This window comes from Meleagris gallopavo, chromosome 11 (assembly GCF_905368555.1).
Source record: "Meleagris gallopavo chromosome 11, MGAL_WU_HG_1.1, whole genome shotgun sequence".
Classification (NCBI taxonomy): domain Eukaryota; kingdom Metazoa; phylum Chordata; class Aves; order Galliformes; family Phasianidae; genus Meleagris; species Meleagris gallopavo.
Window position 1 is genome coordinate 3919245 of NC_139414.1, and position 550191 is coordinate 4469435.

The 550191-nt window shown below is 48.6% G+C and overlaps 36 protein-coding genes and 2 long non-coding RNA genes across 94 annotated transcripts in view; 18 read left to right on the top strand and 20 right to left on the bottom strand.

The window, feature by feature from the left end:
* Positions 1-20946: 20946 nt before the first annotated feature.
* Positions 20947-44216, top strand: SLCO2A1 (solute carrier organic anion transporter family member 2A1). The gene is made up of 14 exons (XM_010716533.3): positions 20947-21462; positions 28457-28594; positions 30160-30322; positions 32927-33142; positions 34793-34891; positions 36619-36752; positions 37451-37532; positions 38538-38702; positions 39019-39208; positions 41167-41326; positions 42390-42559; positions 43083-43147; positions 43297-43417; positions 43522-44216. Exons 1-14 carry the CDS (start codon positions 21373-21375, stop codon positions 43640-43642), a joined length of 1914 nt encoding a protein of 637 aa, XP_010714835.2. The 5' UTR covers positions 20947-21372; the 3' UTR covers positions 43643-44216.
* A 299-nt stretch (positions 44217-44515) lies between these two features.
* Positions 44516-51621, bottom strand: SRPRB (SRP receptor subunit beta). Its single transcript, XM_085232779.1, has 7 exons — positions 51448-51621; positions 51252-51346; positions 51084-51161; positions 49614-49696; positions 49120-49256; positions 48020-48074; positions 44516-46790 (listed from the first exon to the last, which is right to left on the bottom strand). The coding sequence occupies exons 1-7, from the start codon at positions 51557-51559 to the stop codon at positions 46574-46576; spliced, it is 777 nt and encodes a 258-aa protein (XP_085088905.1). The 5' UTR covers positions 51560-51621; the 3' UTR covers positions 44516-46573.
* Positions 51622-52562: 941 nt separating this feature from the next.
* TF (transferrin) lies at positions 52563-63162 on the bottom strand. Its single transcript, NM_001303207.1, is given in 17 exon segments — positions 52563-52786; positions 53243-53429; positions 53743-53927; positions 54397-54461; positions 54709-54853; positions 55598-55753; positions 56424-56459; positions 56672-56765; positions 57503-57657; positions 58231-58417; positions 58541-58710; positions 59197-59252; positions 59645-59780; positions 59969-60160; positions 61173-61281; positions 61633-61796; positions 63044-63162. Coding segments are annotated over 17 exon segments (2118 nt in total). The 5' UTR covers positions 63087-63162; the 3' UTR covers positions 52563-52748.
* A 16106-nt stretch (positions 63163-79268) lies between these two features.
* Positions 79269-85399, top strand: LOC100541257 (galactose-3-O-sulfotransferase 2-like). Its single transcript, XM_010716535.4, has 4 exons — positions 79269-79377; positions 81664-81774; positions 82446-83355; positions 83993-85399. Exons 1-4 carry the CDS (start codon positions 79349-79351, stop codon positions 84887-84889), a joined length of 1947 nt encoding a protein of 648 aa, XP_010714837.2. The 5' UTR covers positions 79269-79348; the 3' UTR covers positions 84890-85399.
* A 766-nt stretch (positions 85400-86165) lies between these two features.
* On the bottom strand, positions 86166-91005 carry LOC104912602 (aquaporin-12-like). The gene is made up of 3 exons (XM_010716534.4): positions 87416-91005; positions 87088-87204; positions 86166-86958 (listed from the first exon to the last, which is right to left on the bottom strand). Exons 1-3 carry the CDS (start codon positions 88017-88019, stop codon positions 86780-86782), a joined length of 900 nt encoding a protein of 299 aa, XP_010714836.1. The 5' UTR covers positions 88020-91005; the 3' UTR covers positions 86166-86779.
* Positions 91006-91151: 146 nt separating this feature from the next.
* Positions 91152-130233, bottom strand: PAK2 (p21 (RAC1) activated kinase 2). Of its 5 annotated transcripts, XR_014885438.1 has the most exons (16): positions 130042-130233; positions 128736-128963; positions 128099-128215; positions 112638-112836; positions 107934-108034; positions 107269-107419; positions 106360-106391; positions 105989-106096; positions 105001-105133; positions 104191-104254; positions 103412-103460; positions 101001-101113; positions 100388-100505; positions 98814-98913; positions 95269-96162; positions 91152-94739 (listed from the first exon to the last, which is right to left on the bottom strand). XR_014885438.1 is itself a non-coding variant. In XM_085232772.1 (15 exons), exons 2-15 carry the CDS (start codon positions 112810-112812, stop codon positions 94653-94655), a joined length of 1566 nt encoding a protein of 521 aa, XP_085088898.1. In that variant the 5' UTR covers positions 112813-112836; positions 130042-130233; the 3' UTR covers positions 91152-94652. The 5 variants fall into 5 exon arrangements, 1 of the variants encoding a protein (XP_085088898.1); XR_014885440.1 differs by lacking the exon at positions 128736-128963; XM_085232772.1 differs by lacking the exons at positions 128099-128215; positions 128736-128963 and having other exon boundaries at positions 95269-95413; positions 95973-96162.
* Positions 130234-132085: 1852 nt separating this feature from the next.
* PIGX (phosphatidylinositol glycan anchor biosynthesis class X) lies at positions 132086-136969 on the bottom strand. Of its 2 annotated transcripts, none has more exons than XM_010716542.4 (6): positions 136811-136969; positions 136671-136734; positions 136097-136271; positions 134652-134865; positions 133812-133912; positions 132086-132756 (listed from the first exon to the last, which is right to left on the bottom strand). In XM_010716542.4, the coding sequence occupies exons 1-6, from the start codon at positions 136860-136862 to the stop codon at positions 132598-132600; spliced, it is 765 nt and encodes a 254-aa protein (XP_010714844.1). In that variant the 5' UTR covers positions 136863-136969; the 3' UTR covers positions 132086-132597. The 2 variants fall into 2 exon arrangements, with proteins under 2 accessions (XP_010714844.1, XP_003209051.1); XM_003209003.5 differs by having other exon boundaries at positions 136097-136238; positions 136811-136968.
* Positions 136970-136980: 11 nt separating this feature from the next.
* Positions 136981-139393, top strand: CEP19 (centrosomal protein 19). 4 transcript variants are annotated; one of them, XM_010716541.4, is made up of 4 exons: positions 136981-137117; positions 137580-137646; positions 138114-138314; positions 138579-139393. In XM_010716541.4, the coding sequence occupies exons 3-4, from the start codon at positions 138191-138193 to the stop codon at positions 138938-138940; spliced, it is 486 nt and encodes a 161-aa protein (XP_010714843.2). In that variant the 5' UTR covers positions 136981-137117; positions 137580-137646; positions 138114-138190; the 3' UTR covers positions 138941-139393. The 4 variants fall into 4 exon arrangements, with proteins under 4 accessions (XP_010714843.2, XP_010714841.2, XP_003209052.2 ...); XM_010716539.4 differs by having other exon boundaries at positions 137045-137284; XM_003209004.5 differs by having other exon boundaries at positions 137045-137273.
* A 1663-nt stretch (positions 139394-141056) lies between these two features.
* NRROS (negative regulator of reactive oxygen species) lies at positions 141057-152434 on the bottom strand. Of its 11 annotated transcripts, none has more exons than XM_085232748.1 (9): positions 151533-152174; positions 149687-149754; positions 148768-148839; positions 148538-148676; positions 148344-148390; positions 145767-148244; positions 144742-145607; positions 143796-143919; positions 141057-143549 (listed from the first exon to the last, which is right to left on the bottom strand). In XM_085232748.1, the coding sequence occupies exons 8-9, from the start codon at positions 143901-143903 to the stop codon at positions 141588-141590; spliced, it is 2070 nt and encodes a 689-aa protein (XP_085088874.1). In that variant the 5' UTR covers positions 143904-143919; positions 144742-145607; positions 145767-148244; positions 148344-148390; positions 148538-148676; positions 148768-148839; positions 149687-149754; positions 151533-152174; the 3' UTR covers positions 141057-141587. The 11 variants fall into 11 exon arrangements, with proteins under 11 accessions (XP_085088874.1, XP_085088873.1, XP_085088868.1 ...); XM_085232747.1 differs by having other exon boundaries at positions 149868-152174; XM_085232742.1 differs by lacking the exon at positions 148768-148839 and adding an exon at positions 152223-152434 and having other exon boundaries at positions 149687-151669.
* Positions 152435-152562: 128 nt separating this feature from the next.
* FBXO45 (F-box protein 45) lies at positions 152563-157346 on the bottom strand. Its single transcript, XM_010716695.4, has 3 exons — positions 157068-157346; positions 156640-156996; positions 152563-154718 (listed from the first exon to the last, which is right to left on the bottom strand). The coding sequence occupies exons 1-3, from the start codon at positions 157344-157346 to the stop codon at positions 154533-154535; spliced, it is 822 nt and encodes a 273-aa protein (XP_010714997.2). The 3' UTR covers positions 152563-154532.
* A 188-nt stretch (positions 157347-157534) lies between these two features.
* Positions 157535-161712, top strand: WDR53 (WD repeat domain 53). The gene is made up of 2 exons (XM_085232774.1): positions 157535-158065; positions 160482-161712. The coding sequence occupies exons 1-2, from the start codon at positions 157535-157537 to the stop codon at positions 161067-161069; spliced, it is 1119 nt and encodes a 372-aa protein (XP_085088900.1). The 3' UTR covers positions 161070-161712.
* A 4298-nt stretch (positions 161713-166010) lies between these two features.
* Positions 166011-176993, bottom strand: LOC146543608 (uncharacterized). The gene is made up of 2 exons (XR_014885442.1): positions 176093-176993; positions 166011-173156 (listed from the first exon to the last, which is right to left on the bottom strand). It is a non-coding gene; the product is annotated as an uncharacterized LOC146543608 (long non-coding RNA).
* Positions 166436-174995, top strand: RNF168 (ring finger protein 168). The gene is made up of 7 exons (XM_010716543.4): positions 166436-166576; positions 167542-167884; positions 169086-169162; positions 170008-170184; positions 170717-170841; positions 171139-171226; positions 172169-174995. Exons 1-7 carry the CDS (start codon positions 166550-166552, stop codon positions 173210-173212), a joined length of 1881 nt encoding a protein of 626 aa, XP_010714845.1. The 5' UTR covers positions 166436-166549; the 3' UTR covers positions 173213-174995.
* Positions 176887-202593, top strand: UBXN7 (UBX domain protein 7). 2 transcript variants are annotated; one of them, XM_085232770.1, is made up of 11 exons: positions 176887-177040; positions 180378-180525; positions 182483-182550; positions 184371-184436; positions 186395-186507; positions 191710-191856; positions 192229-192319; positions 193354-193481; positions 193937-194330; positions 195027-195106; positions 196392-202593. In XM_085232770.1, the coding sequence occupies exons 1-11, from the start codon at positions 176968-176970 to the stop codon at positions 196551-196553; spliced, it is 1470 nt and encodes a 489-aa protein (XP_085088896.1). In that variant the 5' UTR covers positions 176887-176967; the 3' UTR covers positions 196554-202593. The 2 variants fall into 2 exon arrangements, with proteins under 2 accessions (XP_085088896.1, XP_085088897.1); XM_085232771.1 differs by lacking the exon at positions 176887-177040 and adding an exon at positions 177142-177683.
* A 130-nt stretch (positions 202594-202723) lies between these two features.
* Positions 202724-207057, top strand: TM4SF19 (transmembrane 4 L six family member 19). 3 transcript variants are annotated; one of them, XM_085232776.1, is made up of 4 exons: positions 202724-205783; positions 205903-205980; positions 206462-206628; positions 206716-207057. In XM_085232776.1, the coding sequence occupies exons 1-4, from the start codon at positions 205508-205510 to the stop codon at positions 206939-206941; spliced, it is 747 nt and encodes a 248-aa protein (XP_085088902.1). In that variant the 5' UTR covers positions 202724-205507; the 3' UTR covers positions 206942-207057. The 3 variants fall into 3 exon arrangements, with proteins under 3 accessions (XP_085088902.1, XP_085088903.1, XP_085088901.1); XM_085232777.1 differs by having other exon boundaries at positions 202724-205046; positions 205600-205783; positions 206462-207057; XM_085232775.1 differs by having other exon boundaries at positions 206462-207057.
* Positions 207058-207238: 181 nt separating this feature from the next.
* On the bottom strand, positions 207239-210922 carry NEU4 (neuraminidase 4). The gene is given in 3 exon segments (XM_085232782.1): positions 207239-208794; positions 208961-209260; positions 209263-210922. Coding segments are annotated over 3 exon segments (1419 nt in total). The 5' UTR covers positions 209489-210922; the 3' UTR covers positions 207239-207901.
* A 132-nt stretch (positions 210923-211054) lies between these two features.
* Positions 211055-216303, bottom strand: GAL3ST2 (galactose-3-O-sulfotransferase 2). The gene is made up of 4 exons (XM_010716544.4): positions 216112-216303; positions 212901-212987; positions 212449-212728; positions 211055-212065 (listed from the first exon to the last, which is right to left on the bottom strand). The coding sequence occupies exons 1-4, from the start codon at positions 216135-216137 to the stop codon at positions 211226-211228; spliced, it is 1233 nt and encodes a 410-aa protein (XP_010714846.1). The 5' UTR covers positions 216138-216303; the 3' UTR covers positions 211055-211225.
* A 4729-nt stretch (positions 216304-221032) lies between these two features.
* Positions 221033-230307, bottom strand: D2HGDH (D-2-hydroxyglutarate dehydrogenase). Its single transcript, XM_010716692.3, has 9 exons — positions 229897-230307; positions 229148-229205; positions 227719-227858; positions 226664-226857; positions 226288-226456; positions 225561-225704; positions 225014-225156; positions 224215-224380; positions 221033-222868 (listed from the first exon to the last, which is right to left on the bottom strand). The coding sequence occupies exons 1-9, from the start codon at positions 230246-230248 to the stop codon at positions 222591-222593; spliced, it is 1644 nt and encodes a 547-aa protein (XP_010714994.2). The 5' UTR covers positions 230249-230307; the 3' UTR covers positions 221033-222590.
* Positions 230308-230433: 126 nt separating this feature from the next.
* ING5 (inhibitor of growth family member 5) lies at positions 230434-239075 on the bottom strand. Its single transcript, XM_085232780.1, has 8 exons — positions 238910-239075; positions 238704-238775; positions 238434-238600; positions 237034-237145; positions 236068-236161; positions 235005-235140; positions 234762-234823; positions 230434-233607 (listed from the first exon to the last, which is right to left on the bottom strand). The coding sequence occupies exons 1-8, from the start codon at positions 238944-238946 to the stop codon at positions 233562-233564; spliced, it is 726 nt and encodes a 241-aa protein (XP_085088906.1). The 5' UTR covers positions 238947-239075; the 3' UTR covers positions 230434-233561.
* A 65-nt stretch (positions 239076-239140) lies between these two features.
* DTYMK (deoxythymidylate kinase) lies at positions 239141-244485 on the top strand. Its single transcript, XM_003209035.5, has 5 exons — positions 239141-239326; positions 239403-239511; positions 240514-240604; positions 241376-241573; positions 243917-244485. Exons 1-5 carry the CDS (start codon positions 239197-239199, stop codon positions 244025-244027), a joined length of 639 nt encoding a protein of 212 aa, XP_003209083.2. The 5' UTR covers positions 239141-239196; the 3' UTR covers positions 244028-244485.
* Positions 244486-245853: 1368 nt separating this feature from the next.
* On the bottom strand, positions 245854-265035 carry ATG4B (autophagy related 4B cysteine peptidase). 2 transcript variants are annotated; one of them, XM_085232768.1, is made up of 13 exons: positions 264834-265035; positions 259981-260079; positions 259381-259452; positions 257485-257583; positions 256547-256648; positions 255714-255786; positions 254843-254922; positions 252154-252350; positions 251152-251230; positions 250292-250437; positions 249666-249722; positions 249282-249375; positions 245854-247673 (listed from the first exon to the last, which is right to left on the bottom strand). In XM_085232768.1, the coding sequence occupies exons 1-13, from the start codon at positions 265033-265035 to the stop codon at positions 247600-247602; spliced, it is 1374 nt and encodes a 457-aa protein (XP_085088894.1). In that variant the 3' UTR covers positions 245854-247599. The 2 variants fall into 2 exon arrangements, with proteins under 2 accessions (XP_085088894.1, XP_085088895.1); XM_085232769.1 differs by lacking the exon at positions 257485-257583.
* On the top strand, positions 264996-279238 carry THAP4 (THAP domain containing 4). 2 transcript variants are annotated; one of them, XM_085232758.1, is made up of 6 exons: positions 264996-265341; positions 265795-266951; positions 274239-274398; positions 276133-276242; positions 277081-277184; positions 278914-279238. In XM_085232758.1, exons 1-6 carry the CDS (start codon positions 265034-265036, stop codon positions 279031-279033), a joined length of 1959 nt encoding a protein of 652 aa, XP_085088884.1. In that variant the 5' UTR covers positions 264996-265033; the 3' UTR covers positions 279034-279238. The 2 variants fall into 2 exon arrangements, with proteins under 2 accessions (XP_085088884.1, XP_085088885.1); XM_085232759.1 differs by lacking the exon at positions 264996-265341 and adding an exon at positions 265387-265661.
* A 131-nt stretch (positions 279239-279369) lies between these two features.
* ESPNL (espin like) lies at positions 279370-283831 on the top strand. Of its 4 annotated transcripts, XM_085232766.1 has the most exons (4): positions 279370-281762; positions 281906-282010; positions 282104-282292; positions 282365-283830. In XM_085232766.1, the coding sequence occupies exons 2-4, from the start codon at positions 281924-281926 to the stop codon at positions 283640-283642; spliced, it is 1554 nt and encodes a 517-aa protein (XP_085088892.1). In that variant the 5' UTR covers positions 279370-281762; positions 281906-281923; the 3' UTR covers positions 283643-283830. The 4 variants fall into 4 exon arrangements, with proteins under 4 accessions (XP_085088892.1, XP_085088890.1, XP_085088891.1 ...); XM_085232764.1 differs by having other exon boundaries at positions 281906-282292; XM_085232765.1 differs by lacking the exon at positions 279370-281762 and having other exon boundaries at positions 281777-282010; positions 282365-283831.
* A 221-nt stretch (positions 283832-284052) lies between these two features.
* KLHL30 (kelch like family member 30) lies at positions 284053-287848 on the top strand. Of its 6 annotated transcripts, none has more exons than XM_085232754.1 (8): positions 284053-284187; positions 284631-284997; positions 285073-285658; positions 285890-285976; positions 286069-286224; positions 286299-286487; positions 286657-286802; positions 287011-287848. In XM_085232754.1, the coding sequence occupies exons 2-8, from the start codon at positions 284713-284715 to the stop codon at positions 287257-287259; spliced, it is 1698 nt and encodes a 565-aa protein (XP_085088880.1). In that variant the 5' UTR covers positions 284053-284187; positions 284631-284712; the 3' UTR covers positions 287260-287848. The 6 variants fall into 6 exon arrangements, with proteins under 6 accessions (XP_085088880.1, XP_010714823.1, XP_085088881.1 ...); XM_085232756.1 differs by having other exon boundaries at positions 284080-284187; positions 284674-284997; XM_010716521.4 differs by having other exon boundaries at positions 284631-285658.
* Positions 287849-288287: 439 nt separating this feature from the next.
* On the bottom strand, positions 288288-296905 carry ILKAP (ILK associated serine/threonine phosphatase). The gene is made up of 12 exons (XM_085232792.1): positions 296754-296905; positions 296472-296537; positions 296228-296284; positions 295509-295628; positions 294539-294665; positions 293437-293543; positions 292875-292968; positions 291526-291613; positions 291119-291240; positions 290104-290223; positions 288820-288901; positions 288288-288554 (listed from the first exon to the last, which is right to left on the bottom strand). Exons 1-12 carry the CDS (start codon positions 296797-296799, stop codon positions 288414-288416), a joined length of 1170 nt encoding a protein of 389 aa, XP_085088918.1. The 5' UTR covers positions 296800-296905; the 3' UTR covers positions 288288-288413.
* Positions 296906-297210: 305 nt separating this feature from the next.
* Positions 297211-329787, bottom strand: KIF1A (kinesin family member 1A). Its single transcript, XM_085232791.1, is given in 50 exon segments — positions 297211-299423; positions 299959-299977; positions 299980-300076; positions 300150-300342; positions 300494-300640; positions 300755-300879; positions 301112-301189; positions 301310-301522; positions 301788-301933; positions 302054-302115; positions 302251-302384; positions 302675-302789; positions 305139-305165; positions 306500-306605; positions 306841-306925; positions 307020-307086; positions 307201-307309; positions 308428-308483; positions 308647-308765; positions 308916-309006; positions 309379-309547; positions 309653-309791; positions 309998-310083; positions 310163-310281; positions 313104-313364; positions 314088-314225; positions 314323-314501; positions 314794-314942; positions 315409-315502; positions 315713-315785; positions 315862-316042; positions 316131-316214; positions 316380-316486; positions 316678-316757; positions 318321-318396; positions 318546-318625; positions 319241-319449; positions 321017-321159; positions 321346-321424; positions 321527-321602; positions 321878-321895; positions 322235-322300; positions 322574-322651; positions 322812-322923; positions 323185-323363; positions 323474-323539; positions 323895-324074; positions 324166-324242; positions 326871-327013; positions 329627-329787. Coding segments are annotated over 49 exon segments (5436 nt in total). The 5' UTR covers positions 326977-327013; positions 329627-329787; the 3' UTR covers positions 297211-299380.
* Positions 329788-331720: 1933 nt separating this feature from the next.
* AGXT (alanine--glyoxylate aminotransferase) lies at positions 331721-334825 on the top strand. Of its 2 annotated transcripts, none has more exons than XM_085233026.1 (11): positions 331721-331973; positions 332047-332239; positions 332428-332492; positions 332560-332660; positions 332733-332803; positions 332920-333004; positions 333187-333282; positions 333592-333661; positions 333793-333888; positions 334011-334139; positions 334384-334825. In XM_085233026.1, exons 1-11 carry the CDS (start codon positions 331737-331739, stop codon positions 334411-334413), a joined length of 1173 nt encoding a protein of 390 aa, XP_085089152.1. In that variant the 5' UTR covers positions 331721-331736; the 3' UTR covers positions 334414-334825. The 2 variants fall into 2 exon arrangements, with proteins under 2 accessions (XP_085089152.1, XP_010714817.2); XM_010716515.4 differs by having other exon boundaries at positions 334453-334825.
* Positions 334291-338206, bottom strand: MAB21L4 (mab-21 like 4). 2 transcript variants are annotated; one of them, XM_031555077.2, is made up of 5 exons: positions 337687-338206; positions 337201-337423; positions 336669-336822; positions 335378-335734; positions 334291-335142 (listed from the first exon to the last, which is right to left on the bottom strand). In XM_031555077.2, the coding sequence occupies exons 1-5, from the start codon at positions 338162-338164 to the stop codon at positions 335056-335058; spliced, it is 1299 nt and encodes a 432-aa protein (XP_031410937.2). In that variant the 5' UTR covers positions 338165-338206; the 3' UTR covers positions 334291-335055. The 2 variants fall into 2 exon arrangements, with proteins under 2 accessions (XP_031410937.2, XP_085089151.1); XM_085233025.1 differs by having other exon boundaries at positions 334291-335148; positions 337687-338202.
* On the top strand, positions 335636-336311 carry LOC146543609 (uncharacterized). Its single transcript, XR_014885497.1, has 2 exons — positions 335636-336032; positions 336134-336311. It is a non-coding gene; the product is annotated as an uncharacterized LOC146543609 (long non-coding RNA).
* A 6802-nt stretch (positions 338207-345008) lies between the features above and the next one.
* SNED1 (sushi, nidogen and EGF like domains 1) lies at positions 345009-364667 on the top strand. 9 transcript variants are annotated; one of them, XM_085232685.1, is made up of 33 exons: positions 345010-345410; positions 347869-348156; positions 348934-349074; positions 349898-350060; positions 351054-351179; positions 351261-351374; positions 352742-352855; positions 353021-353134; positions 353217-353333; positions 353450-353575; positions 353813-353917; positions 354358-354471; positions 354562-354687; positions 354776-354892; positions 354966-355082; positions 355213-355326; positions 355401-355574; positions 355699-355812; positions 356737-356850; positions 357294-357407; positions 357499-357612; positions 358344-358640; positions 359786-359969; positions 360047-360159; positions 360275-360553; positions 360798-360942; positions 361147-361229; positions 361675-361761; positions 361861-361977; positions 362287-362377; positions 362809-362889; positions 363111-363148; positions 363278-364667. In XM_085232685.1, exons 1-32 carry the CDS (start codon positions 345204-345206, stop codon positions 363145-363147), a joined length of 4347 nt encoding a protein of 1448 aa, XP_085088811.1. In that variant the 5' UTR covers positions 345010-345203; the 3' UTR covers position 363148; positions 363278-364667. The 9 variants fall into 9 exon arrangements, with proteins under 9 accessions (XP_085088817.1, XP_085088818.1, XP_085088811.1 ...); XM_085232686.1 differs by having other exon boundaries at positions 362290-362377; XM_085232689.1 differs by having other exon boundaries at positions 358578-358640.
* Positions 364615-365841, bottom strand: MTERF4 (mitochondrial transcription termination factor 4). Its single transcript, XM_085232695.1, has 3 exons — positions 365449-365841; positions 365178-365362; positions 364615-365107 (listed from the first exon to the last, which is right to left on the bottom strand). Exons 1-3 carry the CDS (start codon positions 365795-365797, stop codon positions 364739-364741), a joined length of 903 nt encoding a protein of 300 aa, XP_085088821.1. The 5' UTR covers positions 365798-365841; the 3' UTR covers positions 364615-364738.
* A 1067-nt stretch (positions 365842-366908) lies between these two features.
* PASK (PAS domain containing serine/threonine kinase) lies at positions 366909-384832 on the bottom strand. Of its 2 annotated transcripts, XM_010716513.4 has the most exons (17): positions 384464-384832; positions 382165-382397; positions 381046-381216; positions 379657-379797; positions 379022-379156; positions 378100-378393; positions 377581-377743; positions 376473-376647; positions 374003-375297; positions 373213-373394; positions 372351-372518; positions 371472-371597; positions 370802-370936; positions 369696-369895; positions 369023-369156; positions 367932-368078; positions 366909-367742 (listed from the first exon to the last, which is right to left on the bottom strand). In XM_010716513.4, exons 1-17 carry the CDS (start codon positions 384615-384617, stop codon positions 367531-367533), a joined length of 4065 nt encoding a protein of 1354 aa, XP_010714815.2. In that variant the 5' UTR covers positions 384618-384832; the 3' UTR covers positions 366909-367530. The 2 variants fall into 2 exon arrangements, with proteins under 2 accessions (XP_010714815.2, XP_010714816.2); XM_010716514.4 differs by lacking the exon at positions 378100-378393 and having other exon boundaries at positions 384464-384827.
* A 496-nt stretch (positions 384833-385328) lies between these two features.
* PPP1R7 (protein phosphatase 1 regulatory subunit 7) lies at positions 385329-399577 on the top strand. Of its 6 annotated transcripts, none has more exons than XM_003209041.5 (11): positions 385329-385450; positions 385954-386031; positions 386199-386318; positions 389782-389837; positions 390448-390513; positions 391137-391267; positions 392096-392258; positions 395718-395834; positions 396632-396736; positions 397628-397714; positions 399191-399577. In XM_003209041.5, the coding sequence occupies exons 2-11, from the start codon at positions 385989-385991 to the stop codon at positions 399365-399367; spliced, it is 1065 nt and encodes a 354-aa protein (XP_003209089.1). In that variant the 5' UTR covers positions 385329-385450; positions 385954-385988; the 3' UTR covers positions 399368-399577. The 6 variants fall into 6 exon arrangements, with proteins under 6 accessions (XP_003209089.1, XP_010714813.1, XP_003209088.1 ...); XM_010716511.4 differs by having other exon boundaries at positions 386199-386303; XM_003209040.5 differs by lacking the exon at positions 385954-386031 and having other exon boundaries at positions 385332-385450.
* A 1579-nt stretch (positions 399578-401156) lies between these two features.
* Positions 401157-436373, bottom strand: HDLBP (high density lipoprotein binding protein). The gene is made up of 28 exons (XM_010716510.3): positions 436231-436373; positions 423301-423368; positions 422680-422792; positions 421632-421786; positions 420864-421079; positions 419059-419265; positions 418419-418634; positions 417412-417618; positions 417080-417187; positions 416439-416543; positions 415629-415707; positions 414848-414987; positions 414448-414552; positions 414079-414192; positions 413732-413818; positions 413449-413580; positions 412446-412664; positions 411387-411608; positions 410984-411202; positions 410157-410295; positions 409218-409372; positions 408475-408579; positions 407769-407903; positions 407043-407186; positions 406690-406875; positions 404863-404979; positions 404287-404415; positions 401157-403629 (listed from the first exon to the last, which is right to left on the bottom strand). Exons 3-28 carry the CDS (start codon positions 422753-422755, stop codon positions 403543-403545), a joined length of 3804 nt encoding a protein of 1267 aa, XP_010714812.1. The 5' UTR covers positions 422756-422792; positions 423301-423368; positions 436231-436373; the 3' UTR covers positions 401157-403542.
* Positions 436374-436461: 88 nt separating this feature from the next.
* Positions 436462-455580, top strand: SEPTIN2 (septin 2). Its single transcript, XM_085232565.1, has 13 exons — positions 436462-436586; positions 438841-438873; positions 440453-440573; positions 442923-443009; positions 443801-443924; positions 445189-445323; positions 447004-447121; positions 448046-448147; positions 448432-448577; positions 449382-449465; positions 451165-451222; positions 452005-452117; positions 452507-455580. The coding sequence occupies exons 2-12, from the start codon at positions 438865-438867 to the stop codon at positions 452107-452109; spliced, it is 1089 nt and encodes a 362-aa protein (XP_085088691.1). The 5' UTR covers positions 436462-436586; positions 438841-438864; the 3' UTR covers positions 452110-452117; positions 452507-455580.
* Positions 455581-460694: 5114 nt separating this feature from the next.
* FARP2 (FERM, ARH/RhoGEF and pleckstrin domain protein 2) lies at positions 460695-528126 on the top strand. Of its 8 annotated transcripts, XM_085232555.1 has the most exons (29): positions 460695-460833; positions 461126-461295; positions 464087-464226; positions 472199-472433; positions 486068-486172; positions 486901-486943; positions 489378-489456; positions 490571-490668; positions 492502-492616; positions 497954-498101; positions 498755-498850; positions 500214-500377; positions 500524-500592; positions 502103-502160; positions 502529-502775; positions 511914-512092; positions 513969-514058; positions 514869-515002; positions 515995-516076; positions 516833-517070; positions 517732-517862; positions 518661-518729; positions 519153-519242; positions 519948-520030; positions 521389-521507; positions 522199-522362; positions 524414-524521; positions 525282-525433; positions 526273-527931. In XM_085232555.1, the coding sequence occupies exons 4-29, from the start codon at positions 472230-472232 to the stop codon at positions 526361-526363; spliced, it is 3156 nt and encodes a 1051-aa protein (XP_085088681.1). In that variant the 5' UTR covers positions 460695-460833; positions 461126-461295; positions 464087-464226; positions 472199-472229; the 3' UTR covers positions 526364-527931. The 8 variants fall into 8 exon arrangements, with proteins under 8 accessions (XP_085088681.1, XP_085088682.1, XP_085088683.1 ...); XM_085232556.1 differs by lacking the exon at positions 464087-464226; XM_085232557.1 differs by lacking the exons at positions 460695-460833; positions 461126-461295; positions 464087-464226 and adding exons at positions 469174-469306; positions 527958-528126 and having other exon boundaries at positions 526273-526404.
* Positions 528127-545529, bottom strand: STK25 (serine/threonine kinase 25). Of its 3 annotated transcripts, none has more exons than XM_085232562.1 (12): positions 545375-545529; positions 545194-545275; positions 539694-539924; positions 538071-538127; positions 536880-536988; positions 535601-535758; positions 535170-535355; positions 534837-534982; positions 534233-534347; positions 533872-533943; positions 531191-531327; positions 528127-530300 (listed from the first exon to the last, which is right to left on the bottom strand). In XM_085232562.1, the coding sequence occupies exons 2-12, from the start codon at positions 545221-545223 to the stop codon at positions 530261-530263; spliced, it is 1281 nt and encodes a 426-aa protein (XP_085088688.1). In that variant the 5' UTR covers positions 545224-545275; positions 545375-545529; the 3' UTR covers positions 528127-530260. The 3 variants fall into 3 exon arrangements, with proteins under 3 accessions (XP_085088688.1, XP_085088687.1, XP_085088689.1); XM_085232561.1 differs by having other exon boundaries at positions 545371-545529; XM_085232563.1 differs by having other exon boundaries at positions 545194-545298; positions 545371-545529.
* Positions 545530-548526: 2997 nt separating this feature from the next.
* BOK (BCL2 family apoptosis regulator BOK) overlaps positions 548527-550191 on the top strand; it is a 17717-nt gene continuing 16052 nt past the window's right edge. Inside the window, exon 1 of the mRNA XM_010716505.4 lies at positions 548527-548711. The gene's annotated coding sequence lies outside the window, so the exon portion shown is untranslated. The remainder of the gene's footprint in view (positions 548712-550191) is intronic.

Here is a 550191-nt window from a genome sequence, read left to right on the forward strand (position 1 = left end):
ATTTACCCAGTAGTATAACAGCATTTCTTTTTTTTCCTTCTATTTTCTCTGTTCCTAACCTGACACTGGGTTTCCTGCTGATCTGATCTGGTGTTCCTGTGTGTTGGAAGTGCACTGAATCTGTTCCGCATCAGTGGCAAATGAAAATGCTGTGTTTTAATGCCTGTCTGCGTGGCTGTGTTAGAACTGCCCTTCTTGTGCAACGCTCATCTAATGAGCAGTGCATCTCATCATCAACAATTATCCACAGCGGGAGCTTAAGCATGACTCCCAAACAAGTTAAAAACACTTTAATAATAATAAAAAGAAAACGTAATGACCATAGCTGTGCATGCAAAGCTCCAAGTTTTGTTACAAGAAGGGACTTGTGGATATTGTCTGAGTCTTCATAAAAATACATCACTTCCAAACCTCCTTTGTTCCTTTGGATAGTTAAAAACCATTCTGGGTGTGTTTCTCTAATCTTGAAATCTATGAGCTTTAAGGAAAAAAAAAAAAAGTTAATTAAAACATTTTTTTGCACATATTCTTTCCTACTGTGGTACCAGACTGTGCAGCTGGCTCAAAGACAGGGAAACTTCCATCAGATTCTCCTGGCTCCTGTCCTAGGGCAGTGACCACTGCAGAAATCTTGTGCTATTATCCTTAAATCTCTGCTTGAATGTTGGCATTTAGCTTTTAGTGGATAATATCTTACTTCTGAGCGTCTCTGCTCAATAGAGGCTGAGTCCCAGGGGACAGATTTTGGAGCCATAGGAAGGAGAGGTGGGTGGGAGGGTGTATTAAGCTGCCTTCCCTCCCACAGCTACGTTTCCTTTCTGCAGCCCTTGATGAGATGCTCTGCAGTCCCAGGGAGTTCAAGTGCTGCCACTTCTTTTTATCTTGTTCCTGTGTTCTGGCAAAGTTCATCTGAGATTAATTGGCACAAGGCTTGTGCCTTCCTCTAGCTCCACAGAGCACAAATGTTCCCCCTTTGCTTTGCCACTGTCAAACTGACTAATCATTACTGTAGGAAAAGACCCCTAAAGTCGTGAAGTCCAACCCCAGTCCATCCCACCATGCCCGCTGATCACGTCCCTCAGTGCCACATCTCTGGAACACCTCCAGGAATGATGCGTTTTAGCATTTTTCTTATTTGCCTACTTAAAACACCTCATCTGTGTCTGTAACTACATCAGGATGTGAATCTTACCCAAGAACCCACAAGGTTCTGGCCCTGGACCAGTTCACCTCAGCAGGGAGTGAGTTGGGAGGAGGGCAGGAACCCAGCTGTGAGCATCCCTCGGGGCAGCGCACGGCCATGCTGGGCACTGCAGATATCTCACGTCTACATCCACTTCGTTTTCTGCATATAGGGAAGCCAACAACAAAAAGGATCATTCCTCTTATTTTGGAGGACTGTTTTTCAGTTGTGCAAGGAGCAAATACCAGTAAGACATAAATCCTCCAGCAGTGCCCAGGTCGCTTGGACAGCTCAAGCACAGGAAATCAGGAAATAGTTGCTGCTCAGCGTTCGGCTGCAAAAATACCATATCTTTTGAAACCATTTGGGGGAGGAAGTTGGCTTTAAGTGTTGATTAATATATATATATATATATATATATATATATATATATATTTTTTTTTAATTTATCTTGAGCATTTTGATTTCCCAACCTCAAGTTTTCATTCTGTCTCTGTCCCGTCACTTCACTCCGTTTGGTGGCCGCAGAACCCCCCTATGCTGCCCAGAGAGCATTGCTGGGCTCCGTGCTGGCAGCAGGGTGCTTGTCCTGGGGCTGTGTCCTTGGGGGTCTCAGGGACCTTGGCAGCACAGCGAGGAGCTGCACGTGGCCTCAGGCACACACCCTGCTGGCTGGTGGAGGGCTGCAGTCTGCAATCTTCTCAGGGACTGTGTGGACCTCCTGCAGGATTTGGCTCCGGGCAGCTCCCCACCATCACCCTGAGGTTACCAGAGCATATCTTCACGGTAAGCTGCTTTACAAATAAGCTCCTTTACAACTCATGGGTTCATCTCAGCTGGAAAAGACCTTCGAGATCAAGTCTCGTTGAATCACACAAAGCTGACAAATGAGAAGCAAGCACTTTTTTGCTTGCGTGGGCACGTTTTTGATTGCCAGAATGTTCCAAGTCACCACCCAGCCCTTTGTCTGCCATCTGGGGGAGGGTCACACGTGCAGGCTGGACTTGCTTATGTCCTTGTGCTCCTTGGGACTGCGTTCTGGTCCATCCACCAAGATCTTGATGGCCCCACAGGGAGTTGCACTTGCTTAATGCCCTTTGTGTAAACAGAGAGATAGGAACTGTCACGCTTACGGTAAGGGATGGTGCCATGTGCCCTGAACACACAAAGCACGAGGCAGCCGGTATGTGGGTGAGGAGGGCTTGCAGGATGAAGGCACCCAAATGGTGAGCTCCTACTGCTGTCATCAGCTTGGCTCAGTGCTGGCAGAGGGATGCTCCAGCCCTGCAACCCAAAAGATGGTCAGGCAGAGCTGGTAATTATCAACCACGTGGCAAACCTGGGCTGAGGAGGCCTCCCCTGTGCGTCACAACAGCGTGGTCCCAGGCAGGTCTGTACCACGCATCGGACGCTGCGTCCCAGCTCCCTCGCAGAAGACAGGGTTCACGTCAGCAGGATGGTTTCACTCTGCGTGCAGAGATAAGGCAGAGCCGCAGAAAGTCCTCCCAGTTAAATTGTCGGGTGACTATTTTGTTTTATTTGCTGACAGAGATAAGGCTAGCGTGAGCTCAGCAGTGTGGGGCGCGTGGGGTTTTTACAATTGCCCAGAGGACGTTGGACTGTTGCACAACACCAGGGCACGTGAAAACAAACTCCATTCCTTCCTCTTTTCTTCATCCTCATCCACGCCGTTCAGGGGAAATGCTGATTTGTTTTGCTGGCTGAGATTGGTGCTACTTTTGTCTGAGCTTTTTCCAGGAAAGCTGCGCACTTGAAGGACAGAGAACATAGCAAAGGTTTGGGTTATTTGGGGGAGGAGGAGGTGATAGGAGCAAGGACAGGAGCTGCTCCATCTCCTGGGGCAAACTGCAGCCTTAGGGGAGGGATGGAGGAAAAGTCAATCAGCAAACATTTTGTCAGTCTGTCTTCACAGGATGGAAACCTTGTGGGGAGCAAGCGTGGGAAGTGCAGAGCTGGGGAATGGGTGAAACCACAGCACAGAGGGCACGTAGAGGTCTGGGGAGCATCGGGCTTTCGGTGGCCATCTGCCACCTGCCCACGTCACACCCCAAGCTGGCAGCAATGGGATGGAGGCGTTGTGTTTGCCAAAGCACAGGATGAGACTGTCGGGATGGCTCGCCCCTGCAGTCACCGCACACAGATGGCTGCAGCCAGGGACAGGTGTGGGGAGCAGGAGGTCTCCTGGGCTGCTGAGGATGTCACGATGCCCAGAGCCCAGCTGGGAGGGCAGAGCTGGGCTTGGCATGGGGTTCCTACTTGCAGTGCACATGCTGACCATAGCAAAGCAGCATCTTTTTCCTTAAAAAATATCTCATCCAGGGTTCCTGTGGCAGCTGCTGTTACCTGAGCTAGAGGTGTCCTGGTCTGCTGGTACCACCACATGTTTTGTCCAGTACCACTCTGTTCTTGGACCCTCACTGATGGCCCCATTGAATTTCCTCACTTCTTGTGGCCCACTCTGGAAGCTGTACATATCACCATACCTCTATTCATGGTGTCCCTCTTCCCTGCTCCTGTAGTTGGCAAACAAGCACCTTAGGAGATGTATGGTGCTGCTTTACACCATCTCTGTTACTGTGGGAGGAGCTAGCAACTATGGCTGTGCTTCCTCCTCCTGATGTTGGGACACCTCTCGGATGTGGTGGTGGTGGCCCTGGATGTTCCCATTCTCCATTCTAGGAGGGCCAGGAAGCATCTCAATGAAAGAAGAGCAAAAAACTGGGAGTCAGTGTCACTACTTTGACTTAGTTGCCTTAGCAAACACCATCAGGAACTTCTCAGTCCAGTTTGGGAGCATCTTGAGTGCAAAATCTTAGGCAAAATTGAAACTGCCATCACTGTGCTTCAGCAGGTGAGCTGTCACTATTGGGACATTTAGCTGACTTGTTCCATCCATGCACCACCGGTCAGATCTTTCTCCTTGAGTGGTTGCCTCCAGCACAGCCCCTCTGAATGCATGTCGCGCTGGATACCCTTGCTTGTTGCAAATAGAACAATGACCTCAAGAGTTTTCCTTTGAATGTATCTTGAGGGAGAACAAATGGGAAGGACTCGATCGGGCCATCTGCTCCCCTCCCATCCGGCTGTGTTGGGCCTGGCCCTGCGATAAGGTTGGGTGAGGGCAATGTGTGTCAGGAAGTTTGGCTGCTGAGAGCCGGGTTGGGGCTTTGCGAATCCCATTGGATCATGGACTGGTCTCAGGGTGTAGGAGTCAATGGAACCTGTGGGCAGCTGCTGCCCTTCCAGCCTGCTGTCCCTGGGCAGCTTGGACTTCTGAAGCCCACCTTGGCTGGGCTTTAGTGCGGGGCTCAGCAGGCACGACCGGGACCTGGTATCTCCACAGCCATTCTGATCTCTGGGGTTGGGCAGAGTGACCCTGGGAAGGGCCCTTGCTCCTGGCTGAATGTTTGTTTCTGAGGAGCCAGGTGCTTTCCTGTGGACATCCCTGCTGTTCAGCAGATACCTGATACTGAAAGATCTTCCCATCTCATCACCCCAGCAGGGCATGAGCCCAGCAGGACCTGTAGTTTGTGTTGGAGCTGTCAAATCCTCCTGTTTTATATCTGGGCGTAGTGGATCATGTTTCTTTCATGACCTCAGGTGCCTTTGTGTGTTTGCTTGTTGTGTAGGTGTTAAGGTCAAGAGAAACAGTGGTGCTCTGCTCTTATTTTGCGTTCAGCTTTGGTTCTGGGGCTATTGCTGCTTGCCCCTGTGACAGAGGATGGCCAGCTCTGGGTAGGAGCATGTCAAACCCAGTCTGGGAGCTGGATGCACCTGGCTATGGTGAGGGGAAGAGTTAGCAGAGGCTGTGCTGGGTTACCTCTGCCTCTGTGACTTTGCTGCCTCTTTTTTGGGAAAAGTGAAGTCCTGCAACAGGACACCATTAGCAGGAATGGGAAGCTTCATGTGCTTGCCCAACCTGTGGTCCCGCTCTGCTTGATGACCAGGAGCAGCTGCCACCTCATTTTCATGAACTCGCAGAATGACTGAGGTTGGAGGCACCTCTGGCCCCACCTGTTCTCCAGCAGTGCCACCCAGAGCAGGCTGTCCTATGCTGTGTCCAGAAGCTTTGAAGATCCCCAAGGAGGAGGTGCACAACCTCTCTGAGCAGCCTGCTTCAGTGCTGGGTCACCTGCATGTTAAAAACGGTTTCAAGGCCCCAGCTGCCCCACAGAGCTGGCACCAGCCCATCTGCTCTGCACACTTCTCCCCAAATACTAAAGGACACAGGACACCATGTTCTCCGGTCTTCTCTGCCCAGGGAGAAGCCCTGCTGCAGACCCCAAGAGCTGAACAGCTGTGCCGTGCTTCTGCTAAAGGTAACATGTCACTGCCTCTGTCCCTGCCCTGGGCAGAACAGAGAGAGATGGATGGTGCCCTGGACTTGTTCTCAGCACCATACACCTCATGGCACACAGGTTGGCCTTGCATGGGCTGGAGCTGCACTCAGCCAGCACCAGAGCTCTGCCACCACCAGCCATTGCAGGAGGCAGAGATGTCCTCACCACGCAGAGCCCCAATCCCTGGGATGTGCGTGCAGGGGACCGCAGGGCCCCACTGTCTGCCCCTGGGCATGACTTGGCCGGTGCTGAGGATCAGGTTAGGTCTTGTGTCCAGGTGCAGGCGGCCCGGTTGCTGCAATGTGCCTGTTCCTGCTCAGAGGGGAATGTTGCTCACCTGCCTGGGGAGGCACAGGCACTTGCATGGTTTTGCACAGCCTGCCAACCCTTAATCTCCATTGTTTGACAGCTGGCGTGCTGCTGACGTCAATCCCATGGCTCAGGGGGCTTTTTGGGGAGGAATGGGCAAGTCTCCGCATACGCGTGCTTGCAGATGTACCAGAAAAACATAGCAGGGAAACCACAGAGGGAGAGGGAGGTGAAGAAGAAGACGACGATGACACAAAGAGGGGAGTGCAGAATGAGGGCTGCTTCTGTACAGCATGGCCCTGCCCTGCGAGCTGCTGGCTGACTCACAGCCAAGCCTACCCTGCTGGGTGGCATCCCTAATGGGGTGGAGAATGCCACTGTACACCTTCAGCTTGCTGGGAAGTGCTGCTTGGTGCCGTCTGCCTATGCCAAGGGTCACTGTGAGTGTGTCCTGTAAGCATCTCACCTGCCTTTCTGGTCCTTCTCCATCTCTTCCATCTAGCTGAGACTGCTGATACTGGGAGCTGGATGCTGGGTCACTGCTGCCCTCTTGTTCTCATCTGGAGGCCCAGGGCAGAGGTGCAGCTTTGTCCCTTCCTTTATTAGATATCATTAAAGAAACTGTTCTTCTCACATGGGTTGAACCAGCCCTGTACGTCACTGTCCTGCCTCATGAGACCGTTTCAGGATGTTCCCTAGAAGCCATGCCCAGATCACTGTTGGTGTTGGCCAGTGTGTGTGCCCAGCTCTGCTGCTTTGCTTCTCCAGAATAAGCTCTGCAAGCCATGGGAGCACCACCCTGGCCATCCTGCAGGCTGACCCCTCTTCCATGCGTGAAAGGATGCGAACGGCATTCTGCATTGCCAGCGCTGCTCCCAAAGAAAGCAGAGCGTCCTTCGTGCAGGAGTGGTCCAGCTCCTCTGTCCATCTCTCAAAGCTGCACTGTTTGACTTTGGAGCCTGCAAAGGGCTCTCTGGGGACCCTCTGGCACGGAGATCACTGCTTCCAGGCTGAGCCACTGGTGCTTCTTACAAACTTGTGACCTTAAAAACCACATCCTGATGGTAATTGTTCTCCTGAGCTGGAAATCCTGTCTGCTCTGTAGTGGGACTTCAGCTCCCAAGTGGCTCACGGTCTTTGGTGAACGCAGTTGAGCTTTCCCGCAAGGGAAATGACACTCGCCCTCTGCTTGGCAGCAGCCAGCCAGGGGCGCCTGGTGTCACCAGCCAGAAGGACTCCTCTGACACCACCTGCTCCGTTCCCCGGGTTTGTATTCTCGGCACAACCATCTCTAGTGGCCTTCAGTATTTCTCATTCAAAAAAAAACCAATCCTACAGGAGACAAAGGAGGAGGAATCTAGGAGCCATCATAAGTAGCTTTGAAGGGAACTTTTTCCTTTCCTGGCTTAGCAAGCCACTTGGCTGAAGCTGTCCCAAACCTCAGCCTTTGTCAAACCTAGGAAATGGAAACCCTTAAAGCCATTTTGGCTCCATGTGTAGAGCTGGTGCCCCACAGCCAAGAGGGTCAAAGGGCTCAGAGAAGCAGAATCACAAAATGACTAATTTTCTTTTCTTTTGCCTCCACCCCTCAATTGTGTGAAGGAATACAAGCAGCCATTCAAGCAAATTCCTTAATGTCTTGACTCGGGTTGCCTTTGCGTTATGTTAGCACCACTGGCATTGATCCGTGTTCCTTCCTGACCACATATTTTTGAGGTCTTGGAAATTGAAAGTTGGATGGTGTCCACCGGGGAAGAGTTTTAGCAAAGTATTTGAGTTTTCAGCTATTTCTTGGTTTGGAGGAAGGGAAATAGGAGAGGTTGTGCCTCAGTGAGTTTTTCTAGAGGCAGCTGGATTCCTCTGTGCAATTAGTCAAAGGCCGTGCGTCAGCCCTCCTCCGACAAATGAGGCATCCAGAAGTATGCGGGGAGTTCCTCTCTCCTGAAATTCTGAGCTGGAGGGTTTGAGCTGTGTAATGCCAGTTTTTGTTCATGGATGTAGAAAATGCCATTGATCACTAGTGAAATGCCTTGGTCCTTTGAACACGTTTCTTATTATTACAGAAAAAATAGAGCGCTAAGTCTCCAGCCATAGGAAAGACAACGTGAACCCACAGCCTCCTCTTGTTGTTGCGATATCTTCTTGCCCACACGCTGACTCTCACTCCTGGGGATCAGTGGCAAAAAACAGCATTTCCTAGCTAATATTCACCAGAATTTCACCTCTCTCATTCCCTGCCCACGACCAACCAGTTCCAACCCATGGTATGGCTGTCGTGCCCGTGCCAGGCTTCCACACGTGCTGAGGAGGATGAGCACTTGTGTGTAGGATGCGCTCCAGCTGCCCAACCCCACCACCCGTTCTGACTGTTCAGAAAACATTTCGTGGAATTTCTCAGCGCAATTAGCAGATTAGAGGAAATTACTGTGAGTGTGTCAGAAGCTCTCCCAAAAAGTGCAACGGAAGGATTGTTTTGGCAGTTATTCATCTTCAGCACTACGTTGGCCCGCTAACATTGGTTAAGAGATTTAGAGCAGGGGAGATGTTTTCTTCATAAAGACTGATGAAAAATGTTCCTTTCTTCTGCAGACCTGACCTCAGCGCTGCAATGATAGCAGTGTTGGTAATTGGTGTGTGATGGCAGGAAGATGATAAATCTTGCTCTCATCTGAAGAGTCAGCAAAAATTGGTGTGGGAAGATGAGCAACTGTGTCCAAAAGATACAGCCAGCCTCATGGCACAGAAGTAAGTAAAGTGCCAGGAAAGGGTGAGGTAGATGGGTTCAAAACCGTACAAGTGACGAATTGGTTGGTCAGGTTCTTTGTTTAAATCTCTTTCCCTGGATTTTCAGGCCGTGCTTATGGTATCTATAAATGTTGTCTTGGCACAGTGATGAAGGAAAAATTCCTCTTTTCCTGACTCTATTCTCATGGGACCACAAAGTTGCCTGCAGAGGAACCACAAAAGATCAGCCCAGGTCCTCCTGCTTGTCCTACACTCTTTCCAAATGTGCTCCTCCCAAGAATCCAGGGCTATTCCCTGTTCTCTCCCCAGCTCTAGTGCTACTCGGCTGCTCTGGTTTGGTTTATTTAGAGATTGTCTTTGTTTCCTGTTCTGTTAACGTGTCTCCTCTTGAAGGTCTGTCAATTCAGTTGTCCTTTAAGAAGTGGAATCTTTTGGATTGTTTTCTAGGCTTGTCTTTTGATACTGCCTGGAGCCTTGTAGGGTCTGAATGGCTGGAAGTTCTCCAGGGCTGGGAGATCCTGAACCATCCCCTCTGCAAAATACCCCCTAGCCTGGGTTTGAGCTGAGCAGTCTTGTCTTGAAGATGGCTGCACTAGGTATCATTTCCACTACTGAGCAGCGTGATCTTCACAGAACTTGGCTTTCTCTCAGAGTTTTGCTGGCAGGCACCATCTCTCTGGTGGCCAGGGGATGGTGGCACTGAGCCCCTCTTTGAGGAGCTCAGCGTCAGCTTAAGAACTCCTTTGCCTTTTGAGGCTATGGCCTCCCAACAGGGCTCCGTTTGGATTAGAGCCCCGGCGGTTGGCACTCTATTGTGTGGTTTCTGCATCCAGCAGTGACGTGATGGAGATTGGAGGGCACACGGTGCCTTCAAGGGGGTCCTGGCCTAGTGCCTTGCAAGGAGGAGACCATCTCATCCTTCAGCAATGCGAATTGCTTCTGCCCTGAGGGGACCCTCAGTATTACCTCCAGCCCCAGTGCATGGCCACAAGCCAACGCCAAGGCTTTGCAGAAGCTTATCCAGCAGCCAATAGGCACGGATGCTAATAAGCTGAAAGACCTGGGAGCAGTAATTAGCGAGAGGAAGAAGAGGAGGAAAGGAGGGGGCATGTTTTTCTCTTGTTCCAAGCAGCAGTTGAGAAAGATGAGGTTTTGCATGCGTACAGCTGCCATCGTGGGGGAAGCCATGGGGAAACAGCCTGAAGCCATTAACATCCTCATCTTCTGTGAGGAAGGTTTGTGCCACTGTGTTAACCCTGACAAAGAGCTGAGTGTATTTCACTGGTACTTTGTGTCATGCAAAATGGAAACTCTTCATTCCTCCTTCAAAAGTCCATTGCCCCCCAGTGATCCCCTTGACAGCCTTGCAAGTGGCTCAGGAATAGTTCAGCTCAAATCCAAGGTTAAGAAGCAAATGGAGAAGAGAGGGGTGAGCAGGATCTGCTCCCTGTTTGCTGCCCAGCCCACCGACTTGGCCTCACTACTGGGCATAATGGGGAGACTTGGACAGTGCTGGGGACAGCAGAGGAGGAAAGTAAAATACACAAACGTGGATCCATTGGAAATTGGGCTGCTTAACCCCCCTAACACCAGAACAGCTTCTTTGTTTCACAATCAGGCAGTTTGCTTCTAAGAAATGGCATTCCCTGTAAACTGAGATCATCTGATAAATCTTATTAATTCAGTCAAATGACTCCATCACAGCTTGTTTGCATGTCTGCGTGCTTTTGGATTGCTTTTTTAAGTACAGGTCATCTTTTGGGTAGGAACTACCCTGTTCTTAAGATACTTCCCCAAATCCAGTAGCTTTGAGGAACAAAACAAAAGGTGAGGACTAAGCAAGAGCGGGAAAAAACATTACATTTCTAACTGAGTTTTGTCTGTTTAAAGAGGATTCATCCCCACGGAAGCATTTCCTACCAGGATCTGATAACCTTTCTGGCTTTCCACTCGGCTGCCCATCCCCTGATGCTCACGTGTCGGGAAACACAGCACCACCAAAGCCCTGGGGGATGGATGGAGGCTGCACTCCTTGTTTGCCAATGTCCTCACACCCCTTTCCAAAGCCCATGAAACTTGGGGGGGGGGGGGAATTCAAGAATCAAATTGGTTAAGTAGGCTGTTTGCCATGACGAGCCTTGATGGGAAGCTCTAGAGTAACCAATGTGAAATAAAGCCTGTTACTGTAAGAAGTACTTTCTTCCTGCCTCTTAGTAGCCAGCTACAGGGTGTTCCCTGTGGAGCACAAATATTTTCGTCAGGCTAAATTACATTTAATTAGTTTTCATTAAGGTGATGCCAACCTGCCCCTTTATTAGCTGCATGGAAACTCACTTAACTTCTGAAAAAGCTTGAAAACAATGAGGCAGGGAAAATATCCTGCTGGCATCATGCTTGCTTCCATCCGCTACAGAAAAGAAAGAGACCACCAGACTGCATGGGCTGTGCGGTGACTTTCCTGTCTTGGCATGGCAGGCTGCAGTGTTTAAAACGATCTGTCTCCGTGATGTGTTTTCATTTTCCCTTAATTAATAAGTAAAAGTAAAAAAAATAGAAGGCTGGGATTGCTTCCAGTCTTTCACTTGCTGTGGTGGCTCTTTGGGATGCGACTGTTGCCCATGGCCACTGTGATCACCGGTGATGGTAGAGGTGAGTCCAGAGCCTACTAAGACCACACAGTCATTTCTTGCTCCTATGAGTCCTCCTGGCCCCAACGTGCTTGGTGGATGGGGGAAGGATGGGGAGCTGATCCACCCACAGTGCAGAGAGCAGCCTGGTGTTAGTGGATTTTTCTTCCAGAAGCTGAAATTGGGCAAACCTCAAGCCGGGAGTGAAACGAGCAGTGAGGTGTGATTGCCTGGTGTGCAAGGCAGCCAAAATACACAGCGCCGTCCCTATCGCTCCATCTCCCATCAGGAGTGAACGCCTCTGCTCTCCTGTGTGTTCTCCAGCCTGCGTAGCACTGACGTCGTGCTGGACCAGCTGAGTAAGGCATGGGCAGGATCAGGCCAGACTAGGTCCAGAGTCACGTTCCTGGCCGGAGCCAGTGCTGGGATGCAGGAGCAGGAAGTACCGGTGTGGGAGGTGCCTCCACCTGCCTGGGATCTAGGTGTCGCTTTGGGCTGTGAAAGCCATCAGGGGTCCCGTTGGGGGACAAAGTGGTGTCTGTGTTGGGCTGGCTGCACAGTCAGTGTGAACACAACCATGGTGGCAAATTCTGATCCCTCACTTGTTCTAATTCTGGGCCGTTGGTTTATGTTTCATTCTTACCCTCGCTGAAACTAGGGCACTTCTTTCCAGACTTCAGGCTTACATTGGTTTCTTTAAGTTCTGCCTTCATGTTTGGATTTCTGCGGTTCTCTGTTGTATTGCAGCCCAGCACATTCCTATTTAACTGAGGAATGAAAGTGTGGGCAGGGGGTACTTCTTCAGACCTGTTTTCCTCTGTGTCCTGAGAAGGTGCTCCCTCCATCAGTGCTGCATCTAATGGAAGTGCTGCAGAAAATGGCAGCGTGGAAGACCCAATGGGGGATACCTTATGCTCCAGGCCACTGGGGTAAGGAGCTGGAAAAGGACTGGGTTTGCTAGAGTGTTTTTCAATGAATGGGAAATTGCATTTTAAAAGGACGTTACCTCATACAAGCTTTGAGCAAATCAGACCACAGGGAAGTCTCCACACCTTACACCTGCAGCGTGGCCGTGCCATCTCCAGCAGCACTTGCAAGCTCGAACTGAGAAACGATGCATGGGATCCTGCAGCAACCCCAGTGATCCTGTGGCTGTGCTAAACTCTTCTCTTCTGAAGATGGGGTTCTCATGGCTGATTCCTCTGGGGAAGATGCTGGATGCAGCGTGGTGAGTGGCATAGTCTCTTATCTTGGGTGATGGAGGGCTGCGCTTTGGAATGAGGTGTCCTGGGCCAACTTCCAGCTGAGTATGAAAACAGCAGGCTGTTTATGTAATCATTTCTTGTGTTTTCGGTACTGCTGGACTCTCTTGTGAAATATGCTGGCTGAACCAAGCCTGTGCTGATACGACGAGGGCTGGTTTTAGGGCTGCAGGTTGAAGGAGACAGAGAAAGGCTGTGGGGTTGGTGCGTGGGGAGCAATGTCTTCTTCAAGAGGGAGAAGAAGGGAGCAGGCAGCAGAACCAGGCAGTGCTGCTCGGGGCTAACGATGGGTCTAGTGCTGCAGGGGGTAGAAGCCTTTGCATCTTCTCTGAGAGTTTACCTGTCTGAAAAGGAAAGCCATCAATAGGCTAACTGACGTGGCCACCCTTGGGTCTTCCCAGAATACTTTTTGGGGATAGCAGCAGTGCCAGGCCAGTGTGCTGAATCCTAACCAATAATGGTTCCTAGCGCAGGTCAGGCTTTGTCCATCCATGTCCTGCAGCTCTTTGAAAGTGGATCTGTATCCTGGGTCCCACCAGCCCCAAAGCTCAGCTGGGCAGCACTGGGGGGTGTGCTGGGCTCAGCCATGCTTGTGGAGTGTTGCAGGGCCAGACTGTGTTTGTGTGAGAGGCGTGGGGCGTGCAGCAAGCCAGCAGTGAGTTAGGGTCAGCACTGACCTTTTGGCTCAAGCATCTGACAGGCCACGGACCTGCAGGAGCTGATGTTTCTGCTGAAACAGAGAGGAGGGCATCGAGGTGACCTCATCTGTCCCTCAGCAGCCCACCTCAGCAACCTCTGCAGGAATTGATTTTTCCCTTAACTCTGAGGTGAGTTAGGAGCCCCTTCCTTCATGCTACTTGGAGGGGCCGGGTGAGATGTGTGCTGCTGTTGTGAAAGCAGATAGGCACTGCTCAGTCTAACTTCTCATGGCATCTTCACCTTCCCCTCCTACTGCTTCTGCTCCCTTTGACTCCAGACTGTGCTGCCCATGGGACACCAAACCTCCTAATGGGCCCAGGAAAGGAAAGGGGTTTCCCAGAGCCTTATGCCTCTGCTGGCATCTGTAAATACCAAAGAGAGCATCTTGGGTCCTTGGAAGACCCCAAACGCAAGGGCTCTGGGGATGGGAGGAGATATCCTTCTAGTCTGAGTCATGATGGAAAGGAACTGTTACTGGGCTCCACCTAGCCCAACTATGTTAGCACTGCTCAGTGCTCTCTCTAGCAGGGGAGATGCTCGAAGCCCAGAGATACTGCCTATAAGCTGTGAGTCAGTCATTGTCCAGAGAGTCTCCAAGGGACGGACATCATAACAGCTTCTTTCCTTGGCTGCCGTCTCAGAAACTGCATCCCGCAGCTGGCCTGGCTGCTGCTTCCCTGCTTTGTTTGCTTCCTCCCAGCTGCGGCACGCTGCCGCTGGACACCGAAGTGTCCATGGTGCCTTTCAGTCTATCCCACCTAAATTTAACTCGCTATTTTTGTCTTTGCGGGCTCATTGTGTCCTGTTTTAAAGTAGGAGCGAGCAGCCACGAAGGCGGGTGAGGAAAGGTGTTGTCTGTTATGTGGTGCCGTGGTGGGACGATGGCTTTGTCTCCTGCAGTGGTTTCCCAAAGGAGAGGGATGGCACAGGAGCTGTGACCCGTACCTCTTCCCATGGAGCTGCAGGGAGTTTTTCCAGTCAGGACACCCTCTCAGAAGAGTGCTGACTTGCAGACAACACAGATGGATGCAATTCAGGCAGCAGTTCCCAGAAGCGGCCTAATGTTTCTTATTGGTGTGACCTGAACCAAAAGCAAAGCCAGGGGTCAAACAACAGGAAGAGGCACTGAGGAAATGATCCCTGGCTGAAGTTAATGCCCTTGCAAAGATAAGGATAATGTGCCATTCAGTGTGAGTCAGAGCTTTTCCTGTCGTGGTGCTTAGGGTGGCACAAGGGTGTGGGGCTGCTCATCCCTTGGATGTCCTGGAGGAGTGGATCTGCATGGAGGTGGACCCTCATCGAAAGGACAGATCTCCAGAAAGGCTGGCTCGGCATCCCCCGCTGACACAATGCCTCCAGCAGTTTGTGGAGAGCTCCACACCGGATCTCAAAAAGTTCATAATTCTCCATACAGGTTTCCATCATCCTTACCGGGGATTCCCTGGGCACTGACCAAGCCGGTCTGTTCTTCCTTAAAATCAGGTCCTTGAGGAGAACTGAAGAAAGAAGGGAACTGCAGGAATTCACAATCCAGAATGCTGACCAAGCCTTCCTTGCAAGAGCCTTAACTTCTGCCGTCCCACCCCTGTGGCAGTGGTTCTCCATGGAAGACCAACAGCATCTCCCAAATCCTTTCTTTTGCTCTGGAGGACAACAGGCAGTTTGCTCCTTGAGCAGTCAGCTTGCTCTTGACATGATTGCTCTTGGACAATCCTCTGAGGGCCACTAATGTCCTGCAAATCACGTCTTTCACATTTTGCAGCATATCCCCTTATGGTTCCTCATGCCCTTGGCTCAGTGTTGGGATGTTGGAGCTGGAGTGGGCCTGCTGTGCAGCCAGCCTGGCTCCTTTAGCTAACACAAATCACGGTTGTCAGGTGCAGTCTGGGAAAACAACATTCCCAATTCAAAACAGTGGATTTCTAAGGTAGGAAATTCCTGCCCCATCAAGGACACGGTGTCTGTCTTCACGGGAGGATTTCTTTCTGGTTAGAGTAATCCATCGTGGCCATTAAAGCATCTTTCTTTGTTAATCTCCTAGTTTTGGGGTGAAGCTAATTAGCTGTGGGGCAGAAACATACTTGGAAAGAAATCAGCCCGTTGTCTGATGGGATGGCTCTGAAGCACCACTAGTGAAGTGTAAAGGCAATCTGTGGATGTTATCAGAGCTGACAGCTCTTTTCAAAGGATATACTTATTTCTTGATGCCCTGCTTTCATGTTTACATGAATCAATCACAATTCTTCTTGGAGAAGCTATAAATAATACTGAGAGCAAAAATATGTTTTCCAGTGGGCTCTTCTTGAGGCAATTTAATCCATGGTGTTAAGCATGGTTTTCAGGAAAGACTCAGAGTAGCCTCTTCTCAAGAGCAACCAGAGTCGTAGAATGGTTGGGTTGGAAGAGACCTGACAGCCCATCCAATCCCAACCCCTGCCATGGGCTGGGATCCTGCTGGGTTTTGCCCATCTAAAAAGATGTTTTTGTGTTCTGTGCCCATGGTTCAATCTCACCCCTGGTGTGACTGCAGGATAGCTCTCTGTCCCTCGTGCCCCATGCCATGCTGATGTCTGTGGGCTCCTCAGGTCCCCCCTGCCCAAGTGGGAGCAGCCAGGGAAGGATGGAAACAGTGACAGAGCGATTCCAGTGTGCTTCGGCAAAAACAAAACGTCGTTTCCATCGGAAAGTATTTCAAGGTGCTTCAGACTTCAAGATGAAACAAAATCTTCCCTTGCAAAATGTCAGTTCCAGCCATTGTTCCAGTTTGACTTGTGTGTTCCAAGGAAAACAAATAGACTTTGACTTGCGATGTCTCACGTTGAGATGGCCAACTCAAACCAAGCCCTGTCTGCTACACCTCCAGCATTAGGCAAAAATCTTGTTGTGATGGAAAACACTCTTGTTTTTATTCCAGCCCATCTGAACAGCACTTTTTGTACCACAGGCACTGCAGATCTCATCCTGCCTCTACAACGTCTATATCCTATTTCCAGCTCGAGAGCTGCCAGCCCTCCCAGTGTCCGGCACTACATGTGGCTGAGCATTCCTCTTCATCTGGGGCTTTTAGCTGCAAAAGTAAGCCACACGTGATGCTTCACGTGGAATGAGAAGGGCATGTGGCAGTGGTTGGTCCTAGGAAAGCCACTCTGGTGGATGGATTGAGCAACATTATTTGGGGCAGGAGAACAAACACCAAAGAACCTCTGTGCCAGGGAGCAGGGCTGCAGGTCAACAGCAAAGCCCTGTGAGAAGGATGAGAGAGAGGGAGAAAGGGACATCTCGAGAGGAGGATGGATGGGAGCGTAAAGTTCTGAACTCTTTCGGACACATGAAAATGAGTTTGTCAAAACCAATTCCAGCAGAGCTGTGAAAAACATGTGTCAGCAGGACCAGTGACTGCCAAATCCCAAACACTTACTCATGGCTGCTGCTTGCATCCAGCATGATGAGAACGGCCTTTCTGGCCTTCTTTTGCTTTGCTGCTTATTGGAACTCAAGCTGTTTTATTCAGTGAACCATCCTCAGCACCACGACAGACAAACAACGCGTGCACACTCACTCAGTATTGCTCTGGCAGAGGAAAATTCAGAAAGTTTCGAACCAAACAAGGAGGTTTTATGAAAACTCCATGTAGCTGAAAATATACATTGGAAGATTATGCAACTCCGTTGACTTGGCTGCCATTGCTATTGAAAAAGTTGGTATGTAGTATAATGAAAATTTTTTGCTGTAAATTAGTGGGGATCGAACCGTTTTCAATTTCTTTGATACATGACTCCATATTTAACAGTGCCCAGAGCTTCAGGCCTCGCAGTGGTATGAGCATTGGTATGATGTTAGGAATGGGATGTGTGGAATTCACCCTCTTTTATCCGCTTTTTATTAAATACAGCCCCTTCCAGAGGGAAGCAGACAAACCTCGCAGAGCTGTGGTTTAACTGTTCTTCCCACGGCTTCAGGAGGGATCAAAGCAGAGCCCTGGCCATTGCACAGTGCTTGGATGGCTCCTTTCAGGTATCGGGGTAATTTTCACTACAGCTTTCTCTTGCTGAATTTTTATTAATTTTCATTGAGATGCTGTTGGCTGTGTGAGCGCACTGAGGTCTTTTAGAGGGGGCAGAGCAGCTAATTAGAATCATTTCTAAGGTAAAAAAACCAATGTATCCAACAGCCTTTCAAGAAGGTGAAGATTTGCAGTGGGATGTGGCGGGGTGGGCATGTGGCTCTCATCAGGATGAAGGAAAATCCTCCTCTCCAAGGCCTTTGGGATGCTGTTTCTCAGTGCTTTTCCTCTACAGTCTGAAATATTCCCAGGACACAGCTGAGGGTTCCTGAGCCCGTTCCTACCCGGGTGTCCTGTTGCCCCTGGGTTTGTGGATAAAGCATGGTTTAGCAAAGCTACAAAAATATGAGGCTCTCTACCTTTATTAGCCTTGCTTAGGGGCACTGTTCCCAACTTTTCAGTGACTGTGGAGTTCATTGGCAGCAGGCAGAGCTAAATTACCGACTCATCATGCTCTCTTGAAGCAGTCTCAAGGAAGTACAGCCCTTCTTTGAATGGCACCATCAGATCCTTGTCTGCCTCCTCTAATTGCTCTTACTACAGGATACTGATGCTTCAGATTGTGAATCCTTTGTGGCAGGGACTCTTTGTTCTGGGCTTGCAGAACACATCCTGCAGCAAAGGCTCTGGCCCAGCTACAAATACCTGAGTATTTTGAGAACCACACTCCAAGAGCACCAGCAGGGCACGAAGGGCATGGGGATCTTGCTGCTGCATGCTGGCCCCTGCTATTGGCAACAGCCACATTGCTCAGAGCAATGCACATCACCTTCCAACCTTGCTTTTATTCCTGTTTATTCAAGGTGAGTTTATTCAGCCATGTCAGAATCTAGAGGAGATTTTAATTTCAGTCCCTCGCCTCTTTCCTTCACCAACCATAGAACCATAGAATTTTTTGAGTTGGAAGGGACGCTGGTCCAACCTCTTGCAATGAACAAGAGCACCTACAGCTCCATCAGATGCTCAGAGCCCTGTCAAGCCTGACCTTGAGTGTTTCCAGTAATGGGACATCCAACATCTCTCTGGGCAACCTCACATTCTTACTGTAAAAAAACAAAAAACAAACCTTCTTCCTTATATCCAGTTTAAATCTCCCCTGTTTTAGTTTGAAACCATTTCCACTTACCCAATCACAATACAGTCTGTCCCTCATCCGTACTACTTCTCTGAAACATGCTGAGCAAAAAGACTTTGAACATGACACCTAAAGGATGCCATCTCCAAAGGGGGAGGTGGAAGGGGTGGCTGGCCCAGCTGGCTGAAATAATCCAGTCACAGCCTTCTGCTTCCTCACTGTGCCTCCAGATCATGCCTTGCTTCTGCCATTGCCCTGCAGGCGTGTGGCCCCACTGGGGGGGTTTTGTGCAGGATGGAGAACAGGGGTAAGAGAGTTGCTAAACCTGCGTTATTCATTCAGATGTCCTCTGCTTTGAGTCAGCCACGGGAGGGCTGGTTTGGTGCTGACACACAGCTGTGCTGCAGGCTCCCTCGCTGCTTTCACCCAGCCCTGACCTCACTCCTAATCCCCGGGCGCTGGCTGTGGGCTGAGCAGCATCATCTCCTGCACTGGGACCCAGCCATCCCTTGTCCCCAGAGCTGTCGGCATGCTGTCAGCCCCAGGGCAGGTTGGCCTGTGAATCAGCCAAGCCTGTTCACCTGGTGGGGCTGAGCATCCCTCTGACCGGTCTTTCTGCTTCAGATCAAACACAACCTGCTGGGAAATTAAACCCAACCTCTCACAGTCTGTAATTTCCAGTGAAACCTCAGGCATGGCTGGGAGGACACGGGCTTTTCTCCCTCCTCTCTCTTGCAGAGCCTCGCAAGGGCATCCCATCACGGCATGTCTCTCTCGGCGTCCCTGTCCTCACATCCCCTTGCTCCACTGACCAGAACAAAGAGCAGCACCTCTGCTTTCAGTACAAGTTTCCCTTTGGGTCAGGATGATCTGTGAAGTTGAGTGTTGGTGGTGGGTACGTGTTGGTGTGTGAGGGCACCACTGTCTCCTAAAGGCCAGTGGGCAAATTGAGAAGAATGGGCTGTAGATACATGGAGGAGCACTGAGATGTGGCCTTCAGTCCATCCCAGGTGGAACACAGGTAGAAAAGCAGAGATGTTCTGGGCTTTGCATTAAAGCATCACCCCACGCTTGATAGAGGGAAATCAGGTGGCTGATTCAGGGAAAGAGAAAAGCTGTGGTCAGCCTGAAAGAGTTTGACCCATTTTTTCCTGCAGAGAGGACACAGCTCTTGAGGCTCTGATGCAGGCAAGGTGACCATCCCCACACTGGACAATGTATGTGGGGAAGAGGGGGGGTTGAAAAGCCCCACAGTGGCATTGATGTCTCCTCCCACTTTATGCTTTGGCCTTGCACTCCTCTGGCCCTGGGAACCTATCCCAAAGGCCAAGGAAGAAAATTGACCCCGGTAGCTGCATAAAATGGACTGAATCTGCCAGCACAGGGCTTCTCCTGCCAGACCCAGGACATCAGAAGTATCGCCTAATGAAGCATCAAGATGAGGATCTGCAGCCAAGCTCCCTCCCCGACTCAGCGCCGTAAATCACGGTCCTTCTGTGCACTCATCAGCAGCCAAAGCTGTAACACTGGAAGAGATAAAACACAGCGCAGAATCCCCAAACAGAGGCACAAGCCTTGTTTTCTCTTAAGAGAAAGCCAAAAGGGGATCACAGCTGGAGTTTTCCTTCCAGTGAGATAGAGGCTGGGAGCCGTGATGGTGCCCTGTGGTGTGGGTGGGCTGGGCAGGGGGTGAGCATGCATCCTGTGCTCTTTGGGGGCATTGTAGGGGAATGGCCATGACAGTATCTCTCTGCTTGGAGGGGAATGTGCATGAGATGGCTGTGGCAGCTGTAAAGTAGATGAGGTTCTTATAGCAAAGCAAGCGTCACGCATCTGTGCAGGACAAACTGAAGTGCTGGAACTGCTTGCCAGTAGATCAGGTGTCCCTTGGAAAATGGCCTTGGCAGCACATAGGGTGATAAGGAGGTGAGTGGAGGGCTCTGAGTGCCACAGAGCCGGGCTTTCTTTGCTGTGATGCTGAAATTTCACAGCCATCGCATCTCTTGGCGGGGAGGGAGGAGGAGAGGTGGATGAGGGGGCTGAGTTCAGAGCCAGTAAATCTGGGAATGGTGGCAATGGGGGAGAAAGGGAGGTGGGGAAGTAAGATGCTTGCTATGCTGCAGACTATGTTCCTGCATATAGTGCTTGCAGGGCATGGGGAAGGCATCACCCCAAAGAGTTATCCCATATCAATGCTGATTTTCCCATAGCTCTGCAGCTGAGGGCAGCCCGCAGGTCCCTCTCCCATGGTGTCAGGCCCCCTCTTGTGGCCAGCGGGCACCTGTGGGTGGCACTGGGTGCCTCTGGGTCTCCACCAACCTCCTCTGCCCTCCTTTGCCAGGAACCCCCCCTATTTGGGGAACCTGTACCCATGGAGAGATGTCACACCCACCCTGACACTGCTCTACCATTGCCGCATGCTTGGGCAGGAGCTCCTCCTCCTTAGGACTCACCAGCTTTGTCCCCCCAACACTGTTCTAGGAGCTGGGATTTGGGGTCACCAGGCTCAGGACAACCTACCCGGCTCACTCTCTCCTCACTTTACATAGGGAAAATAATTTTGATGAAGCACCTGAAGCTAGCTTCTCCCCCCTTCCCCAGCCCTTCTCCCTCTGACACTTTTTCTCCTTTGCGACAATAAATCAGTGCTCCACATAAACAAAGCCCCGGAGATCTATTCCTTAAAACAGCTCCCAGGAATCACACAAACACGATTTTTCCACGCAAGAAGGACGGGAGGAAGTTGGGTTAATTTTCACTCTGTGACTCCTTGCCTGAGGGAGGGATCTCTCCTGCAGTCCCCATCCCCAAAACACCCGGACCTGATGTGCTCCCACCGGCTCGCCGCACACCCGCGCTGGCTTCCTGCAGCTTTAAAGTTCCCTCTACACCCAAAGGAAAAGAGGGAGGAGAAAGGGTTTCATCATCGCTCCCGAGTGTGGACTTATAAAAACTTTGTGCTCACGCTGCCTGGCTCACTCATCGGCTCACCGTTTTCGGAGCAGGACGGGCCGGAGCCCTCACACAGCCTATCTGTTGGGGTGCACCATGGGGGTCCATCCCGAAGCTGCCAAGTCCCCAGTGGATGTCCCCAAAAGCTCCAGCACCTGCTCCCGTGGTATCTTCTGCAACATCAAGGTAAGGAGCGGCGATGCGGGAGGAGGAGGCTGGCACAGATGTGGTACCAGTGCTGAAACCAAGGCTGATAAAAAAAGGGGCAGAGAGCAAATCCTGCGCCCCGGCCCCAAGTGAGGTTGCGGAGCACCAGGGCTCGGTGCAAGCAACACGATGTGCTGCGTCCTGTACACGGCGTGCTGCTGCTGGGGAATGATTAACCACATCCTGGTGCGAAAGCAAAACGCTGCCCCAAGACTGTGTCCGTTCTTGGCGGGGAGAGGGGCAGCTTTGGGAGTGGTGGAGATGGCTGTGGGGTTCTCTCATTTTGCTTCGCAGCGCCTGAGGCAGCGGGGTGCAGTGTTGGGGTCCTGGTGGGGGACACATCCCTGGGCGTGCTTCCCCAGCAGCATCACTGAGCACACGTCTGCAGTGCTTTTTGGCTCAGAGCAGCTTTGGTAAGCCAAGGCATGAGGTCTGTAGTGGGGAGGAGTTTGGTTTGCTGTCAAGTGCTGATGTTTTGGGGTCACAGGCAAGCGTGCCAGCAGCACACAGGGAGCTGGTCCTTCCAGTCCTGTGTCCCTAAGTCCCTGCTGCTGTCTGAGCAGGTGACACAATTGCCCTTGCTGGCCAGGAAGACCCGTATAACAGAACATAGTGTGAACTGCTGATGTGTGAGGGGAGGGGGGACAGGAGGTGTCCCAATGTCCTTCAGGCTGTTCCAGTGGGTAAAGCTGCAAAGCGTTCCCATACCATTAACGTGCAGGGGTTTGTCATTGCACATCAGAGGGGTGATGTGCACTGTCTGGATGGAGCCATGCGCTGGGGAAAAGCTTCTGGTTTTAAGATCAAATGTGTATAAAGTGACAGGTGATGCCTTTCCTGAGCTGCTCGCTCTTCCTGCACTGCAAGGTTTGTTTTAAAAATATGCATGCCTTAAAAAAACAAACCCTGCTTCAAGGCAGTAAAGCAAGTGGAGGCTGCCAGTGCTCTCAGTTCCCCAAAAAGGGGTAGAAAATGAAAGCATCAGGATGGAGCTTCCAGATTTGGGAAGCTGTTTTGAGATGAAGGACAAGGTGTGCAGTAAACATCCTATCTGCACAATAAGCCCTTGGTGTGCTGTGGGCAGTATGTTGGGGAAAGTTTGTGTCTGGGTTATGTAGGAAGGCAGAATGTCCCAGCGAGGTCCCTCCTGCTACTTCCCAGCACTGTGGTCAGTGCAGAGGGAATGCTTCTGGTGGAAAGCAGTGGGTTTGAGCAGACTGCGGGGATTTGAAAGGCAGGATGGTGTGGCAGCTCTGTGGCAGCCCTGCTGGGATGCAGGAGGAGATGCTCTGTGAATGAGATGCCGGCACACGATCCCAGCTGAGTGCTGAGGACACGGCTGGGGGCAATTCCTGGTTGGCTCTGTGAAAGTTACTGTGTGTCGTGCATGGGAATCAATGATCGGATTGCAATAGCTCTGGGGCTCTCTGCTCTGATACTGAGCAGCACCACTTGGTGCAGCCCATGGGGTGTCTGCCTTGTATCCCCTCACTGGAGCAGCCTGATCTCTGCCCCTGTTTCTCTGTGTGGAACATGGGGGTGCTTGAAGTCCTTCAGAAGTTGGCTTCTCATTGCCTCAAAGAAAGATAACAGGGTGCAAAATGCTTTGTAACAGCATGCCAACCACCTTGCCCCGAATTAGGGTTCTTTCTGAGGCATTATCTATTTGCAGTGCCTCTTTCCGACTACAAATGGTTCAGCCGCTTTGCCTTAATTGTCTTAATTGTCTTTTGTGCACTAATCTAATTGGTAGCTAATTGTTTGTCCTGGGACCCCAGGAGCACAACAAGGCTCTCTAAATATCCGGTTCTTTAGCTGAGCTGTGCTGGTTTCAGCTGGGAGGCACTGGGGAGCAAACGGCGGGAGGTATTGACTTTGTGCTGAGTGGGAGAGGAGCCAGGAGGACAACAGAGGGTTACTGTCACCAGTGTCAGTTGAAAGAAGCTGAGGGTAGGTAGATCTCCCTTCTCTAGACTGCCAGGGGGTCTTTTGCAGGAGAGGAATGAAACCTTGCCTTGGGATCTGAGGTCCCAACAGTGCAAGGGCAAGTGTTGTTCTGTTCTTCAAAGGAACTGAAGGAATTTGTTGAGGAGAGTGCATTTCAGAAGACAGGAGATGTAAGAGTTGTTGTGCTCCTGCATCCTGTTGGAAGAGAATAGAAGTCTCTGTTGAAATGTTAGCCAGAATAGAAGGTGCATTGAGCCATTGGCATTTATCCTGAAGACAGTACGGCTTGATGCTGGAGAGCAAAGCACTGAGCATTCATGGTGTGTCAGGGCCACCAGACCAATCAAGAAAATCAGGGGGTGTTTCCAGTACTGGGTGCTGTGCAAGGAGGAATGGTGCCTTGGAGAGATACATGGTAAAGAAGCAGCAGGATGAAGGGCAAGTGGTGAGAAGCACCTGGAGCAAGTGGGGTCCTCAGCACTTGTGGTGGTGCTGCTGGTGGTTCTGGGCTTTGTGCATCCAAGGCTGTGTTTTACCTGGGTTTGGTGGGATTGCATTCTAACCTGGAAGAAGTGTCTGGAAGAACATCAGCAGCAAGATGGGGAAGAGCCAGAGGGTAAAACAGGTTGGAAAGCTTAGCGGGATCAAGGTCTAGGAGACACGAAACGAGTCGATTTTATGACGGGTGAGGTGGTTCTGTGCCCAAACACAGCCAAGGAGTGGTCAGCGGAGATAAGATTATCACAAGAAAAATAGGAGAGGAGTGTCGCTGATAGGGAGCTGTGGGTGTGTGGGAGGAGTGTTTGCACATGTCTGTGGGGCTGGGAAGACAGAATGAATCTGAAGCTGCCTCCGGGAGATCGTGGTCAGAGCCTCAGGCGGCGCGCAGAGAAAGTGAAAGCGAAGACCCAACCATGCAGCTGGTCTGCCTGCAGGAGTGGGATGGCTGCTTGCAGCATGCACCAGATATTGCAAGCAGAAGTGCTTCCCAGGAGTGAAGACCTTACCTCACATGCTGAGATCTGACCCCCACCAAAACTCCTTCTTCATTCTGCAGTGCACCTGCATCGCATGGCAGCCACGTGCCTTCCCCCGGAGCCTCTCTCTGTGCAGCTGAGCAAGGCAGGGCTTGCACAGTGCTCAGGATCCGGCAAATCCCACATGTGCCTGAGCTGAGAGAAGAGCAAATATTGTCTTTGCACTTGACAATTGCTGGTTGTAAAGCTTGGATTACTTGGCAGTAGATGTTATTGCAACTAATCACTTGGGAAGCCGCATGCTCTAGACAGTACCCGGCTGTTTTATTTGTTTATTTGTTTATTTTTTGCAAGACAAATAGGATCTGGGAGCCAGCTTTACCATTGGACCACATTCCTGGCTCTGGGGTGTTGTGCTGAGGAACACGGTGTGTGGCAAGCTACTTGGTTCCCTCGATAGAAACTGTGGGGTTTTTCTGCTCTTTTTTATTTCTACAGAGATGGAGGCACTGCATATCTCCCCCCGTGTGCCCGTGTATATCCAGGTGAAATGGGCAGGTGAGGGTCTCCTGCTTTGGGTGATAAATTTAGAGTTCCTCCAACCCTCCAAATGGGAGAAGGGGGTGAATCTCAGTACAGCGAGGGCAAACTCATGACCCAAAATTCCCAAGACTCAGCCAGAGCCTGTTGGTCTCCAGTAATGGATGACCCTTTCCAATGAAGTCAGAAGGCTTGGGTTTGGCCCTCAGAAACACAAATTACACCTCCAAATAGCACTGTGTGGACAGAAAGAGCTCACAGAGCGTCCTTACTCCTCGTCCTTTCCAAATATTTACTCCAGCCAGATTCATTGTGCGTCTCCCCGCTCTTGGCCGCGTCACGCCTCGGTGTCATTAATCAGCAGAGAGCAGTTTGATGGGCTCTGCAAGGATCTCCGCTTCTTTTTACGGCTCCCCAAGCAGCTGTTGTGTCCATCTAATAAATTAGGCTCTGGCTCTTTCCATCCGAGTCGTTAGCAACCGGGCTGCTCCCACATCAGCACTGATATGAGCGCAGTAGAGCCGGGGCAAGGAGGTGGCACAGACTGGAACATGGAGCTGCTGCTTCTGGGGGCCTCTGAGGGAGACCATTGATGTCCATATGTGTGGGGCTTCAGTCAGTTCTAGGCATCTTAAGAGCAGTAAAAAGTAGCTCAGTCGGCGTAGTGGGATTTCAAAACAATGCTGTTTGTTGTGTTTTTTTCTCCCCAAATTATTCCATCATCTGGAAGGAAAAGCCCTTCCTTTGGCACTCGTTTGCTTCTCCAGAACACTCCCTCCAGGCAGGGGTGAAGACACTGAGGAAGGACGTGAGCAGTGACTTTGGAAAGGAGTGCTGTTATCAAGGCATGAAATTGTGGAAGCAAAGAATGGATCCTTAGCTCACTGCTCCAGGCAGTAGAGAGGAAGGGGCAGTGGTCGTGCTGCACTTGGCAGCACCTTAGAATGAAAGGATCATGTCAGGCTGGATATTAAGAAAAAATTCTTCTTGGAAAGAGTGGTGATGCACTAGAATGGGCTGCCCAGGGAGATGGTGAAGGCACCGTCCCTGGAGGTGTTCAGAGCTGTGGAGATGTGGCACTGAGGGATGTGGGCAGTGGGCATGATGGGGTGGGCTGCGGTTGGGTCTGTGGGTCCTAAGGGTCTTTTCCTATGTAAATGATTCTATGATTCTATGAAAAAAAAAAAAAAACTGTTAAGATCGTCATATCCAACCATAAGTTCAAAAGACTCTGCCGTTCATTGAGCCACCATCTTCCTGAGCCCTGGTCCCCGCAGAAATGTGCTGGGCTCCCATCCATAGAAACGCTTCATTCTTTGAAATAACAAGAGATCTGAATCTCGTTACCTTGCTTTGACTCTGACCCATGTCAGCACATGCATGCCAGGTTCATGTTCTTTTTTCATTTCACCCAACTTCCCAAGCATTTTATTGGCTGCATTTATGATGCCAACCCAAAAAGCCTCTTACAAAACAGCTCGTTTTTCATTACAGCCTGTTTTAAAGTCCAGTCTCAGCATACTTTTAGTTAGCTGTCAGCTAAGACCAATGATAGTGGTGACAGTGTGTTATCTTATGTAAGCAATAATGGAGAGAGAGCGCCAGGAGATACGTGAGTACCAAGCTTGGCAGATGTAGGAGGTGGTGTGGGGCAGTGCTGCCCCAAGGCTGGCAGCTCTCAGGGCCCACATCCAGCCCCAGGAGCCCATTCCCCAAATGCCCACCCAAAGGATGGGCTCACTCCCTCCCTCTGACCTCTCTTTTGCCAACCCCTGCACTTCTCGTTCTCAGAGCAGGCTGACGCCGCTGAGCTGAACCCAGCCACCGTGACCCACCCTCCTCCCTCCTGAGCACCCCACTCATGCCTGTGCTGGGAGAGCTCTCCTACAGCTGCTCCACATCTCGGGCGGTCCCGGCTCTCCTCCGTTTCCCTAATGCTTCCTTATTTGAATGACTTCAGTAAGGTCTGGCCAGAGCTGCGGGAACAGAAATTAATGTTCCCTGGCAGCAAGATCCCCTCTTCATTTCTCATCCTCAGAGTCAACTCTCTGCATCAGGCCAGCTTGCTTGGGTTCATTAATTACGCACAAGCCCAGGCCAAGACTTGGGAAAGTGAAGGTGGCAGGTCCAGCCGTCAGCAGAAGGACATGTGCTTGGAGGTATTTTGGGGTGCAGGAGTGGATGGATGTCTGGTTTAGCTGTTTCTTTTCCATCTTGTCATCTGCCCCGCTTCCCAAGTCACATCCCACATGATCACGGAGGCATTTTGTCTTGGTAATGTCCCAGCCTGGGACCTTGCCCTCTCCTGCTCAGCTGACACAATGCCAACTGTGCACACGGTGTGTCTGTGTGTCTGCTCACACTCTGCCAATGGGGAGCTCGTGGTCGTTGCTGTGACCCCTCATTTCTCTTCCTGTATCCATCTTCTATTTCCCTGTGGTCTCTAGGTTATTATGTCTGCTCTCATCTCCTTTTCTGTTTGTTATTCTTTTGGATGCCAAGCTCTGCCATCTGCCCGGTGCCATCTTCCCTTGTGGAAGAAGCATCCCAAGAAGCCACTTCTTTGTCCTTAAGGACAAGACATGGTCGATTTCATTCTTTCTTCATGCCAGGCTTCATGCAAGGAGCCCAGGCTGCTGGGTGCCAATGCCATTTCAAATAAATAGCCTTGAGGAGCGTTGCTGTTCCTCTGTCCAGGACATAAGGAATTTGTCAGCACTTCAGTACCTTTGATCCCCCCATCCATCATCCTGGCCTTCCTGCTGTTATCTCCATGGGACACGCTTCCGGTGTTCAGCAAATATTTGATTTCCTGTGAATTTAAATAAAAAGACCTTTTCCCTTTTAAAAAAAAAATGATTTTAAAATACTTCTGGCACCAGACAGGACACATTCCATTCCAAAGAAAATAAAGGAAAACTGTTCTGTCTAAATATAGATCAAAAGACACTGGTGAGCTGCCTCCACATCCCCAGTCAGGAATGCTTCCCTCTTGCCGGCCACCCTGTCTCTTCCCACCATGCTCCTGCCCTGACCTATCAACTCCTGTATTCCCTCCTCTACTCCAGGGATGCTGTGTGTCCATTTGGTTGGGTTGCTGGCTCGGCCCCAAGACTGGCGTGGGGAAAGATGCTGTTTTTAGAATACCACGGAGGTCTTCCAGCAGCAAGAAGGCATTGGGCATGTTTTGTTCTTTCCCTCTGGGGTGTTTAAGGCCTTTAAAAATGCTTTCCTCCAGCACCCCCAGCCAATTTGCCTTACAGCCACGAGAACTCAAGGGACCACTGGGAAGGAGTGGGACTCAGGGAATGGAAAGCAGAGCAGCTCCTTTTTGGCTGCAGTATGGCACCGTGACACCATCGTTGCATGCCAACAGTGCAGCCATGTTGACCACCTCTGTCCCTGTGCATACGTATCCCAAGCCCCTCACACAGGGCATGGTGCCCAACAGCTACCTGTTGGCAGGGCAGCTGGTGGTACTGATTGGGGTGACACTTTCTTGCCCACAGGTGTTTGTGCTATGCCATGGCCTCCTCCAGCTGTCCCAGCTCCTCTACAGTGCCAACTTCAAGAGCAGCCTCACCACCATCGAGAAGCGCTTCGGGCTCTCCAGTCTCTCATCGGGTTTCATCTCCAGCTTACATGAGGTAATTGGGTGAGGTGCTTGTGTGTGGCCCCAAGGGGTGTCCGGAACAGGAGGAGCTTCCCAGAATAGGGTCTCAGGGTTGTTCTCCTGGTCTCACCAGGATCCAGCCCTTCCCCCCATCTCTCCTAGCTCTTGATGGCTCTATGGCAAAGCACTGTCACTGACGTCAAGTTACTGAGCTGACCTCAATCTAAACCGTGTCCAAAGTGCAGCTCAGCTTATTAAGTGTGGAAACAGCCTTGATTTAAACCTGACACTTCATGAGTGGCCACTCAATGACAAGATCATTAGGCAGTTCTGGAAGTATGGTTGATATGCAACCCTTTGAGGTATATGCCATTACTCACTTACTCCTCTGGAATAAATTCTCTGGATCATGTTGTCACAAATTACATCCTTTCTGCTAGCTCTTCGAGGCTAGCTAGGAAAAGCCCTGCTGGGAGAGACTTTCTTTTGATGGCACAGCCAAAAAAGTGCTTGTTGGATGCCCACCTTGCCTATGGCTGCTCTTCTTGCATGGGATCTTTGACCAATGGGCTCTGGGCACTGGGAATCCTCCTGGAGATGTAGGCGCCCAGATCTTATCCCAACCAATGCATGCACCCAAGGTTAAAAAGAAAAATTCAGTGGAGGACTTCTCACTGATTGGAACTAGGCCAAAACAACAAAAAAGAAGAGATTCACTGTAGAGAGCTGTAGCGTGTCATCTGAAACTGACATAACAATGTCTTACAAAGTATTCTACTGCTCACAGCAGCAATACATCAGTAACCCTTGCGCTCCTTATCCAAATTATTAAAACTCATGTGACTTTATGCTTGGAGATGTAATACCAAAGCAAAATCCAGCATCCCTTGGATTGGAATCTTTGCTTATCTAGTCTGCAGCAATTCCAAGAACAAAAACCACAAAGAGACAAAGAAGGGAGCCCATGTTAACATGTATAAAAAGGATATATACATGCTATACATAATGTATAACTTGTCCCAAGCTGAAAAAAAGCCACGTAGTGGTGATTTTTGTGTGCTCGTCCTGTTGCCTGAAAGCTACAGTTAGTATACCAAATAGGCTGCATATTTACACATCTCTCAGCTGATCAAGGAAAATGAGATTGTTGATTATGTCTGTAGCTGCAAACATCTAGTGTCACAAACATTTGCAATGAGCTGTACTTTGTACCTTATCTTGTGTTTGCTTAGAATTATGGGAATGAAGGTGATGAACTAAGTTTCTTGCTGGATTTGAGGGAATCATCAGGTTTTTGCCACGTCTTATGAAGCGGGGAACATATGGGTGGTGAGCAGAGCCCCAGATCCCAGGCAGGTTGTGAAGCAGGCTGTGATGACAAGGGATGCACACAGGGAGCCGAGGCCTGCTGGCTTTTGATAAGAAGGAAGCAGTGATTGCTACGAATCTGTGGGGTGAAGCTGAGGGTTGTTTTGCTCCAGCTCTTAGGAACCATGAGTGACTGAACAAGCACTCTACTCATTAGGACATGATCATGGGGGACTTGACTTCTCTGTTACATCTCCTAATGTCCTCTCTGTTTCACTTTGCTGTTTCCAGATTGGCAATGTGGTCCTCATCATCTTTGTCAGCTACTTTGGTAGTCGAGTGCACCGCCCACGGGTGATTGGAGCTGGGGGGCTGCTGCTGGCACTGGGAGCCTTCCTGGTGACCCTGCCCCACTTTCTCTCAGACCCCTACGAATACACCACACTAAGTGCTGGTAAGTGCCCTCACCCTTCCTGAGGAGGGGATATTAGGAGAAAACAGAGCTGGAGATCGTCCCTTGGTTCTGGAGACCGTGTGGGCAGTGGCCATGCACAGGAGAAGAGTAAACCAAGGGCTAAGGGCTAACATCACTCTTGGCACTACAGATATATGCATCTTGAATTCATCCTCCATCAGTGCTGTGCTCCACCAGATCTTGTCTTGATGTGAGGACGAACAACCTCAATTCATCCTCCGTGGGCATGCCAGTGCTGTGCTCCACCTTGTCTTGGTGTGGGGATGAACAACCTCTATTCATCCTATGCACACTCAGATGTCCTGATCTCCTCCTCCTTGTGTCTTCCCAAAATACCTTATGGTGTTGTGGGACATCTGGAGGAGCACACATAATTGGTTGAGACCCAGCCATCTCACAGGAGCAAAACTATGAGCACAAAGCACAAATACAGGATGTAGCAATGCATTGTACAGTTCTGGGTGGTGACACCACTTTCAACCTTGCCTGCAAAAGTCAAAGAAAGGCCACCAGCAAAGAGGTGGCCGTGCTTCCCCAAAAAGGGGAGGGTGGTTGTATCCACCCCACACAGAATTTGGAGTGCTTGGAGGGACTTAAGGCACAGATTTAGTATTTGAAGCCCAACTTTGGCATAATTTTGCAACCCTTTCTGAATGTGATAATAGCACAGGGTATCCCTTCTGTCTCTTCTGGATATCTTGCTTGGGCCACAGTTTTGTTTTTGGAGATGATGCTTATATCCTTATAACTTTGGATGAACCTCTTCAGTTCTGTGATTTTCTAGGGGGGGAGGGCAATGGCGCATTTAGAAATTTTGGATATTAGAAAAAACTCAGAAAGAGAGGAAATGCATTGTCACACACTGCCCAGGGAGGTGAGGGAGCCACCTGGAGGTGTTCCAGAGCTGCGGAGATGTGGCACTGAGGGACGTGGTCAGTGGGCACGGTGGGGTTAGATTTGGAGATCTCAAGGGTCTTTTCCAACCTTAATGATTATGCGATTCTATGATTCTAATTCCCAGGGGTACTCTCACCACAACAGTCCTGCCCACATCAGTTCTGTAGGGATGGCTGGTGTATACTCAAGATGTTTGTAGCCATGGTGTGTGTTGGCTGTCACATGCTCTGAGGACAAAGCAGTCCATCTGGCTGATGGGAAGGCTTTAGAGAGGAGGGCTGATGTGCATGCCCTATCCCTGCTCTAGCCAGTAAGAGACTTAATGGCTTCTGATTTAACTGGGCAGGCTTTGGGAACCAGCTGGTGTGCATGATGCCAGCTCCCGTTTCAGAATGCAGCACTCAGCCAAGCTGCAGTCCCCATGCTGTATCACCAAGGGGATGGCAAAGGCAGGAGCCATGGCTTTGTCAGGGAGCCGTTGGGTCGCTTTGGCTGTGAGTTTGCCACCAGAAAAGGTGTTCACGGTCCGTCTGCTCAGCACAATGGGACTCCAAGCATGGGCAGGGAGCATAGCACGGGGAAGAGATCTGCTCACAAATTCCTCCCATCCCTACTCCCCCTGAACAGGAAAGCTCTGCTCTGCCAGGTGTGGGAAGGCTGGTGCCACCCAACACCGGGGTTCATGGTCCCACCAGTGAGCACAGAACATTGGCACGGAAAAAACCAGTCCTGGGTTAGATTGCCCTTGTTTAACTTCTGTGGCTCTCACTGTTGCTGCCATAAAATCTTTATTAGCCAAAGAGGCTCCTTCTGTCTGGCGGCACAGACCCTCCTGGCCGTGCAGCTGCAATTGAGCTCGCATCAGGAATTTTGTGGTGACTATTAGGAATGTACTGCCACAATATGCCAGTTAGAGGCCCTACTCACCGGGCAAGCATTTGGATCTCTCATTTCTGCTTGCTCAGAGGCATAGAAAATCCACCGGTATTATACGAGTCAGGAAGATGCAATCAAAATGTTGAAAAAAATTACAAATATCAGTAATAACAAAAAAAGCCAGAAGAGGAAGAGCTAACAGGAGAAGACCAGAGCTTACTTTGTTTGCTCAGTAACACGCTCATTTTGCAGGCAAAACAGGTTTTTCCATCCGTTGCTGAATATTTACACTTTCCCACCGGCTCCGATACCGTCTGTCCAAGGGCTGCTGCCACTTGGCTGAGCCCAGCACTGCTGCAGACACAATGAAGAGCTTTTTATTCTCCGCCGACAGCCTGAATGTGACTAATGGAATGGGGCTGCAGGGCTGACCTTTCTCCTCAGCAGTTGCAAAAATTACTTTGCTTCTTTCTTCTTTAATGTGATAAAACCCACAGCTGGGCTCTTCGCTACCCTGAGCTGAGTGCAGCACCCCAGGGGGGTAAAGGTGATGAGGAGTGCTAAACAAAACAAGAAATCCATCCCAACTCCAACAGCATGCGCCTAGAAAGAGACTTGGAAGACACCTAATGTTTGCAGATTTAATGCAGCTGTGCAGAGGGGAGGTGGGAATTAGGGTCAGCCTGAGCTGGGAGGTGAGAATTAGGGTCAGCCTGAGCCAATTTATCACTACACTCCCCAGCAGGATTGATGCAGGAGTTGGAGGAGGCAGGAGTGTGTTTAGCTCTGTAATGCTCTTTGCTATTGCAGGTAACAAGAGCCAGATCCAGGCTGAGCTCTGCTACGCAGAGAACAAGTTTGTGTGCCCAAATGCCACCCAGGACCCTCAGAAGGAGGCCAGCAGCATATGGGCAATGATGGTCATCGCTCAGCTCTTGGCTGGAATTGGGACAGTTCCCATCCAGCCCTTTGGGATCTCCTACGTGGATGACTTTGCAGAAGCAAACAATTCTCCACTGTATGTTGGTGAGTGGGAAGAGCGTTGCTTTGTGTCAGTTTTTTTCCTTCAGGCATTCAAGCTGAGCTGGAGAGGGACTCCTGGCCTTCAGGGCATAGGGTGAGCATACAGAGGGACTCAGGTGAGGTCATCCCCTTGACGGTGCCCCATTCCTTGTCAGCCAGCTGTTCTCTGTAGGGTTTTGTTTATGGTGTGGGTGTTGGGAAGCTAAAGAACAAGAGCAAGGGGATGAGATGGCTGAGATGGAGCTTCTCACTTGTGTTAACGCCTGGGAGAACGTTCCACCGTCCATGGGCAGAAGTAGTAAGGGAGCCTTCCCTGAGGCCTTCTCCTGTTCTTACAAAGCATCAGTTCATCGGGCTTTAACCAGAGGTATGATGGCATATAGGAGCTGGTTAATGCAGGTTTTGCAGCAAAGCTGACAACTTTGCCATGGAATTGGCCATCTGACCCTGCCTGATGCTTGCTCCCGGGCTCAGGAGGACTTCTGAGCCCAAAGGGATGGGAAATGGCATCGATCTACACTGCCCTTTTTCCATGGGAATGGAAAACGTAGGCAGCTGGGGCTGGTGTGCCTACATGAGCTTCAAGTTTGGTTATTTGAAAACCTGATATTGTAAGTTATTTAAAAAATCTGATTCCCCCTGAGTGCAAACAATGTCTTCAAAGCAGCCAAAGGCGTCAGCGTGATTTAGGAAATAAAAGCGGATGTTCCAAAATAAGATAGGCACTTAAGGAGAAGAGAGAGCCTTTGGGCTTGGGCTCCCAAGGACAGGCACTGGCCAAGCCCTGAGGAGCTGCTTTAAAGGGCTGGTTTGTTCCTGACTGCATAGGTAGTCATTTTAGGGCCATGGGAATGTCTCTGTGCATCTAGGTTGCCTCAATACAGTGTAAATGCCATTGGTGCTTGAGTTTTGTTATGTTTTAGGAGAACAAGGAGTTTTTTCCAGGAAGGAAAGTCAGATCCTCTCATTCCAAAGAAGTCAAAAGGAAACATTTTGACCTCATGGGTTTGGTCTGAGCTATCTGCTTTTGGGGCAGGAGTAGGTCAGAAGAACCAAGGGTGATTTACTGCCCTTTCTGCTCTCCCTGAGTCATCGTGTTTCACTTCCACTGATGTTTTGAACAAACAGTTTTTGCTTATCTCTAAAAGAGTGAAGCGACAGCTTTGCTTTTTGGGGTTTTTTTTTTGCCTTCTATGTGAGGGTTAGAGTCTCAATCACCACAGGAGCCCCAGAGCCACATCATTACCTTCCTGCAGCTCCCTGCTTGGTCACAGAGAACCACCAGTACTGTCAGTATAGCAAATCCACAAGACAACGGGAAAGACAAGGGGGAATGGTTTTAAACTAAAAGAGGGGAAATTTAGGTTGGATGCGAGGAAGACATTTTTTACTCAGAGGGTGGTGAGGCCCTGGCACTGCTGCCCAGAGAGTGCGGGTGCCCCAAACATGGAGGTGCCCAAGGCCAGGATGGATGGGGCCCTAGGCAGCCTGAGCTGGTGGGGAGTAAGGATGGAGCTCAGTGATATTTAATGTCTCTTCCAACCCAGGTCATTCTATGATCCTATGATTTTTCTCTTTTGCATGTTGTAGCATCATTCTTTCTCCATGTCTGAATGAGGCTGTGATCTACTCACACTCTGCTCTTTTTCCCAGCCATCCTCTTTGCCATCGCAGTGTTTGGCCCCGCGTTTGGGTACCTGCTGGGCTCTGTGGTGCTGCGGCTCTTCGTGGACATTGGCAGAGTTGACATGGGTGAGTATTTCCCAAGTCGGGCTGGTCTTCTTAAAAGCCTCTGTGAAACAGAGGATTGCTCTGAGAGGACTGGAGGTAGAATGCACTCCTTACTCTTGTGACCCAAATAAATGAACCTGGGATAGCGTTCCAGGGTCACTTCTCCATCATCTCCCCACAAGGAAGGTTACAGGTGGACCTGAGGTCACCATGGAAGCAGTGCCTTGCAGCAGGGACATCTCAGTGTCCTGCTCAGCATGGTGGTCATTGCTGCTTGCTGCTTCCATGCTGAGGAGGTGCCGTACTGCACAGTGCCAGAGAGGATCAGGAACACCTGAAGCATCCAGCAGGGAGAAGACAGAAAGCCATGGGGCAGCCACTGTCCTGCATGTCCATGGGAAGTCTTGATTCAGATTGGATGTGAGAAAGATCTCCTAGAGAGTGGCTCCTAGAGACACTAGAACAGGCTGCCCAGGTGGGGTCACTGTCCTTGGAGGTGTTCAAGAACCACTGAGGAATGTGGTTTAGTGAGCAATACTGGTGGTAGGTGAACATTGGACTAGATGACCTTAGAGGTCTTTTCCAACCTCAGTGATCCTATGATTCCACTCAATCTCCTGCCCACCACCCTTCACCAGCATCTGCAGGGATGGAACCAAGCTGGCACTACCATGGGACTTATTTCCTCTGTCCACTGTGTCTGCTTATTATTCCTGGTAATTTAATCACTAAAGAATTCTCCCTGGCTTCATCAATAATGTGGCTTTTCCTGTGTTTCCTTTGGGAGATCAGAGCCTGCCTGACATATTTGTCCCGTGCCTGATAAGAATAATAAATGAACCCAAGACAGGAAACAGCAAAAAGCCTTGGCTCGCACCCTGTGGCAGCAGAGAGATGCAGCATCTCCTGCCCGGTCGCTCCATGATGACGTCCACATCCGCAGTGGATCGGTGCCTTCAGGGCAGTGAGGCAATTGTTCAGTGGGGTGGGGGTCACTACTTCTGTGTCCTGGGCAGGAAGCCGACCCTGAGCCCTCCCAAAAAGTCCCTGCAATGGGGAGATGCACTACGTGTGCCAAACCAAGCAAGCCTTCGACCTCTGGTGAACAGCCGGAGGATGTCCACGCTGGGATGGAGCGGTGCTTGTCTCTCCTCCTTTTTCCGGACAAAGGGTGTGAGCACCCACAGTTTTGTCCACTCGGAAGCCATTCTCATTAGAAGTGTTCTTCTGCCAGCACGAGACTATGTGAGTTACCGAGCCTGAAGCGGTGGGAGAAGAGACATTTCCAGGAAAATGGCTGTGCCTTTTCCCAGTTCCCATCTCACCTGGGCAGCCAGGGAAGATAGCATGGTCCCAACCCAACTGTGTGCCTGGGTAGAGGAGGTTGGAGCCAGGGCCCTGCTGTCACCGTCTGGCTGCAGTGCTTGGGCCCATGCTATCAGTGTGCTGTGATGTTGATTATATGTGTCCCTTGGGTACTGGTGAGGCCATTTGTTTGGGTGGGGACTGATGAGGAAAGCTCATCCACACCCACATATATGGACAGAGGGACTCACTGATTCCCAGAAGCCAGAGCTCATCTTGATATGAGCTTGTAGGAGCTCTCACCCCCCTTCATTTGCCACATCAGCAGAGAGACCCATAGGCTGTGCTCACACCATTTTGTCCATATTCACATGGACGTTTTCCCCTTTTACCACTGGACTTGCACAGGCAGAGCTCTGATGGCGGGTCTTTGTGTCTTGCAGCAACAGTGACCCTGACCTCGCAGGACCAGCGGTGGATCGGAGCCTGGTGGCTGGGGCTGCTGATCTCCTCCGGCTGCTTGGTGCTCACGTCCATCCCTTACTTCTTTTTCCCTCGGTACATGCTGAAGGGAAAGGTGAGACTCCACCTCAGGAGGACCTTACCAGGGTAGCATGGTGGCTGCAGGTCTTCTTAGAGTTCCTCTTTGGTAGGGGGTCTGTCCTTGGTGACTTCACCTTCCCAGAGTGTCCCACTCCCTGTCAATGGCAACGACCGTATCTCAACACCCTACCACAATGCCTTCTGTGAGGTTATAGTCACTGTTTGAAAAATGGGCTTTTTGTTTGGAAAAAATAGGAAAGAAACAAGGCAGGTTTCCCATTAAAACAAATAAGAAAAGACACAGAGCTATCAAAACATTCCACTTCAGTATTTTCAAAGCCAAGCCTCATTGGTTTTGTTTCAAAAAAAATAGTGTTTGGGGGATTTTTGGTCTTGTTTAACCATTGATTCTTTAAAGGTCAAAATCAAAACCCAAATATTTCAGGATTATAGTTTAAGGACCCACCAGACCGGAGCTGGCCTGTCTCCAACTTCCATTTCCCCTTTTTTTTTTTTTTTTCAGAACTTAAGAAGCAATATCTTCCTTTTGGTCAGAGTTCAAAGCTTTCCAAGCTCTTATAATCTCTCTGAGTTGAGTCTTGCTGCTCTACTCAAAAGTCAAAGATGCCCATGATGGGCTCTGCTGCTCCCTGGCCTTGCTGAGTCCCAGGGCTGCACCAGCCAGGCACCCGCGCTCCTCTCATGGCTGGATGCTCTTCTCTTCCTCTCCAGGACCCAAGCTCAGAGGATGGCATGCTGAGGAAGATGGAGAAGAGGGAATTTGAAGAAATCTCCCTGCTGGAATTTATCAAAAGTAAAGAGCTGACATTTACAGGCGAGGGTGAATGGGGATGCAGGGAGGTGGCATGGCCTGTATCCCATGTTAGCCTGGGCTGGGCAGACACTACAATATTGGCATTTACAGGTTGACCTCACCTGTGTTGGGTGGAGACTCCAGTCAGGACTCTCCAAGGCCGTAGCACATGGGCACCATCTTTCCCTAAGAACTAATAGGATGAGAGAGAATGGCCTCAAGTTGTGCCGGGGGAAGTTCTGGTTCAGTACTAGGAAAAACTTCTCCAAAATAGTGGTGATGCACTGGAATGGGCTGCCCAGGGAAACGATGGAGTTACTCTCTCTGGAGGTGCTCAAGAACCATGGAGATCTGGTACTGAGGAACTTAGTGGGCAGTATTGGTGGTAGGTGGATGGTTGGACTGGATTATTTTAGTGGTCCTTTTCAGCCTTAATGATTCTATGACTGCTGAAGGAGGGACGCTGCTTCCCTCCTGCTCTTAGTCATCAGCATTGAGGTTTGAATCATTTCTGATGGTAGTTCTGAGGTTTTTACATGACATGAGGCTCCATAAGGAGCCATGGGGCTGCTAGTGCCACCAGCTGCTGCCTTGAGGTTGCTGCGCCTCGGCTCACCATCTTGTTTATGAGTAGCTGTTGGGATTTCACTGGTGAGAGGGACTGTGTCATGACCTTAGGCTCATAATGATTTGTTTCCAGTTGAAGTCACTCCCTCTCCATCCACTGCAGTCACATCCTGTGGCCATCAGCCCCCTCTTCTCTATCTCATTGAGCTTTGATGGATGCTGGCACTCAGCTAGAAGAGGAAAGCTAATTAGAGGCCAAATAAACAGACCTGCTTCTGAGAGGCCTGGAGTCAGTCTGCCTGGGCTGCAAGACCAGGATGTCCTGGCCAGGCAGGGGAACACAATGTCCCATCAGGAAACCACACTCTCTTCCTCAGCCACAGGAGCCATGTCTGGACCTTGTAGCTAAAACTTGCTTTTCCTGATGTTTCCTCACAGGATTCCCGAAGATCTTCCTCAAGCTGCTCCTCAACCCCCTGTTTATCCTCCTGGTGCTTGCTCAGTGCAGCTTCTCCTCTGTCATTGCGGGTCTCTCCACCTTCCTCAACAAGTTCCTGGAGAAGCAGTACGGTGCTACCTCCTCTTATGCCAACTTTCTCATCGGTGAGCAGGGAATGACCACATCTGTTCACTTGCTCTTGGGGGCCAGAGCAGCTCTTGTTGGAAATGCACATGGGTGAAGCAGGTCTGCGTAGCTCTGATGCTGAAAGAAGTGATAATGCACCAAAGCTTGCTTCTACATCTCCAAGTGAAGCTCCTGAGGCTGAGATTTCCTCATAGGTGCCAACTGTTTGGGTCTTGGTCTATCCTGAGTAACAGTCCGTGGATTCTCCCAGCCACCATGAGGTCCCTGACCTCCAGCCAGCAGCAAGGTGTCTGGCAGGCAGGACCCCTGCCTGATGCCTTCGTTCCTCTGCAGGAGCTGTCAACCTGCCAGCAGCAGCACTTGGGATGCTCTTAGGAGGAATCATCATGAAACGCTTCGCCTTCTCCCTCCGGGCCATCCCCCGGTTCTCCGTGGTGGTACTGGTTTTCTCCATCCTCATCTGCCTGCCCATTTTCTTCATGGGCTGCTCCACAGGGCTCGTCGATGGGATCTACCCCTCCAGGTAACACAAGCACTTGGGTTGTTCCGAGTTTTGTGTTCCTCTCCTCTCCAGCTCTTGACTTGATTAACCACGGGGTCACTCCTGGAGGAGAGATAAGCACTGTACCGCACAGAGAACTTGGAAGGGCATTTATTCCTGATTTCTCAGGGTATATTTTTCTCTCTAGCCCTGGATTTCTAGGGAGAAAGTAGTGTTAGTGCCCGTGTCCACATGTAACACGCTGCTCTTGTTCCGGCTGGACGTCACCTTTCTGCTTGTCTGGGTGGAAACCTTTGACTGTTACTCTATTTTATTTTATTATTATTATTTTTTTTTTTAGTTATTGAAGTGATATTTAGACTCCACTCCAGGCTTGCTGTCAAGTGCATCGTGCACAGGTCATTTGCACCATCAGCATATCTGCAAGGAACTTTTGTGCACATTTCCCTTTGCCAGCGATAAAGCTCCCATCCCATGGTACAGTGAGGGACAGGGCTCTTCATGCCCAGTTAAAAAAAAAAAAAAAAAAAAAAGACAAAACAACAAACTCATGCTTGGACAGCATTTTCATATTTTGTTCTATGGTCTGTATGGCACGTAATATTAATTCAGGATCATACAATAGTCTGCCGAGGCATTGTTATCCCTGTTGGCATCCCTGTTGGCTTTTTGCGTGAGAGCAAGACTTTGTGCCTTCAGCTCAAGCTCAGATGCCACTTGCTATACTTTGGAAAGCATCTTAGCTTCACAGTGCTCATCTCCTGCTGGTAATATTAGCCCTGCTAGCACTCACTGGACTTGATGGGGTTTGCTAATGGAATGGAAGGCTGGTAGGTGGACTTGCATGACAAGAAGGATGCTGGAGGAAGGCAGAGATTGATTTCATGTTTGCAGCCACTGTCCTTAGCTCACCTTCAGCTTTTCCTGCAGTTCAGTGTAGCACATGAGATGGGCCACATGGAGCTGTAGGGTCTGGGGAACTTGGTAGATCTTTCAACCTCTAGCAGCTCTGGAGCTCGCAGAGCTACTGCTGTCTGCATGCTGAGACATGAGTCCATGAGAGTCATGGGACTGTTTGGGAAAGGCCCATACTGGAGTTGTCAGTGCTCCCATTTGCAGCAGCTGCCTCGTGCTGGCTGGAGAGGAGCAGAAACATGACAGCATTGCCTAACCCACCCAAGGGACTGTCCCTTTGGATGTCACATCCAAGCAGACCCTTCCTTCTCATCAAAGACTTCAGCAGGGACATGCCTTCCAACAACAGTTGCGTTCTCCATTTCCCACAGCCCCAGCTTTGTCATCTTCTCCCCTCTGCCTCTCCTTCTGCAACACCTGCAAGAGTCCAATACCCAAGCTGCTCTGACCACTCCTAGCTGTAGCCCTGAAATGTGAAAACACCATTCCCCTTGAGCTTCAGGTGCTGTGAACCAGGTGGATGGTGCCCACCAGCCCAAGGATGGACCCCAGGGCAGCAGGCAGAGGGTGCTGCTCCCACAGCTGAGTTCCCTTGGGTAGTGAGGCAAGACAGAACAGATCATTCAGCTTATCCTCTTGCCTTACACACTGTCATCAGGTTTGTCTGGAAGTGAGCCCATTTCCAGTTGTTGTCTGGATGGCGTTTCCAGCTGGGGCTCCTCGCACATCTGTTTGTGCGGTTTTGGATGGAGCCCAGATAACATTTCTCCAGGCATTTGCTGATTAGTTTTCAGCTAGGGAAAAAAAAGAAGTGTGTGAGCATTTGTTTGCAGACATAACATAATTACAGGCTGCTAAGTTCCCTGTATGCTGCAGAGGTACCTGCAGGGGATAGGGGTCTGGCACAAGGCCAGCCTGCTTCTGGCAGCATCCCAGCACACATAGGAACAGGGAAACTGGTTAGATAGGAAGAGGACTGGGGAGGGACTTTTTTTTTTTCTGCCCTATTTCTAATTTTTTTTTATTATTTTATTTTAATTTTTTGTTTATTTTCTCTTTGGCAGAACACAGAGTTCCCAGCCACAGGTTAAGGCACCCAGTGGGTGCCGCTGCTCCGAGCACATCTTTCACCCGGTGTGTGGAGAAAACAACGTGGAGTACATCTCACCCTGCTTTGCTGGCTGCACCAACAGCAGCACTGATTCCTCAGCTCCCAGAGAGGTGGTGAGTAGCAGGAGCAGGATGTGGCCACCAAGCTGAGCTGTTGTGGCCATGCCAAGATCCAAAGCATTTCCAGAAGGTTTGAGGTTTTGCAATGAGTGCACCTTGCTTGATGGTCAAAGTGGAGACTATTGCAGTGCTGTAGGAATTTGGATGTGGTAGAACCATTTAGATATTTGAATTATTCTTTAAGGAACTAAGAGAGACCTCTAGATCAACTGCCCTTGTTGACTTCAACTTAATAGGACAAGGGATAATGGCTTTAAACTAAAGGAGGAGAAGTTCTTTACACAGAGAGGGGTGAGGCCCTGGCACTGCTGTCCAGAGAAGTGTGGGTGCCCCATCTCTAGAGGTGCTCAGGGCTGGACTGGATGGGGTCCTGGGCAGCCTGAGCTGGTGGGGAGCAGCCAGCCCATGGCAGGAGTGGGACAGGGTGTTAACCCTTCTAGCTCTGTCACTTCTGAACAGAGAAGGTCTTGGGCATGAGGTGGTGATTGGTGGTCATTTTGGCCATAGTGACCACGAAGTAGTCAAATTAAAAATGAAGAAAGCTGCTACAAAACCTCAACCCTGGTCATGGGAGAGCAGATATTAGGCTGCTCAGGAAACTACAGTTAGGAAGATCTCCTAGGAAAATTGTTTTTGAGCAGGGAGGCTTGGGTCTACCTGGAGGGTAGGCAGGCCCTACCTTGGCTGGAAAGGCCTGGGACAAGTAGGGGAATGTTGGCACATCCCCTTGCAGGGGGTCAAGATACCCAACAGGATGTCATGGCCATATCATTGGAGCTGATGCTTCCATTGCTCCTTTGTCAAGTGGTCTGGTGACATAAAACCACAGAATCAATTCCACAGTGGAAAGACCACTAAGATCATCAGGTCAAATCCCAATCCACGCCTGTGATCCAGACCGTGTCCCTCACTGTGACATCTACCCTTTTCTTGAACACTTCCAGGGACAAGGACTCCACCATCCCCATGGGAGCCTGTGCCAATGTTCCACCCCTCTCATAGCATGACTAGGGGAGTTTTACATGTTTGTCTGTTTGTTTTCGAATGTTTCCAACAGATCTACAGAAACTGCTCCCAGATCTCTGCCGGTAACGGGTTGTCCTCTGCCAAGACGGGCTCCTGTCCCCTCAGCTGCTCCCACATGCTCCTCCCTGCCATCTTCCTCATCTCCTTCGCTGCCCTGGTGGCCTGCTTGTGTCACAACCCCCTCTACATGATGGTGTTACGGTGAGCAGTGGGCAGGGGAGTTTGTGGGGCAACAAGTTTCAGCTGCGTAAAGATCTGAGGACACTTGTTCACCATTTGACCAAGTTTTTCAGGTTTCTCTTTCATCAGTAACAGGAGGGTCTCAGTAAGCAGGAATCCCCTTGTTTTAATGCTTTGACTGTCTTGCTAAAGAGCAACTCCTTCCTTCACACCCCTGGCTATGAAGTATGGCAATTCCCTAAACAGTAGAATGCTTCCTCTTTCAGCAATGCTCTTCCTTGCATTTTATATCAGGGAGAATGGAGTAGAGCTTCGCATGAACACAAAACCCCATGCTGTAGCATCCCACAAATTTTCATCCCAGCAGCTCTCTCTGGTGCAGACCTGAGCTCCTCCTAATCCCCACGGAGTCATTCAACCACTGTTCTCCATTCCAAACTGGAAGAACAAGGGAGAAACTGGGTCCATGGCTATGAACCTGACAGTGAAACTAGGAGAGCACTGCTGCCACCAGCTCTGACCTCACCTGGCTTCTCCCTTGCAGGGTGGTGAACCAGGATGAGAAGTCATTTGCCATTGGCGTCCAGTTCTTGCTGATGAGGTTGCTGGGTGAGTGACCGCCTCCTGATGAGGCTGGGGGGGTGACAGGGCACGCTAAAGCTTGCTAGAGACACAGGAGGCATGTGACCTCCTTGGAGGCAGCAGGTGAAGCTGGCAGGAAGGGCAGAGAGCCTGACCCAGCCCTTTCTTCTCCAAAGCCTGGCTCCCAGCTCCAGCCATGTTTGGTGCCCTCATCGACTCCTCCTGCATCTACTGGCAGAAACAGTGCTCACAGCGTCGCTTCTGTGCCTACTACAACAACGACTTCCTTCGCAACAGGTACCTGTCCCCAGCTGTGGCACCTGGAGCTGCCACGGTGACAGTCCCCAAAGCCACCTGGAGCCACCTCTGGATAGGGCATCTCCCTCCTCTTCTCTTCACAGATACCTGGGGCTGCAGATGGGATACAAAGTGGTGGGCACCATCCTCCTTGCCCTCATTGGCTGGAAGGTGAAGAGGAGCAAAGAGTACAATGTGCAGGAGAAGGCGGCCGGCCTGGTGTAACTGAGCAAAGACTGACTGCACTTCATTCCCCACCACCAGCACTTTGCCCTTTGGGGAATTTGGTTGATTTCTCATTCTTTTGTATTGGAGCAACATCAGCATAGTAGCTCCTCACTCCTCTCCTGACAACTCAGCCTGGGGAGAGGGCATCTTTGTGCTCCCAGCAAAGGACAATCCCCACTGGTCCCATCTTTGGATGCAGCTCTGGGCACATTGGGGACCAGCTCCTCCAAGACTCACCAATTGCTTTGCACTCCCAGGAAGCAGGAGGCAGATAGGGGCTGTGTTCCAGCCTGGACCCACATACACAGATGCAAGCAATGGTCCTGCTCCGCTGTGCCTTTTCCAGCCAGGTGTTGCCCTCCAGACAGGATAGGAGCAAGCAAGATTGCTGCCAAGTCCTAGGGGCTTCCCTGTCTGCCCCTGCCCATCTCTCTTGTACAGGTCAACATGGACATGAAAAGTCATCACTTGTGGTTTAGTACAAAAGATTTTGGAATGGGTTTGACTGTTGTGGGGTTTTTTTTGTTGTTGTTGTTGTTTTTTGTTTTTTTTAATAAAGGTCAATTTTCCATGTGGTGTTGTGTTGGTCACCCCCACCCTGTTCAGAGCTATCCCTATGGGCAGGCAAGGGGGAATATCCCTGCCCCAATGATAGGATGGAACTGGCCTGGGGGAATAGAGCTAGGTCTGGAGGGCTGAACTGGGTCTGGGTGTTGAAGCTGAGGTGGAGAGATGGAGGGAAGCTGCAGCAAGACAGGGTGGGGAGGATGGAGCCATGCAGGGAAGCTCAGCACCCTAACGCTGCTAAGAGGAGTCGAGGCAAAGGGCAATAGAGAACTACCAAACCAGGAATTGACTTGAGAAGAAACATTTAGTCAAATGCTTTATTACAGAAATATTTTTCAAAAAGAATAACTTAAAACCAAACAGGGCCTCATGCTACTTTATCCCACCAGATGGCGATGCTCGGTCTCTGCTTTCAAAGAAGGTAGGTCTTAGCAAGCAGAACTACCACTCAAACAGCAATACTCTCCAGCAAAAGGAGTTGAAGCACAACAAACACACCTCAGCAATGCTTTGGCTGCAACAAATACCAAAATGTAACACACTCCCTAAGTATAATCCTCCCCACCTCCTATGTAGAACAGCACATCTCCCAGTTTATCTTTAGAGTTCCACTATGAGCACAGGTCTTTGCTCAAGCCTGTTTTCGTTCCTCCCATCAATACTAACATTTGGCAATACTACAAGAACTCAGAGGATGCCCAGAAAGAAAGGAAAAGAACATAACAGATCAGACGAGCCGTTAAACAAGCACTAAACCAGAGAGAAACCCACAAAAGACAGAAAAGGCCCATTGGGAGCCATAAGTTTGCTCCTTGTCTAGAACTAAACAAGAAACAATAAAATGAGAGGAAAAACTGCAATGCAGTAGGACCTTGCAATTCCCAGCACTGAATCCTGGAGAGCAATCCTCCTCACAGAGATGTGTGGAGTCAGCATCCCACCAGAGCATCACGCTGCTGGGCAGGGCAACTGACAAGTGTCTTAAGGCTGCTGTTCAGAAAGGAAAAACTGAAGCATAGGGTCTCATCTCCCACCTGACCAATACAGATGCTTCTGCAAGTTCTCCCTTTACACAACCAATGTTCTGGGCTACAGCAAAGAAAAAGGAAAGCAAAGGTCCTTTGGAAAGTTCAGGTCTAAGACATACTGACTCAGATCCCACTCCAAGCCTCAGAGCAGCCAGCTTAGCCTCTCCAAGAGCTACAGCAACAGGCATTCCCTGAAGATTAACTGATGAGATCACACACAGCAGCAGCTTTGGCTTCAATCACCTCAAACAGGGAAAAGATCACATGTTCTTCTCCACTGAGCATCTTCCTCATAAGGAAGAATTGTGCTCACAGTAATGTGCTATCAGCTCACCTTTCTCTATTCATTTTGCTGCAACTGCTATGATGATAATAGCAAAATGGTTTCTTTATTGTGGACACCGGAGAGGAGACAGGCAGGAGACAGAACAGCAAGTGTCTGGCATGACAAATCTGACTCCTAACATACATGTGAATCCAAAAATATGCCACTTTCATTGGTTCAAGCTAGGACCATTCTGTAACTGTCATTCACAGGGAGTGTGTTTACAAGGTCCATTGGAGAAGGGCCTGAAGTACAGGAAGAAGAACAGAGTGAAACAAGCTTTCAAGACATAGCCCTGGCAGAAAGAAAAACTCCCAAGAACTGTCCAGCAGAAGTAATCAACCAAAGACACAGGCACCACAGCCAGACACAGGCACTGCACAGTGACAAGGGCAGATCAACCAGCTTGCCTTTGAAATTTAACAAGTCACTCCAGGTCCACAGAAGCTTTACTACACCAGTCTGGAAAAATAAGGAGATAGAAGACAAGAGGACAACAGCTTTTTATATTCATCCCAGTGACTACCCAACGGAGAGAATCTGTGCACTCTGTCAGGGCAGCACTCCCAGGCAGCAAGAAGCTGCAGAAAGAAGTCAAAATCAGGAGGTGATCAGTCACTCCACAAAGCAACAGCAAAGCAATGTTAAAACAAAGCAGAAAAGGACAAACTACAGGTTCACCTCGCAGTGTGTTCCTTCCTAAGTTGCCTGGCAGCTGGATGATGAAAAATGCAGAAGATTTCAAGGAAACACAGAAGCCACAGCAGAGTCAGCAACACAGGATAAAAAGTAGAGGAGAGAGGAAAAAAAACGTGGCAGTGTGACAGAGACAGCAGAAAACACACCAGTAGTTGTTATATGCTCCCAAGCAGAGAAAGACGACGCAATGCTTTTCCAGCTTTCAGTTTCTCCTTTGGTAAGATCCGAGTACTTCAAACCATCTATTTTCTTTCACTCCCAAAACTCCCACCTCCTCAGGTCTCTCCCTCTCACCCTGCCCTCCTCTGTTCAGGCAATCTTGGCCAGCCATTTCTCAAGGCCCTCAAAGTCAGCATCTCCCTCCTCTCCCTTGCTGCCACGAGCACTGCACTCCACAAACTCCACCTTCATGGGCAGCTGAGAGAAGTCAAAGTCCTTGCCCTTCTTCCCCAGCTGAGCAGGGCCCCCAGTGGCTGAGGCATCCAGACTGGTGGGGGCTGCAGAGCGGGTCACTCGTAAGGTGTTACTGCAGAAAGAGAAAGGAGAAGATCAGGAACTGTGAAATAGCAAAATGACACCTACAGCATAACCAGAGATGCTTTGGTTTCAGCTGTCAGCAGGACATCAGCAACACCAGGGACAGAAGGCCCCAGAGGCATACCCATGGCTCTGCCCCACGAGGCACAGGCAGGGACAGGCACTTTGTCCACTTGTAAACAGCTGCTGCAAGGCACAACTGAGAGAGGCTCAAGAGAGAAAGACAGATCATAGGTTTGGTGAAAGAAGCAGAACTTCTAAATAGGCAAAGGCACTTTGAATTGGTAGGGAATGAACCCAGACTGTGAGAGCTGCTTGTCTGACTGAAGGCGCCTAAAGCTAGAAGGATGTTTGGCCCACAGTGCTCAAAACTGCAGTTTTGACAGGTTAACTGGGAAAACAGGCACCCATGACATAGCGGATCATGCAGATCTTCACCCCATAGCCACCTAAACGTGCCAAATATTTTTGGAGACTGAGAGGTGGGTCCAGCCTCCCCAGTGCTTCAGCAAGCAGTGCCTGACCAAGGACTCCAGGTTGCAACATTGCTGCTGTTCCTGCCCCTCATCTTGTGGCAGCATCTCAGCAACCTGCCACCCATATGGAGGAAAAACCTCACTGCTCACACTCAGACATTCTGCTCCCACAAAGTGCAAACTAGAGGCAGCATGGGGACAAACAACAGCCTGAAAAGGGTACTGAGGCACTGCAGTCTGATGGCTTTTGGCACACTAGAAGCAAAGCCAGGGAAGTCAAGCTGTATCAGGCACAGATGCAAACAGCAATCTCTACCCAGGACTTTGTCTTGCAGAAGGGAAGGTCGGGTACTCAGCAGTGAAAACACAACAGTACAAATCACCCTGCTGCCACCCACTGGCCAAAGAGGCTAGCAACAAGACAGCTGCATCCCAGGAACACTCGTTGGACACCAAAGAGCTACAAATGAGCCACTGGGCATTCATTCTCCACACTATAGCTTCAAGGAAACAATACACTACCTATCTTCTTTTTTGTAAAGCTAGGAACATTACTAGATCTTAGTGCTTTAGCAAGGACACTCTTCCCTCATCCTGATTACACCTCCACAAGCAAAATAGACTTTTCTTTTTATTCAGTGAACACAGATATGCTCAAAAGACTCACTAAACACAGGCAGAAGAGATAGAAAGGAGAAGGCAGAAGCTCAGAGGATGATTTAAGATCCAATTTCACACTTACAGCTCTTTCTCCAGCTGTTGTTGAATAAGTTTTGCAGATTTTGCCATTGTGACATCTAGACAGAAAACAGAAAAGGAAATAATTAGCTCTTTGGTATTATGTCAGAATCTGCTTTCTGCTCCTAAAGGTACAGCAAGGCTTGATCATATCATGCTGTCATAAGATTTAATGGGACAACAGCAGTAGTGCTTGTGCTAAGATAAGGGACAGAAGAGCTTTAGATCTGTTGGTAGGAACGAGAGTAATCCCAGGACCTGATTTAAGGCAGGGAATTAATTTCTTTTCATGGTCTGGAAACAGGGCAGTAAATCACTTCAAACAAAGCCCAGCATGCTCACCTGTCCTGGCATTACAGAGCTCAGCACAGTGCTTCCTAGAACTTGAAAGTCCCAAGACATTCCTACGATATTGCAAGAAAAAACTAGAAAAGCAAACACGGCACTAGCAGAAAGTTTCAAATTGTCCTACAGGGATCCACATCTCTGCAGGAAAAGCTGTAGAGATTGGGCTCTTAAGCCTGTCTAAAGAGCTCTAGCTCTTCAAGTGCTGCTTTTCTGCAAAGCTATTTGACATTTCTGACCTAAGAATTCTTCCAATCGCTGCTAGAAACATCCTTGCTGAGCAGTCTCAGTCTACAACTAATTTTCTGCCTTCATTTTGCTGAAATCCTGACCCCTAAGAAATTCACCATGCATACTGTAACAATATAACGTGACAGAAAACACAGCAATGACAGCAGGGTGGCAGAGTCCCATGCTTCTGCAAGTAAAGATAAGCTGAAGTGCAGCAGCCATAGATACAGAAACAAAGAAAAAAATCTGCTTATCTTCAGAAGGCCCCAGATAGGCAGGGCTCTCCAATGAAATACCCCCAACTCCTACTATACCAACACTTAAATGAGGTCTGGAGGGGGTGGATCCTGGTTTCAGCAGGCTTACATTGTGTGCACCTGAGCTCCCCTCAGGAAGACCCTGCTTTCCACCAGGTGCTCAATCACTGCTTCAGGCTGTGACTTAGCATTTCTGCCACACAGGGCATTAACCCTAATAATCACTCGAGGACCAAATCACCGTTTCCACCTTCAGGACAGCACCCAATACCTTGTTTATTGCAAGCAATCAGCAGTGCGGGTGCATTTTTGAGAACAGTGCTGTCAACCAGAACCTGGTACAGGAACTCAGCCACATCCTTCACCTCCCGCTGGAAGGCTACGCTGTCAACCACGAACACAATGGCCCTGAGAAAAAGAACACATGTAAGACATGAACCTCTGTAACACAAAAAGCAGGTTAGCACGTGGGGACTGAAATACATCTTGTACTGATAGCCAGCAGGAAACCCTCTCTGTCCCAAAGACATACTACATGTCCTAAGCCTCCCCACTGCATTTCTCCATACCTTACCTCCCCTACCTTACCATGAAGTAGGCAATCGGGACACTATGGCCCAGCAACACAAGGCAGTGCTCTGACTGCTCTGACTCCCTGGACACACACTGCAAAACTCCTACCTGGCTCACTGCACCCTCACGTGTCTCATCCCTGGTACTAACACCACCTGGCCCAACCACCACCTCTGTCCATCTCCATGTTACCTGGCTGCAGCCTTGAACCTCTCCAAGAATTGAAGCCGCAAGCTTTCGTGGCCTGGGAGATCGATTAAAGTCACATTAGTGCTCTAGGAACAGAAAAGAGGGGTGTTAGCAACACTTACACCAGGAGTAATGGCAATCACACCCTGCAGAAAACCAATCTGGGAGCAGATTCCAGTTAGCTTGTGCCAGGGCAGAAGCACATGAGTGAAGCCCACACTGGACAGAAGTGTGTAATCCACCCCAGGATGCAGTCTCTCCACCACCCCCAAAAATTCTGACATGCAAAAGAAATTGCAGAGGAACAACACTCATGGCCAGGACTCTGTAAGGACAGCCAACACCAGCAAACCATGCAGCAGAGCTGACAGAATAGAGCACAATCACAGAGAAAAGAGCATGCTCAGTCCGCTTCTCTCTTCCCTATGACTACCAAACAAATCACAGTGTGAGTGGCAAATCTTTGTGAGCTCCTTGGTCATTACACCAGCAGATTTACTCTCTCTGTTAGCAAGTGTATCTCTGCACAGCAAAATCACAAACTCCTGTTCTGCAAATCCCTGATGCGGAATAATAACCCCACAATCTCTGAATGTGAATTTATGTGAAATTAAGCTGCAGATCAACCTAAATACTCAAAACTTTGCTGGAAATAACACAAGAACAGCCTCGCAAGATGCTCTTTGAATCAAAAGCAGTAAATATTTCTCTTTCCATAGGCAACTAGACAGACGAAACAGTGACATTAAAGAGAACAAGTGCCTCTCACAGGTCTCCTAATCAAGATGTAGCCACTGAGGGCCACATCAGCATTCTCAGGATAACACCTGTTGTTACTGAGAGGGGAGAGAATGTTTTGTAAGACCCTGTCTTCTGGGCTGCTTTTGTGTTTCAACAGAAATTTTCAACCAGAAAAGCAGCAGCCTGTCACAGCATCCCAGCACCTCTCCCTCAAAATATGTCCTGTCTGCTAAGTCCCAGGGACACTAAAAAAGAACTGCAGTCCTTCTGACCATTTTGAATCTCTTGCTATTACTACTGTTAATAAAGATCACCAGAGAAAAGGCAGAAAAGCATCCTCTATTTTCACAATTCACCAGCAGACACCATGCTGCCACCTTGTGCTTCACTGCCACGTGTGCACCCGGCAAGAAACAGAAATGCTTCTGAAACTAAAAAGATTGTCACAAACCAAAAATAAACCAGGGTCTGAAAGTAATCAAACCCCCCTGGGGACCAAATGAAGCTCTTCCGGAGGCTCTTTCTTTCACAAACCTACTTTCTACTCCACGTCGACCCTCTCCTTGTGCACTAACAGAAAGCTGTACCACAGAGGCCAAGCAAGGGCTGCTTCCCAGCTGGAAGCCTGCAAAGCACGAGAGACATAAGCGCATCTCGGCACTGGGAGCCTCAGCACAAAACGCCAGTGGCATCCAACTGAAGCACTGCGCACCGCTGCTGCTGCCTGCTCACCTTGCCGTTGCTCACTCTGTAAAGGGCAGAGCTGTCGGTTATGGAGGTCTGCGTATCTCGGTATTTGCCTGTCAACAGCTGCAGAGGAGAAAACAACACCAGCAATAAAGCCAACCGTTTGCACACTGAGGGTCGTGAACCGAGCACGCGGCCGAATCGAGCGCTCACCCTGGCGAACAGCAGCGTCTTCCCCGCGTCGCAGAGGCCCAGCAGCAGCACGGCCCTGCGGCTGCTCCTTGCGCCCTGCGCGAGCCTCCAGAGCACTGCGGGAAAGAGGAGAAAGCGCCTGAGCCCCCGCCGCCTCCCGCTGCCGCCTCCCGCTGCCGCCTTCCCCCGGCCGGGCCCGCCCCGGGCCGCTACTCACAGAGCGTGAGGGCGACGACGAGCAGCGCCAAAAGGACGGAGAGAGCGGCAGGGCCGGGCGACTGCAGTTCCCGCCGCAGCGAGTCCAGATACGGCTCCATGGCGCCCGCCATGACCGCCCGCACGCACACGTCCCCACTGCGCTGCTTCCGGCCGCGCCGCACCACTTCCGGTTCCGTCGCACCATTTCCGGTTGTTTCGCACCACTTCTGGTCTCTCCACGTGTCGCTGCGCCGCGGGGTCTGCTGGGAGTTGTAGTCCGTCAGGAAAAGGAGCAAGGATGGGAAAGAAGGGTCCAAAAGCAGCCAGCGTTGGTTGGAGGCCCCTTGGTTTGTTCGGCCCGGAGCGCGGGAGCCGAGCGGAGCCTCGTGGCGGCTGCAGCTCCTCACAGGGAGCGGACGGGCAGCGCTGAGCTGCGTGCTGAGGGAACGGCGTGGAGCTGTGTTGGGGAGGGGCGGCTGGGGGCAGGGAGAGGTTCTGCAGCACAGGGCGGTGGGCACGGCACAGCTCCGTGGCAGCGGGCACGGCCCTGATGCCAGAGCTCAGGGAGTGCTGGGACGCCGCTGTGAGACATCGGGTTTGGGTGGTGCTGTGTGGGGCCGGGGGTTGGCCTCAGTCGTCTTTGTGGGTCCAATCTGTGACTCTCCTCAACTGTACATCCTGCTTTTTCAGAGTACTGCTTGGTGGAAATAACTGCTTCTGCACCACTCGTATCCCGCCAGTGGAGAGATGAGGTGGAGTGACTGCCGTTCACATTTTCTACTATATTTTTGTGGGCTTTTTGTTGTTGTTTATCTTTTCCACCCTTCAGCTTCCCTCATATAAGCACCCTCTCTCTTCCCCATATCCCAACCACAATGGGCAGCTGTTGACTGCTGGGGAGACAATGGGATAATCTAGGTGAAACCAAAGCACAGATAATACAAAACATCTGTTAATTAGGATCTAGGACATATTTAATCCATTTTGCTTTGGAAAATATTGAACGGGATTTCTCTCATGGGCAGCAGGAACCTCGAATGGCAGTAGCCAAGTTGGTGCCTGGCACTGGCCTGCAGCAAGGGGTGCTGGGGAAGGAATGTGCTTAATGACTCTTGAAAAATCTCAGGAAACCCATTTAGATGTTGAGATTTTATTTCTTGCTGTGGCAGTAGCAAAGAAGCCACATTCAGAGTGATGAGGATGGGCAGAGGAAGCAGCAATGGCAGAGGGCCCTCTGCACATCAGTGTTCCGTGCAGAGGACACGAGAGGAGTCATGGCACGAAGTTTCCTCCCCCTTCAAAAAGGGCTCTTCCCTCCCGTTACTTGTTCTGAAGGAAGGTGCACACCTGGAGGAGATCTGAAAAGGAAAAGGACAGGGAGAAGTTCAGACCTTGCACTGAATCAGAAAACGCAACGCACTGCTGTCCCACCAGCACGCACCCAACCATGCCAACATTGTCACAGCACGGGAAACATGTCCAGCATCCCACCAGAAGTGAGTCTTAACCACAGATGACACTGAGTGCACGCTAACAGGGCACAGTGGGCTGTTTGGGCTGTTTTACTACTTCTCAGATTGCTTGTTTTCTAAAGGCAAGTAAAAATCTTTCATTCTCGTTGATGCCAGAGTAACACAGTTCCAATCTGGCTTCAGTTAGCTGAAGAAATTCTGGGAAAAGTATAAAGACAGCTTCATGAGTTATCCTCTTTTATCTTTTAAGAAATTAAATGGGCAGCAACAGGAATAACTGTTCATATCTCTGAAACTAAGCACTGCAATTGACTGACATTTTTTTGAGGCTGTTACATTTACCTGATGGGTTGCAGGTATTGAGGCTGGAAATCGTACTGTAATATTTATCTCCGAGGAACTCCTTGTATGTCACTCCTTGGCGGAGTTTAATCAGGCACTTGGTTAAGTCTTTAAACAGAAGATCTTTGGTTTGAGACTCAAACATCATGAACTTGCTTTTCTCACTTCCATTTACTCCAAAGCGTTTCTGAAATAAAGTCAGGAAGAGGTAAGTGTAAAAAGTAGAAACAAAGCAAGATTCGGCTTGTACAAGCCTCTCAGTAGCAGTTCTTCACCATGATGACTACTGTCACGGGGAGCCGTTCTACCTGCCTGTAGGAACAGTTCAGGAGGGATGGAGGAAGGGGAAGCTTAAGGGATGAGGCTCTGACCCTGTGTCAGTAAGTCAAAATCTTCCACATTTTGCTGACGTGAAATGCAGAGTGTCACTGCTCTAAAAATACCAACACATGATGTAAAAACCACCCCAGAACATTCCTTCCGCTGTCAGGACCACCAACCTCCTGTTTCTCCAGCAGCTCACTGATTTTGTTTGCTTTCTCTGGGCGCACAACCACAGCATGGGTAGGAACTTCAGCCAGGTTACACTCCCTGTAATCCATAACATTTGCCCGTCTCCCATCAGTGCACAGCAACTCAAAGTCGTCCATTTGCAGATCCTTGGCCCACTCAGCTTTGTTTTTGCCTGTGAAGGGAATTGATTTGGAGGTTCAGAGATCTTGTGTAGCAGAAGCACAGTCACACTGACAGCAACCAGCGAAGTGTTTGTCCCTGCACTGATGTACACTGACCCTTGGATACTCTGTGTGTACTGAAGGGGAGTAAAGTAAGAAGAAGATGCAAGTAAAACTCAGGAACAGTCAGTGGTCTGAATCAGACTCTCAGAGCAGGCTGGCAGGTTGTTACATCTTTTTCCATTCATTTTTTCCCTACAGGCTTCAAAAACCTCAGCCACTACTTTCAGAAATGGGACCTGAAGTTTTCCATTTCAGGCAAGCAGGGAGCTAGAATACTCTGCAATGGTGCTGAGGCAGGTGGCTGTGGTTAATAGGCCACTGGAATAAACGTATATCCAAAATGAATGCTTTGGGAACAGAAAGAATACAGATTGGGGGGGGCAGCCCACCAAGCCCCATGCAATAGGATAACCATACCGCCAGTGTTTTCCTCCACAATGGAATGCTTGATAAAGGCCACATCACCCCTCTCAACCAGACACCTGCGGAGTATAAAGAGAGGAGGTGCACATTTCAGTAGCCATGTAAACCTGCATCAAAGTGACTCCACCTCTGCAGCATCTCTCCGCTATTAGATGCAACTGAAACAAGATAAATTCATGCCCAATCTGAATTACCTAGACTTGAGCTGTTACAGACAGACAGAACCAGGAGACAGAACCAGGGCTGACTTCTGGCCGCTTTTCTTTTTAGGGGGCTGAGCACTACCTGAGCATCACTCCCACCTACCGTAAAGCTCCAGTATATCCAAAGTATTTCTCGTGGCTGCTAGCGATGCACTTCTCCGGTGGGATTTCCCCAGAGCCCTGGCACAGCTGGCAGAGGCGAGAGTCAGGAGGAGACCCAGGAGCACAGCCCTCGCTGAAGTATTCATCTGAAGGCAGGAATATGAGAAATTCACTTTCTCTACTCTGAAAAATTGGGATTTCTTTTCGCAGCACGTTATGGGTTGCGTTATGTTTGGCAGGAATCTGAGAGCTCAGGGAGAAAAGGGGAGCATAGAAAAAGCAGAAAGGAGGTTGGAGAGGCTGTGTAAAACTTAGTAACACCAGTAGGTCCCTGAGGTTACGTTTCCCATTAATAATTATATGTTTATTTTTCCTTGGTTCATAATTTCACATTATTTTTGTTGGACTGTAATTCTCACTGATCGGAAGTTGGATGTAGAAGTTGAGCTGCAGACTTTTAACCCACTGTTCTTAAGAGAGTCACATCAGACCCTTGAAGATTCTTGAACTGAAATCAGCCTCTGTCCCCTGCTCACAGCCCTTCAGGGACTCATAAATCCATCTTTCACCCCCACCCTGCGCTTTGCACAAGGAGCAGCCTGTCCTCCTACTTGGGGAATGCTTTTTGGGCTGCCAAAAAGGGAAGGGGAGAGAGTGAAAAGAAAGCAAAGCCCCCAAAGCAGCTGATGTGCTGCATCCTGCTTGCAAGCAGTCACCAACAGCCTGAAACTTTGCTCAGTGATGTCTTAAGTAACAGACTCATTTCATTTTCCCATCTCCAAGTGGGAGTCTTCGAGGCATGAGAAGCTTTGAAAATCAGAGGATGCGTGGCAAAACACTTTTCCTTGTGGATTTCCATCTCAAACAAGCAGATGCATGACCCAACTCACCGAAATTGCAGCTCCCTGTTCTGTTGTGAATCAAGCCCATGGGGATGTTCCAGCCAGCAGTCCTCCCCACAGCAGTGTGGCACGACTTCTTGCCCTTCAGATTGTTCCAGTTGACATCAGTGCCTTTCTTCACGACAGCCACGGCGAAGTATGATGCTTTTGGGAGAAAGATGGAGGAGAATTAAGGCCTGACCCCAGAGTCCCACTGCTCTGTCTTAGCAGAGCGTCGGCAGAGGGCATCTATGTGCAGCATAGCAGAAATATTTTGTGCTTATTAAGGACTAGCCATGCAGTAACAAGAGAATGGTTTGCAGATGTGATACATCTACTCCCACAGCACTCCTGGGAAATCATTATCCCTGCCACTTTTCCCCCACTAAAACTCTGGCACTTGGGTCTGCAAGAAGGCTGTAGCAAGATACATATAATGCATGTCTCTCAAATTCATATCCGCCCTTTAGCAAAGGATGAAATCTTCCCTCTTCTTGGCTTTTATTTCTATGAAAAGCAATTCCCTAAGGCTTCAGCCCAGACCTCCTTCCCCTTTTGCAGCCCTGGCTAAGTCATGGTGTGGCCATGCTCCAGAGAGCCACTACTCCACACAAATCTCTGCAGCTACTGGATGCTTTGCTTTTATCAGCAAACCCAGAATTTCTGCGTGTGTTAAATTTGCCACCCGGATTTTTAACATCAACACTGCACACACTGGTTCTTACAAGACCCTGTGTGGAGACTTGGCCATGTATTCTCAACCCATGACTGCAGATGTATTTTTCTACTTCTATGCAAAAGGACTATTTCCTGCTCCTCTGTTGGGAGTAATTACCTGGTTGTTCTTCTGGTCTAACACATAGGCTTCCATCTGTGGGAAGGAAAAAGATGATATTAGACAAAAGAAACATAAAATCCCAAACTGAATCAAGCTCACTAATTGATCAGCTGGCTTTTAAGGTAGTATCAAGTGCATCAACCGAACGAAGAACAGCTGGGATACAACACCAAAGCTGCTTTCTGGATTTCAGAATAAAAGCAGTGCTTTTGCATCAGCCCTGTCCCCCTCAGGGCTGCACTCACCATCATATCGTTCTGACATCACTGGCACCAGACCGCAGACACCAGCAGTGTAGACCAGACCTCCATCAAGGGTAACAGCATCTGCTTCACCTTTCTGCAACAAAAATTGCACAGTGATGAAATGACACTGTATTTCCCCAAACTGGATCATAAAAGAAGCACTTGGTGGGAGGACGACAAGCTGGGGGCAAGGGACTCGAGAAGCCATTCTTTGCATAAAGACAAATGAGTTCTGTTTGATGTGACGACAGGGAAAACTTTGGAGACTTGTCAGGCCCAACCTGTCAGACCATATCTTCACTTGGCAGAGACAAGACATTAGAGCCCTGCTGGGCAGCATCAACTGGGAAGGGGACGTGCTAACTGCAGGAGATTTCCCTCTTGGGATCCTGCAGCCCTGTTTGTTCTTCAGTCAAGGCACAACTGATCCAAGCAAGTCAGTCTAAATAACCTTTCTCAACTAATTATTCTTTTAAAAACCTTGGTCAATACAACCATTTCGTTTTTATGTGAACTTAATATCTCTTTCTCGCTTTCTTCTTTTTATATTTTACTATAGTTATCTTCCTTTCCCAAGTAAAATGTTGCTTCTCACCAGAAAATTACTTTTAATGGGAAGAAACCAAAAAAGAACACCTTCAGAAATGTAAATCCCTGAAAAACTCATCGAGACCTTTCCCCATGATGAGGTTGGTTTCTGCCTGCTGGTATTTCTCACAAAGTCCCCTACATTTGCAGACTCCAGCCCCACATCTATTCCCAGGCTGAAAAAGGCAATGCCACTCTCCATCTGAAAGGAACCCAGGCTGAAGGAAACGAAAAAAGCCATACCATGATCTTAATAATGCAGTCCTTTGTCTCATCTACCACGGTGCACTCCACATCCCCGTTGCTAACCACACTCCAGCGGTCACACTTGCTCTTCTCATCCTTGCCTACTGCACACCACTGGATCCTGTTTTCTCTGGGGCTGGGAGTCAGCTGATCTATAAGGTCAATAAGGAAGAAATAATTAGTCCAGAGCTCTGTGGAACCACAGATCAGGTGGGCTTGGGGCTGAGAAGGCTCTGCCATGAAACCCTTTGTGCACATGAATGAGAAGATCTGACCTAAGAGTTCTCAAGACGGGGACCAGAGATGGAGAAGCACAACCTACATTTCTGTGAAGCAGCACTTGAATAACCTCTTCTGATGCTACGTGAGGTCCATGCATCTCCTTCCACAAACACCAAAGTGACTGAGCTTACAACAGCGATCTCTGCCGAACTATGAATTTTAAGTGGCTTTTGGAGGTCCTTTGCAGGACCTTTGACTCAGAAATCCAGCTTGGAAATGTGTGATGAGTCCAGATGGAAACAAAACGCCCTGCTGCTCTCATATGGTCAATTCTTGATGTCTTGGGATGTTCCTTCTGATCCTGTACTCTTACATACCAGAGACAGCTATTCTGAGCAGCAGTTCTGAGCATACCAATTCCCTTCCACCCACACAAGCCAATACCTTTCACAGGAAATACTTCATGCAGAATACTCTCTAGACTTGAAAAAGGCCATTCCCACCTTTCCGCAAGCTCTGGATGGCACTGTAGTACTCAAAGCCCAGGTAGAGCTGAGAATCCATCAGCGAGGGGACGCGCTTCAGCATTATGGCAGAGTCTTTGAAAAGCAAGTCTTTGAAGACTGGGTCCTTCTTTCCAGGTGGGCCAAAGAGGTGGAAGTTACTCTTGGTGTCCACGCCAAAGTCGGTCTGCCAGGGGAGAAAAAGAATCAGCTAATAGCATTCCAGAGCACTTGGAAAGTGGGAAAGAGCAAGCAAAACCACGGGGCAGGGGAGGGGGTGGCAGGGGAAGGATAGCTAGCTGGAGGATACCTGTGCTTTTGAGAGGAAGCTCCAGATATCTTCAGCCTTGCTGTCATCCCGAGCTACAACGGCGTGAGCAGCCACTCTGGCCCAGTTACAGGTCTTGTAGCTGTCCACAGGCTGCCGGCTGCCATCCAGGCACAGCAGCTCATACTCATCCTTCTGATCCGGGGCGTTTTCTGGAGGGAAGGAAGAACCACGACTTGCATCTCCACCAAAATACACAAATACGCACACAAAAATCCAGCCTGGGGCAGCATTGTATTGAACTTATTCTTGCTGAAGGCAAACTGCTCTTTGCAATGGCAATAAGCCTCCAAGTATGGAGGCTCCACAAACTTCTCCAGACTGACGGAGCCCAGAGCATTTGCTGTGGCAATGCTATAGCTATCTCTATAATGTGGCATCAATAGTAACTTTTGAATTTAAATCCAGCAGGTTTTCCTTCTGCAAAGAAGAATCCCAAAGAAGAAATGGACCCCTTCTAAATCGTGTTTTTTAGTAACTAGGATGAGTTCGTCCAGTAACACCTCCAGTGGGTCAAATATGAACAGACTGGAGGTTCTGGACAAACTAAGGTTTGCACAATGCAGACTAATGCCAGGATGGAGGGGCAGCAAGAGGTCAGACAGGAAACAAGAGAAGCCAGTGATTCGCAGGCCTACCTTCAACAGTTGTGTGCTTCACAAAAGCCACGTCTCCTTTTCCATCTTTCAGACAACTGTGGGTGGAGGAAACAGAAGAGATGTTAAAAAAAACCAACAACGAACAGACATTGTGGCGTCCTAGCTCCTGTTTCAGCAAATTGTTTTGGCTAGAGCTGCAATCATAGAGCAGTAAGCAGTCTTCCCAAAAAAGTTATGCTGGCAGAGAAGTAAATATAATGGCAGAGAAGTGTTCCTCAAGAAACCCAGTTAGGCTTAGCACACTGCTAGTGCTGCATACTCCTAAGTCTGTGCAAAATAGAACTGCTGAGCTCCCACTCTCGTCTTAATGCCTCCCAGTCATTACTAATTGGACTGCTAATTACCAGCAGTCCCAGCTGTTTTCAGCCCCTGGTTACAACACAGCATTGCCTGTCATAATGGAAAAAAAACAAAAACGTTCACTCACTGGAAAGCTCCAGAATATCCAGAATAAGGTGCATTGCGGGCACACTTGGTTTTGGGGTCCCCTTTGCACTGTCGGCACAGTTTTTGCTCGGTGGTGGCACCGGGCACGCAGCTGGCAGAGAAAAACTTGGCCACCGCTGTGGATGAGAAACACACAATAATTATCTTAAAACTCACATCCACAATGATCTGGGAGGGGAAGACATCCAGGAAATGGCTTGGCTGCTGTGCGAGCTGCCTCTGAACTTCTGCAAAAGATCCAGCAACACTGCTTCCAGCTTACCACCCCCTCTTAAGTAACATCAGCCCATTTCTCCTGCTTTACCTTGCTCCACTGAGCCTGAGTCTATGCCTTCCCACTCAATGGCCCCCCGGCGGATGAGTGTCCCGATGGGGATGTTCCAGCCTGCAGACCTGCCCAGCCCCGTGTGGCAGGAGGTCTTGCCCTGCAAGTCATTCACGGTGAATTCGGTTCCCTTTTTCACAACAGCCACAGCATAGTAGCTGGTTGTGGAGCCTGCAGTGGAGGAAGAAATGTGAAAACGATGAAAAAGCAAGAATTTAGAATATTTCAAGTCCTGGCAAAGCTTTGGGTTTAGAGAATGAAGAGCTGCACTTCCAAGCAGTGCTCGTGGTCTGCCCATATTCCCAGCTGCAATGTCAGTATGGAACCAGCGCTGCATGTTGCAACATGTAATAAATAGTGGCCTGAAAATGCTGTTCCATGCAAAATGCCATGTCACTGCACATACATTAGACTGTGAGACCTCAACAGTTCTTTTGGCAACTCTTTGGTAGGTCTTGCCTCAAACAGTGCTGCCTGCTAAAGCAAGCAGGCAAGCCTTATAGTGATAGGACAAGGGGGAATGGTGTTAAACTGAGACAGGGGAGGTTTAGGTTAGATATTAGGAGGAAGTTTTTCACACAGAGGGTGGTGAGGCACTGGAACAGGTTGCCTAAGGAGGCTGTGGATGCCCCATCCCTGCAGGCATTCAAGGCCAGGCTGGATGTGGCTCTGGGCAGCCTGGTCTGCTGGTTGGTGACCCTGCACATAGCAGGGGGTTGGAACTGGATGAGCATTGTGGTCCTTTTCAACCCAGGCCATTGTATGATTCTCTGATTATGATTCTATGATTCTAAAGTTTCATATTTAGCCTTTAACACGACACCGACTCTGTCACGTTACACATTAAAGAAGTGGCTGAGCTTTAGGAATGGCCAGGAATGACTCAGTCGTGTTGCTTTGATCCCAAACATTGTGTACAAACAGGCTGACCTCCAGAACACGGGTCAAAATTGGGGGCTCTAGATCTGTGGCATTGCTCAAGGTAATAAGGGCAGAAATGGAGAAATAGTGTCCATCTGGCTCCCAGGAGAAATAACAGAGGGAGGAAGGACAGTGTAGGGAGTGGGGAGGAATGGAGAAACCGGGCTAACTTATCAGTGGCAGAACTCTATTATGCCTCTCTCATTCTTCCTGTGCATTTCTGCTACCACCATTTAACTTAAAAACTCCATGGAAAACCTACCTTCAGTGTGTTCGTAAACCTCAGCAGCAATGGGCTTCAGCTTGTATGGGGCAAGGCCTGCCTCAAACACTTGACCGCCGTCCAAGCTAATGGCATCTGCCTCATTATTCTAAACAACAAGAGAGTTCAATCAGTTGGATATTAGAAAAATTTATTCTCAGACAAAGCAGTGAGGTATTGGAGCTTCAGGCTACCCAGGTTGGAGTGACCATCCCTGGAGGTGCTGAAGAACCATGGAGATGTGGCACTGAGGGACGTGGTCAGTGGGCATTATGGGGTGGGCTGAGGTTGGACACAATGACCTCTGAGGTCTTTTCCAATCTTAGTGACACTGTGATTCTATGACCCCCATGGATGCGCCCTTCCTTACAGCAGCAGGTGGTGATCGGAGGGAAGCCCCTTCTCCAAGGGATGCTGAAAGCCCCCCAAGGCCCAGCTCAGGCTTTGGCAGCCCACTCACCGCAATGGCTTTTATGCAGTCAAGGTAGGTTGCTTTCTGCAGACAGGTCAATGTAATCCTCTCTTGTTGCGTGAGGTCCTTGAGGTTGTTGCATTTCTTCTCTTCTAGAGGGGATATGGTGCACCATCTGATGGTTGTCTTGGGGGGAGCAGCGAAACACACAGCTGTGGGGAAAATCAAAACAATCAAACAAAAAAAAAAGGAAACAGAAAAAAAATAGTCTTAGAGAGGGAGAAAGGCACCGGGGGAAGAGAAACAGCATCTCTGTCTCCTCGCAGTCATGGCCCTGGGTGAACAGCAGGACCTCCCCACAGCACTGCAGTCCTAGCAGCCTGAGCTCTCAGCAGCACCCACAGGAGCAGGAGAACAAATCCACGTGCTCCAGCAGACATCAAACTCAAAGCACATTGCAAAAGCAGAAAGAAAATGCAGTCCCACTGAAGCAGTCTCTTTGCAGATAGCCCCAGAGGGACAGCAGCTCTGGCCTGGGCAGACTGCATTCACCACACTGCCATGCATATTACCCTGGCAGGTGATGGGATGCATACACTTCTGCACTTCCCATCTCCACCAGCACACCTAATGACAGCAGTACTGTATCCGCTTCACTCCACCCAAACTCCTCTTGTAAGAGTCCCCCCAAGCAGTAATCACTGCTCTGAGAGACTGTATCAAAGCACAGACTTTCACCCTCTTCAGCAGTCTAAGCACTAGAAACATGGGAATCTTGCAGATAAAGTGCAGGTAAAGTACAGATAAAATACACAGCAGGTCTCATACCAGTGTGGGCAGCCTGTGCTTCACGCTTCCCCTTAGCTGTGCACCTTCCTGACTGAGCCCCTGGATGCACACTTTGCCTTCTCCAGACCCTTGGGGCACATTTTGTTCATCCTCTGGTTAACCCATGCTGTCTGCATTTCCCTTTTCACCTCTGAAACATACTCTATTACTGGCTGTTGGAGGCAGAATTCTTCCCACAGACACCTCCCTCCCTCCCACACTGACTGTGGTCACAAGAGGAATTCTAAGCCCTAATTCCCACTGCTGTAAGCTACGGTTTTCATGTTTTGGCTGCACAAAGCTGCCTTAACGTGCTTTGTGAGGCTGCCCTGGGTCCTCCCAGAGCCTGGTTTCACAAGCAGGTGTGGCAGAGGGGAGTCTTGTGCTGGTTTCTCCCCCCATGCGTGGATGCTTCTTTCACTCCCTGCCGAGCTGCTTCCTTAGAGCTCAAGCCAGCATCCTCATGTGCAGATACCCAGCGCTGCCAACGCAAGCACCCGGCAACTTCTCAGTGCTTCTGCCTGGTCTGGCACACGTTGCAGCTCTGCAGAACAGCTGCTCTGAGGGGGGAGCCTCCTGCAAGGCTGAGACCCTCCAATCCCCCCAGACACTGCCTTACACGGGCACTTACCCACTATCCCCAGGGACAGCACGGTGCAGAGGATGAGCTTCATGCTGGGGCAGGGAGCTGGGTGTTGAGGAGGGGGAGCAGCGGTGTTGGTCACAGACCGTCCCCTCTGGGTCTGCGATGGCTCCGGAGCCTCTTTCTTCCTCTTTTATAGAGGAGCAGCCCTGGCCGTGTTTGCAGAAGCAATGACCTAACACTGTTTGTCCTTCCTTGTTTCTCAATAGCTCCCAAGTTGCCCCCCTCCCTGGCTCAGCCCATTTTTAGGAAGCCTTTCACTCTTTGGCACCGAAACCCTTCGCAGCCAGGAGCTGGAGCAGACAAGGTGCTCTTTGTTTTTACAAGGGGCTTCAAATGGAAAATTCCCAAGTTGTGACATGTGAGTTCCCCAGCAGGCTGCAGTGCTGCGGGAGGGGCTGTTTTCTTTGTCTTGGCCACCCCCTGCCTCGCACAGCCTAATTGCAGAAAGTCCCTGCTGAATGCAGCGCTGAGCTTCACGTGTTTGCCAGTAACTCTCACTGCTGTGCCCAGCACCCTTTGGCTTGCTCTTTCCCTTTCACTCTCTTGGCAATGGCAGCAAGATCCAAAGGCAGCAGCGTCCCTCGCAGATGGGCTGGAGAGCAACTTCTGCAGGCAGAGGAAGCCAGCAGAGCAGCCAGGCAGCACAAGGGCAGCCTGCAGCCAGCAGGAAGCATTGCACCTCATCTTCCTCAAGTTGTCGTGATGAACCTGGGAAGAAATGCTGAAATCAGAGCCCTCTTCTTCTGCAGACCCTCTCCATCTGATTCTACCAGCACACAGAGCTGGGTGCCACTCCACATTGGAGCAGGACAGGTGGCTTTGGGGCAGCTGGTCCCAGTGTTGGTCATGGCTATGGTTCTGTGTCCACATCCCTGGGAAGAGGGCTTATGGTAGACCTTTGTCAATGACCATGCATCACACACTGTGATCATGCCAGACATGCCACTGTGGCTGCTGGAGGTGCGTTGGGGCAGCAGCATCTTTAGCAGTTCCCTCAGCTTGGCTGGTTTCTGTTTTGCATCCTTTCATCTCTTGCTTTCCTAGAAGAGCAGTGTTTCTCATGTCCAGAGCTCCTCCGAACACAGCACAAGCAGGAGGGGAAATGACTTGTCCCCACAGAAAGGCACTGCCACTCTTAAACAGCCTTCCTCCCTTTTAGAAACTGGAATCTCCCATCCTTATTTATTCCATTGAGCTGAAGATCTCGATTCCACAAACCAAGTGGTTACAACACAGGGGAAAGCTCAGAAAACATAAAGGAGCGCTTCAAACAACAGAGGAGAAGTTGCTGGAAAAGCCTGTATTATTTTGCTTTAAGTTCATGGTTAGAGAACCCACGGGGCACCTCCCAGTCTTTTGGGATCTTCCCTAAGGAACCCAGATGTCTCCAAGGCATCCTTTTCAGAGGAGCACTTCCCACCAAAGGGTGCAAAGAGCCAAATGCCTTCCCTTCTGCTGCCCTTCCACATTTTGTGTCTGAAGTCCACTCTCTCACATAAATACAGGCACATGGTTCAACATGTTCTACTTACATGCATTACTCACTGCCAGCTTGCACAGCTTTGTGCCAAAGGAGAGCTCTTCCCATGTCTCATATGAGGCCTATGAAGCTGAGATTAAACAGCAAGAACTCATCCTTACTATTGATGAAAATTCTTGTCTTCCAAGGTAGGGGGTCAGTGCTGAGCCGCATGCAAGCAGGAGCTGCTTGATCAGAAGGAGAGCTAAGGCAGTGCTTCTTGGACTCCAGCCTTGTTATTCAGGAAGTATCAGGTCTTCTCCAGGATGTCTTCATGAGACATGCTGGGATATTATTGCCCATCTCAAATCCGTTTTGTTGCAACACTGCACCTCCTGATGGTTCTGTTTTCAGAAAGAAGATGCTGCTAAAAATTACACAAAGGATGAAGAAATACCAATGAACACACCCTCTGGCCAACTGCAGGCCACTGGCAATACACAAACACGCGTCACCTCCAGGAGAACTGGGCTTGGACCCAAGCTAGGTAACAACGATGGCAAAATAAAATCACTTATTTCTACATCTCCACATGGAAAGAATTATTCCCCTAACTCCATATGGATATGCTGCAGTTCGCGGTTGAAATCGGGTTGGAGTTTTGGCCGTGTCCTAAGGAAGAATGCTTGCTGTGATTGGGCTGGGATGAAGCTGGAGCTGGCACGGTGAGATTGGCTGAGGGCAGAGAGCAGCATACGCCAGTGCTTCAGGTTTATCTGTAGGGCTTGGCTTGTTTCCCTCTGGAGATGGGAATATGTAGTTTGTGGCTCAGTCGTGGCTGGAACCTGCCCAAGACAAAGGTACCAACGTGGTCAGATCCAACAGCTGGGCTCCAGTTCCCGTCCTGTGCTGTCCACAGGTCATGTCACAGCAGGTAAAGGCAAGGAGGGCAGCCTGATGGGAATGCATTTTTAGAACAGAATAGAATGATTAAGATTGGAAAAGACCTCTAAGATCCCCAAGCCCAATCATCAACCCATCCCCAACATGCCCACTGACCACATCCCTCAGTGCCACATCTCCACAGTCCTTCCCTTCCCTTCCCTTCCCTTTCCCTTCCCTTCCCTTCCCTTCCCTTCCCTTCCCTTCCCTTCCCTTCCCTTCCCTTCCCTTCCCTTCCCTTCCCTTCCCTTCCCTTCCCTTCCCTTCCCTTCCCTTCCCTTCCTTTCCATTTTCCAGTTCTCCCTCCCTGCTCCTTGCTGGTAGCCCAGTGGCACTCAGCAGGCTTGACTCCCAAGTCAGCACAGAGTTCCAGCAGCAGTGCCAGCCCTGCCAGTGTGCCTGTGCCCAGCAGTGACTGAGATCAGCCTGGCATTCCCAGTGCCTGACGAATGCCCCAAGAACATCCTGCAGTCTTTCCAGAAACATGCTCCCAACACTTCTTTGGACCCAGAGGCCACTTCTGAGGCTGTGTTCCAGCTCCAGAGTGAGTGTGGTTAGTTTATTTTCAGGACGTGCCATGAACCTATTTCCCCACTGATTAGGAGAAATGCTTGGTGTCAGGTTTGGGCTGTGTTGCAATATGCTGTTTTCTACCTGGGATGAGCCAAACTGACCAGTGGAGAGTGGGAGCAGATGTTGCTTGAATCAATATTTACTCTAAATATTGCTTAATTTCTAAACCACACACAGCAAACAAAGAGCCCTCTGTCCACTTTAGGCAGCTCTTCATGGCTCAGAGTACTAAGCCCAGCCGCAGGCTGTAGCCCCTTGCCCAGAGCTGCTTGCCATGTCATATCAGTACAGGTTTGCATTTTTGGTTAGGTGCTATTGCTGGCCTGACCAGAAGGTACCAGCAGCTCAACACTTTCTACCTTGCACAGTATCTCTGCATGTCAGTGCCACAGCACCATGACCCTAACCCTAACCTCATGCATGCTCTCCTTCCAGCAAATGCCCAACATTGATGAGAAAAAGGTTTTCCTAGTGGAGAAGCTGCCTCCTCTCAACCAAGCCTCCAGAAATCTTCCAGCCCCACTGCTGAGCTCAGCAGTGATTTGTGCTCTTAGCCCCTCAGCTATGTAATTAGTGACATTCCTTCTAATGAAAGATTCCGGTTTGCTTGATTAACCCAAGGGTTAACAGGGTTACCAGCAGCTCTGTGCAGCCCTGGGAACTGTGATGTTCATGGTGGACTTTGGGAAAGGAACGCAGGAAGGCACAGAGGGCTGATGATTCCTGCTGGAATCATGGGGCTGCTGGAGCTCTATTCATGCCTGCTTCCTGGGCATTTCCTAAAGATTGGTGGGAACAAACCAGCAAATATTGATAATCAGGAAAGAAAGACTATCAATATCAGTAAATACTACAACATATGCCTGTGGGGAGATACTGAGCCATCCTGGAGGAGCAGAACATAAGAGAAGGAGGCACAGAATGGCTGCGGTTGGGTCCTTCTGGCCCAATCCCTGCTCCAGCAGGGCCACCTGGCTGGGGGTGCCCACCACCACGTTGTTTCCAGTGGAGACAGGAGCTGGGGCTCACAAGGACATGTAAGTGCTGGGCAGAAGGAGCAGGAGCACAGACGTTCCCCAATGGTGACAGAGCCCAGGGCACTGGCAGTATCTGTGCAGGAAGGGGATAGGAGTGAGGTGGTGGCAGAGTGGATCATAGGACATCACAACCATACTCAGGTGCACCCAGATCTGAGCCACATCCACTGCACCTATACAAGGAGACACTCAGCTATGTCCTCCGTTCTGGGAGCTCCTTCAGCTGCTGTTTGGACATCCAGGGGCTGGCAGTGCTCAGCGCTGCTGGAATGGGCCCAAGGAGCAGGGGCTGAGCCTCTTACCGCCCTGCATAGCCCATGGACAGCCCAGCTGGGCTGGCACAGCCCCCACCAGGCATTGTGTTCAGCTGCAAGATGGCTCTGCAGCCAGAAACGAGGTTTGGGCATCAAGTGAGCGGGAAAGGGGTCAGGTCACCAATAGGTCAACGTGAACTCTACCATTTGCTGTTCAGCCCCTTTCCAGTTAGCTTATTCACGGTAATCATTAATACCAAACACCTATCCTCATGCAGAGCCTCACAATGGCTCATTTTTAACCTGTCACCACCACCACATGTTATTACACGTGTCCTGGCCAAAGCCACCTTCCTTGGCAGCAGTAAATGCTCTTATGGCAGTCCCATCTCCCGGCTGATCAGCAGTGGTTTTGAAACCAACAGAACATAAGTTGCCTGGCATTCCCTTCCATTTTGTCATTCTGAATCAGCATTGAAGGGAGTTAATGGAAACTGGGCTTCAGAGTAACAGCAAGGCTTAGTCTTTATTGGAGACCTTTCGACCTCTGGTTAAATTAATTTTTTCTCTCTGCGTGAGGTTCTTGAACATGGCAAGGGCAATCCAACAGCCATGAGCCATGCAAACACCACATCCTTTGGAGCAAAATGCCAAGATATGGCACCAATGGCTAAATGTTGGCAGCACAGTGTTCTTCTGGAAAAACTGATGCAAAGAAGTTGAGGAATGACCTTTGTTAATTCATTAACTACCGAGAGTCATTTTCTAGGTGTGCTAGATATGAAGTAGAATGAGATTTCCTGGAAATCCTTAACTGGATTCTACCAATCTCTGCATCATGTAACCTGCAAGTCCACCTACAGTGTTCTGCAGTAACCCCAGGGCTGCTGGACACCCTCCATCTGTTTCCCTGCTTTCCCAAATCCCGGTGTTGCACTTACTGCTTGCAGTCCACAATGAGAGCAGAGTTTCCCCCAGCTCTTTGCAGGAGAGGGGGAAGAAAATGGCTTCATCCTGTGCCAGAACAGGGAAAGAAGGGTAGTGGTGACCTGCCAGCTCCCCTTGAGGCAGCACTCCTTATTTCTCAGCTAACACAAAGACAAGGATCCTGATCCATGTATAAAGACTGGCATGCTGCTCACTATGGATTAGGGTCCAGCACTCCTTGCACAGCCAGCAGAGAGGACTGGAGAAGGTATCTCTTCCCTACCAGTGCTAATGCCCACCATAGCACTAGCAAGACCTCCCCTGCCCTCATTAAGTCTCAGGAGCTCTCAGGCAGGCTTGACCTTTCAACCAACCCCCCCCTTCCCTCCCAAGTGGCGCAGGACTTAGTTTCCTGGTCATCAGTCAAGATGTTCTCATCAAGATAAAACCCTGGCACATGTGAGGAACGGCTCCTCCCGTCCTCAGCATGCCATTCCTTGGTCACATAATCACAGGATGGTTTTGGTTGGAAGGGATCTTTAAAGATCATCTAGTTCCAATGCCTGGCTCTCAAACCGCTCTGTCCCTTCCAGAAATTGCTGTTTTGCAATATGGTAAATAATAAAACTCTGAGAAATACCAAGAGTCCTGGGAGGAGCAAAGAGTGGGGGAGCAAAAGGCCATGCTAAGCAGATTTCAAATCCCCTCCTGAAGACTTTTAGACCCCCCCCCCCCGGCAATTTAATCCTCTTGGGCATTTCCAGCTGTGGGGATAAAGGAGCAGAAATCCTAGAGAGGTGCAGGGGCTTCAGGGCACGTATCTGGCTGGGGCTGGCTCCAGGGATGGAGTTTGGTGACAGAGTGGTGAAGGAGAAAAGAGGAGACTTGTGGCTGGACGTGGCTTTGCTGAAAGTTGCATAAGGTGGGGGTAATGAGGTTTCATTCTATAGTTTAATGATAGGTTATACTACAGACAAAGGACACTGTATGGGGAGAAATACCATCATGCCACCAATCTTCTTATCCCAGAAGGAAATGAAAATTAACTCCTTTGGGGAAGTGGCAGTGAATAAGGGTTGTGCCCATAGCCTTAGAATCATTAAGGTTAGAAAAGGCTCCTTAGATCATCAGACCTACCAACAACCCACCCCACCATGCCCACTGCCCACATCCCTCATTGCCACGTCTCCGTGGCTCTGAACACCACCAGGAACGGTGACCCACCACCTCCCTGGGCAGCTGTGCAGTGGCACACTGCTCCTTAGGACAGAAAGATGCAAAATGCCTTCAAGAATCACCAGTGCGTGGTCATCTATGCAACACTGTGTGAAATATTACTCACCAAAAGGGAGAACACAGTCCTGACCTTTGAGTGGGAAAGTGAGACCATACCTCAGTCCATTTATGGCCCGCTTTATTTTGGGCAGTTATGTTTTGTGCACATCAGCGATGATTTTGTCACCAACCCAAATGCTTCTACTGAGTGTTGGCTCTTGAAGGAGCCCCACAGCTCTGAGCAGACAACACCCTGCCTGCTATAAACATGCCTTGGAGAAATAACATCAACGAACAGCACGAAAGTCTTTGTGAAGATCCAATTGCAAATAACACGTTTGTTCCTCTTGCACATTCCCCTTGCAGTGGGAAATCCCCATGAAAAGACCAGGCTGGCGTTGCAACAACGATATCACACTTGTGTAATGGCAGTGCATGCCAAGGGAGCTGCAGCCATCAGCCCATCTTCTCTCCTGCCTCACACAAAGGATGCTAGCACAAATGGGAGCACTGCAGACACTGCAGTGGGGCATTTCAATAGAAGTATAGAATGGCTTGGCTTAAAAGGGACCTCAAAGTAGGTAACAGCAGGACAAGGGGAAATGGTTTTTAAGTTGAGGGAGGGGAGATTTAGGTTGGATATCAGGGGGAAATTCTTTACAGAAAGAGTGGTGAGGTGCTGGAACAGCTGCCCAGAGAGGCTGTGGATGCCCCATCCATCCCTGGAGGTGTTCAAGGCCAGATTGGATGAGGCCCTGGGCAGCCTGGTTGAGTATTAAACGGGGAGGTTGGTGGCCCTGCGTGTGGCAGGGGGGTTGGAGATTCGTGATCCTTGAGGTCCCTTCCAACCCTGGTCATTCTGTGATCCTGTGAACACATTGCTGCATGAACCAGGGTTAAATCCACCGTACTCACAAGCACCAAAGTACAGGTTGCTCATTGATCCAACAGCCACAGTGTAATTCCTCCTGGTCACAGGTGACTGCTTAAAAATAAAAGTGGGGAGGCAGAAAGGCAGGAGTGGAGAATGCAGGAAATGTGCCCAGGGGGACAATGCTGGGGCAGGCTGATGGAGAGGTCAGGGCTGCCACTGGGTCCTGCCTGGCTCATGCACTGAGCAGCACCATGGGAACATGGCACCCACAGCATACTCCAGGAATGCAGAAATTTTGGTTGCCATCAGTATTTCCACCACTGAAATCCAAACAGTTTCTTCCAGCTTTGTTTCTCTCCATCTTTTCAAGTTCCTCTTCACTGCTGTGAGTTGCAGGAAGAAGGAATTCTACCTCATATTGTCACTTCAGGAGACATGCAGCTATCAAACCAAACCCCAAATCACCCCCACTGCCTCATCTTCTCTGCCTCGGTTTATATCCACATCTTTAGACCTGAGTAGAGTTATGTATGAGGACCACACGGGGTCTTGCCCAAGGTGGGTACATGCAGCTTGAGCCAGGGAATCGCAGGTGAATGGGAGGAGAGGGGCCCTTTGCTGCACCTCAGCAAGGCAGCAGCTGATGGGCTGAGTTCCCTTCTGCCTCTGTCCCATGGCTCATTCCTGTGACCTGCTACAATGTGCAGTGCTTCTGACACAGACACAATGCACAGTACCCACATCCATCCTAAAATTCCTCAGATCTCATGTCACTTTCTGGGCAGCCTGCTGTCTCAGCAGATTGGTCAAAATAAGCTGTCTCAGCAGCTTGTTACACTCCAGAGCCCCATAGAGAGGCACCAAGGAGCACATTGTCCCTACACAGTTTCTTGTCTGAATGCAGAGCCCTTCATCCCGATGTGGCCACAGGAATACAAACAGAGCCTGGTAGGCCAGGAATCCATTGGTGCCTTGCCAACAGACACCAATGAAAAGCAGCAGAGAGGAAAATAAATGACCCAGAAGAAGGTCATTCTTTTGGCCCATGGCAGAGGAAGGGAGCTGAAGCCTGGGCAGCAGAGGAGAAGGGTGCAGGTTGTAATAACTTGGTACAAAGGTCCGCAGCCCAATTTGGGTCCCCTCTGAGCAAACAGCAGTGCTTGCTCAGCAAACACACCTGTCCCAGCCCTGGACAGCTTTTTGGAGCTGCCTCCTTTGGGAAGAGGGGTGTTTGAACATCTGCAAAGAGCAATCATGGCTTCGGGGAAAGCCTTCCCATGTTGAACCAGCAACAGCAGACGTACAACTAGAGGACCCAATGGGAGGGAGAACACCCATGCCCAAAGCACAGCACAATGAAGACCTCCTTGCCCACCTTCTGCAGCTCCTGGGCTTTCTGTAGGACCGCATCTGTGGCACGGGGCCACAGCAGGAAACGCTCAGTGGTTGTGTCCCTGCTGCACCCAGCTCAGCCCCCTGCCCACCAGCCCACCCCTCCACACCACCTCCGCTTCAGCCCGCAGCTCTCAGCCCTCGCCCAACCCATGGGTTCCAGCTCTCCTCACACATAGACTCTGGACCCAGTCCCGTCCTTCTGAACCCCTGACCTGCTGCCAATGAGAAGCAGCGGCCTTGGCCCGGCATGTAGTGTGGTTTGCACAGCCTGTGCTCAAATACAATGGCTCTGCAAGAAATGCCATGACCTCGGGCCCGCCACGGCCTGCTGCCTTAGCCACGACTTGTCACAGAATCATTAAGGTTAGAAAAGACCACTAAGGCCACCTAGTTGGACCAACAGTATGGATGTGAGTGGAGATGGAATTCGGGTTTACCCGCAGCCCCGGCACCAGCTGGGCTGCAGCAGAAGTGAGCAGATCACCTGGGAGTCCAGCAGGAGCCTGACCTAGAAACAGAATCATGAAGGTTGGAAAAACCTTTAAGAACATCCAGTCCAGCTGTCAACCTGCAGCTGCTGCTGTACACAAACGTTCCCCATTCACACCACGGGCCACAGATTCCCCAAAGCAGCGCCATTTCATGTAAAAGCAGCAAAATGGATTCGTTCATTCACTAAAAAATAAAAACACTTCTGCAGACACTTCAGAGGGAGCAGCTCCCCCCATAGGGGAGCCTCAAGTCCAGAGTCTCTCTGGCAAAGGGAGAAGCAGCAGACCCCCACGTTTTGAGCATGCTGTGGGTGCATTTACAAAAGGCATTCTGAATGAAAAAGCTTTTCATTATGAAAAAGAAAGTCTGCTTCCCAGACTTTTCCATTTGAAGGTGTTGCCAAAAGGAAGAACCTCTTCTTTGTGAATGACATCTGTGCTGCTGAGTGCAGCCATTCAAATAGATGCTATGAAATCAACCTAGTGTGGGAAAAGCGTGGTGAAGGACAAGGCAGAAACAGCCCTTCTTTGGGGCATGGAACTTCTGAGCAGTCCTAGACACCCCTGGTTCTCTCTGGGCAGTCAAGCTGCCGTTTCCATGCTGCTTCGATGACCCCTACAGGGACAAACAGTGAAAAGTCCTGAGTTTTAAATCCCTTGCCTGTAAAAGCTATCGGAGCCAGCCAGCTCCTCCTCCCTGCTGGAAGCGGAGCCTAAACTCACACACACGGTAATTAAATATCATAATGATGACAAGGCACAGACTGCAATTATCTGCTCCCGGGAGGTGAAAAATCCCAATTGAATATCATTCTTGCTACACAGCCCTGTGCTCCCAGTCCTCCTTTCTGTCTGCTCCTGAGGGTGTACCTGCTGCACAACACGTGCATTTCCCAAGGCTGCCCAGAAACACACATGGAGATGGAGTCCATCTGCACGACAGATAGCCTGCTTCTCTTTGCCACCAGCAGGCAAGCTGTCTGAGAGCACCAACATAAAAACAGCTGCAAGAAACCTCTCCCACTCAGTGCTTTTAAGACCCACACTCCCAGTCTGTGCCTTTCTGCTTGGCAGGGAACGTGTGGTTGGGAGGAGCAGCTTTAGGAAGCAAGGTGGGCATCAGGTCCCCACTGCTCCTCCACGTGCCAGACCACAGTGCAAACCCCGACCTCTGGGGCAGCTGTTTCGAACTCACGTGCCAGTGCTGCAGCTTTCCTAGAAGTCATACACTCTCTCCTGGATTTCAACAGGGTGTTGTTTTGTTTTGGTTTTCCCAGGTAAGACGTCAGTGTTTACCTGAGCTCCTCGTTGTGCTTTCAATAAATAGGAGGTGACATCAGAGCATGAACTCCCCACCCTGTTTGCACACTGATCTGTTTCCAAAGGCATTCTCTGGTAAATTCCTGTTCTGCCTGGTTTCCCTCAGTCAACACAGCTCTTCTAGTTGGACTTCATCTGATGGCCATTTCCACTATTTTGATATGCGAACCAGGCCAGGCTGGACCAACCTATGTCTTAAGACACACAAGAATTTTGGGGCAGCAGGCAAAAAAAGCCAACATTTCACCCCAGGATGCCATGGAAAGGACATTAAATGAAGAGTCATGCTTTCCCTGCTTCACTTGCATCACCTCTCTCTGTTCTGTTCCCCTTTCCTTGCTGTGCAGCATTTGGTTCTTCCTTCACCTGTTTTTCTGTCTCTGTTCATCTTTGGCCTTTCCCAGGTTAAACATGACTCACCAAGGCTCACTTTGTGCTCCCCAGGACAAGACAAGGTGCAGTAACCAATCAAGCATCACTGCGCAGGGCCAGTAATGCTGAAGGGTCTGAAGCATCTTTCATTCAAGAAGAAGTAAGAGAGCTGAGACTGCCCAGCCTGGAGAACTGCAGGCTCAGAAAGGCCTCAGCAGTGCATGCAAACATCTGGTTGGAAGGAACCATAGAATCATTAAGGTTGGAAAAGATCTCTAAGATCCAGAAGTCCAACCCCAGCCCATCTCACCATGCCCACTGACCACATCCCTCGGTGCCACATCTCCACAGCTCTGGAGCATCTCCAAAGGCAGGAGGTGGAAGTCAGCCCCAGAGGAAGCAACTGTTTGTACTTTGCATCACCACCCTTATCATCCAGGGTGGGAGGCACAGCAGCACACATCATGGATGGCAGGTGAACCCATGCAGCCAGCCAGCCCTGAAAAGAGGCATGCTGCCATATTTTCCATGGTCAGAGAGTGCTGGGAAGGGCAAGTTCATCCCCTGTGCCTCCAGCTGTGCCCAGCTGGTTGGGGAAGGCAGAAACCGACCTCCAGTGACAGCTGGGACCCCGCCAGGGCTGCAGGCCTGGGAGGCTGCCAGACAAAGTCCGGGTTCATGAGGGATCACACTTATCTCCAAGGTCCCTGGCAAGGAAACAAAACCAACCCAAAAGAAATCGCAGAGCCTGTTTCCAAGGTGATCAGAGATGTATTTTGTTGTTCAAAGGCTTCTGATAAGGTGACCAAGATTAAAGAACAAACAAGTGTGGTAGGTAAGTAAGGGCCAAAGTCCTAATGCAAACCAAAGAGTGTAAGCCAGAAGCAAGAACGTGCTTCTCACCACAACCTGAGCACATCCAGCAGCACTGCCTCCTTCACACCAAAGAGAAGCTCTGGCTGGTGGCTGCACAGGCCCTGTTTTATCCTTCTGCGTGGTCCTTCCCACCAGCAAACTGGGAAGATGCTCACAAGAGCATAACCTGTCCCTGGACCATCATATTACCCGGCATTCACACAGCTATTACCATGCTTTGCTCCCAGCTTCCCATCCTGATACACTGGCTTCAGTGCCCTCAGCACCTTTTATGGGGGGCCTGGTATTGATGAGCACTTCCCTGCAGAGGGGCCTGACTTCATTTTCCCAAGAGAGCTGTTAATAGGAACTAATAAAATAATGGTGCCTCACTCACTCTGAAGAGTATAGATGTAATAAATACGAATTTAAGTAGGCACTAATTGTGGCTGCCCACAAGCAGAAGGGGAGGCCCTGGGGGTGATAGATTTCAAAATGACTTGGAAAACAAACTTGCACGTTGCTGATAACGCAGCACGCTGAATTCCCTGGGGAAAATCATGTCAAAATTATCATGGGCCATTTCATGAATGCAGCCATCTGGAAACTGGTCTGAAAAGCAAACAACGCTGCACAAAGAGTTTGTTGTTAAGGGGAAATAAAAAGCTGTTTCCCCCACTGGGATTTTGCAGGATGGACTGCAGACCTAGGAAAGCCCCAGGTCATGGTGTCCCCCCTCTGCGATGCTTCTGGGGCCCATCTGACCCATAGCACTGCTGCCCCCCCTAAGACCAACAAGCTTCAGGTCACCCAGGATACAAATTGGTGACCACAGGTAGGCAGAATGATGCAGGCACGTCCTTGCTTTGGTAAAACACACACAAAAAGGAAAGAAATAAAGACAGGGGAAAAATAATACCAAAATGATGAAAGCAAGGGCAGCCTTAGCAGCACGCGGCACTCAGACACAATTCCTCTCTTCTCAGATTCAGGATAATGAAGACCTCATGACATTCCTCAAGATTACGGTTTCCCGCACCAGCTCAGGCTGTGCTTTTGTGACTGGAAAAGGCAGGTCTTGCACAGCACATCCCTTAGCCACAGCTCGCCTACGTCTTGTTGGTGGGAGGAGGCATGGGACAGCTGGAAACCAAAATCCAAACCAAGAGGTAAAAATGGGTTTAAGGTTGTCCCAAAGGGCTGCTGGGGTAGGCAGCATGGGAAGCACAAGTGTTGTGGTGATAGACTGCAGAAAATACAACTTGGTAGCCATCTCAAGCAAAGATGCTGTCCCAGTTGAATAACAGATGTATTTTCTGCAACTCCTCCTTGTGGGAGCAACCTCCAGGTCTTTGAAGTACCTGAGTGGGGCAAGGGAACAACAGCCTCAAGCCAGGTGCCTCCAACTTCAGGCATTTCAGTAACATTACTCCTGGTCCTTCCTAAGAGAAGTCTAACCCTGGACACGGCTTCTCTGTAGCACTCTGATGATGCTTTTCCCTCTTGAAGGCATTTAAGGAGGGCAGACCACTTCTTTTCAATAAAAACAGGTCTCATTTATTTTGCACGTGTTCTGCTTTGACTTTAAAGTAAGAAGCCATTTCCAGCAGGAGCTCCACCACTCTCCATTCCCTGCTAAGGAAAGCTCTCTGGGCCACTTCCACCCCAGGAAGCCCCCAGCCCCTGTGTGCAATGCTCATCTTAACTTTTTCTGGCCAACCTGGAATGGTAAAAACACCTTCTTGACCAGCTCTGCCACGTTCTGCAGCATCACTTGGCTCTTCTTGGAAACCATCCCACCACTGACACCAGTATTGCCTCTTCAAGCAGCCAGACACTCTCTTCTGGTTAGGGAGGTAAAATCACAATGAACCACGAGCTCCATGTTAGGCAATCAGTGGTGCTTGTTTGAAAGGAACCACCAGAGTTGTCTTTTCCAAAAGCCAGGCAAAGTCCCAAAAGACATTTCTTCATCTGCCCTGGGTACTCCAATACCTATTCCTACAGACAACCTCCCTTTATGCCTGCACTCTCCACGCTACATCCCCATCCCGCCTGCCAACACGTGCAAGCACATCAGTCCTGTCCTTGTTTGGCAAGGAAAATCACTGCGTTGGAGAGCAGTGGTGTCCTTTCTCCCACTTCTTGCTTTCACAGCACCATAACAGCATCCCAGCTGGAGAGCAAAGCTTTGCTACTCCTTCTGTTAAGCCTGGAAAACCATTGCTTACTCTCCAGCTTTGCAACAAGACCCATGCCAGCTGCTCTGCCATATCTCAAAACCGCACCCTTCCGAACACATTGGCCTCATTGTGAAGGGGAAGGAGAGCAAGATTGGTCATCAGCACTTGATAAAACCTGAGTCTGAGGAGAATGAAAAGGTCCTTTCAGACTTTGTCTGTTTGTTTGAAGAGGATATGAGTAGTGCCTTAGGCTTGTCTGGCCTTGTTATGTATTAGTGATGCACCTCACACCTCGAGGGAATAGTGGGAGGCTTGAGGGATGCCCTCACTAAGCACCCTGCAATGCTTGCTCAGTAGTCCAGCCCAAGAAGATGGAAATTTCAGCTTGGGTCTCCCGTGCTCTCCACCAGAGCAGTGGTCACCTTCCCACACATTGCTGCTCACCCTAACACCAGGTGTAAGCTAGCAAATGGACCAGAGATGCCCACCTTGCCAACAATGGTGCAATAACCTCGGAATAAGCCCTCCAGCATCCCCCGTAGCCCAGCCCAGCAGAGCAGATGGCTTTCCCTTTGGTGTTTCTGTTACACAGATGCATAGTCATGATAGTCGTGACAAGGAAAGAGGCTGCACAGCAGCAAAGAGGAATAGAGGAGGTCTTGATCAGGGTGACAACCCCAAACTGGCACTCTCGTGAGGTCCCCATCCATAGACAAATAGCTTTGTCCTTAGGGAAATGGCCAAAATGAGCAGCAGTAAATCCCACAAGTCCAGGAAGAAGAAACACTCCAGCAGGAGCAGGATCAAACCTGGACACCCTCACGTTCATGAGCCTCTCCTCTCATATGTCTGTGTGGATGCTGCCAGGAATGGGTACCCCATGCCCTGCAGCAATAAGATCTCTCCTACAGTCCCGCCCAGGGATGCTTGACGTCCCTACAGCAGCACGGCTCCCTAGATGGGCTCAACCATCTCAGATCACATAAGGAGAGAAGCTTCCTCCCTCCATTCAGAGTTCCCAATAGTAGTAGTGGGTTTGATCCACACACCCAGCGAGCCCACAGCTCTCACCTGGCCCCAAGCTCCAAGATAAGCTGCCGGCCCGTCAGATAGCAGGAGCACAGGATGGGTGGAGAACGCAGCAGCCCTACAGCAAACTTGTGGTTTTGATGAGGTGAACGGGGAGAGGCAGCGCTTGCCTGTGCCAGGGAGAGATGACAGGAGGGGGAAGGGAGCAAGCTGGGCCCTTCTGTCACTAAAGAACAAGGTGTTGGCCAGAAGGGACCTCAGACAGGTCTGTCTGCCTCTCCCAGAAACACATGGCCACAGGAGAGGGGATAACACATACAACTAGGGCCCTTATGGCACACATCACATCCTTCACTCCCACTTCTGCCTCAGGTGTTTGGTGGCCAAACACAAGCAGCATCTGGTCCTGCTGTCTGGGCTCAGATCCCAGGATCGTGGCTGTGTCCCTGCTGGTGATGTGTGGGATGCTGAGGTGAGCCTTGAAGGGAAAGGGTACAGAGAAAAAGCTACTGAAAAGGAAGGAGAACCTGGAGTTTTGTCATGGAAGAGAGCCTCCTGGTTCTCCTTTGCCTTGCATTGTCCACCAGCCAGCAAGAAGCTGACCCAATGATATACTGGGACTGGGAAGCATTGGCTTCCAAGCAGGGGAGTCCAGCTGTTGTTCATTCTGGCACAGCACAGTCCTGGTATGGGGGTGAAGACCTCAGGAGGAACACAGGAGGCCAGGCTGAAGCAGGGATGAGCAGGATGACCTCCAAGCCGTGCAGACACAACCCAGTCTGCACAGGATCTTCCCGCAGTACAGACACAGAGATCATATCGTACAGTGGTTTTCAACGGTGAGAACTTAGGAACAAGCTGTGTCTGCCCTCAGCTTTGCCAAGAAGGCAAGGACACAAGATATGGAAAAAAGGAGCAAAGATCAGTTGCAAAGAGCAGAGCAAGAAGACACATGATGGGAGAAAATAGAGCATCAGAGGTCCTGGATGAGACCAAGGGGGGCAGCAGGGACACAAACACAGGTGGCACCACCACTCCTACCCTACCATCCCCGGTCAGCCTGCCCATCACGGTGCAAAGGATTGCTGAGGGCCACCACAGCCCCAAGGCTGGCTGAGCAAATTACCACCAGCCGGAGCAGAGCTGGGGGCAGGCACTGCAGAGCAGGGCACCAGAGGGACAGCACCCAGGGAGGGGCCACCAGATGCAGGCACACAAGCCAGGCTCTGCGTGTTTGCTCTGCCAGACTCTCCGCGCTAACCCAACGGCAAGCACCCGCTGCTCGGCCACGGCTGCAGCTCACCATGCTGAAATTCAGAAGGTACCTGATCACGTAAGTGGAATTTTATCTATTAATTACGGCGTTATCTCCTTCAGCACTGGTTGTACTATACCCAGAGGTCACGTCCTTGCAGTGCCTCTGTGCTGAGGAATGGCTGGAGATGGAAGTAGTGGTGGGAATGGTTAAATGTAGGGAAGTTTGGGGCGACAGCATGTTCTCTTCCAGCAAAGCCCCCAAGCACAGCATTTCTTCCATGTTCTAGACAGGAACAGCATCTTCTGAAAGGCCCTGTAATGCTGTTTGCAAACAGCAAACCCAGTGAATGCACCCAGAGTAAGGTGGGCTCCTGGGGAGGCTCCGTTTTGGAAAGATGTGAGGAGCAACCTGGACAAGGCTGGACTTGTGTGCAGTGCCTATGGGCAGCCCTCCTGCTGGGAGAGAGCACTTCAGGGCAGGATGGCCCTTCCCTATGCACCCACAGCATATGCATTGTGTCCCATTGCGTCCTGGTTTTGCTGCCTTTAGTGCAGCTCCTCAGCATCTCCACTGCCACAGCTCCTCCTTCCTCACTGTGTGCTCCTTGATCCCAAGCAAGCAGCCTGGAGGAAGCACCCTGCCTTTGTGCGGGCCCAATCAGACTGGAAATAGCCACAACGCATGGCATATTTGGAACCACTTGCTCAGTCACATCCAAAAAGGCAGCCGGCTCAGAGCCCAGATCTTTCATAGGTATGGTGAAAGTTTGCTACCACCTGGGGAGCACAGTGGAAGCAAACCCAGAAGTAAATCTGCATGAAGCACACATGCATGAGCAGCACCACTTGCAAGGAAGCACTACACTGCTGCAGCATCACCAAGCCTGCTGATCCAGATGGCATCAAACCTGTTGAAGCATCTGCTATTTAGTCTGTGATCCACAGCCAGTGACTTCTGCCTCTTCATTCTGGGGCTCAGACCCACCACCTGAGCCAGGTGTTTCTGCCCTTACTGAGCTCCTGCCCCAGACAGTGAGGTGGCCATGGGTACCTGCATATTGTCACCAGGTTTTGTGGAGGCTGTGCTGGTGGCAGGTAGCTTGCTCACCGTGCTCGTAAGCATGTGTCTTCTCTCAAGTTTTACTGTCCTAAATGCTTTAGATATTAAAAACATCCCAAAAGCTTATCATTTCAGCCCATTTCAGCTGAGATCCAAGCAGAACCGTGCCTTTGTCTGAAGCAGTGCACAACCACTGGAAGCAAATTACAATTAGTCACAACACTTGATTGTTTGTTTGTTTGTTTTTTCCTGGAACAAAGCCAGTTTAATGGCAAACCCAAATCAATGGGATACATGTGATCACTTCAAAGCTCTGTGTCTGCCACCACCGGTCACTGGAGCAGGGAGGGCACCCAGCATCCCTCTCCCAGCAGCTCTGGGACCAGCAAGTTTGTGCACAGTTTCAGGCCCCTTGTCCAAAACTGCCCACTGATAAAGGATGTGGACAGTGTCAAAGAATGAGGATTAGAGTGCAGCTTCTGAGTGCCTTCATCTTCCCACCCTGGAACCCTCCACTCCCTGCTCAGCAGAGACCACAAAGCAGCACACAGCCTCTCCAGCAGCGTTCCCATCCACAGCAGAGGATTTAACCAGGTCCTCAGCACAAACCAGCCCTCATTACACAATGACAGGTCACCAGGTAGTCATCAGCAGAAGCGCAGTGCAAAATGATCCCTTCTCCAGGAAGCTCAGCCCTCCGGCTGCTCCACTGATTCCCCGTTGGTAAGGTTAGCATCAAGATCCAGCTCCACCAAGCCCTGTGAGCAGCACAAAAAAGTCTTCCAGGACCTGGAGGTGCCCATGCTCAATGTGGCCCCATAGCAGATCTCAGCAGGAGCCGAGAGAAACAAAAGGTAGAGAAGAAACGGCTTCTCCTCTTTGTTTATAGAAAGGGACCAGACATCTCTCAGCCAGGCAGGGCTGAGTGTGAGCACTGCCTGCTCCCGTTGTTAAAGCCGTGCTGGCAAGGCATCCCTGAGCAGCCAAGCAGCTTTACGGTTATCACTGTTTACCTTTCGGTGTGATATCTGTGTCCTGGCTGGAAATTTCCACTAGGCTCCACTACTCAAGCACAGGTGTTGATGCCCATTGGTTATCGCTGTCTCGATACCTCTTCCACCCATGGAAAATGACCTTATCTTAAAGCTAGATAAAAATAAATAAAAAATAAACAAAAGACGACTAATTTCTGATGGATGTCGCGTGGAAGCCTTGAGGTCTCTTTTCCCTCTGCCTTGTGCCTAATGTATTTCTTCCTCCACGTGATGCAATGAGTAGTCCGAAATGTCTGCTTCCCCACAGAAATCTGAAGGCAATATACAGGTGCCAGCCAGGTCGGCTCTGGGTCTCCTTCAGCCTCCTTATCCTCCTCATGGTCTCGTTTCAAGTCGTGGAAAAGCTGCAGCCTACCAGGTATGTCCCAGATAGAAGGGCAAACCAGCACCTCATCCTCCAGCCCTTCACCAATGAGTGATAGGGGTTAAAACACACCCAACCAAGAGCACAAGAAAATCTGGGTGGGAAACAACCCCAATGGGGCTCTCATCCAACCCCTGCACCCTGCTCAGAGCATCTGAGGTCAAACAAGGCTGCTCCAGGCTTTGTCTTGTCTGGCCTCAGAACTCTGCAGGATGCAGTCTTTGCTCCTTTACTCCAGTGCAGCAGGGCATGGCAATGTTGATGTTGAAAGACTTTCACATCCTGCATCCACCCTGACCTGCCAGGCTGGTCATGCCAAGTGGTTAAGCTCTACATCCAGCATACCCCAAACAGAGAAAGAGGAGCATTGCTTTGGGATGGCTGCAGAGGAGCTGCCCTCCTTGCATGCTCCCTCCCTCCCCTACCCCATTGAGTTGATTACCAGCAGCCCCACTCCCATAGGACTGGTGGCTACTCTTCCTGCAGCGGGCAGGAGAAGCTCCCCATACACTTGTGGAGAACAGTGGAGGGCAGGGCAATTCCCAGGCAGCAGAAAACAGTTAGAGCAACCTGGCCATTGCCTCAGCTCAGCCCAACAGCACACTCAGTGCTCCTAGCAGGGATCCCATACTTCCTGCTGCCGGTTCATCTTCACCCTTTTGCAGGAACTGTCACTGTGAGCTGGAGCACGCCCTGCAGCAGACTACAGACCACAGCCAGGAGAGCCCTGATTATGTCCTCCAGACCCACAGTATGCCAAGGGAGGACGATCACCCATACAGGCAGCCCTCTGAGAACACACGGGATGGTTTCCAGATGCACCTTTACTACAGACGGGTGACACCACAGAAGAGCAGCCCAGACAGACAAGAGGGGCGCTGGGCTTGGCAGCCTGCAGAGAGCAGCAACAAGATGAAAGCCTATCTTTCAGCCCCGCAGCTGAAATCCCAGCTCTCCAGCCCCAGAAAAGCAACCAGAGGGGATATGTTTCCAGGTGTTCCTGAAAGTGCCACCACAGCTCTGGGAGATACTGATGATGGTGTCCTCTTCACAAACAGCATTGCTGCAGAGGAGCACAAGAAAATAACGTCACCCCAGATGATGCGGGTGACATTGCAGAGCCCACCTCAGCATCGAGCCATGGGTTCTCCACCCCGACCTTGGGATGACTCAGTCAGACACCCCGTGCTCAATACAGCTCAGCTCCTGAGAGCAGATGACTTCTACAGGACAGAGCTGGAGAGAGGACTGCTCCCGAGCTGGACAGAAATCTCTACAGATGTGATGGCCCTGGGGGATGATGGTCAGGTAGAAGACGTCTTCTTTCAGAAAGTGTGCAAACCCAAGACCAACATCGTTTTCCTGAAGGTCCACAAGAGCGCCAGCAGCACTGTCATGAACATCCTCTTCCGCTTTGGTGAGATGCACAACCTCACCTTTGCCTTCCCACTCAGGGGCGGTCACCAGCTCTTCTACCCACACCACTTCATGGCGAGGTTCGTGCAGGGCTTCTCCCCTAGGAAGCCTCCTCAGTTCAACATACTGTGCCACCACATGCGCTTCCTGCGGCCCGAGGTAAGGGGCACAGCCTCCAGGCCTTGGGAGTGGGGCAGGAGCAAGGTGAGGCACCAGGAAAGCATGGATGCATTCAAAGATCACACAATCATAGAACAGCTTGAGTTGGAAGGGACATCAAGGATTATCTAGTTCCAACCACCTGTCATAGGCTAGATCAAGCACTAGATCAGGTTCCTTATGGCCTTATCCAACCTCTTGAACACCTTCAAGGATGGGGCATCCACAGCTCCTCTGAGAAGACTGTGCCAGGGCCTCACCACCCTCTCAAGGAAAAACCTTCCCCTGTCATCTAATCTAAATCTCCCCTCCTTTAGTTTAAAATCATTTCCTCCTATTCTTCGCTATCTACCCATGTAAAGAGTTGATTTTCCTCCTGTTCGCAATCTACCTTTAAACAATGGAAGGCTATAACAAGGTCTCCTTGCAGCCTTCTCTTCTCCATTCTGAACAAGCCCATCTCCCTCAGCTTGTCTTTGTAGGAGAAGTGCTCCAGCCCTCTGAGCATTTTCATGGCTGTCCTCACGCATTTCCTGAGAGCTTCTGTAGACAAACTTGATGAAACCATTTTGCTTTTCCAGCAAGCAGGTCCCTTTACTTTGTCCCACCTTTAAAACTCCATTTTTTCTCTCTGCAGGTACAGAAAGTGGTGCCCAGCACAGCCATCTACTTCTCCATCCTGAGGAACCCCGTGCAGCTCATGGAGTCCTCCTTCGTGTACTACAAGGGCACGTCGGCCTTCTCCCGCGCCCGCAGCCTGGAGGAGTTCCTCAGCCAGCCCTACCGCTTCTACAACCCCAAGGCTGGTGACAGCCATTATGCCAAGAACCTCATGACATTTGACTTCGGCTTCAACCCCGATGCGGAGGTCACAGCCAAGAGAGTGAACTTAATGCTGAAAGCCATCGAGGCATCCTTTGACCTGCTGCTCATCTCAGAGTACTTCGACGAGTCCATGGTGCTGCTGAAGGAGACACTGTGCTGGGACCTGGACAGCGTTGTGTCCTTCCCACTCAACAGCAGGGACAGCAGCACCAGGTCCCCGCTCTCTAGCATCACAGCCGAGAAGATAAAGGCCTGGAACAGGCTGGACTGGGAAATCTACATCCACTTCAATAGGACCTTCTGGGAGAGGATCGAGCGGGACATCGGGAGGGAGCGCATGTGGCGCGAGGTCAGGGCGCTGCGACAGAGGCAAACTGAGCTGGCGAGGACCTGCCTGCAAGGGACGGGCAGCGTGGGCCCAAAGGACATCAAGGACTCCTCCCTGAGGCCGCTGCAGTATGGCAATGCCAGGATCTTGGGCTATAACCTCAAGCAGGGCTTGGACGAGGCGACGGAGCGCATGTGCCGGCGCCTGGTGACCCCGGAGCTGCAATACAGCACTGCTCTCTACAAGAAGCAGTTTCCCCCAAGTCCCCCACAGAATACACCCCAGAGACCCCTCCAGAAGCCCCCTCAGCTCGCTCCCTCGCTGCAGGGCATGCAGCAGGGTAAAGCCATGCGGTACAGGCTGGAGGGCACCCGGCACTGAGCCCCCATCCCGGCCTTGTTCTCCAGCTCCCTCAGCTGAGGACGGCCAACCACCCACCCCTGGGCTCTGGGGTCACTGCTGCCATGGTGAAGCCCAGGTGGGATATGAGGTCTGCAGAGGCCCTGGCGCCCCTCACCATCAGAGCCCTTAGAGCAGGTCTCATGGTGGGCCCTAAGGACTTACCTTACTGCGACTCCTCTGAGGTCATTCCTGAGCCAGCAAGGACGAACCCAGCCTCCGTGGGAGGAGGGGATGCAGGGAATGAGGAGATGGCAGCACTGAGGCTGCTTGTCCCATGGCGAGAAGACTCAGCAGAAATGGGACACTAAGCTGTTATGATGCCAGGAGGCAAAACAGGCTGCAGCTGGAGGTGGTGAGGGGCCAGGTTATCCATCAGGGCTTCATTTACACCTCAGGAACGTTTCTGTCTGTCCAGCTGCATCTCTCCTCCACCGTGCCTCAGTGCTGGGGGAGCAGCCTCTTAATTAAAAACAACAGTGTTCACTGTTACTCCTATTAAACTCCCCTTCATTATGGTAGATGATCTCAGCAGCCCAACAAAAAGACACCTCCGTGGGAAAAACAAAAGGGTTGCATGAGCATCTCTGTGCCAGACACCCCAGTCCTCTGCTTAGAGCAGCCCTAGGAATGCTCCATGCTCTGCCCAGGGAAAAAAATATAAGCATCAGTCATGGTGAGGCACTCAAAGAAAAAGCAGGACCAGCAAATCAGTTCAGACAAGAAATGAACCCCATCCCTAAAAACTTTCCCAGAGCCTTGATGTTTTTGCTTTAGGCTCCACAGCTTAGATCTGAAATAACCTCAGTACAAATCAGGATTTTTCATCTTGATCAAAATGGAGAGATCCTGAACATGCCCCATTTTCTGCACGATTTCCAAACCAAAAGTTCAGAAAAAAAACTGGTGGAGGATCTGAGCTCCCTACAACCAATTGGACAAGGAACCTTGAGGGTCTCTGTAACCAGCAGGAGAGTAGGGGAGGGCACACCACACACCTGGGTACCAAACCCACATCTGTCACCATCACTGCAGCTGGGTGTCACTTCATTACTCTGATTGCCTCTCAGCTAATCAGAGCTAGATCCTGCCTGCTACTGAAGGAAGGAGCAGGTCTCCTTCAGCCCATGCTTGGGCTCCCATGAAGGTCACCAGGAATTCCACATCCAGAGAGTCTGTGCTGGGAAAGAAAAAATCTCCCTCCCTCTTCCCTAAGCGGGGAATTTCTTCAATTTCTGGAGGAATGACACCACTTGCCTTCGTGCCAATTGTAACATTTATTTCACAGAGCGCTGTGTTAGCAGAGGCATTTCACATAGCCACAGAGAGCAGGCCAGGGCTGGGACTGGCAAGGGTCTGCATGCAAACACCTTCCTGCACTGCATACCAGAGCCACATATTTTAACCAAAGATGCTTTATGAACCCATTACTGTCACCTTGCAGCTCCCCAGCTGCATGCAAAACAGGTTAAGAATCACATCGGGGGAGCAGGGTGTTCTGTGCCCTGCTGCTGTGAATTTTAGGGTATTTTAAAGACTTGTCTCTGAGCTGTGCGATTTGGGGACCTCCGTTGAACTCAAATAATGCCAAAAATTACAGAGAGCTTCCTCCTCATCCCAACTCTCCAAGACTTATTACACTGTTTTTATGGCTGTAAGAGACACAGACAGATTATTTCAAACATGGCATGACACAACCACCTGGGAGTTGCCCAAGCATGCCCACGCAATGGTCCTGAGTTTCTGCAAGCTTCCTGTGTACCCCAGGCAACCAGTAATTTCTGCAAACACATTAGTTTCCCCCCCACGACTGGCATTGTAGGCCTGGGTGTACAAAATGCTCCATGCCAGAACCGCTCCCAGCAGAGGGGCTCAGGCACGAGATGCTGGGTTGCTCTTCTCCCCTTTTCCCTTCTGCCGCTGCTCTCCATCTTCTGCATGCGTCACCCTGGCCTTGGGTATCTTGTATTTGCTCTTCTGGCCATACAGCAGGTTTTTTTGGAAGAACCTTGGGATGTTGCCTTGGTAGAGCAAGAGGGCGGCGAGCATCCCTGAAACGAGAGCGTGCCTTCTTGTGTGCATGCACCCTCACTACACGAGGCTTACAGTGACCCAGAAGGGCTGTCAGCTCTTTGCTGGGAAGCATTTGGACAGTAGGACCCACCCCTGATACAGCTCACCTGTGAGGGGCCCCAGCCAGTACACCTGGATGTAGTCCCGCAGGCTGCTCCCCGCGCACAGGAAGGTGCTGGCAGCGGCCAGGGCAGGGTTGAAGAAGGCTCCCGTGGCCGGCACGGCTGCATGGAGAGGAAAGCAGGGCTGTCAGCATCCTCCCATGTGCCAACACATCACCTGCTGCCCAGATGCCCTAACCTGCCGTTCACCCCAAAGTAAGTAGAAAACAAACATTGCAGCAGTCATCCCCTCTCAGCTTGAGCCCCGGAGGAGGGAAGAGGGGCTGCTCCTCCCCGTAAACCAGGCTGCAGGGGAAGGAAGGGGTGCACTCACCTACGTAGGTCAGGAAGGTGACGGTGGCTGCCAGGACAGGCACTCGGCACACAGCAGGGCTGCGGCGCACCCTGAGGAGGACGAGGTGGAAGAAGAAGGAGCAGGCGGCCTCCACCAGAGCTCCGAGGTGGGGGGACGTGTGGATGGAGGAGCTGCACTCGGAAGCCATGAGGTTCTGGATGAGGTGGAGCTGTGTCAGCTCCCATGACCAGTAGAGCTTGGTGAGGGCCCAGCCCAACCCGGCACCCACACACTGGGCCAGTAGTTTGGCCACAGTAGCCACGGGGCCGTGTTCGAAGAGAAGGAATTCCTGGAGAGAGATGGTGGGGTTGGCAGCTGCTCCATCTGCGCAGGCGGTGTGAACCGCAAAGAGGAGGAAGAGCAGAGTCAGGACCACGTCGGGGCCAAGGCCGCCCCAGGGGCCGATCTCCAGCAGCATCCTCAGCTCCAGGCAGCCCGAGCACAGCTGTAGTGAGCCAGCCAGCTCTGCAGCCAGACACCCCAACAGCCCCGGGGCCAGCAGCCTCTTGGAGAGCCGCCTGAGTGCCTCACACGTGCCAAGCACCAGGAAGAAAAAGGCAATTGAAACATTCAGGCCGGCCATAGTGAAAGGTGCACGAGGGAGAGACAGAGCCACGCAGCTTTCAGCCCCCGGGGAGGAGCAGAAAAGCCTCCAAGCCTCTGTTTTATAAGGTCATGCAAAAGCAAACGTGGCACCTGCCCAGCGGCCAGAAGCCTTTGGGAAACGCCACACATGTGAGCTGCAGGAGGCATGGGGACAAGTGCTGCCCAGAGCTGCTCTGGTCTTTCAAAATGTTGCTTCCCATCCTTGCCTCCTACTCCAGCACCCGGCTCTGCCTGCTGCTGTGCCATTTACCAAGCACTGGGTGCAGCTCAGCTATTTGAGGATGGCAGCACACACCCCTGCTCCCCTCTAAGTGCCTCTTCCAGGCTACTTCTTCAGGTCTCTTCCAAAAAAGAAAAAAATGCTTTGTTCCCCAAGTCTGTATTTTTAACAAGAACTGGAGCAAAGCTGACTCCATGGTTTCCCTGCATCCCTATTTAGGGTGCCCAGGGACTCAGTGGAGCCCTCCTTCAGCCAACACGAGAGCTTGGCTGACATACTGTTCCCTGTCCTTGTCCCCATTGGAACCTCACAGTGTTTGCTACTGGCACTGGCTGCACTCAGTGCGTGCCCACAGGTGGGTTTTAGTGGCAGGGACATTTTAAGCTCCTTCTGCTGGGTGGGATCTCTCCCAGCTGCACCAGCAGAACTGCTGTCATCGTCAAATAACGACAGTGCTTCTTGGGTTCTGCCCACATTTCCCATCTTGACAGTGGGAACAGCAGCTCACTCCTCACCAACAGCATTCCACAGGGATAAGCATCCCTGTATGATGGGAACCAGTGCTGCTTTCCTTCCTCAGGACGTTTATTTCTTCCCCAGGTGCTCACCCAGTGGCAGTTTTGGGAAGGTTCCTGGTGAGGACAGCACACAGTGCTTGCATTGAGAACTTTGGGAAGCCCAAGCCACTGTCAGCAACTTCTCCTCCAAGCCCTCCTATCCAAAACTGCTGAGCTGCAGTCAGCCTGCCTCAAAACATATCACCATTTCAGTTTTTAACCTGTTTCTCCCAACAGAACACAAGTGTGCACCTTTGGCCTAATATGAGCACACCTTGCCCAAATACAAGAAGATAAAACGTGCTTCAAAAGATTCAAAACTTTTTTTTTTTTTTTTTTTTTTTTGGCTCAGTGAAAATCCTAGAACTGCTCAAGGTATTCAAAACCTATTTCCCATCCACCGTCAGTAACTGTAGCTGTGGCATATCCTGCAACTGGGCAACGCTTAACTCAGACTTGAGAGAGCAGCTGGGCGTAGTGCCATCATGCTGCCATGTCACATCAGCATCTTCTCTTTTGATCTGCTGTTGCACCAAGCTGGATTAATTACTCACGAGCCATTCAAAAAGCACCAGGATCTCGAGCCTGGGCACTGAGTTGTGCTGCTTCTGCTCCTCCATCCCATCCTTCCTCCTACTCACTTGATGCATCTCCACATCACTTGGTTAGACCTGATGCTCTCAGACATCTTTTCCAATCTTAATGATTCTATGATTAATTTTCTCATTAAGTCCAGCCTGTTTCAATAATCAGATCAATATAATCAATTGAAATGCAGTTATGATGTGCTGGAAGATGTTCTCCCTGCAGGCACCAACAGGTGGGTAGGAAAGAGAAAGAAAAAGCAATGCCACCACTACAGTGGGGGAACAACAGCATGAGAAGCTCTACCTCTGCTGCTCTCCTCCCTTGCCATGGACTGTAGAGAGAAAATTCACTGTTGTTACTTGTTTGAAAAGTTTCCATCAGGCTACAGTTCAAAGTAGGGGGGAGATCTTCGAGAAACCGTCTTCCTCTGCAGAGTCAATAATTTAGCTGCGCTTCAATCTCACATCCCGTTCCCAGACGACTGAGGTCTGCAAGACCATTATTTTCACTACAAACAATCTTCACAGCAAAGTGCAAGTTGCAAAACAAGGAAAAGATGCAGCTGTGCAGGTCGCTGGGAGCATGCAGAGCGCCGTGCTTGTACACAAGTCCCATGAACCACAGCAAAACCCAGCGCTGCTCCTCGCAGCACTGCAGGAACTCTCACTGGAAGTGAAGACCTTTTTGTTTTTCAACCATCCTGTGTTTAACACAAGCATGCTGCTGGTGTGGCTCAAATAACTCTGCTCAGCTCTGTGCTTTAATCCATTGCAACTGAACTGCAAGGCATTTTCCCCAACTTTACAGCAAGACTGCATTGCTTTAACCTGACGCACAGCAATTAAAATATCCAATACATAAAGAACTGATGAAAAAACAATGGGTGGTTGCTGCTTTTGTCAAGGCCACGTGTAAGAAAGTGAAAAGCAAGTTCTTAAAATCCTCGCTTGGATTTATCAAGCAAGAACCTGGAAGTTTCAACCTGTGCAAACCAAAACCAAGCCAAAATCCTGCTCACCTCAAAGCAACTTAAGTGCCGATATCCAGCTGAATTAGTTCTACCAAGCACCTTCTCTCCTCCTATCAGCTGTTTCCACCATAAATTAATGCAAACATCAGTTAAGAGCATTTCTTATGTCTGGCTGTTCCAAACTGTTTCTTCACTTTCCTCTGTCAACAGTATGAGCAAGGTTCACATAACGTGCGAGAAAGGGAACAAGGTGATTTCCCAACAACACATGGGAACTGCACAGTATGGGTACTTCCATATCCACAGCCAAGCCAGAAACACCATCCGGATTTCAACTGAACCAATCGTAAGCCCAACAGAAGCTCATTTCAATGTCCTCTTCTTTAACTGGACTGCATTTTCATGATTCCAACCAGAAGCGTGAGCAATAGTGGAAGATGCAACGACGACAAACTAAGCTGCTGCTTTGCTCCACTTGCAAAAAGAGCATGGGATCTCTCTTCAATGATGGATGAAGCCAGTGCTCCGGACCCTCTCTCCCATATGCTACTCCAGAGCATGGAGCAGGAGGTGCAATGATGGCAGCAGTGTGCAGGGATAGGTGGACGCTTCTTAAAAAGAAACAGAACAAGCTAGTATAGCATAAAATTACATCCACTACCATTAAAGCTCAATTACAAACCAATACATTCTGCTAATCTCAGTAAGACCTCCAAACATTTACTCTTTCCAGCTATTCTTGTCTCAAAAGACACGGGGAAGGGGAGGAAAGAGTTTTTTTTTTTTTTTTAGAAGTTTATTTCTAGCCCTGAAAGAACAGTTATTAAACAAAGTCAACAAATACAGTAGTTAATATTGCAGTAACAATTAAATAACATAATGGGATTAAATTACACAAAAGGCAACATTAAAATCTGAAGACAGTTAAAAAAATAAAGAGAAAGCTTGCACCCACTTCCATTTCCACTGATAGCGTGAGGGACAGAGGGAAAACGGACCAGAGACACATATTCAACACCAGCTGGAGAGACTTTATCAGCCTTCTGGCTCCCCCAGCCACCCTCCAGCACAGGAGCTGCCTTATGTCGAAGCGCATGCTCCCAGCACCACGGCTGCTTCCCGTGAGCAACCCGCTTTGTTCGACGGTAACAGAGATCCCAAGAGTTGCACATTTCCTGCACACGTGCATCCCAGCCACGAGCTGCCCAGCGACTCGCACCAATTACGGGGCATCCCACACACATCACACACGCGTTGGCCAACCTGGGATCCTACACTGGCACCCAAGAGAGCGAGACGTGTGGGAACCCCAGCACTTTCTAAAGCAAACTCTTCCTTTTCAGCATCTACTCAAACTCTGGCTGTTCTGTTTGTCTACGCTAGCCAAGTTGAGCAGCAGCAAGTCTTAAAAATGCTCATCTCCATTCAGGGAAAAAAAGCATGGCTTGCATCCTTGTTTTGCAGACATGCAGCTGACATTGGCAGAGAAATCCCCAGACACACAAAAGCAGAGCACAGCAACCCCCTCATGGCTCTCCCCTTCTGCCAGCTCAGCTACTCCCAGCTCATCTCTGACCCCACCTTGCAGCACTCCTCAACTCAGAGCCAACACCATTCCAGCAAGCATCAAGATATGTTTTGTAACTCTGGGGCCGGGCTAAGTCTTCTTTGCTAGGATGACTGTAAGCTTGGAAACCACCTCTTAAGTAGACTAAATTGGACAATTTTCATAATACAAGTTTAAAACCGTTCTCATTCATCAATAAAAGTGAACTAATAAGTTAAAATTACTTATGATCTCATGGTTTTTTTTTTCTATTTAAAAAATTCTAAATTTATCACAAGTTATACTTATCTTACTGTCTAGACTGTGCCATCAAAGAAAAAAAAGATTAAAAAAAAAAAAAAAGAAAAAAGAAAGAAAGAAAAGCTCCCACCTTAACTCTGGCACAAGGAGTTTCACAAAGTCCATTGCCAGCAATGGACAAAGAGGGAATCATCAATAAGACAGGTTTTTTCCTTAGCCAAGCTTCCTTGCTACTTCACTGACCAGGAAGCCAGACGCATTCAAACCAAGAGCAATGCCATTCTAGTGTTTGCAGCATCCATGGCCTGCAATATATTTTGCCTGGGAAATGCATCTAGATTTATTTGCCTGGAATAAGACGCTATCTTGAACTTAAAACCACAGCTATTCTCGCACATACAACCAGAGAGATTTTGTCCTCTGACGGCGCAGTTAACATAATGTACTTGGGTTCCTACCACAAAAGAGCAGAGCATAAACTGAGTGGTGGCACTGCAGATCCCTGCACAGTAAGGCACCTGGGTGGCACAAAGCCATCTCCTAGAAGCTGGTGAGTCACTGCCAACATTCCGGGACCGTAGTCCTGCTCACCTTCCTTCACCAACAGACACAGGCTCAGCAGCTCTGGCTGGCTGCTCTCAGCTCTGAGTTTTGTCATACCTTGGCTACTAGTCCCCTAGACTTAATTTTTTTTTCCTATCAATCACTGTACAAAATTATCTGAAAATGACTTCTACCTTCTGCCAGCAACGCTTGTAAAGGTGTGTATAAGTTTTATTCAGGGTCCTCTGTTAATACCCAGCAATAACCCTATCCATCCCAGGTCCTGCCCACTGCAAAAGTGATAAAATCCCAGCAAAGTAACAGTCATTCATTCACAGAATCGTTTGGCACATTGTAACTACAGTTAGTTCTTCATTAAACTGTTGGGCAAATTGAAATGCATAGACTGTAGCACTAAAAGAAGCTGGGGGCACAGGCTCTTTTACACTTGCCCCATTAACACATCAAGAAATCAGACGCTGAAGGCGCTCACTGTCCCTCAAGGGGAGGCACTTTTTCTTGCATTGAATGTTCAACTTCAGCCGCTCAGGCTGGTGTTGTCTGCAGTGAGAAAGGGTCAGTGTGATGATGCATCAAGTCTCTTCAGCTTCCAAACCAGCCAGTGAAATAAGCCCCATGGATGTCTGAAGGCACTGTTCTCCCGTCTCGGCCTCCGTCTTCTCAGAACAGCATTTTGGCATTTCCAGGTGTTTGTAATCTTCTGTTTGAGAAAACCTGCATCTTCAGTGTCCTCAGATCTGATGACTTGTTTTGATTTCATTAATACAAACGGAGCACATACAAAACTGGAAAAAAATAGCTCTAATGCTTAAATTCTGACAACTCCATACGTTGATGCATTACTTGCTTGGGGGAAAAAATTACAACATATACAAAAATGTATTTGATACAAGAAAGAAAATGTAAAATAAGAAGTCAAAGGCACCAGCATAACTTCCAAAGCCCAAGTCAGAGCACAGATGCAATACATGTTTTTGAACCACCCACCACACCAAGCAAAATACCCCTTAAGCTTCTGGCCAGCAAGTCTAATGGGAAAAAGAACACACAGGAAGACAGCTGGAATTGTTTTCTTGCCCTGACTATAGCTGATCATTTGATCATAAATAAACTATCAGACCCTTACCTACATATCCATAAACTGACATCCAAAGACTTGACCAATCATGAGGTTTCTACAAAGTAGCCACATCTTTGATTAATAGTCCACAGAGCACAGGCATATGAAAAGCATTTGAATCCTTCTCTTCCCCCTCTCTCCATACATGTCTTAAAAAGCAAAATATATCTCGTATTGTGATTTCTTAAGTAGCCACACTATTAATTAAACAGTTGAGTGGCAGCTAATTTGTATAAGGAAGAAGGGGCAAGATGTACCTTCACATTAGTCACATTTGCCGTGAATCTCGTCATTTGGGAGCTTACTAGAGCAATTTACAGGTAGAGAGGAGGAAGAGGAGAATGAAAGAGATCAGCTGGTAAAATTAGTGCTGCTCTCTGAAAGCTTGAATCAGTCATTCAAGTACTAAAAGCACCCACAAGGGTACAATGAATGGGAGTTGTTACAGTAAAGTCATTAAAGCCCTTAAAACCCTGGGCATGCTAAGTGGCATTTCTGGGCTGTCTGGAGAAAAAAAAATATAGGAGAAAAAGGGAAAAAAGCCAGTAATTCAGTCCTCAATTCCTTCCGGACCCCAGAAAGGGATCACTAGATTCACCACAATTTATGTCAGGTGTCTTCTGGATGAGAGTTGCTTCCCTTTTGCAGATGTTCCCCCCGCCCCATCCCACCCGCAAATCTCTTCCCTCCCACCAGAAGTGTAACAATTTCATATATTAAAAAGATTTGTAAAAAAAAAAACAAACAAAACAAAACAAAACAAATGTAGGCCATGGCAATAACGTTAGCGGTTACTCTTCATTGCTTCTTTGGCTGCCAGGATCAGTGGCGTCAAGCTAGACAGAGGTTTGGCCAGTTTCAAGAAGGGATGCTGCCAGGAAGAAAGAAGCACAGTAAATTAGTGAAAGACAGTTTAAAAAGCCAGTGTAAGGCACACATTCATACAGCTCTTTCCATCCTGAGATACAGAAAGCAGTGTAAATATTATCAGTGCTTCTAAAGGAACAGACCGAGTGGCTCATAGCACTCATAGCCTGCTGATCATCTCTCCTCTTCCCAAAACAGTCTCAGCCTTTTGCTTTCCAGTAAGAGGTTTCCTGCTCAAATTTCTTCTCTCACTCCTATTCTGCTCACTTTAAATGCTCTATTACAGGAAATCACCAATCATTTGATAATGTGGCAGAATGATGGCCAGATTACTGCCAGAAAGACTTCAGAACACCCAGTACAACCTCTGATGACTGTGGTTCCTCCCAACCTACTGTCCCCTGAAGTCCTTCCCCCTTTCCTCAGAGGAAAACACAAGACAGAAGGCAGTGTTAGTCTGCAGTGCCTTTCAACACACGCTTACCTTAAAGGTGGCCTCTGTATCTCAGACTCTGAGAGAAGCTGACTCTTACCTGTAGCAATTCTTTGGCTGATCCTCTTTTCTCAACATCCATCTCCAAACATCGGTTTAAGAAATCCCGAAATATTGGGGACAGTTTCTCAGGGTTCTGAAGCTCTGGTGTGCCATTAGTTGCTATCAAATATAAGGCCTGTAAAACAAGGAATGTTGTACAGCCAGCTCAAGCTTTTAAAAGATGACAACCGACTGGTCTAGAGACAGTATCTCAGTCTAGATGAGTAAGAGTCTGCAATCTACCTTGCCTCTCCCCACTGAGATGAAAAATTTTAAGAATGTCACTTACAGGAAGTTGCAATTTATTCTTGCTAGTAGTAAAATAACCTTCTAAATCTTTTGGCAACAGTTATTCAAGAGAAACGTCTATATGTCTTCCAGGAGAAAGTAACAGACTGACAAAGCAGCATGTTTCACATCCTAATGGATTTACCTTTCCTAAACTAAGGCAGAAGACTGAATTGAAAGTCTAAGGTTTCAGTTAGAAGAAGGTATAATCTGCACTTTTATTCTGAATAGAGTGCAAATTCAAGACAGCAGTCATGCTTTGGATGGAATTTCCTTGCACTACTGAAGCTTGTTGTCTGTAGGGTTTACTTCTTAAGGTAGATGCTATCAAGAATCACACTGAATCTGCTGAGAACATTCACCTGATAAACATTCACAAACGGTTCTAGCCATATCTGTCTTTCTTACCCTCAGGGGTTTTCATTGAGGTACGGGGGTTCTCCTTCCACCATCTCAATAGCCATGATGCCTAGGGACCAGATATCCACTTTAGGGCCATAGGCTTTCCGTGTGACGACTTCAGGAGCCATCCAGTAAGGAGTTCCAACCATAGTGCTGCGCTTGCTCTGCTCTGGGGTGATCTGAGCACAGAAACCAAAGTCGGCTGTAGGATAACAGAATTTAAAGAAGTTACCTTGGTGCATCCCATGGAAATGGACTTCTTAGTCTTCTCTATTACTACACACATACGTTACTCCTCCACACTTGAGGGGCTTCTGATGGAGGGGGAACATTCTTTCTCCCCACCATATTCTCCACATTACAAACTACAATGTGCAGAACACACATAAAACCTTAAGATGTTTAAGCAGGGCAGACTTATGTGGGAAAAAGGTAAAGCTTTCTGTCCTCTCAAAAAGGGACATAAGTTATCCCGTACAAGAATGGTATTTTGCCCAGTCCTTCCTTGAATGTTCCTAGACTGGTACCAGTCAAAAGAAACGAAGCAGAACAGCAAAGGCAACTCTTCTGTGCATGGTATACACTGCCTGAGCTAAAAAAAAAAAAAAAAAAAAAAGTCGATCTACAAACCATGGATTCTGCCCTGCTAAACAGATGTCATTTCTGCAGCTACTGAGTTCAGCATTTCACAGCAATTTGGCCATCAAATACAGGTACTACAGCTGACAGAGACATGGAAAGTCAGAGGAAGGAGCCTGGACAAGCAAACCTTTCCACAAGGTAACTACTTGAAGAGAACAACCACACTCAAGAAAACAAGAAAAGTCACCTATTCCTATAGCCTTCAGGTGCAGCAGCAATGCATGTTCCATCATGTTACTTTATCCAGCTGCAGCACTCCCACTTCCCAGGCATGTAAAGCATCAATAAGAACACAGTTAAGGCAGGAAGAAGATTTTACTTTATTATTGACACTAAGTTTAAGAGAGAGAGAGAGAAAGAGAGAGAATTTTAAATTTTGAATCAATTTTGAAGTGTTATGCCAAGCAGTACCAACAAAAGAGCCACAGTTCTGAAAATGCTAAGTTGCACTAGGAGGACAGTTTAATTAAGAACTATCCCACCCCCACTGTCAAAGTGCTGCCTGGAAAAAGAAAAACAAAAAAGAAAAAACAACTATAGAAGCTACTGAGTTCCTCACCAGCATTTCTTTCAGTCAGGCCTGTTGGCATGTATCAAACCCAGTTCAACACACAGCCCACTTCAACAAACACACCAGAGAAGCAGCAGCAGTGTATGCCTCCTGCTATCAGCAGGGCCTTCAGCACCATCCCACCAGCCAGGATAGGAAAGACAAGCAAGGTGTAGATCCCAGTTTAGCCAGTAAGTATGTGCAGGCATTAGTAGTCAGGGCAGCTCCACAGCAGCCCCCTTTCTGGGCAGGACGTGTCTTTAAAGCTCCCACTAGCTGCTGCCTCCTTCCACAAGATGTTCTCTCATCATCATCTAAATGCTTGACATCCCTTCCAAGACTCAGGCGGCAGGCAGGCTGGCAGACTGGTGTCTCTTCCTGCTGCAGATTCCTCCAGAAAGGGAAGAGCTTGAAGTAGATGCAGCTTCCACCCTCCACCTAGACAGCTGGTAGAAGCTCTATAAACACAGCCAGAGGGCTAACCTTAACACAACTACAATACCTCCCCCTTTACCCAAAACGTTTTCAGAGCCAACTCCTGCTTTCTCCAGTCTCTCTCTCCATCATCTCTGCACAGTCTCTTGGAGGCAATGCTCTTCCCCATAGGCTGCTGCCCTGTCCTTTCACCACACTCCTTTGCATTGACAGCTCTTATTTTTGAGCCTTCTCCAGGTGACTCTACTGTAATCATTCACTTTGGTTTCTGAATCCATTCTGTTTGTTCACAAACACACAACTCCTTTAAACAAACAAACTTCTACACAAGAGAGCAGAGCATCCAACAACACTGCTAAGCAAGCCAGGCTGCTCGTAATCTTTCTTCACGCTCCATCTCATGACCAACATGAGACTACAAGCCATCTGAGTAAGGAACACTGCTGAGATGTGTTTTTATGGCATTTCAAATTCTTACTCAAATACATCCCTTAAGTTTTTGGTTGTTTAATGCTGTGTATATTCCTGTATACCAAGAAGTCAGATCACACACCTCTCCCAGCATTCCTGACAGCTACTTTATGTAGTTTCAATGTTCTTTTTTCTGCCACGTTTACACACACCAGAAACTGACTTACTAAAGACAAGTTCATGCATGCATGACAATTACCTCAAAAGTAAGTAGTCTCTTTAGTCATTTCATGATTTTATTAATGAAATTGTCTTATACTTTCAGTCCAAGAAAAGGAGACCCAGTATAGGTGCAGCATAAGACTGAACTGCAATATAAACTGTTAATAATATCCAACTTTCATGTTAGTGACCTTCTAATGAAAAGGGCAAAACATTAAAGGCAAGTCACGACAATCTGAAAAGATCAACACAGTAACTGCAGTTTCTTGCAACTCTTCTCTTGCAATCATTTCCGTCTTTGCATCACCACATGCTGCCAGTTACTTCATTTACCAAAAGACTCACATGACCTTCAGCATCCTTCTGGAATAACACTCTCAGAATCTTAAGTATTAGGGCACTCAGCACTTGCATACCAGCTACCTGCAAGTTATACACTTTTAACAAGGAATTAATTTCTATCATTCATCTGCAATAAAAAAAATCACCTCAGATTTCCCTGTCAGCTCTCTTCTCTACCAATGTAGGCTCACTAATGCAAAGCTTATTGGGAAAGTGAAAGCAGAACACTGAAACAACTGTCTGGTACTCACTTAGTTTAACTGATCCATCCATTCCTAGCAGCACGTTGTCGCTCTTTATATCTCTATGGATGACCTGGTTGGCATGGAGGAACTCAAGCGCTTGCAAGCACTGGATGGGAGGGGGGGAAAAAAAAAAAAGAAAAAAAAAATTAGCATGTGGAAATATAGTTTCTGTATCTCAACATTAATCCCAAAACATTGCTTTAACTCAACCAGCATGGAAGAAAAAATGCTACAGGTTATTACTTAAAACAACCAGCAGAGGAAGCTCTTGTGCTAAACAAATACACAAATTAATTAAATATTCTTCAGATCTCTGAAAGTCAAAGATAGCAGAGAAGCTGTCGTTCAGTTATCTTAACAAACCCAGAAATCCAACTCATCATCATCACAGATGTTCATTTTGGTACACGACATTTCCACAAATGGAGGAACTGAACTGTAAGAGACTAAATGAGAGCTCTTTAGCATGAAGTTTCACTGACAGGAATGCTTTATTCTCAACGTGGAAGTAACCACTATGACAGTGAAGGTTGTAGAACATCTTCATTATGAATGTCATTAATTCTGGTTTTGCTCATTTCTAGATTAAAATCTTTCACACACAGTTTCTTCTTAGAAAGGTAATGAAATTTGCAATTTTAAAAAAGGCCAAAAAAAACAAAGCATAAGATATTCTCTTTTAACATAAGCAAAAGATTTTGCCACTTGTGGCATGGCTGTAATCCCCAGCAGGCAGCTTGGACCTTTGCTTGGTTTAGTAAAGCAGCATTCATTTACAGAATGACAGGTATCTGGCAATCTGGGCAGCAGGGTTCTCATGAAGTACAACAGCTCAATATTCAACTTTTACCTCTGAAAAGATTAAATAGTCTTTCTCTGCTTCCAGCTCTGGTTTCTCAGGAAATCACTACCTGTCCATACAAGTTAATGTAATGTAAAGTTTGTTTTCCATCCCCTCCCTTTGGATGAATCATCAAAAGCAGATGTCATGTTCACGTAGCCAAGTGGGGCTTTGAAAGCCTATGCTTCTTCTGCACAGCAGATAAAACAATTACTTCTTCCTTTGCCATAATAAGTCAAGCCTGAGCTAGATGCTGGCACTCTGACTGAGGTCAGAAGTCACTGATAACTTTTCCAACATCACACATTTTTAACTCTTAAAATCATACTTAAAGTTTCTCCAGTTAGAACTTCCCGGAGAATTATTTTCCTACAAAATCTACAAAGAAAGCAGAACTACAGATTTACCAGGCAATGAAAACAGTTAGTAAAAGAAGACAGGGACAGACTGCATCAAGTTCATCTTTATTTGCCCCAATATTTAACCCGAACACCCAGCTCAAACTGGTGTCATTCTTCTGTGTTCCAGGTTGCAAACAAAATTTTCTGGGTGAGATGCACTTTATTTTCCACACATCTCTCTGATTCTAATATTGAATTGTGCTCTTAGTATCATTCATTCTTCCTAACTGAATGGATCCAACAGCAACTGTTGCAATTACTTGTGATATACGTGCACCATAAAACCTCTGTGAACAGAGCACGCTTGCATTCCTGCAGTCATCAATTTCAATACTCACCTCTCTGCAAACAGCAGCAATCTGTGCTTCATCCATACACGTTTCCGTGACCACATCTGTTAGTGAGCCTCCAGCTAGATATTCCATCACCACAAACAGTTCATCTCCTACGAGGTAACTGCAAACACAGAATAAACAGCATGCCCACGTGCCATCAAGAGAGACTGAGAACTGAAAAATGACTGCTAAGAGCACTGTGACTTCTGGACAAGGAAATGATTCACGAACACTTTGAGAGGATATATAAAGAAAGCTGATCTCTGGCAGGTAGCTTGAAATGTATATGTTGGCAATAAAAGCCCTCTGCTTTCTAAATGGGCAGGATAACACCCTACATCACAGCGTTTTCCAGCTGTACTCTTGTCCACCACTGATCCACAGCTACACACACAGCATTGTGTTCATGACAGAAAGCTTCATACTGAATTGTTAAGACCACTCCTTATAACAGATGACTTAAAAAAAAAAAAATTAAAAAAAAAAAGTCTAAATATAACCTCATTTGTTTTTAAAGACCCTGATAAACAGGAAGTCTGGGTCTATAACTAGAATATGAAATTAAAACTTCTGAAACCCCTAGGAATGAAGGACTCAGCCAGCTGTCTTCATTTACCTGTCCAGGAAGTTGACTATGTTGGGGTTCTTTAGCTCCTTCATTACCAAGATCTCATTAATAATCAACTCCTTCTTGGGCTGTTTCTGCAGGTTTATCTGTTTGATAGCAACCTGACAAGGACAAAATGAAATGGCAATCACTCAAACTTGAGTATCAAAACCTTGCAGTCATTCCTAACACAGCAGAAGCTTAGAAGAGGTGAGAGATTCCATAACAGAATTAGGGAGTTCGGCACAGCTTGTTTGGCAGCTGGCAAGCTGTCTCCTCATTAGCACACAGCTTGAAAGAGTACAACTTTATTAGCATACAACTCATACTGATAGCCAACGCCATATTCCCGAAATATCAGCTGAAATGATCCAAAACCTTCAATCTAGCAAAAGCAAAACAGATAGCAAAGGAAACTTTCAGGAAATAAAAAGACAGTTGCCTAAATTCATAACAGGCCTAAAGCAGAACAGATGCTTGTAGCTACTTAGAGCTGTCACCCAAGGCAAGGCAAGCAATTTTTTTTTTTTTTTTTTTTTTTTTTTTTCCATCTTCTTCTGAATAGCTTAGTGTTTGGGTCTGGAAGACAGAAGGAGCTGCAAAAACCATTATGGACAGAAAAGATCAATAGAACAATTCAACAGAGAAAGCACTGAAGAATAAGATGCAGCAAACTATCAAACAGGGAAGTGAGAACGTTCAAATATACAGCAAGATAAGGAGTAAATAGTTTCTCACTGTACAAGTAAAGGAGTTAACCTAAGTCTGAGAGAGAACTCAGAATCAGAGAACTGAAATGACCTGCCAGGGAGCTGTATGCAGGTACTGGTGTAGTCAAGGAAAGGAGAAACATCAGTTGTCTGTAGGGATTGTCATAGGGAAAATACTGTCATGAGACATAACACTCTACGGAGAAAGAAAGCCCAGAAAAGTCTCCAAGCAATTAAGACAATAACCTATTCCAGAAAGAAAAGGGAAGAACATTCTTGTCCAAGAAATAAGCTCATTAGATTATGTATTCCAGACTCTTAAAAAAGATTTAAAAGAATTGTTAACCCAGCAACTGACACAATCTTGCAGAAACGATCCCTGCATATAGCCAACGGCAGCAAAACAAGAGAACATGTGGCATAGAATCACAGACTAACTGAGAGTGGAAGGGACCTCAGGGCCACCCCTCTGCCCAAAGTGGCAGACTGTGAGCAGCTTGCTGAGGGCCTTGCCCAACTGAGTTTTGAATGGAGATCATAACGAGCAAGGGTTCCATCAGCTCTTTGGGCCCCTGCTCTATGTCTGGTCACTCTGACTGTGAAAAATTTCTAATACCTAACTTCTACATTCTTTATGGGATTGTGTGCATTACCTTTTGTCTGTGCATCTCTAAGAGGAATCTATCTCCCTAATTCCTACACCTTTCCCCACTAGAAAGCTGAAAACAGCAGTGAAATTCTTCTTTGAGCTTCTCACCACTGGACAGAACTCTCAGAGCTTCCTTCTCTTCCACAGACATTAAGCACTGAGGAAGTCAGACTATGGCATCAGTTTAACACATGAAGACAGAGAACACAAGCAATCAAATCTTAAAACCATCTGCCTAACAAGACAGAGAAGCTCTAAAAAAGGAAGTAAGGCCAAACCTTCACTCTGCAGTAAGAGGACATGAAGTGCTGCAGGGTGTAGGAAGCATATTAAGAGACAACATACAAGACAACTGAGAGGCTTGCATTTATTACAATGTAATATTCTACACAGTACTGGTAGATGTGGTTACTGATGAAAGGGCAATTATGTACCAGCAACAAAACGAACTGTTATTTTCAGACTTTCCAAGGAAGATTAAAGAAAAACTAAAGCATTTAATTCCTAGTGTTTTAGTTCTGGGGAATTAAGAGACTACACCTGAATGACAAGGGTGCAGAATTCTGTTGATGTCATCATCTTTACTACATGAGTTTGGAGGCATCAAGTAGTGAAAACAGAGTAGAATGCGGAGAGGGCATTTTAATTAAAAGAAAAAATATGGGGACAAGCTATTTCCATATAGACAAGGTGCATCGAATCACCTCTACCAGAGCAGGACTGGAGAAGAAGTATTGAAAGACCAGATGTTTTATTTCTGAAAATCTAGAGTATTATTGCCACCAATATTTGAAGGATAAACTGTTTTCAAAGTGCATATCTGGAACATCTCACTCCCTGTGCTCTACACTGGAAAGAAAAAAAAAAACCTCTATTTTTAGCTCTCATCATCTGATTACTACAAAACAAGGCACACACTGTTACAAATGACCATGACATTCTTTTGGGAGGTAATAACAAAGATTGGAGCCACTGAAAGAAATCTAGCTAGATTATTTCAGCCACTAAAGGACATATTTATGGGAAAAGTACTTTCAATGCAATAAGCATGGGAATCTTACCTCCTGCCCAGTAGCCACATCAATAGCTGTGAAAACTGTACCTGAAGCCCTGTGAAGAAGAACAAAAATGTTACATGCACCTGAACAGACAATCACAAACACCAAGTTGTGTCAGTCTTCAAAGTTTTAAGAGCTTTATAAAAAAAAGACGGTGTTAAAAATCAGCAGTATCAGAGAAGTGTCCGCTGGTGCAAATTCATCAGAAGTACTCTCATTTATGAGACAGTCTGTGCCTCCTGAACTCAGCTAAGGCCCTGTAATTTGTGCTGCTAACTGCAAGCAGAAAAGCTGAAAAGCCCCTTCTGCAGCATGTATTACTTCTCATCTTCCTCCAGGGGAAACCTTTTCACAAACACAGAGATATTTGGAAAGTACATAGCATGAGTCAGCTACATGAAAGCTGGATAAGCTAGAGTTCAATATATTTTTTGCTCAGAAGAACTCACAGGAACACTAGAGCAGTGAATCAGTCAAGGTAACGTTGTTAGCTTAGCACACAGAAAGCCAACCGACGTTCCCTCGAGATACTCAGCGGTCATATTAGAGTGGTTGAATGCATCTTACTGGAAGAGGACTAAATACACCCAGAGAGGTGTCACAGGGCTACGCTTTTGCAATTCAGAACTTCCACCTCTGTAAAGCATTCATCATCTTTTTATCAATGTCTAATAAAGCCAACATTTCTGCTGGGCTTCAGTAAGTGGTGACTACCTGACAGAACGGTGCACGCTGCCTTTAGAACCAATTCACAGGGAATAAAAGTTGGGATCAACACTTACCCTTGCCCAATTTTTTCATATCTGGTGTATTTTTTCTTGGGATCACCTATGCTCACAATAGTACCTTAAAAAAAAAAAAAAAAAAACACATTACCTCACAGAATCTCACCATGAGTTTTGGAAATGTTCTCTGCTGTTGTAGCACAGTCAATTTCTGCCAGCTCATGGTAAAAAACACATCAATCCCACTGTTCCCCTTTAGCAAGACTGGCTTGGCCAAGAGACCTCCAAGAGTGGATCAGCACTAATAGTACAGAACAGCCAAAGGCTCCTGGTTCAGTTCCAGTCACAAAAGGCCCAGCTTCAGACAATCATTCTGCTAGGTTTTACTCTTAACAAGACAGATCATGCCATTTCCCATTATCTCAAGTTAATAATAGTCTTCTATATGGCAAAACCCCACATGAGATTATGACAAATCCACTAGGTTAGCTTGCTCCAGAAACCAGTCAGTTCCTGACTAAAGCACAAGAACATTACTGTGGTTAAAAATTATCTTCAAGAAGATTATGGAACAAGCTACAACAGAAACAAGAATATTTTGAGGTATTATGGATGTATTATACACACGCTGATAGCAGTGTTACAACCAACCTGTAAATTAAAGTTCCACAATCTTTTTTACCCAACAGACCTCTGAAGCATAGAAACTTCTGCATGCAGCTCCTCTCAGCTACTGTCTGACAGAACACTAATCAAGCACAGTATTCACACAACCCTACACAGAAATAAGGGTCCAGGAAAAAAGCTTAATGACCACTGCCCCAGAAGTCCTAAAGTCTTTGCTTATCTGAAATGAAAAACACCTACGTAGTTTTTCCATGATCTCTTCATCTGACATTTTGGTCTTCTTCTTCTGCTTATCACCTGACTTTGTCCCACCGTCAACAGAAGCGTCACCAGCTGGTGCAGGGATGGGGTCAATTACAGACCGTGTATAAATCTGTTTTTAGGAGATAACATTCACTCACTTAAGTTGTGCATTTACAATCACAGACCTTCAGTTTTAAGCAATCACAAATTTTCCAAGATCTCTAAGCACCACTTTACCTAACAGCTTGGAGGCAGAAATTAGGCACTGTGTTTCAGTAAGACAAGATGCTGACAAGCTAACTGGCCTCTGAAAGAAAGATGCAGACTCTTTCTGCCCAGAACAGATGCTTGGCGATTAACTGCCACAGACAGATATTTTTGGGGTTTTCTACTTGTTTGTTCTTTGCAATCTATGATAGCTAAATAGTTGAAAGGGCCCTTTCTTTTACTTCCTTGCTGCAGTTTTCACCTTTCACAGAATAGGAATCAATACTGGATAGTGAGGACAACTACCCCTAAAAAGACAAAAAAAGATCTGTGCTTTAGCATGACAAGCATCATTATTGCCTGGGAATTTCCCAGTTGTCCCCAGTCCCAGGGATTTTCTTAGAGCTTTATTCTGTTTCCTTTTGAGCTGTTCAATAGCCATGCATTTGAAAAACAATGCAAGTTCACAGCTGCAAACAACTACTGCAGCAATACCAAACTGCAGCCTTATCTCATCGTGAAAGTTTAGAAATATCACTTCAGTCTCTGTGAAGCAGAATCAGTATCAATTGATGAGTACAAATAATTGACACTTTTGTGCTCCTGGGGTGAAAATAACAGAATAGCAGTATGTACATCTACCATGGTCACATGAATCAGGGAATTCTGAGACTTAGCAAGCTGCATAGGCAGTTCAGGATAATCACAAAAAAAAAAAAAAAAAAGTTATGTGAAACACAGTTTAATACAATACAATTTATACTGTATAGCTTCTCACCGATTTCGTGTGATCTGGGCGCGGAGCAATAATAGGAGGTGGTGCTTCTTCATCATCATCATCATCATCCGCCACAGCTGTTGATGGCTCTGAACCTTTGGCGTTGGTCTACATTTTTTTCCCCAAAGTTCAAGAAAACACAAGTATAAACAAAATTGTTTCCCTTGCAATGTTAAATATTTGTATTTTGTTTTGGGTTTTTGTTTGTTCTCCTATGAAATATAAGATTATTCTTACTCACGTCAAAAGAAAAGTACAGGTTGATTGGTATAAGCAACCTATTACAACTGATATAAGATTTGGTACATAGGAAAAACAGGAGACCTGAAATAAACATGTTAAGACGACACATGTAAAGTAAACTCACTCACCGTTGGTGTTCCTGAAGGGAAACCATCTTTTTCTAAATAGGAGAAAATGAAAAAGACAAAATCCTCAGAAAAAAAAAAATAAGAAAAAGTAAAATGCACAAAGAACAGGGAGCACTTCACAGATTTCTTCATTTCTCAGAAAACAAAATCAGACAGTAACAAATGAAAGAAACCAGTACTGCACTCTATCTCCAAGCAGAAGGAAGTTTCTAAAGCAGATAGCACTATTTGTTTCCCCACTTGCTCTTCACCTCACCTGTACACAGTTTTCCAAACTCAGTACTGCCCACCACACACATGCACCCTTGTCTCACTGAAATGTGAATTAGTGATTAAATAGATGTGTTCCACTGGCTGTATTTTGAGTCAAGGATGAGGACATTACAAAGCCTTATTACTAAGCTATTTTCTGACTGCAAGTCATCTGAAAGGGAACTGCATAAAAGGAACTGTGTGCGTTTGTAGGACAGTCGCTCTCCTAGCCCCATCACGTAGCTCCTGACCTAGAGCAATAACTTATTTTGCATCTTTGGTGTCATCATGTGGGTAAAAGAAACATGCAAGTTCACAGATAACAAGCATCTAGATACACAGTTCAATCACAGACCAGAGGAGCAAGTTCTCCACTATAAAACCAGCTGATCAATCACAGATCTCCAGCTTCTTAATGGGCTGTGCTTATTTTTGGCTGCTGTTTTGAATTATCCAGTTCCATTTCTTTCCCTTTCCACTTAAAATGGGAAATTTACTGGACAAAGACAGTTTCCAGCGAGCGTTAAATCCATCTTCAAATTTTTGTTCCTTATTGAAAAGTAGGTTGCTCTTTCAGCATTTGAATCAGATTAACAGTTCACAAAGAGGAACGCCCAATTCCCCTTTCAGTATGCTTTGTGCATACTTGCATCTCACCTGGAGCAGAAAAGCTCAGATATTTCTGTTTTGCTGTGTCTTTGGAGTCGTAGAATTTCAGCACATCTAGTACCGCCTGAGGGTTTTTCTTCTGTTCTAACTTGGTGATATTTGAGGTCTGTAGCAACCGAGCCCATTGCTCTGGCATTCCCTGAAATAAAAAGCCATTTAAAAAGCAGAACAAAAGCATAACACGTACAGCCTTAAGCACACCAAAATATGTGACAGAGACTTATAAAAGTGATGAAACAGATGAAACACAGCTAAAATACCTCTGGATGTTTCAGCATCCCAAGCACACAGGGGCTCCAGCCCACAGTGCCTTCCTAACACCGTGCCTTCCAGGCACATTCAGTCTGTCACAAGGAATGGGAACACAGAAGCACTCAACAGCACCAGCATTACAAACTATGGAAAGTGAACTGAAGAGGGAGGTTTCCTTCCCTGCAGCATTTCTTAAGGAAGGCTCTCCCAGGTGACAGAGCACTGGATGTGATACTGACACTGCAGGAACACTGACAGGTCGCAGTCTCATTACTCTGTGTGCTTTGTAAATAGACAGCATAATTATTTCTTTGATAAGAACAAAGAGATTAAGGCTTCATTCTAAAACACCACAATGTTCTCCGTAGCGCTGACCCACAGCTGATTTCTCAGCAACTTACAGTGAACTCTCCAGTGACAGCATCAAAGCCAACATGGATAGTATGCTCAAAGTCTGACGGCGGGGAGATTTCTGGTCGTTCCTTTTCCTTCTTCTTGCTTCCTGCAAATGCAAGGAGAGACCTACTGAGTAATGATTTAAAGTCCCACTGTCCCCACTTCATGTAAGAAACCCAAGTAAAACGATTGGGATGAATGCAACCATTATTCTTTTTGCTGGATGGCAGCGTTTACACACATGACACAGGAGTTTGATATCTTCAAGTATAGACTTCATGTAACAATCAGCAACTCCTTTCACTCAAATCACTGCACTGTGGCAGGAATCAAATCAGAGATTATGAGCCCCAGAGCACGAGGAGCTCTGGAACACATGAAACATTCACAAGGGAAAAAGCTGACATTTTCACATAGATTAAGAACAGCACTGAAGGAAATTTCAGTTCAAGCTCAAGTTCACCCTAAAGACAGTTAAAACTCAGTTGTCTGACTGCTTCAATTCAAGGTAATTAATGCAAACTACGCCTTCCTCAAAGAAGACAAAAATTGATAGCCTCAGACCGACTATGTAATTTAAAACTAAAAGGGGAAAGAAAAAAATATAACAAGAAAGCAAATCTAAGAAACACCAGAAGCAGAAACAGATAATGGGAAGGACCATATGCACAACCCAGCCCACACAGAATTACATTCAGATATTTTATAATGCACAAGGTTTGGTTTGGGAATTTTTCCCCATTCCCTGCAAACTGTCTTCAGTTTCTGTTGAACTCTAAATACCAAACCTAGCTAGGCACCATTACGTTCCCTTTACTTAGTGAAAAGGTTCAAAGTTGGAAGGTTTCAGGAAATAAAGGCTGAGTCCTGCTTGCTTCCCCCAGGCAGAGGAGCTGCTGTTTGCTCTGCAGGAGACCTGACACCTGAGGCTTCACACTGCAAGGCAGAGCCCTGGCACCGAGCAGTGGAGCGTGGCTCCATTTGATACTGAGAAAACAGCATGTTTACTCCTGAGAATGCCTCCTATGGGCTCATGGAGGAGAGCTGAATCAGCTGCATTTACTGCAGCATTTATGAAACAAACAAACAAAAACTGTTTTGCTTTAAGAAATGAAAAGCCATAAAGATTCATTACAGAAAAAGTGCAGATAGAATAGGACTTGCTTAGTGACTGTGGTTAAACGCTGCTGGGGCAAGTGACGGGGCAAGCTGACGTCACAGCACGCAGAGCCAGGGACTGTCCAAAATCTCCTCTTGCTGGCAGGAAAGGAAGGACGGGAACCCAGGACAATGCTTACAAACGAAAAGCCATGTGGGCTGCTGCGAGCTGAACAATGCAGTGGAAAGACACAGCTATTATAAACAGGATATCTTTAATATGGCTGCACAGGTCGGAGCCAAAAAGCAAACGGACTGTCAAATGTTCTCATTTAACATCTTTAAGGAAAGCTGTGCTCCTTCCCAACCTCTTGCAGTTGTTTATGTGAAAGCAGGAGGAAGAAGAGCTATCTTCCTCAGGAAGATTAGTGTACCAGAGCACTTAACAGCTAGGGAACATGGCGTGGTGCTCAAATCATCCAGAACGTGCTGCACAAATAAACCCCATCCTCCCACAAATACACATCTCCCGAGTGCACCAGGCAGGAGCCGAAACACAGCTCTGCCCAAGGGACCAGAGGCACCTTAAACAAATGCAAGCAGCAAGCTCCAGTCAAGAGGCAAGTCCAGAGAGCCATGCTTTGGCAAGACACACTTGAGACTCTGTTAACAAGGCCACTGTGAGGCCAGGCTATTTTTAAACCTCCAATTATGTTTGCACCACAGCTCTCAGTTTAAATGGCAACAAGGGCAATTCTCATTTCGAAGCACAAGTGAGCTTCAGATTTTCCCCGTATGAAGCCTGAGCCCTTTGAAACGCATTAGCCATGCCCTCCTCCTGCATCACAAACCAATACCAACGCAAGGGACCCCTGTGCAAAGCCTTGCATTGCAGCGTGCTCCACCGGCAGGAGGCTCTCAGCAGCCCAGGAGGCACTGGCAAACCTCAGGTCCCCAAAGCACAGCTGAAACCATGGGGCTCTGCTCCGAGCCTGCCGTCCGAGCGCGTTGCATGCACGGTCCTGGGGCCTGGGCTATTCCCTGCAGCACTCCTTCAGTAAGTTCTGCTCCAGGATAAACATTTCTGGGTTGAGAAGACTGCTTCGAAGCTTTCCAAAACTGCACACAGGTTCATTTGACTTCAGATGCTTGGCCAAGGAAATTCGTGGCAATTAAGTACTCTAGTAAAAAAGATGACTATCTCATCACTTATCCGGAACAATGGAACTGGTGGAAAAAGCTCCCAGCTGAGGTGATTAAATAACCCCTCTGCTGATTATTTCAGCACAGAACTAGCTCAGAGCTGGGGCAGGAGCCCTGCTTGCACTCAACCTGCTGCCTGCAGCAAGTGCCCCAGCCCACTTCCCATGGGAGGAGCTGTGCTGAGGGACTCAATGACACAGCCAGGAGGGACCCTGTGACATCAAGGGGACAGAAGGCTGCAGAGCAAAGCCAGACAGCTTCATCAGCCCCGCACCATGTCTGCCCATCTGCATTAACAGCCTTGTACATCTCCTGGGAAGGCATTCCTTCGTTTTTTGAAAAGGAGAATTTAATATTGTAGCAGTAATTGCACTGGCTCAAATACAAAGTTAGTTTGAAAGACTGTCTTGCATACACCCCAGCATACAGCAGAATAAAAAGCTACCTTTTCCTCACACAGGCCTTTCCAATGGGGGTGCACATCAGTTATGCCAATGAACAAAACAACTATCACCAACCACGTTATCACACCACACAGTAGAGCTTTTTTTCAGAAGGACACTGTTTTAAATACTTTTTAACACCTAGAAGACAAAGTGGCACAACTTTTGCTGTAAGGACTTCTACTTTGTGCCACCAAGTATCAGTTGATCCACAGACACGCTGAACAAGCATGCAGATGAATTTTGGTATTTACAGTATTTACAGAACAAATTGAAATATTCACATTTTAAAGCAATTTCAGGTGACCTCAGACAATGCCCCAACCACCCTCGTGGTCGTTCCAGCAATGAATGAACCCACTGTCAAGATGGAAAGAGGAAATGTCTGAGGAGAAGTAAAGGCACTGTAACACTTCACAAAGCTCTCCAGCCACACTGTGCCCGCTTGCATTAGTAGTTCATTTCACAACACAAGCAAATCTTACTCATTAGTTCAGAGCACCTTCCTTCACAGACCCAAGTCTTGCTCTCAAGGTGTCGGTACCAGCCTGCACTTCCTTCTCACGTTTGCTTTACAGATTTATCTCCTAAAGGCTTTTACCTGTACCAGATAAAAAGACCACCACCTGTACTGCTGTCATGCACCAACAGTCAGTTGCTGCACAATAAGTGACCTTGTGAAATAACTATTCTGCTTCCAAAAGCCAAGGTAGCCAAACCTTTCCATTCTCTGAAAAGGAAAACATGCCCACCACCCCCAGCAGCACTGCTGCCAGATTGTGGCAAGCTATTTGTGAGTGCAGGAAGCCTGCTGCAAGCATTTGTTTCCGGGGTGAGGCAAGGCAGCAGAGAGACCGCTCACACAGCTGAGTGAGAACCAACAGCAGCACTGGGGGAAACTCTTAGTTGAGTGAATGAGCTACCGGAGGAGCAAAGTGTCTTTAAGCAGTCAAACCTGTGTCAGCATGTCTGAACCAGGCCTACCTAACACATCAGTGCCAACCCAGTGCAGGAAGCCAGAGCGGAACTGGAAAGCACTGAGAGCAGCCAGGTCTTCCCCGTGACAAGACAGTAATGTGCAACATCTTTCCTAACACTGACAGAACAATGAAATACATTCCTCTGCCTAAGTGTGTGCTCTTCCATAGGGAGTATGTCGTATTTCTGTAACCCATTCCCCAGTGTTTGTAAACAGATAAGCAGCCCAACTAGTCCCAAAATGCAGGACAGGGTGTGCTCAACTACCAGTGACAGCTTCTGAGTCAATCCAAAAACACAACTGATGTCAACACGCGTTAACATTTAGTATTGATTGCTGTCAAGAATAAATCTTAAAAAACACCATAGGGTACAGAGTAACAAAACACACTGCAGTCTCAGGTCAGGCCAGTAAATCCCTGCACGCTTCTATCCTAGCAGGTGTTAGAAGCCATTTCTACACAGAGGGAGATTTTCCCCTGTTGGCAATTAACCTGAAATGTGCAGTTACACAGATCTGATTTCTGGAGAAGGACTTCATTTTCCCTATTCTCCTTCACACACCCCGTGCTTTCCCATTAACGTCAAGTAACTTCCAAAACAGATGGATGCTCAGTTTAAACAAAAATTCTGTGCTTAACATAGCAAAATGGTAGGGAACATGATATGCAGGAATCAGAAACATTTATTAGGGTTGTTGAAAAACGCATTCTTTTAAAACAGGCAGCAAACATGACAAGTACAAGGTTGAGTTTTTTTCTTAAGGACTCATTCAGTTTCTCTTCCTGAGCACTTCATCTTCAAGCAACCCAGGGCAAAGGGAAAGAACAGCTCACTGAACACACAGATCAAACTTCCTGCATTTTCTCTAACACTCAGGCTGCAGTAAAGAAATTCCACAATCTCACGTGCAGATTACGGACTCAAATGCATAACGCACTACAAAACCTTGGAAGAAGAAATAGATAGAAAATTGAGGCATCTTACCTTTTTCAGTGCTAGAGAATATGGAGATGATTTTATTCCTAGGTTTTCTCTCTTCTGGTACGGAGGGCAGAGGTTTCAAGCTGTGGTTGGCAGACAACGGGTCCTTTCCCCCATAGCTGCTCATCCGCACAGGAGGAGCTGGTGGCTTGTCTTCCAGTTCTCCGTTGTCAGACATGGTTCTGAACAGCTAGTGAGGACTCTGAAACAGAAATATTGGTTAAACCATATGAAGCAAGCACGGAAGATAGAAACAGAGCATTTCTTTGGTTGGCCAGTAGGGAAAGGAGGTACAAATTCATCTTTGAAAAGCACAGCGAGCGCTGCATTGCTCAGCACTGACATTTCCCTCAAGGAAGAGCTCCTTTCCTCCTCCCTTCTGGCTCCCCACTCCCATCCCTTCACAGGGCAAGCAGCAGCACTTGTGGGATGCAGTGACAGGCTTCTCCAGTGATAACACTGATCCAGTCAGAAAGAACAGACAGTTAAGATGTGCATCAGTTCCCCAATCTAGTTCGCTAACTGTTCACATCGAGGCTTCATACATGGAAGTGACGAAGCACGTAAGGACTCTAGTGTAACTTAAGGGCAGTTCCAGCTCAGTGCTTCGTGCTACAGAGTCCTTTCTTGTCACTTATCTTGTGGAAAGCAGAATAGCTTACGTTTAGAGCCATAACACGTCGTCCCCATTAAGCAGAATAAAGAATATCTCTATCCAATTTACACAGCCTAAATAAAGGAGCATGGATACAGATCTAGTAGATGTATTCCACTTCTGAGCAAGGACGTGCACAGCTTCAACCCTCTATCCCACACTTCCTTCACTTGTGAGAAACACCCATGTAAATACAAACTCACACACTACCACCATAATCCTACTGAAGCTCTTAACACAAGAGTGAGCACAAAGAGACAGCTACCAGTGCCAACACACAGCACAACAAAGCATCTGCAGGAGGCTTTCCACGTTCACTCACAATGAAACCTACAGCAGCCTCTCCTCCTTCCCCATGATATACTGGAGATTTTCTTTGCTGATCACCAAGGAAAAGGCAGCCTCTCTGCTGTAAATAGCATACAGAAATCTCTCCATGTCAGCTGAATAAGAAACAAACCCCTCATTCCTCAACGTGCCCAAAAGATGAGCTAGCCCCCTGGAAGAGAAGTCAACATCCCTCCTCTGTTTCTCATGATGTTGTCAGTGCCATTCAGAGTGAGGCTGGGACAGTGAGTACAACCTGCTATCACTACCCACGTCTTACTCACAAAGTATAAACACTGCACTGCATGCTGTGTGTGTGGCTTTCACAGAACTGCAAATAGGAGGGCTGTCCTTCCTTGCTGTTATACGCTGCAAAGAAGAACGCTGCCAAATCCCAACGAGGAAAAGCAAAGCAGGCCAGCAGCCCAAATCCAAGCAGCACGAGAGCAAGCTTTTTTACACTGTGAAGCTCAAAAGAGATTGAAATGCATTACCACCATGAATGCCCACCAAAGCACATCATTTCTGTACAAATACCTTCAGAGGCACAAACAGCATGAACCAAAGTTCTGGCAGCCTTAGTTGAGAAGTGACCATGTGTGGGTTGCCCCACAAACTTACAGATTGATGGGAAACAGCTGTCAAAGCTGTGCAACATCCACCTAGACAAATCTGCCTTCAAGCCCTCTTCCTGATGACAGAGTGATAAATAGGCCGGCAACACTGGACTCAGCTGGTGGAGACGCAGCCGTAGATCAGACCGTGGTTCCTAACCTTCCATTTTTGCTTACTGATTGCTCTTTCAGATGTTGCAAGTTATCTGCAGGATCTTCTCAATTTTCCAGTACCTACCCTGCAATATGGGAAAAAAGAACCCTGGAATTCAGCAGCAGGATTGAGCAGCCTACCCGCAGGGATTTTAACTCCAATCTCTTTCCTAACAATAAGCACTGCTTTCACAAAAGCATGTGCCACCAGTCTGAGACGTATAATCTCCTTGTACAAATCACCACAGTTGAAGAGTCCTGCTCTATAGAATCAGCTTGTAGGAGTGCAGAGGTAGGATAGCACAGTAGGAAGCGTCTGCATCAGCTAGAACACAGCTCTGAAGTCACACTCGGAGTGTGTAAAATCCATCTATCCATGCATTTCTTTGAGCTGCTTGATATAAGCAACAGCAGGATGTAAAGGCAGCCAACCAGTCTGTGTCTGAAACAGACAGACTGGTCCTCCAAGCCCGTGCTAAGTCCCTGCATCCTTTCACTGATAGCCCAGTCACCTAATAATGCCATAACTTGAGATTCAGGTTGCCAATTTTTACACTTTTCCACTTTTATTTGCATGTTTTCAAAATGGAATCCTCACTATAGTGAAAATCCTGGATTTTCAGTGATAAGAGCAGCACAAAGAAGTTCATCAAATATTCACCATCACAGCTTCTTGACCTGAAGATAAGTACTCCTTAGCACTTCGTATGTTCAAGAGAAGAAACTGTTAAGCAACAGGTTGGAAGCAAGTATATGGAAACCCCAAATCCATCTATTCCACCAGAAAATGAGGCACTTCAAAGCACTGATGTAATAGCACCTGCACTGAACCCTCTGAACTGCAACTCCAACCAGCTGGTTTGTGTTCAAAATGTTCAGGAGTTTCCTTGACTCTACCTGAAATAGAGCTGAGGAGCAGGAGAGAAGAAAACAAGTCCATGTGGGGCTGCAGGGACCATCAGGTAGAGAAGCTCTGGGGCTGATGGAGCAAACTGGCTGTGATAGAATGCTCTGGATCAGCTTCACACCTAAGGAAATGTGTTTGTTATTTGCATTTAAAATCCTTCAAGCTCAGTAAAGCTTGAAGAAGCAGAAGAAAGGAGCAGTTCCTCCTCCTTCATCCTTAACCCCGTCTTCATCATGCAGAGGAAACCTCCACTGCCCAGGAAGCACTTCTGAAATGGTTGTAGAGGTTTGGCCTTAGGTGCCATGATTGGAAAAGGTAAAAAACAGAGAAATAAAATAAAGGAGTGTAAATGCATTTAGAAGCTCCTTTCCTGCTCTCTCATAGGAAAAGACACCAGGTAGGGGCAATCACTCTTGTCACAACAACAATCAAGTACAGGTAACAGAGAGAAAAGGACTTTATCAATAGAAATGGATTCACCTTAGCCAGTGAAGATAACACTACAACTAATAATGGATTTGTGCATTCCTCACAGTCACAGTGGCACTATGTTTAATTACAAGAACGAGAAAGTGATGGAAAGAACCACAGACGAGCTGTGAGGCTGCAAACCATACTTAACTACAGACTTCAGACAGATTCATTCCCACCACAGAACAGCACTGCAACCCACTACATTCACAAAAAAAGACACAGAGCTGAACCCTTTCCTCCCAACAGCCCTGCTACTTACTCCACAAAACATAATCACAGGGGCCAGAGCTTGTGACCGCACAGCTCTGATTCTTGGTGTGTATCTCTTGCATATGACAGTACTCTCTGTGGACAAAGGATGTACTCTCCTCATCCTCTGCAGTCCTCAATGCCCTCATAACTTGAGCTGCAGAAGCAAAAGAGCAAATACACCCTCCGTCCTGCTGGGGAAGCAGCAGTAGGGTTCCAGTGCTGGGCAGCAGGGCAGCACGCTCTGCCCCAGGGCTGCTCCTCAGCTCCTTCGAGTTCTAAGAAAGGACAAATGTTTTTCATCTCTGTCTTGTTTGCAGAGTGACTAAAGGAAAATAAAATGAAATCAAAGACGAGCACTTTCCTACCTGCTTTTGTGTGCTGTCACAGTTTTCCTAGCATACTTTACTTGAGCATATCAGTTTTTAAACATACATCATGTGTGTCCATACCTCAGCCTCATTCCACTGTGCAGTACTGCAAGGCCTTGAGCATGGGTAGGAAGAGAGAGAAAAATCTTGAGGATCCATAGCATCACATAACAACAAGGAGTTGGGAGTTTCTTTGTAAAATGTTCAAATTAATATATTTGTGTCCTCCAAGCTTCACCTGTATCTCAATGCCTAGGATATGATGCAAAAAGAAACCAGCCTAACGCTTGGAAAATGCAATACTGAGCTTGGAGCTGTTTGATAGCACAGATGTGAATTCCTACCCCTGCCACAGCACAGCCTCACAGCTGCCCCTCACAGCAGCCACAACTAATCCTCAGCAATGCATACATCCTGACGGGAAGCTCATGGAGCTGCCAACTGAACTCAGCCCTGCTTCGTGCAGGTGAAAATTACTCAGCTTATTTATCTACCATCAATGTAACACCAAAGGAGCAACACAAATGTCAAATGGAAGTCTATTTTGCAGGGCTGACCAAAAAGAGAAGTAACCCATTTCACTCTAGCATGATATTAAGAAACATAACCATTTTGCTTTTGAAATTGCAGCTTGATGTGGCTGCAGGACCCCACTGGGACGGCACCTGGACTGCTGCAAGAAGTGCAGAGCGCTTGGGCACGGCTGCATGCACAACACCTGAAATCAATACAACACAACTATGGGATGTCCGACGGGAAGAGCAGAAGAAAAGAGAGGAGACACAAAGAGTGAGAAATAGCCTGATCCTTAAGGGCATCTCCCCAGCCCCGCTCTGGCTCAGGGCACGAGGTCTGAGAAAGGCCAGTTATCCTTACAGCAGTCGGTGTGGCAGCAGCACTGTCATCTGCTCTCTTCCTGCAAAGCCTTACAGGGTGCTGCTGGCAACACTTGTCATGCACAGAGAGCAGCATCCGGGACAGGCAGGTCCAGCACAGAGGAAAAGAGCAGAATAGATGCCTCACAGACTTAATCTCCAAGGCAAATGTTGAGTGGGGAAAAAAAAAAAAAAAGTAGTTAAAAAAAATACAATAAAAGAACTCATTTGTGCTACTTCCAAGAAAAGACTGGTGTGACGAGGGAGATTGAGAGTCGTGTTTCACTCTTGATTTGTAATACAAAAATCCCTGTGGAAATGTTCAGAGACATTCCCAGCACACTGACTGAATTTGTTATCTCGTCTCCTTCCCAGCACCACCATTTGTGAGCAGAACACCTTCCTGGAGGAGACGAGCCTCGATGCCTCTTTATTCCAAACAAGGGTGCAAAAAGACCTTCCAAGAAAACAGACACAGGCATTGTGCAGCTCTTCAAAGCACTATGGAGGGTTGGTCTTTTCAGCAGATATTCCATTTTCTCGGGCCAAACATTTTTTGAATACAAAAGCAGAATGCAATGTCTGCACGGGTATTTTTCTAACACTCCTCTCTTTTTTCCTTTTTTCCCCTCCCACCCCCCCTCGAGGCTCCTGTTGAGCAATAGATTTCCTGTGATTAGCTCACAGAGTACTGATTATAGTTCACTTCCTCCCAGGCATTAGCTGAAAGCAGCTTTCTGACAAGTGTGCATTCAGATGGTGCTACCTTAGCCACAGCTCACTTCCTGCCCCAGCACTCAGCAGCTCACCCATCCCAGATGATTTCAAAGCTGCAGAAAAATCCACACAACCAGCAAATCTCGGACCGTCTTCTCCACGGTTTTGTTTTCCAGCAGCATCGGATTTATTCAATCTGACCTAAAAAGGACTTTCTAGAACAGCGGAAGAGTACCTTCAGCGACTGAAAATCCTTCTCTCTCCATTCCAACTCAAAAAGTTGCATTCAAAGTTGTGGCAGGCCAAGAATTACTTTCTCAAAGACTCGGCAAACGCAGCCTCAGATCTTCTGTCTGCCAAAAGAGGACCTGTGCAAAAGCAAGACCAAGAGCAGCCCTGATAGCAGCCGGTGAGAGCCAGCAGGGTGATGGGCTCCACCTATGCATGCAGATGTGCTAACGGCACGCAGCTCTCCAGCCCTGCGCCTCTGCCAGCCTCCAAGGGACTTGCTGAAACATCTCCTTCCACCTTCAGAGGCCTCAGATAAAATAAGCACTTGGTCTACGCCAAACCGCACACCCGTGAAAGCTAACAGTTATTTTTATTTAACTTTCCTGTACGGGGAGGGAAGAGGAAACTAGGCTAATGTGAAATATTCCAACCAAGCACAAACCTCTCTAAATTACAAGCATAAGCAAGCAAGATTCCCTTTCAGATGATGCAATTAAGAGAGCTGATTATATATATATATATATATCTGATTATATATATATATAAAATCTGAGCATAAGCAACACGAACTCTTCATTAAGATTTATGCAAGGACATACTGCATTAGTCAGTCACTGCCTGGCAAGGCACTGAAGGTGCTAATACATCACCAGTCTTTTTTTCTGCAATACCAACTGCCACGTGCAGCAGTTTGCTGCTTTCAGCTGCTAAAGAGGCAAGCGTGAATGTTATGAACAGCCCTTTCCTGCTGACTTCCCTTACAGCTGCACGCAACAGAGGCAATGCATCACACTGCCACTCTACCAACAACACAGGAGAACCTCAGCCTCCTGCAGATCAGATGGGATGACCCCCACACTGCAACATAACCAGCCCAATTCTTTCCATTTTATCTTCTTCTGACTCCTTCCCACGTGCAGATGCACAAAGCCCTGCTCTGAACATGCTCTAGAGTATCATTTTAGAAATAAAAGCAGACCCATCCTTCCAGAAGCATCCAGGGGCAGACCTCCTGTCCTGCAGAGAATGCCATTGACACGCAGCCAGCCCTCAGCACAGGCACAGGACAGTACAGCTTCCAGATACCCACTAAGATAAGCAAAACAGTCTATGCTTTTCTGACCCTGGCAGCCTCCCAGGCCAGGTTCACGCCGTGCCCAGCGAGCTGAAGACACGGTGATAAGCAGAAGTCTCAATAAGGATAAATGTTTTCTCCCTAAGTTTCACTTTATGAACTGGGAGGAAGGAGATCGTTTCAGAACTATCGGCTCTGATCTGTGACTGAAACAGGTATCAGTAGGAAAAAATTCAAAGAGGCACAGAACAGAGACAGGATGTGCAGGAGTCCCAGTGAGGGACATCAGCACGCAGAAAACTTCAGCCAATTAGCAGTACTTCACTTTCCTCCATGTTGCAGCCATCTGTAAGCCTTGTGATCCATCTCTGTAAGCCACGACCAGCTGACTCCCACCTGAATTCTCATTTCCTTCTCACAGTAGAAACGCTGCACTACTGAACCATAGCAGCGTATTTTGTCATGAATAAATCAGAAACTGCTTCTCTTACTTCCCCATCTCCAGCACTGCGACAGCACCACCTGACAGGCCCCAAAGGCAGCCAACGAGTCGCTTCTTGCTTCCACTTCCCCAAGCATGGCAGAAAGACTTCAAAGGTGAGGCCACAACATCATCGCTGTGAGCTGATGACAGCAGAGAATGGGAACAGGATGCATCCACAGGTGTCCATCTCCACCTTAGTGCAGAAAGCCAGCCCTGCAGGCGTGTGGAGCAGGAGCCCAAGGGGAGGGGTTCCAGCACCCTGCTGCAGGCCCAGCTGCCACCCACCCGCTGAGCTGGGGCCGTGCTCTGTTTCATGCAGCCCACAGCCAGGGTTTGGCTTCAACGAACCATTGTGCAATGCTGCATAATGACAGAGCAGGCTCAAAGGTGTTTGAAAAGCCTATTCAGTCCTCAACAAGGAAATTCCTCACCCCTGCTCTACCAAGGTGAAAACCTGAGTCAACCGAAGAAAGACAGCCTGCAGCAAGCACAGTGCATGCAAATCTGTGATTCGAGGTGCTTGTGCTTACTCATATTTCTTTACCTTGAAGACTCTGTGGAGCCTTTATTTTCACGAGCTGAGATTTTCTGAAGATCAAAGGAGAATGGGGAAAAAGGCAAGGAGGGAAAGTTGACGAGAAGTGAAAAATGAAGTCTGTATCTCATCCCTGAGATCCTCTCTTAATTAAACTTGGCATTACAGGCAGGGAGCACATTCCAGAGCAAAAGTTATTTGAATAAAGGGTATGATACCTGAGCAAGGCATTTATACAGCTCAGTTTGTGTTCATATTTCTAACAGCACACACGGCTGCTGTAACCTGGATTGACACCTCTCAAAAACGTCAGGCTGTGGCATAGCACAGAGATCAGCAGCAGCTCTGGTAGAAAGCAAAATGGCTTCTAACCCCCAAAATAGCGGACATGCAGGGTATGCCAGAATGGCAAGGAAAAGAAACATCCAGCTGTTAGGGATCCATCACTCTCTCACCATGCTGATAGAGCTGTCAAATGGCAGCCAAGGGGAAAAGAACAAAAGAGGGAAAAGACAAAGGGGAAGAAAAAAAGAGAGAAATAGCATCCTGCACACACAAAGAATCGAGCTTTTGTTTCTGTCCAGCAGTCAGCCAAGCCTCACTTTAACTGCAGCTACAGCCAGCAGATAGTGGGAGCTTCAGCTCCCTCAGCTCTTCTTGCAGAGCTATAAAGCAGTGCTGGCCTGGCACAGAATGCCCCACAGGAAATCCTGCCTCCTCCCAAGTGCCTGCCATTCCCCACCGCAGTGCGCACCAGGGGTCACCCAGACAGTTACAGCTGCCTGCTGAACGGCCCCAGCCCAGGATCTGACTTCTCCGTACCCACACAGATCACACATTCGCCCAGAAACAGGATCACCCACAAAGACATCAAATGCAGTGTCTGTAAATACAAAAAGCACCTGAGCACAGCTTTAAATCATAAAAGACAGATGTCTCGGGTGGACGTGGCCTATCTTCTGAGCATCTCTGCAGCACAGTGGATAAGATGACTTCTCCCAGCAGCCAAACTCGTACTGGAGAAGCACTCCCTGCAGCATCCTTCCTGGGGGAAGGTAACTCCCCATGAGCTGGGAAAGCTGGCACTGGCTGCCACATACATTAGGTAGGTGAGGCAACAAGCAGCCCGTGAAGCTTTTAGACTTCACTGCTGCCAGAATACCCCACAACGAGGGTCTATCAGCACAGCCATGGCTGAGCCTGTGGCCATCAGCAGCTTGCCAAGGTTTCTGTGCATCAGCCCCAGGCAGGGCTGCCCACAGCAGCAAAGCTGCACTGTGCCCATCTCACCGAGCTGCTTTGGTAACAGGAAGGTAGACAGCATGTTTCTGGCTGCGGGCACTCACAGGAAACAACAGCAAATGAACTTCCCTGCTGACAGCTAGCAATACTCTGATGCAGATCTTGAGTTAGGAGCTAAGCTGTGAATTTAGCAAAAAAAATCCCCGAAAGAGCAAAACAGGAAGGGTTGCCTCAGTCTTCTTCTACTACAGCAGCTCTACACTGCATGATGGCATCAGCAAAGTCATCCCCAAACTCTGGCTACGAAGCCTCACTGACACTGCTTCTACCACAGCTGGCACCAGCACTCCAAGATTGTCACATTAAGAGACAACTTCATTACACTCCCAAAGTTCAGAGTTTCCCTAACATGTTAAACTCTGCCAGCAGAGATGCACAGCACCTCGATGGGGCACACAAAGAAATTCTGCAGTCACTGGCACAAGCTCACCCTGCCCCACTACATCAAATAGAAGTGAAGAGTACAACAAGCACAAACTGTAGCTGTTGTACCTCAAGTCAACGTGAGTTTCCAAGCTCTTCATATCTGTAATTCTGTGTTCAACAGAACAGCTAAAACCACACCAGAGAAACTGAGCTGGGCACAGCAGCTCTGTACATCACTTTCCTGTGCCCCTACTCCAGAACCCTGTGACCCTCGTCTGCTTTTGTCCTGATGCTCTCACACATTTTCTGTGTCTTTGCAGTTACTCTTAGAGGGCATGCACACACACACACAAGCAACATATTACTGCATGGTTTACTGCAGCAGTTCCCCTCAATTTGGGCAGATGTGCTCATGTGTCTTGCAGGCAGCAGGGCATTTGTTCTGAACCTGGAAAGAACATCACGTTCATCAATTTGCATTCAAAAAACTGGATGTCAAAAATGAGTTGTTGTCTTTTTTAATGCAATTTCTACCTTGCTCTGGATTTATTACTACTACATACGCATCTCTTGGTTCAGAATCCAACTGATAATAAAATACAAGTATGTATGCATGGAAATAAACACACAAGGACTTCAGCACCAATTGCCCTGTTTTTCTGAGGGAGCACTGGCTGCAATACCTCTAACCATCTACAGCTGTTTGCATGGGACAGGGCAGCACCAGCACCACAAAAACAGATCCAGCTGCTCCAGAATGAAACATTTTTGAAAGCAAAAGTAAAAAACGAAATACACAGTTACCAACCAAACAGATATAAGACCCAAGTCAGAGACAACAAAATAGGATAACAGGCATGCTGTGAAGCAGGAGAGTTTCCAAGGGAAGCAGCCAAGTTAAAATAATATTTAAACAGTTGACAAAATAGAACACTGAACTTAGGAAGCTGCAAAAAACTTGAAAAAATTACTTGTATCGCTGTGCAGATCACAACAGAATTCAGTGTCCAACACAGAAGCAGCATATCAGAAACAGGGCAAAGTTGTTTCAAAAAAAGGAAACAAATCAAAAAGAGAGGGCATAAACAACACGTGTGAGGTGTCCACTGCTGGTGACAGGTCGCCTTGGGCACCTAGGCATCAAGCTGCCTAACAACCTACCTAAGGCATTAAGCAACTGTAAACGTCATCCTATCCAACTCAGCATTACAAGCACTCTTAGGGTACGTAGCACCATGGATGTTCTTGGTGTCAGCTCAGCTCTAAGGCTCAAATCCATCAGGGTTGGGAGATTCTTGTTCTTTTATTCTGAACTGGAAGGAAGGGAGCAAATCTACACCAAAAATGTTTTATAACAACTCCTCACACGGTTCAAGAATGAAAGGATCCTTATTTCTCTTTTGGAAGCAGTGCACTTGAAAAGGGACTTGAAAAGAACACAGCCAAAGGCAGGTGAACAACGGAAACCACTGTTAGGCTAAATGGTATTAAATTAAAAACATATATAACAGGACTTGGATAAGTTTAAAATCAGAGTAGTGTTACCAGCTCTATCATTACATACCTGCTCAATAAAGAAGGAATTAAATTCTTATGAGTAGAATGATAAGGTTTTGCCGAAATGTTTACAGATTAAGGCTTCCCAATGTTCAGAATTTTCTTTTTGAGAAGCTGTGGAGTTTATGTATGAAAAGGAGAAAGTTCTCAACCCTCATCTTGCCTCCTCATCTTGACTCCAGCAACAGTTGAGCAGTTATAAAGCAGCTGGAGATGTCTGTGACGATGGGACTGAGCGCAGCCCTGAGATCAACTTCTGCTGTGACACAAAATTCATTCATGAAAGGGATGCACACTTCTATACACACATCCCATCCCAACTGGAGAGATTAAAGACATTTGCTTCAATAGGAAGTGTTATCCCACCTATGTGAAGGCCACTGCAAGGGAAACAGCATAACAATCTACCAAAAAACAGAAGGACAGCTCTTGTGCTGTGCTGTCAGCGCAAGGATTGCAGGCCTGTGTTACAGCATTACCTCAGTCCTCAGCACGAATGGAGCCCTACATCACAGAGGATGGAGGGAGCATCAGAGAAGCATCTCTACAGCAGATTAAAGTAAATTCATAAAGAAAAAAATCACTTAATTTGGGGATTTTTACTTAGCTCTGTTCTTAGAGTTTAATGCCCTCCTTTTGTTCCCCCCTTACAGATACTAAAGCATTATTACACTGGCTGCTCCAAGCTCCAATAACACTGCTGTGGAAGTGCTATCATACAGCTTTACCAGATGTCTTAACTGCTTCCACATGAGCAGCACTCACCCAAGTTCCACCAAGCACCAGGACGTTTCCTTGTGCTGCAAAAAGAACACAATGCTTTCCAGCATGTGTACAGCTCGCCAAGGAGAACGAGAGCTGCTCTTCACAAATGTATTTTACAGTGGAATGATTATTAAATAAGAAAATTAAAGACATCCCAACTGCATGGCGTGTGAAGAAAGCAAACTGCACCAAACTGGTTGGAATGTCTGCCTTCCATTTCCACCAGCTACCTGCACAAACTGTCCTGGACCTACAAATCTCAGCTCTGATCCTCTTAATAAAACAGAAAACAGAGCACTACTACACTACTTACATAAAATCCTGGACCCCTGAGCACAAGGAATTACTTCTGGTCCTCGGTGCTCAGCCTGGGCATCAGTGTCAAAAAACCTCAGCACGTTAGCACTGCTCTTGTTGTGAAATATCTTTGAAAATCCTTAACTTGCACTCTTGAATGGAAGAAAAAAAAAAGTAAGGGGATGAACAGAAGGATTTTACCCAGTGTATTTCACACTTGGTGGTAATGTTCCAACTCTAGAAACCAAGCATTAACTGAGTTCATTCCTGTAATGGTGGCAGATAACAATGCACATGCTGAAAAAAAAGCCTTTTCCAAGGCAACCAAGCATTTAACAGACGTTAGAAACCTATTTTCTATGGTCATAGAAAAAAAAAAGTGATGTTTCATAAAGAGCTCTATGGTTTGCTCACTTCAAGTTTCATCAGGTGGCTGATGTAAGATCCCCAAAACTCAGAACCACTCAAGAAAGCAGCTGAAAGGAACCAAAAGCTCAACACACACCTTTTCAACCCTTATGAACTGGGCTGTTAGTGTCAGATCAAGAAGCAACTTTTCCAAGCTACGTCTAAGATGAGCAATTCCTTTTTCAGAAATTTAGTCCCCTGATGAAATGAGGGAAATGACAGCAGCAGCCTGCAGGAGCGAGGAGGAACAGCTCTTCTGGGGCAAGCAGAAAGTAGGGCCCTCTCCTTCCTCCTTCCAACCCAAACAGCTGCTTCCCATACTGACCTAGGTAAGAAATCACCATTACATTTGCACGTTCCTCACCTAAATCAGTCACAGCACGTGGAGTGAAAGGTCTAGTAAAAATCCCAGAGACCAGAATAAAGCGTCAGTATTCCATCAGCCGCAATGAGCGTTAGCTCAAAAGCAACACTGTAAAAACCATCCTGAATCATTTAGGAAGTCAGGTTTGGAATAAGGCTGAACTCAGATGCAAAGGTTACGAGGCTGCCCAGTCTGACAGCTAACCCTACTGCTATGTTCTCTATTCCAAAACCACGTGAGCTGCAGAACTAAAAGTAAAAACAAACCTCTTCTGTGCCACTGTGGCTGAGCTAAGCAGCAGCTCTGCACACTCACAGCATAGCAGTACCATAGTGGGACAGCTGCCTTGGGAGCGCACTGCAGTGCTGGTGTGTGAACCAGCTTAAAAGCTTACAGACACATAGCTGGGATTTCTTATTCTGATTGTGCTCACTCCTCCCCTCCAGCATCCTCAGGGAGAAGAGCAGGCTGCAGGCTGGTCTTGTAGACACCAGGCAGCTCAGGGCCATCAGTACAGGTAGATCCTCGCCATCACTGCCAAAATTCCAGAAGCCCTTTTCAGCAGCACCTGGAGTTGGGCCAGAAATTGTTTTTCCACCCTTCTGGTATCCTGACAACGAGGGCTGCAATTTTTAACCTGTTGTCTTTGTAATTCCTGGCCAGTTAAAGATTAAAAACAGAAGGTAAAGTTAAAAACCTCTTTGTTTTTTCCCTATTTTTAAAATATGAACAACAACAAAAAAAAGTTAATTAATTTGTTTTATTGTTTTCTTTTAAATGAGCAGATAACAGGTAGAATGCTTTCAGCTCAGCCCCTTTCAGCAAACCACTGCCAGAAGGAGCTGCCTGGCCAACTTCGATCTGACTTCAGCATAAGTGAGACCCAAACCCTCAGAAGAGAGGGTGGCATTTTGCAGAAGATGGGCTTAGGGGAAAAATACTCTTGCTCCCATTCATCCAGGCTCTTACTTTATCAAAAGCCTTTCCAGGAGGCAGGAGCTTAAAGAGTAAGGTCAGTTATAAAGCATCTGCCAGAAACAGTCTTTTCTCTCTCTTGTTTGGAAGATAAGCCTGTTGATAAAAGCACTTCTGCAAAGACTGTAAATGAACAGTGAGCGTAACTTAAGAGTAGAAAGTATTACATTTATTTCCAAAACAAACCTCACAGGACCAGGCAAAACTCTAACTTTACTCACGAAAAGCTATGGAAAGTCTTTGTATGCTGACAGTTGTAAACTCCTGGGAGCACAGAATGAGTCAAACAAATACCTGGCAGCAGCACCAAAACAAGCAGCAGGGAAAAAAGGTAGAAGCTGAATTGGAAAGACTCGCCGGCATATCCCCAGCCCTTACTCCATCTGCCAGCTGCCCTGATGCTGGTTCACACTGTGCTGAATCCCTTCTTTAGCACAGCACACTGCTTGTAAAGCTCACTCTGACACATTGGCTGCTTCCTCAACTGCTTTTTCTTGAAATTAAACTACAGCACTAGAAGGAATTCAATCCAGCTCTTTTAAAGACAGGTAACACATTCATTTTGCTAATTAGCACAGACCTAGAGAACAGATTCACATATAACACAGGTGTTGGCAACTGGTTGCCACGTATCTCCCAGGACAACATTCAGCATTTCAGTACCAAATCCACGCACACTGCTTTGGGCAAACCTGCCATGGCTACCAGTTTCTATACTGCCAGCTACAGTGCGTTCCAGCAGATGAATTCTAATCATTGTGGACTGAATGATAACTGAACTTTCTGACATCTGAGCTTCTAGAAACCTGCCAAGGGAACACATCATCACTCAATCCCCACAGCTGCAGGAGAGTTGCCTTCTTCAAAGTTTAACGTTGACTGGAGCTCGTGAATAAACTTAAGAACCAAACACAACTGCTCTTCTCAGAGCCTGTTCTCTACTTGCCATCTTCAGCCACCACACCAACACCGATGCTTCCTTTACATCTTTTAGGAAACAATGACCTTACCCATTACATAAAGCTCTCCATGCTTACTAGGAGTAACATACCCCTGGTAAAGTGTGTTCATCAAAAAACACGTTCTAAGCAGCAGTACATCGATAGAAGCTGAAGCAGAAACTTTCTGAAGCACTTCAAAATTCAAGAACACGAGTTTGACTCATTGAGAGTTTCAAGATCCATTTATCTTGCCCAACCAAAAAAACCTTTTCACCAGTTTCTGCAGCGTTTTGATATCCCACAGCATCAGTGCTTCAAACACGTAAGGAATTCCTTTGGTTAGTTCACAGATACCAACTCCAATCTCCACAAATTCATCCAAACAACCAAAGCACTGCTCCTGTCTGCTAGTCAATCAGAATACAAAAAAATAAAGCACCTATTTTCCCATTAGACCATAGCATGAATTGACATGAAACCACACTTCCTCGCAGGAAAAGCTGTCTTCCCCCAGGCTGACCTTGCGGGGATGCAGAATCAATCCAGCCCTGGAGCTGCATGAAGAGGACTTTATCCTTTCTGAGACCCAGCCCTGTAGCCCAGCCTGGTGTGCAGGTGCTCAGCTGATCAGTGCTTGGTAACAGTGCTGCACTTTGCAGGGCAAGGAGCAGTACATAACCTGCACCTGCAATGTAAAACCTAACTGCAAATGTATGTTCAATTACCACAGCAAGTACAGAAATCACTCCAAGATGATACTGTGGAGCTACAAAACTCTTGAAACTTTGGGTCAAACTTGATTTAGACTGCGGAAGAACATACCTCCTTGAAGAACTAGAAGTTGAGCAGGTCCAGCCTTCCTGAATCTTTCTGAATCTCCCTTATACTCCAAGACAGTGGCTCTGCTTTGGTAAAGAGCTGGTCCCCGTAACTCAGTTTCTAGAAAGAGAAGAGAAAGCTTTCCCACCCCCTTCTATTGGCAACTCACTTGCATCTTTTCCCAACTGCCAGCAACAACACAATTCATTAGGGTGCATTAGCTATCTATGAGTCTCTGCAATCAACCCACTGCTGCTCCAGAAAGAAATGTTAATACTTCACACTATTACAGTGATATTAATAGAGAAAGGAGCCTGTCTGACCAGTGAAAATCTGTTCCAGGTCCATCATTCTCATGGAATCACCTCAGCTATAAAGAACTAACTTATCCCAACACTATGATCAAGCTGTAGAATTCATTTTGTTTTATTTATTTACAAAACATCACCTGTAGAAGCTGTCTAACGCTAGTTTAAGCACAGGCACTTGAGGCATTTGAACATACAGCTTCTCAAAGGGCTGGCAGCTGAAGCAAGGCAGCAGGGCTGAACACATATTGCCTGGCAGCAACACACTCCTCCCTCCTCCTGCTCTCCCCATTGCTATCTTCTCCCCCCAAAACCTTGGTAAGTCAACTCACCTTTAGAGCATCCCTCCTGTATGCCACTTGCTGGCCCCAGAGCCTGATTGCTGCTCACATTTACCACCAGGCCCAGCCAGTCAGAGCAGCATCTCCCCGAGTACCATGTTTTCAAAACAAGTAACTTTTGCTTTGTTGTGGCTACGCACAGGCATGTCAGCAAATGGGACTGCTATAGGAAACGCTGGCACAGAAATCTCAGGGAGCTCTCAGTGCCTCAGAAACCTCCTAACACAGAAAACAGATAAAAGGTGAAGCGTACGAGACTGATAGGGGAACACTAAAGCAGAAGTACTCTTATCAGTAAAACACTTTGACAATCTTTCTGATCCCCGCAGCACTCCTATCAGCACAAAGACAGAATCAGAAGCATCGATACCCTTAACACTTTTTCTAGCATCATTTAGAAAACAAAGGAGCTCGAACATTTTTCTCTTTTAAACATAACTGAAAGGCTTAAGCAAAATAAGCACGCCGGAGTTTTTAAAGGGCCACATTTTAAAAGAAGCCCAAGATGAGACCTGCCATACATGGTCAAAGCATTCACCCACCATCCCACAGGACACACCAGCAGGTGTCTGTGCAGCAAGGCCCTGCACTGGCTGAGCACTGGGTTAGCACCCAGCCCGACCCCAGCAGAGCAGCGTGTGTCCCCTGCCCCCCCTCACTGTGCTACGGGGAGTTCAAAGCCCACAGGCCCAAGCTGATGGACATTTGTGTTCCTATCCGCTTTGCAGCCCAGCATTTTTAATCATGCACGCCCCAATTCCACACACACACAGGATGTGAACCCAGCATTCCTTGGGTCCTTCAAGCACTGCAGCACCCAACCAGGAGCTCCACACGAAGGCTCTTCCTTCCTCTCAAACGCTGCTCGCTGAGTTTTCCCCCTCACGCTCTCCTATCATTCTACTTGAAAGCTCACAAAAGCTTCACGTTTTCAGCTCCCGTGCCTCTTTCATCCCACCAGACCGTAACACCTTCACGGCCAGCCCACACCCGGAGCCCTCGCCCCGCAGCGCCGGGCCACCTCCACCTCCACCTCCACCCCCTCCATAACGGCACGCACATCCGAGCGCTTCCCGTTTTTCGGGCCGCACGGCTGGGGCTCGCACCGCGATCCCATCGCAGCGATCCCATCGCAGCGCATCCCGCACAGCCCCCGCTCCCCCCGCAGCTCCGCGCCCGCGGTGCCGCCCCGCGAGGCGCCGCCCGGCCGCCGCCGCCCCGCCGCAGGCCCGGCCGGGAGGGCCCACAAAGGGCGGCGCGGGCGGCAGGTGGGAGCGGGCCGCAGCCGCGCACTCACCGGAGCCGGGGCGGCGCCGGCCGCCCTCCGGGACGGACGAGCGGGCAGCGGGGCGCGGCCGCCACACGGCGCCTCTGCAATGGCGGCAGCGGCACCCACCGAGGCGGCGGCGGCAGGAGCCGGAGGGGGAAGCGGAACCGCCGCGCGTGGCCACAGCCCGCGAGGGGCGGGGCGCCGCCTACGGGACTACGGCACCCGGCAGCCCTCAGCGGCGCGGGGGCCGACGGGAAACGCGGTGCGCCGCGCCGGGCGGGAAAGAGGGCCGCGGAACGGCGCGCTCCCCTCGGCTCCGCTTTCCTTCCCCACGGCGCGGCCTCGCCGCTCGCTGTCGCGAACGCACCCGGCTCCCGCTTCCAGCCCGCCCTCGGAACGCTCAGCCCTCTGCCATCCTCTCCCCAGGCGCGTCCTTTCACAGAATTACCGGGGTTGGAAAAGACCTTCAAGATCGTCCAGTCCAACCATCCACCCGTCACCAATAGCTCTCACTAAAACATGTCCCTCAACACAAAACCCAGGCGTTCCTTGAACGCCTCCGGGGTCGGTGACTCCACCACATCCCCGGGCAGCCCATTGCAGTGCCTGACCACCCTCAGAGAAGTAGTATTTCCTAACGTCCAGCCTAAATCTCCCCTGGCGCAGCTTGAAGCCATTCCCTCTAGTTCTATCACCGGTTACACGACGCTGCTTTGTTTGTGACGTTAATTTGCAACTCAGAAAGTTTTAACCTCCAACACTTCCCTTTCGTCTTTGCCCAAGAGCTCGAGCTATCACCACCATCTCCCCACTTCTCCCTCCACAGAACGCTCCCACACGGCACAGGACTGCCTCACGGCTCCCCTGCACTTAGCAGTGATCCCTGCAGGACCGGCACTGACGTTCAGCTCCATCGGGCGCAACATCAGGGCACACCTGTAGCTCCTGGTGCCACACAAAAGGCCACTGAAACCCCTCTTGCCCCCACATTCCAGCAGCTGCACGTCAACCTGTTCTGAGGTCGCTGTGTTCAGCACTGACCTTGCTGAGCCCCTCCTGCCAGTTTCTCACCTGAGCACTGATGCAGACTTCTGGCACTGTCACACACACGCACACACACACACACCCCCAGACAAACCATCTTATTGCAAGTGGTAAAATATTTTCAGCTGTCCCAATGAAATGAGGTTCCTTTCACTGGGCTCTGCTGTCAGGCAGCTTTAGCTAGCCTCGCTTTTCAACTGCTATTACCTGACACTTAAGAAACCCTGAGCTTTCAGAAGACAAAGCTTCCAGCTGAGCTAAGCAGCAATCTGGAAGCACTGCCCTTCCACCAGTCGGACTGCTACACAGAACTGCACGGGAGAGAACACGCAGGGACAAACTCAACCCGGGGAGTTACAGATGCCGCTGAGAGACAAGTGTTCAGTACCTATTCACAGTGTCTCTTTTCAGCCCTGCGGCACTGATGTGGTTAAAGAGCTCTCTGCAATTGTTCTCTTTAATTCCTCCCTTCCCCCACACAGATGCAGAGCATGACGCCTGTGAGGTAGTGGATGAAGTACTGGCGCAGCCACCGTCATTCAGCACAGCCAGGGAAAAACAAGAGCCCACTGTCAGAGCACTTGCCAACCTGTCGCGAGCAAAGTCACAAGACGAGCTCTCTATTGAATTCCAGCAGAAGCAGAGGAAGGATGCCCAGGGGATCCTGAAACTACAGCTGGACAGCAATGAAAGGCTGATTCTGCTGGGGAGCAGTCTTGGCTGCATATAAAGGAAGATAGAATTTGAAGACCAGAATGTTCATTAATCTTTCTCACACACACCCTGAAAATCACCTGCTCTTAACTGAGCTCATAAGGATTGAAGTTTTCTCCATCGACAGTCCCTGAGTAAGGTCACAATGCCACCTACTGACGATTGAAAACAGCAACCGAGCTCTGCTAATCTAGAGCAACTCAGTTTTTCCATTAAGTAATTTCCTCTCCATTTCCTTGTATTTATCAACTGCTCTGATGGCTGAATTCAAGTCTTCTAAATATTTGCTTCTAGTTTGTATCTTTTCACCAGCTTTCATCTTCCAAGGTTTATTTCAGCTTCAGATACAGGATGAGATTTCCTTCAGATTTTCTAAGCTCTTTGAACTGAAGGATTTGAGCAAGAGCAGGTAATCCCCCCCCCCCAGTTACTACAGAGTTGTACAGACTGTTTTTCTACTGTTCTACTGTGACAAGTAAGCAAAGAATGCCTCTTTCCAAATCCATGTATCACCCATCTGGCCAGTGTAAACAAACTTCAAATTCAGGAACTTGAAGGATGAGATGTTTCTCATACCCTTGACACCCACCTTCTCAAGTCTGTTCATTTAAATTCAAGAAATACAAACACCTCTGCAAGGAGAAGCACTGTAGCAAAGCAGGCTGAGGCCTAAGCTAAGGAATAGGAGATAGATTTTCCTGCAGCTCCTGGCTGCTGCCGCCTTTGTGCAAGAGAATGACTGTCCCTTATGGCATCTTCATGCATTACCAAGATGTAAGTAACAGTAAAGTTTTGCTGGATGGAGCTCAGTCATTTTGCACTTCTTTATTCCAAGCAGGTCACCAGAGAGAAGTCTTCAGATTTGCATACAGCAACAAGAATCAGGCTGGAACTGAGAATGGTGGCAAGAAGAGTCATGACACACACTAAGAAAGCGTATTGTGTGAGCCCCACTGGGATCTGCAGAATCAATTCTTCATACTCCTACAAGGAAAAGTAAATTGGTTATACACATTTAGCCAGCTTCTGTTTTTTTTGTTTTGTTTTGTTTTTAAACTGCAACTCGAGGGATCAGTAACTAGACTTCTATTTAACTTGGCCTTTGCTAAGGCTTGATTTTGAATCCCAGAAGAAAGCTGAGATGGGACACAGCCTTTCAATTTACTGCCCTTACAGAGAGCCAGTTGCTCTTGTTGTACAAAGCTCAATACATGTATCTACTCCATTTTAAATGGTAGGTGTTTGTATGCTCTGTGTCTTTGTTCTTCCTCCAAGTTTGCCAGCAGAGATGCTCTCAGAATAAGCATTCTGCAGATCACTGAGAAGCCACTTTTCTCCAAGATAAACAACTATTTGGTTTCCCCGTGACGCAGAAAGCTGCAAAACATTTTTGGATGACAGCTGTTTGTATTCTGAAGGTATCTTACATATAGGAAGGCACACACATTACACAAACAAAAGATTTGTTATGAAACAAATTAGTCTTATTTCTGAATCTTTAGACTATCACAAACTGTTCAAGTTTCAAAGGCAGCTGTTGGCCGTACTAAAAATCTAACTGACCTTGGTTCACTTTGAGACTTAGCCAATCTGATGGCAAACAGCAGTGGCCTTTTTTAAGGAGTTATTCCTTTAACTTTTGGTCTTGTGTGTGTTTGTTTTTTTTTTCCCTATTAGACTGCAGCAGAGTTCTCCCATTTTGAACTCATCTGAGAAAACACTGCAGAGGCCATTCTTAATTCAACCTAGTGCCAATTACAGCACTGTCAATTCTAGGACTCCAACTCAACTACTTAGGGGAGGAGGAAAACAAAAGAAAAAATGTAAAGGTGAGGAGAGCAGCCACCACCAAGGGCACAGAACAGCACAGGATGACACCCATTAAAACCAGGTCAGAGAGGAAGAAGGGAGCTTCTATAGAAAGTTACACAATGAGGCTTTTATCAGTTAGGTCCCGTGCTTTGGAAGCTGCTCATCTCAGAAAAAGGCAGCAATTGTTAAGCAAGAGGCAAGAATTTCCTTCAGAAATAGGAACTCACAGGTTGGTGCGTTGCATTGTACCACTGACAGAGGTGGTCCTTATTCCCTGAACAGGGAAATTCCACTTCAGCAGGCTGCCAGCACTCTGGCAACAGGTGCTCTATGAAAGACAGATACAGTAGATAACTAAGGATGAATCTCACCCACGGGCTGTCTGTCTTTAACAGAGCAAAGAATCCATCCTTGACCTGCAGATCTCTCAACTCTAGCCATGCAGTTACAACTTCTAGATTCCTCAAAACTACAGAAGTCATCCTTCCATGTCTTCCTGTTGAACTCCTGTTGTCGCGTACAAGAATTTCCCTATAATACCATAAGTGCTTTTATATCAATAATAAATGTTTTTCTATTCATCAGAATTAAATATGGCGGGAAAAAAATAATGGAAAGATTTCACATTCCTTTTCTCTAACCAAGCAGACTTTCTGCCCTTAGAAAATCATTGCTCAAATAACACCCAAATGAAGATTAAGAAGCTGAAATTCACTAGCATATTTGACTTGGGAGCTAGCAAGAATGACTTCATGAAAGAAAATATAATTTGGGGGGAAAATGGAGGATACAGTTGTTCACATAAAATACTCATTATCAGTGGATACCAGGTTCTCGTTTCAGAAGAATCTGGGAACTACAACCATCATGAAACATGCTTTCTCCCTCTTCTGCCCCATTCAAACGCAAGAAGACTTAGAAACCATTAGAATACTTTGATTAAGCATTTGACCAAGTACTTGACAGTGAATAATTTTAAATACACCCTGCATGGCTTCAGCTGTCAAGAGAAACACTGTGAGAACGCATGGTCTGAATAGCTGAACTTAAACAAACCAGAACCTCACCGTCACAGCAGCAGACCAGTATTTCTGCACTCTTCAGAACAACCAACACATCCTCACTGTTTTCTGCTGGCCGGTGGTACCGCCCATGCACAGGCAGTGCTGTTCTGAAACAGTGCCAACAGTGAGGGTCGGGCTGCAGGTACAGCAGGACAGTAAGGTCTGTAGCCGAGTACTCAGGAGCCTCCACATCAACATCATCAGGAATTAGCACTGCCTGCAAGCAAATAAAGATACAGATATGGCTGCTACTGGAATCAACACAGAAAAGGGATACAGAAAAAAAAAAAAGTACGAACATTTTGTGTATGAATTTGAGATTAAGGAGGTCACAGTCCGCTGCTGTAATCTACTGCAGCATCAGAAGGGACAACTGCGACCCCTGCATTGATCCCTGCCCTTCAGAGTACCGGGGAAAGTCTACTGTTGGAGTTTATTCTGCGTGTACAGGGAGGGTGTCACAAGAGCATACTTTAGACCTCCGCAGCAGACATCTGCAAAAGCTCAGTCACACAAATTCCTCCAATTGATGTTAAGTACTGGTGGTCACCCAAGACATCAAATTCAGGAAAGAACAAAGCATGCTCTAGAGCAGGCTGGCTTTCTAGCTGGCTGTAAATAAACTGCACTCAGCATATGCCTAGAAGACAAACATCTAAAATAAAGTGAGCTGAAGCCCAGTCCAAGGTTATGCTGCAAGTAAGTTTGAACCATTGTTTGGTATAAACTGTTTTATATTACAAAAGTGTCCTGCTAAGAATGGAGCCCCAACGAGTATGCCTGTGTATAGTTTTAGCGTTGTTTCTTGCCATATGTGCACAACCTAAAGAGACACTTCATGGAAGAGGGAAAACCTGGACAGTCCCCATTTAAAATGGGAGAAATGAGGACCAGCAGTAATCTGCACTGGAGTCAAGATCTAGGCATAAATCTCTCAAGCCTTAGTTGGGAAGCTGTGATGAAACAGAAGCTGTGAAGCTCCTCACTCCAAATTCACAGCACGTCACTTAAAGTACATTGGGAAAGCCACTGTTCTGCTCCTTTGAAGACCTTGATACAGAACCTTGGCAGGAAGACTGCAATCACTCCTGTTCTGTAGAGGGTTAACCTTCCTTCTTTTCAGCCTGATTAACTTTTACCACAGTTGCTTATCCAGTGCTCAGCAGAGCTGTAGTAGCTTGCTGGTAAGCACACCTACGTGTAGGAACATCAGCAACCTATGACAAAACACACCCTGCACCAGGTGCTGCTGAGAGCTGCAACGAGAAGCCACAAACGTGATACTGTGCAGCATTTTTCAGGAAAGGGGAACGAGCCACCTCGGTTCTTGCAGCCCTCTGAAGAACACAGATTACAGCTTCCTGAGCAACGTGCTCTTCAGCTGCTGGCAAAACGCAGGCTCAGCCTTTATGTAAGAAGCCCTGAGATGGCTGAGCTCCTGTTCTTACCTTCGTCACGTTGTTCTGCTGCAGCGATGCCAGCTCATAGGGATCCACGTAGACTCCCCGTGGCAGGTGAGTTCTAGCAGCTACCGTGCATCCTTCTGTCCACTGCCCCGTCCCATTCAGCTCCATCTTTACCAGCAGCTCCCTTAAAGCAAACCATGGGGGACAGTGCTGAAACCTGTATATTGAGAGACAACAGAAAAACCTCCGCGCATCACGCTGCCAAACACTCTAAGATGGGCACAGTTGGAAGAAGGAATACATCACAAATACGTGAGAAATGAAACATCCCAGGCTGGACGTGGCTCTGGGCAGCCTGGTCTGCTGGCTGGCGACGCCGCACATAGCAGGGGGTTGAAACTAGACGATCATTGTGGTCCTCTTTAACCCAGGCCATTCTACGATTCTATCTGGGTGCCTCATCCCTGGAGGTGCCCGAGAGGGGTCGGACGGAGCCCTGGGCAGCCTGCTATGGTGGGGCAGACGGTCCGGGCCAGGGGTCGGGGCTGCAGGGTCCCCCCGCCCCACACCGCTCCGTCATTCAGCCGCAGCCCCGAGCCCCGCCCGACGGCTCCACCTGTGGAAGCCCTCCTTCAGCAGCTCCTGCGAGACGGCGCTCCCGCGGCAGGCAGCCTGTACATCTGAAACGGCACAGAAGAGGTGAGTAGCGGCACCGAGAGCACGGCGCGGTAGGCCGGGCCTACGCCGGGCACTTACGGAGGACACAGAGCAGCACAACCAGCACCCGCCGCCACCGCCCGGCCGCCATCTTGGAGCCGCCCCGCGTGGCCCCGCCTCACCTCAGGGCCGGAGCTGCCCGCAGCACCACCTGATTCTTGTGGAGGCCGCGGGCGGCCATTTTATGTCGCGTTCCGCAGGCACTTGGGGCGGACAGCCCGGAGGGGGGGCTTCTGCGGGAGGACCCCTCGGTTACCGCGGCAACGGCTGAGGCCGCCCCGCCCTGGGGGTTGCGGGCCTAGGGGGGCCGGGTCACCGCGCTCGGCGCCGGCCTGAGGAACCTCGGGTGCGTTCGTTCCTCCGGCAGGAACTGGCGGCAGCTCGGTTTCCGGAGATGGGAATTTCCCTCCCACTCGCCCGGCGGTCCCGCTGGTTTGTTCCCGTGTTTAATCCCTGCCCTGGGGCTAGCAGGACGCAGGCCGGGCGCTGCCGCCTGAAGGAGGTGACGCTGTGGTGAGGGTTGTGCTGTGCTGTGCTCCGAGCCGGGCCGCAGGGCAGCATCCCGGGCTCTTTCCATCCCTGTCATTTCCATCTGGCACTAACGGGGTCACAGCCGACGGCAGAGCTGCCATGAGGGGTTCCCAAACGGTCAGGTGGAAAAATGGGCTGCCGATGCCAGCTGTGCTTCCAGTGGTGAACTTTCTAACCTGATTCATTCAGCAGCTGACCAACACGCCGAGACACCTGAGAGTTTTGCAGTCCTTACCTAACAGTGAGCTAATCCCTGTCTGTTCTCCATCCACCATAGGAACACAGCTACAGATCCACTGGGCCAAATGGTTCTTCCCTGCTCCACTCTCTTCTCTACCTCTGAGGTATGCCAAAAGCTCCCTGTTCCTTCCCACTGAACCCACAGGAAAGCTTACAAAATCAAACTTACTGCTCTTCCTCTTACAGAGTTGTTTGGTTTTTTGTTTTGTTTTCTTCTAAAAAAGAAAATTCCAGTGTTTAATAAAGTATGCATGCAGGCTTCTCCCTTGTCATAATAAATATCCCCTAGGTATCATTTGACTGTGCAAAACTGAGCTGGTAGACCAAAAATTTCACTTGTGTGTGATACAGAATCCTGATTCAAAAGCCGAGAGGTGATAAGGATGTAAATCAGCCATTGAGAGTCACCCATGCCCAGCTCAAAGAGCACGTGAGATGTGTTCAAGTTCCCCTGAGGTCTCCCCTGGGGGAGCTGCAGCCTGGTTGTGTGTTTTTATTGAATGTGGGTCACTCTAGTCCCAACAGAAGGCTAACAAGAGACACTCGTGCTTTTTTTTCCCTTTTTTCCCAGTTCTTCAGTGAGTGCTGAAGTTGCTGAGGACTTTTCTGATACAACTGAGCACACTTCAGCCAGCAGCAAGAACTGCAATGACTTGCGTCGCAAAGAAGTGCGGCATTCGCTTTCAGCCTCCATCTGTGATCCTGATCTACAAGGAAAAGGACAAGACTCGCCGGCGCATCATGCCTGTCAGAAATTTCTCCCAGTTCTCAGGTGCATTGTTTCCATACAGCATTCCCCAGTTCCTCTCCACACACAGGGAAAGGAGCAGCTGGTCATAGCACCAGCCAGTGGGGAGCATGCAGTGGGCAGGTTTGGGGTAACGCTGTCTCTCTGAGGAGCCCAGGGCAGCATCTGAACCTGAGCAGCAGTGCTGCTAAACCTGGAGGCCTCGTCTGTAAAGGTTAGGGAGAGGATGATCTCTACTTAAAGAGATTTGCTTGCCTTTGTAATTCTTCAGAGTGGTCTTGTTTTTAGATTGTGGCATCGCTGCTGAGCAGCTGAAGAATAACCCTCGGCACAAAGCTTACCTGGAAGGAGTTTCACTGCGTCAGCTAAAGAAGCTGCACAGTTTGCTGAGAGGCCACTTGAGGGGAGAGAGTCTGGCTGAGAGCCTGGAAAAGATTCAGCAGGAAGAGACCATTGACCCCGAGGAGGACATGAACAAACTGGACGACAAGGAGCTAGCCAAAAGGAAGAGCATTATGGATGAGCTCTTTGAAAAGAACAGGAAGAAGAAGGACGACCCGGACTTTATCTATGATATCGAGGTAGAATTTCCACAGGATGAGCAGCTGGAGTCCTGTGGCTGGGATGTGGAGTCATGTGAAGAAGTCTGATTCCAGATCAAGACAACCATGGGCAGAGACAGATCCCATATTCCTAAAAGAGAACAGTGTCATCCTGCATCCTCCACTGCAGCATCTTCTGTTTGTGCAGTTGATGCTCTTTACACTGGCCACAGAGAATCTGAGGCCTAAGATATTACAGCAGTTTCAGGTTTGTATACATTTTAAGAAGTTGGACTGAGAAAGCTGAAACAGGACAGCTGAACTTGGTGGCTGTTTTTACTCTTTTTCCTATATAAGAGTGCCCAAAATACTTTTAAATAATTTATCTTTCATTTGTTTACATCTCAGTCAGCTCTGGCTGAAAACCTCACCAACATGTTTGCCTGTGATTTCAGCTTTCTCTGAAAATGAAATGTTAATTGGAAGCAATATTACATTTTATTGTATGCGTATGGCATTTTATTACTATTTGTTGGAATGTTAAATATACATTCAGATAAATCAGTGCTTCAATGAGAATATTACTCTCACGTTCCCTCAGTAGAGGTTACATGTGCAGTTTCAGGTTGCACAGGATTAAATCCTTCATTTGAAAGAACTGAATATTTAAAAAACAAGTTAGTCTTGAAAGTATTTTGGAGATGCAGTGAATTCCAAGTGACAAAAGGAGACATTTTCCTTCCTTTCACTAACAGGAATGGTGTTCACCTCTCAGAAAATGTGCTTACATTATTTGAAAAAAATATATATAGATAGTACAATAGGAAGTCACCGAGCCTAGGAGTGGTTTTAGGGTAAAACAAAGACTTTGCCACTGCTGCCTCATCAGACTGCAGTTCCCAGCTCACTCTAGGCAGTGCCAGGGAGGCTCCTCATTATAAACCCTATGTGAGCAAAGCCTTGAGCCAGTGATTGTGGCCTGCAAAGTGACTTTTTAATTGATGATGGTGTAACAGGAGAAAGAAGCCCAGCTTGTTTCAGGCTGAATGTAAAGTTCTAGCAGCAAGAAAAATCCCAGGGTTCATTCACCAGCTGAGGCTGTCAGACCTGAGTGTGGTTTGAGGGCACAGGGCAGCCTGCCACAGAGTCGGAGGACACAAGCATCTCCTTCCTCTGCAGGCCAGGTGCTCTGTGGGTGATTTATTGCATCCTGGGGGGCAGGATGCAGAGCACCACTTGCTTTTGCTCTCCAACAGATGTATATATTATGTCTCAGTGTTCCAGAGATGCCTCCTTCCTGAAAGAAACAACTTTCCCTAAGAAAAAAAATGCTCCCTGAGCAGTGGAGCAGCCCAATGCCTCAGCCTTGCCAATATGGGGGTGTGAAGGGCCAACAGAAATACCTGCAGTGGTACGAGAACCAAATGCTTAGGCCGGCTCTGAGGCATGCTGAGGGACATTTCACCCTGCTTTCTTCTTGGGTCAAGGTTGCTTTTTTTGTGAAGTGGGTTTTAATTTTGCTTGTCATCAAAACTCTGCATTTCATCATTGCTGTGCACACTTCCTCCGGCATACTCATTTATTAAGGCTGCACAGCCCATGTTCTCACCCTCCATGTTTTGCATCTTGAGCAATGCAGGCATCTCCCACTGCCTGAGGATGCTGATTTGTTAAAACCAGATTTTTGCAGTGGCTTTTTGCATGAATATTGCCAAATCTCAGCTACCCTCTGTGTCTGCTCATCCCACCGATTTTGTGTCCTGCTTGCCCGCTATCCAGACCATGACAGCCTCACCTGCCTGCAAGAATAGAGGTGAGGATGGTGCACATCTGCATCCATATACCAAGGCCAGAGCTGGCAGAGAGATACCAAAACATGGCTGTAGTGCCTGGAACCAGTGGGAGCAGCTGGAGGACATCCCAGGGCTGTCACTGTAGATCTCTACTGTCTCTTGGGTGAGCTGCTCAGGAGCAGAAGAGTGGCTGAAATAGGCTGAAGGATCCCCTAGCCGGCACCTGATCTTCTTTTGGCTATTTCTATCTGAAATAGGGCCAAAAAAATGGCCACGTGCAAGGGTGGATGTGATAGCCTTCTCCAAATCTTCCTGGTGCTGTGCCTGGCTCTGCTTCTGCAGCATCCCCTTCTGCAGCTCCACGCTCAGAGCTTGCCCCGTTCAATCGCAAAGCACACGGCAACCAGGAGAGATAAACAGATGAAACAACGTTACCAGAAATATAATTTATTCTTGTGTCTTTCGGCCAGTACTGTTCATCACTGAGGTTTGAGGTTCTGTCTCACTGGCACAGCAGGCACTGCCAGCAGTGGTGCCACCACCAGTGCAGTGTGGGACAGGGACTGTGCTGCTGGGGGAACGGTCACTGTCCCAGTCCTTCTGTTCTTAGTGGTTTACCCTAAGGCTGAAATTTCACTGACAGATCCAGTGAAATAGATCTGCCACTCTTCTCTGTTTCACCTTTTCACATGGGGATTGCAGCCCTTGCCCTTTGAAACACACAGATGTGAAACATTCACCATGGAAGTTCACCTGCACAAGTGCCAGTTTTGTGGTGTTGGCCTCTGGGCACATCTCTGTGGTTACGTATGGAGGGTGACCACAGCGGTGTGAATAAATAAAAGCAAGCACCCAGACAGCCCAAAACGCCACTTCTGGGCCACCAGATGGATGCAAGTTCTCAATCCCCCACCTGCTTGCTCACCTTCACTCCCAAGAAGGCCCTGCCTCCTCCTCAGCCATCAGTACGGGCTGGACACCCCGCACCGCCTCTTCACCATTTTCAGCAGCTTTGGCTTCAGCATGAGGAAGACCACAGTGAAGGCCACCAGCAGCGTCAGGCAGGTGGGCAGGGTAAGCACCAGGTAGAGCAGGGCCATGTCGGCCGTCCGCCAGCGGCAGTCCCGCAGGACGGGCTCGGGCAGCACCCAAGCATTCAGCCGCTGCGAGTCGTAGTTGCAGGTCACCTCATGCTTGTCGGGGACAAGTAGGTGCTCCATGCTCTGCAGGGCCTTCCACCAGCCCAGCGTGCAGCAGTTATAGGGGTTACGGCTGAGGTAGAGCTCCTGCAGGCTCCTCCCCAGCGGCCTCCATGCCACGTCCGCGGGCAGAGCCGTCAGGCTGTTGTCCCGCAGGTCGAGGCTGCGTAGCTTCAGTGCGCCCAGCGAGGTGGGGAGGGCGGTCAGGGTGTTCCCTGACAGGTCCAGTCCCACCAGGCTCTGGAGGGCAGAGAAGTCCGCCGAGGTGGAGGAGAGGTTGGTGTTGCGGAGGGACAGCACCTGCAGCGTCGCAGCCAGGTCCCGCAGCCACCCCAGGTCCCCTGACAGAGCCTCCCGGTTGTCAGAGAGGTCCAGATGAGTCAGGGCCGTCCCTCGAAAGGGGTGGCCGCCCAGGTCCCGCAGACCACAGCCGGCCAAGGAGAGGCGGGTCAGGGTGGCAAGGCCCCTGATGTCCACGCAGGGAGCGCTCCGGCCCAAAACAGCCGGCTGGGGACACAGGTCGAGGCGGTTGTAGCTGAGGTCAACTGTAGTGATCTGCTTTGTGTGAGTGAAGATGCCGGCAGGAAGCGCCCGCAGCATGTTGGTGCTGAGGTTGAAGAGCTGCAGGTTGGGCAGGGCGGGCCCAGCGCCCACATCCTCCCACAGCTCTGTCAGCAGGTTCTGGCTGAGGTCCAGATCTGTCAGCAAGGCCAAGGGGTCCCACTCCGACAGGTGGAAGGTCTCCAGACAGTTCTGGTTGAGCTTCAGGTGGGTCAGAGCGGGCATCTTGGCCAGGAAACCCTCCGGCAGGTACCAGAATTGGTTCTGGCTCATGTCCAGGAGGCGCAAGGAGGAGAGGTTGCTGTAGCAGACCTCATCCCACAGCTTGACTGTCGTGATGTTGGTGGAGTTGCCATCGATAAGCAGGAACTGCACGGTGACATTCTCCAGGGACGTGCCGTTGGGGAGAAGCTGGTAAAAGCTCATCTTGTTGTCCTTCAGCAGCAAAGAGTGCAGCTTGCTCTGCCGGGGCAGCACGGGGAAAAAAAGGAGCTGGTTGTGGGATAGGTCCAGCACCTCCAGCTCAAAGAGGTCGTCACTTTCCAGGGCCAGAAACCACTCGATGATATTGTAGCTGACATTGAGCACCCGGAGCTGGATCAGGTTGAAGTCCACAATGCATGTCATGTAGTTGTAAGCGATGTTGAGCCTCTGCAGCCTCTGCAGCCCTTCAAAAGCTTGGTCAATCTCAAAGATGTAGTTCTTCTCCAGGTTCAGCTCCAAGAGCTGCGTCAGGTTGGTGAAGACAGAAGAGTCCAGTCTCATGATGACATTCCTAGCCACAGACAAGGACTCCAAGGAAGACAAGTTGCTGAGCAAAACAGATACCATGCCCTCAGTGAGCTGATTTCCAGCTAGATCAAGCGTCCTCAAGGCTGGCAAAGCAGAAAGAGCAGCTGCTGTTATTAAGTAGTTGGTGAAGAGAAGGTTGTCTGCCAAGGATAGTGCGTGGAGGCCCTGGCTGCCCAGGAAGGCACCAGGCTCGATGAGCTCCATTCGGTTTTTGGTCAGGCTGAGGTGCTTCAGCTGGTGGTATGAGAGCAGAGAGGCACGGCCCAGGACCTGGATAGTGTTGTCATCCAGCAACAGCTCTTCAATGTCACCTTGCAGATTTCTAGGGACGGATCTCAACCATTTTCTCCTGCAGTCTGCAGTGCTCTGCACCTACAGCAAGAAGGGGACATGCAACACCTCACTGTGAGGCATGAGATGGGGAGATGATAAGTCTGGGGATAAAAGTGAGACGGAGCTGATTCCTCAGGTAAAGCCTCATTGTCCCACTCCAAACCTTAGCTCCAGTGCTAGGCCAGCAGTTGGGAGGGGGAAGCCTGGAGAAGCTGAGGTGCCCAGAGCTTGTAGGGGAGAATCAAGAGGTCAGAAAGGCAAGGATTTGCAAGAGAGACGACTTACATGCTCACAACCACCAGGAGACATGGCCCACGCTGCGCCCGCCCCATCTCCCCATCCTACTGCCAGAAGGACCAGGAGCAGGGAGAGAACAGGCAGCGGGGCCTCCATCTCAGCAGAAGCTCTTCTGTGGGGACAGAAAAATCAGGAGCTGCATCACAGTCAGCTCAGCAGCATCCCCAGGGCTCCTAGGACAGCAGCGGTCACTCTTGCACACCTTCCTGCTCGCAGCACTTGGCCACCACAAGCTGCCCAGCTAACACCCACAGCACAGGGACCCCCATGGGACAGGAGAAAGCAAGGGACAGGGCGGCACACACGGAACACCGCTCTGCAAGGCAGATATCACCCAACTACAGCCAGCCTTCCCGGAGCTTGCAGCCTCCTCCCCGGTGCCAACACTCCAATCCCAGCACTATCTGGGGAAGTGCTGCTTTTCAGCACAAGGGCCCCTGTTGCTTATTTTGTGAGCCGGGAGCTGCCAGCATTTGCATCTGGGGTGAAAGCTGAAGCTCAGGCAAATGAGCAACAAGGGCTTGCCGAGGGCTCGGCCTTCTCATAGCTGCTGGTGCTTGAAGAAGCTTGAAGAGGTTATTTTTGGCAGCTTGGGGAGCCAGAGCCTCATGGCTGGAGGTAAGCCAAGGACACCTCCTGGGTTATCTCTGTCTGTGGGACAGCTGAAAGAAGGAAGCCGATACCAAATCCAGGCGGGACTGGAGAAAGACCCCTTTCTCTAGGTGAAAGCTAGCACCCCTCTGAGCCTTCAACCTCCACACCAGGTCCTTGTGGTGTCCCCACTGTAACACCGCTCCCCAAAAACCCAAGGGTTTCAGCTCCAGCTTGGCAGCAGCACCCAAACCCCTTTTCTTCTCCCCCACCACTGCCTTGTTGCTGTCCGCTTTGGCCTCCCCTCTCCATCCTCCCATGTTTTTGGGGGGCAGCTACTCACCTCCCGTAGCAGCGCGCGGGGCCTGCAGCAGCTCATCCTGCGGCCCGCAGCCCCTCCACTGCACTGGGGGGTTCTGTGGGGGCCGGATGCAAACCAACAAGGTGTTCTCCCACCCACTTTCTGCTGAGCGCTAAGATGGGCTTTGCGGAAGGAGCGAACGGAAACTGCAGTCACATGGAGGCAGAGAGCGCGGCGAGGCGTTCACACCCTGGGTCGTGCACCCGCAGGCAGCCCCAGCTGCAAGGAGGAACCACGGGGTGGGGGCTGTGGGCAGGGCCCCAGAGCTCAGCGGGACCAGCCTGAGGCTGCTCGTGGTGGTTGAGTTCAACCTCACCACATTTCCTGCAGGGGAAGAAAAAGAAAGGGACCAATACCGTTCTCAGCATTCCCAACCCAGGCTCCCAGATGCTGTGGAGTCTGCCTCAGGACAGCAACACCCAGCCTCCTGCAGTGCCCGGGTGAGACTGGGATGCTCAGGGTCCTCTGTGACTGCTCAGGATTTGGGCAAACGCAGCACCTGGGTGCAGGTCCGCGCCATCCCAATGCAGGAAGCTCCCAGCCAACGTGGAAGTCAATGTGAAGCTGTGCTGGACAGCTCCTGCCCTCCTTTCCCACTCCTTTCCCAGTGTGAACCTCCTCAATCCCCCTCCCAGAGACGCTGCTGTCTGGGTGACCCCAACCCGTTGGACATCTGCTCACAGCAGCTCCCACACTCCTACAGCCAGCATACATGACCTGGGAGATTTTTCTTTTTTGCTTTTACCCTGAATTTCATTTCTTCTCTGGAAGGAGGCTCGATGCTCCCACATCACTCACAGAAAAGGCCCCATGGTTTCATTTCCTGCATTTTCAAGGAAGTTTGAAGTCTAAAAATCAAGAAGGAAAAGAGAGAAGCACTCAGCGTTCAAGCGAACCAGAGCAGATGTCAGAAACTCCGCAGTGTGGCAAAATTCCCAGGGTGTTACTCAAGGTTACCAGCACCAGCAGACCTCTCCTGGTCCCCAGCCCATCACAAGGACGCTCACCAGAGGGAGAAGGGCAGGAGTTGGCAGGGGGTGGCCTCGGGGCTGGGAGGTCCCGCGGCGTCCTCACCACACATCATCCTTGGAAAGACGGAATCTGGAGAAGCTTAAAATGCTGAGTATTGCTTCGCAGGGCAGACTGCTCAGAGTGGAGTATGGAGCTTGCTGGCTCATTCGCCTTCGCAGGTTCTCACACCAACAGCTGCAGTCACCTCGGGGAGGTGGAAGGAAACAGCCCAGCAGAGTGAGCAGCAGCCCAAAGGGAACCAGGCAAGCCACCAGCATGAGCAGCTGCGAGCACAAAACTTTCAGGTTGGGAAACAGAGGCTGTTTGGCTGAGGACATGGCCTCCAAAGCAGAGTGACTGTGAGAGAGGATCCTTCATTTAACCCAGGGCCCAGAGGGAAGGCAGAAATAGGTCTCAGTAGAAAGCAAAAGGCCATTTCTGGAAGCGTGGGGTGGGCAGGAAGGGAAAGAGGGGTGCTGGTCAGCAGCCTGGCCACATCCACTTCCCAGCTCCCACACCCATGCCTGGACTGGCTCCAGCACTGCGGTCTGCACTCTTCCGTCTCCCACCTCCACCAACATAAGCAAGGAGGAAGTGGGCCAGGGAGCAGAGAGCCACAGAAGCCACCTCGTTTCCCCCATGCTTCCCCAGCGGCCAGCACGAGGGCTCAGCACCGCAGACCTGAGTGCTGATGTGGATGCTCTGCAGAACTGCTCACAGCGCACCTGTGGGAGCAGCGAGAAGGGAGAACTGCTGACCCTTCCCCTCAGATCTCTGCAGGAGCTGCAGGCCTTGCAAGTGAGCTGCTTACACCCACGGTTTGCTGTTTGCTTGCACGTTGCCCACGCTTCCTCATAGGGCTGCACGATGTGGACACACTGATCTCAGCTGGCACTGATCTCTGTGGCACTACCCCAGCACATTTACCCACAGTTTTGGCATAAACTTGTCACAACCAGAAGCTCTGAATTCACCCAAAGGAGGAGGTACTGGTGAGGGACTTCATGACATCACCCAGCAATGCACACTGGCACGACCCCAGCTCCCCTCCGCAGTCCTTTCCAGCTGCTGTTCTGCTGAAGAGAAGTGAGAAATTGTGTCATTAAAGCAAAGGGAAGCGAAACCATCTCAGCTCTTGACAGAGCATGTCCTCTCTCTGCTCTCCTACTGGGCATATTCCTTGTCTAATGTAAGAAAACAGAGCAAACCGCCAGGTCAGGGGCTCCTATTTAACAAAGCCCAATCTGAAGTGACACCATCAAACCTCAGAGCTCATCCCTGCAGTCACAAATGGAAAAGGCTCAGCTGGGCTTTTGGGTCTCAGTTTGAGATTGTCCTCCTCCTAGACACAAAGACTCAGCACAGGAACAAACGAGGGGTAAAGCTCAGGGAGATGTGTCAATGAATGCAGCGGATCCTCCTTTCCTATGCTCCACTGGGAGTTGGCCCCTTTTCCCAGATAACAGCGATAGGACAAGAGGCAATGGCCCCTAAGTCATGCCAGGGGAGGGTCAGGTTGGATATTTGGCACAGGCTGCCCAAGGGGGGGTGGTGGTGTCACCCTCTGTGGAGATGTGGCACTGAAGGATGTCATCAGTGGGCATGGTGGGATGGGTTAGAATTGAACACGATCTTAAAGGTCTTTTCCAACCTTAATGATCCTATGATCTTCACACTGAGAAGAGCAGCTGAAAGTCTTCATTTAACAGCTAAAGGTGAAATACAAATATCTCTGTTTGTCCGCCAGACTCACCAGGGCTCAGGTGACCATCTCACATGGGATCCAGAGAAAACCATTCAACCAACCGAGCACAAAACCCAACAGAAAAACTAACAAAAACCCAGACCGGTGCCCAGGGAGCGGTGCAGCCTCCTCTCCCCATCCCTTCTTGGCCTCATCTGGACGCTCACTGCCTGCTGCTGAAAGAGACACAGAGGCTGCAAAGCTTTACCCACTGCAGTACTCAGGATACCACACAAAAACAATTTTGGTCAATATCTTTTGCCTTATTGGCAGGTTTGTCCAGCACTCAGAAACACAAAGTTACATACTGATAGCCCTCAAGAAAGCGGACAGAGCCCATCTTCACGATTACTACTTAAAAGCTGTTGGTCTCCTAAGCATAGGATGCTGAAGGAACACTCCTTGCCCCCACCTGCAGGCTCTCAGCTCCCAACCACCGACACCTCCCTAGCAGTGGAGGTGCAGCCAGCACCGTGGTGAATGGGCAGCAAGGATTTGTGGCTGGAGCGCAACCCAGCTCCACTCTCCCTTATTTGATGGGTGTGGGGAGGGAGCACACACAGCACCTGCTCACCTACATGGGTTGCAAACAGGTCTGTGCTTCTGTTATCGATCAGCTTTGTCTTGCCTCCATTCTCAGCTCACCAGTTGCAAACTGGAGCTGATGGGTTGATCCAAACAGACACAGCAGGTACTGGGGCTGACTGTGTGTCTTACTGCTGGTCCGTACCTGAGTGTAAAGGCATGCAAGGGAATGATATTGTAGCTGTGGCATACACACTGTTGTAAAACAGCTGTTTTCTTATCTGCCTCCGGCTTTAATGCATACCTCTAAGGATGTGAAGACTCCTGTGAAAATGAGAGCAGGTTCATGACCTGAAATCGTAAGTTCAAGAAAGGATTAAAAAAATAACAAATCACTTTGCCAAACACACAGTGAAGCACCTGGGGACACAGCACAGGTACTGAGCAACAAAATGCTGCAGGCACACCAAGGTCCCAGGGCAGCTGGTCCTTACACACCCTCAGTGCTGCTGTCTGGATGAAGTAAGGTGAAGTTGAGCTGCAGAAGCCGGGAGCTCGCAGGAAGATCAGGCACTTCACACAAAAGACAAGAGCAGACAGGGTTACACCTCTGTACTTTCCTCCATTCAAACACTGCCTGCAGGTAAACACAGAACCAAAGAGCCTTTAACAATAGAAGAACAGTCTGGATTAAAAGTCAAAATAAATCAAGCAAACATGAAACAAACCCAGCTAGCTTGCAACAGATTTGCGAGCGCAGGCATGGCAGGAAAGACACCTTGTTCTTGTGGCTTGCAAAACTGCAGAACAAGCAACACTTGTAATAATATACAGCAAGTTCTATTTTAAAATCCTCTTTCAACCATTGCTGTTGGATGGAATACATTCAATTGTCTTTTGATGGCTTCACTTTCGACGACCAGTGTCAGAAGCCTGAAGGGATGGAATCAGTGTGTGACACAGCAGAACAGATCAATGTGGGACTGACAGTACTTGAGCCCCCAAAGCTCCTCTGCCTCTGCAAGTGACCTTGGGCTCCCCGCTCACCCCATAACCTAAACTCTAACCACAGGGCCAAGAGTTCCAATGAAGAAGTATATCTCAAAAGTGATAAAAAAAACAAAAGGAAAAGGGGATGTTGAATACCAGTAGAGGTTCTGCATAAAGCATTAATGTTGCACTGGTGCTACTGCAGCACTGTTCGCTTTGCCCTCTGCTGGGAGGTGTGAGAATTCGTGCTGAGCTCACAGCATCCCCAGAACAGAATGAAAAGCACTACGTTAAGGAGAAATCAGCAGATTCAGCATCGTCTGAAGGAAAAGCCTTCGGTATTCATTTACCACTTCATTAACGCTCCCTTTCAACTAAATTAGACCTTAGTGCCAGGTAGCCTAGGATAATTTCGATAAAACAAACACGTCATCCTCCTCACCGCTTAAAAACTCATTTTGTCACTGTGAAAAGGAACGTAGAACACATCTCAGCAATGCAGTTCTCTGGCTGCAGATTTCACAGCACTGTCTGCTCTATGCAAGAGCCAGCCCTGAGCCAACACAGAGCAGCACGTGCAGCACTCATGGCCATGTTCCTGCCGGTATCCAGGGCTATTTATAACATGCCAGCCTTTTGGAATTGTGGAATACGTACTTGGAAGCAGTCAGATCAGCAGGAAGTTCCTTCCTATGCAGAGGCCGAGGAGAGGCAGATTCCATAGGCTAACAAAGGGAGAGAAGAGGAAGGGAAATAAACCACAATCCCTAACACCTGAGGAAAGGGAGCACTTTCAAGTCCTGAACTTTTGGCAAAGTGTAACGAACCAGAAGCTTACCTCCAGTTAAACAGCTATATTCCATCTCGCTGGACAAAAAATATAAAGCTCACACAGGTAATAAGGTCAAAATGAGAAGAAATTTAAAGACTTGGCCAAAACTGAGATATCAGTATGGAAATGTGAGGGCTCAGGAATCGCTGAGGGCTGGTTGCCTCTCATACAGCTGCTCTTACATCTCTTTTCTCTAGGTGTGACCCAACTCTTTCCAGGACAAATGTTATTTTAATTCACTGCTGCTGTCATCATCTCTGTGAAAGTGGAAGAGCGAAAAATAGAGAGAGCCATCTGGAAAACACATCCACATTTCAAGGAAATTCAGAAATACAGCTCAGCAGGACAGGGAGAGAAAATCTAACGTGTTCCAGTCGGCTGTGGGACTCAGAGGCAGAAGAACACAGCTACATCCGCAGCAACAGAAGCTCAGCCTGTGCACGGACACACGGACACAGCCCATCAGATCACAGCCATCTGCTCCCCTTTCATCACCTGAAACGTGGCCAAAAATTACAGCAGCAAATGGCATTTGCTCACAGCAGACTCATACAGACTCCCAGAAACGCATGCACCACTGCTTTTTAAGTAGAAAAAATGCTTTAAGAGAAATTTCCCCAACAGAGTGAGTTGTTTCCCCACTGATGAAGAAATACCAGATACCCTAAAGGACTGTGAAGCCTACACATGACTGATCTATGCAAGCTATGGGCAGCTGATGTTTCTCTTGGCCAAAGCAGTCAGATCACACACTGGGGAAGGGAAAATACTCCTCGCAGTTGTTCACTTGACTCCAAAGTAACTCACAGAATCCCTTTTTTCCAGCACATTTTCAGCTAACCAACATCAGACCTCTTCTCTTCTGAACACACTCATGGAGACATCAGCCAAAAGCTCAGCACTTAAAAGCAAATTCTCAATGATTTTGGAAAGTGCCTCAGAGCTCCCGACCACAACACAGTCTCCTCTGGCTATTGATTATGGCTGCTCCAACTTGCACAGCATCTCAGCCCTCTTTTGTTGTTTGTTTTCTACATGATCTGCCATGTGTGGTTGGGTTGGAGATCTTGCCCCAGCCTGCAGCCTGTTGCCACAGCTTCAGTTACTTTTCCAGCTGTGGTTTGGACCACAGCCATACACATGCATTTGGAAATAGATCACTTTGAAAGCTCCGTGAGCTACAATGCCATTTCTTACCCCCACAAGCTACCAAGAGCACATCTGAGCTCTCCTTGGTGCCTCCCATCTAATGAAACCATGGTCCTTGTGTGAGCTACACCCACAGACTGCATGAAGCCCAGGCATTAAATTTGCAATTGATCTGCTTTGGCAAATCAAGAACTTGGTATCACAAGAGTGAAGTTCATGTCTACGGTCTGCGGACCTCGTGCAAGATGGAATTCCTCTTTGCTGAACGTGGAAAAGGCAGAAAGCTTGCCATTGGGACTGAGAGCAGAAAAGGGGTATTTGCGTGGCTCGACTGCTCTTCCATTGTCCCCTAGCAGGTACACAGGCTCTGTGTATGTTTAAATCATGTCACACAGAGCATATCACTACATGCTTCTGCACACAGGTGGGAATGAAAAGCAAAACCACCAAAAACAGCACATAGAAGCCACTCTGCTCAAAGCAGCAGCAGAAACGCACTGGGTGCCCATTCCAAGAACTTACCCAGAACAAAGCAGCACAGCTCGAAGCCAGCCCAGCCCAGCAGAACCTAACACAGCATCTGTGCAAGCACCAAATGAATCCCAGGAGGCACCACCCACTCTAGGGGTCAGTAGTTCTTACAGTTAAGGCTGGAAAAGCTGCAAAGGAAGAAGAAAAAAAAAATAAGCAGGAATACCTCAGCATAGGGTCTGACTACACATATTAAATCCTACTCCTGCTAGATCCTCATCACACCAAAACAGTCCTAGAAAGGGGATAGGAGAAGGATTAGGAGAGCCGCAGGGAGGAGCACACTGGGTGCAGTGTGCAGGGGAGAGGAGAGCTGCCTCCCACATTCCTTGTTCTCCTGCAAGATAAGATTGTGCAGGCTGCCAGACCCCCCTGCCTTGTCCCCTCCCGTGCCCAGAACTCAGGTCATTGACTGAAATCACTGTTCCAGCTGTGTGAATCTGGTCAGTACTCTAAACTTCTCCTGTAAACCCCCTTTTTCCCCTCCCCAAACACAGTCTGGATGTCTGCTTCCTTTTCAATACTCCAAGCCTGAAGCATAGAAGATGAATAAAAATGGTTTCGAAACGATTTACCAAGTGGGAAGAGCTGCAAGCAAACAGCTGTCTGGTTAGTCAAAATATATTGGTGGAGAAGAGATAAACTGGAACTGGTAGCACAAATATCCTAAATTGTTCATACCTAGGTCTGCTAGCTCCTCCTCCCTCAGTGTAATTTTTAAGGACGGTGAACAAGAAGTCAAAAAGCACCTTCCAAGGCATCTCCTGCAGCAGCAGGGCAGCACTGGGCACAACAGCTCCTCTGCTGCCCAGCAGCTCATACTGGAAGACCTCTGGCTGTGAAATGGCGTCATTTGATGAGCAGAGCTATCGAGCTCCCTGTAACCACCCTCGAGGTTCTCCCTGAACAACGCAGCAAATCACACAGCCCCAGCACCACCACCTTCCTCAAGATAAGAAGTTTTGTTCTGCCACACCAAACCGCTGCAGAGGTCGTTGCAACAATACACACAGATGAGTCCTTCTGAATTATAGCAGTTTATTTTAATATTTTGTACAGCCAGCATTGGTCTCCAGGAATAAGTTATAGTTTTACGTGAGTCCCCCCCAAACCCACCCTCTTAAGGAATGTTCAGCTTTCACCACATCTAATTTAGAGGGAAATAATTTATAGGGTAAGACGCAGTCTGAAGAATGGAAATCAATCTTCATTTCACGAAACTCCTCCGAAGTTCTCAGGGTTTACTTACATCTAATTGGATTCAAGACCAAGCACAGCAGCCACGTCTGACTGAGAACAGCTCACACCTCAGCAAAGATCTTACTCTGTGAAACAGGACAGGATTTTGTTTCCCATTTCCCTCCTCACGCCACGCAGTTCTGCCAGGCACACGTGAGCCCTGCAGTTTAATCCAACCAACGCTCATAACTGGTTATCCAGAAAGGTACTCACTTGGTGTCGGTCTCACTTCATCAGCAGTTGCTCTCAGTACCATTTAAAACATCATTTCTCACCGTATCGTTTGTTTCTTTAATGCAGCCAAGAGAAATTGAGCTCGATACCAAACTGCCTTTAAGCACTAAGCAACACATAAAACAAATAAATACTATAAATGCTTTTGAATGGTAATAATGCACATTCTCTGTTCCAGTGCAGAACTTGGTTATTTACTGTGTAAAAAGCACTACAAGGACAGCTCTTCAGCAGCACACGAGGCATCTCAGTAACCTGCTTTCCTCCAACTGCTTGAATAAAGGGGGGAAAACGAGCAATGGCCTAAGAGACGTTCCTCTTGCTCAGAGAACTGTCAGCATCCGAGATGAAGCAGCTCACATTCTCCAGCACAAAACTAAGAAGAGGTTGCACAAAGACTTCATTCTCCCCCTCCTAAAATCACACCATTGATAACTGAAGCAGCCTGCTTTGCTCTGGGAAACAGCAGCAAACAAGAAACGGGAGCTGAGAGCCAGGCAGGCACACAGCTCTCAGATTTTAGTGCCCCACCAAAGGAGCCCTCCTGCAGTGCCCACAGACAGGATCAACTAGAAAGCACAAGGATGTTTTTAAAACCTTGTATTTTTGACGTGGAAATGAAGATGAGCTCAGCACCGTGCTGCAGCTTCTTTTCTTAAAGGTGGACCATAAATTTTGGAAGAACAAAACTTCCAGGGCAATTTTGGTTGTGTTTCCTACGGAGAACAGAACTATTGCTGAAGCTACGGAAGCTTTCAGCTACACAGAAAAAGAATCCACGCAGCACCGTACTCCACAAGGGCACTCCCAAATGCTCTACAACACAACAGAAGAAGTACACTTACATGAATGTTATTCAAAGTTTTCCTGAAGCCCCTTCAAGAAATTATACCCCAGTTAGAATAAAGCAAACCCTTCCTTTTGATTTAACTGTTCTTTTCGACGTGTTCCATATATACAATTCTTAAAATACACTTAAAAATAGCTGCACACATTTGATATCGTTATACCAGAGGAGGGCAGCCTGGACAGACGGCTCTCCTCGGTATGTTAAAAACTGTAAATAAAACCCAACCAGACTCGCTCTCCCCGGTACCCACGTCAGCCCCGAGGAGGGAAGGGAAGGGGAGGAACAAGCAGTTTTAAAATGGGAGTCTTTCACAAAACACACTACTTACAAACCTCGGGTTAATTTCCGCAAGCAGTTTTATATCAAATCCTTCCTTAAATATCTGAGGTCACACACTGCCATCCTAGCAATGAAATCTGTTGCAACATGCATGTGTCAGCTTCCCACTCAATCAACTGCGACCCTGAGGATTTTTCTGGCCTGGTAGAAAGAGGAAATGTAACAATTCCTGAAGTATGGCTGGTCCTCCATTTCAAAATTCTGTATGGTTTCCTCGATGGTTCTTGGACACACACTTATTTTTTTCTCTAATACATGTTTCCCTCTAACCAACATGCAGATTTCTCCTCCCAGTCATCCACATCGTGACGTCCCAACGAAACCATCCGTCATCCATCCAAAGGTTTTCCCAGGTAGACCAAAGTCACTTCTGTGTTACCATATACGGCAGACACTGCTGGATACAGGCAAACTTTGGGCAGTCCTCTGAACGCAACTCCCAAGAACTCATAGCCCCTCTCAAACGCTAACGTTTTGTCTTCCATGTCCAGGATAACTCGAATCCTTTCGCCTATCTGGAAACAGAGATGGGAAGAGGAGGGAGAAGAAACAAACAGGGAAAGAGTCAATATATTCAGATGGATGAAAAAAAAAAACCCCAAAAAACAACCAAAGCAAAATCCACAGGTAATACAGCAGAACAGATTAAAGCAAGGCTTTCCTTGGTGCTTTCACAACAGAGATGTCTCCATTCCTCTCGTATGGACCCAGTACATCTGCTACCTGCTCCTGCGGGCAGCCCAGGCCTAAGCACCCTCACAACACTGAACGCAGCCCTTCACAAGCAGACCTTGCAGCAGCACCACAAGCAAGAGCACCAGAACACCGCAGGAGCCTGAAAATGTTGTAATAGCCCCAAGTTACCGGGGCTCTGTTGCTGGCAATGACCAGTACAATCTACAAAGAGCAATGTTAGACAAGTTGTTTTAGAAAGGTAAATGCCAGGTGCAGAATATTCCCAGAACGTACTTCTGATGGCACGAGTGCTATCACTGACAGGGGTGCTCCCTTACCAAGGCAGAAAAATAATTCAGTGCAAAACTTTGGCAAAATGGGCACGCAAAACCTACAATACGGATATACACGTGTGAGTAAAACCAGTGCTGAAAGCAGGGTGTACAGGATGCTCCCCGTGTTTATCCTGTGCTTGTTACTTTCAAATATAAACAGAAGCGAGAAGCACCAGCAGCAAATGCAGCATGAGATAGCACAGACTTCTGCTTCTCCACCAGACAACCGCAGCACCGGGGATTCCTTCCAGCCAACATATTTTTCCTCTAACCAATGCTAACAAGTGCGTATTTCCCTTCAGTACGTATCCTATGAGCAGATGACCGTATGTGTATGATGCTATGATTCTACGTCTTACCAAATACAAAATGCTTTAAAGGATTGCTGATTCAAGCCCTCACCAATTCTTAAGAAGGAAGCATTGACTGCAAGCACGGCTCAGCCTGCAGGCCCCGTGGGAGCTCTCCTGGCTTTAAAACCTCTCCTCATCCTGCTGTGCAGAAAGGCCCAGACGGGCAGCAGGAACGGACTGCCAATGGGCAGGGCTGGAAAGGGCCAATTCACACAGCAGGAAACGTGAAATCTGCATCTCTTTGATCCACATTTACTTATTAATTGCAAAAATGGCAGTATCATTTCCAGATTGAACTAAGCGCTTGGCAGCAAGCTTTTGTATGAAATTTAGAAATATCAGCCTTGAGTTAATTCCAAGATCTTCATGTACAGCTGAAGCACAAGGCATTATTCATCCCAAACCATGACGCTGTGAGATGGGAATTATACTGCAACACAGCTGAAGATGCAACGTGAGGAAAACCATCAGTCAAAAGGCGGCCGTGCGAGCGGCCTGGAGAACAAAGATAAACAGTCACAGACAGAACAGCAGAGCAGCACCCGTGCTTTGATAACCCAAAATCACCCACACGTCACGGCCTGACCAAAGGATGTCACCTGTGGGAGGGCGCCCAGAGAGCCAGCAAGCAGCGCCTGGCACGGGAAGGCCCTGCCTCAGCACGGCCTCTGCTCACACTGCCAACAGGGGTGAAACAGCCACCGACAACAGCCGCCTCGCTGCTCCTGAGAGCGGCATCAGCTTTTGTTTCAGAGGGGAATGCGGTGTTCCGATGAACACCCACCACTCGGTATTTGAGAAAGAAGGCAGAAACAAAGGAAACGGGCGCAGAGGAGTGCGGCTGCCCCATCCCTCGGTGCTCGGGGCTGGATGCGGCCCCGTGCGGCCTGAGCCAGTGGGGGCAGCCAGCCCTCTGCAGGGGTGGCAGCGGGTGGGCTTAAAGTCCCTTCCACCCAGCCGTCCAGGGGCCGTGCGGGACGGCCGCGAAGCCCGCGAAGGTAAAGCCGGTCCCTCCTGCAGGGAGATGCCGGGGCGGCACCCAGCAGCGCACGGAGGGCCCGCTGCCCGCTCACCTGGTACTTGGGCGCGTTGTTGCACTGCGGGAAGCTGCCGTTCACCTCCCCGTTGTGCAGCAAGTTATTGTCCACCAGGTTCCAGCCCCAGCTCTGGTCGTCGCTGCCCAGCAGGGCCACGTAGCCCTGGCACTGCATGGCCGCCCGCTTCGTGGCGATGCCGATGACGGCCACGGTGCCCAGCGGCCCTTCCCACCACACCTCCCAGGCGTGGCGGCCCTCGCTGAAGCCGATCTTGGTCCTGGCGCCGTCGGTGCTCTGGGCGATGGGGTTGCGATGCAGCGTGAAGCCGTTCTTCTTGATGTAGACGTTCCGGGAGCAGTCGTTGGTGCTGAAGGCGTGGTGGAAGGCACGGACCTAGGGCGGGGAGCCAAGAGGGGTCAGTCCGCGGGAGGCGTCACCGCCGCGCGGGGCCGCGCCGGGCTCACCTTGCCCTTGTAGGTGGGCACGTTGCAGAGGATGTCGGTGCGCAGCGCTTCCTCGGCCAGGCAGCGCGCGGCCAGGCTGCGCCACACCTCGCTGTTCTCGTCGCCGTGCAGGACGTGGTGCCACAGCTTGCACACTAGCGCGCAGCTCCGCAGCTCGCGTAGCTCCAGGTAGGAGAACACCAGCTCCAGCACCCGCCCCGGCAGCCGCCACCCCGCTCCCCCCGCCGCCCCGCCGCTGCCGCCGCCGCCGCCGCCGCCGCCGCCGGGCCCCGCCGCCATCGCCCCCCGCGCAGGGGTCGGGGGAGGGGGGGAGGCGCCGCGGGAAGCGGCGCGGAGCCGGGCGCCGAGCGGCCTTCCCTCAGCGGGCGGCGGCGGGCCCGGGCCCAGCGCTCCGCCCGCCCGCCCGAGGCCTCAGGGCGAGGGGGCGCGCGCCGCCATCGCCGCCCGCCCCGAGCCGCCCGCCGCGCATGCGCGGAGCCGGCGTCCGCGCCCGGAGGAGCGGCCCCGCGCCGGCGGCCATGGCGGTCAGGTGGGAGGGCGGCCACTCCGCCTCTGTGCTGTGCCTCGCCGCCGGCCTCGAGGGGCCCGCGGCCTCGGGGGGCGAGCGCGGCGAGCTGGCGCTGTGGGGGCGGGAGGGCGTCCCCGTGGGGCGGCTGCGGCTGGCCCCCGCCGAAGACGACGTGACGGCGCTGGCGTTCTCCCCTCGCCGCCCGCACCGCCTGTACGCCGCGCACGGGGCGGCCGTCGCGCTGCTGGACGTGCGGGCGCTGCGGGAGCCAGTGGAGCGCCTCCGCTACAACGAGGACGAGATCAACTGCCTGGCCGTCGCCGACAGCGGGGACCTGCTGGCCGCGGCGGACGACTCTGGGGCCGTCAAGGTCGTGGATCTGGAGAGCGAGAAAGTCGTCCGTTCCCTGAGGCACGCCAACATCTGCTCCTCCGTCGCCTTTCGGTCGCGGAGGCCGCAGAGCCTCGTCTCGTGCGGACTGGACATGCAGGTGACTTTGTGCCGGGGGCGGGTGACGGCAGGCTGCCCGCGTCTCCACCCGGAGCCGGGGCGCGGGGCCTTCCTGCGGCGCGGTGCCGTGTTGCGTCCCGGGCTTCGCTCGTAGGCGCGGTGTGGATGTGGTTGGCACGGGGGAATCGAAGGACGGCAGAAAGCGGCTGTGCCTGCGTCAGTTCTGTCCTACCGTGTGAAACCAGCGGTTATCCCGAGCGAGTGGCTGCAGGCAGAGCACTGCCTTAGGAAAACATAGTGCCCAAGGCAGAGCGGATGGCAGCTGGAGCACTTAACGCAGAGACAGAACTACCTGGCTGCTCTGAGAATGTTATTAAGTTTATCCCCTGCTCGAAGTAACCTCGTGGAATGTTCTTTGCCTTTTACACTTCTTCTCTGCCTTGTCAGGGGGAGCCTTTGTTCTCTGCGTGCCACACAGAATCACAGAACATCCCAGGTTAGAAGGGACCCACAAGGATGACTGAGGCCAACCCCCGGCCCCACACAGCACCACCCAAACCCGATGTCTCACAGCGGTGTCCCAGCACTCCCTGAGCTCTGGCATCAGGGCCGTGCCCGCTGCCACGGAGCTGTGCCGTGCCCACCGCCCTGTGCTGCAGAACCTCTCCCTGCCCCCAGCCGCCCCTCCCCAACGCAGCTCCACGCCGTTCCCTCAGCACGCAGCTCAGCGCTGCCCGTCCGCTCCCTATGAGGAGCTGCAGCCGCCACGAGGCTCCGCTCGGCTCCTGTGCTCTGGGCTGAACCTACCCCAGGACTTCCTTTCCAGTGGTTGAGGTCTGACCACGTTCCTGTTTTAGCCTGAGATGAAAACTGTCACTTCTACAAAGGTCTCTGTGGTTCTGGCAGTGTTAGGGGAACTTTCCTTTGACAGCATCAAGCAGTTTCGCTGTGTTCTTAAAAACTTTTTTCTATTTTAAAGCCACCGTTTGTCAAAATTCTGGAAGTCTATTTATTCAAGTTAAGGTTGATTGGTTGAAGTTTCCCAAGTTCTGACTTTGCCAAGTTTTTAAAAAAACTGCATTTGTCCACCATTGAGATAGGATTTTAAATAGAGCGCTTTGAGAAGCTTCATCTCAGAGATGCTGAAGTGCGGCAGTAAATGCTCAGCACCTTACACAGTTTGCTTAATTTCAGATCCCTAAAATGGCTGGAAAGCTTTTATCAGAACTGTAACCATTAATATACTATTTCTTTGTGAGAAAAACAACAGCAGCAGCTGATGAGAACTGAAATTTTGGTAGGTAGTGTTATTTCCAGAGGTGCCATGGAGGCAGGGGAAATGCCACGAGGGCAGAACATACTTACTTTGCAGAACGCTTGTCACCACTTGTTGAATTCATGAAGCTGATGCTGTCCGTGATGAGAATGGGAGTGTTTGGCTTACGTGTTAAGATTGGCCCCTCTGATGTGCTCTGCTTTGCACAGTCATCACAGAAAAGTTTTCCCCGTTGCTGGTAGCAAAGTAGTTGTGCAGTTGTGCAGCAGCGGTGACTGCTAAAAGAGGAAAGCAGTAGGAAATAGCACGTGGATTCTGGATAAGCAAACAGCATATCAATTTGCAGGAGACTGAGTTGTGCTTTGAGATCCGCTGCCCTTGGAAAAAAAAGTCTTAATTCATACTGTAAGAGTATTCAGAGAATTATTTTAACAGGTGCAGTGTAAATCTGTAGCGCTTGAATTGTTCTGTGGTAGAAGCAGGATTCACGTGAAGGCACAGTGAGCAGCTTGCAGGTGCCATGGCATTCCAAAAGCAAGTCTCAAACTACCTCCATCTTATCAGGAAGAGTGTGCTCTATCTTCATATGCTAACAGGACAAACCAGATCTAATGCAATATAAAAAGCGCATAAATATGTATATGATTAAAATTCAGGGACTGAACTACTGTTTACTTTTTGCTACTCCATTTCTCAAGCACATTAAAGGAAGTGATTATCTTAGAAAAATTATGTAGCAGAAACAGAACTAACATTCAGAATGATGAACCTCTCTTCAGTCGCTGCTAACGTTTCCTTGAACCTCCTTTTAAATAATTAAGATGAGCAGTATATCGTGATTATTACTGCTGAGATGAATGGAAAAGCATTTAGAACAGCTTTCCCATCCGTTTTATGCTGTAGAGGTCTGAGCCATTAACTCTGCTGGGAAGGGCACTATCATGGTTTGGAAAGCGTGTGGTAAAGATTTGCCATGTCTGTTAGGTGAACTTCAAACGTATCTTGCACAACAGATCTTGAATCTCTTATGCTCATCCGTGGCCCCTACTCTGCCCGAGCAAAACACTTTATCTTATTTTTGTTAGCAAAAGGAACCAATTCTACTTAAGAATCAGATGCTACAGTTGGTGATCTTTGAAGTAAAATGGATAAATGATTGATTCCTTTGATCTTTTCCAAGGTTATGCTGTGGAACCTGCAGAAGGCTCGCCCCCTGTGGACCACAAACTTACAGGAGTGTGGAACAGAGGAAGACAGTCTGCAGTCAGCCGGCCAGCTCTTTAACCCCCCGCTTGCACATTCCCTGTCTGTCGCATCTTGCGGCAACGTCTTTGGCTGTGGAGCTCAAGATGGTAAAGTCAGAATATTCCGAGTCACTGGTCTCAAATTTGAACGTGAGCTGGAGTTTAAAGGCCATAGTTTAGGAGTATCACAAGTCCTCTTCATTCCAGAATCATATTGGTTGTTGACTGGGGGAAACGATGGGAAAGTCTTGCTCTGGGATGTTAATAATGACATTGGAAAGCAGCAGAAAAGTCCAGCAAAGTCACTCCATAAAAGGAAGGGCCAAGCAGCTGCTGCTGCCAGAAAAGATGGAAAGCTCAACCAAGTGGCTTCAAATGAACATGCTAGAATTTTACCAAAGCTAACCATTGAGCATGGAGAGAAGGTGAACTGGATTACGTGCACAGAGATCAAAGGCTCCAGGAGAGTATTAGTTGCTGATCAGAGTAGTTCTATATCTGTTTATCCGTTGCCAGAGTCTTAGGCACTGAAACAGAAATTTCTGGGGAAGAATCATTTCTCCACAGTCGAAATATGATTCCAATTAAATCTGTTGGCAGTGAACTGAACAATGAGGCCTCCTGCATTCTCAGGAATGGCAAGGGATTCGCTGTGTTCTCACACAGATGCTCACGATGTCATTGGCCTGGTGTTACATTTTTAGCAGCTGGTAGTGCTCACTGCAGCCTGTTTCTTGTAGGCTGGCAATTAGTTCATAACTGTCCTGACATAACTGAAGTTGGAGGAATAAAATTAACATGGAATTCCACTGTGCTTAATGGGGATGCTGACCAGTAATAGAGATGTAACTGAGTTCCTTCGGTTTCAAACAATTTCAGTGCTTTATTTTACTTTCCCTATTAAACTGTCCCACAGTTAGCTTGAGCTGGGTTTCTTGGAAATATGGTTTTCATTATTTGCATATAAGATTAGAGAAGCCTTAACTTACTAGCAAGCAATCAAATTAGTAGTCATTGTCGACTGGATCTTTTTTTCACACTGCAGTAATAAAGAAGGTGGGGAAAATGTTAGCATCTGCCCAATGGGTCAGCTGTCGTCTGCATTTAGCTGTTTTTCCCAGAGAGAAAAATTACTACTACATTTGTCTTAATAAATGCTTTATCTCACTGCTCTTGTGTGTTTATATTCATTCTAATATTGCCTAACATAGGTACTGTGCAAAATTTTGTCAAGAAGTTTATTTATAGGCCATCAGGGTAAATGCAAAGGGACAAATGCACTGTTCTGCCTAAGCTAAATACTTCCATGGCTTTCCCAAAGCTGTTAGAAATGCTGCAAGCCAAACTTGGCAGTTAGTTTGCAAGTTGAATGTGGGGAGAATGCTGGAGGTGGTAGAAATGATGTCTGATTGATACCACACTTCCCATGGAATGGACAATCAAGAAAAAAAAATAGAAAAACTTTTTTTTTTTCCTTCAGGTTGTCCTGAAGTTTCCACAGGTGAAGACTCAGAGCTTTCTGCTGGCCACAGGCCTGCTTGAGCGATCTGGGTTCTGTGCTGTCTTGTTACATTGGCTATGGTGTTGACAGATGCACATTACTTGCCTTCACTTTTTCTTTTTAATGGAAAAAAAATGTAGAGTTGTTTGTTTGTTTTTTGCATTGCCAACTCCTGCAAATATTTGCATCCTTTATGGATGAGATTTCAGTGGTGTGTGTTTCACTGTTCTTTGCCCTCAGAAGCAGCTCCCTGCAGCCATGTACAAGTCATTCAAATCCAGCTTTTCATCAACACAAGAAAACAACCAAACAACAATCTGTACAGCCTTTAAAAGCAGGAGACTTTGGCCCAGGAGAAGAGCTTGAAGGCAGTACAGATAAATAAACCAGAACAGCAAAGAAGCAGACTAGATTTCCTCTTCTCGTTATTCCCTGTATGTCTGAAGACAGACGAGATCAGTGCGTCAGAAGCAGAGGTCCAGTTGTGTAATCTGATGTGTAGTACGTTCAGGAGCATGTGTCTGTGCATCTGTGAGCTATATTTGGATGTACAGTCTATTAAAAGCCCAGTGCGATCACCCTCCAGCAGGAGTCAGAGCCCCCATCTGTGGTGTTGACTGCCTCGGGAGAGACTGGAGCCGACCCCTGCTTGACTTCTTTTCTCCAGGACGATGGCTAAAGACAGCATATCCCTGCGCTCCTTGAGCAAGACATTAAACAGGTCTTTCAAGGGTTGTGCTGATGCTGTGTTAGGGGATGAGGATAAGTGGCAGGACTGGGGCAGGGGGAGAGAAGATAAGATTATGCTGTGGTCTGTTATCAAGGTAACCTGTACTTTGGAAATTTTCACAGGTAATAGGATGTAAATAAATACAGTGTGTATGTGGGAAGAGGGTCGTTCATGAACAATCCTCTGATTCTCCTTTATTTGTTGGAGACGGAGGGGGCAGAACAAAGGCTGCAGCACTTCATGAACGCCATCCTTGCCAGCTTCAAGCTGCTGGTCCTGGCAGCTTGCTGCAGGATTCTGTGCAAGTGCTTGATCAGCAAAGCCTGGTAGCTGCACGAAGTGCTGCCAGGAGCAAGTCGGTAACAGGAAATTCTGGTTTGAGCTCTGCTGTAGTTCTGCTGTAAATGGGAGATTGGGAATGAACTTCCAAATTTGGGAAAATACATCAGCACTTACAGGGTCCAAAGATAGGAAGCAAGTGGTCATAGTTGACAAAAAGCAAGACAAACCCTTCTATATTTTAAGAAAGAAAATCATTGTGGCCAAGGAATTGGGACATAGGTAACGCTGAGTCACCTTCCATTTCCAAAGCCTGTACGTGAAGAGGCTTGCAAAAAAGCTTTGATCAACAGGTTCGTTGGCTTCAATTAAAGTGGTCTGGCACCTGCTTCCCCTGCTGGCACCTGTCCATGTGTTCCACTGCATGTGACAGCACCATCACTGCTGGATGGTGCCTGATCATCCAGGTGGGCAACAGCAGCAGCACCAAACGAGAGCCACAGCCACTGCTTGTCAGGAAGGGAAGAGTGGAAAAGGGGTCTGAAACCCACATAATTAAAAGACAAAGTGAGACAGTGCTCCCTTTCAGTGGATGTATGTATTTCCATATGCACTATCTGTGCTGTGTGAGTTGTATCAGCCAAGAAAGTGTGCTTAGGTGCACATGTACAGCTGGTTTACAGGTACTAAGAATTCGTAGTGTCCTGCATGAGTATCCTTGCTGATGAAATGCAGTACTTCTGCTCATGAAATAATGCTTCAGATATTGATACTTGCTTTTATATTCAAATTACAAAAATACTTCAAAGATTAGCCCTCTGCTACAACAGCAGTATTGCTGTAACAGGGAGAATCTCTTCTCCATATGTGAAAATCACCATCAGACAACAAAAACTCCACCAGCTCTGTGTTCCAGGTTCCTAGTGTTATCCTATACCAACCAATCTATGCCAGGGAGAAACTAAATGTATGTATTCTCCAAAGAACTTCAAGCAGAGAACCTGAACTCATTTAGATCTTTTTCTCTTAGTTTAACTGTTCTGTCACAATCTCGATAACCAGCACGTGGTGAAGACAAGGCTACTGGCAAAACTCTATCCACATCACCTGAAAGATGCTGAGTGTGATTTATCCTACTTGTTAAAAAAGAAAAAATAAGTTACTGCTAGAGACAAAATGAAATAGGGCCTTAACAAGCAAGAGAGAAAGATGTTGATACAAGGTTCAACAGTGCAGTTTAAGATCCAGTTCCCTAAACATAAGGATGATACAATAATAACAGTAACAGAAACATGGAAAGAACTGTGGATGAAGAAGGGGGGAAAAAAAAAAAGAAAAAAAAAAGGAGTTTTATTTGTAATAAAAAGTAGCAATTAGTTGATGAAGCCTGAAGATCTGCCAGTAAAACACAAAGAAAATCACACAAATTGATGGGAGCAGCTGATATTCTAATAAATCACTACTAAAGTACAATGCGCCCCGTGATTTGTTCCATATCTAGGAAGGAATTTTGGATGATGGATATTTCCATAGCTTTGAGGTTCCCAGGATTGGGAAGAACAGACATTGACATAATATAGCTGAGGTAAACTTAACATTATCTTCACGAAAGCCACCACCAGGATGAAAGAAGCCCAGCAAACTCCACTCCTCAAGTAAAACAAAGAATGGAAAATGAGCACAAAGTGTCCCATTCCCTCTTCCTTTCCAGTAGACACGGTTAAGTTCTCAATGGAGCAGGGTTTTTTTTCTGCAAAGGCTGTGTGGAGGAAGCTCAAACTAAAAAACAAACAAACAAACAAACAAAAAAAACATACTTAGGATTATGTGTTTAGGATATTCAAACATACAGTTTGTTAATAAGGAAAACTACAGCAGATATCAAGCTATGAAAAAGCAGCGAATAAATACCAGCTACAGAACACAGCAGTGTTGTTATTGCTGTTTCACTAAGGTCCTCCTGTCATGCATATGTTCTGCAGAAGAACCACCATATGAAAGGGAAAACCAAAGCAGGAAAAGCCAGCAGAGAACAAAAGCCACTGAGGGCAGCTTGGTTTATTATTTGCATAATTTGTTATCTGGGGAAGAATGAGAAGTTCTGTTCGATGTTAAATGAAAAGGGTTGAGGAGATCAGGATAGTACAAGTAAAAGCAGAAATAGCTGCAATGCTAGAAAAATAAAAATACCTCCTACCACTAACATCCATACAAATGGTTGATAACTCAAACACAGATATACCTAACACAAACCTTTCCTATGGCTCTGTCTGCATTTACAAGTTACGAGATTTCTACACCAAGGAAAGGTCAAAGGAACATAGGTGGCATCAGAAGATGGAATTTCAAATGGTGTATAAATCTGCAAAAGAAGTAAATGAACTCACAGTTGACTTGGGAGGAACCTCAGTATGTGATGTGGATCAGTTCAGTGGAATGTGTGACCACATGCAGAAAGCACAACACGTTGAGGCCCAGGTTCTAAACAAATGCTTGTTTCCCACTCTCTAGAGTAGAAAGCAGGCTGCAAGCCTTGGAGATGCGGTTCAAAGACCTGGACTCAAACCTGCAGAAGCTGGCACAGAAGTTTGAGGTGCAGGCCAAGCTTCTGGAAGAGGAGAAGAGCCAGGATGCAGTGTGGACATCAGAGCTGGAGACAGGTGGGCAGCAGGGAAGGGCCAGCACCAGCTGTCCTGTGCCCTGCACCTGCGGGTGGTAAGTGCACTTCAGTGTGTATTTGTACAGCCTGGACACAGCCTGAATTACCAAGTGCTATGGAAACAGGAAGGGTCGTTTGATTCGAGCTGTAGACAGCTTTATTTGAAATAAATATTTGTGTGGTAAAGAGCCACACCACTTCCTAGAGACCAGGGACAGGGAAAAAAGAACACGGATGTTCTGATGCCCTTCTGCTAGCAAGGCCTGGAGATTGCACTTTGTGCACCTGAGGTTAGAGTTGGATGTCATGAGGCTTTCTGTCTTCTAAGAAGGCATGCTGAAATCACTTAGCAGAGCAGCAGCTGCTCAAGGACCTCTGGAGAAGCGGTGCGGTGCGGGTGGCGGCCTTACAGCACCGCTTCCTCCCACAGCCGCCCAGCGCAGCGCCGCACCCAGCCGGAAGCCGCCGGGCCGCACGGCACGGAGCTCCGCGGCTCTTCCTGCTCACTGCAGCCACCTTGAGGCCTCCGCACAGAGCGCCAGCGTTCCCGCAGGGCGGAGCAGCCCGCTGCCGTGAAGGCGGAGCGCGGCCTGTGAGCGCCGGAACTGGGAGGTGAGAGCGGCGGGCCGTGCGGCCCGGTCCTGCGCTTAGGCAGCTGCGGCCCGCGCTCCGGTTCCCGCGCTCCGGTTCCCGCGCTCCCTGTGGTAAGCTGTTACCGTGCCGATGTTCGGCCCGCGCTCGCTCCCGCGGGCCCGCAGCCTCCCTGTGAGGATCCCCGCCCTTCTGGAGCCGCAGGCCCGCCTTTACCCCGCTCGCTGTGTGGAAATCTGCGTGTATGCCTGAAACTCCTGTCCCAGCAGAGGTAATACGGACCGTGCGGGTGGTTTGTTACAGGGAGCTGCTCCGCTGGGTGTCTCCGTGTTATCAAGCTGAAAAATAAAGGACTTGTTGTATTAAGGAAGAGCAAAATCACCAAAAGCCGCCTTCTTGTGCCTCTGTCTCAATGTCAGCTTCTTCTGTGGGTTATCGGGGTCAAACTGTCACAGCCTCTGTCAGAAAGCTCTACCTTTGTGCAATACCTGGTGCTTTACCTTTTTTTCTTAATTTTTGTAGCTTGAAAAATCATATTTTTGTCCCTTTTCCTGTGGGGTGGGATGGGGGTGTCTTTTGTTCTTTCTTTCTGTTGCACCATGTTCTGGGTAAGCGAAGAGCCATTTGAGGAGGGTTGGTGGCAGAAGGGCTGGGTGATCCCCACTGTTTGAAGGTGTGCAGGTCGTGGTGGGAGGCACTGAATTACTGAATACGTTGGTTAGATCTTTGCTTATGTTTGTAAGACTTAAAAGGCACTTTGACTTTTGCCTTCCAGCTTAAGCAAATGAATGAATGTGGAAGACCCTTCTCTCTAAGGAAAAGCCTCTGATGCACAGGGAGATATGTTGTATTTCACCTTCGTGTGGAGCTAAGCTGTACTAGAATCAACTTTTGAAGGATGCGCAAATAGCAAAAAATGGACTAATTTGAAAGTTAATTCAGTAACTGTGATAACATCCACCAAGCATGACCCTAGCTTGTAACTATGAGAAAATAAATCCTGAAAGACTTTCTTTACCTCTTTTTCCCATGTTTCTATCTCCCTGCTATATGCCAGTGTACTTGCTGCAGTTCACAGGAAACTGCAGTAGGAATCCTTGTTTCACAGGGACTTCTGTTAAGACTTGCATCTTCCCCTGTAAGTCAAAAAGTTACCAGCTTTCTTAAATATGCTGAGCTTTTTGTAGGGTACTTAGAAAACAGTTTGTTAAAATACACATTTCTTTCTGCTTTCAGGTACTGCTGTTAATTTGTCTCATTCCTGAGCTTCAAGTCAATATGTCAAAGAAATCGGAGGCTCCCCTTTCCTTAGATGACTGCCTCTGCCAGATCTGCATGGAGATCTTTGTGGAGCCCGTGACGCTGCCGTGCAACCATACCATCTGTAATTCTTGTTTCCAGCTGACAGTTGAAAATGCAAGTCTTTGCTGCCCCTTTTGTCGGCGTCGAGTCTCTTCTTGGGCACGATATAATGCCCGCAGGAATACTCTCATCAACTGGGAACTCTGGGAGAAGATTCAGAAGAAATATCCGAAGGAATGTGAGCGGAGAATTAACGGACAGGATTTGGAAGAGGAAAGTAAGTAAGATGTCACTTGTCCTGTGCTTTACCAAGGTAATTAGTACAGGTGGACTTTGGATGTTGTGAAAGAAGATACTGTGCATAGATGCGCAGAGTTGTTGCTAGAAAATGCAGTGCAGAGCTGTCCTGTGAAAGAGACTTGCACGGCAGGGTAGTGGCCATGCCTTTTGTTTTCTGTAGTACAGAGTAAGTAATATTGTCTCATCGTTTCAGTGGATGTTTGTTCCTGCTTTTTGCACAAGATGTTGATGTACGGTTCTTTGTCCTTGCAGAAACAGCTATTACTGATACAACAGCTGTAAGATCTTTAACCAGAGTGTTTGTGGGTGTGTTTATCCTTATCAAGTATGTCAAATGGTTAAACCTGGGTGATTTATTTTCAACTTTTAGATACCCTCAATTAGTTTCATTAGAAATTCCAGGTTCTTCAGTCTGTCTAAGAGTCTTAGAGCCTAAAATTGTGATGTTAGACAACAGGAAATGAAATCTGATTCTCTCCCTGAAGAAGGGCATGGGGGTTTATTATGCTGTAACCTCCATTCAAATTTGATCTCTTCTGATAGTTTTATATCTGGGAGAGGCCACACCTCTTCCTGTTCTTCCCAGCATGGTCAGTACCAGCACTGGCATTGGATGTTTAACACAACTCCGAGAAAAACATAGTAACCTTAGAATTTCTTAATAGAACATATGAACAAGTTTTTCGTAGTATCTTTTGGGTCTGTTGTATTAAAATGGCACAGAACTCAGAATCCTGAATGTTTTGAAGGGCTAACAGAATGGAGTGTTCTAGCTGGAACAGAACATCCTTAGCAGAAAGCAAAATATTTAAAAAGCAAGTGAATAAATTGAAAAGTGGATAGTATTTCAAACTCCTTTGGTTGGCCTTCCTTACAACACAGTTCCACTTTTTTTGCTTACAGTGAAGTCGTTAGAGGCAAAAAACAAGAGTTATTATCAGTATGCATATTTGCTTTGTATACAGGGCTTGGAAAATACTGTCTGTTCCTGCTGCTTTGTAACATACTTGCTTTCATCTTTTGTATTTTGAATTATTTTACTTTGTTCCAAAGGCTTGACTTAAGTCATTCCTGTCACAAGGTATGGAAATGATCTTTTGTTAAAATGTTTTATTGTTGAATGTCATGATTTTGCTTTGTTGCTCACTCTTTTTTATTACCCCCTTCCTCTTAATTAGTCTTTGTCCCCCATCCACAACACCAGCTGAGCAAACCTGGGGAACTGAGACAGGAATATGAAGCAGAGGTTAGCAAGGTAAGTCTAAAAATGTATTTAAAAGTACAAAATGCTTTGACTCTAGTCATTTTAATTGTTCCCACAAACAGCTGAAATGTTTAACAAAGAAGGGAAGGTACTTAAAAGGGCAGTGTTGCTACAAGAACATGCTGGTCATTCCTGTTGCATGAATTCCATTTTTATCCTATATTGACTCTAAGAAGGCTACATAGCTACAAGGCGGTATGTAAGAAGGCTCTATAGCCTCTACGTAAAAGAAATGTTGAATAAGGGGAAAAAAAAACCTTACTGAGATTTGAAACTTAATAGCCAGAAGTAAACCTATGTCATAACCTTCTGGTTATGATGCTAATCTGTGCTACCACTGATGTGTTGCTTCTGAGGTCTGGATCCCATGTGAAAGAAGAGAGGGAGGACAAAGTGTGTGTTCTTCAGCAAGAGCTAACAGCTGTTGCTAACAGTGGAAGGTGACAGTCTTCAGTTCAGATGCACAGTTGACTTAAGCTGGAAGAGCAGACCTTGTTTATTCAGCAATGTGTGTTGGCTTGCGGATGCATTTTCTTGTGGCAGTTTCAGCTTATGCCACCTTCAGGTATTGGTCAAGCTGTCATACTGCAGGCTTAGCGTCTACCACTCAAAATCGAGGCTGAAAAATGGACTTCTGTTTAAGGCTCTGTTTTCTTTATTTAAAGGCTTTGGGGCTTTAAATTTTGTAAACTTTTCTGATCAAGCACATTCTGTGGGACGTACAGCTGGAGTGATTTCATTTGAGCTGTTTCCATGGAAAGAGTGTTAGTGAAGAGATTCTGATGCATAGCATGGCGCTATGGCAACTGCGTACCTTAAAAACAATTTTTTCTCAGGTGGAGGCAGAAAGGCGAGCACATGAGCAAGAAGAGAACAAAGCAAGTGAGGAATACATTCAAAAGCTGCTAGCAGAAGAAGAGGAAGAGCACAGATTGGCAGAAGAAAGACGAAAGGAGATGGAGAAACAGCTTAAACAAGATGAGGAGTTGGCATGGCAGCTCAGTAACAGCTTGGTGAGTTAACATAAAAGGGGGTTTTGTAATGTCCATTTAGTGTAAGCAACTCAGACTTTTTAGAGCAAAAGTTAAACTTCTGAATAACTTAAATTTGCCTGAATTGCATTTGTTGTCAGCTGTCAGTACTTTAGCGCCTAGACTGACCATTAACTTTTGATCAACCAGCATGAGGGTGAAGTACCTCCAAGCATTTCTACATGTATAGCAAGCACTTGAAATGGTGTAGGAATTTTTTGCTGCAAAACATTTTAAAACATTGGTTTTCTTCTGGCTACTTCCTTTCCCCTGTGAATTTAAAAATTCTGCGTTGAAAGAAATTGAGGTCTATATCTTCATGTACTGAAGAAAGGAACAAATGATGTTTGAAAAAATTTAACTTGGATTTGGGATTTTTTAAATTTTTTTAATTTTTTTTTCTGGAATTCCTTGGTCAGAAGTAACTGATTCTGTAGCAGAAGGACAGAAGTAGTTCTCCTGTTTGTGTGTTGTGGTTTGTTTTATATAATGCTATTTTTCTTTGTCACTGAAGAATGACAGTTTGGGAGAACACGTGCTAAGCAGTTCTTCACAAGGAGACAGCCTCTCACGTGAATCACTCCCAGCTAATTTGTGCAAGATGAAGAACAAACCAAGCAACTCTGGAGACATCCAGAAGTAAGACAGCCAAGTTTCTGTTTTATGATTAGTGATCTGTTTCTCATTATAGTGCCTTGCTGTTCCATGTGCTTCCTTGGACTCTTGCAGCCTGACTTCCCTGTATAATTTGGGCAAATATAGGCTATTGGATATTGAAACATCTCCTTATATGATAACAAGGAGAAGAGAGATCCTCACCCCTCTTGTTATTGTCAGAACGAACCCGAGATCATGATTAATACAAGGGACTGGCAATGCAAAGAAAGAAAAAAGGTTTTAACAAGTTGTTTTTGTTTTGTTTTTCCTGCCTTTAAGGTACCTGACTCCAAAGCATCGTCACACATCGCGATCAGCTTCATTCTCCAGAGCAACAGAGGGAGGCGGGACTAACCCTGGATTTGTGGTAATAGAATCATTTTGTTACAAATCTCAACGTTAGCAATTGCAGGTTACTCTCTGCTTTGTCTGTAGTAATGCCTATCAGCACTGGGCAGTCCATATATCTATTTCATCAGCTGTCTCATTATTCATGATTCCCAAAAGTGGAAAGGGAAGAAACCACATTTGACAGTCAGCAGACGCACACCTGCAGCTTATTTTATGGTTACCTTGTATATCTGCACACAGGCTTTGGTTAACTAAACTTGAATATTGACAAGAACTTTGAATCATAGAACCATAGAATGGCTTGGGTTGGAAGGGACCTCAAGGATCATCAAGCTCCAACCCCTCTGCTGCATGCAGGGCCACCAACCTCTGTATTTAGAAATAGACCCAGGTCTCTTCCATTCACAGATTGTCACCATGTCCACAAACAATTTTAACTACTTTGAGTTTTTCCTCTAGTTTGGCAGTTCTGTTTTGGATTTATTTTTGTGATCTCAATAATGCATACTCCTGGTTTTTGAAGGTGTAAATGCTTGCTGTTTACATTAAGATTTTCAGTGAGCTCTGAGCTGCAGCTGATGGCGTATAAAACACCATAGTGATTATTCTGGAGCTCATTCAGGGAGGTTGCATTCTGATTTTCACGGTTCACGTTTGTCTGCATCTTTCTTTCTAAGCTCTGAAGATGAGCAGGCTAATACCTTGAGCAGCTGATTGGAGTCATTGATAACAGGAGAATGCTGCAGTTCTTTTCAGTCTCCCAGCTATGCTTCTGCAGGTTGTTCTGAATACTTATTTAACAATGCTGTTTATTCATTCTTGTTAGAGAAGAATCCAAGTTAATATCCCGGAGTAGTTATGAGCAGTGCAGCTATGATAAAACAGATTTGCATTTTATTTACATCCATTGGCTTTTAATAAATGCATTTAACTTGAGATCTCTTTCTCTTTTCTTCAGATCAGTAACAATGAAGGCAGCAGTGCTGAGGGGCAAGATGAGCAAGAGGAAATGCCAACGCTGTCTCCACAGCTGAGTGGTGTGACCAAATGTTCCAGTGCCGAGGATTTGTTTATGCAGACGTACATTAACTTCCTAAATGCCTCAGCTTCAGAGACCACAACTGTCAAGCAAAAAAATACACATGAACCAAACTGTCTCAGAGATGAACTTCTACATACAACTTGTGGAATTGCAGAAGAAGGGGCTAGAACAGTTCTTCCCACATCCAAAGGAGAAGATGGAATAGTGTTGGACAGTGACAGTTTAACTCATGTAGATAGCATAAACCTTGAAAACTGTGCTGAAACTAGTACTTGTATTCAGTTAGCAATAAAATCCATGTCTGACAGCAAAAGTGTAAAAGGTGATCTCCTGAAGACGGCTGGAAATGCAGATGAAAAGAAACCAGAGAGTTTGCCAAACACTAAGGAGGCTCCCAAAAGAAAGTCTCCAGAACAACTGGCTGAAGCAGTGGTTGACTTGGGTGTGGTTGACAAGAGGAGAAGAACTTTTCCAGGAACTTTGGAGGAGGAAGCGGAGTGGAAAAGTGACTTTAATTTGCAAATGCAGAAAGCCTTTGAGCAGGAGCTCCATGAAAGACATATGCAAGAAGAGCAGGATAGGCTTCTGGCTCTGCAGCTGCAAAGACAGTTCAACAAAGAGGAGAGGTTACTTAACCGACAAAAAGGATCTCCAGATGAGTATCTTCTTCGTACTAAAACACCTCAATCTGTGAAAGACTCTTCTAGAAAAGGAAGCTCTAAGATGGCAAAGGATTCAAAAGTATCGAAAAAACAGAGTGAAACAAATCACTACAAGGGTCGGAAAGGTTCTTGCAATGAAAACTGGCAGTCTCCTACCAGAGTCCGAATGAAATCACCCAGCAGTGGAAAAGTCTTGAATTGTGTTGTTAACACCAGTGATTCAAATGATGTTCATTCACTGCCTAAGAGAAAACAAAAGACAATCCTTCAGATGCTTAAAAGCCCTGTTACTGAGTAGAACAGCAGAACCACAAACACGTGGTTAAATTAATTGGAATTAAAACCATGGTATCCCTGTGTCAGGCAAAGCTTCTCTTAAACAGTTAGAAAATTGATGGTTTTGAGGGTTGGGCTTTGGGCTGCAAGAGTGACCAAAACTGTCTATTAAAATGTACTGTGAATGTTTTTGAGAAGTTTAAATAACTTAGGCCTCTAGACCTTAACATTTTTAATTAGTTCTCTCTTAACTATGGCTTCTTTTCTAGGACTTGCATTTTCAAGCTGTTTTTTTTTTATGCTGGAATGTAAATACTGTTATTGTTTGAAATTCAAAGTAACTGATGGTCTTAGAATGAGAGTTCAGAGCCTTTTGTGGGGACTGCACGTTCCCCAGAGGAAGCAAAGATGTGCGTCTGTATCTCTGGTTGTCTGCTAACTGTGAGACTGAGGCTTTAGAAGGCACAGGCACTGTTGAAGGATGTTACTGGAATTTGGTTTATTTGTTGAATTGCATTGTTTGCTTGGCAGTTAAACGAATTGTAACCAGATAAGCCAGTCTTGCAAAGATATTTTCCCTCTCTCTTATCCTCTCACAGAGTAACACCTTTCTTAGGCAAAGGGGAAAAAAAGGATCACTCAAAGGCAAGGATCTCTCATAGATGCCAATGACAGAAGTGGTTGTGGGCTCGCATTTACTTCTGTTCATTTTGTTTTCTTGTTGTTAGCAGCCTGTAACTTACACAACCTTGCCTGGATTTACTGCTATTTAACTTCCATGTGCTCAAACTGACTTGAGGCTGATTATAAGTACCCAATATTCAAAAATGATTAGTCCAGGACACAGTTATGATGGAGAAAGTAAAACCAAACGGGGGAGAAGCAACTAGAGTTACCAGTATTGACTTAATTTAACTTTCAGCTGGAGTTCAACTACTATGCCTGGCTGTAACTGTTGCTCCATTATTATTATTTTCTGAAGGACTAGAAAATACTGTCTTCCAGTTGAGTTTGATGGTAAAATAATTAAAAAGAATTAGTTTAGACATTCTGTGAAGCTGACAGTTCTGCCAAGTTGAGGCCTTTGGAACAGTTTGCTAGCTGTTAGTCAGCAGGTAGCGTTCCTGTTACATAGTTTTCTATTTTGCTGTTGTGAAGCCCGTCTTTTGGCTTTTCTTTGAATGTAATGATATATTTCTGAAGTATACATTTTTGAATGAGAGCAAAACACCAACTTACACTGCTGACCTGTGCGTGCTCCTTGCTGAATAGCAAATGTTCAAAAAAGTACACGCTTGAAATCTTATGGGTGATCTGTAGACTTTAACACAGCTCTGGGAAACTTGTAACATATTTAAAGCGGTAACTTCTGATGTTATGTAAGTTAAAAAACAAACAAGCAAACCACAAAACATTAAAAAAAAAAAAAAAACCCTGAAAGAAATGAGACCAAGCTAGAAATTTTTTTTATTATTTTAACTTGATGGCACATCTCTGATACTGTTGGGTTTCTCCTAAATAAGTGGAGTATTCAAAGAGCCTTCTTGAAAAAGCTACAGGTGACCTGTTGCAAATAATTCATTTTTCCCAGTGCTGCCTTAACCATAGCACTGGAAGTCTTCATTTGATATAGTCCCCTTTCTGTGTAATTCTGATTTCAGTTTGTTTTCATCTCACCCAGGCAGTTAGATGTACTCAGTTGCTGATTACAGTGTTCTTCAGGGCTGAGGTATTGACTGTTTCTGTGCTTAAGATGCTTTTCCTGTCATGATAAGCATGTAATAAGTAAACTCTTATTTCCAGAACAGCTGAGAATGAAGAGTTTTGTTCGTAAGTCTCAATTCAGCCCTGTCTTAAAATCGATTTATCAAGTTTGATGTTTATTTTTAACTTGTTCAAAAACTGGTCCCTGCTTTGGCATGGAGAACCTCTTTCTGAGAGCATGGCACCTGATATCTGCAGCCCTTTCTCAAGTAAGTGATCAGAAGCACCACGTGCTCCTACTGATTTTATTTTCTCAAGTTCTGGTATAATGAAACTATAACCAGCAGTGAGAGAGAATTCCTTCTTTCTTTGAATGCTTTAGCATTCTGAGCTCTCTATGAACCAGTTAAAGATCCTGAAGGGAATGGAGGTGGGAGAGAGCAAGGGAGAGGGAAGGCTTTCCTTTGGCAGCGTGAGCTATTTCATTTGTAGCTCAGTGTGCCCCAGTATGTGAGACTGTCACATATAGCAGCAGTTTCATTCCCTTTGCCTCCACAGCTGTTTTGTGCATTCTTTCTTTTCCTCTTAATATGATGGTTACCACATAAGGTTTATAAATGGACTCAACTAATCTCAGTTAAAAGGTAGGACTTAGACAATATGGAGGGGGCTTTTTTGCATTTTAAAGGCTTACTTCATTGCCATCAATAACAAATCCTGCAGCTATGGTTCAACTGCACATAAATACAAAAAGTGCAGAAAGAAGCCATTTCAAAAGTCAGAATTGTACAGGAATACAATTTTGGGGGTAGATGTGTATTTGCTGGGGGGGGGGGGAAGCTACACTTTTTTTTTCCATTATTTTTTAAAGCTTGCTGGGACAGTCTTTTTACACCAAAGGTGGAGATATGTAAGTTGTACTTTTATAATTAGCAAGTATACTTCGGCAGCCGTCTAAAATTCACTTTAGCTTGGACTGGGAAAAAGAAAAAAACAAAACAAACCTTGCTTTGCAAAACACATCTTACATAGAAAAGTTGAAAGGCTGTTGCAGAATGGGGAAAACAAACAAGATTAGAAGTCAATCATTAGACACACACTCAACTGCAAGTACACAAAGCCTACAACCCGTACTGGGTGCCCGGTCCAAAGCCTTGTGAGGGCTGCAGCTTTCAGGTCCCCACATGACCGTACTCACAGCGTGTGGCAGAGCAGTCCTCAGGAGGTCCTCATGTTTGTTTTATGCTTTTCTTGTTGGAGGGTGGAATTCAGCTGCTGGGAGCATTTTGGTTGCTCCAAGTGCTTTGCAGCAGGTTTGGGTTGGTTAATGATTCCTTTGCTTTTGAGTGTGAGGCTCTCAAGTACTGACGTGGAGCGATTTAAGCTCGCAGTGCTTGATCTCGAGTGCAGTGAAAACTCGCAAGGCAACGTGGGGAGCCGTTCTTGTTGGTGTGATGATATTTCTCAGTTTCTGGTTCATAAAACTCGTCTCCTCCAGTCCAACGCCTCCCACACAGCATTCCACCTGATGTTGTGCTGTTCTGAGGTAAATCTGCATGAAAGCAATGGCACCCCACCACTCAACCTTCCTGCTGGGTGAGGGGAAGGCTGCGCACACACTCTACCCAGACTCCAGCAAAGCCTTTGGCTCTCCCACAGCATTCTCCCGCACAAGCAGCAGCCGTGGCCGGACGCGTTGCCGGGTAAAGAATCGGAGGGCCGGGCCCAGAGAGGGCGTTGTTGGATGGAGAGAAACAAAGACGCGTTCCCCGCTCCCGCTGGGGAGCGGCACGGGCCTTATCGCCGCCCCGCGGGTGCTGCAGCACGCCCCGCTTCCTGCGCCCGGCGGTCGCCGTTAAACCGCCTCAGTCGATCCCTTTCCCGCCGCGGCGAGTCGCCCCCTCAGAGCGGGCGGCCGAGGCGGCGCGAGCCGCGTTACCACAGCAACTCCCGCGCCCCGCCCCGGAGCGGCGCCACCCCGGCGGCGGGGCAGAGGAAGGGCGCGGGCGGGCTTCGCGCCTGCGCGGTGCACGCGGGCCGGCGGCGTGCGTGTTGTTGTGCGGCGGCGGCAAGATGGCGGCGCACGGGGGCTCGGCGGCCTCCGCGGCGCTGAAAGGGTTAATCCAGCAGTTCACCGCCATCACGGGTGAGGCGCGAGGAAGGCCGGGACCGGACCGGCTCACCGCTGCTTCTCGCTTTCGTCGAGCGGCCGGGATGGAGGTGGAGGGCCGGGCGCGGTGAGGCGGTGGCCCGGCGGGGCGGGGGGCCGGGCCCGTCAGCGGGGCGGCGGCAGGGCGGCGGGCTGGCCGCGAAGCCCGCCTCGGGGAAACGCGGCTCCGGAGAGGCTGGCGGCGGTCCGCCAGCCGGGTCCCCGCTCGGGGTCGCGCGGTTCGGGCTCGCTTCGTGGGAAGCTCGCGCGTCGCATGACGGTGCTGAGCGGCGTCCGCTGGAAGCGTCCGTGCGGAGCGCCGTGCTTTGGGGCTTTGCGGGCACGGCACCCGCAAACGGGAGTGCTGGGGAGCTACGGGGCCTGGGTTCTTCTGACGGAAACCAACTGGACTGAACCCTCGCCGCTATGAAAGAAGACGCGTCTTTCGTTACGGCGAGCTCCCGTGTGTGTCCGGTGTTCTCGTTCTCAGCAGCGCCCGAGAGAAGGCCGAGCAGAGCTGTGCTGTTTGCCCAGCAGCCCTCTGCTCGTGTAGCTGGGTGATGGAGATGTCTAAACCCCGCTCCTGCACTTCGAAAAAGAAAACAAGAACCTGCTGGGCTCTGCCCACCTACCTCTAAAAGTGAGGTTTGAGGTTCTTTTTGTGGTAATAGAATGTAAGGTTCTGTTTGGAGGTGAGTTCTTGCAAAGCTGTCTGACCCTGCGGCACAGTGACAGGTGCTGCACAGCACACCCTCAGCAGTCTGTCATCAGCCTGCACCTTCGGTGTGAACCTGCTTTCTCAGGAGGGTAGACTGGATGCTCCAGCCTCTGTGGTTCTGTGTAAGTGCACAGAATTACCCACGTTTCTGTGGAAAAGGTGAAATGAATTCCATCAGCCTGGAAGGCCAGCTGTGTTCTGGGCTGCATTAAAAAGGGGTGGCCAGCAGGGAGAGGGAAGTGATTGTCCCCTTCTACTCAGCTCTTGTGAGGCCCCATCTGCAGCGCTGCGTCCAGGCCTGGGGCTCACGGTACAGGAAGGACGTGGAGCTCTTGGAGCGGGTCCAGAGGAGGGCACTGAGATGGTCAGAGGGCTGGAGCACCACTCCTATGAGGAAAGGTTGAGGGAACTGGGCTTGTATAGCTTGGAGAAGAGAAGGCTTTGGGGAGACCTCATTGTGGCTTTCCAGTGCTTGAAGGGAGTGTATAAACAGGAGGGGGAACGGCTGTTTGTGAGGATGGATAGTGAGAGGACAAGGGGGAATGGTGTTAAACTGAGACAGGGTTTAGGTTAGATATTAGGAGGAAGTTTTTCACCCAGAGGGTGGTGAGGCACTGGAACAGATTGCCCAAAGAGGTTGTGGGTGCCCCATCCCTGGAGGCATTCAAGGCCAGGCTGGATGTGGCTCTGGGCAGCCTGGGCTGCTGGTTGGCGACCTGTACATAGCAGGGGGTTGACATTAGATGAGCATTGTGGTCCTTTTCAACCCAGGCCATTCTATGATCTGCTTCCAGCACACCTGATGGTGAGCAGCAGTCATAGAATCACAAGTCTCTATGGTTGGAAAAGACACCATAAACATCAGATCCAGCTGTCAACTCATGCCCACTAACCCATAGTCTCTGAATATACTTCTCAGACACCAGATTTTTTTTTTCTTTGGTGCTCTCATCCAGAAAAGTGCTAAGAAAGTGTAAGTCCTGTGTATCTTTACAGAGGAAACTACAAGATAAAAAGAAATTTCTTTCAAATCTTGCAGAATAATTAGTATTTCTGTTTGCCAGCAGGAGCACTGAGAACGGTGTGATGCTATTTTCCTTACGACTGAGGAAGATTTGGTACAAACGCTTTGTATATTCATGACTTTAAAAAATCAGAAGGTTGAATATAATTTTTCTTCTGGTCCTCCTAAATGAACAGCATGGTGTGACTGTGCAGTGAGGTTGCAGGGTGTATGTATATTCCAGACTCTGCAGCTATTGCTTCATTTCTGCAGCTGAAGTGAGCTCCTGAAAATATCAAAGAGCAGTTACAGTGAAAAACTACTCGATGCTTTTGTGTTTTATTGGGGATGGTACTAGTTCTTTCTGCACTCTTATTTTGATTAAGGTTGTCAAGCACCGCTGAATACCATTGGGGTACTCTTGTGGCAGGTTGGTTCTTGGGTTGGTTTTTTTTTTTTTTTTTTTTTGAAAAGTTACCTTGGTCAGCCTGGCTTTCTTTGGGGTTTAATATAGTGGCACAGGTCATTTAGCATTGCTTTATCTCAACAGATTCAAAGTGTGTTCAGTGTACCAGTCTGTTTAGTCTAAAGCTCTGAGTACTTCCCAGAAAATCTCAGAGAAACCCAGTGAAAGTAAGTTAAATGTGTTTTGCTCAAAGTGGCGTTAGCTGTCATTCTGAAGCTGGGAAAACAGAGTTTTCTTCATTTCAGTGACTTGTGGTGAAGCTGGTAAGAATTATTACAGACCAAAAACTGCTCTCAAACTGGTTCAGCTGCATTTTGCTACTCTCCCTCTATACCAGCTTTTCCATATTAAAATAGACTCTTTGGCAGCCTGCTACCTATAGAGAAGTAGTGTAGTAAATAGACTCTTAAAAGATTAGATCAGGAGAGATTCAGTTGGTGAAAGTGCTTTTGTTAACTGTACGGCCTTGAGAAAGCTTTAGAGGCAGACCCTGTAAGGAAAAGCCACAAGTGTTGCTAAGGAGTAATGTTTCATCCTGAGCAGCACATCAGTCTGCATTTAGTTGGGCCTGGGAGCCATTCTAGCAATTGTTAGTGATGGTACTACTTTTTCCCTGTTCCCTTTTTAAATTTCCTTGTACATGAACTGAGCTTCTGCTTGTTTGTTTTTGCCTTCTGGAGTGAAACAGGGAATCTTTTCTTCCCTCTTTAAGTATCTGTTAGAGGTGGGTAAAAACTTTAGCACTGGATTTAGTATTCTCTCTGTTAAAATGTTAAATCAGTTGATTGTTTCCTGGTTTTTGTTTTTTTCATAGAACACAACAGAAGTCAAATTTAATAAGCTTGTCAATATTTGGAAAACTATACAAAGAAAAAAAGAAGCGCTCAAAAACACTCCTGCAGAATTTTCTCCTGCAGGAAGGGAGAAGTGTGGCTGTCCTGTATCCAGGCATTTCCTTTTCCCTTGAGATGTGTGTTTGTCTCACCTCATAGTTGTGCCTTTGGGATAAGTGGCACCTGCTGAACTGCTCTAATGATCAGTGCTTTAAAAGGAAAGCTTGCTGGTTAGCTGTTCCCAGCGCTTCTGATCAGAACACTTTATGAAGAATGCTTCAATTTTGTATTTTTTTTTTTGTTTTGCATTACAGGTGCCAGTGAAAGCGTGGGAAAACATATGCTTGAAGCATGCAACAACAACCTGGAGATGGCTGTCACCATGTTTCTGGATGGTGGAGGCATAGCAGAGGAGCCCAGCACCAGTTCTGCAGCAGTGTCTGCAGTTCGACCACACACCGAGTACGTACTTGGGCATGTCTGCATAAACATGAGTAGTCTGTCTTAAAAGTTTTGTAGTGTAAGACAGATCAATTAAAGCAGTTGTTCTTTCTCCTAACCTGCTGTTATTTCAGTGTAATATGTGCTTCTTTGATGATCTTGTTTGATTGATTGCTTTGATATTTTTCTTAATAAATAAGTTCTTCTTATTGCACAAGCTGGTCTCTCTTGCGTGTACTTCAGAAGTTTTCCATTGCATGCACATGCTGTTTTTGCAGGCATAGCTTGGGTCATTGAAGTGAGGATCCACTGAAAAGTGGGTCTTAGTTTTAAATGGCTCCAGGAGTCTTGTTTTATGTTGCTTTTGTACTTAGAGAATTTTGTTATTGTGGTTTTTATAAATAAGACCCAAGTCCCATTTGATAGCATTTTCTTGTGTTATTTTAACAGTAGATCATGTACACTGATGTGCAGAGGAACAAGCAACTACAAAATCTGCATTAGTGTCTTACACATCACATGCCAATGAAGGTGCTTGGACACGGCAGAGAGTCTTTTGGTGCTGCCTGTTAATGTGCCTGCATGGGATAAGGGGAATATTTTCCGTGGAAGCTGATTGGTATCAGTCACATTTGTTAAAAGTTCTGTATTAAACTTAGCCATGCTTTCTTCTTTATGGAAGTCTTTCACTTCAGGCAAGAGGGAAATAACTTTTAAAGAAAATTCTTGCTGCTATACTTCTGAAGCACGTGTATACATTTAAACAACTGTTAGCACTAACCTTTATAGTTCAGTGCCTCCCTGTTTGAACTTTTAAAAGATAATGAAGTTAAAAGTCTGTATCTGTAGGTGTTAAGAGTTCTTATTTCTAGACAACTTCTGGCATATCAGAAACTTAATATTCAGGGTTTATTTTGAATACTTTGTTTTTTATACTTGACACCCTTCAGGTGCTGGTCAGCTTAATTTTACTTTTAGGAAGAGAGAAATAAGTATGCAAATAAAAAATGGAGAATAACTAGCTTCACAACAGCTAGATGATCAAAGATGTGGAGGCTAATAGCAAGGTTAGTGCATCTTGCTGGTGGTATGAGTTACTGCTTGAAACCTGCGTGGCCAGGAGCCAATAACTGCACACTTAAAGATTTGAAGAGTCCAGGAAGGTGTGCACCTCAGGAGTACTCCGTAGGTCAGATGTTGAAATGGATTTTCTTGGATGAGCCTGTGCCACTCCTTTGAATAGATACATGAGTTAAGTAACTGAATTGAGTACAGTTGAGTACATATTTCTACTCTTTCATAGCTCTGGTGATTTTATTTCTTCTCCTAGACGTAATTTCAGTTTACATAGTGTTCTCTGTAAGCATAGCTAAGCTGCTGAAATGTGAAAGGAGCCCAGCCATGAAAGCAAGTAATTGCTTCAGAATTATATGGAGGAAAATAACCATTATGACCATCCTGTTTTACATCCTGTGGGAAAGAGTCATGAGTTTCAGGTGAAAATAAAGAGTCTTCCAGCAGGAGAAAGCTTTTAGTAACCAATCTTTTTTTTCCTGTGTGCAGAGATAAACAGGGGAGGAGGGTGACAAGTGGGTTAGTTAGATAAGTTTAAAAAAAAAAAGTTTCCAAGTTCTGAGGAGGTTGTGAAAGAAAAAAAAAAACATTTGAATTGTTTTTGTCAATTCATTTGACAGAAGACTGGGATCAAGGTACCACAGGATTTGTGTAATCTTCTGTCAAGATGTAGAAAAGTGCATAATGCACTTTAATGCATAATGTGCTACATCTTGCTTCAATGCCTTGAGTGGGAGTAAAGGATTCCTCAAGGTCTGTTTTGACATCAAATCTCTGATTCTGTGCAATGGTACAGCAGTGTCCTTAGCTAGTCCGAGTCGCAGGAACCTTTGGAACACAACATGGCTTGGTTTATTTAATACTTAAACATTATTATCTCTGATTTTCCTTTCCTCTTTGATAGGGATGAAGTACGAGCTCCAATTCCTCAAAAACAGGAAATTTTAGTAGAACCTGAGCCCTTGTTTGGAGGTAGGCTTGTGTTCTTATTTCATCTTTTGTTTTCTTTAAATACCTTGAAATCATGTTTTTATGATGAGAAAAACAAAATTTCATGAACATGAAGAAAGCAGTGTGCCTGTTTGTATTTGTGTTTTTGCCCTGTTCCAGCTCTTCAGCCATCTAACATGACTGCATACTTGGAAATATCCTGATGTTTAAAACCTTACACACTAGAGATGCTGTATTCCCAGTGGTGTCAATTTGCTAACTCCTTTTTCAGAGGACTTCTGGAGGCACCAGCCAGTTAGTAATGTTGAGCATACATCTGTGTTCCTGGGGTTCAGAACCATGTGATACTGCTGCAAAAATGTCCAGTGGTAGGGCGAATGCTTGGGATTTAGCTGACAAGTAAAAATGGAGAGAACAAATGCATGTTTTTTGAGGAGATCCAGAAAGAAGGGTTGAAATTGCTTGTCATTTTCTCAGTTTCTCCTTTAGGAATTTGATTTGCATTTCAAACTGCATCACACAGCTCAATTAAGAATCTTGCCCTTTTTGTCAGTGAAAGACATGGAAATGCTCATCTTTAAAGTGATCCCATGTCCATAGGAAATGCATTTTCTGTTGTTTAGTTCCTGCTAAATAGGATGGTGAGGCCTGGCTTCTGTTTTACTGTGGAACTGGTTCTCTCACTTGATCTTGTTTTCAACGTCGGAGATTTGTTTTGCCAGCATGCCCAAGCTGAGAGGTGGTTGCAGAAGGTGCCCTGAGGACTCTTGGAAGCCATTCTTTCACTTGCTTCCTTTGTGACCCAGCAGAGTCTTTGACATTAGCTCTATAGATGCCTGTGGGTTCATGATCCTAAGAAGTACAGGAGTATGATCTGCACTCTTGCCTGGTCCTTTTCTACTCACGTCACGCTGAGCACAGACGTGCTGTCCCTGACTGCCCTACTGAGGCAATCTGTGGTAGCCTCCTGGCTCTGTCTCATCCAACAACTCTAATATTCTCACTGATGCCACTTCTATTTATAGCATGAAGCAGTCCAGCAGCTGGAAAGCTGCCTCACTCGGTCCTTTCAACTCTAACCTCAAGCAGGGTATGTTCCAGTGTATGGTTTGAGCAGCTGCATATTGAGGTGCTTGAGTGAGCTTGGATTCTCTTCCAGTTGAGAAAACCTGTATCAGTTTGTACTCTGCCAGATACACTGAACCACTCCAGAAGTAGAAAACGTATCAGAAAAACATCCATCTGGGTTGCAGTTCACATCTTTGCCTGCACTGGATTTGTAGCAGCTCAGCCTGGAGAGGCAAGTGCTGCTTTTGCTGAAGTGTTATTTCAGCTGCTGTTTAAAACTACGGTGTAAATTACTCTGAAGTTACCTGTAAGGGACTGTGCTTGTTGCTAAGCGTTTAGAGGAGAGAGATCCTTGCAGATCCTGATACTGGATCCTGTGAAGAGCTTGGCTGGGGCCCATTCAGCGAAGTTGGAATGAGATCTGGATAAGCGTTAAAAAAGGAAATAGAAATGTGGAAGAAACAAATGTGTTTCCTAAGAAAGAAGGTATTCTCCCTCTGGGTTTAATTTTATGAAGTTTTCATCTACTTAGAAATCATCTTTAAAAGTCCTGATGGGAAACAGCACTACCACTACGTACTGATGTGCCTTTGGAGTGCCTGGTGAGCCCATGAGAGAAGGCTAACTTTACATTGTTGTGTACTGCTGGTACATTTTTCTTCCCTGCTGGGAAATTTGAAGGGAGGAAGTGATGGGGAAAAATGGTTCTCATAAGCTTCCCTGTTTGATAGAATGCCTTTGAAATAATTACTGAAATACTTTTTTCTTTGAAGCTCCTAAAAGACGCAGACCTGCGCGTTCAATATTTGACGGCTTTCGGGATTTTCAGACAGAAACCAGTAAGTGTCTGCTGATCAGTAACTTAGAGAGGTTCTGTTTGTTTGTTAATACAATCATGATTTCAAATTAGTTTCCACCGTCTGCTGTGATAGCTTTCAGTCATTGAATGCTTTTTAATTGCTTACTGCATATAAAATGTTATTTTAGAATAATGCTATTAGACTATTCCTTGTTGTAGTGGCAGTGCTGTTTGCTGACAATACTCTGTCATGTCTGTGGTACAGTAAATGTTGTTTGTTTATTTCTGAGGCACCTTACGTTGTTCTGAAATGGCTGAAGGGAAAGCATTGGTTAATGGATATATGAAGCAGGTACTGAGGATGCTGTGCCAAGTACTTGCCTGTGCTACATAAGTAAAGCCATGAGACAGCATATTCTGCCTGCTTTCCTATGGCAAATGCTATCTTGATAACTCTCAAAAAACCCTTTTTCTGCTTTAGAGAGAATTAAAAATGAAGGACAGTCCAATACCGTGTATAAATTAAATTTACCTATTATTTTTTTCTCTGTTAGCCAGTGGTAGCTCTGGCACTTGAATTAGATTTGAGTATAACCCTGAGGCTTCTTCCTTGGCCTTGTGAATTGATTCTAGTGAATTTAATCTATTTACCATTCCCTATCCATTCATTTGCAGGCTCTCCAAAAGACAAAGCATTGGCTGTTATATAAGCGTTTAAGTTTCATAGAAAGGGATTCTTTGAGAGCCAAACACCATTTATTTTGCATTCCAGTTAGATTTGTAATGCAGCTGTTATCACTGATGCTTCTGGAGTCCTGAAGAGCTCTAGCCAAGGACCTGGTTCCCAAGTAACTCCTGTCACATGCCAAACTGAAAATAAGTATTTATCATTTCTGGCTTTCCCCTAACAGCTTTGATCAGTTTTTCAGAAGTAATAATCTACTCAGGTGGTAAAGTCACTGGCAGCTATCTATATTAAAATCAAGAATTTACAGAAGCTTCATGCCCTTGTTTTTTCTCTCTTATAGTGAAGTCCTTTAGAGTTTCGTGGTCTGTAAAACCATTGTGAAAGTTTCTGATGAAACTTGATGTTTTATGGTAAAATTTCACGGGTGAAAATCACTGTCTTGTTATCTCTGAAGAAATGGCCCTAGCCATAAAAGTCCATGTTATTTCCTGGCTCCCAGGCCTACACCACAGGTGCAGTTCTATCCCTGTAGGGATCCAGTGTCTGCTCAGAAACGGTTTGTATGCTATGGCCCACTGATGTTTCCTTACACAGTGGGAAAGCTTTAGGATCATGTGATGGTTACTCATTTCAGCTGACTTGGTTCCACAAAATGCATTATACCACTGCATTTCTAGGGGAGCAGTTTCTGTGACTTACCTTATTTTATATGATCGTGTATACGTAGGAAATGTGCTTTGAGTGGAAGTGATAACACCAGTGGAAACTCATAATATATGTATAAACAGTCTGAAAACCTCTTCATCTGGCAGAGACTGAGGTATCCAGAAGTGACTGTGGGAAGTGTAGATATTTAATATAAGCTTGCAAATCTGTTTCTCCAAGTGAGCTAAATCTTTCTGTGGGGAGTGCCTTACCTTCAGGTATTAGAAGCACTGAATTAGAAATATACTTAGTAAAGTTGTGATGTTACAGGGTAGCTCAGTTGTTCCAGTCTAATAGCATCAGTGGGAGCAAGTCATAGCCTTTTCAAAATTTTTTTGCTTGTTTGTTTTTGAATATTGATATATGACCACCTCCACTGATACTTATCCTACCCAGGATGTATTTAAAAGTGAAATAAACACCCACTGCTTGCAGGAGCTAGGACAAGCGGGGGTTTTACCTGAAGTAACAGCTGGTCTTCTTCAGTGTGGTCTAACCTTACGATTGTCTCACCAAAGTTTTGTGTGTGGGAATATATTCAACTGTAAATACATCTTTTGAGTGTTTTGTCTAACTCAGCTTTGTTTCCTCTTGGGGCTGTGCAGTTCGACAGGAACAGGAGCTACGAAATGGAGGAGCAGTAGATAAGAAACTCACTACCCTAGCAGACCTCTTCAGGCCTCCCATTGATCTGATGCACAAAGGCAGCTTTGAGACGGTGAGTTTTTGAGTTTTGGTAAGTTCCCTGTGTGGTGGCTGTGTGCAGCGTGGAAGCCCTTTGTTAGGCTGTGTATGCAGGACAATTAAAAGAGCCTGTAGTGATGAATATTTGATACACTACCTCTGAAGGTCTTAACTAACAATGGTAGATCACATTTTTATTATGTTTAAATACCAATACAGCAAATCACACTTGGTGAAACATTTCTGTATACAGAAGTGAGGGTGGCCAGAATGGAAGAACTGAATCTCTTGCATGATACAGAAGTAGCTGAAGTAAGGTTGTTTTTTGGTAAGTGTGCAAAAGTACTTTGTAAGGAGCAATATAGTTTGCAGCAGAGCCTCTAGAGAAGCTCGTGCCGTTTTGGTAATATGGCTAAATAATTTTGATGCCAAAGCTACTTAAGTATCTGTGTATGGCACTGTCATGAATGCACAACTTTATGCCAGAGGACAAGTTCTTGTACAAAATCACAGTGGTCACCTTTTGCCTCTGGTGGTGATGGAAGAATTGTCTGAGAGATTGCCCCCCTAAGAAGGGGAGAGCTGGGGGGGCTGTTGGTTTCCAGTAATCTCAGGTGTCACCTTTTCTATCTGTGCAGGCAGCTTTGTGGATCTGGTCAGAATTAGTTACAGTATGAATTAGGGACATAACTAGTGATCAGAGACTATCCAGATTGGTTGTGAACAGGTGAACATGTGGCTTGAGGGACCAATAAAGGCAATTTGCACAGAAACAGCCAGTGCTGCTCTGTACTGAAATGTGTAGACAGTCAGCAAGTGCCCTCTAATCTCTGCTGTGGAATTTGTTTTCTAGTCTTTCCTAATGTCTTACTGAAAACATGTTAAGACCTTTAGCAGTATTTACTATGGCATCTGCCATTATCATACTTCATTTCAGAGGATGATGTAACTGATGATATGTTTGATTGCTCTAAAGTCCACGTGTTCTTATTCAGTCTTGTAAATAAAAAAAAAAAAAGGGAGGGGGAAGGGAGAGGGGGATGTACCTACACACCTTGTCCTGTTCTTTGCAGTTTTAAATTTAGAGACATATGCTTTCTGATATTCATGTTTGCTTTTTTCTGTTCTCATGCAGTTCCATGTCTCATGCGTTACTCTTCATTTCTAAACTTCCTTGCAAAAATAATCTGTAGCTTCTCAGTTTGTGGGCTGTTACCCTTTGCATTCTGCCTTCTGTGACTGTGCACTTCTGTTGTGCTGCTTCAGCCTGGGATAAAGTCAGGCCTCCTGTGAATCCAGTGACCAGGATCTTTCTCAAAATTCAATTCTGACAAGCTGCTGTTTGCTTATTCCTTCTCTGTTCACTTAGATAAACATCTACAATAACTAAAAAAAGACCACATGCTGTCATTTTGAGCACTTTTATTTTAGCACTACCCTGAGTGGTTTGTTTTGTTTTGTTTTTTTAAATGATCGGTGTGTTCTAAACTCTGGAGGGGTATGCAAGAAAGTTCCACCAGCCTTTTGTCCTGTAGACTTATGATGTTATTCAAACTCAGCGACAACAGTGATGTCTGGTTTAGTAAGGTTTTCATGCATCTTTGTTGCTCAGTGTCTGTTAGGGTGCTCTAACTTTGGTTTCTGTAGTAAGTAGGCTCAGTTGTCTTTTGTTTTGCACAAGGAAATACATTTTCCTTTGAATACAAAAAAAATAAATAACAAAACCCACTGAAGAACCTTAACAATATGATGTGAAAAAACTGCCATTTCATTAGTAAGAAAGAGCATTAATGTTTAACTTCAGCTGCATCGAAAACTGGGCCACTAGATGCAAGTTTCTCTAGCCTGGTGGCTTGGGGTCATGTAAACCAGAGGCAGATGGCTGATATACCAGCAAGATGTTAACGTGCACTGCTCCTTCTCTCCTATTAGAGTATTTCAGAGAAACTGAAATGAAACTGCTGTGGGTCAATTCAGATTGCACAAGGGATTTTAACTGACGTTTCCTGACTGTAAAATTGAGCCTTGATGCATATGAAGCTTCACACTCACCATTTCTTTAACACAGAACCTGCTAAGAATAAATCACTAGAGCAACAGACCAAACTTACTTTCTAAAGAAGAGTTTGGTTTTGTTCTACAATCAGATATGTTTGTTTCTTTGCACGTATGCTGTAAAATGCAGTTTAATTTGTGGAGAATATGCCCCAAATTGGCCTACTTTGCATTTCTTATTTTGGAAGCAGATAGTTTTCTGTGCTTAGTGCTCCTTAGGATTTTGGCACTTCTGTGAAGCAACGGTATGACGTTGCAGTTTAAAGTCTGTCTATATGAAATTTCCTCATTTTGCAGGTTCTCTTACTGCTTCCTGCTGATACTGATGGTTTTAAAAACATTTTTTTTGCTTTTATGAAGCAAGTAGTAATAGCTCGGAAGCTGATCTAGTTTTGCAGTTGAATAGTGCAGTTATTTTTACATGCAGTGCTTCTACACTGTCTAGGTAGCCTGTGTGTGCTGGTGTACCACTGGCTTGGGAATGGCTGGGTTATGCAGAGAACCTGGTCTTTCTGTGCTGACCAAGGCAAGGACTGTAATATAAATAATATAAATAGGATGTATCTTGGTAGGCAGATCTCTCATTCTGATTTTATCTTATCTCCCAAACTGAACTATGCTCAACTAGCAGATGTCTGGAAGCTCACAAGATGCTGGCTTGGCTTCCTTGTTTCTCTCTGCCCACTGAAGGAGAGCAATGAATTTCAACAGAGCCAAACAAAAAAACACACAAAATTTATAAACTGCACATGGTTCAGAAAAATCAAATGAAAGAAGACAACACTTTTTTTTTTTTTTTTTTTAGGAGTACATGAGGTAGTTTCTCCAATGGGAGCCAGCAGTGAGTGTAAAATAACTGTCCTTACTTTGTTTGGCTGGATTGCTGGTTTGTTGCCCCAAGTTGTTGTGATAAAAAAAATGTGGGTGCCTAGAAAATGGGAAGGGGAATTTAGGGGACATGGGTGGTTATTTACATGTCACGTGGTATTTAAGAATCACTGCCTCTTTCTTTGGAAGCTCCTACTCTGCTATCTAAAGTGCAAATTAGAATGCTTGTAAGAAGCAGTTGCTCTGTTCTTATCCTGCTTGGGTGCTGTGTAAGTGCTAGGTGCTCGTACCTCACAGAAGGAGAAGTGGTGGTGGTTGGGAACTGGTGTAGTAAACTGTTTCTGAAGCCATCAGACATCACTTGCAGGCTACGCAAGTCAGCTCTTGAGCCCTGCAATGTTATTTTGGTCATTGCTGAAAATGATCCATCAATATAATCTCCATACCCACAATATTTCTTCCCTCTATACCCCCCTACCCTTAAAGCAAACCGATATCTGTGTAAGAGCATGGTTATATATGTGTGTGAGATAGTAGCAGTGTAACTGTTGTCCTCTTAAATGTTAAACATGAAACCTATTGCTTTTACAAGGAAGTTAAAAGGAGTTTCAAGAGCTGGACCTGCTGTACAGTTGAAAACTCATCTTTCCAAAAATTGCGTGTGGAATTTCCTGCTTGCACCCTTTCAAGTGCAGTAGCTGGATGGAGGAGAGGAGGAGTCAGGTTTTCTCTAATGTTAAAAAATATGCAAAGTGTAGAAGAGTGAGATGCACTTCCAGGTATGCTAGTTATGTATTTTTGAGTTTCTTCATTTGTAATCACATATGGATTACATTAGAGCACAGGAGTAAGGCGATGTGATTAACTGAAGCTGCATATTGACAATGTTCCCCTTAATCTTGAGTGGTACCTCTGGGCCTCATCTTAAACTGATTGTCTAGAATTAGTTCTCAAATCCTCAGTTAGTTTGAGATAATTTTTTTAAAATAAAAGAATAATGATTATGTTTAAAAGCATTATCTGTTACCCAGGTGTCACCTGCCGCATTTTTTCCCTCTGGAAACCAAATACAGGCTTCTCACATGGTAACATTGGTGATTAGTAGTGATGCCTGCGAGAACAGAATGAGTATTCCACACTTCTACATTCATATTTTTTTCTGTAACATTTTTCCTTTGAATAAAATAAAAACTGTCTGCAGGTCCTTTGGCCATGCAGAATGTATTTTGTAGACCGAGATGTGCTGAACAGTGAGCAGGCTCCTAGTTTAATATTTACTGGTTTACCAAGTGCGTTCAGGCTTACACTTTGTTGAGCTAAGAGGATGGGGTTTGCGCAGCTGTCGTGCATCAGGCATGCTGACTGTTCTGAGGTGTGCTGGCTAAAAATCCATCTGAAATTAAAAACTTTGGTTTGGGGAACAAACTACCACCAAAAACAGCAAAATCTTTTGTAGCATTCTGATTACTTGAATTTGCTGTTAGGTGCCTTGCCAGCAGGATAGTGAATACACTTATAAATATATGCATACTTTTTTAAAAAAAGGAAGGGACATTCATTTGCAAGTTCCAGTCTCTCCAGGTGGTAAGAGCATTCCTGCTGTTGATATAGCCCTCTTTTTTTCAACAGGTATGGCAATTCAGCGATCAGAATTACATTCTTGATCAAACTCCTACCATTATCTTGCCACCAAGCAATCAGACTATGCCAGCTTTGTGACTCAAACCAGTAAGATTTCTTCCTGCACCTTCCCGTCTTCCTCCCAACTTGCAGTCTGGATAAGGAGCATCAGAAAAGGATGCCGAATTTGGCAGTTACACAGTAATAGAGTAACCCAAAACCTTGAGAGAGAGGGGAAAAAACAAGCAAAAAAACCAAGAGAGGAGGTCCTATTGCATTTATGCATATCCTCTGTCAATTGTGTTGTCTGCTTAAGTAGAAGATGATCCACAGGTTTATCTCTGGAGTGAGCAGGTCTTTCCTCTGTTGTCAGATTGGTGTGGTTGACTACACTCTTCCCTGAACAAATACTTAATTCAGTGTCTTTCCCCACAACTCGCTCCCCCGCCCCACTGCCAAAGCTGCTTTTCCCACTCTGTGCTTGGCTTGTTGAACTCCAGCAGCTCTGTTCATCGATGTGATTCTGTAATTTAACCAATCTCATTTAAGCAGGTCTTTCAGCCCTGCCTTCTGTTTTGTGGATGCCTTTGCGCTCGCTCGGTCCATCTTTCTCACTCTGAAGGGGTTTTGGTGAAAATTCTGACACTGCTAGAAGCCATCACTGATCATTGCTGGCATTGTTTATGTCGTGCTCTTCAGTGTTAGCTAATGAAACTTTTCTCTCTGCTTACAGGCCAAGGAGTGTGGTCAGATGCAGAACAAATGGCTCATGATAAACATTCAGAACGTGCAAGATTTTGCGTGCCAGTGTCTGAACCGCGATGTATGGAGCAATGAGGCTGTGAAGAACATCATCAGGGAACATTTCATTTTTTGGCAGGTAGAATCACAGAATTCCTTGGGGGAAAATTTAACAGAGCCACACCAGTAACTTGATGACCTGTTAGGTGGGACAGTGAAAACAGATATCTTTGATTACAGCGGCATTACTGTGGTTCTCTCGGAGAATTGCAGAGATTAAGGGTATGCATTTTAATGCCTAAGCAGCCTTTTACTTCTGATTGAAAATGTTATTGCTCAACCACTAACACATACACTGGTAGGGGTGCATGTTCAACTTGTAGAAGTTGCTGAAACTTGTGTTTACTATTTGTTGCGTGCGCTGTAAAATAGAGAAAAACTCGGTTTGTTTCTATGATCGTTTGTGTTCCCTTTCCACTCAGTAACTTGCTTTCAATGTGGTATTTTGTAGGTCTATCACGACAGTGAGGAGGGGCAGAGGTACATACAGTTTTATAAATTAGCAGACTTCCCTTATGTCTCCATCCTGGATCCCAGGACAGGTAAGATAAGAGACAGTTGCTTGCAGTGGCAGCTGTGAGCAGGAGTGCTATCATCCTTGGCAGAGTGTTACACTGCAACTGAAGCTTCTTCGTTACCACATTTGTCCTGTGAGACTTCTCATCTCTGTAGAAATGAAATAGTAGCTTCTGGAGGCACTAAAGGAACAAAACTCCCAAGCCTTTCTGAAATGCTGCGTTTGATTATGGTACTTGGTGTGGCTTATCGAGTACTTTGTGTAGAAATTGAAAATAGTACCACCTGGTGGTGAAACTCCAAAACCAACATTTTTTTGTAAGTGGTCTTTCAAAAGCTACTTAAAATCTTGTGATAAACTATCTTAAAATATTTGTAAGGTCACTTACCCATGACAGGAATACAAATCTGCAATCCCATTCCTGTCACAGTTGCTTAATGAGACTTATTAAATTGCATCTGAATTTTCAAATACCAATTTGATTGTTCAATTAAAAAATAAATAAATGTTACCTTTTTCTCTATTGCTTTTGAAGTTGGACCTTTTTGTTTTGTATGCCAACACTCTTGCCTTTTCTGTCACCATAGAAGGCCGCTGTATTAATGGTTTGGTCTCACGCTTCTCAGGAATTGAAGTAATAGTTTCTTTAATCAGAGCTGAAATTTCTCACCGTTTGATTTAACCATCTCAAAACACTTTGTTGTTGTTGAAACCGAAGTTAAGATACTCTTCCTAGTGCTAATGGCAGCAAATGCTGTTTACCAAGATGCAGAATCGAAGCAGAGAAGAATGTATAACTTCTTCATAAAATTGTGTTTTGTGTTTTTTAATTTTAATATCCAGTTCACCTTTCTGGATGCATATTTTCTCAGAAGGGGGGGTAAAGGGAACAAGCTTTGTAATTATCAGGTGGTGGCCTGTAGGCAACTGCGGTTCCACAAATGTGGATTCTTGCATAATACGTGCACATAGGTGAACTGATGTTTTTGACAGCTATGCTGCAATCTTTGAGGAAAGATTTGTTGCTGAAAATAGACTTCACGGTGCTGTGTTTCCCAGGCCAGAAACTAGTGGAGTGGCACCAGCTGGACGTGACCTCTTTCTTGGACCAAGTGACCGGGTTCCTGAGTGAGCACGGACAGCTGGATGGGCATTCTACCAACCCTCCCCAAAAATGCTCCCGTTCGGTGAGTAGGAGGCCCTCTAGGAGGACTGCAGAAACCTGAATTAAAATGTGATGTATCTGCATCCAGCTGTACTGGTTTCCAGTTCGGTAGTGTATAAACAGACTTAATGAATTAGTGGAAGTGTGTGCAAAGAATGAAAGTAATGCACTAAGGAAGTGCTTTCTACCTCGATAGTTATTTTTGTTATGCAATTTACACTTACATCATTTGTTTTGTTACATTTGTTTGACTGTTTGTTGACAGTCACAGGATTCTGTGTGTGTGTGGGAAGAAGACACGTTACTCCATGTGAAGCTCCAAGGAGGAATCATTAAGCAGTTACAGGATGACTCGCTTTCCATGCTGTTTGTTCATGACTGTTTTAGAAGCTTCCCTTTGGAACGTTTGATACCGTCTTGATTTTCAGTATGTCTGAAAATATCCTTATGCCTTTTTCCTATGTCTGTGTTCAACAGGAGAGCCTCATTGATGCCAGTGAGGACAGCCAGCTGGAAGCTGCTATCAGAGCTTCGTTACAGGAAACACATTTTGATTCCTCACAGGCCAAGCAGGAGAGTCGATCAGATGAGGAATCTGAGTCAGAGCTTTTTTCTGGAAGTGAAGAGTTTATTTCTGTTTGCGGATCTGAGGAGGAGGAGGAATCAGAGAATCCTGCCAAGCTGAGGAAGTCTCCACACAAGGACTTGGGGTATAAAAAAGAGGAGAGCCGAAGGCCTCAGCCTGAGCCCCCTGCAAGGACTGAGCCTGGGACAACATCAAATCATAGGGTACTGCCCTGCATTGATGCAGGGGTAGTGGAGGAGCCAGCTGACAAGCCTGAAAGTATGTTGCAGGGCCTAGATGTGAATGGTGAGTGGCCACAGGTTCTTTTTATTTTTTTTATAGTGACCTGTGTTTTGCTTTTGTTCTGAAAGCTGTTAAATCCTGACAAGCATAGTTTCAGCCCTTGTTTTGAAAAGCTAAACCTTTCCTGCTGTCTCACTCCCTCGTTGATGCTAGATGATTTTCTTTGACAGCACTTTGATGGAGTGATTTGATGTTAGTCACTGAGCTCACATTCCTTAGTTTGAGACCTTGTTGTTGAATGAAATTTACATGGGTGTAATGCAGGCAGCTGGGACAAGGCTTCTACCAGTGTGGTAGAAGTGAAATAATATCAGTTCCACCTCGTGCCTGGCTCGACTGCCTTGAGGGGCTGGACTTTTGCTTATACAAACAAATCCCAGGAGTCTGTGTGCGTCCTTGCAGCTGTGAGCTAGCATGCAACCCTGTGAGGTGCTCTCAAAAGCAGAGGTAGCACAGTGTACTTTTCTCTGGGAACCCAGACTGATTTTGGTCACTATTGTGAACTCTTGTGTATATTTTAAACACATGCTGTACAAGTATCTCTTCAGAGATTGAAACACTGTGTGCTAGAAAGTTCTGTATTTGTCTCTAGTCTCTAACCCTACTCTTTTATGCAGTAAAGTGTGCCACAACCAAAACTAAAGAAAGCTTGGTTCAGCTGCCTTGTTTGTTAACTTGTAGTCACTTCTTTTATACTAGGACCAAAGGCACAGCTGATGCTAAGGTATCCAGATGGAAAGAGAGAACAAATTTCACTGCCTGAACAAGCTAAACTTCTGGTGAGTGGGGTTAATTGGAGTTCCTTGTTTGAGTACAGGGGAGCTGAAAATGGAGAATTTATTTTCCTGCGGTGGCACCAATGACATTGGTGAGAGAAATGTTTATATCCCTTGAAGAAAAGGAGACTATACAACTTGGTCTGCAAAACTCCAGGTCGAAACTGACCTTGTTTCAAACTCATGTTTTCATCCTTACTATTTTACATGAAAGCTTTAAATAGAAAACAAAAGTTACCTTAAATCCAGCATCAGCTCCCTCAAAACCACGCGTCATTTCAGAGGTCGACATGGAGTTCTGAGGCTGAAATAAATTCTGAGGAACACTTACTGTAGGAAGCTGCTTTGCTTTGTCAGGCTTTCATTCTTACTTTTTCATAGCAGTCATCTCTATAATATTTCTCAAATAATCTCAACTTAGGTGGAGCCATGTCCTTCCAGTCCATCACCTGTGCAACTGCATCACCCCTCAGGCACTCCCCCTGCACTGATGCCCCAAGACATTGGAGCAGTGCTGTGACTGTTCATTCTGCCTGAGTTTTGCTCTCTCACTGTACTCCCTGTCATTCCTCGGCTTATCTTCATTTCTCTGTCCTGTCTACTCCTACTTTACCCTCTCATCTGCTGTGTTTGTTGATGAACTTGGGAAATCTCTCTTGTGTAGCATGGGCATCAGCTCTTCTGATGCGTCTGTTGGGTTTTCTGATAGCTCATCATCCCAATACCCTCTGTATCCTTCCTTGATTGCTATTGTAGGCAGAGAAGTCAATGAGCTGAGAATTGCTTTTGAAAGAAAGGAAGAGAAGGATCCCCCCCAGACCTCATGCTTCTTTGAAGGCAGGAAAATATTCAAACCTTCAGTAAAAAAATGCTGTATTTATCAGTGTTACCTACCAAAAATACTTCTTTGGTGCCTTTTAGGTTTAACATAAAGGTAATGTCAGTAAACAAGTGAGGGGGCTTTTTTTGGGGGGCACTGAAGAGATTGTTTTGCAACTTTCGTTTTGCTGTGATTTGAATGTGTGATGTGGAATTCACATTACTTAAATTAGTGCACTGTTATGTATATCTTCCTTCTGTTTAAATAATCCGTTAGGTAATTAGCTTCTATGTTTTATGACGTACAAGGACCAAATTGTATAGTGAAGAAGTTGAGATCTGTATTACATGCATTTGTGATAACGAACTTCTCTTAAGAGGAAACTGGGATAATTTTATGACACTTTTTGTGGGTTATTGTTTGTTTGTTTTAATTGAATGACCCTTTTTTGCCTTCCTTCCTCTCCAGGCTCTTGTGAAACATGTCCAGTCAAAAGGATACCCCAATGAACGCTTTGAACTCCTCACCAACTTCCCTCGAAGGAAACTCTCTCACCTGGACTATGAGATCACATTACAGGAGGCAGGCCTGTGTCCTCAAGAGACTGTCTTTGTGCAGGAAAGGAATTAGCACCGTGGCCTGAGTTCTCCCAGCCTTCCTCCCCTCTCCTCTTTGCCTAGGACACCAACTCATTGATATGCAGTTGAGGGTCATAGGATTGCAGTGCTGAAATCAGGCAGGCAGCTGTCTGGCCCTTCTATCTCTTCTTCCCTTCTGCTCTAGAGACAACTGAGCGTGTTTAGAGTTCTGTTTCTGTTCTCAGCTTGAGCCCTGCAGAGAGCATTGGGAAGAACATCTTTCCTTTGTTTTCATGGAGCAAAGTAGAACGGTGACCTGTGTATCCAGTGTGCTGGGACTTGGAGTGGCCATAATACACACACCCTTCTTGCTGCTATTCTTAAATCAATTTCATTTAATTTATATTTGAAAATACTGTGTGATAAGGCACTGAGTCACCTCTGTAAGGAGAGAGTGTAATCTTTACTACAATCTTTCCTTTGTTTTGATTCTCTATGTGAAAGGTCTCCATTAACCTTACAGCGTTCTTATGGTGATTCACTTACCTTGCAGTCTGCTGAAACTTACTTTGGAAAGGAGTTGAGGAGCTGTGGCAAGATTCTCTGCCCCTACTAATAGGCTTCTAGGCTGCATGCATGCTTTCATCATCCTTTAAATGTTGCCAGTGGATGCAGGTTTTATTGTTTTTTTTATGAAAAAAGCAAGGATCCCCCCTCCAAAAAAAAAAAAAAAAAAAAAACTTCAAAAGTTGTGTCCTCCCTGCAAGGAGGGGGAAATTCCTTCTGTTTTTTCCCCTTTTTACTTGCTTTCAGGATTTTACAACTGACAATAGAAGGTGGCATGATTCAGTGAAGACCTTGGGAGTGTGGAAAACATGGAGTAAATTGAGAAGTAGTTGGCTGTTTTTCCCCCTCCTTCTGTATGTCACTGCTGCACCAGGGGTGACTAATTTATAAGTGGTTTTAGAGCACAGACTGCAGTTGGGCAGGACAGCAAGTCCTAGGGTTCCTGTCATTAATTCAAACCATAAATAGCCTTGTCAAAACTGTGGAAGGAATTAGTGCTTTATAAAAGACTTTATAGCCTGGTGGCAGCTCCAGGCTGCTTTTTATTCTATTGTAATCTTAATCTGCTGTCATTTACCATCAATTCTGGAAGGATGTATTGAAAACTACTCCTTTATTTGTGTTTTCATTTCAGCTACGAAAGCTGGCAGCAGAATCTATGCAGGCACATCCTGTGTGTACACCAAGTGCCCTGTTTTCCCAGTGTCTCACCTAGACATTGAGCTGTTGGTACAGTATAGGTTACAGGAAGCAAAAGTCAATTAACACTGCCATCTGCGTGATGGATGTTCAGTGTGTTTATTTACAATTGAGAATCCAATTTAATATTCTTCGTCAGGGAGGAAAGAGGCATATGAGTGTTCCTGTAACTCAGATGGTTATATGTGTGACTTCAGTGGTCAGAAGTTTTCTGTAGCCTGAAGCTTTTCAAGATATTTTTGCGTTTAATTTCATACCAGCCTTTTGAGTCTTTAAATAGAGAAAGCCATAGACCATGTTTTGCATCCCCCATGATATAACAATATAGTTGTGTAAATTCATTTTCCTTCTACGTTAACGTCTACTGCAAGGTACAGTGTTATGAAAACAGAATCTGATGGCATTTTCCTGATCAGTGAGTGATGTGACATCAGATGCCATTTTTGGTTTGTAAAGAGCTCCTTTCACAGAGGCCATTTTGCAGCATTAAAAGGTGAATGACAAGGCCAGCATAAGAGTGAGAGTGTTGGTGTTTGGCCTCTGGAGCAGCAGCACTTCTAGACTGAAAGATATCCACAGTACTTCTAGAATATCCAAATTCTTGTCTCACATCTGGGAGTAGAACAGTAGGAAACCCTTTTGTGTAAGTATAATGCTTCCTTAGATGATTTCAGCTCTCCAGTTGAAATATCTTACTCTGATGTTTGTTACCTTGAAACTTGCTGCCTCTTCTTCAGTGATTTGCTGCAAGAAAGCGAAGGTGGGCTGCCAGCAGAAACAGTACCTGACATCAGCATGATATCCTTTCTTGTCCCTCAGGCAGGCTGAGATGGGAGCGTGTTGACTTTTCTTGCTCTCCTGCTTGCCTGTATCCAGCAGGAAGCCTTTGCACTTCCACTTCTGTCTCTCAAGCTGTGACTGGCTGGCTGGATCTTGGTACTGGCCAGGGTGAGGTTTGCATCTGCTCTGAGCACACATCAGCTTTCTAGTAGTGAACTTAAACATAGAAAATTGACCCTGTTGTTTCAGTCCTAGGCCTGTTTCATTGGTAGCTTCTCTTTTGACCCTTCTCCCCAGTTTTACTACTGTACATAGGCTTCAGCAATTAGATGTAAAAAAAATACCTAATGGTTGCATCAGGGAAAGAGGGAAAACTGTACTGCAGGCAGGAGCATGAGCTTCATTTCTGTTGCTGAAGACCAGCGTGGCCCCGTATTATGAGCTTAACTTTCTGACCCCATTTTGCACAACTAGGAGCTGTGGAGCTGACACAGCTTTCTTTAATCTATGCTTAACTGTAGGATCATGCTGTCAAATCCAAAACAGGAAGTTCTGGTTTAGCATCTCATTGCTTTTGTTATGCCAGGAGCAGCTCAATCATCTCATGCAGAGGGAACCAAAAGCTGCACTTGGCTGTGGCAAGGTTTTTTCCTGAGCCATCAAGACTGAAAGTCTTTTGTTTCATTTCTTGACTTCCTCTTTCCGTCTCTTGACTTTTTATTAGCAAATAGCAATTCTTTTATAACTGATCAGGAAATGAAGAATGTGGAGAAAAAGCAAACTACATTAAAAATGGCATTTTTCTTCTGTTTCAGATAAGGACTCAGAATTATTTTGTGACAGTTCCTAATGGTTTGTTTGTTCTGCTCCAAGAAATAATGAGCTAATCTGTTGTTGAGTTTGTTTGTTTCTCAGGCATGCTGTGGTTTCTTTTGGTTTTCTTTTGCTTTGACCTGTGAGCTGGAGGCAGAGAGAAGAGGTCTTGAGGAGATAAGTGTCCCCGTGCATGCCTCTTCTCTCTTTTCATTCTTCTCCCTTTTTTCCCCCTTATTCCCCCCCAGTAAAAACAGAGCCACAGCTCACATCACTCAGCTCTTCTCTGCTGGTGAAAGCTGTGAAAAAACAGCTCCAGCCAGGGTACAGCTCCTCAGATTTTCATTCGAAGCTCTTTGGAGTTTGGAGAAACATGTTTTGATGGCCTGAAGAATGTGGCTGAACACATTAACCAAGCTAAGCATGCAACAGCTTCTAGCTGGGAAGGCGTAAGCCACCTGGACTCGATTTAGAAAGAGCCTTGGTCATGGTTGCTTCTGAATGTTAAGTTTGAAGCTCAAATTACTTTTGACAAGGCTGGAAAAAACACCTTAAATCCCTAACTGCAGAATAAGTTGAAGTTGGAAGGACAAAGGAAATCATCCCTCGGTGTCTGTGGTTTGTGGTTTCCGGTGTTGTTTGGCCACAGCTTGCATGGCAAAGGACTGCCACGAGCAGAGGCAGACAGTGGAAGGCTTTGTTGGTAGGGAGCTAAAGAGCTAATGTGCTTCAAGCTGCAGCTTCTTGCTGCTTGCAATGAAACCTTCTTTGCATGTGTTCTTCATCTAGCTCGTTTTTTTTGTTTTAATATTTAATGTCTAACTGGCTTATTTTTATAGTCACAACCAGTATTCAGAAACAGAGCACTACCAGTGTACCTCGCTTTCTTTGCCAGTTGCTGTCAGCACATTTTTTTTTTGCTTCCCACTCACAAACCTCCAGAGGTCCAGGGAAGGATTTTGGCTCTTCCTAGAGGTACCTGCCCTCAGCCAGGCTGACCAACCAGCTCCAACCCTGTTGCATTCTCTCCTGGAGGAAATAGGGCATCTGAAGGCTGCGTCACAGGTTGCTGGATGTGCCTGTGTTGTTTTCATTAGGCTTTCAGCTATGGTCTGTGATTCTACGTTTCTGACATTTATGGACTGAACAATGTCATGCTTCCTGGTGAAAAATCTGATAAGCTGACAACCTTGGTATTGAAAGAATGCATGTGTGTAGTAGTTTTGTAAAACAGAGCTGTCTACAGAAAGGCAGCAATTTTCAGACTTAGGCACAAATGGCCATTTTGATTATGCATCAGCTCACCAAATTAACTAATTAATTAACTGAATCAGTGTCAGCGTACATGCTCCTCTGCACCAAGTCCAGCTTCCACATTTACAGGTGTTGTGGTTTGTACACATGCTGCCATCAGAAACTGGCAGCTGGTTTTAGCACTTAATGAGTAAACCTCACTGCTGATGGGTTCTCAAATAGACTTCTTAGAAAACTTCCATGCAGTTGTGTGCTTTGCTGTTTGACATACCTTCTGACCATTCAAAACTTCTTGCTTGAAGTACATCTGAGTTACGGGTAATGAAATAGAAAAGTTAATTCTGAGAATGGGGGCTTTCCTTTCTAGTTCTTTAAAGAAAAAGTCATCTCCATGCAGGAGTTCTTTGATGACAGCTGCTGTGCTGCAGAGGGCACAATGCATTGCTTGCGGCTCCTGCAGGCAGCAAATTACAGCTGGTTCTGAGAGCAGGCTCCTTGTCTGCTAGCTGGGATGCTCTGTCCTGGCTCACTGAGTTTGTTCTCGCTGAGCTGGAGAACCCAACCACTGAGTTGGGTTGCAAGAACTCAAGAGTAACAAGGGCTCCATCCCTTCTTGTGGGGCAGGAAATCACAGTGAAGCATCCCTTCAGCTGCATTGTGACAGGTGCTGAACGCTGCAACAAACAGGCAAAATGCATCTGATGTTTTTCCAAACCACGTGGGTCTCTGTTGTCTGGCTTTGTGTGAGGAAGTCCCTGTGAGTGGGACGATGCGTTTCATTTAAGGAACTTGAAGTAACAACTTGTTGCTGCTTTTTTTCTTGTCACAGCTTTGTCCTTGTTTAATCCCTTTTTAATCAAGCTAATAATAAAGAATAGCTCTGTATGCCAAAGAGAGGAGAGGTAGCTGAAATGGAGGTAGAGAGCAAAGTCTGTTGTGAGGATTGGATATGCCTTGTCCAGCTGTTTTTCAACAGAAGTGATTTTCTGTAGGTGTAGTAGCTTTTGTCTTAAAGACAATGTCAAACTCACATTCTGAGCCCTGTATTGGCCATCTCTGCTGTTGGAAATTCCTTCAGCTGCATTTAGAGTCAACCTAGAAACATTTCAGTGATGACTGCTAAGGTCTGCTGTAAGGTGACTGTAAGGTGAGCTGTAGCCTGTTGTTTTGTGAAGACAGCTTTGCAAGGGCTGTGTCTGAAAGCAGGATCTCACTGCATCCTGCTGCCTGCTCCCAAGCCTGAAGGTTAATGGATTCCCTTTCTGTGCTGTGCTGCAAGATGACTTTTAATCTTGTCTCCTCTTGCCCGTGAGGTGCTTAGTGTCTGTCCACTTCCCATAAATATAGCCATATGTATATACGTGTATATACACACACACATTTGTAATTGGAGGATGTGGCACTTAACATCAGTGCCTTGGCTTGCCTCAATTCTGTTTGCTACCGGTATATTGTGAGTAGTCACAGAAGTTTGGGATCTGGTCGCTGTCTAATTACTGTGTCTGCAGTACAAGGAAGAGCAATTTTGTATCTGCCTGTTAAATGGTGCTGAGATTTTATGGAGTAGGATAGCTAGAGGGAGGACGTGGAGCAGGGGGACGAGGTGCTATTTTATAGAACAGCTCTGTATGAAACAAATCTGTGTGGAGCGTGCCTCAGAGGCGTGGTGTCTAATCAGAGACACCGGACGACAGATGACTTTCTTAGTGAGGCTATGTCCTCTCACGAGTGAACTTGCAGTTTCCAAATTTGGGCTTCGCCTGCCGGTTTTTACACTAGTCACTTTTTCCTTCAATGATGCAACTTCATGCTGGAGGAGGGAGACAACTAATTTGGGTGATTTCAGCTCACTGTGCTGGGAGGGACCAAACTCAAGGAAACCTCTGATCTATATACACAACTGCTGCATTTTTTATAAATATATGTAAATGTCCTATTGTAATATTTGATCCTGGAAATAAAACAAACTGTTTTCACTAGCTTTCTTCATTTCCTGAGATTTTGTTTTGTTTGATTTCGAACTAGAGTCTGTACCTGTGTTATATTGAGAGGTTTTGAGTTTTTCCTTTGTGGGGTGGAAGGAAAGGAAGAGAAGGACTTCCCTGTTTCTATGTATGACTATCTAACCTTTTCATACTTCCCAGAAAGCTTTGGAATAGGGTGACTGTATCGATGCCATGCTGAAGACTTAAATCAGTGCTCCCTGTCACTCCTTTCCAGCATGCACTCGAGAAAAGTGTAAATGTGTTTGGTCTGAACCCAAAGCTTTCTCAGGAGGGGAGGCTTCAAGGTGACTGAGGATGCCCTGTGGGAAGATACCAGCATCCAAAGGAAGCTGATGTGCTAGCCAGCTCTCCAGGGCAATGTTGGAAGAGACTTAGTCTTCTGTTTTCAGCATCTGCTCCTCTCCTTGCTATGGTAAAGAAGGAGCCAACTCCAGTGTGTGTGAGGGAGGCTTGCTTGTGCACTCCTACTGATCTCTTCAATCCAGCTTAAGAAAGCATTTCCCATTCTGACCAAGTTGAAAATACGATTTTATCGCAGGCAGGGAGCTGTGGGATAGATCTGTAAGGTGTGTGTTACTTTCTTTTTTTCATGTGTTTTTTCATTTCAGCAGATCCAACTTTCAGCCTTCGGACTTCTGATGGGATTGGTTTATCTCATCTGAAGCAGTAATTTTATGAAATACCTGAGGAAGTTAAAGCAAATGCCGTATTGTCCCGGTGCAGCATGTTGGTGTTTCTTCAGTCTGGGTTCTAACCCCAAACTCTGCACAGGTCAAAGGAGGTCACCTTGGCAGTGAACATGCCCACCTGTAGGTCAGTTTTAGTGGTGGAAACCGAGTTATGGATGCTACCAGGAGGAGTGGGAGAAACACTGAGTCGTGCTGAGCACAACTGGACATGAATGTGGTGGCCGAAACATGGGCTGCAGATAGTGTCAAGTGTGGTGGGATAAAACAACCTGGACAGCTCACATAAGTGTTGGTCAGCATCCTTACAGCTGTGACCTGCTGTCAGAGAAGGAGTTGGCTTGGGGATCTCTCTCAGTATTGCTACACTTGGCAGTAGCTTGGCTGGGTGATTGGCACAAAGTTATCTGACTAATTGCTGCACTTACACTTTCGTAATCGCATTCTTAAGCTAAAGAGGGAGTCATGGTGCTCGTGAGGCTACTCCATTCTGTGCTAAAATTAGCTCTTTTTTTTATTATTATTAGAGAACTGAGCTGGAGTGGCTGTAAGGATCAGCATTCTTCGGATAAAGGTCCGGTTGACATCTCATGGGGAGTGGCTGTAAAGTGTGATTGACCATCATGTGTGGGAAGCTTGATGCTGTGACGTACAGGACATGAGATAAAATTGCAACACATTTTCTTACTGTAAAGTGGAAAATGCTTCCTCTCAGCGTAAAAAAATAGAGAAAGGAGAAATGGAATTATTCCCTGCTGTCAGGTATCCTACATGAGAATGCTTACTCCTTACTGCCGTGTGGAGCCTGAGGGCTATAGCTCCATTTTCTATATCTCTGGTGGCACAGTGCACTTCAGGCAGGTTTTACAGTCTCACTGTCCCTGTCCAAGTTGGTCTGAAAGCAGAAAAATCCATTTTGAACCAAGTTGGGCAATACCACTTGCACGCATTGTTCTAGGTAGAACAAGTTGGGCTATATACCATGTATAATGTCTTGGAGCAGCACTGTACCTGTGGCACTTCCAAATGTTCACTATCCAGAAATAACCTCTGCGGTAATGGCAGCAGCCAGACGAGATCTTGGGAGTCATCTTCTGCTCTGAAACACTTCATGAGATACAGCCGCATCTGCTGCAGCCTCTGACGCGCTGCCTCAGTGTGATGAGGAAGAGTCACCACCATCTTGCTTAAAAATGACTCCCTGCAAGCAGCAAGGCACCATTGCACTGTGCATCCGCCATATTCATGTGGTACGGGTTGAGATGAACAGCCAGGCCCTATGGGAGCCCAGGAGCACCCTGCAGCTGAGCATTCCTCCACCAGCTAAAGGACCTATGCAGGATTCCTCTCCCTGCTGGACTTGTGACAGCAAGAATTGATGTCTTTTCTTGCAGTTTGCATGGCTGGTGGGTCTCCCACTGCCCAGGGAGCTGTGTTGCTCCTCCTGTTTTTGTTTGCTTTCTGGATCTGCTTCCCTTGAGACAGTTTCATTGCGAAGGAAACCAGTAGTGCCGCTGGTGGGGGCTGCCCCATGCGGAGAGACAGTCATCCTTCCTCATGAGCTGCTGGTTTAGTGGATGATGGTGACATGACTGATGCAGTGGGTGGATGTCCGGGATGGGCATTATAAATAGCACCCGTGGGAGATGCCTCTCAGCATTCTTCCAGGACAGAGCTCTGCCGGGGAAGGGTGAGAAGTTCTGGTTTCACACAGCCAACATCTCCCAGATTTGCTCCCAGGTAAGCCTGGAGGAAAGCAGGATGGTTTCTCCAGACTCTGCTTGAATCCTTTTTGCTTTAGGCCATGGACATGGCTAGTCATTTCTGTTCTGAGAGAGGGAGGAGATTCCCCCAGGGAGAGGGGGAGAGGGAGGAGCAGAAGTCCCTGGGGGACCTGCAGCAGGCCTGAGGTTGGAGCAGCCCCCTGGGTGAGTTCCAGGGTAGGAAGAGCTCTACTGGAAGGTCTACAGAGGGGCGAAGGACTCAGTGTTGAGCCCTCCTGGCTCTAGGAGAACAGCAGGAAGGATGAGAGGTCTTGGGTTTGTTACAAAGGTGGGAATGATGGAAAGCAGAAAGGACATAGAGCTGCATTGGATGGATGGGTGGCAGAGCTGGTGGTCTGCCTTGGAGCTCCCAGCTAACAGCAGCAGCACCCTCACATTGGGTTGGCAGTCCCATTCCTCCACAGGAGTAGGGCTGTGATGCAGCTCTTCCCATGGAAACAACCACGCAGCACCCCATGGGTTCTGCTTCTGCAAAGCCAGAGCCGCCTCCACCTCTCTTTTCCATGCAGGTTGGTCATGTGTGTAGGGAGATGCAGCCGCATCGTGGGCCCCTGCTTGCTGGTGCTGGGCATGGTCTCCGTGGTGGCCAGCATCCTGCTGCTCTTCCCTGGCGGCTCCTGGCAATACGTGGTGGATGGGCACATCAGCAGGCGGGCAAAGATCGTGCCAGGCATCTGGGGAGGCGGCGTCATGGTAAGCACTGTGTCTTGCATGGCATCCTCCAACACGCACAGAGCAAGGACAAACAGCAGGATTGGGTGTCCTGCTTTTGTTCCCCTTTGTCCCCATAGGCCAGTTTCTCCTCCCTGCAGGTGCTGCTGGCAGCTACTCACATCACTGCTGTGGGATGGCGATGCGCCTGCTGCTCCGACTGTGGCACCCGTCGGAACGTAAGTCAGGGTGCCAAACAGTGTGGGGTGGGACATGGTGAAGTGTCCCCTCTCCTGTGGGTGTGTGGTGGGGCATTGTAGGGTGCCTCCTCTCCCTTGGTGGGACGTTGTATGGTACCACCTCAGTTGTGGCCCCGGGGTAGGACATTGCACAGTGTCCTCTCCACTGTCCTGTGGAGGGACATCGCACAGTGTCCCCTCTCCTGTGGCCATGTGGTGGGATACTGCACAGTAACCTCATGGTAGGATGTCTGTGGGAGGCCACCTCTCATGGGCACGTAGTGAGTCATTCGTGGTGCCACCAGTCATGTGGTGGGACAATGCACGGTGCCCCATGGTGGAGCACTGCACAATGTTCTCTTAACCGTGGCCCTGCGGTGAGATGCCGTGCGATGCCCAGCCCTCTGAAGGACAGGGCACAAGCACGAGCTCCTCCTGCCTGCCCACTTCTGCCCATCTCTAAACCTCGTGCTCCCTGTAGGCCTTCCTCTCTGTTGTCCTCTCCAAGCTGGCTCTCCTGGGCTCTGCCGCCTGCTTCTTCTTCTCGGGGCTGGGTCTGACTGACGGCCCTCTCTGCCTCTACAACACCACTGAGCTCAGCAGTGGCCTTATTTGGGACTACCCCTTCGTGGACACACCTAGCAACAGGTACAGGGCCCTCACGCTGTTGGCAGCGAAAGTAGGACCACAGAGGGGAAGGCTGCATGTGGCTCATGCTCTCCCTGTGTGGTACAGGGGCTTGGAGAATTTCTACCTGTTCTGCCCGAGCACCTGGGGCACCTGCCTGGAGCCGGTGGGCATCGTGGCATGGCACGTCACCTTCTTCTCCATGCTGCTGCTCATCAGTGCTGCCGAGATGGTGCTAACCTTCCTCCAGATCATCAACGGCTGCGCCGGGTGCCTCTGCGGCTTCTGTGAGAGGAAGGAGGCAGGGCTCTCCCGTGCGCCTGGAGTGAGGTGAGACCATGTGTCCCGGCTGTGGCCTCCGTGGAGACCACTCCTGCTCACCCCGTGTCTTCCATTCCACAACGCACCTGAGCCATGTATATAAATAAAAGCCTGATTTATTTTTGTTAATCTGTTTTGCGGTGTTAGTGCCTCCTGTGGGGGGCAGCTCAGACTCCCAGCTTGGTCGGGGCTGGAGCTGTGGAATAGAGGCTTGCTGGAGGAGGCGGTGCTGGAAATGGGGTGCAGATCCCTCAGAATTCACACTCATGCATATACATCCACACACACAGCAAACGTCAGGCTGGCGCCCCTCAGTGTGTATTTCATAGGGTTATTAAGGTTGGAAAAGACCTCTAAACACAACCCATCCCACCACTGCCACTGACCATGCCCCTTAGGGCAACATCTGCATGGTTCTTGGTTCCACAGATATCTGTTTGACTGTGTGTGTTTGGGAAAGCAATTAGCTGCTTCTTTAATTCACATGAATATGGTTTTTTTGGGTGCTGTGGATCTGGGTGGGAAGCTTGCCCGCTGGCAGGGATTTTTGGGGGCAGGTGAGACAGCATCTCCAGCACCCTGCACAGGTGAGAAGCTGGAAGCAGCAGGAGAGTGGCATGAGGAATCAGTTATTTATTCAGGAGGATTTTAGATGGAGGACGGGAGGTGCAAGGCTGGTAGGACAGAGGGACGATGGCTGAGAACTGGGATGACACGGTCATATCAGCACGAACTTGTAAGCCCAACCACCATATATTTAAAAACCAGCAATAAAAATGAGATAAAACCCTGTTTTGGGACAGCAGCCCTCAGCACAGTCCAGCTCCCAGCATCCCAACATCAGCACAGCTCACAGTGCCACAGGGCTCATGTCAGGCTGTCCCCAGGTGCCACTAGCTCCAGCCTGGCCACTGGTGGTAGCTGGCCCCATCTGTCCATGGCTGTCCCCTGCCAGGGGACACTGCGGACGGCTCTAGCAGACACAACAACTCCTTCGCCTTCGCTTCCTGCGGGGCGCTGCAGCCGTCAGGGGGATGTTCTGGAGCACATCATGCAGTGTGAACATGCTGAAGGAGATCTGCTCGTAGGGCGAGCGCTTCCCATTCTCATACAGACAGGCAAAAGCAATGGCTGGGCCACCAGAGACGGGGAACTGGCCGTGGGGCAGCTCCATGTAAGCCAGGTCTGAGTAAGCGCTCGGGCCCTCGTAGATGACCCAGGGCTCAGTCCAGCTGTCTGCATCCCTAGGGAAGGTGCTGAGGTGAACCCCCATGTTGACCCGTGACATGGAGCTGGTGGGGTGTGAGTAGAGCACCCATGTCGGCGCTTGGAAGAAGGGCCCAGAAGTGCCTTTGGGATCCCCTTGGAATGAGGCACAGCTGCGAGGTCCTGTTGAAGTCCTGCTGCCAGCAACCATGGCAGGGAGTGCCTGCAGAGCCGAGCGGGGCTGAGGGCCGTACACTAAAGGTGCGGGGAAGCCGATGATGCTGCCGTGGCAGCCATGTGGGGGCTCGACCAGCCGTGGGACCAGCTGCCCCCCATGGAAGACAGCCCCGTCATCAGTGCTCAGTGCCTGGACGCGGAAGCCCAGGGAGCTGCGGGCATTGCAGTAGAGGACGTTGGAGCCATCCTCCTCATCCACCGAGACCAGCTGGCACTCTCCTGTCTGCAGGTTGGGGATGAACTCCCCAAAACGCCATCCCTGGCCATGGTCGTCACTGTAGAAGGCGAAAGAGTGCGGGGTGGTCTTGCAGAGCTGCCCGAAGCACTCCTTGCAGTCGATGTGGTAGCTGTAGGCGGGCACCAGCAGCCGGCCGGAGCGCAGCTGGATCCCATGCCCTGGGCCCAGCGCAAAGGTGGCCCACTCTGGGGACAGGGGGACAAGCATTACCAGTGGTCCCCTCCATCATGAGCCACATTTCTGCCCTTGGACCCTCACTGGAGCCCAGCCCTGCAACATGGGGCTGCAGCTTGAGGCCTTTGCTAGCCACCGCACTGGCCCTCCCGCTGCCCTGCATGGCCACGCTGCTACCTTTGATGGCCCTGCCGATGACCTGCTGCGTCAGGTCAGTGGCTTTGCTCCAGCTCAGGCCCTGATCGGCGCTGGTGACGCAGCAGAGGCGAGTGACATTCTGCCCGGTGACAATCTGGAAGGCTTCAGGTGTCCTGCCCAGCACCGTGATGAAGAAGAGGAAGAGGGTGCCGGTGAACTCATCATAGAGCGGGCAGGGGTTCATCGAGCGGTGGTGCTGCAGTGCCGCCGTCTCCAGCACCCGCATGTCTTCCCACTGCTTGGAGAGGGAGTAGTGAGCCCCCAGGACCCTTGGGCCGTTCTCCCTCCCCGTGGACCCCGTCCCACCTCCACGTAGCTGCCATAGACAGTGCCACGGCGCAGCACCAGCAGGTTGGCGTGGGCATCGTCGGCGCTCAGCCGCTCCTCAGCAAAGGCCAGCAGCTTGGCCACACAGGGCAGGTAGAGCAGGGCTGGCACACGGTATGTGACACCAGTGGACTCCTTCTCAAAGAGCACAGTCCGGGCAGGGAAGTGCCGGGAGCCCATGGTTCCTGCAGGGGAGAAAGGGCAGCCCCCACCGAGGTGGGGACTGGGGAGATTTGGTGCTGCCAAAAGAAAAGAGAAGGCTGCTCTCCATGCTGCTGTTGGAGGGATTTCCACAAACCCAGGCTGGCCAGGGCTGGGATGGAAATGGAGGGGGCAGAGCTGTCCCCATGCACGTCCTCTGAGCTGAGTGATGGGATCCCATCAGCTCCTCCCTCTGCTGCATTCCCACCAAAGGCCCAGGGGTGCTGCCTGCCCCGTGCTGTTGGCTGGGGCACTCACCTGCATTCTGTCTAGCGGCTTTGCCCAACACCCTGCAGATAAAGCTCAGGCACTCACCCGATCCTGTGCAGCGCAGCCCTGTCCCCTGCTGCCGGCTGTGTCTCCCCTTGCGTTGTCCCCCACCGATGGGTCACGGGGCCCAGCAAAAAGCCCTGAGTCAGCAGTAGCACAAAGGCACCATTATCAGGCAGCCAGAGCCTGGGCCCCTCAGTGGCTCAGGGCTGGGGGGTAGAGGATGCCAAGGGGATGTGCCTCCTGCCTCCATTTCCCTCCTGCCTCCCGGGGAGTGGTGTTGGAGCCTCTGGATTCACCATAGCCATGCAATGCCACCCCCTCTGCTGCCTGCTCTGCCCCAGGGAGCTGCTTCAGCCACCAAAATGGTCCATTGTGGCCCCCTCACCACCTGGCAGCTCAATACCTTGAACGCCTATGTGAAGAACTGTGGAATAAACTGCTCATTAGCAAGTTGTGCCACAGCTGTCCTAAAAACTTCCCATGCACATCCCTTACCGCTGACCTGCATGGGAGGGAGGGCACCCTGGTTAAACCTGGAATCCTGCACCATATGTGGATGCAGGCACGGTAGAAGCTGGCAATGGCTCCAGGAACCGGGGCCGAGCCCAGCTGTGGCGTGATGGCACTGCTCTGCTTCCTGTGCCACGTGCAGAAGTCCCAGGAGTTTGATTCATCCTATCCATCACAGTGGATGTGATGTGGAAGTTCCTCCCTCATTGGTGGTGGAGATTTTGGCCATGGGAGCAACAGAACGTGGCAAAGCCTCTGCTGGTGCTAAAGCACCGATGTTGCCAGCCTGAAACACTCATTCCTCTCCTGTGCACCTGTGCTTCCACTGCTGCATTCCCTTTGTGCACTCCTGTCCTCATTCCCTTCATTCCCTTTTTTTTTTTGGATTCTTCAAAGCTGGAAACCAGGACTTGCTCTAGTGAGATTTAACCAGCCTGGAAGTAATGACCTCTATTAAGAAAGGTCAAATGCAAACAAAACAATTGAGCTCATGATTAATGTTTAAGTGGAAAGAAAGTCTAGCCCAGCCCGAGAGCCTACCAGTGCCCAGCAGCACCAGGCTGTCCCCTACATGTGACGGCAGCGTCATGAATTCGAGCATTACCCAGCTAAGGCTGTGTCCTTGCCTGGAGGCCTTCTGGGACCTGCTACAATCTCAGCAAATCTGGAAGGTCCAAGTACATGGTGGCTGCAACCTCAGTACCAAGAAGGGGCCATGCCCTTCAGAAGGTCTGGCATCCACATAATGAAAAAGGCGGTAAATAAAAAGAAATAAAAGATATATATATTTTTTTTCCACAGAATGAATGACAGAGTGTGGAAGTAGCCCTCAAATGACTCCCTGCCTCCCCATCCTGTGCAAGAGTCTCATCGCCAGACTTGGCCAGTGCAAAAGGCTGCAGCAGTGGGATGCTGCAGCTGCAATGTGGGAGATTACATCTTCTGAGAACTGCTCCACTGCTTGGGAAAGTTTATGGGCTTCCCCTTCTTGTGCGGGTACTGGAGGGAGTAGAGGTAGGACGTGTACTGGAGCTCTGGTATAACCATTTTCTGGCACTTTTTCAGAGTGTCATTGTCTAAGTCTTGTCTGAGGTTATAACCAAGGATATTCGCCGACCCCGACTGGAAAGGCAAGAGAGCCTTATCCTTGATGTGAGCCTTCACCACGGCCTCCTGGTCCAAGAGGCAAGTCTCCATGAGTTCCTTCTGCCTCATTCGCAGGTCATTTACCTCCTTCTCTAGCTCCTCAAGTCCTATGGTCTCCTCAATCCTCCTCCAGAAGCTCTGGTTGAAGTGCAGGTAGAGCTTCCAGTCCAGCGAGCACCACTTTTTTACTCTCTCCTTGCTTTCTGGAGTCAGGGCCTGGACAGTCTCATTGCTCCTGGAATTGAGTTTGAAGTAAATCACATCATCTAAATCCCAGCACAAGGTGTGTTTCAGGAGGATCATGGACTCATCAAAGTAGTCTGCTATTAAGATCAGGTGGAAGTTCTCTTCAGTCTCATCCAAGACGGACTGAATATAGTTTTCGTTGTCCTCTGCGTTGTTATCATAGCCAAAGTCAAACCACATGTTATTCTTGGCGTAGATGTTTCTCCTGTAGTCGTCCTTATGGTAATATTTCAGGGGTGATGCCAGGTATTCATTGACGTCCTTGGATCTGCTGAAGGCAGGGGCCACGTTCTTGTAGTAGACATAGGAAGATTCCAGCAGAGCAATGGGGTTCCTCAGGATGGAGAAATAGAAGGTGTTCTTTGCCATCACCTTGTGCACCTGTGTGTGAGGGGGGAAGAAGAAGGGCCGTTAGGACAGATTAGATTCTCACGTGCCCACATTTTGAGCATGTCCAGGTCCACCACTCAGCTTGGTGTCACCAACAAACCCACCTGTCTGTGTCATTGGTAACGATGTGGAAGAGCACTACTGACCCGAGGGACACCACTCATGACTGTCCTCCATCTGGACATAGAGCCATTGAAAACAACCCGCTGGCTACGACCATCCCATCAGTTCCTTATTCACCATGTACTGCAGCTTTCAAATCCATATTTATCTAATTTAGAGGTAAGGATGTGGTGAAAGAACCATGCCAAAGGCCTTGCACAAACCCAGGTAGATGACATCCTTCAGTTTCTCCCTTGTGCCAGGGCTCTTACCTCAGAAGGGTTGAAGCGCAGGTGGTTGCACATGACGTTGTAGTTTTGCTCTTGGGTTTGAAAACCCTCCACAAAATTGGTGACGAATCTCTCTGGGTAACCCAGGTGGAAGAGCTGGCCAGCAGGGAGGGCAGCTTTGAGTTTGTACCTCTCGGTGAAGCGGAACAGGATGTTGAGGATGGTGCTGCTGGCAGTCTTGTGAGTCTTGAGGAACATGATGTTGGTCTTGGCTTGGCAGGGCACGGGGGACGCCAGCAGCTCTGCAGAACTCTTCTGGAATCTGCAGGAAGGCAACACATGGGGAAAACAGCCCTTCCAGAGCCATACCCCATCTCTTAAGCTGGCAGCATCAGCTTAAATCAAGGGAGCTAACCAGTGTCAGAGGTTAGCTCCTCGCTGCACTGTGTGCATCAAGTCAAGCAAATGGCTGCTCTTGCTGTGATAAGACTTACAGGTGGTTCCTGCTACTTGCATGGAAGAATCCCAACAGGAAGGCAAGTCCCAGGAACAAGTTGACAAAGAGGAGATTTTTGATAGTCCTGGAAAGAGAGCAGAATTTCAGTGAATGCTATCTAAAAGGCCATCTTGCCCCAGATGTGAACCACCAAACTGCTGCCCTCATGACTTCAGTCACAGGGACCATGATTTCCACATGCCAGGCACCAGCTGTGCCAGCAGCTCTGGGATATGAGGCAGGACAGAGAGAAATTGCTATTTTATCCTCATTTTGACCTACATAAACCTCTTTTTTTTTCTTCCCCCTTGTTTCTGAGGCCCTAGAATTTGTCTGCTTTGAGTTTATTCTCTTCGAGTGTCTCTCAGCAGCCACCTGGACATAGAAAATGAGCACTTTGTAGGAGTTATGGGCGTTTCCTTGATAAAAAAATCTGAGTGTGTCATGCAGTGGCAACACTCCAGAAGATAAGAGTCAAAAAGGAAAACTACAATTGATTTTTTTTTTTTTTTTTTTTTTTTAAAACGACAGGGTCTTTTCAATATAGAAGGCTGATTAATAACACAGCAGTGCCTCTACCAGACTAGTTACACCCTGATTCTCAAAACAAATGATTCTCCCAGCCTAGGCTCTCACATTCGGCTTCACCTGCACCTCCTGTGTGCTATCATCAGATTTTCTCCCCTTGGCCAGGCTTTAAATTGCCTGGGCTCAGAGCTAGAGCTGTGGATTGGTCACTTCATCCACCAACGCTTTGCCTGGAGAACAAAGAGTTGAGCCTTTCCCAGTACTAATTAGACAACCAGGACATGAATAGGCTCTTTGGTAGGTTTGACGTCCACCAGACTTGATCCGACTCCTCTGATCTTAAAACCTTTCAGTCACATTTTCCAAAATACAGAGGATCTGGCTTTGGGCTTTGGGTTTTGAGACGACGCAGTCCTGTTTACAGAGTGGGGGCATCGTGGTCGTGGTTTCCCCCTGCCCAGCCAGCAGGAAGCCAGCACTCCCCTGCCTCATTTGGGGACATGTAGTGGGTAGGTAAAAGGCAATCCCAACTACTGTGTTTTCCTGAGAATGCTCTCTATCCTGGGAAAAAGCACTGGTGGCATCCCAGTGCCAAACAACCACTGTCACATCAGAAAGAAAGACAAATACTGGAGGGGCAGAAATGAGACAAGTTTCTCCAAAGTCTTTCCAAACACTTCCGTATGTGTTGTGCCTGAAACCCTCTGTCTGTGCCTGTGGTGTGGTATTTGTAACTTGGTGGAAGGAGCAAAGAATGCCATACACAAAGCCACGTTGACTGAACCCTGCATCCTTGTCAGGCCCAATACGTTTCCACAACCTCCTGATGGCTCTAATGAGCAGGGATGACATAGGCAGATAAGATAACAGAAAACTGGAGAGAGCAAAGTCCAACATAAAACTGGGCACTGCACACAGAAATACAACAATCAAAACTGATGTCTAACAACATGCCATAAAACAAACGAAAGCACAAGGATTTTGGGTGCAGGCTGTGGTGCTGCAATGCAATAGGTGATAGTGCTGCAGAAAGAGGGCTGACCTTGCTCTGAGCTTTGCATTTCATGAGTACACTCTCCCCCCTGTGACAGCTGCAGAGCCCTTCCCAAAGCCTGGGAAGCACCAAGCTCTGGTGGGAAATGGCAGCACAACTTCTGCACGAGGAATGTCAAGACATAGACGGGTCTCAGATTGGGTATTAGAGAACGTTTCTTCTCAGAAAGAGCAGTGAGGCACTGCACAGCTGCACGGGGATGGTTGTGTCACCATTCCTGGGGTGTTCAGAGCCGTGGAGATGTGGCATTGGGGGACATAGGCAGTGGGCACGGTGGGGTGGGCTGGGGTTGGACTTGGGGATCTGAGGGGTCTTTTCCAACCTTAACAATTCTATGACTTCATCGGTATTTCTTTACTTTTTGTTCCCAGGGGAGAGAAACCCCTTTCTTTTGAGTGCTCTATGGGTAGAGTTGAGACCTGGGGAGAAACACAGAGGGACCAGTGGTCTGCATCTGCTGAACGCACCCTGACCCCTGGCCTTGTTCCTCAGCCTTTCACTTAAGGTGAAGCTGGTGCTGCTGTGGTGGTGTCCCAAGGTCTGCCTTTCTACCTGCATGATGGTACTTGCTAAGCCAGTTTGCCTGTGTCCTTTTTCTGCACCTTTTCTGCAGAATTCAACGTTTGAGATAAGGTTCCATGTTTGCTCAGCTGTTGTCTGCAAAGTGGAAAGCAGGAGGATTGCACTTAGATGCTTTGTTGGGGCAAATGAGTCAATGATTGCCTAAAGCATCCTGGGTGTAAGTCACAGGCAAGGTCACCATCCCTACGCAACAAGAAGGAAAACTGAACTGCCTCTTTACAACCAACATCCCTGAGCAGAAATGATGGGGTGGCACTGACCCACACTTCACTGCCTGGTGAATACATGGATGGCAGGACAACTGTCTTCATCTCTTCCAAAGGGGCTGAAAGGACAGTGGGACCCTGGAGGGACAGGGCTCTGCTAATCTGATTGCTAACAGGGGAAGGAGCAGCCACGACACGCATGGGACTTGGTCAGGAAACTGCAATTCTCCAAGCGATTCCTAAATCTGAGCACGCCAGGGCAACAGACACCACACACGATGTTGGCTGAAATATCTTTTGATCTCTTCAAGTCAGGTCCCACTTGTTTGAGTGCTGTTTTGCTGTATTTGCTGAAGGTGAGCAGGAAGAGTTCCGAGCATTATGGAGCGCACTGAGTCAGTCAAAGCAGTAAGCAGGCTATTTCATAACTATCAGCTCTATCGATGGGAGCACATGTGGCACAAGGCACAGAATGCATTCAGAGCACCCCTGTTACCACGCATCCATCGACCAGAGACACATTGAGCCAAAGTGCAGTACTTGGATGTGCACTGCACGCCTTAAGGTTCGACACACTTTTGTTTATTTGGATTAAGCTGAAAATAACACAGATCCCTTATAAGGATCCGTGTCGACACAACGAGGTTCTTTCAAATTAAGAGTCTCGGGATCCAAGAAGACAAACACACGGCAAAATTAATCTCTACCTGGAGCAGCCTGTAACCAACTCTAGGTTATTAACCACTTATGTGGATTATCTGAGCCGTCTGAACCTGACCTCCCTGCAAACCACCAATGCTAATTCAGCGCCTGCAGGGTTCTCCTCCGTCTCCCCTTACCTTGAAGCACACCCATGGGTTTTCATGCTGCCGCAAGCTGGAAAGGATCTCTTCTGCAAATCAGCTCCCAAACTCCTTTTGTTTACGGCCTCCCACAGCTCCGAATGTAAGTGCCTCTATTTCTAGCATCCTATCACTGCTATAAAAGGCCGGGACAGGTGAGGACAAAGGGAGTGGCTCGGCAGTGGGCGGAAGTTAATTAATTAGCCATGAACCGTTCTGGCATGGCCTTGCATTTGCATAGGTACCGTGCTCTTTGCGGAGCTGCAGTAGTAGATGGGGTGTGTGGGGAGGAAAGGACTGAGGCCATCCTTAGCAGAGACAGCCTTCTCTTGAGAACAAGAGTGTAAAACAGGAATGGTGTGCAGGAAATTCCCCTTCATTTCAGGTTACACCACTGGCACCAAGTCAGAAATCACAATGACTCAAACTCTTTTCCCGTGACAGCCCAATTATTGTAACGGGGCGTAAAGAGCGCAGACCCTTTGCTGTATCCGAGCCTCGGTAGGAAAACCTTTTGTATCTACACCAGTTGAGTTATATTGGATGATACAACTAAGTGACTTCTGGAGTTAAGAATGATCGCCATCACCTGTGTTGCACACGGGTCTCAGAGTCCACTGAGACTTTCCTGGGAGAGCAGGAGCAGCCCTTCAGCTGGGGGGCATCTCCCCATGTCTGGGACCCTGCAGGGCTGGGAGCTGGGCGGCCTCCACTACTTCTGCACATGGCACGGGGCAGCTCCAGAGTTACTCAGGCAGGAACAGACCCGGCGGTGCCTCACACAGCTGCAATTATTCTATATTTGCTGCATTCCTGCTGCCTGTCCTGGCATCAGCTCCTTGCACGGAGGGGTATCCGCAGGAGGGCAAGGCAGGGAGGGAAGAATGGGGAGCAGGAGCTGGGCAGGGCCCACAGCAATGTGCGTCAGCGCCCGACCCTATTCCCTGATTGCCGCCATACACACATCTACTGCTGTGATCTCCAGGGCCCAAACACAGCAGGGGAATTGCTGCTCATGGGACATAGATGGCATTAGTGTAATTCGGACAATAAAATGCTGACGCACAATCTCAAGTCCGGAATAGGGCAGTAAGCCATTGGTTTGGGACTTTTATGGCCAAACTTCTCCTATGCAACTCACGGCACGATCCCTCTCCACCCATGGTGCACCTTTCCCACCACCACACCAACAGCAGGTGCTCACGTGCCAAACAGCCTCCCCTTGCCAGCCTCAATCGTGGTGCTTATCAAGATTCAGAGATTAGCGAGGCGTAGGGTTTCTTTCCTTGCACCAACGGGCTGCTCTGCAAAGGGTTATTCTCGGCACGGAACGAGCTGCTGGCAGCAGGACACTAATTCATTGCCTTCTTTCTCCTGTTAACATTCAGCACATCAGCCATGTGGTGTCCCGTTCAGGAGCTGGCAGAGCCCACCAACAGCGAAAAACCATTTTTTCTCACTTTTACAACTGATTCACTGCTCTCTCCTGGGCTCTTGTGCAATAACCGTTTCACCCGTTCTTGTTCGGTTATGCAGAAAACGTGTTGCCGAGGGGAAATACTGGGCTTAGCTGGTGCTGGGCTGCTTTAAGAGCAGAAGCACTGAAGGGCAGCCAGGTGGCACAGCATTAGCTGGGGCAGGACCCTGCAGGAGCTGCTCCATCCTCTGAGCTGGGATAGGAGAGAGCCACGCGCTTCCATGCTGCACCAGGAGACCCCGCAGCACTCTGCCCTAGAAAAGTTTGGGACAAGAAGATCTTACAATGACTTCACATTTAAAAAATAATGCACGGATATTACATATCCACTCTCTCCCTCCTACATACAATGGTAGACCAATGTTGGAGAGCATCGACAACATCCAACAGATGGCCAATATTATAGATCCAGGAGAGATGCTGGCACAGAAGCCCGTGATACCTCCTCCTGCAGGGTAACCACTCTGTTGTTCAGCTGGGACGGTGCAGCACGGAGCCCACAGCTCTCTATGTATAGTCCCTGCCAGAATCCCTGGGCTGCAGCACGGTGTTATCTGGCAGCCCGACCCCCTCCCCAGCACTTTCCCTGTGTGCAGCTGAAGAAAAGCAGGATGGAAAGTTCCACGTCCCAGAATGAACCATTCATGCACAAAGACTGCATTTTAACCTCTTACGGGCAGTGGGGAAAAAGAAAAAAGAAAAAAGAAAAAAAAAAAGAAAAAAAAGGAAGCAGGAAAAAGGCAGAGAATATTAACAACCCAGTCCAGAAAGAACAGGTTGTATCAGCTGAGCTTGGCAGAAAGCAAGTCTTGTACATTTCTTCTTTCCTGCCACCGTGGACTTCCCCTATTTTTGCATCATCTGCTGCACAAAGAGCACAGGCTGGGTGCATTTTGCCTCCTGACATGCTCACTCTGCTTAACTCCCTCCTTCCTGCAGCCAAGACATTGGGTGGCTGCAACCTCCTTGGGTCCCTACGCATGCCTCGCTCCAGGGACACTAAGCTCACTGACAGCTGTGTAAAGGCTTTGTTGTTAGGATACACCTGATGACTGAGCTTCAGTCCCTTGATGGGAGCATTCAAGGAGCACAAGGCCTTTTAGGACTATATTGTTTCAAATGACTGCTGGGGGAGATTGGAGTTCCTGCTGCTGGAACGGAGTAACAGCATCCCAGGGCCGCCTGAACTAACTTCTGACGATAGGAGAATGCAGAGATGGTCTTAGAGTGGTGTGCAGAGGCCTGAAGAAGATGATCAGCTCCTCCCTGACAGCTCCTGAGGAACAAAAGAGGGGTAGGGTGTGCCTAAATAGACACAGCCGGTTGCACAATGATGGGAGTTATTTCTGTCGAAAACATGCATGCAAAGCATGCAAAGCTGAGAGTCACAACCTCAGTTAGAATTTCATTGTGATGTGTGAGGCAGCCACCATCCTTAATTCAATTCAACGCCTCGTAGAGTTGATGCTCTGGTTCAAAACGGAAGGCAATGGCTCTTTAGGATGTTTTTCTGCTCTGGATGGATGATCTGTGATAGCGCTGGGGTTGGGTGATGTACACATAATGGTGAGCACAGATGTGGCAAACACTGGGAGGCAGGAGAAGACTCCTGGGCAGTGATTTGGCCTTGAGCAGCAGCAGGGTGACAGTGTTGTTTTGTGCACCAGCAGTACATGATGATCTTCCTGTCATCTCAAAGCAGAGGCAGAATGTATCCAAACAAAACCGCTCAAACAGAGGAAACAAAGAAAATGCCTGGGATTTGGGGGAGGATCAAGCAAGATCCGGAGTCAACAAGGCTATCCTGTGATAACCAGCGGCTCCTGTGGGCTGCCCAAACATCCCTTCTCATTGCCACCAGCACCAGGACAGCCCACGTGGACACACAGCACACACAGAGGGCATGCAAAAAATCTGTGAGTGAATGAGCCCAGTTAAAACCAGCCTATTTACATAGATCACCTGCCAGTTGCACTTGGTCTTGTGCTGTCTGCTGGTACTTTCCCTTCTCCTCTCACCCTCCCGCTTGAGTAAGCCTAATTTTTTCATGCATCTGTTGGAATCGGGGATCTCTCTGAGAGCCAGACGGCAGGATTTCATTTTCCTACTGATTTCCTTTCCTATTGTCTGCTTCCACGCTGCTCTTTGCTACCAGGCTGCCCGCCAACCGGAGCAGAGCTGGACGTGGGCCATGTGGGCCGCCTCCACCAGCCTGAGACCTGCCCCTGTGGTAAGGCTGCACCTATGGAGAACAAAAGGAGTTTGCTGAGTACTGCGACGCACAGAAATCTCTGCATTGTGCACTTGGAGTTGGATATCCTGTCCCCTGTCGCTTGTAGCCCCAAGTGAGCAAACACCTCCTCTGGCTGATGTCACCTCGCCATTAAATCGGACCAAACTAGAGGGGAAGAGAGCAGAAGTATCCACACACATCATCGTGGGCACAGGCAGGACACAAAACATGAATTCCATTTCTTCAGCTGAAGATCCAGGGGAAAGGCAGCTCTCAGCTAGGACTCCAGTCAAGGCCTTAGCAGACAAGCGAGAGTTGCTCTGGCCCGGCCACCCAGCATCCAGGGTGCATGAATGTGTACAAGGAGTCCTCAGAAACCAAAACAGAAACGGCGGAGCTGAAGGTCAAAGCAACAAATTGCTGTAGCCAAACCCAACGGCACCTGAAGTCCATCACTGACTCACATCGTAACCTTGCAGTCACCTTCCTTCTTTCTGCCTTTCCAAGATCTTGCACTCCAGCAGCTGATCTAATGTCACTCCCAAAGCCCATCATCCAAGCACATGGAAAGGATGGATGCTGTTTAGTGGGAAGAGGAAGAGCCATTCCAGGTGAAGAGGCAGCTGCCAGCCCAGAGTTTGGGTGAAAGAAGAGGTACTGCAGACTGCATCAGCTCCTCCTTCTGCTGGAGATGGATTCATATCCCTGCTCTTAAGCCCCTCCTACAAAGGACCATGCTGCAGAATGGTCCTTTTCCCTCAGTCCTCTTCAATCCTAGCCAGTAGAAAGATTTTACTGTGAGGCAGGAGTGCTGTGCGTGGTCAGGATAAAACAGCAAATGGAGCCAAAAGAGTAGCCAGGCCAAGACCTTGGCACTCAGTACAGGGCTCTGCAAGATGTGATGGTGCACAGACTCCAGCTGTGCCACCTACAGCCAAGACATTTTCACAACAGGATTCTGGCAAGGCCAGATTTATCCTTCACCTCCCTAGGCCACTAGCAGAGGCTCAGACCAAGAAGTTCTGGTCTTAATCAAACTATAACAACTCCTGCTAACTATAAATAGACAGATATAGAAAGACTATCCCAACCCACAGAGAATGAGAGTTTGGCTCTCTCTTTTTTAAACAGGCCTTTTGCATTCCTATATTTTTAAAAAACAGGAACAAAAATCACTTCTGTTACAGTTCTAAAATTATTCTAGAGGCTTCAAAATGTGAAGAAATCTTTATTTTTAGCAGAATGCTCCTTAGAGTATTAACACCACTTCATAAATTACAATAGTTCCAAGATATTTACAGCAGCATGAGTAATCAAAATAAAAACGTCCTGATGAGTAGATTTATCGAATCATAGAATCATAGAATCAGCAAGGTTGGAAAAGACCTAAAAGATCATCCAGTCCAACCGTTCACCTATTACCAATAGCTCCCACTAAACCATGTCCCTCAACACAACATCCAGTTGCACTGTAAAGCTGTTTGTCCTGAAAGTGAGGAGATTGCACACTACTAAATCAAACAATAGAACTCACCCTCATGGACAGACCTACACACAGCACAGCCTGCTCAGCTCTGCCCCTGCACGGTCAGTTTGTATGTCATGTCGTATCTGGCTTCTGCCTTTTGGTGTAATGATGCAAACAGCACCTACCTGGTATCCAAGTCTTCCCTACAAAGACAACAGCTATGTCTGCTACAGCTGTTTGCCTGCTCCAACCCATAATGCCAAAATACAGTCTTAATTGCTGAAATCCAAGATGAGGCTTAAGGGAGTACACAGGGGTTGGGAAGTTTGACCCGTCCAGGAGATGAGCTCTTGGGGAACAGAAATCAGGTGCAGGAAGGACCTACGTGTGCCTGGTTGTTAGCCCTGCTCTGCTGTGGTCCTAAAGGTGGTCCCACTGATAAACCCTCCTCATAGTTCTGTGGACTCAGATTTGTAATGCTTTTTATGTGTGTATGTCACAGCCACGTACATGAAATGATAGCAAAAATACTGTGGTTCTCCTACAGTTGTAGGCTAAGGGTGCACAGAGCAGGATCTGAAACTCTAACACAAAGAAAGACCTGACTCTTGATGCTTAGCACCACGTATCCCATGGCCTCATGCTGTAAAGAAGCCTCAAACATTGCCAACTAACAAGGGCACTGCTGCTACCAGCTGGCTCTGATGCCAGCTCACATGCCTTGAAACCACCTTACCAACCTCACCCAAATGCCTGAGTGAGCAAGTGTTAAGTAGCTCTGTTTTTATAAGCAAGGACTCTATCCTTATAATCCTGCAGGTAATTTCAGATAAAGGCAATAATCCCCAAAAGTTCCCTTGCTTCTGAAACTTTGCTGCTCCCTGTTTCCCTCACCGTCTGATTGCAGAATGTATGCAACAAATGGTACAGAGAGGAAAGAAAAAAGGTGATCACCAGATCTTGAGAGATGTGAGGAATCTTCAAGCATTCCACTACCTAGACTAAGGTGGAAACCAACTCCAGATATCACACTCACAGTAGAGCAAGTGGGTAAGATTTAAATATATATATATATATATTTGTATGCTTGGTGTCAAGGTTTAGATTAAACAGAAAAGCCATACTGCCAAAATCAATAACGTGCTCTTCTTCAGAAAGAGCAGACACTCTGGAAAAGAGGAAGCACATTCCTTCACTTCTTCCATCACGCTAAGGAAGTAAGCCAGGGAACATTTCCTGTGCTTGTACCTCAACCACAAACTGATGGAGCATGTGGGTACTGAGCAGAGATGCCGTCCTCACGCGATGGTATCTGCTGAGGGGCTGGGGGGCAGTGTCTTGTATGGATTGAGGATTCCTTTGGGGTCCAACATGGCTTTGAAACGCTGCATTAGAAAGATTGCCTCATTGGGTTTGCTGTACTGAATGAACTGCTTTTTCTTGAAGCCCAGCCCGTGCTCTGCACTGATGCTGCCATTGTATCTTGCAGTCCACTCATACACAAATGGCTCGATGGCATCCAGAAGGGAATGGCTGTAGGACTCTGCCGTGATGTTCAAGTGCAAGTTTCCATCTCCTGGAATAAAACATTACAGAGGTGGGTCTGTAAGATAAAGTCTGTAGCCCTGAATCATTGCTGTCATCTTCCAAGTAGTCAAACATCATCCAATACATCCAAGTACTCAAACAACAGTGCCTTTGTTACTTTCCAAACCATCCCTTCAGAGAGGAGAAGTGAACTGTCCTTCCACAAACATCAGGCCTCTCTGTGCACAAATAACTCAAATAGGATCTTTGTTTTTCCATGCTTTCAGTACAACCTTTGAGGAAGTGTACCAAGTCAAGCAACTCTCAGATTCCCACTTTTGTAACTTACAAATTCAAACAACCATGCTGCACTAATTATTCTTCCTGCACTAAGATGACATGCCAAAGATTTCTCCAACAGTATTTAATAATGATGATTAGATCTCAATACAGCCCTTCATTACTGTACCTATTATATTTGTGCAGTATTCAAAGGGCACTTTGGCACTGCATCAACAGAAACAAAGAAAGAAAAGCATTTATTTTCTCCTTTTGCTGCTTGCGTGGGATGATACTCAATTAAGCACACGGTTACAGGGCATTCAGAAGACAAAACACACAAAGATAAAGAAAAAAATACTCATCCTCCCTCTGGAACCTCTTCTTTTATCTCAGCAAATTCTTACAGTACACAACTTAATCCTCAATGCCACCATCCTCCAAAGGCGGCTGTTATTATGAAAACTTGTCTTTCTGTGTCTTTCAAATCATCTGAAATCAAGCATGCTGAGGAGTGATCTGGTTTGTGCTGTTGTTTCTGGCTTGGTTTGGTGATTTATTTTTAGCAGGGGGTGGTGGTAGAGAACCCACAGAACAGCTTTGCTAAGTGACTTATCTGTTTCTAGTGTATATAAAATGAAGTTAGTTTGAAAGCATTCTGATAAATGTAGGGGCCTCTTCTTATCGAAAAAATGTGATCTCTTTTTATCACTCTCATTTGGAGAGTCAATGACTCAAATATAACTGATTTCCAATATCACTAATCACTTTGGACAGGAAAATGTTTATCTACCAAACGTGTCTGAGCACATTAATCACGCTGATGGTCCAACAAAATACCCTAGATATTTAAACAGAAAACAGAGCAAAAGGATACAAACAACCACTTTAAAACTGCAGAGAGGTTAGTGGTTATGCTGCCAGGTCACACCTGCCACTGATATACAGTCTGAAAGCAACGAAGATGCTTATGCATCCTTCTAATAGCTCTCAGCTGTTCAATCTATGCTTCTCAGTAATTAAAAAAATCCAAACCTTTAGGAGCTACTAGGAAGTTGCACAGCAAAACTTGGAGCAAAAGAAGAAATCATCTCCTTTTCCTGCATCTGCACTCACCCAAGTGGCCATAGCCCACCACGTTTTTGGCACTCTGGCCCAGACGAGCTCTCGTGTCAGTCACGAGATCATACAGTTTTCCCACAGGGAGGGAGATGTCATACTTGTAAACACAGCCATCACGAGTGAGTGCCTCTGTGATCCTCTCCCGCAGGCTCCACAGTGCCTGCAGGACAAAGATCAAAGGAATCCCAATCAACCAAGTTCCTCATGTTCAATACTTTGTGACACGGGGGGAAAAAAGCCCTGACTCCACACGTAACATCTGATATCCTTCAGTATCCTCTGCCTTATTGGAGGCAGTAAGAAGGACTTCTTGGCACCAGTGCCAAGTGACACATCAGTGGTACCCCAGACAGAAAGAACAAGTGTCACAGCCATGGGCATCTTCTGCAAAGACGTTCTGGTTTCCCAAGAGGTGGGGATGTGCCTCCTCCACTGATCTGCCAGTGCCACTTTGCTCCTTGAGACTGCAGAGTCTGGCTCTACACATCCCCACCTTGGTTTGCAGGACTTCATTCATTCCTGGCCTCACTGACAGTCCAGCTTTTGCTTTCAATAGTGTTCATGGAGATGTAGGTCCTACCACAGCAACTACTGAAAGCCACAGTTCATTATCCTCCACTTTTTAAAGAAGAAAACATCCACTGTCAACCCAAACACTCTGGGCCCTTCTTCTCAATAATAAGCTAATAGGTCACTCAGGTGTATTAACTCCAAACATCAAACAGGATGAACACTTCCTCATGAAGGGAGAATTTTTTTAAGCAGATTTGTGCAAGAGGAAATGTTGACTTGCCTTTATTTTCTTATCATCCACTGCCACAGTTCCATCAGTGACTAAACCAGAAGTCATGGCCTGTTCCAGGAAGCTGTTCAATTTTTCTTCATCGTGGCTCGAGTTGGAGCCCGAAGTTTCAATTAAAACATAAAAAGGGCTGCCTGAAAGTGAGGGAGAATAAAATAAGTGGCTGCTCTGTGCTATAAGCATGGGATTTTACTGCAGATTCTAGAGTTTCTCCCCAATCTTGGCACATTTTATGAAGTATCCTCTACCGCCCAGATTCATTGGTGCCAAACAGAAGTGCAGCCCAAGTGGCAATCTTTTATCTGGAGGGCACTTCACTGTTTTATCCACTACTGCTTTTCAAAAAGTAGTATTTTTGTGGGAACCAGTAGGAGCAAAAAGTTCTATCTTTAAAAACTTTTACTAATCGAGCTTGGAATTGAATACTGGGTACAAAAATCAAGTGGGACTAAAAGCCCTTAAGCAGCATAATGCCACTTTCTGCAGCACAAAGGCTGCTACCTGCATCTGTTCCCTAGACAGTTATCAGCTGTGGTACCTCTCACTGGGTTGGAGAGCCCAAGATGTTTCTCAACCAATTCCATGCACTTCTCATCCATGAACTCAAAGGCAGACAGGATCTCTCCCAGCATGGCTCTGCAGGTTGTAAACGTTTCCTGAACCCGAGAGAAATCCTGACATCCTTCAGACAGATACAAAAAAAGATCAGAAACAAAAATCAATCCTTCAAAAGCTTTTAGAAACTTTTTAAAAAGCCTATATCGTGCTTGAAGTGATGTTTCCTGTCTCTAGGAAACAAGAGTGCAGTGTGGGTTGGTTTGAGGTGGGGAAAGGGTTGGAGTAGAACAGCAGGAGGAGAGAGCAATTGGTCTTCGCTGTGGCAAGGACCTCTTGCACATTCTAAGACAGTTCATAGCAAAGAATTTGCTGCACACTTAGTTCTCAACACGGGAAAGAAAGCAATCCAAGATGTATTTAAAGGCTCTTATGAAAGTTTAGGCAAATTCTTGGGTTCACTGCACATATTCCATAGGTTTGTTCACTCATAACCTCCCAGGAGTTCAGCTGCCTGCTTCCAAGGACGTATGTATTAGAAGCAAGTTGTCTGAGAAGCCTCATCTGGCATTTTTGAGAAAAGAACAGTCTCTGTGAAGGTTGCCTCCAAACAGCTCTGCTAAAAAGCTTCAACAGGGACTCCCCTTTCATGACTATTCCCACTCCAGCATACAAATTCACATGTGATGCTTATTAATAGTAGTTCCTACCTAAGAATGCCAGATTCACAGCTTTAGGTTTCTGGGGACAGAGTATAGAGACAGCTGTGATGACTCCTAAAGTCCCCTCAGATCCAATGAAAAGCTGCTTCAAATCGTAGCCAGTGTTATCCTTGCGCAGAGATGCCAAACAGTCCAGAACTGTGCCATCTGCCAGCACCTGTGAGAACACGGAGTATCAGCATCAATAACAGATGCTTCATGCATGGAGGCACTTTCTCAAAAGAGCCACAAAAGGAACAATCAAGAGAGAGGGACTGAAAAGGAACTTTTTGCCTTCCTAACAGACAGCCAAGAGTAGAACAGCAGGAAAATGATAAGAGGTAGATGTGCAAACACAGAAGGAGCTACCAGGTACTCGCCTTACCACTTCCAGCCCTAACACAGTCCCTCGCAGAGAGCCATATCTCAGCAGCCGCAGGCCTCCAGCATTTGTGGCCACATTACCACCGATGTGACAGCTACCTTTGGCTCCCAAGTCAAGGGGCATGATAAAGCCCCGCTCCTCCAAGTACTCATTGAGTTTCTCTAGGATGCAGCCAGCTTGGCACACCAGGATTCCTGAAACACAAACATCCTGCTACAGGCTGATGCCCCAGAAGAAGGTTCCTCCTGAAGAGGTGGGAAGATGCAAGCAGGCGGAACCACCTCTTCCTCCAAAACATTCTGGAATTCAATTAAAGCTGTAAGAACCCTGTGCTTGCTACAGGGCATTGTTCTATCCTTCCTCGACCCAAGAGGGCTTTACTACTGATTTAACATCTGGTCATCCATAGCTCTGGGCAAAATACAGTGATGTTCAGTCAACCTTTGCCTGGCATTCATTTCCCTTCTCACCATGTCTTAAGAGCTGAGATACTCAAAGCAGTCTGTTTCCTAGCTTTCCAAACCCATACAACACATAAGCTTTCCCCATCCTTCCCTTCCCTTCCTTCCCTTCCCTTCCTTCCCTTCCCTTCCCTTCCCTTCCCTTCCCTTCCCTTCCCTTCCCTTCCCTTCCTTCCTTCCTTCCCTTCCTTCCCTCCTTCCCTTCCTTCCCTTCCCTTCCCTTCCCTTCCCTTCCTTCCCTTCCTTCCCTTCCCTTCCCTTCCATTCCCTTCCCTTCCCTGTTTGAACGGTTATCACACATCCCCCCCACCACTGTTGTTCTCCACCTGCTGGGTTTCTCATTTGGGTAACAGGACATACACAATCCTCTTATCTCCTTCTTCCTTTTTTCTGCCACCGGATGTTTTCTTACATCTGCTCCTGTTATCACCTAAGGATGGCATCAGCAGCAGGAACAGGGAGGACGCAAATCTCTGATGCTCCTTACGATCCTGCTGGGCTGACCCTTGCTGATCCCACAGCTATCAGCTCCCAGAAAACAGCTAAGTTAGACCCAGGGGTCACTTCTGTGCACCATGTGTCTATGATACTTACCAGACACCGGGTCAAAGCTGATGATCTGGTTCATCAGGGCAGTGGAGAGAATGATCTCATCGAAGACAGGAACGCTGCCCCCAACAAGGCCTGTGTTACCCCCTTGGGGGCTCACTGCCAGGTTCCTCTCATGGCAGTACCTGGAAGGAAACAGGTTTCTCAAGCCTTCAGTCTCTTAAGGCCAATAATCCAGTCTATCAGAAGAGTTTCACTTCCACAGCAATGCGCACTGTTGTGAGATTGCTCAATGTGCCTAACAATTAAGCAATGTTTAGCCTAAAGATTAAATTGACACAAAGGGGCAGTTTCATTGGAAACATGGGAAAGCACAACTCCTCACTGCACTCACCCCAGTGCCGGACAAAAATTTGGGGCCATTACCCTGAACAGATGCTGATGTTCAACTGCTCCTGCTCTCATACTTCCAAACACAGGCAGTGCTGTTGGTGGACAAAACAATCTTCTCTTTGCAGATGGGCCCTCCCTGGATCCCTTAACAGAACTGCTCATATTGAGCACTGGTACAGTGTCTAATTTGGACAATCCAGTAGAGCAGAAAAACTATTAATACTGAATCCATTTGCTGATCTCTCCTGATTTCTCTCCTCCAACTTAAGCACTCCAGACTCCCTTCTCATCAATGCCAACACTCATTTGAGAAGTCTATTACTGCCCATTTGCCTTTGCATGGACATCTGGCCAGGACACAGGAATTTTGTTTTGCAGAATAAATGAAAGTTCAGCCTTTGGGCCTTCCTGATGCTGCCCTGACACAAAAGCCAAGAGCCAGGGAAGCACTATGAAACACAAGACACATGTTCAAATCTCCTTCTGCCTTGAAAAGCTTCAGCTCTCTGTGAAAACATTCTAACAACGATCCTGTATATTCTTTCCTAAGAAAACTGTACAACCACCTTGCTTGTTACAGTCTCCTAGCAAACAGCCACTGAGCCCACTGGCTGGCCTGAACTACACTCGCAGAATATTAGGAACTTAGGTGGAACACCAGATCTCCTCAAAATGCATCAAACCCATGGTATCAAGAGCTTCAAAGACTTTTTTTTCTTTTTACTCCAACAGGAAAGAAATGGGGTAGCTTTGTCCCATCTGTCAGTACAAAGACAGTGACAAGACAAGTGATACTGCCTGCCCAGCAGCAGGGACACAGCTCTGGATTAACAACAGCAGGCAGTGTTCGTGGCTTGGGTGCTGCTGGATTAAAGGGTGTGCAAAAAGATGAGAGCCCAAGGACAGCTGGGACATAAAGGGCAGAAGGGAGAGCTGAAGTCACCAGAGCTCAAGCACCACCAAGACAAAAACAGCTTCAGCAATTCCAGCGCTCACACAACTGCCTGAATGTCCCTTCCCCCGTGTGACCTTCCCAAAGCAAACCTGAGTTTCCTCACCCTGTAAGAAAGGCACGCATTACCTGAGAACTTGAGACACCTCTGCTGCTGTCTTTGGCTTCAACAACAGCTCGCTGCAGCCTGCAATGAAAGCAAGGGACTCTCAAGGCAAGCCATAGGCTGTATAGAGAGCAGAACGAAGAAGGTGGCAAGGGATGATGTCCGAAACAGCAACACCCCCCACTGCGAGGAACAGTTAATCTAAAGCACTTCAAGCAACTTGTAAAAACCTTTTATGTGTCTATAAACTTGGTTGCCAGTGTGAGTAAGGGGAAACGTACTCTATCTTAGGAAATGTCTTCTGTCTTAGGACGAGAGGCGGTGGCCTCAAGCTGCACCAGGGGACGTCCAGCTTGGATAATAGGAAAGATTTATTAGAAAGAGCAGTGAGGCACTGCACAGCTGCACAGGGAGGTGGGGAATCACCATTTCTGGAGGCGTTCAGAGCTGTGGGGATGTGGCACTGAGGGACGTGGGCAGTGGGCACGGTGGGGTTGGACCCGGGGATCTGAGGGCTCTTTTCCATCCGTAGTGATTCTGTTCTTATAGAATCTTTGACAAAAGGCAGAATTCACAACGCTCATTTCTGAGGCTTGGTGAGAAACTCAGAAGCTATGAAGTGAACACACTGGTTATAGGAAAACAGTCAACTTGCTTTTACCCTGAAGCATCAGGCAGCTCGTATCTCCTAGGAGGAAAAGCCATTCTGTCGGCCTGCGAGCAGAGACGAGCGAGGTTTCGGCAGCACTGGGACACCAGCAGCCCCACTTACCTCGGACTGATTTCAGCCAGTCCACATTAAAGGATTTCAGCTCCTCGGGGTTCGAGCACGCCCTGCCCGGCATGAGGCTCTCAAAGAAAGCCGCATCGCCGCTGCCGAGGCGGGCAAAGGGCAGCCGCCGCAGCCCGTAGCGCTCGCAGGTGAGCGGTACCTCCTGGCGGCGGGGCCGGGCGGTGTGCAGGGCGCTGCTGGGGCGCTGCCGGGGCCTGACAGCAGCGCGGCACGGCCGCCGCCGCTCAGGGGCCGGGCTCTGCGGTCGCCACGTCCCGCAGGATCCCAGCAGCCGCCTCAGCTGCGCCCACCCGTGCCGCACGGGGCGGCCGGAGGCTGCGGAGATCCCCATGGCCGAGCCGGGGAGCAACGAGAAGCCCGGCTGAGCCGCGCGCCGCCTGCCGGCCGGAGGACCCTGCGGCGCCTCTTCTGGCCGCGGGATTCCGCAGCGCCCCCTTGCGGGCGGGAGGACCCCGTCCGCGCGGTCCTAGCGCCCGCTTGCCCGCCCTCTCCGCCTCATCATCTCCGACAGCTCGGTTCCCAAAAATATTTTATTTATATCAATATATTCATTATCCATAACGTGATCCAAAAATACAGATATACATTTATTTTTTTTAACTTTACATTCTTCTGCTTTTTTTTTTCATAAAAAGATTTATATTCTCTTCCATTTACAAAGGGAACATAGATCCAATTCCTTTAAAAAATAGAGCTGTTGGGTTAACATCGTTTCACCTCCAGTTTGGCTGAGCTGTAGTAAAGCTGAACACCACCGAGCACTTTGGTGCATTGACAACTGTCAGTGGAACATTCCTCTCCGCACCACAGTCTGTCCATCCTTCTCCATAAGGGCGTATTTAACACTGTACATTCAAAATTCAGGAGAAAGATTTTAACTCTTTTGCGACCAGAAGTGAAGGCTGCGGGTCCCCCAGCCCAGGGGCAGGCTGGGCTTATTGCTGGTGTGGGTTCTAAGGACACGTTGGTGGTGTCACGCCATACGGAGCAGCCAGGTCTGCACCACATGCTGATCCTGGGTCCTGCTGAAGAAGCTTCTTTCCCTTTGAGAATTCATGCCAACTTCTAGAATGTTGGGTTGTTGTTTTTTTTTTTTGCTTTGCTGGTTGAAATGGAAAGCATCTGCTTTTCCGAGCCCAAGAAAGCACGTACTAATAAAGTACACTTTGCTGTCCCACCTGACCATCTCTCCCGAGTGTAGGGCAGTCAGCTTGGCAGTGACCTGCATAACTGTGCATTTCCATACCTGCACATTTCCAGCAAGGTCTCCCAAGAGGCACAATCTACTTTTGGATTTGTTTCAAATCCAACGCTTGATTTACAGTGATACCATGACTGCTAAAGCCTTGGGAGACAAGGGAAAGAAGTTTACAATAGCATTGGACGGAAGGAGAAAACAGAACTTGGGACAGCATCATAGCCTTCAGGTCAGTCACCCTTACAAGGAATCCAGTGTAGCAGGTCAGTGAGGTACAGGCTTACTGCTGGTACTGAATTACAGGCTGGCTCATGAGGTATTGCAATTACATTTACTCCCAAAACAGAGGCAGAGAGGAGGAGAAGGCTGGCTGTATTTCTAAGCCCAGCTTTGTGAGATTGTGCTTTTCCTCCCCCTTCCCACCAGCGCTCTGTTTCTAACCTGTCTGTGTGGTTTCGGGATGCTTTTACAATGGCAGCCATGACAAACATGCATCTTCCTGTAAACATTAACTACAGAAACTTCATATAAAACGTGGAGTGATGCAATGCAGCAAAGATGTACAATGCCACGCTTCCAACAAAAGGATCTTGCAGACAGGCTTTCTGCACAGCAGATACATCAGAAGGTTCACAGAAAACCTGTCTCAGTACCAAAAGGTTTTTCTGTGACAATCCTAACATACCTGCAAGCAGCTACAAACCCAACGGAGCAAAACAGGAAGGCTAAACTGGCATGAGCTGTGTTCTACTTTCCTTCATGGCAAAACACAAATGAGAGGGACAGGGCAAGACAAGAAAAAACTTTTTTCTTTTAGAAGCTGGTGCCAAAGTCAGATTAGATTTGTTTTGGGTTTTTTTCCTTCCCTTCTGTACTGTTTATTCAGGTTGTTTTTAAAGCAGAAGAAAGGGCTTATCCGGAAGCCTTTCCAACAGCCAGTATCAAGAGCTGGTATGCAGAGCAATACGCAGATGCCATTAACAGCCATCACAGGCTCACAGACCCTGCTCCATCCTGCTGCAGGGGTTTTTGCTTTGTTTTCTCCCTGCCCTGGCAGAACAACCTTTACCCACAATGTCTCTGTTGTAGGCAGTTAAGCCCCATAATACAGGAGATACCTAAAGACAACAGTTATCTGTTCTTCCCTCCACTTCTGCATCCACTGTTAACTCAGAGGAAGGAGGAAAAAAATAAAAGAACACAGAGTTTTGTTTTCCTACTCATGATTTCCTTCTCATCCTTCTGCTGCAGAAACTGACACTGTGATGATAGCAAGCATTCACATTCGAGATCAGAAAGGCAGCTTCAAGAAGTCAAAAACTGGAAACTTGCCCCCTCGAAAAAGACATGCAGTAATTTAAAGACATTCCCTGCTGCATTGCCTTCTCTAATGGCACTTTTTCATAGCAAGAGCTACCCAAGAACCAAACTCTCACCACATTACCATATGGCCACCTTCCAGCTTTGCTGCATCATCACTGCCACGTACACATTGTCCTCATAGAATCTCCCCTTAAAGCTTGAGATATAACAGAAAATCAGGCCTTCATCTTGCTGTATGAATAAATCAGACCCCCTATCACAATACTCTAGGTTTCAACTTCACAGTAACACACTTAAAAGCAACAAAAACTGACAGGAAAGGCAACTTGTTCTCTCAGTACTACTGTCAACACTGCAGGACAACTCCTTTGATATTTAGAGGTTTTGTTCCAGAAGACACAAGCCTTTTACAGAAGGAGGTTAAAAGCCATGAAGTTTGCTTCTGTTGAGGCTGTAATGTGGATGTGAGCAAAACCAAGTGAAAGAAAGGCAGTGCAAAGTTAGACAGAAGAAATTCCCCAAAGGAGAAGATATGGTCTTTTCTCTCTCCCATACTCATCCTGCCAAAAGTAAGCACAGCATTTGGCTTTGAAAATAGACACTGTAAACAGCCAATAAGCTTTCTTGATCCTCTCTGTACTACAAAACTGCACCACAAATGGGCATCACACCGAAAGAATGGAGCTAATCCTTTCCTGTAGGCTGCATGAGAGAGAACTGCTTTTTCTGTCATGCTAAGCTCCAAGTCTGAATGACTTCAGCAATGGTATGCATCATACTGAAGAGGTGGGTATCTCGATTTCCTGCAGTGCCTCACAGGGTTTAAGAGACTCCTAAAAACAAGCAGACTACAGCTATGGGCTGTTCTAGCACTTCAGAGTAACACTGACCTCAGTGCTGTGCGAGAGTAACATAAATAAAATCCCTGTGGCAAATTCCTCCCTTCCCAAAGTCACTTTTTACAAAAGAACAGGAATTACAACTGGCCGCTGGACAATTAAATAGCATATCAGAAATGGGAGGAGGGCAGGTTTTAAAATCACAATCGAAATCAAAGATGATATTGCAACATGAAGGAAGGAATATATTAAAACTCTTCTTGCCTCAGAGGAGGTATTCCCCTTTACTTCTTACTTTTCTTTTTTTCCTGAACACAGCGTGGACAAAACCTACAGAGAAAAAAAAAAAAAAAAAAAAAATTGGCTGTTAATTAGTACCTAAAATTAACAACATATTACTCGGGAGCCTTTCTATTACTTGGAAATGAGTGGAGGTGGTGTTAATTTTAGCCAACCGCAACACTTCACATGGCATGCAGCAAGATTGGGCAGAGAGGGAAGGAACTGTATGGAGTCTGGTGGGCAGAAGGGACAGCACTGGAAGGCTTCTGGGGCTCACCTGCCCCTCACAGCTCTGAGTCACTCTATTTCATTCACCCAGAAGTTATTCCAACTGAATTCCTCAAGGTTGGTACATCAGCTTCCTCCACAGTTAAAGGAACAATGATACCCCGCTCCAATTCCTTCTCTCCCTCCAGTGATTGCAAATCAGTGCACCTCTGCATAACCTCACTTCTAATACACATCTTATAGTTAGACTAAGAAAGTCACCAAACAAAAAGATTTGCATGTCTTTAAAAGTCTGCAGACTCAATAACCAGCTGGCCATCCAACTGCATGCTGCCACTGCAATATCTGATTGGAATGCAATGACCAAGTCATACTATTTGTTCCCACTTAATGCAGTAGTGTTGTTGCATTTCCTCTTAAAATTTTGCTTTTGGTATGTGAATTGAAGAGTGTGGCATTTTAACTGCAAAAGACAACATTTAGCACAGTTTTTGTCCTTTGCAAAAGAAAGCAAGCACAGAAAAAGCCTATGACTCTTTCTAAAATGGGCACATACACAGGTGAAGAAACGCTGTAGTCTTACATTGTGCTCCCCTAAGCAGAACAGAAAATATTCTTTTCCCAACCTTAATCACAGCAACAAATGCAGACATGAGATGTAAGCCGTACACGCTGACAAAAGCCTGAGCTCATTAACTGCTCTGCTTATCATGAAATTTTACATGCCTGGGTCCTTGTTTTGCTCCCACAGAAATCTAAGGAAGCTCAGACTCCTGTGGAAACAGCCTCTTGGAAAAACTGTCCCCTTCTACCTTCACATAAAAGCAGTCCCAAACCCAACGTGATGTAAACCTCTGACCAGAAGAACAAAGTTCCTTTGTCAGGAAAAGTCACCATGGGGTTTCAATTCTTTTTGTGATTCTTTTTGAGAGAGTCTGTAGCCTGACAGAAATCAAAAACCTGTGTGTCCTTACCATTTCCCTTTTGGTTTGGTGGTGAGGTCCACACAAGCGAAGTGGAACCATTCAATGGGGCACTGCAAAACAAAGGAAAAATCCACAGAGGAGATGCTTAGCATTTTACCAGCACTACATTCACTTTGGACGATCAAACTAGCATGTACCTCCCTTGGATTTCACTGGGCTGTGATGCTGCAAATACCATTTCAAAAGATACGGAGTGCATTTTGATGATACAGCAATAAAGCAAGTGCTTACATCTGGGTTGTCGCAGCCAATCATCTCCCCGTAGGACACCTGGTGACACAAGCAGTAGGTGGGCTCGTTGGGGTCCACAGGCATGTCCAGGACATCTGAGGGATGCACTGACAGGATGGTGTCAGCAAACTCGGAGCTGCAGACAAGGACAAAACACTTGTCACTTACAGGTGACAGAACATTCCCAAGATTCTTGGGAAAATTAATTTGCAACAGTCATTTAAATCATTTTTAAATCAGAAAGTGGGTTTGAGCTAATACAAAAATATGAGCTTGACTGTAAAGGATTAAAAGACTGATTTGTAGATTCTACGAGTACATGACTGCAGTAACAAAATTCACATATACCTCACTTCTGCATGCAGACAGAATAACCTGATTTTTCTTTCCCTAAGCCATTTTAGTACATACTCTTCTCTCCTTGTCAGGTATGAGGGAACCACCTTGCTCTGAGGAGCTTTGACATGGCAGTAACACTTAACAGAAAATACTTCCTTTCTTTTCAACTTGCCCCTCCATTTAGCCCATTGAATGTATTGGAATTAACAGGGTCCCTTTAAAAAAAAATCACATGACAGAGAGGTTAAATGCCCTCCTCCTTACTTCACAGAACAGAACTACATTATTCAAGACTATTTAGGAGACAGCTGCTGTTTAAAAACAACCATGAAAACTCTGCAAGACCTCTATAACAGCAACACAGCATCAGCGTTTGTCCCAAGGGGGAAGTGTTTCTTTACAATGAATATCACAAGCAACTGTTAAAAATAGCTGCATGACAAAAATCAAAGGTATTTTCTCCCAGCTTGCCAACAGCAACAGAGACTCTGATCTTGTCCTTCCAGACAGAGGGCATTCCAAGCATGCTGGGTTTCCATGTGGCAAGCAAAGAGTTAATTAGCAAAGCTAACTTGTCTTAAGGCAGACTCTAATTAGTGAGACCAGAATACTGGAACACCACTATCATCCCAACACAAGAGTCATAAACAGGGTAACACAAACATGAGGAAATTCATGAAGTGTTCAACCCAAGTCATCAGAAGTGTGACTGGATATGTCTTACCCTCCTTTCAGCTTCTTTTTCTTTGGTGTGTCCTCTTCAGACGTCCTCTTGCCTCGACCACGAGAGCTTCTTTTGTCTTTCTGACTTTTTCCCTCTATAAAGACAGATAAAGCATTGCTTCAATCAGTTTGAATACCATCCTCAGGTGTTTTTCTTTTGGTGCATTTACTGTTTTGAAATCTTTCTGTCACATGCAACTGAACACAAACACTGATTATGAAATGCACATACACTTTTCTGCCACAAACACACCGATTTTGCAAATAATATCCCCAAGTGTCTAAATCCTACATCTGCAGTTTTGGCAATTCATAGAATCATACTGGGTTGAAAAGGACCACAGTGATCATCTAGTTTCAATCCCCTGCTACATGCAGGGTCGCCAACCAGCAGCCCAGGCTGCCCAGAGCCACATCCAGCCTGGCCTTGAATGCCTCCAGGGATGGGGCATCCACAGCCTCCTTGGGCAACCTGTTCCAGTGCCTCACCACCCTCTGTGTGAAAAACTTCCCCCTAATATCCAACCTAAGTTAGATCACTGTATTTTATATTAGTCCATAATGTCACACAAGACTTTAAATAGCAACATATTTGATGAGATACGTAGTGCTTTCTTCAAACCTAAGTGACAGACTAAGTCTGAGGCCAAGACTGTTAAACTCAGGAGCTGTAGGAACCACAGGCTGAGCATCAGTTCAGTATTGTCATAGTTAGTTCTCCCTTAGCCAGTAGTGCCCTTACAACCAGCGACCACTTCAGGACACTGACAAGGAGAGCCCAGCACTAAATCTTTTCCTTCTCCTGTTTATTGCCCAGTGCAACTCTATAAATACCTGAAGAGCATCTAAAATAAGTATGGGATTACACCATAGCGTCTAGAAACGACAGTCTACTCTGTACCCAAGGCCCTCTACTTAGATATGCCCAGTGCTGGAAAAGGCTGTTAAATTCATAACATTTACACACTTTTCAGGTTTCGTGATCCAGAGCTTTCGAAGTCGCTGCCCTCCAGTTTATCCTTCAGATCTGCTTCAAACCGCGCCAAGTCGGCATCCAGCCGGCGGATGTGCTTATCCACCTGCACAGAGAGGAAACCACAAACTGAATTAAAAACATAGAAACGCTCCCAGTGCAAAACAGGGAGAGCAGCCAAGCTACCAGACCTTCCTTAAGAACATGAATGTAACAGTTCAGGACAAGGCACGAAGGGCATATCAGACTGGAAAAGGGAAATGGTGTACACAAAGGGAACTGGAGCACACAGAGAGAGGAAAAAATGCTGAAGAAAAGCAAGAGGACTGAACTGTAATGCAAGCAAAGAGAAAGGAAGGAAAAGGGAGTGGGGGAAGGAGAGTCCAAGCAATCAGACCAACAGTTCACAGAAAACACAGAAAGATTTTTTAAAAAAAGCTCTCTTTCTGACACTTTGAAAATACATCATTTAGTTGGTATCCGTTACACGTGTCAGTATTTTCTCTGGTATTTCACTAGCACACTATTTAATGAAATTTAATAATGAAGACAGGCTATCTCCAGTATTGTCAGTACACATCAGGTGTCTTCTAATATCCACAGTAATGTGGTTTATAGAACAGAGGTGCAATAAAGGTGTTCAAACCTTCACTCCCACCCACAAAACAGCTGTGCTGCTGCAGTACCTATTCATGAAGTTGGTGTTTATCTAGGAGACATGAAATTATTTCCTTTTCTGCAGTATTTGAAGTACCGCAGCTTCAGTAATTAGAACTCAAAGCATCCCTAGAAGCTACTTATAACACAAAGTGCAGACAAAAAAGGGATTCCCCTCACCTAAAGTCACTTATGGGATAAAATGGACAGAGGATGACCCAAAGAACAGATAAATGGACAGGAGTCAGTGCAGAAGAGGAGAAAAGTGGAGATCTGCACCTTAAGAAATGCCATTTTCCCACTAAGCCCAACAGGCAGAGCCGGACCTCCATCACACAGAGGAGCCGACAGGGTTCCACGCCTTGGGATCCAAGGCAACTAAGTGGAAACGGTTCCCTCAGCTCCTCCACAACGTAGCTTTGAGGCTGACCTAAAAATTGCTGCTTGTGACCAGAGCAGCCCTAAGTGAATGACTGGGTGAGAGGCAGGTGGACAGGGCGAGCTGGCTGTCAGTACTGCTGCCAGAAGACAAGTCTACTCCACACCAAACCCAGTAACACAGGGGCGGGATTTCGGGGGAAGGCAAAAGTAAGAGAAGCAAGCTGGAGAACGAATACTTTGTTTCGGGAAGATACTTAAGGCAAATACACCAGCAGAAGGACAAACAGAGCCGTGCCTTCAGAGCCCAGCAGCAGCCCCAACAAACGGCCGCCACGCAGCGGTGTGACAGCGCTCACCATCTCGTAGGTCTGCATGGCCAGCTGCACTTTGTCGTCGCTGTACTCCTTGCATTTACCGTAGGCGCTCTGGATCCTCCTCAGGTGCTCCACTCGCTGCTCGGCTGACATGTTCTTCACCGACTCGATGTACTCCGCGGCCAGGCGGTCAATTTCGGCTTTCTTATCTGTAAAGCCCAGACACCGCACGCACGCGTGAGAAAGCCGAGCTCCCGGAGGAAGCGTATTTCCCCCCCCGGCTGCCCGCGCTACGAGAAGACCCGCACGCACCTTCCGTCCTCTGGTCCAGCTCCCGCATCAACTGGAAGTTCCGCTGCAGCTCGCACGGCAGGTTCTCGATGCCTGAAACAAACACGCAGCGCCATCAGGGCCGCTCCCCTCGCGGCGGACCCACGGGGGACTCCCGGCGCTCCCGCCCGCCCCGCTCGCTCCCGTGTCGCAGCGCGGATCCCGCCCGGCCGCGGCCCCGCGCTCACTGTCCAGGTAGTGCTCCAGGTACATGGCGGTCGCCATCTTGCGGCCCGCGGCCCGCGCCCCGCCGCCGACAGCCGCCCGCCCGGCCCGCAGGACACGGGCCGCGGCCCCGGCCTCATCGCATATTCACGAGGCGCTCCGTGCCCATTGGCCGCGAGGGGCGCTCCGCGTTGCATATTCATGAACGGGCGGGGCCTAGAGGTCTGTTCGGAGGACTTTGTCTCTATGGCTCTTCGCCGCCTAGAGCGGCGATGGAGGGAAGGGGAAGCGGTGAGGGAAGGCGGGCAATATGGCGGGCGGGCGCGGCGCGTTAATCGTGCTGGAAGGGATGGACCGCGCCGGGAAGAGCACGCAGAGCCGGCGGCTGGTTCAGGCGCTGCAGGCCGCCGGGCACCGCGCCGATCTCCTGCGCTTCCCGGGTATGGGTCTCGGGGTGCGGGGGGCTCCGCTGAGGGACGCGGCCGGGCCGCCGACCTCTGGCCCGCTTGGTTACAGAGAGGACGACGGAGATCGGGCGGCTGATCGGCGCCTACCTATCGAGGGAGAGGGAGCTGGAGGACCACGCCGTGCACCTGCTGTTCTCCGCCAACCGCTGGGAGCACGTGTAAAGGGCGGGGAGGAGGACGCGGGGCTGGGGGAGCCAGGCGGAGGCGGTCACAGATCGGGGCTGCGGGCCCCGGGGCGGGCTGTGGTGCCCAGTCGAGGGCCTCGCTCCTGAGGGAGGCTGTGCGGGCCGCGGCCTGGTGAAGGAGTGTGACTGCGGGGCCGCACTCTGTTCCTATTGCCCTTCCAGCCGTAAGTGAACTCCCCCTCTCTGTTGGGGTGCTCGTTCTGAGTCCCGGCCAGCAGCTCCCTGCCTTCTGCCACTTACGGAAGCCAATGGAGTTAATCATTCACCCCTGCCACGCCTCCATGTCACCGCCTGGATTCTGAATCATAGAATTGTTTAGGTTGGAAAAGTCCTCTAAGATCACCAAGTCCAACCCCACCCCACCATGCCCACATCCCACAGCGCCACATCTCCGCAGCTCTGAACACCTCCAGGCATGCTGACTCTTCCACCTCCCTGTGCAACTGTGCAGTGCTTCACTGCTCTTGGTGAGAAGAAATTTTTCCCAATATCCAACCTTTTTTCAATGCACCATCGCTTCATGGCAGCCCAAAGGGACCACAACATCACACAGCCTTTGGTGTAGTGAACTGCAGCAGGAGACATTGTAAATAAGGATGCTTTTCTCTGTCAGAAGCAGTGTATCACAAGCCTGTTGCATCACTTAAGGAGGATGGAAGACTGAGCTGTTTGTGCCTGGCTGTTGCTCTGATCAGTGATCCTGCTTGTGAGCTGTGGAGCTGCTCTGAGCAGTATCCTGCACATGCACCTGAGTGTGGGTGTTCCGAAAGGGTATTTCCTTTATGCCATAGAAGGCAGAGCACAAACAGTAATTGATCCATGATTGTTGCCATGGATAACACTGACACTGCTCATAATCACAATTTGTGATGAAGTACATTAACAGACAAGTGCCAGCTTTGTGAGCTGTCTTTACATAAACTCTTTTTATTTGTCTCTCTATTGACTATTTTTTTTCTTCCTCTTGGTTTTCAGAACATCGATGAAAGAGAAGCTCCATCAAGGGATCACACTTGTGGTTGACAGATACGCCTTTTCTGGAGTGGCCTTCACAAGTGCCAAGGAGGTGAGTGGGGAATGTAACAGGTCTGCCCCTCTCTGTATTTGGGGAAACGGGAGATGAGTAGAAGCTTGGTCTGGACTTCAGTTTCTGTGGTCTAGGATTCTCCTGTGGGGAAAAAGTGGGTTGGAACTGAGGGATGAAAGGGATTTCAACTTAGGTATTGATGTGGCCTGTTTGCCTGTGTCCTGTGTCTACCCTTAGAAAAAGTAGAGGAACGTGTTAGGTTGCTCATCAGTGTGATAGGCTCTCTCCAGTTCCATACTGGGGAGCTCCAAACCAGACGTAGTACTCCAGATGTCAGTGCTGAACAGAGGAGAAGGATTCTTTCCCTTGACCCACCAGATGCACTCATGCTTATACAACCAAGCTGAGTAAGCATAGGGTAGGTATTTAAAAAGGAGTCTTTGTGGGCACAGACATACTAAAACTGCATGACATTTATGTTCCAGAGCAGCTTTCTTGTGGACTGATATTTCCCCCTGCTGGGCTTTTTGGAAGAGGTGTTAAAATCATTAGCTTTACTTAGCTTCAATGAGAAGAATGAGAAGCTGAGAGGTACACAGTGCCTGGAAAAATCTGGATTCTCAAAATTACGGGGTTAAATTCACAAATATTAAACTGGGATATCTCCTTTTCAGTTTGTAGCACTATGCTCAGTGATGTGTGCTGCATCCCTATGACTGTTCCTCCCTCAATCCCACTCTCTAGCTGCTCTCTCCCTTGTTCTCATTTCTTTTTTTTCACTTCAGACTTGGTTTTCTTTGTTTGGGACAGAACTTCTGCCTAGAGTGGTGCAAACAGCCTGATGTTGGCCTCCCAAAGCCAGATTTGATTCTGTTTCTTCAGCTGAGCCCAGAGGAAGCAGCAGCACGAGGGAACTTTGGAAGAGAACGTTATGAGAATGGCCCCTTCCAAAAAAAAGTTCTACAGTCTTTCCATCATTTGATGAATGAGAAGACATTAAACTGGAAGGTGAGGAAATAACCCTGATGGTTCTGTCAGGGAGGAGTGTCTCATGAGAGCTCCTGGATTGCACACATTGTATCCCTGTGCTTCCTGTCCCCTGCAAAAGGGCAGGGGTTTGTGCTGGAGGCCAGCCAAAGGCACAGCATCCTGTGGGCACCTGCTACTCTGGGACACTTTAATAGGCCCTGTTGGAGTCAGGGGAAGAGTTTTTTTGTTTTGTTTTGCACAAAAACTTTTCTGGAAATCATACTCCTTGAAGACAAGTTGATGAACCGGGGTAAAAAATAGTGAGAGACACACCCATGCTCTTTCGTATGTTTCTTTCCTTTGTATCCTGCAGCATCTGCCAAGGATGCTGAAATCCTTAGAGGTTTTGGGGCTCTCCTGCAGCTTCTCTCTCCCTTACTGACAGTCACTTTCCTTTTCATGTAGCCAGTCTTGACCAGCATTTACTATCCTGCTAAACAAGAAGTCTCTCACAACACGATCTCTTTTGTTTCATACTCCTACATCACTTTTCCTTAATCATCCCTTGGAGCTATTTCCAAAGGGCTGCACAATCAGCAGACAGAAGAGGAAGCATTCCCTATTGATCCTGAGTGCAGATGACCTAAGCAGAGGCTTTTCTGGTCTGGACAACCTTCCTACCATCTCCATCATTCTGTTGGTGCTCAGTCATGAGTTACAGGCAGCAATTTCTGTTCATTCTGTAGCTTTCACAGAGAGAAAGAAGTACACATTATGGTTAAATTACTCCATAGGCTGGAGAGGTATGCAAAACTGGATGTATTGCCAAATGATCAGACTGCGTAAGGCAAATGTAATTTGTCACAGCCCACTTTAGATAAACCTGATTCTGTAACATGAGAGTGTTTGGATGTAGTCAGAACCTGAAGAAACAGTTACCAAACTAGGAGATGTATTTTTATTCCAGTAAATGTCATGTTAGGAAATGGCCTTTCCTACATCATAATGACTAGGTAAATAGGCTGATGAAAAACTCATAGCACTAAAACTAAAAGAAGAAAAATAAGCATACTGTCAGAATACTCATATGAAGCAATACAGAATTTACTTCATGTCTAGACTGCAAACTCTGATTTTTAAGAGTTTCCAGCAGAGGAACATATTTCCCTGATTACCTGCCATCTGTTATTTCTCTTTTTTTTCACCTATCCACTATGTAAAAGGAGTTTTCATTTTAAGTATTGGCAACGTGTCTGCTTATAATACCCCAAACTGTACCACTATTAAATAGATACATGCCAGAAGAGATGATGGAAGAGGTGAGAGGTGTCCCTGAAAGGAGTACAGAAATCCCATTTCAGTTCCCTTTAATAGTTAGCATTCCTGCCTAGTTCCCCCTCAGCATCAGATAGAATAATAGATACCAAACATTGCCAAAGATCCAGTTAGTCCAAGATATGACATGGAGCTCAGTGCTATCAGTTAGAAAAATAAACTGAGCAATCTGCCTGATATTGTGTGCTCACAAAGCTGAGTTGTTGGTTGTGCCATAATGAGAAGACTACTGTTTAATTACAAAATATATTTATTGCATAGCCTCACAGTCTGCTGCATGGTGCAGCATTGCACAGATCGTCGTGATAAATCTGCACCTGCTTTCATCTTTTAACCAATTCCTTCCTTCACTTTGGTTACTGGTAAGTAATCGTAGAGCCATGGAAACAACTCTCACCAGTTCATTTTGAGTTGTGGTGACCTGCAGAATGTAATTCTGAAGGTGGAACTTCAAGTTAAAAATCTGCTGATAAAAGCACATAAAATGATGTTGTTTTTATGACCAAAGTTCCCCCAGTCACACAGGTACAATGCTAGTTCTTAAAGATCAGGCTCAGCGGATGCCAGAATCACACCGTGCTACCAGTTTGCAGTGTTTAAAAAAACAAAACAACAGAAAACAACAAATTAAAACTGGAAGATCACAGGGTCTGGATTTTGAGACGTTATTATTCTGGATGGAGTTCATTTTGAAGAACCTCTGAGTGACGATACGCTGAAGTTTCTGGGGCACTACAGTACGTCGTGAAGAATGCTTACCTGGCTTGAGGTCAAAGGCTGTCAGCAAAAAACATGCAGCGGTGGTGTCGTTTCCCTTCATCTTCTCCACATCTGCTTGTTAAATGTACGTTCCTGGGTGAAACAGATTTTCCAGTTCCACTGCAAAAGTAGTGCACGAGAGGTGTAATTAGCTCCTGTCAATGCTTCTGGATGGTAACAATTTTGAGTAAAGGGGGGGGAAGTAGAAATAACAGGAAGATGGGTTTTTCCCATATTGGAAATTGAGGAATTTTTCTATGCTTTTTTTTTTTTTTGTCTTGGAAACAGACAATGGATGCTTCAAAGAGCATAGAAGACTTGCACAGAGAAATCAAGACGGTTGCAGAGAAAACCATGCAGGAGGTTAAGGATAAACCCTTGGGAGAACTCTGGAAATAAAGCAGTACAGGTCATTCTCAGTCCTAATGAAGACTCACCTCTTGGACCTTCTTTGGCTGGATGATTCCTACGACACCTTCCAGTAACTACACCTTAGGTCACGATGTATTCTTATGGGTCAGCTTGTCCTTGTAACATCCTCTGCTTCTCCTCTTCCATTCTGCATAATCCCCAGGGGCTTGTTTGTTTTTTTTTATAAATGAATGTGTAACAATTCTTTTCAAAATAACTCCTCCCTACCTTAAGTAGGATCTCTTTTGTCCTTTAGTGCAGATGTGGCAACTCAGCTGAGTTTGCACAAATGTGGGCAACTTCAGCAGGTGAGGAACAGCTTTCCCATATTTGAAGTTCCATGCAATGACCACGTTTCTGGTTCTGCCTCTTTAGTGGAATACATCCCTGTACTGAACCCAGCTTGTTTTTATAATAAACTGCTCTTTTAAACATTTTGTACCACAGCTAAGTTGTGGGTCTTTTTACAATGTGATCATTTATCTTCTAGAAGGATATATAGGAGGCCCTCAGTCCAGGGAGATGTTTGCTAGGATGCTGGAATGAAGGGACAGATGAACTCATTTTCAAGTCTGCTTCCAAGCTGTACAACAGGAATACAGAGGCTGAACTGCTTTTAGGGGTAAGTGTCTGAAATAGACATGAACTTAGAGCATTTTGAAGGCTGAGTGGTACACAGATTCTTCTAGACTGGTTTTTACTCACGGGGCCAAGATCAGAAGAAAGTCAGCAGTGAGTTCTATAAAGACTGAAGTGCAATTTAAACAGTCCTGCGCACACTGCCAAACCAGATCAGCTGCATGTTCTGAGTGTGCCCAATTCCCTCCAGTACCATTCTAATTGTTACCTTATGGCCATGCTCATAGAATAGTCTGAGTTGTTACAATAAGGCTCCAATTCATGAAACAGCAAAGGCTTTTGATACTTAGTTATGCTGTATTAGGTTAAGAATTTCCCCAAATCTTCAGCAATAGAAAATAAGTAGTATCTCTTAACTGAACATTGGCAGTTTGCACCAACCAAGAGAGAAATGTATTCCAAGTGAGTAGCCTTCAACAAAAAGGACCTGCTGTGGGGCAGCACAAGCTGCCTGTTTCTGACTCTTGTCTCCTGCTACTGCACGGCAAAATGGGAAAAAAATGGTTATTGAGTTTAGACCTCTTTTTGTAATGTTTACCACTGCAGGCGTAGCGTTTGAAAAGCTTCCTAGAAACAGACATTATGGAAAACTAAAAAAAAAAGTTGAATAGCTAAACAGTGAGCATACAATTGTAAAGGAAACAAGTTTTATTTTCCATCTACCAATGTGAAATATTAACTTCTCAATCTCTGCTTGGCTCTTTCTCCTGCTTACCTCAAATGAACATGTGGCAGAGACTCACCAGAAAAGCATGTCCTGTCTTGGAAAGGCTTATGCTTTTTAGAAGCAGTGAGATGCTGCACTGCTAAGCAGGGACTGCTAAGCCTTTTGGTACCGTTTTACTGTTTCCCCTCCCCCCCTTCCCCCCCCCAGTGTTCATACAACTTAAAATGTGAGTAGCAGAACTGAACCACAGAAGTGTTTCTTTGTCTCTGCTGGCACGTTGTGGATGTTCACTCTCTGGGACAGGAACATCAATCATCAAGGCAGTACCACAAAGCCAGCCTCTATTCTAGCAGATAAGAAAGATTAAAGACACTGTTGTACATAATTCAGCTTTTGCCCTAAAAGCATAACAACGGTATGGTGCTGTTGTTTCCAGACTGCTCCCCCCTGCACTGCAGGGTTACTCAATACCACCTGAGATTAATGTACAAGAACATTAGGAAAGGCAAAAGATTTTAGATCTGTTTATTCAGATACAAATTGAAAGCAGATGAATGGAGCACAGCCCCAGTTCCTCTGCTGCCTCTTCCCCTAACTACAAGAGAGAAGAGGAGAAGCAGGCAGAAAGCAGCAAATAATAATTTAGTGACAGAAGCATTGTGGTTCCCAGTTCAAACCTCTGCTTTTGGGTAGCATAGGGACAGTTAGAGCATCAGTAGGTCAGTCACGGAGGAAAATGAATAATTTCTAGCCAGCTGTCACCACCCTTGGGCACATAAGCATTAACTGATAGGTTCCAATCCTGTATGTACAAAACAAACCTTGTAAACAGATCTGCAGTCTGCAGCATGCACTAAGGAAACTACTTAGGCAACATTCTGTTGCAGCTTGCATTAAGTCACTTCTCCTCCATGGTTTACCTTTCTGTTTGTGCAGCAGAGCTGTTATCTTAAAGCAGCTACAACGTCTAGTATCACGTTGGATCTTCTTCTCAAGACATTCTGTCTTTGCTGACTTCTTTGGCATGACTACTGGAAATGGGTTTCTATAGGTTAGCTCCTACAGTACCTTGCCCTGTGCAAACTCTGCAGGTAGAGGAGCTTGCAGAAGAGCAAATGGAAAGGTAGCAATGCAGCTATGAAGCCTACTCAACCTTCAGGCATCTTTTCTGGTTTGGAAAGGGAATGTCTAATAGGAGTAGCTGGAGGAACTGCTCAGCAACCCACAGAGGATACTTTGAGGAATTGTATTATTCTTTTTTTTTTTTTTTTTTTACTTCAACAGGATTATTCACTAGATGCTATGCCTGCACAATGGGACATGCGGCTGGCAGATCTCAGTTGTCCTGTTTCACCTCTCCCCTGCAGTGGGCTTTTTTTCCCCTCAGGGCCGTGGATTCCAGTTCTTTGCGCAAAGCACCTTTCCTGAAGATACTTGGTATGGACATAAATCCATAGTAGAAGCACAGTGTGTTACCAACTCACTCTGCTAGAACACACACATTTTCTATTCTTCCCTTCCTTCTGCTGTTAGTTGAGATGGTGATGTTCCTCTCCAGCAGCACAGGTCCATACTTTCCCAGACAGCCTTTTTGAATTACCACTCATTCATAAGTTACCCCAGCTCCCTTTTGACAGGATGTGAGCAGGAGAGGGCTGCTATACCTGTGAGAAAGTGCTGTACACTGCAAAGCATGGACAGGAGTTTCACTGTAGGAAACAGAGCCACTGTCTCTGTACTTCCCAGCTGTCTCACTGGGACGTGTTACTGTTAATTTGCATTGTGAGCTGCAGTCCAAACTGGCCACTGAGAAGAGAAGCTGCTAAAGGAAATAACTATACATGTCACCTACTAAATGAGGGGTGGCTCTATTTAAGCTTCAGAGAGAAGTTCCCGTGTAAGGATTTAGCGCTCTAAAAATTTCTATGGCTCCCCCAGAAGGCCAACTGACCTGCTGATGTAACAGATAGGCTTTGAACTCCGAGGCACCACTGCATCCACTTCCAGCAGGCATTTTCTGCTGAGAAATCCCAACTCCAGCCAGTAAGGCTGCAACACCCACTTTGTTCTTCATCCCAACGCAGACAATGCACGCTCCACTCAGAGGCTGCACAGAATGCCAGGATGGACAAGAGGCAGGGATGGCAGCAAGCACCTATGAAAACCGGTAGCCCCAGGCTCTCCAAGGAGCTTCCCTCCCCCCACTTCTCCCCACACATAACACAAATTTGCAGAGTCAGTTTCCTATTTGTTTTCAAAGGGATAAGATCTCGAAGTCTTCATCTTCTGAGTCAAAGAACCTTTCCAATCTGTCAGCATCGGAGGAGTCTGCAAGAGAAGAAGAAAGTGTTACCTCCACAGGGCGCAGTGACTGCTCAGCACCACAGTAACTAGCTGCTGAACGAGTGTCACAGACCCACACGCTTAGGAGGCTCCATGACATGTGAGTGAAAGCTCTGAGGAGGTACAGTAGCATGGAAAATGCACTTGAGAGAATTAGATGGTAGAAGGTGCACCAGGTTTCACAAATCCTGACACCGCCATGGTGCACTCAGTTCTGTGTTGTGATTGTTTTGTACAGCCTTCCTGTCCAGCAGCACTGGACAGTGCACAGCCTGCACTCACACAGAAGTGATTAATGCAGTAAGTTTTGGAAAGAAGAGTAGCGTACTCGTACTTGCTCTCTTCCATCCACCCTTTCAACTCTGTGGTGAAGAGGAAGCACATATGTACAGGAGAAGCAGATTTACCATAGGGAAATTCAAGTGAGAAGGTGTATGCAAGCTGGGGAAGTGAAGGAGAAATGTACATGAACTCAGGCTTTAAGAGAGCACACACTACACTTGGCAGAACAGTCAGCAAAGCTAAACTACAATGACTGATTGCTGAGAACAAGGACAAGTGCATGGACATGAGGCTGCAGACCCTCTGAGTATTCTGTGACAAGCTTTAATTCCACAGCAGTGTGTACAAATAGCATCAGTGTTCATGCAAACTGTGGGTACTGGCAGCATAACTTCCTCAGGCACTTCTCAGGGAGCAGCCCTCCATGCTTAAGTTACTGAACAGAGAACACAACTGACTGGAGAAAGTGAGGACAAAGAACTGGACGTTCACGAGTGCATCATTTATCCCTCTAGTGAGGGCTGACAGTAAGAAAAAGTACCGTCAAAACAAACAGGAGAGGCTCTAAAAGCTTGGGGAAGAGGAAAAGCAGCTCATTAGGAAAACACTTTCATGAGTAAAGAAGGTAGTAATTAGGGACATTCTGATATAGGCAAGGATCAACAGACAATATAAGCAAATAAAGCATTCTTACAGGACAGTGAGGTAAGACTGTGGAAGTTCGTGCTAAGAGACAGCAAGGAAGCAATGAATGCAGGATGCCTGGTGACAGGGTAAGCCTGCCCACAAACAACTCACTCCTCTTGGCACAATTTGCAGCAAATACAGAGCCATTGGCAATGTTCACTTGCATTATTAACATGATAAGCAGAGCCTAACAGCCAAAATAGTGCCTAGCACTTGTTGCTTTTTGCATCACCAGGACTAAGCAAATGCACAGGGAAAGAATCCCCTGCACTTGGAGATATATGTGACCAGCCTCATCAATTTTTAATACCCAGAAGCTCAGTTTTCAGCCTTTTCAATAGACCTTTCCAATTTCTTTAAGCATCTCTTTAGAAATCATAAATTCATACTGTTATAGTAGCCTGAACTTTTTTTTAATCCAGTCATCATTCAGACTCCTCCTAAAAATCACTGAGATAACATGAGAATCTGAACTGCTGGTTGAAAACCAAAGAATTAAACCGACCCAAAAGCTACAGACCAATTGTGTGGGCAAATGGGAACACAGCAGAAGTCAGTGTGCAATTCCATACAATTTCTAGAAAACCAGACTCCTCTTAGCTCTGCCTCCCTGCACAGCCTCACCTGGTGTGAGATTCAGAACGTCGGGGTTGGAGAAATGTGATGGCTGGCGTTCAACCAGTTCAAACATGGGCAGAGCTCCTCTCACCAGGGACAGCTGTGGGTGAAGAACAGAGCCATGAGAACCTGCAACACCGTACTCGTTGCACTCTGGTTTGTTAGGGGAGGGATATTGATCTGCTGGAACTTCCTTGCAACTGAAAAAATTATTTCTCAAATATTTTCATTCATATCAGCTGCAGAGTTTTAGATTAGAATCCTTTTGGTGTCTTAAACTATTTACATATGCTTTAAAAATGGGATCATGCCGCAGAGAACAAGCTCTCTGTACAGCACTTTGGAACTAATAATACCCTGTATTATTTTCCCAGCAATATAAAAACAAACCTTTTTGATTTGGTGGCACCAATCATTAAAGTCCTCCTCTGTGTGGCAGAAGAAGCCCTGTAAAAAGAAATTATCTTTATAGAATGACCAGGACTGTGAGCAGTTACAACAACTAACTGCCTTGCTTCGAGGTGTGGCTTACAATGCCCTATTAAACTGAGTACTCCCCACAGGCTTATCATAGTCAGACTGTTCAAGTGCTGATCAATGCAATGATCTGCTCTGCTGCACAAGGAAAATGACAGAAACAACCCGTGTGGAAACCAAGGGCAGACATCTCAGGTTCAACAGAATACAAATCACACCGTATCAGAAGTATGATCTGTGTGATCAGAAATGTATCAGATTCAGAAGTGGATTCAGGTCTGTCCCTTAGAAGGCAGGAATCAAAGCCTAAGCTAGACTCCAGCGAAAGAGAATGCCCCATTAGAGAAGGCATTTAATCACCCTACAAACAGGATCTCTCTAGCAAGCTGCTACTGCAATGAGGAGCTTCTTTAACAATGTTACTGCAATTGAAACATATTTGCCTAGAGCACAGGCTGCCTGGAGACCACCCAACCTATCCTGTGAAACAAGGACCTGCTATTTCCGAGCTGGGCAGAAAACAAGCAGCAGGAACGCACCACTGCGATGGAGGGGTCGAGCTCAGCGATGCTCATTCTGCAGGGAGGGTGCTGGCAGTGGAAGCTTTCGTCAGGGAGACAGCCACTGTCACTGGGCTCCACTGCAGGCTGTGTAGTGTGGGGATCCAGGTAAATGAGCTCCTCACCTGGACAGACAGGCAACGAAACATCAACAGGAAGAACCATGCCAGAAGTTGCTTTTCTGAGAAGCAAATAGTGAGATAAAAAGAAGGGGGAAGAGCAATAATTGAGCCAGCTCCTGAAATCCCAAGGAGGAACCTATCATTTACTCTTTTAGCCACTCCTGCAATACTTCTCATCCATAGAAAGAGCCAGTATGAGCAGAACCATGGCACCCACTCCATCTGCGTTCAAGGCACATGCACCACAAGGGCACTGCAGGCTCTGTTCATGCCTTCCAAGGTCCTATGTAAGTTTGAGAGAGCCTTGGAAATCCAAAGCACAGTTTTGGTCTCAAGCAGAGATAGACTATCTGAGGGAAGGAAGAGAGGACAACGATTTGTAGGGTTTCAGAAAGGGAAGAACTGAAAGGCAGGTAAATACACAGTCAAATCCCTGGAGGGAGGTTAGCTCTGAACCTAGAAAGAGCCTGTGCACACATCATTACAGACAGGATCTAGCATTAGAAGTGTGCAGCTTTTACTGTTGTCCCTGTTCAAAGGTACACCACTCAGATTCTCGCAGGATTTCAGCTCACAGCAGTCTTCCACATTTCCAGCAGGAAAAAATGAAACCTGCAGCACGCACTATAGGCCAAGCAGGAGAGCTATACTGCTCCACAAACATTTTTAGCTGTGGGGAGATGCTTGGAAAGCCTTTGCAGTACTCTGGGCACTCACCTACATAACCAATGAAGTAGTGAGCACTGTTTGGTTTGCCTCCGATCACTCCGAGGGACTGGGGCATCATGAAGCAGTGCTGGAAAAGCAATACAGAAAACACACAGCTGACAGACAGTGAGACAGCAAGTGGTAACAAGGGCAAACATCTAAAAACATAGCAGGGGAAAAAAGACTGGGACACTGAAAAACCAGCAGTTATAGCAGCAGAAACAGCCATTTCTGGAGAAAAGCTCCATCACGAAGGCTGCAACAAGGCCTGGAGGGAGCACAACAGCAACTCTAAAACATCTTTAACTGCTGATAGCAACACACAGGTGGACCAAAGGAAAATGGCAGCACTACTCTATAACTCCCTCTGGGCAAGTTCCAGCTCTGCTGCCATTCAGTGACAAGATCCTTGAAATTGTCATATTGCAACAGGGCTTTCAGGAGGGAACCATCACTCAGGGAACAGTCCATATTCCTTATCCAGTTGCAATATCCAAGAACTGTCTACTGCGTGATGGGAAAGTAGCCTACTCTGCATGCAGAGCTCTCCTACCTGTACAGCTCAGAGATTGCCAGCTTTAGCACAGCAAGTGCTAAATGTGCATCCTCTCTTACATGTGTACTCTGCACACCATAAGGTCTGCAACTTCCTGTTGCACAGGGCAACCATCAGCCTGCTTCTACCCTAGCCTGCAGCATAAGCTCCAGCATCAGAGCACAGGGAGAGTCTGCAACACCATGCTCACTGAGGCACAGGGCAGCTGTGCTGAACAAGCACTTCAGCAGTGGGCTACCATCACACAACATGGACTAAGATTAAGTTATGAAACAAAAATTGAAAAAAAGCTACTGAAACAGTAAGTGCAACACTTTCCTGACAAAAACCCATAAGAATCCATGTCCTGAACTTTGAAAATGCTCGTCTCTAAATGTTTTTCTTCCAGAAGCAACTTAATTCACAGCAGGGTCTTTAAGCATCAGAATATCAACAATCAGCTTCAGATCCCCTACCTTTAGTGTTTCAATATAGGCTTCATTGATCTCCGTGAGCCCAAGGCGGAGAGGTATCAGCAGCACCAATGGTTTCCACAGTGAGAGCTTATCTCTAACCCCTGCTTCCTCTGGGTACCCGTTATAGAGCACGTCTGCCTCTACAGTAGGACACGCTGCAGCTCCAGCACAGGAGAAGTTGGACTGGCACAGCCGCCCTACAAAAAGGGAACATGAGCAGAAAACATCAGAAACAACCTCAGTTTCTAAACCTCTCATAATCCTGTTCTAGCTCTGATCAACAATTGCTATTTTCCAAAAGCCTACAGCCTAAAAGAGAGAAAAAAAAAAAAGTTAACTAGGCCCACCACTGTGATCCTGTGATGTGTCCCCTGCAGGGTTTCTGGACAAGCTCAGCATTTCATCTCTTACATCAAGATTGTGCCAAAGCGTGCTGTACTCCCAGCTACCCTCTGGTGGGTCATTAAAATGCAAGTTCTCCCTGCAGACGAACAGCTGAGCAACAACCTGTGTCAACACAGGTGGATGACTTGCTTGGGACATAAGGCATAAATCCAGAATTCAGAGTGCATCTAGAGAGAGTGAGTGGGGAAAAAAAAAAAAAAACAACTGGTGCGTTCAATTCCAGGGAAGTACTGAGAGGCCATTAGGCCAGTTGAACTGAATGAGGAATTATCCCTACGGCATGCCCATGACAAACACTGTGCATCCTCACTCTAAAGGCCTGAAGAGACAGGCAGCCTGGAATGTAACCAGATCATGCAGATTCTGATACAGAACCATCCCCAGGCCTGCTTGCCTCGCAAGCTAATTTCATTACTTGCTGGGTGAGTGCATGCACGTGAAGAAATGAAACACAAAATCAGAAAAACTCACAGCATTTCAATCATTAATTCAAGGCAATTAGACAAAATGCCAGAGGCTCATTTAATTTATTCTTGGTCTAACCTGAATACCAGGAGAATCTGGCAGGTAGGACATGATGTAAACAAGCGCCTTCATCAAAGCAATTACAACAGGATGCTTGCTCACTGCTACAAGCTTCAAATGCAGCTGAACAAGGAGAATGTTACCTCCAAGGTTAGAAGAAGGAGGACTTTGAGCTAAAGCCTCAGTAAAAGAGAGAAGCTGCACTGAAGTTTGCAATTGCTCCCTATATTGTCCCTTTCAAAGGGAAGATGTGTGTGTATGCAGCCTATGAGCATGTTCCCAATACAAGAGAGAGACTGAGAAGGTTCTCGTGGCTGTTTTCACTCTGCAGAGAAAGGTTATTTCCTACTCACCTCAGGCTGAGCAGTATCTGAATTCAGTGATTGAATTTAGCAGATGTATGAACCAGCAGTAACTTTTGAACATTTCACTATTGACAGATGCTTGGGGCACAAGATAGAGAACAGGCACCTACAGATACACGTCAGACCCACTCATACAGAGGCTTCCAGCTCCCGAACAAGAGGCACATCATGATTCAGCTGAGGAAAACAGACAAACACCACCCTACACATCACAGGCTACATTGGACACGTTATTTGAAGTCGTGTCAGCGCTTAACGCAAGCCACACAGAAATGAGCTGCAACATACCCAAGCCATGCAGCCAGCACACCTCAGCTCTAGAGGGAGTATTTTCAGGCTAAAGGCAAAAGATAAATGCAGTTCTTGTCTTTATGCTGACCTTTGTTCAGTCCAAGAACATCAGCACATATCTAGGACTACTCATACTTAAGATTAGACAGGCACTTCTCAGTCGGACTACCTGATAAGACACTTTGCTGTCCTGCACTCCAGGGACAAGTCCTTGTCTGTTAATTAATTTTGGCCCCACAGCAGCCAAAGTCAATCTATCTGACAGCTGCCACAATCTCACAAGTAACTGCACCAGCTCAAGCATTCTCTGGATTGTTCTGTGTGCTGTTTCAGAATACTATTCCAGCAGAAAACATTGAATGTTTTTTTTGCTGTGTAAGCACATTGCCTCTCGAGCCTGAAGCAAAAACAGGGGAAGGCTTGTGCAGTCAGGGCAACAAAGGACTGCAGCAAACAGCCATTCCATCACTCACTTCTGTTACTGGGCACTGCAGCCTGAGCAAGCATGCTAGGGATGAACACACTGCACAGCTGCTTAGCCTCCAAAGGCATCCAGTTGTCAGAATGCAACAAACAAACGAAAAAAGGAAAAAAAAAAACCCAAAAACGAGTGAGCACTCCTTTAAAAGGACATCTTCAAAAGATACCTCCAGAGACGAGTCCCTTCGTTCCCTATTTTTCGTTTTTCCTGTTTAGAGAGTTGTTCTGATTTTCTTATTCTGCTTAGTAGCAGACATTCCTACCCTATTATATGGGTAAGGAAGCAGCCATTTGTCACTTCCTAGCTAGCTGTGGCCACAAACAGTTTGTCACTACCTTCCAAGCAGCTCCCACCTATTGCCGGAAAGCCAGCAGTTCCTTCTTTCCAGATCCACAGGCCGCAATGCCAAGTCTGAGGTTTATCAGACAAAGTAAAAGTGAAACAAGGAGCTTTCTTGCCCTGGAAAAGCAAGTCTCATCCAGGTGTAGCACACTTTGCCACAGCTTTAAAACAGAATATTTATTGCACGCTTCTAGTGTTGCATGACTACATGCTTTCCAGTTGTTTTCTGGCTTCTTGCTGTTGCAGGATACATTATTTTCTACCCACATGTAATACTTACTGATTTCTTCCATCACAACAGTGTTATCCATGGCTATATGTACTGCCAGTGAACTCCATGTATCAAAAGTGGCAAGTTTTCTATAGGAAATGAAAAAAGAAGAATAAACAGATTTCAAATACAAGATATACTCTCTAACTCAATTCCCATTACCAGAAAAAGACAGTATAAGGAGAAAAATAAATAACTAAAAATTCATTTTAAAAAAAATTACTAGTGTTCCCTAAAGTATCTCCCCATCACCTACAGGCATATTGGGCTAAGTGGGCATAAATGATTACCTATTTCATGGAGCTCCTGGCAAACCTAGTCAAAGAATTGAGGAAAGGATGGTGACAGGAGAATGTTTAGAATGTTCTGAACACATAGGATGTCTCAATTAAACAGTCCTGATCCTCTGTTGTCACTATGGAACCCAGGCAGCAAATACTTAAACTTTCCTCTTCTGATGCACTGGTGACTCAATGGCTCATTGGCAGCCTTCTGACAATGATGACAGAGACAATTAGGATGTCAGCAGAGATCCAAACAACAGCAATGATCATCTACTCTGACACCTGCTTCTGGTCTGCTGCAAAGAGCACTGCACTGCTCTGTTCTACAAATGAGCACTGTGGAAAGGAAAGGGATTGCCAGGGGGGCCTCCTCAATTTGAAATCAGTTTTCTGTCACATCCTGCTATCTCCTGAATAAAAGAAGGGCTCCTTTCGAGTTCACACCAATCGAGCCAATAAGGTCAAGTAACTGTCTGCTAACAGCATTAAGACATACACAGTTGCACTTCATCCAGTGGGTAGAGACCTGTGAAGCAGGAGGTAATACAAACCCACTGTTTTGTTTGAAAGAAATAAAGGAAAAATTCAGCACTTACTTAAGCACTTGTGCAACTGTGTTTGGTCCATACCACTGACCGATGGATTTCCCCTCTCCAACTCCCATCTGGGCTGCATAACAAGAAAAAAAAATTTAGCAAAGAATTTCACCTACATTGTGCTCCTTCCTAACCAGGATTTTTACTTAATGAAGAAGAGATCTCACTTGGAAACACTTTGGAGTCAACAGAATCTAACCTCTCACGGGTTACTGTGGTGTTGATGGAAGAGACAAGTAAATCCTCAATGATTGTAAAGCAAATCTCTTCCCAAAGAGGGAATACAGAAGTCCAAATGGCAGTGTTACCTCAGGAGAAACCATTCTTCGTGTATGGTTATCAATAACACCTGTTACCTGACATATTATTCACTGTAGATGAAGCTATAGGTATCTTAGCACTTCATAGAAAATACTAAAACAGGCTTTCTTTTTCTTTTGCCAGGGAAATTTATACTGAAGTGAGTTCCTTCCTTAGCTTAACTGCTACTTCTGAAAATACCTTCATCCAGCAGTCTTCTCACGTTACAAGGTCTTGGTGAGAACAGCAGCCAGGTGCTTTTCAATCACCTTGGCTAAATGGGATACAGAAACTGATGCTGAGTATAACCTAAAGCATTACAAAAAGTTGAAGGTCTGAATGAAGCCAAGAAGAAGAATCCATCATAATTAAGAATGGTAGTTTCAGATTATATCAGAAAATAGGCACTGTGTCAGAAAATAACCCGCTAGGTTTTTCAGCTAAGCTACAGAAATAAACACAAAATGGTCTTTGCTCACAGGAACCTCAGACAAGATATTCCCCCCACGTTTCTCGGCACCCAGCATCCTTACCTATCTGGTGAATGGAGTAATAGCTGTCTTTTTTGTCAATGAAGGCATTAAGAACATTGAAGTAATTATCTGTCTGCCTCTTGCCTTTTATCCACCTCCAGTCTGAAACAAACAAGGGGGTATGTGAAACAGAATGTGATCTTTACTAGCAAGTTACAATCTCTCTTCCCTTTGCACCAACCACTGACCAGATTTTCAGGTCACTGTTACTACCAAGCTACCTGAGGCATTCCCAACATCAAACCATGAATTTTAACAGGGGAAGAAAAAAAAAAAAAAAAAAAAAAAAAAAAGCTTTTTCACAGCTGAGATAAAAGAATGTCACAGACAGAAAAAGAAGAATCAGAAAACATAAATTCTACCTCTATCTCACAAATGAAAAATAAGATTATAATTTTCCATAGACAGGCTTTCTGAAGAAAACCAGGAGACCTTGTTACTTTTGAATTTCTGGGAAATTATTTTTGTAATCTACAACCACCAAAGAAATCCAATACAGACCAAGTATGGTTCAAGTGCAAGAACGGAAGATTTCAGGCAGAAGAGACTAGACACAAAGAGAGGACTTCTTGACAAGTTAAAAACCAAGCTACTTACAAGTCAGCAGGTTGTTTTGGTAGGACTTTTTAAACTTCAAGTATTTAAAAAAGCCCTTCAAGAAAAGCCTAGCACTTGCTTGGCGTCAGTGGATTGAGCTAGCATGTTACAGGACTCTCCCTTTTTTACGGCTTGAACAACTACATTCATCTGTGTAGAGATGCAGACAGCTGCAGGAAGAAACCTACTGGAAAGCTTCCAGTACAGTTTTCACACATCAGCCCTGAACCTGAGAAAACTGAGGGAAAAGCTACAGAGCCCTCAGCAATTCCCAGCTGCTATCCTTAGAAGCACTGCACTTATGCGAGCACACGGCCCTGGAAGTCAGTTCTCTGCTTTACCTCTTCCCAAATGCCTGCAGACCAAGGCCTGAGCAAAGATCATCTGGCCACACCGCAACATGCAGCCCCAGCCTGTATCAGATGTGGGACCAGTTCCTCCTGGAAACAAGGACAGAAAGCAAGTATGTAAGGAATGAAACAACACGGCCAAGACAGAAAAAAGGAAAGCGCTGTAAGCCTGCATGGGTAGCAGAATTATCCAAGAAATTGGGCAAAGAATAAAGGCTATGCTAGCTCAAAAACCCAAAGCTGAGAAATCAAAACACTGTTACCAGTGACTAGCCTAATAGCATCCCTTAAAGACAAACAAAGATCTTTAACATTAAATGGTGTGGGGGGGGGAAACTTCAAAGGAAATTCAAGCAACTCAGCTTGAAAGACAGCTGAATTTCTCAGGAGCATAGCAGCCTTTGAGTCTACTTGCAGATTCTCAACCTAATTCAGAGACATTCCGAAACAGAGGTGCTTGTTACAGACCACTTCTTGGAATGCTCATTTTAAGAAGGGAGCTCATTATGCCAGACTAATCGGTCACAAGGAATTCCCACATCACAAGCAGATGATGACTGGATGAGAGTCCACTGTGCACACAGAGTTAGATTAAAAAAAAAAAAGTAAAAAAAAATCTTCCAGCAGCAGCAAGAACAACAAATGTCCTACATAACACTGAGAATAAGCTGGATATTAACTCTCACTGGAAAATCTGAGAACAAAGACTTGTAACTCACAACAGAATTCCAAAAGCAAACTGCTGTTTCTTCAGTGAAGGTTTGGCTGTTGTTACAAGCTTCATAGCTAAAATGTTCAGCGTGGCCACAGCTAGTGAGCTGACTCACAGGCACCAAGTCAGCTGCACCTTAGCACAGCTGGTAAAAGTAGTTTGTCTGTATTGCTGCTGCTTTCTATTTTTGAAAGAAAGATACGCATAATATCTTAAGAAGTCTGGCTTCAAGTTCACTGTGAGACGCTCCTTAAATTACTACACATCCTGCATGTAACATTGCCTTCAAGCTCTACAAAACAACCAACCAAAACCCTCATATATTCTAGAGAAGATGCATGAAGGCAGGAATTTCTGTACCGTATCTCTAGCTTTTAACTCACCTTAAGCCCAAGCCATCATTAAATAATATTTTTCTTTAGACTTCCATAGGATTCAATCAGCATGAGGTACCAAAAATTGCTCTGATAACTAATGTGGTTAATTCAGGAAGTTTTCCTATGAAATTGATACCAGCATAAGATTCCTCCACAAATCCTAAATTACTTTCTAAAAGTTATCACTGTTCTGCACTGGAGGAACAGGTGACTACTTCAGTAATTGGAATTTGGTCATTTTTTCTCTGCACTGTCAAAAGCCAAAAAAATATTCAAGTTATTGGTTCATCTTTTGAATCCACTTCTGTTTTTAATGCCACTCATGCCTTACCATTTATCACCCAAGAGTATTTTCTGAACTGTGAAACAGTTTTACAGAGTGAACAGCTGCCTGGTGCAACTGTGACATCTAAGTACTTTAAGGAACCTGCATACTAAGGAAATAGCTGATCTCATTCAACATATTGGAAAACAAAACAACCCTTCTGCCTTGAAGACAACTCACCCACTGCTCTTCGATTCAAGGGTCGCATTTACAACAGGAGAGCTTATAGACAGACATTCAAACAGTCAGGAGAATTATTTTCTCCTTATCCTTTCTGTGAAAGTGAAGCAAATCTTGGCTTAATATCTCAAAATCAGTGATCATCTGATGTCCTACACTTTGATAGCCTAATCCACATTCAGTTCCAATTGGAGATTGTTCTCCAACCCAAATGAAGTCACTGAAAATTTCCCACTGGGTTGGACTATTATTACAAGTGAGCCAGCATCACTTCCAGGATGATTTAGACTTACCAATGGCAGGAAAGTTCTTTCTGTAGGTGAACCAAAGCCGAGAGGTCACATCCAACAGGATCTCTTCTTTCTCTGAAAGTTTTGTTGTTTTTTTGTTTGTTTGTTTGTTTTTTAGATAGAAAGGCATGCACAAAGATGGCACCAAACACACCTAAACCCATCTCCCACCCACCCTTCTCATTAGCAGTGTCCTGCTCTGCATACAGCCTGCTGGCCCAGACAGACAAAATCTGCATGGAAAATGCAAAAGTGCCACGAGGCAAAAGAAACTTTTTCCCTTAAAAAGAAAAAAAAAAAAAAGCTACAACCAAAAACACCATGGTCACAGGTAAATTGTGAGGCAGTAAACAATTTTTATTGCCTTTCCCCTAAGCTATCCATTTGTCAATAACTACTAAATGGTAACTTTCTGTGCAAAGATATTCTAGAGTCTACAGAGATGGCCAGACAGAAGGAAGCATAGAAGTTACAATCTGCATGCTTTGACAGCATATAGGCTCTGCTCTGTGCTTGCAAGGTCTGCAGTCACCTAGCTGCACATAAAACATGTAACATTAACAGAATCCTCTGCAGTGTCATAACATCGTGTGTGCAAAATACCTGTAAAAACACTGTATTTCCTGCCTAGGATCCAAACAGGCTCTTTGGTCTCAGGGAAGTCTTCATATTCAAACCTGAGAGTGTCATAGGTAAGAGTAGCTGGAATAGAAAGGAAGAAATATACGTATCACTCATTGTTTTTTCCTTGCTGTTCAGAAAATCAAACAAAAACAGTACTGCAGAACCAGAGCTGCTGTGACACCATAACTTACCCTCAGAGCAACTAGCGAGAAACAGTTTGGCTCCCACTACAGTCACAAACTGTAAGGAACAGGGAACCCACGCACCCACAGCTCTTGCCTGCTGCTCCACAAGCAAGGAAACAGAGGAGCTTCCAGGTTAGATCAGCTCCACGTTTGGCCCAGTGAAAACTGAGTGGGTCAAGAAAACGTCAAGGACTTCAGCCAGCAACTGCACTGCTGCTCAGCACAGCTATCACTGTGCACACTAACAGCCATCAGCTACAGCACTGCGGTCCTCTTTTCAAGGGAACAGAGCAACTGAGATGCTTCTTCCTGAGAACACAGCTTTTGGTGGTGAAATATGAGAAGTATGGACTGCATTAAATTGGAAACCAAACCTTGCTCCTCAAGTCATTCCATCCTCAGAGGCCACGAGCTGAAGCACAAGCCGTGGCCTGTCCAAAAACAGTCTGCAGCTCAAGGAGGTCATGCTAAAAGTGAGGAATGCACATTAGTGCAGAGGTTTGAGCTTCCAAGACACACCTTGCGTCTACTTTATTCTTGCTCCCTTCACAATCAGCACCCAAATATCCATCTCTTCTTACACCACCACTCAGCATTGATTGCTGCACTCTGCAGAATGCACACAGGCTGCTGCATGATGCCCTTGGATCAGGGCAGCTTAAGCCTTGTACAAAAGGACAGGGTGGGGGAAGATGAGCTGGATGTGCTGTGCTCCACTAGTCTGTATTTGGGAAGTCTTGGAAGTGAAGCTCAGGGGGTGGAGGAGGCTGACTTTAAAGCACCTAGAAGGTTAAGAATTGCACCTAATTTCAATTCTTCAACAAGCTGCAAGTTAAATTTAAAACAAAGCTAAGTTTAACAGTTGCAGAACTGCCTAAGCAAATATTTCTAATACCAAACCCACTAAAATCCGTGGCCATTTGGCCTGGGGTTAAAACAGGGAGACAGACAACATGATCACAAGTTCCAATCATTCACACCTCCTGAAAAAGCCACCAGCCATGGTGCACACCTCACTGCTGCCCACAAGTTCACCTGCCATCAGACCAGATGCCACCACGCTCACAAACAGGTGTGCGCAGAAGATGAATCTCTCTCTCCCCCAGCTGTTCCTCACTTGGCTTTCCAAAATCACCATCTGGAACTCCAGTAAACAATAACCTGGCTGATTTGCATTTAATAAATGAGAGCTCCAAAAAGGCTCTGCCCCTCTTTCCAGGCACCTTGAATTAGGATGCTACACCCAGACAAACAAGCTGTGCAAGACATTCTGGCTCCTGCAAGTACCTCATCAGCCTTCTGCCTCTTGGCTCTCTCAACTGGAAGCCAGTTCCTATGTTAGAGGAAACCCATAAGCAGCAGCAAGACACCACCAGTCAGACCAGCATCCATGTAAGCAGGAGCTCTGGAAACACAAATGCAGAGTGGGCTCCTAAACCAAATTCTGAACTACGCTCTGTCCCTAACCCAGGCATAAAGCAATCTAAGTAAAGCAATTCTGCTTGCACAGAAAAGTGGGAGCAAAGTAACACGATCTTTTTCACTGCTAAATGTTGTCAGGGGAAATTAAGAATGGTTTTATGTGTAGTAGCCAAACTTTATAAACCTCCAACAGTCCACATGCTGTGTCTACCATAATAGCTTGACTTGTTCTGCTCTCTTCTTGCTCAGTGCTGACATCCTTCCACCCAACTACAACTTCTGCAGACACTTTCAAGTGTGCATCACTTTGCGTTTGCTCCTTTAAATTTCACAAATTCCTCTTGCAGATGTGACATTACTACACAGGAAGGGACCAGCAATTGCCCAAGCAGCTTCCAGGCTGCCTGCTGGGTCAGCTCACGTGCAGGGCATGCAAACTACAAGTACTACAACACCAAACACTTGGGAGACTTGTGCAAAAGACAGGTCCCACACTTGCGAGCCTTCAGCTGAATGCCTTATTTCAGGGCTCTGTGCACAAGTCTGGCAGGTTCAGCTGCACACCCAAACTACACAGACAGGCTTTAGCGCATATGGAGTTTTGTCTTTTTAATTAAAGAAAATACTCTCCACCATCTGACAGGTTAAGTACAGGGGCTAAAATTTCACCTTTACAGGGGAGAATGCTCCTAGTTCAGGTTAAGAACATTTGAACAGGAACAATAAACCCCCGGCAGACTGATAAAAGTAGCCCAAAGTAATTCAGGTAAGAGTACAGTGAGCTGCGTGGTTAGAAGCAAAGGGCCTGTCCATAAATAACACCAGGAGTTCATGAAGCAGAAATCCTCTTTGAAGATGCTCTTCTCACAGCTGCAGAAGTCAGGTGAGATCAGCAATTTTTCTCAGGCAGCGATCCAAACCTTCACCTTCAAGAAGCCCTCGATCTGTTTTCAAGGCTGACCTCTGCGCATCCAGGACAGCAGAGCAGCAGCCTCTGCAGGAGATCCACATACACACACATCTGAACAACAGCTCAGCTTCCACCAGCATACACTGGATTTGAAGTTAAATGGGTGAAAGTCTGAGCCATGCAGAGCACGCCGTCAGAAAGGCAGCTTCTCCTTCCAGGAGTGTCGGACACACTTAGAGTGATGCAGCAGTTGTTGGACCTTTGTCCCACAGGCACACCTTGCATGGGATTTGCTGGAGCATCCCAAAGCCCTGATGGAAAAGGCAAAGCCTTCCACGTGCCAAACTTTCACTACTTCAGCAAAACAAGAACTGTTTTTCTGTCAACTTCATGAAACAAAGGATTCTAAACATTGATGACTCAAGAGAATTTCCTTATGCTTTACATAGCAAAAGGGCTGATCTTTGCTCCAGCACAAATCATCTCAATTGTAGTTTGCATGCACAGCTTGAAAGTTCTGTCAACTTTTTTTTCTTCCTTCCTCTTTACATAAAAAAAAAAAGTGGAAGTAAAGAACTGGGATGCCAGATGAAGGAAAACCAGGCTTTACAATACATCACTCTCCAAATTCCTTCTTGTGCATCCCCATCTTTGGCAGGGCTCCTCTCCCCAACGCAGGAACAAATGCTCCTCGGGCAGCAACAGCTCAGGGCTGCTTTCCCCACATCCTGCAGCCCAGTGAACAGCAGCAAAAGTATTGGGAATGAGACAGATGGTCGCCCCTCAAGGCTGACAAAAGTACATCAAAAAGGGAATCGGAGTGAGGAGGATGAAAGCTGCCAGATGCAGGACGTTTCTGAGGGTCAAGGAGGTAAATCTACTGTACTAGAGAAGTTCAAAGCTGAAAAATGCTTGGAAAGCAAATGGCTGAAGAACAGCCTGAACGCTTACTTCTGGCCTTTGCAGAAGAGAGATTAAGTCCCTCCTTTTCCTTAAGCCCTTTCAGACAAGACAAATCCCGATTATCTGAGCAAAAACAAGGAGGTAAGGCACGGTGAGGCTGAGCGGTCCGAAGCCTGCCAGCCTGTCACTGGGCCATAGGGCTCCAGTGCTCCATACTTCACAGCCTGAGACCAGCCCTGCAGAGGAGGAGATGCAGCAGAGCGAAGCCCCGCTATCACAGCACGTTTTGTTCTTCCCTTGATAAGCCTTGCTGTGCTTACATAAAGGGCAAGCAAACAGGCCCGTTGGCTCTGGTTGTGTTGTTTCACTTGTCAGAACATGCGTAGTTCCCAGGTGCGAGACACTGATGTGACAGCACACAAGGACATGCTGGCACAAAGCAGGGACTCTATCAGCCCCACTGCAGCTCTGCATCGAGACCATGGACAAACACTGTGAGCAGCACGGCCCCTGGGAGCACAGCCCCACACAGATGGCTGTTCAGCAGGTAGGAGGCATAGGAGACGCCGTTATCATAGAGCACTGCTTATCTCTGCATAGGGTGAGGGCAGGCTGGTGCTGGGCATGGCTAGCGGGATACCTGCTGCAATCTGAGAGCCAGTTTGTTTTCCTGTAGGAAAGCAAGAACTCCATCATGAGCAGTTCTGCTGGTACTATGGGAAGAGATGAGGGCCAGACAGGAGAAGCGAGCAAAGGTAAGACCAAGTTATGACAGAACATCCCAAACTGGACCCACAAGGATGACTGAGGCCAACTCCCGGCCCCACACAGCACCACCCAAACCCGATGTCTCACAGCGGCGTCCCAGCACTCCCTGAGCTCTGGCGTCAGGGCCGTGCCCGCTGCCACGGAGCTGTGCCGTGCCCACCGCCCTGTGCTGCAGAACCTCTCCCTGCCCCCAGCCGCCCCTCCCCAACGCAGCTCCACGCCGTTCCCTCAGCACGCAGCTCAGCGCTGCCCGTCCGCTCCCTGTGAGGAGCCGCAGCCGCCACGAGGCTCCGCTCGGCTCCCGCTCTCCGGGCCGAATGAACCACGGCCCTCAGAGCCCCTGGCAGCCCGCAGACTCCTCCCCATCCCCGCAGCCCTGTGCTGTCCCGGCTCCGACCAGCGGCAGCCGAAGGCAGACACGGAGGGAGGCGCGGAGGTTCCGCTCGCTCCGCGCTGAGAAAAGCCCGAACCTCAGCAGAGCGGGGCCGGGCGGCCCTTCGCGCTCCGACAAACGCCGCTCCCAAGGCCGCCACAGGCAGAGCCGAGGCCCCGGCAGGGCGAGGCCTTCCTCCCGCGGGAGGCGCGGCCGCCGGACCGCCGCGGGCCGTCCCGAGGCGCGGAAGGACCGGCGGCTCTACACCCACCTGCGTCCATAGCGGCGGCCCCGCCGAGGGCTGCACCCGCCGCCGGCCCCGCCGAGACATACGCTCCGGCGCAATCTAACCCGCTGCCACAGCCGCCGACGCCCCGCTCGCCCAATGGCAGCGCGTCTCGCCGCCGGCCCGCGCGGCGATTGGCTGTCTTCTCGAGTTCGGGTGCGCCGTAGCGCGCTCTGGGGGCCGCCATGTCGTCGTACGGAACTCTGCGGTGGAGCGCGGAGAGGTGCCGGGTCGGCGGCGGAAAGGCGGGGCCGTGGGAGGCCGAGCGGCGGCGGCGGCGGCGCGCGAGCGGTCCGGCGGCACCGCCCATGGGAGCCGCCCGCCGGGAGTACGCCTCGAGGAACTCCGGCGGCCGGGCGCGGCCATCGTGCTGTACGGAGGCCGCGGGGCCCCGCCCCTCCGCCCCCGGGAAGGCAGCTCCCGATCGCCTCGGACAAGCTGGTGGCGGCCCGAGCCGCTCGTCGGGAGGCGGACGGCCGGCAGCGAGGAAGAGGCAAGCGAGCGGGGCGGGGAGCCGCCCTCCTTCGGCGGCCGCGCCGCGCGGCGGCCCCTCGGCCAAAATGGCGGCGGCCACACGGCGGCCGCCATGACGGTTGACGGCAGTGCCGTACAGAAACCCCTTCCCCAGGGCGGAGGGGCGGCGGGGTGACCTGGCTCCGCCATCTTGCTGTACGGCGGGCGGCCGGGCCGGGCCGGGCCGGCGGGGGGGCTGGGGCGGGCCCGGCCGCGGCCGGAGATGGTGATCTGCTGCGCCGCCGCCAACTGCTCCAACCGGCAGGGCAAGGCGCTGCGCGGCGCCGTCTCCTTCCACAGGTGAGTGCGGCCCCGCAGGTGCCGGGCCGGGGGCTGACAGCGAGGCCTCGCCTCGGCCCCTCCGGGCGGCTCGGGGCCTGGGTTGCCGGGCTCGCCCTGCTGCCGCGCTCACGCTTTTCTCCTCCGTCGGTAGGTTCCCTCTGAAGGACTCGAAACGCCTGATTCAGTGGCTGAAGGCTGTTCAGAGGGACAACTGGACGCCCACCAAGTACTCGTTCCTCTGCAGCGAGCACTTCACCAAGGACAGCTTCTCGCGGCGGCTGGAGGACCAGCACCGGCTGCTGAAGCCCACCGCCGTCCCCACCATCTTCCAGCTCGCGGAGAAGAAGCGTGACACCCTGGATTATGTCAGGAGCAGAAGGAAAATAGCCAGCCAGGTCCCGCTGCAGGATGGGGAGGGCCCGAGGGAAGGAGGCTGTGAGGTAGTCCAGAGGACCTCATCTCCCGAGCAGGACCTTATGGTGATGCAAGGGACGGACGAGATGGAGGAGGTGACTCTGCAAGCGGAGATCGGGTCGATGTCTGGGGAGGAAGAGCATCTCCATGGGCAGCTGGAAGGCCCCCGTAGAAGGACGTTAGGCGATAGCTTAGTTGCGAAGCCCGGACCTCAGAAAAAGTCCGACAGATCTTCTGCGGAGGACTGTCCTAAAGGCTCCTGGATGGGGAGCTGGGTGGCGGACAGGAGCGGCATATCGGTGGACGATTTCACGCCTCCTGCCTCTGGTGCTTGCAAGTTCATCGGCTCCCTTCACTCCTACAGCTTTTCCTCTAAGCATACCAGAGAGAGGCCGTCTTTCCCAAAAGAGCAGCTAGAAAGGAAAAGGCCAAAGAGAGATGTGGAACCAAGCTGCAGTAGCAATCTCATGGGACATGATAAGACTGTAGCGGAAGACTCCCCTACTTCCTCCCTCACTGCGACCCCTCAAAAACCTTCCCAGAGTTTGTCAGCATCCCCGGCAGATCTGACCCCTCAGCCTGCTGCCGAGGCCGTGGTGGGACGGAAGGGCGACACGGATGCCAACCCCATGTCGATCAATGAGGTCATCATGTCGGCCTCGGGAGCCTGCAAGCTCATCGACTCCCTCCACTCGTACTGTTTCTCCTCCAGGCAGAGCAAAAGCCAAGTGTGCTGCTTGCGTGAACAGGTAGAGAAGAAGAACGGGGAGTTGAAATTGTTGAGGCAGAGGATCAGCCGCTCAGACAGCCAAGTCAGGAAGCTGAAGGAGAAGCTGGATGAGCTGAAGAGGATCAGTATCCCTTACTTGAACAGCCTGCTGTCCCAGGACTGTGGTCAGTATTTTCAGTGTCTTTGCGTTCAGGCAGAATTCTCCACTTCTGAACAAAAAGAGGCTGTTTAAGCTAGAGATAAAACAGATGGAGAGCAGGTTAAAGACAGGAGAAAGGTGCATTTCTGGAAAGAGAAGTAGTAGCTTGGACTGGGCTGAGAGATGCAGGTAGAAGAGTTAGTTGGGCTTTTGGGCACGTGAGCTACTTCTCCTATTCCCCAAAGCCTGTTGTTTTCTTTTTCCCCATCACTGTTGACTGTTCACTCAAAGCTACTACCGCACTCTCTAAACTCTGCTGCCCCAAAGTTACAGGTAGCATGTATTGTTTTAGTGTGGTTTTTTGAGGTAATGGGCAAGAAGCAAGTTGATGGTGAGGAAGACTCTTTTTTTTTTTTTTTTTTTTTTTTTTTTTTTTTAAATTTGTTCTTTGTGGATTATTTTGGTTTGTTCATTTGTTGTGTTACAGTCTATCTTTGGAAGGTGTCTGAAATTTTTCAATGTATCAATGAGCTGCCACAGACAGCAGGTATCTAGGAAAGCTGTCCTAGTCTTCTCTAATGATGCAGAAGTGCTTCTGATTTTGGATTTCGCGTGCTCCACTCAGCACTGGGATATGTAAGTCAGAGGCATCAATTACGATGGTATTGTCAGCATGTGGAGGACATTCTTTTTGACTGAAGTGCTGGATTCATTTTGCTCATTTCCATATGCAGAAGGCAGAAGTCAGGAAGCAGGTAATAAGAGTGTGAAGAGAGAGGAATTAGTTCTCTAGCTGTTAAGAATGAATTTGAGACACCTGAAGACAGATGGAAGTTCAGTGAGGGACACGGTAGCCTAAAAATGCAGGTACAGGAGCCAGGTCAGGCCTTACCCCTTTCTATTGCAAGAAAAGTGATTTAATGTAAATTTTTTGCACACTGACAAAACTTGTACAGTGACTCTAGTTGCAAGGTATAATTCCAGAGAAAAGCTGTTGAGGATTTAATGGTATTTGATGTTTTATGGCTGCAGAGAAAACACAGGGTTACACTGCGAGAGATGTGTGACTCAGGGTCTTCCTGAAGAAGCAGCCACTCGTGGCTGCCTGGGTGTGTTGGAAATGCTCATCATGGTGATTCTTCCCTCCGTTTCCTTGTGAGGTTTCTTCTCATCTTCAGAAGCTGCGTGGTGTTAGGCATGGTTAGAAATGAGGTACCGGTGCAGGGAGATGTGTTCTGCAGGTCCTTGCAGCACAGCCTGCTTCCTTGCTCAACTGCAAGAAAATAAACCCTACCAAAATCTCAGAGGCTGATCCCCAATGTTATTTTCTCCATGTGTTTTTCATTTTCCTGTGCGCAAAACTCACACTTCAGTTTGGGAAAAGACTGGCTTGCTTTTTTCCCCAGTGTGGGAAGTCAAAGTAGTCTCTGTATTTATGTCTTCTAGTCTATATTTTTATACAGTTTTGTTATTAGAATACAGAAAATAACTGGATACAGTTTCAGGATTCTGTAAATATCATTCATAAATATGCACGCAGAGATAAAAAGGTGTCTAATCTTTTTGAAATGACTACCATGAGATGCTAATAGCAGGAAGAACATCCTGAGCAATGTCTTTTTTTCTAGGAAGCAGTAGGGTTTTGCCCTCTTTCTCATGATAGATGTTCTTCTACACATGTGTAGAATTACATACTTGGTTTTCTAAGATGATGTCAACTTTCTTACTGAAGTGATCATTTTATGTTATCTATCCTGCTGTCTCTGACCAACAAAGCTGGAGGCCAGTATGGCCAATGTTTTCTTGTGGAACCGTTCTGCTGGTGACTTTTCAAAGGATTTGCTGGTGGCTGGCAGGCTTTTGCTTTAGTTTAATCTTGGTGCTCTTCTGCTTCGCCTTGTTTTTCTTGTGCTCATAGTCCTAGTTTATGGCAGTCCAAATACCTGATTAAGCGCAGCTGAGTGCTGCTGGGCAGAGTCCGCTTTATGTGCAGACACTAAATTGCACTGTGATGCAACGCTGCATTGAAGAGGCCTTTTTGATATTCATAAAAACTGAGGTAACAAGTATTAGCTTAATAATAATTATAGTCTTTATTAGTAGCTACATTTCAACTGACTTAAATCATAGGATGCGTCAACGAGGTGCTGTTAACAGCCATAAACCTGAGCCTGCATCTTTTTTTCCCTGGAGGCTTAAGGATGGGGAGTGTAAAGAGCATAGGCAGTGGGGCTGACTCTGCAGGTTGCTGCTGCTTCCGTCCCTACAGCCCTGCTGTTGCTGCCTGACATCCAGCTGCTCGCCCAAGCTGCGCTCCCAGCCCACCTGCACTTATCACAGAGTCTGGTCTGTGGATCTGTTGAGGTTTTTAAGGCTTTCTGATGTCCCCCCAGCACTCTAAGATGGCTTACAGCTTCAAGCTACGTGTGTATGAGGCCGGATGGCCACTCTTTGTCTGGAAAGCTGGAGAACAGGGCACCACATGCGTGGTATGGCAGGGCAGCATTACCTAAAGGCACAAGGAGACTGCTATTGGCCGTGCCCAAGCAGCACACCAAGCTAGCTGGAAGAGCAGAGTTCTGCAGAGTGCTGCACGCAGCCCCTGTCAATCGTGCTTGGGGATCAGGGCCTCAGTGTGGGTGAGTTTTGCTCACAGTGTGCCTAGGCCATCATGGTGCACAAGTGTGGCATTCCCCAGCTTTTCATAGCAGGGGATCTGCTGACTGGTTCTGGGGAAAGCCCAGCGCTGTTTCCTGCACAGCTTTTCTAGGGATGTCTCCTGTTCTAAACTCTGAATTTGCTTGCTTTTTTGATAGGAAAATGTTTTCTTCTGCTTCATGGGCCACCTCTGATGCCTGTGGACCAATGGCTGAGAAATACTTCAACAGAGCGTGGCTAGGCACAGTGCACCAGGCAGAGCAAGGTCAGGTGCTCCAAAAATCAAGAGGATGTGTCAAGAGAAATTAGGGAGAGACAGAGCAAGCAAAGAACTACAGACCTGGTGTCCTGGTAAGAACATGGAGTGCAGGGCCAAGGGGGGCTGCTCTGTGCAGTGCTCCTGTTAGGCACCCGTGCCATCTACCCAGCTCTTCTCTGCTCTGCCAGCTGCATCCATTCCTGGAGCCTGGAAGGAGATACTGCTTTCACAAGATCATGTCTCCTTGCCGCTGTGGAGTTTGATCTCTTTTTTGAAACTACATCTCCCAGCAGGCACTGGGATAGCCTTCTTACCTCATGTTGAGATCACTTCCTTTATAGCCATCTTATCAACCAAGTGCAAAACACGATCTGGTGAGCAAAGGTGATTAGAGAGCTAGACCAAGAGATAGGAAAATAACTCAGCCCGCCATGGCCAGCAGTGGAGCAGATGCAGGTAGGATTCAATGTGATTCAAGTGTATGTATTTAACAGAGAGGCAGAGCTTTGAAAACACAGAGTTCTGAACTGCTGTGGAGCCAGTTCCAAACTCCGTGTCTCCCTTCATGAAGGTCATATTAAAGGCAGGAGAGCTTGCAAAATGGGTGCATGTAGAAAATAAGAATTTTGCTAAAAATCCACAAGAAATATTTTCTTCCAGTTTAGATTTGTTTTCCAGTATGCGTACAAAACTTCACAGCAGTACAGTTGATTCTAATACCTCCTCTGTGTGAATGAAGCATAGCTGGGGAGTTTTGGGGATGTACTTAAACATTAAACATTTGATTTCATGCACAGCTGGAGTCCTGATGCCTCTACAGCTTTAGGATTTTCCACCAAGATGGCAGTGGTTTTGTTCACTGCAGCAAAGCTAATTCCTCAGCATCAGTAGGAAGAGATTTGGGGTGTGTGAGAATAAGAAAAATAAGTTAAGTCTGGAATGGGAAGTGCTGATTGTAACTTTTCTGCCTCGGTTACCAGGAGAAATGGATGGGGATGGCCAGGACAGAAGGCTGGTCTATAAAGTGGTTGTTACACACAGGGAGGGAGATAAAGTAAGCAAAGTGGGAGATAAGAAGCAAGAATGTGTGCACATAGGTTAAGAGTGGGGCTGAATCTGTGTCAGAAGGCAACATGAGAGAGGCTGGGTGAGGCTTTCCAGCCTGCAGCTGATTGAGGTAGACATTTCATCGTAGGAGTTCTGTTTTCAGGACTGAGTTGATCAGGAGAGGGCCCTTTTGCTGTCCCCATGGAGAGGAAGGAGCTTGGAAGGAGAAAAAAGAAAAAGTTGCTTTGCTGCTCTTCCTGTGTCCTTTTTCAGTGGAGTGGTCTGTTTTCTTCTCTATTTTTTTCATTAGCTGTACAGCATGTGTGTGTTAAGCATTTATTTCTGAAGTCAATAGGCAATGACTCACACCAAAAAAAGCAAAAATACAATAGCTTGTGACTAGGAAGCAAGGAAAATGCTAACTAAGGAAAACTTGAAAGCAAGTAAGACACACAGAGGTAAGCTTTCCTTCGGCTGTTTGGGTTTCTCATAATCGTGTGTCATTTTAAAAAGTGTTTTCTCTGTGCCTTGTGCTGTGGGAGAAGTCTGGTGGTGGCTGCAGACACTGGAATGTTTCACCGTAGAGGTTAGAAGAAGACAATAACACATAGGGGCTTGGTTATGAAATTAATTACTAATACAGGGCATAAGATGAGAATTTGTGAATATAATCACCCCCCCAGAGCAGAGCTGGAGTACGCAGTGCTTTGCTCTTGCTGGGGGAGAGCATCAGCAAAGTGTAAGGGGGTGCGGTGCTGGGGAGGGACAGCAGGGGATAAAGCCTCCTTCTGTAATTAAACATGCAAAAAGCGCAGAGAACGAGGCTGCTCTTAATTAGCAGCATGTTGCTGCTGCTGATTCAAATCCAGTGAGTGACTCAGCCGAAGGAAGGACTGCAGGAGGCTGCTGGCTGCGCACCCTGCACATTGAGGATGGAAGGTGCTGTATGAGATTTTCTTCTCTTTGTCCTCAAGTTTCATGCAGCAAACCCTCCCCAGCCTGGGTGAGATAGGGTGGCTGTGTCACTGGCAGCTCACTGGCTGCTCACACTGCTGATAAAACCACGCTGGGCTTTGTGCCAGCGTAGCTTTGTGTGCTGGGGATCACAGTGACTGAAGCCCATGTAGCCATGGCCGGGGCATTGCTTGGTCTGGTTATCTTATGGCAGGAGACTGCGTCGTTCCTTGCTGCAGAGTGTGGGCAGCGGGCTGACTTTGTTCCCGTGCAGGGAGGGATTTGACTTTAACACCCCTGCAAAGAGGAAGGATCCATGAGTTCAGAGAGATGGGGCAAGGCCAGAAGCTGAGACAATGCTGTGTCCCCGAGACCGGGGCACAGCAGTCACAGGGGAAGTGCGGCCTGAGCAGCCTCCTGGGGAAATGATATTTAGGTGATCATGTTGCTTGCAGAACTTTGTTTTTGTCTCCTGAGCTGTGATCACAGCTTTTGGATGTGGTGACAGCCTTCAGTTGGGTTTCATAGGGAAGCAGAAGTCTTATGGATGCTTCATGAAAGTGTATAACCTGATAGAGCAGAGTGCCTCTGCCTCTAGTATGAGTTCACTTTCTCTTGCTGCCTCCCTGCTATTGCTTTCCCCCCTTTCAGCTCAGTCCCTGGCACAGGGGCTGCAAGAGACGACAAAAGGACCAAGTCCACCAGCCAGAGACTGATGCCAAGGGTAAGAAGCAGCAGTGTGCAGTGTCTTTTTATAACTGAGTTTTTGCTAAAGCTCTTTCTTCCATCTGTCACTTGGATGCAGTCTCCTGAGCTGCTGCAAGGTAAGCAAGAGAAACTGAAGGGCCCTATTACCGAGCGCTCTGGTGATGGGAGGTGACCTGGTGTTCAGCCCTGCTGCCAGCTCCTGGCCCAGGAGAGGGCAGCAGCAGCCCAGCTGCAGGCTGCCAGCCTTCCACAAGCTTCTCTCTTCACTGCCCGGGGTTTGTAGGCCTGCAGCAAGCTCAGAAGTTAAGTAATGTCTGTCTGCAGGTAACAAGTGGATGGCAAATGCTGGTTGGACACAGCAGCGATGCTCTCTGTGCTCTCAAATGGCCCACGCTCACATTGAAAGGGGAAAGTGATTGCAGAAAAACAGTTCAGAAGTACACTTTCTTGCAGCAGTAATTTCGGTCTTTGGTGATCAGTAATTGCTGCGCTGCACGGGAAAATAGCATGCTGTCAGTTGGGCTGCTGACAGTACAGGTAGAAAGGAAATGCCCTGCAGTACTGTTGGACGTTTGCAGGCTGCAGTGACCCATTTGGTCAACAGTGCTGCCTGCCCAGACCCAGGGGTGCTCTTTGCAGAGGGCTGCCCTGATGCTGTGGGTTTTCAACACCTTATTTCATAGTGAGATCTCGTATTTTCCTGTGCTGGTTTCTTTGCAGAGAACTTCAGGCTTGGACTGAGCAAACAGCTTTTTACCCACAGCATTGCCTTTTTGGGGCAACATTTCTCCTTTTAGAGCAGCCAGACAGGTAGCTTATTCCTGGATGATATCACACGGTGTGGAAGCCTCAGCCTGCCAGTACCTGCCAGTCAGCAACGAGTGGGAGGAGGCCCTGCTCCAAGTGCTTCAGTCTTACTCATCTGCAACACATAACTAACCCAGATTTTTCAGTGGGCCCCCTCATCTCTATTTGTAGAGGTCTTTCCTGAGATCACGTGGGTGCCAGATCACTTTCCCTGCTTACATCTTAGGAACTGTCTACGTTGTTGTTAGCATGACTTTCAGCTGCCTGTCTCATTTGCTCCCTGTTTTATTATTCCTTCTTACACCCCCTGAAATAAAAAACTGCTGCTTATCAAAGCTCTTCTAAAATGAGTCATTAAAACAGGAGTCTCTCAACTTTGTGAAGCAGACTGTGGCTGCTTCTCAATAAATGCAAGGACCGGAGGAAGTAGTTTTTTCCTCTGCTTTATGCTTTAACTTGTGTGCTTCCTGGTCTTTCAGTGCTTTACACTTAGCCTTCGTCCAATACAGCCTGATTTTCCTCTGTAGTGAGGACTCATTTCCCTGGTCTCCAACCAAACAGAAGCATTGGTGGCTCAGTGCTTGAGAAAAATCAAGGCAGAGCCCTGGAGATGTGTCACTGATATTGGTTATCGTGCGTCCTTCTTTATCCTGGGATCACAGACTGCTCTGTCCCAGCCTGGAGGTGGCAGAGGGATTTCCCTTCACTATAGGTAAGGCAAGGGCCTGCTTGCCACAACTGTGCAGTATGCCCTGTCTCCTTCTGCCCTGTGGAGCTGGAAAAAAGCATTCCTGATGCATCTCCAAGGTGTTTCGTGTTCTCCCTCCACCCAAGCTGCAGAGCAGATCCACCAATCTTCCATCCTCATTCTTTCCACAGAGACCCCACAGCTGAACCCTGTGATGGAGCCCCTCTCCTGGATGCTGGGCACCTGGCTCTCAGACCCGCCAGGCGACGGCACCTTCCCCACCATGAAGCCATTCCAGTACCTGGAAGAAGTGCACATCTCTCACGTGGGACAGCCTATGCTCAACTTCTCGTAAGTCTGGAGATTGGCTGCGTTGGCAGCAACATTTGGATCACAGTAGGTGTGGCTGCAGGGAGATTTGTTCATATTTCTATTCCAGTTCCAAGTAAACAAGTTTTCATTTACCAAGCAAGATGGTGTAATGACATGTGGCTGGGTGGCCTGATTTGTTTGTTTCCCTTTAAAACTGCTGATAAATGGGTGTGCTGTTGTGACGTGCCCAGAGCTGCATGCTTGCAGACTGTGAAGATTCACCAGCCTAGAAGTACCACAGGGCTTTTCAGAAGTGAGTTCACACCTCTGTTGTTGATGCGTACCTATACAGGATCACTGTGACAGTGGCATAGTGTGCAGTTCATGTGCCTGCCAGTCCTGAAGGTTATGTGCACCCTGAACAGCCCCATCCTGGACTCAGCCATCGCTGTTGTTTGGGCAGGTTCAGCACCTGTCTTTGAAAGGTCTGCTATCCTTCCACATTAATGTGGTGTGCTCCAGGTGCATGTGTTAGGCAGAAGATGTGCAGTCCCTCTGGTCAGAGAAGACACTGTTCCTGTTTCCAGTGGTAGCTGTTTAATTAGAAATGAATCCTCAGGTAATAATGTTATCCTAGAACTGCTATCACTCTGCTTTTCAAGCTGCCACTTATGGATATGAATGAAAGAGCACTGTGGCCCCCAGGTTTGTCTGCTTAAAACTGGTCCTCAATCTTCACCTTAAAAAAAACCTGGAGGAAAATTAAATAAAATGTTCAACAAGCAGGATGCTGGGCAGACAGCCTAACTGTACGATGGCAAGTAATTGTTCAGGCACTGAGAGCTGCTTTAGTTCAGTTCCTTCCCACTTGGAGTCTCAACAATCCCAGCATGATGCACAGCTCCATAGGCTGCACTAGCTGCAGAGCACAGCTGGACTGCCAGGACAGCCCTCAGCGTGGATGCAGCGTGCTGCAGCAGCTCTGAGCTTGCCTCTGCCTCCTTCTCACAAGAGGGTGAGGAGATGGAAATGCGAAGACAGATGATGTGAAAAGAGAGAGATGAGTCTGAAATAGGTGAACCATAACACACCAGTGGAGTAGAGCACTGCATTATGCAGCTATCAGTGAGTTTAAGTTGCTGTTTAATTCAGTCCCCTGTGTAGATTCAGGAGTGCTAATGTAATTTATGATCATGTGTAATAATACATAAATAACAGCCGTGATATCGATGACCAAGAATGCAGCTGTAAGCATCCTGAAGATGCCCAAGTGGGCATCTGAGCTGATTTATTTTGCTCTTCTTTTTGAGGTGGGGAAGAAATAAGTGTGCAGTGTTACTGCCTGTGGCAAGTAATGTACAAGGAAGAAAAAGACTGCCAGATTTAAAAGCTTAATAAAGGTGATATTGCAAGGCTAGATGTTTATTTGAGAGAAGGAAGGTTTTGAGATGGAATATGCCTTCAGCATCAGTGCTGTGTCTTACTGTAACCCAAGGGAGTTTCTGAGCTAGCTCTTAGAGAAAATCTGAAGCCTGAACTTAAATAACAGGTTCCACTTATTTGGGACCTAGGTATGTGTGTGAAGGGGCTGTCCTCTTACACACTCACATTTTCCTCCCATGAAGCATGCTCAGCCTCTTACTCTACAAATAACACTGCAGGCAGGCTTGCATGGTTAAATGCAATGTGGTTTCCTCTAAGATGAAACCAGGCCAAAGCCTGTATTTTCAGTGCAGCAGTACAACAGCTTTGGTATTCTGATCTCCCCCTCAGATTCAATGCCTTCCATCCGGACACCAGGAAACCAATGCACCGAGAATGTGGATTCATCCGCCTCAAACCTGACACTAATAAGGTGGCCTTCATCAGCGCCCAGAACACAGGTACTGCCTCTCTGGGGAAGAGAGGGGGCCCTTGTCCTGCTGTGCCTTTCATCACTCTTCCTCTTTAGCAGTTTCTTTTCATTTATTTTCACTGTGGGTTCAGCACCTCCATCTTGCTATTAATGAGCACCACGTTGCTGGGACTGGCTTAGCCCAGCCAGCAAGGCTTTGTGGCTGTCTCAGTCAGGAAGGGACCACAAGTCCAAATATCACACATGCATGAGATGGGGGGTACCCTTTCCTAAAATGGTATGCTGATATTTGCAGACGTAGATTTTGAAAACAAAGGAACCCTTTGATTCATGCCAGGAGTTGCAGTCTCAGCCTTAATGATGGGCTGTAATAAGGGGCCAGTGGCATTCTTGTTGCCTTTGTGGCATCCAGGTCTTTTTGTGCAGAGAGAAGGGAGGGACATGTACAGATGAGCTACGTCATCCCCACTCTTCCCATGACCTCTTAAGCTAGTAGGATTTCCCACTCTTTGGAAGTAGTGCCTCATTGTGCACTCACAGGGACCAACTGAGAGACAGAACTACATCTACACTGTTGTAAGTGAAGAAATTTCAAACCCAGCTGATGCTTAAATTTGGATCTAAGACCACAGAGCAGGTGCTGAATGGAAAATTGCCAGTTGCAATGTGATACTCATCCCACCCTGTGAGAGTAAGTCTGGCTGGGGCTTCCAAGTAGCATTATGTTTCTGAGGTTGCATGGATTTGCAGTTGTTGATATGTGCTAGGTCAAGGAAAAACGTTCTTTGTCTATGTAGCCTAATAATTGTGACATTTTGTTAATTAAGCTTTGTTGCCTGGTATTTATGACTTTGCTTTCTCATTAGGTCTTGTGGAGGTGGAGGAAGGGGAGGTGAATGGTCAAGAGCTGTCGATAGCTTCTCACTCCATAGCCAGGATCTCCTTTGCCAAGAAGCCCCATGTAGAGCAGGTGAGTTCACGCTCGGTCAGCGATTCAAATCATGTTAGCCCAGGGGGTGTCTGTATGAGAGGACAGGTTGATTAACACGCTTTAATTACAGATTGCCTCAGGTGCTCTTGGAAATATTGCACAGCATCCTTGCTTATCTTCTCTCTGAGTTTTCAGAAGCCATTTCATAGATTACAAGATGAAAAGGGATCACAGATAAGAGCTGCCATGCTGAGTCAAAGCAGCCAGCTCCAGCCCTGTCTCCACCGTGGCAGCAGCAGGTACTTATGGAAGAAGATAGGAAAGTCTTGTCTAAACAGCACTGAGTCCACAGGAAAGGGCTTCTCCTTACAGAGGTAGCCATGGATCAGCCCACTCTGTAGATGCAGATCCCTGCCATGCTGCCCTGCCTGATCACATGTCCTTTCCAAGATTGCCTTCCGCAGCTGTGGGACACGAAGCACCCTGTGTCTGTTCTGATAGTCATCATGGATTTCCTCCTTTGCTGTTTGGTTTTCAGTCATGAGATCAGAACAATTTGCATATGCACCATTTGTTATTGCTACTGATAACGGGTCAAACCAGGCTGTTCAGCAACCTTTAATTTGTCTTTTTGTGTTTCAGGAAGCAGCCAGGGCAAGCTGAGGGTGGGTTGCTAAGGACAAGGTAGTCTTAAGAGAGCAGGAGCACCAGCTGTGTGTTTGGCAAGCATGGGCTGCTGAAATGGAAGGGGATATGTTACTGCTGGCGTTAGGCACATGTTGCATGTGTAGAAACAGACGTGTTAATGGGGCAGGTTGCTGGTTTAGAGCACGCAGACTGGAGCAGCTTGTGGATGTGTCCTTGAGTCACCTTCATGGGAAATGAACATGTCTGTGAAAGCCTCCTTTCCCTTCCGTGTCTTCAAGACCAGCTGAAATTCTGGAGCAGCAGAGATCCTGGTGTCTTCCTGCTGGCCTTCCCCTGGCACAGCTGGGTGGATCACCCCAGTGGTGATGTGAACGTGGCTCTTTGGAAAGGCCGTTGGTTTTTTAGCTGTTAAGGTGAAAGGGAGCTGGGATGTGTACACTTCAGTATATCCACTTGGCAAAAGCCTTATGGTGAGGCAGCTATGGTTAGAGAAGTGCTCTGTGAATCCATGGGTGCTTTTTGACCACACTGTGCTCCTAACAATCTTTACTTTCTTCTTTCTTGTAGAAATTTCTAAATGGGGCTGGTTTAATTAACTGCCAGTTAATCATACTTGCAGGTCATCCTGCTGTCCCTAAGAGCTGGGCAGATGGAGCAGTACTCTTAAGTATTATTTTGAACCAAGAGCTGAGATTTGCATACAGTGGCCCCACTTCACTTCCTTATTACATAGACACCTAAGAGCAGACTTACATCATGTGCTAAACCCAGATCTGAACAAAGCCTGAGCAGCTTGGAAGTCGCTGATATCAGGGTTCTAGCTTCTGCTTGCACAGCTCCTCAGCTTCGTAGCTCCACAGGGTAACCACAGATTGGTTCTGGGGTGGTTTAGTGCAGTATGAGGAGAGCAAGGAGGAATGGGGAAGACATTGCTGGTTGTTGCTCTGTCTTTGTGAGGGGGTGGCTGTAATGGTGCTGGGCAGTGTAACGCAGAGGTCTGCTGCTTGGCTGTCCCGCAAAACACCTCACCGAGAGCAGCCATCACTCAAGCAGAAAACTTTTAATGGGGAATGCAGTTTGCTTGATTTATGAGATATTTCTTTTCTTATCCCTTTCTCAGATTACCAGAAAATTCCGTCTCAATTCCGATGGGAAGCTAGAACAAACAGTCTCCATGGCGACCACTACTCAGCCCATGACACAGCACCTCCACATCACCTACAAGAAGGTGACACCCTGATGCCAGGAGGGCCAGGGTGAGGAGCTGGGCAATGTGCCCCGGGAGCAGCAGTGGCTCGGGGATGTGGGATGGTGAAGGCTGGAGCCGGGTACCTGCGCTCAGCCCCGGCCGTGCAGAGCTGCCCGTGCTGGTGAGAATGTTAGCGGATGTTCCTGTAATGGTATATATAAAAAAATAATAATAATAATAAAAGCTTTTATTTTTATGGCTGTGTTTTTGGGTGTGATTGCTGAGTGGTCTTTGAGGCCTTCTGCTCTGCAGATGGGGCCTTTGGATACTTAGAATCATGGAATCGTTAAGGTTGGAAGAGATCGATGTTTGTTTGTCAGTATGCTTCAGGGGTAGAAAGGGCGATGGATTCAACCTTCTGCTTCCTCGGTTATTGTCTGACTGTGCCACAGAAGCAGCAGGATTAGGAATGGATTTGCATTATAGGGATCAACTGTGAGACCTCCAGCTCCTGCCTAATGTAACTCAGCTCATGTATTCACACACCTCTTACTGTGTGACAGAGCTGGAGAAGGACCAAGAATGAGCAGAGCTGGATGATATTCAAGGTCCCTTCCAACCTAAGCCACTCTATGATTCTATGACCTGCTCCTCCATGGACTTTGAAGGCTGTTGGGTCAGGTCCTGTAGGAATCCTGTTTCTCACATAGGGTGATACAGGCCCAAAGGGCGGAACCAGACCTCTGGCTTCTGTGCAGAATGCTGCAAGAGTACAGGTGAAGACTTTGAGTCACTGAGCAGCAAAAGAAACTTTAAACAGTGAGGACTGGGAGGTGAGAGAAGGCTCCCCAGAGCTCATGGTGCAGGAGGAGCTGCTGGGGTGGGGCTGTGCTGCTCTGCAAAGCTCCCTCCTGAACACATAGTTGTAAGGGTGGGTAAGGATGAGAGGGGGATTTATCTTGAGTAAAAATCTGTGATTTAGGATATGCGATGGGTGAATTTTGTCTTTTCAGACAGATCTAAATTCAGGGTGCCTGCTATTGCCATCTGAAGGATTTCGAATGGGAGCTCTGTGGAAGGCTTGGGGATTGCAGTGCCCTTCTAATGGCTGCTCCCATTCTGCGTGTCTGGTTTGCACCTGTAGCTTCCTTACAAGCCAAGGTCAAACCCTTGTTTGACCAAAGGTTGTGTGACTGTAAGGGTCCTGGTGGGCACCAAGGTGGGCAGGAGGGTGCTCAAGCTTGCTTCTGTCCATCTTTGGTCCCTGAGCTTCCCAGCTCCATCTCTGCTGTGCCTAGGCTGGTGGCAGTGGTGCCCTCAGAGTGTTGTCCTGCTGGGGGGCCGGAGGCCGGCTCTGTAATGGATCCTCACCAGGTGGTTACCGTTTAGAGGCTTTGATCTCCTGCTGCTTGATTTTTTTTCCAGCCCCTCGATTGAATTTCTCTCGTGTAACCGAGCTCCACTGATATATTCTGGCCATATATAATGGATGGAGGTTGAGTGAGGAAACAAAAACAGCGCTGAATATCGGGAGCAGCCATGCAGGTCCTGCAGTCAGACCCCCTCCCTGCCACTGCCCCACAGGTGTGTGCAGTTGGGCACAGGGTGCCTACACTCACATCCAGCCCTGACCCAGCGTTGGATTGTGCATCGCTTGACCTGGAGGTTGGTGCAGTGGATACGTCGGGACGGTGGGTGCCAGTCTCCATCCCTCCTCCATCACCACATCATCCTATTGATCCTAAAGCCCATCAAGGCTGTGCCAGCACTGCTGTATCGGCCGCATCTTTGACTCCTGCAAGGCGGGTGGTGAGCCGGCGGCCGATGCCGGCCAGCACATTTGCTTCACTAATGAGGCTCCTTCTTTTCAAGGGCTTTGAGATAACAACCCGCGGTGAGAGCATCAGCACTGGGATCCAGTTGCTTGTTTTTTGCCCAGGACGGGGTGCGAGCAGCACAGTGCTCCTGGCTCCATGTTCCTGGGGGGCCGCCGTGCCCCCTGTTCCCCCTGGCTCCGTGCAGGTGAGAAGCACCGCGCTCTGCTGGAGGGGCACTCTGGGATGAGCCTGCACCACTGAGCCCCATCTCCTGCTGCAGCCCTGTGAGCACTGCCTGTGGCAGCGAGCCCCGAGGTGAGTGAGTGCTGGGAGAAGGGATGGCGAAAAAGAAGGGCTGGCGGTGGAGGGGGACACAGCCCCACGTGGCTATGGATAGAGGGGGTCCCTGTCTCCGTGGGCATCGTGGGTGTCCCCCAGGATGTCCACCCACACAGACCCTCTGTGCCCTGGGGCAGCTGCTGTCCCTGCAGTTCAGCCCAAAGCAGGCATGGGAACACTGCTGCTGGCACCCGCCCAAGCGGATCAGGAAAGTGTCTGCAGCGGGGCCACTGCTGGGCAGGTGAGAAGGTAGCCAGGAAAGGTCTTGCCCAGCCCCCTGTGCCTCGGCTGTGTGCAGGGTCAGGCCGGGTTGCAAAGCCTGGACATGCAGAAATGCAGGGCTGCTGCTGGGGTGGGGCTGTGCTGCTCTGCAAAGCTCCCTCCTGAGCACAGCAGTGCTGTGCACCACTGCAGCTACCCCAGGCCCAGCTCCCCTTCTCTGCACTCCCCAGGGCTGCCGGTGAAGGTGTCTGCTGTGCCCAGGAGCAGAGCACCCAGCCAGGGCCATGCTGCAGTGTGGGCTGCAGGAGCTGCAGGTCCTCCCTGCAGGTGGATAGACACCCGGAGTGCGGGGCTGTGTCAATAGATGCGCTCACAGCTTTTCCTGGTTCTCCTCATCTAGCTGTAAGTGCTTTGCCTAGGATAAATGTCTGAACACATTTCTCTGCTCTCACGCCTGTGCTTGTTCTGCTGTCCCTCCCAGCAGAGCGGGGGTGCAAACTCCTCTTCCATCCCACAACATGTCCCCGTGCCCCTGTCCCCACAAGGTCCCAGACACGAGGGTGATGCAGCCCAACGAGCCACCACTGCCTGAGCTGAAGCTCCGCAGACCCGTACAGCGGGGCAGGATCCCGGCGCCCTTCATGGACCCGGTACGTCACCGCACCGCTCCGCCATCGCGCGCTCGTGTCCCTGCCCTTCCCCTTTGCACCAGGCAGGCCCGGGGGAACCGTGCCACTGCGCAGGGCATGGCAGCGGAGCCGGCAGCACCCTGGAAAGACCCCCACGGCACCACCACAGTGGACCCTCTGGACGTGGATGCCTTGGTGCCCACGCATGATGAGCGGGGCCGCGCCATCCCTGAGTGGAAGCGGCAGGTGATGGTGCGGCGGCTGCGGGCACGGCTGGCGGATGAGGTGCCCGTGTGTGATCAGGTAGTGCCGGGCTGTGGGTGGGACAGAGCTGGGTCCCGTGTGTCGCTGCATCCTGACGGCTTCCTGCCACAGGAGCCGGGCGCCTGGCGTTTCTCACCGTCCCACGAGGCCGTGCTGGGCCCATTTGGTGAGCTGCTGACCGAGGCCGACCTACAACAGCTGGAGCGGGCGGTGGAGAGCCTGCGGCTGCGGCGCCGAGGGGAAGCCTACCAGGACGAGCTGCAGCGCCTGGCGCAAGAGCTGCGCGCCTTGCTGCCCTCCCCGCTGCTCAGCATCACCGTCCACAGCCCTCCTCCCGCTCCGGGGCAGCCCTTGCCACTCTGGTGTGGCCGCCTGGCTGGTGTGGTGGGCAGCCTGGAAGCGCTGTTGGCCAAGGCCGAGGGGGCTCGTGGCAGCCCCATGCCCGCCCCGCCGCCCGCAAAGCTCCCCGCAGCCCCGCGGACGCCGTCGGGCAGCGTGGCACAGCGGGAGATCCGGCAGTGTGGGGTGAGCGTGAGCAGCCTGCGCGGGGCCTTCGAGCGGCACGGTGGCGGGGAGAGCAAGACCACAGCAGTGGTGGAGGCCGCCAGCGACTCGGGGATCAGCTGCGAAGAAGCGCTGTCGGAAGGCAGCGGCTCACCGGTGCCTGAGTCAGCCGGGCTGCGCAAGGAGCGCATCGTGCTGCTCTTCCTCAGCCATTGGAAACGCTCGGCCGGAGGCCTCAACGCTTGGGCTGCAGCCTGCCGGGCGCTGCAGGCACAGAGGGAGAGAGCGGGCGCTATGGGCGAGGAGCAGGCGGGCAGGAGGGGCCGCCTGTCGCGGCAGTGCAGCGCCATCCAGCAGCTCCTGGGCAGCTGGAGGGACGTGGCCGCCCACCCCCCGCCGCCACTGCCCCCCGCTGCGGGCAGCCCCCGCGCCCCGCTGTCCCCCGAGCAGTTCGTGCGACGCGCGGACGGGACGCCGGCCGACTACGACAGCCTGACGCTGGAGCTCTTCATGCTGGGCTACTTCCGCATCCTGGAGCGGGAGCTGCCCCCCGAGGAGCGCCGCGGCCGCCACCTGCTCTGCTTCGAGGTGTTCGACCACTTGGGCCGGCACGGCTGGGACACAGCGCGCGCCTTCCACCGCGCCGTCACCGACGAGATCGCAGCCGGCCGGCGGAGCTGGGGGGACGGCTTCGAGGATATCAAGGAGCGCTTCTTCGGCACCGCCAAGGGCTCGGCCTGGAGAGTGAGGGGAGCGGGGGGCAGCCCCCCGCAGAGCGCATCCCGCTGTGGCCGCAGCAGCCAGGAAGAGATCTGCAGGTGCATCGACCGCAGCTTCGCCTTCTGGAAGGAGAAGGAGGCCGAGATCTTCAGCTTCGAGGAGTGATGCCTCACGACACCCGTGGACGCCCTCTGTGCTTCTCAAAGGGCCTCAATAAAAGCGTTTCAGTTTTGTCTCAAAAAAACCCTCGAGATATTTTGGAGTGATGGAGGACGCCCTGCTGAGTGTCCTGGCGCCGTGGAGGCCCGGCTGCTCGGTGCCGGCTGCGCTGTGTCTGCTGCCACCCGCTGCGCTCCACCTCGGGGCCGAGATACGAGCCTATATTTAACAGCCAGCCCCAGGCAGGGGAATGGGTAGCAGCGACGTGCTTGAACCGCACAGGGGTCTTTCTTGCCCCTCCTGGGCACTCGCAGCAGCACGGTGCTCTCAGTAACCTGGGGGGGTGATTTCCCCCTCTGCACCCTTGGGTGCCCCATGGTGGCAGCTCGCAGCTCTGCTCCAGCGGTGCCTTTAAGAGCACTGTCCCCGCCCCGGCTAAAAATACCCCCCCAGCTCAGCCCCCGCCACCACCCCGCGTGTCCCTCCCGAGCCCCGCCACTGCCCTCCCCGCTGCATGGGACACGGCGCGCTCTGAGCGGGGTACAGCCCAGGTAGGAGTGGGGCGGGAGTGGGGCTCAGCAGGGCCGAGGGCTGAACACCACGTGTGGGGGGGTGGGGGGATGTTTGACTCTTCCCTGTGGGAACCCACACATCCACACCACCCCACATGGGATGCTCAGGCTGAGCTGTGCCAAGGGGGGGGGTCACCTCCACGTGCACCACCTTGGTGTGTCAGGGTGAATGATCCAAGTTTCGGGGGCTGAATGTGACCCCGGTCCTAAAACCACCTCCTGGATCACCGCAACCCCCCCCAGAAATACGTGGAAGCTCCAGGAGGGCAGCTCAGCCCTACGGCTCAGGGTGGGGAAGGCGCAGCCGCCGGACAGTGAGGGCAGGGGGGTGGCGGGGATCTTGAAATCCCTTCCTCAGCCCCAGCTGGTGCCGTACATCACACGGGCGATGCAAGGAAGGGCCCGTCATTACCACCTCCCAGCAGGGACAGCCTCGCCACGCTCAGCCCGGGCTCCTTCCCGCAGAGGGAACCTGCGGCCGCCCCAGCCACCAAACCCGGCACCATGGTGCGCAACGTGGACGACTTTGACTTCTGCCTGCCGTCGCACGCGCAGGGCGTGCTGGAGGGGCTGCAGCGGCTGCGCACCCACCCCAAGCTGTCGGACGTGACACTGCTGGCGGGCGGACGGGAGTTCCCCTGCCACCGCGGCGTGCTGGCGCTCTGCAGCCACTACTTCCACGCCATGTTCTCCGGGGACTTCGCCGAGAGCATCGCGGCACGTGTGGAGCTGAAGGAGGTGGACCCCGGCGCGCTGGAGACGCTGCTGGATTTCGCCTACACGGGGAAGGTGACCATCAACCAGGGCAACGTGGAGGGGCTGATGCGCACCTCCAGCCAGCTGCACTTCCCCACCATCCAGCAGGTGTGCAGCCGCTACCTGCGGCAGCAGATGGACGCCACCAACTGCCTGGGGATCTGTGAGTTTGGCGAGAGCCACGGCTGCTCTGAGGTGTCCTCCAAGGCCTGGTCCTTCTTGCAGGAGAACTTTGAGGCTGTTTCTCAGCAGGAGGAGTTCCTCCAGCTCTCCAAGGAGAGGTTGGCCGTCTACCTCTCCAACGAGCAGCTGCAGGTGCAGGAGGAGCAGAGCGTGGCCGAAGCCGTGCTGCGCTGGGTGCGCTACGACCCGGGGCAGAGGGCCCAGTTCCTGCCTGAGCTGCTGGAGCTCGCCCGCCTGGTCTCGCTGCCTGACCACTACCTGCAGAACCTGCTCGCCGCCGAACCCCTTGTCCGTGACTCAGCTGCCAGCCAGGCCCTGGTGGCCCGCTCCCGTGCCATGCTCGGTGCCACTGGCACTGTTCCCACACCGCCAAAGGCAGCCCCACCACAGAAACTGGAGGAGGTGCTGGTGGTGGTGGGTGGGCGCGTGCTGGAGGAGAGCGAGGACGAGGAGGGGGGGCTGGAAACGCCCGCAGCCCCCAGGAACTTCGCCTTCTACAACCCCAAAACACGTAAGTGCCCACCACGGTGTGATCATCATCTCCCAGCTCTTCCCACATGGGATGAGATGGAGAAAAGCAGCTCCCTAACCAGCTGGCACCGTAGGGACACCAGGTGAAGGAAGAATGAAATAGGGCTGGCGGAAAGGTGTCACCTTGAGCTGCTTTCCCCACCCCTGATGGTGCAGGTGGGATGTCCCTAGCCCACGCACAGGGTGACAGCGTGGCTCTGCTGCCTTGCAGGGAGGTGGATGGCTCTGCCCGACTTCCCTGACTACAACAAGTGGGGCTTCTCTCTGGTGGCGCTGAACAATGACGTCTACGTCACTGGTAGGGGCCGGGCTGGGGGTCAGCATCATCCCAGGGACTGGGGACCTCTATCTGAGCAGAAGCTGACTTTGGGTCCTGACCTGTTCCTGTAGGTGGTTCGCGGGGGTCCCGTAATGACACGTGGTCAACAACGCAGGCCTGGCGCTTCTGTCCCAAGGATGGTGTCTGGGCAGCCATCACCTCCATGCTGCGAGCACGGACCAACCACACCAGCGCCGTCCTCAACGGCGAGATCTACGTCCTTGGGGGTAAGGTGATGCTGGGGAGCAGGTGGGTGGTTGTGGCACGACACTGAGGGCTGCAGCGTGCGACTGCCCTGCAGGGACGATGGTGGAGGTGGTGGAGGTGGAGCGCTACGACCCCTACAACCAGAGCTGGGCAGCCATCAGCCCAGCCCTCAAATATGTCAGCAACTTCGCCGCCGCCGGCTGCCTGGGCAAGCTGTACCTGGTGGGCTCCTGCGCCGTCAAGTACAACGCGCTCACCCTGCAGTGCTACAACCCTGTGCGAGGTGAGCGCCCACCAAACCCCAGTGCCATCCCCAGTGGCACTCTATAGCAAACCCCTGGGCTGTGGCACTGCCTCGGGTGGGCAGCGTGGGTGCCAATCTATCTCCTTCTAACCCTTCCTGAATACCCGGGGCTGCTCCCTGCCCGCCCACTGACGGCTGCCCTTTGCAGATGCATGGAGCGTGATCACGTCCCCATTCATCCCCAAGTACCTCTCGGCCCCGCGCTGCGCCACGCTGCACGGCCTCATCTACCTCATCGGGGACAACACCAAGAAGGTCCACGTCTACGACCCAGAGGCCAACATCTGGCAGAAGGTAGCGCATGCTCCAGGAGCACAGCATCTGCACAGTTATGACTTTAAGCAGAGATCACCCTCGCTTTCCCAGTGCCACCAGCATGAAACCCTTGCACATTCCCCCAAGCACCCCATCCCCACAGCGCACTGTGTGAGCCCAAAGCATGGATGCTGCTAACGCTCTGATGGGCAGTGGGACCCCAACACTTGCCCTTCACCTGGTGCAGGTGCAGCTCCTGCACACGCTGCATGAGAACGGCGGGATGGTGCCACTTGGAGATCGGCTCTTCGTCACCGGTGGCCACTGGAAGGGCATGGATGGGGATTACCGGGTGGAGATGGAGGTGTACGACTGTGCCAAGGACCGCTGGGTGCGGGAGGGATCGCTGCCTTGCCTCTGGCTCTTCCACAGCTCCTCCTCCATCTTCATGGACACCTCCAAGTGGACTGAGGCTTTCCCAGGGGACCAGGGGTGACAGCAGAGCCTGACAGTGCTGGCAGGCTCAACCCCAGCCAGACAGGGAGCTGCTTGGGTTCCCTCTCACCTCACATCCCACTGCCACCCCATCTCCCTAATCCTACCACAGGCACCAACACCTCAGCTTTTTTTTTTAATTTAAAAAAAAAAAACAAAAAAAAAAAAAACAAGAATGCTTTTTTTACCCTCTGAAAGCCCAAAGCTTTTGGGGTATTTCAAAGCTGCTTGCTCTCCCACCAGCCCCCTTTCCCTGTGGCTCTGGGATCTAGAGTGCCAGAATAAGCAGGGCAAACCTCCCCAGTGCTGAAGCTGCTCAGTGTCAGCTTCCCCTTGCACAACAATGCAGCATGCACACGACCCAGCACCCCAAGGACACGGTCCCACAATGGTGACACAGCTGGCACTTTGTCAGCCTTTCCTAGCTCTGATGCCCACAGCCCCAGGTCGGGTAGAGCATGAAGCCACACTTTCTCACACTTTTTCAATACAGCCTCCAGCACTCTGCTCTTGGGATGCTGGTATTGTTTGATCAAGTTGTTCCATAGTGCTATTCTGATGTTTGACTCATTAAACGTGTGCAACAAGGAGCTCTGTGGCCTGCCTGTGTGTCGGGGTGGGGGATCCCTGTGTTGCTCAGGGCCACATACAGGGTTGGGAGCACGACCTCTGCTGCTCTCCCAGGGCCCTTTGGAACACTTCACGCTCCAGAACCAAAGGATTTCCTTCCCAGCACCAGAAGGCAGCAAACACAGCCCAAGAAGAGCTCCCACTGAGCTCCGGCTGCTTGGAGCTCCTCCTAGGCATCATATAAAGCTTGAGGAAACAAACATCAATGCTGCAGCATTTGAACAGGTGGCAGTTTGTGCACAAAGATGCCTCCTTTCACCAGCACCTCTACCAAATGGATTTATTTGGTTTGTCAGGACATCCAAGGGGGTGAGGGTTAACAGGACACAAAACTCCCCCAACAAGCTGATCCACTGTAGTAACTGCTTAGAAAACACTGCTAGCCAAGGGAACTAAAACTATTAGAAAAAAACCTTTATTTACACTGAGGAGCATGCAGCAGGGCCCTCCCCCTCCACGCACACACCCACACCGACTTGTCCCATCTTTACATCAGATGGGAACCTCGCTGCTGCTCCTCATCTCTCAGTGCTCTATCCGGACCACCATGACCGTCACGTTGTCCGCCGACCCTCGCTGCACTGCCTTGTTGGCCAGTCTGTTACAGGCAGCTTCGTATCTGGCATCTGCTTCTTGCTTCCCTTCTCTCTTCTGGATGTTCTTATCCTATTGGGATAAGAGAAAGACAACACAGGTCGCTCCCAGCAAAGCACAGCAGTGCAGGCACGTGGTTATTTCTGAGCACAGGGAAGCAAACTAAATAAGGACAAGCAGCAATAGAGAGCAGCCTCTGGCAGAAGTACATTTCTGTACCACCTGCTCATTGTTCAGCTAATTAGTCTGGAGGGAGCAAGTCACATATGATTTCACAGCTCCTGCACTGACAAATGAATGCATAAGAAACCCAGCCCCCAAGACGCCCTCTCCTTACCTCCAGGCAGGACACAATGAAGTTCACAGCTTCTTCTGGAGTAAAGACTTTAAAGAGGCCGTCACATGCTATCAGGATGAACCTGGAAGTCAGACAGGTTATGAGAACGAAGCTTTGACTCCTCAGCTAAAGCCAAATCCCTCTGCACTTTTTTTTTCTTTTTTCTTTAAATGAGTATCCATGTTTCAATCACAAAAATGCAAAAAAGCTCATCTGAAGACCCCGCAGAGGCACCAGGAGGCTCCTCAGCTTCAACCACTCAGGGGGCTGAAGCAGTTCAGAGTACAAGCTAACAGTTAGATGAGCCATGTCAGATCTGCATCAGGACATCCTGGAAAGCTGATTGACACACACACTTAAGCAAGGCCATATAATATGTCCCCATGCCTTGCTGGGAAGCTGCACCATTTCTCTAGGAACAGCTCCCAGATCCTTTCATTCACATTTGCCCTGCTAAGAAGCCAAGTGCAAGGAAATAGAGCAACACAGCTTAATATTTTAAGTGCAGCCCTTTACAATGCTTTGCTCCTGGTGTAAACACAAGGGATGCAAAACCCCAGGGGAGGCGAGCTATCTATCCCTCGGCTCCCAGTGGGAAGAAAGAAACAGCTTGCTGCACACTCCATCTCCTGCACAGGAGTTTGCACTAACCAGGAGCCCCAGACACAGTCACCAAACAGAAAACTACAGCCCCTCCACCACAGCAGTGCACATCTTTGAAGGCAGTTTCAGAACCTGATGCTCAGAATGTCTCTTAAAATATTTCAGTAGATTGCTTGCTATGGAATTCTAATCCCACCAGAAGCAGGAGCATGGGGTCACCAACTTGCCTCTGACAGCATTCAGGGCTGTACCGACCTGAATGGAATTTATCATCAATCATTTGCTGGAAAATTATCTCAAATCTTCAAAAATCAGAGCTGAATGCAATGGTGTATTTGGGCACCACAGCTTCTAGGAACACCGCTTGGCCAGCACGGGGATCCAAGGATTCAAGCCTTAACCATCTGCTTGAAGACAGGTGCAAAGCTTAGAGCACAAAGAAAGGAAAGGCCTGTGTGTGTTATCGCCACAGTGAGGCTGGTTTCTCCAACAGGAGCCTTCAGTGTCTTGGCAGTGAGACAGCAGCATTGCCCCACTGCACTGGTAAGGAACAGGAGCAGAGGGACATCAGCAGCAAGAGCATCCTTTAATTCTGGGTGCCTTAGCTCTGGCAGCAGCTTGCATTGCTGCTGAGCAGAGAGCCAGGACACAGCAGCCTCCTCGTGAGCAGGCACGATTTACCTGTCATTGTGTGTGAGCTGGCAGCGTTTGATATCTGGCACGGAGATCACACCACAGCGCTTGTACTGGCCGTCCCCAATGGAGCGGGAAACCTCCAGCACTCCCAGCACTCTTCCATCCCTGCACAAGGAGAAAAAATGCCGAGTCTCCTCTGCGTACACACGTCTTGCTCTTCTCCACTAGCCATTCAGCTGCCTCGTACAAAACCAAACTCATTTCTCCAGTAAGTGCAAATCTTGTCTTTCAAGCCTTTATCCTATTCCGCATGCTTCCTAGTCTTTCACACAAACAAATGGAGAGGGGAAGGAAGAAATGAAGTCAGGAGAATTCAAGGCTGTTTTCTCTCTCTCCGCCCTAAATCAAGTCCTGCTCAGCCTAGCAAGCCAGGGAAGCAAGAGTTATGCCACAACTCCTGGAGGCAGAGGACCAAATTTACAGGCTTGTTTAAGAACGGTATCTGGCGCACTGTGTTTCAACAGAAGACCAGAACAGCAACAGGCAGTCCCTCCTGTGCTCTGCCATTCAGGACAATTAGCCCTGCACATTGGTTCAGCTGCTAGCACTTAGAGGAACAAGAAGCACAGCCATGAGGGCAGACACTGTGCCCTCTCAAATACTCTCCCTCGTGCCAGGTAAGGAGGGAGAGCCGGTGCTGCAAGTAGTAAGTGAACTCTGCTCAGTGCCACAGTGTGCAGCAAGTGCAGCTTAACAGTCAAGTCAAATTCTACAGCTCATGTTTAAGCATGTCTATGCTGATGTTATGCTGTCAGGCTTTCAGGCACGGATAAGTTCTTATCTTTGCAGCACAACGCTGTCACCATTTTAAGTCCATGGGAAACCAGCACCCATCAGCCAACTGAATAAGGCCACTGACTCCTCAGATATCTGAGGGATCATTCATAGGCAGTGAAATTACCTCTAGGCTCTCACTAGCAGGCATGCAAAGCTCCAGAAACTCTACATCCAGAGTTGAGCCAGCATTTAGGTTTGCTCACTTACCACCTTCAGGACTTACCTGACATTTCCCCCCGCTTTCTGTATCCGCATACGTTCCTCATATTGGGTGGGGTTGTGCTCCTTGCTGAGGCTTAAGGCTGCATGCTTCTGGCTCTCTTCATTGTAACGACACAGAATAGCCTGTGCTGACAAAAGAACCTCGTGAGTAAACACCAAAACTGTAGCAAGAGCTTCTTGAGAGAGCTGTAAGTTTGCACTCGAGTCTTTCTATATAAATACAATATATAAAAGAAAAGCTAGCTTAAACATTGAAAGGTAACTGTGATCTCTGGCATGGAGTACAGAAAGACTACAGTATTTCCCCACAGCACTTGCCTGCAAATAATACAAACAACTCACCCTGCAGAGCTAGCAAGCTTGCAGAGGAACCAAGACGCCAACAGTGGGCATCTCTGTTCTGCTTACCCGGCTGTCGCCAAGGTTGGCGATGTAGAGAATATTGTCAACAGCCAGGACACACGTAGCTGTGGAGCCATCCTTCCACGCAGGCTTTCTGAGGAAACAACAGTGAGATTACCAAGGAGGAAAACTGTTGAGAAGTTGCTGACAGTGTCTCTGGGGACTCTCATACAGTGACATTCAGCAGCCAGCAAGCCCGCAGTAAATTACATCTGCAGACAGCTAACGAAAGAACCAAAAACAAAAACCAGAATCAGCAGGGCTGGAACTGAGTTACCATCCTTTTGCCTTTCTTTCCCTTCCTTTTCTGACCATACTCTTCCTGTCCACTTCAGTCCTCACCTTCACCTCACCAGTAACACCAATTGCTTGGTCACACTCCTGGTATTTTACTTGCTGTAGTTAAGCTTGCATCCCTGGAGCTCTAGGTAAGCTGAGATGTGGTTCTTAGATTACAGCTGCCACTTGAGTCTTTCCCATAATGAAGCCCAGCTTGAACGCCATTCTTTACTGAAATTAGGTTTGAGAGACTGATTTCTAGACATACTTTGGCCATTTTTTCCTGATTTTGAAGGTGCAGCTGAAAATATGCATGTCACCATCAATACAGCTGTTGCTATATAGGAATTCTTTGCAGTAGCTTTGTCATGTTTCTGACCAAACAGACTGCTTTGGGAGTGATGCTTTGTAACAGAATCAAGGAAACTTCTTCCTACTGTCTCTTAAGAAACAGCCAATTTTTAATTTACTTAAAATTTGCAGGATATCTCAGATGGAGCAGTCTCTCCAGCTGTGTCAGAAGTGTCATTAAGAAACAGACAAGAAGTGTAAAGGGCTGTGTTTGAAATACAATCATTTTCTTACAAATCTGTACCCTACTTACTCATAAACCACAGCTGGTGTGTCAGTCTAGCAGAGACAGAACAAGACAAGAGCATTTACAGTCAAAACCCAGCAGAGAGATAGGCTGGCATTTTGCCCACAAAGTACCTGTGTTCTTCAGTTTTGTTTAAAAAATTAGAGCCGGGGAAAAAAAAAAAAAACAACCCAGCAAGAGATCCTAGCTCACACAGTATGGGATGCATCACTTCAGCAACACATTAAGTCTTCAAAGAGAAGGCAAGCAGGATGCTCTGGTAGGTGCAGAGTGGATTCTTGGTTATGTTTTGGCTCCTTTCTTTGCCATTAGCAGGTATTTTAGCCCAAAAGGTCCTGGCAGGCTGCTCGCTGCAGGGTAAGACTAGAACATGCTGTAACTGAGCTCAAGCAGGCAGGCACAGCCTGGCACACAGCTGTACTTGGTATTTCACCAAGACACAGCTCAAGGCTTCCTCACAGGAAGCATTTACACTTACTGACTGGATGCCTGCTTTAAAAACTCTTCATCTGTATGTTTGAAGGTGTCCAAAAGGCATCTCTTCACGGTTTTCTCCACACTGACCACCTCACCTGCCAGAGAAAACAGCAACTAAGCTCCTGCTAAAACATATCCAACCCATCATGCAGAACAGATGGCAGCACATTGGGCAGATCCTGCACAAAGCAGCTGAGAAACATCCCAGGCTCACGCTACCAAAGTCTGCCTGATAACATGTGTATAGAACTTAGGGCAAACCCCCTCTCCTCCAGTGAGGTTATTTTTTTACTTTTCCCTTTTTCATAAAGCCAAGCTTGGCAATAGAACATCTCAGGCTTGGTTAGTAGTTCAATACTGGCTGCTTGCACGTTCATTCCAAAAAAGGCTTCCAACTCCCTTCCCCAAGAGGCAGCATGGTCTCTGTGCACACAAGCCCATTTGGAATAAGGAACGGAAACTGCACAACTACACACCAACAAATCCATTCCCTTAAGCAGCAGCCACAACTTCACAGCACAAAAGGTGACAATTGTCCTACGGCCCTCACTCCTCTCTCTCACCTTTTGGAAATTTCTTGATCAGGTTGAGGTGCAGATTCTGTGCTGCAAACTTTGAGGCTCGTACTCCCCCGTGGCCATCAAAAACAGCGAAGTATGAGACACGTGTGCTGGGAGGGAACAAGAAGGGCTGTTAGCCAGAAGGCAGGACTGAATACATTTGTTCCACAACACCCTGCCCCTCCTCAGCCAGCGTAAGAAATGCTGCACTCTGAGGCACAAGCAGAGGTAACAAGTTCCAAAGCTCACACAGTCAAGGATTTTAATGGTTTACATGCATAAGCACTGAATACTTCCTTGTAACTGCCTTCTCTGCAGAAAGTGAGAAGTATAATGTAGTTTATAGACTACAACTGGGCATAAAAGCAGCTAAACACTTCACCTGTCAGGTGCTGCAACTCTGCAGCACTACGCAAACATCAGTCTGAGCAATCCTACGCTTCTTCGCATGGCCTAAGTTTGCTGCAATTGCACTACAGACAGGAAGCTTGGATCCTTCATCAAACAAAGCTCTCAGAACATGAGTTCAGGAGCTAAACACAGCATCAGGACAACACTTGAGAGCACTCCTTTAAACATAAACATACACATATATGCACATTTATATTTTATTTCCCAAGATAATTAAGCTCTTCAGGTGAGAGAGTTCTAACATTTGTTCTCTCCTCTTCAAGCACTCTGTTGCCACAGATAAGGATTTCACACTCTTTAATAACCCCAAGGCAAGGACTTATTGCTTTTAATTAAAATCAGTGTCTCGAAACATCCCTGCTTCAATGAGGGTAATAGAAACTCAATATCCAGAGTTATCAGGCCCTCACAGTTTTGTGAGGTCAGTGACTAAATTCACTGAGTTCCACTGGAAGGTATTTATATAAAATCTAGTTCTGTGATATGCTCAGGAACAGGGTTAGGCCCAGATTTCCCAATAACAAGCCCAAAAGACACATCACGAAGCAGCCTGTAAGCAAGAGCAGCAGCTGCTTAAAGCAAAAACCATCACACACCACAGGCTTTGGTGAGGCAAGCAGGAGCTTCTTCACCTCCACACCTGGCTGCCATCCACAGCTTTATCCCCTGGCTTTGGCGGTCAGGGCTCACTTACACTTGGGAGGGCAGAGGCTGGCACTCCTCAGTGATATCATTTAAGATGACGTGTGCATCCTGCATGTCTTCTCTTTCACCTTTCCTCTCTGCCACGTAGCCCTTCAATCCAACAATGCCCACTGACCCTAAAGGAGACAAACAGACACACGCCAATCAAACTCCCTCACTGCCTCAGCTCACATCTATGGTCACTTTTCAACTTTCACAAACACGCAGCAAAGTATGGCCCATGCTTTGCAACAGCCTATCTGGCACCTTCTGCTGAGCATAGTGTATTTTGTAACATGAGGTCAGCAGCTACAAAAGCACCCTGCACTGTTTTGGGGGACAGCTGTCCACAAACAGTAATTCTGGGCATCGCAGAGGGCCCTTATCAGAAGGTGAGGTGAGAATGAATGGCACAACTGAAACAAGATTAAACAAAGCGTAGCTTTAAAGAATGGGTGAGAGCAGGAAAGCAAACTCCGCTGTTTCCAGAATATGTAATTTCCTTTTCACTGAACACATCTGGTTTCCCAAACCTGAACATAACACATGGGAACTTGCACTGAAGTCAAATGTATTATATGTCAACACAAATAAGCCTCTCTCTCTCTCTCTCTCTCTCTGGCTTTCTCAGCAGCCACTCAAGAGAGATTTGTGGATCTGGCAAAAGAAACTGGTGCAGGTCAAGCCTTCCAGAGGCTTCACACCCAATTCCCCTGCTGGCAGCACAACCCCTTACTCTGCAGATGCCAAGGCACTCACACTGCCCAGCTCCTGCCACTTCAGCAGACTGGTAAGGAGGCCCATGTGAGGGAGGCAGAGTGCCAGAGAGTTTGAGGGGCTCCTTCCATACAGTCTGCTCCCCACAAGAGGTTGCAAATGCCAACAGACTGAAGAACCAAGGCTCAGCTTTAGTCTGGACGTCCTCAGCAAAATGTCAAAAGTATAAATTGAGTACATTTGTTTTCAAATTGTCTGAAAACCTTTACAAACTTTCTTTTCCACAAGTTCTTCCCTGCCATTCTTCTCTTCCTCCTCCAAGGACTTCCTCTTCTCCCCTTTTGCATGGCTCCCTGCTGAGACCTGCTCAGGAGTGCTGGAGGCTGAAAGAGAATAAAAACAGGCAGCTGAGGACTTCCAGCTTGGTTTTATTTGCAGGACTTCCGCAGTAAGTCCTCCTGCACTGAAGCACTCTCATGCTCACACAGCATTAAGTGACAGGCAGCCGACGTCATTATCTAACCCAGCACACACAGATGTGGTTACCTCGAATCCTACAGCCCTCCCTCAGCCACAGCACAGCCAGGTACGGCTACAGGGCATCTGATTCTTCCCAGGCCACAAATCATTTCCTAGCTCCTGGCCTTTATTGCAGTTGAATGTTCAGACAGTTAACATTCCAGATCAGAGCCTTGCTTGGTTTTCATTAACATTTGTTAATGAACATGAGGAAGCACACATCGTTACTGTGAAGAAGCACAGTGTATTCATTATGGACCTCAGAACACAGGTCACAAACTAAACTAAAGCTGTCAATTAAAAATAGCTACTGTGGCATCAGAACCTTTTCCCATTCCCATACAATACGGCCTCCTCTCAGGAGCTGGCAACCATCCGGCTGCACGCAGAGCCCTGCCTACCAACAGATCGGTTCTGAAGAGGCTGGAAAGGCAAGGCCAGCAGAGCCAACGGAGCCGCTTACCTGCATCACTGCTGCTGGCCGGTGGGAGATCATCGAAGAGCAAAGAGCTTCCTTTTCCTGGAGCACAACAGAAAGGCAAAAAGCGAGCACCTTCATCGTGGTAGGGGAACAAAGCTCCGCACGCCCCTCAGAACGGGCACGAGTTACGCAACCAAAGGCGGCCGCATTTCAACCTCCGCTCGGAGGTCTCCGCAGCCTGGAGGCACGCCGACGCGGAACGAAGCGGGGCACAGCGGGGCCTTACCTGTGTCGGCGCTGCCGGCCGGCGGGAGGTCGTCGAAGAGCCGAAGCTGCCCCTGGGCCTCCTTCCCTGCAAGACACCGGAGAGGCTCGGCACGAGCGGCGGCCTCGGCGCGGAGGGGCGGCAGCCGAACCCCCAGGGCCTCCCCTCACAGCCCCGCGACGAGGCGGCCTCCAGGCCGCGCCGCCGAACGCTCCGGCCTCCCGCCGCCGGAAAGGCCCCGCCGGCCACCCGCAGCCCGGAGCGTCCCCGCAGCCCCCTGCCGGGCTCCCCCTGCCCCCTCACCCTGGGCCGAGCCGCCGGGCTCGGGCAGGTCCCCGAACAGGTCCATCCACCGCGCCCGGCCCGACGCCGCCCGCCCCGCCACCGCGCCCCGCCCCTGCCAATCAGGCCCGCGGGGCGGGGCGTCGCTGCCTGACGGCCAATGGGAGGCTGCGGGAAGGCCGGAAGCCGGCGCGAGAGCGGCGCGGCGGCGGCGGAAGTGCTCCGGCGCTTATCGACGCGCCGCCGGGGGGCGGTGACGCGGCCGTGCGTTCACCAATCGCTAAGCGGAACGGCGCTGCCAATCAATACCGCTCTGGCCAACGGGGCGGCAGGGCGCCAGCCGCGTGCCCGGCTTTTGGGGGGGGATGAGGAAGCGCCCTCTGGCGGCTCCGCGAGGGAACCCACAGCCCCCACCGCCCCCACCGCCCCGCCGGCCCAGTGCTCCCCGCACCCCCAGCAAAGCACGGCTCGAGGCGGCTGCGTCAATGCCACATTTATTTCAGAACCGAACAAGCCTGGCGCGCGGGCAGGCGGCCGGGGCCCGAAGCTCCAACACGGGGAGGAGGGGGCACGGGAGCGGGGTGGGAACGGCTGCGGTCCCGCGTGGGGCCGAGAGGATGCGGGGCTGAAACGGGCCTCGAGCTGCGGGCCTCGAGCCCGGCCCCACGGCGTGCTCTGCAGGTTGGCTGGCCTCAGGCACGCCTCGGAGCCGGGCCCGCAGCCCTGCATGGCCGCCAGAGCGGTGTCTGGTTGCTGGCAGACACCGGGCCCGGCCCTGTCGGAAGGCCTCTGCCGGGAGCTGCCTTCACCCCGCAGGAGCCTCTCGCCCCCAGGCAGGAGTTGGGCCAAACTGGGATCCTACCAACGAGGGAAACAGCCGAACGGGGAGCCGTGCGCCCGGCCACCCCCGTCCTCCGCGTCCCTGCGGGTTTACAAAGGAGCAAACGGGGTGGAGGGACGGCCTCTGCCCAGCACCGCACCGACAACACAGGGGACAACGTAGGGATGTGCGGTGGTGGGGCCGAGATGTGGCCGTGCTGTGCAAATTAAGGTTGGCTGTGAATGCGTGACAGCGAAGCGAAGCCCGGCAGGGCCTGGGGATGTGCGGGGGAAGGCGCCCGCCTTCCTGCCCGGAGCTGCATGGGCCACCCTCGGGAAGCCCTGAAGTGAAGCACCCACGCTCGGCAAAACGACCAACGAACAGACGAGAGGAGGGACGTGAGCGATGGGTGCGGGATTTGTTGGGGAGGAGGAGGCTGTGGGGAGCCCCGCCAGCACGGCTGTGCTGCAGCCATAGACTGAGTTATCTATGGAGGCGAGGGGAGGAAGGTGGGATTGCACTTCTGGAACGGGGGTGTGGGGTACGAAAACGCCAGCTATGAAAGTAAGAAGCCCCGGCCTCTCTGCTCCCCACCATCCCCACCCTGACGCTGGTCTCTGCACTGCCCGATCGCCTGCCTCAGCCCTGTTCTTCCTGCAGGAGGGGACAGCAGAGCTTTGGGGGACGAGGAGCGGTGGGGCTGGGATGGCTGCTCCGAACCCCGGCTCCTGGGGAACTTTGTCAGCCAGCTTTGGGAACAGCCTGCCCAGCCTCAATGCTCTCCCCCCCATGGCGATGCTGACCTCCGCAGCTGTTTGGTAGGAGGCCCTGGGGGCAGCATGGGAACAGCCAACATGAGCTGCATTTCAGGCACCGGACAGAAAAAGGAGCCCAAATACACTTGCTCTCAGTGAGGCACAACCATCCCACGGGGCTCGGGCGGTTGGCTCGTCCATGTGCATGTGGGTGCCCTGGCCGCCCAAAACAGCGTGCGTCCCCACCAGAGGTAGATGGGGCAGGGAGGAATTGCCTCGCTTGGGAAGACGTGGTGCCTGGTCTGGTCACTGCTTCTGGGAAAAGTAGTTTAAGTGCTGGGGGGGCAAAGCAGAAGGTTGAGGGAAGGATGGGGAGAGAGGGCGAGCGCACTGCAGTCGCCGTGTTTGGTCCCTTCTCCCAGAAAGGTGTCTCTGAGAGAGGGGCTGTGGTGGCCTTGGCACCAGCCCGCTGCCAAGCCTCTCCCCGGCTCAGGGGAGGCATTGTTCGGGGGCCGGAACCCAGTGTATGGGTTTTTGTGATGTAAATAGAAATAAATACTTTATAAATATAATCTTAAACTACTGACACCTGATTTTGCCCTGCCATCTTTTGTAGAAACAATAAATTAGGAAATCCCCATACCTAAACTACCACTTTCCCTTCACGTGGAAGCAATTCCTCCTGATTTCTCATCTCTGAGCTTTACGACACTGCTACCTCTGTAGATCAAAGACCAGCTTTTAACCGGATCTACCCTCCTTGCTCTCTCCTCTCCGAAAGGAACCTTTCAGGAGCGTTACAGGTTGTGTGACATGAAGGCCACCCATGGGGGGACGGGCAGAAGATCACATGCACACAAGAGATCCTGCCCAGGTGGGACCAGGCGTTTGCAGCTACGAACAGAAATGAGTTTCCCCCGTGAAGGTGTAGATCGAGACGGATCCTTCCATGGAGCAGGCAGCTGGGGCAGCAGATGGTGTGAGAGATCGGATGTTAACATGGGGACTCTTGAGACAGAATCTGCTATCTTGATCCTGTTGGCAGACGGATGATGTGGAGGGTGGTTTTCAGGTTAGATTCTCATCTGGGCTGTTCTCCTTCTGGACAGCTTGGACCTGAATTGGAAACCAAGAGACAAAAGAAGTCAGAGATGAGGAAATGGAGATCTGGGGTATCTTGGGTGCAGGCTGGTTCTTGAATCCAGCTGGAACCAGTGAGGCATGGGGTTAACGGTGCTCCTTTGCTAGGGCTCACAAATCTCTGCATTGGTTCCTATTCCCCTTCTGCAATTTGAGAGGATGTCAAGAACTTCTTGACATGTTCTCAAGAAAAGCAAAGGCTCAGTTGCTGCATATGGGTGCTGCTTTGAGCTCGTCTCTGTACCAGCCACAACATGGCCCTTGGTTAAGTGAGGAGGAGTAACTCTTTACAGCTATAAAGTGGCGGAGCTGAAATCGTAATTAACATGTCCCAAACTCTGTCAGCTTAGAGCCCTTTCCATCCCAGCCTGGCTCAGCAGGCACTCCGCGTGTCTGGTGAGAAAGGACAGCAGCTTGCAGCCCAGGGACAGCACTCAGCTGCTGGTGACCTCCCCACCCCTTCCTACAGCTCATTCACCAAAGCGTGCTCCTTCTGTCACCCACTCCGTACCTTATGGACCCGGCCAGGAGGGGTTGAAGGCATAGAGCCAGTCGTGCATGTCCTTGTCACTGCTTGCCTGCAGCAGGATGCCCCGGTGCTCCGTACACACCGCAAACGTGTTGGGGGTCTGCTAGGGGAGAGCTTGGGGTCAGCACCTTGCCCCAGGGTGTTGAGGCTCCCCATGTGAGGCTGGCACCCACCTTCAGCATGGCCTGCTGGTCCTCACTGTACTCCACTTGGGCCTTGGAGAGGTTGAGTATGGCCCTCTCCACTGAGTCCTTGTCTGAGTTGTAGATGTAGACATATGGGCGCCTGACCACCACAAAACGCTTCACCCACCCATTGGTGTGGGGCTCCAGGAAGTGCAGGTAGCCCTTTTTGGAGACGATGGGGCTGCAGAAAGACAGAGAGGGCTGGATCAGGCTGGGACATGGGCTGCAAGGAGGTGGCTGCAGTAGAGCACTGTCACCTTTCACCCCCAAGCCACTGGTTGCCCCCTCCGTCCCTTTAGGCGTCCCCTCCTGGCCTCTCTGTTGGCTCCTACCTGACTCGGATCTCCTGAATGTCAGGCACCAGCTGCCGCTGAGGCTCCTTCTCATCCTCAGGCCAGCGGGACGGGGACTTCTTCTGCTCTCCTTCCACAACAGGCTCCAGGTCAGGACTCTCCACCCTGGAGGAGACCTGTGGGGTTCTGGGAGGAGAAAGGATAGCGTTGGAGGAGGATGCAGAGCAACCATCAGGTGGGACCATGCCAGAGCAGTACTGCCATCCTGCTCGGTGAACACTGGGGACTCAACCTTCATACCTGACTTCCATGGTGTTGTAGCGTCCTTCCACCAGCGACGGGCAGGTTGAGGAGGGGGTGAGGGTGGTGACCCCGAGAGCCGACATGGAGGGGTCTCTCATCAGGGTCACAGACATTTCAGACAGCTGTGGAGGAGCGGAGGTGTGGACTGGAGTCTCTGCCCGAAGCCGGGCACAGCTCTGGCCGGGGCAGGGAGAGGAACGTGCATATGGGTGCTCTGGGAGCAGCCAGGCGAGCAGAGGGTGGCAGCAGGGCCACCCGCAGACCCACCCCTGCCCTGCGAGCCCCAGTCCCCACGCGTCCCTCCCAGCCATCACCAGCCCTGCAGACCCCAAGTTTCTGTCACAGCCCCGGTACCTTGCTCTCGCTGGCGCTGATGCAGACATGGCTGTGGCTGTACTCGCGGTTGAAGGTGTGCGTGAGCAGGCGCAGGCACTGCGGGCAGATGAGGATGATGGTGTAGGAGGTTCCTTCTTCCACCCCCACCGCCTTTCCCACCGCGTCGCTACCACCATGCCCGCCCCCCTGGGAACCTCTTCGGCTCCAGGATGGTACCTTCACGGCCAGCTCCTTCTGCCTCTCACTGGGGGTTTCGGGAGGAGAGGTCCGTCCTTCTGGGGCCCCATCAGCCGAGAGTGGGGAGGAGACGCAGGAGGTGCTTCGGGACTCGGAGTCCTCGCTGGAGCACGGGGACAGGGTCTCCAGGCCCAGCCGCTGGGTTGTCTCCAGCTTCTCACGCAGCAGCAGGTAGTGCCTGGTTTTCTCCACCTGGGTGAGAGCATCTCTGCTCAGCACCAGACTTCCCCCTGCCCAGCTTGGAGGCATTTTTTGGGGCACACGCTTCCCACCCCCCATTAACCCAGCTGCGTATTGGCTTTGAGTCTGCAGGCACCTGGCTAGCATCAGTGCAGTAGGAACAGAGCCCCACGGCACAAAGCCAGGAGGGCTGAGAATCCTGGGTGTGTTTTGGCACCCTCTGTTGCAAAGTGTGGAATTTCAGCCCCGAGAAGCTCTTCCCAGCCCAACATCTTACTTCTTGCAGGAGGCTGAGCTTCTCCAGCTCCCACTGATGGTCGAGAATGAGGCTGTCGCTGCGGGGCCGCCAGCCAGCCAGGTTCTCTTCTCCCCGCACATAGGCTACGGAGGTGTCCAGTACGCGCCGGCGCCGCCTCTGCATGCCTTTGGAGTCAAACATGTGGCTCAGAGGACAGACACATGGCTCAAAGGATAGGAGCACGGCTCAGGCACTCATAGAATCACACACACCACAACCCTGCGGTGAACCCGCATGGCACCCACCTGGACTGCCAGCATCCGCCACACGGCACAGGCTCAGCTCATAGACACCAGTCACGCGGTTGCTGTAAGCAAAGGGGGATGTCACCTGATTCTGTTCCCAGGCTCTGAGGTTTTCCCCACATTCCAGGGCAGCACTGGGTGCTGGAAGCATTGCTTGTCCCCTCTCCTCCCTCCCAAAACCAGGAAGACGTTGGTACCTCTCTGAGGCCCGTAGGCTGCCGCTGCCAAAGAGGTTGCGGATGGAGCGGGAGGCGGGGAGCTTGGCATCTCGGGAATAGAAAACCATGCAGAAATCTTTGGTGATGACAGCAGGCTGGGTGCAGTTCTCCATCTGCAGCAGGGTGGGGAAGAGAGGAGAGCAGAGGCGTTGTGTCAAGGGGGTGCATGGGTTATACAGGCAGCACCCCTTTGCCGTGCAGCCCATGGAAGGCAGGAAGGGCTGGAAAAGCCCCTGCCTTTCCCCATTAACGAGCAAGGGCAGCATCCCAGTGTCCTCCTGGGCTGTGCTTGCAAGTGGGGAGCTGCCAGAGGAACACCCCCGATGGCTACACTCCACTGGGAAAACCACAATGGTGAGGGAACAGCCATTTGTGTTGTAATGTCACAGAGATGGGTCCTTGCCTCGATGTAGGCGGAGAGGGTGATGTAGATTTTCTCCCGGTATGGGGTGACACGATTGAGCAGCAGTGAATTGTGCATAGAGCTGTCCCACGCTGTCTCAAACTGGTAGAAAGTCCTGCCAAGACAGAGCAGAGCCGGTGAAACAATCTCCCTGAAATCCAGCCAGACAGCAGGGAGACACTTCCCTTCCTCCCTCCCTCTGCAGCGCTGCAGCAGGCCTGCAGGGATACATGGGCATGCATGGGACATTTGGGGGCAGCCACTCTGGGGGATGCAGGCTCAAGGCAAAGCCAAGGCAGAATGGGTGCAGCGGGAGGGAGACGGGTGCCCTTGAATTGTGCGCAGGGGTTTGGGAGCAGGGGGGCTCAGCCGAGTGCAAGGCAAGGCAGGGAATGGGGGACAAAAGGACAGAGGAGGGAGCATGTCCCCAGAGCTCAAGGCGAACTGCCACCTCCAGCACACCCAGGCCAGCACCCTGCCACCCATCAGCACTCTGGGAGCAGCTGTCACCATTCGAGTGATGACAGCCAGAGTAGGAAGGAGAGAGGATGCTCAGCATGGAGGGACAGACCCCACCAGCAAAGTCCCCACCAGGAGATAGGGCCCAGGATTTGGATGCTGTGGGACAGTCCCTCCTGTTCCTTGGCCACTTCCCTCTGTCCCTGCCCGCTGCCTCATTCTGTGCTTTCCATCTCTGCACTGTGCACTGGTGAGTCCAGGCAGGAGCTGGGGGGTGAGCACTGGTGGGACCCCATAAAGGACGGCGCATAGCAGAGCAGTGGCTGCACTTTGGGGTCTGGACAGTACAGTAATGAGAAGGGGGAAGCAGGAGGCAGCTCTGGGGACCCCAGCATTACCTCCCCATTGCCAGGGCACCCACACTCACAACACTCCCAAGGCCACCCCGGCCCCTTTGTGAGCACCCCCAGGCAGCCAGAACTGAGCTGCACTGGGGCCAAGAGTGGAGCAGGCTCCCAGCACGGAGGGCTTTGGCTGCACCCATGGGTGCATGGCCATTGCCCCTGCCTGGGGCACCATGCTGGAGAGCAGCGAGTCACTCTCTCAGAGGTGTTGCCTATGTGAATACCACGAGAGACAGAGTCAAAGCAAAGGATCACTTTTCAGACACAGAGCGCTTGAGAAGAAAGAGCTCCCAAGGGAGGATATAAGAGAAGAGGAGAGTAAGGGAGAGGGGGGAGAAGAGCAAAAAGCGAAGGAACGAGGCAAAGGAGAAAGAGAGAGAAGCAGGAGGGACCATTCCGAGCATATGCACGCAAAATACCTAGTGTCATTTCCGAATGAAATGCTATAAGTGGAAGGCAACCCAGGACAAACACACACACGTACACACACAGAAAAACGAAACATCAGAAAGCATCATCTGGACGGGGCCATCGCGTGCCCTGTGGCAACCACTGCCCAGGATGGGGCCAACTGGGGTGCCAGGAGGAGCAGGATGGCACAAGGGTCTGCCCTGGGGCTGCTCCGGGGGCCGGGGAGAGCCCAGTGGAGCCCAACAACCATCAGAGCCCATCTCAGTACCCACACTGCGGATGGAGCTGTGCCCAAAGGGAATTCCTCACCAGGCGTGGTGGCTGTTCCTCGCTCCACAGTGGTTGCTTCTTGTGCCATTAAACTATGCATCACTGCTCACATTCCTCTGGCCCCCAAATCAGGGTCAAAGGATTGTTCAGGGAGAGCACCCCAAGGTTTAATCGCTTTATGGATGTTGCAGCAAGCCCTCTGCAGCCCCACACGTTCCTCTCTTAACTCTACCCTGACTGCAGGACCCCTCCAATGATCTCAGAGCAGCTTCTGCACTCCCGGGGCCTGAAAATTGCCTGCGTTAAGGCAATGAAGAGATCCCCAAGCGCCCCACTGGTGTGGGATGCTGCCAGACAGACAGACAGATGTCCTCAGTTGTCCTGAGCAGGATCAGCCTCCAGCTGCTGCAGGGAACCCAGAGCTCCACTGGGTCTTGGCAGACCCCATCCCTGCTGCATCCACCTTTGCCATGTATACGTCGCACCTACACCTGAAGGAGGGCTGCACATGGCTGCAGGCTGCGCGTACACCCGGCACGCGTCCCCACACAGCCTGCCATGCCGTGCCCTCCCCACACAGGGCCGGGGCAGGGGGCCAGGACCGCGTGTCCAGAGCTGGATGCCGGATAGCTGGGAGAGCAGCAGTGTGAAAAGTCAAAAAGCAAACAAAAACGGGGCGATGAGAGCGCAGGCCAGCAAGAGCAAGGAGGAGCGAGAGCACGATCCAAACAAACAGCAAAACCCGCAGGGAAGTGCGGCATGAGAGAGAGGTGCCAAGGATGCGGGGAGAGGAGGGGGACGTGGAGAGGGGGCTGGAAACCCAAGTGCCGCCGGCAGCGGGACTGAGAGTGCTGAGGTGCGGGGAGAGAGGGGAGAGAGTGGAGGGGGTGGAAAAAAAAAACAATGGAAACAAATAATACCTAGGCATATCCGAATCAAGAAACTGCCTGCGAAAACACAAAACAATCACATGGTTAGTGTGGGCTCAGATGGGCAGCGGCAGCAGCGGTTTGGGAGGAAAGCAAGGAAAGGCCTTGGGCTCTGCACCCCAGGGCTGCCTGGGGGCAGCAGGGTCCCGGCGGCTGCCACGGAAGGTCCAGAAGGATATGGGAGGAGGGCAGAGCCAGGGCTGCTGTCGGCGATGGAGGCGGCGGGGCGGACGATAGCAAAGCAGGGAGCGGAAGCAGCCTGGGAGGAGGGCGAAGGCAGACACCGCTCTGCCTGCTGCCATCCTTGGCCTCATGTCCCGGCAGGCGGCTGGGGTCGAAGCATGCGGGACATGGCAGGATGGAAGCGCGGGGTTGCTGCAGCGGCCCCTCGGTGTCCTGCTGGGAGCCAGCATTCTTTGTCCCCCCACTGTGTCATCCAGCACCTGCTGCCCCCGCCATGGCATCCCAGGGGTTGGTGGGTACCCCATGGCCCCAATGCTCGGAGAAGGTGGGAGCCGTGTTCCTCTCCATCAGGCTATGCTGGGGCTGCTGAGATCAGATCTGGCCGCAGCCTGGACCAGAGCAGCTGCTGATGCACATCAGCATGGTCCCACTGCCTGTGTGCCTGAGTATAACATCCACGTGGCTCCCATAAGCCTCAGCCACCCGGCACAAACCATCACAGCTCTGTAAGTCTGAACCCTCCTCACCACTCTGAGGCCATCAGCCTCCTGCCTGGCCTCACTGCTGTCCCGGTGGGTGTGACAATGTCTGACACCTGCACGCACAGCCCGTGCCTAGGCGCTCCCTGCCTGCTGGCAGTGGGATGCAGTGTGGCCGGGAGCTGCTCCAGCAGCACTGCAGGGTGGCACCTCACAGGCAGGGCTGTCACTGACACACCAGTATGGGGGACAAGCCGCAGCGGGGAGGAGAAAAACAAAGAAAAACAAAGAGAAAGACGGTCCCACTGCCATCCAGTGTGCTCCTATGCCATTCAAAGCTCAGCATCAGCCCCATCATTCCTTATCTTGTTGTGCCACCAACAAACGGTCACACTCTTGTCCCCACTGTCACAGTGCCCCACACTCACACGCTCCAACCACTCGGTGCGGCCACATCACAGCCGCAGTGCAGGAACAGCCCCCAGGACAGGTGTGAGGGACCTCGTGTCCCCCGTGGCCCTGGACACACGGGGATCAGCCATGAGCATGAAGCGGCATTTCCAGCCAGTTAGCTACAACACGAGACTGAGTTGGTGACAAGTGCAGCACAATGTCCTGTCACTGCCACTGAACAGGACCAGCTCCCTGTCTCCCCCAGCACTGCAATGCAAGAGAAGCATTGGCACGCACCGGTCGTCCTGCGAGGGGTGGATGTAGCCCGAGGACAGGATGTTCAGGGACAGGATGTTGGGGTCAATAAGAGACTCATCAGCTTCTGGAGTGTTCCGGATCCGACCTGCAAACAAAGCACAGGAACCCACTCAGGTCTCCTGCCAGGGTCCCTGTGTGTGGTGTGCACCCCCATGTCCTGCTGGCACTGTGGTGGCACCCACAGGGCAGTCACCGCTGTGCTATTGCAAGCATGATAGTAAGAGAAAAGTGAATGGGATGGGAAAAAGAAGCACAGAAGCCTCTAGAGATGTGGAGGGGATTTGGAGGAGCTCCTTGCAACCCTGTCTGGCTTTGCTTACCCACAACCAGCTCCCGCACTTCCTTCCAGCGGATCAGGCTGCCTGTTTCATGCACCAAGGTGACGGTGATTCTCCTTTGGATGCCCTGAAAACGCCAAGAGCAGAGAGGATAGGGTGGTGATTAACAGCTCCTGGGCAGCGGGGCAGGAGCAGGGGGTTGGGTTCTGGGCAGGGTGTACCTGGTGGAGGAGGAAGGTCCCGTGGCACGGCATGCCTCCACGGTGATCCACCACAGCCGGGATGTAGCTGGAAGAGAGGACAGTGGTGGGACACAGCTCTGCTCATGTGCCCAAACCCACCGTGCTTCCCAGAGGTGCCAACCACCACGCTGCCTCCTTCCCTCCTCCACCCAGGACTTACTCGCCGTTGGCCTCCAGCTCGCAGATCTCGAAGAAGACCATCAGGTCGTACTTGCACTGGCAGGGCCCAGCACTGGGACGAGTCATGGTGCTTAGCTTGGTGGCGGGCACTGTAAGGAGTGGGAAGCACAACTTAACTCGGAGGCAGAAAGGGGGAGATTGCTGCTGAGGTTGGGGGCACATGGAAGCAAGCGGAGGGACATAGAGCAGGCAGGACCTGGGGACAAGCAGGGCCACCAGGCAGGTGGCAACAAGGCAGGAGGCAGCACACAGTACTACCAGAGGGATACAGCCCCATCCTGGGCACCTCATAGGCACTTCCTCCCACTCCCAAAGCAGAGCAGTGAGGGTTCAAGATGGGGCTTTTCCTGGAACACCTGACCAACCCCAGAAGGGACAGGAACAGGTCCCAAACCACATAGCACAGCTCCAGCACCAGTGGAGCAGCTCAGGGACAGCCGGATTGCTGGCTGAGACGGGACCCCTGGTGCTGGAGAGGGAGGTGGGCAGGCATCACAGCAAACCACCGCACTCAGCAAAACCACAGCAATTCGGGTCTCAGCAGACGAAGGCAGCAGGGACTCATGTAGCCCCTGGGAGGTGGCCTCAGGAGCACCATGCCATCCGCACTGCTATCCTGTGCCCCCCAGGGGACAGCTGCTGGCCCTGCTGCAGGCTCATGCGGGCACGAACCCGGCTTCTGCGCCTTCCCGATGGCGCGGTCCGCGGCAGGCAGGGGCGGTGGGCAGACGGGCTCCTCCATGCCACGCCGCAGGAGGGAGGTGGCGGCGGTGGCGGCCGCCAGAGCGTGCCCAGAGAGCATGTCCAGGAGTGAGCCTGCCAGCACGGCTGGCACTGGGCAGTGGGTGAGCCGGAGGGGGCTGGAGTGCTCTTTTGAGGAGGGAGGGAAACAAACAGAAAGGGCAACACAAAGCAAAGCGGTTACGCACAGACACTTTGGCACAAGGGAGGGATGCTGCGGGGCTGCCATGAGAGCAAGGGGAGAAGATGTTTGCAAAGGGGTTTGCGTCAGCCAAACACTGAGCGAGCAGGTGCCAAAGGGCCTCCGGGTGCTCTGGAGCAGGACACATTTTGTGATGTCTCTGAGCTTCTGCCATCCAGCCCTGCTCTGCAGGCATGTGGCACAGGGCACTGGGAGCGGGGCATAGCGGGGAATGTGCTCTGCGACCTGGGGACCGTGGGAGAGGAGCAGGACACCATCCCCTACCTGGCTTGGAGAGTGGCATCACCCGTGGGAAGTGGCGCCGGGATGGCCTCAGCGGGCTGCAGAGAGAACACGTGTGGATAAAAGCCACCGTGGCAGAAACTGGTCCCAACCTGGACCACCCACCTCCATGTAACCTCGGAGCCAGGAGTGCTGTTCCAGCCTGGCCTCGTGGCACCAGGGGAAAGCACAATGAGCCACACGTGATCCACACGCACTCACCTGAGGACATCCTTGCAGAGGGGTGGGAAGGGATGTTGTTGGTAGTGCCCAAACACCTCAAATACAATCGGCTGGCTCTTGATGTATTCGATGAAGGACTTGGTCACCTCCACAGCAATCTGAGAGAAAGAAAGAGCACCTGAGCACACTATCTAGTTTGGAAAGGGATGTGATGTGCTGGGAAAGCAGGCTGAGGAGGAAGGTGCTGCTCTAGGGATGGGCACTGGCAGCTGTGCAGGTGAGGGGGAGCCAGAGGGGAAGGTGCTCACGTTTTGGACATGGTAGAAACCCAGGGGTGGCCCTCGCCCTGTGTTCTTCAAGGGCTCTGTTGAAAAGGCCTCGTCGTGGCGATGGATGAAGCTGCAAAGGGAAGGGAAATCATGTGGGGACTGCAGGGCAGCACAGAGGAGCAGGAGTAGGAGAGAGGACAGGAACTTAGCCTGTGCTGTCACCTTGGCAAGGCTGGCATAGAAAGACATCCCACCCTGATCTGCACCACCCCCCAGTGCCTGTGAAACACCCTCCCTTGCTTTTCCCAGTGACCAAATACGTGTCCAGGCAGAGACAGAGGCTCATCCCACGTCTTTTGGTTTTCGAAGAAAGACTTGGATGGAACGGAAGCAGAGTGTGGGATGAAGCTTGCAACACTATTCCTGCTCTGGGGCAACCAAGGGAGGTGAAGGCCAGAGCATAGAGGGACACAACAGCCTGGGGGGGTCACCATGATCTCACTTGAACTGGCAAAAGATATCCGCGTATTCTGCTGAGATGCTGGAGGCTTGCAGGACGGTCACTCGGAACGTGAAGATGCTGCCCAGCTTCAGGTGGTCTAGAGCTGCCTCCAGAGGCCCATCCATCGTGGACTTCTCAGGGCTGTCCAGGAGAAGGTCCTCTGGGGTCACTGTGGGGATAGGAGAGCCCTCAGCAGGAGGAACTGTGCTGATGCTGAGCTGCTGCTGGGGACGTGGGCTTTCTGTGCTCAGACGCCCCGCTGGGTGCCGCTCACCTGCACAGGTGTTGTTGTTGACTTCGTCGGCGGAGGGCCCCAAGTCACTGATCTGCCCCTGGCCCTCAACGATGCGCAGCTCCTCCTGGGAGGTCCCCGAGCGAGACATCCCTACAGCGGGGCAGGACTCGGACTGGAACTGGAGGGCGATGGAGGAACGAGGCTGAGGGAGCTGCCACCACCGCAGCGCCCAAAGGAGGGCAGCCCCAGCCCGGAGACACGGCTCCTCGAGGGGCAGTGCCCGGGCCGGATGGTACCCAAGGCAGAGCAGCTGGGCACCACCTTACAGGGTGAGAGCCGTGGTCTCTGCAGCCAACCCCATCCCAGTCCCCGCTGTGGTCATACCTTCTCAAAGTGCTGATCGTCAAAGGAGATTTTCGCTGTCCCTGACTGCCGCACGCCAGAACCGTAGTCCGGGGCTTCCTCGTCGGCTGCAGGAGGAAAGCAGCAAGGTGTTGGCGGGACGCTAGGGGACACGCAGGCCGAAGCAGCACCAGGGCCAGTCCCTACCTGAGATGGCTTGGACGGCCACGCGCAGGAAGCCCTTCACCTCGCCCTTCTCGCTGACGATGGCCACGCGGTGCACCAGGGGCACGGGGTACAGCAGGTTGCTGAGGTAGACGAAGGCCCTGCCAGGGGGAGAAGCAACACGGGAGCGCCGTCACCGCCTCCGCCCGAGCATCCCAGAGCGCGGGTGGCGGCCGCCGGCGGCCAGGTCCCAAGTCCCATGTCACCGCTGCAAAGCAAAGCCATGAGGGGCAGCCAGGGCCAGCGCGGGGCGGGGAGCGGGCGAGCCGGCGTCTCTCCGGCTGTCGCATCCTAGGGAGGGGGCAAGCTGGGCAGAGGACCGTCTTGGTGGTGACGAGCCGGAGGATGGGGGCAGGAGGTGCCGTGAGAGAGCTGGGGGTGCTGCGGAGGCAACGGGGGGCGGGCGAGGCAAGGACAGGATGGGAAGGGAGGGAGGGAAGGAGGAAGAGGCTGGCGGGAGCAAAGGATGGGGGGAGGAGAAGGTCCTGGCCTGGGCATCAGAGCCTCTGCAGGTGAACCTGCTCTGGGCGGTGGTGGCTGGAGGTGGCTGGGGATGCTGTGAGGTGTGATTGGTGGCATGCACGTGTCCCCACGCCGTGTCCCGCCTGGTGCCACCGCGGGGTTCCGGTGTGACTGCTGAGTTCCCCGGGACCTTCTCCACGTATCCGGGCTGGGCACAGGCACGTGGCATTCCTCAGTCATTTGGCTTCCGCTTGCTGCCTTCCTTGAGTTCACAGCTGGCCGGCTCAGCCTCTCCCTCCCTAGCTGGGAGCTGGTGACAAATGTTGGTCCTTTCTGACCAAGACACCATAGAGGTCCTTCCACCATTTAGAGGTCCTTCTAGCACTCATGTCCTCAGCAGGGATAGCTTGTTTCTGCTTTCCCATGTGTCTCAAAATGTGATGTCCTTGTGTCCTGTGGGTAGAGATCCTGAAGGCAACAGTCAGGACACATCAGCTTCAGGAGGCTCCCCAAGGCAAATGCAGACATCCCCAGGTGGCTGGCTTCCTAACCTCACAGGCATCCAAACGGCATCTGAAAGGTTCTTGCAGAAAAGGCCACAGCCCTGTGTTTAAAGATTCAGCCTTGCAGAGGTGCAGAGGTTCTCCCTGCTGCTGCTGCAGCTTGGGCCAACCTCAAACCAAGCCTTCTTCCACCCAAAAGTCCGAGGCTTTTTCCACCCAAAACAACTCCAGGAGGGGTTGAATGCAATCCCCCACCGAGCATCTCTCCCCAGCTCTTCTTGTTGGCCACCGGGGCTCAAGTAGGCATGGATTTGGGGCTGCCTGCCCGTGAACAATTCTCCTGCCCCAAAGTCAGTGGACAGCCCATCAGGATGAATCCGAGGGATGGAGGAGGGAGGGAAGATGGGGAGGGAAGGACAAGAGGATGGGGAGGAGGGGGACAAGTGTGTCACTAGAGGAAGGAGGGCAGGGACACTAACCACAAGATTGGTGAGGTGCAAAGATGGCATGCTCAGACCAAAGAAAAGCCTTTCCAAAGGAAGACAAAAGTGAAATAACCCCAATTTTTGCTAAAGCTTTGGAGAGAGAGAGCCAGCAGCTAAAAAACAAAACAAAACAAAAAACTAAAAAAAAAAAAAAAAAAAAGAAAAGAAAGAAAGAAAGAAAGAAATCAAAGACAAGGATCCAATCATAAACCAATCAAAGCACACTTCACAAGAAATGTGGCCGGCACAGCTGCTGCGTGGGGAGCCAAACCCGGGGCAGACTCAAAAGAAGTCGGGAGAGCCCGAGGGAACGACCTGGGGGACTGCAGAGGTTTGCTTGGCAGGTCGGTGGGTTTGGTTTTGAGGTGCCCCCAAGAGTTTTGGTTTTGGTTTTTGGAAAAAAGAAAAGGAAAAAAAAAAAAGGAAAAAAGAAAAAGAAAAAAAAAAGGGTGGAAGAACCCAGCTCTTTCGGTCTGAGGCTGCAGGGCTCTTACCCCACCTCCTCCCTCTCTGCCTGTGCCGCTCCATCTCCTCCTTGCACCCCAGACTTGGACTCGGTAAGGGAGAAGCAGCCCCAGCACAGTGGGGGGTCTGCCTTGGGCGGACCCCCACGGTCCCAGGAATGGGGGCTCCGAGTCCTGCTCTGAGCACACATCCCTTGTCCCCTTGGGAAGCCTTCTGCAATGAAGCCAGGGGGCCAGCATCATCCTGCTGCGTCACGAGGGCGTTTTGGGGATGGGCGGATTGCGACAGTTTGAAGACACAGTTGGAGCCCAGAAACCCACCCCAATTTCTCCAAGCCAGGAGTGACCAAGCCCAGGACTGTCCTGGCTTACAGGGAGGAGAAATTAAGGCTCTTTTTCCTTCCTATTCCTGCAGCTTGGGTCTCTATGTGCCCTTCCTGAGCATGCCCTGCGCTTGTAGCTGCCAGTCCGTGGAGATGGTCCCAAGCAGTGCATGGGGCACAGAGAAAACTCCACTTCCCAAAGAGTCCTCCTCCCCCTGCTGATCCCATGCTCATCTCACTCACATGGCTCCCCCTGAGTCCCACCAGATGGTGCCAGGGTTCACAGCGACCGGCAGAGCCCCATTTTTCCCTGCTGCACTGGGACAGCTGCAAAAGTTGTGGCCTATGCACCACTAGGACAAAAGCACAGAGCCTCACACTCGTGGTGTCACACCTGTGGTCCTCGCTACGACTGACAGGTGGCCTCCTGGGAATGGAAACCCGAGTGCAGGACCTGTGGCACTCAGGGGGATCTCATGTTTTTGGGGGCTGCCCAAAGCAGGGGTCTCGCGCTCGCCCTGTGCCCTTGCTGCTGTGTTTGTCACAGCCCTACCTCGGTGGCCCCGACCCGCCGGCCACCCCTGCGCCCACGGGACGCCCTGGAGGTGGGGGTCGTGCCAGAAAGCAGTTCCCTCATGCGAAAGAGCTAGTTCCTTCCCAGCATGCTCTCCTAAAACCTCACCAACCTTCCTACTAAACTGAACAGGGGGGAGCGGTCGTAAAACGGATCCCGGCCATCACACAGCGGGCACTCCGGAAAGATGTCTTCCTCCAGGTCCTCCGCCTCCTCCTCCTCCTCCTCCTCCTGCCCCTCGTGCTGCTCGTCAGCAGGCTCGGTGATGTCGGAGTCGGGGTTCGAGAAGGTAGGGGAGGGGGTGAGATCAGCCATGCGCTCGCTCATGCATGTGTTGAAAAGAGGAGAGCTGTTGCAGCCAGAGATATCTGAACTAAGGTTAGTACAACAAGATAGAAGACAGGTTAACACCAGCTGTTCCAAACAGAGAGCAAGAATAGGGATTTTGCTTTGTTTTTTTTTGTTTGTTTTGGTTTTTTTTTTTTGGCTTGGTTTGTTTTCTGCTCAAACCAAAGGATGTCAGGAAATAGAGACTTGCCCATCCGGTGCATCTCTAAAGGGAGCCACCAATGGCTGTTGGCTATAAAATGTAGGAAAAAAAGAGAGACCCAACAAACTGGTGCAAACATGGGGATTCCCGGCGCTGGCTTTGCAGGCAGCACAGCACAGCGGGACAGAACACACGACACAAGGCTGGGGGACACCCCACCACCCCACCAGGGGGAAATCCCACTGCCGGTGCTGCTGTGGCACGAGGTGAGGCCTCCAAGGCACACACATCCGTGTGTCCTTGTTGGGCCACCCGTCCTCACTGCCGGCACCGTGCAGGAAGCACATGGAGACGCACGGCACAGGTGGCACAGACAGACGCTTGGACACGGACGCCTACAGATGTGCACACACACACATAGGCGGTGGGCACGGCAGCACCGGCGCTCCACCGGCGGCTGACAGCCCCTGCCTGGTGGCACCGCTCCACAGGAGGCCGGAGGGGACCGGCTGTGGTGTGGGCTGTGGTGGCGATAGGACAGCAGCTCTCTGCCCTGGGGGGATGCTGTGCCTCCAGGCTGCACATCAAAGGAGCCAAAGCGCTCACCTGCCAACCAGCCTGAACCATGGGAAGCGGTCGTAGAAGGGATCTCCGCCGGTCACCACGTTGTCGCAGTCCTCGATGACGCTCGAAGGCACTTCTGCTGCACGGTCGTACATTTCACGCATCAAGTCCAGGCGCTGCCTGCAGACGTGGGCACACAAGGGGCAGTGGTGAGAAACCAGCTGGGGCTGGCAGAGCCCTCTTGCTGAGCCTGCCCAGTGCAGACATCCCTCCCTACCTGAGCTTCTCCAGAGTCCAGTAATGCGTTGCCCCGTTCTTCTGGTCCTGCACCTCCACGGCCACGATGGTGCGGGGAAATGGCCGCTTCTCCCGGTCCTTGGCGGCATCGGGAGGCAGCAGGTCAGGAGGGAGAGGTGAATACAGCGTGTCTGTCAGGAGGACGAACTGAAACTGCACCTGGAAGGAGGCAGAGAAGAATGATGATCCAGCCATGAAGACCACAGTGCCATCAGCCTGGGTTCTCGCCATCACCGCATCACTGTGTGGGTACATGCACAGATGCGTGACAGGGATGTGCTGGAGCCGCTTGCTCAGGGCTCTCTCCCCGTAGCTCCCTGCCAGCACACAGCTCCCTGTGCTCACTTGCTGTGGCAGCAAGCAGCAACGCCACATGTCCCCTAAAAACCCAAGCAATAAGCACCCAGCAACACCATGATGGTGAGACCCACCACTCGCAATCAGCACCCACCTTTTTCTTCAGCTCCACACTGATGGCGTTAGCTTCCTTGAGGAAGATGGCATTGCCCCAGAGCAGGTCACGGAGGGAGGTGAATTGGTACCACTTCCACTTCCTGAAGGCCCAGAGGGCGAGCTCGAACTCCCGCTCCGTCCACTGCACTGTGGGAAGGACACAGAGGGATGCTCACCACACACACCCTGATGCTGAGGCTGGGAGAAGGATGCAGCATGAGGTGTCTGGGCGCTTTTCTTCCCATGGAAGGCATCCAGGCCCTGCTGCAACACCTGCTTTGCCATGGGGAGAAGGAGGAGTGGAAGGGGATGGAGCACAGCAGTGGACAAACTCATTGCAAAATTGCTCCCAGTGTCTTCATACTGGCTCCCAGAGGCTCTGCAGCCAGATGTCGCAATGGAGTTTTTTGGTCTTCACTCTAAAATCCTTCCTCCTACCAGTTCTCTGGATGTTTTTTATTAATATCTCCTCTAATGGGCTGACAGGAGGGAGGTGAAGTTGAGGCTGCTTGGAGAACACCAGCTCCCCTCCCAAACCTATCTGCAGAAACATCAGCTCATCCTCTCCTTCCACCCAAACTTTTCCATCTCTCCTTTGTCACCAAGCACTCACCTTCATCTTCAGGTTCTTCTTCTTCCTCATTGGCTTCAGGGTAATATCTAGAATCCATCTGCTTCTGCAGAGCCTCCAGTTTGCTCTCATAGTCCTAAGGGAAGCAGGGAGAAGAACGATGATGCAGTCCACAGGATACAATCTTCATCACCCTTCTCTCCCCACTCCATGTCCATATGGTAAGCAGTCCCAGGAACGATGGGATGATGGATTTGTCATCGTTCCAAGATGCACAAAGCTGCCCCATGCAAACAGCTGCCAGGCATGGTGGTGCTGGGACAGCCTAGAAAGCCTGGCCACCTACCAGTCGCTGCTGCTCCAGAAGGTAATTTGCCTCCTCCCTCTCCCGCCGGTACTGGTCCTCCAGCTCCTGAAGCCTGGAAGGAGCAGGGAAGATGGAGGTGACCAAGCTGGACTCCTGCCCTCACCCTCCTCCCAGCCCCACATGCCCACCTCTGCTCCATCTCCTGCTTCATGTCGATGCCCTGCTTCTCCAGCAGCTCTCTCTGGGCGAAGGCCCAGTCCACGGGCTCAGCAGGTGTCTCAGCACACGGCGTCCGCTCCCGCTCCTGCCGGGCCTGCTCGGGGTGGTTGAAGCGGAAGACATGGCTCTTCCCCATGATGATCCGGTTTCCTGTGGCGGGGACAGAGAGCTTGAGTTTAGTGGCAGGGATGGCCGCAGTGCATGGAACTGTGGGCAGAAGCATTCCCTGGGGACCCACCTGAGCGCAGGACGCTGGGCTCCGTCACCTTTTTGCCATTCACGTAGGTGTCAGCGCCTTCACAAGGCTCCAGGGTCACAATCACTGCGTGACAAGCGGCAGGTGGAGGGGCAGCCTGAGGGGCAACTCCAGGCATATCCCCACCATGAGCAACAAACAGGGCTTGGCCAAACTCACATCAAGCCCCAAGCCCGGGGAAGGACCCCAGGATGAACCCGGGCTGACGGAGCCCCTCAGGACAATCAGTACCTTCACCGCTGGTCCTCGTGTCACTGCGGAAAAGGCAGTGCTCTTCCTTGATGAAGTGCCCACTGAGAACAATGTCCTGCCTCTTCTCTGCATCTTCCCGGCCAACCCTGTTGGGGAAAAGGCAGCTCGAGCCAGCTGTCCTCAAACCAGCCCCAAAATATCCTGCTTTGGGCTTCAAAAGTACTCTCTGGACTTGCACCACCAGCAGGACTAACATCTCTCATGAGATTGCCACAGACATACATGTTACCCATTGTGGCTGTACTGCTCATATAAGCTCAGCAGACCCGGCCCTCACCTGGTTATCCCGTCCTTGATGTAGTAGAGAAGGCACTCAGACATGAGCGGGTCTTCATTCAGGTTGACCAAGTGGGGCGTCTGGGGGACACAAGAAGGAGTCACCAGGGTACAGTGAAACCCAAGCTCACCCCCAGCTCCTCACCCTTCAGCCTTCATGACTATCCAGTCCTGTGGCCACCCTGACCCAACCTAGTGCCAACAAAACCAGGGCTGGACTCCATTGTGAGCCTCCACCAAGCCTCCTCACTTTGCTCTTCCAAGGGTTGAGTTCTTGGTGGCTTTTCCCTGGCTGATGGGAATATTTGGAATGCAAATAGGCCCAGCACAAGGAGTCCTCAAATGGAGGTGGCCACATCTGCATTCTCTGTCCTTCCTCCTATCAGCTCCCTCCCATTATTTCCTTCCCACAAGCCACGGCCACTGTGCACTTGATGAGAGAGAATTTCTGCTTGTCTCATCCTACTGCAATTGCACCTTCTGTCAGCGGGACAAGCTAGCTCTGAGTTTCTCAGAAAAAGGAGGATAAATATCCTATCAGCCTGTGGGCACCCCACATGCAGTGGTGTCCCCAGCTGGAGAAACCACGATGGGTGCAAGAGGCTCACAGCAAACAGGGCAGGAGAGCTGGAGGTGAAGAGAAACATAGACTGTTCTCCATGGTGGCTGGCAGGAATAACATACCCTCCAGATCCTCTGGGTCTGAAACTCTGAGGCTCTTTTGGTTTGCAATTTTGCTCCAGATTTGCAAGATTTGGACAAATTGTCACCCCAGTGATGGTGTACAGCAGAGCAACATGCTCTGGCTGTGCTTTGCTCACAGTCAGAATGTTTTGCACGCTTTTGGAGCTAGCGTTCCTCACCAGCAACTGGAGAAATCAGAGAGCTGAAGAAAAGGTTGGCACCAAGAGCACCACAGCAAGGCCACCTCAGGACCAACCTGCTTTGGGGAATACACCCCCACGCTTCCCACACACACATCAGGGGGCCTAATGGGCAGCGGCTGAGGCAGGTGAAAAACAAAGACGGTGGTGTGAAAACTGTCAGAAGAGTCACATCAGGGTCCCAAAGCACTTGACACTACGTGTCCCAGCAGGGGTTGGGGGCAGAGCCTGCTCTCCTCACCCCGTCGGTCCCATAAGGTATTTGGGTGGCAGCGAGGAGCTGCAGCACTGCACTGGCAGGGCTCACTGCCAGATGATCTGTTTGGGGCAGGGCCAGTGTTTGCTCAGAAAATGCTATTTAATGCTATTTAATATCCCTGCGCATCCGTTTCCAAGCGAGGAAGCTCTGAAGGCTGACAGCAATATCAAATGCCCCAGGTGCTAGCAGCAGACACCAGGAGCCTGACACCACAACTGTCACCAGGGCTCCACGGTGTCTCTTGAATGGGGGCTGTGTCTTCCATGTGCTGCGTGGCAGGGAATGGCTCTTCTATTTATCTGTGCACTTCTATCGCGGCAACTCGTGGCATATAGACAGAGCAGGGCTGGCACCGAAATGTGCATTGCAGGTTCCAGAGCTAACAGTTAATGTCTCTGAGAGCCCCCTGAAAATACTTGGGGCTGGCCAGCACAGATAGGCTTGGAGGGAACTGCATGGGTACCACCTGCCCGCTTAGCAGGGAGAATTAGAGGATCCTACCTTTTTTGGAGAGAAAACACCCAGGGTACCTCCATCCTCTCTCATGGCCACCCCCATCTCGGCCAGCAAGGCTTCCCTGCAGGAAGCAGAGCCTGTCAATACTGCACCAGCTCTGGCAGCCACCCATCACTGCTCCCTGCGTGCCCCCTGGGGATGCCTCGTGCTCACCAGGCGCAGCTGGAGCCCATGGGAGTCACCAAACTGCCCCCGTCCCAGCCCACCCACCTCTCCATCCGGATCGCCTCTGTCCTGCGCAGCTTCTCCTCCCATGTTTCATTCAGCTCAGCAATGATCTTCTCTGTTTCCTGGTGGGGTGAAGGAGGCTCAGTGTTTTGGACATTTGGTTGGGCTCAGCCATGGAGCTGGCCCCATTTTCAGCCTGGTTTTGATGGGCTCTGCATTCGCTCACTGCATCTCACAGAGCAAGAACAGCTCCAGCCCAGCCCCACCACAGCAATCCCACTTCTCACCCAGGGCACCTGGCAGCTCCGCGTCCACAGAATCACAATGACAGAGACATTTCAGTTGGAAAAGGCATTCATGGTCACCAAGTCCAACCACCAACCCAACCCGCCATGTCCCATCACTAGGCCACGGCACTTGGAGCTACCCCACATGGCTCCTCAACACCTCCAGGGGTGGAGACCCAGCCCAACACCTAACCACCCTTCTGTGAAGATATTCTTCCTGACACCCAGTCTGAGAGCCTCCCTTGGCACAATCTGAGGCTGTTTCGTCATGGCCTGTCACTTGTCACCTGGGCAAAGAGACCGACACATTCTCCTTTCAAGTGGCTGTAGGGCGACGAGGCTACGATTCAGCATCCTCCAGACTGCACAGCCCCAATTCCCTCAGCTGCTGCTCTTAACTTTCCTTCTCTACACCCAGCAAACAGTGGGTGCAACAAGCCAGCCTCCTACCTTGAGCCTTTCAATAGCCTCTTCGCTGCCTGGAGCAAACATGATGCGCTCGTGGAGGCTGGCAACAGAGGCTGCGCGGCTGGAGAGAGCCGACAAGGAGGAAGAGGGGCTGATGCCAGCAATTGCGTTGGTCACTGTGGAGAGATTGTCATGGCGTTGGCTCAGCTCTGTCCCAATAGTGCCATTATTGTTCTCAAAGTCGGACACATCTACGGGTGGGGAAGGAGAGGGATGGGCCAGGGGGAAGACACATGGACAGGAAGAAGGAAGAGAGAAAGAAGACAGAGACGAGAAAAGCTGTTGGAAAAAAAAAAAAAAAAGTGGCAAGAAGAAAGGCAGAAATTAAAATAAAAAGGCAGAGCATTGGCAGAGCAGATCAGCAGCATTGCCCTGGGCCCACTGTCAGAAGCAGCTCAGGAGCAGTCTGGGAGCCCTTCCTGGGCTTCTGGGGATGCTTTTTGACGACACGGTGCCTAAACCACCTTGCCCAAGCACACGTAGCTTCCTGCCCCATGGCCCCAGATGAGCTGGGCTGGGAGTGAGGGGAATTTGGGGAAAGCAAGGAGAGCCAGGAGCCCCCACACTACAAAGGGGACAAAGAGATAGGGACCTGTGTTCAGACTTTACTGCAGCTCAGCACCTCAAGCGTCAGCAACCACCAGCTGCTGGTCTCATCTCCCAGCAGGATGCTTGCAGCTGCTGCTGCTGTGCAATCCATGTGGACATGAGTCAACATCCCCTCTCTGGGGATGCTGGCCACTCCAACTTCCCTGCTCCTAGGGGCCAGCCAGCTTCTATGGAGAGAACCATTCCGTCTGCCCAGGCACTACCAGGAGAGATGGTGTCACCCTCTGGCTGCTTGGGGACAGAAGCCCCTTACTTGGTGAAGTCTCCACCTTGAATTCACCCTGTTCCTCTGCTGCCCCCAGGTTGATCCTCAGCAGAACCATTCTCCGAGGTGTCCCAAGGCCACCCACATCACACCATGCCGGCCTGGCACCAGTTGGCCCTGGGAGCAGAGCCCATGCCTTCAGAAGCAGTGCCAGAAGCAGCAATCAGCCCAGCAGCAGCAGCAGCAGCAGCAGCAGCAGCAAGGGGAAGCACAGTTACAGCATGGGGAAAAGGGTCCCTGTGGTGAGTTTTAACACCAGGTTCCACCAGGTGAATTTGCAGGACCTCACACTGCACTAAGTGTGACCCGCACAAGGGAAGGGCATGATGGCAGTGCAGGGATATCCCTGTGCCATCTGTTCCCATGGGAGAGCACTGGGCTCTGCCACTGCCCCTTTGCCAGCGCCCCGGGTGCAGCTATGGGAGCCCTTCCCCATGCTGCACAAATGCTCCTTGGCACAGCCTACCCAAAGCAGAGAAGCAACACAGAGTACCAGTACAGGCAATACACACATTTGGATCCTCCCGCAGCAGGGTGGGCTAAGAGAGAGAGACAGCGGGGGGAAGAAGACAAAGAAAACAGAACAAGAGTGGGTTCATCTAGGTAGGATTGACAACAGCCTGAAAGCACGTGGAGGAGAGGCCTTGGGGCCCCCAGCATCATCCCAGGCAGTGGGACACAGACTGTGGGGTGAGGAGGGCTCTGGAATGGCACATGCGGGGCTGGTCACAGATGTCCCAGCAGGGTGGTGACAAGGAGGGGACGTGCCATTCCTCACAGTGAGGTGGGCAATGAGATGGTCTGAGTGTGAAGCAGGACATGGGGCAGCTTTGGGAGCATCCCCAAAGATCCCAGAGCTTGGCTGCGCGCGGCGCGGTACCTACTGTCAATGATGTCCCCGAGCCCCTGGGCATAGAGAAGGTCACGCAGGCGGGCCACTTCGTCCTTCAGCTCCCGGATCAGCTTGTTGTTGGGGTCCTCGTTGATGACAGCATTGCAGCGGATCTGCTTGGCGCGATCGGCGTATCTGGGGAGAGACAGGGCCCTGAGAAGGGTGGCTCGGCCAGAGGACCCAGGGCAGGGTATTGTCCCTCTTGTAGGGGTCTGCAGGCAGCCCTCACCTCCTCTCTGCTGAAGGGAAGGGACACAGAGCACGAGGGAGCAGCTGGTCTTTGGAGACCTACCCAACCCCGGACCTCCTGCCAAAGCCTACCTTAATGTGCTGAGCGTCTCATCGTAGTTGATGTCAGCAGGGCTGAGCGCAGCGACCATGGCCGTCCTGGAGTTGCCCCCTGTTCAGACAGACATAGGGTTTCAGTGAGCTGTGGTCCCTGCAGCAGCCATCCCCCCCCCAAGCCATGCCCCCCAGTCCCCTCACAGCCTCGCAGCCTCACCCAGGTTCTCCCTTAGCAGCCAGGTCAGCACTGAGTCCCGGTATGGGATGAAATCTGTTTTCTTCTTCTTCTTGTTCTGGGGAGAGAGATCAGAAGGTCAGGCTGTCAGATTGCCTACTCTCCTTTTTGCTGAAATGTTCAGATCCTGCCTGCAAAACGCACTGCAAGGACTAGGAGGTGTCTAACAAGAGTCATGCATTGACCAGGATGCTGAGGGATCAGCCTAACCCACAAGAGAAGTGTGAGTTGGGTCCATAGTGTCTCACCCCTAAAGGGCTCAACTCATACCACCACACAACCCACTTCCATTCCTCAAGAGACAAACCCACCCAGCCCTGTCAGAGCACGCACCTTATTTGGCCCCGAATCCTGCAAAGAAAGCAGAAAAATTGTTTAGCTCTGTTGCAAATAGAAAGGAGCGGGGGAGAGAGGTGACAGTAAGCTGCTCCCTATCTCTTCACCCAGCATGGGATCCCAAGAATGTGCCAGTATTATCAGACGAGCTGGCTCCAGCCACGGGGGCTGGGCAGTGCAGGATAAGTTGGGATGTATCTGCCTATCCCTGAGAGCTGGAAGTCTAGGTTCTGCACCTGCTTTGGAGATGGGAGCTCGGGTGCTTCACCTCTGAGAGCTTGAGTGCCCAACCTCCCTTGGAGATGGGAATTTGGGTGCTCCATGGGGCTGTTCACCCACGCTCAGGCTACCTACCATTTCGGCCAGAGCAGAGATGACTTTTCCCAGTGTGGTCAAGGACTTGTTGATGTTTGCTCCTTCCTGATGGAGAGAAAAGCCCAAATCATTAGGCCCTGTTTCAGAGCAGCGCTAAAGCCCAGCAGCCCAGGAGGATGGGGAAGCCCCAGTGCAGGCTGTGCAAAAACAGCAGCTGGTCTTACTGGGCAACCAGCAACTCCCAAGTGGAGCCTGTGGATCCTGCTTGACCTGGCACTGGGCAACTCAAAAAATGTCAGTTTCCAGTGCAGTGTGTGGGGAAAGGAGAAGGAACACCTGGGAATGAGGGGCCTGGCACCATCACCATTCCACACTCACTTTCAGCCTTGTGCCCTTTGCGCCGGTTGAGTCAGCTCGCTCACTGCCAGCCAGGTCCACCAGGCTGATTTTGCTGACCTGCAGGCAAAGACAGAGCCGACAGCTGTAGCAGGCTCGGCACAAATCCAACACACCGGTACCCAACACCCAGCACCTTCCCAGTTGCTCTCCATGGCCAACAGCGGCACAAAAAGCCGTCGCTGTGTCCTCTCAGGTTTCCCAGGGGCTCTGCTCTCACCTTCTCAGTGGTGATGTCCGTCTCGGCATCATGCCGCTTCTGGGTGAAGATGATATTGAAGACAGCATGTGAGCGGCTGCTGGTCTCATTCATGTTGGTGGCAGCCACCGTGCTGTGGGGAGAGGACAGAAGGCATGACACTCCGCAGGGGATGTCAGAGCAGTGATGCTGGGGACAATTATGGGGCAGGGCAGTCAAGACAGATCACATCTTGCCTCCTTTCTAGAGAAGCAGAGAGGCACCAAACTCTCACCCTGCCCCCAGCACCAGGGAAAGCTTTTCAGCCAACTTCAGCCCATGCACAAATATCTTGATGTCCCTAGAGGTGCCTGCAAGCTCGTCAAGTCCCAGTGCTCTCTTGCACCCCACTCACCGGGCCTTGTTCCCCGAGTCCATCAGGTCCTGGATGTCATTGTAGGAGGTCACGGCCAGCTTGGAAAGGTCCTCCACATAGGGACCCATGAGGGGATGCTCTCTCACCCGCAGATTCCCCTTATTCTTGGGGTTCAGGAGGTCTCTCACCCGCTCGCAGTAGATCTCCATGTAGCTCACCTGGGGACAGCACGCACAGGGCTCTGAGTTTCACTTGGAATTAATGGTGTTGGTGCACGGCCAACACGCAAGGCCTCCAGCATCCCACTCCCAGGAGGAGATGTGCCTACCTCCACAGAGTAGGACATGTTGTCATTGGTTGTGTCATTGATTCGGGAGAAGAGGTCCTCACACAGCTGCAGAGAGAAGAGTTGGGATGCTCAGCCCCGGACAGAGGGACGTTCTGCAGTCCCCCTGACCAACAGATCACCTCCCCGACTTGTCCCTCCCTCTGACTTCTTCCTTGGGCATCCTGCTCAGATGTGAGGCAGTTTTTCTGGTTGGATATTAGGAAGAATTTCTTCTCAGAAAGAGCAGTGAGGCACTGCACAGCTGCACAGGGAGGTGGGGCAGTCACCGTGCCTGGAGGTGTTCGGAGATGTGGCACTGAGAGATGTGGGCAGTGGGCACGGTGGGGTGGGCTGGGATTGGACTTGGGGATCTGAGGGGTCTTTTCCAACCTTAATGATTTTATGATTCACCAGGCAGTACCTGTGGGATGATGCCTTGCTGGTCCTTCTCCTGCTTCCCCATCATTGTGTAGGATTTGCCAGCACCAGTCTGTCCATAGGCAAAGATGCAGACGTTGTAGCCTTCGAAGGCATGCTGCAACATCTCCTCGCCGATGTCACGGTACACCTGCTTCTGAGATGCATAATTGATGTCTGCAGGCTGCGGAGAGGAGGAAGGAGAGAAGGAATCAGAGAAAGAGGTCATCATGCTGCATCCCACTCCAGCTGGGCTCAGGCCCCCTGCTCCTTACCGTGGTGTGGGACCAGTAGGAATAGTCAAAGCTGAAGCTTTTGGGTGTCTCTTTGGGCTGCTTCGGGTTCAGGATAGCTGGGGGCAGAGAGAGAGAGATGTGATGAAACCAGGTGGCAGCACCACATCCCACACTCCGAGTGGGCTGCGATGGGCTCACTCCTAAATCCCCATTGGGATGGAAACTGGGGACAGGTAGGAGGACAAAGCCTTGTGTGGGTGAGCGCAGTGAGGGGGAGCAGCTCCTTTTATTGGGCTCCCTCCTGCTCCATTGCACTGTGGACAGCTCAGGGTCACAGCCCCGATCCCCTACAGCCACCCCCGGGGACTTGGAGCAGTGCTCCCAGCCCCCTCCTGCTTGCTGCTTTATTTTGGTACCTTATCCTCCCTGCAGCAGCAGGGTGATTAATGCCCTGTGTTAAACCGCCAGCAGAAACAAGAGCCTGCTTTTTCCCATCCCCTGGTGAAAAGGATGTTGCCATGGAAATTAGAGACTGCATCACTTCTCTTTCTCACTTGCTCGATGCCTTTTTTTTTTTTTTTTTCTCCTCCACCCCGTGGAGTGTTTATGATGCTTTTTTTTTTTTTTTTTTTTTTCTTCTGAAATAACCGACACTCATAGAGATGCGTCAGAAGAAACCCAAACCAGGAGGGCAGTCACGGGACGCAGCGCTCAGCAATCGCCGCTGACATTGAGATGCCCTTGCAACATGCGCAGGGCTGTGTGGGGAGGGGGGAGGGAAACAGCCCCCAGCATGGGGCACCCAGCCCCCAAGAAGAGCTCTGCCAGCATGCAGCGGTGGCAGTGGGACCACAGTGCTCCCTGTCACTGCTGCGGGGCTTACTGAACAGCTTACTGAACAGCTGGGGGAGGCTGTGCAAACCACGGTGGGTTCTGCAACCCCAATCCCAGTGGGTTCTGCAATTCAAATTTCAATGGGTTCTTCAGCCCAAATTCCAATGGATGTCCCCCAGGGTGGGATGCCCCATCCCATTGCCCATCCATCCGCCCCGCACAGGTGCCTGCAGCTCTGCCCACATGGCACAATCACCCCAAGTGCTCCAAGTTTGGAATGGGGTGAAAAAGCACCCAGTGCAAACATGAGGACACCACAACCACTGCTGTGCTTGATACAACCCAGGTCCTAAATTAATGATGAAGTCTTCTCATGAACAGCGGGGTCGCTAGGGAACGGGCTTTGCCGTAATGAATTGGCAACGTGTCCCTGACCTGTCACCACAAAGGTGACAAAGGAGGGGTCAGGACCGAAACCCACAGTGAGAAGAAGCTGGCACAGGGAGGACACTGCATGTCGCAGTGCTGTCAGTGCCGGGCACAGGGCTGGGAGCAGCGGGGATGGCACCAAGCAGCTCTGTGTGTCCCAGCTGCAGACACCCAGCTGGCGGGGGGAGCACAGCCCCAGCATGGCCAGTGGCTGGGAAATGGGGAAATGCACCATGGCCCTGTGGGTCTCCCATCCTGTCCCGTCCCCAAAGCTGAGATGCTCTCCATGCCTCTTTTTTCACCCTGGTTATTTGCCACTGAGGGGATGGATGTGCTGGATGTTCTCGGAGGTCTTTTCCAACCTCTGTGATTCTATGATGGGGAGAAAAAGGTACAGACAAGAGAGGGAGGAGGAGAACATCTGGAGATGTCGCTTATCTTTGCCACACATAAGTGCTGAACTGGACAAAGCAGAATGAAATTAATCCCCATATTTTAAAGCCCTATGTTTTGCCATGGCAACAGAGCCGTCAGGCCTCAGGTTGGCCTAAAGCCCCAGAGAGCAGACATCAGTGTGGGGAAGCACCTGGAAAAGCACCATGGGCGGCAGTGCCTGCAGGGCTCCTCCAGCCCCAACCCGTGGACATTCAGTGCCACACTGCCCTCAGGAATGGCAGTGGGCTGTGGGAAGGAAGCCGGGGTCCCCGTCCCCGTGGCAATGCTGCAGTGGAACAAAGCAGCAGTGTTGGCAGGCGGGTGGTCACCATGAGCCAAGAAGTATGAGGGAGGGGGGCTGAAAATTGGGGAACAAGGGCTGCAGGAAGGGCTGGCTCTGTCGCTCCCATCCCCCTGCCCCTGCACCCAGCAGGGCGTGATGAATTCTGCTGAATGAGTTATGCAGAGCGCAGAGCCGCCCCGATACACCATTCTGCAGCTGACCCTGGGGAGGGGGAGAGGCTGTGAGAGGACCTTCCGCCCCACCAACCGCATTCAGCTTTGGCCTCACTGCCGGGCAAGGGGTGCCCCAGGCTGTCACACTCCATCGGCGAGAGGGGCTCAGCACGACTCCGGGAGCAGCGCGGCCCCACACAGCCCCCCCAGTGGGATCAGCCCATGCTTTGTTCATTCATCGCCTGACGCTGCGGGCGAGGAAAAGCTCGCTGTCAGCAAAGGGCCGGCGGGAGCTGCACTGCCCACACCGGGACCTGCCAGACGTCCCCACACGTCAGGCTGCAGCGTCCTTTGCTGGTTGCTGTGTGCCATGGGGGTGGCTGGCACCGGCACCTCCTGCTCTGCCGGTGACGCAGGGAGCTGGGAGTTATTTTAGGTGCTGTCCCATCTGCATGCTTCCAGAGCCAAAGGGGAGGGATGCAGAGTACCGTTTCCCCACTGTCGCATGGTGTCAACCCCTGCTCTGATCCCTGCAAGCCAAGCAAACCCCGCTCCCGCAGTGCACGGGGGGCTCACGATGCCGTACTCACTGGTGGTGCTTCCTGACATCTGGATGATGCATTTGGACTCCCGGCTCATCTCGCGGGAGTTGAAGGGCCGCACGCGCACCGCCACTTTGACGGACGCTCCCGCCATGGCGCCGGCTGGGATGGGTGCTGCTAACAAAGCTGTCCTGTGGGGTGAGAAGGAGGAGTTAGGGGAGCTCCCACCTCCGGGCCCTGCTGGAGGAATGATCCTTGACTGAGTCGAGACGAGCCAAGAGCATCACCCAGCCACCTGCAGCATCCCTTGGATGGAAGGGGACACGGCGCCTGCAGCTGGGGGCAGAGCAGCTGTCTCACCTCGAGGTGCTGATCCCAGGGAGTGAGCACCCCTTTGCCCTTCATGTGCCCATCCCCACAGCTTCCAGCCCCCAGCCCAGAAGGGAGGAAAACCCTTTGACTCGAGGGCAGACAGTGGGAGGAGGGCATTGCACTCAAACACTGCGGTTTCTCAGTGCCCCATGGATGGCCACTGCCCTGCCCTGTGCACTCAATAGCTATTTTCCGCTCCATCTCACTAAGCCAGCAATCAATGGTCTCAGCAGCAAAGGGCATCCCTGCCAGCAAGGCCCCAGTGGCCCCCAGGAAAGCAGCAGGGGCAGTGCCTTGGGATGCTCGCCCCAGGGAGATGCAAATGGACGAGCGCCAGCCCCACTTTGCTTCCTCGGATGTCAGAAACCAGAGCGGTGTGTTGGGCCCTGAACACAGGATGGGCTTTCACAAGGAAAAAGAACAGCTCAGTTTGTGGAAAACGAAGAAAGAGCAGAAGAAAATCCACAGGATGGTCCCGAGAGAAGGGCACCGCTTTAAAACCCTTTGGGTGTTAGCCCAAGGGGAGGCAAAAACCACAATACTCTCTGCCCAAGGGTGGGTATGTGCGTGGTGCAGTGAGAAATCTGCAGCCAGAAGGCATGACAAGTGTGGTGCTGCCTTGGGGGAATGCTTTGCCCACGTTAAAGGTGCACTGCATCCCTGCAGGAGGAATGCAGGGGTGTTTGGGCTTACCAAAACCCCACTCATTGCATCCCATTGGATGCCAAGCCCCAGCACCTGCTCTCAGGCTGCGCTCAGCTCTATTTCCAGCGCATTGCCAGCAGAACCCTGGGCCCGGTGAGCACGATGCACACACGCCTCTGCATCCCCCATCCTGCTGCTTCCTTGGATCGAGGGATATAAAAAATAAATGTGACCAAAGGGAAAGAACAAGCTGCCGCAGAGCCACGCCAAGGCGCCGGGCTCCATTTTCTGTCTCGGAGCAGCTCCGTCCATTTCATTTCCTTGCTGCCATCCCCTCCCGGCCCAATCCCCCTGCCTGGGGCCACTGCCTGCTTAATCCGCTGCCTTCGAGAGAAATCCGATAACGCGCGGCCGGCACCGCTGGGAGCGGTCCAGCGGGTGGGAAGCAGGGAGGGAGGCTCTCACGTGGCTGTCATGTCCCCAACACGTCCCCTCCCCGCAGAGCTCCATCGCAGGAGCGGCCCGATGGCCACAGAGCAACAATTAATGGGATCAGCCAAGATTAATTGAGTGGGGATTAGATGAAGGGATTAGATAAACCCAAGGCGGCGCTGCCACACCCCGTGCTGCCATCCCACCAAGGTGACAGCAGGATGCCCTGCAGCCATCCTTTCCCATCCTTTCTCATCCCATCCCATCGGGATGCTGCGGGATCGCCGTGCCACCTTCCACAGAAACCCATCCCCTGGAGGATGCTGTGGTTCAGGTGACATCAACCACAAAGCGATGGGTGTTCTGCTGCCCCACATCTCCACGGGTTCCCTCCTGCCTGGGGTCACACCCTATGGAGCTGAGGACTGCTTCCCACTACCTCAGTGACATGACACATCCGGGGCCTGGCCACCCGCCCCTCCCAGGTGGATGTAAAAGCCTTGTGTCCCTGCCAGCCGCCCGGCCCCTAGGATCACTTCTCCATTTGGATGGATGGTAGCCGTGGCATCTCTCTGACCTCCACCTGCCCCAGGCTGGCCAAAAACCCTAGGGAAGGGCTATTGTCCCCAGTCACATTCATTGGGATACCCATCTCGCATCCCCAGCCCAGCCTTGCACGAGGGCCGTGACGGTGCAGTTTTCAGCACGCAGCGCAGGCGGGCTGGAATCACCCATCTCTGAGCTCCGAGGGGGCACTCAGGGCTGGCGGCTGCGTGCCATGCCCTGTGCCACCCGCCCTGCCCCTCTCGGGTGTCGGGGCACCGCAGCTCCGCAACGCGGATCGAATCCGACGTACAGGTGGTGATGCGAAGGCTGCGGGCCCGCGGAGAGCTGCGGCCACCGCCGTGCCACCTCAGCCAAGATGGAGGGCAGCGCAGGGCCGGTGGAGGAGGACAAAGAGGCGGCCGAGCTCCGTGCCAGCCGCCCCCTCCCACGATCCGAAGCCGCCAGCGCTGCCCGCAAAGACACGGCGGCCGCCCCAAGGTCAGCGGTGCCACGCGCGGATCTCCGCCGCCTCCCGGGGCCGCCGCCGTTTCGCCCCGAAGCGTAACGATGACGGCGCAGGAGCCCCGCAGCCCCGCACCTGCCGCCCCCGGGGCATCGCCCCCCCGCCAGATGCTTCTGGAAGCCGCGGCGGCTCCGTGCCCGCCGTGCCCTCTGTCCCTCCCTCCCCGTGCCCGCACGGCGGCGGGCAGCAGCCCGCAGCCCCCCGCTGCCCCTCTGCGCCCCGACGGGGCGGCGGCCGCAGCCCCTCCCGAAGGGGTCCCGCGCGATGCCGGTGCCGCCGCCCCTACCTGTGCCCGCGGGCGGCGGGGCGCTGCGCTCAGCCGCTCAGCACCGGCATGGGGCCGGCGCCGGTGGTGATGCCGGTGGTGATGCCGGTACCGCTGCCGATGCCGACGCCGATGCCGGTGCCGGTGCGGGCGGTGTCGGCCCCGCCCCTGCGGTCCCGCCCTGCCCCGCCCCACCCCCGCGCTCCCATTGGCCGCCGCCGCCCGGGGCGGTGACGTCACCGCATCCCACCCCAACACCAGCCCCGGCCCCGCGCTGCGGATCCGCCGCAAGGGCGCGGGGAGAGGCGGGACCCGCGTTGCCATGGCAACCGGCACCACGGCAACCGGCGCCTGGCAACCGTCACTCGGCAACCGGCGCCACGGCAACCTCCCCCCTCCCCGTCCGCGGAGCCTCCGCCCGGGCGGCTGCTTGACCCGGGGGGGCTGCGGGCCCCCGCCCGGTCCCGTGTGCAACCGCGCCGGAGGGCTCCCCGGGGACGGGAAAGAGAAGCCGTAGCTGGGCGGTGATGCCAGGACTTGGTGCCGTGTGCACCCCGTGTCCCAGCCCCTTGAGAGCCACCGAATCATAAGATCATAGAATAATTGAGGTTGGAAACACCGATAACATCATTAAGCCCAACCACCATCCCGCACTTGTGACGGCTGACCACGTCCCTCAGTGTGACATCTAGCCTCTTCTTGGACACCTCCAGGGACGGTGTCCCCACCTCCCTGTGCCAGTGCCTCACTGCTCTTTCTGAGAAGAAATGTTTCCAAATACCCAATGATACCTAATGTGGTACAACTCGAGGCCATCACCCCTCATCTCATTTCTGTTACCTGGAGCAGAGGCCAGCCCCTCCCCCCCCCCACTACAGCCTCCTCTCAGGGAGTGGCAGAGAGCGATGAGGCCCCCGCTGAGCCAACACCCCCAGATGCTTTTCCTCCCCGCAGCTTTCCACCCACTCTGCCCCGAGCCTGTAGCATTGCCCTGCGTTGTTGTGGCCAAAGTGCAGGACCTGGCATTTGGTCTTGTTGACCTCCCTCCCACTGGCCTCAGCCCAGTGATCCAACCCATCCAGCTCCCTCTGCAGGGCCTTCCTACCCCCAGGCAGATGGACGCTGCCCCCAACTTGGTGTCATCTACAAACCTACTGAGGGTGCACTCCATCCCCTCATCCAGATCACCAATGAAGATATTGAACAGGATGGGTCCTAGTACCAACCCCTGGGGAACGCCACTAATGACCAGCTGCCAGCTGGATCTCAGTCCATCCACCACCACTCTCTGGGCCCAGCTCTCCAGTTCTTTACCTTGCAACACACGTACCTGTCCCAGCCACTGTTGCTTCTCCAGGAGAATGCTGTGGGAGAGAGCCAAAAGCTTTGCTGAAGTCTACATAGATTACATCACAGTCTTTCCCTCATCCACCAGCTGGGTCAGCCGGTCAAAGGAGATCAGGTTGGTTAGACAGGACCTGCCTGTCATGAAGCCACGCTGGCTGGGTCTGATCCCCTGGTTGTCCTGCACATGCTGTCTAATCTCACTCGATGATCTGCTCCATAACCTTCCCTGGCACTGAGGTCAGGCAGACACATCTGTAGTTCCCCAGATCCTCCTTATGATCTTTCCTGTAGGTGCGTGTCACATTAGCAGTCTTCAATCATTGGAGACCTCCCCAGCTGACCAGGGCTACTGATAAGATGATGGAAAGCAGCTTGGCAATCACCTCACCAGCACCCTCAGCACCCCAGGTGGGTTCCAACAGCCCCACAGACTTGGTACAGCCCAGGTGAGGCAGCAGGTTGCTGTTTCCTTCTGAATGTGGGGTTTTGTTCTGCTCCCCACTCCTACCTTCCAACCCAGGGGGCTGAATACCTTGAGTTTTACTGGCCTGACTATTAAAGACAGATGTAAAGAAGGCATTGAGAACCTCGGCCTCATCCTCAGCGACAACATTCCTCGCCACAGCCACGACATGGCTGACAGAGCCCTGCGTGAGGCACTGCATCCCATGGCCACCCCACGAGGACACTGCTGAGCACACTGTGCTGCTGGTGGCACATTAACTGGATGGGAGGCGGCGGGGGCAGAGTCCGGCGGTCAGTGTCCGTGGGGCCGTGGGAGGGGATGCACCGTGCTGCAGCGCTGCCGATATCCATAGCTGCTCTCCTGCGGGCTCGCAGCACAGCTGGCTGTGCCATGGCTGCTTCCACACCTCGCGTTCCCCCGCCCCGTGAGCTGCTGCGGCCGCTGGCCGTGCCCCACCGGCTGCTGCTGGGGCCGGGGCCCAGCAACGTGTCCCCCCGAGTGCGGGCAGCTGGCGGCCAGCAGATCCTGGGCCACATGCACCCCGAGGTGCTGCAGGTGAGTGGCTCTGCCCTGGCCGCCCACACCTCCTGCATTACCGGGCTGACAGCGGTGCTGGTCCTCATCTCAGGTGATGGATGAGATCAAGGCGGGCATCCAGTATGCCTTCCAGACGCAGAACCGACTCACGCTGGCCATCAGCGGCACCGGGCACTGCGCCATGGAGGCTGCCCTCATCAACCTGCTGGAGGGCAGTGATGCCGTGCTGGTGGGCACCAACGGCATCTGGGGACAGCGTGCTGCTGACATCGCCAGGAGGCTCGGTATGGTTGCTTATGGGCGAGCTGACAGCGTGAGCTCTGCAGCAGGGGGTCCGCTGCTCCCACCCAGGTGATGGGAAACATAGCAGAGAGCTCAGGTTTTATGAGGTGGCACCCTCAGGGTGGTTTATGGCAGACCCCCAATTAATGCGTGAGTGAAACTCCCCATCCCTCTGCACATTCCCCTCCAGGAGCCAAGGTCCATGAGCTGCTGAAGCCTCCGGGCGAGTACTTCACCCTGCGGGACATTCAGGAGGTGTGTGCCACCCGTGGGGCACCGGGACCAAGCCCCCCATGGGCGCTCACCTCGCTGTTCCCACTAGGGCCTGGCACAGCACAAACCCTCGATGCTCTTCATCACCCACGGCGAGTCCTCCACGGGGGTCCTGCAGCCGCTGGAGGGGCTGGGCGAGCTGTGCCACCGGTCAGTATGCCTGGGGACCCCACCAGGGCTGGGCTGCAGGGGACTGTGGGGCTGAGCTCTTTCCCCCTCCAGGCACGGCTGCCTGCTGCTTGTGGATGCGGTGGCATCGCTCGGGGGAGCGCCCATCCTCATGGATCAGCAGGGTGAGAGCCATGGTGCTAGTGTGCCCCCATTCCAGCATATGTGGTGTGTGTCCTGTATTTCCCACTGGCAATGGGGCACAGAGTCCTGCTCAGAGCCCTTGGTCCCTCTCATGCAGGGATTGATGTACTGTACACGGGGTCCCAGAAAGCCCTCAGTGCCCCCCCTGGCAGCTCTCCCATCTCATTCAGTGAGCGAGCAAGGTAAGGACAGCCCTGTCCCAGCAGGTCTGGGGGCACAGGTAGCTTCAGGACCCCCTCCTTGGCCACATCCCCTGGCTGCAATGCCAACCCAGTGCTTGCTGTGGGCTCCGTGCTCCAGGGACAGCAGTGGGTAGAGGGCTTTCCCTTCCATGGGGCAGCACTCAAGCCCTGTGTTCTGCCAGGGAGAAGATGCTGAGGAGGAAGACGAGGCCCCCATCCTTCTACCTGGACATGGGCTGTCTGGCAAGCTACTGGGGCTGCAGTGGCGAGCCGCGCATGTGAGGGCAGGCTGTACCCAGACAGGAGGCTGTGGCTGTCCCAACACATACCTAACCCTAACCCTAAATCTATCCCCCCTTGTCCCCAAAGCTCCCCACCTTATCCAGTTGCTCTGCTCCATTTGCATTTCTTCCCCTTGCCCCCAGAACAGCCCCTTTGTCCCAGCTTTGCATCCTGCCCAGGTCCCCTCCCCAGGGATTGTGGGGCTCTGCCACTGCTCCCCACCCCTCCCCATCTCGCAGAACCATGTGCCTGCCCCAGGGGCTTGCAGGGGCTGAACCTGCCCTGGGGCCCCCTGAATTTTGCAGGTACCACCACACAGTGCCCATCAGCAGCATCTTCTGCCTGCGGGAGGCTTTGGCCATGCTGGCAGAGCAGGTGAGCTGGGCACAGGGACAGCTGAACTGGGCCATGCCTGCATTACAGCAGAGTTTGAGGAGCAGAGGATGCCCAGCTGTCAGTGGTGGCATGGGACATTCAGACAGGGGACATCTATTCTGTGCTGCCAGGGCCTGGAGAACTCCTGGGAGCAGCACCGGGCTGTCTCCACCCGCCTGTGCCAGGGGTTGCAGGATCTGGGGCTGGAGCTCTTCGTGAAGGAGGAAGTAAGTGAAGGATCTGGGCACAGCCCTGCACAGCTCAGAGCTTCCCTGGTGCTGGAGAGGGACCCCCAGTTTGGGGAAGCAGATAGGAGATGCGGCTCTAACCCTCTGCCTTTCCTCCCCAGGCAGCGCGGCTGCCCACTGTCACCACCATCAAAGTGCCTGAAGGCTACAACTGGAAGGAGATCACAGCCTTCCTGATGGATAAACACAGCATTGAGATCTCTGGGGGCCTAGGCCCCACTGCAGGCAAGGTGGGCACTGTGCTCCCCTTCCCTAAGCCAACACGAGGCTGTGGCCATCAGCAGTGCACCATGAAATTGACACGACTGTGCATCCTGCTGCCTGTGCAGCAACACTCCTTGCCATGCAGAATTGCACATAATTGAGTAGCTGCACACATAATTAATTAGTAGGGTAACATATCTTTATTGTGACAGAGAAGAAATGAGGGCTAAATAGGAACAGACTGGGATGTTCACACGTGTGCCCATACAGCTCGTTGTGTGCCCCACACACAAGGCCTGAAGGTGGGTGCTGCAGGGGAAGCCTGCCCTTCTCCTCCAGGTGCTGCGGATCGGCCTCATGGGTTACAACGCGACCCAGGACAACGTGGACCGCCTGCTGCGGGCCCTGCGAGACGCCCTGCAGCACTGCCAGCACAGCAGGCTGTGAGCAAATGCCCACAGGGAGCAGCACATCGACAGGACACGGCACAGAGGTGGCCAACAGCCTTCTTCCTTTTCCCAGTACCCTGCTCCCCATCCCTCCTGGCGCGGGGTGCAGCAGCCCAACGTGTTCGGTGGGGGGGAGGAGGACAGGATCCAGCTGCAGCCCTCCTCCCCTCCCATCCTTTCCATCACCGGCACCACCACCCATCTGCTGCAGACGTGTGCTGCTCCCCAGTGCCACCTTTCCTGAATAAAGCCACACAGCTCCATGCTGCTCCCCTGCCCTGCAGCTTGCCTGGACTCGCCGAGATCCAAGAGGAAAGGTGCAGCTGCAGGAAGCTCTGCAAAGTCTCAGCACAGGGAGAGAGGCAGAGCTGGACTAGTTCCTGCCAATCTTTGGAGCAGAAAGGTTTCTTCCCTTTCCAACAAAGCCTGGGGTTCCCCACAGCCTGGGTTCCCCACGCCCCACAGCGAGCAAAGGGGTGGCAGTGAGTCCCACTCAGCTCTGCAGTGGGATGTCTCTGCGTAGCTTGGTGAGGAGCCGGGACATGGCTGAGCGGCGCGTGGCATCCTGGATCTGGTACACCTGCAGCTAAGCAGAGACGTGGGTGGTGAGGGAGGGGACCCCCTGCAGCACTGCCATCATCACACAACTGCTGCAGGCTACAGAAGGGCAGGCAGCACGTATTAGCTCAGGGCAAGAGGTTTTGGGAAGAACCCTGTGCTGCCCAGCCAATTTCAGGCATTGCTGGAGCTCTGCCCTGTGCCTGTGAGAATAGCTGAGTGCAGAGCCAGGGGTCTCAGCGTTCCCTCCCAGTTACCTGGCTGAGTAGGACGTCAAAATAGGCCGTGTCCCAGTATGCCCCATCCTTGGCAGGGAGTTGCAGGAGGGCTCGGAGGGCTGGGTCTGCCTGCACGCCATCGGCACGCGTTGGGAGGCCAAAGTGGAAGCGGAGGAAGCGTGCAGGGTCCCATGCAAAGGCCTCCACCTTGGGGTAGAGTGAGGCCAGGCGGTGTGGATCCCCCTGGAAAAGGTTCTGCTCCGGGTGCAGGAAGTGGGGCAGGCGCTGCGTGGCCAGGCAGCGCAGGAGGACCACCAGCAGCCTGTAGACAGAGCCCTCCAGATCCTGCCAATCCTCAGGAGAGGGGAACAGCTCCGTGCTCCACAGCAGCACCATCTACAAAGAGAGAAAATGAAGTGCGGGATATTCCCGGGGGAAGCCCACGTACCTTCACATCCTAAGGCCGCTCCGCAGCCAGACCCGGTGCTCAGGCCGGCATCACACCCGCCTGTCCTCATGTTCACATCTGGAGCTTTTCCTTTGCTCCCTTAAGAGATTGCAGCTATGAGCAGCTCTGAAAGGATGCACACAGGCTCCCCACAGGTGTGAAATATTAACATGCTCCAGCTGCCTCAGCACTGTGCTGGGAGGAGCCCGTCCGTGACTTCCAGCAGCACATCACAACAGGAGGCAGGTACAGCCCAGCACCGACCTCCGTGTGCCCAGCCAGGCATGCAGGAAGGAGCTGCCCCTCGTGCTGGGGCCCCAGGGCTGATCACATCCGTGTGACAGCAGCGATGTGCTGGGGCTGCTGCCTTTGCTCCCTCATCAGTGAAAGAAGAGTTTTGAGGCTCCAGCCAAGCAGAAAACCTGAGTGAAAGCCTGCACTCAGCCTGCATTTCTCCAGAAGCCCACAGGAGGTGCTTTGTGAAGGATAAACATGCACCGCGCTTTTTTTTTTTTTTTTTTTTTTTTTTTTTTCCTTAAACGTCAAAGAACACGACATGAAATAAAACCTGTTGGATTCGGGTTGCTTTGGGCTGGGGCCGCATTCTCCACCTCCGCCCTGGCAGAGCGGGCTGTGATTGCGACAGCGGTGCCGTCCCCGGCACAGCCCCTTCCCAACCAGCGTCACCATCTGGCATGGGCCCAAAGTTCCAAAAACAGGTTGGGTGGGGAGACAGGGCCTCGTCAGATCCAAAAATGGGCACCTCCCGGTGCACTGGGGTGCAGGACAACCTACGGCACGGCTGGCATAGCCCGTCCTTCTCCACACATGGCTTCGGTCCCTCTGGGTTTTTGGGACGTTCCTCCCTCTGGCAGGACTTACCTTTAGGTGGTTGAAGGTGAGACCGTCCCTCCCGTCCTCTTCCCTCCAGTCCTGGCTGCGGAGCTGCTCCAGCAGGCGCAGGCTGTCTAACCGGGGTCCCTGCAGTGCGTCCACGGCCCAGAGCAGCTTCAGGATGGGGAGGTGGGTAGAGAGCCTGGGGAGGAAGCAGTGAGCTGCTGGGGAGGCTAAAGAGGGTGCATCAGCTCCTCAGGCATGCAGCATCCTGGTCCCAACTCTGCTGAGCAGGGGACGTGCAGGGTGCCAGCAGCTCCTGCCCTCCCAGCAGGGACATAGGTGAGGTGCAGCAGGGCTGTGCTCCTCAACACACCGGCCCCACCTGGGTTAGACAACCAGTGTGAGTCTGAAATTAGCCTGGGCTGGTCCAGCTGGATGCTCGGCCCCTCCTTGTGGCTGGGTGCAGGGTGCATGCCACCTTGGCCCCTCTCAGCTCTGCTGTCAGGCACCAAACTTGTATGCAAAGCTCTAGAACAACCCTACCATTGTGGCACTGCTGCGTGCCAGGGCCGCTCACCTCCAGCAGTGTTTGGAGGCTGGGACAAAGTGAGCATCACCAGTGGCCTTTTGGAGGGTGCCCTCGGGGAAACTGCGGTCGTGCTGCCTCCCATCCAGCCCTGGGGTCTCCTGCTGCCTCTTGACCACCGGAACCACATCAAAGCGGATGGTTCTCCAGCCACCACGCACCAACAGGGACAGCTCCATGGCATCTTCCTTTAGATTTTCGGCACTGAGATCACCTGGTGACAAGCGAGGAGGAGGTGAGGAGGTCACCGCAGCTGGTCCTGCAGGCTGAGAGGGTGTGCACCACAGCACCCATGGTCCCTCCCACCCCGCTCCATTCAGCCCTTCCCAATTCTGCGGTTTGGCCGTGGTTCCCTAGCAAATGCCATCTCCAAACCTCACTGGGGTCGTTTTCGGGATGGAGGAGCAGCTGTGTGGGCACAGCGTGTTAGAAGCTGAGGGAGGCGGGGATAGCGCAGATGGAGCGAGCGGTACGCACCTGGCTGCAGGAGGGAGCGGCGCTGGCACTGCACAATGGCTGACACAAGGAGCTCTTTCAGGCGCTGCAGGACTTTGCCCGGTGCCAGGCACCGTACCTGCTCCATCCCACCCGTGGTGCAGCTGGTCCAGTCCCCCACTCCAGTCACCACAGAGGGCACCTCGAGGCTGCAGGCACCCAGGTGCCCTTGTCCCGTGCTCCCGGTGTCCGTGAGCTGGCACGGCCGCACCCGCAAGGCATCCCCATCGATGCGCAGTGGCACCTCCACCACGACGGCATCCTCGGAGGCGCAGAGCACGAACTCGAAGGCTTCCAGGTTCCTGGAGTAGTCCACCAGGAAGCGGGGCTCTTCGGCGTGGACGTGCTCCAGCAAGGTCAGCAGGATGTCCTCGGCTTGCTGGAAGTGCTGCACCCGCTGCCCCTGGCGGGACGCGACCACCTCCAGGCAGCTGCGCCAGCGGCACCCACCCGCTGCCATGGCTGGGGCTGCACGGCTGTGAGCAGGGAGCTCCGTGGGAGGGAGGGCGGGGAGGGAGCGGGTGCTGGGCGGGGGGAACCCCGGCTGAGGAGTGGCACCTGGGCGAGAGCCGGGGCGAGCCAAGGGCAGGGCAGCGGCTGGAGATGGAGCTGTGCCGTCACCGCCTCTGCCGCCCTGCAGCGTGCTTGGCCTCGCGCGTCTTGATATGACCATCGCTCGTACTCGGCTCTGGTGAGACTGCACCTCAGCTCTGACATTGCTGCCCATACAAGTGTGGCTGCCCCGTCCCTGCAGGTGCTCAGGGCTGGGCTGGGTGGGGCCCTGGGAGCCTGATCTGGCGGGGGGCACCCAGCCCACAGCAGGGAGTTGGAACTGGGTGGGTTGTGAGGTCCCTTCCAACCCGATCATTCTATGATTCTATAAAGTGAGCCCAGATCCTCCACATTCCCAAAGTGTCTCAGGATCCTTCAGGGGATGCTTTCCTAGGCAGAGGCATGCAGCAGAGAGTCTGATAGGGTCCACGAACCCATGGGCTGCCACAGAGGATGGCTGCAGCTGGGGCTGCCCAAGAGCAAGATGGAGATGTGCAGAAGGAACAGGAGTGCTTGCGCTGCAGCATCTGCTGCAATCCGCCTGGAAAACCCTCAGGAGCACTCACAGATGGGGAGCGGGTTGGCTGTTGTTCCTGCCTGCAGTGCATGCCTGGGAGCAGCAGGGATGCAGAGGGTCAGCACTCAAGAGAGCGATTCAAAGGGGGATGCACACAGGAAGGACACCCCCAACACAAAATTGAGTGAGGAACTCTGGCCAGAACAAGTCTGCAAATCACTGACATCAAAAGTTGTTTGGGAACCAAATGCAACTGCATCAAAAAATGCCTCCCCCGAATTCCTGTCACGACCCTCCCTGCCTACAGCCTCCTGCCAAGCTCCCCAAATGTCATACACAGGGACTTTGGGCAGTCACCAGCCCTCTGCACTTGCAGGCTGGATCCTATCCAACCCTCCATGCCGCGGGAGGTGATGCCGTGAGCACACGGCTCTAACAATGTGCCCAAACCTCATCCCACCCTGGCTGTGCAGAAAGCAGAGCCCAAGGCTTTGGCACTTCTGGGCAGGGAGGATTTTGCTGCAGGATTTTTCTTGCTCTTGCTCTCTGTCACTTGCCTTCATGCTTACTGCTCCAAAATGAAGACTTGGGTCAAGCACCAGCCCAGTCCATTTCCTCCACGCAGGACATGGTTGTGGGCCCACGTCTGAGGAAGACGTCAAGCACTTGACCCAAGTGCAAAGAAGCAGCAGACGGATGAAAATCCTTCCAGGGCCGCTCTAGACCTGCAGGTGGGAGGCACAGCCTTCTGCTGCTAACAGAGGGATGGGTGCTCAGGGCAGAGCAAGCAGTAGGCTCCAGCTTAGCAAAGAAACGCTTGAGTTGAGCCATCAGGAAAAATTTCCTAACCATAAGGTCAGTTAGAGCATGGAATAATCTCCTCGGGGAAGTGCTGGAATGGCCATTGGAGCGGTGCGTGCTTGGTCTAGACGAGTCACCCGGGACGCTCGCAGGGAACGGCTCAGCGCTGGCAGAGGGGCTGGGCTGGATGAGGTAATAGGTCGTTTTCCATCTCTGCATTTTATGGTTCTACGAATTTTCACTCCATTAGAAACAGGAGAAAGAAAGAAAAGGAAAAGAAAGAAGAAAGAAAAGAAAGAAAGAAAAAAAGAAGAAAGAAAGAAAGAAAGAAAGAAAGAAGAAGAAAGAAAGAAAGAGAAGAGAAGAGAAAGAAGAGAAAGAAAGAAAGAAAGAGAAAGAAGAAAGAAAGAAAGAAAGAGAGAAGAGAGAAGAGAGAGAGAAAGAGAGAAAAGAAAAGAAGAGAGAAAGAGAGAAAGAAAGAAAGAAGAAAGAAAGAAAGAAAGAAAGAAAGAAAAAGAAAGAAAGAAAGAAAGAAAGAAAGAAAAGAAAGAAAGAAAGAAAGAAAAAAAAAAGAGCAAGGGAGGGCAAGCAAGAGAGAAGAAAAAACCCAGCAGCGTGGGGTTCGATCGTGGGGATCGATAGCATGGCACTTCCCGGCTGCAGCACCCTGCAGCAGCTCAGCAGCTCCCCAGCTGCTCCTGCACCGCTCTATGCTCCCAGTGTGGGGAAATGGAATGTGGCTGTTCCACCACGAAGGGAATGGGGTGGCTGTGAAATTTGGGGGACAGCAAGGTGCTGGCAAAGGACAAGGAGGTTGGGACACAGAGGGTTCGCCTTGCCCTGCCCCGCAGCCTGAACCCAGCGGCTCTGCATCGCTCGCTGCTGCAGCATGGGGCTGGGGGCCCACCATCAGCCCCAGCCTCCTGCTGTGCTTCTGCAGCAAGGATGGAGGCCATGCGGAGGCCAAGCGGCTCCCAGCGGCCCCGGCTGCCTCCCGTGTGCCCCAGGGAAGCAGGAGTCAGCCTGGAGCAGAACGGCCCCTAGCAGAAAGGCCAGGATCAGGGTGGGGGGAGAGGGAACCAGGGGACTTTGAGAGGAAGGGAGAGTAATTTAACATGACAGGCTGTTTATTTTGGCAAAAATGGTCTCCTTTCAACAGATTTCAAAGCCCAGCCCTGAGGCTGGGGGGGGGACCACACAGAGCAGGGGTTGTGGGGGCTCGATGGGGCGCCAACACCAGCATGCGTATCGCGGGGAGCTGGGGGGTCACAGCCTTAGGAAGGCTCAGGAGGGGGGCAGCTCTCCAGCACACGTACCCTCGTGTGCGCACCCACATGTGCGTGCCCACTGTGCCGCGTGCCCTCGCTGACAGCCCAGGGATGTGCACACACACCTGGCACGGGCACCGCTGGCTGCCGCATGGGCACCGATGCACGCCCGCGCTCTCGCACACGTGCTGGCTCGCACGCACACGCGCACGTTCACACGCTCCCCCGGCCCCGGCTCCTTCCTGCGGGCCAGGGCTCAGCTGGAGTCTTGGCTCCCCCGGTGCAATTTCAAAAGAGGCTGTTTATAAAAAAAAAATGCTAGTAAAGAAATAATTATTATAATCACATTAAGGGATTGGCTGTAAAAGCCCTGCGAGAGCGCGGGGCTGCTGAGCGGGAGGAGCGGGGCTGTTCGTGCAGGGAGCGCAGGGGGGGCTTTTCCTGCATTTCGCTCATTTTATTTTCAGTCCCAATCCAGCACCCCCCTCCCCTTCCTCCCCTTTATCCTGGGAAATGAAAACAATTTATTTAATGATGGATCATCCCTTTCTCTGGTCACTGACCTCCTGGGCTCATTTCTGCTGAGCTCGGCGGAAAACACCAGGCTCGTTGTGGATCCCATCTGCGGGTGGGGGAAGGGAGGGGGGAGCTCACCCTCGGCCTTCCCAAAAACACAGCCCCGGGGAGCGGGCCGGGGCCGCCGGGGGTGGCTCTGAGCAGCATCAGCGCTTTTCCATGCCCTCGGGATCAGGGGATGGATGCAGGGCTGGGGCCGTCCCGCGCCCATCCAGCTCCCCTTCATCCCTTCCTGGGCTGTGTCCTGTTGCTCCCAACATGGTTCTTGTAAAAATGCGTAAATATTTACACAAGAGTAATTTAAAAAACATGCTCTGTCAAGTAATCAAAGCACTAGCACATCCAAAGGGCTTTCAGCCCTATGGGGAACTCCGCTCTCGCTCTGTGCCGCCACAATGCGGTGCTGAAGGTGCTTGAGGGCTGCGGGATGCTGGTGTTGGGCGAGTGCATCTCTGCATCACTGCGTGGAAAAGTGTCACCGTGTGGGTCTGCAGGACAAGTATCTTCCTTGGCCGTGTCTTCGGGCACATTGAGGATGTATCAGTGGTTGGACTTGGTGATCTTAAGGCTCTTTTCCAGCTTCATGCGTTGTCATGGTGGGGATGGGTCAGCAGCTGGACAGGATGGTCTTAGTGGTCTTTGCCAACCTCCGTGTTTTGATGATTCTACAAGTTGTCAGGATGCTGCTGGTTGGGGGCTGCAGAGGAGAGGCTTGCCTGCGCAAAGAAAAGCCACATCCTACTGGTTGCCCTCCTCCCACTGCCTCCTCCAGGAGCTTTGACTGCTTTGGGTCTGGTCCCACCTTCAGCCCTGGGTCTTGCATCAGCATGGCTTGGGTGATGATATTCAGCCCTTGCCCTGCTCCCCCCTTCTCTTTGGAGGTGCCCAGAGCCTGAGCCCCACCATCCTTCTCTCTGCAATGACTGGGGCAGGGGGATGGAGCGTGCCCAAGAACAGCACCACGAGCAAACCCCGCACCTACCTGAGCCCTGAGTGCCTCCAGCTGCATAGTTTGTTTCCTCCCCTGTGGGACCCCAGGGATGGAGACAAAGCCCAAGCCAGGCCCAGAGTTGCTCCATGTGCTGTGGGGCTTACAGGGAGACCCAGGGAGCTGTTAAAGATGCAGAGCCTGCTGAGCCCCGGTGCGTTTGGGTGGAGGGGCCAGCGGGTCAGCACGAAAGCGCTCGTATTAAATTCAAGCACATGGTTTGGATTTTGCTCTCCCCCTCTGCTACATCTAATTAGGCCAAGTCCAGAGAATGTCCCCGCTGATCCCCAACACATGTGTGACACCGGTGGTCCCTGCAAGCACTGTCCCCAGGCGGGGGGGGCCTCCAGGTGGCTCTGGGACGCGTGTGTGTGCACACGTGTGTGCGTGTGCATGGGAAGGATGGGGGGCGGCGAGGAAAAGATTATGTTTTAATGAAGTTTTGAACTCATTATCTGGCCCACATTCAAAGAATGCAAGAACGCTAATCATGCACATGAATGCGTGTGGTGGGAAGTGGCTGGAGAGGGGCCAAGAATACCGATGTTACTGCAACACAGATCCCGTGCTCCCGAGTGCCGTTCTGCCCGGCCGGGCACAACAGAGCCACTGTGCCGCCATTGGGCCCTGGGGCACCCGGTCACCGTAGGATGGCTGAGCACTGGTGGTTGGTGGCCACTTGGTGGCCTGAAGGATGGCAGCGAACAGAAGGAAATGGCTTTCGGCGGTGTTCGGTGGACCCGCTCTGCACTGTGCATGGGAACATGGCTCTGTCTGACCCCAAGCAGAAAGTGACCCCAGGATCTGCTCCTGTTCCCAGCCTGGTGTGCAGCCCCATTGAGCTCCATGGCTCTCAGCAAACCTGGGATGGGTATGGAGGCTCTTGGGAACATGTTGGGGGCTGACAAAGGAGAGGAGCACTCCGACTGCATTGCCACAGCCACTGCAGACAAGGGAAAGAGGCATTTTGGAAAGGCAGAGCCAAGAGTGCAGGCAGATGCTGCGGGAAAGGGCTCTTTTCCCTGCTTTCCTCCCCTTGCGCTGAGCCCGGCTTCACACTGGGTCCAGCTTCTGACCCAAAGGAAATCGCTCAGGGCTGTGGCCAACAGCTGTTTTCCTGCCTCGGTTCCTGCTTTCAATTTAGTGTCCCAAATTCCGACAGCACGACGAGGCCATCGCCGCATCCCAAAACCCATTCATGCTCCAGGATGGGAATCCCTCTTCCCATGAGATGTGCCATGCAGGGATGCTCTGCTGGGCACATGGGGTGCTCTGGTTGGAGGGGACAGCATCATCGGGGTGCGGGGTGCTTCGAGGTCCCTGGGGCAGCTCTGTCCGTGATGCTGGAGCTTGCATGGGGAGCGGGGACATGGCACAACCCTGATGGTAGATGTGACCCAGGTGCAGGCAGGAGCAGGGCCAGCACGTGGGTGTGGGGCAGCAGAGGGGCCGGGGGCTGCAGGGTACCCCAGCATCGCTGCGTCCTGTGGGATGGGGAGAGGAGTGCAGCCTTAATGCCTTCCAGAAGATCAGCTGCGAGTGGCCAGGGAGGGTAATTCGTATCAAACTCATAAACCCTTTATTAGTGTCTCAGGGGGGAAATCCGGATGTGGCCGTTTATTTATTTTGGATTTCGCCTTTTTTTTTTTTTTCCCCCTCTCTTTTCCTTTTAACGTTGTCTTCCAGGAGATTTTTAAAGGGACAGGGCTGCCTCGCTGCTCTCACTGAGCTCCGTGTGCTCAGTGCCTGTGTAGGGCTGCTTTTGGGGCAAGCAGCCACGGACAAACCACTGGGGGGGGGAGGGGGGCACTGTGCGGGGGGTACCCCTCAATGTGCCCTGAGCCCACAGTTGGCCGAGGGGGCAGCTTCCCATGGTGTACATCAATGCCTGCAGCCCTGGGTCCTGCAGTTTGGGGACCCCTCACACTGCAGTGGCGGCACCCACGCGGTGCCCGTGCTGCGGCGGAGCCCCGCTGTTACTCACTGCAGCACTTCAGCCCTTACATAATTTGTTCCTTGGCTGGTGCTCAGCACACAGCACGGCCTCACTGCAACGTTCACACTGCGGGGGCATAGAGCAGAACTCCCGTGTCCCAACACTCCTCCCACTGCTTCTCGTGTCCCCAGGGCCACCTGCTGCCCATTGCGTCCCCAGTGGCACCCTAGCGGGACAGCCCCACTCCCCGCAGCGTTTCCCAGCGGGCTCTCTGCATAAGTGATGTGCTGCTGATAAACGCTTTGCTTCGGGGTTTGTTTGTTTTGCTTTTTTTTTTTTTTAATTATCATTATTTTCCTTTCCGAGGAGACAAAGAGGCCCTTGAGCCGAAAAGCGTAACTTAAAACATCACATTCCTGAAAAGAATTTCCTGATAATATTTTTAGCACCTGAAAAAAAAAAAATAAGGAAGGGAAAAAAGCAAATAACGGCGTTTGTTCCCTCCCCCCCTCCCCGCGCTCTCTCGGGCCCCGTTCGGGGGAGCAGCGGCCGCCAACCGGGGCAGCGCGAACACCCCGCGCGTGGGGACCCCACGGCCACGCCTCCTTCATTTGCATAGATACGCCCACAACGCGATCAGCGTTCCCATTGGTCAGCTACGCCCGGGCTATGCAAATGCGCCCCCAGCGGGGCGCTGCGAGCGAGTCGCTCCGCGGGTAGAGCAGAGCGGCGCGGCCGGCGGCGGAGTTCCGAGCTGCGGGCACGGCTCCGTTCCACTCCGCTCCGCCCCGCGCGCCGCCATGTCGCGGCTGCCGGTGCCGGCGTGAAGGAGACGCGGGCCGGAGTGCGACGGGCGCTGCCATGCGGGGCCTGGCGGGTTGGCTGGCGCTGGCGACGCTGCTGGGCGAGTGGCTGCGGGCGGGCGGCGTGGTGCCGCTGGCGGACTTCTACCCGTTCGGGCCGGCGCAGGGCGACGCCGCCACGCTGAAGCAGGACGACGGCGGTTCCGAGCTGCGGCCCCTCTCCGTGCGCTTCCCCTTCTTCGGAGCGGGGCACACCGGGCTCTACGTGAGTGCCGGGCCGCGGGGGGCCCGCCGAGGGGGAGCGGGGCAGGCGGGGCTGTGCCGCGGTCCCGGGCTGCCGGCTGCCTTCTCTCCCTCCGAGCTTCTTCTTTTGCCTTTTTGCCTTTCTTTTTGATTAACGCTCCGCTCACGTCGCTCCCAGCGCGTCTCTTGGACGGGTGGCTGCGTGATCCCTATTGAATCCAAAGCATCGGAGCGATGCTGAGGGCAAACCGCAGGGTCCACAGCCCAAAGCACAGCATTTAGGGGAAAGGGGACCGAGCGGAGGCGGCTGCTGTGCCGGGCAGTGCCGGTGGGGCCGGGCAGCACTGCTGGAGCAGATGTTGTGAGGTCCCGGCCGTGAGCTGAGCGGCAGATGTGGGACGTGCCTGCTGCTCTCCATGTGCGAGTCATTAATTGAGCTGACAGGACGCACTGGCATCTGCTGAGCATTCTAAAATTGCGTTTCCTCTGAGGGTTGTACAACCTTCTGCTTTCCACGCCGTTCCCACCCGGTAATGCTGGTGTGTGGCAGTGTCCCATGCAGTGGCCTTCAGCTCTCAGGAGCGTGCGGTCTTGTTCTGGGATGGACAGAGCATCACTGGGCAGCACCCAGCAGTGGAAGGATATCCATGTCCCCATCCGTCTCACCATGCTGGCCAGTCTCCAGAAAGCTTTCGTTTCTGCTGACACTGAAAGCACCACGATCACGCTGGTCCCTCAGGGAGGTGCAGGCAGATAGCCTGACCGCAGTCACACTTTGGTGCCAAGCCTTGAAGCCAAGGCCTTGGGAAGGAGCAGTCGCTGTGCTTATCTTGGGCTGACCGAGCAGTGTGGCGGGGTGAACCTTTGACTGCTGATACTTCCTCTGAAAGTGTCATCAAAGCAGTAAGAGGTGGTCTAACGGCCTCTGAGGGAACTGGGATTTGGGAACGCTCTGCACAGAGAGCAGGGGACTGGCACAGCAAGAAGGAGGGTTGTGCAGGCTGCTGGGCTTGGCCGGGTGTTACCCAACACACAGGAAGGGATGGGCACAGCACAGGGGCTTGCTGCGACCTGTCCCATCCTTCCCCCTCGGGCACCCAGCCTGCAGTATGTCTTGCCCTGGGCAGCCTGACAGCTGACAGCCTGATCCTGCTTGGGTCCCTGCTGGGGACAGCCCAGTTTGGAGCAGCTGGCATGCAAGGTGTCCTGTGGGCAGTGGGGCTGGAGAAACCCTGCTCTATTAGGTTGGAGGAATGGGGAAAATGGGCAGGTGTGGATTTTCTGGGTCTGGTAAGCATCGTGGTCATGCTCCCTGTGCTTTTGGAAAATGGATGTCTCAGTGGTCTCGTCCCATTTTTCTGATTTGATCCAAGTTGACTGACAATTCAGAGCAGACTGATAGGGCACACCAAGATTTGTGCTTGTTCCTGCCGGGATGCTCTGATTCATTGTCTCAGCTGGGGGCATGCGTTGCTTGGACCTCGCTTGTTCAACCTCGTGTGTCTTTGGCACAGGGACTTCTCTGGGATGAAAACGCCGGCCCTATGCAACTGTGGGAGATGCATTGTCCTCGGGGCCAAGTGGCTTTAGTGTCTGCCTTGAGGGGGGTGGCCCTGTAGGGGTGGCTGTCACCTCACATCCCCAGGGAGCTGCACAAGCTGTGTCCAGAGCACAAGGCCCGAAGTGCAGGGCTTGACCCTGGGGGTCCTTCTGGGCCTGCCCCTTCCTCTGTAAAACAAACAAAAAAACCTTTTCTTGGCACTAACTCTCTCCCATCTTGCTTTAATAAGGGGAAGAATGTTCCTCTGTGGACACTGTGAGGTTATGGAGGGTTTTCTGAAAGGGAATGGTGTTCCGCTCAGTCACAGCAGGGCTTGCCCTGTGCCGCTGCCTGTGGTTCTTGCGACCCTACAAATGGCTTCAGCCAATGCGAGGGGCTGCTGGAGGCTTTGAGGCTCTGCAGGACGAAGCAGCCCCCCTGGTATTGTCACACCTGCGTGCCCACATTTCCCCGGCCTCTAATTAACAGAATTAATCAGCACTGGAGCACTGAGCCCATGAGTATGGGCACCCCGTGCTGCCTGCCAGTGTCTGGTAGGCCTCGGTGGGCCGGCTGTGCTGGGTGCCGCTCGTTAGCCAGGCTGGACCACTGCCTTGGGTGCCCCCAGCCCAGGCCAGTGCTCTTCCAGGCATTCCTGCCGGGCCTGGCCAGGCTCTGGCAGGAGAACAGGGCTGGGTTTGTTCGGTGGAGGTCGGGGGGTGAGGCCACTTTCCCGGCCGGGCCGCCCGTGCTTCAAAGGGCAGGAAGGGGAAACGCTCAAATATTTGTGGAAGGAGGCTGCGGGGGGAACAGGCGAAGCAAAAAGTGCCTTTAAAATAAGAACTCGGTACGGCTGGGGCTGAGAGGGCAGCGGGGACGGCCCCATCGGCGCACCTCAGGGCCGGCACCATCCTTGCCTGCTGTCCCCCCTTGTCTGCAGGTGAACAACAACGGGATCATCTCCTTCCTAAAGGAGGTCTCCCAGTTCACGCCGGTGGCCTTCCCGATCTCCAAGGACCGACGTGTGGTGGCGGCTTTCTGGGCGGACGTGGACAACCGGCGGGCAGGTGATGTGTATTACCGGGAGAGCCAGGACCGGGCCATCCTGGAGCGGGCGACCAAAGACATCGCACAGTACTTCCCCGAGTTCCCCGACTTCTCTGCCCAGTGGGTGTTCATCGCTACGTGGTACCGAGTCACTTTCTTCGGGGGAAGCTCGTTTTCTCCGGTGAGCGGTGGGGGCACCCATGGGGGTGGGCAGAGCTTGGCATCCTCTGATGGGGGGAGGGAACAATTAGCTTAGGGTGGGTTTTTTAAGAGTAACACTGAAGGAAGCGGAGCTTGGGTGTCTTCAACAAGTTCACCTCTGACTATGCTGAGGAGCCTGGGTTTGTGCCTGGAACCCTGAGCCCCGGGGCTGGTGGGAGACTTGGCTCTGAGGCTTTATTCCTCTTTGCTGTGAGCCTGACCACCATCCTGCAGCTTTCTTCTAAGCTTCACGGATCCAAAGGCAAGCTTTCATACCAGAATAAGTTTGATTTCCCATTCAGAAGTGTGGTATTCACTGCATTTGGAGAACCTGGAGAACCTCCTGTTTCCCTTTAGAGCCCCAACAGCTGCATGTTGGCCATGGTTCTTGCTCCCTGGGCTGGCTGCTCCACCATGCTGTAGGCTGTGCCACTTGCTGCCCTCCCCTGCACCATTGCTGGGAACAGGAGTTTGTGTCTGAAAGAGTTTCTCTGCGAGGCACTGGGGTTCCTTAGTCCTGGTGTGGCACAGACTGGGGCCGTTTGGCACAAAAGTGCTTCCCTACACGTTGAGCTGAACTCTGGTGCTGCTCCTGCATGGCTATCTGTCCTGGGAGAGGAATCAGTGCTGAAGGAAGCACCCCTCTGCTGCATGCTGCCTGCAGCTTTACTTCCTGACAGTGTTACTGCCTGTCCTTTTTTGACCCGCTCACTGTGTGGCTGTGCTCACTCACTGCCTTCTCTCCTCCATCCTGCAGGTAAATACTTTCCAAATCGTCCTCATCACGGACGGCAAGCTCTCCTTCACCATCTTCAACTATGAGTCCATCACCTGGACCACGGGTATGCACGCCAGCAGTGGGGGGGACTTTGCTGGGCTTGGCGGCATCGCAGCACAGGTAAGCAGCGGACACGGCCATCGCCCCCAGGTAGTGCTCGAGCCCACCGCACTCAGTGCTCTTTGCGTTCCCAAATGAGCAGCTCTGGCAGCGTGGTGTGGCTCATGGATTTTTGGTGGTGGCTCCCTCCCCCCCCCTGCTTTTTTAAAGTTCTTAAATATCCGTGTGTGCTCTTTCCTGAAGCTGAGACCATATAGGGGACTTTGTTATAACGAAACCACGGTTCTTTACCTTGGCTGCTGCCTCTTAGTTCCTTTTCCTTCCTAACCTCAGACTTTAAGAGCAGCCCGTCAGCTGCCGCAGCCAGCACAGCTTTCACTTGTATTTTTATTTCATCCTTGTGTGCGTTGTTGTGTTTAAGAGGGGAAAAAAAAACGCAACCCAGTCCCCATTCGGATGTGTGAATTTACCACCAGTTGATCTGTCCTTGGCTCCCTGCCTGCCCGCCTGCAGGAAATCGCAGGTGTAGAGGAAAGAGACACGTTTTGAATCCCCGAATTCAGGAGCACGGGTGGGTTTTATGGACGTAAACAGAGCAGTGGCTGCACACCTTGGCCAGTGAGCAGCCCTCTGGGAGCTCCTGCAAGGAGGAGTGGAATCTCCTTTCACCCCATGCCTCTAGGCTGTGGGTTCTGTGACCCTGTGCTCCTGGACATGGGGAAAAGCAGTCATCCCAGGGAATGATCAATCACTGCAGGGATGCAGAAAGAACCCGAGTGGTGGCAACGATGTGCGGTCCAGCAGAGCAACCCCTCATGCCGCGGCCCCTCAGTGCTGTTCTGCAGTATTGATGGCTCTTTACTTTTTGCCCTTGTCCTCCCAGGCAGGTTTTAACGCCGGTGATGGAAAGCGCTACTTCAACATCCCCGGATCCCGCACTGACGACATCGCTGACGTGGAGATGACGACAAATGTGGGTATCCCCGGGCGCTGGGTGTTCAGAATCGATGATGCCCAGGTGCAAGTGGGGGGCTGCAGCAATACAAGTAAGAGGACAGCAGTTAGGTTTATTTAACTCCCAACCCAACCCCAAACTGTTCTTCAGCCCTATCTTTCCCTGCCTCAATCCCCACCCTCACTTCCCCCCCCCTGAGGGGAGAGAGCAGTGACCCACGGGTGGAGCAGACAGCTCGAGGGGCTCGGGGAGGGCTCGGGGTGGGGGCAGCAATGGGGACACTATTCTTGGAGCTTCCAGCCCCCTCTGTGGCTGTGGGAAGCCTGGCTCCGGGAAGCGTGGCTCCTGGGCTCTGGGCCTGGGGATCCCCAGTCTGGTTGGGATATGCCCGCTTGTGCTGGGATGGAAAAAAACAGTGGGGAGGAAAGCTCCTGAGACCAATACAGGCTGTGGGGTACGGGGGAGGAGGTGAGGGGGAGTGTGAGGGGCTCTGTGGCCCCAGCACCACTGTGGGGCTGGGCTGTCACCCTTAGGGCAGCTCATCTGTCCTGTGGGGCCTCAAGGCAGCCGCTGCCCAAGGATGCCAGCAGTACACAGGGGCTGTGCCCAGCCATCCCAGTGCATCCTCCACAGAGCCACTGGCCTCTCATTCCTTGTCCCTGCCCCACCCTGGCTGTGTTTTCTTACCCGCTAATCTACGCGTGTTTCATATGACCTGTGGGTTTGCTTTGGACAGGTTCTCCCATCCCTCTTCCCCTCTGCCCCAGGCCATAGGCAAGGGCTGGCTGGATAACACCCACTGGTTGTCCCTGCCTGGTAGGGCCCTGGCCCTGCCTCCCCGCTCCTGCAGCAAGAATAAAACCTTCACCCTGCCCGAGAGCAGCGAGCCCATCTGTGGGGCACACAGCCCCCAAGTGCGGGCTTCCCAAGCTCCCTGGAGAGCCGGGTGACCATATCCAGCCCAATGCACGGACAGCGGGGCTGGATGGACGCTGGGACGGACCCCGGCGGTTGCGTGGCCGGAGTGCAGCGTGTCAGCCCAGCCGGAGCGGGCTGTGAGCGGAGGGCGTGCGTGTCTCTGCAGCCTCCGTGTGCCTGACACTGCGGCCCTGCCTGAACGGGGGGAAGTGCATCGAGGACTGCATTACTGGGAACCCCTCCTACACCTGCTCCTGCCTCGCGGGCTTCACAGGGAAAAGGTGCCATGTCGGTGAGCAGCCTTCCTGTGCCTCTGGCCTCGCTGCTGCCTCCTTGCCTGCCCTGAGCCCCTGCTCTTCCCATGCTCTTTCAGATGTGGATGAGTGTCTGTCTCACCCGTGCCAGAATGGAGCCACCTGCGTCAACAGCGTCAACAGCTTCAGCTGCCAGTGCCCGCCAGGCTTCAGAGGTGCCAGCTGTGAGATCGGTGAGTGTCACGCTGAGATGTGGCTGTTGGAGTGGGCTCTGCTGCTTGTAGAGTGATTGGCACTTATCGTGCCTGCCGGGCATCCCAGCTCTGTTCTGAGATGCCTTGGCTCCTCCCTGCAGGCAGCTGGAGCCGAGCATTGTGTTTAGCTGCCCTGTGTGAGAAGGGAATGCATGTGCCTGGGTATGCCCCCTTTGTAATGGGGTGTCTGGGGACGGAGAAGCGTTGGGGGCTGTGCCACCACGCTCAGCAGAGCCAGCATGCAGGTGTCAAAACTGCTGTGAGGCATCCTGTGAGCCCTGCCCACAGTGCTCAGAGAACCACCGATATCCCCAGGTAGGGATGGGGGCACAGCGGGGCTGCGGGGTTCTCAGACACCCCACGTGCCCCTGCACCATGCCTACGGGATGTGCAGAGTTCACGTGGGCAGGCTGGGAAGATCTCAGTGGCTTTCTGAGAGCGGAGAGGAGCCGATGACAGCCAGCTACTCTCCTGCAGCGTCCCCCGCTGCGTTTAGTGGGAAGCCACTGTTAGACTTCGAGCGGTGCTGGGGAAGGGTCTGCTTCCCTGCGGTCGCCCGCTGGAGGCACAGCAGCTCCGGGGAGTCAGGCTTTGTGCAGCAACTCTCGGTGCGCCCTGGGGACAAGCGGCTTCCAGCGGGAGCCCTGCTGGGCGCCGAGCGCCGCGGTCTTGGATCGCAACTTGCTGAAAGCAAAGGAAACTTTGCTCTGGCAGCGAGCGCTTCCTCCGCTGGCAGCCTGCTCCCAGGAGTGCTTGTCCCGGCATGGCTGCGAGCTGCGCGCCCGCTGCTTTCCGTGTGCTGGAAAGCGCTGGTGCTTGGCGCCTGAGAAGGGGTCTCGGGGGGGGCCCTGCTCCACGTGGGGCTTTTACGAGTGGCACTCTGCTCCTGAGTCCTTGGGAGCACCTGGGAGCTCTCCTAGGCTTCCCGAGCCCCGGCTCGCCTCCGGATGAGTCACTGCTAATGCAGGCAGCAACATCCGCCGGGGGGAGAAAGGCATCTGCTCACAACACCTCTCCTCTGGGCGTGGGGACAGCAGCGAGGGCCGATGGCCAAGGGGCTCAGCACTGGAGCCAGGTTTCCACGGAGCAGAGTGGCGGGGCAGCCTCTGCTGGCGGTGCCGGCTCGCCCCGCGCTGGCGTTGGGCTCCGAGTGAGCCTTGTGCCGGCAGGGAGGGAGAGCGAGGAGTTTCCTTCTGGGGGAGGGATCCCGCACCCAGAAAGCAAAGCTGGATAGAAACCGTCTGAGCTGTCCTTGCCCAGTATTGCCTTGGCAGCGGCGGAGGACACGGTGTGCTGGTCCTGCGTGTGGGTTGATCCATCCCCTTCTCTTTGCTGTCCTGCTGCAGAAGAGTCGCCGTGTGAGACCAAGGTGTGCCAGAACGGCGGGACGTGCCAGGTGGCAAATGGGACAGCGGTGTGCACCTGCCAGCCGGGGTACGCAGGAGGAGATTGCGAGACAGGTGGGCACTGATCAGCAGCGGGAGCCCGCCTGGCAGGGATGGAGTTGTGTCCCACTTCAGCAAGCTGCATTCTTACCCCTTCATCCCCACCCAACCTTATTTCTCGATCCCCGTGGCTGTAAGTCCACGGTGTGTCCAACCAGCCCTCCCTGCCCTGTGTTACAGAGGTGAACGAGTGCGAGTCCAGCCCCTGCCTGAATGGAGGGCACTGTGTTGACCTGGTTGATAACTACACGTGTGTGTGCCTGGAGCCCTTCGTGGGACAGCGCTGTGAGACAGGTGCCTGGTGCCCGCATGCCCGGGGCAGCCAGCGGCCGTTCCCGCTGCCCTCCTCTTGGGCTCATGGCGTCCTCCTCTCCAGACCCCTCCTCCTGCGAGGACCGGAGCTGCAGGAACCGGCAGACATGCAACTACATCCGTCCAGGACGCTACATCTGCACGTGCTCCCCGGGCTATTATGGCAACAACTGCCAATATGGTGAGCGGCGGTGCGGGGATGTCACTGACATCCTCACAGAGGCATTGGGCTGTGCGGAAAGGGCGCACCCGGTGTCCCTCCTCACAACATATCCAGCAGCATCCCTCTCCCTGCAGGTGGCCCCCGTGTGCCCAGTGCCTGCCTCTCCAACCCCTGCCAGAACGGGGGCAGCTGCCTGGAGCTGGAGCAGGGCTATGCCTGTGACTGCCCAGAGGGCTATGCCGGGCAGGACTGCCATGACAGTGAGTACCCAGAGTTCCCGTTGGGATGCCACCTTGCTGGGGAGGCCCTATAGGAGTGCTTGTGCAATGCCAGGGAGAAGCTGCTCTTGCAGAGTTTGTTCAGGGCTCCAGTACTGAGCTGTGGTCCTTGTCTCCCAAGCAGCTGTGCCCTGGGGCTTTTGGCTGTGGGTCCTGAGCTCCCCCAGTGAGGCGGTCCTGGCACCGCAGTACAAGGGGAACTCCCTCCATCTCTTGCAGAGCTGACTGAGGGCTGTGAGTGTCGTAATGGGGGCAGCTGCCTGGAGGGGAATGTCACCATCTGCCAATGCCTGCCGGGATATTTTGGCCTGCTCTGTGAATTCGGTAGGTGAAGGCTTCTTAAGCGCTACTCAAATTTTTTTGTGTTTGCTCCCTCTTCTGGACACTTAACACCAGCCTGGCTCTGATGTGAAGGATCCACCCTGTGTCCAAACCTAGCACAGCAGCCTAGTGTTTAATCTGAGCCACCTACGCAAGCTAAGGCCTGGAGATACGTTCCTTGTGGTGGGGGATGCTACTCTTGCTGTGCTTTGTGGCATGTCTTTCCCAAGCCCTGGACATGGCCTGGAGATGGAAGCCCTAGCTGGGCTTATAGCTGCCTCCTGCATCCCAAATTACCCTTGACATCCTCATGGCCTTCAAAGAGGAGCACGGGGGGGCCATGGTCCCTCCCATCTCATTAAGCCCTGTAAAGCTCTGAGGTGTGTTCCTGACTGGAAGGTGCTGCGATGCAGCTGACAGAGGCTCTTGCTGTGTGTTTGCAGAAGTGACCACCACTCCGTGCAATGTGAACACTCAGTGTCCAGATGGTGGCTACTGCATGGAGTATGGCGGGAGCTACCTGTGTGTGTGCCACACCGACTACGGCACCAACCACAGTGAGTGTCCTTGGCCGGAACATGGGGACAGTGCAGGGAGGGACACGGAACGTGTGGGTTCAGGATCTGTAGCTCTGAGGTTTTAATTTGGCTTTGCAGCGGTGCCGTCCCCCTGTGACTCTGAGCCCTGCCTGAACGGGGGCTCCTGCGAGACTCAGGATGACTCCTACACCTGCGAGTGTCCCTCAGGCTTCCTGGGCAAGCACTGCGAGAGAGGTACGTGCCACAGCGGGAGCAGGACCTGGCCCCTGGGGCATGGACCTTGCCGGAGAGCCGGTGGGCATCTCCTGTTCCCCTCCTGCAGCCCGGCCGCGGCTCTGCAGCACGGCGCCGTGCCGCAATGGGGGCACATGCAAGGAGGCCGACGGCGAGTACCACTGTGCCTGCCCCTACCGCTTCACCGGCCGCCACTGCGAGATAGGTACGGCCCCGGCATGGCGAGGGGAGGTGGGCGGCGTGCGTCCCGCTCCAGACTCAACTTCCGCTGCCCACAGGTAAACCGGACCCCTGTGCCTCGGGGCCCTGCCAGAATGGGGGCACCTGCTTCCACTACATCGGCAAGTACAAGTGTGACTGCGCCCCGGGCTATGCTGGACGGCACTGCGAGATCGGTACGTGCGGGTACTGCTGGATGTCACCTCCTTCCCTGCCATCCAAACCGCTTCGGGGACATGGCTGGGGGGGAAGTGGCAGCTGCTCTGCGCCCTGCTGGTCCACACCGGTGCCTTCTGCTCTTCCCAGTGCCATCTCCCTGCTTCCTGAGCCCCTGTGAGAATGGTGCGACCTGCGAGGACCTCGGCGGGGACTTTGTGTGCACGTGCCCCATGGGCTACACGGGGAAGCGCTGCGGGACAGGTGAGGGCCCTGCACTGCCACAGCTCGGCCCCAGGCGCCCAAGCCACGCTCGCTCACTCCCTGTCTCTCTGCAGAGATTGACTGCGGCATGCCCAGCGCTGTGAAGCATGCCCAGGCCTCCTTCAACTCCACCACGGTGGGCTCGCTGGCCAAATACCACTGTGAGCTGGGCTACGTCCTCAGCCAGCACAACAGCCCCCGCGTCTGCCGCTCGCAGGGCGTCTGGAGCGACCCCCCTGAATGTGACGGTAGGCAGTGTGAGGAATTGGCCGAGCCGTGGCTCTGGCTTGGGGCTGTTGCTGCTGCCTATGGCCACGGGACCCTGGTGCTCACCGCTTTCACCTTATCTTCCCTCTGCCCAAACTCTTGCAGAGATTGATGAGTGCCGGTCTCAGCCCTGCCTGAACGGCGGCCAATGCAAAGATCGCATCGCCGAGTTCCTGTGTGTGTGTGAGCCAGGATACACGGGCCTCCACTGTGAGTTGGGTAAGAGAATGCACAGAGCTCACGTGGGGAGCAGAGGAGGGAGTCTCCGTGGGTGGCTGTCCCTGTAGGTAGCTGTCGGTACAGCTGGAATCATGTAGCTGGAAGTGGGACTGCCTGTGTGCCCTGGCTTCCATCTCCTGCCCACTTGTGGCTCAGGGGAGACCCCAGCCCACCTGGGAAGGGTGCACGTGCTGCTTGTCCATCCATGCCAATGGGTGCTGCAAGGGCATCTCTGGCATTGATGAGGCTGCGATTCCCAGAGGGTTGGGTCTGAATCCCCTGAATGGCTTTCGTGTGCCTGCAGCACCCCCTGCTCGTCACAGCAGCATTTGCTGGAGAACTGTCCCAGCGTGATCTTCATGTTCTGAACACGTTTAATGAAGGCCGAGATTGCAGGATCTGGGTGAGGAGTGTCCCCCCCAGCTGCAGAATTACTGGCCAAGACGGAGTATGATGAAAAAGCAGCTTAAGATTTAACCTTTTCTGGGGGCAGAGCGGGCTGTCCCTCCCACAGCAGTTCCTTGCACTTGCTCTTCTACATGCATGTGTTCATCATGGCACAGGGCCTCTGTTGTATGCTGTTTGGTGGGTGCTGGTGGGAGGGATGTCAGATGGCACGGGCTGGTGGGACCCTGCACGGGTGGGTGATGGGCTTAGCTGGGTCAGATGCAATGCCTTCAGGAGGGGATTGAAGGAAGGGATATACTATGCACACTTATGTGTGACTTGTGATGTCTTGGCACAGCTCCATAACACCAGTTATCCCCGTCCGTGTTGCCCTGCTGTCCAGCCCCACATGAGGTTGTCCATGCCCGGGGGAGTTTAGGGCAGTGAATGATATGGAGAGGAGATACGGTTTCTCTCCAGACTTTTTGTCCTGCCTGCCAGTCCTGGCTCTGCTCTGAGCACGTCTCCTCTCTGCAGAAGTTGATGAGTGCCAGTCAGAGCCCTGTAAGAATGGTGGCACGTGCCGGGACCTCTTGGGCTCCTTTGCCTGTTCCTGTCCCGAGGGCTTCGTGGGGACCCTGTGCGAAGAAGGTAGGGATGCTGCTGAGCAGGGACTGTCACTGCCTAGGCAAGTGCTGGGTGTCTGTCACAGGGTTGGCACTCAGTCTCGACCACTGTTGATGGTACAGACTCAACTTTGCCCTGGAGAGGACACTGCTGTCCTTGGTGCTCACTGCATCTCGTGTCTGCCAGCAGCAGAGCTGACACTTCTCCTTTGGGAGGGAACAGCCCCAGCAGAGGGCTCAGGCAGAACACGGTGTCTGTCAGCTGCCCATCTGCTTGGCAAGGCAATGGTGTGCCAGGGCATTGAGGCTACTGTGGCATTGAGCTGAGGATTCTGAAGGTCTGGCTGGCAGCCCTAGGCTACACCTTTGTATTGCTGCTGTGGTCACACATGGGGCCGGCTGCCAGCACATCAGCTTGCTGCCTGCCTGCCTGTAGGTGCTTCACTTCCTGCCTGCTCTCTCCTGCAGAAGTGGACGCCTGTGAGTCAGACCCTTGTCAGAACGGAGGGGAGTGTGAAGGTGATGGAAGTTCCTACCTGTGTGTGTGCCCGGAGGGTTTCTTTGGTTACCACTGCGAGACAGGTAAGGGATGCAGGAGGGCAGTGCTGCAGCCCTGCACGGCCGCTGCTGCTGGGGCATCAAATGCCATTAATGTCTCTCTCCAACTCTGCAGCCAGCGACCCGTGCTTCTCTAGCCCATGTGGCAGCCGAGGCTACTGCCTGCCCAGCAATGGCACCCACAGCTGTACCTGCAAAGTGAGCTACACAGGCAAGAGCTGCGAAAAAGGTAAAGGCCCTGAGCAGCAGCACCAGGACGTGGCGAGGGGCTAGACAGCACTGTGCCTGCCCTGTTACCCACCAACAAGGGGCTCGGCCATCGGGGACCAGCAGCTTTTCTCCCCCTGGCGGGGTTTGGACCTCACCTCTGCCAAGGGAGAACCAGCTCTGTAGATGCTGAGGGCAGATGCCAGCAGGGCTTGATCATACCAGGTGCTGGGTGGCTGCTAGAGGTGATAGCAACAGCACAAGAGTGAGACACATGGGTATGCCGGGGAGAAGTTGCTCCAGGCTCCAGCAGGGGTTGTGTTTGCCTTGGATGCTTTTGGGAGAGGAGGCAAAGAAAATGGATTAAAGCCTCCAGCTTCACAGCTGGAGAGTCCTCAAGGCCCCTCATCTGGTTTAAGCAATCCCTGTGGGGCGTTAATCTAGAGGAAGGTTGTTCACTCTGTTCCACGTGGTTCAGTAGCTGGAAGCAAATGCTGTGTTCCTAGCTTCGCCATGCAGGCTGTCTGCTCGCCCTGGCTCTGCTCAGGCCCATTGGGGTGGCTGAGCAGCCCTGGCTCCTCCAGCACACGCTCAGCACCTGGCACGACTGGCCAGTGGCAGCCATAGGGCTTCTGCGAGCTGCAACTCGAGAGAGAGAGGACCCTGTCCTCCATCTGCATTTCGTTGCTGGGGTCTGTTCTCTAAAGATTCATGGCATTACCTCTCCCCTTTGCTTTTGCCCACACCCTGAAGAATTGCTGCCACCAACCTCATTAAAGGTGGAAAGGGTGGAGGACACTGGTGTGTTGATTTCTTGGCACCCTCCTGAGGACGCAGCCGCCAGGCAACTCATTGACGGCTACGCCGTGACGTACGTATCCTTCGACGGCTCTTACCGCAGGACAGATTTTGTGGACCGAAGTCGTTCTGCCCACCAATTGCGGGCACTAGCCTCCGGCAGAGCCTACAATATTTCTGTCTTTTCAGTCAAACGCAACGTGAACAACAAGAATGATATCAGCAGGCCTGTCATGCTCACCACGCGCACTAGTGAGTAGCGTCCTCAAGGGAATTAGGTTGTGAGTACAGGCTCCCCGGTGCCTGGGGCACTGCTCCCAGCCCTATGCCCTCCTCAGGGCCGCCTCCGGCTTCCCGTGTCCTGGAGGTCTGCTCCAGCCTGAACCTGCTGGCCATGGCGTGGCTGAAAAAGGCGGTGCCCAGGCCCTGAAGTACTGGGTTGAAAGTGCTCGGACTAGATGTTTCTTTCTCCTCTTTTCTGTGGCCAGTGAGAGTAGGGTCTGAAAAGAGTAACCAAGCCCCCCCGGGGCTGGTATGGGTTGTCTGTGCCTGCAGGATCGTGCTGCACTTGCTGTTGGGGTCTGGGCCTGGCTGCAGTCAGGCTGGCGAAGCCTCAGTGCAGGCTGGGTGAGGCTGGAGCGTCCAGCAGAAAATGATCACTGTGTTGCTTTCCGAGGCCCAGCATGGCTCGGAATACAAGGGACCTCTGATCTGTGGGTGGGGGCAGTGGGGCAGGATGATAGCTTCCTTGGGTGTGGGCCATTGTAGTTGGACAAGCAGATACTGCTGCATCCTCCATAACACATAATCCCTGGCCTGTGGATGGCTGGAGTATGAATTGAAGGCAAATTGAGGATGAAAGAGATTGGACCTGGAAAAACTTCCCTGTAGTGAGAGGGGAGGCCCGGGGCCTGGATCCCCTTGCTGGTGAGCGAGGCTGAGCCCAGCGCTGCCTACATGGCACCAACCCAAAGGTGGCTGAGCTGGGAATGAGCAGCAGGGGCCTGAAGGTGTGGGGCAGCTGGGCAACCTCTGCCGCTAGGTTAGCCTTGGGTCTTGACCTCATCTGTGCTGGTGTGCGCGTGGCTGGGTGGAGGCCAGAGGCCGGGCAGGCAGCACCAGGCCTGGGGTTGACTGCGAGCTGGACCCATGGGCTCCATGCTTGCTGAGGAGCAACCAGCACAGAGGCCAGGCTGGATGCCTCCGGCTGCCCAACCGTGGGGACACAGGGCAGTGGCACTGCGCCGTCCTGGTGCTGTGGATGCGCCCGTGGCTCTAGGAAGGACGATCCAGATGGCAGGCTGGGGCATGGGAGATAAGGGATGTGGGAAGGATGCAGCCCGCCAAGGCCAGCTGCTGACCGCAGCCCTCCCCGCTTCTCTGCTCGCTCCGGCCAGGACCGCGTCCGGTGGAAGGCTTTGAGATCACGAACGTGACGGCCAGCACCATCACGGTGCAATGGGCTCTCCACCGGCTCAAACACTCCACCGTCAGTAGGGTGCGTGTCTCCATCCGTCAGCCTGGGGACCTGGAAGACCGCACGGTGGAGCTGAACAGCAGCGTGGCCAAGTACACCTTCCTGTGAGTGTGGCAGGTGGGTGATGGGACCGGCCGTGCTTGCGAGCCGCCGCGCTCATGTCCCCTGCACACCTCTACAGGGACCTGCAGCCAGGAGAGCGGTACATCGTCCATGTCACGACGCTGAGTGGCATGGGGACAGAAGATCACCCCTCGGAGAGTCTGGCCACAGCCCCCTTCCACGTGTGGACGAGTGAGTGGGGCTGCGTGGTGCAGGCTGGCGGGGCCTTTGCCGGGCCGGGGGCGAGCTCCCGAGAAACTCGAGGTTGGACCATGGCATTGATCCTTTTCTCTCCCTCCTTTTCCAGGGCCTCTCCCCCCTCGCAACCTCACAGCCTCCCGCGTCACCCCCACCTCTGTGTCCATGACGTGGGAGCAGCCACCCACTGGTGCCGTGGAGGGGTACATCATCAACGTCACCACCGCGCAGAGCGTCAAGAGCCGCTATGTGCCCAACGGGAAGCTCGTGTCCTACACCGTGCGGGACCTGCTGCCCGCGCAGCGCTACCGCCTGTCTGTGACAGCTGTGCAGAACACAGAGCAGGGGCAAGTGCACAGCGAGCCCATCCACCTCTACGTCACCACCTGTGAGTGCCCGTCTCTGCCCCTAAAGCAGGTGCCTGGGTGTGGGATGGGTGCCCCATCGCTGGGAGCCAGCACAGGGGTAGGTGCAGAATTGTGGCTCAGTGATCCATTGTTGGGGAAGGGAGCAGCACGTGGCCCAGGTGACACCGTGTTTCCTTAGACAGCTCTAAATGGCACCTTGGGTACCTGTCACTGCACTGACTCGTTGCCTGCCTCTCTCTAAGCCTGACTCTTTGTGGTCTGCAGTGCAGAAGGACGGGGCTCCAGAGAGGCGCTGGAGCCAGGCTGGCCATCCCCGTGTCCTGCGCAACAGGCTGCCCCCAGCCTTCCTGCCTGAGCTCCGCTTGCTCGCAGACCACGACACAGCTGAGGAGCCCTCACCAGCCCCCAGGTAGGCACTGGCAGGCTGAGCACAGCCCCTTCCCCCAGCTCTAGCTCCACCTGGGCTGTGTCCTTTACCTGCCCCAGCCTCGCTCCGTGAGCTGCCTGCAGCACTTGCGCTGTGCCATATACCACCTGCAAGCGCTTCGCTCAGGCTGCCTCCAGCCTTGAGGACCCTGCCCTGCCCCACACCCTCACGGCTGTGCTCCCCCAGGTTCACTGAGCTGGTGGATGGCAGAAGGAGGATCAGTGCCAGGTTCGGCACTTTGCCAAGCAAATCCATCACTGTGAAGACACGTAAGTGCTTTGCTGCCTTTCTGGCCACCTTCTGTCACCATCTCCTGGATAGGGTGACAGTGAGGCAGGCTGGGGGAGCCATAGGGAAGGGCAGAGCCACCTGCCCACCTCTCCCTGGCCGTACAAACGTCTGCCCCACCTAAGGAATGGGGTGGCCTCTGGCAAGTTGGGAAGCCAGAGATGGCTTTGGGTGATGGGAGGAGATGTGAGATATAGCATGGGCTGGCCTAGACTGCCAGCAGCGAACGCTGCCTCATGCTTGAGGCAAGTGAGCCTCTGGCTTGCTATACTCCAGTTGCCAAAAGGGAAGGGCTAAGGTGCTGCTCTAGGTATGGCCAGCCCCCTGATGCTAGGCTGGGTCCTCCTGCCTGCTACTGCTGCTGCAGAGGGGCTGCTTTTGGGTCTGGCTCAGGCTGGAAGTCACACTGACCCTCTCGTTGCCCAGAGCCAGAGGCTCCCATGAGGCTGGAGAACACCGAGGAGCCCAGCCGGAGCAGTCTGGCACTGCAGATGCGAGAAGCATGGAGCAAAAGTGAGTCTGGGGTGGGCATGGCTGGCAGGGAGCTGGCCTATGGATGTACACAGCTTTGCCAGGGTCCCAGAGCCTGATGGCAGTGCATATTTTTTCCAGGCATCAGGCAGAACTGCTCCACTAACCCATGCAAGAATGGAGGCACCTGTGTAAGTGAGAGTGAATCCTACCATTGCGACTGCAGCCCGGGCTTCAAGGGCAGGCACTGTGAGCTAGGTGAGTGCTGTGCTGCTCTAGGGTGCATGACAAGGCTGGCAGCTGTTCCAGCAGTGGGGTCCCACAGGGCACAGGTCACTGAGCAGCTCCATCCATACCCAGCCCCCAGGTTCTGGCTGAGCCTTCAGCAGCCAGGATCCTGCTGTGCCCTGCAGTACCACTCTCTTTTTGTGGACCGGCTCTGAGTGACAGAGCCTGGAGCTCCAGGACTGTAGTGGGGGATCCTGGGGGGCCTGGATGGCCTCCAGGGCACAGGCAGGCAGGGCCAGAGGTGGGCTTGCTGATAGCTCCCCTCTCCTGTTCCCCAAGCAGCCTGCAAGAAGGTGCCACACTCGTGCACACGGCTGTACTCGGAAACCAAGTCATTCCCCGTGTGGGAAGGAGGCACCTGCCACTACCTGTGAGTACTGCCCGCGGGTTGTGCTCCCCCTTCCCCAGGTGCCGAGAGCCAAGGCTGTCACTGCAGCACAGCTCCAGGGAAGGGAGTGTGAGCACAGGGCTGTCCCGTGCCGTGGCCTTTCTGGGTGCCTGGCACCTCTGGCAAAGCCTCCAGATCAGGGCAGGGTGTGACATGGTGCTTCCCCTGCCTGCCAGCCCAGCTCAGGGCCACCTCTGCCCCTGGTAGAGGGCCAGCACCCGTGTTGGGACGCATGGGCCTCTGCTGTGCCCCCAGCCTGCTTGTGGCACAGGTGCAGCAGCCCAGCTCCTTACCCAGGCATGCAAGACTCAGCCACGTTCTTATCAGTGAAACAGGGGAGACTTCCCTTCAGCAGTTAAAAACACAGCTCCGTCCTTGTTACTCCATACAGCTCCCCTTCTCTGTGTGTGCAGGTACAAGAGAATATACAAGGTACACCAGGATGTATGCTACAAGGAGAGCTGTGAGAGCACCGGTTCCAAGAAAACCAGCAGGTACAGCCAACAGAAATGTTGCCCTTCCTCTGCTTGGGGGCCAGAACGTGGGCCCTGCGGTGCTTGGACCAGGGTGGGCAGGGAGGGGTGCAGGACAGCACACGAGGCATGTGCACGCTCACTACAGCTCCTCTACCTCAAGGCTGCAATGTTAGTGCCTCGTGGGAGCAACGAGTGAGGTGCTGTAGGACTGATGGGTCTTTTCCTTCCTTCTCTTCCAGAAAACGAAGCAACAGTCACACACTGAAGAAGCCATAGTGTAAGTGTCTGCTCCAGGCACAGGCAGAAGCCCTGAAGGGGGCAGATCCCAGGCCAAGGCTGGCACAAGCTGCTGGGCTTTGGGGGGGGCCTTTGCACGCCAGCTCATTGTCCTCCTGCTCCTCTGCAGGGTTCAAAGCAGTAGGAACTTCATCCTTCCACGTCTAAGGGCTTCTGAAACACCAGGAAGATCAGATCTGCTCACTGGGTTGAATGCAGCAGGGCCACCTTCCTGCCTGGCCTCAGCCACTCCCTCTCCTCCAGCCCATTAGGGACACGCAGCCAGACTGACACTGAGCAGCACTGCCTTCCCTCTGCCGAACCAGCAGTGCCTTTGCCCTGCCTTGCCTTGCCCCGGCTGCCTGCCCCAGAGGTCCCTTGGGCCCCCCAGCCCCGGGCTTCTGGCTCTGCTCTGGCACCAACAGGCTGAGCCCACCAGCAGCTGCACCGACCTGTTTTCGTAATCCAAGGTTATAAGAAGTTTCCTATAACCCCCAAATAAAACAATTGAATGCGGACCCAAAAGCCTTAGCTATCACCTGCACCCTGGCCCACTCAGCCTGGTGGGAGGAGGTCTTCTTTACATCCATTCCCTACACTAGAAATGGAGGTGAGAGCAGGTGCTGGAGGCACAGCCCTGTGCTAAAGTGGAGCAGTTCAGGCAGCTTCCACTGCCTCCATATTTTTTTTTTCTTTGCTTTGTAAACGATCTGTGGTTTTAACCAACTTTCCAGCTCAGAAAGTGATAGAGCACCTAGAAGTTACTAGAAAAGTGCTCTGCGGGGTAAGTTTATCAGCAGGGGTGTGATGCTATGCTGTGTGGCACAGCACAGGGTGCCATCCCCCTGCACAGCTCCCACCACCCCATGTCACCCTGCAGGGCTGCTGCCATCACCGTGCTGTTTGTGGGTACCCTGGTGACTGTAGCAGAGCCAGCAAGGAAAAAAAAAATTAGCTTAGAAACGTTCCTAGTTGTTGTGAGTTTGTACGATGATGCTAGTTAAACATAGATTTGTGTATTAACATACACAGTGTATATTATAAATTAATACGTACCAGAGATATATCGTAGTTATGGCATAGAGTGTTATTGCCCTGGCAGCCTTGGTGCTGCAGCCAGGTGGGACAGCCCTGCAGCACCTCGTCCTCCTGAGTGCTCGGTAAGGGCAGGGCCGGGCCACGCTCCCCTGCAGCACTGGGGATGCCTCTTCTGCCACGGGGAGAATGAGGTTTGCGGATAGAGCTCTTGTTTTTCTCTAAGGCTGCCTGCTCTGGCTTTGTGGACGTGTGCTCTGGGATGGGTGAAAAAACCAACCCCTAGGGTGAGAACAGGGCCAAAGGAGAGGCAGAGCAGGCTGGGCTGTGCCCCAGAGCAGGGCCTGGCCCCTCTGCTCCCCTGGGCTGGCACAGCATGTAACACAGCCGAAAGATTTTAACCTAGTCTTGAAAATAAATTAGTTATTTGGGTTTGATTTTTTTTTTTTTTAATAAATAAATAAAAACACTTTATAGAAACGGTATATTCTGTGGAGCAGCTGGTCGCTGAGGTGGGGGTGGACACGGGGCAGCTCGGGAGAGCTCGGAGCCGTCCTTATCGCTGCCAGTCCCTATCGTGTTCCTCTGCGTGCAGTGCAGCGCTGCCCTCCTCTTCCTCCTCGTCTTCTTCCTCATCCTCCATCCCCTCCTCCTCCTCCTCCTCCTCCCGGGCCAGCAGCCTCTTGAACACCTCGTACTCCTCGGCTGAGGCTCGGGCCACGCCGGCCACGAAGTCGCCCTCGGTCGGCCGCAGGAGGTCCCGCAGCGCGGGGTTGTCGCTCTGGCTCTGGCCCTTGAGCGGGGTGCGGTAAATCCCGCGGCGCTCCAGGAAGACGTGGCGGTTCCTCAGCTCGGCGAAGGGCGTGCAGAACAGCCGGGCCTTCACCATCTCCTTCTGCCGGACGCCCATCCTGAAGTACGCGTACTGCGCGTGGAGACACGCGGAGCTCAGCGCCGGCCGGGCCGCGCCCGCAGCCCCGCACCGCGCCCCGCACCTGGAAGTGGTGATGCACGCGGTCCGGCTCCTCCAGCAGCACCTCGGGGCAGCTCCGCAGCAGCTCGGCCAGCTGCTCGGCCGTGAACAGACACCGCTCCCGCAGCAGCCGCACCACCGCCTCCATCCTCCTCCGGGGCAGCGTCCACACCTCGGGGCAGCGGCCCGCCGCGCTCTGCAGCCGCGCTGAGCGGGGGTACGGGGTGAGCCGCCACCGCCCGGCCGCACCTCCTCCCATCCCCGGCCGCACCTCCTCCCATCCCCGGCCGCACCTCCTTCCAGCCCCAGCCGCCGCAGGTACTCGGCGCGCTCCTTCAGCCGCGCGGTCGCCATCCGCAGCAGCCCCGGGCTCCGCTCCAGCAGCCCCAGCGCGGCCTCCGCGCTCAGCCCCAGCAGCAGCAGCTGCGCCGCCGCCTCCGCCCGCCTCTGCGGCTCGAGCCCCGGCTGCAGCAGGCGGAGCCGCAGGGCCTGCGCCCGGCTGAAGCCCAGGGCCAGCAGCTCCGCCGCCTCGCCCTCCTCCGGGCCCGCCGTGCCGCAGCGGTGCCTGGAGCGCGGGCCCGGCGCGGGGAGGAGGGCGCGGGGCGCGGGCGGCCGCAGGGCGCGCAGCAGGAGGCCGGCCATGGCTCGGGGAGGAGCCCCGCACCGCGCAGCCGCCGCATCGCCGCGGCCCCGCCCGCGGGGGGGGGGGGGCGCGGGGCCGGGAAGGGCTCTGCGTACGGCCGGCAGCGCCCGAGCTCCGTGTCCGAGCGGCGTGGCGGCCCTCCCTCAGCTCCGCGGGCGATGATTCGACAAAGGAACCTCCCGGCCGGCAGCCGGCGACTCCGCGGCCCTACCCGCCCTGGCTCAGCGGTGTCTCTCGGGTTCCAGCAGTAGGCAGCGCTGCCCTGCAGGCGCAGCTACCGCGCACCGAGCCGGCTGCGCTGAACGCAGAAGCCGACGCTTGAGGCGCAGGAGAGGGCTGGAGCCCTTCCTCCGGGTCATAAATAAGTTGCACGGTGCGTTCTGCCACCGATTCAGGCGGTCACGCGCTCACCTGGAACTGTCAAAACCTGAAACGAGGAAACGGGACTACAAAAGCTGGAACTGCTGCATCTCCCAGCTCGGGATTGCAGCTCTGGCTGAGCTGCACGGTGGCCTCTGGTTGTCAGGATCTTCACCCGGTCAGCATTCTCTCTGCCCAGTCCAAGTTTTCTTTCTGATATCTTTGTCTCCTCAAAACCATATCAGAGAATCACAGAATGGCCTGGGTCGAAAAGGACCACAATGCTCATCCAGTTCCAACCCTCTGCTACGTGCAGGGTCACCAACCAGCAGCCCAGCTGCCCAGAGCCACATCCAGCCTGGCCTTGAATGCCTCCAGGGATGGGGCATCCACAGCCTCCTTGGGCAACCTGTTCCAGGGCCTCACCACCCTCTGGGTGAAAAACTTCCTCCTAAGATCTCACCTAAACCTCCCATCTGTTTAAAACCATTCCCTCCTGTCACAAACAGCTGTTCCCTCTCCTGTTTTTACACTCCCTTCAAGTACTGGAGGGCCACAATGAGGTCGTCCTGGCTGTATTGTAGGGAGGATGAGAGGACTCTGTAACCTACAGCAGGGAATTTGTGTTAGCAGAGGGGTTGCAGAGTCCCTTCCAACAGCTCCAGTTCTGGGGCAGGAGGGGGAAGTAGGGAAAAAAAATACACATCACACCACTGTGTGCTCAAAAACAGACACAAACTCCAACCAGCAGTCAGTCAACCAACAAAAGCGTACGTGTGTTTATTCATAAGTTTTTTTTTCAGAAAGAGTAAAACTACATATAAAAGTCAAAACAGCCAATAAAAATATACTCTGAGCTATGAACAATAAAAGAAGACAAAAAAAAATCTCTTGCAGCTTTAAATCCCTTCCTAGGTAAAGAACAATTACAAGCCTGTTAGCTAGAGAAGCTTCTGACACAGCCTCTGTGAGGCAAAACCCAAGGCCAAGGCAAGGGCAGACCCTGGGCTGCAGTGTCTAAAAGGGTCAGAACTTACACTGCTGAGTAATCTGCTCCTGTGATAGCAGGGTTTGCAAGCTCTGCATACAGCTTAGCCACCCATTCTGGGAAGAACAGAAGGGAGTGTGGTGGGAGCTCCTGCATTACACAGGCTAGACGAAAAAAAAAAAAAAAAAAAGGCATCATGATGTCAGGCTGCCTCAATAGACAACAGAAAGTGGTTCACTCACAAGGCTCCATCATAGGAAATCTCTGTTATTGCTCTCAGGATTTCTCAAGAATTCCTACTTCTCTCTTTCTACAAAGAGAGAAGTGCTTGAAATTAATTCCTGTTGCTTCCTGAGTGTTACCACACGCCCTGCAGTTAGGGAGTTAGCGCTGCACAGGCAGGGGCTGCTGCAGGGAGCGGCTGCAGGGACTCCCCAGGCTCCAGCCCTGACACCTCGCAGCTGCAGCTCCTTCCCAGGAGGGATCTGCACGCACACAGCTGGAAGCACTCAGGCACGGCTCACTCTTCACACGAGGAGCTGAGGGTCTGTCTCTGTGTGAGCACTCAACAGAACCATTTCTCAATCCATTGCTTTCTAGAAAGAAAGATCAACAGTGAGGGGTGAACCGTAGGTCCCACTGGTCAATGGGTCAAGTTCAAAGTACGTTTAGATATGAGAGAATTGCCTTTGGGTAAGAAGTTGCTAACCATAGGCAAACTTTGTCTTATAAATCCTCCCTGCTTGCTCCACTGGTGGGGAGAAGAAGCCTTCAGAACATCTCACCTGCCCCAGCAGAGACGTACACCTCCTCCCAGGTGTAATCACCCAGGTTCACAGGCTGCTTCAGCCAAGGATCCTCCACCAGCATTGCTAGAGTTGTGCGCTGCTCTGGAGCAGGGTGCAGCAGCCCCACGATCAGATTCATGAGATCTGGAAAGAGGCAGCAGGGAGACAAACAGCTCAGTCTGTATTTTAGGCATGCCGGGAATGCAAGATATGATTTATATTCAAAAGAATGCAGATCTCAATTACAAATCCTCCCCGCTAATCTCTTGTACCATCCTGTTCCATCACAGCTTTATTCATAACTACTTACATGTGCTCAGCTCCCAGGATGATGGGATTTCCAGGTTGTAAAAACAAAGAACCAAGAGCACTTCTGACACAGAGGAGGACAGAGGAACAAGTGTCACACAGGCAGCCCTAAATCACCGCTTTGGAGCCCAGCCCACCTGAGGGCTGCTGAGCCTGCAGCCACTCCATTCTCATCTGTGCACTGAGGAAAAGCTTCAGGAATTCACTGCTCAGTTGCAGCACTGCTGAAGCCTTATAACCATTGTGCTCCTGGGATCTCAGAGAACTTGTTGAGGAAAACTTCAATAGCCTGACATGCAATTAGTTTTCTACAGCTCAAAGCAGGGGCAGTGAATTTTTCCTGTGATGTCAAGCTATACGATTCATTCAGAAACTACATATTAACAGATGATCATCAAACATCCCCAGAGTGACACACTATTGCTTGACAGTTGGTTTAAGTGAGATAAATCTTGCATTAGAGTTAGATGAGTGTCTGTTATTGACTGAGTGTTATGTACTATAGTCAGCCTTCCCAGCAGGCCTTGTTCTGGCTTTCTCAAGCATAAACCTCACTGAAGTTTGACAAAGCAATAGCTTGAATCATCTTTGTAAGTGGGAGGACTGGAATTTGAAACTAATAAGACATACAGTAAGTAGCTGAATTGTAGGCATGGAGAACTGCAGAACAGAATTTCTCTGCTTCAGAAAATAGCATTTTAAATCGTTGCGTAGGACATTTGGAACTGTTTTTCCCATTTTTCTCTGCTCATGTTTCCTTTAAATGGGAGAAGAGTCACCTTTTGACACAGGCCGAGGAAAATTCAGGACAGCTGCCATGGCCTCTTCCAGCTCACAGAAGGGATTCTCTGCAAATATTAGGGTATAAAGGGTGACACCAAGTGACCACATCTCCAGCTCTGGGCCATGGTACCTACACAGAGGTGCACAAATTTGCATGAATTCCAAGTGCAGTGACAGAGTTGTATGCTAGGGAACGTAACCATAACCTAAAACTGTTAAATATTTAAACAAAACTTTATACAAACTCTCTAAAAGAGCAGCTTTTGGTTGAGAGACAGGCATGAAGAAGTTAGGAAGCTGACATGCATACTGTGAGAGACAAGGGAAAGACACCAAGCCACAGCACAACTCATCCAGGCTGGAAATGACAACTGGAGGCTTGTTTTTGAACTCAGCTCTGTCATTGGAAAGACATCAGTGTAAACTAATGTACGAGGCTGTGCATGAAACACCTGACCAGAACAAGAAAGTCCATCAACAGGCTTAACAAAATCAACTTCATATGCATTTAAGCCTCTGCAAATAATTTCTGTCACTGTAGTGCCCTAAATCTCACTTCTGTTTCCTGTGATTAGGCACCCTCCCTGCTTCCAGCCAGCCCTGCACACACAGGGTTGGTTTTTTGGGGATGTGATTTACAGCAAAACGATTTTTCATAGGGTGACATACGGTTTGCCAGACAGCACTTCTGGTGAGCAGTATTCGATTGTCCCACAGAAGGTGTAAAACAGTTTGCCAGGTTGCAGGTAGGCAGCAGAACCAAAGTCCACCAGTTTAATTGTGAAATCTTCAGCAATGACAATGTTTTCATCCTTGATATCTCTGTGAAGGATGTTTCTACAGTGGAGGTACCCAACAGCTGACACAAGCTGAAAGAGGAGCAGAGAACTGTGTGTTGGTTCAGACAGATGTCCTTCCAAAGAACATAAATGGCATCAGAGTTACCACAGCCACATCTTAGGTTGCTTTGACACTGCATAAAGACACAGATCCTAATTTTGGTAAGTGCACACAAACTCAGGGCCGCCTGTCAGCACTGCTGCAGTGGGTGTTGGAATGCTCTTGGGAGAGACTTTGAAAAGCTTGCCTTCCTCTCACAGATGTGCAGGAAGACAGCGTGCTACAGTCACCAAGTGCTTTGGTTAGAAACATCAGAGCTTATTGTTACAGTCCTGCTGGTTACTTTATTTTTATCCCAGCTTCCTTTGGATGGTCCTTTCCTTTCACTGAAAGGATAACACTGTATGCCTTTAATACTGCAGGATGACAAAGCACTTAGGAGTGAAGATTGGTATAAATAATATCCTTACTCTTAAATTCCATTCTTCTTGCTGCACGACTCATGAAACAGTGCTATAATTAAGAACAGCATCAGAATTATATCACCTTGGAGACAATCGTGATCCATACCACAACATATATCTGAATGACAAAAGCAGAGTTGAGAGAATAAAGCTTCTAATCATAATGCAAAACTCCTTCAGCAGAGAAAGAGCATACAAGTCTGAGGTAACAAACTATATAAACCCCAATAAACTCAGGGGTGGTATAGGAATGAGGCTTATCAGCCAGAAGCCTAAAGGAAACAGAGTGCAATTTGTGAGAGCACACTGCACAGTAGCCAAAGAAGGTGCAGCACTAAACCACTGTCTTCCATCAGCATCCCAGGTGAGGGGTATAGAGCATGACTGTGGTTTATGAGAGAAATAGGATCCTGGTTCTTACCCTAACCATCTCTTCCCTGCAAGTAGCAACTGTATATTCCCAGCTCTCACCTGTCTGAATAGATAGCTTGCTAATGGCTCATCCAAATCAGGCTGATTATCAATGAATGTAAAGAGATCCAGACCAGATCCGTGCTTCTCCATCACCAGCTGGAAGAAACGTTCATTTTCAAACACATCCAGCACCTAATAAAAAAAAAAAAAAAAGTCTGTTATTTGTTTGTGCTTCACCTCCAAATTCCCTTTGTAATTATTGAGTTAAACAAACACTAACTTCCCATTGTAGATTTAAGCAAAGTGCATCATAACTCATTTATAAGTCTCATTGCACTGAGCATAAGTGTCCATTGAAAAGAGGGTAGAACTAGAAAAAAAAAATCAGAGGAATTCTCTTTCTGAAAAAAACTAACAATAGAAGTCAAGATACACCCAGATCATTTACTGAACTAGTGAGTGTTCTGTTGTGACATCGTATGTCCACACCCTAGACATGCATCTAGAGATAACAGACTTTTGTCTGTTAGATTCACACCTTCAGGTCTGCGTTTACATGGATTGCTTGTGGTAATGTGTCTAAAAGCAAGTGATCCTTAACAGGGCATGATAGTTCTTTACTGAAAAGGTGAAGTTAATACAGGACACTTCACTCCTGAAGAGGAGCATAAGGCCTTAAGTCGGTTCGAAGGAACCATCTGATACAGTTCAAACTGAGTTATTGTACCTTAATGATATTGGGGTGCTGCAGCTTCAACAGGATTGCTATTTCTTGAGTAACTCGCCCCACATCGGGATCATCTACCCAGCAGTCCTCAAGCACCCTCTCCTTCCAGATGAACTTCACAACAGCCTGCACAGACAACAGCATTTCAGTATTGCTTGCAAGAGCAGAACTTTAAGTGTTCAGTAAGTTAATTTCCAAGAAAAATGTTGGTGAATCATATAACTGTAAGGACAGAAGTAACTCAGTATGCTTTGTTTATAGCATCTATAAACATCTTTAAACTAATTTAGTCCTAGATGCCAGATGACTACTAATAAAATTGAACTCCAAAGGCTCTTAGAGGCCAGCTCTCTTATCAATCACAGCAGGGGCGAGCTCTGGCACAGAGGGAAAAAAAACAAGCACTTACATTCACACAGAGAAACACCAGAGTTTGCTTCTCAGCACCCAAAATACTTCTGCTGATAGAGGACCCCACAACTTCAACATGCCTATTGCACAATAAAGTAACCACATGCTTGAGCTGCAACATGCTAAACTTCAGAGTTTGTTATTCTCTTCAGTAAGGTTAGGTTAGGTTAAAACTTGTAAGCCTGTTAAGCCTGAAGTAAAGCTCTTTCAAGGGGTTAAAAGGGCTACATGGCCAGTCTCACTCTGTACCTGCTGCCTTGGATAATATACATCATTGTGAACATTATATCAATGCAAACACTTCTGCCTTCAGAAGGTTAGTGATCCACATTTGCATTCAAAACAAAGCAAAGCCCTGAACTACCAAATAGCAGCTTCTGAAAGCATAGTGCTGACATTATGTGGACACTAACATTTCTGTTTAGATTCTAAATAATTACATTTCAATATTTTAAAGAAATATTTAACCTCCTGATGATTTGTCTTGCTCCTGGCAGTCCAGACAAAGCCAAAAGATCCTTTGCCAATGAGGCTGAGAGCGTGATAATGTTTGGTATACTCTCCCTCACAGGCCCTTAATCTTTCAAGCTCTTCAGCTCTTCGGGAATTCTCAGAGAGCGAAGATGATTTAATGGCCTGGGTACAGATAAAAAAAAAAACATTAGCAAGAAAATGAACTGAGCAAGCCACAGAGCAACATTTGCCAAACGAAGTAAATACTGACAGGAAACAAAATACCTAAATTGAAAGAAGTAAAAGGTAGAGCTTCAAGCTCTATCTATACATTTGGTAATTTGTATTTGCCTCAGTAACCTCTACACAAACCACATACCTATATAAAAGACACTGCGTTACCAGTGTTTACCTGACTTTCTGATAAGGCAGCAGTTTAGTTCTATAGATTGCTCTCTTAGCAGATACCAAGAGAGAACAAATTCAAAGCACATCCTCTTAATATCCCAATAAAATCTACAGTAAGGAAATACCACAAAAGCCTTCCTACCAACTCCTGCAGGATCACACTGATTTTAAAGTTAATCTCACCACGCTGATGTAAACATCTATTGTAGATGTACTTAAACCAGCCTGAAAATAAATGTAGAAGTCAGGTGCTGTTACTATTCAGGCTAGAAAGATAACTATGCTAAGCCAAATACACACTGACCAGAAGTGTTGCAAAATGTGTTGTTTTTACAGTAATGACACATTTCTTTTGATGTAGAAAGAGGAAAACCAGGAAAAGCAATACCACCATCCTGCCCTCATGATATTTGAGCAACTTTTCAACTTCAGCTTAGCTCAATGTTATGAAATTGGCCAAGTTTCTTACTTCTCCAAGACTGTGTGTGGAAAGATCTAGAACAGACTGGGTCGAGCTTGCTAGACTGGACAGCAAAAGCTGAGTCTTTGCTGCTGCTTCTTTCTGGCTCTGCAGAAGGTCTTTCACTACCCAGACACAGAAAAGCACAGTAGGATCCTGCAGCTCCACACGTTTTACTTCGAAGAGTATGCCTGTAGAAACAAGTCAGAAATCAAAAGTTAGCATCAAAGGAGACCACAAGAAGCTTAGGATGAAATCCTGAGTTCTTATGTGAATTTCTCCATTTTCTTCATTACTTTTGGGAGAACACCTGCTTAGGAAGGAATCATCAGGGACAAAAGCACAGCTACTCTACAGATACATCGGGGTTACCTTCACAGCATCCCACCTGTCTTTAGCAGAAGTTTTTGTCAGTGTCCAATTGGGACTGTTCATTTCTTATTGTTATTCAAAATGACATAAAAATTGGGATTTCATACACGCACTAAGTCCTGCTGAATGAGTGAGTGAAGCACGTTCCATTTTATATATATTTCCAAAGCAGTTTGGATTTTCTGTTCAAAATCAGTTATCAGTGTTTGAGATTATTTCTGACAGTTCAATCCATCTGAATTTCTTAGCAATCACTGCTATTCCAATGCTCTCTGCACAGACTTAAATACTAGACTTCTTTTTAGATGCTACAGCTTACTTCCTTCTTCACTGCAAGCCTGTAAGCCAAAAGTGGTTGCTTTCTGCAGAGATGTGGGAGGAAGATAGAGCGAGAGTTCTGGGAAGAGGAGAGACAGGTGCAACTTACTTAGTTGTGAACCATCTTTGTGACTGCAGTTCCCACTGTAGCTGCCTTCCAGAATCTCTGCACTGAAAGGAGCTGCATGATTTGGTCTTCCTTCTTGTTTCACAGGGGTAGATGTTGCTTTTATTTCCATGTTTTCCTGCCCATGCAACTGACAGTCTTCTTCAGGATTTCCTTTACTTTTCAATATGTTTCTGTTGACATTATCCCCCACAGTCTCTGTAAGAGTTTTAGGCTTCTCAATAAATACTTCTAAGGATTGCTCAGGGTTTTCCAAATGCTGTCGTGAAGGCAGATACCCAGAACCATCTTTTATGGCAACACCATTTAACTCAGCTGAAGAAGCACCACTCTGAGTTGACATATTGCCTGCAGCTGAGTTCACTGTATTAGAAAAGAACCCTCCTACAAAATCAGAAGTAGAACCTAAACAGTTGCCAGAGTTCCCTGTGACACCAATATTCAGATCCAGTTCCTCGAGATCAGAGCAAATATAGTTCAGCTCAGCATCAGTTTGTCTCACAGTTCTGAAGGTTGGGGCAGCTCCCAGTGCAGAACCAGTGCAACCCATTGTATTTCCTGAGCCACCATCGTGGATACTATTTCTTCCATTTGCAATGAAATTTGCATCTTTTAGCAAGCTGCTTTCAGCAACACTGTGCTCAAGACTGGAATGCTTTCCATCACACATGAAGCTAGTTTTTGCCAACTGTCCTCTAGCCACATGACTTTGAAAATCTTGCGTGCAGCTTAGTGTTGTCCCAGGTGGTGGTTCATTCATTTTCGGTGTTCCAGATGAGTTACAAGGAAGACAAGAAAGTTGCTTACTCAGTCCTCTGGATGCAGTATCTAGCTCATCTACTGGGCTAGAAAAAATAGTGAAGCAGGCAACGTTTGCTGAAGAAGATTGTCCTTGAGCACTGGTGGAGGGCTGATCCTTCAGCATTTCATACAGCAACATAGAGACCTGCTGACAATTTAATTCTTTTGGGTCTTGATGATGAACGTGTAATTGATTAAGCAAGAAGCTGCTCTCGCTGGCATTCCCAGTCTCAGAGGTACCAGATGCTGCACTATGGCTACTTCTTAATGGTGTCTTTAAGTTCTGATTTAAACCCAACTGCTCTGAAGCAGATGACGAAGGAGATACCCATGCAGGGTGCATTTCTGGAGGATAACATGATCTTCCATTTTCCACCACCCTGCAGTGTTCCAGTGCTCTGATTCTGTCAGGCTGGGTTTCAGGAGAAGGCTCTGCACAGTGGGCTGGCAGCTCATCAGCCACAATGCTGTCTCCACTGCAAGGATTCCAAGTTATTAGTGACATCATGATGACAAAAGGATAAAACAGTCACTTACATCCTACCCACTCTTCCATGAACACGTCTATTACTTAAAGCTGTCCCATTTTTTAAAAATATTTTTAATTTAAAAGAAAAAGGCAAAAAGCTCTTGATGGAAGCATTCAAAATGATAACAAATCCCATTTCCACCAAATTAGAATAGGTACACTTGAACAACAGTCTTTACTTATGGATTAATTCCTTGTCTAGATTGATTTCTAAATGTATTTCTTAAGTCAAAACAAAAAGCCAGCACGTGGCTGCACACTTCAAGTCCTGAAGACAGAAGATCCCTGTGGTGTTTCCAGTCATTTTAACCATGGTTCACTGAAGCCCATGGCACAAAGTATTTTATAAGTAGTTCAATCAGCAAAGATGCAGAATAGAGAAACAACCCATGTAGTAAAGCAATTATAACCCATCCGTGATACAGAGATATAAAGGACAGCACAAGGAAGCTATCAGATTATCAGTCTGTTTTAAAAAAAGGCAAGAATTGTGCTGTAACATTACATTAAACGTACATTAAAAAGGCAACAAATAACTTCTGAGAGTTGGAATTGTTAATGTGGAAGGTTTAAAACTTCCCTGAAGCAAAACTTTGCATCACACAGAGCCTCGTGCAGAATTTCTAACACTGTCAAAGGAAAGAGGCCTAGAAAGATGTCTGCACTCTAGTAACACAGTATCATGCTTCAATGGGTAGCCTGACAGTTACATTGACCTCCAGAAGGAATAAAGTTTAGATCCCATTCCAGGTTACCTGGCCTCAGCGCAACACCAGTTAGTGGATACCATGGAAGGAAATAACCATCCACTGTTTCATATCTTGCAAGATAGGGTGTAATTACCTTCCATGGCCTGTGATGAAACACTTGGTACCCAGTAGGGGGTGAATCCCAAAACTTTATCAATACAACATGCAGATCTCAATGAAAATCTAAGGTAAGCTGCCTTGCAAACAGCTCTCAGAATCTCAGAGATCCAAATGCAGAAGACTTTTGTTACACATCTCCACCAATATCAGAGACGTGAAAAACAAACAAACAAAAAACAACAGTTTTTGCTTGTGATTATCACTCCAGTTCTTGCTTTTTTCAAAGTGAGATTATGGTCCATAAAATGCCTACCGATTTGAAAGTATGGCTGCCACTTCAGGAGATGAGGGAGTAGATAAGAGACTGCTCCCATTCTTCTGCTTAGTCTCACCACATAGCAACCTGTCTTCTCTGTGTCTTCTTGCCAATTTCTGCTCTTCATCTCTTGACAGCAGGTTGGCCGAAGATGCAGAAACAAAGTTGTCACCTGTAGCAAACAAGAATTAAAACCATACCAATTTAGCCTCTTATTTTTATGCTTCAATATCTACAGTGATTTGAAAAGAAAAACAAACTTTAAACTGCACAGGTCCACAAGGAATTAAGTATAGAAGAGTTGATTAAGGTAAGGCAGTCGAGCATTTTAGTCAAGTTTGGCCTGAGAAATCATCATATCCAGGAACCTAGATGCTTTAAGGCTGCTGAATTCACCTTCCCTGGACAGATATTAAAGAAGAAAAAGAAAAAAAGGCCTTAGACACACATATGCTTCCCAATTCCAACATTTAAAATGAAAATGTTTATAACTCCCTGAAGTTGCAGGACAAAAAAGGAATAGCCCAAGCATGTGTAAGTGAAAGAATAACGTAAGAACTTCCTTCCTCAGTGACAAGAGGTCAAAAGAGGAAAACAGTCACTTAGAAGACAAAGTAAACCAGGTGCTGTTGCTGCAGAAGAAGGTAATGAAGAACAAATCTGGATTAGAATCTAGAACAATCACACCATTTAGTAAAGGCTGAGTGTCAAAATAGTCTCCTCAGCCAAAAAAAAAATTACTTCCAGATTAGAAGCATCCCTTCACCAAAGAATTACTTAAACTGCACACTGTCTATTAACTCTTTTTTGTTCCAATAGCAGTTGCATTTTTAGGAAAAGATGGGAAAAAAGAAAGCAGGAAAAAAAGAAGAGACAGAAACATTCAGTACATACAAAGCATTCTCTGTTAACAGAATAATTTCTGCCTTGGATATTCAGTTTCATCTTCTTAGCAACAGAGAGAGAAACAAAAGCTTACGTGAACAATTCTGTTCACCTTGGGTTATGGCAGAAATCCAGTTTAAGAAGTGCACAGAAGTACTTTGTTTTTACAAAGCACGTTCCTATTTTTAAAGGAAAAATCTCTCTCCTCTACTAATTTTACCTTTGCTACGGCAACCAGAACCAGTCATATGGCAGGCAGAAACATCCTCAAAGAAGCACTCACTGTCTGTCCCCAGGGAGTCATCAAGAGGAGGTAATGGCAAGGAGCAGTCATTGCTTCTCTCCATGTTGTTATAGAAACCAGGGATCAGGAATGTTATGTTCTAAAACACAGAATGAAACCTTATAAAGCTAAGGAGGCTCTCACAGACTGGGGGCAAATGCTAGCAGTAACTGTAGGCCTGATTCTTATGGACAGCCATGCAAACACAGTCCACATCACTGGTGGAGAATGTGTCACTATGCAGATTGCTTTGGGCTCCAGCCAGCTCCTCAATGCTACAAGACTTCAATACAGCAAGATAATTTCTGTACCATCCCACACGTTCCTTGTTCGACACATGCATGCAGCTTTGTGACAGACAGAAATGAGTACAAAAGAAGACCATAAGACTCTAATGGATACGCTGCCAGACATAGCACTTATTTGGGCAGAGGGGCACTGATATTCCTATCTTACCTTCCCCAACAGTTCTTTCTTCTCATAGCCAAACAGTGTTAAAGCAAAACTATCCTTGATGCACTGGATGGTTCCATCTGACTGTACAGTAATAAGGCCACTGATGGTAGAGAAAACTTCAACTGCAGCAGTGTAATGATAGTCTGGGAAAGAGATTTCTCTTTCTGTCTGTAGAACACCATTGTTCTGTGCTGTCACTCGGTCCTCCTCCAGAAGGCTAACTTGTAGTTTTAAAGTAAGAGGAAACACATTACCCTCTCTGGATCGACCTACAGCTCTCTGAACCTTGAGGTTCTAGATTAGAGAGGAAAAAAAAGAAAACCCTAATTAATTCAGTGTTCTCAGGAAAAAGGAGCAGGAAAAGAAAAGCAAACAGATTCAGTAAATATAAAAATGGACAAGTCAGGGTTCCACATCCTTAGAAAACCAGAGATGAACTCCTGCATAAATATCCCGATAGCAAAGAGCAGGAAAGTCCATGCTGCAGCTTGTCAGCAGATGAGGCATTACTAAGGCCTCTTTCAATTACCTAGCTGCCTGTTTTCATGGCATTTGCAAGACCTGGATATTCTTCAGGTTCTTACTCCTCAGACAGACACGTTTGAAATTGGCTTAAGAACTCACAGGAATATTAGGGAGCTGACTCAGATAGCATGTTCTCTTAAAAAAGCCAGGCTTCTGATGGATTGCAGACATCTTTCTCAGAGATAGACTCCACAGTGACAGATCAGGGACTGGACTCATTCCTAATTCAAAAATACCCTGTTGGCAGCTCCATAAATAAGCATTCATACCCTTTTTCACAGAACTTGTGCTTCTCTCCAAAAAGGCTTTCATCTGTTACATAAGGATGGAAACCACTGTGCACCTGCAACCCAAAAGGAAAGGATAGGGAAGAAAGTGGTTGGCACTTATGCTATACCTTTGGGATTTTTTTGCCTAGGAGAGGGATCTGCACAGCAGGAATCAGGTCCTTTATGTGGAGTCCAACTACTTCTTCCAACGTTGGGTAGCCATGGAGATGGGCAAAAAGAAGGTCACACGATGTAATGCCTCCCTTGATGAGAAAATTTACAGTATTGTTTTAATTTAGCATTTAACCACAGTCCACTCAATCCTTTAACAGTTTCTGCAAGCATCTCATCAAACAGCAGGCCTCATTCGGTTGTCTCTTCAGGAATACAACTAACTCAGTAAGAGCAGGCAAGGCATAATGCAATGCTCTAACATTAGCACGTCACAGGGAGAGAGCAGGGAAGGCCAGGACTCCTCATAGAAAGCCCCCTCAGCAAGGAGATCCCCTTACAAGGACACCCCTGTGGTCAGTAAGAATGCCCTGCCAAACCACCACCACTTTGGGTATTTTGACTCGTTAATGTCAAGGTGAGCCTCCTGGGAAAAGTGTGCACAGATCCTGCCCATACAATGCCAAGTTCTAGCAGTGCTACGCACACGTTTTGTGTTCACAAGTAGTGATGTGTCCACCAGTTTTTAGCCACATTTGCACACGAACTGTCAGAAACTGCTGTCTCATTTGATCATTAGAAAAACACTCACGTCAGCTCTGAAGGAAACAAAAGCTGAAAGTCTTTCCACTGGCTCCAGCAGAACCACGCAGCGCTGGTTGTCCTTGATTCTTATTCGCCTCAGCCACACCGAGACGGGGATCTTCTCTTTGAGATGGTTGATAACATCCACCTTTCCACAGGATTTAGAGTTAAAATTCACTAAGACTGTGGTTACTTGGCAAGATTTTCAACAAGAGGAAGATATTGAGCCAAGACGTCTGTCCCTCACTGTTAGAAAAAACTTGTTTATTGACAGCTTATTTGTTTCTATTGGGAGAAACACCTCTAATGCAGAATTGATAAGGATTGCAATTAATTCACTGTTGGTGCTTTTGTTTTTCTCCCAGCCTCATGAAGACTCAAAGGATTTCAATCAGCATAATAAACATGTCAATCTAATACCTTATTTTCAATGAAAAGAGCTTTTCAGAGATGCCTTTCATAAGAGATGCCCCACGATGCTAGCAAATACTCCACATTAGTAATGCAGTTCTTACTTTCAGCCACAAAAGCAGAAGCTTAATTTCTTATGGAGCAGATTCTTCTCCAATCAGAAAATGTTTACTTATCTTATAACCTGCAGTGTTCATATTAAGTCTTTTATCTTTTTTAGGAGATCTTGACAGAATGGGTTTATGAATTCCACAGTAACCTCCATGGCAGCCTATGAAGCACTGGGAACAGCTGCACTTTAAGGTTAGGGTTTTCATCAGACATTTAATTTTAATCCTGGATTTATCTAACCAGGCTTAAGATATATATATATATTTTTTTTCCTCCAGACTTAATTGATGATGCAGGAAGATCAAGCTCTGAGGTTCTGCTCATTTCACAACAGCAGCCAAAGAAAACACTGAGACTTCTCACAGCTTTCTCATAACTAACCACACTGTAGGAGGAACATTAATTCCACTCATTTGCACCAACTGGGGTGTTCTGTCAGACACATCACAGTGCTTGGTGGATGTGTAACTTTATAACATGCACAGTGCCCCTTAAGGTCATTTTAAAGACCAGCCAATTGGGAACTTTTCCATAATAATGTTTTCCATGTTAAGCAATTTATATTGATTTCTTTGTATTTATTTATTTATTTTTAAGATCGAATGTCCTTGAAGATCTGATTTGGTCAAGTCATCATGACTATGTATGTTAGCAGCTGGAAAGCTCATGTACGTGCCTTCCAAAGCACCTTGTACCCTTTAAATAACCACATCTGCAAACTTTTAAACAAAACAGCCTGACAAATGACTTAATTACTGAATGCCCACTAAGTTACCAGGAAATTATACTCAAGCTGCCAAGAAAACCAAAAGTCACCCTAAGCCCCACAAATATTATATACAGAGAGGGATATTTGCTCAAACACTTCACATACCACAGTTCCTGAAACCATTGATGAACATTCATCAGTTTCTAAATATTCATCATCCACAGCTTCTCGTGTCTCTTGGTTGCATTTGGATATGAAATGGGAAAGCTTTTGACCAATGAGTTCCTGACTGCTGCACCCAAGCAGCCTGCAAGCTTTGTCATTAGCCACTAGAATCTAGAAAAGAAGAAAGGAAACAAAGAATAAAAGCTGAAAGTTTTGTTTATAGATCTTCTCTTTAGGTTGTTACTTTAATATCTTATAATGACATTTCCTTTCAGTGGAAATACAGCAGTCCTCTTAAACTGAAGTCTTTGAAAACAATTCACTTCAGCTTCTTATTCTAAGACATCCGTTGCCCGAGTGTTTTCTTGGTGAAGAGTGTTTGAAAGGTGGCTTTCCTTTCAGGTTTCCTGCTCATTTTTAACTACCTATCTCCTCCACCCTTGTGAATTATGAGGCAAAGTTACAAAGTTGTACTTGCAAGCAAAGCTGAGGCAGGCCATAGAATTTTATCCACTCCTGAAGGCATGCAACAATCACACAAATCATTGCCATGCTTAAGCCTCTGTTAAAGGCCAAGTTAGGATTAAGTGTCTTTAGGATGGGAAAACTCAAACTGTCAGCTAAAAATGGCACAGCTCTCTACAGCTGTTAGCCTTTCGTTTTATCCTCAGGTCTCTGTTAGGACAGAAACAGAAAAATCTCTCTCCCCCAGTGCAAAAAGCACGGTAAGCGGGGCGATAGAGATGTCATGCCACCATAAGTTTATCCCTGGGCTGCTACTTTCCAGACAAAATGCCTGAAGCACAGTCAGCTTTTCCTTTCTTCCCTTATGCTACATTGTAGCTGCATTCTTCTTTAGCCTCTTTTTCCATTTGAAATAAAAGACTTAAGATAACAGTTCTTCCAATTGGTTACGTATATTTTACTAACTATAACATGCCATAAAAATACATGCATTGCCAGTCTTCAGAAAATTACTAAGCAGACTATAAAACACCTTCAGGACACTCTAATTACCTGCAGATACAAGCAAGAATAACAGGTATTGTAGCCTATGTGACATCACCCAGCCTGCATCAGTTAGGAGGGCCATAGCTTAGCAGTCACAGCAGCAAATACCTCCGTTGTGGTGACATCCACAGTGAAGATGGCCTGGTTTGGATTGCGGGCAGCAGTCAGGAAGCGCTGGCTGGATTCCTCCAGGGCAGGGGCATGCACAAAGGAGCAAGAAGAACTTCCAACAGAAATGGAAAGAGAGCAAGAGTCCCGCTGAGCCCAAGAGTTCCCAATTTTGCTGGCACAAACATTATGAGCTGCCAGCGAAGAGAAGCAGTAAGAGCTCCATTTCTCCCCTGTGAGAACAAAAAAAAATCAGCTGTGTTGTTATAGTAGTTTACTACAGGAGCACTGGGGAAATTAATGAAAAATCAGTTGTCTGATTGTCAAGTAATTACATCCCAAAATATATGCTTCTATACTTTTTTAAGAAAATACAAGAAAATAAAACTGATGAAACTAAAGACAACAGAAACAATTATAATAATAAACATTTTTTAGTCACAGCCATTGGAATAATTAAACTCCATCTGTAGGCTAGAAAAAAAAAAACTGTCAGCATGCAAATAATTCAACCAGGCGATTCAAGCTTTTCTTCTGCTTAAGTCACGAGAGTTTAAAAGGTTTTGAATTATCTCAAGTTAAAATTGGAACTATTATTAAGTATAATTGCAGTTAGTCAGAAGCCAGTTAATTAACTATTCACAAGACGTGACACTGAAATACCAGAGCCCACACCAACGCTTTATGTTACACAATGGCAAGTGATTATACTAAAACTTCCAGAAGTTCTGACTGTAATAAATGCTCCCATGGGAAGTGAAATCAGCAACCAAACAAACACCATTATTCCACTTCCAAACTAAGTAGCTTTGAAGGACTGGCAGCAATGGAAAGGGAGAGGAAATACTGGAGAATTATCATAGAATGGCCCATGTTGGAAGGGATCTCAAGGATCACGAATCTCCAACCCCCCTGCCACATGCAGGGCCACCAACCTCCCCATTTAATACTAGACCAGGCTGCCCAGGGCCCCATCCTTGCTGGCCTTGAACACCTCCAGGGATGGATGGGGCATCCACAGCCTCTCTAGGCAGCTGTTCCAGCACCTCACCACTCTCTCTGTAAAGAATCTCCCCCTGATATCCAACCTAAATCTTCCCTCTCTCAACTTCAAGCCATTTCCCCTTGTCCTGCTGTTATCTACCCATTCAACAAGTTGATTCCCCTCCTGTTTGTAGGCTCCCTTTAGGTACTGTAGGCTGCAATGAGGTCACCCCGCAGCCTTCTTTTCTCCAGGCTGAACAAGCCCAGCTCCCTCAGCCTGTCTTCGTAGGGGAGGTGCTCCAGTCCCCTGATCATCTTTGTGGCCCTCCTCTGGACCCTCTCCAACAGCTCTCTGTCTTCTTGTACTGGAGGCTCCACACATGGATGCAGTACTCCAGATGGGGCCTCACAAGAGCAGAGTAGAGGGGGACAATCCCCTCCTGTCCTTGCTGGCCACCCCTCTTCTGATGGTGCCCAGGATACCATTTGCTTTCGGAGCTGCAAGAGCACACTGCTGGCTCATGTTAAGTTTTTCACTCATCAGAAGCCCCAGGTCCTTCTCTGCAGGGCTGCTCTGAAGGACTGGAGAAGACATCGCAAGGACATCAAGTCGTTGGAAAAGCCCCCTCAGATCCCCAAGTTCAACCCCAGCCAGCCCCACATGCCCACATCCCTCAGCGCCACATCTCCACAGCTCTGAACACCTCTAGGGACGGTGACTGCCTCACCTCCCTGTGCAGCTGTGCAGTGCCTCACTGCTCTTTCTGAGTTTTCTGTAATATTCAACCTGAACTTCCTGTGGCACAACTTAAGACCATCAGCTTTCATCTATTTGCTGCTAATCTGGGAGCAGAGGCTGACCCCCACCTCACCACCGCCTCCCCTCAGTGAGTTGCAGAGGAGAGTTTCCCCTGAGCCTCTTCTTCTCCAGACCGACCCATCCCAGTTCCCTCAGCTGCTCCCATCACACTGTGTGCCGCAGACCCCTCACAGCTCCGCTGCCCTCTGGGCACACACCAGCCTCAATGTCTGTCTCGTAGCGATGAGCCCAGCACTGAACGCAGCACAGGAGATACGGCCTCACCAGAGCTGAATACAGTGCACGGTCACCTCCTGCTCCTGTTGGCCGCACTATTGCTGACACAAGCCAGGCTGCCCTCGTCCTCCTCGGCCAGCTGGGCACACAGCCGGCTCACGTTCAGCCGGCTGCCAGCCCATCTCTGTGCTTCTGCTACTGCTGCCAGTGTGAGGGAAGGAGGAAGGCCCGTAAGGGCACCCGTCGCTGCCTCTGACAGCCCGCGAACGCAGCGCTCACCGGACAGCGAGACTCCCCGCCGGCACAGCCCAGTCAGCCGGCTCCTCCTGCCGCCACCGGCCCACGGGTAGGACCTGCTAAGCTGCTCCGAATCGCTCGGCGGGCCGAGGCCCGGGAGGTTGCCCGCAGAGCGGCCGCGCACGCTGCCGGCCATCCCCACGCACGGCCGGGAGCAGCGGAGAGCTCCGCTAACAGAAGCACGGCCCAGCCGAGCCCCACCACTCCTAACGCACGACGGCCGGCTCCCAGCACAGCACGGCCCGGTCCGCGCCTCGCCGCGCTCGCCTCAAGCTGCCGAGGGCGGGATGTGGCCGTCCCGCTGCCCAATAAGCGAAGGCGGTGGCGGAGCGACACGGCCGTCAGCCAATGGGCGACCGCGGCGCGGTGGCGGGCCGTTCGAACGCGGCGCCGGCCCCCCTGCCCGCGGCCGTTGCTAGGAACGCTCAGGCCGGCGTGGATGGTGGGCGGGATGGGCCCAAGCCGATCCAACGTTCAGCAACGCGGGGCTCCCTCACCTCCCCGTTCCTACCCACAGCCGCGTGCTGGGCGCCCTGCCCCGTATCCTCGCTTTCCAGAGCTGAAAGGGTACGAGGGTCCGAACGCTTCCCGCACAAGTGTTGGTGCCGCGCTACCAGACCGTAAAGCTGGGGCAAACCACGGAGGTATTTGCGAGCGGACCGCCGGGCCCGAGGCGCCGCTGCGAGGGAGCAGCCCCAGCGCTTGCACGGCCTCCTTCCCGCCAGCGGCGCACTACAATTCCCAGAATGCTGTAGGGCACGGCCCTGCCCGCGCACCAGAGCTGGAGGGCCCCAACCGTTACTCCCGCCTCAGGCTCACGCCCGAGGAGCCGATTGGCTGTCGGCGGGGCGCCGGCTCTGAGTTCTGATTGGTTGCGACCGCCGTTGAGGCGGTTGCCGGAAGGGGGCGGTGGGAGGAGAAGTAATATGGCGGCGGGGAGCGGAGAGGGGCAGCAGGAGATGATGGAGGGTGAGAGCCTGCTGCGGCCGGCGGGGTCGGGTCGGCACGGAGCGCGGAATGGCGTGGCCCCAGGTGCTGCCCGTGGATCGGGAGCCCCCGGAGGGGTGCGATAGGCTCGGGGCTGTCCTGGCCGGGCAGCCCTTGGGGGTCCGGCCTGAGGCGAGCCCTGTGGTGATCCCGGGAGCGGGGCCTGAGGGGCGCGGGGCGCGGCCTTTGCGGGGGAGGTGGCAGAAGCGGGGCTGTGGAGGTGGCCGTGACGTAAAACGTAAGGAGAACGTAAGGAGAATCCGCCGGCGTGGTTTCCTCGTGTGGGAGCCGCCGTGCCCAGGCGGCCGCTCGGGCTGCAGCCAGCCGTGCCTTTATGGCTCTTCTTCTTCGTGTCGTTGGTACCCTCATACGTGATACTGGTTTTATTTCCTCTGAAAGGTCTTTAAGTGTCATAGATCTCCTTCCATTTCCGTAATCTTTGGAATTGCACTTCATTGATCTAAGAAATTTCCTTTTTCCTCCAGTCTTCTTCCCAGATTGTTGGTTTTAGGAAGATGTGATGGGAGGAAAAAGTGCATCCAAAATCAAAGTAGAAACAAGGGGTAAGAGGCCTTTTATTTAAGACTAAACCTTTCATTTAGTTAATTTAGGATTTCTACTAACTGCATAGTGGTATTTGTGAGTCCTGGTTGTGATATCTGCTTGCTGCTTTCTGCCCTCAGCGTGCTGCCAGAAGCAGCCTAACTCTGCTGTTCTCTATCTCCTGCAGTCGATAAGCGGATTGAATCGGAGGAGTCAGAAGATGAAGGGAAGAAACAAGCGGTGCGCTTAGTGACAGACCTCAGCCAGCAGAGCCTGAGAGATGAGCAGAATGGTGAGAACTCTCCAGGTACCTTCCCACCTCAATGATGGCTTTAGGGAGGTGTGAGCCACCCACCTGTGTCAGTCCTTTGTATTTCTCCGTGTGGATACATGGCGTTTGTCTCAGTGGTAGATAACAGCTGCCCTAGAGAAAACTTTTTTAAGTAATAATATAATCCTTGCTATTGTAAAGCTGCCTTGTTTCATGGAATTGCAATATTAGATCCTTTTTTTAATTATTGGTGTGTGAAACCATGCTTCTCTTTGAAATGTCAGCATTCAAAAAGAGCTTGATTCATGCTTCTTTGTGAAAGGGTTCTCATTTTCTATAGAAAGGTGCTGGAAGTGTTTATTAAAAATGAACTTCATACTCCTCTACTGTGTACAGCTTTTAACTTTAAAAATTGCCAGATCCCTTTGGAAGGCAAAGAGTACTTTTTCCAGGTAGACTGAAGAAAGCAGGTTGATGTGGTTTGTTTTGTTGCAGGATTTCTATTTTTTTTTTTTTTTTTTTGCTTAAAAATTTTAAGGCATGAAAATTGTACCTTTGAATTGCCTTGATTTCAAAATGTCTACTGTTTTTGCAGTTTGTTTTAGCTCATTGGGTAAAAATTTCAGCAGGTGCTTTAAAGCCTGTGCTTATTTAATGGAGATGTTTGTTTTATGGTAGCTTGCAATTTGTCAAAGCAAATCAATACCTGAAGAACCTACGCTGCAGTATCATCTGGACTTTTAACAATAGCTAACAATTTAAGGTGCAGTACATCCTGCTCGTAGGTATTATTGACCTGGAAATAGAACTGAAGTAAAACACTTTCTGCAGCAAATTTTAAATCACTGTTAGCTATCAAACAAACAAAAAAACCTGTAAGTTGAAAAATGTGTGGTGATGTTTCTAAGAGCACATCCCGTGAACTGTGGGGATCCCGAGCTGTGCCCATCAGTTGAAGCACACAGATCAGTCGGGGACAGTTTTCCTTTGCTTGCACAAAATGTTTTGAGCGTTCATTCAGCTGATGTCACTTATTTGTGCATTTAAGGCTGTGTGTTGTATGTTGTTTCTCTTTGGGAGCTGTAAGAGGAGAGAAACGACTTTGAATGACATACTTTTATTTCAAATGGGGGCAGGAAAAAACCAACTTATTGTCTGACTTACATTGGATGCTACTTAATGTAAAAAACAAACAACTATTTCTAGGGTAGGAACCAAAAAGAGGAATAATACTGGAGCACTTGAGTTAGGAGCTGGCAAGGAAAGTAAGGTGTTCAACTGAAAGGAGTATGGATATTTTGCCACCTTTTTTCCTTGAAGCTCACAAATAGAGATCACACAGCTGAGATTTCACATTTATTGTTGAGTTAAATCTCTGAGGAACAGCACTGCTGCTGTGAAATCTTTTTACTTATCTTATAACTTATACTTTTCATGCATGTGCAGTTGAAAGGTGCAGTCGGGCTTCAAATGGTTGTGGTGCTGTGGATTTACGTAACAGAAACTGCTGCTCTGTGCTGCAGAACTCGAGCTTCCTGAGTGGCATCCTTTCTTCCTACACTTGCAGAGCTTGCAGGCGTGGGTTGCACCAAGCCTCTCTTAAGTAACTTTAGTGGCAAAGCGATGTATTTTTTTTCCCTCTTGAGAAGCTGTCTGCATTCTAAATTGTGGACTACAGTACTTAATACTGAGTATCTAATGTACTGCAGCAGCGTGTGAGCTGCTGTGTGTGCTGAGGAAACGCACCGCTTGACAGAGAAGCCTCTCAGCTGGCAGAGACAGAGGAACATTTTTGACTAAAGTATCTACTGAGTGCACCAGCTTTACTGTTAGACACCTTTAAAGCCCCCAAAAGGACAGGTTCCATCATTGAACACTGAAACTTACTACTTGTACAACTCAGTCCAAGGGGAATAGTTTGTTTTTTTCCTAATGAGACGTCTCAAATAACTGCTGTTCTGCCCTCAGCCTCTGTTCCTGGTGGCTGTAAGTTCAGCTGGGCTGTTTGTCTTGGAGCGCCCTGTGCTGGCAGATTTTTACACTCTAGAAATAGGTTAAAGAGATGTGGTCATGGGCAGTGTGTCTGTTTCTCTGCTGAAGCGCATCCCTCCTCATCTGGAAGAAAAATGGAAATTCAAGTGCTGCCTGGTGCTAAAATGCTGACGGGCACATTTATGCTTGTCAGTTCTATACCAGCATGCAACGTCACCAAAACTCTCAGCTTGCTTTCAATCCCCAAGCTGTAATTTATGCTCCTTGCTAATTTCTGCTATATAAAATATTAAAAGATGAGGAACAGAGGACTGTCTTTAAATCTTCATTTACACAAGTCAGTTCAGTGAGGGCTCTTTCCTGTCGTGGCACAATACAGTGAGGTAAATAACTGTGTGGAGCTATCAAACCCTGCAGCTTGGCAGGATGAACAATTGTGATGTTTGTACCGTTAATCCTTACCTGACTGCAGATGATGACAAGCATTTGTAGGGAAAGCACTCATTAAGGATTGGGGATGTTTGGCATTTGTATGAATGTTGAGGCCCTGCTCGAGAAATAAAATTCATTATTGTGTTAATGGAATGGGCTTGCGTACTATAATGCAAGAGTTAATCCAAAGTCTTTGAAACTTGACTGATATTAAAGATGCTTCAATTTTTTTGGTTGCACAGAGGGCTTGTATGCTTAAAACGGAAAGGGGTTGCATGTTTATATCTGTTTTGCAGAGCCTTATTAGACTTCCTTTGGAGATTGATACAAACAGCACACCATCTTCTGCAAATGGGAATCGGGTGTGAATTATTCAGCATGAATGTATCCAGTAAATTTCACTCCCTCTTGTGCTGTGATAGAAGTACAGCAAATGCTGGGCTACCTTCCAGAGCTACAAAAGCATTTCCCAAGCAAATGTATGCGGTGTGATAAACACTGTTTTCTAGCATATTACCGAGCTTATTCAAACAAAAGAAGGGAAGTCCATGCGAGTGTGTGCTCAGCATACACTGGCAATATTTGTGAAATAAAGGCACTGTAGGGGGGTTGTGGAGATGCTTGGTCATTCTTGGCACTGCCAGCTGCCAGCTTAGGTGTACTTAGGTTCCTCCTTGGCATCCATGTGTTAGGTTATCTGAGGAGCACAGACTCCTTAGAGGGTACATCCTCAGAGGGATGCTTGCCCTAAGTGTAAAGAAAAGAAATCCTGCCAAGTTCAATCTTAAGACAGTGTTACACATCAGACAGGTGGGCAAGCTGGATAAGGTGCTGCTCTTTTTTCATTTGCTTCTAGGCATGGAGTTGTGTTGGTAAGAAAGCTTTGTTTCATTACTTGCTGTCATGATGCAAGTGAGTGTGTTTTTACTGCAGCAAAATATCCTAATTGTGCATCTTGTGTGTAACTTGTTGTGAAGGGTGCTTGCTCCCTTTGTCCCTCTGGATGTTAGCCATTGTAATCGTGTCTTTAACTATCAGATAGCAGAAGTCTGTAACGTATTTGTTTCTGCTGCAGGAGAAGCAGAGACACCAGTGGACATGGAGACAATTAGCCTGGACCCAGAAGCTGAGGTAAAGGAAGATGTTTTGTTCTTTCAGGCTTTACATAGCAGGATGAAAGGGAAAGAAGTATTGAAACCTAGCTAAAAGATCTAATTCTTCTGAAGGTCCTGGCTATCCTATCTTCTCTGGAACTGGTTCAGAGCCTTCATGCTAGACCTAGAGGTATTCTACTCTTAATCAGTATCCAAAACCTCTTGTTTGTCATTTTGAGTTTTAAAATAAAATAGAAGCACAGGAAGTGTGTTCCAGTTAAGCAGTAAGTGGGTAAGAGAATTCTGTGCAGTACTTTGTTCAAGCTGCACAACTCTTTCCCAGTAAAATTATGAATTTACTAAAAGAAATAGTCCCCTCTTGGTGAAACCAAGCTCACACTGAGGAGAAGGCTTTTGCCCTCTCACAGGTACTGCCTTTGCAGTTAATGAACTTAGGCCGTGTGCTTCACCATTGCTGGTAAAATCATCTGCCAAAGCAAATTTTTATGAGCTCTTTAAAGAGAAGTTTTAATGAGCTGCGCTTTCTGTAAGTCTGTAATTTTTCTTAGAAGAAAATAACCAGGTTCATCTTTAAAGAGTATTTTGAAACATTTGCTGAATCCCTCTGACTTCTGTTTCTCTCTCAGGATGTTGACCTGAATCATTTCCGAATTGGGAAGATTGAAGGGTTTGAGGTGCTCAAGAAAGTAAAGGTAACAGCTCAAAGGAATAGAGAATATCGTTTGGAGCTGGAGATTGTGTGTGTCAGACCTACTAGAGAACAAACTCAGGAGTCTTTTTGGCTGCCATCCTAGCAATTTCACCTTATGTTTGTGTCAACATGATGTTATGATGTGGAATACCAATAGCCAAAAATCATAAAACCATGACAGTTTGTCTGAAGAAGGTCCATCCAACCTAAATTTCTTCTCTTCTAGTTTAAAGGCATTTCCCCTTGTCTTATCACTATTAGACCATCTATAAAGTTGGTCCCTCTCCTGCTCATATGCTCCCTTCTACTTCTGTAAGGCCACAGTGAGGTCTCCCTGGAACCTTAAAGGATTTCTGGAGGCTTCTAGTAAACTCCTGCTCAAAGCAGGTCCAGTTGGAGCATGTGGCTTAAGGCCTTGTCCAGTGAAACTCTTGAGTGTTTCCAAGGATGGCGACTACATGGCTTCTGTGGGCCGCTGTTCTGGTGGCTGCATTCGTGCCAAAAGCTTTCCTTCTGTAGAGATGGAAGAAAACAGGAAAATATTATATTTTACAAAACCAAACCCACCTTCTGCCTGTATGCCAAAAAACATGACGTGCTGCTGTTCGTGTCTTTTCCTGCCAGACTCTGTGTCTGCGTCAGAACTTGGTGAAGCGCATTGAGAACCTGGAGCAATTGCAGACCTTGCGGGAGCTGGATCTGTATGACAACCAGATTCGGAAGATTGAGAACTTGGAGGCTCTTGTGGATCTTGAGTGAGTCATGGGGAATCACCAGGTTTGGGCTGTGGGTGGATTGTCACTGAGTTACCGAGCTGTAATTATTCCAGTCTTAATCACCCAGAGCCTTCTCATCATTCTCTTGACTGTGAAGGGCAATATCTGGCCTCCATTGATATTTAACTGTGCAGTAAACTAGTTTTATTGTCCTGGAGCTCACCTGGGACAGTGGAAATGAAACATCATCTGTGTAAAGCAGCAAGAATGGTAGGTGGTTGCAGCTTCCATCAGGTGCAGGAGCGCTCAGGTATCCCGTGGTATTGATAGGGACTGCTCCATATAACATTTGTACTTCTGAAGAAAAAGACTAGAGATGTGACTCTCTTGGGGACAAAGTGCTATTCCCAGTTTCTGGCACTAGTCCTTCATCAGTCTGGAGGTGGATCACAACCATTTTCTCTGGGACTGTGGGGGAGTGACGTGCTTACGGCAGTGCTAACTGCTTCATGTTTAAGGGAGACCTTGTCCCAGAGAGGCAGAGCTTGTAGGGATGTACGTTTCCTATGGTCTGTACAGTGCTGAAAGTTGGCTTCCCCCCACGGTGGCAGTTGCACAGCTGGGCAAAACAGTGTGCTTTTTGCATGTGACATAGCTTTGCTTTCTCCATGGCGTGCTATGAAAGTATTTTGAAAGTTGTATTCGCTATTTCTGATTAAAGAAATGCCACTTGTGACTCCAGCTTGATGGCCTAACAAAATGCTTGATTTCTGCAGATAGTGAGGCTCACCATCAGTTTACAAATGCCTCTGCCAGGACCTTCCATGCCTCCTGGACTGAAGAGCCCTTTGTTTTGTTTTACCTCAGGATCCTGGACATCTCGTTTAATGTTCTGCGACACATTGAAGGACTAGATCAGCTTACCCAACTTAAAAAACTCTTCCTCGTCAACAACAAAATCAGCAAAATTGAGAATTTGAGCAACTTGCAGCTGTTACAGATGTTAGAGTTGGGATCCAATCGAATTCGGGTAGGCTTGCTGTACGAGATGTTAGCTGGAGAGTTTTGAGCTCTGTGGCTTTTGGGATTAGCCTGTTCTCAAAGTGCTCTGTGTTGACTTTGACTTGTGATTTTGCTGTTTTTATTGCTCTAGCCATTCAATGCGTAGTTGTTTATTTGCTGCACCTGCTGGATCCTTCCATTATGTGTGTGTAGTGCCTGGCTTCTAAGCTACAACTGAGGAGTTTTTCTTTAGCTCATTCCCTGGGTGCTGCCTTCTGCAGATGGCAGTTTTCTCTTGATAGAGAGCCAAACCTATCAAAACTACCAGCTATTGTTTTCTCTTGCCTTCCTCGTGGCTCTGTCTGCTTCTATTTCATCAAACCAATTGAACTCTAATAGCAGTTTCAGGTGTGTATGTGTATTTGATAAATCCCTCCAATTTTCTCACTCAAGAAAAATGTTTTCTTGAGGCCTTGCTCTGAAGTGCCTCAAAAACCTGATAGCCCACTGCTGACTGCTTTTTCTAATTTGTCAGTTAGCAACCTTTCCAATTTTGTGGTTTTGATTGCACTTAAAGGGAGGCAGTTCTGAGTGGTGTCTGCTGTCCATAAGGCAGGCTTCTGCATTTTGCCCAGCTCATAAGAGAATGGGTGAAGCAGGCAACACAAAAGACTCACTGTGTGCAAACTATTAATTTTTTACAAGCTTTTTCAATTATATACACACTTCATAAAGCAGCTGTAAGAAGTGAGTGCATTCCAGTCTAGAAATCGTATAGAATGACACTGCCCAGTTGCAGATGTTGAGAAACTCTTCGTTATGTTGATGAACAAATGAGGGAAGTACTTATTTATTTTTCATATTTTAAGTGTTGTGGAAGCACATCTCCTTTCTAGAAAAGAAGGAAACTCAAGCAATTACAAACAGCCTTCGAAGGCAGAAGTGTTTGCTGCTTTTATGAACAGGAAAAACTCATTTTTCCCCAAAAGCTGAACTGAAGTGACTCTTCTGTCTGAAGGAATTGTTACTTTGGAAAGTTACGTAGGGGGAATAAATCCTGAGTGGGAGAGCATCAGCCAGATGAGTGATTAGGAGCCTTATGGTTCACATAGGCTGGGGAATGTGACTTACAGAAGTGCACTTTTTGTATTCAGAAGCATAATAGGCTTTAGGGGCATCGATCCTTGCGTTTCTAAAGCTGGGTTAAAGAAAAGTATTACATCTCATTTCTCAGCATCATTACTCATAGTGTAATGTATAGTGCAAATAAGAATGAAGACCAAACCAGCTGGGTTTCTGTACTGATACTTGGGTGGTGTATTGCCACCAGTGTTGGAGAAGCTGGAGAATGTATTTTGAATGACCAGCTTGAACTATTTTATGTGCATTTATTTTTGCAGTGCTGAGGCTGTGCATGGTAAAAACCAAAACAATGATATCACTGTATGGGTAACAAGTGAATTTTCTGATTTTTAGCATCTTTTCTGTTAATCTGTTAATTCTTTGAAAAGCAATGCTCTATGCTGCTCATTGCTTTACTGGAGTGAGAAACCTGTGTCTAGGGTGGGCATGAAAAAATGCATCTCACTTGGGGAAACCAGAATTCTTCTGGTAGTTTCCTGCTGGCAGGGTGGCCTGGCTACGTGCTTCATAGGTGGGTGTATCTGTAAGAAGCTATGAGCAGGCAGGTCAGGCAGTGTCTGTGGTCTGGGATGCCTGCTACGTTCATCCCCTGAGCATTAAAGTTTCTGCAGTAGTGCTGTGTTAGTCATTTGCTGCAAAACTCTTAACTTCTTGCTGTGCACTTTTAACCGGATCTGACGTGACTTAGAAAACACTTGTAGTTCTGTCCTTCTTGTATGAATGGTGGGGAGACAATTTCATGCCTGAGCTGATCCATTTTCATGCTTTTCTTTCCAAAGTTGGACTGAGGCAACTACAAGGCAAGCAGTTCATTTGTTCCCTAGCTTTTTTTTCCTCATGCCTGTTTCATACTTAAATGTGGCTTTTTTTATAGCTTTAAGTAGCTTTTTTTTTTTTCTCTCTTTCTGATTATTTCTTCTCAGTACCCTCAGAGTCACAAGTATTTCCTCCTCAGGGCTGGGGGAGCTACCATTGAGAAACAAATCTATTATTTTCTTGCAAGGCCAAAACAGGGGTAAGTCCACAGGCTTAGAAGGAGGGTGAGTCCAAATATGAGCTGATAAACAGCTTATGTTGAATCTGTTGGCAATTCTGGGATAGAGATTAAAAAGCTTCTTTCCTTCCCGGAGCATACCTGTAATACACTGTGTGCATGTGTCCATTCTCCTCTGCCTTCCCTTGCCCACAGGTGCACACAGAAGTCTGAGTGGTGCTGGGATGTGGTGTCCTGTCCCACCAGCACTGCTGGGCTCTGTCCCTGCCTGGCAGAAAGGTTCTGAAGGCTGGCATGTCACAAAGTACTTGAGCACAGATGCACAGCTGTGTATCCATATCCATACTGCTGCTTTCCTGTGAGCCAAAACCTGTTTTTAAAATTTGTTTTTAGCAGTGCCTACTTGTATTTTATCTTTTTTGTAGCTTATCCTTTGCAAAGAGAAAATAATTGTTTTTTATTTCCTCCTGTTTACAGGAGCCCTTTCTAAAACCCATATTTTATCCCTCTTCTTGCCCAGTCTTTTTTTAATCTTGTGTTGATGCTTTCTAGTGCACCCATTTTTTTTTAATTCTATTTTTTATAAATAAAGAATATGGTTCTTCTTGGTGCCTCACAAAGATGTTCTCTCCCACTAAAAGCTGAGCTCAGCATTTAAATTGATGTAGTGTGTATGCTCTGTCAGTAGTGTGTGTATCTAACGTGTACGTTGCTTGAATTGGTATGTGCTGCCAGTAGTGTGAATATACAGACAGTAGTTAAATGTGCTAACAGCTTTGGCATCTAGATACACCCAGGAGACAAGTAACCTTCCTTATGGCAGAGAAACCAATGAGCAGAGGAGCTGGGCAGCTTGCCTCCGACTGCTTTCAGCACTGATGGCTAGTACTGAATTTGGGAATTATTTTTTTCTCCTCCAGCTTCTCTTTGCATTCACCAGTGACAGACACTCTAGATTCACAAATGAGTATCTCCTGCCCTGGGTGTACACCTTGTGGCCCAGGGAATGGCCTTTTCAGTGTTGCAGAGGCTGTCCATTCTCTGATCCCGCCTGGACAGTGGGGCTACAACCAGGAGAAAGTGATGTGACCCCTGCTGAAGCCAGCAGCTAGCAATGCCGTGGGCCAGCTCTCGCAGGCTGAGGTTTGCTGTCACTGCACAAAGCCCTGCACTTTGCTCCTGGGTCCCCAGGGAGGCCCGGCCCACGCGCTTTGTGTTGTGGAATTGGCAGGCTTGTTTTTCACAGGAGGGGAACTGCTGCACAGTTCAAGGCTATACAGTGGTGCTAAGTGTGTCTGCAGGTTGGAGTTCTGCATCACAGCAACGCTGTCTGCTTTGGTCTTCTTGCAGGCCATTGAAAACATCGACGCCCTGGCTAATCTCGACAGTCTGTTCCTTGGAAAGAATAAAATCACCAAGCTCCAGAACTTGGATGCGCTGACAAACCTGACCGTGCTCAGTATACAGGTACTTATCCTGCTCTGTCCTCTTGTGATGTGAACACCTTTACAATGAGCTCTTTGGAATCTTTGGTGTTTGGGTTAAACTGCTGTAGTAGAAGAATGAAATGAACGTGAAGCCCAACTTCCTTCTTGAAATATAGCTTGTCGTTTTTGCAGTAACATCAAATGAATAATGCCAGAGAAGTCCTTTATTGGCAGTGAGCTCAGTGTCGCTGCCTTCTGCCTGAACAGGGAAGAAAAGTGAATGACAAGCCTGTGCTAAATGAAACCTGCCCTTAATGAGCTACTGGAAGCTTCCAGCTTTTTAATGGGTGGAATAAATACCTTCAATACTATCTGACAAAGCTCGTGCAGTCTAGTACAAGCTAGGCAGATAGTTCCTGAGGAAGTCATACTTTCTACATGTTACAGTACATGTAGGCATCTTAATCTATAGGATAAACAGAACTCTATGCAGCAGAGTATATCAGAACTGAAATCCTGTAACTTCACTTAGTGTTATTCTGCTAAAAAGACCTACAGAATGAATGCTATTAATGCATCATCGTGTTTCTGAAGAGACCAAGTAGGAAACTGCTGCTTCTGATGGGGAGGTCAGGGTCTGACTCTCCTGAATTTGGAGACTTTGCTTCCTCTGGAGACTTTGCTTCCTTAGGTATGGTAGTGCAGGCCTTTAAAACCTAGCACGTGGCATTGATGTTGACCCAAACAGGCAATTTCCCCTTCCAATGCTTTATCTCCTATGACTGGCTTGCATTTGGGGTTGTTCAGACTGATCTTAAACTGTTGTTATGCTTTCAGAGTAACCGTCTGACCAAGATTGAGGGGCTGCAGAGCTTAGTGAACTTGCGTGAGTTGTACCTCAGCAACAACGGCATCGAAGTCATCGAGGGGCTGGAGAACAATGTGAGCAGTATAAGTGTGTCAGAACTGCTGCCTTCAGCATCCTGCCAGGGGGGTGGGCTTTTCCTGAATCTTTTGTTCCTAAGCTGCTTCAGTTGCATGAAGGGTTCTGAATATCTTGAAAAGACTTCAAAAATCCAAGTATTAGTTACATTGAAATCCCTTACGTGCACGAAGCCTCTCTGGATCTGGAGTAAGTTGCTTTCTTGATTGTGGAGGGGAGCATTTGAAGCATGTGGTTCATGCAGCAGCCTGGCAGATCTTCAGCAGTGAAATGACTGATGGCCACTGCTGGCTGGCTCTGATGTAGCATTCCAGACAGCAGTTTGTAGGTAACTGTGAGTCTTTATGGGTAGGACAAGTGGAGCTGGGAGTGAGAGGGACGAGCCATGGCATGTGGCTTGCCTTCCTGACACTGTAATTCTAGATAGGATTGATTTCACAGAAGTCTGTAGCGTTTTGATTCTCACGCAACAGCAGATGGCATTGTAGGAGAGCAGAGAAATCAGAACTTGGTTGTGTGCAGGGCAGAAAACTTTCTCTAAAGCTTTTGAACCCTCTGCTGCAAAAAGTGTTCGGCTCTGCCCAGGAGGATGCTTCTGATCCAGATGTTAGTGGATTCCTGTTAGTGTACTGTGGAGGGAGAAAACTTACTTTCTAGGAGCCTTCAACTGATGGTTGCCATCCAGCAAGTAATTGCTTTCATTTTTGTTGCATGGCTTCTGGGAGGTCAGTAACCAAGCTCAGTTAAAAGCAGTCTTGCTAAATGTATGCAGGAGTTCTCATTGTAGGAAAGCTGGTGATAACATGTCATTGCTTCTAATTTTTTATCTCTGGGCCTGAGAGACAGAAGATGAAAGGAAATCTAGTGTAACGTTTTGTTTGCTTGTCTAGAACAAACTCACAATGCTGGACATTGCATCCAATAGAATCAAGAAGATCGAAAATATCAGTCACCTAACAGAGCTGCAGGAGTTCTGGGTGAGTGCTGTACACAGAGAAAGAGGCCTCTGATGGGGAGGAGTGGTGAATGTCTGTCTTGGGCAACTGCCCTTAGGGCAGCTCTTGGAATGTTTCTCATCTTGTTGAACTGTCTTAGGAGGGTAGAGTGTGATGGTTTCCCCTTGGGAAGGAGTTGAGCCAACGAAGATTTTGGCTGGGCTTTGGTTAGTGGTAACAAGCCTGTCTCTATCTAGAACATAGGCCCTGCCTTCACGCTTGTGGTGGTTATGAAACAGCCTTACTGTGTCCTATTTTTGCAAATCTCATCTTTCTTTAAGTCAGCATGACTGTGTAATGAGAGAAGCTGATACTGTGTCACCACTGCCTGGATCGCAGCCTCTGTCCAGAACAGACTTGATATGGTCGTGTTACAAATATGAAACAAATGGAACTCTCCAGTTTACTTCCACTCTGGGAGGCAGATAATTGCTTAGGGTTGTTCCTGTTACCTTTGTGATACCCTGGGTAGCAGGTCCTTTACCATTCATAAGTCTGCTAAGGATATATGCAGAGACTTTTTCCACCTGATATATCAGTACTGTGCCACTTTGGGGACCTGCATACAAATCTGTTCATGTCTTAGGGAAAAGCAGCAGGTATTCATGAATTAACAGGTGCACTAGCTCCTTTCCTTTGTTAAAGCTGAATGTTATGCTGCCTAATGCCTGTTGTTTGGAGTTCAATTATATAAATTTTATGAGCAGTGTAATTATAATTATATATAATTATATAAATTATATGAGCAGAGGCTGAGAGAGAGGATGGAAAAGCGGTTGCAAATGGAATCAAGCTGCAGACCCTATTGTCCAGGCTACGTAGACCATCTTTCTTATCTTGGAGAGTAGCTTAGCCAACTGCCAGTGGTGTTACCTGCTGGTATTTATTCCGTAAGGAACTCTTTAAGTAACAGGAGCTGAGAAGCCTGTTCAAAAGATGTCATGTTAGAAATGAGACACTATGGTACGGTCAGTGTGTGACCTGTTGGCATCCTTTGCAGTTTCCTCCAGTGCTCCTGTTTGTGGTTGCTCTGCTTTAGAAGGCACTGCACAGCTGTTTCAGTTCCTTTTACAGGAAGCAAAGGCAAGATCCTAACCTCACTGGGCTTTCCTTGCAAAAACACAGTGCTTTAAGAGTCCTCTGCCAGACAGAGCATTGGCCAGGATCTCCTGGCTTTGTCCAGCTCCTTTCCCTACCTGGAAATGGAAAATGCTCTTCTGGCTTCTACCCACCCCCCCACTTCAGCAAAAAACAGTTGCTGAGGGAGGCCAGAACCAATTCATTGATAATTGTTATTTTTTTAATCTCCTGGGAGAAGGACCACACAGACAGGAAATCCCTACCGATGTGCTAAGATTGTACAGTTACAGCCACTGGGTGATGATCCTCTTGAGCAGCATTGGTGTGGTTCCTGATACTGGAAGTATTGATGTGTGTGTGCATGTGTGTGCTCTGCAGATGAATGATAATCTCGTTGAGAGCTGGAGTGACCTGGATGAGCTGAAAGGAGCCAACAATTTGGAAACTGTGTACCTGGAGCGAAACCCTTTGCAGAAGGATCCCCAGTACCGGCGCAAAATCATGTTGGCCCTCCCATCTGTCCGGCAGATCGATGCCACGTTTGTTCGGTTCTGAACCTCCTGCTGCCCCTTCTCTCCTGCCCTCCTTGGAGAAATGTCCCAGCTGGGTTTTTTATCCACTTACCACTCCCCAGGTCTTCAGTACACTGACACTCTCAGAGCAAATAGTCAACAAAAAGCACTGACTACCAGATCTCGTGTACAATGCACTCATTGTTTTTGAAATGTTGTTATTATTATTATTATTAAATCTTAACATAAGAGACTTCCTTGTGCTTGTATCTTATTTGCCCGGGAGGTTTGGCAGCAAGTATTTGCAACAGACTGGAGCGTTTCTACTTGGAGCCACTTGGTGACACACCTTCAGGTTTGTGATATCCTTGCAAACATCACTGTTCCTGATCCAGACTTAAAGGTGGTCTGTAAAAATGTGGGAGGGCAGTGACAGTGTTGACGTGGAGGAGAATCGGATAAAAATGCTCATCCAGGTATCAGAGTTGAGTTTTTGCTAAATATCTGTTAGTAAAACCAGAGGGGGGAGGAGAGCTGGAAGACTTTCATGGCAATGTTGGTTGTTGGCTTTTTTGTTGGGTTTTTTTTTTTTTTTTTTTTTTTTTTTTTTTTGAGGCACAGTTACAGGTTTGCTATAGTTGACTGAGAAGAAATAGCTTGAGTTGCAGAAGCTGTGTGAGGATGTGTGTACCTGTATGGAGCTTCCACTGGAGGCACTGCTAGTATGGCATCCATGTTAAATGCTGAGCTGTAGACCAAGCTGGGGACTGGAGGAGGAGTTAAAAGAGGTAAGATAATGGGCTGTGTATTCCAGCTGGGGAGGAGAAGGGTCTAGGCCCAGGCCTTCTTCATGGCCTTCACCTCCTATTTCCTGCCCTGTGTGTACAACAAGTATGTCCACAACAGCAGCCTGTGTGCCTTCACCTCAGCCTGTGCACTGTGGGACTTTGTCCAGCACAGCAATGCTGCTTGCAGGTGGGGCTCTTCTGCCTCAGCTGGTTGTTTGCTTGGGCTCCTTGTTTGCTTTCTGCAGTCACTGCCACCTCCTCAGCACGCATTTAGTTCAGCTGGGTCCAGGTTGCCCACCTGCTACCCTGAGCTTTCACAGGGCCCTGCTTATCCTGGGGCTTGCCCAACACGTGCCTGTGGGCTGGGGCTGGACAGGCAGCACGGGACCAGCAGCCTGTCCCTGTGACTCTCCCACCGCTCCCACCTTGGTTTAATGCTTTGTGTGTGCTTTGGGGCTGCAAAAGCTCTCCAGCTGGGGAATCAGAGGAGGAAATGTCACCGCTGTGGGGGGACAGCTGAGACTGTGCACCCCAGGACTGGGCTTACCTGCTGCTGTGCTGACATCCCATAGTGTCACATGGTGAGAATGCCAGCCATGGAGTGGGCAGGTGCAGTGACAGCTGCATGTGGCTCTCACAGGTACAGGACATTCAGAGACAGGGATGGCAACCTGACTTCCATCTACTGGTAGCTGCTGGCTGTACGCTTGGGCTTCCTCATCACCTGTCAGGTAATGGCCCTGCCAGGAGGGATGGACATGGGCACTGGGTGGGGATGTGCTGACCCTGTGTCCCCTCATGTGCCAGCATGTGGTTTTAACAGGCATTGGTTATCTGCCTGGTCCCCAGCATTCCTAAGTTGACAGAGGTCAGGGTGAAACACTGTCAGGCTTTGCTCTCAGCTCCCCTAGAGGCAGAGCTCACTGTGCTTGTCCTGGCTCAGCACAGGCAAGCTGGATCTCCTCACAGCAGGCTGAGCCCAGCCAAGCAGGGGCTGCTCTGGATCTCAACCCACCAGTAGAAATAACATCCGTGACACTCTGAGCTGTTTCAGGTTTTATTTTAGAATTTATAAAATTCCAGTGTCATCCATACTCATGAGCCTTTTTACATGTTTGCATATAGTCTCCAAATTCCAAAGTTAAGGCCAAGGGATCATTGCTATGGAAACATACAATATGGAAGACGTCAGAGAGGAAATGGACACATGCCACAGTCTGCTGCGGAAGGAGGGTGGTGGGGGACAGTACTAGGTACAATCACTTCATGACCTTCTTTAGAGTGGAGGGTCGGGCTGTGGGGCATGCCCAGGTGGCAGTGCCCCAACTGTAACTCAAGCCTAACTGTGCAACTGTTGAGGCCAGGGGGTAGAAAGAGGACGAGGGGGTGATAGGCTTGGTGACACAGGACAGACCTAAGCTATGGGGGTAATAACCATTTTCTGACAGACACGCGTGGGAGGGTGTTACCCTACTTCTGCCTGACCCACCCTGTTTCCTATCTCCTGGGTGGATGCAAAGCCACCCCGTCCTTCAGGGGCAGGCAGATACCCTGCAAAGGGACGTGGCCTGCTTCAGTCACTTCTCAAACTTACGGAGAGCACTAGGAGGTTTTGGTGCAACTTCTGCATAGCAGCCTCTTCCAAGGAGAGCTGTCATGGGAAGGAGAAGCATTGGCATGTCAGGCCTGTCAGACAGAGAACAGTGTTGGAAAAGGCAAGCATGTTGGGCCCAGCCTGCCAGAATTCAGGCCTTTGCCCCATAAGCAGCACTAGAGAAGGGAGGCTAGGGACTCCTGCTTGTCCAAGAGCTGAAGCAGCTGGGATAGAAGGATGGCTCAGACTACAAACTTCTGTAGGATTGAGGCAGGGGAAGGAGGGAACACAGCGCCCCAATGACTCCTGCCTCCCTCTTCATAGATGTGGTTTTCCTCTTACTGGCTGGAGGAGCTCAGACGCGGCCTCCTATAGCAAGCCAGGGCAGGGCCTAGGCACAAGCAGCCCAGAGGATAGAGCATGGATCACCCTCTCCAGCCCATACAATGGAGGCCTCAGGGAGGGCTTGACGCACCACACTGTCAGCCCTATCGCTTTCAGTTCCCCTCTTCCACCAGAGCAGAAGCCTGGCTCCTAATCTCTGCAGGCTGCTGTGAGGCTGGGGCTAAGGTCCTGAGGCCAAGCCTGGTTCTAGCTCAGGGAAATCCTAAGGTCCCATAGCCTGCATATGCCTGTGAGCACTCTGCTTTCCTCCAGAGGAGCTCACGCAGCTGCTCAAAATGCTTCTCTTGGTTTTCCTCCAGGGTTCTGCTCTGGGTGCCGGGATGAGAGCTGAAGCAGCTGCTCGCCCACCTACGCTGAGAGGCCACCATCATACTGACTTTTGAGGTAGAAAGAAGGCAACAGTAAATGGTGTCCCTGCTGCTCACACCTAGATGCTGTGGTGCTCGCAGGGGACTACAGCTCCTCAGGGCTCTGCTTCCCACCAGCTTCTCCTGGGCCACGCCCTCACAGCAACCTCAGCCAAACCAAAATCCGTCCCATCCAGTAATGCTGTCACGTGCTGGCTTGTCTGACTGCCCACGTGGCTTTTGGGAAGGGTGAATAAGGAAGGGCTGGAAACTAGGAGCAGGATCTGCCATCGCGTGCTGGAAGACTCATGGAGCGTGCAGGCTGGGGCTGTGCTTGGTGTGGTGCAGAGGTGCGCTGGCAACGCACTCTTACCTGACCAGGGCAGCCATATGTTGTTCTGGTCCCTTCCATCTCTGCTGCCTCTAAGCCTACTGAAGGTTTTGTTCCTTTAAAAATTAAGTTTCTGACCTTTTAGATTATTTTAAGCTCTCCCCACAGTCAGCTATCAGCATTAAATGTATTTTTGGCAGTTCAAAGGAAAAAAAAAAAAAAAAAAGTTGATTGCACTCTACAAAGGTAAGGTAAGGCCTGGGATAAACACAAAGGAAAGAGGGCAAACGTTTTGGCTTTAGAAAGTCAAGGAAATTTATTTCCTGAGGTCATGAGACAGGAAGTAGATTCCTAGCCACAGTAAAGGAGGTCTCCTAATGAAGGCGAGAATGCCTAGTAAGACATACTCAAGAGAGCTGATTTTTCTACTAGCATTTGGGAAGCTGTAAATCTTAGTCACTTTAAGTCAATTATGAAGTTTCTAACAAAAATACACACACTTAGTGTTTGAATTTGAGTGGAAGTCTTGTTCCAAAGAAGGAAAGTAGATCCATCAAGAGATGAGAATGGGTCCTAGCTGTGGTGATAGCTGAGGGGAGCAGGATGGGGTCTAGCACTCCAGACACCATTAGGAGACCTCATGGGGCAATTGACTTGTGCTCCAGCCGCTGGGTCAGATTTCAGACAGGAAGTATTTGTGGCAGGTTAGTGTCAGGTCAGCGGGCTGGAGGAGATGGTTCTGCTTCCAGGTCATTATCGTTTGGGTCCCCAGGGAAGAGTCTTGGGGGCAACTTGAGCCCCAAAGCTGGGGAAGTCTTCAGAACTGCTCATATCAGGGGCCTAGAGCAAACAAAAAGGGAACAAGTTAAGCTCCTGCCCTGCTGCAAACTTGCACAGTGCCCCTGAGCTAAGCAGCTTTTCTGGTGTCCTGTGGGTGAGGGCTGAGCATAGTTATGATGTCCTTTGGGTGCCCAGCACAGACAGCTGAGCCTCTAGAGATGGCACTGACGAGGGTGCAGACAAGGAAACGGCAGGTGGATCAGGGGCTCCAAGAGCCCAGCCTCAGTAACCTGGTCACTGGAGCAGGGTCAGGACAGTCCTGCAGCAACACCAGGGCAGCTGAGGACAGTGCAACCATGTGTCCCGATACATTGCTCCCAGTGAGAACATGGCTGCAACCACTGAGCTAGTTCTCTGCTGCAGCACAAGTCAGAGGTGCCAGGGCACCTCGTCAGCCTCTAAAAACCACATGACCTAATGGAACACTTTCAGATCCCCCATCCCCCAACAGTTCTGCTGTATCTGATAATGGGACATTCAGTGCAGGCAAAACATTTGGAAGGAGACGGGTGCTTTGTAAGCTAGAGGCTTGTATAAATCATAAAGAGCAGGATGGCCCCTCACTGCTTTCTCCACCACCACGGCCTGCAATGGGGGGGGCAGATGACAGTCAACCACACTCTCTGTGCCCCTGCAGCAGAAGCAGCACACACTCACCTTTTCATTGTTGACAGTGGCCCAGGGGGCATCTCTCACCACGAAGCCCTTGGATGGGGCCTTGGATTCTTCATGGGAAGAGGGCTTCATATACACTTGCATTGCCTCATTGTCCACCACATCTGCAAGCTGCAGTCAGAAGGCTCAGTTAGGAGGATGGATCTTAACGGTTCTTCAAACTGCAGTAATCCCCAGCCCTAAAGTATCCCACATCTTGCTGCAACCTGTCTGATGTCACCAGCCTGTTCCACAATGTCTGAACACAATGTTTCTCTACTAGTGTGATGGCCACCAACTACTAGACTCTAACTGATGCAAGCTGCAGCAAGGCAAGCACGTGCACGTGCTGGTGGCATCCCAGCACACTTATTCACTGCCCTTTCCTGGACAGTGGGGCCAGTCCTTGCAGCCTGTGGTCTGAGGGACAGCTGCAGGTAAGGGCTAACAGCAACCTGCAAAAGGATCAAGTTCTCCAATGCTGTGGTAGAAAATATCACACGGAGATACCTCAGACATTCAGCTCTGTGGTTAAGGAAATCCTTGCTAAGCCCCCATACAGATATGCTGAACACTTACATATTCTTCCTCCAAGTTCAGGATGTGATCAATAGCTTCTTCCACATTCTCAGGGAGTCCTGTCACAGTCACGCAGTTGGGGTCAGGAGCTCCACTCTGGGGGAAGCGAATATCCACCTGCAACACAAAGAACAGGACAGGACTTAGATCTGCACAACTGAAAAGCTACAGCCTACTCCTTGCTGCACTGCATTCATCTCTGGGTCCCCAGCATAAGGACATGGACCTGCCGGAGTGGATCCAGAGGAGGCCACGAGGATGCTCAGCAGGCAAGAGCACCTCTGCTGCGGAGAATGGCTGGAGGAGCTGGGGTTACTAATCCTGGAAAAGGCAAGACTCTGAGGAGACATCACTGCAGCCTTCCAGTAGTTAAAGATTGCCTACAGAAAATCAGGAGAGCAGTCCTTTGTCAGGGAATGTTAGTGATCTGGCAAGGGGGAACAGCTTTAAATGAAAAGAGGGTAGGTTTGGATGAGATATTAGGAAAAAAAAATGTTTATTATGAGAGTGGTGAGGCACTGGAATGGATTGCCAAAGAAGCTGTGAATGCTTCAACCTGTGGTGTGAACTGTGAAGCGTACAAGGCCAAGTTAAATGGGCGTTTGAGCAACCTGGTCTAGAAGGAGATGTCCCTGACCATGGCAGAGGGTTGAAACCAGGTAGTCTTTAAGTCCCTTTCAACCCAAACCAATCTGTGATTCTCTGTGCAAAGTCTGTGGCAGCAGCAAAGGAGGGCTGCAATTCCACAGGGTCCTCATTCTGCATCTTCATCATCATGCTATCAGCATGAGGCACAGTAAGCTTTCTGTCTCCTACACGGATAATCCTGGCTAACAATCATTTTATAGCTGGCTTAGTGCTCCCCATACATAGCCACTGAGCTCTCTTACAGCTTGCTTTCCAGATGGCTGCAGGGAAGCCATACAAGATAAGACCAAAACCAAAGGCTGCTCATTTGTGAACCAAAAAGCTTGTTTCAACAGCTAAGACCAACCAAGATGCAAGCCTCCAAAATCTCATCACCCTGGATACACATTCATTAACTGCCCCTTCAGTAAAGCACTTATTACTGCCATATACTGTCAAGGATGCTGAACCCTGCCCTTCCCAGAGGTAAACTGACTGTAACAGTCTTTTAGCTTCCAGCAGGCAAATTTGGATCCCTAAGAAGTGTCTTTGGGAATCTTCAAGTGAGCAGAATCAATGATTGAAGCAAGCAAAGAAATGTAGAGAATCTCTTTGGGCTAACAGGGTCTGGGTGCAGTCCCCTGCCAGAGATCCCCAACATCAGTTTACTGTCCATTTCCAGCACCTGGAGCAGCTCACACAACCACTCTCTCTTCTAAAGATCATCTAGGACCCCACCTGAAAGAAATCTATTACTAGAAGTGCTTCACAGAGGGACAGAGCTCAGTGCTGTTTGTAGGGCTAACTGAGAGCAGAAAAGAAGCATTTCCAGGTTCCTCTTATGACCATGTTTAAGCAAGATGATACCAGCTGAGCCTGCTCCCTGCCTGGCTCCTGGAGGAAGGGTGACTTACAGCTCAGGTCACGAAGAAATGTTTGAGTTCACGTGTGTGTGCACTGTCCAGGTAGCTCAGCTGGCCCAGTGACTCTGCTTCCATGTTTGAGGTGACAGCTTGAGGAGAGCAGAACAGCACTGGCTTTTCTTTGTGACTGTCCCAGCTGGAAGTGCTCCACAGGCACGAGACAAAAGAATCATAAGATTTGAGCCTGACAGTCCTGAATTCAGACCCTGCCTTAGCACAGGAGTAACCAGCTCCACCCAGGACTTCCCCACCTGCCCTGCATCACCCCTCTGCTCACCTTAAACTCATCCATGATTTTGCGGATGGCTTTGCCACGTGCACCGATGATGCGTGCGTGAACACGATGGTCCAGAGTCACATCCTCAGACACCATCTGCTCCAGCTCACCAACAATCTTCATGATGGCATCCCGGGCAGCCTCAGCATTCTTCTCATAGCCAGTGATGGTGATCTGGTCCTGCGCCTGCGATATAGGGAAATGTGTGAATAATCAAGCAGATCTCCAGCCTGCTTCCTTTTACCCTCCACTTTATGCAACAGTAACAGAAATCAGAGCCCTAGAGAAGATGCTGTGCTTCCTACACTCAAAGACAACCAGCAGTGCTCTCCGTGCATCCTCTGCTCTCTCACCTGGCTTTCGTCATCTTTGTCAGGGAACTGGATGTTGACCTCATGCTCTGTGCGTATCTGGGTGATCACTGCTCCCTTCCGCCCGATGATTTTGGGGTGGTACTTGGGATCAACAGTGACTGTCAGCTTGAAGCTTCGCAAGGCCTGGAACAAGAGAAGCAAAGTGAGGCACAGCAGCAGAGAATGCACCATGGCTGATTCAGTGATATCCATTCAAGTCCCAGCATTTCCTTCTTACTTCTGAGATGCATGGGACAGATTCTGTGTGGTCCTGCCCAAGTGTAAACGGCTACAGAAGACCAAAGACATTCAGCTGCTGGGGCCTTGTGCTTTTGCCACATTTAGCAGGCATCTGCAGGTAACAAACTACCACCCAACTCATCCCTCATCTACTTATTCAGAGCTGGGATAGGAATTCGCTACAAAGCACAGACCCACTGCTCACAGCAAGGGGTTGCGTCCTCCAGCATCTCAATGAGACGTGAGGGCGAAAGTCCTGGGCAATGATTCTCCTGTCAGTTAATATTATATTTGGATAAGCCACTCTGAGTTCCTCAGACTTACAGAGAAGCTACTGGTGCTATTAAATGGACAGAGGTTCCAAGAGGTTGTACAGCTTCTGAAGGAAACGCCCAGAGGCTGGGTGAAAGGAAGGCACAGCCTAGTGTTCAGCTAGGGGTTCCAGCTGAAGGTTCGGCTGGAAGGAAGGACAGGCACAGGCCTTACCCGATCCTCTTGCTCAGCCTGCAGCTCCTTCACTCTTTCCAGCAGCCCAGCCTTGGCACGGTCCAGGTTGGCAGCCAGCCCAGTGATGGTGATGATATCCGACTGCAGCTCAGGAGCAGGGACCTGGATGTTCACCTGAGCAACATATGATTTCCATTTTGTACCACTGTTCACTTTACATTGGCTTCTCACTGATCTCCTCTGCCACCAAGCACAGCTCCCACTCAGCCTGAACCCTGTTTCTTCAGCCACTACCAACATCAGAATGCTCTGCTGTAGGACTTCAGTCCCTAGGAATTCTGTGTCACCCTGGAGAGGCTAGGAAACAAATGTATGTTCAACAGCCAACCTGCATCACACCTGAAAGCAAGAGGTCCACAGTCCCTGTGGGCTTTGAGGGAATTCTCCCAAACAGGCAGGCATAGCAGAGCCATGGCCAAGGAGGAAAAACTACTCTTGCACTGGTAAGGAATCCTGACAGGCCCCACCAAGTCATTCAGTACTCACAGCATCAACACCGATCATACAGCTTCATCGCAAAATCTACCAAGCCTCTCAGCCCAGGATTAAATCATGCAGGTCTCATTTCCTTATTACAGAGCTATGGTCAAGCCAACGCAGTCCTGAGTACGTCACAGCTGACACAAACATGGTCACCTGCAGATTTTCCAGGACAGAGAAGTTGGGAGGAAAAACAACAACTTACTTCAAACTCGTCCATCATTTTACGGATCCCACTTCCTTTCTGGCCAATGATGTAACGGTGCAGATCAAAGGGAACTTCTACTTCAATGGTGACAGGAACCAGAGCCTGCAGAGAAGAGATCACAGTTTACCCAGATGAAAGACTTCTCCTGACTTTGTGCTTGCCATATATTTGTTCAAGAGACTATGCTGCTGAATTGAGGTACATTCCCCTGTAGTCACGGTGCAAACTCTGCAGGAGAGAGCAGCTGCAAACGCTAAGATGATCTGCTGGGTGCTTAACATCTTTTCCAAGCAAGCCATCTTAAACCCCCTCAGGAGTCAGAGGCTTCATATCCTTTCATATCCTTGGCTTCCACCTAGCAGAAACTTGGACAGTGTCACTACAGGATTCTCCCTGCGTGGCAAGGTCTGCTAAAGCTGATCTGATTGAGGCTGAATCATTCTGTTTCTCTTTCCAGCCCTGCTTCATAAAATAAGTATGTCACACTCTTCTGGCAAGTAGCTCAGGGCTGCTTACAGCTCCAGCAATTGCTAGGTCAAGCACTGTGACTCAAGCCACCAGGCAAGATTACAGAGCAATTGGAGACCTTCCCTTGGACAATACAGACCTTTTCCACAGCTAGTGCCAGTGACCACCTGGACTGCAATCCCAACTGAATGCCACCACTGAAGCTTGTGGTGAGCTTCTCACATCAGGACAGGACTAAGTAGTAAGGCTAATGGGCCCAGACAGCCACGTACCTGCAGTGCCTCCTTTGCTGCCTCACACTTCTCCCTGCGACCAGAGATGATGATGATGTCACACTTCTTTGGAGAGCTGGGGTCTGCATCCTTCCCATCCTTGCCTTCCCCACCCTCCTCACCATTCTCCTGCAATGCTGGCTCTGCAACAGGAGCTGAAAACATGGAAAGTCTCACGTTAAAGGCACAAGAACTCCCTCTTTGCTCAGCATCTCCCCCTTCAGATCCTCAGGCTCAGCCTTGGTCTTTGCCAAAAGAGATCAGTCACTACAGCCTACTACGGTATTGGTTATTACCAACACAGGCAGCTTGCCGTGGCGTAGCCTGGAATGAGCAGAACAAGAACATCCACTGAGATCATCTCCTCCTTTATGCACAGCACTGATACTGCCTTTGCCTGCACACAGAGGACCTGCAACCACACTACAGAATTGGAGGCCATGCTCCTATGTCAACAGAAGCAGCGAGTAAGGCTGGCAGTTTTTTCAGCAGCAGGGAATCTCACCTGCATGGCACTGGCTGTAAGTTACAGCAGCATGGCTGGTGGTAGGCCAAACTATCCAACAAAAACAGGTAATGCAGGCTCCAGCTGTGTTTAGTTCAGTACACCCAACAACAAGAGCATGAGGGCTCAGAGAAACCTCGGCAAGCCTGCAGAGCAAGGGAGCAGTGGGAGGTTCTGCTTTTGGCCAGGGTAGGCACTTATGTCCCTGTGTTCGGTGGTGAGAACACGTTCAGAACACATTTACATTTTTACCCTCTAAAACTGGCCCCTGTTATCCATGAAGACAAGGCTTATGCCAAGCCCACATTCAGGAACACTGCACAGAACACGTGGGGGCACTCCTCCACAGATTTTAAGTAGAACTCCACTGATTGAGTAAGGACTACGCATCTGATCACCCCAACTGCCATGTGAACATGCATCCCCGGGTATACCTGGGTTCTCCTCCCTGTCAGGGAATTTGATCTGGACACCATAGTCCCGGGTGATCTGCTGGATCCGGGATCCTTTGGGGCCCATAATGGAGCGGTGGAACTTTTGTGGGATGGTGCATTCGATTGTCACTTGAGCTTCCTGTGAGAAAGCAGAGTTGCTCTATTGCGAGGCAGCCCCTTTCACACGTGTGAACAGGATGCTTGCACACGGTGAAATCCATAACGGACAGAGTGAGGTGTTGGGAAAGGTAACAGCTGTTGTCACTGAAAGAACTGAAAGTTTCACGGAATCTTTTTTCTCTCTGAGAGGTTAGCATGGAATATTTTTACTGAAAGCTGCCTCCAGCTCATAATGCTAAAGGTTCCTGAGATGAAAGCTCAAGCTCTCTATGACCCTGAAGGGGAGAAAACAGTAGGAGAAAGATAATGAATGAAAGAAAGGAAGAGCACAGGTCTGACTTGGTTGTTTCCAAAAGCAATACTAACAAGACAGGGAAGGCAGGGAGTGCCATTGCCCCAGACCAGGCACAGAGAGGTGCATGAAGTCTCCAATGTTTTACTACCTGTAAGTATACCAAGTAAAGCTCTCCTACTTCCACTCCTAAAAACCATGAGGAAGGTTAAAGGAGAGAGACTACTTCACACAAAATGGCCATGTTGGAGCTAACAGCCATGCCAGACTGGGATCCAAAGTCTGCAGCCCTTACATATTGACAGCAAAGCTTCAAATCCCAAATTTGCTGTGGGACTTGCTCACATAAAGCAGGTCACTGGACAACACTGCTGAAACAACAAAGAGTAGAAGGAACAGCTTTCCTGAGACATACCAGGTCCTCAATGATCTCCTGGATGCGTTTCTTGGCTGCCTCCACACAGTCCTTGGCTCCCTTGAGGGTGACTTTGTCGCTCTGGGTGCCGGAGCGTGGGAAGCTGACCATCACCCCACCATATTCATCTGCAATCTCACGCAGGACCTGCCCTCTCCGGATGACAAAGTGGCGATGATGCTTGGGGTCAACCACCATGGAGTCTTCAACCACATTATCCTGCCAACAGATGACAGCCAGCCAGTCAGCCCTGCCTTCCTCGTCATAAGCACTCGATTGCTGCACTCAATAGCAAATCCAACCTCACTCCAACAAGTCCTAAGTTTTTAGGACTAACAGAACCTCCACACTAACTCATTGCATCTTGTCACATCGCTAGGCAGAAAGAAGTAATAGTTCTTACCAGGTTCTTGATCAGGGCCTCTAACTCCTTCTGTGCCTCTTTGACAGCTTCCTCAGTTCCCATGATAGTAATCAGCTCCTGATCTTTGTCCTCAGAGGTTGGGAAGATGATGCGGGCCCCGGTATTGTCACGCACTTTACGGATGTTGCCTCCACCCTTACCAATAAGGAATTTGTGGTACTCTGGCTTTGCACGGAGGTCCACAGTGTAACTCTTAGTTTGCTGAAAGAAGTCAGATCCCCATGGAACATGTCAGTATATAATAAATAGACGTCAGCAGCCACAGCAAGCATGTAGATATTTAACTCCACACTCCACATACATACAAAATGTTGCAAGAGCAAGGCAGATGCAGCTTGCTGTCAAAATCAAAAAGGTATGACATCTTAAAGAAAAAACTACATGAAAGATGTTCTCAGTGCTGAGGAGTCCTCTCTACACTCAGCATAGTTGGTGAGAACACGAGCACAACAGAGTACCCTGGGAGTCTACGACTCACACTCAACAGCAAAACCTTTTGCTGACTGCTTGCTGTTGGTCACACAGCAGACAACCAACCACTCAGAACACGTTCATATGCTGGCATTGGAAAGGTGTTTGTTTCTTTTCTCTTGCAGTTAAAATGACCAGTTAACTGGTCACAACTCAGAGCAATGTCTTGTAACTAAGGGCTCCCCAAACCCACTTGTATGCAGTGAAATGTAAGAGCTGGAACTGGAATTCAGAGATCAGGAGAAAATGGAAAGGAGATATGCAGAGGCAGCCATTTCAGAGAAGTGTGGCTATCCAACAGCACTCAAACCTCCAGAGTAGGGAGCCTTTGAGTATATCCCCCCAGCCATGGGAGAGAAGCAATACACCCAGTTTTTCCACTCATGAGAGAAAAAGCTCACTGTCAACAAGTTTACTTTTACTCTTCCTGATTGTACTCAAATCCCTCTAAAGAGGTTATGCTGTCTGATGCAAGAGACTTCTCAGCAGACTATGGGGACCATGTGAACCCTGGAAAAGAAACAGCCGGCCAAAACAATTTGCTCCTCCCCTTATATCAGGGCTCACCTTCTCCTCTGCCAGGTGCAGCAGCTGCTTCTTGGCTTTCTCCACATCCTGGGCTGGGCCCCTGATGGTCACAGTGTCACTGCCAGAGCCCTCAGTGGGAAAGTGGATGTGGACTCCACCGCATTCCTCCATGATGGAGCGGATGAAGCGGCCTTTGGCGCCAATGAGGGAATTGTGCAGTTTGGAAGGAATAGAGACCTCCACCTCTGTGATGTTGGCCTAAGGACAGCATCAGGTTGTCAATCAAGCTGCAAAAATGTGGTTGTGTCTACCCTGCTTATCCTCCAACTCCCACACTATTAAGGTCTTTACAGAGCTGTGTAGGAAACGCCCGATCACAGAAGCTTGAGACTGGCTGCCTCTTATACATAAGCCATAGGCAGGCTTGCTGTATCATCCCACAGTGCATTCAATTTTGGAAGAACTGCATCCCGAGAGCAACTACCATGAGTGTAAATTCAGTCTCTGACGAGGAGACAGCAGACCTATGTCAGAGCCTCCATTTGGACATGCAACAGATGCTATCCAGTAGTGCAAGTGCACAAGTTTGCTCTCTGTAAATCTGCCAACTACTGTGGCAAGTCAGTATTCGTAGAGTAGCCTCCCAGTAACAGCCTTTCATCTTAACTTAGCTCAGTTCCTTGCTTTGTTCAAGACGATGAGGGTTGTCCCTGCTGATGTTGACCATGTAGTATTTTCAGTCTGCTTGACCTCAGTTAATGCACAGCCTTCCCTAGTTCACAAACCACACTTCAGGACAACGCTGCTATTTGCATTCTGATAAGCTACGAAAATAGACATCCCTGAAAGAACTGCCAGATACCACAGGCATACTCTTCTCTCCTGCTACTGGCAACTTTTGTAAGAACTTAGGTTTTAGGGCCAAGAACAGACTGACACTCCTATTTATTTCCTCTCTGCTATTCCACACTACAACAATTTCTTGTGTGTTAATGTATTCTATCATCATTTTCAAATCCCTCATCCACAAAAGGTCACTTACCAGCTCCTTCTGGATGGCAAGAATTCTGTGGCGAGCAGCTTCACAGTTTGCTCTCTTGCCTGTGATAACAATTGTCTCTGAATTGCTGTTCTCTGCTGGGAGATCGATTTTGGTGTTGCTTTCTTCACGAATCTGCAAAGAAAAGAAATGTCCCATGTCAGAAGAAAGCCTTTGGAGATTACACTTCACATCACCAATGAGCAGGAAAGAGCAGTAAGTGGGATTGGGATTCAATTGAAGGCAGTGACTATAGTGAGCACCAGAGAAAGAGAAGTTATCTCACCTTCTTGATGTTGGCACCTCCTTTCCCTATGATGTTCTTGTGGAATTGTTTGAAGATGGGGACAGAAATAGAAAAGCTGTTTTCAACCTAAGGGAGAAAGGAAGGGAGAATTGAAGATTGCACCATTGTGGCAGTTCCCACTCTAGGAACCTGATAAAGACGAGCTTTGACAATAGACTTGGACCCAAGGAAGTTCTCTGTACAAGACTGTCTACCTCCAGCCAGAACTTTATGTCTTGAGTTCTGTCATCTGGAGGTGTTTCAGTCCCAACTAAGTACAGTGACAGTACAGCTGTACTTTATTTCAGGGCTACCTAGGTGCGTAGGAGAGAAGAATGTGCCCATACCAGGTCTGCCACCATCTTTTGCATGTACTTGGTGCACTTCTCCACCTCATTTTTGGGACCTCTCAGTTGGACAATATCGCTCTTGTGCGCTGGGTCTGGGAAGTTGATGATAACCTGCAAGAAGCAGTCGTTTAGAGTCATCTCAAGGAAGTGCAAGAACTGCTATGTCAGACACAAACAAAGCTTAGGGAGATCCTGCACACCCTCTCTCCCATTCAGAAAAGGGCAGCCATGTTAGCAGCCTCTGGTCAAGAGAATTTTCTCATATGTATTCAATACAGAGCCACGATATTTACGATTTTAGCAACAAGACTGTTATACATGTAGTAAGTGCCCCCCCTAGATTCCTTGTCTCCTGGAAAGCCTCACCTCTGGGAATTTCTCCCGAATTTCCCGGATCCGCTCGCCCTTCTGCCCAATGATGGTCCGGTGGAATTTCTGCTCAATGATTAGGTCCTTGGTGCGTTCATTTTCCTGATGGCAATACACATTACAACTGAGTACTCAGCAGTAGAGCCCTATATTTTCTTTTACCCATTTGCTGCCTACCAGCTTTTTTCTTTTTTCCTCCTCCAGAGAGGATTCGCTCTAGGCTGACAAAGAACAAGCGTGCAAGTAAATAAAGAAGCACATTTGCAAACAGGGACTCACAATTGCCAGCAGATCCAAGCGTTCATTGGGCAAGGGGCACACATTTGCACCAGGCAAGGTTTTGAGGGAACATAACAGCCCAAACCCTGCAGCTCCCTAAGCATCGTGTCCTGCTCACCATACGGGAAGCGAGTTCCAGCAGCTCTTTCTTGGCCTGTTGGACCCCCTGTGGATCTCCTTCAATTCTGATCAGGTTGCTCTTCTCATTGTCCGGGGGAATGCGTACAGACACCTTGTAGAGGTCCTTAATCCTGTTAACTTCAAGGCAAGGATGGTGGTGACAACCTGCTAGGCCAAGGCTGGCAACAAGGCATCCTGATTATCAGCACTTAGTCTGCCCACACAGTAAACCAGCCTCTGAAAAGGGGCAAGGGTCTCCTTACCCTACCCTGAAATTCAGCAAGAGCAGATCTGTGCCATACAAGACCCACACAAGTAAATGCTCTGGCATTTTAGAGAGCAAAATGCTCATTTTCTAAAGCACGGAATCTGTTTCCTCCCCAAACACCACACATTTACATCACATCACAAGATGGTCATTCATTTCTCTTTGAAAATTCTTTAATGAGGAGAAACTTAATGGCAGACACCCACATTCCCCTATCAGCTGTAAAATGTAATTCACACGAAGTAACTTAAAAAAAAAAAAAGTTAAGTTAAATTTAGTTCTCCAACCAAGAAGAATTTCCTCCATGACATGGCAAAGTCATCTCACAATCCTTTAACACACTAAAGCCATCCCAAGCACTTACTGCCTATTTATCTCCTCATGTCAGTCAATGAGAGCAGCTGAAGTGTGATGGAGATACCACACTAGATGAGCTACAGAACCCCTGATACTATCATCTACAGATGTAGAGTCTGAGTGTAGGAAGGACTAGAAAAAGCACACCACTTACTGTTTGCTCCATTCTTGCCAATGAGGTGTCGATGGAATTTGTGGTCAACGTTGATTTCTGCATAATCCATCCGGTTGATCTACAACAAATCACAGAGAGCTATGTAGAACAGGCCAACCCTTGTCCCAACTCATGCCCTACATAACTGCCTGTTGCCAGTATTGGCACTGACTCTCCAGTAAACAGCTACAAGCACTCTTCTTGCTACTGAGCAGAACAGAAACACATCCCTGTTTTAAGTTGAGAGCACCACGCTTGTGAAACATCTGGAGGGACTTCTATTCTTCCCTAGTTACAACTGAACAATTCTTCCTTATCTGCAGCAAAAGATTTAAGATCCAGTGCTGATTTTTCAGGAATGGTATGGACAAGTTTTGTAACCATCTGTATGGGAACTGCTGAATCACGGCCTGAACCTCTGACTGAGCACCTGAGGCGAGCAATGAATCAGCCCTGGGAGCACAGGTGAAGACAATTCTCCTGTGCTACTGTAAGGAGTGGAGCCTGGCTGCACCTCTCCTAGACCCCATTTAAGAGCTGACTGCCACTGGAGAAGGATCTCTTTTGGAGATCACTCCTCTTGGAGTCTTCTCAACAAGCCCAGGACAAGGATAACCTGTTTAGCCTAACTTTCTTGTATACTTCTTAATTACAACATCTGTATATTCATTGATTATACACCATCGGACATACAGCTTGCTTCCTGCAAGTTCTGTTAAGCATGGAAAAACATCATAAATGTGAAACACAACTTATCATCTCTGTTCTGTTGCCCCTTCCTATGAACTGAGACTACTAACACCAACTTACCAGATCCTTGACCATGACTTCAATCTGTTCCTGAGCCACATTCACATCTTCTGTAGGTCCTTCCAAAGTGATTTTATCCTCTCCTTCCGTGAATTCAATGTGAACCTTGAGACAAGGCAATGAATTCATTAAGAATTTTCCAAGATGAGAGACAGATCAATGCCCTTAGTCAGGCCTACATAATCTCTGCCACTAATACTTTCCTTCCCACAAGGCACACACATTATTCCTGAGCTTTCAGAAAACAGTAATGCACAATTTGGCCAGTGGCCAATCTAGAGCCTATGGCTCTCATGCTGTTCTTATTGTTTGCAAGGGCTTCAGAGAAGTTGCTCACCGAACTTTATCTCAACATGAACTCACAGCAAGAAAGCCTAGTTGAATTCAGCACTTACAAGTACGTTACCACATCAATTCTTCAACTAGTGCCACCTAAAGCTTCCTCTGAAGGAATAACCAGAAGAATAACTTAGGATGAGTAGCATTAGCAGCAGTGAAAGAGAGGCTCCCTTTAATGTTACGATCTGTGCCTTTTCCTCCTTGGTTACACTCACTCTAGAACACGTTTCTCTTCTACAAACAGCGATCTGGAATAAACAATATTCTATAGAGGGTTCTAAAGCTAACCAGCTCGCCCATACCTTTGGCATCTGCTGAGTTATTTTGGCCAGGTTTTGTCCTTTCTTTCCAATAATGAAACGATGAAGCCAAGAGGGGGCAGAGACCGAGGAGACGGTAAAACTGTTGGCCTGAAAGACAGAAAATTTAAAAAGCTGTTTGATGGACAAACTGGAAGAAGTCTCCACAAAAATTCAGTTCCAATTTCTATGGTGTATCCTCAGTACTGAGTTCATCTACGCAGCATTTCTAACAGCCCAACAAAGACCGCTCCTCCTCCACCTGTCCATGCTGCTCCTAGTTATATCCTAATGCGACTTTCTAACCCATCTGACCCAGCCCATCTCATCAGTACCTTTGCATAGACTTCAGTCAACGCTTGCCCAAGCTTTTCAGGTTCGCCTCGCAGTATCACCGTCTCCGAGCTACTGTCAGTGGGTGGGATCTCGACAGAGACTCCAGTTTTCTCCAAGATCTCCTGCAGGGAATTCCCCTTGGGGCCGATGACATACTTGTGCTGGGACTTCTTCACTTCCACTGCAATGGTAGTAGTCTTCTTTTTCTGTGGGGGCAGAGGCACTGGGGCATCAATTACAGGGGGGATAGAGAAGGACAAGAGTGGAAGGAAGAGGCAGCAGATGCAGTGAATTTCTGCACCAAGTAAAGAGCAAAGCAAAGCTGAGCATGTTGGTTCTGCAGTACCCTAGCACCTACTGGGGCCCTGCCCATAGAAAGCCTTGTGCTCACAGACTCATAGTCAAAGTACAAAACCAGCATTCTGTGGCAATGGTCCTCCTTCATGGAGGAGACCATGCATACAGCCTTGCACAACAGGGCTCAACACTCAGTTGTCCTCAGGGCAGTGGTGTAACGCAATACCATGTAGGTTGCTTGGCTATAAGCTGATTAACTATGTTGAAATCCAGAGTGGTGCAAATACAAACCTAACCATGAGAAAAAACTCCCCAATAACCCACAGCAAGGATATTCACAACGATGCTGGCTACGGAAAATAAACAGGAGTGAAATAGAAACTTCTATTTATGTAGAAACCTTTTGCTGTCAGCTGGCCACCACTGACTTCACACTTCCCTCCTTAGTATCACCTGTGCAAACTAAGGGAGCCCTACATGGTCTGCTGAGTCACATGACAGAAAAACAAGACATCTGTCACCTCCCTGGCAACATCACTCCAAGTTTCACTCTGTCGAGTAAGGAAACGGTAAGATCAAGGGCTATGCACTGCAAGGACTGCAGAGTCAGAGCTGACACGAGGAAGACATAAACAGAGAGAAGCGCAAGAAGAGAAGAGGGACTATGAACAGGCTGGGAGGAAGATGGAGATCTTATAGGACCACATACCTTCTCCTCATAGATCTTCTTAACACGAGCAACAGCCTGGGCCAGCTGCTCCTTTTCTCCAGTGAAGACTATCTCCGTCTTGTTGACGCTGGGTGGAGGAATGTTGATGCGTGTCCCCGTGTCCTGCATGAGCTCACTCACCAGCTTGTTGTAAGGGCCAGCAATGAAGGGGTGATACACCTTCTCCACATCCAGCCGCTCCACAGCACGCTTATCCTGGAAGAACAAAACTCTGTGAGAACTGCCCTTTGTTATACAATCTCTGCCAGACATGGGTACAAGTTCCCAGTGGTGCCCTACTTGACACTCTGGCCCATGTAAATCTCCATTCTCTTCTGTCTACAAATCCTACTGTTGCTACTCATGTTTTATGATATTCACCATTCTAACATCTTGCCTTGGCTGAGCTGGCATCCGATTATGACCCACTTCAAACATGAAACAAACTTATCTGAATTAAGAAATGGACAAAATGGAGATCAGGAAGTTGAAGAAGCTGCTGTAGGTGCTCAGTGTACAGTCTGCACAGTACACGTCTCCATTCTCACTAACACACTAACTACCAAGCATGGCCACAGTTGCTACTAACATGCAGTATTCAGTGGAGAAGTAAAATGGCAAGATCACAGTACTGCAGTACCTGCTCAGCAGAGATGAGCAGGATCTCATGCCGGGCTTTCTCAATCCCTTCTTTAGTGCCGGTGATCTTGATCTGGTTGCTGGGGTCATCCGGGCGGGGGATCTGGATTTTGGTTGCAGTTTTAAGCTCCAGGTCCTGCAGCTTCTCGCCATTCTTTCCAATGACAAAGCGGTGGTGCTCTTTGGGGATGGCAACTGTCGCTGAAGCCTGAAACACAGGAACCAAACAAGTGTAAGAACCTTTGCCTGCACTGGCAGACTCACAGAAGCAGGCCTGGGGAAAGCAAGTTAGATGCTGCTGAGCAGTACCACTAAAGAGGAAACGCAATGCCTTCCCAGCAAATCCTGCCTAAGTTCTGAGACCGTGCCATGGCAGTTAATCTACAGTGCCTATACACGAGGAGACTAAATCCCATCTTTTCCTCAAAACCCTTCTGTTTGTCCAGAAGTGGTACTCAGAATTTGCAAAGGCCTTTGGGCACAGATGAGGAGATGCCTCTCTTTCAGCATAACAAAAACAGATGCAGTACCAGACAGCAACTGAGACGATGGCTCAGGGGTGGAGTTTATCTGAACTCTGACATCTGCTGCTAAGGCTACAGAGAACAAGACACACAGGCTGACTCCTAGGAAACAGAAATTTAACACCAGAAACCTACTCCAGCAGACAGACAGCTATGAGATACTGCTACTCACTGGTTTTCGGTGTAATACATACTGCTGCCAGGACTACCCATAGAAGATCTCTTGGAAAAAGGGTCCTAAAAGCTTCCCTCAATCTACTTTTAAAGAGATGGTTTGTAACAGGGATTCCTGACTTCCTCCCTTCTCACTGAAGTTTTACTTGCCTGCTAGGTTGTGACTGCTACCACGCTCATGACTCCTGTGAATATTTAACTACTAACAGTAATTAGACACACAACATTCCAACTACACTGGAAAAAATGAAAAAAGATCATTTGATCTTCGACCCTGTGTTCTTATAATGAAGCCAGCCAAGCCTAGGAGCAGTTGGGAATCCAGACACACCTTTGTCTGGGGCCAAAGCAGTAGGAGGTACATTTGGGGAGAGCGGGTCATGTATAGTACAACCTGAACTAATTTTTCAGGTGCACATTATTTAGGGTTTGTCCCTTTCTCTTCCCTCTGGCAGAGTATGACACATGGGCTGAATAGCGCTGAAGCAAACATAGTATTAACTACTGTATTAACTGCCTTTGACATTGCACATGAATACAAGATGTGGCTGCAATACAGCCTAACAAGTACTACCATCCTGACTATGAACTCAAAAATCTGAAGGTGATGAATCAAAACCTACGGGACTGAAAGAAGCAATTGAAACAACGGAGCTGTGGCTCCTTACTAGTGCAGCTTTAATTACACCACCCAGAACCCTGACCTGAAGCACTAAGCTTTTGGCAGGAGCTCTCATTCTCTCATCCCTTCATGAAGGATGTAGGTGGAACAGTCCCATTCTCACACACTAGTAATTTTGTGTGAAGGGTCTGCGTCCTCTCCAGGACCAGCACCTCAGCATAAAGTTGTTTCCAATCCAAGCGTTCAGAGATTGTAGACTCCACCCTTCGTGCAACACCATGGCCTCTAATTAACTATGAACCCTATTTTAAGCATTACCTCCATTCCAAATCGCCAACGGTGTGCTTTGAAAATATACAGCAAAGCTGAATTAGTCATCTAATAACACCTCCTCAGCTTATAAGCAGACACACGCAGGGGTCTCAACACATTCCTAAATCCTGGGGAAGAGCAAGGATGAAGTAAGAAACAGTTAGATGCCCCTACCTGTGTCTGCAGCCGAGCGACAATCTCCTTTCGAGCCTTCATGACTGCTTCCAGCTTGCCAGAGACCATGATAGAAAGGCCCTGGTCCTTTGCGAGAGACAGCTCCAGGTGAGCTCCTGTCTTCTGCATGATGTCAAGGCAGATCTTGGCCTGCTCGCCTTCTCCAAACTGATTCATGTCCTTGTATTTTCTCTCTTCTAGTGGCACATGAAACACCTGCTCAGCCACAGGACAAATAAGAGAAAAGGCACAGCAAACAGTGAGTATGCTTTTGATTGCCAGTGCCTCCCTCTGTTCTTGTTGTCTTGACTTTGCTGAAAAACTAAGTTCCCAGGTTTGGATAACCCATGGGCACTTCCATGTGGACACAGGCTGTGAGTAGTGACAGGGCGAGAGTGCTGCAGCAGCCAGACTGTCCCATACTGAGAGCCCTCCCAAAGCATGTCAGGCAGGTAGAAGCGCTAAGTTAACAGCAGGAGTACTTAAAAATTAGTGCTCACTGCTCGACTTCTGCAATCCCCCCCTTCAGGCCTGCTCTAGCTAGTTCTGCAATAGGGACTGAAAGCATTCTCTGAACAGCTTTCCAACAGTTTTCCTCTCCTCCCAGAGTGGTCCTAGATCTCAGGTGCAATTCTCCTCATGCCCTGAGAGGCAAAGAGGCTGCTAATCTGACACACAAACGATTTCATGCTCTGAGGAAAGCTTTGTTTCACTTGTTTTCTGGAAGAAAGAAAAAGGGGAGGGGATAGGGTGCCTGCTCCCACCAACCTGAGTGATGACAGAAGCCTTTATCGGTCGGATCTTGCTCCAGGGACCAGACGGTTCCTGGGCAGCTTCCAAACATGGTGCTTTCTCAGGGAGCGGAGGGAAGGCTTCCTTGTAGGTTGGAGGATCATTCTCTTCTTCAGAGTTTAAAGCTGTAACTGAAGTGAAGCAAACAGGATAAAGAGATGCTCTCCAGGCAGAGATGCCCCTACTGATCGGCAGTGCAAGCACATTTCTACACTAACAAGGGAAAGTAAGCGACTTGTGCACTACTATTAATCCTATTACAGTTATGCTTGAGGAACAGCCAACTCTGCAGCACAACTGAACTCAGTACAGCAGACTGCAGTAGATGCTGTGACCAACTCGCCTCATCTGATGCAGAAAGGGAATGTGCAAATGAATGGTGGCAGAAAACAACACATTGCTTCAAACTTTGTAAAGAGGAACTTGACGAGGGGACAACGGGCTGAGCAGAAAGAATGTAAATGAACAGAGAAAGGCTGCAGGTCACAAGGGGCGAGACAAACACACACCCAAGGAGAAGGCAGGGAGAAGTGTTACAGTTAGGGCAGACTCCAGGGAAAGTCTATATGAGGACATTATTCTCAACTCAGTTGTGTGCTGCACTGTGCCAAGTGGGCCAGCTGGCAGCTGGAGGATGGGTGCAGAAACACTCCAGTGAGCCAGCCACTTACGCTTACTTTACTCAGCACCTGGCTGAGCAAAAGAAGGAAATGACTGAGTCCAGCACACTGATCCAACCAGGCCGCACTGCAGCCCAGTGCCCCACTCTTGCATGTATCCTGTCTCACAGTCAACAGAATTGCTAGTCAGAGCTGCATGAAGATCTGAGGCTTGCTTATTCCAGGCTCTGCACGGTGCTGCCATTAGTGGATAGCTAGAGTGTGTGGTGAGCCACCCATACAGGAATGGAGAAGGCAACTTTTGCACACTTGTGGGGAATCAGATGCCTGAAGTGAGCACTGTAATAGCAAGGAGCCCTGTCTACATTTAGAGACACAGCACAGGAACTCAGCTGTTTTCTCACCTTTCACCTGCTGCTGAGTCAGGCCGCTGCGGTGTTCAGCGAAGCTCTCCTGGGTCAAAACTGCCACGGAGCTCATTGTCGACTTCCCACCCACACACAATCCGGGTATGCCACTGCAGAGAGAGAGAGGAGGTGGTGGCACTATTACCAACACCATTCGAGGGGCACAAAAATTACCCCAGGAGGGCAAAGCATGCTAAGCTTTGCCAATCGGCATCGTGAAATCGGCCACCTAGAGTGCCAGTCAGCTGCCCAGTTCTCTCACTAGTCCAGATGGGAACTCACAGAAGAGTGGACACCAAAAGCAGAGTTCTTCATTAAGAAGGGAGAGGATGCACAACGTAAGAATGTCACTGGAAAGGGGGAGAACGGAAGGTGCTAAAAGACACTCCAATTAATCTATCTATTATTAAAAGCGTGCAAAAAATCTGGATAGTGAGTCTAAGACCATAGTGTAATCCTGGAGAGAAAAGGAAAGAGGCCCAGGATTCTGCCTCTTCTTGAAGATGGCTTAGTTAAGTGTCTGAACTCCTGCTGATTTGGGGATACGCTCAGAAAGCCACTCTGATAAGCATGCTTAGCAACGCCAAGATCTTTGGCACTCCCAAAATAGGAACTTACCAGCTAAATGGTCAGTAGCCAGAGAGTCCGTCCTGTAAGCTGCCCGTTTGTCAGCCTGCCAGCTTTTGCTTTATAGAAAAAGAAAAGAAAAATATTTATGCGGCTGCTCCAAGACAACAGAAAAATATGACACTCGCGTTACTGTAACTTGCAAAAGAGCACTGCTGTACCGTGTTTCAAACTTGCATCCTATCCAAGATGTTCTCCTACTGAGTCACATCTCACCGCACTTTACCTGTCATGCTTTACTAGAGCTGCAGACAATGCCGCTGCCTGCTGACCCTCACAGCAGGAAGCCTGGGGAAGCTACCCTTTCATCACACCAGCTGCAGGAGCAGCCATGCAGTACAGGCAAAAATACAGTCAATTAGCACCAAATGTGCAAGGTAGACATGAAATTTCAGGGTTGCGGCGAGAGCATTGACATCTAGTCAGAGGAGACTAACAGCCTGAAAATCTGCCAACAACACTGCCATCGCTCACAAGTTAGGAATGTAGTTTAGTGGAGCTTGGGTGAATCAACACAGACGTCCTCACAAACTAAGGCAAACGCTCAGGACTATCCACATGCAGCTGCTGGCCAGTCCACCTCTTCGTTTTTTACTGCAATAAGATGATACAACAGGCACTGAACTCTGGCTCCAGGTCTGTCATTCCAAAGAAAAAAAAAAACCCACAGTGATTTACATGGACTGTTCTGAAGGCATCTTCTGAAAGAAATAGGTTGTTGGTGGGAGCTTTATATCTCCTGCATCTACAGCACTGATCGGGAATTTAAATAAGAAAGTAAAAGCCTGAAAAGTACACGCTGTCAGATGTACAACAGTTCCTCCACACCCCCCAGCTGCATGTGCGTGCTGCTGCAGGGCCTGCAGCCTCCTGAAATCCAGTGCCTCCGAGTGCTTGTGGCACAACAGGTCCCTCTCCTACACAAAGCCTGCGGTGCTGCTTCTAAAAGCGAGCTCCAGCACTTCTCAGGAAACTGATCTTCACCATTTCTGGCCTCCCAGTGTGCCAGAAAAGCCTCCAAAGAACTGAGCCTCTGACGTGGCATCTTGCATCAGGCTGATGTGGCGACAGAATAGGTGACAGAGGCAGGAGGAAAGGAGAGCAGCAGTGCACCAGGGTCACAGGGACCTGATCTGTGTTTCAGTGAAAGCCACACAGGGAATTTCCACTTGCTTCACCACCACCTGAGCAACGGAGCTAATGTTACAATTAATTCTCCAGCGACCTGCTGCTGCCAGGTGACAGCTCCCAGCCGCGCTGCCTGAAGCACAGCTTCTGCAGCACATGGAGGCTCTGCAAAGCTGGCGTGCAGGAAAGGGAGGCTGGCTGTCTGCTCTGGAAGAAATGCTCGTGCCCTGCTCACTGTCCGTGGGTACGCTGAGGATCACGTCACCATGCAAACAGAGCTGCCAACACCGCCTTCAGCTCACTGGGTCACTCAGGATGCCGCTGCCTCAGGGCAAGGTGCCAACAGGACCAAGAGTAGGAGCCAGCAGGACCCCATACGCCACAAGCAGCTGTGAGGCTCTGGCCAGAGCTTTGCTAATGGCATAGATGCAGTTACAGTTCTCATCTCCTGGGGAAGCATCACCTGGTTCTGCTCCACAGAGGGGGAGAAGGATGAAAAATTGGTGAAACTACACCAAAATAGTGGCAGCCTACGAGGCACAGCCTCGAAGCACAACCTCAAGGCACAGCTGCTGGTTTCAGTGTGTCCACACCAGCTGTGGAGATCTTGCAGGCAACACCTCAGAGCAGAGTTAGATATTCGAAGAGAAATCTAAGGGCAGCACTTACCCGTGTGGATTTCTGCTTTGTCACCCATACGGCAAGCTAAGAACAAATGTTTTCCATCTCCAGTAACCCCAAACATCTGGTATGCTGTAGGCCTCAGGGATTCATCTCTGGCCAAAATTGGAGGTGGCCATCAGAATGGTATTTTAAACATAACGTTAGCAGCGGCGCTGCGCCTGAAGCCCACACCTCCTCACCATCCCACTGCAGGCTTTGAAACTAAGCTTACAGCCACGTCAGGCCGGCACACGATCAGCTGGGTCACCAGGTTCCGAACCGCCAGCCTTATGGCTGCCTGCAGCATGGCCACAGCAAGCTTCACAAGTTCGGAGCACGCTTAAATAGGAGAACAAATCATCCCGAGAATAGCTCCTAGAGAGGGCCAGCCCTAACTGTACGGAAATGTTTGTATAAAGGGAAACAAAAGCAAAGTCTTGCGCTGCACTGCCAACACAACCGACGCTAGTGGCCAGAAACAGGCAGCCGGGCAATATTTTACTGAAATATTTGCATTCTGAGTTACGGTACCCACAAGCAGACGCGGCTAAAGCTTCGGGCAACCAACCCGGCTGCCGTCCTCCGCCCGGGTCCACGCACTGCCGGTCGGTCCGAGCCGACGGCAGCTCGGCGTTACGCGCTTCCTGCCTGCCCCAGGTATGCCGGGCCGCCCAGCCTTGGCTCGCTCCCGGCGGCCAGCTGCTGCGTGGCAGGATGGAGCCCTCGCACCGCTTCCTGCGGCAGCGCGCAACGTGACCGGCGCCTGCCGGACGCGGCCAGCCTTCAATCCGAGCTCTGTGCGCGTTTTCTCCCCTCCTAACCCGCTCGCCGCCCCCTCCCCTACCCCGGTTTCCCGTGCTCGCACAGCGCTCACTTTGCGCCCGGCCGCCCGCGCTCCGTTCGGGCGCCCGGAGGGAGGACGCGCGGTCGCCCCTTCCCGGCCGTGCCCCTTCCTCTCCGGCCCGCGGGGCCCCGCGGAGCCTCGGGCCGGGCGCGGCGGGGAGGCGGCGGGCCCAGGCCGGGCGGCGCCGCCAGCGCCACCTCAGCACTGCCGGCACCGGGGGCGGGGCGGCGGCGGGCCGGGCCGCTGTCACCCGGCGCGGGGTCCGCACCGCTCCGAGCGCCGCTCCGAGGGACCCGAGCGCCCCGCTCCGCTCCTCCCCGGCGCCCACCGCGCGTTCCTCGCCCCCCTCCCCGCGCCGCCCCCCCCTTCCCGCCCCCCGCTCATCGCGCCGGCCGCCGGAGCTTCCCCCGGGAGGACGCGACCCCCCCCGACCCCGCTCCGCTCCCCGCGCCCTCCCGCAGCGCCGCGACTCACTCCGGCCCGCGGCCGCTCGCCCGCCTTGCTGGAGAACCGGGAGCGCTCCTGGGAGAGCGGCGCGAGCCCTCCGGCGGCCCTATATAGGGCGGGCCGCTGCCAATCCCCGCGCCGCACGTCAGCGGGACGTGCCCCTTCGCGGCGGGGCCGCCGAGCGGAGCGGGGCAGCGGCAGCGCGCGGCCAGCACAACGCCGGGCCGGGCCGCAGCTTGTCGGGGATTTCTCCCGGCCGCTTCTTGTACGCTGTGTCGAGAGGAGAGCCCTACTTTCCTCGCCAGAAACTTCTCTGGAAAGCAACCCGAGCGCGCTCCCCCTGTGCCGCGACTCGATTTCCTGTTTCAGTGCGGCCCCACGTCGCTAAAGCCGTACACATCAGCGCCCGGTTGTGCTCTGGGTCCTCACCCCTCTCTGCGCACGCCGAAGGACCGCCCCGAAACACCCACGTCCCCCGGCGGCAGCGCGGCAGAAGTGGGATGAAGAAGTCCTTTGCTTCGTTAAAAAGCACAGTAAGAGAGGATTTAGGACACGGGGCGCTCGTGTGCCAGAGCACGTTTGGGTTCCCATCCAAAGAGCGGGAGATGCTGCTCTGAAGCCATCACTACGGCCTGCCTTGCCATCTCCCATAGCACACTTTGGAAAACCTTTATTACGTTGAAGTTAAGTATCAAATTATGGAGACCCTTCTGCGTTTCTCACACCTCTACAAAGAGCATACATAAAACAACATCCTAAAAACTGCCTGCATTGGGTGAGACCGTGCTGCACGCATCCCAGTGGCTTTCAGACCAGATTCTCTTTTCTTACTGCAACTTCTAGAGGCACCCGAGCCCACCTCCTCTTCTCCTCACTCATACACCACGACCAGCCCAAACAATTCTGCCCTCAGCTGCGCCTGGTGCAATCTCACCACCTTCAGAAGGCTGTGAACATCCAATGGGGAAACTGCAGCCCATGTGAGCCCACTGCTAAGCCCAGCTGCAATCAGCGGTGCTGCGACTGGGGAGGGAGGTGGCAGGAAGGCATGCAGCCAGGTGTTGTGTCTCTGGTAACCCAGTGCTATAAATACGAGGTCCCACGGGAGCACAGCACCATTTGCCTTTCTCCTGGTAAGTGTGCTGTTTATAGAGGGCAGCTCTCCTCTTGCACAAGCAGAAGAGCTGAGCAGATACTGGAGCAAGGTGATTAACCTCTGCAGATCTCTCATGCCAAAAAGCTCGTTCAAAAGACGAATTTATTTCCTGGGCGCTCTGACAACAAAGTTATGCAATCCTCAGCTAGCAAACAACATATACACTGCCCTTCTGAGGCTGCCACAGGGCGCTCTACACAGAGAGAGCAAGCAAAGTGCATAAGAACAGGAGCAACCCACTGGTGGCAATGGAGTTCTAACATGAACAAGTAGCTTTAAGCTCTGTGAATGCAGGGAGAGAAAAAGACAAGTTCAGGGCAAAGCAGGCACTGGAGTACTGCGAGGGCACCAGACCCAGTGGTTATCATTGACCAGTCCAGAGACCGAGCCCCACTCCTGGTCCTGCTGCCAATTTACTGCACTGACTGGTGGGATTCTCTCGGCTGCCCTGGCTGCGTGCACAGTCTGATCTGCTCTGTGGACTTGGTATTCCATGGCAGGTTGTTTGGATGCCAGGTGCTATCGCAAAGCAAATGCTATTTCAGAGATGAGGAAGAAAGTCAATGGACAGCTGAATAAAATCGATCCAACCACAAAGCAAAGGTCAGGGGCAGTCCTCCCACTTGCTCTGGGAGAGAAGTCTGGTAATTTCACAAAGAAATAACACCTGCACCAGTCAAGTGAGCTTCCTACCCGCACTTCAGAGATGACTGCAGGCAAAGTGAAGAACTGAAAAGTTTGAAGTAGAGCCAGAGTTCAGGTCTTCTGCCTGGGAGACCCATGACACCAGAGACAAAGCGAAATGGAATACAGCCTGTGCTGCTTTGCAGTAACAAAACTTGCCTCAAGAATGGGAAGAGAACCAGAGAATGACTTCCCTGATGCACAGCACAGTAGAAGAGATGGCATAGAAACGCAGGCAGCCGACCCTGGGGCAGAGGGGCCCTGCTGGTCACACTGGGTGCTCATGGGTTTGTTCCGTCACCTCCTGGAACCTCCAAAGCTGCACCAAGCTCCTGGGTGAGCCTGACTCTGCCAGTAGTGAAGGAGGTTTCTTGTTTTCTGACAACCTTTCATCCCAATTTTGGCAGTTAGGCTGATCTGAATGTGCTTTTTCATTTAAATAATTACCACACTGTGTGCTCGTCTTACACAGGTGCCTTTGGAGCAGTGCTGCAGCACTATCTGTTCTGCCTGCACTAAAAAAAAAAATAAATAAAATCTTCCGCCAATAATTACCCGGAGCCACCTCCCAAAGCCTGTTTGGACACTTGCGGTTAAATATCATGCTTAGCCAAGACGTGGGGATTGCAGAGATCCTGCAGAACAAAGCAGGCACTATTTCCTTCCTATTCTTCAAAAGGAAACTTTTACTTTACTCTGCTTTGGCCACTGGGCTGGAGCTCTTTTGTTTACCTTTTCAGTGTCCCTGCTCCCTTTCCCTTGGCAATCACAATACAAAGCGAACACGTGGCAACTTCTCCCCCAGCCCCCTCCCCCAAGAAATATTGCCAGCAGCTCTCATATCACGTAGCATGGAAGGGCAAGGGACTTGCAAGGCCCGAGCTTGCTCTTTTTTTGCATTACCTGCCACAGATCATTCAAAGCCCCTCAGCTTAAATGTGCTGCTGTGCTCTCCCACGCACTCCTACAGGTACGTTTGGCTGCTCTTTTGCAGGCCAGAACGTGAGGAGCCACTTAAAGCAGCTTCTAAAGACAACAGCCACTTCTTTTCACTTAATTAGGTAAGGAGACAAAGCAAATGGAACAAAACAGTCAGAAAAACAACAAACTAAAGACATAATTTTATTTATTTTTATCTCTTGCTCAGCTCCTTTGATTCCTGATATCACACAGAAAAAGCTAAGCAAGATTCGTGGCCCCTTGAAGGATTCTGAAGATTCTTCAGTTACCAATGTTTATTGGATAACGAAGACTAAAGGGAATGCTGAAGCTCCATTTTTATAAACTTTCTATGTGTTCTGGTATGCTCTGCTCCCCACATCACATAACTCCACAAGACACTCCTACTTGGTAGATGTTTCTTTCCTTCTGTCCTCGGGTTACAATAAATAGTCTGAAAACGCAACCCATAAAAGCTAGCATCATTGTGACAAGCAAAAACCTCAAAGAGCTCATAAAAATCAAACAAACTTGCAGAGAAGCCAGTTATTTGTTTGCAGGAGGAGGAATAATTCAGAATTACCAAAAAAGAAATCTCCGGCTTGGCAGCAATTGCTATGAAAAGGCAATAAAGTAAATACCTGACTCTAACCACCACTTCCAAAGGCCACCATAGGACCCCGGCTATTTAAGCACAACTTCCCTTTGTCCTATTCATAGCACACGCAACAGGGGCTCAACATATCCACAGGCAAGCACTAATTCCTAATCTCTACTAGGCCAAGCAAAAGGCTCTTGGTGTGTTAGAGAGAATTACATCATGGTGATCTAAACTGACAGTGAAAAAACCAGACAGTCTTCCCTTCCAAATCTGCAGGGCCGCCCTAAGCCTGCCATGAAAGAAGAGACAGCAGCAGCTCTGAGTAAAGCCTGTTCCACTAATTGTTGCAAACATTATTTTACACTTAATATGTCTTTTGATAACGCACCCTATTCTTCTTTGGGCTTGGGCTGGAACTGGAAGGATGTGCGTGCTGCTTTAGGTACAATCTTTTTTGCTTTAATACTTCATGCTGTCAGGCCCTCCACCCGCACGTTGCTATTGCATCTCTTGGATGAGCAAAGCACTGCAAGTCTGCAAATAAAATAGAGGGTTTAAAACGTCTTCGATTTCCAAGAACTTCCAAACCTCTCTAACTGCTTGTTTGCTCCCGTTTTTTAACCACAACTCTGCCACAAACAGTGCTATCCATTCAACATTTTCATTTCGTGAAGCTATTTATAAGAGCAGGTATGGAACATTATAAAAGTTTCCACAGTGCTACTTAACGAGCTCCCCTTTTAAGCAGCAGTCACCTATTTACAAACTAACTGATCTCCAGAGATCTCAAGGGTCCCCATCACACCAGGCACCAGTGCTGCAGGAAGCACTAAGGTATTCATTTTGAGAACACAAGCACATACAACGTGCCAACCATAACACACCCCATGCCTCCTCTCCCCCTGCCTGCTCTCCGACTTGTTCTCCTCGGCTCTCCTTGCAACTGCTCCGACACAGCTTTTCGTTTCTCTTATCACCTGAATGGAGATAACAACAAATTTGCTTTCTGCTGTGCAATGGAAACAGCTGGGGCCCGGCTGGCACTGAGGGAGGGCAGGGAAGGACAAGCACCCAGCACCTGGTGGGGACACACAGAGCCCACTGCCCAGCAGGGCTGCAGCTGGGTCATTCCAGTACCCCTACTCTCTCACTGGGGCTTTTTTCTGGCTTTCCCTGTGCGTTCCAGAGGGGCATCTTCCTTGCAGTGCTGTCCCCTATTCCCTTCCTTTTTTCTGCTCCGGCCTGTGTATCCATCCTATGTACCTGCTCCCATCCCATGGCTCGGCCTAGGCTGTGTTTGTTACCCACCTTTGGCAAACATCCTGTCCTGCCCTATTCACAGAACCAGAAATGCAGGGACAGACAGAATTCCAGTCCCAGCAGCAACAGGGAAGAGAACCAGCACATAGTGACATAAAGCAGAGCGGATTGAGGTGTTACATGCTCCTCTGAAAGAGGCTTTTGAGGATTTTTCAGACAAACCACCACAAAATATTTGAAAAAGCAGCCAACCAAATCAGCTATACCCAGCTGATATAGGGTAAGGGACAGAGGAGGGATGCCCCTGCAACAGACCAATGGCCTAAATGAAGCCTGACATCTGAATGATGCATGGTTTTCATCCAGTCCCTGATGAAAAATATGCCAGAGGTTGGCTGTACTGAAGCTAGACACATCTGCTTCATATGTACAAGATAAGGATACCAGTGGCCTTCCTTTAAAACCCGAGTCCTGATAGGTAGCCTTATCACCTGGTCTGTGCATGGGTCAGACGACTCTTCTGTGGGCTCTGGCAGATCACAAACAAGCAATTGATTGTCTGCTGAACACAAGAGGTCTTGCCACCTCCAGGCTGAACAGCAATGGCCATAACGCTGCCAGGTTCCAAGCCTTCACTATCCAGCTAGTTGCTGGGATGTTGGATCATTAAGTACATAGCTACAGCCTACCAGTACCAACTGCTATACTATCAGCACTTATTTCCAAGAAATTTCAATCATATTTCTTGTGCAGACAAAACTGCATGCTGTACATATGAATTATAGGCATGGATGCTTTGTTACCAGAATCACCCAGATTTATGACAGATGTACATACGTAAAACACTCAAGGAGCTCTGTTTGGTTACTTACCATCTCTTCCCCCCCCATTAACATCAGTTCCATTCCCAAACGGATCTTTTCCATGGGTGCAAAGTCTTCAGAAAAGACAGTGAAGCCATTTACAGAAAACAGTTCCAGACACCGTGCTGCTGAGTGTAGGGAATCTGGTGCTACTTCCATTTTGCGTCAACAAATAAACCCGTTTTACTTTACAATTAAATTAAACAGCCTCCAAGGGAGGGTGCACGAATATTACTGTGCTATTCGATCTGCTCAAAGGCAAAACTTTTCCTGTGAATCATCATTTCTTGGTATCTTGCAGCCAATGAACCAATCCCTTCCCTCCTTCCAGTGCCATTTTTCCACTGAAGTTAAACTCATTACTATTTCCTCCAACCGTTCTCCTTTGTGGTTTATCTCCTCTCGGGTTTCTCCCAGTTTCTCCTGCCAGCTGCTGCACAAGCACTCTCTCGTGCCATAGCTGGATGTGGCTCCTCAGCCCAGCCCCTACCACTCGCAGGGCCACAGCCGGTCCCCAGCAACAGGTCTGATGACACATTCCTCTTCCCTCTGCCTCCCTTCATCTAAACATCACTACCACTTCACATGACTTCAAGCAGTAGGAAGAAATCCAGCTGGTTTTCTCACAGACGAAGGCATACCTAAGTGCACAGCCCCTGCCTCCTGTGCAAAGCTACTTGCCTAACCTCTTCCAAAACATAAAGCAGATTTGGTACACAAAGACTAAACCAGACGTTTTTAGTCAGCTGAAGTGAAGAAATCAGCACTGAGAGCCATAAATGTATCAAAGTTACTTACATGCTGATAAATCCATTGAGTATGCCTATATAAATATATCTACATAATGTATTCTTTGCAAAATACTCGTTAAGAATCAGCCAACTCAAATCATGAGTGAGAAGAGAGGAGAGTCACCCACCAGCAGGTTAAATGAAAAGGATGTGTGTATTACCACAGTTTTAGAAAGAACATTCCTGTTTCTGGAGGCTGCTGGGTCAGTACCAGTCTGCATGGACTGAAGCACCAAAGATCACCTAAACTGAGGGAAAAAAATCCTTCAGCTTTAACATACCTAAGTTTCTTATGAGACAAAATAAACCCAGAACATTTATTGCTCCTTCTCCATGTTACAATTAAAATCTTAAACACACAAATCTTCCAGCAAGCTGGAGTCTTCTATACAGACAAAATTTTCTAAATAAAGCAGCTTTTTTCCCCTGCTTTGGCCAGAACTTCTCCTTATTTATTGATACATCTCTCTTCAACCTGCCTCCCTTTATAATGTGAGATTCTCTTCCACTGAAGTCACACCATGAGAGCTTTGAGGCAATGTTAGCTCACGGAAAGAAGACTGGGGGCTGACAGTGGGAAAAGGTCATTAAAATTATGAAGCATGCAGGATTTTTCCTTTTAAGATGGCAGTGTAACTCATGAGATTTTAACAGCAGAATTTTAGGATGTAAACAGTCCTTTTAAAGCTAAAAAGACAGCTAAATAAAGCCACAAGCTGAATTCCATCAAGTTTAAGACCAGCCCAGGACAAGCCTGTAACCCAAAGTTACTCTTCTTCAAGTAAGAATTTCTAAAATGAAAAGGGCTCTTGAAGCAAAACCTGAACCTGGAACATTACACCGTTGCCTTAACTACAGCCTAGTGTGAGTCTCAAGGTCAGGAAAGTGGCTCCAGGGTGCCTCCCCAGCTCCTCCGCAATCCCACCCAATGGGCACTGCCTTCCACCTGGACTCTCGCTGCCCACAAAAAATATCACAGTAGCACAGGTTCTGCTGGAATAGCTTCTAGATTAAAACCTCACCAGCAAAACAAGAAGCCACCAACTAACACCACCAGGCTGCACAAAACCATCCAACCCTCTCTTCTTTCAGTGAGGGTAATTAAAAAGAGGACCTAATGCTGCAGCTGGGTTTTTCTTTCTTATCTTCTTATCTGTTTTGGTATTTTCATACCTTTAACACCTCCTTTGTTGTTGCATATGCCCATTGCAAAAGTTTTACAGGCTCTTGGCTTCTGGGTAACTCGCTCTTGGACAAGTCAGACTTGTTACATCCTGGGTGAACAAGCCTTTCTCAGCCCACTTTAAAACCCCTGTTGCAACTTCTCTGGTGGTGCATGTCTTCACCAACACTGTAACAGCATTTCCGTAAGGGCAATGCTCCAGAGAGTGGTCTGTTCTTGTGCAGCGTCCATAAGGTGCTCAAAGGCTTTTCCCCTGATGGTGCCTTGCCAGATTACCTCACTTGCCTGCTCCTGCTATGAGACTAATAGATAACTCCTCTTTCTGATTGCATCTGTACCAGTTTGACATGCTTCTGGGTTCAGAAGAGTTCATTTTGGGAAAGGCAGTATCAGCTGGAATGCTATCACAGGTACAGCATCACAATTTATCTTGTAAAAGCCTTGAGACAGCTCCCACACAACAACAGCCATGAAGCCAACGGTTACAGCTCTCTCCTGTCAGACCACGCTGTAAAAGAGACCAGCTGTCTGTCAAAGAACTGCCCTTGTCCCACCAAAAATAAGCTGCTAATTACCATTATCCTACATAAATTCATTCAAATACCAAATCGAGAGGAGGTCACTTTCCCCTCACCACCTCCTCCAACAGCCCGTTGTAGAGAAGACCAATGCAAAAAAAGGAGAATGCAACCTTTGACATACAAGTAGCAGCATCATTGTATTTTCACCACTTGAGGCAGAACTGGAGCTGGGGAAGAAGGCAGAGAGAAATCACTTGACTTGCAACAAATGAGGAAGACGTGTCTGTCAGGTGCCAAACACTGCAATCATTTATGCAAAACAAACACGGAGAAATGTTCCTTAATCACTTCTTAGAAAATGTTCAGTAAAGTGCCTTCTGAGAATGACTAGGATTACTGCACATTTCTGTGGCAGCAAAGCTCAGACAAGACAGGGACAAGGCCCCTACCAGCTCTACCTTTACAGGCCTCCAGATATTGTTACCTCCGTGTCTACCAAGAGCTGTTCCTGTACGTGTAATTTGGCTCTGAGAAAAACTATACCGCTCTGAGTTGTTTTGGAAAGAAAAGGCTTTTTTGTAGCTTGAGTAAGCGGGTGGCCCTGCCCATAGTATGGGCCACACTGCATGACAATCCATTACAAACAGGAAGACTGTTGCCTCTAACAACTTCAATCTGAACAAAGAACTGGAGATGCAAGGCTTTGACAGCTATAGACTGTTTCCTTTCCTGCTCTTTTTCTAATGCAGAGATCCAAGGGAATGATTTAGCAAGCATGGTAGTAATGGGCTGACAGTTACACTTGGTCTTTTCCAAACTTAATGATTCTAATCTATGTATCTGCTTGTACTAGTGGGAGAAATATTCAGTTCACCTATGAAGCCATGCCTGGAACACAAGTTTTCACCGTGGATTGGAAAAAAAAAAATCAATTATATTGCCTGTGAATTGTGACTTTGTTTTTAAACTGACACAATCTTTGCAGCACTCAGATAGCTGTAAATTCAGGGAATTACTCATTCCTCCAGCCCTGAGCAATGAGATGCCACTACCAACACAACACACTGCCTCCTCCTGCTGCTGGGGAAGGCCACGTGGGACGAGCCGTTACCACGAGATGAACCATCTTAGTGCTGGCCAAGTGGGTCCAAGGACCATGAACTCACTGCACTTAGCCCTCCCTGCTCCATATCAGCCTGCCATAAAGCCTTCCTATGGGAAGGCAGAGCAGCTCAGGCTTATCCTCCAGCACATTACGGGGCTTGGCTCCGTGAGGCACAAACCTGACGTCTGCAATACAGCCTCATGCTTTGACCGCACCACGGTGCAAGGGTCCTTTAGGACTCCTAAAGGCACAGCGAGGCGAGGTGCCGGACGGGAAGGAGCCCCACACGGCGCTGGGGAAGCGACCACACCCGTGTGCCGCACGCTGAAAACCGCCAGCGAGCACCTGGGCCCCGAGGACGGCCGCAGCACGGAGAGAAGCGGCCATGACTCATGCTTTTGTCCGCCCCACCGGAGCGCGGCGGGGGTGGCCGCTAACAGGGAGGGGGCGGCCTCTCGGTGCAGCCCCGTCTCGATGGTTCGCGGGGGGCGGCCAACGGCACGTGGCGCACCCCCCGCCAATAGGAGAGGCCGAGACCATAGAGCGGAGCGGGGCGCCGGCTAGACATTCCCCCCTCGGCGCCCGTCTCTCTGCTGCCGCCATCTTGTCGGAGGCGTAGAGGCCGCCCGGCTACAGAGCTGGGCCCCGCCGCCTCTCCCCGCTCAGCCGCGGCACCCCCACATCCCCACTTCCCTCCCACTCGGCCGATACCATCGGGAACCGGCGACGGCTTTACCTCTAGTAGGCCCACAGCGAAGCCTATGCTGGGTACGAGGCCGAAAGGCCGGCCGCCATCTTGGGGAAGAAGAGGGACTCGCGTGACCTACCCGCACAACGCCAGTCCCTCCCCCACGTACCCTTGCCCGCCGGGTTGCTAAGGGAACCGAGCGGGCGCATGCGCGCTGGCCTTAAGCGTGGCACCTCCCCGTGGGTAGGGCCTGTGAGTGAGGGGGTGGAGTCTGCGGACGATGGGCGTGGCCTGAGCGAAGGGGGCGTGGCCCGACCGAGGGCGGGTGTTGCCGCCCCTCCCCCCTCCTTCCTCCGGGTGCGTGAGCGCGGGAGCGACGGCTGGGCCATTGGTGGGGTGTGCAGGTGAGGCGCCGAGGGGAGCCGGGCGGCGGGAACTCCTCCCTGCAGCGAGGGATGGTCCGCAGCCTCCCCTCAACTGGAGACGGGGACGAGGGCGGCCCTTTGGGTTTCTGGGTGATGTTGGGGGATGAGTACTGAGGGCTCCGGGCGGCCCTGGCGCCGGGGTTGTGGGGCTGGCGGCATCCTGCCCGCATCCGCCTTGTTCGAAGCCCTTTAGCACGCACGGTCGTCTGTAAGCGTGAAGTCCCCGTCGTGAGATGGAGGAGGGGGGTCGGGGATGCGGTTTCCTGTGTGGAAATGGGAAGAGCTGAGGCGATAAGGAGCAGAGAACGCAGCCGCTCCGCGGGGCGCCGGGCTGGGCTGCACGGCCGGAGGGCGCGGAACGCGCCGGGCTGCTCGTTGCCAGCTGCATCCAGCCGGGCTGTGTCCGTGTGTCTGTGTGGGAGCTGCCCTGCAGGAGCGAGCCTGGGAGATCTGTGCTCAAAGCGCGGGGTAGCCGCGCTTCAGTCTGCACAGATAGCTCTCCCTCATATCCTGCTGGCTGTGGGAAAGTTCCCTGAGAGAAATGGCCGGGTGGAAAGGCGAGGCGCCGGGAGGATGCTCCGGCACGATCCGGTTCTGCTTGGCGTTGAGAATTCCTGATGGTGAGCGGGGCTGGATGACATCAGCCGGCAGGAAACGCTCTGGGAGGGAACGTTTCTTATCGGAGCTGTCTCCCGAGATGGGAAGAGCCTCCCGAGGAGCATCTCCAGCAGCCGAACGCTTCATTGCTCGCACATCAGCTTACTGGTGGAAACACTGCAGATTTATTTTAGGATGAATTTTCACCGCAGAAGCGAGTTGCCTGGTTTTTATTCTGCGTACGTAATCAGGACAACAGATCTGTGTGAGTTCAGCTCCGTGGGAAACAACGGCAAATGGCTTCGATGCGTGGCACTTTTAGTTGGCTCTCCCGTCAGAAAAGCGTCTTGTAGTCCGAGCAAGGCCAGGGTCAGATGGGCAGGAGCCCAGCCTTTCTGTGCCCAGCAGAACACAGTTAACAAACTGGTGATGATTTCTGACAGCTGTGGTATTTGCTTCACTAAGCTGCTGTGTCCATAGAACTGAGCGCAACAGCCCTTAGGCTTATTAAGATGCAACTCTTTACAACTTTTTAGCTCTCAGACATCGCTTTTAAGCATCCAATTAGCTTTTTTTTTTTTTTTTTTTTTTTGTGGTACAGGAAGGAAAAGGAGCTCACTTTGAGCAGTTCAATACTTCAATAGGAGAAAGATAGCAACTTTGTGGCTATAATCAGCAATGATTCCCTGCTCTGGAAGGGTGGGAAGAGCAAGCATGCATGGAATATGGAAAGAGCCAGGTGGCAGTAATTTCCTACTGCCAAAATGAAAGTCAGCTAGAGAGGGACAGCTCTGATCTGTGGCTGTTGTGAGTGGGAACAGATACCTCCTAGGCCAGAGGAGGAACTGGAAAGGGGACTCAAAACATGCATCAACTCATGCTGACTTTCTTACACTGTCAAAGTAAGTTATATGATTTCTTGAAATCACGCAAGTAAGCCTGATAGAAGCCCTGCGGTGTTGGCAAGCCTTTGTCTGTTTACAGATTTATAGAGGTGTCAGATTTTTCTTTTCCCACCTCAGAATGAAACAGCTGCGTGTGACAATCTTGGCAACATCAGTTAAAATGGATGGCTGAGTTTTTGAGTATCCTGACCAAAGAGGAGAGAAAATGTTTCCTTTTGAAGCCTCAACTCTTTGCAAAGCGCTCAAACATGAAAGGAAGTACTGAGGGGGAGGAGGCTTAAAAAGAAAAGACTGCATGGGTTGGTTTATTGAGCTTTGAAAAAAACCATTTCCTCTGAATAGATGCCTCTTAGCAGCGTGTTTGGGTTTGGTTAGTTTCTGGAACGGATATGAACTTCTCTTTTATAGGCTGCAATATGGTTTGTCATATATCTGGTGCCTTCAGAGTTCCGTGTTTGTGTTGCTTGAGTTCACTGCACGCTGATGTTAATAGGAATAAAATGCTTACTGGTTGCTGGGAATTGTCTCCTTGTTAATGCTGGAGATTCAGCTACCGGTCCTCTATGAAAAGCAACTCGTACTGTTTCAAAATGTGCATGTTCAATCAGAGGCACTCCTTTTCTAAGTTAGCATTAAGAGTGGGTAGTGATTTGTTGGGGTTTTTTATTTTTATTGGTATTTTTCTCATGCAATTTTTAATAACCTGGGAAACGTTTTTTTTGTGTTTTCAGATTTGCTCCTGAGCTTCCATAAAAATGTCCAAGGTAAGAATAACATTTCTGCCCTAAAATGGAACATTCTAAAATGCATGTTTTGTTTTATAAGTTTTATCTTCACACGGAATGTTTGTCTCTTACCTCGTATTTGGTGAGGCTGTGTGCTAAACTTACAGCTCACAAGTGTGAGAGAATTCACATTTAGAAGATGACAGCGAATGACTGAGTTATGTAACATAGATGTTAGAACAGCTTCATGTAGGATAAACCTCTGCAGTTAACTGATGCTCCCAGCAGGATGGAGTTGCACATAAGAAGCTCCATCTTATGCTTTCACTGAAACTCCCATTCAGCTGCTATGTTTTGAGCAGGAATAATTTAAGGAAAGGATGTTGTTGTGTTTCATTTATTGTTCACATCTTCATTTGTTTAGTCAGTCAACTGACCTACTCAGCAAAAGCCTTCATAAAAATGTGGCAACTTGAATCCCAGCATGCCAATACTTTTCATTTAATTATTTGTCTCTTCCATTTGGTGTAATGGGTGAAAACGTGAGGTTATCAGAGTGAAATGAATAAAAGCTACTTGTGTAATGTATTTGAAGAGGGAAAATAACAGGTCTGAACATTTACCTGCAGTATTTGTAGTAGAGAGCATTTGAAGCACTTCTGTGTTGTTTTTTCCTCTTAAAAATCTCTTAAAGACCTCTGATGAAGTTTCCAGCAGGTGACTGTCATTTCACAAGTACTGTTTTTGGCTGGCTGTGCTAAAAACCACACGAGTAATGGTCACTCTCCTTGTTTAAGCGCATAAGCCTCACGCACAAGTGTAGCAGAAATGCTAAGTCATGGCCTGAAGCAGTGACTGAGCACCTGGTGGCAGGCAGGGCCAACCCAGGGGAGCTCAGGTGCATGCAGTGTACCTGAGGGACTGGAAGGGTGGAACAGGATCCAGCCCTTCCCAGACCTCACTTAGGGGTTGGCAGTGGAGGTGAGGGTCTCTCACTGGAGATCCCTGTGTGCCTGAGGCCTTCTGAGGGTAAGCAGCTTCTTCCTTTGTTTCCGTGTTTACAGCTGCCACACTTGAGCATATTCTTACTTGCTGCAGCCTGAGACTTTGCTACAATGCTGCCATTGCTGCACTTTCCGTTGTGTTACAGAAAGCTTTTTTATTTTAAGTTAGTGTGAGGTGACTGCTGAAGAAGTGTGTGGCCGTAAATGTATTGTATGCTTCAGTAAGCAAACGTTTGAGGCTTTTTTCTCTTATTTTATGTGGTCTTGGATGGGAGTAAAGAAAAGTAAAGGGAACTCTTCTTAAATCCTAGGTTTTCTATACTTCATTGTTGAATAATGGGCAAGCTTGCATAGGGGATCCCTCTGAAGATGCACCTTCAGCTTGTTATTTCGGGTCTTAAATGATGGGGCATTCTAATGGAAATAACTTTCTTTTCTGCATCCAGAGGAGGGCAGGAGGCAGAGCTTTGGGAAGCCAAATGACTTATGACATTTCTGATTTTTCTATGCTTTCTTCTGGTTCTAGTTTATCGTATTTGAAATTGCTACGGAAGACAGTTGCCTAGACAAGTATGTCTTGTATGGTTGCTTATTGCTGTCTTATTCAATTTCAGCAACAGCCTGCTCAGTTTACCAATCCAGAAACCCCTGGTTATGTTGGATTTGCAAACCTTCCCAACCAGGTCCATCGGAAGTCTGTGAAAAAGGGATTTGAATTCACTCTTATGGTGGTTGGTAAGCAAACATGGTGTAGTATTCTTCACAATGAGTTCTCACTGATGTAGAATTTAGAATTAAAGTGAATGTTGCTTCTGCTATTGTAAGGCTTTAACTCGTGTCAGAAAGCTTTGCACTGCAACATTTAACTTTTTTGTACTTTTATTAATTCGTGCATCTGTTGTTTTCGGTATCACAAGCCATGTATGGTAATCATTTTGTGGTTGAAGTGAAAGAACTCTGTTTTGTGCTTTTTGTGTTACTTCCTTCCTTCTGTCTCACAGGGTTCAAGCCTTCCGCTCAAAATCTAATTTAAAATTGTTCTCATGTATGAATACAAGCCCTGTTGGCTTCTTTTCATTAAGAAAATAGTATTAAACTATTTGTTCTGCTTCTGTAGTTCAAAAGAATCTGCATGGGTAGATCTTTCAAAGGAGAGATGGGACAGGACGTGATAAGTGAGAGTTTGAGTTGCTGATTGTTTTGGATCCCAGTAGTTACAGGGAGCATTTGTCCTTTAACCTGCCATTAGCTTTGCCAAAAGGCAGCCCTTGTTTTGCTTTTGTCCCAGTTCTGTCTTCAGCAGCACGGTGCTGGTCTGCACTGGCCCTTAGTTTTGGCTTCTAAGAATTTGATGGTGGTTGGTTCCTGTTACCTGGGGCGAGGGGGAGAAGGAAGAGAGCAGGGACATGGGGAAATGAGGTTATGCTGCGTGCTAAGTACCTTATAATTGTTAGGAGTCATTTAATTTTTGCTTCATTGGATTTGCTTAGGATAATATCACAATGGATCCCTTACAAAACCTAAGGGTAAAGCCAGCCTTTAGATGTTCCAAGTCATGGGATCTGCTGTGATTCTTTGGCATTTGCTCTTTTTTGGTCCTACGTGTAAGAAATAGGGAGGGTGCTTAAAAATCCACATCTCTCTGAGATGAATTGCAAACAGTGCTACATAAAGTAGTCCTGGTAGAAAGCTGTACAGAATTACTCAGACCAAATGGTTATTTCTGCTGAAATAGACAACAGTGGAGAAATGGCATGGTAACAGAGTAATAGCAATTAGCCCCCTGTGCCTCATCTGACTGCGATGTTACTGCTTGCCACTATTCAAAGGGGTAAATGAGAGCTACAGCAAGAGAACTTGCAAAAAAGTAACTTCCATGGAAACTTGGAGTGATGCTGTAAGATACACTAGCAGAGGGAGGAGCTGATGAGAGTGAAGATAAACTGTGCTTTAAATTGTTGATTACTTCAGTAGTTTGGAATGTTAATTTTTTTCCTCTTGAAATATGCATGGCATTTAAGTGTGTTCCTCATGGCCTATATCATAATGTCTGTACTGAGCTATAATTCTTCATTAACTTGCCATGTTTCTTACCATCTGATCAGGACTTTAAGCTATCAGTACTTAGAGTCAGAAAAAGCTGCTGCTTATCTTTGAGACAAGGAAACTGATTTGTTTTAGATGTACTGTTTACCCAGACTGAAAGCAGGCAGTGTTGCTGGTTGAAGTCAAAGCTGTCTTGGTTTTGCTGAACTGATGCCATGTGAGTGTTAAATCGCTGTGTCTGGATGCCTCTTTCACTTGTAGAGGCTGCGTTGGTAAAATCTGATTTGGAGAGAGGTGTTCTATCCAAGAATAGCAGCTCTCGCTCAGATCTTTACTTAAAAATAATTCCTTATCTTTTATTTTGTTCAGAATCTTTGTCAGATTGCTGTTACCATTTTTTACTTCATTTAAGACAATCTCAAAAAAATAACTTGTCCAGTGAATCGAAGCACTGAGCCATTTACGTTGCTGGTCTTTTTTTAATTAACGTTGTGCACATCTTTAGCTGATCAGTTGGCTTTTCAGCTCTTCCAGTGCCTCTGTCAGTAGCTGTAGGAGAAAAGCCTTTTTGTGGTATGCTTTCAGTAATCCCCAAGTTCACCTGTGAAGAATTGCTTTGTGTGCATACTCAGCAGGCATATCACACTGCTCACAGTTTTTTCCTCTATTACTTCTCAGTGTGTGTGAGCTTCTATATTCTGGAATGATAGCAGAAATGCTTGCCTTAAAACCAGAAGACATGAAGAGGGAAGCGATGTCTAATTTTGAATTGATCAGGACTCCACTAGGCTAGCAGGTCTGATTAGAAATCATCAGAAACCTCTGAGGAAGTGCATTATAAAGCTGAGGTGGATCAGCTGTTATTCAACATTCTTGTGTGAGTTTTTTCTAATACAAAGTTATAAGCTGCAGGTCTTTAAATGACAACTGAAATACTTAGATTTTTTTTTCAATCAAATATAATCAGATGTTGCTTTCTGGTTACAGTTGAGATTAGTTATGTAAATATATTGAGTTTATCTGTGTGCTGAATCCCAGGTGAATCCGGACTGGGAAAATCTACGTTAATAAACAGCCTCTTCTTGACAGACCTGTACCCAGAACGGATAATCCCAGGAGCTGCTGGTAAGCACACTCTTCTAGTTGCTCTGTTCTGACGATTTGGAAGTGAATTTTTAATCTTTGGATTTTATTAATAGCTAAGTTATTGTTTCTAGCTGTAGTCATTCTGATGTATTTTCTGACACTTGAACCACCAGATAGGACTGGTTCCCTCAGTACCTGGCCCTTGTGATTTAGTCCCTTAGGATTTGCTTTAGGGTTGTACTGGCACCAACCAGTTAGTCTCTCCTTTTGCTTAGTGTGTCATCACATCACATTAAGATAATCAACTAAAACAGTCAGAATCTTTTTTTCAGTATTCAATCTATAGTGATTTTGAACATGCACATTTTTAATGTTTCCTTGGGCTTGCAATTTGATTCGTTTGCTCATTTAGTGAATGTGCACTTTCTTTTCAGCTCTCTTTGAATCTGCTAAACTAGGCATGCAATGATCCAGCCAAAGAAAATATCATAAGAAAACAGAGGAAGATGCTGTTTTTCACTCTTTGCTCCTTGTTAAACAACTTGCTGTAGCAACTTTCCACACTGACTGAAAACCACTTATCACTTTCAACCTTAAGGAAAAAAATCTTATGTCTAACTTAGTGTTGCTTTTCAAGTTACTGAGTACTTCTATTTTCTCTCAGTCAGGCACTTTTTCCCTCAGTTTCTACAGAGACTTGAGGAAAAGTTTAAAAACAAACGAACAAAAAAACTCAGTTTTCTAACCTGCCATTTAATCTTCTGATCTTATTTCAAAATGACCTGCTCTTATAGATTCTATTCTGAAACACCAAACTTCTTATCTTTTAGAGAAGATTGAACGCACTGTGCAGATTGAAGCCTCGACAGTTGAAATAGAAGAGAGGGGTGTGAAACTACGTCTGACAGTTGTAGATACACCTGGATATGGGGATGCTATCAACTGCAGAGATTGGTACGTACCCAGAATATCAGTCATCACATGTAGATCAATACGTGTCCACTCTGTTTGTATGAAGGGGTGGTGGTGAAAATAACTGCCCAACTCATCCTTTTCTGTTGAGTTAGCTTAAGTACTGAAGTGTGATGTTTGGAGAGATGGGCGGGTTTTGAAGTAGATTGTATACTTAATATTTGTTTAATATTCAGAAAGCATTGGAACCTCTGTGACACAGTGAATTAAAGAAAGATAAAGTAATTTATCTACTTTTTGGTGCAAATAAAAATCTGCCTTTAGATGTCCAAATTCATCATCTGAGGATTCTACGATTCTGTGCTTTGTTTTTTTTTTAGTGCATTTTCATCACCTTACGGTTCTGACATTTCTAAAGAGTTTGTGTTCTAATAAGTACTGAGAAATAATGAGATGAATGGCATTCAGCCATAACCTCTGCTGCCCACCTTCTGTCAAGAACTTGCATGTCCATCTCAGCCATTCTCACTACAGCACTGTACTGCCTTTACTTTCTGCTCCCCATCGCTCCAGGTCTCCCACAAGTAGAGACTTATTTGGGATCTTTGCTTTGCTTATGTTGGTTCTCCACCTTAATTGGGAATCAGAACATCTCATGCAAGATAAACGTTTTATTTATACTCACATTCAGTAATAAAGTGGTATTCCTGTCTGCTTAGCCTATGGGATTGAGCACTGGCAAGCATGCAGTAGGAGTACAGCTGTTCTCTCAAACAAAACAGATGTGTGTGTAAGGTGAAGTGGTTCAGGGAGATGCAACTCAGAGCAGTAGTGATGCGAGATTCCTGCATTTTTGCATCTGTTGCAGCTGCTGACTGACTTTGCTCTTGCATCAGCATCAACAATTTGATGTTTTAAATCAATTTGGAATAAGAAACTTAGATTATCTTCAGCATGTGTAATTAATGCTTAGTCACAAGGCGAATACTAACTCAAGAGTAATTTGCTTAGAAGTTAAGAAATGTATTATTATGTGTAATGTATGCATATTTTATCTTAATATATATGTACAATGCATACATACATATGATGTATTATGCATAGTAGTAACAATTGCTTGTTATTTTGCAGTTCAATTAGAATGCTCAGGTATGCACATAAGATATGGTCTGGCAGCACCAGTAAATTTTGTTCATCAATAGGTTGGTTTATCAGCAAGTTGTCTTTTTAGTGATCTTTCACAGGTAATATTAAATTACTGGCCATTTGGGAGTGAGCACAGTTTAAGTCTCCGTTTGCTTTACAGTTTTAAGACCATAATCTCCTACATCGATGAGCAGTTTGAGCGCTACCTGCACGATGAGAGTGGTTTGAACAGAAGGCATATCATAGATAACCGTGTTCATTGCTGCTTCTATTTCATTTCACCATTTGGTCACGGGTGAGTGTTTCTGTCATTTCATTTTTGAAATGATTTTACTGCAGCGAATTGTTCTTGTGCCTGCTGATGTAAATCTTCAGAATCAAATTGTCATTCCTTAAAGTAGGAGGGAGTAGAACTGCTGAAATTAATGCGTTGCTTCTAAGCTTTCTCCTTACACAGAGAATTAGAATAGTTGGAAGGAACTGACAAGGATCATTAAGTCCAACTGCCTGACCATCTTAGGGCTAACCAAAAGTTAAAGCTTATTAGTGAGGGCATTACCCAGATACTTCTTGGTCACTAACAGGCATGGTGCATCAATCACCTCTCTAGAAAGCCTCCTCCAGTGTTTCACCACCCCCACAGTAGACATATTTCCTAATGCCTAATATGAGCGTGCCCTGGTGCAGCTTTGTGCTGCTCCCACATGTCCTGTCATTGGTGACCAGGATGATGAGATTGACACCTTAGTTTCCCTTCCTGTAAATTGTAGACAGCAGTGAGCTTGCCTCTTCGCCTCCTTTATTTCAGGCGAGGCAGTGTGTCCTCAGCCTCTCACAGGACATGCTGTCCAGCCCTTTTGTCAGCTCTGTTGTCCTCCTCTGGTCACTAGTATCTGATTATTATATTAACATCCTTTTTACATCACTAAGCCCAGAACTGCACGCAATATTCAAGGTGAAGTTGCTGATGCTGAATGTATGCTGACTGCATATGCTGTGTTTGATGTACCCTGAAGTGCACTTCTCTTTCTTGGCCATCTGGACACACTGCCTGCTCATGCTGAGTCTGCTGTCAGCCAGCACCATCAGATCCCTTTCTGCTTAGTTATTCTCCAGTCACTCATCTCCCAGGCTTGTACCTTCTGGCATTGCTTCGTCCCAGGTGCAGAACCTGGCATTTTCCTTTGTTGCATTTCATGCAATTGCTGATTGTCAAGTGCTCCACTGTATCTGGATCGCTCTGCAAGGCCTCTTGTCCCTTTGGAGAGCCAACAGCACCTCACACTTTAGTAAGGTCAGCAACTTGAATTCAGAAGTGAACTTCTGGATTCAATTCCTGTATCCAGATTATTATTAAGTGTTGAATGGAGTAGTCCCTAGAACTGAGCCCTGGAGAACTCCCTTGGCTGCCAGTACCCGTTCACTATGACCCTTTGAGCTTGGCCATTCAGCCAGCTCATCACCTAGCCTTATCATAGGAGAACAAATTACTAAGGTGGGACCTTCCCTTCGTCAACCCACGTTGACTGCCTGATAACAGTTCTTAAATGCCTTTCAGTAGTGTACAGGGTAATCTTCTCCATAACTTTTCCAGACTGAGGTCAGACTAAGAGGTCTGTAGTTTCCTTGGTCTCCTCTTGTACCCTTCTTGTAGAGGTGTGTAACATCGACCAGCTTCCAGTCAGCACACACCTTAACAGATTCCCAAGACCTTTGGTAACTGTTGAGAGGAGTCCTGATGTAACATCCACGAATCCACTCAGTACTCTGGGGTGAGTCCTGCCAGACCCTATGGACTTAGGAATTTTCAGCTGTTACAACTTCTTGTTAAAATTTCAGTGGCCCCCAGTCATGCTTCTCCACATCAGAGGGCCAGGCAGCCCAAGATACATCATTAATAATAAAAACTTACCACCAACCTGATTGATGTTGATCGTTTGTGTTAAAATAAATTAAACTTTTCCCTTATTTTTAGTCTTAAGCCTTTGGATGTTGAATTTATGAAGGCAATACACAACAAAGTAAACATTGTGCCAGTAATTGCAAAAGCTGACACGCTTTCACTGAAGGAGCGAGAAAGACTAAAGAAAAGGGTAAGTATTTTTCTAGCTTGCAGAGAAATGTTGTATTTTGGCTGTAGCAGTGTGGTCACTCTCAAGATGATTCTCTTTCAACCTTATGTTGTCCTCTGCAAGAAAATATAATCACATATGCAATCTGTAACTTTATTTAATACATATTTTTATATCTTAAGTTCTTAACATTGTTTATTTAACTGAGAACTCGCCCTTAAAGTGTTGCCTGTGAAATGGCAGATTGGCTATGCATACAACTACATTGAGTCAATTCTGAAACTTGGAAAATACATTTAAATATGTCTGGTAGTGGTAATTGCTCCCTCACCTGTTTGATCAGCTCCAAGGTAGAGACAAAGCATCTCTCATCTATGGAAACATAACTTTGTTCTCAAGTAAACATTGAATATAGTAGAATTCCCTAAGCAAGGAAGGCTGTGCTTTGCTTTTGTCAATTACAGTCAATGTTAATCTGAATAAATTGGAAGGGCAAATTGTTTGCATTGTTTCCATAGCTTTGTTTTAAAGTTAGATTTCATGGCTAGTAATGCATGTAATTCTAGCTACAATACGAAATGCTGTAAGGCTCAGTTGCAGGTCTTATTTCTATACGAAAGTCAGTGCTACTGGGTAATTCTCCTAGAGGTACTAATTTTTGTAATAGAAGCTGATTTAATTGCAAATACAATTTTTAACTAGTGGAAGTTTTGGTATGTTAAGATAAAGCAGTAGGGAGGAAATGTACCACTGTTTGTCTGAAAGTGTGGGAAGCAGTCGTTGAATGTCATGAAGAAATGTTCTTTAAAAACACAGTTGGCAAGTAATTTGAATTAGTAAGATATACACAAGCTCTTGAACTTGGGCCTAGCTTATCAGGTTACCCAATGCTTTAAAAGTGCTCATTTGTGTACATTATCTCAATTTCTTATATAAAAATCTCAGATTCTGGATGAAATTGAAGAGCACGGCATCAAGATTTATCACTTGCCTGATGCTGAATCTGATGAGGATGAAGACTTTAAAGAGCAGACCAGACTTTTGAAGGTATGAATATACTGTATCTTTTCAGAATGCTCAGGTGGCATTTAATCAAAATACATAAGTGACCTTTGAGACCTTGAGTGAGTCGCTATGGCTGTGTGCTCAGGCTTCTCTATTGGAAAGATGGTGATAATAGTGATTTTTTTTCCTGTAAGATTTTTTACAGCTTCAAATTAAGAGCACTATGAATTTACTACCATAATATGCAGTCTTGAGTAGAACAAGAGTTGTTCTTGTGTTGTTTGTCCTAGTTCATTGTTAGTAGTTTTTGAATTTTGGGTTTTCAGGCCAGCATTCCATTTTGTGTAGTGGGATCCAATCAACTCATTGAAGCCAAAGGTAAAAAAGTTCGAGGTCGACTGTACCCGTGGGGTGTCGTTGAAGTGGAGAATCCAGAACATAATGACTTCCTCAAATTGAGGACCATGTTAATGTAAGTTTAAAAGTTCCAATTAAATAATAGCTTAACTAAAAAAAAAAAAAAGTCAGGAAGATACTCAGACATTGGAATGGGGGTTTGGGGAGATTATGGAATTCTTAAAGGGGTGGAATTTGTCTGGAGGAGACCGTGAGCAAGCTTGATCTAATTGGCCAGGGTAGGGATTGGACCCAACACCCTCCCCAGAGCCTTTTCAATATGGATTACTTAATGATTCTGTGAAAATAACCTTGTGTCTAAGTCTTCTGTTGAACACCTGTGCCCAAGAATGTAAAGTAGGTTGCTTTTCACCTTGTGCTTGTTGAAAGATATCTATTTCTAAGGTATCTGTCTATATAAAGATATTTGCGAAGTATTAGACTTCAAAAGTCTGCTGGTTAGCATCACAGAATGGCCTGGGTTGAAAAGGACCACAATGCTCATCCAGTTCCAACCCCCTGCTATGTGCAGGGTCATCAACCAGCAGACCAGGCTGCCCAGAGCCACATCCAGCCTGGCCTTGAATGCCTGCAGGGATGGGGCATCCACAGCCTCCTTGGGCAACCTGTTCCAGTTAAGGTTTTCCAGGCTTTCCCTGCCCAGCACTGCTTTGTGTCACATGGCTCACTTACGTATGGGCTGCCTCAGAATCCGGGGTGCTGTCTGCCTTTGGTAGCACTGATTTAATATAAATCAGCTCAGAAATTGTTATGTTACATGAATCCATATGCTGAACACACTGACCCAATGTGGTGCTGAATGCGAGAGTTGCTTACCCAAGCTGATGTTTTACCTTTTCATTTTTTTCCATTCCTCTAGCACCCATATGCAAGATCTTCAGGAGGTGACCCAAGATCTTCACTATGAGAACTTCCGTTCTGAGCGGCTCAAGCGAGGCGGCAGGTTGTCATCTTATTGCTACAAGCCATGTCTTCCTCTGAATTCATTTCTTGGTCTTCTCTCTCTCCCCCCGCCATTTGATTGCAGCTCTCTAGGGGCAGTTAGCAAGAAGTTCCATCAATCAGTTTACATTCACTGTAAGAAAAAGTATGCTGCAAATTTGAGTCAGTTGTGACTTTAAAAGAAGCATAATTAAATCTCTGCTTTAGGGTTTGAACACAGTTTGATTGGTGTATTCAAGGTAAAAACATAGGGAAAATGTATGATAAAGACCTTCTAAAAACATGCAAGTTAGATAAGTGCTGATACATTAAAATGAATCGTTTCTTTGACTTGCATATTTGGACCTTAAGAAAGTAGCTTTAAAAAAAGAAAGTCAAGTCCTGTAGTACTTAATTTAACATGACATAAATAAATAGTTCTCTTTGAAGAGCAGTCATAGGATAATGTCTTTCAGTCCTATTTTGGGCTGTGGTAAAAGAGGCAGGTAGAACACCCTGTTTCTAAAAATAAATAAATAAATAAATAAAATAGCAGAGTCTCTGAAGTTGAGTTTGTGAGAGTTCTTTATGAAGACTGAGTGCTTCCTAACTTAGACTGTGTTGCTTCTCTTATTTCAACCACTAGAGGGTTTCACAATTGCACGTGTCAGTGGGTTTGATATATTTTTGCAAAGTTTTTTCCTTCTGCTGTTGCAATAGATTTTGTCACATGCCTGGTCTGGTTTCAGAAATAGGAGTTTTTGTTTGATTTGCACTTTTGGTAGCGTTTTTGCTGATTAAGAGGTCTGTTAGCAGCTCTTCCACATTGCAGCGTGGGATAAGAAAAATGTACTTGCAAGTGGTATGAAATCTTGAAAAGACAGTGCATGCAAATAGTCTTACGCTCAGTTTCTCAGTGTAAAATTGGAATGTTCCCATGAAGCAGCAGTTTCCTTAGATACAGATGGAAGGAATTAACTTTGACAGGAGCAATCAGTGTTTGTGCTGTACTTTTACATGGTACACCCAAAGAATCTGTGGAATTGGGGAAGAACAAAAAGTGATTATACTATAAAAATAATCAAACTTCAAACTCTTAAGTGGAGAAGAGGATAAAGGATGGAAGGATGGCAGATATGTACGGTGGTTTGCTGCTTTTGTGCTTTTGGTTTTGACAACTTAGAAATGTGTACAAACGTATCCTAGCAAGTTTACTCAAAGACAAGTGTACTGATTTCTTAATGGCATTCACTTTAAGTACAATGCTGTACTGAAAACAGGCTGAGGGTCTGCTATCTTCTTGGTTTCAGCTTTTTGTTTACTAAAAGCTTTAAGGATAAGAAGCGTAGTTTGATACGTGGCTTCTAGATGTTTGATAGCAAATGTGGTTCATGACCTTAGAGATGAGAGAGAACTGTCAAAAGAAGGTTCCACCTGGGGGTAACAGGGTTTCAAAGTTCCTGGATAGTAACAAAAATATGGAAGTAACACGTAAAATATCTTGTCCGGCATTCTCTTGAACTTGTTTTGATTTAGTTGTATTGCAGCAATGAAAAAGAATTGAGCACAGTGTGCTCAGATTTCTGAATTGTGTGGTATTCCAATTGTAGTCAGCTAAGTTAACACCATGCTCTGACAAACTGCTCTACTTGAGTAATGTTCAGAAATAGTTTTCACTGATGCCTACAAACATGTTATTGAACAATATTTTTCTATCTTAGGAAAATAGAAGATGAAGAAGTAAATAAAGACCAGATTCTGCTCGAAAAAGAAGCTGAAGTAAGATGAAAAATCTCTATTATTTGGATGGGGGAAACTTTATCTTTGTTTTGCTCTTTTGGGATAGGTGATTTATATGATCTTGATAATCTGTGATGGGAAAGATGGAATGGTCTAATATAAAACTATGCATGGTAGAGTAAAAACAGAATATGGAGAGAGGGGTTCTCAGAATACTGATTTATTGGAACAAGTGCAATGTCAGATTTAATTGGACTGGTCAATAATGGATGTTCTGCATGTTGTGTGGGAAGGGAGAGCCATCCTTGAATATGAGGAAAGGTTCTAAACTTAGCAGTCGCAAATTGGGAGGAAAAAGTCAATTCAACTCTGCGACAAAGGAGGAAACAGTAGTAGGAATTATCAGGAATAAAGGACAATGTGGAAATTCTCCTTGTTCTGTCACTATGATAAATCCATAATTTATAACTCCAGTTGTTTTACAAACAAATGTAAAAGCCTTAGTGAGTTCAGCATTTCAACAGCACCGTTCTTATTTATTTAACTTTGGGGTAAGAAAACACTTCAGCTTAGGGATGCTTACAAGTCCCAGGTTACAATAAGAAAGCTTATTGATTTCAGTCAGCAAATTTCCAGCCTCTTACTGGTTGGATTATGAGTGGTAGACAAACAGTCCATAACCTAAGATTGCAACTTGTCAGATCAAGCCAATGCAGATGTGTGTTCCATCTTAATATTAATGATTAACAGTGTGGTGGCAGCAGAGAATCATATTCTGAGGTGAGATAAGGCTGAAGGGTTCTCTTATGCTGTATTTCCAGCTTCGTCGCATGCAGGAGATGATTGCGAGAATGCAGGCGCAGATGCAGATGCAAATGCAAGGTGGAGAAGGGGAAAGCAGTGCAGTTCAAGGACACAATGTATAAAGCTTTTGGTAAGATGCTCAAATAGCCATTTAAAGAGACTTTTTTTTTAGTTATGGATAGTACTAAGAAGCTTTGGAAAAATGCTTACAAGATGGGTTTGCATAGGTTTCTGTATTCCTTTTCATTTTATAGTTTAGCTGGTGTTTGAAGGGGCCTGAAGCTAAACTACACAGTAGAGTGATTTTATAAACATGTGTATGTACATGTGTGTGTGTATATATTCATTTTTTCCAGAAATACCACATAAGTTGAGAATCATGGAAGGAGTCTCTCAGGTTGTATAAGCAGATGGCTCTCAATTCTCATTGTTTCATTGTAAATAGGAAAAGGACTACTTTGTTTTTTAAGTGTATGAAGATAGCAGATATTAAAATGTTCTTTTTTGCCTTGTTTGCAGATTACATTATACTCTGGCTTAAAGGAGTCATCCTGGAGTTGAATTATGGTGGCATTATGCCAGAAGGAATGCCTTGTGTTCAACGTGTGACTTGGAGATTATTTTGGAGTTTAACATGGAAATGCATTGTGGTAACTCTTGTGATATGTATTTCATAACACATAGTCAGTATTTTATATATTATACACCCTTGGCATTGTTTTTGCTTAGTAGTTCTTATATTAAGCTTATCTTCAGTTTCCCATTGTAATAGGGATACAAAATAGTCATCAAAACTTTTCTTGCCTGACATGGTGTTAGATGACTTTCTTTGATATTAACTCCCTGTTTTTAATTTTGTGTTATGTTTAAGATTAAGCAGCTGTTAGTGGTATCCTGTTCAGTAGTGTGTAATAGTCACTCATTAGGGAGCCCCGCAAGGTTAGTTTTAAACTTTTGCAGTGTTTTCAGGTATGTGTCTGTGAGACCTTAGCCCTTCCTCCGTCTCTGCTCAGTGCAGGTTTCCTTGGTCTCTGCAAGTATCTAATTAAACTCCAGGCATGCCTTGTGTCTTAATGAAAGAACTAAAAGGCAGTACTTCTTTAAGGGCACACTCCATTTTATATGACAGGTGTTGTGTCCTTCAGATTTAACCCTGAAGGACAGATGTTCTTTTACTGTTTGCCTAAAATCTCTTCCTCTATATTGCAGATAATTTTTAAGAGTTTCCCGTAGGTCAGCACAAATCAGTCCTGCTGTTTTCTGGCATTGCTGTAGCCACATGAGGTTAAATAATGCTGATATATTAAATGAGATAAACCCCAAAGAGTATTCTATGAGTTTTCTATGCATGGGTGTTTCCGTATCCAAATACATATGAATTCTGTAATTACTGAAGAGTATTTTCATACTATTTTTAGGGCATTGCAAACTGTTAATTGTAGTATAAAACATACTACACACAACTGCACACTTCTTTCTTCTTCAAAGTGATCTGTGCCTGACAGGATCAGTGCAAACTGTATTTTAAGGTTCTGCTCCAAGATGGAGTAAACAGTATTACTTCTGAGGTAGCTCCAGGATGCTATGCTTTTCTTTAATTCTTATTTTTAAAGGCCGAGGTCGCTTTCCTTAACACTGCCAGAAAGGGAGCTGTCTTTGAGCTTGGCTGCATATCATGGCAGGTATTGTTTGCAGTCCGTAGAAACAGTTGTAGTGTGCAGCTCCATCTGTGGTGGCTGATAAGGATAAGCAGCCGTGTGCTGTGCTTGGCTTTTTGAGTACTTCTGATAAATCCAGCAATCGGGCCAATCAGGTTTACTAATGTGAATAGTTGTTATCTGAGTAGCTAACAAGTGGGTAAAACTCCAACTTTTTCTCTTCTGAGCTCAGGTGTAGCAATGATTTTTATAGTTTTTAAACTTTTCTTTGAAAAAAAAGCGGTAAGATTTCTACAGCTAATGTATAATTTCAGTGGTACTTAAATAGCAGACATATTTAATCTAGCCAAGCAGCTGAAATTTCTGCCTGCCTGAAACTGCTGTTTATGAACTGTTTTTTATATTTGAATCTTTCTAAAAAGTGAAGTAAGATCTTCCATCACTGCCTTTTCTAGGGAGCTCCAGTTTGCTTTGCAAAAGCAATTATTCCCAATTTTCCATGACTCATGCAGTCTTCACCTCTGAAGTGAAAATGATAACCTTTTATATATTTAGATGCCCAGAAGCACAAAGTCCCATTTTGTCAAATAGTTTGTATAGAACTTGAATGGAAAAGCACACACTCCTAAGTTCTTGTCTGGCCTTTTCTAAACAGCATGCAGAAATGAGGTGGCACCTTACTTGTGTTGCCAGAAACAAAAAACAGTCCACAGCACCTTATTTCTAAATCTTTTGCTATGTTTTTGTGAATCAGTTGTCAGGCTGAAGGGGGCTCTGAGCAACATATCCAGCTGTAGATGTCCCTGTTCTTTGCAGGGCACGTGGTCTAGATGGTCCTTAAAGGTCCCTTCCAACTTGAATTATTCTATGACTCTAGATATTCCAGAAGAACTTATGCACTTACATCACTAAATAGTTTGTGAACTCCCGTCCTATTCTTCAGTTGCCACAAATGTACTTTGTTCTATTACTGCAGCATTTGCCTACTTTTAAGCTATCAGTCTAGTTAAATCTCTGTTAAGTGCTCTGAGCAAAGTGTGCTTCAGGTACTGTCCGCTTTGCCAAGGAGAGCAAACTCTGTGAAGTTGGTGTTTTCACATACAAGCTTAGTAGGGTAAGATAATCTGCAATAGCAATACGAACCAGTACTTGAACCATGAAACCTCAAGTGTATCCAAACCAGACCCTGGTTATACATGTAACTCTGTGTGTGTGTGTGTGTGTGTGTGTGTGTGTGTGTGTGTGTGTGTGTGTGTGTGTGTGTGTGTTGGTTTTATTTTGCCTTTGTTTTTTATCGTGGGAACAAAAGCAGATTGTCTGTGCTTATAGTGCTGTCTGGTCACTACCTGTGGAATTACTTCAGGCTATGTCTTATTCTTTGAAATAACATGTATCTATTGAGATTTCATCAGGGTAAAGCGTTGTGGATGATTCTTAGGCAATAAATATTTTCATGTATATTTTCTTCATTGGAAAAATCAAGTTTATGGTACTTGTGATTAGCTGTCTTTCAGTTAAAAAAGGCTTCCCAAGTCTGGGAGTGATCTGATCTGGCAGTGTGCCTGATGTCAATGAAGGTCTCTTTCTCCTTCACGTTTCTTGTGATGGCCTTGCAGTCAGGGGGTGTGTGGTGAGACACAACAAGTGAGACCACCATTCTCAGACTGAAGTTTGTCTAAAAAAAAAAATCATTCAGCTACCGGTAGAAAACTTTGGGGACAAAAGGTTGATATTTGTTGTGCTCAACAGGCCACAGTTTATTTTCTGGTACTGCATTGTTGGAGTTCCTATTTTAGGAGTAAAAGTACTTTTGAATTTGCAGAGCTTTATATTTGGTAGCAAAAATGACTTGCTCTTGGTACAGAAATCTTATTGTTCTGTTTTATGTACTGTCATTAGCCAAGGCTATAATAAAAATGCTAAAATAAAAATAAATTTTCTTCTGTTTTGATTGCTTGTTATAATCAACCCTGGCAATGTTTGTTTGTGGTGATGTGTTTTAATTATAAAGGAGTCATTCAGACCTGGTGTAAAGAGAACGCAGTGATGAGCCTGCATTCCTTATGACCACTGAATGTTGTGGATGTTCGAAGTTATTGGTTCAGAGCATTTCCCAGTGGATGTTCCCAGAGCTGCCAAAGCTCCAGCTATGGGACTTTGCTTCTTCAGCAGCTCTCACCAAATGTGTCCTTTAGTTATTAAGTTAACATACAATGAAGCTATTTGTAGGTCTTGTTCTAAGTGCAGGGGTTGTTGTATTTCCCAGTGAGTTCATGCTTCATTTCTAGAGACGGTCAAAGGCTGTTTGCATTCTGTATTAGAAATCCATGATAATTGAGGGCTCAACTTCCTGTGAAACAACTTCAGCCACCCTTCTGGCTGTTACAGGTTAAGAGCACAGGCAGTGTCCTCGTTTTCAGATTCCTGAGCAACCTGATATCAGAGACATTTATACTTGTTCAATTTGAAGTGTCACTTTTGTGTGTGCCCTCATCCGTACAGCTCACTTCAAATTGCTGTCTTGGATTGCTTTGTGTTGCTGGAAAGTGCACGTTATGCTGTGAGACCACGACACAATAAGACTTACGGGTGTTGTGATCTGCAGAATTCAAACCCAATTCTGGGAAGAAGCACTGAAAAGAATTACACTAAGAGTTGCTCAATGAAATATCTGGAAAACATAAGTCTTCTGGATGGGTTCTGTGCATGTGAAGAAAAGGACCATTGTGGATGAGGACTGAAATAGAAAGGCAAAACTGACCTTTTAGGTAAAACACCTCATAAAGCCAGGCAAACACATCGGAAGCTTTTCATTCAGAGAAAGGACTGGGATTTCCAAAGATATGAATGACAGTATTGTGGTCTAAGTATTAAAATCACAACCTGCAAAATACATCTACCAACCATCCACCTCCAAGTCCTTCATGCAGTGGTTTACTGTTGGCAGTGCTAGGAAGAACGTTACACTAATTCATTTTTGTAGGCAATATTGCTAATTCATGTACTTAAGTGCTGAAGCAAGTTTTATTTTAAACTTGCTTTATAAAGCACAGCTCTCATGTTATTTTGAAGGAACTGCAGTGCATTGTTAGCATATGACTATGCAGATAAATTGACATGTTTATGTGCAGTAGAATAATGCAGCTGAAGATATTTGGATGCAGATTTTGTGTGCAGACTACTCACTTCCTCTTGCTTACGTGTATCTTTCCCTTTTCTTTTTAAACCCTTTTGTCTGAATAGTTTCTTTTCCATTTATCCCTGCACTTCTAAGAATACTACTTTGCCAGGCCTTTTTGCTCCTCCTATACTATGAAATACTTGAGTTTTTTTTTCCTCCGGATCATCTCCATATTCATTGTGGTCCTTTTCAACCCAGGCCATTTTATGATTCTACAGAGAAGTGTTTTTCTCTTGTGTGTTTAAATAGCTGCCATATCTCTGGTTCTTCCCTTTGGTATCCTGTAGAGTTCCAGCATCTTTCCCTTCATCCAAAGCATTGGAGCAGTGTTCTTGTAGGTTCCACTTGTCCCAGTTAGAGTGACAGTGGCTTGCCCACAACAGTGACCTATCTCTGAATGCTGGATCAGGGTAGGTGTAATTTAGTCCTTGGCCACTTTGGCTCCTCAACAGGGAATAAGTTAATTTAGAGCGTCCCGTACATATTTTGGGTGTTTCTGAATATCAGGATGGCTGTACTGGAGATGAAATTCACACCACTTGCTTCTAGGCTTTCCATTTAGTTGATGTGTGTGGATATATTAGTCACCTCTCTCTCCTCTTCATAAATCTCTAATCACCTCAGACAAAGGTGACTGAAAGCAAAGCTGTCTTGTGAGGCTAGAAAAGCATTTGGCATTTCATCAACAGATTGTACCAAAAAGGAGCAATATTCAGAATCTCTTAGAAATGCACTCGTACAGTGCAGCAATATCAAAAGTTGCAAAGGGCTGCAGTTTTTTATTGATCATCTTCTACCAAAGCTGGCTAATAGTAGCATATCACCTCAAGATACCTCTGAAGGAAATAAAGCTCAGATTTTCAACTTTGAACTTGAGTCTTCTGTCTATACATCTGAGCAGTCTGTATGAGCACAGAGAAGTTTCCTGTCTTCAAGCAACTGTCTTGAGTGAGAGAGGCTTGTTTTTATGTGGTTGACCAGATAGGTATCACGTGGCTCTTGCTTTTGCAGTGTCTGGCATGGAGGTGGCTGAGCATACCTTGTGTCTCCATTTCAATGGCTACTCTGTGTGCTCTTGCTGTTTTATTTCGCTTCTGTGCCTTGAAGCAGAAGTTGTATTGGGATTTTGCCAGCCTCTTTCACAGATTTAGTGATTAAATAAAGGGAACAAAATATCTGCAAACATCTGTTTTTCCTTTGTATAGAGGAAAAAGAAGGAAAACATCACCATTTCTGCCTTTCTCTAGGTATTTAATGGTAGATCCTGAAACGCTGCATGCTATATGGAAGTGAGACCTACTATGGCTGTTAATTAGTGACAGAGTGGTGCTATTGCCTGCTTGTGTTCTTTTGATGAGAAGATAGGAATGGTGCAAAAATCAGCCTGCTCACACTAAGTGAGTGCGTGTGCTGTGAGGTCAGCAATTCTGGGTCAAGCCCAGGGAGGATGTGAAGAGGAAGAAAAGGTTTGTCTAAGGACTGGTTTGATGGCCAGCTTTGTTGACAAAGTGGTCTGGAGGCAATAGGATGTGTGGGTCTGGCTCCTAGCCACTGACAGGTGTGTCAGAGTTTCAGGTGTGCCCAGGAGTTTCTACTGTTTAGCAAGGCAAGATCTTCTGATGTAGCTGTAAGTTTGCAGGTTTCGTTTCAGTACTTGAAATGCAAACTGGAGCTCATTTCCACCCACAGGAATGAGTTCCTGTAAGCCTAGAAGAGATAGCTGGACACCCCTGCATCTTGACAGAGAACAACATGCTTCTCAGAAACTACCTCTGGCTAGAGCAAGAGTTGCAAGAAACAAGTACCACAAGGCAAGAAGAGCTGTGCTTTGGTTGCTGTAGGAAAGACAGAACTCCTTGATAGGAAAAAATGAGCAGAGCTACTTACACTGCTAAGCCTGGTGCTAAATACTGCTCATTTTGTTTGATACTCGATGTAAATGGTTTTGTAGGACTTTGATGCAGGTAATTGTGCTCTGCTCTCAGCCCTCCTGGAGTCCTCAGATTTATGTGCATCTTCTGCGGTGGTGCCATGTCAGATTTAAAATATGGCTGCATCATAAAAGGGGCCCAAGCTGCCAGGTAGAAATTTCTGCTCAGTCATAGAAGTCACGTGGAAGGAGGCAGTTGCAAAAGGTCAGGATGCCTGAATTAAAAGACACGCCAGCTATTAGCAGCTTACTGTGTTAAGCTGTCTTACTTAAGCTGGCTGTTCTCCTGTTTTTTATTCATAAACGAATTGAGGCCGGTGGGGCAAAGAGAAGGAATTGCCTCACTTTTAGAAGCAGAAGCCAAAAATTCCTGGGAAAATTCCCAGGTAGGAAGCGGAGGAGGTCCAATGTTGTGTGAAGATAACTCAGTGTAGTCTGTAGAATGAGTAAATAAACACACCCTGAGAGCTAATGCAAAACACTTACTAAAACAGATACTGTGCTCCTTCAGCAGAGTATTGAAAGAAGGAAAAGCCTTGACAGTAAAATGCTTTGTCCAGAACATGCCCACTCCTGCTCTTTGAAATTTGCAATTCCACTGTTGTTTTGATGTTTTTGACTCATTTTTACTTCTAAGAAACTTTTCCATAACGCACAGCCCAAAATCCAGGTCAAACTCTTCCTGTAGTAGTGATTTTCTCAAAGCACAGGCTTTTTTCCTCCAGAAAGTCCAGTTTGGATCTGCAGTGGCACTGTGGTGAAGCAGTTACCTTGCTGACTTGTGCTTTTATTTGGAAAGTTTACGTTCAGAGCAAGAAAAGTGCTTTTAATCTTCTATGCCCGGCAAGTAGACTGCTTGTTCCATTGCTCTGAAATACAGAAAAGCAGGATGGCAAGGATTGCAGGCTGTGTAGAACAGCTGCATGCAGCCACATTTGGTTTCATGCATCACTAGGAAGCTGCAATCCCTGTTCCCCAGCCCAAATAGCTGGAGCAGTTTGTTTGGCTTTGGGCACTGACTGGGCAACCCAGCAGTTTTCTGTCTAGATAGAAGTCTACCAGTTTGGTTTTGAAAATATCTTACAGTGGCATGCCTTAGCATCACCAAGGCTCTGAAGCCAGGTTTATTTGACAGTGAAATAATTGCTAGACTTCCTAGGGGATTAATATGTGTAGTTCCTTGATTTTTCTTTTTGCTCTGAAGCAGCCTGTCTACCAAGTAGGACTGGGGCTTTTTCTCTTCTCTACCTAAGACGCTTTTTCTGCTTTTGATGTCTGTATGACTGTGCTTGCATGCAGTCGTACTGTCTGAAGGCTTCGGCATTTAACAGAGATGTGAAAAAGAGACACAATCTTTCTCTTCTGTTAGAATTTCATATTTTGGGAGAATTATGGCTTCTGGTTGATGGTGTCATGTTTTTCTCCCTGAACGCTTTTTGATGTCGATCTTCACAGCCTGGTACAAGTTGTGACTGGACTGAACCCTGAGCAGCTGCTCTGAGGCAACAAATGCTACAGATACTGGCCTGATCTGATGGACAGGGAGAGAAGGTGAACTTCAGGGAAAGGGAGGAGGGGAAAGGGATTTCTCTGTTTTGTTTTGTTGGTTGCTTTTTTTTTTAATTATTTTTCTTAAGGCCTTACTGTTTCATACACGCAAGCTGAGATTACCCAAGTAAGTTTTAAGTGAAAAAGAGAAGTAAATTGTGTTCTTGTGGAAAAGACGGTTTCACTGATCTGTCAGCTTAACATTTAGGCTGCTACAATCAAAGAATTAACGTTAATTGAGATGCTTACGACAGCTTGAAGCAAGTTTAGGGGAATTTTAGAGGTATCTACGCTCTTCTGCAGTAGGATGAGTTCGCCATGTGGGGGCAACATGCCACTGGACTTTGTCTTTTACCTTTACCGATATACGGAGGAAATAGGTGGCACAGTTGGTGGTTTTTGCCTGGACTTTTGTTCCAGTGTGTGTGGCTGAGCAGCCATGTTTCCGTGCAGCATGTAGCTTGTGTGTGCTTTGGGGTTTCATGCTGTTGATTCATAACTGCTGCTGGCTGGAGACTGAACCTTCTGGGTAGGAGGAATATGCTTAGACAAGCACACCCGTCAGACCGACAGGAGTTGCAGAGCAAGTACCTGCCTCTGTGTGTGTGTGTGTGTGTGTGTGTGCGTGCTCACACAGGTATGAACATATGTTGTGCTTAATTTGTCTGCTGTAATTGCCACTTTCACCATGAGAGCTAGCTTAAAATGCAATTATGAAAGTTAAAGTGGGTGATTACAGAAAAGGATTACATCCACTATTTTTTAGTTAGTAACTTGAAGTCACTAACTAGCAGACTTGATTTTTTTTTTTTCCTTTTAAGTGCTTATGCCTGTTTAAAAGAATTGGACAATACGGAAGGTCGTAATCTGAGACTTTTGGACTTCACACTTTGTAAAGATGAACTGATAGGTATGATGTGTCCTGAGGGCTCCTGAGGACTTGCCCCGAAGGGGGGGAGCAATCTGGAAAGCCCGGAGGATTGCCCTTGTGGTAAGTGCTCTAGCGTGATGGCTGGGGATGTGGAGGTAGAAAGAGGCATTTAAGATTGGAAGCAGAACAGCCCCACTCTTCCCAAATTTCTGTGGCATGGAAGTCAGTTTCTGTAGTTGGTTTAGCAAGATGCTGCTAATTATGATTGTTTCTCATTAATCTCTGCTGCTTTGCAAAGTATCTTCATTAATACTAAAAAATAGTATTTCTCCAGTCCTTCCAGGTGCATATTAACAGTAAATGAATCCAGTGTGAGAGAGTAACTCCAGAAAACAATAGGTATTGGTTTGCCTTTGTCATCCATTCTTTGTGTTCATAATGCAGCTCAAAACTCCTGTTATCCAGCTATCCCTTTTTACTTTGACATGATGCTTTTATTCTTTACTTATGAAAGTCAAGTGTAGGAATCAAATTATAGAATTTCACTCTTCTCTCTCATGTTTTCCTATCACCTAGGGTACAAGTGGCTTGTGGGTAAAGAACAACACCTGACTAAACAGCTGAAACTGGCTTGGTTTTCCTACTGGAGAAGTGGTCTGATGCAATTCTGAGCTGTTAGGCAGAATTTGTTTATCAGGGATGAGACAGGTTGAGGAATGATTCACCCATCCACGCAGCCCAGTCTCTACTGAGATGTCAGTGTTGATGTGGAAGGCAGGCCAGAGGACGGGCCTGGCAGACAGGGGAAGTAGGCTTATGTCTGGTTCTAGCACAGCCCATCACAAACTGCAGAGTACTTTAGTGAGTCCTTCTGGGACTAAAGACTTTCAGATGATGAATGTGGTCAGGGGAGTCACTAATTCTCAGTAATTCTACAGCTTAAGTTCTGAATGTGTCTTTGGAAATATTTTTCCCTCCCAGATGCTTTGCAGCTGGTACTGTGAAGCCAGGTCCTAGGAGGTCAGGAGAAGGAAGAGCAGCTGTCCCATGGCAAAACTATCAGCCTTGCATTCAGCCCTAGCTAACACTATGCTTAGGCAGGTAATGATGTTTGCAGCAAACTGCTGAGTGTCTCTAGGCAGTAACTGATGGGAGAGCTGTAGTACAAGGCAAAATACCTGCACCAGTTTTAACCAAAGTAGGACAGCAGCGCTGATCTGTGGTATCCAAGGCTCTGTGAACACCCCCACCCCTTCTAGAGATCCTGATGGTTCAGCTGGCCTACCTGCAATGAAATCTGTACCCATCCATCTTCACCTCTCCGGCATGGACATGCCTATGCATGTTGTCACAGAGTATCAGAACAGCATGCTAGAGAAGTAAACTAGTGATGTGCAGCCCAGTTATAGAATGCATCATATATACATTGCTTAAACTGTTTTTTAGGTGTCCAACCTCAATCTTATCTTCTGCTGTGCATAGAAGGGGAGACAAAAGTTATTTATTAGGTGATAGGAGACTACTAAGAAACAGAACTTCATAATACATAACTGAAAAAGATGTCATGAAAAGATTAGTATTTTTTCAGTCTGTGTTGTAGCTCTTTGCCACGATAAAGAATTTGAACTGGAAGCTTTTCCAGATGCTGTCTTTCTTGGCTTTTACCTTTATCCAGTGAGCAACTAAAGAAAGAAATTACGCTGTACTGTAGTAGGAGGGTAATTCTAATTATCCCATTTGGACCAAGAGGAGAATATAAGGCAAACTAACTTCAGTTGAATGAAAGAGTTATGCACAACCATTTTTTATCTCACCATGGTAAGATTTTACTTAGTCTTTGTGTTGCATCCTTCCAATATCAGCAGCTGACTCGTAATGAAATTATTCCTCTCCTAGCTTCCTTGTCATATAAATGATTCAAATGTACTGCCTGGTTGATCAGGAAGTTTGCCTTTATAGAGGTTAAGATGTGTTTCTATTTTCTATGCAGACAGCTGTGAAGCATGTATTGCTGACTCATGATAATAGCATCCATTTCCTCTCTCAGGACTCAAGTCTGTTCACCACCACCATGTCTCAAGCATGTTTTGTGTGTTTCAGCAGCCAAGCAGTTTTGTAAAAGGCTGTGTAGGTCAGAGGCTTGGTCTGTTAGGGCACTTTCTGTTTGTGCCCTGCTCAGCTGGGATTAGGAATGCATTGTCCATTCATGGGCTGTTGGATCCCTCAGCAAGCATGAATGCAAGGTGTATAGCTGACACTTTCTTCTGTATTTGGAATCTCATTCTTTCTTATCCCTTTGTCTGCCTCAGGATCCAAAAATGGCAGGTCCCTTCACAGCCTGGCCCAAAGTGCACGAGTAGAAGCACGAAAGCCTCTAACAGGATATATTGTAGGAAGGATTTTGCATTTAGGCAGTAATAGCTGCCATTTACTATCAGTGGGGCTGTATAATCTGTCCTGAAGAATGGGGAATGCAAGTATGAAAAGGAAACTACTTAAGGTTTAGGTGATGGCAAGTAAACTGGTCCCAGAGCAATGCTTGTGTTTCCTGCTGAGCTCTTTGTGCTGGGATGAAAGAATAGTTTTTGTCTCTGGTGAGTAGGAAGGCTGGAAATGAGTTGCATGTACAAGTCGAGGTGTGGGCATTTAAACACAGAACCTCCAGTGCTTTTTCATTACTGGATTGCTGCAGCTTAGCAAACCACACGTATTTCATGCGAGCAATTAAAGTGAGCAAGACACAGAGAAGCACAAACAGCAGGGTGTTGGTGCTTCTAAAGACCTGCAGTTACTGCTTCCTCTCTAATTGTTCTGATATTGCTTTTAAAGCCATTGCATCAGATTTGTTCTCCATTTTAGCATGAGCTGCTTTTTTTTTTTCCCCACAAGGAAATCTTTGTGTTCTTTTCAGATGTTAAAGAAAAGAAGGGATTGAAATGAAGATGACTTTGAAGTGTCTGCTTTAAAGGATGCAAACACATCTTGGTGCTTAAGCTGCAAATAAAGCTGGCTGCTCCATGGGAGTGCAATGCAAATAGCAGGCAAAATAAGGTATTGAAACATCCGTTTCAGTTAAGAAAAGCCTTCAGTTTACTGGAATCAATTTTTTTAATGAATGGAGTTACCTAAAATGTGTATTCCTGCAACTCTCCATACTCTTCTTTCCATAAATGAGCTTGTTCAGCTCCATTTCAGTTTAAGGAAAATGGACAACAATGTACTCTTTAAAACCTAGTGCCTTTCTCTTTTTAAAGGAGGAGAGTGTTGCTCGTCAGGATTTACTCATTAAATTTGTGAGCTCCTTCTGTCTGTGGGTGAGAGTGGTGAAGCTGCTCTGGGATGAAAGGGCTGTTCTGCATGATTTGTGTGCTTTGTTAATATAAAACTCATTTGCTGTTTTGCTTTTCAAATTGTTGTGAAAAGTCCAAGTTCTCACATATGGGATAGCTCTTTGCATGTCACGTTATTGGCCACCTATCCTTCCCTGGAGAAATCAGTGTGTTTCTCTTTTTTTCTTACTTCTCATCTAGAAAAACAGGCTCCGATGAGGCAGAACAGGGAGATTTGTTGAAGGTGTCCCTTTGTGGGGAGCACGGCTGTATGGGGCTGCTGAATCACGGCCTGAACCTCTGATGAATCACCTGAGGCTAGCAGGAGTCAGCCACGGGAGCACAGGTGAAGGCAATTCACCTGTGCTAAAGGAAGGGGTGGAGCCTGGTTCCACCTCTCCTACACCCATTTAAGAGCCGACTGCCAGTAGGGAAGGATCTCTCTGGAGATCCACTCCACTGGAGTCTATCTCGTGAGCCCAGGATAGGGTGAGTGCCTTTCTTTCCTTACTCCAATATAACAATTACATCAGCCAAGCTCCTGGATATACCCTACCATCTGTATATCCATTGATTATACAATTGGCGAGCCAGACCAAATATACTTTATGTCATGTCTTTCTTGTGGAATTTTATAAATGGGTCAAGGGGGAGAACACCATTCCCCTAGATAAAATGATCCCTGGGCAGATCCCAGGGTTTCTGGGATCTCCTTATTATCAACTAGCAACTATAATTAAGAAATGGGGTCCCCTGCGTACTCTGGGGAATATTTCCCCAGTGCACATGACAGAGTACTTTCAGGGACTAGACAAAGATGTCTTAGCTATGAAAGAAAGGCAATTAGCTGCATCCACAGTGGCATGGCCACTGTTAAACGCCTTAAATCAAGCTGAGACAAGATCAGATAACTTAGAAAGTGAAAATCTGCTATTAAAAGCTTGTATTGACAAATTGGAACAAGAACTTAATGTATTAACAGGAAAAAAAACAATTTTACAGTCTCTAAGTCAGGTCCGTAGTATTTCAATAGATGATAGTCATACCTCTGAAGTTCCTGGTTCAACAGGAAAGCGGGAGTTCTAAGTCAGATCTGGAGGTTCCACTTATTACGGACCCCCTGGAACTCCGTCCTATTATAACTCAAAAAACAAAAAAAGGGTCTCCCGAAAACAAATGTTTAATGACTTAATTCGAGCTGGGGTCCAATTTGCTGAGATTGACCGCCAGCCCAACCATGTCCTTCTCCAGCTTTGGAGACAACTAAAGGACAATCCAAAATTTCAAAACTACCCTAAGAAACCAAGGGCAAGGGTTATAGAGAGAATACCAACAACAACATGGAACCTAGAAGACTTCATTGTTCCTAATAGGAAAAAAAAATAAAAAGCCACCTCAGGTGTCTTGGGCCACGATGCTTGAGCCACGGGAAGCAAAAGAATTGGCCCTAGCACAGTTCATGGTGTGATGAGGGATGTTAGTCCCCATAGGGCCTCCAGACGGGACCGGAGGCCCTATGCAGAATTAACAATTTATTGGTCCCGAAAAAATATTCAGGGAGTTATGGCATTAGTGGACTCTGGAGCAGAAACATCAATTATTTACGGAGATCCAAACAAATTTCATGGAGGCAGAGTGATGATTGGTGGTTTTGGGGGACAAAGTATTCCTGTCACCCAAGCATGGTTAAAACTGGGGGTTGGGCATCTCCCACCCCGGGAGTATAAAGTATCTATTGCCCCAGTCCAGGAATACATCTTGGGCATAGATATTCTATGCGGTCTGGTCTCCAGACAACCGTGGGAGAGTTCAGACTTCGACAGAGATGTATCAGTATCCGGGTGTTGCAGGTAATATTAAGAGGCCATGTGAAACATGGGCCAATTTGCCTGCCGAAACCGCGCTGGATTACTAATGTGAGACAGTACAGACTCCCGGGTGGGCAGGACGGAATATCAAAAACGGTGCAGGAATTAAAAAAATAAGTGGGCATTATAAGACCTGCCCACAGCCCATATAATTCCCCCATATGGCCAGTGCGAAAGTCGGATGGCACATGGAGAATGACAGTAGATTACAGGGAATTAAATAAGGTCACGCCGCCTATTCATGCAGCTGTACCCAATATTGCCTCCCTAATGGACACATTGAGTAGGGAGATAAAAACCTATCATTGTGTCCTAGATTTAGCAAATGCGTTCTTCAGTATCCCAATTACTGAAGAATCGCAAGATCAATTTGCATTTACATGGGGAGGGAGGCAGTGGACCTTTCAGGTCCTGCCACAGGGGCATGTGCATTCACCAATGTATTGTCACAATCTAGTGGCTGATTGGAAAAAAACTGATAATGTTAACTTGTATCACTATATTGATGATCTCCTGCTGACATCTGACTCACTGGAGGCAGTAGGACAGGTGGCGGATTCATTAACCGCCTATTTACAACAGAGGGGATGGGCTATAAATCCCCAAAAGGTGCAAGGTCCGGGCCTGTCCATAAAATTCCTGGGGGTGGTTTGGTCAGGAAAGACCGAAGTACTGCCCAGTGCTGCATAGATAAGGTTCAGGCATTCCCAGTCCCTACAACATCGAAGCAGCTGCAAGAGTTTCTAGGTGTACTGGGTTATTGGCGTTCTTTTATACCTCACCTAGCGCAGCTGCTAAGGTCACTGTATAGACTCACAAAAAAGGAGCAGCTTTGGGATTGGGGGAAAACAGAACAGGATGCTTTTCAACAGGCGAAACTGGCAGTTAAACAAGCCCAGGCATTGGGTATATTTGATCCTACCTCCCAGCCGAGCTGGATGTTCACATCACTCAAGATGGCTTCGGTTGGGGCCTGTGGCAATGCCAGAGTTCTGTTCGGATCCCCATTGGTTTCTGGTCTCAGGTTTGGCATGGAGCAGAAGAAAGATACAGTATGATTGAAAAACAGTTATTGGCTGCCTGTTCGGCATTGCAGGCAGTAACTCAAACGGCTGAAGTTATAGTCAAGACCACTCTGCCGATTCAGGGGTGGGTAAAAGATCTGAACCACCTTCCTAAAACAGGGGTGGCCCAAGCACAAACAGTGGCACAATGGGTCGCCTATCTCAACCAGAGGAGTAGTCTGTCTTCATCCCCTTTGAAAGAAGAACTCCAGAAGATCCTAGGCCCAGTAACGTATCACAGTGATGCACCAAAAGAAATACTGGTCGGTCAACCGCAGAAGAGTCGCGTTCAGGAGGGAAACACGCTGGGGATGGATAGAGAATTCACCATCTGAGAACATCGCCTGTTGGTTACATCAGAAGCTACGGCATGTGGGACAAAAGACAATGTGGGCAGCTGCTAAAGCATGGGGACTGCCCATACAGCTACCTGACATTGTCCAGGCATGCTGGGATTGTGACGCTTGCTCCAGGATGAGACCGAGACCGCTGCCTGAAACAACAGCCCATCTTGCTAGAGGACACAATCCTCTCCAGTGATGGCAGGTTGATTACATCGGGCACCTTCCTCGGTCTGAGGGGGCGAAATATGCCCTGACCTGCATCAACACCGCAAGTGGGCTACTGCAGGCCTATCCAGTGCCGAAAGCAAACCAGGCATATACCATCAAGGCACTCACCAAACTGATGTCTGCCTACGGGACACCTCAAGTCATCGAGAGGGACCAAGGAACTCATTTTACTGGTGCAATGATACAACGCTGGGCAGAAGAAAACAACATCAAATGGTGATTCCACCTGCCATATAATCCAATGGGGGAAAGCCTCATTGAACGTTATAATGGTATTCTTAAGGCTGCCCTGAAGACAAACTCCCAGTCCCTGCAGGGGTGGTCAAAAAGACTCTATGAAACCTTGCGGGACCTGAATGAAAGACCCCAAGATGGTAGACCTAGTGCCTTGAGAATGTTGCAGACAACATGGGCCACCCTGCTTAGGATCCAAATTACGGGCACTGATCATCAAGACCCCTGATTGGTAATGAAAATAATCTTTTGCTCCCTGCCCCTGAGAATTTAGATCCTTGCACCCATAGAGTAAAATGGCCTTGGAAGGTGCAGGTAGGACCCAAGTGGTGTGGCCTACTTGCAGCTTGGGGGAGGTTGTTGGAGGTGGGAGGCTCAGTAATCCCTCCAGTAATAGGTACATGGCCTACTGATGTTGTGGTCAACATTCCGATTTTCATTGCTAAAGGGACTCCCATCATGTCCCTACGGCAGATCAGGGCACCCCCTTTGGTGCCTGATATTATTATGCAGCCACAAACATCCGGCCAGAAAGTGTGGTACAGGCGGCCAGGATGTGCCCCTGTACAAGCCAAAGTGTTGACCCAGGATAGAAACACGGCCTGTATTTTGCCCTGGAGGGCAGACATTCCCCTCTTGGTACCTCTGAAACACCTGTATTTCTCCCCGTGAGTCTTTGAGCCTTCAGGATCACCGGAAGGAATGAAATGTCATCAAAATGTTCCAGTGTTACTGTTAGATCATGTGTAACACCCAGTGATGGTCTGCATGGGACTGATGGAACATAAGATGGACCTGCACGGGGCACGGGGAATCCGGGCGGCGCGCCTGGCTCGAGGCCTCGATTCACCGGCGGCTTTCTGCGTGCAGACGGGAGGCTTCTGGGGGAAACAGAGCCTTTTTTGTTGGCCGTACCCGGCCGCCGAGGCGAGGCCGCGGCCCTCCCCGCCGTGCCGCCCAGGGCCCGGCCCCGGGCGGGCCGCCCAATGGCGGGGCGGGGCGGGGCGGGCTCGGCGGGGCCGGGGACGCGGCGGAGGCTGCGGGGCGGCGGGCGGCACCGCGAGGTGAGGTGAGGCGCCGTGCGGTGCGGTGCGCCGTGCCGTGCCCCGGGCGGGGCGGGGCGGAGCGGGCCGGGAGCGCAGGGGAACCCGGAGCCGGGCGGCACGACGGACGGGCCGGAGAGCGGGGAGCGGCCTGGCGCTGGGCCGCGGCCTCTGGTGCGGGCTGCGGCCGCCGGGGGAACCGCTGGGAGCCCGGAGTTCCGTCCGGTGCGTGAGTTTGCGTTCGGGGCGGCGGTGCCCGCGTGCCGCCGGCTCCTGCTCCGCGCTCGGTCCGCTGCCGCCTCGTCGCGCTTCGGACGTTTTGTCGTAATGGAGCTGCGATGAGGCGTCGGGGGAGATTTGGTGGAAGGAATGCGGGGTTTGGGTGCATTCGGCGGCGAGGAGCCCGACGGCCTGTCTGCGTGTGCCGCGTCCCCTGCCCGGGCGTGCGGCTCGGCTGGGACAGCGGCTGCCGTGCAGGGACAGCTCGTCGTCTGCTTGGTGTGGTGTAGCACACAGCACGGCCATGGCAGGACACGGCCGCTTAATGTGGTGGGAGGGGAGATGGAGCTTGTGCTGGAAGTGAGGAGCGTGGGCTGAAGGGAGAGGCGCGCACAGCTGAGGACTCGTGCTCTTCTCAGCGCATTCGTTGGGTTTCTGATGCATCAGGTGGTGCTGGCGTGGTGGTTCTCTGAGCAGTGACCTGCGGTGGTGACGGCAGTAACAGCTGAAAGCTTGCACCTGGTGAGCTGAAGCTTGTTTCCAGAGCTATCTGTAAGGAACCTCACAGGGCTCCTGAGGTCTGTATGTATGGGAGCACGAGGTACCCAGCTCGTTCTGCCTGTAGCCTGAGGACGGAGCACTGCAGTGACTGTCACTGACCAGAAGATGCTGTGCTTGGAGGGCTACTTGAAGCTACCTTTGCACATCTGTTGCTAGCTGATAAGCACTATATTGCTTATTTTTGATGTCTGGTCTCTGTTTTAAGGAGATGATTAAGGTAAGCACTTCAGGCAAAGAAGAATGGGCTGGGTGAACATAAGAGAGGTGTAACTCCGTGCTAACGACATTTTAATTTTGCATTGATGTGAGAGTGCCCGGTGGCATTCACTTTTCCTGGTAACACCTGTGAGGAAGGACTTTGCCACCTGCAGCTTGTTTGTCATGGCTTTGCTCTCTCCTGCCTTATCACCAAAGCTAGTAAAAACCCGGGATCTCCTGGTTGATTTTTAGTTTGGTCACCTGTGTTACATTCCTTCGGGTACCATCTGGCTGCAGCTGAGCAGAAGGCTGCTGGAGGGCTTTATTCCTTAGGCACCCCCAGCAGTGCCTGTCCCTCGTAGTGGCTGTTGACTTAGAGCAGGATGAACGTGTTTGTGGAGTGGTTCTCTGCTAAATAACCTAATAGTGGTATGTATAATTAATTCTGAGTTAACTTGAGTTGCTTGTAAGCTTCTGGATAACAGTAGCAAAACCTTTCTACGCTTTCAAGTTCTAGGGGATTCTGTATCAAAGTGATATTGTGGCAGCCAGCTTTGGTTTCTCTTTGTGTTGGTAGTTAGGGATGTTACCTGTGCAAGTGTCTGCAGATTTCTGCTGTGGAGGTGGTTTCCAGTCTTGTGATCTAAAGGTTTTAGGTCTTGGCAGTGGATGAGCGGCCGCACAATCAGGAGAGTATGGTGAAATAAAATACACAAAACAGTCTGAGAAAGGAACTTCCTTCTAATTTATCATAACTGGGACTGGTAGGTCAGCCAATGGGCAGTATGTGCATACTTCTCAGGTTGAGATCATCTTTCTCATGCTTTCTTGTTGTGAAAATCAGCAGCAGGAGGGCTGGGGCTGCCTCCCCGTGGTGGTTTCCAGCTGTGCTGCTGGGGTGGTCTCTGAAGGACGGAGCCAGCCCAGCCCCTTAGCAGGGATAGGTGTGCTGCTCAGGCATGTCTCCTGTGCCACGGTAAGTTTGTCCAGGTGGGCTGTACAAGCCTCAGAGCACAACAGCTGGCCCTAGCTGCAGAGGCTGCCCTTTGGAGCTGCTGTTCCCTTGGAGCAGGTAGGAAGCTGTGTGCTGCACCCAGGAGCAGGCTGCAGATCTGGAAACTGCTGAGCAGCTTGATCCCCTCTTCTGTGTTCTCATCCTTGCATAGCACATGGCACCAAATGTTTGGCCCTGCTAAATGGCGTTGGGAACACAAACAACAGCTCTGAGGGCTTTTGTTGTGTTTTTTTTCCTCTGCGTCAAATTAAACATCTGTTCTGCTTGCAACAACTGCTGCCACACCATGAAAGCAAGGATACTCTGTAGAGGTTGGCCTGCTCGAGCTACAGTAGATCTCTTTAAGTGAGATTTTTGCCCGCTGATTTAGCCTGGGTACAGTGCAAGCTTGCTAGTAAGATCCAGTTATCTGCCACAGAAATCTGCATTATGGCAGCTCTGAGCCGCCAGCATTGGTTGAAATGGTCACAGTTTTATGAGAGTCATCACTTTAAAGGATGAAGAAAGTTAATTGCTCCTGTTATCTCGGGGTGTGTGCTGACTTTGTAGCAAAGCCAGTGGAACGGTTTGGTACCACTGAAGGAGGAGCCTTGCACTCCTCTTAGCTGTTCCTCGTGGCTTTTCTTGTGCCGTCAGCAGTGTTTGCTGGTTGTGGTGACCTGGTTTAGGGAGCAAAATCAGCAGAAAAATTAATTGGGCGGAAATTAAAATGTCAGCGCTTAAGGATAGGGGAGGGCAAAAGTTTGAATATCCTATTTTCTAACTGTCTTCTGCAAGTTATCCTTCTTCTCAGCAGCTGGATTTTTTTTTTTTTACCAGTATTTCATCACGTTTATTCTTTGTTTTGATGATGGGATGAAGAGATAAGGGCTATGTGTTGATGGTGTTTTCACGTGGGATGCTGTAATTCTCTATTCTAGGTTTCATTTGGACTTTGCTTGGTGTTGAGAAATGGGAGAGATAGAAGGAACATACAGGGTCCTGCAGACTCCTGGCTCTCGTTTGGGTGTCCAGAAGAACGCTGGGGTGAGCACTTTGGAGCCGGGACAGAATCTCTCTACTGCAATGGCATTATCGCCTGCCAGAACGCATGAGAGGGACCTACAGATCAAGATAAAGATGTTGGACAACACAGTGGAAGTACTTGACATTGAGGTAAGAGAGGTTTGAACCTGATTTCAACTACGCTTGGCTTTGGATAATGTAAAGCGGATGGGATGTGCTGCAAAACAGAGCTGGGACATTTTGAGGCAATATCAGAGAAGAGATTCCTGTAGGGATTTTACCTGCTTAGGAGTAGCTAAATGAGTAGGACCCCTTGCTTTTTAAAATCTTGTAGAGTAACAGATGTTTGTGGTTTTACCAGACATTTATTTAAATAGAAGCGCATACTTTCACAAGAAATTCTAACTGTTATTTGCTTTGGGGGAGCACCAAATGTCTTGTGCCAAACTTCTTGTTTGCCGTATGCATCTCCATTGCTTTGGCAGCTGGGAGAGCAGAAAGGCTTTTTTATTTGCTACTTTTCGTTAATAATTGTAATAATTTGTATCCTCAAGTGGACTTGTTCATGTTAGAAAGTTTTTGCTTGTTGTCACGCTTCAAAATCAGTATTTAAAAGTATGCTTGCTTAGCAACCGGGGAAATCTGCCTTGAGGAGTACGAACCACACTCAAACCGGGGTGGTTCTCTTTCAAATAAAAGTAGTAATTAAAAAAAAAAAGTTCTTAAAATTCTTGTTTCATTCTTGGTTACAGCAAGTCAGTCGTGTTTGCTAACTAGGAGACATAGCTTTGGATGGATAGCTTTTTGTGGCAGCAGTGGGAGAGATTCATGGTGAAGCAGCTGTGGTAGAGGGGTTGAGGCTCTGGCTGCAGCAGTGCTTGCCCAGAGCTGGAGCTGGGTCTGGGGCACAGTGTGTAGAGGTGGAATGTGCTTTGCTGCTTGTCTGAGCCTCCCAGGGAGGCAAAAGTGTCTCTAGTGGGAGCTCAGGAGGCGTGGGCAATTAATCTGAAAATGATGTGGTGCTCCCAAGGAAGTTGTGCCATTTTACTGGTTAAACGTGGATCTTGCTTGCATATAAAAGTTTATTGGAGAGAACCGTTCGTGGTTTTTATTATCTGTTTTCTTTAAAACTCTGAAGTTAAGGAAGGTGGTGAAGTCTTAAAGAGGAGCAGAACTGAAGAATAAGTACAAAAGCCTTTCTTTTGATTCTGCCATCAAAGGGAGATGCATATCATGGCAAAAGACACTCTCCCTGCTGCCTTTAGGACTACAGTGAAGAATTTTGTCCTCAGAAGATGCTTGTTGGCACAGTAGTCATCTTCTGCGGAGGGGCTCTTTCTCTGCAGAGCTGTGGGGAACTGAAGGAGGAGGTTAATATTCTGTATCTCTTAGAAGGCAGCCTAAAATGATCCACACCAGCAATTTAAATTGAAGAGGGTACATTGCTGCTACTTTTTCTTCTTATTTTCTCCTTTATCCAGTGCCTGTTTAAAATACTTACCTGTGTTGTGGCAGATGCTGGTGGATACCTTCCTTTGGTAGCTCTTCCCCATTTAAGCCAAGTTTTTTTTTTTTAACTCCCCGGAGAGCAAAAAAGGGACGGACAAAATGGCATGACTGATGGGATGGGGTGTAAAATAGAAAGGGAAATCCTTCCTTGCTGTTATGGTATTACCTCGAAGAGTGAGTTAAAGGTTCAGTACACTAAAATACACTGTCTTCTGTCTAAGATCCAGGGTCTCTGTTCTGCATCGTAAGTTTTTAATTGTGAATTTAATCTATTTAAGGGAGCTGATGCTTAAAGCACACTGAGGAAGAACTTCTCTCTGAGGAATGTGTCCTGAATGCTAAGACTTGGAGAAATACTTAAATGCTTTCTATAGTTTAAAAAACTGAAATTTGTATGATTATGCTTTCTATTTTCCCTTCCAAACCACTTCATTTTTGTGGTCTTTCTCCTGCTTACATTTAGCTTATATCTTCCATGTACCATACCAAGGGACATCTGTCCCCTCTAAGGTAGATCTGCCCAAATGGGTGCTTTTGCAAACTGTATGAGATAAATGGCTGGAAAACTCAATTTACTTCAAAGTAAGTGGGGTCTTCCAATAGAAGCTCTGCCAACTTTCCCTTTTTCTTGGAGGCCTTGGATCAGCATAAAAAATCAGGCAGGCTTGTGTAAGTGGAGCAGTGTGAGCTGAGTTCAGTTTGTCCTCTTAGCTGGTGAGGGTCCTGAAAGGCAGCAGTGTGAGCAGCAGCGCTGCAGGAATTTGCAGGTGGAGGAAGCTGTGTTTTTGTAGCTGCTGGGTGCTTTTGTGTTCGCTTACAGTAGAGCTGCACATGGAAGGTATTACGTCTGTATCTGTTTGGTCTGTCTGAGCACAGCACATCTGCATTAGAGGGAGCAGTGGGACTGCTTCCATGCCATTGCTGGCAGATACTGATGGCAGATAGGTCTGTGCTGTCCTAAAACCCAGGTAAGTGAAATAGCAGGTGCAGGTTACAAAGATCACAGTTCCCATTTCTTTCACCTGTTTCCTCTGAGGTCATACATTTATATGAGAGCACTGCTATCTGCTCGCTCTGGCTCAGTTTCTTCCCTGCACTGGCTTGTAGGGCATTGAAAGGAATTGCTGCTATAACGTGGAATTAAAGATGTTGTTCTGTGGGAAATGTGTGCTTCCTCATGGGAGTTATGTTCAGTGCTACACATGAGCACTCTGAGCCAGCAGGTGAGGTAGTTATACTTGAAGTTTACCAACTTGTTTTTGAGTAGAACTTAGCATTTTTTTCCTGCTGCACATCTCTTTTCCTACTTCAGACTTTGGCAGTGAGAAGCATTTGATGTTGTGCTACAGCAGCAGCTTTCCTTGCCCCGTGGCTTTGCTCCCTTTCCCATGCACCCTACCTGCCCGTTGTGTCCCCATGCAGGATGTGGTACAGGAGGCTTCCCCGTGTCTGCTCCCTTGTGCTCTGTGTGCTCAGCTCCTTGTTCCATGAAGGCTTTTCCCCACTGCTGCAGAAGTATTAACAGCTTAAATACGTGGGAGGGCAGGCTGCTTGAATCCTATTAAGCGCTGTACCGAAAGAATCGAGATGCTGTGTTCTCTGTAAGCTCTGTGCTCTGCTTCTCCGGCTGGGAAGAAATAGTCAAAATTCCAGAAAGAATCATACCAGATGTTTGTCATTGCTCCGCTTTGGCCATCCTAAATATGGCAAATCAGCAGCCTTAGGGCTTATTTTTGTCTGACCTCAGCAGCAAAAGTTAGTAATTCACTGTTCAACGTTTGGAGTTATTGTAGGGTTTAAAATAAAGTAATTGAAGCTTTGCAACTTTTGGGTTCTGCCGTGTGCTTTATAAACCTGTTATTTTGTGTTTGGGGACCTGACTCTTCTGATGCTATGTAGGAGTGTGGTATTGGGTGGGGAAAGGTAAAGCCATGGCTTTCGTAGACAGGCTTCTTCTAAGGGAAGGTATGAAGTTGGTATTATAGGAACAATTTATTACTTGCAGTTCTTTCGATGTCAGATGTCCCATTATATGGGGGGAAAAAGGTTATATTTCAGAAAAGCAGAAATAATGTGAGTATTCCTGTGAAGCTTAAAACCCAGAATCCTTTTAGTGAAATGCAGATCGAGTGTTATCACAGTCCTTGAAACACAAGTGCAATATAAAGGCAGCAATAAATGTAGGAGAGCTGTATTGCTCAGCTTAACACAGAGCTGATGTGAAGCTGACCTCTCCTTAAGCTTCCTTTAACTTATTGGGAGCGTGCTGAGAGCTTCCTGCTTGGAATTGTTCTGTCTGGAAGGGATCAAGTAAGGTGAACCGATGCATGGCTTAATTCTCACGTATGTGCAGTGGTTCAACTCCTTTAGTGAATCCCTTTCAAATATCTTCCAAAGTAGCTAACACACAACCTAACTTCGTGTGCTTTATTTAAAAATTAGGAACTTGTGAGGAAAATGCAGCGCCAGCCACAGAAATACGGCATGCTTAGAGGCAGGTCTGAGAACCTTTCAGCTGGTACCTCCCAAAGAAAGGACTTGGCATTGAGCGAGGCGTCTGCTGATAGCACAACCTTGGGAACATCCAATAAACAGGGTTGCAAAAGCATGCCTTTGTGCCATCTGCTTCTCCTTGTAACACATTACAGCATTGTTGGCAAGGGCTTCAATGCGCCTGCTTGTGTAAGAAGGTGATAATAGAAAATGAGCCTTTCAGATCTGTGCTGGGATGGTGACACCTAGCATGAGAGGTTTGGGGTTTTTAAGGACTGTGATGTTGGATGTTGGGGGTTTGTATTGCAAGTTTAGGGACGCTCCTGAAGTCTTGCTCTGTTAATATCAGAAGCTGTCTCTTCCCAGACTTGAAATGGACAAATGTAAGATGAAGAATTTGAACTATTAACGCCTGCTCATGTCAAGCTGGGGGAGGTGAAGGCTCCAAAAGGGGTTCAGAAAGCCAGAAAGGCACTTGGCAGCTGAGAAATGCTTGTGTGCAGGTGCACTTTCCCAGTCCCAAGATCTGGACTTACATGTTTGACTTCCCTGCTCCCTGGGTCGCTTTTCTTCTGCTTCTTCTGGCAGAATGCTTATGCTCTGTGCTTGCTGCAACCTTAATGCAAAATGGAAGTGGTGAAGTATTTTTTAAGCTAATAAACAGCAAAACCAAAAAACCTGTTTCGTGGAAACTCCTCATTAGAGCTGTCCTGTTTATCTGAAATCAGCCTGGCTTAGCAGTGTTGGGCCTCTTAGTCTGCTTCTCTGGCAGACTGGGGGAGCCAGCCCAAAGCTGCAGACATGGGGAAGTCTGCTGGAAGTGGGAGAACCAGCAGAGCTCCAGCCTTAGCTCATCTGGCCTGCTGGTATTTATTAACTGTGCTGTGGTATCAAAGCTGTGTCCAAAGTACAGCGGGGAATGATGTTAGGACAGCTAATAGCTTACATCAAATAGAGAAAGGTTGAATTAGGTACAAAACCTTATGAAAAGATACTTCTGATCTTCCCTATGAAACAAAAGGCCTGATTTGTGTGGGGAATCTGTTATGACTCTCTTATTTCCTTAGTGTTTTAAAATATTTCTCTCAGGTAGGCTTCTCACAGCTAAGTGCCAGCCTTTTTTTGGCACTTTATGTGGAAGTTTACACATAAAACAAGTTTATAATCTTCCCTGAGGTTGATCCTCTTCGTTTGAGACACATAGGGAGTATTATGGGAAAGTAACCTTGCCCGTGTAGTCTATAGCAAGCTGCTGTATTTACGAATAGCTCTGGGCTGTCGGCTCTGTTGGGTCCCTGTGAGCCCTGCGGGGTTTGGGTGTTAGCATGGCCAGAGCTAAGCTTCAGCTGCTGTGTCTGACTGTGTGTCCATGGTTGGGCTTTGGATGAACACAGAAATGCCAAATGAAATGTGTAGTGCCTTCATGCCTCCTGGTGAAAGCCCAGGTCCAGTCCTGTTGATGCCAGCTAGCTGGTATTTGACACATAAGTGTAATTGCCGGACAAAGGCTTGTGGTGTTATAATCTGTGAGTAAAGGGAGGCAAAGCACTGTATTTAAAATAACACACTCTATCTTGCATATACACGTGTGTATTTATATAAATAAGTGTGAAATGATGCCATGCAAATTCCTAGAGTCCATGTAGTTCACGTGCCATGGAGTGGCACGGTGAAGGAGATGTTGTGATTTGCACAAATGAGTGTCGTTAGCAGCACTGGGAGGAAAAATAGCCATCATCAATCTCTCATCATGTAGTTTCTTTGCCTGGATTGAACTGTTCTACAGCCTATGTGAGCCAAATGGGTACTGAGATGTTCCGTTAGGAGCACTAATTTCTTGAAGTGGCACACTGCTTGTTTCTGAGGGCATCCTGGTGCTGTCAAAAGGGGTCATTTTTATAACTAGGCACTCGCATCCCTTCTTGGTTTCAGCCACCAAGTTGCTTAAAGCTTGACACAGTGCACCCATCTAATAGAGCATGCAGACGAGGGCTCTCTTCTCTTCCAGTATGGAAAATAACTGAGAATTTTGCTCATCTCCTCGTCACATTTAGGTGGATCTTCTGCATGCAGCTTGTGTATTTCAGCACTAGATCTCTCTTGGAGCTTGGGACCATTTTGTCTCCACGTGCTACTTGCTGGAATACACGTTTCCCAGTTTTGTTCGCATAATTCCCTCCCTCTTGGGGATCTTTTCCCATGTCAACAAATTACTGTTTTCCTACTTCCAGGCATCCAGCAGGTCCATCCAGCTGGAGGAGCACGTTTGTTGGGTAGAGCTGGTTCAGCTGGCAGTGAGCTGCTGTAGTGCTTCATGAACTTCTAAGTGATTTTAAAGCTAACCTTAATTAATGTGCCAGAGGCTTACATTTATACAGTAACTTGGCTGCAGATTCTATTAAAAATAATAAATCAGAAATTGTAGGAAAAAAATAATCCTGTGGAAAAATCTTAATTTTATAGGTTTTTTAAAAATTATGCCAAATACGTTCCATAATAATGTAGCTTAAAATGGCTCAAAAATTTGATTTTGCAATTCCCATGTTGGAATGAACTTGATTTGAATGCTATGTAGAAATACTGTGACAAAAATTCCTTAAAAAAAAAAAAAAAAAAAAAAAAAAAAGAAGCCGGACTTAAGGTGAAAATGTGCACCATCTGAATTGGCAAAGAGGTAATAAATCCTTTTTAGAGTGGTGGTGAATCTCCACAGTTGCACTGCTTCGCCATTTCAACCTGTAAAAGAAGAAGAGTTTTCAAGCTACCCAGAAGGGAGCCAAAGAGGTTCTGCTGTCACGCTGACGGAGGTGACTGTGTCTTCTCCATGGAAAGCAGCACACGGGCTGAGGTTGTTGTAGCTTGGTACTGCTTACAAATCTTGGTGTGTGAGGTCGGAGTCCTTCTGCTGAAGGCTTGCTCCTAAAATCACACAGCCTGAGCTTGGAAGCAGGACCAGCACAGATGGAACCCGTGTGGTGACGGGAGCTGTGCCTCACTCTCCTGTTTCCACGTGTATAATTTCATACTTCGCATAGGATGTGCTAATTTAAGTTTGCCATAGTTGCAGGTCAGTGATAAACGGTGCTTAAAACGATCTGTGGGATGCTAAAGAAGAAAGATGGAGAGCAAACTGTGTGTTTAACTTGTGGCTGTGGTAGCTAAGTGTCCGGGTGTTGGAAGCAGCAGCTATTTTAGCCATGGGGTGGGTGCATAGCAGCAGTGCTCCTGTGCAGTCAGCTCTGCAGCAAGACGTACTGCCCAGATGTGGGCTGAGAGCACGAATGGAAGCTTCCCAAATACTGTTTGCTATGTAGCTGTGGGTGTTTGAACTTCTGGAAACGGGCTGATAGGATTAGTCCTATTGGTAGGAATCTCATCGTAATTATTTTGGTTCCCTTGAGTATGTTGATACCAGTAACGATTGGAAGCAGTTTTATAAACCTTGTGTGTTCTGTTGGCTCCTGCAGCCATCGGCCTAATTCTGGGACAAATCAGGATTGCTTTTGGTAAGTGACAGGTAGAAACAGCCATGGGATGAAGTGGCAGAGGGAATGCTCAGAAAGCTAAATAGCATTTAAGGCACGTTTGGCTGAGCGCAGGGATTTATAGAAATGATGCATCTCCCTTTAGCAGGTCTCCATGTCTGTGTATGGAGGCAGGAACCATTTCCATACGAGCTATTTGTTCCAGTCAAAATAGAGGAAACTTAAGAAGTACTAAAAAAGATGATTATCTTTACTTTTCCAACCTCTGGATTAAAAAACTAAATGTGGAGCTTTAATATCCCCACATTTTAGCTTGAAAGCTGCTACTTAATGAATGGTATTCCTTGCCATCTCATTCTTTATAATAAATATGGTTTATGCATAGTCTGTATTCATAAATGCCATTTTTGTTTATACGTAGCATTCATGATATTTAGTATCAGGGAGCTTCTGAAGTGTTTTTGATGTTTCAAGCTATGTTTGGACAGAGATCTAACAGACTTTAGAAGGAACGTAGATAAACAGAGCTCTACAATCACTGACTTGTTTGTATATTTCTGGTTAAGAAAGGAAATAACAAGTTCAGTGTAACTCCTAGATGTAATCATCGATTACCATTTTTCACTCTGCCAAAAAAGGAGAGATCACTTTTTCATTGGGAAGGCCGCTGCAGTGCACCAAGAAGGAAAAAAAACACTGCATTTTTAAACGAGGGAGTCTTTATTTGGATTCCTCTAACTTCGTGTGCTCTGCCCTGGCCCTTTATCAGCAGTGGTGTAAAACATAAAATGCTTCCTTCCATGGATATGCTGTTTACTGGAGGGTTCAGTCTCCAAACAGTTGCAGATTCCTGCAGCACAAAGTCCCAGGTCAGCTGCTATTTGCTGCAGCTGGCAGCCAGTGGTTCCTGCAGCTCTGGCTTGCACAGAAGTTTCCATTCTGTACCTCTGTTTTGTAACTCTCCGTTTTTCCCAACTCCTGGCATTTGGACTGAAACTTTTCCAGCCTAACTGCTGCCAAATTGTATTTCGGTTTTGGAAAGCCTGAGCGAGGGCAGTGTGTCTGCTCAGGAAAACGAGAGGAATACTTTTTTTAGCGTTGGGTTTTTTTTTTTTTTAGGAGGGTTGTTTTAAAGTTAAAGTACGTGGAAGTAGAAAGTTAAGATGTTCTAGAGGACAGATTTGGGAGGTACTGAGGAAGAATTGGCTTTGATAATTCTGAACTGCGGTCTGCAGAAAATGCATGCTGCGTGTGCCTCGCTTGTTATGCTGCCTTGCTGAGCTAGGATGGTGCAGCAAAGGGGGGGTCTTCCCTTGCTAACCAGTATGCAGCACTGACATGAGCATCGTGTTGATTTTAGTGGGCATCCCCATATCCTGGTAGGAGATGGAGGAGAAACTGAACGTGTACAGCAGTGGATTTCAATGTACGTAAAACCATTCCAAACGTCATATTTGCCAGGCACTGATGGTGAATTTTCTTTTCTGTTTTCTTTCGTTGGCACTCTCGAATTTGGATTGAGTGGGCCCTCAGTTTCTCAATGGAAAAAAAGGCACAGGCACGTCAGGCTGTCTGGGCTGGCTGCTCCTTCACACGTGTGGGCAGCTGAGGCCTGGGCAGCTCTTCTTAGTGGGGCAAACCCTGAGAATGCTGCTGCTCTGCTCAGCTCACCTGCCTTGTCTTCCTGTTTCCGTGGGAAAGATGATCTGTTCGTTAGGCAAACAGTAATAATTTCAATTTAAATTCCAGAATCTCACAGCTCTTTGAGGGAGGAGGGGAAAAAAAAGTGATCATCTCATTAGAAAACCTTTATGAAGACTGCAAAGCTTTAGCTGAAGCGCCTGCAGCCTGAATGCATTATTCACCCTCAGTACAGGCATGGGTTCTGCGTGGAGCTGGGTTAGTGCCATCACCAGCTGCAGTATCGCTGTCAGGGTTCCACACTTGCATGGTTTTAAGGAGTTTTGAGCTGAACGTACAAGTTGATTTGAAAAAATCTGATACACTGAACTGCCTTCTCATGAGGACTTCTTAAGAGTCTGTAGTTCAGTTAGGGCTGGGCTGCTGGAGGAAGCTTTTGTTAGCTGCCTGTTAAATTTTGTCCAGCGTTTGGGGGATTTTTTTAATATTTTTTGTGTGTGTGGAATAATTTAGTAGCTCAGTAATACCATTAGTTGTCATCCTGGCAGCATATAAAGAGTAATTGAAAACTGTGGAATGGAAAGTATGCCGTGTTGTGAGCTTATATTGAAAATGGGCCCTTTCTGAGAGCATTCATGCAGCTTCTTGCCCTGACGTCAAAGTGACAGTAATTAAGTAATTCCTTGGAAGATCTTGCTTTCTGCTGCTTTCATGCAGATTGAACAGTGATATGGAGCTGTCTGCTGCACAGCTAAGCTTTCATTTTTGTAAGCTTTGAAATTGCAAAAAGCATCTCAGAAGGGATGGTTGGTTACATCACAGCATCAGAACTTGAGATAGGTAATCATAACAGGCAATTTGAGGACCTAAATAGCTATAAGGAGAGTTTTTCCACTAGATTTGGAATGGAATAAAAGGCTATGTTCCATCTCAAGCTTTGTAACTGATTTCTATTAAAAAAAAATCTTTTAAAATGGGATATGAAGGTTGTTTTTTTACTTCAAAGGAAATATACTATGGAATTAAAGAATTAAATTCAGTTTAGACCAAGTTTTTTAATCTGTTGCTGGAAGTGACACCTACATTTATAGTTAGTAAACAGAGTTGGGCAATAACTATAAAAATACAGTATAATAATTTTAAACTTAATATTTTGATGGCACCTTTATAACTTAATCAGTTGTAACAATTTCCTCTTACTCTATTACTCTATTACCCAATCTCATTAATTTTTCATTCCCCCCCATCTTTCTCTTCCTTCTGTGATATTCAGAGTGATTCTGAACAGTAGAATTCAGAGAATGAAAGGATAAAGCAGTCTCTCTATCACCTGGATTTGTGAGCATTGTGCATGAGCAGTAGAAGGCTGTCAGAAATGTGCTTCTGTGTTTTCTGAAATGGTGGAATACTTATGCTAATATTTCATCTGTTTGTGTTTTAAATTTCAGGGTGAGATCTCAATTACAGGTGATGATGAGGCAGGACAAGTATGTGTTTAATTCATTCTATGCTTGGTTTACAGCTGCCCCAAGCCCTGGAGGCAGTATTTAGGCTATCTGCATGAACTGAAGCTGACCCAGCAGAGGTCCACGAGGCCAGAAGCTGTAAACAGCAATGCAGTCCTGCCACAAGACTCAAGTGCAGCACTAACAAGGCACAGTCTCCTAAAGGAAGGAAGCTTTTTTGGTGAACTCGAGGCAGATTGCTTATAGAAACTGGGTAAAAATATTTCAGCCACAGTTCCCTTTCCAAATAGGCCGAGAGAATCCAAGAAGCTGTGATTGGCACAGACCTCCAGTGGTCCCTTCATCTCCTGAGGGCTGTTGCCATCACTGGGTCAGGGCAGCCATGGCTTTGTCTAGCCAAGTCCTGAAAACCTCCACTGATGGCAATGTTGTGGGTTCTCCGTGTACCCTGTTCAGTGTTGCCCTTCTGGGAGTTGCCTGGCATGCAACTTGAACCTATGAAAAGTAATTTGTGGCCGCTGACCCTCGCTATGGCACTATTCCAAGAAGAGTTTGGCTCAGTCATCTCTGTGACTACCCTTCAAATAGCTGTAGGCAGTTATTAGATCTGTCATCTCTACTTCCCAATTTCTTTACCTGGAGCTGATGTTCTTCCTGGCCTGACCAGCTTAGTCAGCCTTCATCACTCGAGCTGTACCTGTTGTAGGCTATCTGAAATGGAGTGCACCTTAGCAGTCAAAAGAGCTGCCACTGTGATACATCTATGATACGAGTGCCCTTTCTGAGAGCTGGAGTATGAAGACAAGTGGACCATCATGAGGCACAAAGCTTTTAGAGTCATGGAGGCACGGATCAGTTTAAAGATGGTGCGTGGAGGGATTGGAAGAAAGTACATTATGGTTTGATTGGGTTAGTTTTAACAGCTGTATGTAAATAGCCACGGATAGGACAGAATTTCCTTTCTCACAACAGCACAATTTGGCTGCAGAGCTGTGTAATATCACCAAGCGTTGTTCACAAGTTAATGCAAGCTTATGAGTCTTAACAGGCAGTGGTTGGAAGTGGGATTACATCTCATTTCACAAATGAGAAATCGGAGACATTGTTGCAGCATATCTTCTGCTCTGTGACTTCTGGAAATTAATGGGTCTACCTGCAGAGGGACAGTCTGACATGTCCCGTCTTCAATAGATGGAAGTGCACAAGGCTGGTTATGGTTCTGACACATCCTCAGCAAATATCGCTGGCTAGAAAGAATTCCTTTATGAGATCAATGATACCTGTGAATGATAGAGGCATACAACAATAATAAAAATGTGTGCTTCTGTGCATTTAAAAAAATCCTACTATATTTAAGGATATTTTTTTTCTTCTACTATTTTAAGTTATAGGTGCAAGGCAAGATATTTTTTTAATTAAGAATTTAGTTTTCATAATATGTTTCTCCAGCAGCACGTGGATGCTGTGGCAGGCAGTCTGAGAAACAGACCGAAGAGTAAAAATGTTCTGGAAGATGACGTGGTTTACCTGTATCACTGCTTTCTTCAGAACAAAACACAAACATACCCATTAAGTCTTCTGCAAGGAAAGATTTTACTTAATAAATTAAAAAAAAATAATAATTAAATGGGCTGTGTTCTTAGAAAGTAAGTACTATTTTAGGTATCACAAGACTTGTGGCTGCTTTCCTGGTAGCCACAACTCATGAGAGCAGGGATGAGGAAACAAGCAGCTTTCCTGCTGTTTGCTGTCCTTTTGTTTCTTTCCTCTTTTGTTATGGCATTGGATCCAGTTGACTGTTCGCACTGGTCAGATTATCAGAGCTGTCATAATTTCTCACTGAAGCTTCTTTGAAATGATGTGGAGATATTTAGCCAACTTGCACTGTCCTAAAAACAGAGGCAGAGATTCTTTTTCTTGTAAGCAATTGCTTTTGAATTTTTGTGAGTCTCCATAAAGCAAAACAACTTCCCTAACTTTCATGGTGTTTTTTTTTTTTTTTAAACCCTCTCTATTTTCAACCCAAAGGGCCCAATCTTTGTTAGATGCTTTCAGTCACACATTTTATTGAATTATTACATTACCAATGTGTTACAGTGTCTATCTCTTTAAAAAGATGGACTGTTCTGAGCTGAGTCAGTTACAGAACTGTTTGTGTCTGTTGCAATGGGAAAACCATGGTATCCTCTGGAGCTCTGACTTCTCCAAATACATGAGATCTGAGTGGTGTGAATGCCTAGGTGTGTTTTGCTGGCGAATGAGTGCTAATGAAAACAAGGCAGAGGGGGGAAATGGTTTTTTCACAGTCTGTGGGGAGAGAGAAAGAGGGTGGTGAGTTTCCATTGGCAGTTTGTGAGGGGAATGCTACAGAATGATGGAATCCTGAGGGTTGGGAAGGACCTTTAAGAGTCCTTGTCCAGCTCCCCTGCAGTGAGCAGGGACGTGCACAGCTCCATCAGGCTGATCCAGCCTCAGTATCCAGTGTGTGCCAGGCCAGCACTGTGCTACTGGCTGTTAGGTCTCATCCTGCCAGCACGTATGTTTGGGATGAGTTCGTGCTTCCCTTCTTTCCTGGCAGCTTTTGTGTGTTGCTGGAACGGGTAACAAGGGATGTGAGAACTCTTTGAACTCTTGTCTGTATGATCTGGATGCTCTGATGTGTGGCTTCACAAGCAGCACTGTCCTTGCAGCAGCTGCTGCAGCCGTGTGGCAGTAGATGCCGAGGTGCTGCCATGTTCAGGGTGGAAGTTCCCCCTTTTCTCCCACATTACCACAGTGTTGGTTTTGTGGCATTGTAACCAACTGAATAAAGGCAGTGGGGAGGGCTGCGTTACAGATCTGGTGGCACAGACAGCCTCACAGTGGTGGTTGTGGGACTGGGGCGGTCACTGTGCCATGTGGCAACGTGGGCCGCAACCCCCAGCTACACAAACACTGTGCTAGTTTGAGGGCACTGCAAACAGCTTACAAATAGCTGACCTCCAGGGGCCCTTCCAGCTTCAGGCACTGCGATCCTATGATGCTTGGCTGTTTTGAGCCATGTTTGCATATTGGTTATTTACAAAGTTAAAGTAACAAAGGTGGTCAATGCAGACGTGAAAAATCTTCTTTCTGAAGTTTTCTAAGATGCCGTATTTTGTTTATTAAATTAGTTCATCTTAATCTTTTTCTTTTTTGCTTTCCTGTTTAGTCAAAATATTATGGCCAGGCATTATTGACAGAAGTTTACAAGCACCTGAATTTAATTGAATCAGACTATTTTGGAATTGAGTTCCAGAACATCCAGTCATATTGGGTACGTATAATTTCCCAACAAATTCATTACAACAAAAAGGTTGCAGAAGGTTCCAGTCCTTCTGGAGTCTTTTGTCGGATTGTCTCTGATTACTGCTCCTACTTCACTCATCACAACAAGGACAACTCCTAAAGTAGGGGAGGGAGATCAGATTCTACTTGTTAAACCTCAAGAACGCGTAAAGCAATTATACAGTTGCTGGTGTTTCCACTTCCAGGCATGTGAATAAAATCCTCCATTCCTCCAAAAATTAGTAAGTGAAAGTGTAGTGTGTAGAGTGCTTATGAAGTCAGATTAAACGTGCAACTTCAGTAATTTTATCTTCAGTTAATTCAATCTTTGGTTAATTTCCCTGAAGAATCATTATGGACCTCCCATTCATTCTGATCTGCTGTAATTCTGTATTCTGATTTCTCTCCACTCCATCTTGGCATTGTTTTGGCAGTGCTCTCCTCAGCACTGATGTTGTGCTCTTTCTGAAGGGACCCTTCCTTCTCTGTCCAGGTGAACTTTAGGCATGGATCAGGGATTTTTGTATTGATACATGGGAAATATCAATTTAGATAAGCACTTCATAAACAACAAGAAGAAACAAACAAAGAAATTAAGCAATTGCTACAGAGAGGGAAAAATGCATATGCATAAACTACGTAGTTTGAATTTACTATTGATATTTTCACGTATTCAAATATGAATGCCACTTTGTCATTTTTTTCCTTCAATTTCAGATTTGGCTGGAACCTATGAAACCTGTTATTAAACAAGTACGGAGTAAGTAGTTTTAAAAAAGGAAGTTTTCCTTAATTTGCATTTACTTTATGTGGGCTGCTTTCATAATTACTACTTGATTTACTGGTTATGCTTCCCTGAAAATTGTATTTGGTGGTGATGATAATGACTCCTGTTTGGGCATGCAAACCTGTTGTTTTTATTATGTAGTATGTGGTGGGTGGAATGGAAAATTACTGAGCGTATGATTTTTCTCTGTGATAAGTATCTAGATAGATTGGATCAGCTGGTGTAAAGTTTGTGAAACATGACATTTGCTGTTTGTGAGCTTTTCTGAATTGTGTTGTCTTAAAATGGGAAGAGAAAGGAATGTTGTGAGCAAGGAGGGGTAATAGCTGCAATTGTGATCCTTCTGAGAGCTGGTTGCTTTTTAAAAGGACTGCAGAAACTACACTTGCCTTCTCCATTGTTCTGATTTGCCAGGCAAAGTTCAGACCTGGCTGACAGTTGGAAAATGTCAACAGGATGGATGGTATCCCCTTTTCATTCTTAAAATTTCTCTGGGGAGCCGCTTCCTTGGCACAGCAGAGGTGGTGATGTCACTGTGTGACTGGCTGCAGCTTCAGGGTCCCTGTCAGTGCAGTTCTGAAGTTTGAGAGAGTCCCAGAAAGGCTGAGGTGCCTCTGGGTCCATCCAGTCCCACTGCTGCTCCATCAGGCCCCCCCACAGTAGGGTGTCCACTGCTTCTAAAGCCAAGGTCTGAATTTTAGACACGCCTGCTAAAAATAATACCTTAAAAAAAAATAGAGATGATCAAAATTTCCATTCAGATCCATCATAGGTAATGACCTATTTTGGGATATAGAAAACTTGGCTTTGTATGATGTGGATTTTGTTTTTGATGGGCTTCAGAAGGAATATAGTCAGCTTTACTTGTAGCCCAGTGAAGTGCTGTGGTTTGTGGTCTAACAGGAGCAGCTGTGTGTCTGTGCAGGTTGGTTTGTTGCAGAAACATCTCCGTGGAGCCCATTTTTAATGCTGCAGTTACGGTGCCCCAGTCAGACAACAAACAGGTTTGAAATTAGAAGAGTTTCCGTATGTTGCTCTAAATTTTAATTGTTGTGCATGTTTGTTTTTGCTGAGAAAAGCAATATACAGGGAATGAGTTTCACATCTGTGGCATTTGGTTGCAGCAGGGCTTTCCTTTGACCATGAGTGTATGTTCAGATATTTCACTTCCTAGTAGGCATACAGTACGTAGGTAAAATTTGGGTGCTATCTCTGCGAACTGCCAGTTTGTATGGGGCTGGTATTAACCATACCCCCAGGGTACTTTTTTTGTGGGTTTTTTTGTTTGTTTGTTTTCAGATTTGATTTCTTATAGTAAATTCTGCATCTTGGTTTAGAATGGCCCAGTGTTTCCTTGCACTGTGCTAAAACTTTTCCTGTGTAGAATGAGGATTATTTTTAGAGGAAAGGCAAGAATAAAAATGAACAGTGGAGCTGTGATGCAGAAGTATTATAAAAGCAAAAATGTAGTCCTTCGTTTATTGTTCTTTAACATAGGTCAGGTGCAGAAGACAGTCAAAATTGCTCCTGCAGCAATACTTTCCTGGTGCTGGGTGTGATTGATGTGTCTGCCTGTTCTTAACTTTGTGGAGGTTTTCCAAAGCTTAGGAGCAATTTCAGAAAATCAAAGTAATTTTTTTTCTTCCAGCACGGTCCGCTAAAACTGTTTATTTTCCTTGTTTGATGTATCTCACCAATTATAAAATCCTGAAAATAAGGCATCTGTCTTTGCCAAATGTAAGCTTTGTGTATCATCGTAAGTTTTCTTTTCAGCCTCTGTTTGTTCTAGATACTGTACTCTAATGAGGGATTGGTGGCTTAGTGTTTCTGCTCAGCAGAGCAGAGGTAGTTCTGACGCTGAGAGCTGCTCCTCAACACGGCTCTGATGGTCTGAAAGTTCTCCCAGTAAGCAGGCAGCATTTGGCAGGAAGCAAAATTTCTTGTTCTTCTGCTAGCAGAGGAAAAGATGGATCTGTGGAGGAGTAAGTTGGACTTACTCCTTATCTGGGGATAAGAAATCAGGTACTGAGACAGTGTGCTTTGGGGTTAGAGGGTGAGGACAGGCCCACAGGAGGTGGTGGGTCCACACAGCGTCTGTCCCATCCTTGTGTTCTGGGATCACCTCGTGGGCTCACCTGCAGTGCTCTCCTATGAAGTCAGGTAGCTCTTTCACAGCTCCTCTGTTGCACAAAGTTACTTCACGACGTTCTGTGCCGTGGGAGTATTACAGGTAGAGTTTTAAAAGAGACCTTCCTGCTGCGTCTGTTTGACGTGGATCATCTACACCCCATAGGCCCACTGCAGTGAGCTGAAGGACTCTGGTGGGCTGTATTTCTGTGCATGCTGGGAAACACAGCGTGCATGTGCTTACAAAGAATTCTTGTGGCATGACTAACTTTTTTTATAGGACCAAAGACTACAATGCTTCGTCTAGCTGTAAAGTTCTTTCCTCCAGACCCAGGCCAGCTGCAAGAGGAATATACAAGGTAAAGTACCTCTGGAAGAACTTGGTTTGCATTACCCACTGAAACAAAGGTGAAAATGGGAGGGTGTTGTATCTATTTCCAAACAAGTCTTATACTGAAGATATTGAAACAGCACTTGTCGTGTCACATTTTGAGAAGACTCGTGTTGGTAGATTAATGCTATTGGAAAAAATATTTTTCAGACCAGAAAATAGTGCAGGTAAGGGCTTGCCATCCATCACAGGATTGAAAGAGGCAGCATATAGAGGAAACTCCTGTATTTATTAACAGAACCTACATAAAATAATCAGGACATATTTTAGTAAATGGTTTATCATTTAAATCCTCACTAAGTATTCTAGAACCTGCAAACATGTTTTACTGTTCATGGTTATCACCAGTTCAGATGTTTGTAATAATGAGATATCACACATTTACTGTTGCCTGTTTACTGTACCTTCTTCTAAGTAAAAAGGGAAGCACATTTTTTTCCAGCGTTGTATTCCTAAAAACATATTAATATTGGCTTAGGTTACAAAGTCAGTCCTTATCGCTGCGCTTTCAGTTTTGCCATGTTTCTCTTTTGTATTTTCTGCAAGCAGTAATAATACTCCTTTAGCTACTGCATTGGAAAATACTTTGGAGAATTAATATAGTGTATTAGAAAAGTAAATTTAATTTCTTGCTGTCTTTGCAGACTGCAAACATCACAGTCCTGGAAAATGCAACCACTGAGTAAATTAAATAAGTGTTAGCAGAAATCACGTTTCCTAATGAGATGCTAGCATCAGTAATGCTCCCTCATCTCTATTGCAGTAGATAAAATCACTTTAAGTCTTCCTCAAGTGTCTTTCCACCTAAAAAATATAGCTGCTGTTACTTCACAGCTCAAGCTCGTTGAAGAGTGTGGTTTCCCATCAGCTGCTTCATTTCTCCATCTTCATTTACACCAATGAACTGTACTGTGCAAGTGGATTACTTGTGTGCTCAGTTTTATTTGGCTGCAAGTCTTCTGTTTTGTGATGGTTTTGGAAAGAGGAAGAACTAGGGGGATGTTGATGCTATAAAATACTAGTTAGTTGTTTTTAAGTTCTCACAGCCTGTTAAGATTGTACTTCTTACTCTCACTTTTCAGGTATCTGTTTGCTTTGCAAATCAAAAGAGACCTGGCAGAGGAGCGACTAACCTGCAGTGACAACACGGCAGCTCTTCTCATCTCTCATCTCCTGCAATGTTAGTATTGCCTCTGTGGTGACCTGGTGGTGTTGCCATTGCATTAAACAGCATGCAGGAGTTTTTTGCATGTGTTCTGGTAGCCAGAAGCATTTTGCCTTGCAGTGTTTCTTTTCAGTACAAAGTAGTAAAAGTGTGTGACCAGTGGGATTATAATCAGGGCTAGCTAGGTTCCCAGTGTTGTGGAGAGCAGCTGGTATTTACATATAAAATAACTTTGGCTTTGTGAAGATCATGAAAAACCAAAACACTTGTGTGTTACCTTCTTGCTCTGGCTCTGCAAACTGTCACCAGCACTCCTCAGCTCTCAGCCAGCCTCAGTGCTTCTAGTTTCTAAGTTTGGCCGTGGCTGGAAGGTGATAGAGACTGGGCTGAAGTTTGGGAAATAAAACTAGAAATGTGTGAGAACAAGTTTAACAAGTGGGTTGTCAGCAGCTTCCCTTATTGGAGGCAGTGGAAATGGAAATTGGAAGCAATTGATTTGGAGCTCTCCATGCTTCTGCTTACTCAGCCAGTAAGCAGCTAAAGAGCTAAAAATGTGGCCTTTAAGTCAAGCGTCTGTGAGACTGGTTTCACAACCAGATGGGTTCAGCTTAGCCTGTCCTCTCAAGCAGCAGCCAAACCTAGAATGTGAGCTGCAGAAATAGGGGTTTGTGCCTCCTTACTTACGTGAAGCAAAAGCCTTGAAATGGTGCCTCTTCATACGTGCAATACTCCATAGTTGTTAGGTCGCTGCCTCTAATTAGATTACTGTAACTATAATATTGTTAGTTACAGTTACCTTACACAGAATGAGATCTATCTTGCGTGTGCAGCCAGGGAGTTGCACAATTAACATTTGCTAACAATTTGTCACAACTTTGCGTAAGTTTTGGGAACAATTCCAGGGTAGCTTGGAGCTGCTGAGCAAATCTCAGTGTCTGCCCTTACCCATCTTGCTTTTACTGTAATAGGAAAGTAGAAGAAGTAGAGAGAGAAGGATTCTTCTTAAGATAAAATTATTTTACAAAAGTGCCTTTCAGTTTTTCTCATGTTGTTTTGTATGCTGGCTTGATTTTAAACAGGATATTGCTATGCTCTGTTGAAGAACATCTGTCTTGGATGAGATTATTAGTTTGTTTAGTCCTCTCTCCTTTCTCTGACACTAGTTAGTAGCAGATGCTGTGGGGAAGACATGAGAAACAGAGCAAGCATATGGTGATACTTCCGTTAGTGCACCCATCCAATACTCTGCATGTGGCCGTTCTGAGTCGGACCGATTCCTTAACTCCTCATTCAGTCGCCCTTGAACTTTACTTCTTTGTGTTTGTCAAATTATTTTTTCAATTGGCTTCTATTTTTGGCATTCTTCCACGAAAATGAGCTTCACAGCTTAATTTTTTGGCTTGCATAGGAAAGGAAAAAGTGGGTTTCATAATATATATATATTTTTCATTCTACTTGTAACTTTATATACATCTGCTGTAGGTTCTGTGTGCATTATGCTTTTCTCTTCCAAACCAAGGACTTCTGGTCTCATGTTTTATCAAGTAGAAACTGTTTTGTACATTTGGTTCACACTTCATCTGTACATCTCTTCTTAAATCGACAGCATCATCTCTGAAAGGTGTGGATTTGTGCTGCTGTACCCCCAGGGGTAGCCTGGAGTAAATGTGAATGTTTTCTGAAGTGAATTTGGGTATGAAGCACAATGTACACATTTCAAACAATCAAAGGACAATACAGTCCAGATCCTTAGCCCCCCACCCACAGTTTCTTACCAAGCATTTTCTGTCATCGTTCCTGTTCCATTGCTTCTTTTTATTCTAACACTTTTTTTTTTTCCTGTAATAGCTGAAATAGGGGATTTTGATGAATCGGAGGATCGAGAGCACCTTAAAGGAAATCGATATTTGCCAAACCAGGAAAGAATCCAAGGGAAGATCCTGGAGTTCCACAGGAAGCATGTGTAAGTGAGGGTGATGGTGCCCCACTGATGGGACCTGGGGCTGGGGAGCAGGCAGGCTGGCTCCGTGAGGGTGAGTGCACCGTTTGATGGGATGGTGGCAGGCTGTATTTGATGCACACCTGCTATGACTGATGGAAAAGATTGAATTTATCAATCGTTACTATTGAGACTTTTTAATTAGGAGTTTTAACACAGTTTAATGTACATTTTACCTGTGAATATAGCAGTGCAGCTATTTAAACTCTGAGAAGAAGACAGTTTGTCTGGAGGCAATCTGCAGGTTTGTGTGTGCTGACTTTCTGTACATACGGGTGGCTTGAATTTAACACTGATGGCAAAAGGAAAGCACAGTGAGAACCTTGTTTAAATGTCTGCACTTCTCCAAATGCAATGGACTGTAGCAGAGCAGCAGGCAGGTGACAATAAATAATGGATTTTTTTGTAATACTAGTTAAAAGTATATTAATTCTAGTATGGTAATTGAGAGAGCAAGAGAAACAGAAGAGGACAAAGTTGTTGAGCAATAATTTTTCTCACATGATATTCCATGTACTTTTAATAACGCAGCAAAGAAGCCTATCGTGAGTTTGTAATGATGGCTTGAAGCAAAATCATTCTCCAGAATTTCAGGTTTGCAAAGTTTGTGTTCAACGTGTCATCAAATCCATAGGTCTTGCTTTTGCATAAATAGCAATAAATTACATTGTACTCGTTTTAGGGTAAAGAAGAGAGTTGAGAGTTAGAAGGAGAGAAGTAACTTTTGTCAAAACTGATGCAATAAATGCTTCTATGGTTCATGTATTTTTGAAATAATAAAAAACTGATTGGAGACCAAGGAGCTGTGCACCACAAATATGAAACTACTTTGAATACAGAGCCAAGCACTCGTTGTTCTATTAACCTTGAGCTTTTATTTTTTCAGAAAGCTCCTTTTAATAATTCCATGCACTAAGGAACTTCATATTTCTGCCTGGAAGAAAGAAATCAGAAGAAAGTTAATGGGAAAAGATTCCGTGCTTCATAGGTTTACTTTTCATTAGCTTAATGATAATTGCATCTAACGTAACTGTTTCAACAATATGGTTACAAATCTCATTTAAAGCAATTGTCAGTGCTACTCGTGTGGAGTGAAGATGTTTAACATCTCCTTGCTTCTTTGGAAAATTTCTGTTACACAGATGTAATTTTGGAAGCGCCGCAACCCTAAAAATAGCTGGGACTTCCTTACACGTCTCTTCTCTCTGTCCTTACCCCGTGAGTACTGGGCACCCTTTCCCATTTTTAGTAAGAGTGGTGAAGGTCCTGCATTTTCTCAGTGTTTGCACACTTTTTTCCACGTTTCTATTACAAGGAGCAAGTGGAAGCACGGACCCTGTCTGTCTCCTTCCTTCTGACGCAGAGTGCTGCTAAACGAGCAAACTATTTCTCTTCTCTCTTACCATCCTCTTGCTTCATAGCTTTATTTTTGGGTTTTCTTTTTCTATTTCCTTCCCTTCACCTCCTAACCCTCCTCCCTATCTTTAACAGACTGCTCTTTCCTTCAGCTGACAGCGCAGCCTCCAAAAAGAGAACCCTATTGCTGAGGGGATGGCTCCTCTCCAGCTCACTGCTGCATCATCCATTCTCTTTCTGACCCCGTGCTCTGCAGCCCTCTCTTTGCTTTAACCACGCTCCTGGTGTAGCAGTGTGCTGTCTCTTTTCTGTCCAGCACCAAGCAGGGCACGTCGGTCTGCCTTTCTGAGCTGGGGTGGCAGCAGGATTCCTTCTGGCGCCGCACGTGAGTTGCTGGGCAGGAGCACACGTGGCCCTCGGGTGTGTTTATCTCAGGTGTCTCTTTGTGTTAGAAGGCTGTGCTGGGGTGGTGTGTAGCTTCATCTGAGCTATTAGAGCTGGTAGAAGAGGGGGAAAGCAGAATCTGTGTATCTCTTCTGTATCAGAACAAGAGCAAAGCCATTGACGAAGTTGTATTCAGAAGGATGAGGAAAGCTTATTTTCTATTAAGCATGGCCTGTTTTCTTCCTTTTACAAATATTTATACTCACAAATATAGAAACACGGGTTTTATATTTAACTTTGCAAATGCAGGGACGGTAAATAAGAGGAGTTGTATTTTTAGAACAGCAGGTTGGTTATTTGCTTCAGAGAGAACCTAGGTTAACTGGAGCTGTTTGCTTCTGTGGTAGGTTTGTATTTTGAAGCTGCTGTTGTCCAGTTACATCTGAGTGCCCCAAACACCCTGAATGCAATGCTTTCTGCCTTCCTGCAAGTAATATAAGTGGAATACTTGCTGCGAGGGGCTGTAGATCAGAATTAAACATTACCGTGGATGCCCGAAGAAGAGCTTTGACTCTGTTTTGCTTGATGGATTTGTTGAACATAATTTGCGTGCCTTCAAATGACTGGTGGTTTTTTTGTGTGTGTGTGTTTATGTACTTGTGTAAGTCAGGAAAGGAACTGAAGACTTGTTGCATTTATATCTACCTCCATTTACTATTATCCTTCAGGTGCTTTTGCAACTTGTTGGGCTAGTTGCCCAGGATTAAAATTATTTTGAAAACAGGATGCTTCATATTATGTTTATAAACAAGAAAAAACTGTGTTTTTAGATTGCTGCATAGTCTACTAATTTGTAAAAACACAGCATCTTGACTGCATGTGCTTTAAAATGCTGCATTACTGCTTTTAAAAGCTGTGCTCATTGCAGAGCTTTTAGCAGCGTGTGATTTGAAGCCATTGCCCCAGTTGCCATGTGAATATTGTAACACTCCACAAATATCTGTCTAAATGAAGGCATGTAAGCAGCCTTTACCTTAAAACGAATTGCACTGACAGCAGTTTTTGCAGGAAAACACTTGTGAAAGAGAGCCTGTAGTCCATTGACCTGGGGAAGAGTAAGTAGATTTATCTGCTTAATGGATGAACAAAATTAGAGCAGATTGTTTTCGGGCTGGTCTGTGCAGCTTAGTCTCCTGCAAACATCTGAGGGTAATTACTCTGAAACTGCATCTCATTTGTAATTGTTTGTTGTGCAGTGTGAGCTGCTTGGCATCGCTCCTGGCTTTCCCTGCTGCAGCCTCTTCCTTCTTTGGTAGGTGTGAGCAGGTTTTGTCTATGAGGACACTCTTAAAAAATTTCTTTATTGTTCCTGAGCTGCACTGGGCTTCTGGTCGTATCTGGTGGGTCAGAACAGGGAATGCTGGTGGTTCTGCATCAGTTACACTGCACTGTTCATCGGGAATTTGTAATAAAATGCTTTCACATTTTCTGGTTGCTGTTTTGTCCTAATTTTTGTTTGCGTTCCCCCCAGCAGCAGTTCCCAACCTCCAGCAACCTTAGCATCCTCTCTAAAGACAAAGCACTGCATTCATTCTTAATGCAGCTCTATTGAGAAGAATTATACCAGGAATTAGTGGGGGTGGTAGTTACACCCAGTGCTCTTAGAGTGCAACTCAAGGAGCTGTGGCCAAAATTAATATTTATGATCTGACTTTTTTGTCTTGTACATGTTTAATAAACAGAAACCATGGTACTTCAACTATTTTGACAGAGTTAAGGAATCTGTGGAAGAAATGCTAGTGATGCTTAAAGCTGCAATAAAAATGCTTATTCCAGCATTGCTTGTTTTAGTCAGGGAAAGGGAAATCTGCTTTAGCAGTTTGAGCTCCCAGACATAAAGAACATCTGTGGTGGCAACACTGCTGGAGGTGCAGCTCCAGTACTCTTCATGCAGCTTGGCTGGCATTTTTTTTTCCATTTGAGATGAGATTTTTGTTCTCTCTGTTCTTCACAGTTCTTTACAGTTGCTTTATACTTACACAGCCCCATTATACTGACGTTGCAATAAGGCTGGAATTTGCAAAGTCAGGAACTTCATGTAATTCTTGCTTTCTCCAGTTGGGAAAAAAAGAAAAATTCCTCATTCTCTTTTTGTTACGTTTGAATGTAGCAGCTGCACGTGGAAGCATTCTCCATTTGTATTTAAGGGAAATGCACATAGAATCAAAAGTTGTTTAAGTTAAGACATGGCTGGAGATAGGCAGGGAGGGGGAGAATGCCCAGAAAGGCAAGCCAGGAGAACTGATGCAGTGCTGTCGGTGCTGGCACTGCATCGCACACCAAAATAGATCCTGTGATAAACAGCTTCTCCTCTGCTTGAGTCAACTGGGGCACGTTTATGGAAGGAAAGCGGGTCCTTGGAAACAGGGCTTCCAACATCTGTGTGTAACTGTGTGTGTGTGCGGAAATCTCAGCTGGTTTCAGTGCTCTTTGGCCCTAAACAGAGAGTGCTTTTCTCTCCCGTGTCCCCATCGCACCTGTCCTGGCTGAGTGGCAGGCAGTAGGGCTGCTTCCAGTGCTGCAGCGCTGCCCGTGGCTCACACAGCTCTTGCTTGGAAGCAAGGCAGCACTTCTTTCTTGTGGCTTTCAGCAGAGAGGTGCCCGTAGGCCAGCAGTGTCCTGGCAGCTGCCCACGTGTCTGTGCTGCTGGTGCTGGAGGAGGATTCAGCTTCCCACCGGCTCCTGCCTCAGCAAGCAGGAAAAGGCAGTGTTAATCCACAATCCACTGAACTCTCCCCCTCGTGGTGAAAAACAGGGAGGGAAGAAGGTACAGGCCTCTGCTTCAGGGAAATGAAGTGTTGGCTGTTCAACTTCAGGAGAAACAACCACCGCATACGTGAGTGGTGTCTCAGCACTGCTCACTTGGACCTTGTGCATACTCAAGCAGGAGATGCTCCATTTGGGTACATCCCTCTCATGGTTTCATCGTTATTTCGACAGCAGGTGATGCTTCAAGAACAATTTTTAAAATCCTTCTTCTGGTTCTTTGGCCAGGAGAAAACCGAACAGCCGAAGTCGGGGGAAAGCCTCGCTCCCAGTCGTGCTGTGAAATAGTTGTGCAGTCCTGAGACCCGACCTGGAGCTCTTGAGTGTTTGCTCTGTTTCCATCGTGCTGCTTACAGAAATCTTTCAGCTCTCGCTTTGTGTGGAGTTGATATTAACGTGTATACTGAGAAGCATAGTAAAGGACCCTGCAGATTCAGTGCTGGTTTGTTGAACTGTATTGTTGCTAAGTTGGAAAAGCTGAAGCTGGACTAGCTAATGTTTGTTTCAGTGCCTCTGTCTCTGGGATGCATTTCAGGCTGGTTGTCTGCTTATTGAACGTTTCTCCTATTATACAGAAGTCTCAGTATAATACTTAACTTGAAGTGAGCCTGCCGAACTTAATTAAATTGAAAATTCCTTTTTAGTGCCCGAGTTACAAGTGGAGCATTTTAGCCACGCCAGCAGCACTGTGCAATCCAATTGATCTTGAAAGTTTCTTTTTCTTCCTTATTACAGGGGCCAAACTCCTGCCGAGTCAGACTTTCAAGTGCTTGAAATTGCTCGGAAACTGGAGATGTATGGCATCAGGTTTCACCTTGCATCTGATCGTGAGGGCACAAAAATCAACCTGGCTGTTTCACACATGGGTGTGCTAGTATTCCAGGTAAGGTGGGCAAAGCCTACCGTGTGCGTCTGTCTGTTTTTCCATTAGTTTGTCTTGGGAGTAAGTCTTATTTTAATTTCAAGCACGTCTGATGGTAAAAATCTAGCAGGTATTTTGTGGTCAATACAGCATCATTTAGGCCCACAAATCACTGGGTAGTGCAGTTTGCCCTTGGAAGTGGGGATGGAGGAGCATAAAAATCACAAAACTAACAGTGACACCAAATTAAAGTGTTGATGTTATCTATTTGAAAGTTGCTTACACACATTTCAAGAATAATGATCAGTCTATTCCACACAGCCCTAGAACAGTTCTTGGTGTTTGGTTCATTTTCCTTTGCTTTAATGTTACAGCGTATTTTTGCTAGGATAGCATTGATCTTCACATACAGAAGTATACAGAAAATGATTTTTACATCCCAGTTCTCCAGGTTTCCCTTCAGTTTTCTGCTGTCTGTTCAGAGACACACAGACATCATACAATTCGTAGTTGGCCTTTGTGTTAATAGATATAATTGTCTAATAATATTGTTACCAGAAATAAGAATTGAGCAGAATGGTTCGGGTGCACATTCATGTATCTGCATGCCTGCAAAAGAATTTGCTTTATTGTTCTTCTGAAACTTTTGCAAACTTTTTATCATTTTAATTCAGGGTAATACGAAAATCAATACCTTTAACTGGTCCAAGGTCCGTAAGCTGAGCTTCAAGAGGAAAAGATTCCTTATTAAACTCCACCCAGAGGTCTGTGTAAGTTTTGCCACAGTAACTCCCTTGTCAGTGTTGAAAAAATTACATATAACTTGTGTATGTATACTTATATGCACACTTTTATCATGAAAAATTCTTGAGTTTGTAACTTCATAAGACACTGTCAGAGAAATAGGCTTATCTTCACTATTCAAGTAAAAATCTTTCTCACCCCATCCTGTCACCGTAGATTTCAGCTACATGTATCTGGCAAAGGCATGGGCATGTGTAAATATTACAGGAAAGGAAATGAAGAATCTGGTGTTTCAGACTTTTTTTACTGTAAAAAAAAAAGTTGCATTTCCTATTTCTCTTGGAAATAAATGGATATTGAGAGTTATCTCAGCTCTCTGATCCCTGTAGTCCAAGCTATGAGCTAAGATAACTTAAGCATTGAAATAGTAAATCTTTGTTGTTCAGATAAAGGCACAGTAGGGAGTGCTTTTGGCTGTAGCTCCTTAAGAGAACGCTGCAGTACACTGCTAATACAGAAGGTGATTGCTTTATATGGCAGTTTCATCCAGGAACTTGTTGCATGTGTGCTGCTTAAATGAAAACTGTGGTACAGAGTCCCCTGATTCCATCATAAAGTAATCTGATGCATTTCAGGAAGCATTAAATGGCTGAGATTACATTGTTGGAGCTTAGTTTTAAGAACTGTATGATTAATCTTACTACAGCCTTATCTTTCTAATATGTCCTTATAGCAGAAGGTATTTTTCATGCTTGGCTGATTTACAACACGTATTTTTGACTGCAAATATCAAATTTATCGTCACTCTCTTTGTTGTTTCCACACTTAATGACTGGATTGTGTTCTGCATAAAGCTATACTGGAATGAAAAAGCAAAGTTGGACATAATGCAGTGATGTGTATCTCAGAAATCTGAAACAGTTCACACTGACAGCACGTGTGTCTCAAAATGAGACCCTCAGAAATGCAATGTGGTAACTGTACTCTGGCACACACACCATTTTCCAGCCTGTTCTAAATCACAGGAAGTGGAAAAAGCATCAGAACTTTTAAGAAAAAAATATTCTTAAAATTACTACTATTTCACTTAAATACTTTTTGTCTAAATTTTAATAATGCTCATTTTTTGTTAATGTGGGATATGTCCAGCATGTTTGTACAGTTTTAGTCAAGTACATTTTAAGCATTTTTACATTTTCTATGTAAGAAACAGTTTTAAAGTAATTGAATGATTTAAACTGCGTGCAAAATCGCATTCATAGCTTTCATGTATGTGAGAAATGACTCAGCATCTCACTGCCTTTGGAGCCTCTTTGCTGAGATCTGTCCTTTCCTTTTCTCTTCCATTGCCATCTGATGCTCTACTTAGCTCTTGTGTTTTGTTCCCAGGGCCCATACCAAGATACACTGGAGTTTCTTTTGGGAAGTAGGGATGAATGTAAAAACTTCTGGAAAATCTGTGTTGAATACCATACGTTTTTTAGGCTCTTTGATCAGCCAAAGCCAAAGGCTAAAGCAGTCTTCTTCAGCAGGGGGTCATCGTTCAGATACAGGTATGGAGGAGCATCATACACTTATTGAAGCTGAATTGCTTATATCTGAGGGAACAAGCTCAAAAAGGAAAAACATTCTCAAGCAACTCCAATTGTAATTCTTATCTGCTGCTTTTGGTAACTTTTATACTTTTGTGGATTCACAGTGGACGAACACAGAAGCAGCTAGTGGATTATATTAAAGACAGTGGGATGAAGAAAACTCCATATGAAAGGTAAATACAAAGGATTTTGTCAGAGATTTGCACAGCATTCTTACTTCCAAGATTAGAACTGTTTTTAAAAGACTCTTGAAGGCATTTTCATTGGCTATCTGTTTGGTTATTAAGATCTACTTCACATTTAAAGTAGCTGAACTAGTTATTTTTTTCCTAACGTGGTTTCATGATGATGTAAAGAAGCTCGCGAAAGTTTCAGTACTGCATTTGGATATCAGTGGACAGCATTGCAGCTTGGCCATCCAGAAGTTCAGTGTATTTTGGAGGTGCATCAAAGTGAGCGGGACATTTACGTATGTCACTGTGATCCTTGTTTTGTACAAGGGGTAGTGGTAACCAGGAGACCTGTTCTCATTGTTCTTCTTGAAGATGCTTTATTCTAATGCATTGCAAGATTTTACTTTCACAACCCAGTGACATATGCCTGTGGCATACCCATCTCTCTGTCCTAGCACTTCTGTAATCACAAGGTGAGATGGTTCAGCTTGCTAACTGGGCAGTGACAGAGGCTTGCATGTTGTTTTACAATATGGTAACTGCTAGAGTCTCAACAGTCCAAAAATAAGACTGGGAGCAGTGCCACAGGGATAGCAGTCTCCTTTTGTGGCAGTGTTGAGCTGCACATGGGTAGTCCTCATTGCTTTGTTGTCACTACTTTGCAGTATTAGAAGCTACAGTGACTTGATAAAAGGATATTGAAGAAAACCGAGGCCTCGAATTCAAGTTAAAATCCAAGAGTGTTGACTTAGTTTGCAGTTTGTGAACGTAATTTCAATTATGTTTTTAATTTCAGGACATCATACAGCTTGCATCTGTGGGCAGTAGTTAGGTCGTTCCTCTTGTGTAGAAGTCATGGCCTGAGCACAAACTAAATCCTGAATACCTCTGATGTTTGCTGACATTTGATGTAGGATATGATGCATAGCGATGTAATTTTAAATAACGTTCATTTATTCATACACCTAGCATTTTGTCTTGCTGTATAGTATTGTACAGACAGGAACTGAAGCATGGAAAATACTCTGCCTAAAATTACACAATTAGCCTGTGATACAGCACGATTGAATTCGAGATCTGCAGGCCTGGAACTCTGACCTTAAATATTTGTTTCTAAACGTATAAAGAATGTGCATTTTAATTATTAAATGGTGTCACTTGAACTTGTGTGAAACCTCAGTACATGTGAGAAACTCTTCATAGTCACGTGTCTGAAAGTTTACAAGATTTTAACAGGAATTTCAGAAAGCTTTCTGTAATCTGCTATCCATGAATATGTTTAGTGTCTTGGGGTACAGCTGAGCACCTTTTCTGTATGACAGCATAACTTGTGTTAGGTTAATGGATGAACCTGGTGATCCAACCTAAACAATCGAATTAGTTGTTAAAAGATGATAATAAAATGCATCTTGAGACTTTTTATTGTCTCTTAGAATGAAAATAGCTAAACAGGGAAGGGAGAAGGCTGGCTCTTGTCTTGGGTACTCACAGGACGCTCTCTCTTCTGCAGGAGGCACAGCAAAGTCAGAGTGTCCGCTCACGCTTCGAACACAGACGTGCCAAAGCAGGTTAGTTCTGTGTGACTCCAGGTAGTCCACTCAGTGAAGCTGACAGCCAGCTTTCCAAGATGACTGCCTAGGAATATGGTAGAATGAGCTGTTTGTCTGGACTCAGCTTCGCAGGCTAATCTTTGTTCCTGATGCATAGTTTGTGGGTTTTTTTTTTTTTTTTGCAAGGAGTAACAACTTTGATAATTGTAGTTAATGGAGTCTACAGCAGGTAATTTCCTGTTCAGAGTTCAGTTTGACTGAGAAGATGCGATAGTTCCTAGCGTGTTACTATTTCAGAGGATCAAACTGGGCTTACTTATATCTAACTGCTTTTTGTGGAAGAGGTCATCCTGTTACCCTTTGTGTTTTTATTTTCTTTCCCTCAGAGCGCTGCGTTCCCCGAGGGCTTGAGGACCCCGGGGTCTCCTGCCTCAGCGACTGTCCCCTTCCACTCTGTTCATTCCTCAGCTGCTCCTACCACCCTGCCCATCTTTGCAGAAAGCAGCCCTTCCTCCTTGGACCCCCGAGCACCGTACACAAGGATTCCAGACAAAAACACCCCAATGCCCGCAGAAGAAACGGGGAGGAAACTGGTGCAGCAGCCTGGATCTCCCATCTTCCAGTCATTCCAAGGTGTTGGGTTTGGTAGTGTTGCAGGAAACTGTAACCCTGCTTGTCCTGTTGTTGAGAGTGGTTGTGCTTTAGATTTAGATGTAGAGAAGAGTAGCAAGGAGAATAGGGCTGCTCTTTGTAAAAATGACAATGATGAGGATGACTTTACCACAGGTGTTTTTGTTGCTGAAAAAGAGCATCAGCACTGCAGTAGGGGTGCCCCTCTGTTCACACTGACAAATTCACAGTTACAGGTGTCAGAAGAGTTTATTGATGATGACCCTGCAGAAATATCCTTTTTTGCAGGGGGCTCTGAGGCATTTTCTTACGTGTACAGTGGTTTAGATTTAAAGGGCTCTGATTTTTCTAAGCATGCATCAGAGTCTCCAGGCTTAACAAAGGATGCCCTTCAACAAAATGCAGTCTCTCCTCAGTCAAGCCCTGACAGGTACTCAACAGAGGCAGTAGATATGAATATGGAAGACGAGTTTGAATTTGAAGAAGGGAGTGACTTCAATGGCAACGAGAGACCATCCAACACCTCGGAGCTGTTTGAGGTTAAGGCACAAGCAAGCCGAATTCAGAGCCTCCTGAGCCCTTCTGAAACAAGTTCACTCATCAACAACCGATCTGAGAGCAGCTCCCTCAACAATTTGCCACTCAATGGTACGTCCTCCCTGCACACGTACAGCTCTGCTAACCACTCAGAGGCGAGCTCCATGGTGAACTTCCCAGCCTACTCAGTGCGCTCTGAGTCCAGTTCAGCCTTTCAGTTCACTGACATCATTGACCAGCTGGAGCAGCTGAGCTACCCTCCTACCACCACGGAAGACTCCAGCAGTACAGATACAGACTCGTGGGACTCTGAAACCGCTGCGCCGCTGGATGTAAACCTTTTCTTTAGTAATCCTTTTACTCAAGCAGCCGGTGAGAACTTGACTTTTGACTTTCAGAATAATTTAAAAAATCTCACTCAAGAAGACTGGGCAGAGAAGACTCATGTAAATCATTGATCCTTGATTTTTACGGTGGATTTCTCTCACCTGTTCAGACTTAGAAGTCAGAAAGATGTGTTAAACAAGACAGCTCTAATCCATTGGCTGACTTTTAAATCACGTACCGCAGCTGATCGTTCTTCTTCCTGTCTCTCTTCAGCTCCCTTGAAGCACGCTAACTTCAATTCTGCATTTTGTACAACACACTGCATCCAGAATGTGTCGTAACAGGCTGCAATGTTTGTAAAACACCACTGATTTCAGAGAAGTTAAGAACCATCCCTTTGCAAATTACAGTGTATCGAAGGATTTTTTTTTTTTGGCTATGAACATGTCTTTAAGAGTGATATAATATGCTGTTCCTGATTACAAGTCATTTTTGCAGGTGAGAGTTCTTGATGTTTTGTTTGGTTTTTTTTTTCCCCACAATCCAAAAAAAAAAAAAAAAAAGAGACACTCTTCAGGTCAGCTATGAAGGATGACTTTTAAGATACAAAACTATGCAACGTGATCAAGTGAATATAGGAGCCAGGAAAGCTTCTTGTGAAGACAATCATATTTTCTGACCCTAAAGTGCCTTCAGCAGTGCAGCAACCAACAAGCACCCTTCTGCGTTGCAGTAGTTCAGAGATGCATACATAGACTATGAAAGCACTTAGTTTGCATTGCATTTTTGTCTGAGCTTTTCTTTATTGTGCTACATTGAAGTACTTACAAATCAGCTCATGAGAATCTACTTGATTTAGGGAAAAAAGGTGGAGGTAAATCTGGTGAAAGCTTTAATTTTTCTTTACAATATGACCTTATTAAAGGAGAAGGAGATAGTACGGTACGAGTACAAACAGTGCCTCAAACTAAGCGGCTTACAATGAGAAGCTGATTTTATACTCTGTATCATTCATACTGATTTTCTTAGCTTTGGTCTTGATATATTGTTAAAAGACCTTCATTCCTTAGTCCAGCATTAAAAAAAATACTATTGTTTCACAAAATTCTGTTGACTGAAAGTTCAGGGGAATTCCTCTCCATAGTAAAATCGAGGAAGTAAAACATCCTTTTATCATCTGTTCCTTTTAGTTCAGTATTTATTGAGGCAGGATTATTTTCCATGGCACTTACAAGTACTGTGGGAGTTGTGTTTGAATGGAATTGCTGTTGTTTCATTAGAATCTGGTTGCCTTTGCCAGTGGCACAGGAAAACAAAGCACATTTAGAACACAGTACTAGCTTGGACTTAGAGGAATGTGCAGTTGTGTAATTGGTCTTTTTTTTTTTTTTTTAAATACAAGTTTAGTTTTGTTTTTCTACTGAATGTGTATTCTAGCTCTTTGTTTGACTTGATTCATACCTGTGGAGATAATCTCATGGATGTGACATTTGTAAATAGGCACTTGGAAGAGGTCTTCAGCTGTGGTACCTTTACGTGTGTTTCAGGCTGTTTGTCTGGTTTCCTTCCCACAATGACATTATGTAACTTGAAAAAGAAATCAGGAAAAAGACTTCTATTTACTGACTTTCCTACAGGTAGTAGAGTCAGGGACAAATATCAGTGTAAGATTTAAAAAGTGGCCTTTAATTTCCTTCCATCTTTAATTTTAAGTAAAAAAAATCAAGATGGGGCTATCTGCATATAACCACGTCAGCCTCTGCTTTATGTTTCGTGCCTAAAACAAAGCATTCTCTCTAAATATGTTACAATTGCTCAATATGGGAATAAATCCCACTACATTCCCTAGCATTTCAAAAGCTCTTAAGATCTTCAGAAGAGAAAAGCTTGTTGGTATATTTTCAACAAACGTACTGGATAGTCATGAGAGAAGGCTTGCTAAGAACATTTTCTTGCAGAGCACTTGGTTCTAAAAGGTGTCTTCAGTGCTTCTCCTTGTACTTTGCTTCTCCTTACCCTTTGCAACTATGCAGGTCTTCTGTTGGCAGTTGGCAATTTTAAATCTCAGGGATATGTATTTTTTTTTAAGTAGTAGTAAGAGCCTTAATGTGATGCCCGTTTTGTTTCCTAAAGGAGCTAGAGATCTGAGTCCTTTGGCTTAGAGCAAGGTGTGTGGAACCACAGGAGAGGATGGGCTGGGGTATGGAGTGTGGGAAAGAGTGCCTTGACCCAGGAACAGAACTGATCACAATAAGGTTTTAGTTATCGCCAAGAATGCTGACCTTTCCCATCTTCTGGCTCTGCTTTATATCTGAACTGGGGATGCTCACACAGAGACAGCACTGGTGAGCACCTAAAAACCAGTATCCTTTGCTAGGATTGCACGCTGTGGTGGTCTTGCAAACAGTCTGCTGCTTTCTCGTTTCCAGATGCGGAATGTGGAAGAGTGAGCAAGGGTACGTGTGCTCTTTAGATACAATCAGAATCCTTCAAAGGAGGTCCAAAACCTGCTACTAGCTGATAGACTGCTGGAATGTTTCTGTAGGAGTTGCTGTCTGTGCTTCCAGCACCTGCTGGTTATGTCCTTGCTGTTGGTGACTGATAGCATATGGCTGTTGTGGATTTTTTTTCCTGCCCTTTTCTGATCTTTAAAGCTATGTGGTTTCTGAAGCTATAGCTCTGTGATTGGCTATTTTGCGTTATTTGTGATTTTCCATATAGGCACAAAAGAGGAGAACACTTAATTTGCAAGTAGAATTTTTACTATAGCAGGAAAGCCTTGAGAAAAGCTTCTCCTTGATTTCCTCTAGGGGGATGAGTTCGGATTTCCTTTGCGATGGAGACCAAGTGAAAACCAGCCTGCCTCTGAGTGCTCTGCATCGATTGGCACTTACTCTGGTGCACTGGAGTTGTGCCAGGCATCCTCTTCTCCTCCAGCAGTCTCCTGATACATCAGGAGAGGGTGGGAGAAGTGCTTTTCTCTGTGCTTTGTCTTTGAATAGTGTTGAACTTCAGTGCGTTATGTCTGAATAGCAGCTCGACTGTCAAGCTGTTGCTGTTAGTCCTTGCAGTTTGTTCCATTGGCTTTTAACAGTGCTGGCTCACCTTGAGGAGGAGGAGTTGGATGAGCTGTGGTAGGGGCAGGCGAAAGCCTGGCTGCAAAGCTTCACTTGTTTGTGGCAGGTGAATGTGCATCTTCTCTCCGCACGCTGGTCACTTCTGGAGATACGTTCCTTCTTGTTTGCTTTCTGCCCCCATCTGTGGGAGCCTAGGATGGGTGTACTGCTATCTGAGGGACATGGCTTTCTTGTCAACGTGCAGCTTTTATTGCTGTGGTTTTTTCAGCAGCAAGAACCACTGGGGCTTTCAGGTTTCTTCTGTTCCAGGCTGCCTGTACAAATACAATCCCATTTTACCAAACACACGCAGCTGCAGAAGGCATGTCCATATCAGTGGTGTTCCCAGGTGAGTTAGGCTGATAGCTACAGCTCTTTGGTGGTACTCAACACGCGCCTTGCAGTGTGACTAGAAGACATAAAGGAGTGAATGTCTTCAGTGGGTAAGGTACTCTGCACCTGTATTGCCATATGTGCCTATTTACAACCGTTTACACTTCAGTGCAGTTATTAATGTCAAGCACTACAGGAGAACACTTGCATCTTCGTGTGTGTAGTTAGTGGAGCTATTAATTTGCACAGAACTCTGGTCACAGGATATTCTTTGACCAGTCAGCAACCCGGTTGAACTTTTTAAGCCTTACCAGCCTGTATTATTGCTTGTGCCTGTTCTTGGTAAGTTTAACATATGCACTCATTATTCGAGTATTACATGCTGTATATTTCCCAGGAATTACTGTATTTTATCTTAGAATGGAGTGGGGCAACGTATTGATTTGCTCTCAACTTTCACTTCAATTTCCAGTCAGTTTCTGCGTTGCTGGATAATAGCAACTTCTGATCTCCTTTTTCCTGTGAATGTTTGTATTGTGGTCATAGGTGGTTTTCTGTAAGGGTGGTTTTCCTTGTATTGGTTGGTGGTTTCTTTCTGTGGTGGCGGTAGTTTCTGTCTAGTTGCAAATCTTAATGAGGGTAGGAGTTTATGGAGGTGCCAATAAATGTCATTTCAATTTGGTGCAAACCTGTTGGTAAGTCATTCCCATTATTGTCATTTTGCAAAAAATCCAAAGCCATAATTACCAGGTATCGACTGAGTGAATGCAAATACACTGCAGTTCTCACTGTAGTTTGTTGGCTGTCATGACCTGTAGTTTTCAGTAGATCCTACAATGAACCTGTCACAAATGCTGTGTGTATGTGTGTGGGCATACACATACACCTTGTATGCACATGGGGAGGCTTCACAGTTCTGAAGATGTATCATGACATCCACTTTGTCCTCTGCTGGTGGGCTGGTACAGGCTTAGTCCACAGAGCGTGCTGTAGCTTGGGGGCACGGTTCCTTGAGCCTGCTTTGTGGGAAGGTGCTGCTGCATATTTTTCAAATCACACTATCCTCCTGCTGCTTGCACGTGCAGTTGGCAGCACAAGAGTGTGCTTTGTGACAGTTGAGCAGCTTGGGAAGAAACCAGAAATGCCTACTTCTCAATATGTACAGATACACGTGCCTTGATTAGAGTGACTCCCCAGTGAAATAGGTGCTACTCTTTTCAGGAAAGGATTGCATTAAGGAAACAAAGAAGGCTGGAATTTCTTGATTGATCTCTCAAACTTCTATCTTTTATACCATAAATGTTTTATTGAATTACATGTTGGGACTTTTTAATACCTTTGTGTCTGTTGAGATTGCTGGTTATGAACCTACAGATTTGTACTAATTCATAATTCTAATTGTTTATGCAATAAAACAAGGAAAACTTTGATATAAATGACATCGTGGGCTTTTTAGCTTTATTTTTCGTTACCCTTCTGTTTGAAATAGAATAATGTTTGTTCTCCTAGCCAAGGCACCTTAGAGTTTCATTACAGTTTCATGACCAGATTTCCCAAGGCAGTTTCCCTCTTACACACCTTGGTTGAAAGTAGAGCACAACCAAATATTGGTGTGTGTTTTTCAGATTGCTGTCTTCTGTAGACGTTTTGTTAGGGATAGAAGTGGGAGGAGGGCAGCAGCCATTTGCCCTGGGCTCCCTTTGAAGGGGGTCACCCCACAGGGAGGTGGTGGGGCAGCCCTTCTGATAAGGAACCCTACTTCTAACTTTTGAGCCTTGCATAGCTGTTAGGACATCCCATCATGGTCTGCTTTAGTAGGATACTCTCCTTGTTGTCTGTCTTTGAAGTGTTTTAAGCTTCAAGTGTAAGAATCAGTGTTTGTGCTTTATTTTTGTCAAACTTTGCATATGAATACAGCTTTATTTGCCAAAATTTCCCTATGAGAAGTGTGACAGGTTAGAGAGGAGCCCTGCAGTAATTCTGTGAGCGAGGGGAATGAGAAGTGGGTGGCTTCTCCCACGTGGAAAACTGTAGGTTATTATAAATGGATTTTGATTATAGATGCTATTTTGCTAATTTAAATAGGTGTAATTAAAATATAACTAAGCCCAAAGCTAGAACAAACATAAACAAGAAGTAACCCAGATGCAGATTATCTTTAATAATGTCAGTGAGAGGGATGCAATTCGTGTGCTCTTGAAGAAAATACAAGGTAAGGTAATGGTTAGAGCAGCTGGCTTCAAGATTGCTTCGCCTCGTGTTTTTTTTAACAGCCTTAAAATAATCCAGTAATGAGCTTTCCATGGCTGCTTTTGTGTGATACTCTCAACTTCTCTTGTTTTCAAAGTTGAGTTTGAATCTTCACCTCTGTACACATGGAAGGTCGCTAAAACTAGAGCGGATGAATGTTGTAAGTGATAGTCTTGTGTGTTAGATGGAGGCTTCCACTTCTGCAAGTGGACGAAAGAAGGCATAGGCAATAACTGAGCAAAGGGCAGTGTTACGCGGTGGCTGGGAAAGGTGAGGCTGGCAGATGTGCATGGCTGCCTTCATCAAAACCGCAGTGTTTTGGAATGCTTTACTGCTGTATGTGACTTTTTTTTTCCTTCCAGTTGTACCCATGCTGTTTTGTGGGGGGGTTTAATATGAACCCTGTTTTTATTTGCCTACGGATATGGACTTTTACCTACACATCACCCTTTGCCCCTGTGCCCGGGGTTGTAGCCACGGCTTGAGGCTTCTCCACGGGGCAAGCACGCCTCATTTTCAGGCTTTGCTCAGGGACCGGGCTCCTGTGTCAGATAGCAAGTGTTTACGTGGGTTCCCTGGCTGGCTGCTGCCAGAGGGGAACGTGAAACCCAGAGCAACGCAACAGGCAAGGCCTCCACGGTCAGCCCTGGCCCTGCTGCCCTGTCTGAGCAGCAGTTGGACTCGGGGCCGTGCGGCCGCTGCGGGGAAGAATTTAAAGCGGCTCCTCGCCCCCGCCGTGCTGCTGCCTTGCTGGCTGTGAAGCTGTCCTTTCACCATCCCTGCTGTGCAGAAGCGGCCCTCTGATCATCTCCGCGGAGGTGAAACAAACATCAGCTGGTTGTTTTCCCGCCTTGCTGCTAGAAGTAGCCGGAGTGAAGGAAGGCGCGGGCAGGCAGAGGCGCTGCGCGTGCCTTGGCGTGCCGAGAGTGTTAACAGTTAACTGCAGCCTCCATCAGCTGAATCTCTTCCAGGTGACCGAGCGCAGCACTGTTTAGCTTCCTGCATTTGTCAATGTGAAATTACGCACTTCGCTTCCTCCTCGCTGTCCTGCCGCAACTGCGCGCTGTGCTGCTGCTGCTCCCCGGCACAGCCCGCCTCCTGCCTTGCCAACGGAGAGACCCTCAGCTCCCCAGGGCGTGCGAAAGCATGCAGGGTGCACACACGCAGGCTGCTTGGGTTTTTTTCTGTGTTATTTTTTTAATAATAAAAGACTTTTTTAGATGGGTTTTTAAGTAGCCTGACAACAGGAAAAGGGCGACGCGGCTTGCGGCAGAGCTCGCAGCAGAGGTGGTGCTGTGTTGAATCCGGGGTGGGAACCGTGGTGGGGAAGGGGCCCTAAGAGATGTCAGCTTGATGTCATGCAGGCAGGTTTGGGGCTCCCCAAAAGGCAGGGATTTGTTGTTTCGGGAGGAGTTCTGTGAGCTGCAGGGAATCTCAGTGGTGCCTGGGGAGGTGCAGAGCACTTTGGCTGAGCCCAGAGCTGGGTGCTGGCCTGGGGTGGGCATGGATTGGCTTTGCTGTTGGTTTTGTGCTTGCCTTTGATCAGGTGTCCTAGTCCTTCACTTGCTGCTTGGAATGCAAAGCAAATAGTGCTGGGGAGTGCTGCTAGCTTGGCTGTTTATATATAGGGAAGATCAGAAAGAAAAAAGCCTGTTTTAAGAAGGTCATAGTGTGAATAATCGGAGTGTGTTTTAACTTGGTCATACGAAATGGCTTTTGAACAGCAGTGCTCACTGCAGGACCCATGGGGTGTCTGCATGCTGCATCTCAGGGGTCTGCAGAAGGGGGGAGAGCTGCTGATGGGCTTTAAATGCACTGCAGTGGTGCCTTATGTATTTGGAAGCCTCTAAAGAGTCCACAAACAGATTAAAAAAATCAGCAGTCCGGAGCAAAGCAGTTCACACTGCTCCTCCTTCAGAAAGGCTTTACTGTACAATAGGGTTGTAACCACCCTCTGAAACCTTGGTGCTGCAGCGGTGCTTTCCTGAGAGCAGGACGTCGTTCTGCTGGTGTGCGAAGCAGAAGGGCCAGCAAGAAATCTGTTGCACAGTCCCTGTTTGTATAGAACTGCTTCCTTTCCCATCGATTCTGGAGATTCCCTGAATTATGCCTGTATTTCAGCTAGCTTTGTCTTCTGGATTCTTTTTGTGGAGCCGAAAGTAGTGCAGTGGTTTGCTCTGACTTTCCCTTGTGGTGAGAAGTAATCCTTATTTCAGAAAAGGATAAACTAAAAGATAAGTTCTTGCTACTTACAGTGTAGACCTGTATTGTGAGCTCTGTTAGTCAACAACATCCAGTGGGATTTGGGCACTTTTCCCTAGACTGTAAGCAATTTATCTGTGCCCTTAGGTGCTGTTCTGAGAGCGTCTGTCCGTACTGCACTGTCACACAACAGTAGCTGTGCAAAGAAAAATGTTCACTTTGAGAAACACGCTCATGTGTTTGGATGCATGTTGCTTTGTTTTTTAACCTGAGATAGTAATTATGATTTACAGTAACAGTGGGTAGTTGTCTTAGATGCAGTATATTGAAAGCACTTTTTGTTTCCACTCCATCTTCTGGTTCTCTTCCCCTCCAGGCCTCCCAGTGGACCATTCTCAGCTCTCCTCCCTCGTGCTGAAGAGTCCCCTGGGTTTGAACGCAGCATTCCCTGTGAACCTGAATGCAGCTGGCCAGGGTTCATCTCCTCTCCTGAGCCCTGTCCTCAGTGATGCTGGTGGTGCCAGGATAGAAGAGGATGATGAGATGAAACGTAAGGTGAGACCATGGCACTGCAGAGAATGTCCTTAATGACCTCACTGCAGAAAATGTGCTTAATGAACGTGCTGCAGAGAGCCCCAGAGCAGCAGGGAGCTCTTCTCACCACCTCTCCTTTATACCTTGGGATGGAAACAAGAGGTGCTGCTTCCCATAGGGGCTATTCTGGGGAGCATTCTGCAGGTGTGTTTGATATCAAGCAGTAATGGTTTGCTTGGCACCTTTTGGACTGGAACTTTGTTACGTTAGAATGTACAAAATGCTCATCCTTGAGCTGAAACTCCTTGAAAGGATGCTTGAAAACAAGTTAAACATTCAAAATGATTCTCATGGGGGTGCATTGAAAGACTGGTAGGAGGGATGGCTTTGGTTCTAGAAACTGATTACTGTTAGCTGATTCAGTAATGAAAAATTATGGCACACGCCAAGGTTAAACCTGGCACTGTCTTTGTGACTGCTCTCATATAACTATGAGAGCACATATAACCTGTGTCGGCTTGCTGGTTTGTGCTGTCTGTGTGAAGTGCTGTCACCTCACAAAAATGTATTCTGAGGAGCACAGAGCTTGTCTTGCTCGCAGAGTATGTGTGATCAGCCAGCTTTGTTGTCTGCTTGGTACCTCAGGAAGAACCCAGAGCCTTCCATTACAGCCCAAGGAAGGCTTTGTCATCTGAACTCCATTCCTTATGGAGTCACTGGCCATGCTGCAACCTTCTAGAAGAAGCTGTTCTGTGTACTTTTCTGCTTTTTTCTGCTCTCTCCTATTAGTGTTCTGATCACCTTGTCTCTGTCAGGATCTTCATGCAAGAAGGCCAAAGGGCTGTGCTGTTTGTTGTCTTCCCCTTGCATGCCTTCAGGTACTCCTTGGTGCCAGCAGGTGCCAGCTCACTCACTAGCTGCATCTCAGTTGTTCTTTCTGTTCTGTCTGAGCTGTGTTTGCTCCCAGGACAGATTGGTGCTGTTTTGAATGGGCTGTTTGAATGTCCTGACTCTTAGCTGCTCCAAGTTCACAGCAAACATACAGAAATCTCAGCAAGAGCAAAGATGCTGCTCTGCTTTCAGTGCTTCCAAAGCTCGTTTCTCCTGTGACTGGTCACTAACACTAAGGGAACCCTTCTGTCAAAAGAACACAGCTGCTTTTTGCCTTCCTGACGTGAACCAGGAGAACAAATGAGTGCGTGCAGTGTATGAGACTGCTTCCTTTCTATGTACTAATAATACATTTCACTCTTATTATTGTAGATCTTCATGCATGCAGAGTAGCCTTAGGAAAATATCTGTCTCTATGTAATCCACAGGGAAGTCTGCTGGGAAAGGCTTGATGATGAAGGCCTGTCCTGCACCACTGAAAATAACAGGTTCTCCCTAGCAGCTGTTACCAGGGCTCAGCACAAGGGAATTCAATTAAGAATGGTATAAAACAAACAAAAAAATACTTAAACAATTTATAATAACGTGTATTTTCTTTCTAACACTCATTTTGATTCAGTGCAGTGACAGAACATCTGTTTTCACAGTTTCCTTCCTCTCCGCTTTGATGTCTGTTCAGTCCTTCTCTTTTGAGACTTTCCCCCTGATGTCAGGGAGAAGACAGCTCTGAAGAAGATGGAATACAGCATTTTTTAACACTGAGAAATTTATTTTGCTAAACTGTGAGAACTTTTTCCAAGCGTAAACGTTGTTCTTCTTTCAAGTTGTTCGCGCAGGGGTTTTTGCGTGGTACCCTTGTAAGGGTTGGAGCTCTGTTGGATCTATCCTGTTTATAACCAAACATTGTTTTCCTATAGCAAGGAAGAATGTATGTAAGATTTGAGCTTGTGCTTTGTAACAGAGCACCTATATTGTGATACCTATTGATCAGTTTCTGTTCTTTCAGCGCTATCCAACCGACAAAGCGTATTTCATTGCAAAGGAGATTCTTGCTACAGAACGGACGTATTTAAAGGACCTGGAAGTTATTACAGTGGTAAGGGTTCCTCCCTTTCTTTAATCCTTTTCTTTTCCTTGAGCTCTGTAATCATTACTTTGGAAGAACTTGGAATTTCTTTCAAGTAACAGAAGAAGTCCCCTGACAAAGCTAAGCCTTGAGCCACATAGCTGTGCCTTCCTTGCCTTATGGGCCCTCACATGACAGGGCTGATGTCCTCTCTATACTGGTATCATTAGCTCAAATATCCACATCTTAGGTAATTTTTTCTGAAAACTCTGCGCGCGGGTTTCCTTAAGGATTCCTTGGCTGTGCATTCAGCCTCAGAGGTTAGCATTGCTGTTAGCAGTGCTTATGATCTAGCTGCCACCATTTCAGAGATCCTTCATCTTTGTGCCTTCAGACGATGAGGATAGATGCCAATTTCAAAGAGAATTAAGGATCCATAGAGTTTTGAAAGGTTTGGTCCTTATTCTTTTTTTTCCTCTCCCCTCATTTTATGGAGAGGAAGAAGCCCAGCATAGACAGGTGGGTCCTTATTTGGGTGACTCTGATTTCCAACTCTGTCAGAGCTGTTTGTTTACTTACTGCAGGCTTGAACACAATGTTTGTGTTTCTAGGAATTATTGTTTTAATTTCATCAAAGAGAAGTTTGTGCTCGTTATGCCATACAGCATCAGTTGAGGTACCCTGCAATAACTCACATGGAGATCCCTTCTCCTTCCATTCCATTCTGTCTCCACGCTCATGCTTTCTCCTCCCCATCCCTACAAAAGCAAAGACATCAATGCTGCTGATAGATTTCTTAAATAGGAAAGATAATAATGTAATTTGTGATTGTTCCTGCAGTGGTTTCGCAGTGCTGTTATCAAGGAAAACGCGATGCCAGAGGGCCTGATGACGTTACTCTTCTCTAACATAGACCCAATTTATGAGTTCCACCGAGGCTTTCTGAAGGAGATTGAGCAGAGGCTTTCACTCTGGTAAGCACTGCAGTGCAATGGCTGGGCAGCTTTTCCTGTGTCCTCGCATTAAACCCATACTCATAAGCAGGAATACCGATTCAAATATAAGGAGAGTCGAGGAAAAGTATTCAAATAAATCAGAATTTTAATTAATGATTAAATGCATCTTTCAAGCAATGCCTTATACACGCTCTCCTGTATTCATCTGAACTGGATGCCCAGGCTACTGTTTTTGTAATATAGCTTGGTGTTGTTTCTCTGGCCTTGGAAAAGAGAAGGTCAGAAAGATAATGTGTGCATTTTTTCAATACCTTCCAGTTAATAAATCTCCAGGTGAAAATCTGGGAAATGCTTTTTTGTAATTAAAATTAGATTCTTGCAGCACTATTTATTTTAAAGGGCGTGTTTTTCTTTTTTTTTTAACCTTTATATTGTTTTTTTCCTGGCCTGGGACGTAACGTATGAAGATATTCACTGCCGTTCAAAAAGAGATGCTTTTCCTTCCTCCTGGTGATGTTGAAACATTAGATGATTTTTGTTCTCTTTTTGCATTGGTGAATTGGCCTGCTGTATGTACCTGAGTGTTCCAACTCGCCTGGAAAGCTTTCTGCTGGAGAGAACAATCCAGGCCATTGTGTAAGATTAAAGCAACCTGAATCTGAAGCAAGGGAAATGGAAAAAATAGTCAGTGAAGCATGAGCAAAAATAAATTCATACATTTGGGCAGGATTGTAATAATGGCATTTATTCAGAAAGTATGAGAGATTGAACTCTGTAATAGACTTTCAGGCAAATTCTTGTCTATTCCTTTCTCAGTTTCCCAAGTGTGGCTTTTGGTTTTGTTGTTCTGTGCAGCTTCCATCGAGGCAACGGCAGCTGAAATGGGTGGAGGTGGGATTAACGTTAGTTCTGCCTCCTTCAGGAGAGGAGGGCTTGGAGGGAAGAAACAGAAACGTCTTCCTTTCTCACATACTGTGCCTTCTAATTTCATCTTTTTATGTGTATTTCAGGGAAGGAAAGACAAATGCTCACGTGAAAGGAGATTATCAACGCATTGGAGATGTCATGCTCAGGAACATGCGCACTCTGAAGGTAGCTGAAGGATTTGGATAACAAAGTGCTGGGGCTGTTGGTTCCTTTCTTCCTGTTGCCAAAATGGTAGTTCAACATTCATGAATCATAGAATCACAGAATGGCCTGGGTTGAAAAGGACCACAGTGCTCATCCAGTTCCAACCCTCTGCTGTGTGCAGGTCACCAACCAGCAGCCCAGGCTGCCCAGAGCCACATCCAGCCTGGCCTTGAATGCCTCCAGGGATGGGGCATCCACAGCCTCCTTGGGCAACCTGTTCCAGTGCCTCACCACCCTCTGAGTGAAAAACTTCCTCCTAATATCTAACCTAAACCTCCCCTGTCTGAGTTTAAAACCATTCCCCATTGATTAAATCCCCAGGATTTTAACCTGAAGTGACTTGCAAACAATTACTGCTGCTAAACAAGTTCAAAATAGAACAGAATATTTACAGCAGGGTTCAGTAGGAGGGTTGCATGTTTTCTGCCTGTGCTTAAGGAAAGGCTGTGTGTTAGTTACTCTAGAAATATTTAAGTAGCTTCACTGTGTTCCAGTCTGTGCACAACTTTAACTCTCCCCTGTGGAGACACCAATTCATGAGGTTGATTAACTTCCAAATCCAAACATTCTTAACTGCAGAGTACATTTTGAAATGAGAGCACCTTTGTTTGGGGCTGAGGACTTCATGGGGCAGGTACACTTGTGCTGTGGTGGCCAAATTCTTATTGTTGCAAAATCTATAGCAAGCTCTTTTCCCTTTTCTGTGCCATTCAACAGGAGTTTACAAGTTACTTGCAGAAGCATGACGAGGTCCTGACAGAACTGGAGAAAGCAACCAAACGCCTGAAGAAACTGGAAATGGTTTATAAGGAGTTTGAGCTGCAGAAAGTTTGCTATCTGCCACTCAACACTTTTCTGCTCAAGCCAATCCAGAGGCTGATGCACTACAAGCTGATCCTGGGGAGGCTTTGCAAGCACTACACAGCAGAGCACCGGGACTTTGCAGATTGTCGGAGTGAGTGAGACCCAGCTGTACACACGTGCTGGGCAGGGTTTTAAATTGCTTGGCAGGTACCCTGTGGGAGGCAGCAAGCTTTGCAGCTGCACGTTCAGTGTCCGTTCTCCTTTTCTCCTCTTGAGAGCTCTCTTATTCTCCCATGCAACTGTGAGAATTGCACAGAATTTTTGGTTTAGATTGCTGAAAGCAAAGCTGTCAAATGTGTTCTTAAATATCTAGGAAAGGAATTACAGCATATCAAGTAGAAAAGCAGAAAAGTGTCAGGACGCAGCTTAGTTCAAGAGGTGCTTAGGCTGTGTTGAAATATTAATTTTGTTTTTCTTTACAACTTTTGGTACCAGGTTTTACCAGTCTGCTGCCCTGCTCTGGTGCAGGGCTCTGAAGTTCTCTGCACTGAATGGAAAATAGTTGTTCCTTACTTTGCAGTTGACTTTTGACTACATGGTCATTAATTTGTAGATGTGCCACCATAATATCTGGAGGCGTTGGAGATGCTGTGAAGTTACTTGTGAAGTTACTGTGAAGTCACTGTTTTGCCTCTCTCTGTGTAAAGTATTTCTTAAGAATGAATCTAGCTGTCAGTTTCAGATTCAATTTTCCAGGGACAGCCTGGGTTTGTCTCCTCGTTCTGATCCCATTGGCGCCATTTCCCACACAGATGCCCTGAAGGAAGTCACGGAGATGACCTCCCAGCTACAGCACAGCCTTATCCGCTTGGAGAACTTCCAGAAGCTGACAGAGCTGCAGCACGACTTGATTGGTATAGACAACCTCACAGCACCTGGTCGGGTAAGCAACGCTGCAGAGCATTTAAAGCCTTTGTTGTTTTTGTGACCAAGGTGTTGCATTGCAACGTGTTGCTCAACGCCCATCACCGCTGCCTTTGTCACATTCGTGGGATGAGTGCAAAGGCTTTGGTTAATAATTGTCTTTGTGGCAGGTCGTGTTTAGCTCCTGGTGGTGTGGTAGGGAAGCAGGTCGCAAATGCTTCAACTCCAGCCACAGTTTCATGTTTTGAGTGGGGCAGAAACTGGTTCCACCTGGGTGCAGGGCTCTGTGTTTGAGTGGGAAGCAGGATGTTGTACTCAACAAAAGCCCACTAGCAGCTCGTGTATGTCTGATGTGACCTCTTTGTGGACATAGCGATGGTGAGAGGTGCATTGCTGGACAAAAGTGCTATTGGTGACTGTTTCTGTAAGAGTTTCTTTAGTTCCTGCTTGGTTTTCTGTTTGTTTGTTTTTGCTAGATGTACTGAGCATAAGTAGAGGAGCATCGCTTATGCTTTTGGGATGTGATGGCAGTCACTGCAGTGGGATGTAAGTGTAACAGGTGAACTGCTGAAATCCAACAGGAACTCTGCTCCTTTTCCTTCTCTTGCTTCACTGATTTAAATGCTGGCTGCAGCAAGGATCTGATTCATGTGACAAAACAGAAGGAAAGGTGGTGTTTAGCATTTATCAAATCTGTTGGGGATCATTGCTGGGCACCAATCAACATCTGTATGCTCTGGGATGAGAACAAATCCGTTAGAATTCTGTGCGGTTGGGAAAGTCGAAGCTTTGCATCACTGTTCCTTTTCCTTGGCAGGAATTTATCCGGGAAGGCTGCTTGTACAAGCTCACTAAAAAAGGTCTACAGCAGCGGATGTTCTTTCTGGTGGGTGCTGCTTCTGCTTTCCTGCAGTGTTCAGAGCCTTCAGGATAAAGCAGTGGTGAAAGTGTTTTTGTGTGCTTATGATGGAAACCAACAGTCATCACTGAAAACTCCTTCTGAGGTGGTGGTTGTTGATTTTAATGGAGAAAGTGACTGTGCTCATGCTGTCTGTTGGGCCTGTTTCCTTGGTGGCAGAGAGTTTCATCAGAGTTATAAACTTAATTTCCTCTCTTGTAAATAATAGTTCTAATGAATAAGTAAATGTTGTTCATAAATGTTGCAAGGAAGAGCACACCAGCGTGATGGAGAAACTGTTTTTCCATGTGTCTATAGCATTTAAACAACAGATCTGAAAAATGTAAAAAACACTTGGTGCAGCCTGCCTGCTGTCCTCAGAACCAATTGCTTTCTTCCTCTGTTTTTCAGTTCTCAGATATGTTGCTATACACGAGCAAAGGGGTCACAGGGACAAATCAGTTCAAAATTCACGGACATCTTCCTCTGCATGGCATGCTGGTAAGTGGTTTCAAGCTGCAAAGTCATTTCCTTATGCACTGTGGTGCTTTAGGGCAGGTTGGGGCATTCCATCAGGGCTGGAAGGACTGAAGCAGCTCCAGGCTCACGGGAGGAGCTGTGCCCTACTAAGCATGGACGGGACCTTCACGTGCCTCAGCCTGTGTGCTAAACAAAGACTCACTGCAGGCAATAAGCTTATCCCTTCCATCTCATCAGCAGAACAGCTGGAGCACGTTTGACCATTCATTTTCATGGTGCAGTGAGAGTCTGATCTGGAATATGGATTTGTCTGGGCATTTTTTTTGCAGTGTAAATGCCTGGGCATAAAATCAATCCTCTGTGTCCCCACCCCTATATTCTAACGGGACTGTTGTTTTTGTGTTTGATTTGCAGCTGATAGTGCTTGACCCACCGGTAAGTAATAGGCTAAATCCTGTTCAGGATCCTCTTTTTCTCTCCCTGCTACATGTTGTGCCGTGCAGCTAGAGATACATCAGTAGAAAGACACCGTACACTTTAAATATAGAGCCAAAATAGCCTTAAAGTAGGTGATACTCATTTAGAAAAAAAGTAGCTGTTTTGCAATTACTGCTACTGTGTTGTAATGATACTGAGGCTCAAATTCATAGCCAGCCAATGAGTGGTTTTTGGTGTTTATCAGTCACTAAGCAGCGATGAGAAAAAGCTTGTATTTTTTTCCTGCAGGTGGAGGAGAGTGAGAATGAATGGGCTGTCCCACACTGCTTCACAATCTATTCAGCACAGAAGACCATAGTAGTGGCAGCAAGGTAATATTTATTTTCCCCTGTGCGTGTGGATTTGAGAGAGACCTCCAAAGAGTTTTGTTTGGTGCAGAGCCACCAGGGCTGTTCCATGTGTCCTTTGGAAAGCACAACTTCAAAATAAATGCATGACATTTCACAATTCCTTTATCAGCAATTTGTTTCAGGAAGGAGTAGTTTGTCAGCCCACACCAGTTCCCAAGTGTGGGAATGCTCAGGAATGGCAGGATTCCATTTGCAGCACTCGGGGTGCTCTCTGCATCAGGAGGCAAATATGCCAAACTGCCTTGGCACCAAAGTGTAGTTTGGGCTGCTTTGTTTTGAATATGTGGTCAAAAATGCAAGCAAGGAGGATGAGTTGAACATTTAGAGGTGCTTTATAACCAGACTTTGCAGTGGTTCTCTCTCTGTAATTTGCTTTTCTGTACGTGGTCACAATGAAATATGTAAGCTAACACAAATCGTGCAGGCTTTAATTCAGCTGTTAATCAGGCAGTGCTTTGACTAACCTTGAATAAATCCATCTGAGCATGGTGTAACTGCCTTTGGTACCCCAATGTATGAGTTTTGTTGATCTTTTCATTAACCTGACAAGGAGAAGGAGTGCAAAATGTTTGGCTAAGCCTGTGCTGCCTTTTTAGTTCAGCACTTTGTGTTTGATGTCCAAACACTGTACACGTTTGTATTTCAGTGATATTCTTCCACACTATTCTGGTTTTGCCCACAACCTCCCAACCAAATACCCGAGTGTGTGACTACACAGCACTCTGCAAAACAAGTATGCGTGTAACAGGAGGGAAAAAAGGAATTCCACAGCCACGTGAAATGTGTCCAGAGGAAGACCTTACTCTGTTGCATACTGACAAATATAGACAGATGTGTACGAGCTATAGAGTTCATGGCATGATCCATGTAACCAGCAACGGAAACTGCATGGGTTCAAAGAATTCCTCATCTTCCTGCACTCTGTTTTACTTGCTTGAGGTGAAAAGTAAACGATAAATCCTCTTTAAAAGATATGCTGGCTTTCAGGTTGTCTTTTCTTCCTCAAAATATCATTTCCAGTATGGTTATACCACCCATTTCTAAAGGGCTTTCATTAATACTGTTTTTAGAGCGAAAACATGATTTCATGTTTGAAGCAGTCCATCAGCTGTTGGTGAACAGTGATGCTCTAGCCCAGTTATACTGCTGAGTCTGGTAGATCTGAAGGAGAATTCTATGTGGCCCCATGGCTGTCTATTCATTTAGTTTCTTGTGAAGTCCATGTTTTAAAATGGTCCTTTTAAACTTGTTCTAAGGCTCTGGATAGTGGTGAAGGCTCCGGGGTGGGCCAGTCATCATTCACACTGTTTGTCTTGCAGCACTCGCTTGGAGATGGGCAAGTGGATGGAAGACCTAAACATGGCAATTGAAATGGCCAAGAAATCCACTGAGAAATCTGACATGCTTCTGGACAACTCCGTATGCAACCGCTCCAACAGTAAGTGGGGTTTCCCACACTCTTGAAAATAGTCAGGTGTTGAGTCTTGTTCGTGTTTCCCCTTGTAAATTTGATGATGCAATGGAGTATTTTATAATTCATATGCTAATAGAGAGCTCTTGTGCTCGTCGTGTCTTAGTTCAAGTTAATATGCTTGTCTTCCTAGGCTGATGCTCCTGGTAGCTTTAAATGCAGCAGAGATGCTCCAGCTGCTGAATCCTTGATTTTATAAGCTCCTTATTTGTCTCTTGTGTAGGCATTTCCCCATTTAACCAAGCAGTGTGTTTTCTTGTCCATAAATCTGGTGGTGTCTTTGGAGATCAGCAAAGTATTTTATAGCCCAGCACTCTTGTGCTTGTCATTGCTATGGACGTGCTGAAATTTGTAGTGTCCCTCCCTGGAGCACCTTCTGTTCCTTGCTAAGGATCAACTGAAGATGAAGTGTGGGGGTTTTGTTTGTTGCTTGTTTTGTTGTGTTGCTTTTTTTTCCCCCATGCTATGGAGTCAGCTGTCCCAAGCAGAGCTGAGTAACGGAAGCCCAAACGAGCAGCTCAGCTGTAACATTCAAGTCGTTGTATTTTAAAACTGGACCGTTGCAAGAGAGAAAAAACCAAACACCATCCTTTCTCAGAGGAACGCCTGCTTCTCTTGCACAGTTTTCTTAAACCGCTGCCGAATTCTCCTCCCCCAGGATCCTCTGATGAGGTCTCTCTAGAACAGGAGTCCGAAGACGACATACACTCTTCCCGTAGCTCCTTGGACAGGCAGAGCCACCACCGTGCCAACACAACCATGCACGTGTGCTGGTACCGCAACACGAGCGTCTCCATGGCTGACCACAGCGTGGCCGTCGAGGTACCGCGGGGCGCAGCTCCGGCCTCTCGCTCTGTCCATCTCGGCTGCCTCGGCCTCTGCTCATCCTCCGCTCCGTGCTCCACTTTGCATTTCTGCTGTCTGTGGGAGAGCACGGACGATTGAAAGGCCGCTGCGTGTCTGCTCATCTTCATGCATGTCTGTGTGTCTTCTGGCTCTCGGCCCTCGCTGCGCGGCTCCGTGCGGCACTGCTGGCACGTTTTGGTGCTGGTCCTGCAGCCTCTAAGGCAGATGTCTGCTCAGCGTGCTGCCGGCAGCTGTACCTCGGGCGTGCTTTAGGTGGCACTTAGTTGGGTAGGAACCTTCCTGGAGGCTGACGTGCTTGGAAGATGCCCAGAAGTGGGAAATACCCTGAATGCCATAAAGAAAAAAAGAAGGTCCCTCGCTAGCCAAAGCAGGGAGTCAGATGTCAGTCGTGTGTACTTTCCTGGCCCTGCAGTTAGGCCACTTCAGTGGAAGGTACTAGAGTTGAGCTCCAAAGCTTCTGGGCTTTCAGAATGCACCAGTCAGTAAGGAGGTCCTACAGTGTTATGTTGGCTCAGTGTCTGGAAGTTGGACACCTCAGCCAGCAAAGTGGTTCTATTGGAGGGAAGACGCCTTCCTTTCCATGATGGTATACCTGGGAAGGAGACATCATTGCTCTTCTGTGTCCTTATAATGAAACCTGCCCACCGCAGGCTCTGGGAGTTAATGTGTGAGTTCTTCCAGCACCTTCTTGCCTCATTCCGTTCTGTGTTCTAACACCGTCACTTTTTTCACAATCCATTTTCCTTTAACAGACACTTCTGCAGCATCACTTTTCTTACCCTAACGTTCTGTTTTTCTCTTTCTCTCCCCCTTTTCTCTGCTCAGTTTTCTGCTCTCTTGCTGTTTCTCCAGAGCTTCCTCCTCGCTATTTGCTGGGTCAGGCCCAACGGCCCAACACAATCACCCATGTTTGTTGGTACCGGAACCAGAGCCTGTCCCTCTCTGATTACCTGTGCATGATCCAGGTAAAAGCCTCTCAAGTTCTGTGCTGGTGGGAGGAGCTGTGGGGTGCCAAGTGAAGCTAACTTCTTGCTCCGTGAACCCACGTGTTGTGTTAGCATGAGGTTCAACCAGCAGCACTCGTGATGCTGCCTCGTTGATACAGGATTTCCTCCTATTTCTGCTTCTCAGAAGGTTTCTTTGTGTAACTCGGCTGTGTGTGCTGTCTTTCTCTTCAATTATGATCCATTTGCCTTCATTCAGTGCCATAGGTTTCCTTTCCCCATGGCACAGATGGTGGGGACTGACCCTGCGGTGCAGCAGTGACCATATAGCACTCTCCTGCAGCCTGCTTCTCTTTGGGGCTTGGCTTTGCACAGCTGCTGCATTCTGTCCACAGTTCTGGCTTTCCTCATCTTTGTTTCTTCTCTGTTTTTCCCTCCTTCTCTTGGTTTTTTTTTTTTTTTTTTTTTTTTTCATGTTTAAAAGAAGGGGGAGTGAAAAAAGGTGAATAAAGGGATGAAGCCACACCCTCGTGGCTGTCACTGTTTCCTGGCTACAGACTGCAGAATACAAGGCTGGCCATAGAGATGAGTCAGGGTTGCACTGCTGTGCACCGCCTGGCAGAACGCTGAGAGCCAGTGAGCACTTAAACCTCAGAACTCTGTTAGTGGAATGCACTGTGGAGCAGAACAGAGCTGTGTGCAGAACTGGTCAGCTGAAGGTGGATTCAGTCACTGTATGTAATCGTAGGATCATTAAGGCTGGAAAAGACCCCTCAGATCCCCAGGTCCAACCCCAGCCCACCCCACCGTGCCCACTGCCCACGACCCTCAGTGCCACATCCGCATAGCTCTGAGCAGCTCCAGGCACGGTGACCCCCAGCTCCTTGGGCAGCCTGTATCCCAGTGAGGTAATGTGCAGGAGGCCACTTAAAACATGAGTATAAGGGCTGTTATAGGCAGAGCAGTTATATCAGAGGGTTCAGGGTTTCTGACTGCAGCAGCTGTCTTCCTTTTGAGGACAGCAATCTGGTTTCATGGCATCCTTCTGTTTGTTCTTGCTAGAACCAGCTCTCTGGGTACCTGCTGAGGAAGTTCAAGAACAGCAACGGCTGGCAGAAGCTCTGGGTCGTTTTCACCAACTTCTGCCTGTTCTTCTACAAAACACACCAGGTGAGCACGTGGCTGTGCACTGATGTTTAGGGGCTGGGCTGAATCTGGAGACCCTTTGCTTTCAGCTCCAGGTGCCTCTCCTTGCAGTGTGAAGGAGAGCAGCAGGTGAATGGTTGGTAGCACTTAATGAAGTCAGGTCTCTGTAGGGCCACGGGCCCTTCTTGCAGGGTTTAATCAGGATTTGTTAATAGTACTTATCTTCTGCATTTGAGGGGAAGGATGTCGTAACACCCTGACTAGTGGAACTCAGTGAATGAGCAGCCTTTGTTCTATTTCTCACCTGCGGCTGCAGTACAGTCACCAGTTGCACAGGCATCAGGAGTTTCTCTGCCCGTGGTGCTCGCAGCACCTGGTTTTGTAACAGGCTGTGCAGTGCAACATGTGCCTCTTCATTTTATTAATCCCCAAACCTGCTTATTGCATTCAGGTTTCCTGAGGGCATTTCTTTGGGGAAGGATGTTTTAATGATCGTGTTAGGTCACGTTTGGAATTTCTGACACAGCAAAGAGGGGGAAGCAGGGAGCCCAGGGGGCAGCAGGGACAGGAGCAGCACTTTGTGAATGTGGTGCAGGGAGGTGGGGGATGTTAGCATCCACCGCAGGCTTCGTGAGAGATAAAGGCAGCTTCTCCTCCATTCCTTCCTAAGCAAAACCACAAAGCCCCTAGCAGCACAGTACAGCAGGGCAGTGCTGATGGGCTGGCTGGCACTGGCAGCATGCAGGCTGCCTGGTGCTCAGGCTATGCTGTTGGGCTGTTGCAGGATGATTATCCCCTGGCCAGCCTCCCACTGCTTGGCTACGTGGTCAGCTCCCCCGTGGAGGCAGATGGCATTCAGAAGGATTATGTCTTCAAGCTGCAGTTCAAATCCCACGTCTATTTCTTCAGGGCCGAGAGCAAATACACCTTTGAGAGGTAATTTTATGTTTTCTTAATATTTATTTCTCGGTATGTAGCGTGCTGTTAATTCATTGGTTGTAAAGCAGAGCCCTGTCTTTGCTCCCCACTGCCTCCTGCTCTGAGGGACTGTATAGAACACCCAACATACTCCCACTAAAGATTTTCCTTCCCCTCCCGCCCATAAGTAGAAGCATCTTCTTACAGGGGAAGGCTGTGCTTACACCCAGGCCTCTGCTCTGTCCCAGGGGTCTGGAGCTGTTCAGAACCCTCACGTTGCTTTGTGCCTTGCAGGCTTGGTTTTTTGGAAAGCACCATTTGCTTTCCCTTCCTTGGGAAAGCAGCACACATAGCAGCTACCTGAGAGAGCAGAGCTGTGCTTTTCAATATTCAATCATGCAGCAACTTCTAATTCACTGTTGATGTTTCTCTTGCTTTCTTCATTGTTGTTTTTTTTCCAAATAAGCAAGTCATTTCTTGTAAGAAAAGCAATCTATATGACTAAGGGAAGTACTGCCAGCCTGTTCTCCATGCATAAATACTTTGTGTACAGTTCTAAGGGAACGCAATGTGCTCTAATAAGAGCTCTCGAGCTCACAGCACTGTAGAGCTGTTCCTTGAGCAGGCAACCACGTTTGCAGGATATTTGCCACAACTCAAGCATTCATATGAAGAACCAGCTCATTTACTAAAACAGAATGAGTATTTCCCTTTAAAAAAAGATGTAGAAGAAAGAAGGATGGAAAGCAGATGTCTTGTGAGGTCTGGTGAAAGTAATACAAGCTGTAATAAAAGCATGAGCTTGTGTTGGTGAGGAGCTGAGCACTCCTACTGCCCTGTTCCTTCTCTTTTCCCAGGTGGATGGAGGTGATCAAGAGGGCCACCAGCTCCCCAGCCAGGTCGAGCCTTTTGCTTCCTAAGGACGAGAAGGATCGGCACACGGACTGAAGGGAGCAGAGCTGGACCTCTGCCATAAACATCGCTAAGAGGCAGGTGGAAGCAGGAGTCTGGGGAGGTGATAAAGCAGAGAACCAGGCAGCTCATTTCTACCTGGTGTGGAAAGGGGGAGCTTGGGAGTTGCAGACAGGGATCAAGCCCACTCCAAATGGTGTGGGAGAGGGTCACGACTGCTCCGGTTGAATCTACTTAGAGAGAATCTAACAACTGCAGAGCTTTGGTGTGTACACATTGCGGGAGGTGCACTGCTCCAGTTGTATCTGTACAGTAATGCCCTTGCCTGCCCTGAAAGTGGCAAATGCCACCTTTTTTTCCACATTTTGACTGGATGGTCAGCATACATGGGGGAAAGCAGCAGCTGCTGGAGTGTGAATGGTTCGCAGCAGGTTTGCTGGCTCCCAGGGGTTCCCTTCCCTTCCTTGATGCTCACGGCTGGCTCCAGCCACGGCCTCACTGCTGTCCTTGTCAGCTGGCTTGCAGGCCTTAGACTAACAGAGTCCCACAGATGTATTAGCATTAGCATAACAGGTGCATTTTGAACAGAAACAGCAGCTCTTGCAGAACAGTTCTGCTACTCAGAGGCTGCCAAGGCAACGATTTTCCAGGGGAAGTGTGAACCTCTGCTGAGGTGTCAGCACGCTGTGGGTTGGTGCAGGTGGGGTGTGTGGTTTCTCCTCTGAACTCTGCTATGGTGCATGCTGAGAGGGTCACTTGCTTAGTCTCATATCACAGCTTCAGAGTTCCTTTATCCTATTGTAGGTGTTAAGGCATGGGATGGCAAACACTTCACCCTTGTGTGAATGATATTTCCAAGGCATTTAAAGCAATATAGGAGAACAAGCTTCTCAGAAAGTCACTGTTGCTTGTGCTTCTGTGTCACGTAAAGACTTTTGAGAATCCCTTTTCTTACCTTTAAATATCAAGTGGGAACCATCTTCTATTTCTTGTGAAGGTGTAAAAGTCACTGGATTCTAGATGGAGCATTAGTGTGCGAGGACTCCATTAAATCTCTTATTAATGCTGACGTGGTTGCAGTTTGTTGTTTTTGCAAAGCTGTCACAGTTGGTTGCTTCTACAGGACTGAAATAAGGTAAACGCTGTCAAATGCTGTTGGATGTGGTTTTGAGGGGCTCTAGGTATCCTGCTTTTATTTTGGTATTTGGATGGTAGAAAAAGGACCCATGAGTTGGTGTAGTGAAAGAAAAAGGAAAGTGCTGCGTGTTGTGCGGACTGGATTGCTGAGATCCCTGCAAACGTGGGAAGCACAGACACTGACCTGTGTGTTCTCCAGGACTTTAGATTATGGTCCACATTGCTTTGGGGGATGGGGTCAGGTGGGGGTTTTAAGAGAGGTTTCCCAGACTGCTCAGGTGACTGCAGATTCACTCTTCGCTGCCACTGTTGTGACGACCCTCGTCCCGTGTAATTTAAATGTACTTAATTTATTAGTGTCTTCATTTTTAACAATTAACTGTTGTAGGTGAACACGTGTGGATTGACCAAGTATGTTATAACCAGCTGAGTTATGTCGTGGAAGTAAATAGCATCTTGATATAAAATGATTTCAGCCTCTTATTCCTGCCAGGTGCAGTGGAGCACTGCACGTGTGCTGTGAAGGGTTTAACGGAGAGCCTGGGCACTGCTAGGAGCAGCACGGGGCAGGAAGATGCAGGGAAGGACCAAGCACAAGGCAAAGAAACTGCAGCTCGAGCAAATACTTTTTACCTGGTAATAAAAAGTCACTCCCCACCTCATTCATTTTGTTACTTTATTGAAAGTGGCAGATCCCTTTCAATGCTTTTAAAAACTAAAACCGTTGTTGTTTCGAATACTGGACAAAGTCTGTGGGGATTGTTTCCTTTAAAAATTTTACTCATTACACTGCAGTGCATGTGAGTAATAACACAAGGTACCTTACTGACACAACTTGCTACTGTCATGAACAGCAATTTTAAAGCAGCAGGAGCCCTTTCTGCTAGACTGCAGCCTCTGCCTTCGACTCAGTAACTTTTGTGTCTATACATTAACAGCTCCTCCTCCTGAGGGAAAAATGGGTTTGTTGTGTTCCTCGTAAGGACAGGCTCCAAGGCTGCTCACCCAGAGAAACACCGCCCTGCAGCAGCTCCAATGCAATGAAGCAGCAGCACCTTTTCTCTACCAGATGAGATCACAGCGTGTGCTGAGCCCATATTTATCCATCAGAGAGGAACAGAAAGGACTGACATAAGCTAAAGTGAACACCGCACGTGGGGATGGGGAAACGTATGCTCCTTTTGAGCTCCTTTTAGCCCAGCACTTACAATCTGCAGCTCTGAATCAAAGTACCAAAAAATCAAGCCTTACCACTAACACTCTGCCTATCTATCTCTCCTTTAAAAAACGCTGAACAGCCGCAGCTTTTGTTCTCAGTGGCCTTGGGGTGAGCCACATCATTCACACGAACACTCAGATCTGGGTATCTAAGGTCTTGCTGACTTAATAGGAATATCTTTACAATTAGTGAGCAGATTGCTAAGCAACCGGCTATCAGAAGTTATTATCCTAAGTCTATTTTTCTAGACCTTGACAGTACAGATTATATCAACCTCAATTAAAAAGTAGCTTTATAAACTAGTACTATACAGGAAGCAAAGCTCATTGGGATGGCCCTGCCAGCACACCTTGAAGCAGGCACCGCAGCCGTGGATGTTTCAGTCTCTGCCAGCAACCACCACCCCAGCCTGACAGGTAGAGCAGAGCCCTGGCTCCAGCCAGCTCCCAGCCCAGGCAGAAAGAAGAGCCAGCAGGTTCATTTAAGAAGACGGAGAAAGAGGCTTAGAGTGGTTTTGGAAACTCCCACCCACAGCACACGGATGCCACTGCTGCCAGCCATCCCACCTTCATCTTTCTGTAGAGGACAGGCATCCTGCCCCAGGATCTGCTGCGCAGTGCCGACCTGCCCTTGGAAGAACTGAAGCCATCAATACTGGCCATGGGCTGCTGCCTTCCCTCTCCTCTCCCTTCTTTTTAATCTTTCTGCAAGGTTTGGGTACATGCAGCTGTCCATTGAGCTCAGAGGTGAGGCCCGCCCAACGCTGAGTACCAAACCTTCAGCTGCAGAAAGCACCAGGGAAGGAAACCCCAGCAGCTCCCACACCTAACGTAACCACTGGCCCCTCCCAGCCTCTGGAGACCCAAGGCAAGTTCTGCTGTTGCCTGCATCACATGAACCAACGCCTAATGCAAAACAATGTCCCAGAGCCAAAAAAGAAGCAGTCAGCAAACCCATCCTCCCATGGAACAAGCTAGGGAAGAGCAGCAGCAGCCTACTTACTTTGCCTGCTGCTAGAGTCAAAAGCTTTTCTTTACTAGCATGTGAAGGAATTTAAAGAATCCTCCAGAATATCCAAGGAGCTGTTCTAAACTTTCCCAGAGGCTGTAGTGCACGTAGAGCTTGCGAACATACCTGCACTCACACGTTACAGCTCACAAACACTTCTGTAGGAAGGGTGGGAGGCTGAACCCATCAGGCTCGCCTTTGAAACACACACAGCTGAATAGAGGAGAGCCTTCCCCTTCTCCAGCAGGCAGCCATTTACCAGTGGGAATCAAACCAAGCCAAAATGGATACATCCATAGGGAAACAATTAAAAACCGCGTTGATTACATTGTAAAAACAATTAGACCACCCATCTTGGGTTCTGTAAAAGGTCTAAATTGTACTTGCATTGCAAACCTCACCCTGGGTCATCATGGAAACACGTGTAATATGGAGGCTCTGAAATGTCCTGGAGTCCGTAACACAATGTTATATCCAACAGCAGACAGTGGTCTGGATTAGAGATGTAGTTCTTATGAAGCTGGAAAAAATCCTTCCTCCTCTCAGAACAGCAGCAGGGAATGTGTGCATCAGCGGGCAGAGGTCAGGTGGTTCCGACTGTGTGAAAACCTTCAAGAAAGACCAGGGAGGAACAGGTCACTGCTGCCACGTAACTCCCTCACCTGCAGGAGGCACGCACAGCACAACCAGTGCCCTGTGGGCAGAAGTGAGGCTGCCTCTGCTTGCCTCTACCCATTCTCTAGATAAAGCTGTCAGCCTTGAAAGGAAGCCCCAACACTTCAGGAACACAGCCAAGAATTGCAGGGCTGGAAGGGACCTCTGGAGATCATCCAGTGCAGGCTCCCTACAGCAGGGTGCACAGGTAGGCGGCCTGGCAGGTATTGCATATTTCCAGAGGAGGAGACTCCACCACCCCTCCGAGAAGCCTGTTCCAGTGACTTAGAGATTGCACCTGAGACTAACAAGAAGTTCTGAGCATCGTTTTACAGCAGAAATAAACCAGGAGCTCTGAGGCTTTACAAGCCTTCAAAGAAGTGTCAGTCTCATGCTTATATTGCCAATTAGAGGCTGCTCGCAGTGAATGATACCAAAGTAGCTGACCCTCAGTCACCCAAGGTACATTTATGAGTATCCCCCTACTCAGCTGGGGGCTAAAACCTTTGAGAGCATCATGAGGACAGATCCTGTAACCTCTGTGCAGCAGTCAGAGTGCTCTCTCCTGCTGTGATTGTTAGATGTTGTCTGTATGAACAAATCCCACAGCATATTTGCTTGAAAGCTGTAATGACTTGGTAACAAGGCCTTAAGGAGGGCCAGTGTTTTCAGTCCTTCCTATCTAAGGCTATCTATTTTTCCCCACTTGATAGCATCCTATTGCCTTTGATGCCCGGACTGCTCAGCACCACACCTGACTGTAGCTGCAGAGCATAACAGCAGTGCAATTTGCTGCCAGCCCTGCCCTGCTGGCACCCACCTTTGTCCCGAGGACCCTCACTCACCTCTGTACCCGCTCCACCATGTGTGCTATCAGTTTGTCAGAGATGCCAGGGCAGGACTCCTCCGCCAAGCTGAAGGCGTTCTCCAGCTCCTCCATAGCTCCCACGTTGCCTCCAGTCTGCTTGTGCTTATCTTTAAGCTGCAACCCAGAAATAGCACGTTAGCTCCTTAGCTAACTGCAGGGAGCACCTGTCAAGCAGTGCAGACATCAAGTTCCCTTCCCTTGTAGGAAGACACCAGGAGGGTGCAGGAGGGGACCCACATCCTTCAAAATGGCCTTTTTGTAGGTCAGAAAGATGAGAACGCAAGGTCTGGAATTTCGGCTTTCCTCCAGGTAACAACAGCAATTGAGTTCCTTACAAGACAGGCTCTGATGTGCTGCTAAACATCCTGTATGATACTAGTGCTGGATCAGTAGCCCTGAAAAAACACTGATCTATCTGAACTGGTACAATCTCTTTGCTGCTGAGGACAGCCTAACACCAGACACACACCAAAGGCTTCTGGACAGGCAGGGTTGTAAGCACTACAGGACCTGGATTAGTCACCACTTCAACAGCTCCAAAAAGAGCTTTCCCCAGGAGAATGGGGGAACAAAGCCCACAGCAGGGCCACGCTATAAAGCCTCTGCTTGCATTTAGCATTTTTAGCCCTCTCTCAGTGGGCCTTAGCAAGTGCAAGTCTCCTTGTGCACGATCCTAGTTGTTGATTTGAAATGGCCGTGCCTTCATCATTCAGTTACATCACAGAAACCTCAACACGTTGCTGATGCTGAGCCCGAAGCAGTCTGCCACTGCAAATGCACAGTCACATTCTCTGTAAAGTTTCCCACCGTTCCCATGTAAGCAGCTCATGCTGCAGCTCATTCCCTGGCACATCAGGATGCAGTGTGCTGTGCAAAAATCAACCCCTTTTGTGGAACAAGAAGTACCTGCCAGCTAACCCCTTTCCAGCTCAATTAGACTCCCATTAAGCTATGCCAATTAAGGAGCTTTACATAAGCCCCACCGCTCTTTGCCTGCGCTTGCAGTATCAGCCCTCCTGACTGCTGGAGGTCACCTTTCCTCTCCGGGCCAGAAAGCAGGACACCACAACTGGTTTGACGTTACCTTATCAAAGACTGCCTGCGTTGGAGGCAGGAGGAGACACGGGCTGTCCTGCAGGGAAGCTGCCCAGCCACCGCCGCGCTCTGACGCAGGGCTGACAGCCCTTCAGCTCGATGTGCGTGGGCTGTGTTACATCGGTGCCCTGTGCTGCAGAGCAGCTTTCTGAAGGTCAGCAGGTGGCAGAGAGCTGTGCTGTGCTATGCCATCCAGCCTGGCTCTTATTCTGGCTTGGATCTCCAGGCCCAAATACTGAGCCTGTCCTCTCCTCAGAAGGAGCAGCTGGGTTTCAGGGCTTGCAATTGCCCACACCTGTGCTGATGACCTGGGTCACTTTCCATATTAACACCCAATAATAAAGATGCAGGCAGCCATACAAAGGCTCACGAACAGCATCTCACTAGAAATTCTGTTCACAAAGCCCAGCTCCAGCCTTTTAATGGAAAGAGGTGATCACAACTTAGCAGATTTCAGAGGCATTAATGCTGCTGTTGGTAGGAAGCCAGCACTGAGGAGAACAACATGCACACCTGGCTGAGAAGCAGTTTTCCTACAGGTCTTGGAGAAAAGTTTTTTTCCACCTCCTGCTACTGCACACAGAAACCAGGTTACTTCAGAGACAGCCCAGCACCTCCCCTGCTCCTCATTTTGCTGAGTGGGATCAGTGGGGCCAGCAAGTCTGGGGCAAAGGAGCCAAAGCAGAAATGGAAAGCCAGGACATCACGTCCCATCTTATATCAGCACAGTGGCACTGCTAAGAAGCCCACAGGTGCACTCAGTGGTTTGAAGAGCACACAGCTCTTCCCAGAAGGCTGCTAAACAGACAGGACCGAGAAATGGTTAGCAATATGCTGCAAAACAAGGAGTACCGTCTGCCTCATGCGTTGACCTCTGCAGTCAAGCACAGTGGACTATGAAAAAGAGCAGTCAGCACAATCCATATAAACATTAAGATTGAAACAGACATCTGAGATCTCCTAGTCTGTTAGTTCTCCATTTCCTAAGCAGTGCTGTCTCAAGCACTGAATGCCCGCTTTCCAGAACAGCCTCTGCTTTTTGTCCTGAAGCACTAAGCCCTCTTTCCACATAAACTCTTTTCCCAAGTCTACTGCAAAGTCCAGAGACCATCCTTGGGAAAGCAGAGCCCTGTGCTGGAACAGCATCAGGATACAGAGAAGAGCAAGTCCTCAGGAGCAGGGAAAGGCATCTGTGACTGGCAGCCCAAGAGAAGGCACACTGGATTCTGGCACACAGTGTCTGTATAAGGTATTTCTTACTAAGTACCCCCCCGTTTCTACTCTCCTGCTGGGAACAGCAGCTAAAGATCATTGCCAGTGGGCTCCATTATGATTATCTTCCTCTTTCTTCCCCTTAAAACACCCACCTAGAAAGCCAATTACAAACATTATCTTATCAGTAACTGTAGCTTTTACTGCACCTCCACATCCTCACCCAGAACACAAGGCAAGGAAATACTGAATTTTCAAACTCATTTTCTTTGTCCACCTACAACAGGCCACACAGTAGGTCACTCCTTAGCTTTGGTACCATAGCAACAGAAAAGCCAAGGTCCTACTCACCTCCCCAAAGACTGGGTGGACAAGTGTGGAGAGACACTGTGACCGTGGTTGTCTCTTGATGGGCTCAGAAGGCTAAAAAACAACAAGGAAAAAAGTTATAAGCACAGGCAAAGGCTTCCCAGGCTCGCAAGCTGCCAAGCCCTTTTTAATTTCACTGCACCTCAATGGCAGTCCCCTCACCAAATCTCAGAAAACCACAGCTTGTGTTGCCCTGAGGATGTGGAGGAGAGCTCTGAGGCACTAGCCTTGATACTGGACTAAAGCAAATTTTAGACAGCACAGGCACGATTGGCAGCTTCACCAAGCCCCATGAGATTGTGTTAGCTTAGCCCACTTCTAAAGGAACAGATGGCAACCAGACCTTCTGGGAACCATGAAGTGCCATTCCTTTGTGCAGCTTGCTCAAGGAGTTGGGACGAATAGTTGGTGGGAATGTCCAGATTGGGCCCTGGTCTCCATCCTCTGTGTCTCCATCACTGCCAATGAAAAGGGGGAGGTCAGGACGAAGCCGCAGCTCCACACACGGTTCTACCTATGCACTGTCGTAGTCACAAGCTCTCCCCCACGCGTTGATTCACAAACACAAATATATAAGTATTGCCACAGTTATAAAGCCTGAAGCTTTCTGAAAGGAGATATATATAATTGAATGCACATAAAATACAGGCAACAAGAGCCCTGTTTCACTACATCAGATGTTTCTCATTGCTACTTTTGGTTCCTTACACTCAGGAGGTGTAGAGGTTCCACAGATAAGACTAGACTAGAATACCAGGCTCCAATGAAGCAGAAGGAGGTACAACCTGTTTCTTCAGGCAGCAGTCACTCCCACAAAAGCAGATGCTCACGTGTTTTCCTGGCTATGATATGATCTCCAACCCAGGTGGGGAAGAGGACCTCAGTTGCTTGCACCTGGGGCACGTGTGGCATAGAAGGGGCATCTTCCATGTGCAGTGTGTACGTACATGTCAGAATCACCAGAACTGGAATCTTCTCCATGGCCCTCTGACTTCCAGCGCTTGAATCTGTCAATCAGCTCCATTAGGAATGAGGTTTTCTTGGTGTAGCGTGTGATGAATTTGTGCTTTAGCAACTCCTTAGCTGTTGGCCTCTGGAATAAATAAGGAAGGCAAGCTGCATCTAATCATCTCTGTATAATAAACATGCAAGTGTACCACCTTCAATTCTTGCCAGTCTGCAAGCTCAAAATTACTTTTTCTTGAGTAGAAAGCAAGTATTGCCCTACGGGGGTATTACAGATGCTATACCCAAAGGCAGAGGTGGACAGCAGTACTCACAAATCTAGGATCCTTATTGAGGCAGGCTTCCACAAACTCTTTGAAGGGCTTGCTGTGGTGACCTTCAAGTGTTGGAGGGTTATTTTTGGGGATCAGGAAGAGAACCCTCATAGGATGGAGGTCAGAATTTGGAGGCTCTCCCTTTGCTAATTCAATGGCTGTAATTCCTAGGGACCATATGTCTGCCTAAGAGAGGAGCAAACAACAGTGACTACAGAGCAGCAAGGAGCAATTCTGCAATATGGAAGCATGCAACTTTGGCACAGCTGAAGGACTCATCACGTAAGATCACATAGGGTGCTTCACAACTAATACACAAACTTCTACAGACCCTGAATGATGGGAAAGTACACTACCAGCAGCATTTCCCTGTATTAATCCTACCACTACCTGCAGCAGCATCAAGCAATCCTTCTCCTGCTCTAGCTCACCTTGAAGTCATAAGCAGACTGTTTGATGACCTCTGGTGCCATCCAGAATGGAGTCCCCACAAAGGTGTTCCTCTTGATTTGTGTGTCTGTCAGTTGTCCAGCCACTCCAAAGTCAGCCAGTTTCACATCTCCTTGTTCCGAAAGCAGCACATTGGCAGCTGTCCACACAAATAAGTAGTAAGTCCACAAGTTCCCAAGTCATCTGCAACCCACACAGACCAGTGGGAAGGGACATCCCACAACATCCCCCTTTGCCTCCATGTAAACCTCAGTCTGGATTCCCAGTGTCAGACTCATCCCCATGCTCTGACCTCTGCTGGGTAACACAGAATACTTGTGTGGTGGTAACAAGGAGTAGATGTGAAGGGCCACACAATTACTAGATGTGATTCCTGGACACACAAAGGTGAGAGGCACTTGGCCCAAGGTACCTCAAATGGTCTTTACTTTTTTCCCCTCACCCTTCAGCAGCATTCAGTACAGGTTAAACAGCAGATCCCTGAAAGCAGATCACTCACCCTGGCCTTGCATCGCTTCCCACTCACTCGGCTTAAGAAAGCAGCACTGCTCAGGCTCTGGAGCAGTGCTGTAGGACTGCAGAGCTAGCAACTATGGAAACTTGTAGTGTCACATACACAACAAAATCCTTTCTGCATCTCCCTGCATGAGGTTTCCTCATTCTCCTTGTTCACATGCCCTCCTGCAGAGGGTCAGGCAGTGTGCATCCAGCACCGCCCTCCTGCTGTCCTTTGATGCTCTGCTCCTGATGTGAGACTCCTCTATGGGAGGCAGGTGCCAGATCTCTCTGCACTGCACAGGGCCAGCAGCCACAACAATCAGGACAAGAGGACACATGCAGCCCTGACCTTCCTGGGCAATGAACCCTACCTGAGGACACTGCTGCAGTAAGTTTTCATCACAATAAGCAGCATGCACATGCCTTGGCATCCATCAGAAAAGCAAATACCCAGACCTAACAGCCAGCTGATATTGGAGCACACCATTCACTGACTCCTTTGCTTTAATACCCTGTGTCCATCCAAACTACAAGTGTCAGAGAAGAGCTACAGATCCTTACTATTGCACTACATCCTGAAGACAACAAAAACATGAGCTGCAATAAAATGAAAAGTACCAGATTCAGAAACAAGCAGCCCAACAAGAAATGCAACATTAAGAAACAGTCTTTGAAACCTCTCAGATTAGTTCTGCGTCATCCTTCTGAATTTATGTTTGGAATATCCCTTACAGCACAGACAGCTGAGCTCCCTGCTCTTACCTTTGATGTCCCTGTGGATCTTCCTCTCAGAGTGCAGGTAATCCAAGCCCTTTAGGATTTCCCTCAGGATAGTAGCTATGTAAGTCTCTTCCAAGGGCCCTGGCTTTAGCTGAAAAAGGGAAGGAAGACAACTTAAAGGGTGAGTGATGCTTGTATTTTCAAGCCTTTCCATTTGATCTTTGTCAAGCAGATCATATTCAGCAGGAGGCACTGACTGCACAGAGCCCAGTGCACATCTTATCCTACAAGCAGCATGCCAGACTTTGCACCTGGTTACATGACATGGAAAATCTTTGAAGGCTTTTCTGTTAAACTCTTAAAGGCTTCCCAGACAAACAGCAGGATGCTCATCTCTTGCTCTCACTTGGAAATACACTGGTGAAAGAACACCTTATCTGTCTTTCTGGATCAAGTCTCTTTGCCAGCACGCAAGAGCTGAATTTCAGCCTTGCAACAGCAGTGAGAACTTCTGCCTTCTGGCTGCGGAGTGACAGGGTACTGTATCACAACTTTTCCCCTTTTAATCAGTTCTCTTCTAAACAAGCCCTGCCTTCTGCTGTTGATTACAGGTCCCCCTACTGCACCCTTCCTCCAACTCAGTGCAGGCTCAGCAGTTTTCAATATATGACCTTCGTTCCTTCTGGAAGAACAGGCTTTATAGTCCCAAAGAGAAAAGCAGAATCCTGTGAAAGAATACAGCACAGCACAACTTTTTTTTCATGTGTTTACTATGCATTAGTGTTCCCCTGAAGTCTGGGGCAGCTTGATAGACATGATCAGTATTATTAACACCTGTAAATTCCAACTGTAGGCCAGCTCCCTGCCAAAGCCTGATGCCGTGCAAGCACTGAACCACAAACTCCTGGCAGGCACAAGACTTCAGTTAGGTGAGCTATGGATTTATGTTGCTCAAGAACAACTTACTGCTGTCAAATTCATTTCACTGTTTTTTTCTACTGTAAAGCAACAGAACACCCTGGAGAACTGTGTTTCAACAGCTGAGCCCCACGCAAACGTTTCCTCTGTCCTGGGATATGCATAACCAGCACATCAATCCTGCACTGCCTACCCTTCAGGCACAGGGCTGTCTAAAAGATGTCACACAGCAAGTCAGCATCTGCCTTGTGGGCATTTCACAAATCAAGGCTTCAGCCAAGATATGTCAGGGCCCAGAGCTTACCACATACTTACCAAATCCAAGGCTGAACCTCCTCCCAGGTACTCCATGATTATCCACAGCTTGGTGCCCTGCAAGTAACAGCACAACCCAAGAGCAAAGACGGCGTTAAGATCAGGCAGACAAGCAAAACATTTGAGGTGAACAGCCCTTGTACACAACGCGAGAAATATTGCCTACCACAGCTCTCAGAGACAACAGAGGACCTGTTTCTGCCCCCAACATTTATTTATCTCCAGTTCTGCCTAAGCAAGCTTAGTATCACTGCGGGCACCAGACTGCACAGCCCAAGGAGATAAGCATATTGTCTGGCTGGACATTCAGCATCACTCCAACACATCTAGCACATCTTGCCAATGACAGAGGAGCTTTGCAGCCTTTGATCATATTAACAGGATTCCAGTTTGAAGGGTATGGTCAGCAAGGCACTTTCTTTCTCCCCAGAGAAGAGATTTCCAGACTGAGGTTCTGGTAGGAGCAGCTGGTCCACAAAACCACAGCTTTCATGGTGGTTTTGGCAGAATGCTGAGAAAGTGCATAATCGCCTGTGAAAAATATGCAAGGAATAATCAGGTTTCAAAGAGCTCAAGGATTGCTGTGCCATACAGCCAGCGTTACACGTGCCTCCAGCAGCTGGCATCACCACTAGGAACTTCTATTGGGGGTTCCTGAATCTGTTCTCAGTGGGAACAACATCACCTTGTTGCTCCACCACTCCTTCAAAGACTCAGACACTGTTCTTTTCATTACTTCTTCAACCCTTCAGTACATCCTTCCCTCCTCCTGTTCCCTTGTAAGGTAGGAAGCGTGGCAAGGGAGCTCCAGTTCTTGATATGTTTGTAAGTGCTGCCCCACACCTGCCTGCAGGCTAGCTTGCAGTGGAAGTGAAACAGGCTTAGAGATTTCAAGCCCTCCATGCATTCAAGCATCTGGTGCTTTGGTGGCCTTTTTGGGGCAGTGATGACATGAGCAGCATCACTCAGAGGGTAGCTCAGGTTCTGGGGAGCAGTGTTTCATTGTGAGGAAGTCCAGGATGCTGTGGGGTACTGGAGGGAGTGATCTGATCTCCCAGCTAGGCACTAGGAAACAGGCATACCCCCTCAGAACAGCATACTGCTCTTCCATGTGCCATGTTCCCAAAAGTTGTTGGTGCTATGTTATGTCTGGGGGCAAAAGGGGTTGGGAAGAAGTACCACAATCACAAGATCATGATAGACTCCTATTCTTTCCAGAGATGGCCTGGATCCTTCTACAAACATAAAGCCCTCAGTGCTACTACCTTAGAACTGTGATATTTCCAAAAAGCATTCCACAAATTTCCTTTTGAGGATGGTTGGATGGGGAAGGGATCTGCCTCTTCAGTGAGAAGTTTGCTCTTCACTCAAGTGCCCTGCTCTTGGGACCATACCAGGCACCTCATTTCCACATGCTCTGCAAGTGACTTAAAGACCAGCCTTGTATGAAAACCACATACATGCAGTGGACAGAACCACTGCTGCTCCTGCTGCCACACTGACTCGACGCCCATGAATTGGGCACCTGAGCAGTGCTGTTTACCATCACCAGCTGTGGGTCCTGCAGAAGCCCAACTCAGTCCCCAAACTGCTGGCAAGAGAATTGCCATGGCTTTGTCCTACCTTCAAGTAGGAGCCGTAATACCGGGTGATGTAGGGACTGTCACACTGGCTGAGCACTGTAATCTCTTGCTGAATGTCCTCAATTTCATCCTCAGCCTCCTCCAGATCAATAATCTTGATAGCAACCACCTCCTTGGTGCGGTTGTCGATCCCTTTATACACTTCACCAAACGATCCTTTGCCAATCCGCTCCAGCTTGGTGAACAGTTCCTCAGGATCCACCCTGGAGTGCTAAAGGAGGAGGGAGAGAAGGCAAAAGTCAGCAAGTCCTGCAGCAGCCCGCAGAGCACCATGCACATCAGATCTGTTTGCCTTGCATCTCCTATCTACACATCTGCTGTGTTGTTGAATTCGCCTGAAGCCCACAGGCCCTACGTGGGCTCAGAAACATATCAAAGAACATGTCCAGGATAGGAGCTGAAGCAGACTTTTACGTGGGGTCTCTGCTCCTGCAGATCACAGCTGGGGAGGAACAGGAGAGAGGCCAGAAAGGAGAATGTCAGCAGGATCCATTCCTAAGAAGGCAGCAGCTCCTTTGGGACAGGACTGATGTGGCATGCAGCTCAATTGCAGGCACCAAACTGGGGTCAAACGAGCTTCATGAGCAAGGACTCATCCATACCTGAATGAAAGGCAGGTGAGGTGTATCAGAACCAAACTTTGTCTGAAGACTGGGATGAGAAAATAGGCACAAATCAGAGGCCATCAGAAGTTCACAGAGATGTTTCCCTTCTCGCATTCAAATATTTTACTCATTTGAACGATTTTCACCTCCCTTGCTTGTTTGGAGGGCGACATACTCCAGCAGTACAAACACCAATTCCCATCAGCTGCCTTTACTGCAGCCTGGTTTTCAGGCAGACCCGGCCTTGATGGAGCCTCACATCTCTCAGAAGGTCAGCAGCACTCTGTGAGGCCTCTGCCCACCCTGCAGTAGAAGGAGCCACATGGACACCCTGTCTGCAGGCCTGCACTTCTGGAACAGCCTCCTCCAGCTGGCACACCCAGGCACAAGAGTGAATAGCATTTTCCTTATTAGATAAGCACATCAACTGGGAAGCTACTGACATGACCATCAGAGAAATACTGACTCGCAGTGGCTGGGCTTCAAAGTTAACTCTTTGATAAGAAGAAGCACAACAGAGGGAGGAAGAATCATCTCCTGATGTTATTTCATTCTGTTCAGCTGCAGAACAAGAGGGCCTGCTCTGCTTCATGCTATTAAAAGGCTCTTTGTGATTATTTTTTTTGCCTTAAAAAAGGTCTAGTTTAAACAAAAAGAAAAAAAATCTGGCAAATACAGCCTGACCTACAGGAAGCAGACAAGTGGTTACAGGGAGTTCTCCACACCCAGAACTTCTCAGTCTCACCTCACACGTCACCCAAAGGGACCACTCCCATGCAAGGACCTTGAGCTGGGCAGGGATTTTATCTGAGCAGGAGACAGTGGTATTTTTGCATCTAACACCAGGTTTAGCAGCATCCCTGGGTGCTGCTTACTGATTAACCAAGCAGTCATTACACGCTGTTTGCCTTCTGCACCCAGCACATTGCTGTAGGGAGTAAGCTTCATAGTCAGCTCATTCAACAGTATTTCCATGTGCATTCCAGTCCAAGATACAGATGGATAACCAAATATCCTTCTGCATCCATGGCAACACCCAAACAGGCTGGATTTGAACAAATGCACTGGGAACAGACTGGAGGGGATAGGCAGTGAGGAAACGAGCTGGAGATACATAACAGACTGGAGAGAGTGAAGGAAAGGAAGATCTGAGCTTGAGAAATGCCAGAAACCAGCACAAGAACAGCTGTGGTGCTGGAGGAACAGCCTGGCTACATGCAGTCCCAACTGTTGGCCACTTTTAACAGGAAGGGGCAGCAAAGTGACCCAGGCACTGCCTCACACAGTCACCTGCTGCACTGGAGAAACATCATTCATCCCACCAGCCAGCCACCAAGGAGAGAAACAGAACCATCTCTGAGCAGCACCTGGCTCAGCATACATTCTGCAGGGCAGCAAGACTACGAGGAAACCTCCTTCTCCTACATGGATCATTTTTCCATGAGAAAAGAAAGGACAAGGTATGAGCTACTGCTTCCCTTCTCAGCCTTGTGCAGCACATCGAGGAACTGGGGCTGAAACTCTTCAAGAATGGGACATCAAACAGAAGAGCACTGGCTGCTGCAGGCAGCTTCTGGGACAGCCAGCAGTTTGTGTTGCAGGCTCTGTCGTCACAGCTTCCTGAACAAGCCTCTATACTTTGAGGTAGGTTTATCGTGCTTTTTGAGGAACAAAGCAGCTCAGGGGTGGTAGAGAAGACAGACCGTGACAAATACAAGAAAACTTTGCCCAAGGAACTCAAGAAAGAAATGCAACTCTGATATTTGGCTATCCTCCTGTATCCTTGACTGGAATGCACTTGGAAATCCTGCTGAGTGAGAAGAAGGAACGAGGCCAGAACTGCTCAATTGCAGGTGCTAGGTTTACCTTGCTCTAGCTTGCACTTCAAAACTGATTTGGAAATGCTTCAAAGCTGTTAGGTGACAGGGTGAGAGTATGCCCTGTGCCACACTGCGGCGGGATGTAGGGGAATACAGTAACACATTTTGTGTAACCTGACTTGCTCCTGCCCCAGTAAATCTGTTCCTGTGGAGCACTGCAATGAGGGGTCATAAAAAGCAGAATCTGTCCCTTTTCTAAATGCCCACTGATCTCAGCACCAGTCTTTTTGTCAGAGAACCGCCCTGCAAAGCTACAAACTTCATTAGCAGAAATGCACAGAAGCCAGATGAAATAACTCACACCTGCACAAACAGTCACGGATAACCTAAAGCAGATCATTAGCACCTGTCAACTTTGCAACTGTTGGCCAACTCGAGATGTTCCCATTTTCTTTGATATTCACAGACCCCACCAGGGCTGCAGAGCAGAGCTCTGGGTCACTGCCAGAAGAGCTGACTGCTGCTCCTTGTTGTGCTGCAATGTATAAAGCCTTCAAGGGATGAGCACTTCACTGCTCACTTTTTGTCTGACTGCTTGTGTTACATCGCAGTTCTGGAGCAGAAGGCCTCATGCTGTTTCTCCCCGTTGAGTACAGTCAGACACTAGAGATGGCTCAGAGCTGGGCAGCACACAGAGCACTATCTTGTTTGTACACACAGAAAGAAAATAAGTGTGAGAAGGACAAGGATGATCTATCAGTAATCTCTTTGAAACTTCCCTGTCTGTGAAACGACAGCACGTTCCTTTTCAGCTGCTGAACCCAAGACAGTTTCCAGCTTCAGGAGTATAAGAGAGAAATTCCTGTTCAACACTTTGAACCTCAAGTATGAAACACATACATAATCTACTGTCTGAACTCCCAACTTGCTTCACTGATAGCATTGTTTTGCTTCAAGGTAAGAAAGCATTAGCCAGAGAACTTGAGAGGCTTTCTCAAGGTCACCTAAAGAACAACAGACCTGGAAACAAGCTGGATTGGGAGCTTTAAAGACTGCAGTGCAAATACATCATCGAGAGGGTAGAGCTCCCAACAAAGGCCCACTGCACTGTATGTACACAGCAAAGGTCAACCGAGAGAAGACAGCTCCCAGCTGGCTGGGCAGGGAGGCAGCAGCACTGAGATGAAGCAGCTTAGGGATCTGCCTAAGGTAACCCAGCACATCAGCAACAGAAAAGGAATCTGAGACAAGTCAAGACCCTGACATCCCCGTCCAAGTCCTATAGTCTATCGATTTTTACAGCACCTCCTCACCAATGCTTAAAACTTGGCTAGCAGAATGCATGGGAAGTGCTGAGTCTCAGCACTGATTGAGCAGGGGAAAGGAGCTGGTCAGCCCTGGGAGCACAGGTGAAGGCAATTCAGCTGTGTGACTGGAAGGAGTGGAGCCTGGCTGCACCTCTCTTTTAAGGGCTGACTGGCACTGGGGAAGGATCTCTCTCTGGAGATTCCTTCTTGGTGAAGCTTTCCACTGCAAACCACCAATCTTCTGGTACAGGTGAGCAATCTTCTGCCCTTCCTTTATAGCAGCTCTCTATTGTGCTGGTCCTTCTATCATCACACCTTTGTTGTAATGTCTTTCCCATTGTACTGATCTGTACAATTACCACACAGAACTTTAGGCCAATTCTTACTGCTCTTCTAGGAAGCCCCAATTAAACAGATTATGAGTATGCCAACAAGGATTCTAGAAGAGACCCAAGGAAGGGATAGATAACACACACTGCTTTCCTATTTCAGCTCTGGAGTTATCACAGCATGACAGTCTCTCAAGATACCTGACATTTGCCTAATTAGTTAGATAACCAGAACTTTAATAGTCTCTATTGTTGAACGTTGTCTACAAAAAAGCTTCAGCGCAACCACTCTGCACCAACAGAGCTCAGCTCCCTGCCTTGAGCAGACCATATCCTTCGTTCTCTCATTTCTCTCCCTGTACTGTGACTCATTCAGGCACTAAATTTGCATTTAATTCCACCAGTGCTTTGAGGAAACAGCGTATGTGAAAGACAGCATGCAAACCAAGATGCATTGCAAATCAATTTTAAACCAGAAAGGGTTTGGAGAAAGCATCATCTCAAACCACTGAAGCTTTTAGTGCTGCAGTACTACACCTAGAAGCAGAAAGAACTCTGAGCAGCCTGGTCTGGTGGTTGGTGACCCTGCCTGTGGCAGGGGGTTTGAAACTAGGTGATCATTGTGGTCCTTTTCAACTCAGGCCATTCTGTGATTCTATGGAAAGGCTCCAGGGAGACCTGAAGAAGGGCTCTAAGAAGGAAGGAGGCGGACACTTCAGCAGGGTCTGCTGTGATAGGACAAGGGGAAATGGTTTCAAACTAAAAGAGGAAAGATTCAAACTGGATATTGATCACAGAAGGAAGAAGTTTTTTACATTAAGAGCGGTGAAGCATTGGTACAGGTTGCCCAGATTGGTGGTGGTGCCTCATCTCTGCAGACACCCGAGGTCAGGCTGGATGGGGCTCTGAGCACCTGTTGGAGTCCCTGCTCAGTGCAGGGGTTGGACCAGATGGCCTTTAAGGGGCTCTTCTGATCCTATGTAAAGACGAGCACCCAGATTTCTCCCCAGAGAGCGCTGAGTGCAGATGACACCTGCCAACCACCAAACATACCCGCAGCCAAGCTCGGAAGAAAGATGATCCAAGCTGATACGGTTCACGTGCTTTCAGCCCCGAGTCACGACATCATCTGATGCCATCACGACAGCAGGACGTACCTACAGCCCCCGAGGCCGACACCCCACTGCTCAGCGTCACACGGGCTCGCTGAGGCCGGAGAAGCCCTTATGTTGCCGCAGCAGCACATCCGTCGCTCCGAGCCCGCGGGGCACCGAGCCCACAGACCCACTCCGCAGGGTTTCGGCGCGGTGTGCCCACGGCCGCCTCAGCCGAAGGGCCGGGGCGACAGCTGCCAGCGAACAAAGCGCGGCGCCGCGGGAGCGAGTCGAGCCGCTACTGCCGGCGGCGGGCGGCCCTTACCTGGCTGGCGAAGTCCCTCAGGTGAGCCATGCCTGTGCGATCCGCGGGGCCGCGCGGGCGGCGCTCCTCGGCCGGCGCTCAGCTGCGGGAGACAACACAGCGGCTCTGCACGGACCCGTCTCGCCCGCGCGGCCCCGCCATCCCCGTTCCTCCCCCCGACCTCCCCGTGTCCCCCACCTACGGCCCTCGTCCCCCCGGCGGAGCGCTCTGCGGCGCCATGCCGGGACCCGGCGCGCGGAGCCGCCGCCCGCCCTGGGACACCGAGCTCGGCCGCGGCGCCGGGCGCGACGACGCGGCGCCGAGGGGAAGCGGGAGGGGAGGCCGCGCCGCGCTGCATGCTGGGAGCTGTAGTTCCCGCCCCGCCTCGCGCCGTCCGGGTGCCGCCCTTACGGACTGCGTGTCCCGGCGCGCCGCGCGCGGGCAGACGAGCTGAGGGGAAGCGGAGGCGCGGACTACGGCTCCCGTGGCACCGCGCGGCGCCGGGTGTGTGCTGTGGTGTTGGGGTTACGGCGGCAAGGAGCGGCATTTAACGCCTTGTGGTGGCTTCATTTAGGGCGAGCCCTCGTGAAGTGCCTTAAGAAGCGCCCCTGCCCGGCAAATCGCTGCCTCTGGGAGCGATCGGGGCTGGCGAGCGCGTTTCGGAAGCAACCCCGCTTTGTTTTGTGTCGCTGCCGCCAGGTGGCGACCACGGATTGCAGCCCTGTGCCTCTCGAGCGGGATGAAGCACGGCTCGGTCCAAAGAGGAGCTCTCGCATTGGCACACCGACGGGCTGAAGTGCTTTTCTGCGCTGTGCTGCTGGAGGTGAGCAGTGCAGAACAGCGCTGTGCCTGTGGAAGGCAGTTAAGCAGCGAAAGTAGAGAAGGAAAGGAAACACAAGTTGAATTTATCACCCTCCCAGGAGCAGCTTCCAAACTGTGGGGAAGAATGCACTTGTATGGAGGAAGCAAGAACTGGGCTTTGCCAGCAGCTTTCCTCCTCGCTGTGGTTTATGGCTGCTGTCTAGACTGGGCCACTGAGCTTCTGTTCAGTAGATGCTAGGCTGTGCCAAAACAGCCTCTGCCTCAACTTGCAAGCTATGCTGACAGCATTCAATGGGATGTTCTTCTCCGTCGGCCTTCTTTATGGTGAAGGTTTTGAACTGAAGCAGCGAGTGCCTTACGTGGGTTTAGCAAAGCAAAGTAGTGGAAGAGAGTGCTCCAAACCTCAAGTGCTCATTCAGTGCGAGGCATAGGGCTGATGAGCTCTACCCCACCTGCCAGGCACTGCTAGGCGTGAGGTGACTGCTGTGTGATGGCAGCTGAGAACTTCTCCAGGCCTTAACCCTGGCTCCTTATAGGAGATGTGAGGACAACTTTAAAGAGGAACCTGTGCCTACCAAGACAGAACGCACTGAGCGAGTGCTGTAGAAGCCCACTTGCTCTTATGGTTCCCCTTCTAGAGCCTCCAGCTGTATGGAAGCTGCAGCGGGCTGCTTGAGCTGCAGCACTCTTGTTCCTGCCTGCAGACTCTATCACTACAAGTCTTGCAATATTGAGGCTCTTTTCCTGCTGATATCGTGGCTCTTAAGACTGTTTTGAGTGTTCAGCAAAGAAAAGGGCCTTTATCTCCCTGTTCTGCTGGTAAAGTGGAATAAGCAGGAGTGGCTCTTGCAGCTGTAAAGTGGAGCTGACTCCTGGGTTGGCTGAGCATCTTTTCCCTCCCAATGACTAATCCTCAAATTAAGCCAGGCTGCTTCCAAGCTGAGAGCACTGAGTACTTGTTCTTCCAAACCATGTTCCTGTGCAGCGGCAGAAAACAGCTGATGAAGCTGAATCCTAAACCCTCACAGACGTCGGCGCTTCGGCGCTCTGCTTAGGCAGGAATGGATACTGCTGATGTATCTGCAGGGATACTTTGCTTTCCCAGCTGGTCCCTTCTGACTGCCCTGGGAGTCGTGTGCTGATAGCAGGAGACCCCAGGGTATCCCTGCTTAACAGAGGGAATGACAGGAGCCAGTGATGGGGGATGAGCTGCACAGCAGCCAGCACCTGGGGACAGAGCTGGCACTCACTGAGCACTCGAAGAGACAGCCTTGTCTGGAACCATGGCACAGCTATGGAAATTAGTGTGTCTAGTCTTTGAAACAGAACAAAGTGCTCTGCTGGAACCAACGGCGTCACGTCGTGCTTTCATTCCCTGCCTGCTTTCAAACTGGATATGGAGGAATCCATTTGGAGTTGTTCACTGCAGAAAATGAGGAGAAAAAGATGGCGACAGCCAGAATCAGGAAAGAAATGTGTGATAATTGCCTGTCACCGCCTGTGCAGATGGGCCAACCAGGGGCAGAGCATTCAGCTCTAATTCTGATGGAACCACACTGTACTCATGTTTGTGTTCATAACGATCTTTGCAGTCCAGATGATAGCCCCACTCACTCTCCTGAGATGCTTCTGATCCCTTCTGAGTTCAGGGTTTCCTCTGTTAAACCTCCATGCTTTTCATGCCATTAGACTAAAATATAACACCACATGAAAGTGATTACTTGGAGATATCTATTCTGAGAGATGAGCTCTCATGGTGCATGTTCCCTTTGTGCAAGGGAAACCCAGCAGTTCATGCTTTGTTAAGGGAAGACTCCTCTTTTCTTGCATTTGTCCAGCAACGTTTTTAAACAGAATGATGCACAAAATGAATTGTTTGAGGGCACTGTTTCTCAGATGAGGATTTTGAGAAGACTTTTGTGTCTTGTGTAATAAGAAGCTGCAAAGCTACTTACTCCTTTATGCATCTTTCTGATGTGAGGCTTGATGCCAGCATCAAAATTCTGTCCTTTGCTGGACCAAAAGAACCATTGGCAGCTCTATGATGTTAATTTCTGCAAGGCTAAGTGATAATTCAAGCAGATTAGTGAATTGGTCTCACACACTGCAGTGGCCTGATCTTGTGGCTCCTTCTAGAAATGAAATTCTTCAATCCCGAACGTATATTTTTCCTATCAAAACACCAGACATATGTTAGTGCCAGCAAGAAATGTGACAGAGTGTTGATTCTGTCCTGGTCTGTGATTACCAGGACCAGAGAAACCAGACCTTGGGTGTAGAGTTGCTTTGGGAATGTGCAAGAGAAACTTGCACAGATGCTGTGCAGGTCTGCGCGAAGCTGATTTTTCTTTCAAAACTCAAGGTAAGCATTTCCCACTTCTTTTAAATCAAGAAGCTCTGCCTGTTAAATGACTCACGCTGAACATCTACCCTGTGTTGTCACTTCTGGTAGAGGGGCACCTCTGTACCTTAAACCACAGATGTTCAACAGGAAGCATGCAGGGCTGCACAGAGCCTGTCTGTCAGTCTGTCTGTTTGTCTGCAGAGGCCTCCAAGAGGAGATATGCTCGCTGCTGCAGCTGCAGAGGGAAGCCATGCAGTTGGCTGTGCTCCCTCCTGGGGCAGGTACACACGGCTTGCTGCTCTCTGATACAATCCAGTGTGTGACCTGACTGTTTGTGGCTTCTTTCAAATTGTCTTCACCACGAGGGATGATGGTAAGCAGCACTGCCCCTCCTGCGGAACAAATAGCCATTCGCTTGCAGCTTCTTGGGCATGGCTGATGGGTTGGTGGTGGGACCTGGTGATCTTGGTTGTCTTTTCCGATCTTAATGATTGTATGATTTGATTCTATGGTTCTAAACTGAAGCATTTGTTGGGTCTGAAAATTCCTCTGCTCACTTCAGCAGAAAGCAGTGACCTGAATGAGAAACCTCCCTCCCCCAGAACTGCAGTTTTACGTATTTCATTCCTTGGAAACACTTCCCCTAATTCTAGTTTAACTGATTGACCTCTTGTGTACTGAAGACTTCAGGTTTGAGCTGGCTGGGGTTCTGGGACCATGAAAAAAGCCATTGGTGTCAGAAGCTGCTTATTCATTTCAGCAGTTGACTCAGTTCAGTAGCTGCATCAAACATGTTCTTTTTCTTTTGTTTTGTTTTGTCTCAGGTGCTTTATGAATTCCAACAGCCTTTTCATGTTTGCTCTTTTAATTTAGCATGTAAAGACATCATTTGTTTCTACTTATCTCTAATTGCATTTGGATCACTCTTCAGGGGGACATACACCAAGGGACACGAAGCACAAATAACCTGCTAAGCAGAATACAGCATGCTTAGCACCCACAATATGTTCAAATTTCTCATTTGTTTCAGCTATAGAATTGCTTTAGTACATAACTTTCCTCCTTTGTAGCCGAGAGGGGGAAATGTAACACTGAGCTGAGCTCACTTGCAAGTAAACAGGTCTTAATTCCTACGAGTCGCTGAGACTCACCCTACCCGAGAAACAAATGCAAAAACAGATTAAAATCAGTGACCTCAAACGAGATTTCCTGCTTGCTGATTCTGAAATATGATTAAAATTGACTCAAATGCTTTGTCTGAAGTGGGCCCACCCTGAGCATCGTTGGCTTTGAGCACCTGGCCAGCAGTTTGCTGGCATTCCAACATGCAGTGCCAGCTGTTGATACGTGGCAGCGCTCAGGCAGGTGGCCCAGGACCAGCAGCAGCTCTTGCAGTGAGCCTGGAAAAGTGAGCAGGCCGTGCTATAGAGCCCACTGAAGGTAGTGCTGGGGCTCCTCAAAATTACGTTCAAATTTCCTTTCTTGCCTTTCAGAATCAGGTAAACGCTCCGGCCCAAAGCTTTCCAAGTCCAAGTAGGGGAAATTCTGGAGTTCAAAGCCAAAAGATGTAAGCTATCCTTGCTTTGGGCACTCACCCTTCTGGTACAAGGAGGGGCAGCTTTGTCCTGGCTGTTCTCCAAAACCGATTGGGATAGCTCAGTGTCAGGTAACAAGAAGTTGTAGTCTCTTCTTTGTTTTTGTTCATTAAGTCTCTCCCGTCACAACTCGTGAAAGCTGTAATCGTGGGAGCACTGGGAAAGCCGTACTTGGTGAGCTGTCTCTGCTCTTGCACAAGGCTCTGGTGATTACCTCCTGGCAGCATCCATTTGCCTTGTGCAATGCACCACGCAGTT

What these genes read in the sequence shown, in the direction of transcription:
- NRROS (XM_085232742.1), bottom strand. Translation starts at nt 143,903, where the DNA reads ATGGAGGCCCCGCTGCCTGTTCTCTCCCTGCTCCTGGTCCTTCTGGCA. An exon ending in CTCCTGGTGGTTGTGAGCAT is followed by an intron (nt 143,550 to 143,795) that starts GTAAGTCGTCTC and finishes TTCTTGCTGTAG; the next exon opens with GTGCAGAGCACTGCAGACTG.
- ILKAP (XM_085232792.1), bottom strand. Translation starts at nt 296,799, where the DNA reads ATGGACCTGTTCGGGGACCTGCCCGAGCCCGGCGGCTCGGCCCAGG. An exon ending in CCAACCTTGGCGACAGCCGG is followed by an intron (nt 291,241 to 291,525) that starts GTAAGCAGAACA and finishes TTGTCAGCACAG; the next exon opens with GCTATTCTGTGTCGTTACAA. An exon ending in CAGCTCACACACAATGACAG is followed by an intron (nt 288,902 to 290,103) that starts GTAAATCGTGCC and finishes TCTGACTTCCAG; the next exon opens with GTTCATCCTGATAGCATGTG.
- SNED1 (XM_085232685.1), top strand. Translation starts at nt 345,204, where the DNA reads ATGCGGGGCCTGGCGGGTTGGCTGGCGCTGGCGACGCTGCTGGGCGAG. An exon ending in AGGTGCCAGCTGTGAGATCG is followed by an intron (nt 351,375 to 352,741) that starts GTGAGTGTCACG and finishes GTCCTGCTGCAG; the next exon opens with AAGAGTCGCCGTGTGAGACC. An exon ending in AGGCAAGAGCTGCGAAAAAG is followed by an intron (nt 357,613 to 358,343) that starts GTAAAGGCCCTG and finishes CACACCCTGAAG; the next exon opens with AATTGCTGCCACCAACCTCA.
- TM4SF19 (XM_085232775.1), top strand. Translation starts at nt 205,508, where the DNA reads ATGCAGCTCTTCCCATGGAAACAACCACGCAGCACCCCATGGGTTCTG. An exon ending in TCTGGGGAGGCGGCGTCATG is followed by an intron (nt 205,784 to 205,902) that starts GTAAGCACTGTG and finishes TCCTCCCTGCAG; the next exon opens with GTGCTGCTGGCAGCTACTCA. An exon ending in ACTGTGGCACCCGTCGGAAC is followed by an intron (nt 205,981 to 206,461) that starts GTAAGTCAGGGT and finishes TGCTCCCTGTAG; the next exon opens with GCCTTCCTCTCTGTTGTCCT.
- THAP4 (XM_085232758.1), top strand. Translation starts at nt 265,034, where the DNA reads ATGTCGTCGTACGGAACTCTGCGGTGGAGCGCGGAGAGGTGCCGGGTC. An exon ending in CCTGCTGTCCCAGGACTGTG is followed by an intron (nt 266,952 to 274,238) that starts GTCAGTATTTTC and finishes TTCTTTCCACAG; the next exon opens with AGACCCCACAGCTGAACCCT. An exon ending in CAGCCTATGCTCAACTTCTC is followed by an intron (nt 274,399 to 276,132) that starts GTAAGTCTGGAG and finishes TCTCCCCCTCAG; the next exon opens with ATTCAATGCCTTCCATCCGG.
- SRPRB (XM_085232779.1), bottom strand. Translation starts at nt 51,559, where the DNA reads ATGGCGGGCGCCATGGAGCCGTATCTGGACTCGCTGCGGCGGGAACTG. An exon ending in AGACGCTGCTGTTCGCCAGG is followed by an intron (nt 51,162 to 51,251) that starts GTGAGCGCTCGA and finishes TCTCCTCTGCAG; the next exon opens with CTGTTGACAGGCAAATACCG. An exon ending in GATTGCTTGCAATAAACAAG is followed by an intron (nt 48,075 to 49,119) that starts GTATTGGGTGCT and finishes TTTTCTGTCTAG; the next exon opens with ATGTCACAATGGCAAAATCT.
- PPP1R7 (XM_019618993.1), top strand. Translation starts at nt 385,408, where the DNA reads ATGGCGGCGGGGAGCGGAGAGGGGCAGCAGGAGATGATGGAGGGTGAG. An exon ending in AGGTGCTCAAGAAAGTAAAG is followed by an intron (nt 390,514 to 391,136) that starts GTAACAGCTCAA and finishes TTTTCCTGCCAG; the next exon opens with ACTCTGTGTCTGCGTCAGAA. An exon ending in TCGAGGGGCTGGAGAACAAT is followed by an intron (nt 396,737 to 397,627) that starts GTGAGCAGTATA and finishes TTGCTTGTCTAG; the next exon opens with AACAAACTCACAATGCTGGA.
- ESPNL (XM_085232763.1), top strand. Translation starts at nt 281,879, where the DNA reads ATGTCCCCGTGCCCCTGTCCCCACAAGGTCCCAGACACGAGGGTGATG. An exon ending in AGGTGCCCGTGTGTGATCAG is followed by an intron (nt 282,293 to 282,364) that starts GTAGTGCCGGGC and finishes TTCCTGCCACAG; the next exon opens with GAGCCGGGCGCCTGGCGTTT.
- PIGX (XM_010716542.4), bottom strand. Translation starts at nt 136,862, where the DNA reads ATGGCGGCCGGGCGGTGGCGGCGGGTGCTGGTTGTGCTGCTCTGTGTC. An exon ending in AGCAGAACAACGTGACGAAG is followed by an intron (nt 134,866 to 136,096) that starts GTAAGAACAGGA and finishes ATTTGCTTGCAG; the next exon opens with GCAGTGCTAATTCCTGATGA. An exon ending in ACAATGCAACGCACCAACCT is followed by an intron (nt 132,757 to 133,811) that starts GTGAGTTCCTAT and finishes TTTTCCTTGTAG; the next exon opens with GAGTATGAAGAATTGATTCT.
- FBXO45 (XM_010716695.4), bottom strand. Translation starts at nt 157,346, where the DNA reads ATGGCGGCGGGGCCCGGCGGCGGCGGCGGCGGCGGCGGCGGCAGCGGC. An exon ending in TGCCCACCTACAAGGGCAAG is followed by an intron (nt 156,997 to 157,067) that starts GTGAGCCCGGCG and finishes TCCCCGCCCTAG; the next exon opens with GTCCGTGCCTTCCACCACGC. An exon ending in ACAACGCGCCCAAGTACCAG is followed by an intron (nt 154,719 to 156,639) that starts GTGAGCGGGCAG and finishes CTCTGTTTCCAG; the next exon opens with ATAGGCGAAAGGATTCGAGT.
- GAL3ST2 (XM_010716544.4), bottom strand. Translation starts at nt 216,137, where the DNA reads ATGAAAACCCATGGGTGTGCTTCAAG. An exon ending in GCAAGTAGCAGGAACCACCT is followed by an intron (nt 212,729 to 212,900) that starts GTAAGTCTTATC and finishes GCCTTCCTGCAG; the next exon opens with ATTCCAGAAGAGTTCTGCAG. An exon ending in TGCGCTTCAACCCTTCTGAG is followed by an intron (nt 212,066 to 212,448) that starts GTAAGAGCCCTG and finishes CCTCACACACAG; the next exon opens with GTGCACAAGGTGATGGCAAA.
- LOC104912602 (XM_010716534.4), bottom strand. Translation starts at nt 88,019, where the DNA reads ATGGCCGGCCTGAATGTTTCAATTGCCTTTTTCTTCCTGGTGCTTGGC. An exon ending in CACCTTCCTGACCTACGTAG is followed by an intron (nt 87,205 to 87,415) that starts GTGAGTGCACCC and finishes CTCTCCATGCAG; the next exon opens with CCGTGCCGGCCACGGGAGCC. An exon ending in CTGGCTGGGGCCCCTCACAG is followed by an intron (nt 86,959 to 87,087) that starts GTGAGCTGTATC and finishes CTCTCGTTTCAG; the next exon opens with GGATGCTCGCCGCCCTCTTG.
- KLHL30 (XM_010716521.4), top strand. Translation starts at nt 284,713, where the DNA reads ATGGTGCGCAACGTGGACGACTTTGACTTCTGCCTGCCGTCGCACGCG. An exon ending in CGAGATCTACGTCCTTGGGG is followed by an intron (nt 286,225 to 286,298) that starts GTAAGGTGATGC and finishes ACTGCCCTGCAG; the next exon opens with GGACGATGGTGGAGGTGGTG. An exon ending in GTGCTACAACCCTGTGCGAG is followed by an intron (nt 286,488 to 286,656) that starts GTGAGCGCCCAC and finishes TGCCCTTTGCAG; the next exon opens with ATGCATGGAGCGTGATCACG.
- SEPTIN2 (XM_085232565.1), top strand. An exon ending in AGCAGACCAGACTTTTGAAG is followed by an intron (nt 448,148 to 448,431) that starts GTATGAATATAC and finishes TTGGGTTTTCAG; the next exon opens with GCCAGCATTCCATTTTGTGT. An exon ending in AAATTGAGGACCATGTTAAT is followed by an intron (nt 448,578 to 449,381) that starts GTAAGTTTAAAA and finishes CCATTCCTCTAG; the next exon opens with CACCCATATGCAAGATCTTC.
- MAB21L4 (XM_085233025.1), bottom strand. Translation starts at nt 338,164, where the DNA reads ATGGCAGCGGGTGGGTGCCGCTGGCGCAGCTGCCTGGAGGTGGTCGCG. An exon ending in CCGCTCCCTCCTGCAGCCAG is followed by an intron (nt 337,424 to 337,686) that starts GTGCGTACCGCT and finishes GCTTGTCACCAG; the next exon opens with GTGATCTCAGTGCCGAAAAT. An exon ending in GCCTCCAAACACTGCTGGAG is followed by an intron (nt 336,823 to 337,200) that starts GTGAGCGGCCCT and finishes CTTCCTCCCCAG; the next exon opens with GCTCTCTACCCACCTCCCCA.
- ING5 (XM_085232780.1), bottom strand. Translation starts at nt 238,946, where the DNA reads ATGGCGACCGCCATGTACCTGGAGCACTACCTGGACA. An exon ending in TGGATCACGAAACCTGAAAA is followed by an intron (nt 236,162 to 237,033) that starts GTGTGTAAATGT and finishes CTGTCTTTATAG; the next exon opens with AGGGAAAAAGTCAGAAAGAC. An exon ending in AAAAAGAAGCTGAAAGGAGG is followed by an intron (nt 235,141 to 236,067) that starts GTAAGACATATC and finishes CCTTGTCTGCAG; the next exon opens with CTCCGAGTTTGCTGACACCA.
- HDLBP (XM_010716510.3), bottom strand. Translation starts at nt 422,755, where the DNA reads ATGAGCTCCGTGGCAGTTTTGACCCAGGAGAGCTTCGCTGAACACCGC. An exon ending in TCGCTCGGCTGCAGACACAG is followed by an intron (nt 419,266 to 420,863) that starts GTAGGGGCATCT and finishes CCTGTGTTTCAG; the next exon opens with GCTTCAGCGACAGTTGCCAT. An exon ending in AAAAGATGGTGGCAGACCTG is followed by an intron (nt 413,819 to 414,078) that starts GTATGGGCACAT and finishes TTTCTCCCTTAG; the next exon opens with GTTGAAAACAGCTTTTCTAT.
- FARP2 (XM_085232555.1), top strand. Translation starts at nt 472,230, where the DNA reads ATGGGAGAGATAGAAGGAACATACAGGGTCCTGCAGACTCCTGGCTCT. An exon ending in ACCATAGTAGTGGCAGCAAG is followed by an intron (nt 520,031 to 521,388) that starts GTAATATTTATT and finishes TTTGTCTTGCAG; the next exon opens with CACTCGCTTGGAGATGGGCA. An exon ending in TCTTCTACAAAACACACCAG is followed by an intron (nt 524,522 to 525,281) that starts GTGAGCACGTGG and finishes GGGCTGTTGCAG; the next exon opens with GATGATTATCCCCTGGCCAG.
- WDR53 (XM_085232774.1), top strand. Translation starts at nt 157,535, where the DNA reads ATGCGCGGAGCCGGCGTCCGCGCCCGGAGGAGCGGCCCCGCGCCGGCG. An exon ending in CGTGCGGACTGGACATGCAG is followed by an intron (nt 158,066 to 160,481) that starts GTGACTTTGTGC and finishes ATCTTTTCCAAG; the next exon opens with GTTATGCTGTGGAACCTGCA.
- PASK (XM_010716513.4), bottom strand. Translation starts at nt 384,617, where the DNA reads ATGGCCGGCAGCGTGCGCGGCCGCTCTGCGGGCAACCTCCCGGGCCTC. An exon ending in GCAAGACAAATCATCAGGAG is followed by an intron (nt 371,598 to 372,350) that starts GTTAAATATTTC and finishes TTGTCTGTGCAG; the next exon opens with GCTGTTGTGAAGTTCATCTG. An exon ending in GTACGTCTCTGCTGGGGCAG is followed by an intron (nt 367,743 to 367,931) that starts GTGAGATGTTCT and finishes CTTTCTTTCTAG; the next exon opens with AAAGCAATGGATTGAGAAAT.
- PAK2 (XM_085232772.1), bottom strand. Translation starts at nt 112,812, where the DNA reads ATGTCTGACAACGGAGAACTGGAAGACAAGCCACCAGCTCCTCCTGTG. An exon ending in GGATGGATCAGTTAAACTAA is followed by an intron (nt 96,163 to 98,813) that starts GTGAGTACCAGA and finishes GTTATCCTACAG; the next exon opens with CCGACTTTGGTTTCTGTGCT. An exon ending in CAGCCAAAGAATTGCTACAG is followed by an intron (nt 94,740 to 95,268) that starts GTAAGAGTCAGC and finishes TCTTCCTGGCAG; the next exon opens with CATCCCTTCTTGAAACTGGC.
- UBXN7 (XM_085232770.1), top strand. Translation starts at nt 176,968, where the DNA reads ATGGCGGCGCACGGGGGCTCGGCGGCCTCCGCGGCGCTGAAAGGGTTA. An exon ending in ACAAAGGCAGCTTTGAGACG is followed by an intron (nt 186,508 to 191,709) that starts GTGAGTTTTTGA and finishes CTCTGCTTACAG; the next exon opens with GCCAAGGAGTGTGGTCAGAT. An exon ending in GCAGGGCCTAGATGTGAATG is followed by an intron (nt 194,331 to 195,026) that starts GTGAGTGGCCAC and finishes CTTTTATACTAG; the next exon opens with GACCAAAGGCACAGCTGATG.
- AGXT (XM_010716515.4), top strand. Translation starts at nt 331,737, where the DNA reads ATGCACCGTGCTGCAGCGCTGCCGATATCCATAGCTGCTCTCCTGCGG. An exon ending in CTGGGCGAGCTGTGCCACCG is followed by an intron (nt 332,661 to 332,732) that starts GTCAGTATGCCT and finishes TTCCCCCTCCAG; the next exon opens with GCACGGCTGCCTGCTGCTTG. An exon ending in TCATTCAGTGAGCGAGCAAG is followed by an intron (nt 333,005 to 333,186) that starts GTAAGGACAGCC and finishes GTGTTCTGCCAG; the next exon opens with GGAGAAGATGCTGAGGAGGA.
- DTYMK (XM_003209035.5), top strand. Translation starts at nt 239,197, where the DNA reads ATGGCGGGCGGGCGCGGCGCGTTAATCGTGCTGGAAGGGATGGACCGC. An exon ending in CGATCTCCTGCGCTTCCCGG is followed by an intron (nt 239,327 to 239,402) that starts GTATGGGTCTCG and finishes GCTTGGTTACAG; the next exon opens with AGAGGACGACGGAGATCGGG. An exon ending in CCTTCACAAGTGCCAAGGAG is followed by an intron (nt 240,605 to 241,375) that starts GTGAGTGGGGAA and finishes TGTTTGGGACAG; the next exon opens with AACTTCTGCCTAGAGTGGTG.
- MTERF4 (XM_085232695.1), bottom strand. Translation starts at nt 365,797, where the DNA reads ATGGCCGGCCTCCTGCTGCGCGCCCTGCGGCCGCCCGCGCCCCGCGCC. An exon ending in GCGGCTGGGGCTGGAAGGAG is followed by an intron (nt 365,363 to 365,448) that starts GTGCGGCCGGGG and finishes ACCCCCGCTCAG; the next exon opens with CGCGGCTGCAGAGCGCGGCG. An exon ending in GCGTGCATCACCACTTCCAG is followed by an intron (nt 365,108 to 365,177) that starts GTGCGGGGCGCG and finishes CTCCACGCGCAG; the next exon opens with TACGCGTACTTCAGGATGGG.
- D2HGDH (XM_010716692.3), bottom strand. Translation starts at nt 230,248, where the DNA reads ATGGGGATCTCCGCAGCCTCCGGCCGCCCCGTGCGGCACGGGTGGGCG. An exon ending in CTGGCTGAAATCAGTCCGAG is followed by an intron (nt 229,206 to 229,896) that starts GTAAGTGGGGCT and finishes CTTTCATTGCAG; the next exon opens with GCTGCAGCGAGCTGTTGTTG. An exon ending in CTGTGTTAGGGCTGGAAGTG is followed by an intron (nt 226,457 to 226,663) that starts GTAAGGCGAGTA and finishes GTGTTCTCACAG; the next exon opens with GTGCTGGCAGATGGCACAGT.
- SLCO2A1 (XM_010716533.3), top strand. Translation starts at nt 21,373, where the DNA reads ATGGGGGTCCATCCCGAAGCTGCCAAGTCCCCAGTGGATGTCCCCAAA. An exon ending in TCATCTCCAGCTTACATGAG is followed by an intron (nt 28,595 to 30,159) that starts GTAATTGGGTGA and finishes TGCTGTTTCCAG; the next exon opens with ATTGGCAATGTGGTCCTCAT. An exon ending in GATGGGATCTACCCCTCCAG is followed by an intron (nt 39,209 to 41,166) that starts GTAACACAAGCA and finishes TCTCTTTGGCAG; the next exon opens with AACACAGAGTTCCCAGCCAC.
- ATG4B (XM_085232768.1), bottom strand. Translation starts at nt 265,035, where the DNA reads ATGGCGGCCCCCAGAGCGCGCTACGGCGCACCCGAACTCGAGAAGACA. An exon ending in GGCCGCCGCTATGGACGCAG is followed by an intron (nt 260,080 to 264,833) that starts GTGGGTGTAGAG and finishes TTTCTATTCCAG; the next exon opens with CTACTCTTACCTATGACACT. An exon ending in GGTGCCACCAAATCAAAAAG is followed by an intron (nt 249,376 to 249,665) that starts GTTTGTTTTTAT and finishes CTTCACCCACAG; the next exon opens with CTGTCCCTGGTGAGAGGAGC.
- RNF168 (XM_010716543.4), top strand. Translation starts at nt 166,550, where the DNA reads ATGCCTGAAACTCCTGTCCCAGCAGAG. An exon ending in AAACTCCTGTCCCAGCAGAG is followed by an intron (nt 166,577 to 167,541) that starts GTAATACGGACC and finishes TTCTGCTTTCAG; the next exon opens with GTACTGCTGTTAATTTGTCT. An exon ending in ACAGGATTTGGAAGAGGAAA is followed by an intron (nt 167,885 to 169,085) that starts GTAAGTAAGATG and finishes CCTCTTAATTAG; the next exon opens with TCTTTGTCCCCCATCCACAA.
- STK25 (XM_085232562.1), bottom strand. Translation starts at nt 545,223, where the DNA reads ATGGCTCACCTGAGGGACTTCGCCAGCCAG. An exon ending in AGTCTGCTTATGACTTCAAG is followed by an intron (nt 535,356 to 535,600) that starts GTGAGCTAGAGC and finishes CTCCTCTCTTAG; the next exon opens with GCAGACATATGGTCCCTAGG. An exon ending in TCAATAAGGATCCTAGATTT is followed by an intron (nt 534,983 to 535,169) that starts GTGAGTACTGCT and finishes TATTTATTCCAG; the next exon opens with AGGCCAACAGCTAAGGAGTT.
- CEP19 (XM_010716541.4), top strand. Translation starts at nt 138,191, where the DNA reads ATGACTTGCGTCGCAAAGAAGTGCGGCATTCGCTTTCAGCCTCCATCT. An exon ending in AAATTTCTCCCAGTTCTCAG is followed by an intron (nt 138,315 to 138,578) that starts GTGCATTGTTTC and finishes TCTTGTTTTTAG; the next exon opens with ATTGTGGCATCGCTGCTGAG.
- LOC100541257 (XM_010716535.4), top strand. Translation starts at nt 79,349, where the DNA reads ATGCTGAAATTCAGAAGGTACCTGATCAC. An exon ending in TTCAGAAGGTACCTGATCAC is followed by an intron (nt 79,378 to 81,663) that starts GTAAGTGGAATT and finishes GCTTCCCCACAG; the next exon opens with AAATCTGAAGGCAATATACA. An exon ending in TGCGCTTCCTGCGGCCCGAG is followed by an intron (nt 83,356 to 83,992) that starts GTAAGGGGCACA and finishes TTCTCTCTGCAG; the next exon opens with GTACAGAAAGTGGTGCCCAG.